This window comes from Homo sapiens, chromosome 9 (genome assembly GCF_000001405.40).
Source record: "Homo sapiens chromosome 9, GRCh38.p14 Primary Assembly".
NCBI classification, from domain to species: domain Eukaryota; kingdom Metazoa; phylum Chordata; class Mammalia; order Primates; family Hominidae; genus Homo; species Homo sapiens.
Genome location: NC_000009.12, coordinates 113265635 through 113686451, shown reverse-complemented (window position 1 = coordinate 113686451; position 420817 = coordinate 113265635). Strand labels below are relative to the sequence as shown.

The 420817-nt window shown below is 47.3% G+C and overlaps 10 protein-coding genes and 2 long non-coding RNA genes across 87 annotated transcripts, besides 68 other annotated features; 6 read left to right on the top strand and 6 right to left on the bottom strand.

The window, feature by feature from the left end:
* Positions 1-234: 234 nt before the first annotated feature.
* On the bottom strand, positions 235-38577 carry LOC105376223 (uncharacterized). Its single transcript, XR_930254.3, has 3 exons — positions 38450-38577; positions 34372-34435; positions 235-4546 (listed from the first exon to the last, which is right to left on the bottom strand). It is a non-coding gene; the product is annotated as an uncharacterized LOC105376223 (long non-coding RNA).
* Positions 28233-28312: a silencer, noted in NCBI's record as "silent region_20207". NCBI's record gives its function as "represses an Ori minimal core promoter by ATAC-STARR-seq in GM12878 lymphoblastoid cells {active_cell/tissue: GM12878}" and the evidence as "EXISTENCE:reporter gene assay evidence [ECO:0000049][PMID:35858748]".
* Positions 35286-35785: an enhancer, noted in NCBI's record as "H3K4me1 hESC enhancer chr9:116412947-116413446 (GRCh37/hg19 assembly coordinates)". NCBI's record gives its function as "activates a minimal SCP1, AML or CMV promoter by ChIP-STARR-seq in primed H9 embryonic stem cells {active_cell/tissue: H9 hESC(primed)}" and the evidence as "EXISTENCE:reporter gene assay evidence [ECO:0000049][PMID:30033119]".
* Positions 36771-37271: an enhancer, noted in NCBI's record as "H3K4me1 hESC enhancer chr9:116411461-116411961 (GRCh37/hg19 assembly coordinates)". NCBI's record gives its function as "activates a minimal SCP1, AML or CMV promoter by ChIP-STARR-seq in primed H9 embryonic stem cells {active_cell/tissue: H9 hESC(primed)}" and the evidence as "EXISTENCE:reporter gene assay evidence [ECO:0000049][PMID:30033119]".
* Positions 37272-37772: an enhancer, noted in NCBI's record as "H3K4me1 hESC enhancer chr9:116410960-116411460 (GRCh37/hg19 assembly coordinates)". NCBI's record gives its function as "activates a minimal SCP1, AML or CMV promoter by ChIP-STARR-seq in primed H9 embryonic stem cells {active_cell/tissue: H9 hESC(primed)}" and the evidence as "EXISTENCE:reporter gene assay evidence [ECO:0000049][PMID:30033119]".
* Positions 54214-54777: an enhancer, noted in NCBI's record as "H3K27ac-H3K4me1 hESC enhancer chr9:116393955-116394518 (GRCh37/hg19 assembly coordinates)". NCBI's record gives its function as "activates a minimal SCP1, AML or CMV promoter by ChIP-STARR-seq in primed H9 embryonic stem cells {active_cell/tissue: H9 hESC(primed)}" and the evidence as "EXISTENCE:reporter gene assay evidence [ECO:0000049][PMID:30033119]".
* Positions 57661-71489, bottom strand: LOC105376222 (uncharacterized). Of its 4 annotated transcripts, none has more exons than XR_007061739.1 (4): positions 70987-71489; positions 62094-69217; positions 60713-61007; positions 57661-59817 (listed from the first exon to the last, which is right to left on the bottom strand). It is a non-coding gene; the product is annotated as an uncharacterized LOC105376222 (long non-coding RNA). The 4 variants fall into 4 exon arrangements; XR_001746902.2 differs by lacking the exon at positions 70987-71489 and having other exon boundaries at positions 62094-62286; positions 62654-63133; XR_001746904.2 differs by lacking the exons at positions 60713-61007; positions 70987-71489 and having other exon boundaries at positions 62094-62286; positions 62654-63133.
* Positions 62913-63784: an enhancer, noted in NCBI's record as "NANOG-H3K27ac-H3K4me1 hESC enhancer chr9:116384948-116385819 (GRCh37/hg19 assembly coordinates)". NCBI's record gives its function as "activates a minimal SCP1, AML or CMV promoter by ChIP-STARR-seq in naive H9 embryonic stem cells {active_cell/tissue: H9 hESC(naive)}" and the evidence as "EXISTENCE:reporter gene assay evidence [ECO:0000049][PMID:30033119]".
* Positions 63176-63235: an enhancer, noted in NCBI's record as "active region_28853". NCBI's record gives its function as "activates an Ori minimal core promoter by ATAC-STARR-seq in GM12878 lymphoblastoid cells {active_cell/tissue: GM12878}" and the evidence as "EXISTENCE:reporter gene assay evidence [ECO:0000049][PMID:35858748]".
* Positions 63189-63483: a silencer, noted in NCBI's record as "tiled region #10953; HepG2 Repressive DNase matched - State 8:EnhW". NCBI's record gives its function as "represses a minimal TATA promoter and a strong SV40 promoter by Sharpr-MPRA in HepG2 cells {active_cell/tissue: HepG2}" and the evidence as "EXISTENCE:reporter gene assay evidence [ECO:0000049][PMID:27701403]".
* Positions 64656-65527: an enhancer, noted in NCBI's record as "H3K27ac-H3K4me1 hESC enhancer chr9:116383205-116384076 (GRCh37/hg19 assembly coordinates)". NCBI's record gives its function as "activates a minimal SCP1, AML or CMV promoter by ChIP-STARR-seq in primed H9 embryonic stem cells {active_cell/tissue: H9 hESC(primed)}" and the evidence as "EXISTENCE:reporter gene assay evidence [ECO:0000049][PMID:30033119]".
* Positions 69069-69118: an enhancer, noted in NCBI's record as "active region_28852". NCBI's record gives its function as "activates an Ori minimal core promoter by ATAC-STARR-seq in GM12878 lymphoblastoid cells {active_cell/tissue: GM12878}" and the evidence as "EXISTENCE:reporter gene assay evidence [ECO:0000049][PMID:35858748]".
* Positions 73034-73535: an enhancer, noted in NCBI's record as "H3K27ac hESC enhancer chr9:116375197-116375698 (GRCh37/hg19 assembly coordinates)". NCBI's record gives its function as "activates a minimal SCP1, AML or CMV promoter by ChIP-STARR-seq in naive H9 embryonic stem cells {active_cell/tissue: H9 hESC(naive)}" and the evidence as "EXISTENCE:reporter gene assay evidence [ECO:0000049][PMID:30033119]".
* Positions 84140-84219: a silencer, noted in NCBI's record as "silent region_20206". NCBI's record gives its function as "represses an Ori minimal core promoter by ATAC-STARR-seq in GM12878 lymphoblastoid cells {active_cell/tissue: GM12878}" and the evidence as "EXISTENCE:reporter gene assay evidence [ECO:0000049][PMID:35858748]".
* Positions 86120-87043: an enhancer, noted in NCBI's record as "H3K27ac-H3K4me1 hESC enhancer chr9:116361689-116362612 (GRCh37/hg19 assembly coordinates)". NCBI's record gives its function as "activates a minimal SCP1, AML or CMV promoter by ChIP-STARR-seq in naive H9 embryonic stem cells {active_cell/tissue: H9 hESC(naive)}" and the evidence as "EXISTENCE:reporter gene assay evidence [ECO:0000049][PMID:30033119]".
* Positions 87370-87536: a silencer, noted in NCBI's record as "fragment chr9:116361196-116361362 (GRCh37/hg19 assembly coordinates)". NCBI's record gives its function as "represses an EF-1alpha promoter that drives an FKBP-Casp9 reporter gene in an ReSE screen in phorbol 12-myristate 13-acetate-treated (for megakaryocytic differentiation) K562 erythroleukemia cells {active_cell/tissue: K562(+PMA)}" and the evidence as "EXISTENCE:reporter gene assay evidence [ECO:0000049][PMID:32094911]".
* On the bottom strand, positions 88714-241722 carry RGS3 (regulator of G protein signaling 3). 14 transcript variants are annotated; one of them, NM_144488.8, is made up of 26 exons: positions 241525-241722; positions 226116-226207; positions 224592-224745; positions 224251-224431; positions 206911-206961; positions 203335-203393; positions 202220-202314; positions 200759-200827; positions 190606-190666; positions 189048-189138; positions 188372-188427; positions 180929-181010; positions 179959-180064; positions 178814-179165; positions 177872-177911; positions 171798-171994; positions 168828-168911; positions 163411-163522; positions 157188-157231; positions 149534-149656; positions 102025-103002; positions 95055-95119; positions 91921-92022; positions 91472-91533; positions 90687-90853; positions 88714-89684 (listed from the first exon to the last, which is right to left on the bottom strand). In NM_144488.8, the coding sequence occupies exons 4-26, from the start codon at positions 224351-224353 to the stop codon at positions 89499-89501; spliced, it is 3285 nt and encodes a 1094-aa protein (NP_652759.4). In that variant the 5' UTR covers positions 224354-224431; positions 224592-224745; positions 226116-226207; positions 241525-241722; the 3' UTR covers positions 88714-89498. The 14 variants fall into 14 exon arrangements, with proteins under 14 accessions (NP_652759.4, NP_001269852.1, NP_001381096.1 ...); NM_001282923.2 differs by lacking the exons at positions 224251-224431; positions 224592-224745; positions 226116-226207; positions 241525-241722 and adding an exon at positions 222571-222725 and having other exon boundaries at positions 203335-203499; NM_001394167.1 differs by lacking the exons at positions 224251-224431; positions 224592-224745; positions 226116-226207; positions 241525-241722 and adding an exon at positions 222571-222725.
* Positions 96484-96983: an enhancer, noted in NCBI's record as "H3K4me1 hESC enhancer chr9:116351749-116352248 (GRCh37/hg19 assembly coordinates)". NCBI's record gives its function as "activates a minimal SCP1, AML or CMV promoter by ChIP-STARR-seq in primed H9 embryonic stem cells {active_cell/tissue: H9 hESC(primed)}" and the evidence as "EXISTENCE:reporter gene assay evidence [ECO:0000049][PMID:30033119]".
* Positions 96984-97485: an enhancer, noted in NCBI's record as "H3K4me1 hESC enhancer chr9:116351247-116351748 (GRCh37/hg19 assembly coordinates)". NCBI's record gives its function as "activates a minimal SCP1, AML or CMV promoter by ChIP-STARR-seq in primed H9 embryonic stem cells {active_cell/tissue: H9 hESC(primed)}" and the evidence as "EXISTENCE:reporter gene assay evidence [ECO:0000049][PMID:30033119]".
* Positions 98882-99659: an enhancer, noted in NCBI's record as "H3K27ac-H3K4me1 hESC enhancer chr9:116349073-116349850 (GRCh37/hg19 assembly coordinates)". NCBI's record gives its function as "activates a minimal SCP1, AML or CMV promoter by ChIP-STARR-seq in primed H9 embryonic stem cells {active_cell/tissue: H9 hESC(primed)}" and the evidence as "EXISTENCE:reporter gene assay evidence [ECO:0000049][PMID:30033119]".
* Positions 103975-104483: an enhancer, noted in NCBI's record as "H3K27ac-H3K4me1 hESC enhancer chr9:116344249-116344757 (GRCh37/hg19 assembly coordinates)". NCBI's record gives its function as "activates a minimal SCP1, AML or CMV promoter by ChIP-STARR-seq in primed H9 embryonic stem cells {active_cell/tissue: H9 hESC(primed)}" and the evidence as "EXISTENCE:reporter gene assay evidence [ECO:0000049][PMID:30033119]".
* Positions 103975-104550: a biological region, named in NCBI's record as "H3K27ac-H3K4me1 hESC enhancer GRCh37_chr9:116344249-116344757".
* Positions 104381-104550: an enhancer, noted in NCBI's record as "active region_28851". NCBI's record gives its function as "activates an Ori minimal core promoter by ATAC-STARR-seq in GM12878 lymphoblastoid cells {active_cell/tissue: GM12878}" and the evidence as "EXISTENCE:reporter gene assay evidence [ECO:0000049][PMID:35858748]".
* Positions 104711-104760: an enhancer, noted in NCBI's record as "active region_28850". NCBI's record gives its function as "activates an Ori minimal core promoter by ATAC-STARR-seq in GM12878 lymphoblastoid cells {active_cell/tissue: GM12878}" and the evidence as "EXISTENCE:reporter gene assay evidence [ECO:0000049][PMID:35858748]".
* Positions 107242-107331: an enhancer, noted in NCBI's record as "active region_28849". NCBI's record gives its function as "activates an Ori minimal core promoter by ATAC-STARR-seq in GM12878 lymphoblastoid cells {active_cell/tissue: GM12878}" and the evidence as "EXISTENCE:reporter gene assay evidence [ECO:0000049][PMID:35858748]".
* Positions 111804-111853: an enhancer, noted in NCBI's record as "active region_28848". NCBI's record gives its function as "activates an Ori minimal core promoter by ATAC-STARR-seq in GM12878 lymphoblastoid cells {active_cell/tissue: GM12878}" and the evidence as "EXISTENCE:reporter gene assay evidence [ECO:0000049][PMID:35858748]".
* Positions 120550-121270: an enhancer, noted in NCBI's record as "H3K4me1 hESC enhancer chr9:116327462-116328182 (GRCh37/hg19 assembly coordinates)". NCBI's record gives its function as "activates a minimal SCP1, AML or CMV promoter by ChIP-STARR-seq in primed H9 embryonic stem cells {active_cell/tissue: H9 hESC(primed)}" and the evidence as "EXISTENCE:reporter gene assay evidence [ECO:0000049][PMID:30033119]".
* Positions 120767-120846: a silencer, noted in NCBI's record as "silent region_20205". NCBI's record gives its function as "represses an Ori minimal core promoter by ATAC-STARR-seq in GM12878 lymphoblastoid cells {active_cell/tissue: GM12878}" and the evidence as "EXISTENCE:reporter gene assay evidence [ECO:0000049][PMID:35858748]".
* Positions 120829-121123: an enhancer, noted in NCBI's record as "tiled region #4137; K562 Activating DNase matched - State 4:PromP, and HepG2 Activating non-DNase unmatched - State 1:Tss". NCBI's record gives its function as "activates a minimal TATA promoter and a strong SV40 promoter by Sharpr-MPRA in K562 cells, with weaker activation in HepG2 cells {active_cell/tissue: HepG2 | K562}" and the evidence as "EXISTENCE:reporter gene assay evidence [ECO:0000049][PMID:27701403]".
* Positions 121271-121992: an enhancer, noted in NCBI's record as "H3K4me1 hESC enhancer chr9:116326740-116327461 (GRCh37/hg19 assembly coordinates)". NCBI's record gives its function as "activates a minimal SCP1, AML or CMV promoter by ChIP-STARR-seq in primed H9 embryonic stem cells {active_cell/tissue: H9 hESC(primed)}" and the evidence as "EXISTENCE:reporter gene assay evidence [ECO:0000049][PMID:30033119]".
* Positions 143080-143595: an enhancer, noted in NCBI's record as "H3K4me1 hESC enhancer chr9:116305137-116305652 (GRCh37/hg19 assembly coordinates)". NCBI's record gives its function as "activates a minimal SCP1, AML or CMV promoter by ChIP-STARR-seq in naive H9 embryonic stem cells {active_cell/tissue: H9 hESC(naive)}" and the evidence as "EXISTENCE:reporter gene assay evidence [ECO:0000049][PMID:30033119]".
* Positions 143596-144111: an enhancer, noted in NCBI's record as "H3K4me1 hESC enhancer chr9:116304621-116305136 (GRCh37/hg19 assembly coordinates)". NCBI's record gives its function as "activates a minimal SCP1, AML or CMV promoter by ChIP-STARR-seq in naive H9 embryonic stem cells {active_cell/tissue: H9 hESC(naive)}" and the evidence as "EXISTENCE:reporter gene assay evidence [ECO:0000049][PMID:30033119]".
* Positions 144836-145335: an enhancer, noted in NCBI's record as "H3K27ac hESC enhancer chr9:116303397-116303896 (GRCh37/hg19 assembly coordinates)". NCBI's record gives its function as "activates a minimal SCP1, AML or CMV promoter by ChIP-STARR-seq in primed H9 embryonic stem cells {active_cell/tissue: H9 hESC(primed)}" and the evidence as "EXISTENCE:reporter gene assay evidence [ECO:0000049][PMID:30033119]".
* Positions 149681-150432: an enhancer, noted in NCBI's record as "H3K27ac-H3K4me1 hESC enhancer chr9:116298300-116299051 (GRCh37/hg19 assembly coordinates)". NCBI's record gives its function as "activates a minimal SCP1, AML or CMV promoter by ChIP-STARR-seq in naive H9 embryonic stem cells {active_cell/tissue: H9 hESC(naive)}" and the evidence as "EXISTENCE:reporter gene assay evidence [ECO:0000049][PMID:30033119]".
* Positions 161235-162045: an enhancer, noted in NCBI's record as "H3K4me1 hESC enhancer chr9:116286687-116287497 (GRCh37/hg19 assembly coordinates)". NCBI's record gives its function as "activates a minimal SCP1, AML or CMV promoter by ChIP-STARR-seq in primed H9 embryonic stem cells {active_cell/tissue: H9 hESC(primed)}" and the evidence as "EXISTENCE:reporter gene assay evidence [ECO:0000049][PMID:30033119]".
* Positions 162677-162736: an enhancer, noted in NCBI's record as "active region_28847". NCBI's record gives its function as "activates an Ori minimal core promoter by ATAC-STARR-seq in GM12878 lymphoblastoid cells {active_cell/tissue: GM12878}" and the evidence as "EXISTENCE:reporter gene assay evidence [ECO:0000049][PMID:35858748]".
* Positions 166151-166200: an enhancer, noted in NCBI's record as "active region_28846". NCBI's record gives its function as "activates an Ori minimal core promoter by ATAC-STARR-seq in GM12878 lymphoblastoid cells {active_cell/tissue: GM12878}" and the evidence as "EXISTENCE:reporter gene assay evidence [ECO:0000049][PMID:35858748]".
* Positions 166221-166270: an enhancer, noted in NCBI's record as "active region_28845". NCBI's record gives its function as "activates an Ori minimal core promoter by ATAC-STARR-seq in GM12878 lymphoblastoid cells {active_cell/tissue: GM12878}" and the evidence as "EXISTENCE:reporter gene assay evidence [ECO:0000049][PMID:35858748]".
* Positions 167987-168276: an enhancer, noted in NCBI's record as "active region_28844". NCBI's record gives its function as "activates an Ori minimal core promoter by ATAC-STARR-seq in GM12878 lymphoblastoid cells {active_cell/tissue: GM12878}" and the evidence as "EXISTENCE:reporter gene assay evidence [ECO:0000049][PMID:35858748]".
* Positions 168678-168807: an enhancer, noted in NCBI's record as "active region_28843". NCBI's record gives its function as "activates an Ori minimal core promoter by ATAC-STARR-seq in GM12878 lymphoblastoid cells {active_cell/tissue: GM12878}" and the evidence as "EXISTENCE:reporter gene assay evidence [ECO:0000049][PMID:35858748]".
* Positions 168968-169217: an enhancer, noted in NCBI's record as "active region_28842". NCBI's record gives its function as "activates an Ori minimal core promoter by ATAC-STARR-seq in GM12878 lymphoblastoid cells {active_cell/tissue: GM12878}" and the evidence as "EXISTENCE:reporter gene assay evidence [ECO:0000049][PMID:35858748]".
* Positions 174064-174153: an enhancer, noted in NCBI's record as "active region_28841". NCBI's record gives its function as "activates an Ori minimal core promoter by ATAC-STARR-seq in GM12878 lymphoblastoid cells {active_cell/tissue: GM12878}" and the evidence as "EXISTENCE:reporter gene assay evidence [ECO:0000049][PMID:35858748]".
* Positions 174404-174453: an enhancer, noted in NCBI's record as "active region_28840". NCBI's record gives its function as "activates an Ori minimal core promoter by ATAC-STARR-seq in GM12878 lymphoblastoid cells {active_cell/tissue: GM12878}" and the evidence as "EXISTENCE:reporter gene assay evidence [ECO:0000049][PMID:35858748]".
* Positions 181845-182485: an enhancer, noted in NCBI's record as "H3K27ac-H3K4me1 hESC enhancer chr9:116266247-116266887 (GRCh37/hg19 assembly coordinates)". NCBI's record gives its function as "activates a minimal SCP1, AML or CMV promoter by ChIP-STARR-seq in primed H9 embryonic stem cells {active_cell/tissue: H9 hESC(primed)}" and the evidence as "EXISTENCE:reporter gene assay evidence [ECO:0000049][PMID:30033119]".
* Positions 182486-183128: an enhancer, noted in NCBI's record as "H3K27ac-H3K4me1 hESC enhancer chr9:116265604-116266246 (GRCh37/hg19 assembly coordinates)". NCBI's record gives its function as "activates a minimal SCP1, AML or CMV promoter by ChIP-STARR-seq in primed H9 embryonic stem cells {active_cell/tissue: H9 hESC(primed)}" and the evidence as "EXISTENCE:reporter gene assay evidence [ECO:0000049][PMID:30033119]".
* Positions 221913-222867: an enhancer, noted in NCBI's record as "H3K4me1 hESC enhancer chr9:116225865-116226819 (GRCh37/hg19 assembly coordinates)". NCBI's record gives its function as "activates a minimal SCP1, AML or CMV promoter by ChIP-STARR-seq in naive H9 embryonic stem cells {active_cell/tissue: H9 hESC(naive)}" and the evidence as "EXISTENCE:reporter gene assay evidence [ECO:0000049][PMID:30033119]".
* Positions 222868-223822: an enhancer, noted in NCBI's record as "H3K4me1 hESC enhancer chr9:116224910-116225864 (GRCh37/hg19 assembly coordinates)". NCBI's record gives its function as "activates a minimal SCP1, AML or CMV promoter by ChIP-STARR-seq in primed H9 embryonic stem cells {active_cell/tissue: H9 hESC(primed)}" and the evidence as "EXISTENCE:reporter gene assay evidence [ECO:0000049][PMID:30033119]".
* C9orf43 (chromosome 9 open reading frame 43) lies at positions 256762-275705 on the bottom strand. 10 transcript variants are annotated; one of them, XR_007061270.1, is made up of 14 exons: positions 275451-275705; positions 272808-273007; positions 272558-272693; positions 267287-267344; positions 265249-265349; positions 263867-263903; positions 262954-263126; positions 262136-262286; positions 261376-261433; positions 261032-261108; positions 260722-260809; positions 258229-258305; positions 257489-257562; positions 256762-257280 (listed from the first exon to the last, which is right to left on the bottom strand). XR_007061270.1 is itself a non-coding variant. In XM_024447490.2 (14 exons), the coding sequence occupies exons 2-14, from the start codon at positions 272956-272958 to the stop codon at positions 257066-257068; spliced, it is 1386 nt and encodes a 461-aa protein (XP_024303258.1). In that variant the 5' UTR covers positions 272959-273022; positions 275314-275705; the 3' UTR covers positions 256762-257065. The 10 variants fall into 10 exon arrangements, 9 of the variants coding, with proteins under 9 accessions (XP_024303258.1, NP_689999.1, XP_024303259.1 ...); XM_024447490.2 differs by having other exon boundaries at positions 257489-257552; positions 272808-273022; positions 275314-275705; NM_152786.3 differs by having other exon boundaries at positions 257489-257552; positions 275314-275705.
* Positions 274178-275077: an enhancer, noted in NCBI's record as "H3K27ac-H3K4me1 hESC enhancer chr9:116173655-116174554 (GRCh37/hg19 assembly coordinates)". NCBI's record gives its function as "activates a minimal SCP1, AML or CMV promoter by ChIP-STARR-seq in primed H9 embryonic stem cells {active_cell/tissue: H9 hESC(primed)}" and the evidence as "EXISTENCE:reporter gene assay evidence [ECO:0000049][PMID:30033119]".
* Positions 275696-275885: an enhancer, noted in NCBI's record as "active region_28839". NCBI's record gives its function as "activates an Ori minimal core promoter by ATAC-STARR-seq in GM12878 lymphoblastoid cells {active_cell/tissue: GM12878}" and the evidence as "EXISTENCE:reporter gene assay evidence [ECO:0000049][PMID:35858748]".
* Positions 275696-276979: a biological region, named in NCBI's record as "CDK7 strongly-dependent group 2 enhancer GRCh37_chr9:116171753-116172952".
* On the top strand, positions 275703-279217 carry POLE3 (DNA polymerase epsilon 3, accessory subunit). Of its 3 annotated transcripts, none has more exons than NM_001278255.1 (5): positions 275703-275835; positions 276074-276224; positions 276312-276397; positions 276724-276842; positions 277469-279217. In NM_001278255.1, exons 2-5 carry the CDS (start codon positions 276159-276161, stop codon positions 277639-277641), a joined length of 444 nt encoding a protein of 147 aa, NP_001265184.1. In that variant the 5' UTR covers positions 275703-275835; positions 276074-276158; the 3' UTR covers positions 277642-279217. The 3 variants fall into 3 exon arrangements, with proteins under 3 accessions (NP_001265184.1, NP_059139.3, NP_001420648.1); NM_017443.5 differs by having other exon boundaries at positions 275777-275835; positions 276044-276224; NM_001433719.1 differs by lacking the exon at positions 275703-275835 and having other exon boundaries at positions 276078-276224.
* Positions 275780-276979: an enhancer, noted in NCBI's record as "CDK7 strongly-dependent group 2 enhancer chr9:116171753-116172952 (GRCh37/hg19 assembly coordinates)". NCBI's record gives its function as "activates an origin of replication core promoter dependent on BRD2, BRD4, P300/CBP, MED14 and CDK7 cofactors, with strong dependence on CDK7, by STARR-seq in HCT116 cells {active_cell/tissue: HCT116}" and the evidence as "EXISTENCE:reporter gene assay evidence [ECO:0000049][PMID:35650434]".
* Positions 275978-276877: an enhancer, noted in NCBI's record as "NANOG-H3K27ac-H3K4me1 hESC enhancer chr9:116171855-116172754 (GRCh37/hg19 assembly coordinates)". NCBI's record gives its function as "activates a minimal SCP1, AML or CMV promoter by ChIP-STARR-seq in naive H9 embryonic stem cells {active_cell/tissue: H9 hESC(naive)}" and the evidence as "EXISTENCE:reporter gene assay evidence [ECO:0000049][PMID:30033119]".
* Positions 276126-276405: an enhancer, noted in NCBI's record as "active region_28838". NCBI's record gives its function as "activates an Ori minimal core promoter by ATAC-STARR-seq in GM12878 lymphoblastoid cells {active_cell/tissue: GM12878}" and the evidence as "EXISTENCE:reporter gene assay evidence [ECO:0000049][PMID:35858748]".
* Positions 284857-285216: a silencer, noted in NCBI's record as "silent region_20204". NCBI's record gives its function as "represses an Ori minimal core promoter by ATAC-STARR-seq in GM12878 lymphoblastoid cells {active_cell/tissue: GM12878}" and the evidence as "EXISTENCE:reporter gene assay evidence [ECO:0000049][PMID:35858748]".
* On the top strand, positions 285168-300140 carry ALAD (aminolevulinate dehydratase). Of its 8 annotated transcripts, none has more exons than XM_047422944.1 (14): positions 285168-285240; positions 289178-289406; positions 289997-291045; positions 292818-293005; positions 294283-294333; positions 294829-294925; positions 295519-295654; positions 295776-295859; positions 295959-296047; positions 296624-296679; positions 296766-296853; positions 296928-297014; positions 297346-297475; positions 298091-300140. In XM_047422944.1, the coding sequence occupies exons 3-14, from the start codon at positions 290995-290997 to the stop codon at positions 298150-298152; spliced, it is 1119 nt and encodes a 372-aa protein (XP_047278900.1). In that variant the 5' UTR covers positions 285168-285240; positions 289178-289406; positions 289997-290994; the 3' UTR covers positions 298153-300140. The 8 variants fall into 8 exon arrangements, with proteins under 8 accessions (XP_047278900.1, XP_047278901.1, XP_011516666.1 ...); XM_047422945.1 differs by having other exon boundaries at positions 285168-288374; XM_011518364.3 differs by lacking the exon at positions 289997-291045.
* Positions 285367-285416: a silencer, noted in NCBI's record as "silent region_20203". NCBI's record gives its function as "represses an Ori minimal core promoter by ATAC-STARR-seq in GM12878 lymphoblastoid cells {active_cell/tissue: GM12878}" and the evidence as "EXISTENCE:reporter gene assay evidence [ECO:0000049][PMID:35858748]".
* Positions 285432-286012: an enhancer, noted in NCBI's record as "H3K27ac-H3K4me1 hESC enhancer chr9:116162720-116163300 (GRCh37/hg19 assembly coordinates)". NCBI's record gives its function as "activates a minimal SCP1, AML or CMV promoter by ChIP-STARR-seq in naive H9 embryonic stem cells {active_cell/tissue: H9 hESC(naive)}" and the evidence as "EXISTENCE:reporter gene assay evidence [ECO:0000049][PMID:30033119]".
* Positions 305300-305359: an enhancer, noted in NCBI's record as "active region_28837". NCBI's record gives its function as "activates an Ori minimal core promoter by ATAC-STARR-seq in GM12878 lymphoblastoid cells {active_cell/tissue: GM12878}" and the evidence as "EXISTENCE:reporter gene assay evidence [ECO:0000049][PMID:35858748]".
* Positions 309095-309614: a silencer, noted in NCBI's record as "silent region_20202". NCBI's record gives its function as "represses an Ori minimal core promoter by ATAC-STARR-seq in GM12878 lymphoblastoid cells {active_cell/tissue: GM12878}" and the evidence as "EXISTENCE:reporter gene assay evidence [ECO:0000049][PMID:35858748]".
* HDHD3 (haloacid dehalogenase like hydrolase domain containing 3) lies at positions 309466-313036 on the top strand. Of its 5 annotated transcripts, none has more exons than NM_001371923.1 (3): positions 309466-309526; positions 310885-310999; positions 311923-313036. In NM_001371923.1, the coding sequence occupies exon 3, from the start codon at positions 312098-312100 to the stop codon at positions 312851-312853; it is 756 nt and encodes a 251-aa protein (NP_001358852.1). In that variant the 5' UTR covers positions 309466-309526; positions 310885-310999; positions 311923-312097; the 3' UTR covers positions 312854-313036. The 5 variants fall into 5 exon arrangements, with proteins under 5 accessions (NP_001358852.1, NP_001291439.1, NP_001291438.1 ...); NM_001304510.2 differs by having other exon boundaries at positions 309466-309723; positions 310926-310999; positions 311923-313030; NM_001304509.2 differs by having other exon boundaries at positions 309466-309723; positions 311923-313030.
* Positions 313037-315229: 2193 nt separating this feature from the next.
* On the bottom strand, positions 315230-336911 carry BSPRY (B-box and SPRY domain containing). 4 transcript variants are annotated; one of them, NM_001317943.2, is made up of 6 exons: positions 336672-336911; positions 332114-332212; positions 325700-325945; positions 324058-324083; positions 318069-318193; positions 315230-316836 (listed from the first exon to the last, which is right to left on the bottom strand). In NM_001317943.2, the coding sequence occupies exons 1-6, from the start codon at positions 336870-336872 to the stop codon at positions 316310-316312; spliced, it is 1224 nt and encodes a 407-aa protein (NP_001304872.1). In that variant the 5' UTR covers positions 336873-336911; the 3' UTR covers positions 315230-316309. The 4 variants fall into 4 exon arrangements, with proteins under 4 accessions (NP_001304872.1, NP_060158.2, XP_006717212.1 ...); NM_017688.3 differs by having other exon boundaries at positions 325715-325945; XM_006717149.4 differs by having other exon boundaries at positions 324058-324080; positions 325715-325945.
* Positions 316033-316533: an enhancer, noted in NCBI's record as "H3K4me1 hESC enhancer chr9:116132199-116132699 (GRCh37/hg19 assembly coordinates)". NCBI's record gives its function as "activates a minimal SCP1, AML or CMV promoter by ChIP-STARR-seq in primed H9 embryonic stem cells {active_cell/tissue: H9 hESC(primed)}" and the evidence as "EXISTENCE:reporter gene assay evidence [ECO:0000049][PMID:30033119]".
* Positions 316534-317034: an enhancer, noted in NCBI's record as "H3K4me1 hESC enhancer chr9:116131698-116132198 (GRCh37/hg19 assembly coordinates)". NCBI's record gives its function as "activates a minimal SCP1, AML or CMV promoter by ChIP-STARR-seq in naive and primed H9 embryonic stem cells {active_cell/tissue: H9 hESC(naive and primed)}" and the evidence as "EXISTENCE:reporter gene assay evidence [ECO:0000049][PMID:30033119]".
* Positions 333887-333936: a silencer, noted in NCBI's record as "silent region_20201". NCBI's record gives its function as "represses an Ori minimal core promoter by ATAC-STARR-seq in GM12878 lymphoblastoid cells {active_cell/tissue: GM12878}" and the evidence as "EXISTENCE:reporter gene assay evidence [ECO:0000049][PMID:35858748]".
* Positions 336564-336843: a silencer, noted in NCBI's record as "silent region_20200". NCBI's record gives its function as "represses an Ori minimal core promoter by ATAC-STARR-seq in GM12878 lymphoblastoid cells {active_cell/tissue: GM12878}" and the evidence as "EXISTENCE:reporter gene assay evidence [ECO:0000049][PMID:35858748]".
* Positions 336874-336943: a silencer, noted in NCBI's record as "silent region_20199". NCBI's record gives its function as "represses an Ori minimal core promoter by ATAC-STARR-seq in GM12878 lymphoblastoid cells {active_cell/tissue: GM12878}" and the evidence as "EXISTENCE:reporter gene assay evidence [ECO:0000049][PMID:35858748]".
* Positions 346168-346407: a silencer, noted in NCBI's record as "silent region_20198". NCBI's record gives its function as "represses an Ori minimal core promoter by ATAC-STARR-seq in GM12878 lymphoblastoid cells {active_cell/tissue: GM12878}" and the evidence as "EXISTENCE:reporter gene assay evidence [ECO:0000049][PMID:35858748]".
* Positions 346177-373230, top strand: WDR31 (WD repeat domain 31). Of its 10 annotated transcripts, none has more exons than NR_134677.2 (11): positions 346177-346235; positions 350012-350164; positions 354402-354474; positions 355336-355468; positions 357497-357571; positions 363297-363441; positions 363541-363641; positions 364874-364980; positions 365954-366095; positions 367815-367977; positions 369543-373230. NR_134677.2 is itself a non-coding variant. In NM_145241.5 (11 exons), exons 3-11 carry the CDS (start codon positions 354430-354432, stop codon positions 369701-369703), a joined length of 1101 nt encoding a protein of 366 aa, NP_660284.1. In that variant the 5' UTR covers positions 346177-346235; positions 350012-350164; positions 354402-354429; the 3' UTR covers positions 369704-373230. The 10 variants fall into 10 exon arrangements, 9 of the variants coding, with proteins under 9 accessions (NP_660284.1, NP_001012361.1, XP_047278669.1 ...); NM_145241.5 differs by having other exon boundaries at positions 354402-354545; positions 355339-355468; positions 364874-364941; NM_001012361.4 differs by having other exon boundaries at positions 354402-354545; positions 364874-364941.
* Positions 378701-378870: an enhancer, noted in NCBI's record as "experimental_106330 CRE fragment used in MPRA reporter constructs". NCBI's record gives its function as "activates a minimal promoter by MPRAs in K562 erythroleukemia cells, with activity observed for both the introgressed and non-introgressed 9:116069947 or rs71503561 variant alleles {active_cell/tissue: K562}" and the evidence as "EXISTENCE:reporter gene assay evidence [ECO:0000049][PMID:34662402]".
* Position 378785: a transcriptional cis regulatory region, noted in NCBI's record as "Neanderthal adaptively introgressed variant 9:116069947 (GRCh37/hg19 assembly coordinates) or rs71503561 in the experimental_106330 CRE". NCBI's record gives its function as "modulates activity of the experimental_106330 enhancer by MPRAs in K562 erythroleukemia cells {active_cell/tissue: K562}" and the evidence as "EXISTENCE:reporter gene assay evidence [ECO:0000049][PMID:34662402]".
* Positions 380636-380805: an enhancer, noted in NCBI's record as "experimental_106329 CRE fragment used in MPRA reporter constructs". NCBI's record gives its function as "activates a minimal promoter by MPRAs in K562 erythroleukemia cells, with activity observed for the introgressed 9:116068012 variant allele {active_cell/tissue: K562}" and the evidence as "EXISTENCE:reporter gene assay evidence [ECO:0000049][PMID:34662402]".
* RNF183 (ring finger protein 183) lies at positions 383076-389359 on the top strand. Of its 15 annotated transcripts, NM_001387568.1 has the most exons (6): positions 383076-383396; positions 384139-384257; positions 384426-384470; positions 384597-384780; positions 386677-386880; positions 388231-389359. In NM_001387568.1, the coding sequence occupies exon 6, from the start codon at positions 388268-388270 to the stop codon at positions 388844-388846; it is 579 nt and encodes a 192-aa protein (NP_001374497.1). In that variant the 5' UTR covers positions 383076-383396; positions 384139-384257; positions 384426-384470; positions 384597-384780; positions 386677-386880; positions 388231-388267; the 3' UTR covers positions 388847-389359. The 15 variants fall into 15 exon arrangements, with proteins under 15 accessions (NP_001374497.1, NP_001358166.1, NP_001374498.1 ...); NM_001371237.1 differs by lacking the exon at positions 384426-384470 and having other exon boundaries at positions 384701-384780; NM_001387569.1 differs by lacking the exon at positions 384426-384470 and having other exon boundaries at positions 384701-384780; positions 386677-387492.
* On the bottom strand, positions 393547-410794 carry PRPF4 (pre-mRNA splicing tri-snRNP complex factor PRPF4). 6 transcript variants are annotated; one of them, NR_136265.2, is made up of 14 exons: positions 410682-410794; positions 409727-409907; positions 407321-407507; positions 403719-403806; positions 403241-403320; positions 402970-403063; positions 402063-402157; positions 400162-400220; positions 399624-399747; positions 398188-398277; positions 395913-395986; positions 395645-395752; positions 395436-395554; positions 393547-394985 (listed from the first exon to the last, which is right to left on the bottom strand). NR_136265.2 is itself a non-coding variant. In NM_001322267.2 (14 exons), the coding sequence occupies exons 8-14, from the start codon at positions 400241-400243 to the stop codon at positions 394792-394794; spliced, it is 840 nt and encodes a 279-aa protein (NP_001309196.1). In that variant the 5' UTR covers positions 400244-400259; positions 402063-402157; positions 402970-403063; positions 403241-403320; positions 403719-403806; positions 407321-407507; positions 409727-409907; positions 410682-410794; the 3' UTR covers positions 393547-394791. The 6 variants fall into 6 exon arrangements, 4 of the variants coding, with proteins under 4 accessions (NP_001309196.1, NP_004688.2, NP_001309195.1 ...); NR_136266.2 differs by having other exon boundaries at positions 409727-409904; NM_001322267.2 differs by having other exon boundaries at positions 395864-395986; positions 400162-400259.
* Positions 404994-405163: an enhancer, noted in NCBI's record as "experimental_106320 CRE fragment used in MPRA reporter constructs". NCBI's record gives its function as "activates a minimal promoter by MPRAs in K562 erythroleukemia cells, with activity observed for the introgressed 9:116043654 variant allele {active_cell/tissue: K562}" and the evidence as "EXISTENCE:reporter gene assay evidence [ECO:0000049][PMID:34662402]".
* Positions 410807-411146: an enhancer, noted in NCBI's record as "active region_28836". NCBI's record gives its function as "activates an Ori minimal core promoter by ATAC-STARR-seq in GM12878 lymphoblastoid cells {active_cell/tissue: GM12878}" and the evidence as "EXISTENCE:reporter gene assay evidence [ECO:0000049][PMID:35858748]".
* Positions 410807-411769: a biological region, named in NCBI's record as "NANOG-H3K27ac-H3K4me1 hESC enhancer GRCh37_chr9:116036963-116037818".
* On the top strand, positions 410880-419460 carry CDC26 (cell division cycle 26). 7 transcript variants are annotated; one of them, XM_017014575.2, is made up of 4 exons: positions 410880-411070; positions 413042-413123; positions 413904-414025; positions 419013-419460. In XM_017014575.2, the coding sequence occupies exons 3-4, from the start codon at positions 413945-413947 to the stop codon at positions 419187-419189; spliced, it is 258 nt and encodes an 85-aa protein (XP_016870064.1). In that variant the 5' UTR covers positions 410880-411070; positions 413042-413123; positions 413904-413944; the 3' UTR covers positions 419190-419460. The 7 variants fall into 7 exon arrangements, with proteins under 7 accessions (XP_016870064.1, NP_644815.1, XP_047279101.1 ...); NM_139286.4 differs by having other exon boundaries at positions 413014-413123; XM_047423145.1 differs by having other exon boundaries at positions 410880-411074.
* Positions 410914-411769: an enhancer, noted in NCBI's record as "NANOG-H3K27ac-H3K4me1 hESC enhancer chr9:116036963-116037818 (GRCh37/hg19 assembly coordinates)". NCBI's record gives its function as "activates a minimal SCP1, AML or CMV promoter by ChIP-STARR-seq in primed H9 embryonic stem cells {active_cell/tissue: H9 hESC(primed)}" and the evidence as "EXISTENCE:reporter gene assay evidence [ECO:0000049][PMID:30033119]".
* Positions 419461-420817: the final 1357 nt, after the last annotated feature.

The window sequence follows — 420817 nt, the reverse complement described above, 5'->3', positions numbered from 1 at the left end:
CAACGCAATTGCAAATTGAAGAAAAGATGTTCAAGGACCCCTCCTAGCTGGGGGCAGAGTGGGGGCTTGTCCAAGTCTGGTCAAACCAGGTCCCAGAATTCTGTGCAACAGGAGTGCTCCATGGAGTCAGGGTGGCCTTTTTTCTCCTGGACACCCCAGTTCCAGGCCCATATGGCTGGAACTTTGGGTTCCTTTGCAAGGATGAGGACAGAAAAGAGGAAAGAGACAGGAAAATAAATAATCCATGTTTAATCTAGAATGAGAAAACACAAAAAGAACAAAAGGAAGAGAAAAATATCACCCTCCACCCTCAGCGCCCAGAGAGAAAGAGGTTGTGGTTTGGAGCCTCCCAGAGTGTTTTATGCATATATATGTGTATGGTGGGTGTATTAGTCTGTTTTCAAGCTGCTAATAAAGACATACCCGAGACCGGGTAATTTATAAAGGAAAGAGGTTCAATGGACTCACAGTTTGGCCTGGCTGGGGAGGCCTCAGGAAACTTACAATCATGGCAGAAGGGGAAGCAAACACATCCTTCTTCACCCGGCAGCAGGAAGGAAGAAAATTGAGTGCCCAGTGAAAGAGGAAGCTCCTTATGAAACCATCAGATCTCATGAGAACTAACTTATTATCACGAGAACAGGATGGGGGAAACAGCCTCCATGATTCAATCATCTCCACCTGGTCCCTCCCACAACATGTGGGGATTATGGAAACTACAAGATGAGATTTGGGTGGGGACACAGCCAAACCATATCAGTGGGTGTGACCTTCACTCCAGAAACTCTAGATACAAGAAATATCGCCGCATGACTATTTTTCTAGAATCAAAACAAAAGCTGACTCCAGCCCGTCCCACCTGGAGCCAGGCACCTATGGGATCTGCAGACCCAGACTCCCTCCTTAGTCTTGAGGAATCTCTCTCTGTCCTCACTCTCGTTTGTTGCTCAAAATGTCAATCAAATTTTGAGTTCCTAATCTTTTCTCCAAAATCCTGAGTCTTCCTTTCCTCAATAAATGGTTTCTCCAACTGCTCAGTTGCTCAAGCAAGAAATAGAGGACTCACCCTCCACTCCTCCCTCTCTTTTCTCCTTGTCCTCCTGACAGCCAAACCATCACCAAATCCTGTGTGTGAAACCCAAAGCCTATCTGCAGGCTGTCCCCTTCTCTCTATTGCAATAGTCATCTCCAATCCAGTCTCTGCCCAGCAAGCAGAGGGATCTGAGATGCAGGAAATCAATGCTGGTCCTCCTGTTCCACCGCTGTGAGATGCTTCTACTGCTGAGGAGGTATCTGAGCCTTCTGTGCCCACGTGGAACAGCCCCAGCCTCCTTTGCAGGTCACAACGCTCACTGCCTCTACTAGAGCCTCCCTTCAAACACCAGTGCTGCTGGTCATGGGGCACATGCCTGTAATAGCTTGAGACCAGGAGTTCAGGAACAGCCTTGGCAACATAGCAAGAACCGCCCTCTCTGAAAAATAATTTTTTTAAGAAAAAAAAAATAGCCAGGCACAGTGGTACATGCCTGTAGTCCCGGCTACTCAAGAGGGTGAAGTGGGAGGGTTGCTTGAACCCAGGAGTTTGAGGTAACAGTGAGCCCTGATGGCACCACTGCACTCCAGCCTGGGTGACAGAGTGGGACCCTGTCTCTAGAAAAAAATATAAAAATAAAAATAAAAATAAAAAAACACTGCTGCCTCCTCTGGTCATCACAATACCTCCATGAACACCCTTTCCCTTTCCCCCACCAATTGTTCAGATCTCAGGGGAGCTGGGGAGCTCTCACTTCCTCAGGGAAACCTCCCTGCCCACCACCCCAACCCTAGCAGCTTTGAGACCCTGGACCTTCCATCCTCCTTCCCCCCGGTTTGCCGCTTCATTCCTGCCGTGTCTGGCACTCTGCATGTGGTGTCTGAGGGCAGGGACCACAGTGGCTGTCGCTCACTGATCTATCCCCAGTGCTTCGCACAGGGCCTGGCATGTAGCAGGCCTTCAGTCTTTGCTAAATAAGTGAATAAATGAATGAATGCATTTCCAGATGACTGCGACTCACAGCTATAGCACTGTCACACCTTGACCAAGTGTCCCTTCATTCCTATTTCCCACCTCCACATTCAATCCATCAGTGAATCCCATGGACATTAACTCCAAAATATGCACCAAATTCATCCTTTCTGCTTCTACCATGCCCACTCCAACTGGTCTCCTGGCTTCTTCTCTTGTCCTCCCCCATACAGATTATTCACACAGATATAAAGGGCAGCCCCAGTCCCTTTTGAAATAGACAAAATCAGAGTCTACCATGACCCTGCCTCATCCCTTCCAGTGGGCTTCCCACTGCATTCCATCCAGCTGCTTTCTGGTGCCTTCCAGAGCCCTCCAAGGTCTTTTTCCACCCCTTCCCTGACCTGTCTCCCACCTGCACTAACCATACATTCTGCTTCAGTCACACTGGCCTTTGGAGCTTCTCAAAACATGATAAACCCATTCCTACCCCAGGGCCTTGGCACTTCCCCTTCCTCCTGCCAAAGACTCCGCCTTCATGCCCAGCAGGGGCTGTGCTCCCTGGCTCACTGAGGGACACCTGCAGTTCAGCAGGCTGGTGCATAGTAGATGCTCCATCCAGATTTGCCGAATAAGTGAAAGGACCTCTGCATGCCTCTGCATCTTGTACATCTGTTTGGAGCCGAAGTATAGACCCAGATGTGTTATTTTCCCTTGTTAATTACTGCAGAGTAATTATAGTAAGAAGTGTAAGTACAGCAAGCATTAATGGGGAAAAGAACAGATTTCATGCACTAGCTCGCAGAACATTTGAACCAGAGATGGGCCTCCCCGCAGCCTGCTAGAATTCTGGAGGGGGTAATTTGGCCCCCTGAGTCACAGCCTGAGCCCAGCCCACCCCAGTTTTTCACGGCTTCTCGGAAAACCACCTCCAAGCTGGTATCTGCCTCAATAGAAGCCGTGGTGGGGCTGGGGGAGCCTGGGCCTTTCTGGGGTTAAAAATCTTGATTCTGGCTGGGCATGGTGGCTCACGCCTGTAATCCCAGCACTTTGGGAGGCCGAGGTGGGCGGAACACGAGGTCAGGAGTTTGAGACCAGCCTGGCCAACATGGTGAAACCCCATCTCTACTAAAAATAAAAAAATTAGCTGGGCGTGGTGGTGGGCGCCTGTAATCCCAGCTACTCAGGAGGCTGAGGCAGGAGAATCGCTTGAACCCAGGAGGTGGAGGTTGCAGCGAGCTGAGATCGCCCCATTGCACTCCAGCCTGGGCAACAAGAGCAAAACTCAGTCTCAAAAAAAAAAAAATCTTGATTCTATGTGTTTCTGAAAAGCTGGGTGGCATCAGGCAGATGGCTGAACGTCTCTGAGCCTCTGTCTTCCTATCTGTAAAATGAGGATAATTGATATCTCCCTCCTAGGTTGTTGTGGGCCCTAAAAGTGACAACATATGCTAAGTGCCCATTGTGGGTTTCAGCCAAGTTGCCCCCCTTCCCTCCCTTCCCAGTGTGGTAGAGAAAAGACACGGTCCCTGCCTGCCCACTGCAGGCCCTCCTGTGACTCTTCCCAGAAGAAATGGGGCAAGGCTGTCTGTTCATTGATGTGCTTCCTCTATTTTGAAAAACCAGGTTGATTTCAACAAGATTGATGAAAAATGTCTTCAAGATGATTGCTTCAGGCCCAGTGTTTCAAAAAGGAGTTGCTATTGGCAAAGAGGGAGTGCCACATCTTGATGAGGGGGACTGTACAGCTTGTGCGGGGCTGTTTGCCTCTCTGCCCTCCCCAGCCACACCCACATACGGACAAACACTAAATGCCAGTTGCATCCCACTAGGCAGAGAGAACCACAAACGCCCCAGGGCTGGAAACCACCGGGAGAACTGGCCTTGGGAGGTGCAAATGACGTCGGGGAGGAGAGTCTAATGTAAACTGTAAAGTGCTGGAGAGCCAGGGTCATTGCTGATATTCCAGAACCTACTCATTGGTCATTTCCAGCTGCTGGGAAGCGGATCTTGGACTTGAGTTTTGCCTTCCGGATGACCCTGAGACGCCCTCTTGTGGGCATCAGTGGTAGTGAGTGGCAGGTTTTCCAAGTTGCTCTCTCATTTGCAAGTGGAGCCTTGCTTTTCTTTTGGTCTTTTCTTTTCCTTTCTTTCCTTTATGTTTCTTTCCTCTTCCAGTGCTCTTTTATTCAGTGCCACAATTCTTATGAAGATTATATCTCCAAATACCACTTTTCTGTTCTCCAAAGTGTTAGAAGATGAAGATCCAATCTCATATGGATCCTACCTTTAAAAAAATTAATGTATTTTTGCTTTTTGAAGATCATTGTACAAAATTTTGAAAATGCCAAAAAGCACAAGCAAGCCAGTAAAACTCGAGAGTAAGCTTTCTAACTCAACCTAGCAGGCAGCAGGAGAAAGGAATGAGGGTACAGTCTTCCTGGTTCACCAAGTGTTGATATGAGCATTTCCGCAAAACATGTTGGCGATACGAGCTCAATTCTGAGCTCGTGAAGGAGGGTGGACATCTGGGCCTAGGAACTGAATGAGACAAAGCCGTTAGTCACATAACTGAGGATTCCATCTGAGCCTGTCTCCCCACACCCCTCTTTTTCTTCCCACAGAGACCATCCCGTGCAGTTAGTGCAGGGGATGGCATGAGCTCTGGAGTGTTCCATTCATTCATCTGTTCATTCATGGATTCATTCAACAATGCTCAATGATCATCTCTTGTGGGCCAGACCTTGTGCTGGCACCTGGAGATACAAAGCCTAAAATACAGTCCCTGCTACTCAGAACTCATGGTCTAGACTGGACACAGCTAGATAAACAGGAGATTACCAAGCATGCTCTGATGAGGGATGCTCTTACGGGGGTACTATGGGGTACTGGAGGCTAATCCTGGATCCACCACTCCTCAGGTATGTGGACAAGCCACATCCTCACTCTGATCTTCAGTTTCCCCATCTGTAAAAGGGGGATAACAGGACCGGCCTCATCACATTGTGGCGGCGATTGAATGAACATGAAGTACATGCATGAAACGTGTAGCACACAGAGCAGGTACTTGCTAAATACTCCTCTCCATCCATGCTAAATTCTTTCTTCAGACTCTGGAGATCAAATCTGACCAGGATCACCTATGACAGTCAGGTTGCCTGTTGGACTTTTGGGAACATCACAAAATTTTGTATGTAGTCAATGCCAGAAAGGGTGGCCTGGAAATTATCCAGCCAAGTCTCCTTATTTTAGAGAAGAGGAAACAGGGCCCAGAGAGGAGAGGAGTTTGGCCCAAGGTCACACAGAAGATCTGGAGAGCCTCTAGGCTTGGTCATTAAGGTTCCAATCTCTGCAGGGAGAAGGGAGATTCCCTGAACTTGAATCCAAGGCTCCTCAACTTACTGGGTTGGGCAAGTTAGTTCAACTCTCCATGTCTCGGTACCTCCATCTGTAAAATGGGCATAAGAACAACTTCCTTCCTAGAGTGTGTGGGAGGATTACATCAACCAACTCCCAATTCAGTGCTCCATCTACCATACCTAGAATTCATGCAGCTCAGAATTTAGGATAGCAATTCTTCATTCTGAGTCTGTACATTTTGCATCCAGAATCCACGGGTCAGGACTTGGCTCAAGTTCTTCCCTAAGTGTAAAGGCCTCTTGGTGGAAACCTTGGGCAAGAGGAAACATGTTTCTATTCCAAGCAGCAGAGAAGTAAATTATGATCAAAGAGAGTTAAGATCAAAGCAGTGCCACCCACCTCTCCCTCAGATTAACCTTGCTTTACATCAATTCAATGAACATGGCTGGGTCACATTTTAAGAAAATAGGCTGCTTCCTGGTCACTAATAGTCAATTGCCTCTCTTGGCATGCCCAAGATGAATTATAATGGTTTAAGGTCAAACACAAAATACGAACAATTGCATCAAAACATCAGATTAAATAAAAATAAAAATAAGCAAACATCAGAATAAGTTAGCATCTGGGTGAACTCTTGGTAATGGTGGCCACCCCTCAGCCTTTCCTCTTTTCCTTCAAAAATAACTATATGCTCAGAAGCCTTTCAGGGGTCACCCAAATAGAAAAGCAGTCCCTCGAGATTGGTTGCAAACTCCAGTTTATCCATTTCTCTTTCAATATCACAATGGAAAATCACCAAGGCCACATGGAGGTCTGTAATGATTTTCTGTACACTCGTGTAAACAAAAGAACATACAATTTCCCTTCTTTCCCCAGTGGAGTGTTTTATTTTTTATTTTTCCAGTTTAGGGGAAATGTTAAGATGATTTGGGGGTTGCTGAAATGTCTAAAAATCAAAGATACAATAGTAAAGAAAGAAGCCAGTTGAAGGGGCTGTGTTTGTGGTGAAGTCAGTTGTTTTATTTCATTATAAGGTTTCTATGTTTTCAGGAAGCAAGAACAAAAGGGAAAGGAGAAGTGGAAAATTCCAGAAAATGATGGATGTGAGGCTGTCATAGAGATCGAGAGCACCCATTTCAGGCTGATAGGGCAGTCCATATGCCCAAATGATCGACTTATAGACTATTTTCTTTTTCTTTCTTTTTTTTTTTTTTCTTTGGAGACGGAGTCTCGTTCTGTTGCCCAGGCTGGAGTGCAGTGGCACGATCTTGGCTCACTGCAAGCTCCACCTCCCTGGTTCACGCCATTCTTTCCTGCCTCAGCCTCCCGAGTAGCTGGGACTACAGGCACCACCACCACGCCTGGCTAATTTTTTTTTTTTTTTTTTTTGTATTTTTAGTAGAATCGGGGTTTCACTGTGTTAGCCAGGATGGTCTCAATCTCCTGACCTTGTGATCCACCCACCTCGGCCTCCCAAAGTGCTAGGATTACAGGCGTGATCCACTGCGCCCGGCCAGACTATTTTAAAGAATAGCAGTTGCTCACAACTTGACTGTCCTGTGCTGTGGGGCAGGCCATGAGTGGCAGTAGAAAGAACGCGGCTCTCAACACAGACCAAGGAGGTCTCAGTCTGACCCTGGCCAGGGTCCTTTGCCAGGTGAGTGGCTCTGGGTAAGTGGCTTCACCTCCCTGAGCCTCGGTTTTCTTATCAGCAAAATGTGATGTTTGAAAAGCACCTAGAATAGAACCTGTGGCTTTACTGCGAACACCATCCCTCATCATTTGACTGCTGTCAACATTCTGTCACAAACGGTATTTTATTTGATAGCCCCCCAAACCTTCTGAGGTTCTTGGAACTGGAATCTTTGTTCTTACTTGACTGATCAAGAGCTTCTAGTCCCCTAAAGACAATTCACTCCTTAGTGAAGAACTTGGGTATTGGGGGAGGGGACAGTGAGACCTGGATTTCAAGTCCTAGCTCCACCAAGTGATGTCACCAACTGATGACATCGTGTAGGTGATTTCACCTCCTTTATCCTCCAGTCTCCTGCTCTGTGCTTTAACACCTCTCCCGCTGGCCTGGCCACTGCATGAGCAACACACCTGGAGATTGCAAGCTCTTTGCAGATTCCAGACACCAAACATAGTCCCCATACTGTGAACTGAGGAATGAACTGAGGGACATGAGAGCACTCAAGGATGTCCACAGAGGAAAAGAACCCCCTTCATACGTCTAATCAAGAAAGCAGACAACTTCCCCAAGCACCAAGATGTCAGCTGGACTTTTGTAAACTAGCTTTTTCCCTCACAGTCTCACTTTGCTTCCCATGTTCCAGTTTGCCTCCTTTCCCAAGGTATGGGCCCGGCTGTTCATGTCAGCAGGGATGGGCATGGGGAGAGGTCACAGAACATGGTTTATGTGGTCAAAGGTGTGGTGTCTCAGCAGGATGCCAGCCCAGGTGGCCCATGGCCAGCATGGGAGCTTTCAGGTGTTATCTCAGGCATCAAGGTTCATTATAGCCTCCCATATCTTAAAGGCAGGGAAAGAATGAAGAAAGGAAGGGAAGGGGAAGGGGAAGGGAAACGGAGGAAGGAAGGAAGAGAGGAAGGAAGGAAGGAAGGAGAGAGAGAGAAAGAAAGAAAGAAAAAAGAAAGGAAGGAAGGGAGGGAAAGGAAGGAGAGACAGAAAGGAAGGAGAGAAAGAGAAAGGAAGGAAGGGAGAGAAAGAAAGAAAGAAAAAGAAAAAGAAAGGAAGGAAGGAAAAGTAAGAAAAGAGAAAGAAAGAGAAAGAAGAAAGAAAGAAAGAAAAGGAGGGAGGGAGGAAGAGAGGGAAGGAAGGAAAGAGAAAGAAAGAAGGGAAGGAAGAGAGAGAAGGAAGGAAGGAAGGAGAGAGAGAGACAGAAAGAGAGAGAAAGAAAGAAAAAGAAAGAGGAAGGAAGGAAGGGAGGGAGGAAGGAAGGGAGGGAAAGAAAGAAGAAGGAGGAGAAGGAAAGAAGAAAAAGAAGGAGGAGGAGGAGAGGAAGGAAGGAAGGAAAAAGAAGGGAGGGAGGGTGGGAATCAAAGGGAAAGGATGTGCAAGAGCCCGGTGCCATGAGTCAGGAGACATTGGCTCCAGTGCCAGTTCTGCCCAACGACGTTGACTATGGTCTTAATTTCCCCATCTGTACAAGAGGTTGGATGATGTTAGTGTTTCTCAAAATCTATTTCATAAAACAACAATTCTATAAGTGCCCCCTCACAACAAGAGTTTCTGGGGTTCAATAACTCTAGGAAACACAGCCTGCCTTACCCCCTTTTGGTGATGCCCATTTGTATATTAAAGGCCCTGAGAAGTCCTGCAGAAGAGAAAACTCTTCAATCTTCTTACTAGACTGTAAAACCCAAGCAAGGATTTTTGTCTATTTTATTCCCTTGCGTGCTCACAGCCCTTAGAACACTGGTATGTAATAAATAATCAATATCTGTTGGATGAATGAATAAGTGAACTTTCTTCAACCCAGCGTTCCCCAAACTTCTATCACAGAACCTTTTTCTATTTCTCAGAGCAGCCCTAGGCATCCCTGAAATGCAGCCCTCCGAGGAACTCGCTGACTGGAACTCTCCACTCTGTCCGACCTTCTGTACCAGGTGCCTGTCTGTGGCGCTTCAAGCCCATGCAGCAGGTCTGGGGTCTGGACACGCTCACAGGGCACACAGCTGTGCTGCAGTGGAAATGGTGTCAGCTCCTCTCTCGGGGCATTCACGGTTTTTGACACCCACGCTTAAGTGCTTTTGTGGTTCTGAAGACGGAAGGGTAGGTGCCTCAAACAAGGGGCACCCGGGCCCTCCAGGAGGGCTCTCCAGCCCTTCCCCAGGATGCAGGATTTCAGCCACAACCCAGCTCACATCAGAGCACATGGGACATTGTGAAACACCAACCAGCTCCCACATGCCAGCTTTCACTCCTCCCTCTCTCCCAAGGCTACTCTTCAAAAGCACCACTCCCAGCTGTCCATCTACGTGGCCCCTGCAGGGGCTGAGGGCCGTGGGCTTTGTGTGCCCAGCATTCTCCTCTCTCACTTGTTCTGGTCCCTTTGGGCAACTCCAGCTGTCTATCCGGCCTTGGCAGAGTGTCTGTCATGATCCCCACCTCCACCTGCCCCCCCAGGAGCCAGAGGGGACAGCGGATGATCCAGGCTGGACATTACGGCACCCATTGCCCTTGACTCCACAGATGTTTTTAGGGAAAAGACGCCTGACCAGGCAAAAGCAGTCAGAGGTTTCCCTGCAATCAATGGTGGGAAATAGGGAAAAAGAAATCCTCTTTCCTCTGGATTTGTGGCGCCAGGAGAAGGTAGGTCGGGGCTGCTGGTGACTCACTCAGCTGACACTTTACAGCACAGAGCTGAGCAGAGCCAAGCGATGGAGGGAGATGCCCAGATGACCCTGTTTGAGCCCCTGCTGTCAGCTAGTTCCACCCATCTCCCAGGTCGGTGACTGTAGCAGGCTGGCGACCGGCTGCCCCAGCTTCATTTCTGATCCCCTTTCCTCTGGCTTCTCTTATAGAGGCAGAAACTGCTCACAGCTCAGTTTTCCAAGCCCTGATGAAGCTAAGGGTGCCCTTGTGAACCAGCACAGCCAAACTGTGTCACTTGGCCACCACACTCCACTTTCACACCTATCCACACCACCCAGTGCGTGGTGCCTTTGTGGCTCCTCCCAGAGAGAGGTAGAGTCTATTTCTCCACCTTTTTTTTTTTTTTTTTTGAGACAGAGTCTCACTCTGTTGCCTGGGCTGGAGTGCAGTGGCACGATCTTGGCTCACTGCAACTTCTTCTTCCCAGGTTCAAGTGATTCTCCTGCCTCAGCCTCCCAAGTAGCTGGGATTACAGATACGTGCCACCACGCGCAGCTAATTTTTGTACTTTTAGTAGAGACGAGGTTTCACCTTGTTGGCCAGGCTGGTCTCAAACTCCTGACCTCAAATGATCTGCCTGCCTCGGCCTCCCAGAGGGCTAGGATTACAGGCATGAGCCACCATGCCCAGCCTATTTCTCCACCTTTAATCTCAGCTGACCTCACGACTTTGGGGCAATAGAAGGTGGGAGGAGTGACACTGTGCCAGGCCTGAGCCTAGGTCTCAAGAGCTTTTGGATATGTCTGCTCCCTCTGTTGAACCCCAGCCCAGTCACCATGTGAGCAATCCCAGGCTAGCCTGCTGGTGGAAGGGAGACATCCCAGCAGCTGACAACTCGCCAACACCAGCCACGTGAGAGGGCCATCCTAGATCGGACGGTCCCAGTGGAAGACCAGTCTTTCACAGACACATGACCGAGCCCAGCTGAGATCAGCCAAGCCAGCCTCAAATCAGCAAAACTTCCGAGCCAACCCATAGACTCATCAGCGACAATGTGTGGTGGTTTTTAGCTGTTAGGTTTGGGGATGATTAGTCACGCAGAAACAGATCACTGATATAGAAACGTCATCAGAACTGGCTGTGGACCTCCTTCCATTTTTCTATTTTTGTTCTTTTCCTTCCTATGAGTAAGGGCTAGGAATTTGCAGCTGCCTCACAACCTCAACAGACCAGGCTGGGGACAATGGGGCAGAAAGAGAGGAGGGGTTGCTGAGCGTTCTCTCCTGCCCCGGACTGCCTGCCTCTGAACTTTTTTTTTTTTTTGAGACAGAGTCTTACTTTGTAGCCCAGGCTGGAGTGTGGTGGCACAATCTAGGCTCACTGCAGCCTCCGCTCCTGGGTTCAAACAATTCTCCAGCCTCAGCCTCCTGAGTAGCTGGGATTACAAGAACGGGACACCACACCTGGCTAATGTTTGTATTTTTAGTAGAGATGGGGTTTCACCATGTTCATCAGGCTGGTCTCAAACTCCTGACCTCAAGTGATCCACCCACCCCGGCCGCCCAAAGTGCTGGGATTATAGGTGTGAGCCACCACGCCTGGCTCTACCTCTGAACATTATGTGAGACAAAGAAAACCTTTATTTATGCCAACCGTAGTCAGAGTTTTTGTTCGTAGCCAAACACATTTCTGATACAATCAATAAATTACCTTGCTTGCTTAAGCTAGTTTTGAGTTGGATTTATGATCTTAACCAAAACAGCCCCTTTGTGTATTCCTGTTCATCAGTTCCTTTTGTTGGGGGGTAGCTCTATAACATGTAGTTTTCACAAAACACAAGGTTTAAGAAAATGTCATTTTTCATGGCTCTTCTGATTGCTCTTTAGCCCACAGACAGAGGGACCACATTGGTTTGGGGTCGCACAGAGAAAACTCAGAAGCAATGCTATGGTGTTTGCAGTATGAGGGCTACACATGTTGGAATATTCCCAGGTGAGAAAAGTAACAGGTATTCTCGTAGAGGCCTCCAAGGGGTCGGAAGACTACTCCAGGGATCCTATTTCTCAGGTCTTTGGTGGTGCCTCGTGCTGAGGAAGCAGTGCCTGGCCATGACCCAGAGAGTGAGTAATTGAGATACTCACCAGAAAAATCTCGCTTTGCGAATAGCCCACTATGTCTTCTGAAAGTCCAGGTGACTGACAGTTTTGTTTTGTTTTGTTTTGTTTTGTTTTATTTTATTATCTTATCTTTGAGACAGAGTTTTCACTCTTGTTGCCCAGGCTGGAGTGCAATGGTGCAATCTTGGCTCATTGCAACCTCTGCCTCCCAGGTTCAAGCAATTCTCCAGCCTCAGCCTCCCAAGTAGCTGGGATTACAGGCCCCCACCACTATGCCCAGCTAATTTTTTTTGTATTTTTAGTAGAGATGGGTTTCACCATGTTGGCCAGGCTCATTTCGAACTCCTGGCCTCAGGTGATCGACTCACCTTGGCCCCACAAAGTGCTGGGATTACAGCTGTGAGCCACCACACCCGGCCTGATAGTTTTATTTTAATTGTCTCCTGCATAGCTCATCTCTGAGAAACTTTCTCTGTCTGGTTCAGAGTAGGAAGGAGCACAGAAAATGTCTGTCCAGTGAGGGAAGGAACAGAGAGTTTAGTTAAAAAGGACGACATTTCTCTCTCTCTCCGCTGTTTTGTGACACACACACTCTCTCTCCACTCTCATTTTCTCCCTCTCTCTTGGGAGCACTGAGAAGCAGATGAGCTCCTGCTCCTGCCCCTGTTGCTAGGTGATCCCCCCAGTGCTCCTGGGAGCTAAAAAATGACTCATTCACGAAGCAAAGATTGCAAGCTAAACATAGGAGGATACATCAGAACAGGGCACAGACTCTGCCTTAGGGAAGCCCGCAGCCTGCGGGAGCACAGGTGTGCAGACAGATGATTACAAGGCAGCGCTGAGTCCCTCAGAGAAGAACACACAAGCATGAGTCCAGATGAGTAGCCCCAAGCCCAGCCCACGGCAGGGTGGGAGCAAGGATGCTCTCCCAGAATACGCAATGCCCATTGAATCTCTGAGGTTAAGTAAGACTTCATGAGAAAGAAGCGCTGGTAAGAGAAAGAAATACCATATGCAAAGATGCACGTCCAGAAAGCAGCTCAGTGATTCTGGGGGCTCCACATGACCCAGAACAGCGGGGAAGAGGGTTGAGGACAGGAGCAGCCTCTCAGGGGCTGACTGCGGGGCTGAGTGCTGCTGGCTAACATAAGTCCCCTCACAGCCTTTAAAGGGGACCATCTTCTGTCTATAGCAAATTCCCCCAGGGAAGGACTCTGATGGACCCACTTTGGTTCACAGGCCCATCCCTGAGGCAGGGGAAGAAGCAGTGGTTTTCAAAACTTGGCTACATTTTACTTATTTATTTATTTATTTTGAGATGGAGTCTCACTCTGTTGCCCAGGCTGGAGTGCAGTGGCATGATCTCAGCTCACTGTAACCTCTGCCTCCCAGGTTCGAGCAAGTCTCGTGCTTCAGCCTCCCAAGTAGCTGAGACTACAGGCACCTGCCACCATGCTCGGCAAATTTTTGTATTTTAGTACAGACCATGCCTGCTCAAAACTCCTGACCTGGCTGGGTGAGGTGGCTCACACCTGTAATCCCAGCACCTTGGGAGGCTGAGATAGGCAGATCACGAGGTCAGGAGATCGAGACCATCCTGGCTAACACGGTGAAACCCCGTCTCTACTAAAAATACAAAAAAATTAGCCGGGGGTGGTGGCGGGCACCTGTAGTCCCAGCTACTCAGGAGGGTGAGGCAGGAGAATCACTTGAACCTGGGAGGTGGAGGTTGCAGTGAGCCGAGATCACGCCACTGCACTCTAGCCTGGGTGAAAGAGCAAGACTCCGTCTCAAAAAAAAAAAAAAAAAAAAAAGAAAGAAAGAAAAGAAAAAAAGTTAAGGGCTGCTGTGATCAGGGGAAGGAGGGCTAGGCAAACAGAAACCAGCAACAACAGACCCACTTCGCCAGAAGCTCAAGCTGGCATGGGCCAGTTGAGGCCACTGCAGGCATGGAGCCAAGGAGACCGATAGGATGGCAAGGGGTCTGGCCTAGGCTTCCAGTTCGTTGCTCCAGATTGAGATCCTACCAGGAGGGTCTTTGCAAAGCTCAGAACTTAGATCACTCAGGAAGGGGCCTGGCCATCTCTTCCTGCCCGAGCGGGTGGCTGGGGTGGCTGGGATGCTGCATAGAGCCCTGGTGCAGGAGGTAGCCACTGTGAGCCCAAACCCAGCTCTACCCTCATGCAGCCCTGTGCTACTCCTCTCCTGGGGACCTCAGTCTTCCTGCCCATAAATAAAGCTCTTCCAGCAGCAATAGCCTCTGACCTTTACTAGGTCTAGCCTGGCCCAGCCCCATCCATCCACCCACGTCAGATCTGTAACAAGTCCTGGAAAGGAGTTTGAGCACATCTCACTCCTGCTCTCCTGGGGAGTGGCCCAGACGAAATCTCAGATGAGGGAAAAGGGACGATTTGGAAAGACAAGAGAGTGAAGTAACCAAACGAATGCTTTGAGCAAAAATTCAAAATTCTGTGTAATTGGAAGGCAATATTTATACCAACCGTGGACACAACAGCAGTGATAGGTCAAGGAACACAGGCTTTCTTAATACTGGGTGAAAAAGGACAAAATTTATAAACTGGCAGGCCTGAAATTTTGGCCACAAGGGCCTGGCAGAGCAGCTGTCACCAACCTGAGACTGCAGCGTTACCATGAAGGCTGAGTCCTTACTGTGCCGGGCACTGGTGTTCCGGGGTCCCGGGGTCTCTTGGCCTGGGCTTTTACGATCTTGCTGGGCTGAGAGAACAGATCCTCTTGCTGATGGCACCTGTGGTCAGGATGGGGGCCAGCCATCGGCAGATGGCCAAGCTGACATTATTTGTTATTTAAGTTAATCGTCAAGTGTCTTGTTTTAATTCACCTGAAGGACCTCAACTTGCAAATTGTAATTAGCCAGAGAGAGAGAAAGGGCACAAGTACAGTCTTCCATCTATCTAACAAGACCTAACAAGGTCATCGGCGTGTGGGATCAAGAGACGCAAATGGCTGCTTCAAGGGAACTCACGGAGAAAACAATTGCCTGGAGATGAGTTTGTGCATCTGAAAGTGTGCCCGTTGTGGGAGAGGATCTCCATGCCCAGCCTGTCCGCCCTGTGAACGCTCATCACGCCTTCCTGCCTGGGCCTTCAGCTTTATTTTTGTGTGTTATTAAGTCTTGGGTTCAGAGGGAGATCCAGAACTCAGTGGCCCAAACTGGTGACCAGTATGGGATCTCTCTCTGTGGGCGCTGAGCGTGTTGGCTTTGTAGATTCACTCTGGGAAGCCCTGGACCGAACGCTCTCACCCATGGGGACCTAGTGCATCCAAGGATGGCCTTTTTGTTCCTTTGAGAGGCACTATGCCTTCCAAGAAATCCATTTGTCCCCCCAGGATGACACAGGATACGACCCCTTCCCCAGGAATCAAACCACTCGTTCCCTCAGGATTGGGTCATTTATTGATGCCCCTGTTCAGCAACTACAGTCATGTGCCATAGGACGTTTCAGTCGATGACAGACCGCATATAAGTTGGTGGTCCCATCAGATGATAATACTGCATTTTTACCGTCCATTTTCTATGTTTAGACACACAAATACTTACCATTGTGTTACAGTCACCTACAGTCTTCAGTACAGTGCCGCAAGTGCAGGTTAGTAGCCTAGGACCCACAGGCTAGACCATGTAGCCTAGGTGTGTGGCAGCCTCTACCATCTAGGTTTGTGTGAGTACACTTTTATGACATTTGCACAAAATCACCTAATGACGCATTTCTCAGAACGCATCCCCATTTGTTAAGCGACACATGACTATACTTAAGAGCATGGACAACAAGCCAGGGTCTGGGCCAGGTGTGGGGATTCAGCAAGAAGCAAGACTGGCTTGGTCCTTCCTTCAGGACACTGACAGTTCAGGGGACAAGTAATTACAACTGCAGTGAATGTTGTGAGTGGTAAGCACATCAGTGGGGCAAGAGCGTGGACCAGAGCGAGTGATCAGGGGGCCCAGACCCCCTAAGGAAAAGTGACTTGTAAGCCACACCCCCAAGATAAGGAGGAGGGGATGGAAGAGCCTCCTGGGCTCAGCTAGCGGTGCGTGCAGCGTTACCCTGAAGGCCTAGTCCTTACCGTGTTGGGCACTGAGACTGGCATGTTAGAGGAAATGCTTTTGCAGCTGAACCGTGGACTCAACAGAGGAGAGGAAGTAGAAGAAATAGACAAAGCCAGTTTTGGTAGCCCTTGTAGGCATGAGCCCTTTGGCTTCATTCTGAGGATAACAGAAGACCATGAAAGTATTTTGGAGGAATTGCCTTTTCCTTTTGGTTCCAGAGAGATCCTTTTGGTTCCATGATAGTGATGGATTGTAGGGAGCGGATGCAGGGCAACTCCAGCATTGAGATTGGCTCCTTTTGGATACTCAATTGCTATTTCAGATTATTCAGCTACTTTTGAGTAGAATAAAAGAACTGGGCCACAAAACATCAATTGTGAAAAGTGGAGAAGCATGACACAAATTAAGGAATTATTGGGTGAAATCTGGCTTGAGGGAAATAGATTAATCAGGAGGGCACCTAGTGTAACAACCAACCTCAAAATTTTCAAAGGCAAAACACCATAAAAGTTTAGTTTTGCTCATACAACCATCCCCCAAGGGTGTTTCTGGTTATAAAGCTCTCCTGGATGGCTCTCCTCCAGGGGGTGACTCGGGATCCAAGCTCCTTCTAGCTTGCGGTGCTGTGGGATTTTCTGCATCTGGCCAGCAGATGATGTAAGAATGTGGAGATTCGCATGAGGAGGTTTTCACAAATCAGGCCTGGAAGCAGAGTATGTCACCTCCATCCACATTCTATTGACCAGAACCTGAAGACAGGCCTGCACCTCACTGCAAGGAGGCTGGGTAATGCAGGCTACATGTAAGCCCAAGAGGAAAAGGGAAGTGGTTTGGGGGAAACTAGCCTATCTCTGTCACAGAGGAGCTGCCACTGGGAAACTCAGACCCGGAGAGGAAAAGTTGTTTGCTGATGGTTACCCTTCAGGTTGGTGACAGCAAGGAGACCAGAATCTTACAATTCTTGATTCTCAAATCCATCATTTTCCCCTTTTCTGTAGTGGGCATGCTTATCAATATGTGGTGAGGTCATGCTGCTCTGAAGTGTCAGGAAATAGAAAATCAGTCCAGCAAGCTTTTATGAGGGCCTGCTATTGCAATTGGTAGAAAGACAACAAATAGGCCGGAGGCGGTGGCTCACGCCTGTAATCCCGACACTTTGGGAGGCTGAGGCAGGGGGATCACAAGGTCAGGAGATCGAGACCATCCTGGCCAACATGGTGAAACCCCATCTCTAATGAAAATACAAAAATCAGCCAGGCATGATGGTGCGCACCTGTAGTCCCAGCGACTCAGGAGGCTGAGGCAGGAGAATCACTTGAACGCAGGAGGTGGAGGCTGCAGTAAGCTGAGATTGCGCCACTGCAGTCCAGCCTGGGCAACAGAGCAAGACTCTGAGAAAGAAAGAAAGAAAGAAAGAGAGAGAGAGAGAGAGAGAAGGAAGGAAGGAAGGAAGGAAGGAAGGAAGGAAGGAAGGAAGGAAGGAAGGAAGGAAGGAAGGAAGGAAGGAAAGAGAAAGAGAGAGAGAGAGAGAGAGGGAGAGAGGGAGGGAGGGAGGGAGGAAAGAAAGAGAGAAAAGAAAGAAAGAAGGAAGGAAGGAAGGAAGGAGAAAGAGAGAGAGAAAGCAAGAAAGAGACAAATATATGATTTTCTGCCTTCAAGTAGCTCACTGTTTCCCAGGCAAAGGGGACCATGTGCCAGGGGCATTCAGAGTAGAAAAGAAATGGTATCCGGCCCCTTAGGAGACAGCGGTGAGCTGAGCCTCAAAGGGCAGGCAGGGCTTTTGTGTTTGTTTCAATTTTGTTGTGTTTCTGGGGTTTTTTGTTAGTGTTGTTGTTTTGGTTTTTGTGCTTTTTCTAGTTTTCATGGAGGTGCCATTTGGGCTATAGGGCCCTGGCAGTTAAGGACATTAAATATTTATTCACAACCCAGCGTGACCTCTCCTGGATGTCTATCTCAGAGACATCTCCTCTCACACCCTGCGTCTCGCATCTTATGGTACAAAAAGAAGCCCTGCCGCCCCTTGAGGCTACTCCAGCAGTGTAGTTTGGAGGATCAGGGACTTTGAGACCACCAGGGTGTCCATTGCTGAAGAAATGCATGAGAAAAATGTGGTGAATTCTCACCATGGAAAAACATTGTGCATGGTTATAAGCAACTATTACAGACCATTGAATATACTTCGGTGCTAAGAGAGGAAAGAAAAAAAAAAACCAGACTGAGAGCTACGGCACGGAATTAGTCATGTTAATTAAAAGCAGATATACACAGAATAGCACAACATGTTTTATAAGGATTCATGCATATTTAAGAACATATATCAAATACATGAGGGAAAATGCCCATGGGGGAAACAGAATGGTGGTGGGAATCAGGGATAAATGAGAAAAAGGTTAAAAAAAAAAAAACCCAAACCCACAAAAAAGGTTGTGTGCAGTTCAACAGTGAGAATGTGCCAGGGGCTGGGAGATGAGTACCTTTGCTCTCTGTAGCTGAGTCTGATAAAAACAGAAAGATGGTCGGTGGCGGTGGCTCACGCCTGTAATCCCAACACTTTGGGAGGCCGAGGCAGCCGGATCACCTGAGGTCAGGAGTTCGAGACCAGCCTGACCAACACAGAGAAACCCCGTCTCTACTAAAAATACAAAATTAGCCAGGCATGGTGGGGCATGCCTGTAATCTCAGCTACTCAGGAGGCTGAGGCAGGAGAATTTCCTGAACCTGGGGGGCAGAGGTTGTGGTGAACCGAGATCGTGCCATTGCACTGCACTCCAGCATGGGCAACAAGAGTGAAACTCTGTCAAAAAAAAAAAAAAAAGTCCTGGTGCAGTGGCTCACACCTGTAATCCCAGCACTTTGGGAGGCCGAGGCGGGCGGATCACGAGGTCAGGAGATCAAGACCATCCTGGCTAACACAGTGAAACCCCATCTGTACTAAAAATACAAAAAAATGAGTCGGGCTTGGTGGCGGGCGCCTGTAGTCCCAGCTACTCGGGAGGCTGAAGCAGGAGAATGGCATGAACCTGGGAGGCAGAGCTTGCAGTGAGCCGAGATCGAGCCACTGCACTCCAGCCTGGGTGACAGAGCAAGACTCCGTCTCAAAAAAAAAAAAAAATCTAAACAGGGAAAGGGCAACCCAAGGTAGCAGGGTACCACACATAAGCCAAGACCTGGAATCTTCTTCCCCCAACTCTTCACTTAACCAGCTCCTTCTTATCTTCAGTCCTTGATCTGAACGTCCCCTCCCGAGAGAAGCTGGACCTGCTTGCCTTATATAAAATGCCCTCATCATTCCCTATCGTAGTCCTGTACTCTCTTGCGTATGCAACACACACTTTGTAATTTAAAATGCAGCTGCTTATTTATGGTCTGTTTTCCTCACCAATCAGCAAACTCTCTAAGGGCAGAAAGTCATTTTGTCTTACTGCCCAGCACACCAGCAGGGCCACACCTAGAATTAGTTTCAGCTCTAGGTCAAGCACATCACATGTATTGGCTTATTAAGCTCCCATCCCAGCTCTATGAGATGGGTCCTATTATTCTCTCTATTTTATAGAATGGAAACTTGGACACAGAGAGGTTTAGCAAATTGCCTAACACCACACAGCTGGAAAGTAGATGAGCTTGGATTTGACCCCAGACAGTCTGGCCCTGGAGTTCATGTTCATATCCGCTTGCTATACCACCTCTCCATACCACATTCACAGGGTGTACAGTGACTGAGTGAAAGAATGAATAAATGCAGGGGAGAACGGGGAGGTGGCCTGGATGATTACACCAGCATTAACAAACACGTTTGGGTGCAGCTTCCATTTCTAAGTTGTTATGCTCTAAAGAGTTATTTTTCCTCTAAGATGATAATCTTAATAAATTATAGAAAATTCTTTAGCTATTGCTTTTTATGTTATGGCCTGGGGTGGAGCACAGGAGAGTGATGAATGACTTTTTAAATTTCTTCACATTGGGTTAAAGAACTCTCCAAGACAAGACCTCATGTAGAATCTATAATTAATTATTATTCACACTTAATACAGTTAGATAATGTGAACACATACTTTCCATTAATTTATGTGGCCGATTCCTCATCATTTTCCCATAGGTATAGTTCACTGATTTCTCGAGTTATTAAAAATTAAAATTCATATTAGGGAGTTAGAGGAGCCTGGTGTCCCTATGCCTATTTTTAGTCTAAAGTCACAAGCTGGGTGGGAGCTTAACGCAACTGCTTCCTTTGGACAATTCTTTTGTTGTTGTTGTTGAGATGGGATCTTACTGTGTTGCTCAGGCAGGTCTCAAAGTCCTGGCCTCGAGCAATCCTCCTGCCTTGGCTTCCCAAAGCCCTGGGATTACAGGTGCCAACACCGTGCCTGGCCTATTTTATTTATTTATTTATTTATTTATTGACAATTCTAAATTAAAGGGAGTGGGTGCATTTACTCTTTTATTTGTTAATTCCTTAAAGGTTGACCAGTGACAGTTGATTGGTGACAATCCTGGGCCCACATGCTTGGGGGTCTACAGGGAAGACCAACAGGTGTCTGTTCCCAGTGAGCCCACTGCCTGCTGGGGAAGGCGGACAACGACCAGCTGCTGAGTGCTACCCAGGAGGCTGGGGACGAAGGGTACCTGGCCTAGACTGGGGAACGGGCAGGAGAAGGCGATGTCCGAGCTGACGCTTGGAGGGAGAGTGGGAGTTAGACAGATGGAGAAGGAAGGGAAAGGCATTCCAGGAGCAGAAACAGCATGTGCAAAGCATAGGAGGTAAGAAAGGCATGGAAGCTTCCAGAAGGCCAAATACTTCATGGGGGGAAGCACAAACATGGGGCAGTGGGAGTGAATGCTGGAGAGGGGCAGGGGGCATCATAAGAAAGTGCTGAAGAAAAAGAGAGAGGATGGTACTTTCCAGAAACCTCCATACAGGGATCTAAACACTTAGGGTGATCACAGATCCTTGAAGCTCATAGAGACCAACTCACTCATTATAAAGGTGAGGAAACTGAGGCCCACCTGCTTTAAAAACAAAAACAAAAAACCTTCATATCCAATGAATTCATCCCTGCCAAGGTCTCTGGGGCTAATACTCTCCATATGGCAGGGGCATTTACATTCCAGTTCCTGGGCACTACTCAGAAGGGACTTTCAAGAGGCGTGACATTGCAGACAGGAGCCCAACACTTCCCACTCAGGAAGCTCTGCAGGTGGAATTTTTCAGATCAGAGAATTGCAGGTGCCCTCCTGGTTACAACACAACCAGAGCCACTCCTGATTTGCATATTCTGCATAACTTTGCATAAAGCATTGACAAGCCTCAGAGCCTGTAAAAATAAAACTAATTAGAGTAGTGTCTTGCCCTAGTATCCAGACTTTGCATCTAAGAGGAGGGGAAGGGTCATCTTTGTCCTCTCTACTGCCCACTTGAGTACAGCTATTGGGGCTGGTCAGGGAGAGAAAGAGCCAAGGACAGTACTGACTTGGAGTCAGGCTGGGCTCTAATCTCAGCATTTCTGCTTCCTATGTGTGCAACCTTGAGAAAACCATGTCACTCACTGAAATTCAGTAAGGGGCCACCAACCCTATATATACAAAGGAGTGAGTAGAGTCATATGCTCTAGTATGTCCAGCATGCCTGCCACAATGTCCAACACATATTCAACACTCAGCAAATATTTAGATATGTGAGTCTGATCCAGGTGCAGCGAAATTTCCCACCTAATAATCAATGCCGGAAAATTTTGATCTCATTTCTGAACGAATTTCTTGCCTATACCTCCCAGAAAGGAAATGACCCATATCCCTAAAACAGAAGGGAAATCCCAGGTCCTGAGAAAATCACCGTTGACTGCGGAGTTCGTGAAATCAGAACATAAAATCCAACCTAGTGGGAAAACTGAAGCCCGGAACAGGAAAGTAAAAATCAAGGGCTGGAACCCAGGTTTCTCACCTTCCTGCTGGAGTTCCCACAGCTGCCCCCTGTAGACCTGGATTGAGGCCATTTTTTTTTTCCTGTTTTGGTAGTCCTTGGGATTCCAACCCTGCACGGATAAATCTGGCTAGAGATTCCAAAGATCAATGCTGCTTTCGATACTCTCTCCCTGCGGCAAGCTCACGACATATTTTTTCGCAAGTAATAATTAGCGACAGAAATATCTGACCTACTTACAACTCCACAAATACACACACTTGGCTGCCTGCACATCAGTTCCAAGGCCGTCAGAAGGAGCCTGTTTGGGAATAGCTTTTTTTAACCCGGTTGGATGCCACTTCTGTGGTGGGCAGTTTGGGATGCTAATTTCTGCCCACCTTACCTTTCAAGACTGGCACTGCCCCCTCTGTGCCCTGCCTCCTCCCCATCGAGGTGGCTTTTCAGGCCCTGAAGCTGGTGATTATTTTTACATTCAGTTCCCACAAGCAGAGGGGACACTGAGTCGTGGTTGGAAAGATAGATTATGCATAGATCTTTTCAGATTTCTCAAAGCAACTTAGGCAACATTGTGGTTTTTTTGTTTTTTTAATGCTAAACGAAAAAGGACAGTCTGGTGAATGTCCAGTTGTATAGTGTTAGTTCTGCCCTTGCATTTTGTAAACCCAGCCCTTCAAGGTTCAGTCAGAGTTTCCTACTCATCTCCCCTGTGTACTTTTACCTGGTGCCGGGATAACACCCCTCCCTTTCCCTTACCCTCAAATGCTTTCCTAGAATCTAAAATGTTCTTAGCAAAATTAAACTATGCAGGATCTGTGGTCCTGGGACAAGGCAGGGACAGGCCAGCGCTGGAAGACCTCGGTCATATGGCCAGAACATTCTGGAGCTGCCCTGTGGGAGGCCATGCTCCCTTCCAACTGCCTCTCCCAGAACCCCAGCACCACCAACTGTTGGGATTCAGCCTTCAAGTGACACTCGCTGTACTGCTACCTGCTAGTGAGGCATGGTGCAGGCTGGTGACGGTAGCGAGGGCACCTTTGTTGAGTTCCATAAGCGTTTATGGGGTACCTGCTATTGAGCCTGGAGACACGGTGAAGAAGACCTGTCCTTTCCAGTGCAGTTTATGGCTTTGGGCTGGCTTAAGCTGCCAGCGAAATAAACCCAAGCTACCAGGGTTTTAAACATCCCTGAAACTAAATAAGATTCAGGAAATGTGTAGTGAATGACCAGAGGGAGAATGTGGCACAGGATGGGAGACAGGAGGGGACTTCCTCCAGTCAGCAGACATCAGAGAAGGGTTCATGGGAGACACGCACCTGCACCTTATCTTATTAGTGTTTTCCAGGTGGGGATGGGGTCAGAGGGAAAGGCCACTGCAGCCCAAGGGAGCAGCTTGTGCAAAGGCAAAAAGGTCAGTGGAGAACGTGGAGCATTTGGGAAGCTGCATAAATGTCAAAGGCAGCATGGAAACTGAGGTTGGAGCGGGAGGTATGATGAGATTGGAAGGAACTCTGGAGAACATGGAAGGGATTCAGACTCTAACACGAGGGCAAAAGGGAGTCAGTCAATTGCTTTAAGAAAGGAGTCACATGATTCAGTTTGGACTTTATAGGTTCCTAATGCCAAGCACCATCTGGATAAGAAAAAAAATAGGAAGATTCTTCACAACTCTCCCACTCCCCATTCCCCAACCCAGGGCCCATGCCAGCCAGGACACTGGCATCAGGGCCATGCCAGCCAGGACACTGTCCTTCTCTAACCTTCAAAAGGTGCACAAAAATTAAAGAATGAGCCCGGGTGCAGTGGCTCATGCCTGTAATCCCAGCACTTTGGGAGGCCGAGGCGGGTGGGTCACCTGAGGTCAAGAGTTCGAGACTATCCTGGCCAACATGGCAAAACCCCATCTCTACTGAAAATACACAAATTAGCCGGGCGTGGTGGTGCACGCCTGTAGTCCCAGCTACTTAGGAGGCTGAGGCAGAAGAATGGCTTGAACCTGGGAGGCGGAGGTTGCAGTGAGCCAAGATCGTGCCACTGCACTCCAGCCTGGGCAACGGAGCAAGACACTGTCTTTAAAAAAAAAAAAGTTGAAGAATGAGAACATTGGCATTGGCAACAATGCAGCACTTTTGGGAGGTCAAGTCCTGGGGGGGCAGGAGAAGGAGGCAGGAGAAGGTTGCTGTGGCAGTGCCCCCGGGGGACAGTTCTGCCATCCTACATCAATCAACGTACATGGCAAACTGCACACCTCTCTGTGTGGGTGTGGGGTTGCCTGTCTGCTTTGCACTTTTTAGAAAACTAAACAGATCTTGTTTACTTCAATTTTATGTTCACTAATGTTTTAGAAAAAATATATGCTGGCGTTATGTGACTAATGAAGACCTGTAAGCATTTCAGTGGCATTCTCTAGTTGTTACGATGTTGTGCACTTTCCCCCATTTGAGATGAGAAGTTAGTTTGTCTCCCTTCTTTTCTTCTTGAACTTTGTTGATATCATCTGAGGTTTTGGGATCCAGGTTATAATTGTTACATTATTGGCCTTTTGTCATATAACTGCCCTTATAATTATACATTTGGACTTTTTGTATTCTGTTATGGCCAGATTTATAATAATTTAAAATTCTGTCTGTTTTAACTAAAATTAGTGTTGTTGCTAGTTCTTTTGTTGTTGTTGTTTTGTTTTTGTTTTTGTTTTTTTTGATATGGAGTTTTGCTCTTGTTGCCCAGGCTGGAGTGCAATGGTGGGATCTCAGCTCACTGAAACTTGCGCCCACGGGTTCAAGCGATTCTCCTGCCTCAGCCTCCTGAGTAGCAGGGATTACAGGCATGTGTCACCAAGCCAGGCTAATTTTTTTGTATTTTTAATAGAGATGGGGTTGCTCCATGTTGGTCAGGCTGGTCTCAAACTCCCAACCTCAGGTGATCCGCCTTCCTCGGCCTCCCAAAGTGCTGGGATTACAGGCATGAGCTACCGCGCCCATCCGCCAGTTCTTTTTATATCATGATTTCTTCATGCCTGTGCTCTTAATTTTGTTTCATCCCTCAATAGTTTGGAGTACTTCTTCCAGTAATTTTTTAAAAAAGAGGTACAGAGGTAGTATATTTTCTGAGCTGTTGCATATCTGAGAATAAATTTATCTTGCTTTCTTACTTAAATGACAAGTTGGCTAGGTCTAGAATTCTTGCTTTACAACATTTTCAAACTTCTTAGACGCTTTGCCGTGGTCTGATAATGGCTGTGGAGTGAAGTAGTTTGGAAAAGCACAGATGAAAGTCCTAGGCTGCCTATGGCCAAATAACAGCTCCGCCATCTGCTGTGTGACATTGGGCGGATTACTTAACTTCTCTGTGTCTCAGCTTGATCTGTTAGCAGAGATGATGATAACTGCACCTATCTCATAGGGTTATGTGGAGGATACAATGAGCGAATGTGTGCACAGCACTTAGTTTATGCCTGGACGTAGTAAGCCCGATATGCATGTTTGCCCCTATCAGTTGGCCATTTAGGATTGCTCTCCATCCCTTCCTCCCCACATCCTTTGTATATAGCTGCCTTTTCTGCCTGGATAATTTTTAGGACTTTTCCTTTTGCTTTCTAATTTGAAAATTTTGCCACCACATTGCCTGGAACGTAGGGAGTCCTTCTGATCTGCACACACAGTTCCTTTTTCAGCTCAGAAGAGTTTCTTGGTATTGCCTCTTTGACTACAATGTTTGTTTCTCTTGTTCTGAACTCTCATTAATGAACACCATTTTTCATTCACTGGTCATCTCTTCTTTCTTCCCTATTTCTTCAAAACGATCCTATTATCAATCATCATTTTAATGTATTTTTTTTCCTCTGTACTCTTCCTCCAAATCACCAATTCAATGATCTGAGGCATCAGTTAGGTCTGCTGTGACTACCACCAGGGTGGTCATTGTGCTTTTCTGGTTTCCTTGCAACCTGTCCTTGTCTCTCCCACCTACCTCCTTTTCCATCTCATCTTGTTGCTTTTTGCAGGCTTTCTGCCTTCTTGTGCTCTACTGAGGATGGCTGAAATGACCTGTGGTGGGTCATTTTGGAGGTTTGCTCACCCACCGTTTCCCTTGTGCTACAATTGTTTCATCCATAGCATCGATGTTGGTTTTTTCCTTCCTAACTCATCTGCACATGAGGCCAGATGATGGATCAGCTCTCTCTTCACTGACTGGTGAGCTTCTTCAGCCCTTCAGTGGGAGGGGAAGTTGACGTTTGCAAATAGCGGTCAAATTTCCAATTGCTAGCAAATTTCCATGTAGTAAAACTCTGCTCTTCTGTTACTTCCTCCTACCTCCATCGTCTGCGTCTCTGTATTTTGAGTGAGGTTGCCATGCACGTTGGACCAAGGTTGGGCAGAAGTTCCTTGTGAAAGCACTTCGGGCTTCTGTCTCAGTTACCCCATGTCGGTTACCTCCAAGACCCTGGCAAATGCAGGCATGACATCTAAAGAGGCTGCCCCTCCTCCCCACTCAGCCTCCTCCTTATGGTAGGAGACCCCAGAGCTTCAGTGACATCCATTTAAATTGGTAAAAACAAATAGTCACATAACATAAGCAGATAAACACCATCTTTCCTTTAATCCCCTGCAGGGCCAGCGGTTTGCTAATTCTGTTTCTCTTAGGCATAGGGTACAATGTGCCTATCCCTGCTGGCACATGTGTTCAGGGTATGGCTGCCTCCACCTCCCAGTTCTTCCCTTGGCACCAGCCTGGGGAAAGCCATAACACCAAGGGGCTCAGAACTGATGCCCTGGTCACGTGCCCCTTCAAGGTGACTCAGATCAGTGTGATGCCATCTTTCTAAACCCATCCCTACGGAAGAGTTCCTCTATTTATGGTACTGGAGTCACCTGTGACAAGGATTCTTGGCTTGGCCAAACTTTAGTCAGACTCCTGAACCTTCTCTTAGGCCCATCTGTGCACTTCCTTATGAAGTCCAGTTTTAGAAAAAGAACCCTGCTAAGTCAGTGTAACCAGAAACCCCCGTCCTTGACATCTGATCATCCTCCATATCTGATCAGGTTCCTCATCCACCACCATCCCCCAGCAGATGTCTGATCTCCCTGGCCTGCCTTCAATGACAATCCCCAGAATCCTGTTAAATAGGTTTAGCCAGAATCCCCCTCACCCTGAAGGTTTCCTCTTGGTAATTTTCCATCCACTGACCCCACCCTGCCCCTCAGCTGTAAGTCCCACCTGCCCATGCTGTCTTAGAGTTGAGTCCAATCTGTCTCCCTGTTGCAATGGTCCCTATACCTACATCAAGAGTCCTAACTAAAGTCTTTGTTACCATGCTTTTAACAAGTATCATTGAAGAGTTTCTCCTTTAACCCCTGCATGAGAACCACCTGAATCCTGAAGCCCATCCTGAAATGTGCTGAGTCACAACCTCTGGTGGGTCTGCCCAGAAGCCCTCTCTTATTTTAATGCCATATCAAGTTTGAGAACTACCCCCTAATAGGGTCTTGAAGCTCTATTTTTGGCACAGCCCACGTCTCTTGATGGAAAAAGATTTTGCTCCTAGTCTGAAGCATAGTTCTCACATTGGTCCGTTCTCCAGGCACGTAGAGGGCTGGCATTAGACTCTCCGTGTTTATTTAAGGGGGATGATTTGGGGGGAGCAGAGAGGGAAGCAGTAACCTTGGGAGCAAAGCATGGGTCATGGCCCAGGCTTTTTTTCTGCCTCTACATCCTCAGGAGACTTTTCCCTGGTAAGATTGTGCAGATACTGTGGCTTGTGTACGGCTCACAGCTTAGGCACAAACAATGGAGTTCATTAATTCTCATTTCCAGGCGCACCTTCACCACCAATCCAGGCAGGCCCCCTCCACACTTTGTTTTATTGAATTCTCTCAGTGCCCCACCCTGCCCCCACCACTTCCTACCAGCATTAGCTGTAGGAGGATGACCAACGGGAGAGATTGCTCAGGCCTGAGGGGTTTCCTGGGACATGGGACTTTCAGAGCTCAAACTGAGGAAGTCCAGTGAGGAAATCCTCTCTCACTCTCTCACCCCCTCCTTCTTTCCCTTCCTCTCTCCTTTCCTCCCTCCCTTCCTCCCTCCCACATTCATGGAGCATCCGTCTGTACTGGAGATGAGCACAGTCAGGGCTCTGCCCTCAAGGAGCTCGCTGGGCAGTGGGGCACTGGGGAGTGGGGCGCTCCAGGCACAGGAGTCAGCCCTGAGAAGTCCTGGAGGTATTGGGTGCAGCAGAGTGGGACAGAGAGGATTAACGGAGCAGTGGAGAGGTCAGGCCTGCATCCTACTCCAGGCCCCACTCATTACCCACAGCACCTAGCAAAGCCATCCACTTGTCCTAGGGTGGGGCACAAGGCTCAGGGATGACTACACGTTTCCCAGGAGCCCTGTGGATTGGGCCCGGTAGCTTAGCTGGGACAAGAACCAGGGAAAGGCTTCAGCCACTGACTGGTGCCATTTGGGAAGTGGCCACAAGGTGGTAGCAGAGGATCGGTGGCGTCACCTAGCTACAACCCCAGAGCTCTGGTGATCTGGCTGTGGCCGTAGATAGCTGAGCCAGTCTCTGTGCCAGATCCTGGGACAACGTGGTCACCACTCTGATGAATGGAGAAGGTGAGAGTCAAGGTGTCAGAAATGCATGTACGTGCATGTATGTGGGCACATGTGTAAGTATACGTATGTCCATGCATGTCGTGGTGTACGCATATGATGCCTATATATGTATTGTGTGTGTGTGTGTGTGTGTGTGTGCAATGTGTACATGTGCATGTATACATATGTGGGCATGGTATACACATGTATATTTGCTCACATGGGTGTGCTCACATGTGCACACCTATATACAGATATGCATGCCTTGTGTGCACACGTGTGTTGTGCTCATGCGTGTGAGCATTTGTGTATGTGTTGTGCATATGTATGTGTGCATGGCTTTGTATGTGTATGGGCATATGTGTGTGCATATGATTCATGCCCATGTGTAGATATGTGTGTGTGTGTCTGTGTGCACAACATGTGCATGCGTATGTGTCTGCATTGTTGGCTCCCCCATCCCGAGCCTTCCAACGGTCTGTCTCAGGGATGACAGATGACTGAGCTTCCGAGGAAGCCAAGATGACGGACATAAAGCTGCAGCTGAAGATTGTTCAGGACTCGGCCAAGCAGCTGCCCACAGCCAAAAACTATGCGTGGAAGGCCTGCCAAGCGCTAAGCCACCTGTGCGCTAAGCCAAGCACAGGGAAATGTACAGCGTGTGGAAGGTGTTGTAACCACCAGCAATACAGTATTGCTGGTGGTCAGGGAAGACCTCTGTATGAAGTGACCTTTCAGCAGAGACAGGAAGGAAGTGAGGGCTCAAGGCAGGCGGATGTGGACGGGGAGGGTCTAGGCACTCCTGGGGCAGTGCTGTGTTTGGGGCAATCAAGCAGCAGCAAGGGGTGGGTGAATGAGGGGGGAGCTGGAGAAATTAAAGTTGGGGGTGGGGGCACGTGATTCTGAAGCCCACCTGGGTCCTGGCCACCTTTGGTTTCATCTCCGCCCCCTGGCTGCCCCTCCCCTCTCACCTGGATGCCTGCAACAGCTCCCCAGCCTGGGGAAGAAGCCCGGAAGCTTCGGGTCCTGATGCAGCCTCATTTTTCCTCCTTCCAAGCCTTGGCGCCACCCTCTCCCCCGCCCCTGCCGTTCCCTTGGCTTCTTCTGCTCCCACTGAATTGTACGTCTGAATCCCACTCAACCTTCCAGGCCCACCTCACCCCTCACCTCCTCCAAGAAGCCTTTCCTGCCTTCTTGGAGGGGAAGCCTCCCACCTCACAGCCCAGTGTGGGTTGGTTCTGTCCCCACGGCTAGCCCATCAGGATTCCTGAGGATAGGGGCCCTCCACAGCACCCTCTCCTCCCCATCCTTTCCAACTCATGGGACAGGAGGCTATACAGTCATCTTGGAAGATCTGAGGGCAGGAGACTGTCCAGGATGGTCTACTTGGCTGGGCTGGGAGGAGAGTAGCACACTGGGTTTGTGGCCACCATCCCCAAGGCCCTGGATGTCAAAACTTCTAAATTTTGTCTTACAGTGTTAAAGGGCAGGCTCTGGAACCACATTGCCTGGATTGAGTCCTAGCTCCACCACTGAGCAGCTGAGTGACCTTGGGCAAGCTACCTAGCCTCTCTGTGCTTTATTTCCCCATGTGCAAAACAAGGATAATAGTAGGGCTGTTGTAGCATATATGTAAAAAGCGCTGAGTTCAGCAGCACATGGCAGAGCAAGGGCTTATAGAGTTATTAGCTACAATTGTTACTACCAGGTTCAAATCTAGCTGCATCTCTGTGATCTTGTACAAGTCAGTTAACATCTGGACCACCAAAGCCCAGCCACTGTCCCCTGGCATCTTGAGTGTGCTTGTGCACACACACACACAATGGATTTTGTTTTGTTTTGTTTGAGACGGCGTCTTGCTCTGTCGCCCAGGCTGGAGTGCAGTGGTGCGATCTTGGCTCACTGCAACCTCCACTTCCCAGGTTCAAGCAATTCTCCTGCCTCAACCTCCCGAGTAGCTAGGACTACAGGTGTGCGCCACCACACCTGGCTGATTTTTGTATTTTTAGTAGAGATGGGGTTTCACCACGTTGGCCAGGCTTGTCTCGAACTTCTAACCTCAAGTGATCTGCCCGCCTCAGCCTCCCAAAGTGCTGGGATTACAGGCATGAGCCACCGCGCCCGGCCCACACAAAACGTTTGTTCACTTGTTTACTATCTGCCTTCCCTATTGCAGACCTGAACGTAAGCTCCATGAGGCAGCGCGTTGCCGTTCATCAGCGAAGCACCAGCTCCCAACAAAGTGTCTGGCAAATAATAGGTGCTCAGTCATTATTCCACAAACAAATGAACAAATGTGGACCTTCTTCATTTGTCAAACAGGGGATGATCATTCCTCTCTCACAAGGCTACTGTTGGAAATGAACGAGATCACAGCACATGGAAGCCACACTCAGTTTTCCTCCACGAGTGGGAGAAGCATCTGGGGACGGCTATCTTGGAAGTGGACGCCAGGAGGCAGCAAAGGGCCAAGTCACTCAGGACACACTTAATCCTTGCCAAGGATTTCCAACCCGCCAGCAAGCAGGAAGAGGGAGCAGAAAAGAGACGAGGGGGGCCCTCTTGCAGCTCCTGCCAAGTGCCAGGGAGCTGTAGGCTCTCGTGGAGCAGATTGATGCACCTCACTCGTTCCTTCAGCAAGCCTTAATTGAGTCACAGAGAGGTAAACAGACAGATTCTCACTCTTGTGGAGCTCTGAGCCTAGCAAGGAGACAGTCTCTCGACACAATTAAAGGAAGCTGTCTGCGCTGAAGGCAGCAGGTCTTCAAGTTTCCTTGAGCACAGTGACCCTGTATTTTAGGCTGAGATGTGATAGCTGAGCAAGAGTTAACCAGGTGAAGAGGAAGGGAGGTGGTGAGAGCTTCAGACAGAGGGAACAGCCTGTGCAAAGGCCCCAAGGCAGGAAAAGGCAAGTTCATTTCATCTTTGGCCCAGAGACAAAAAGTGACTCTCCAAGATCACACATTGAGAAGCAGAGCCCAGCTTTCTGGCTCTCCCTCCAGGCTCCGTCCCGCATCCCTAGTTTCCCTTCCAACAAGCTTCAGCTCTGCTGTAGCAGCAGCTGGGCCGGAGGCAGAGGAATTTTGGCCCGGACACAGCCTGACCCAACTTCCCCAGAATATGAGCTCATAAGAGATTTTAATTTTGATGTCTAGACTAAGACAATGACCAAATGTCCTAGGGCGAATGAGGCTGATAAGAGCCTATATTTGGGGAAACGAGGCAGCCCTCTCTGTTATCATGTTTCAGAGTGGCCCTTGGCCAGGGCAAGGGGGCTGCGGAGGCCGGCGGAGCTAAGCATGGAGGTTTCTAACGCAGTGAGGGCATTGGCTGGGACTCAGAGATGCTTGGAAAGTTGCAGTTAAGACTGACCCTCATCTAGATGAGCATTCCAAGGAGCCTTAGCATGGGACAGGGCAACCCTGTTTTATCAGTGGGAATAGATAAGGTTATACTGGAAACAAAACAACTGCTAAATCCAAGAGGCTTCAAACCATAAAGATATATTTCTCATACAGAGTCAACTCCATGCTGGCTGGGCGTGGCCCCTGGGTACCAGGCCAGGAGGAGAGCAAGGGAAAACTTGGAGCATCTGCAATTGAATGCTTCCACCCAGTGGCCACAGCCAGCTGCGTCCATGCCCAAGGTCAAGGTGGTGGCTTGGTGCTGTCATACCGTGTGCTGGAGGAGGAAGAGGCCCAGGGACATAAAGCAAGCACGGGCGTCCATCTCCCCACCGTGGCATGAATAGAGATGCCTGGGAAGCCACAGTGGGAGCTGGATCTCATTTAGCCAGTTGTCCCAAAAAGACAAGGCCTTGGGCTGGGCAACCTACCTTGGACAGTTGTGTCATTCATGAGCAATTACTCTCTGCCCCGTGCTCCGGGGGTGTTAGGACATTTAATCCTCCCAACAACACTCTTAGGTAGATGCTGATGTTCTGCCCCATTTTACAGATGAGAAAACTGAGTCATAGAAAGGTTAGATAATCTGGCTGAGTCCACCCAGCATGTCAATGCCAGAGTGAGACATCACACCAGGCGTCCCACCTGTGAACCTGTGCCCCTAGCTGCCAAACAGGTGTTGAGAAAGACTGGGATACCCCACAAAGAAAGGCCTGGGGGCCAGGGCAGGGGTGCCAGGGGAGGTGTAGGACGCAGAGGGCTACTGACACAAGTACTTGCAGCTTTGCAGGGAGAGAAAGAGAGGGAAAAGAGGGGTCTTATGAGGAGCAGCTTCTGTGGTAAGCAAAGCTTTGAGTGGAGGTTGGGGAAAGAGGATTGTTAGGACGTTTTTCTGCCACAGGATACAAGTTCTGACTTTGTATTGTAGATTTCAGCAAAGATTATGGCTTTTCCATGCCTTTTTCTTTCACAATTATTTTCTTTTTTTTTCGAGACAGAGTTTTGCACGGTCGCCCAGGCTGGAGTGCAGTGGCATGATCTTGGCTCATTGCAACCTTCGCCTCCCAGGTTCAAGCAGTTCTCCTGCCTCAGCCTCCTGAGTAGCTGGGATTACAGGCACATACCACCCTGCCCAGCTTTTTTTTTTTTTTTTTGTATTTTTAGTAGAGATGGGGTTTCGCCATGTTGGCCAGACTGGTCTTGAACTCCTGACCTCCTGATCTGCCCGTCTTGGCCTCCCAAAGTGCTGGGATTACAGGCGTGAGCCACCATGCCCAGCCTATTTGCATTTGTGTGTGTGTGTGTGTGTGTGTGTGTGTTTTTCTAATTTGGAAGGTTTTCTAATGCACAGAATAGTTGAAAGAATACCCCTATCTGAGATCCACCATTAACATCTTACTGTATCCCCTCCATCGAGCTCTCTCTCTCTCTCTATTTCTCTTCTTCCTCCCGCTCTTTTGCCAAACCATCCAAAATTAAGCTGCAGACATCATGATACTTCACCCCCAGATACCTCTCCATCTCTCAGGACCAAGGTCATCCTCCTACGCAATCTCACACCAGTGCCACACCAGGGATAATCAGCATTGGGCAACATCACCCAACACAAAGTCCACACTCGCATTCCACCAGTTGCTCCAAAACATGCTGCTATTTATTTTTCCAATCCAGGATCCTGTCAAGTGTCATGCATGGCATTTGGCATTTGGCTGGTGTGTACCCCCTCACTCTGCTCCTCATGACACTAAATCTTTTGAACAATCCAGGCCACATGTCCTGCATAATATCCCACGATTCCCAGGTTAGCTTCAGGCCGAACTTTTCCAGCAAGGGCAGCACATCCTGTCAGCCCACATCACATGGACAAGGGCCAGCCTGACTGCTTTGGGGAGGTGCTGGCTGCCCGGCCCTGCCATGCTCAATGCACACCCCGTCTGCAGGGAATACAAAATCTCTGGAGTGATACTTCAAAATTGTGAATATCTTGTTCCCCAACCACTGGCATTCCATGATCTCTTCACATGCACTGATGATTCTCACCTGAATCACTCATCACATTGGAGGTTATGAATGTTGATTTTCTAATTTTTTTAAGACAGGGTCTTGTTCTGTTGTCCAGGCTGGAGTGCAGTGACACAATCATAGCTCACTGCAGCCTCAAATTCCTAGGCTCAAGTCATCCTGCCTCAGCCACCCCAGCAACTGAGACTACAGGTGTGAGCCACCACACCCAGCTAATTTTTAATTTTTTTTCTTAGAGATGGGGTCTTGCTATATTGTCCGGGCTAGTCTCCAACTCCTGGCCTCCAGTGATCCTCCCACCTCGGCCTCCCAATAATTATTTACACAGATAGCAAGAGGAGGCCTGGTTCTTCTGATGCAGAACTATCTGAGACTTGTCTATGGCCCCCCAGTGCTTTCCAGGTCACCCTGATGGCAGGTGGTAGGAGGGTGGGCAGGCTATCATGGTAGAGGAGGCTGGCGCCAGGCCCAGCTCCATCACCAACTGCCTTTGGGGCCCAAGTTGGTCTCAGAACCAGCAGCACTGACTCACCTGGGAGATTGTTGGAAACCCAGGCCTCCGAGTAGGAACCTGCATTCCAATGACTCCAGGGGACCTGTGTGCAAGTGAACAGAGTCCGGTAAGAGGTGGCCTGAGGAACCCCATAAGCCTCTCTGAATTTGAGCCTTTCAAGGTTGAGACCATGAGTCAAACAGGCTCAGGCCCATGTTTTTCAGAAAAGCAGATTCTAATACCCGCCTACACAAGAAGGTGATGAAGGTTATGATGACAACAGCAACAACAACTGCCATTTCTAAGGAAGGAAAACGAGCTTGGACATTTCACCAAGGTTTTTGAAGAGTATGTTTGTAATCAATAAGAAGGGTAGAATTTGTAGAGGAGAGGGCCTGGGGGTCATTAATCAGAAATGTGATGGGTTGGGTTGACCTGTTCCATCACAGGGCCACACAGACCGTCTTCCTAAAGTTTCTGTACTGCAGAAAGAGAATAGCCCACACCAGGGGGTGGGTGGGAAGGAGCAGGGACAGAGGGGATGGGAGGGAACAGGAGGCAGGGTGTGTGGCAGAGCACAGTGAGGCAAAAGCCTGCAATTGCGTTAAGTCTCCTCAGCCTCATGTGTTCACTTCCAAATTCATGTCAAATTCTCCTGTTTCATCATAAATCCATGTTTGTTTCAATATTTTAAAAATGTTTTAAACTGCCATCAGGAGAACATCAATTTCCTACCCTATTCATCCCACGGCTTTGTCCCTCCCCAAAGCAGCCCTGGGCCCCAGGGATTTGTGAAGTTTCCAGCAGAGAGGGACCCAGCAGAGAGGGACCTGTCCACAGCTGCAGGAGGCCTTGGCGGGGTAGGTAGGTGTTCACAGCTGCGGAGAGACAGGGAGGCTCTGATTTGTCCAGAATCTCAACTGGGTGAGATGCTTCTGCTCCACACAATCCTCACCTGTGTCCAGTGTTTTCATCTCCAAGGCTTTTACTGCAACCTCCCCTCCCATCAGGTTTTATACAAGCTCCATGGGCCCTGCTGGCCAGGCATCATGACCATCCCATTCTACAGATGAAAGCGGCTGAGGCACAGAGCAGTGCAGCAGCTCATCTGAGAGTGCATGTCAAGTGACTCAGGTGTTCTGACTTCTGGACCAGTGAGTCTTCCTGCTGGCCTGGCCCGGAAGTCTCATCCCTTCCCCAATGCAGAGGGAGGCATCTTCCAGTAGGACGAGCAGGATGTGGTGTGCTTGCCCAGCAGTGTTGCCAGGGGTGGAGGAGAAAGGTTCCGCCTGCCTGCTCCAGGGTAATCAGAGCCTCAGGAAAGGAGGCTGTTCCGCATCAGGGGTCAAGTGAGAGGAAGGGGAGACTGGGAGAGCTGTAAGTTCTCGAATCCAGGCAGCCCCAGGCTCGCCCATTTTTAGGGCCTGTGGGCCACCCCAGGCTGGGGAGCAGAATGTGCACAGTTTGGGGGTTGGGGAACAGGAGTGACCTTGAAGAGGAGTCAGGTTTCAGCCCAGGCCGAGGATGCTTTCTCACAGTCGCTGGGATGAGACAGGCTGCCTGAGCAAATAGTAAGCTTCCTGTCCGAGAGCTATGCAAGCAGAGACTGGCTGACCTCACCCTCCAACAGGCATGCTGCAGGCAACTTGCAGGCCATGTGTCGCATCGATCCTCAGGACCCCATTCCAATAGGTGAAGCAAGTCTCAATGCTTTGGCCCTTGCCCTCATTTTCGGCTTCTCCATGAGGGGTGGTGGAGGACCCCACCGAAGGCCATGTCTGCTGTCTCTATGTGGTCTGGCAGAGGACATCAGGTCTCACGGAGAGGAGATGACCACAGAACTAGGAATCAGGAAACCCTTCCAACCCCACAGCATTGATCCACGGATGCTGTGTGTCTGAGCAAGTCACTTCACCTCTCTGAGCTGTCCATTCCCTTCCAGGCAGTGAGAATATTGCTCCTCCCACCTCAAAGGGCTGATTTTGGACACCCTCAAGAAATGGATGAGGGACTAGATTTTCAAAGTGTACTCTTGCTATCCCAGAAGACATTGGGATACAATTATCCCCATTTTGCAGATGGAAAAAAAGGAAGCTCAGAGAGGGGAAGCAGCTTGCCGAATGTCACAAAGCATGTCAGAGGCAGATTCCAGACTTGAACTCAGGGCTCCCAATCTCAGTTCAGAGCTGTCTCTCTCAAAAGACCCCACGAGCAGGATCACTGGAGAAAGGCAGGGTCCCCTCCCTCCCTGAAGATGTCAGTTTTGACAGTAACTGGTGAAGGAGCCCTTTGTCTCTGCGGTAGGACTTAGTCTGACAGAACAGGAGGACACTAGCTATCTCTCCCCTCCCTGGAGTGGCAGGGGATTCCCTTCCAGAAAATCTCATGGCTCTGCAACCCACACCCAGGCTAGACAAGAAAGATGCCCACACGTACCTTGCTCTAGGAAGGCTGGGGACCCCTCCCAGATCTGCCCCAATTGTCACTCTAATTGGTATAGCATGTCCACGTTCACAAAATGCTAGGTGACCTTGTGGAAGTCCTTCCGCCCTCACTAGGCCTCAGTTTCCCCATGCATAAGCTGTATCAGAGGTTGGGTGTCAATCTCTCACCACCATTGGCTCAGAACCAGCTCTGGCACACACAACAAAAATGGAGGCTTTGTTTCTTTCTTAAACCAAACAGATTAAAATATTCTGGTCCAAGGCAGCCTCGTGTGAGTCCGGTCCCCACACGGCTCTCACAGTCGGAGCATCCTCCCCAAGCCCGAGGGCTCCAGATGGAAAGGCTCTTCTGGGCAGCGGGCCAAAGGCAGCCCAGGCACATCTGCTTCCACTCAGTGCCCTCAGCCGGCCGCTCTGCCAAGGCCTTGGCCCACAGCCTCTCAGGCTCTCAGGGGCCTGGAGAGAGCGCTGGGTCCCATTATGGGGGAGACAAAGGCCCCTGGCAGGACAACACTTGTAGCTTGCACGTGGCTCTCCCGGCCCTGCACCAGCAGCCAGGCCTGCTCCCAGCCCAGACACCAGGAGGCCAGCCAGGGCAGATGCTTAGTGACTCAGGTGGCAGAAAGAGAGCCCACGAGTGTTTTACGCAGATGCAGGTCCTACAGGGCTGAGGGGCAGGGAGGGAAGGGCAGCCACTCAGAGGTGTGGCTGCTGGAGGGGAGGCTGAGGGGCAACCTGGGCCTGGTGGTGGAGGAAGGTGTTGGTTTTGGCATCAGACCTGAGTTTGAATCCTCGCTCTGCCACCTCCTAGTGGGGCAACCTCAGGCACACCCTTCGCCCTGTCTGGTTTCTCATCTGGAAGACGGGATGATGATGTTACCAAGTCTCACGATCACTGTGAGAATTACGTAAGTCCAGGCATGCAAAATGTCTTACATGTAGTGATGCCAAGCCAATAGTAGTTGCTGTGGTTATTCTTATTATTATTACTACTATAGACATTCGTGTTGGGGAGAATGAAGGAGGTCCCGGTTTTATATCCTGCTCCCAATACATTGCCCCAAACAGCAAGCAGACAGGCATCTAGAAAGATGCCACTACAGCCACAACACAAAGGGACAGAGAAGTCCTATGGGGACTGGGTAGGTGGAAACAGCTGGGAGGTAGAGGCGGGGCCCTGAGGCCTGTCCTGTCCATATCCCACTGTGTAGCCCCAGTCCACCTTGACCTCACAGGGCTTCAGACCTGAGTTCAGGCTCTGACCTGAGTTCTGAGACTCTGGAGGTCTTCACTCAGCAGCATGGTTATAAAATCTATTTTAAGAGTGAAGGACAATGGAGCAAGCCCTGTGGGTCTCCTGGGACAGAATGGCCTGACCCTCTCTACCAGAGCAGTGCGACTTCCCAGCAAGGGCATGGCCACTAGGTCAACAAGCTTTCAGCCAGTCTTGAGAACCTCATTTCTAATGGCAAGGGCAGCCTCAGGGTCTAGGGTTCCTCTGGGGACAGGGGACAGGGGACAGGCTGATGTGGTAGCTGCTTTCTATGAGGCTGCACTTCTGGGATGTGGCACTTAAAGGGAGGGGACTGACCACTCACGGGCACAGTGTCATTCTTTCCCCAAGAATTGTGATGGTTTATTAGTTGACGTAGAAATATTTGCTGAACACTTACTTTGCATTCTGGGACAAAGGTGGTCCAAGCAGAGCAGGGCTGTGGCTGAGAAAAACCAGGGAACAACTGTTGCCCTCAGAATGGTCAGGGAGGGCTCCTCCAAGGAGGCATCAATGCATGAGAAGGCACTAGGTAGAAAGAAGGAGGCAGAGATAAATATACCCCAATTTTTCTCCTTTCTCTGTGTCCAGATCTTTTGCCCAGTGATCTTATAGCTGGTTCTTATCACTAAAAGGGCAGAGTCTAGCACCAGGCGCAGTGACTCATGCCTGTAATCCCAGTACTTTGGGAGGCTGAGACAGGAGAATCACTTGAGCCCAGGAGTTCGAGACCAGCCTGGACAACATACAGAGACCCCCATCTCTAGAAAAAATAATTAGTCAGGCATGGTGGCAAACGCCTGTAGTCTCAGCTCAGGAGGCTGAGACAGGAGGATCGCTTGAGCCCAGGAGGGCAAGGATGCAGTGAGCCATGACTGCACCACTGCACTCCAGCCTGGGCAACAGAGCAGGACCCTGTCTCAAAAAAAAAAAAAAGAGGCAGAGTCTGTTTCCCCACCCTTTACTCTGGCCCTGGCCATGTGGTTTTCTTTGGGCAGTAGGATGTTAGGAAATGACCCACACAGAGGCTGAAAACATGCTTCAGGATTCTGCCTTTTTCCTTGGACTCCTGCCTTCACCCCAGCAGGCCTGCTAGGGAGAAGGAAAGGCACATGGAAGAGAAGCCTGGTTATCTAAGTCACCCCAGCCAAGACTAGCCCAGACCAACCAACTGTCCATCAACCACCAACACGTGAGGGAGCCCAGCCGAGATCAAGATCCACAGAACCACCTGCTCCACCCGCAGCTGCCTGCAAATGCTTGAGTGAACTAGCCAAGACCAACCGAGATCCACCAGTGCCACCAAATCGGCAGAGCTGCCCAGCCCACCCACCGCCTCCCAAGAAACCACAAATGGTTGTTGTTTCAAGTCACTAGGTTTTGGAGTGTTTTGTTACCCAGCAGTTAACTGAGACTGATAACTGATACAGGGGGAGGGCATTCCAAGCAGTGGGAACAGCAATTGCTCAGAGATAAGAAAGAGCTGGGTGAGTTGTGAGAAACTGAAAAGAAGGCCAGCATAACTGGAATGCAGTGAAGGACCAGGAGGGAGAGAGAAAATGAGATCCCGGAGGTGAACGGGAGTCAGATCACGCAGGGCCTTGAAGGCCATTGAAAGGGCTTGGACATTTTTTAAGTACAGTGAAAGCCAGCGGTAGGTTTTAAGAACATAGTGGAGCCAGGCAGCAGGAGGCAGGGGCCAGGGCAGGGAAACCAGTGCAGGCATTTGATGCAATTAACTTTAAACCTCCGTCTGGCCACCCTCGGGGGATGGATTAGAAGGACCAGGAGCAGAAATGGAAAGACCAGTTATGGGGCTCTCCCCTTTGCAAAACAGGTCTCAGGCACTGTTCACACCAACCCTGCAAAGTGTACATATGGGGAAACCGAGGCTGAGGGAAGGGGAGCAAATTGCCCATGGTCATACAGTGAATCCCATGGCAAGGGTAAGATTGGGACCCTGGGCTCCTGATTTCTAGTCCAGAATTTTCTCTCCTGTTCCCCTTGGGCTTTACCAAGGAGCCAGAGGAAAGAGGTTCACCCCCACCCCGACGCTCACACACTATGCCTCTAATGCCGTCTGCCATCTCTCCATCCAACCACCTCTCTGCCCATTTCTAACACTGGATGAAATTTCTTCTTCCCCACACTATCCTCAGTCCCCTCAGACTTTCATCTCTGGTGCTTAGGGCTGATTTGGGTTTAACTGTGATTCTTTCTGTCTTGAACAGCTTCCTAACTAACCATTCACTGCAAGGCACCCTCCACCCAGCTGCCAGAGGGATCCTTCTGGCTCTGCTCCAGAATTCTCCATGCCTGCCATTGCCTTCAGAATAAAGTCCAATCTCCCTAGCCTGGCAATCGAGTACCTCCGCGATTGGGCCACCTCTCCAGCTTGAAGAGCATGAACTCTACAGTTGGATTGTCTGGGATTCAAACTCCACTCTATTTGTGGGACAGGAAGCAATCTCCTAGACTCTCTGAGCCTCTACTTCCTTGAAGCTAAAATGGGTACAGCAATAGGACTCATCTTGCCCAATCATGGTAAGAACTGACTCACCTGCCTGCCGGTACCTGGCTTGTAACAAGGGCTCAGTGAATGGCTGCCCTGTCGCCGCTGCCCTCCCTGGCAGGGTCAGTTCTCATGAAACTGCACTCTGCGGGGGGTCCCTTCAGTCACCAGCATTCATGTTGTGTTTCTGTTTCCACCATCATGAAGGTGAGAGTCAGGAACTTTGGTCCTATAGAGCAGCAGTCCCCAACTTTTTGGCACCAGGGACGTTTCGTGGAAGACAATTTTTCCACAGACAGGAGATGGGGATGGGGAGGGATGGTTTTGGGATGAAACTGTTCCACCTCAGATCATCAGGCATTAGTTAGATTCCCATAAGGCGTGCAGCCTAGATCCCTCGCATGCGCAGTCCACAACAGGGTTCGCAATCCTATGAGCATCTAAGGGCTCTGCTGATCTAACAGGAGGCGGGGCTCTAGCAGTAAAGCTCACTCACCCGCAGCTCACCTCCTGCTGTGCCTCCCGGCTCCTAACAGGCCACAGACTGGTACCAGGGGTTAGGGACCCCTGCTATAGAGGACAAGAAGTTTAGATTTCCCAGGTTCGTGAGTCTCAGAGTTTGTGAATATTTTATCTGTGCACACGCATGGTAACCTCCTTGAGAACCAGACCCACATCTAGTGGGGGTGTGACCTGTTCACTCACCCAAGCAGGGGGCCTCAAAACCAGGCTTGCCTCCAAGCCCTCCCAGCTCACCTGGCTAGGCCACCCTTCTCCATAAGATCATTCCATGGGTCTCATGGCCCTTTCCTGCCCTGGAGACTCAGATGGAACCACCTTATCCACCCTGCAACTGAAGCAGATCCTGTAGTTAATTGAGAAATCCTTCCAATGACCTCCTTAATCAGGCAGAGTACTATACTATCTTCTAAAGGCTTTTTACCCAAGTAGTCATCCCTGCTCTGTACCTACTCAATTTGCAAGAGATCTAAGGGAGTGACTATCTACACCGGAACCCCAAAGACCGAAGCCTTCTGGCTCTACCTTCTGATTAATAGCCTGATTAAGAAGGCCATTCAAGGTATTCTCAGTTAACTGAGGGATCTGCTTCAAGATGATTTTATGATCCCACTTCTCTTGATTAAAAAAAAACTAATGAGTCTCTGCCTTCTCAGGTACCCTATTACATCTGGATCATCTGATTTTTCTTGTAATATACACAATCTCGTTTGTGTAAGAACACATTATAAAAATGATTTAAACCATCAGTAAGAATATCAGCAGTGCTATCAACCAACTGAACTTAATTGACATTTAAGGAATGCTCCACCCAACAACAGCAGAATACACATTATCCAAGCACACATGGAGCATTCACTAAGACAGATCACATGCTGGGCCATAAAAAAGTCTCAACAATTTTTAAGAGATTGAATTATGCAGAGTATGACCTCTGGCTACAACAGAATTAAACTGGAAATCAGTAACGGAAAGATATTTTGAAAATTTCTAAATATTTGGAAATTAAAGTCATTATAAATAACACATGGATCAAATAAGAAATCACAAGGCAAATAAGAAACATTTTGAACCAAATAAAAATGAAAACACTGTATATTAAAATGAGTGGGATGTAGCTAAGAGAGTGCCTGAAGGGAAATGCATAGCTTTAAATGTTTATATTAGAAAAAAGATAGGGTTAAAATCAATAATGTAAGCTCCCACCTGAAGAAGCTTAAAAAAGAAGAGTAAATAAACCCAAAAGAAGGAGAAGGGAGGAATTATTAGTGAATAGAAATCAATGAACTAGAAGGAGAGAAAACAAATGGAGTAAATCTATAAAACCAAAAGATGGAAAAAAATAATAAATCTCTAACCAGACTGATCAAGGCAAAAAAAAAAAAAGAATAAAGACACAATTACCAATATCAGGAACTCAAAAGGTACATCAACATAGATCCTAGCAGGATAATAAGGGGATTTTACAAATAGCTTTTTCCCAAAAAATTTGACAACTCAGTGAAATGGAAAAGTTTCTTGAAAGACAGAAATTACCAAAACTTAACTTAAAAAGAAATAGAAAATCTGAAAACTTCTATATCTATTATGGAATTGGATTTGTAATTAAAAGTTGCAAACAAAACAAATTCCAGACTTAGATGGCTTAATGATAAATTCTATCAGACATTTAAGGAAAAATAACACAAATATTATACAAACTCTTTCAAAATGAGTTGGAGAATTTTCCAACTCATTTTGTGAGGTCAGCATTCCCATGACACCAAAACTAGACAAAGACAATGCAAGAAAAAGAAGGAAGGAAGGAAAGAAGGCAGGGAGAGAAGAAGGAACCACAAAACAATGTTCCTCATAACCAGAGAGGCAAAAATGTTTATATTTTAGCAAACTGAATCCAGAAGTGTATAAAATGACTGACTACATTTATCCCAGGAACACAAAATTGGTTTGACATTTGAAAATCAATTAATATTAATCACAATATTGGATAGAATAAATGAGAAGAGCCATATAATTATTTCAATAAATTCAGGAAAAAAATGACAGAACTCAACGGTCATGCATGATTTGAAACTCTCAGCAAGCCTGAAATAGAAGAAAATTCTTCAATTTGACAAAAAGTATCTATTAAAAACCTCATGTAAAAATCATATTTAATGGTGAAGATTTCTTTCTCACTAAAACTGGTAACAAGTCAAAATATCCATTCTCACCACTTAGATTCTATACCATACAGGAGGCACTAACCAATGCAATAAAGCATGAAACAGAAATAAAATACACAATCCCAGCAAAATACATACATATGGGATGAGACAGAGTAAAACAATATTTTAAAATGAAAACACAAGCCCCATAATTGTATACATAGAAAATCCTAAGAAATCTAATAAAAAGCAACTAGAACTAATGAGTGAGTTTAGCACAGTTCCAAGATATAAAGTCAATGTTCAAAACTGAATTGTATTTCTATGTACTGGTAATGAACACTTAAATATTGAATTTACAAAATACCATTTACAGACGTGTCCAAAAAACATGATATATATAATGATATATTTAACAAAATATATGTAATACTCTAGGAGAAAAACTATAAAACATCACTGAGTGATATTAAGGAACTCCCAAAGAAATGGAGAGATAATATATTCTTTGATTGAAAGCCTCAATATTGTTAAAATTGATCTATATATTCTCCCCCAAATTGATCTACAGATTCAACGCAATCCCAATCAACACTTAGCAGGCTTTTTTTTTTTTTTTTTGGTAGAAATTGACCAGATGATTATAAAATGTATATGGAAAACCAAAACACCTAGAATAAAATAAGTTGAAAAAGAAGAACAAATTTAAAGGACTTAAACCACCTGATTTCAAGCCAATTATAAATCTACAGTACTTAACGCAGTGTGCTACCGGCAAAAGGATTGACATAAAGATTAATGGAACAGATTAGAGAGACCTAAAATAGACCCAAGCATACACAGTCAATTGACTTTGACAAAAATGCCAAGGTAATTCAATGGAGGGAAAGATGGACTTTTCAATCAATGGTGCTAGAACAACTAGATATCAATATGGAAACAAAATGAACCTGACCTTCACCTCCTATTATACACAAAAATTAATGTGAATCGATCATAGAACTAGACATAAAAAAACAAAATTATTAAATTTCTAGAAGAAAACATAGGAGAAAATCTTTTTGACCTTGGATTAGGCAAAGATGTCTTTAGATCTGACACAAAATTCACTAACCATAAAAGGAAAAAATTATATAAGTTGAACTTCATCAAAATCTGAAGTGCTGCTCTTTGAAGATGTTAAGAAAATGAAAAGGCAAGCTACCAACAATACAAGATTCTGAGAAAGGACTTGTGTCCAGAATATATAAATAACTCCCTCAACTCAGTAATAATAAGAAAATCCCATTTTTAACATATTTGAACAGATACTTTACCAGAAAAGTATACAAATAGACAATAAGCACATAAGATGCTTAACGTCATTTGTCATTACAGTCATTAGACAAATACCAAAAAAAAATGACAGTGAGATGGCAGGACACACACACACCAGAATGGCTATAATTAAAATGAATGACAGTATCAAGTGCAGACAGGATGTAGGGCAACTGGAATTCTCATATGTTGCCGGTAAGTATGTAAAATGATACTTTGAGAACCGGTGAATAGTTGCTTTGAAAGTTAAGCATTCATTTACCACATAATCCAGCAATTCCACTCCTAAGCATTTACCGTAGAGCAGCCATGTCCAACTCTTTGAATGCAAGGACTTTTTTGCTTATCTGTGGTAGTGGATATAATGAAAATTATGCATAGAATTTTTTTTAAGCTCATCAGCTATCGTTAGTATTAGTGTATTTCATGTGTGGCCCAAGACAATTCTTCTTCTTCCAGTGTGGCCCAGGGAAGCCAAAAGGTTGGACACCCCTGCCCTAGAGCAATAAAAACATGCGCCCACATAAAGACTTGTCCACATAAAAACTTGTCCACAAATGCTCATAGTAGCTTTATTCATAATACAGTACTCTCAAACTGGAAATAATCCAATGTCAATGAAACAGTGACTGTATAAGCAAACTGTGATATAGCCATACAATGTACTGCACAGTCAAAGAAATGAGCTACTGATATACACATGAATGAATCTCAAAAACATTGTACTGGCTAAAAGAAGCCAGAAACAAAATATCATCGGCTGTATGATGCCACTCACATGAAACACTATAAAAGGCAAATCTAGTCTATTGTAACAGAAAGCTGATCCATGTGGACCCAGGCCAGGGGTGGGAGGTATTGACAGGGTGAGTTATGAGAGAATTTTTAGAGGAGATGACAATTTTCTATATTTTGATCATGGTGGTGGTTACATAGACCTATAGATTTGTCAAAACACATTAAAACATGCATTCAAATGGATACATTTTATTGCCTGTAAAACTGTATCTCATTAAGATTCCCTTTTAAAAAGTAAACAAAACGTTTGTGGAAGGCAAGCAAGACTGTAGAATTAAGTTTAATCCTATAGCATTTACTAAGGACCTACAATGTGTCAAGTTCCTGGGAAAAACACGTCATGGGAAAGATAAATATAGTCCTGCTTTCAAGAAACTTGCAGCAGAGTCGCTGCTGTGGAGGTTGGTATCATAGAAGGTTAATAAGTAGAGTCCTGTCCTGTACGGAAGTTGGTTCTAAGGTCAGCACTAGGGCCGGGCATGGTGGCTCACACCTGTAACCCCAGCACTTTGGGAGACCAAGGCGGGCAGATCACTTGAGGGCAGAAGTTCAAGACCAGCCTGGCTAACATAGCAAAAACCCATCTCTGCTAAAAATACAAAAATTAACCATGCATGGTGGTGCACTCCTGTAATCCCAGCTACTCAGGAGGCTGAGACACAAAAATCACTTAAACTTGGGAGGCGGAGGTTGCAGTGAGCTGAGATCAAGCCACTGCACTCCAGCCTGAGCGACAGAGTGAGACTCTGTCTTGAATAAATAAAATCAGCATAAAAGGAGAACACTGGGCACCATTAAAATTATCCCTGAAAATTCTTTATGGAATTTCGCCATGTTGAAGCCCAACATTCTATAACATCTCTCACTATGTCCATCACAGCCAGCCTTTCCCCAGCACGGATCTGACTGCAGTTTCTTTGGTTGAATGCAAGATGGTTGGCTTACTGGGGCCTTGTCACGCACACAAGTGCACGCACCCACATTTGTGGGTTTTTTTCTCTTTTTTTTTTTTTTTTTGAGACGGAGTCTTGCTCTGTTGCCAAGCTGGAGTGCAGTGGCACAGTCTCAGCTCACTGCAACCTCTGCCTCCCAGGTTCAAGCGATTATCCTGCCTCAGCCTCCTGAGTAGCTAGAACCACAGGCTCGCGCCATCATGCCCATCTAATTTTTGTATGTTGGCCAGGATGGTCTCAATCTCTTGACCTCGTGATCCGCCCGCCTCTGCCTCCCAAAGTGCTGGGATTACAGGCATAAGCCACCGTGCCCGGCCTTTTTTCTCTTTTTTTCTGAGACAGGGTCTCACTATGTCGCCCAGGCTGGAGTGCAGTGGTACAGTCTCAGCTCACTGCAACCTCGACCACCCAGGCTCAAGCAACCCTCCTGCCTCAGCCCCCCAAGTAGCTGGGACTACAGGCATATGCCACCATGCCCAGCTAATCTTTGGTATTTTGATAGAGACAGGTTTTGCCATTTTGCCCTGGCTGATCTCAAACTCCCGAGCTCAAACAATCCTCCTGCTTCAGCCTCTCAAAGTGCTGGGATTACAGGTGTGAGCCGCGGTGCCCAGCAGCACACGTGTTTTTAAACACTAGATCCACACTCAGTCTGGAAAGATGGCACCTCGGAACTAACACCTCCAGGAAGAATGGAAGAATGATAGACTCTGGTCTCCAATCTCGCACTCACTCCAGGCCATACATTCCCTGGGTGGAGTGGAGGACGGAACCATCCACAGCATTGACCATGTTCAGATTCTCTCCTATTCTCATTCTCTCGCTCTCACTCTTTGAAACCTCTTAGATGATTGTAGAGCGTGTCCTCCACACCACTCAGCAAGGAAGGAAGGCCTTGGGGTGCAGAAATGACGTGATGCCATTGTCCCAGCCCTGGGTGTGCTTACTGTGGCAAAGCTATGGTAAGTTGCGATGTTGGTGCAAGAATGAACACACCATCCAATGAGACAGAATCCAGAAGCAGACCCACACATACCCCAGCAGGGCTGGGGATGCTGGAGCCAGATGCAATCAGAGTTGATTTATGACAACTGTGATGTGGTGGGGAAAGGATAGTGTTTCAACAAATGATGCTGAGTATGGATGGAGGCAGACACATAAACATCCATGATCCAAGGCTAAATGCTGCAAAGGATGAAGGCAGAGAGTTCAGGGATGAAGAGAGGGCTGCGTGTGCATGTGCGTGTGTGTGTGTGTGTGTGTGTGTGTGTGTGTCGCTAGAACTTGAAAGATACAATCTAAAATGTATATGGAAACTCAAAGGGCCAAGACGCTCTTGAAGAAGAATAACAACATAGAAGACTTGCCCTACCAGCTGTTTAGACTTAGCATAGCACAGGGTATCGTAAATTAAAGCTACGGTAAGCTGTGATGTTGGTGCAAGAATGAACACACCGTCCAATGAGACAGAATCCAGAAGCAGACCCAGGCATAGATGGACACATGATTTATGACAATTGTGATGTGGTGGGAAAAGGATAGTGCTTCAACAAATGATGCTGAGTCTATCGGATATCCATATGGCAGGGAAAAAATGAACCTTGACCCCTACTACACGCCACAAAAAAAAAACCCACTGCAGATCTAAATATAAAAAGTTACCATAAAGCTTTTAAAAGATATTATGAACTTGAGGTAGGAAAGGATTTCTTAAAAACCATGAAGCATAAAGGAAAAATTTGATACGTTTATTACATTAAATGTTTATATGCCTGATCACCAGAAAGTGCAATTAAGAAAGTGAAAAGGCATCATTGGGTGCAGTGGCTCACACCTCTAATCCCAACACTTTGGGAGGACAAGGCGGGAGGATCGCTTGAGCCCACGAGTTTGAGACCAACCTGGGCAACACAGGGTGACCCCATCTCTACAAAGAATAAGAAAAATTAGCTGGGTATGGTGGCATGTGTTGTAGTCCCAGCTACTTGAGAGGATGATAGGGGAGGATCACTTGAACCTGAGAGTCTGAGTCCACCAGCCTGGCCAACATACCAAGATCCCATCTCTAAAAAATTTAATAAAAATAAATAAGTAAATAAAAAGAATTTTTAATGGGTAAAATTAAACTCTGTGGTTTAGGAATGCCTATGTAGATGCAAACCTATAAAATAAAGCAAAAAAAATTATCAAAAATCAACTAACTCTAGTAGAGACAGAAAGGTGCACTGGGGGTTCTAGTTGCTGATAATGTTCTATATCTTGACCTGGGTGTTAGTTAGGTGGGTGTTTGCTTTAAAATTATTTGTTAAACTATACACATATGTTTATACCCTTTTCTCTCTATATGAAATATTTCAAAATAAAAATATCATAAAATATAACATAAAAGAAAATGCTGGGAGATGCGCACTTGAGAGGAAAACTAAATGTGCCCGAGGCAATCAAGGAAGACTTCATGGAAGAGGGAGTTCCTTCCTGCATACTGAGAGTCCTCCACATGCTAGACCCTGGGATGACAAAGGTAACCAAATACAGGCTCCCTGTCCCCATGGAATTTACATTCCAGGAAGGGAGACAGGCAGGAATCAAATAAACATGCTGTAAATGCTTAAATTGCAGACCGAAATAATGGCCGTATGGATCTGTTCTTACACTGCTATAAAGAAATACCTGAGCTTGGGTAATTTATAAAGAAAAGAGGTTTAATTGGCTCACAGTTCCACAGGCTGTGTAGGAAGCATAGCAGCGTCTGCTTCTGGGGAGGCCTCAGGAAACTTACAATCATGGCGGAAGGCAAAGGAGGAGCCAGGACCTCACACGGCCAGGGCAGAAGGAAGAGGGAGTGGGGAGGTGCCTCACACTTTTCAATGACCATATCTCAGGAGAACTCACTATCACGAGAACAGCACCAAGGGGGAATTCTGCCTTCATGAGCCAATCATCTCCCACCAGGCCCCACCTCCAACATTGGGGATTATAATTCAACATGAGATTTGGGTGGGGACACAGACCCAAATCATATCAGTGGCCTTGCCTGTAAAGTCCATGGGCCCTCACTCTGTATATGCTGGAGATGCCGTCTGAGCTGAGATTTGAGGGGTAGGCATGGGTTGCTCAGAATGGTGAGTGGGAGGGGGCAGAGGGTGCAGCACCCAGTAAAGGTCTTCAGGAGGGCAGGAGCTTTGCTGCGTCCCGTCAACCCACAGCTGCCGAAAGGTCACATGGCCAAGTGCAGAGAACCAGTGAGGGAGTAGCATGAGATAAGCAGCATGGAGAGGTGGGAGAGGATATTTGAACTGGGTTTTGAAGGGTGGATAGGAGTTCACCAGACAAATTATGAAATCCTTAGGGACTTGGAATTCTGTGTCTTGCTCACCTATGTCTCCTACATAGTCGTGCTCAGTAAATACTGTTTCTCCTGGAACGTGAAAAGCTAGAGAATAGAAGAATGTAGAGGTTATAAAACTGAGACCACTGGTCTTGACCTCAGAGGAATGGAGTGCAACTGGGGCAGAGAGCTTCCTTAGCATCCTGGGCTCTGTCTCCTCTGTCAGCAGCTTTAGTGGTCCAGTGAAGTCACCAACAGAAGGAGGTGGCAGCTGAAAAGGATGACTCCAAGAGACAAGCCATTTGCTTCTGGAAGCAGCGGACAATGTTGCCCTACCCGTCACCACCACCATGAGGCTGGCTTGCACCATCTCTGCCACACCCCTAACCCAAACCCCAGGGTCCCATGAGGGTGACAGCAGCAGGGCTGGGGATGCTGGAGCCAGACGCAATCAGAGTGGACAGCCGCAGCTGCGGTGGCTTCGGAATCTGGTTGTTAGTGGGCGGCTGAGGGAGCCGTGCTGTCTCCCCTGTGTTTACTTGGCTCCAGTGAGGAACTGGAAATTCGATCTCCGTGGGGACCAGGCCCTGGTTAGCCCCTGCCTGGAGTCCAGTGGAGTCAGCCTCTCAGAGCTGCTCAGAGGCCATCCTGTTATCTGAGGAAACTGAGGCCAGGGAGCAAGTGGAGAAGGGACTCTCCCAATCATAAACTGAGTAATAACAGCCGCCATTTAGGGGGTGCTCCTGATGTGCCAAGCACTGGGCCAAATGCTTTCTATATAATATCCCTGCAAGGAAAGTATTATTATTCTTGTTTAACAGTTGGGGAAACTGGTGCTCAGAGAGGGCAAGTAATTTGCCCAAAGTCACACTAAGCTAGAACCAGATTGGCATCCAGATCTGCCTGATTGCCAGTGTCTCTAATCAGCCTGCAATCCTGCCTGCAAGGGCAGTGTTCAGCATGTGACTGGGGCTCCTCAAAGATCTCTGTCCGCAGTGAACCACCCCTCTATAGCTGATCCTGGAGTTGGGGACGTCTCTTCTCACCTGGCCTGCCCACCTTCTCACAAGGAGGCTTCACACCTAGTGCCCTCCCTAAGCCCACCTTTCTTGAGCCCCTGCAGCTCTGTCTGGCACTCCCACTGCCTCTATTTACTTATTTATGTTTCTTTCTTTTTTTTTCAGGCGTGGGATTCAAACTCGTGTTTCCACGGGAGACTGCATCCTCTGCCTTTATGTCCCTGGAATGGGTCTGGGACTTTGAGCTCCCAATGACAGGAATTCCTTTTCTAAACTGGCCATAGAAACTGTATAACTATGAGAAATGGGTTCTGTCCTGTTGTTCCTGATCCACAGCCTCCGACCACCACCATGTAGCACAGCTCCTGACACAGAGAAGGAATAAGAAAGGCCCCCAGCCTGGGCACCTGGCACGGGTGTCTGTGGCACAGCAGAGAAAGCTAGATCTGCTGCTAACGGCTGTGTGAACCTGGGCAAGAGATGCAACCTCTCTGAGCCCACAGCCCCTCTAATGATATTGACTTTTCACCACACACTCCGTGATCTCATGCAGGCAAAGGATTTGGCCCTCAGTGTGTGCTCAAGTTTAATGTCCTGGATTTGAACTTTGACTTTTTTTTTCCTTTTGTTTTGGATTTTTACTCTCTAGTTTTCAGATTCTTCCAGCAATGTACTACAAATTTCTGGGGAAACGGAACCATGTGCCCCTGCCAAGATGCCCAGTGCAGTACCAGCAAGATGGCCAACGCCTAGAGCTCCCTTGTTGATCTGAAACCTCCCCTTTTCCTTACTTCTCCCTCTGTTCAGAATGTGTAGACTTCTCTAAGCTTTGTTAAACCTGTTTACAACTTCAGGCCAAACCCCTCTCAGTGTAAAAGGATCCAAGTGACTACTTTATCTGGTTGAACTAAGTGTCTAACTGTAATCCCTCTTGTAATTTGAGCCCATTTTCTCACATTCGGTCAGAGGTATGGGACCAGCTGTTCTTTCTCCTCTGGGAATCCTGTGTCCTAAGCAGGAAGAAAGCACCTACACCCCACAACCCAGGAATCTCCCTCGTACCTTTCCTACAGGAAATTCCTGCCCCACATTGCTTTCCTCTCTTTGATGTAGCCATGCTTCTTTGAGCCAGTCCGTCATCCACCAGGCCTTTTAGGGAAATGCTCTGAGCTTTCCCAGCTTGGGGAATTCCAAGGAAATCGAATCAGACCTCCACGACCCTCCCCACCGCACAGGAAGGAACCTAGCCAAGGCCCCTTCTTGGATAGATGGGGAGCGAGAAGGTCACCCAGTGTGTTGGTGGCACAGCAGGTTCCTGACTCACTGTCTGCTGCTCCCAGGCAACTGGGCCCACCTGTGGAGCCCTCGGTCCCCCTGTCCCCTGAGTCAGGGTCCCCTCCAGCCAGTCTCAGAGAATAGAGGGTCAGGCTTTCTTGCATAAAGAATGTCAGGTATCTAGTGGTCTCCAAGCCTCCAGCCCTACTGTCACTCTCCTCCTGGAATTTCATGCCCATGTCCTGTGTCAACATTTGTGACCTCAAGTGCAGACTGTTCCTCATGGGATGGTGAAGGAAAGAAAGCAGTGTCAACTCAGCACATCTACACACACATACGCATGCGCACGTGCACACACACACACACCGCTCCACGTGCGTTAAGCGCAACAAGGGGCCCTTGTGAATCTGCCAGGTTCTTAGCAATGCCTGGTGTTCAAACTCCATGACCCAGTCCTGGAAGCTCATCAGTAATCCCCACAATCCTTCCCAAAGCCCAAAACTGCTGCATCAGAGAGCTGAGTCCTAGAGCCAGGGACCATCTGTGCTCCTGCCCAGAGCAGAGTCCTCTTCCAATCAGCCTAGTGACAGACAGCTCATTACCTCTCAAGGCATCTTACTCCACTGTAGATGACTCAGGAGGCTGCCTGGAGGAGCAGAAGCAGGACTGTGCAGTCAGAGAGACCTGAGTTCAAACCCTGGCTCCAGTGCTTCATAGCTGTGTGACCTCAGGCAAGCCACTTCCCCTCTCTGAGCTTCTGATTCTTTTTTTTTTTTTTTTTTTTTTTTTTTGAGACAGAATCTCCCTCTGTCACCCAGGCTGGAGTGCAGTGGCACAATCTCTGCTCACTGCAAGCTCCGCCTCCCGGGTTCACGCCATTCTCCTGCCTCAGTCTCCCGAGTAGCTGGGACTACAGGCACCCGCCACCACGCCCAGCTAATTTTTTTGTATTTTCAGTAGAGACAGGCTTTTAGTGTGTTAGCCCAGATGGTCTCGATCTCCTGACCTCATGATCCGCCCACCTCGACCTCCCAAAGTGCTGGGATTACAGGAGTAAGCCACCGTGCCCGGCCAGCTTCTGATTCTTTATCTGTACGATGAGGAGTCAAATATTTGCCTTGTGGACTTGGTGTGAGCATTAGATGAGAAAGCATACTTGAAACCCAAATGTCAGCTGCCACCTCCCTGCCCCCAGAGACAATGGAGCATAGGGACCATTGTCTATGATCAATATCAACTAATATCAACTGAGAAGCAAGTCAGGGGCTGGGCTCAGTGCCCTTTCAGGATCCTGCTATTTCATCTTCTCAACGAAATCTAAGGAAGCACTAATGTTACCCCCATTTCACAGATGAGGAAGCCGACTCACTTAGAGAAGTGTGTGTGACTCGCCAAGGTCACATGGGTAGAAAGGGCAGGGCTGAGATTTGGGCCCAGGTACCCTGAACTGGGAACCTGCTTGTTTAACCACTGTAACTCACTCCAGGCCCATGGAAGTTGAAAGCCCTCCCCGAGATTTTTGTCATGAGGGCTCTTGCCTTCTCGTGGTCTCTCTGCTCCTCGCGACTGCCGCCTCTGAGTCAGACCAGCTGTGGCTCATCTGAGTGGCCCTTTCATCACCATCTCAGCGGCCCTTTCATCACCATCTCAGCTCCTCAGTATGTCTCCTAAGATAAACCATTCAGCCCCTTCCTCAATTACCAGGAAAAACCCATATTCCCAAGAAACATGTGGGTGGCTGTAGACCTAACTGATGATGGAATGTGGAGGCATGTTTACACTGCGGTACACGCTTCGCACTGAACATTTGACATCCCTGGTTTTCAGTATCTTTTTCTGCCCAACTCCGCACCTCCAAGAACCTTCCTCTGCCCACTTTGCCTCCTAGGGCCCCCACCTTCCAGGGGCCCAGTGTTCCACCCATGCCTTCTCCTCTCTCCTCTCCTCCCACGCCTCCTCCCCCTGCACCCATTCAGTCTTGCTCTCTCCGTCTGTTAAGACTAGGAATTCCAATCCCTCCAACCCTTAATCCCAAACCTTCCCACAGTCACACCTATCAAGGGGCCTTCCAGTTAGCCAGACCCACCCTGTTATGGGACAGTCTTTGAGGGACTTCTTCATTCCTTGGCTCTGTGCCTGTTGACTCAAGTGATGATAGTTATATTAGCATAGAAAAATTCTTCCTCAGATTAAGTAGCAATGAGCTCCTTTCCGATAACAATCTTAAAATATCAAAAACCACAGACCTGGGAAATGATCCTGCCCAGAATTTCTCAATGAGACACAAATGGCCTTCACGACGTGAGACTATCCCGTGCACTGCAGGACACTTAGAATCCCTGGCTTCTCGGCACTAATGCCAACAGCACCCTGCCTTCATCCTTGTGACAACCAAAAATGCCTCCCCATTTCCAAATTTCCCCATCTGTCACACAGGCACACTCATGCATAGCCCATGAACACACACACACACAGTGCATGGAGAACTAATCATGTCTTTGTACACACGGGCTCATGAGACCCAGAGAGGCAAAGGTCTCTGCCTGAGATCACATAGCAAGTGAGGTTGGAACACAGGACCAGCAGACTGGGGGAGAGCCTCTCTCCCAATATGCAGGCTGAGGCTGCCCTGCCACTAGGCTGGGAGCCAGAAGACAAGGGCCCTGTATTGCACCCCACTCCAGATTTTTGCAAACCCAATTCCCTGGACCCCTTCATAAGGACCAGCAGGATGCCAGACAGACACCAGCAGAGAAAACCTCAGCCTCTCATATTTTGAGGACTCGGCAGATTCTGCCTGGTTCCCAGTAAACCAGAAACATGGTCGTGAAGTGAGGTTAACGCGGAGTGCTGCCCGAGAAGGCTGAGCCAGCCAGCCCTCTCTGGGGAGGCAGAAATCCTTCCCGGAGCCTGAGACCCCTCCAGCCTGGCTGTGGGGAGTCAGCTGCTGTCAGCTGCCCAGAGATGAAGGTCAGGGGACAGGAGAGGGGATTTCCAGAACCCAAAAGCCAAGTGTGCCAGCAAGTCTATGCCTTCCAGATGTGAGGACATACGAGGCCAAACACAGCTCCAGTCTCATCCAGAGACACAGTGCCAGGAGACGGGGAGGCAGGCTCAAAGAGGAAGATGTGATCCTTGACTGCACCCCCTACAGTGCGCAGAGCACCCCCATTCACCTCTGTGAATCCTTATAGTGACCCTGCAAGGTAACCATAGCATCCCCATTTCACAGATGAGGAGATAGAGGCTCAAAAAGGCAAACTTGCCACCTACTAGCTGTGTGACCAAGAACATGCAATGTAACCACCCTGGGCTTCAGTTTCTCCTTCTGGATCATCTGGAGGGTATGGCCTGCCTTTAGGATGTTTTTGAGGCTAAACGAGGCAAACCTTTGTTATAGTAGCCCAATGCCTAGCTAGCAACAGGTGCAGAAATAATGCTATTGGAACCAGCAGGTTGAACAAGCCAGACTGGTAATGTAATCAAAAGCACAACTTTATTTTTGTGTTCCATTATCTCTTTAAAATGTAGTCAGTGGGACAACTCCAGGAAGGGTTGGGGGGGGCGACTTTTTTGCTGTCTTAGTAATGACAATTCCTTTAAATTGCAAACACAGTCCAAGGCAATCATGTCTATTTCTAGACCAGTGCAGAATTTTCTGGTCTAGAAATAGACAGAATGTCAGTTTCTTCTCACCTCCAATCCCATTCTCCAGGCTGCAGTTTCAACCTAGCGAAGGTTTGAGTAGTAAGGAAGAAAGAGGGTTAAAGCGAGTGCACAGAAGAGTTCTTTCTCAGGTCATTTTAAAATTGAGACAAACATGACATTTCTTACGTGTCTCAGTTTGTGGTTGCATCTGTATCTGCTACGCACACACACACACACACACACACACACATATTCTAATACTGTTACTTTTTAGGAATTCTCGTATGTATAGAGTATGGTAGATATTGCAGCTAAGTTATGTAACCTTGTGGTTTCCCTTTAATAAACCATGAACACCGTCTTCTCTCATTGCACATACTTTTAATTTATTTTTTGAGATACAATTCACATAACGTAAAACTCACTACTTTAAAGTGTACAATTCAGGCCTGGCACGGTGGCTCACGCCTGTAATTCCAGCACTTTGGGAGGCCACAGCGGGTGGATCACCTGAGGTCAGGAGTTCGAGACCAGCCTGGCCAACATGGTGAAACCTCGTCTGTACTAAAAATATAAAAATTAGCCATTAGCTAGGCATGATGGTGGGCGCCTGTAATCCCAGCTACTCAGGAGACTGAGGCAGAAAGAATCACTTGAATCCAGGAGGCAGAGGTTGCAGTGAACCAAGATGGTGCCACTGCACTCCAGTCTGGGCAACAGAGTGAGATTCTGTCACAATAAATAAATAAATAAATTGTACAATTCAGTGGCTTTTAGTATACTATGTTGTACAACTATCACCACTACCTAATTCTAGAACATTTCTATCATCCCCAAAAGAAATCTTATACCTATTAACAGGTCGGTGCAAAAGTAATTGCAGTTTTTGACGTTTTTTATTTTAAGTGGCCAAAACCGCAATTACTTCTGCACTGACCTAATACTAGCCAATCCCCAACTCCCCTTCCCCTCATTTCCTGGCAACGAATCTGCTTTCTATCTGTCTGCATTTGGCACCTGGATAGGTTATATAATTGGAATTCTACAACATTTGACTATTTGTAACTGGCTTCTTTCATTTGGCATAATACTTTCAAGGTTAAACATTTCAAGTTGTAGCATAAATCAGTACTTCATTCTTTTTTATGGCTAAATAATACTCCACTGTTTAGACAGATCACATTTTGTGTATCCCTTTAGCAGTTGATCAACATTTGAGTTTTTTCTACTCTTTGAAAATTATTAATCATGTGCTGTGAGCATTCATTTACAGGTTTTTGCGTGAATATATTTCCACTTCTCTTGGATCTATACCTCGGAGTGAAATTTCTGAGTCCTGTGGTCAATATTTTTTATTTTTTTCTCTTTTTGAGACGGAGTCCGGCTCTGTTGCACAGGCTGGAGTGCAGTGGCGCTATCTTGGCTCATTGCAACCTCTGCCTCCCGGGTTCAAGCAATTCTCCTGCCTCAGCCTCCTGAGTAGCTGGGATTATGGGCACGTGCCAACACACCTGGCTAATTTTTGTATTTTTAGTAGAGATGGGGTTTCACCATCTTGGTCAGGCTGGTCTTGAACTCCTGACCTCAGGTGATCCACCTGCCTCATAACTCCCAAAGTGCTGGGATTACAAACATGAGCCACCGTGCCCGGCCCCTATGGTAAATCTATGTTTAGTTTTTTGAGGAACTGCCAGATTCCACATCCACTTCCAATTTCTCCACATCCTCACCAAAAACAGTTATTTTCCCTTTTTTAAAAGTTACAGCCATCCTAGTGAGTGTAAAGTGGCAATTCATCATGGTTTTGATTTGCATTTGCCTAACGACTAATGCTGTTGGTCATGGATATGCTTTTAAATTATGATTTTAATTGCCATGCAAATTCCATTGTAGGTTACTATATTTTTAATTGGCTATTATTGAATATTCAAGTTGTTTCTATTTTTTCAAATTCACTCATACATATAAGCCTTTGTGAATCATAATCATCTCTGATTCAATGACATTCATCCATTCACTCACTTATTCAATAGCTATCTACCAAGCCAGGCCTGTTCTAGGTGTTATTGCACAGTACTGAGCAAGACAAAACAGATCTGATCTCTGCCCGCCTACAGCAGACGGTCCAGTGATTTATTAAATGTTTGTGCAAATAAGTCGATCAGCAGGCTGACAAGTATCAGTAAAGAAACACACAGGGCACATATGTAAGAGGAGCGCATCATTCAGAGTGGGTGGCCAGGAAAAGCCAGCCAGGGGTGGGAGATGGGGAAGAGCATTCCAAATAGAGGGAACAGCATATGCAAAGCTGTTGAGAAACTAACAGAGACCTGAGTGCCCGGAGACGGGGGCAAGAGCAAAGAGGGAGGTGAGGGCTAAGGTGGAGGGAATGGAAGCGGAGGTAGGCTGGACTGTGCTGATTGGCAGCCCGCTGCGGGAGGGCTGAATACATTGACAATTGTTTTATTTCCAATGTGCCATTTAAAAATAGCAAAGAAGGAATGAAGAGAAGGAAGAAGTGGGGGAGAGGGGATTTCTGAGGATGGAACACTTAAACAAATGGGGTCCTGCCCTATCTGTGCCTACACTGGCCAAGGTGAGCATCTGTCAGTTGTCCAGCCCGTCAGTCACCTGCCACTGTCTATGCCTAATCTCAACAGCTTACACCACACATGATACTGAGTGATCTCTACCCCTGGCCAAGTGGGTATTGTGACCTAACAGCAGTCAATCTTGAAGTTGGCCAGTGGGCTGAGAAGTGGCCTGGTGTGGTATAAAATATAAATATTTGGTCTTGGTCTCTAATTCCTGGCACAGAGCTCCTAAAACCCCTGAACGTATTGCCTTTCATATGCTAATGAGATGACTTATGGAGGAGCCCTAGAGAGCTTCATGATGAGGGCTGGTTACCCCCACACCCCCTACAGCCTCCATGGGGGTAAGATGGGCTGGAGATTGAATTCAATCGCCAATGGCCAATGATTTAATCCATCATAATGAAACTGCAAGAAAAACCCCTAAACAACAGGGTTTGGGAGCTTCAGGGCTGGTGAACACAGGGACTCGCTGGGAGGGCGTGGAAGCTTTGTGCAAATCCCCCATGTTTTGTTCCCTGCATCTCTTCCATGAGTCTGTTCTTGAGTAGTATCCTTTATAATCCACTGGTAATAGTAAGTAAAGCACTTGCTGAGTTTTGTGAATTGTTCTAGTGAATGATCTAACTAGAAGGGGAGGTTATGGGAACCCTGAAATTCAGAGCCAGGCAGTCAGATGTACAGATGGTCCCTGGACTTGTGTGTGACTGGTGGCTAAAGGGGGACAGCCCTGTGGGGCTGAGCCCTAAACCTTGGGGTCTGCACTAACTCCTGGAGTTGGTGTCAGAATTGAACTGAATAATTGAACACCTAGCTGGAGTTAGGGAATCAGAGACCTCATATAAGAACTCACTTAATCCTTGGCCTGTCCTGGTGGGGGACTTCCAAACCAATCAAGTCCTCCCTCTGGGAGCATTGAGTGTAAGTTAAGAAGTTGGGAGTGAGAGTCGAAGCAGGAAAGATTCACAAAGGGAAGCAAAGAGAAACTGGGCTACAGAAGCCATGAGCTCACCGGAACTGGACAGCAAGAGAAACTACAATGAGGCAGAGGCCTCAAGAAGCAGAAGGCATGTGACAGAAAGGGGAGGAGAAGATGCAGGAGAGGAAGGGCAAGCTTCCTCTACCTATAGGGGCAGGTAGAGGAAGAGGCAAGCTGATCACCAGAGAAGGGCTGGAGATGACAAATTAGCCTGGATCTGAACAACTCTCCACTTCTCCTAAGAGCTTTCTAGGCTCTGAGAGCCCTGGCTAGGCTACGGCTGAGGTTCTGTTTCCCTCATTTCCTCCTGGAGTCTGCTGCAAGTGACCTGGCAGTGTCTGCTCCTTACGCTGTCTCTGGTTCCAGGCACGTGGGCCTGGGCTTGGCTCAGAACTCCCCAGCCTCGTTTTGCAGAAAAGGGATCTAGGAGAAGGAGAAAGCTCTGTAGAAAGGCATAGGAAATCCTCAGGGCGGGGCCGCCATGGAGAACAGGGGTGCTGGGGTTGGCATAGGGGTCCAGTGGGTGCAGCTCAGAGATCCAGGAGCCAAGAAGCACAGATTTGACTCTGAGTCACTGGAGGCCCCCGAGAAAAGGCTGTGCCCTCTCTGGGTCTCAGTTTCCCCATCTCTGAAAGTAGGTGACTTCTGCATCCCATTCCAGCATGAATATTTGTTGAATCTGTGACATGAGAGGAAAAATCATTTGCAAAAGAAAGAGCCAGAAACTTAGAAATCCAGTAGGCCAACACATGTTTGAGAAACACAACATCGAACATTCAAGATAACTAATACAATTTCATTTCAAAAATCTGAAGTTTAAAACTGCATAACGTCGAGATATTTGAAATACTGGGCTCTGAGGGCCGGTGGGAGGAGAGGGCTCAGGTCTGCTGACGAATGTCCTCCTCTACACCAAGAGGACAGCATCCACTCCAAGGCCAACAGAGCCCCAAAATGAAATCCCTCAAATTCCACAACGTCAGAAGAGTTCAAGCTTCTTAAAGTTCCCCAGGTTTAAAGATGCTCCAGATTCTAAAATGTCCAAGATTTCAAAAGATCCTGAAAGCTCTGAAGTTTCCCAGGTTCTCAAACTTTCATAGGTCTCAACTTCCCAAATTCTAAAAGTCCCAAATACACACTGTGAGCCTAGTCGGGATCTGGCTTGAGAAACTTGAAAGCACAGGGGCCACCATCTTTACTATCTGCTTTTTCTCCAGCCAGAGGCTGAGGCCCTCCCTTTGGGCATAGCTGTCCCTGAGGGTGAGGGAAGCAGGCAGTGTTTTCTGTGATCAGGGTGGTCCCCAAGTGGAGTAAGTTGGGCCTTCATCCTTCTCCATGCCTCCGGGAGCCCTAACCCTTCTCTCAGTAAGGACAGCTACTGTCTGGGGTCCTGGGCCCCCAGACTCACCTTGTCATTCATTCCCAATGGCTCTGTCCTCAAGAGCTTACAGTCTAGCGGGGCCACAAACAAGCAAGAGAAAGGGTCCCTTGAAAGGATGTTCACAGGGCAGTGGCCCGGCCAGGTGTGACCCCCTCTGGGGGGCCTGAGCTCCTGCCCTGCATGACGTCCTCACCTGCCGGCTGCACGCAGGTTACATCCCAAGGATGCCAGTCATCAGCTCCAGCCTCAGGAGGAAGCATCTTAGAGGCTCCAGTCCACGGCAGGTCAGAGGGCATCTCCAAGACCGCTGCCTGCCTTGGCTTCTGCTGTTTTGGACCTGCTGGTCCAACTGCCCATCCCAGGCCTGAGCCTCCACCTCGGCCCCATCAGGGCATCTCCAGCTCAGCTTCTGCTCTGGTTCTGCTGCTCCCTGAGCCAGGCCCCCACTTTCCAGCTCTGATCCTTCATAGGATGACTGTACCTCAAGTCTCAGGAGAGATGGAAGATGCCCGAGGTCAGCTCCCACCCCCGAAGTCAGGACCCCTCCCCAAAGGGCTGTTGGGTGGCACCAGGTGGAGGGAGAAGAGACTTTGGAGGGAGCACTGGCCCAGAACTCAGACTTAACTATATATCCCCAGGCTGCAATCTCTGGAAACATCCATTTCCTCCACTATAAAGGGGAATTTTAATTCCTACCCGACTCGGTAGTAGGGGAATTGGGTGACCGGCTGCCTCCCTACTTGTTAAAGGACCCTTCAGATGTACTCCCCTTCCTTTCCGTTCCCAAACCCCCAAACCCTGAGTGAGTGTTGGGAGCTGAAAATGTCAGTCTCCCCGGAATCAGCAGCACATAAGGGGTGGAGAGTCAGAGAATGGGTTTTAACACAAACACTAATTGTGGATCCCAGAATGGCCTCCCTGGCTCCATTCATGAGACTGGTATTTTTAGCCCAGGATCGGCTGCCTGTGGCCCCAGAGGGGGTGGCCAGGCCGTGTGTCATGTCTGAGTGATGATGGACTCACTTTGCCCAGGAAAAAAGCCCACAGGGGACTGCTGCCAGATCCCAGGGTTGCCACCGCATCCGGGAGGAGACAGATGTTCAGTTAAACCCTCTCATCCCCGAGGGGCACACTACAGGGTGTCAGGAATGATAGCAATAATTAATATGCATTAAGTGGGAGGCCGAGGCGGGCGGATCACAAGGTCAGGAGATCGAGACCATCCTGGCTAACACGGTGAAACCCCATCTCTAATAAAAATACAAAAAAATTAGCCGGGCGTGGTGGCGGGCGCCTGTAGTCCCAGCTACTTGGGAGGCTGAGGCAGGAGAATGGCGTGAACCTGGCAGGCGGACCTTGCAGTGAGCCGAGATCACGCCACTGCACTCCAGCCTGGGTGACAGAGCAAGACTCCATCTCAGAAAAAAAAAAATGCATTAAGCATTTCCTAGGTATCCAGCACTGTCGCGGCTTTACAGGCATTAACTTATTTAATCATTACTATGAGGTAGATACTATTATTATCCCCATTTTATAGATGAGAAAACTGCAGCTGGAGCAGTTAATTAACCTACTTGAGTCCACACCACAGTAGCGAGTGGAGCAGGGGGATTTAAAGCCAGGCAATCAAACTCCAAAGTCCATGCTCTTTCTGCCTGGTCACTTGGAATCTGGACCAGGAGTGGACAGTCTTCAATGGCCAGTAGGTCCTCCTGCCTCAGCCCATTGAGTTTTCTGGGATTGCAGAGTACATCCGGTCCTTCCCTCCTGCAGAGGTAAGGAAATTGAGGCCCACCATGATGCCCAAGGTTAAGGAGCCATTTGGCCCTAATTCCCAAACCACAACTTTTCCCACTGAATGACTCCATGGGACAAGTTCATTTTGTCACCCGCTCGCCTCCTCAGCCTATCCCCAGCTCCCAGATCAGATGAGCTTGCTTTAGGGCAAAGAGCCTGGACTCTGGATGCAGATGTGAGCCCCGATTTTGACGTGCTATGTGACCTTGGGCAAGTCAGCTCACCTCTCAGAACTTCAGTTTTCCCCTCTGTAAAATAGGCGTGATTGGGCTATCTTCATAAGGCTGTGTGGTGGGTATAAATTGTCTGGAGATTCATCAAATATGGGTTTCCTTACCTTGGGCTCCTTGAACTATTAATCCCCACTGTAAACAAGACACATGGTATACACCTGCCCAGGGTTACTCCTGGAAATGGAAGATCTGGTGATGGAATTGTAGACACCGTGACCACCTGTTGGGGAGATATTTGGAGCAAATCATGCCATGACTGCATCTACCCGCTGTTCAGATTCCCAACAGAAAAGAATTTGGCAGAAAGAAAGAAAAGAGAGACAAGGCCTATCCATGCTCTGAGCCAGCTGCCAGGGTAGGAAAACAGAACATGCATGGCAGAGCTCAGGACCAGCTTAACCAAGTCCCCTCTGGATGATCATGGGTCAGTCTCTCCTCTCCCCGGGGCCTGAATCTCCCAAATGCAGAGAGGGGAACAAGACTCTTTCATGCTCTCCCTGCCCTGATTTCTGTGACTTGATTAGGACAAGCCCCTCCCTCAGGGGCTTGGGACCCTACGTTCTGCCCCATCCTCCAGCATGTGCGCACACACACAGACAAACACACGCACACACACCCGGACTGTCTGCTCAGGGAACCTCCACAGCCCGGCTTCCACATTCACTCTGGGCTTGCCCAGGGCCCATGGGGTCGGCTCCCTGGGGCCTCAGCCTCTGAGTCACAGTCCACAAATGCAGCTCCCATCAGAGCAGGTGACTCTTTCCAGCTCTGAATCTCAATTGCAAATTTCCTGACTGGAAAATCTGATTGGCCCAGGTGGCATCAGGGGGCCCAGTGGGCTGGGTCATGCATCATGTATCATGGGCTAGGGGTGGAGCAGCTTCTCCAAGAACAGGGTGCAGATGAGAAGGAAATGAAAGCACCTCTAAGTCAGAAGCAAAATGAGTTCACCCAGAATGTAAATTAGTTACATGGAAAAATCGATCTACACTCATTTCACATTTATCTAGAAAACTCTCAGAAAGCAGCTGCTATTGGGGTGAAAATTAGAAAGAAAAAAACTACCCCTTATTCTCAGCTGCCAAAACAAATGTCAAAAATCCACATCCCTGACTCATCAGAGAGTCCTCTCATTCATTGATTATGAACTCTTACACTACAGACAATCCTGATACACACTGGTTATTGGTTTTTCATCCAAAGGAGTCATGATAACGTGGTGAGAAGTAACTGCTGATATCTCATGAGGAAGAAATCTTTAAAAATATAGAAGCAAAGCAGAACTTTTAAAAGCAGACACAAGGGCTAAGCAGCTTGGGGGACATTCATAGTTCAGGCACAGTGAGTTTTGGAGTCCCTAAAATTTACATCAATGCATACAGTAGTTAAAACTCACAATGACAACCCTGGAGCATTGAGAATAAGTAAAATTGCATTTCCTGACCTTCACTTAAGGTGGTATAAATAGGTAACACATGGCGAAAGACTGCCATTTAAAAAAAAAAAAAGAACAGTTTTAAGTTTTTAACAGAAAAAATAAATCTCATCTGGAAAATGCATTCTCATGGAATAATGCATTATAAATGATGTATGACTATATGAGGGTTTATAAGCCAATCCAACAAAAATAATAAATGGCACAATTTTGAAACCAAACTCTGTAACTAGCAGCTCGAGTTTCATTACTGGAGGAATAAAGTGCTTTAACAGTGATTTCAGTTGGATCAAGGACCCCAGAGACCCTGCCAAGAGTTTGAAAGCAGATAATTGTTAGGAGCAATGCCCAGTTCCAGCCCACCCCATAATTTTACCCTCTAGCTTCATAACTCTACACTTCGTTATGAGGGGGAAGGAGGCTGAAGAACTGTGATGTGTTCAAACTTGAAACTGGGTGGAAAGTTCAAAGTCCTTGGTGTTGTGGGTCCCAAAACTTATATATATCGAAATCACTTAGAGATGCATAAAAACTTTAGGAGGTCTGGAAGAGGAATCAGAAATATCAGGAATAGCCATAAACACATTCCCTAAATGGTTCTGATACAAGGTGGTCCATGGACCCCTTGTTGAGGAACGTGGCTCCCCTCATTCTGCAGATGGAGAAATCAAGGCCCAGAAACGAACAGAAAAGTGGCCCAAAGTCACACAGCAAGTCAGAAGCTGAGCTGGCCTCCGGCCCGTGCAGCACTTCTTTCCACCAAATTCCGCCTGCCCACGGACGGCCCCCTGGGGCTCACATTCCAAGGAGCCATGTAACGGGAAAGGAAATGTCAGCCGTGACTGTTCCGATGTTCGAAGGCCCATTGTAACTCCAGGTTCCGCCAGACACAGTCCTCAGAGCTCAGGCGGCCAAGATTCATGAGCCTGCTTTTTCCAGATGGGATCAGGGATGAGATTACAACAGCCAGCATTTATTTTTATTTCCCCAGGAAAATAAATCGGCAGTTTTGCTCCAAGAAAAGTGATCAGAGGAAGCAGTGTTCCTAACCAGAAGGAGGGCCTGGACCATCTCCAGCCCCTCATAGCCCCCTCCAGGCCTGCCTCCCATCCTGAAGGTGCCTGACGTTAAGTCAGAGCCTCAGACAAAGCACCCTTTGGGCTTGGACTCAAGAAACCTCTCCTGCCTATGGCAGTGGATAAAGGTCTTAGGAGCTGGAGGGTTACTTTCTCCCACCCCAACTTAGGTGAAAGACATTTGGCAGTGTCTGGATTTGAGAACTGGAGAGGGGTGCTACTGGCCTGTAGGAGGTCGAGGCCAGGGATGCTGCCAAACATCCTGCCATGAAAGGGACTGCCCCCACAACAAAACTCCTTGGCCCAAAATGTCAACGGTGTTGAGGGTGAAAAACCCCCAACCACGGGCAAGTGGCCACAGATGTTAGGAGTCGGGATGTGAGTCAAGGTTTTGCCTGTAAATGCTGTGTGAGCTTGGGCAAGGCTCTGCCCTCTCTGGGCCTCAGATTCCCAACTCTACAAGGAGGAGGCAGGGGAGGCTTGTCTCTGGGGCCTCTGCCATTTTGGTCATTCCAGGTTCCGGAGTCCAGGAAGCCTGAGACGGTGCCTTGCCTTACAACTGAGATGTGACTGTCAGAGGGGAGGGGGTCTATGCAGCCCCCACTTGCCTGAGGAGTGCACAATCAGCTCTCTTGAGCCCCTCCCCCGAAGCACTGTATCTGGAACTCCTGCTCCACCAGGAACGGAAAAACCATTATCTGCAGATGACATCACTTTGCAAAAATGCAGGCGGGTGGTTGCCAAGCAGAACTCCAGGGAAACAGCGGGAAGGAAGGGCTCAGAGCATGCCAGCCACCAGCACACCAGCATCCGGCACCTTCACAAATCTCAGCACAACCCTGGGCAAGTTATTCCACTTCTCTGGACTTCGGTCCTCCCATCCATACAAGAAGAGAAAACATCTGGGTTTTGCTAGGAGCCCTTCCACCGGAACAGTCCAAGATCCCGCGACTCTTTCATGTCAAGCCTCGGAGGGCTTCTGGGCTGCAGGAGCACAAAGGGAGCCCCTCCAGGTACAGGAGTCCAGAGTTAGGGCTGAAAGGAGAGGAAATTGGCTGCCCTGCTTGACTGACCACACAGAGGCTCTGATGCCACCAAACTGCTTGAGAACAGCTCTCCTCCCAGAGCGCTGGTCCTGTGTCCTGCCCACCGACCCAGTTTCTTTCTTGGTCTAGCATTTGGAGCGCATCATGAACCAGCAGAGCACTGGCTAATCGCGAGCCAGGGAACTTGCTTCAGTGGGGGAACCACGGTGACCTGCAATGCCCATCTTTCTACCTGTGGGCTCCCGGGATATGAAGGGTGGTAAAGACTGGCTCTGATGAGCAGAGCAGGCTCAGGTCACCCTGGATGGAGCCCTGGGTTGCTCCCCAGAGGCCTGGGTTCTAGCCACAGACATAGGACCTCATTTTCTCCTTCTGGACAGTGAGTAGTTTGATCCAGAGAGTCTGTGGGGTCTCTTTACACTGTAGCAGGTGGTGGCTCCAGGAGCAGATAAGAACAAATTACACATAGGGTAGAGCATGGAAGAGCTGTGTGTCTTCAGCAGGATGACAATTCCCTCTGCTGCCTGCACCCTCATCAAGAACAGAATTACCTTTCAGACCCGTTGCTTTCTAAATGGAAGAGGAAGGAAGGAGAAGGCAGATCACCCTCGACCAAGCTCAAGGGAGGGGTGGCATCTGGCGGGAAGGGCACTGCCCCCGCACCCTCCCCCATTGGGCACTGCCCACTGCCAGAAGGTGGTGTAGCTTACAGGTTAGAATAATCAGGCTGGCATCACCTAGAGCAAAGTCCAAATCTTGGTCCAAGTCCCTCTAAACTGTGCCAAACATGACTCTCAGTTTCCCCGACTGTAAAATGGAGTCAGCAACATATACCTCTTTTTTGGGTGATTCTATTTGCCCCTTGCCCCCACCACCAGTGGATTCATTCTCACCCCTCCCTGCCCTGCTCTGATCCCCAGGAGGCTGACCTCACCCAGGTAGGATATTGGAAGACAGCAGGAAGACAGAGAGGTCGAGGACTTTTCCCACTCCCTCTTCTGGGCCACAGTTTGGATGTGGCTGCATCCCTCTCCCAGGGTCCCCCATCCTGTCGGGCAGCGCCTTCCACAGCTCCTGATCTGTGATTCTGGTACCCAGTGCTCTCCTCTGGCCCACAGAGCTAGAGGTGGTTACAACGTGCTGCTTTCACTAGTCTCTGGTGCATCATCATCCCCTACCAGGTCCTTTCATTATTTCTCCAAAGATGATTTACAAACAGCCGACAAGCACATGAAAAGATGCTCAGCACCATTCATCATTAGAGAAATGCAAATCAAGTTCATAATGAGCTAGTACTTCACACCCATGAGGATGGCTACTATCCAAGAAACAAAATAGCAAGTGTTGGCGAGGATGTGGGGAAATTGGAACCCTTGTGCGCTGTGGGTGGGATTGTAGAATGGTGTGGCTGATATAGAAAACAGTAGAGTGGTTCCTCAAAAAACTAAAAATAGAATTACCACATGACCCAGCAATCCCAATTCTGGGCATATATATTCAAAATAATTAACAGCAAGGTCTCAAAGAGATGCCTGGAACCCCGTGTTCATAGCAGCATTATTCACAATAGCCAAGAGATGGAAGTCACCTCAATGCTCATGGACAGATGAATGGATAAAGAAAATGTGGTACATACATACAACGGAATATTGTTCAGCCTTAAAAAGGGAGGAAATCCTGCCATATGCGACAAGGATGAACCTCAAGGACCTTATGCTAGTGAAATCAGTCAGTCACAAAAAGACATTCGTGTAATTCCACTTCCTTTTTTTTTTGTTTGTTTTTTGAGATGGAGTCTTGCTCTATTACCCAGGCTGGAGTGCAGTGGCATGATCTCAGCTCACTGCAACCTCCGCCTCCTAGGTCAAGCGATTCTATGCCTCAGCCACCCGAGTAGCTGGGATTATAGACGTGCGCCACTATGTCCAGCTAAATTTTTTTTTGTCTTTTTAGTAGAGATGGGGTTTCGCCATGTTGGCCAGGCTGGTCTCGAACTCCTGACCTCAGGTGATCCACCTACCTCGGCCTCCCAAAGTGCTGGGATTATGGGTGTGGTCACTGTGCCCGGCCTGTGTGATTCCTCTTCTACGAGGTACCTGGAGTCATCAAAGTCACAGAGACAGAAAGTAGAATGGTGGTTGCCAGGGGCTGGGGGAGGGGAAACGGGGAGTTGTTTAATGGGTACGGTCTTGGTTTTACAGGATGAAAAAGGTCTGGAGATCCTCAAACAATATGAATATACTTATATATGAATATACTTAAAAATATACTGTGGAATGATACACTTAAAATGGTTAAGATGGTTTTTAAAAACTTATCATCAAATTGTATGTTTTGAATATGTGCAGTTTATTGTGTGCCAATTATACCTCAATAAAACTTTTTTAAAGTCCCTTCATTAAACTCTCTTCAGGAAAACTGGTGGTTCCCAAACCTGTGTGCATATTAGAATGTTCTGGGATCTCTTAAAAATTCCCAATCCCAGGCCACTCCCCAGAGCCATTAAACCACAACCCCTGGGAGTAGGATACAGGCAGCAGGAGTATCTGATACGCCCCAGGGAATTCCAACACACAATGACACCCACAGAATTGCATCCTTCAACTGGGCCATGTGTTTTTTGTCAGGAATCTGCATAATTAGCTACTTCTTAGGCTTATTGTGAGGATTAAAGGAGATAGTGAGTGCAAAGCATTTCGCACAGCTGCTGGCACCGACAGCGCTTATACAATGTACTGAAAACATCGTCGGTGATGTTGTTATTGTTATTAGTATTATTTCTCTGGGACATCAGGTTGCTGTGGGTCTCAGAGATACTACAGAGGAAGGTAGAGAGGGTATCAGGACCAAAAGCAAGGTAAGACAGGAAAGCAAGCAAGGCAGAAAGGAGGGGTGCACTCAGAGGCAGAGAAAGGGGAATTCCGTGCTGGCTGGGGAACGTGGGTTGCAAGACTGCGAGAAGCCCAGGGCAAGAGGATGCCAGATCTGCCATGATGCCAGGAAGTGCCTACCTCCAGGGGCTGCTGCCAGGCAGCGGGCACCACTCAGAGGCTCCAGAAACACTGGGTGACACCCAGGGCCATGGAAGAGTTGGTCCAGGAAGCAGCAGGCCTGCAATGTACATATGCTTACCACGTAAGGACTTTTAGCTGGTCTGACCTTGCGGGGCCCCTTCTAATTTTTCAGGGGTCCCCAACCACCCTTGGCAGCTGTAGCAGGCCCTCTCTCAGCCTCTCCTCTGGGCTCCCTGGTCTGAGGCAACTACGGACTGCCACCTCCGTTTACCTCCAAGTGTCTGCCCTGGGGCCCTTCACCTTGTGGGGCTGGCCGTGGTTGGAGGGCAGGGGGCGCTGGCCATCAGGGAGGGAGGGAGACCACATTCCCTCCCTTGGTTGCCACGTGGGAACAGGAAGATGGTGAAAGGCCATGATACTGAGGTTCACCAATATGGTGAACTCTTCCGGCCAGCAAAGGATTCTGGTCAAGGAGGTGGAGCCACCGGCCCGGCCTGGATTTTCCACCCCACAATGGTAGGCCAGGCATCCATTCCAAAAAACATTTCCTAAGCTCCCACTACATGCCCAGCCTGGGGCCCTGAGATCTGACAGTGAATAAGATGCCCTGGCAGAGCTCAGATCTGGCTGGAGGGAGCAGGAGTGCGGCAGGAAGGAGAGGCCCCCGTGGCAGAGCAGCCAGGGGCAGACAGACAGGGCTCACATCCCAGCTCTGCTCAGTACCAGCTGCAGGTCTTGGGAGAAGTCAATCCACCTCTCCAGCCTCAGTTTTGTCTTCTACAAAAGAGGGTGACAAACTCAGCCTCACAGAGCTGCTGCTGGAGGGAATGAGACAAGATGACAGGAGGGCCCCGTCTGGCACCCCTTGGAGTTCCTTCCAGGAACGAGGAGCGAAGAGCAGGCACCTCCACCCGGGTTCCAGCACAGGACACTTGCAGGGGCCTGAGCTGCAGATGGGAGAGGCAGCTCTCTGGGGACAGAGCTGTAGCCAGAGGCCAGCGCCCGGGGCTCCAAGAACCACAAGTCCACAGCAGGAAATCCTCCTCCAGAGCCTGGAGCCTGGGTGCCCGGGTCGCCACACTGCTGGCTGCTGATAGTGCTGGGTGAATGTGGGCAGTCCCTTCCCCAGTCTGGAGTCCCCCTTCCGCCTCCGTCCAGCAGAGCTCAGGCGCTGGACACCAACGAACCCTCCAGCAATGACATTCCGGAAAAACGGAAAGCCCTCATGATCCCTTCTTGCAGGTGGGAAATTAGAGGCCTGGGAAGGACAGTCTATTCAAGGGCACACAAGTTCACACAGCAGAGTCAGAAGTAGAAGCCAGATCTCCTGACTCCAAATCCATAGCACCTGTCCACACTAGTACCTCTCCAAAGGCATGAGCCAGAGTACCAGGAAACTCAGAAGGTGTGGCTTCTTCTCTAAGGGACTCCTTGACAAAGCTCTCAGCTCCAATGAGGTAACCAGCATCCCCCTCCAAATATCCTCCAAGATCTAGAGAAGTCACTCCTTTGTTCAAGAACCTTCCACAGCTCTCCATCACCCAGTGAACATCTCACCCAGCATCCAGGGTCCCAACCTTCCTCTCCAGCGGCTCCCGCTCATTCCCCCACCTTTGCCTTCCATCCTGGTCACCACATAGTAATGACTGTCCCCATCTCCTGGCCTTTCTGATTCTGGTCCCCCATCCTAGAATTTCCCTGCTCCTTCCTTTAAGACCATCTGAAGGTCACCTCCTCCAGGAAGCCTTCCTGCTCCCCAGGTTAAACATGGCCTCTCCCTCCCCTAGGCTACCAGAGGAGGTAGCCTCAGGCTGTATCTGGGTACCTCATGTGCCCATCTGTCTCCCCCACGAGATGGGGAAATACCTGGGTGCAGAGTTTAAGAAACGCCCACTTCTTGTCATCTTCTCATCCTCTGCGCCAAGAATTGAAAGAGGAAGGGCTAAGTGACTCCTGGGGCCCTGAGCCCACAACAGGACGAATAAACAGGGACTGTTTGGTGCCCATTTGGGACACAATTCCAGGCCAGAGGTGGCTAGAGGCTGGGCCTGGAGCCCAAACACAGGCATTGATCCCGCCTCCAATGGCTGTTTCTGTTTTCCTTTTCCCTGGGCAGTGGCTGCGGGGGCGTTCTGGGCCACAGCTGGTTTCTATTGCATCAAGGCTCAAAAAAGCCCTGAGCATATTTTTAGAGAGAAGGGGAAAAAAAGAATCTTTTCTTCCCTGACCCAAGATGAGGGCTTGCTCCAATTTTCCATCTGCTCTCTCTTCTGGGTGGAGCTGGCCGGGAAGTTTCTCTGCAGGGGGATCCTTCAGGATGGCGGTTTGTGAGCTCATAGTTAGGGCAGAGTGAGAGGCTGCCGGCACGATGCCCGCCTCCCTCGCCGACACACATACAAACACAAATGTGCACACACACACACAACCTCAGGCATGTGATGTGGAGAGGAGAGCCACATGCCTGAGTAAGAACAGTGAAGGAGCAAGAGGGACTTGGAGCCACCAGTGGCTCCAGCCCAATCTCCCACTGGAAGCAGGTAGCTGAATGGTGGCCTGAACCAGGGGTTGCCGTACTCGCACTCCAGAGCCCTGGGATGTGCCGCATTCCCACTGGGGTGCCTGGATCCAGAAGACCTGGGCACATCTGGGACTGGAATACAGAACGTGTTTGATGCATCTTTGAATGGCTGGTTTTCAATTGTCTGAAGATTCTGTTGGGAGGAATGAAAGACCAAATCATTTTAAGACCTCTCTGAACTCTTAGAGCTTTTGTTGAAATGCATTTTCTCAATCAAAAGATACTAAATGCAGCAGTGCTCTGCTGGTATGTTTGTGTGTGTGTGTGTTTGGTGTGTGTGTGTGTGGTGTGATATGTGTATAAATCTGTGAGTGAGGTATGTGTATGTCCCCTATTTGTATAACATATATGATGTATGTGTTGTGTTATGTGGTTGTGTGTTGTGTTTCTATGTGTACTGTGTGTATTTGTAGTATAATTTGTGTTGTGTATGTGTGTGGTGCATGTGTTTGACGTATGTTTCATATAAGATGGGGTGTATATGTGTGTCGTATGTGTTTGAAATGTGCTGTGTGTGTTGTGTCTGTATGATACACGCTGTGTGTTTGATGCATGCTTTATGTGTGATGTGTGCTGTGACTATGTGTGTTGTGTGTGTCAATGTATGTTGTGTGTGTTGTGTGTTTGATGTATGCTGTATGTATGTGTTGTGTCTGATGTGTGTTGTGTAGCATATGTGCTATGTGTGCTGTGTGTCTGACACAGGCTGCGTGTCTCTAATGTGTGTTGTGTGTCTGATGTGGGCGTGTGTGGATGCTGTAATCAGAGGCCATTCTTGGTACCAGCCAGAGGCACGTCTGGAACTGGGGGAGGGGGTTGTGTAGGGGAGAGTGTCCCTGCTTCCCCCAAGCACACTTTTCAAAGTGGCACCTTTTAGAGATGCTCCAGGCCAATCTGTTGAGCAAAGCACCATGGGGAGAGAAGGTAGATGGAGGAAAAGAGCCCTTTTCTTTTTTTTTTTTTTTTTGAGACAGGGCTCTGTTGCCCGGACTGGAGTGCAGTGGCATGATCTGGGCTCACTGCAACCTCCGCCTCCTGGGTTCAGGCGAGTCTCCTGCCTCAGCCTCCCGAATAGCTGGGATTACAGGTGTGCGCCACCACAGTTGGCTACTACCAATTTTATGAACTTGCTCCCCACCAGCCCCTGCCCCTGATGTCAGATCAGTCTTTGCCTCTGGTGGCACCCAGTTTTAAAATCCTCCAGCCCAAACAGCTGCAGGCCGCAAAGCCGAAGTGCAGAGAAGCACTTGGCCCAGCATCACCGACAGGACAGGAATCAGAGCCCACACCCTTCCTCCTCCTCATGGTCAACCTGGAATTTAAGGCCATTCAGTACCAATGAGCCAGCCTGCAGAGAAGTGGTAAGTCTGTGACAACGAAAACCACAACACGCCCAGAGACATCATTACAGCCCAGCAACTGCACCTGGAGCTGGCTCTCGGGGGCCTGAGCTCTCTGCAAACGCAGCCTTATTTCCCTCTTGCACTCACCCATCAAGGGAGTATCATTGCCCTACTGTATCAAAGGAAACAGGCTCAGATGGGAGACAGAGGTAAAGGTACGCCCCTGAGCTAAGAGGGTAACTTCCTGGCTTTGGGGATCAGGTAGGGAAGTTGGCGGCAGCTTCCAGGGTCCAGGGGTTTAGCTCCACCAAGGGGCAGTGCCTGTTCTTTCCTGTCTGCAGAGACACAGGCCCTGCCCAGAGTCAGAGCCAGGAGGCAAGTGGGCACGCCAGGGTCGTGGGCCTTTGCCCTGCCCAACTCTCCACCTTTCCCAGGCAGCTCGGCCAGGCCAGGCACCCTCTTCCTCACAAAGCCCCTTCTGTCCCCAGGCAGGAAGGGCTGCTACAGGGTCACCCTCCAATTTCTTGGAAACCGAGGCAGCCCAGATAGGGCCCAGGGGAGTTTCTTGGAAGATGGGCTTTAAAAAAAAAAAAAAAAGCCCGGATTCAATGCTTCCCCAGTCCTTTGGCCTTGGATAAATCCTTCTCCCTCCCTGAGCCTCAGTTTCTTCCTCTGTAAAATGGGGCTGCCACCCATTCCCTCCTGGGATGGTTGGGAGGAACATGTGCCGGTGCATGAAGTCCTTGGCACAGCCCTGGCACAAGGGAGGTATTCAATCCACGTGTGTCCTGTTCCAGTCTTCGGCTACTCTGATCAACCACGGGTTATAAATTGGACTTGACTGGTCCAAAGGTTCCCCTCCTGACCCCAGCAGAAGCTGCAGGGGAGAAACAGTGATTCTTGGAAAGTCACCACCAAGTCCTTCCAGAAACTGGAGGGCCACTGGTCAACATGTCACCTGGCATCCACACCAACCGCCAGGCCCTGAGTAGCCCTACCTGACCTATCAGCTGACCACATCAAATGCCATAGTCCTGCTCACCACTCCGTGTCTACCCCGCGCTGGGCACTGGGGACTCATCAAATACCATCAGGCCCTCCCTCTCTCAAGTCATCTCGCTCGGCTCTCCCCTGCTCAAAGCTGCCAGGCTCCCCACACGTAACACAACATATACACCATATGTATCATATCAGATAAATGGATGATACCCATACATATTTACACACATGCCACACCACACACACACCTGCAGGGCACTGTTGCATTTAGCATGAAGTCCTAGTCTGCAGCTGGGCATTCCAGGCCCCTCTTGGTGAGGCCAGCTTCCCCTGTAGTCTCGCCTGCACCCCACACCCAAGCCACAGCCAGCTCCCAGCTCTCACATGGCCGCCTGCTTTCGTCACCATGGGAAGAGCTTAGTTTGGGGTCTGGCCCACAGGAAGATGCGATCCGGAGTCTGCAGAACCTCCAGGCTTCTGCCTCACAGGGTCTCTTGCTCAGAATGCCACTGCCCTTCTCTAGCAATCTATGACACATGTCCAGATCCACCTTGGTCTTTACCTCTTCCAGGAAGCCTTCCCTGATGCCCACCCCTCCAGGCCAGTATAGGTACCTTATTCCCAGGGGGAGCTGCGTGGTGTCCCCAAATCCTCCTGTCACTCCTGACCTATCAGGATGAAATAGCACTACTCCCCACCCACCATCCCAGTGTGTCCTCTCCAAGTTCCTATAAATGTGGATGTCCACCTGCCAGTCCTGCTTGCTCTCAGCACCTGCAGCTGTCCTCTGCCCAGCAGCCTGCTGGGCTCCATTCTGGAGACACCCCAACCCCCACCTTATCCCAAGGGCCTTGCAATGCTGAGTTAACTTGGATAACAGCAATTCCAATGCTGGCCACCAAAAAACTTGACATTCAGGGTCAGACATGATGCTTCTTAGGAATTTGTCAACCATCTTTCCTCACAGAGAATCTCTCACAAGCTGGGAGTCGGGAAACCTAACCTCTCAGAGTGTTCTGGAAACTCCTTCTCCCTTCTCAGGTCCCCTCACCCTTCTCATTTCTAATGCCAAAGCTATTCAGAACTTCCGCTCCTTGGGGATCCCAGGAGGGGCCTCACCTGACAGGATTTACTATCTGCCAATATGCAAAAGTGACTACTGTCAGTCATTTTAAATCGCCATTGCTATGGAATGAAAGGTGTCTCCCACATTTCCAATGTTGAAGTCCTAACTCCCAGTCCTGGAGAATGTCACTGTATTTACAGAGGTCATTAAGTTAGTGTGAGGTCAATAGAGTGGGAATGACTGTCTTCCTAAGCCAATGTGACTGATGTCCTTATAAGAAGAGGAGATGAGGACACAGAAGGGTGCAAGGGAAGACCCATGAAGGCACAGGGAGAAGATGGCCAACGACAAGCCAAAGAGAGCAGCCTCAGAAGAAACCAACCCTGCCACACCTGGATCCTGGACTTCCAGCCTCCAGAACTGTGAGGAAATAGACTACTGCTGCTTAAGGCACCACCAGGCTTGGGACTGTGTTTTGACCACCGTAGCAGACTCATGTAGATGTTTCTCATGCATCTTGCTCATTGTGCTGTCAATGAGCCTGTCTTCCCTTCCAGACTGTGAATTCCTGAATTCCCCAATTCCACTGGGCAGATCGGATGCCTCCATCCCTCAGGGCCTAGAAGCCACTACGCCCAGAATGTGTTTCCTGGGTGAAGACCTTTTGTGTCTGCAATGAACAGAACTGTGCTTCGTGGGCTTTTTAAATCACCAGACGAGGGAAGGTGGAGGCCAGACCATGCTGGTCCCCTCCCCAGCTGTGAAGCACCATCCCATACCGCCCTGAATGAAAGGCTCCCCCACATTTTACCAATGAGTAAACCAAGGCCAGGGAAGACAAGTGACTTGCCTGAGGTCATTCATGGAGTCAGAGTTGTTAAAGAGGAGAGACTGAAGCCCACCAGTCCCGGGGGGGCCTGAGAGGTGGCAGGCTGGTTTGGGTGGCTCTGCAGTGTCCACACTCTGGAAGGAGACAGAGAGGGCCTGGGTTTGAATCCCGACTCCTCCTCTTATTTGCTGTGTGTGAGCAGGTTCCTGGCCTCTTTTAACTGGGCCTCAGTTTCCACATGTGAACAATGAGGCTGATAAATATGAGAGGACACGCAGTGCTCAGCACCGTGTCTGACCCACGAGACGGGCTCAAGAAATGTTGGAAAGGCTGCCGCCGCTGCTAACAAACACAGCATTCCCAAAATACTTGCCGGCTCCGCACCTGGCCCCACGGGAAGTCTAACAAAGAGCTTGGGTAGAAGCTTTTCCTGCCGGTCGGCATGGGGGAGGTGGCCAGGCAACCTCTGTCCACCTCTGAGCACTGCCCCCACTCGCTCTATCATTTACCCTTCTCCTGGCCTTACAGGGCCCAGGGACTCGATAAGGTTCAATGGCTCATTGTTCTCCATCCAGGCTCAAACCAGGCCAGGCCTGCCGGGAACCAGCAACTAAAAATAGCCCCACCGGGTGTTTGGGTCCAGCTGCTTCTCTCAGTCTGGGGGTCAAGAGGTGCCCGCGATCTTCCTGGTCACTACTCTGGGTGAAGGCCAGCTTGGCCAACTGCCAGATCACCCTGACTGGAGAGCCCAAACTCACACCCGCAAAATATTTAATGGAAAATTCAAGAGCTGCTACGATTCTCCCAGGGACAGAGCCTTGGCACAGATTTTCAGAGGGAGTTCAGGGTTCAGAGGTGGGGCGGGTCTCAGCCTGCCAAGGATTGGGAGAACAGGCTGGAAGAACAGGCTGGAATTGGCGAGGCAAACAGAGACAGTGAAGGTATCCCAGGTGGCAGCGACAGCAGAAGCAAGGGATGAGGAGGAGGCTAGGTGTGATAATGAGAGGCTGCAGGAGGGCTATTTGGCAGAGCAGGAGGGGGTGTCTTCAAGGGGAGGCCCAGGCTCACTCCAGAAGGACCCTGAATGCCTGGCAAGACTTTACAAAAAAAAAAAAAAAAGAATAAAATGGGAAGACTCACTCTGCCTGATTTATTTATTTATTTATTTATTTATTTATTTATTTATTTTTGCTGAGACAGAGTCTCGCTGTGTTGCCCAGGCTGCAGCACAGTGGCAGGATCTCAGCTCACCGCAACCTCCACCTCCCGGGTTCAAATGATTCTCCTACCTCAGCCTCCCGAGTAGCTGGGATTACAGGCGCCCGCCACCTTGCCTGGCTAATGTTTGTATTTTTTTTTAGTAGAGACGGGAGTCTCACCATGTTGGCCAGGCTGGTCTTGAACTCCTGACCTCAAGTGATCAGCCCACCTTGACCTCCCAAAGTGCAGGGATTACAGGCATGAGCCACAATGCCCGGCCCACTCTACCTGATTTTAAGACATCATATAGTACAGTAACCAAGACTGTGTGGCACTGGCAGAGAGATAGAAACACAGATCATTGGAACAGAGAACCTAGACATAGACCCACAGGGTATGACCAACTGATTTTTGACAAAGGTGCAAAACTTCACACCCACTGGGATGGCTGTAATAAAAAAGACTTCATACTTCCGGGTGCAGTGGCTCACACCTGTAATCCCAGCACTTTGGGAGGCCAAGGTGGGCTGACTGCTTGATCTCAGGAGTTTGAGACCAGCCTGGTCAAGATGGTGAAACCCTGTCTCTACAAAAAGTACAAAAATTAGCTGGGCATGGTGGCGGGCACCTGTAATCCCAGCTACTCAGGAGGCCGAGGCAGGAGAATCACTTGAGCTGGGGAGGCAGAGGCTGCAGTGAGCCAAAATCACACCATTTGCACTCCGGCAAGAGGGACAGGAGTAAAACTCTTGTCTCAACAACAACAAAAAATCATAGTAAGTGTTGGTGAAGATGTGTAGAAATCAGACTCCTCACACCCTGCTGGTAGACATGTAAATGGCAAAGTTTGGCATTTCCTCAAAAAGTTACACATAGAGCTTGTTTATGTCTCAGCAGCTGTACATCTAGGTAAATACCCAAGAAAATTGGAAACGTGTGTCCCCCAAAGAACTTGGTACATGCCTATTCATAGCAACATTATTCATAATCGACAAAAAGTAGAAATGACCCGAATGTCCATCAACTGATGAATGGATAAATAAAATGTGGTCTATTCTGTGGTATATAAAATGTGGTATACACAACAGAATATTATTAGGCAATAAAAAGAAACTAAGTACCGATACACGCCACAACACGGTGAACCTTGAAAACATTATGCTAAGTGAAAGAAGCCATTTGCAAAGGACCACATATCGTGTGATTCCATTTACATGAAAGGTCTACAACAGGCAAATCTGTGGAGGCAGAAAGTAGATTAGTGGTAGTCCAGGGCTGGGAGGGTGAGGTATATGGGAGGCAGTGACTGCTAATAGGTATCGTGTTGTTTTATGGGCTGATGAAAATGTTCTAAAATTGATTGTGATAATGATTGTACAACTCTGAGAATAGGCTAAAAACCACTGAATTGTAACCTTGAAAGAGGTGAATTGTCCCATATGTGCTTATACCTCAATAAAGCTGGTTTTTTTTTTTTGTTTTGTTTTCTTTTTTTTGAGACGGAGTCTCGCTCTGTCGCCCAGGCCGGACTGCGGACTGCAGTGGCGCAATCTCGGCTCACTGCAAGCTCCGCTTCCCGGGTTCACACCATTCTCCTGCCTCAGCCTCCCGAGTAGCTGGGACTACAGGCGCCCGCCACCGCGCCCGGCTAATTTTTTTGTATTTTTAGTAGAGACGGGGTTTCACCTTGTTAGCCAGGATGGTCTTGATCGCCTCGGCCTCCCAAAGTGCTGGGATTACAGGCGTGAGCCACCGCGCCCGGCCTAAAGCTGTTTTTTAACAAAAGCAATTCAGCAAAAGAATGATAGTCTTTTCAGCAGATGGTGCTGAAGCCATTGGCTATCCTTTTTTATTTTTTATTTTTTTGAGACAGAGTTTCACTCTCGCTGCCCAGGTTGGAGTGCAATGGCGTGATCTCGGCTCACTGCAACCTCCGCCTTCCAGGTTCAAGCTGTTCTCCTGCCTCAGCCTCCTGAGTATCTGGGATTACAGGCACCCACCACCATGCCTGGCTAATTTTTGTATTTTTAGTAGAGACAGAGTGTCACCATTTTGGCCAGGCTGGTCTCAAACTCCTGACGTCAGGTGATCCACTTGCCTCGGCCTCCCAAAGTGCTGGGATCACAGACATGTGCCACTGCGCCCGGCTGCCATTGGCTATCCTTAGGCAAAAAAAAAAAAAAAAAGAACCTCAACCTAAACCTCACATCGTATGAGAATTAGCTCAAACTAGATCAAAGATTTAAATGTGAAACAATACAACGTTCAGAAGAAAACATAGGAGAAAATCTTCAGGATTTTCCTGTACAACCCAGCAATTGCGCTCCTGGGTCATTTATCCCAGAGAAATGAAAAGTTATGTCCCCACAAAACTCTCTCTACAATACTTCATAGCAGCTTTATATGTAACAGCCCCACTACCTGTACAGCTCCTAGGGCTTAGTGGAAAGCTCTTAGACAACAAGGAAAGCATGATCCATTTTTTAAAAAGGACAAATTGTACTTCATCAACAGTCAAAACTTTTGCTCTGCAAAAGACACCGTTAGAAGGATGAAAAGACAAGCTACAGACTGAGCACATTATTCGCAAATCGTATATCTGACAAAGCATTCATACATAGACTGTATGCGCTCTCAAAACTCAACAGTAAAAAAAGCAAACAATCTAATTAGAAAATGGGCAGAAGACATGGAAAGACATTTCACCAATGAGGATATACAGATGGCAAATAGCACATGAAAAGATGTTCAGTATCACCAGCCATTAGGAAAATGCAAATTAAGACCCGGATGAAAATCACCACGTTATCTGTTAGAACAGCTAAAATAAAACACTGGGGCAACATTAAATGCTGGCAAGAATGCAGAAACATTGGATCTCTCATGGTACAGCTACTCTGGAAGATAGTTGGCAGTTTCTTAAAAACTAAACCTATACTTACTGTACAACCCAGCAATTGCACTCCTGGTCATTTATCCCAGTGAAATGAGAAGTTACATCCACACAAAACTCTCTCCACAACAGTTCACAGCAGCTTTATATGTAACAGCCCCAAACTGGAAATGACCAAAATGTCCCTCAAGAGGCAAATGGCTAAACGAACGGTTGTACATCCATACCACAGAATGTTACTCAGCAATAAATAGGATTGAACGCAACATAAATAGGATACCCACAACATCTTGGATGAAGCTCAAGGACGTTATACTGAGTGAAAAAAGACAATCTTAAAAGGTCACATACTGTACAATTCCATTTATATCACATTCTTGAAATGACAAAATTACATAGATGGAGAACAGATTAGTGGTTGCGAGGGGTTAGGGGTGGGGAATGGGTGTACCTATAAAAGGGTATCGAGGGAGGTCTTTGTGGTGATGGAATAGTTCCATGTCTTGATTGCGGTGGTGTTTATACAAATCTGCAGGTGATAAAATGACATAGAACTGTACATACGTATTGTCCCAATGTCAATTTCAATTTTTGATATTGTACTATAATTATGTAAGATGTGTTCATTGGGGCACACTAGGTGAAGGGTACATGAGACCTCGCTATACTATCTTTGCAATTTCCTGTGAATATATAATTATTTTAAACTTTAAAAGTTTAAAAAACACACACGTGCTTTCACTGCAGTGAGAACTTTCCCCAGGTAGACCCTGACCCTTCTGCCTCCAGGAAAAGTTACAGTGAGTAGTTCTGAGCCCAGCCCACAGGGAGGGGTCATGTCCCACCCAGCTCTTCCTAGGTCGGTTGACTACAGAAGCATAAGAGAGAATAAGTTATTGTTATTTGAGGCCAGTGTATTTTGGGGTGGGTTTTATTTATTTATTTATTTATCTTATTTACTTATTTTTGAGATGAAATCTTGCTTTGTCGCCCAGGCTGGAGTGCAGTGGCGCAATCTTGGCTCACTGCAACCTCCACCTCCTGGGTTCAAGCCTCAGCCTCCCATGTAGCTGGGATTACAGGCGTGTGCCACCACACCTGGCTAATTTTTATATTTTAGTAGAGACAGGGTTTCACCATGTTGGCCAGGCTGGTGTTTAACTCCTGACTTCTAGTGATCCGCCCCCTCCTCGGCCTCCCAAAGTGTTGGGATTACAGGCGTGAGCCACTGCGCCCGGCCTGGGGTGGTTTGTTTTGCAGCACTGTTGTATCAATAGTTAACTGACACATGCCCACTTGCCCCACTTCCTCTCCATAGCCTTACGAGAATGGATGTCTGTCATTGATGACAGTGGCGGAGACAGCTAGTCGTCCCCAACATCTGCTCAGCCTTTGTATTACCCCAGAGTAACAGAACCTCTGATTTTTATCTGGTCACATGGCTGTCTAGATTAACACTACATTTCTCAGCTTTCCCTCTTCTCATTTATTTACTTATTTATTTTCAGAGACAGGGTCTCACTATGTCACCCAGGCTTGAGTGCAGTGGCACCATCATAGCTCACTGCAGTCTTGAACTCCTGGGCTCAAGGGTTTCTCCCGTCTCAACCTCCTGAGTTCACTACCATGCCTGGCTGAGTTTTTTATTTTTTGTAGAGACAGGGTCTCACTATGTTATCCATAGTGAGGCTCCTAGTGAGGCTGGCCTCAAACTCCTGGCCTCAGGTGATCCTCCCACCTCGGCCTCCCAAAGTGTTGGGATTACAGGTGTGAGCCACTGCTCCCAGCCTCCTTCTAAACAAGTGTGGCCATGTGCTCAGTTCTGGCCAATGGGGTGTAAGGGAAAGTGTCATGTGACAGTTTCTGAGCACCTTCTCTAAGACATAACTGCAATTTACCTTTTACCCCCTCTTTCTTGGCCTCCAGCCTTGCGTGATGGCTGGAGCTCAAGCAGCCATCTTGGACAGGAAGTGGAAGCTACATTTTGAGGACGGCAAAGTAACAGACAAAATCAGGGTTCCTGATGATCACGAAAAGGCCATGCCAGCACTAGGCTGCTTCTACCTGAGTTTCCTTTATGGGAGAGAGAGAAACTTCTACCTTGTGTTTTTGTCACTTACAACAGAACTCAATCTTTACTCATGCAGTGGCTTCTTATCCAGACTTTTTGTTCATGGGCTTGTCCTGTGCAACCCACCATGCTAAGCAATATATGGCCTTTTATCCAATAAATAAGTATTTATTAAGCACCTACCATGCGCCAGGCACTGTGATTGATAAGCCTGGGGATACAGTGAGAAGACGGACAGGGTTCCTGCCCCAAGGGGCTTAAGCTTGAAAGGAAGAGACAGCGATGAATGAACATATGCGTGTGTGTAATTACAACCTGTGACAAGAGCCATGAAAGAGGAGGAGCAGGAGGCTTTGGGAGCAGTCAGCAGGGGCCCTCTTATAGTCAGGGTTATCAGGGAAGGCTTCCCTGAGGCAGTGACATCTAAACCAAGCTCTGGAGAAGAGGGGGAGGAATACAGCCTACTACTCAAGAGCACAGGCTTCAGAGCAAGCCCAGCCTGATACTGAGTACTGGGTAAACTGAGACCCAGAAAGTGAAGTAAGTTGCCCGAGTTTACACAACTAAGTGGAAGAGCTGGGAGTTCCCCTGAGCAATCTGTCCTCAGGCCTGGCCTCGGGGCACTAGGCTGTAGTGATTAATAATAATAGCTCTTAACTCCCAGGATTTTGGGGAGCATAAAAAAAGAAAATGTCAGTCAAGTACTTAGCACAGTGCCTGGAAAATATTAAATGTTAGCTATCATCCTCATCCTCCTCCTCCTCATCGTCATTAACTAAGGGAGCAGGGGAAAGAGTGTTCCAGGGAGGGAGGACTGCACGTGAAAGGCCCCAAATGGAAGGAAGCGTGGTGCATTCGAGGACCAGAAGGCAGACCAGCAGGGCTGAATGCAAATAGTTCACCCCTGCTTTTATTTGATCACAACAACTGTACTAGGTAACACCTATTATTAACTGGTTATAATCTCTTTAACTCTTTATAAATGTGGAAACAGTGGCCCAGAGAGGTTAAGCGACTTGCCGAAGGTCACGCAATAAAGAATCATCTGAACCTGGACTCAAGCCCAGGTCTGTCAGCCTCCAAAGCCCAAGCCCCCAGTTACCACCCTCCCCTTCCTTGGAATGGACAGAACTCGAGAGCAAGCCAGTTCCTGCTGCAATAGCACCTCAGAAGGAAAAGCTATACAGCCTGAGGCATCAGAGTCGGATGGCTCCTAGAGAGCACTTTGAACACGCCCCACCCATTTTTAAGATGGGGAAAGTGAGGCCCAGCGAGGAAAGGGACTTGCCACAGACAGATCGGCAGTGGAACTGGACTTATATTCCCAGACTGGAGGCTGTATTCCCCTCCAGTCTGGGGGCGGGCATCGGCTGTGCCTTGTTCAGGCCCTTCTTTTTTATATCTCCCTGGGGATAGCAAACTGAGCTGAATCCCCTGAGAGGGGTGGCTCCAGCAGGTGCTGTGTTTGTGTGTGCTGGGGGTAAAAAGTGGGGATGGACTTTGCCTCAAGGGCAGGAGCTTGTGAAAAACCAGCAGATCAGGTCCCCAGCCTGGCTGGAGGACACAGAGGGCAGTGTCCCCAGGGGCATGAACCCTGTAGACTGTGGAGCTCCTTGATAAACAGACTGCTCCATCCAAGTAGGCCTTCCAGTCCCCTGGGAAGCAGCTAAAAAGAGCCCTAGCAACTCGAATACACAGCTCACATACACTTGTGCATACGCACGCACGTGCACACACACCCCGCCGCGTACAGAGGCAGCTTGGCCTGGATCCCAGCCCCCCACACCCCCACAGAGCACCATCTGCCCCTTCCGAAGGTCCTCACGCAGGAGGAAAAGCTGGATTCTCCTTGTGTGTCAAGAGAAGAAGCCAAGGACCAGAGCAGAGAGGGGCCTCATCCAGGGTCACACAGAGGTTTGGGACAGATCTGAGCTCAAAGCCCAGAACTCCTGACTGCCAGGCCAGCTACCTGATGAGGCAGATGCTATTTGGTTGCCTTTGAAACAGCAGGCAGGCAGGACCCCGCTGAGCCCATGTGGAACCTAGGGCCCAAACCCCGCCCCCTTGGGGCCCTGCCCATGTCGTGTCATTGAGTCACTGCCTTGGAGCAGATGCGGGGGCAGCTTCCTCCTGCACAGCTGGTTGGGGCTTGGCCCGACAGTGCCTCCTGGACCAGCCTCCCTCCCTCTGCCCCGCAGGGCACACTCCCTCTGTGCCTGGCCTTGTGCTGAGGGTTCACACATATTCGTAAACCTGCCAAGTCCACGCGAGTCCCAGGAGGTGGAATTATTATTCCCATTTCATAGTTAAAACAACAGAGGCTCGGAGAGGTAAAGCAACTTGTCACACAGTTCTGAGAACTGAGATTCCTTGCAGGACCGGACATCCGCACATTCATAAACTCACCTATTCCTCGGACTTCCTTAGAAAAATTCTGCCCACAAGCCAAAGAGAACCAGCATCAAAAGCCCCCATCTGCAACTCCAGCTGAACCACTAAGTCTCACAGACTGGCTGCAGGTGTGGATTCTTTTGGAAAGCCCTGGCTGAGGCTGCCTGGAAGTCAGGGATAGAGGTCCCCATCCCTGTTCAGCCATGATGGGCTGTCCACTTTCTCTGAACCCTAATTTTCTCATTTGTAAACTGAAAATAATACTCAGCCCTTCCTCCCAGGGCTTTGTGAGGATCGATGGCAATGAGGCATGGAATGCGTGGTGTGTGCCTCTGCGTGGTCCTGGCTCCTATATCTACCTGCCACCTGGCACTGCCCTCCCCACCCCCAGCCATGCCTCCACTCTCTTCTGTACCCGGCAGATGGGATCAGTCCCACAGCTGTTCCTCAATCCCCCACTGCCTCCTCCCACCCAAGGAAGGGGGCACCACTTTCCTCCTCCCTTCCCTGGCTAGGGAGAGGACAGGCAAAGCCAGATGTTCCACAAATGTTGCCAGTTGTTAGCAAAACAACAACCAACAGGTGGCTTCTTTGAGACCCCTGTCAGGTCCATTGCTTGAGGGCCTGAGAGCTCTGAGGGAGCGGTGGGGCTGTGGAGGAGTCGCCAGGAGCCTGAGGTTTGGGCAGGAAGGGAGGTGAAGCAGAGAGGCCTTCAGGGGTGGGATGTCAGTGGGAAGAGTTTGGGGAGGGGACAGTAGGTTAAGGGACAAGGGGGTGCAGAGGCAGGGAGGTAGGGTGGGGAGCTGAGAGTTTGGTGCAAGCGAGAGGAGCAGGGAGGAGTGAAGCTGGAGAATCTGGTGGGTCCAGAGGTGGCTGCCTGGGCAGGAGACCTGCAGGGGTAGGACTAACCTATCCCTCCTTCCCCACCCTGCCCCAGGACCCGACTTCAGATGGAGAGAACTTTGGAACCCCCAAGGGGCTCCCAGGCCCTCCTGAGCTCCATCATGGAAGGAATCAAGCAGAAACTCTGGGGTCCTAAGTGCTGGGCAGCAGTTTAGACTCAATGGTCTCTTCCAAGCTGGAGAGTCTGGGAGGTCATAGCTGGCCCAAGACAGGTCAAGAGAGCACGTCACTCACATGGCAGAGGCCGAGAGCATGAGGGACTTGACTCTCCCACCAGGAGCCTGGCTGCAGTTGGCACCTCGGCAGCTATCATCCAACTGAGTGGCACCCCCTCCTGCTGGCATCCAACTGAGTGGCACTGCTGTGCCCTCTTGCCTCTCCACCCACCACAACCTATTTGCCAGCTGACCCCAACTGCTCCCAGCAGGGCCAAGACTGGGCAGCAGTACGGGAACAGGCTGTTTCTCACTTACTCCCTGGAATTGGCTGGCTTTGTCCTCCAGCAAAACTGTTCCTGGAAGGACAAGGATCTGGGGTCTGAGACCAAAGGCCCCCCCCATCTTCTCAGGCCTGGGCAAGTGGAGAATGTGACCTGTGACCTTGAATAATGAGATCGCTAACAGCAGCTCACGGTTATGAAGCACCTACCCCACGCCATGCACTGAACTAAACTTGTTGCATGCACGACCTCGCTTAGTCATTGCAACTCTGGGGTAAGTGCCAATGCGCACAATTTATAGATGAGAAAGCGGAGGGAAGGAGAGGGTACATGACTTCTTCAAAGGTTTGCAGCCATTAGTAAATGGTGGAGCCAGAGACTGAGCCCCAGAGCCTGACTCCAAGGCCCTTCAGCTCTACAGTGAAGAGTGCTGCTTCCCTTCCCTCCCCTCAGTCTTCCCATCTGTGGGATGGGGAGGAGCTGGTTGAAATGACATCACAGCTCTGTGATCCCACGTTGACCGCCTGGAATTGCCAGAGACTAGAGAGCACTGCTCCTTCCTCTCCTGTGAAAGAAAATGGGAACCAGCCCAAATGACACTGTACAGATGAGGCAACTGAGGCCTAAGCGGGCAGAGAATGTACCCAAGGTCCTCCAGGGAGCCCAGGCAGGGCCCAGGGCAGGGGGACCCAGACGCCTTTCTAGTCTGCCCTCCAGCTGCTCTGCACAGCCAAAGCCACTCGGAGGCCAAGGGAACCAGGGTGTGAGTAATGGAAACCAGGCAGTGGGGCCTTCCGAAATGGGAATTCCATCTGCCTGACTTTGTTCTCCCGGACTTTGGTTTCCATGGCAACTCTGGGAACCAGGAGGTTGGGAAGGTGGAAGAGGGAAGGCCTGGCCCTAAACTGAATCCCTAGAATATAAAGAACTGGAAAGGTGGGTCTCCTTGTGGACCCAGTGGCTCCTCCCAGCAGAAGATGCGAGAGAGGCCAGGTCAGGCAGGGAAGTCCTGGGCTCAGACCCAGTACTGCCTCTACCATTTTGGGGGAGTAGGGAGTAGTATTATAGTCTTCCCTGGGCCCCAGTTTTCCCAGCTGTCAGGTCCCCAAATCTCAGGCCTGGAAAAAACCTGGAAGGTGCCCTTGTTCAGAATTAGAAGCACGACTCTTCCCAGGCCCTTCCAGCCTCTGTGAGACACTGAATCTCTACAGTGGGAAAGCTCTTCACAGTTTATAAAGCCCAATGACACTCATTGCCAGGTCCTGGAGAAAGACCCAGCACCACTCCTGGAGGGGCTCACCCTCTGGTGCCAACATGTATCAAGCACCTACGGTATACCTGGCCCCAGGTTAGGACCTTTCTGCAGAACTGGCTCACTGGCTGTTCATCCCAGCACTGAGAAGACAATAGAATCATCCCCATTTTTGCAGGCTCAGGGATGGGCAGTGACTTGCCAAGGTTACAGAGCAAGTCAGTAGCAAAGACAAGACTCAAACCCAGGATTGCCTGATTCCAAAGCCTTTGGAGACAGAAAAACCCATGCCTGACTCAGTACGGGCTAGTCAAGGAGAGGCCACGGCTGCCGGGGAGCAGAGGGAAGGGGGTTCTCTGCTGACCTAGGCTACTGTTGTTGCACAGAAGATTCTTCCAAATGGGTTTCAAGGGTGAGCAAGCATTAGGGGTCCCATTTGCAAGCGGGGCAGGAAAAGTCAGGTGTGGTCAGAGCGGCAGTCAGACAGCCCACCTCTTCCTCCTGATGAAGCCCTGCTCAGCTTCTGCTCCACACCCAGGCCCTGGCTCTAGTCCCCTGTAACCCTGAAGAGGGCTCAGTCCAACTCCCTGAAGGCCTCCAGAGACCAACAATTCTGATCCTCTCACTGTGCAGAGGGGCCAACAGGGCTGGCCTTGCCCAGGGAGATGAGTAAGGGGAGGCAGGGAGGAGGGAGCTGTACAGCCCCATGTCGTCTGCAGCTCCAAGTCTGCAGGACCCCAGGCAGGGAACAAGATCCAAGGAGACGGGGCCCAGCTCCTCCTGCATCAACTCCATCTAGCTTAATCTAAGACAGCCCTGCTGAGCCAGACCCCACCCTGGGCCATGCCCTGGCCCCTGGGAGGTTATATATGTGGGGTCAGCTTTGCCTTCAGCTTGGCCTGGACTCTGGGCCTCTTCTGCCCACTTCTAGGCAAGTGGCCCAGGTCCTCCCTTGAAGGATGCCCTGGGCCTTTCCTAAACTCGCATCTTCTGTTAGGTAGGAGGGGAAACAAAGGCACAGTGGGGAAAGCCTTACCCAGGGCCACAGAAAGACTCTGTGAGTCCTATCTCCTGTCTCCACAGCTGTTCCTTCTGCCCAGAGGCCTCCATAAGCCCACCACCACCCTTCCTGAGATTCTGGCCCCGTCTACCTTCACCAGCCATCCCTGCACCACGTGAAAGTTCTATTCAAACCTCAGGGTGTGGCGAGGCAGAGAATTGAAGGAACTTGCTGAAAGACATGTGGCCAGCTGGCGATAAGCAAGGACTCCATCCTGTAGCCGGCAGAGCCCAGGCTTTGCAGACAGTCAGACTTGGGCTGAACCCCTGCCACCTGCTGGCTACGTGACCTTCCCTGTCTGTGCTTCCATCTCCTCATCTGTAAAATGGGGATAAGCCCTACCTCCCAGGCTTGGGGAGGAGATGCAGTGACCACTAGGATGAGTGGCACAGTGCCTGGCACAGAGGAAGGCATGGGAGAGCAGCCCTCACCAGTGTATCAGTGTATCGGGCTCCAGGATGGGGGCAGGTGATGGCAAGAGAGCAGTGGCTGAATCAACAGCCCAACGACCAACCCTCCCAGCCCCAGCCACCCTGGGAAGGCTCAAGACCAGGAACACACAAAAAGGGTCAAGAACAAGAAATAACACAGGCCTTTTATTTGCTCCAGAACTTGGCTACTGTGTGGTCTGAGGGTGCCATGCTTTCCCAAAGCCCCCGAGGGACACTCCACCCAGGGGGTGCCAGATCTCTGTGTGTAGCCAGACTGCAGTGTCCCCCCAGGCTGCCTTAGTCCAGAAGGCCAGCTGCCTGCCACCGGTGCCCGGGACGAGCATATCCCCTGAAGCTGGAGAATGGTGTCCACCTTTGCATGGCAGCTTCTCCCAAGGCATTGGCTAAAATATTGCACTTGTAAATCAGGAAAACTGATGAGGCAAGGGTTTCCTATTACAGGACGACGTGCCAAGCATCCAACTACTATTTAAATAAATAAAACTCAAAGTGGGGGTCTGAGCTGCAAGCTCCAATGGCCCTCTAGGAGGGCCCGAGAGCCCAGGCCTGGACCTCCTGCCCCATCAGCCAGTTCTTTAAGGAACTTGGTCAACGCGAAGCCTCCGCGGTCTCCGCAGCAGGGAGCAGCAGCTCCAGATCTGGCTTGGCCAGGGCCCCTGACCTGCCAGGGTCTTGGGCCCCCTCGTACCGGGGCAGTGGGGACCCCACGGGGCCCATCCTTCTACTCCTCCAGTAGCCTGGGCCTCTCTTGGTCCAGGCCTCGCTTCCGTATGTCTATCCGTCTGTCCAGAGACACAGCCTCTGGGGGCTTGCTTGCCCCCTCCGTCACAGGGGGCAGGGAGGCAGGTGGGCAGGGGACCCAGCCCGCCTGGTGTGAACGCTGAGCTCGACTCCAGTGGCCCCTAAAGCGGGGGACTCATCTTCTTCTGGTTAATAAGGTCCAGGTAGAGGTCAGAACGGAGAAAGCGAGGGTACGAGTCCTTTTCCATGAGCCCGAAGATGCGCTTCTGTGCCAGGTCGAAGCAGCCCCGCGTGACGCTCTGCAGGTTGTCCTTGGTGTGCTCCCGCGTGTAGGAGTCCAGGTTGACCTGGGGAGGCAGAGGGGGACATGGTCAGGGCTGCCTGCTGGGGACTGACCCTAGGGCCCATGTGCCTGGAAGGGACCCATCCAGCCTCTCACCTCCAAGCCCCTTTGCCCCACATCTTAAGGTTCATCTGAAGTAGAGACCCTCAGACCAGAGGATTCAAGTCCTGGCTCAGTCATTTCCTGTAGGGCTGGCAGCATTTATAAGGCTGAAAATACCACCCTGAGGGTTAGGCTTCCTGGGTTCAAATCCTAGCAGTGCCACACCTGGGTGTGTGACTTGAAGCAAATTACTTAAGTGCGGTGAGCTTCAGTTGTCTTATCTACCAGCTAGGAATAATAGTACATTCCTCAAAGCGTGAAAACCAAGCAAGATCATCCATATAATGTGCTTTGCGCATAGTGCCTGGCACACAGTAGGCACTCAATAGATGGGAGCAATTATGATTTGTCTCTGTCACTCAGGCTGGAGTGCAGTGGTGCGATCTCGGCTCACTGCAACCTCCGCCTCCCGGGTTCAAGCGATTATCCTGCCTCAGCCTCCCGAGTAGCTGGGACCACAGGCGCCCATCACCACACCTGGCTAATTTTGTAATTTTAGTAGAGATGGGGTTTCGCCCTGTTGGCCAGGCTGGTCTCGAACTCCTGACCTCAAGTGATCCGCCTGGCTCGGCTTCCCAAAGTGCTGGGATTACAGGCATGAGCCACTGTGCCCAGCCTGTCTCTTCGTTTCACAGGTTGTTGTGTGGATTAAACATGAGAACGCATACATAAAGGGCTCAGCACATGCCTGGCATGCGGCAGTGCCTTGGTGGTGGCCATTTTTATTACTAACTGGGATTCTGTTCTTCCCCTGATCCTAGCTTGCATCTTCCCTGCTGGGTACCTGGGCTCATGGAGTCATTCTGGCCTCTCCCCTTCCTGTGCTGCTGGCTGCCACCTTGCAGCTGAAGGGCCACTGGGCCCTGGGGATTGGAGGAGCGGAGGGTCTGCCCTGAGGTCCTACCTCCTTGCATGCCTGGATCGCGATGTATTCAGCAAAGATCTTCTTGGCCTTGGATGCCATCTTGGACTGTGACTTGACCTTCTTGAAGTCCTCACAAGCCAACCAGAACTCCAGATTCTCCTCACTGAACTCAGTGCGAAGGAAGGCTTGGAACACTGCTAACCCGTCTGTGAGGAGAACGGATCCTGGGGTAAGAGGCAAACTCAGCCTCTCCTGCCCTTAAGATGCCTCAGCTTACCCCTACAGGACTTTAAAGATGGGCGTGCTGGGAGCTGAGTACAATGCCCGTCCCCGACAGCCAGGAGCCCTGGGATGTGGCCCCAGCCCTGCCACTGCCTCTTTCAGGGTCTCAGTGGGGTCTCCCCCTCTCTATGCCTCAGTGTCTTCATCTGTGAAATGGGGACTATCGATTCTGTCTCCCGGAGCCCTGGGAGGAGCCGATGGGACCCTGCCCATGAGATGGCAGGCACATTTGGCGCCGTGAAAGCCCTCAGTACGTAGAAATGTTTATTCTTATTCTGGGAATATGGATCTGAGCACACAGGTCCCACGGGCCTCCGGCAGGCAGTGCCAGCTCACATGGACGGGGAGGGGCTGGCAGAAGCTGGCTCCAAGGCCAGACCAAGGGCCTCAGCTTGGGCTCAGCCCCTCCGCAACAGCAAGGACACCCTGACGGCCGAGGAGAGGGAAGGCGGCCTCTCTAGCACCAGCTACACAGGGTCTGGATGGGGGCGAAGGGGAGAGGGAGAGAGGGCACAGGGAGTGGGCAGGCAGGCCCAACTTACATTTGTGAACCAGCAGCTTCTCCAAGGACTCGCCCCACTTGAGGGCTTCCTCTGAGGTGGGCCTGAGGGGTGAGGGAGGAAACACAGTGAGGGCACTGAGAGGCTTGGGAACCTTGGGGGAAGCTGGGCCAGGCGGCCTTTGTTTACTGCCCTGGGCCCAGTCTGCAGCTGAGCCCAGCTGGGGCGCCCAGGAAGGAGGCCCACCCTCTTTCCCGGGGCCAGGGTCCCTTCCAGCCCCCATCTCCACCCCACCTAGCCTTCCCCCTAGGGCAGCTGCTCCCTGTGAGGGTAGCTGCTTGCCAGGTACCCAGCTCCCTCTGTGAAAGCCTGTCTCCCCCAGAGCTGGATCAAGCCGGCAAGCCCCTTCCCCTCAACCCTACCACTCAGTCCTACTCCCCGGGGAGCCAGTGAGTTCCCCAAAGGGTCCCAGGGTGCCAGGGAGGACCTACTTGAATGACTTCATCATTTTGTCTGCCTTGCCCGCGGGAGGGGCTCCAGGGGACTCATTCCGCCGTCTGAAGATCCCCAGCTTGTTCTTCATGTCCTTGGCTCTGGGGACAGAAGCAGAAAAGAGGGTTGCTCAGCCTGGCCCACTCGCCCCTGCAAATCCAGAGTCGGGAGAGCTGGGTCGAGGGCACCTACTCCTTCATCGTGTGTCGCCTCTGCAGGTTCCCGTTGCGAGTGAGGTACATGCCTCGGAGCATCTCTGTAGGGCCCCCCACCTTGGGGCCGCAGATTGGTCTGTAGGAGGCACCACTCTGGCTCCTGTCCCCCACCCCGCGTCCTGGGCAGCGGGCAGCAACGGTGCAGGCTGCAGCCACACACGCTCTCTGGAATCCTGGCCTGATGACTGGACTCCCAGGCACAAGCCGGGGCTGGGACTCAGACAGGAGGAGCCAGGAAATGGGAGGGACCAGGAGGGGGAGCGGAAAAAAAAATTCCTTCTGGCCAACCCTGAGAGGGAGCCGTGAAAGGGGCATGTGTCTGCAAGGGACAGCCTCTGGGGCCGCCCCGGCAGGAAGCCAGTCCCAGCTATTTGTGACTGGCCTCCTCGTTACCATGGCAGCAGGGAGACAGTGGTGGGGGGTGGGGGACAAGTCAGCAAATTGCTGAAAGGGAAGGAGGGAGCCAGGGGAGGCACTGCCCACCACCGGGGTGGCAGGACTGGCTATTTTTAGCCAAGAACCATTTTTAGCCTTGCCGGTCCCCAAGGAGGCAGCAGAATTCAGCACTGGGTGAAACTGCTGGCAAGAAAGGAGTTAAATGCCTCTTGCTCATGTTCGCCCCTCTTTTCCCTAGACCCCCTGTACAGGGCACCTCCCAGAGAATGGCTCCTGCCAGCCGGCCTCTCAGCCTCAGTCACCTGCATTGGCGACATCCAGTCATGAATATACAGCAGGACCCCAACATCTTAGTAGTTTTAAGCCTGAATAACTTCAGAAGTACAAGTCCTATAAACTTACAAAAACACCATTTTAAAGTTTAATTATTTAATGTTGTGTGCATGGTTTTGTGATTTTCGAATAATAAATGTTTCACTTTAAGTTTTGGTCTCCATCCTCCCAAAGATGGAAAATGCTGACTCAAACCAAAAATGAAAATGAAAAATTGATTATTCAAAAATCACATAACTAAAGACGTGCAAAAGAAATTTAATAATTAAACTTTCAAGGGGGTTTGGTAAGTTTGAAGCATTTATACTTCTGATGCTATTCAAGCTTAAAATGGCACTAAGACCTAGACACCCTGTCTAATGAAGGAGAGTCCTGCAGGGGAGGCTGATCCCAGGCTCTGGAGCTAGTCTTGGGTTCAAATCCCAGCTCCAGCAGTTACCAGCTGTGTGCCCTTTGACACGTTTCCTGATCTCTCAAGTTTCCTATCAAGGTTTTTTCTCTGTCAAGCTGTTTCCTCAAACAGAAGCCAGCAGGCCAGGTCTCCAGGTCCCAACCCCACCACTTTCTTGCCATGTAACTTAGCCTCTTTGCACAGTAGTTTATTCACGTGTAAAATAAGGGTAAGGTCAATAAGAAAGAACAGAACGGAAAATAAAAGTAGTGGTAAAGATTAAATTAGATTACATATGAAATACACACAGAACAGTGCGGGGCATAATAAACATTAATGGTTATTCTTATTATTACCGTAGATGTTCTAAGACTCTTCGTCTAAGCTTTTAAGAGTATGACCTTCAGAGGCCAGGCATGGTGGCTCATGTCTGTAATCCCAGCACTTTGGGAGGCCGAGGCGGGAAGATCACTTGAGGCCAGGAGTTTGAGAACAGCCTGGCCAACATGGCAAAACCCCCATCTCTACTAAAAGTACAAAAAAAATTTGCTGGGTGTGATGGCACACACCTGTAATCGCAGCTACTTGGGAGGCTGAGGGACAAGAACTGCTTGAACTTGGGAGGCGGAGGTTGCAGCAAGCCAAGATCGCACTCCAGCCTGGGTGACAGAAGGAGACTCTGTCTCCAAAAAAAAAAAGTGTGGGCTTCAGGCAATTCAAAAGGCAGCACCTACATTGAAAGGAGGCTAGACAGGGCTGCTCCAGCACCCGGGATGCCTGCCCTCTGCGCCACACACTGCTTCCCTACACCTCCCACTTCCAGCACCACATTCAACAGTCCTGGCACCCCCTGGATCCTCTCTCATCCTACAAAAGGTTAAGTGAAGATGGTTGGTGCAAGGGACTGTTTTGGTTTATGCATTTCACCTTGCTAAGAAAATGCAATTGGCTGTGGAGTAAGAGAAGCCAACAGTTGCTGCAGAAAGCTGGAGAGGTCAAGGCAGCTGGGGTGAGGAAGGCTTTCTAGGGTAGTGGACCCCACCCACGGTCAAGGCCAGAGAAGAGGGTTGCAGGAGGCTCCTCCCTATAGCCCAATTCCTGCCTAGTGGTGGGTGCTACAGGACCTGGTGGGGAGGGGCTTCCTCTGGAGGTGTCACTGTGCATGCACCCCACTGCCTCCTCCCTATACCTCCCCCGAGTCTCCAGGGTCTTAGGCCTGGGGGTAGAAGAAGACCTGAGAACCCACACACACATCTTTTTCATTGACACCTCTAACAAACACCCTATAGTATAAGAAGGCCTGAGTGTGGCCAGAAAGGCTTGGCGAGTGCGGGATTCGGCAGCTGGGCCAGCAGCGCCCCCTCCTGGCAATGCCTGAGACTATTAGCATTCAGGAGCTCAGGAAGAGAAAGAGGAGCCAATGACTGTCAGTTCCACCCCTTCTCAGGTCACTCTTGGGCCCAGAGGGAGCAAAGGAGTTGTTGAAGTCACTTGGTCCCTGCTTGGCTCAGAAGCTGGGCTAAAGCCAGGGCAAACGGGCTGGTTGCTTCTGGTTCACTGTGGCTTCCGGGTACTGAATCAGCACTTTGCCTCACTTGGAGAGAATGCTCAGGACCCAGGTGACCCCACTTTGGGGTCACTGCAAAGTTCCAAGATCCAGTTTTTCCTTGGTGTCTGTCTGGGGTTGTGGGCGGGACCAGGCACAACCTCTTCTCCCCACCTGGACCCCTAGAGGAGAGACAAGCCCTGGGGCAAGGGAGGAAGAGGAGCGCAGAAGCCAGGGATCTTCCCAACGTACAGGTTTTTGCTCTTTCTCTTCCGGGAGGCTTCGTCATCATCCCCAACGGTGTCAGCCCCGCTCATCTGCGGAGAGAAGACAGACACGATGCAGTCTGGGCACCCAGGAACTCCTGCCTAAGTAAACAGAGGCTCAGAGACCCAACATTCCCTGCCACCAGCCCCTTCCATCCCCAAAGCCCCCACCCGCGGCACACAGGTGAGGGAGGGAAACCCCACTGCTGGGAACAGCCTGGCCATGAAGTGGAATCGGCCTGGCAGACTCTCCGGCCACAGGGATCTCCTCCTGGGACAGTCAGGTCCCCAGCTCACTGGGGAGAAGCCAGACGGCTGGCACTCAGGACAGAGGCTTCATTGCAGGCAGTGAGCAGGTGAGAGGGCAGGGCTTCTGCTGTGTCACTAGGCCAATCCCTGCCCCTCTCTAAGCCTCTATTCCTTAATTTCTAAAATCAGGATCATAATGATTAAGTCAGGATTCTGAAGTTCAAAGGAGACCTGAGATGGTCAGCAGTGTATAAAATAAATCATTACACAGGCCTGAGTGCACCTCTCTTGCCTTATAGCTTTCCATGGCTCCCTAGTGCCCTCGGGATAACATTCAAACTCCGTAACACGACTGGATCTACCATCTTAGGATCAGGGCAGAAAGTTCCATTCAGTTATTCCTTCAGTTATCTCTCCAGCCTGGCCCCTACTTCAGCAACCTCCTCAACTCTGCCTTCCAACCAACAGAAGGTCTTCATCTCCATGTGCAATTCCTTCCTCGGGGGATGCTTTTGTGAGTCTCCCACCTGCATGGATGGATGGATGGATGGATGGATGGATGGATGGATGGATGGATATGTGGATAGGTGGATGGATAGATGAGTGGATGGATGGATGGATGGATGAATATATGGGTGGGTGGGTGGATAGATGGATGGATGGGTGGATGGATGGATGAGTGGATGGATATATGAATGCATGGGTGAATAGATGGATGGGTGGGTGGGTGGGTGGATGGTAGATGAATGCATGGGTGAATAGATGGATGGGTGGGTGGGTGGGTGGATGGATGAAGGAGTGGATGAGTGGATGGATGGATGAATTACACCTTCATTTAGCTCATACTATAGGCCAGACCCTGGATGGGGCATAATTCAGATACTATCTCATTAAACCTCACAATAAACCTATAAAGTAAATAGAGGCTCAGAGAATTTAAGTCACTTCCCCAAGGAGACCCAGCATGTAAGTGACAGAGCTGGAATCTGCCTCAATTCAAGGCCTGTGTTTCTCCACCAGAGGATGCTGCTACTCAAAAATGCAAGGTCAGAACACATTTTAATGTTTCCTGTGAAAGACTCGGGAAGTGCTGCCTCCTTCCTGAGAATGCTGCCCCACCAGAGTTGTAAACATACATGTGTGTACGTGCACACAGAGGCACACACCGTATGGTGTGTGATTTCAGAGCAAGTGTTTGGAACCAGACCTGGATATAAATCCTGCTTTCACCAACTTTGGGTAAGTTTCCTAGCCTCTCGGCTTCCATTTTTTTAGCTATGGCTTAGGCATAGTGACAGCCACTTCACAGGGCTGATGGAAGGTTCACCAGGATAAACTCTGGACCCCAAGGCCCAGTCCTGGCACCCACGCTAACCTCAGTAACCAGTGGTCATTGCCCAGTGAGTGTTACCACTGTCACCATTCAGGGCACCCTTCAGTGCACATACAGGCTGCACTCATGCTGGCCTGGCAAGGCCATGCCCAAGGCCCCCACCCGTGGGAAAGAGCCCTCGGGCCCTGGGCTTCCTCCCATTCTAACCTCAGCTTCCGTACTTTATCGGCTCCACACAATGGGCCTGGGGACCACTCCCACCCAGCCGCCATCCTCAGCCTCTGCGCTGCTGGGAAATGGGCTCTTCCTTCCACTGTGGGGAGGAGAGTGTCTTCAGCAGGGACTGACCCAAGCCTAGCAGCCTGACAGAGGGGCTGGGCAGCTCTGGCCCTAGGAGTCAGCCCCCTGGGCTGCTGGGGAAACCCCAGCACCAAAAAGAGCCTGTGAGCCAAGGAGAAATTGAGGTGAAAAAATCGGGTTCTGATTCCCAGCCCTAGGGACTCACCATAGCTGCAGGGAGGCTTTGGCCTCTGACCTTGGAGGGGGCCAGAGTGGCTCCTCAGACTCTTCCCTCCCCTCCCACAGCTGCATCAATGCCTGCCCAGGGCCTAGTCTGCAAAGGCCCTCCAAAGGGATTCTCCTTTCCATCTTCTCCCCACTGTCTCACTATGTGACCTTGTCCAGCTGAAAAGCAGATGGAGGTGAGTCCAGGACCATACAGCCCTTCCTTCACTCCAGGCAGAATCCCTGGGCCCTGCCCAGCCTCATCCAGCCACCTCCAGGGACTAGGAGCTCACCACCTCTTGGAACAATAATTATAATTCTTACTGTAATTATAACTGTAATTATAGTAATGATTAAGAGTGTAGATTTTTAATTGCCTGGATTTGAAGCTTAGCTCAATCATTTATTAGCTCATTGACCTTAGCTCAGTTACATCCCTCTCTGTGCCTCAGTTTCCTTATTTGTAAAATGCGGGTAATAACCGGACTTCCCTCAAAGGGCTGTGGTGAGGATTATGTAAGTTAACACGGGGACGTGCTCAGCACAGCGCCCAACACACAGCAGTGAGCAAGTACTCTCAGCTAGCATGGGTTTTGCCATTATTTATTGAGCGTTCACTACATGTCAGGTGCCGGGCCAAAGTGTTTTAACATACTTTATCTCATTTAATCTTGGCAACGATTCTAAGAGCTAGTTACTGATATTTCCCCTCAGTGTGCAGCTGAGGAAACAGATGCCCAGGGCAGTTTGATAACTGGCCTGGGCTCTCTGAACTAACAAGTAGCAGAGAACTGTGGTCTGGGTCCAGAGCCCACTAGTGACTGAGCGCTCGTCTGTGAGCAGGGCTCAGCTGGTTTCCCTATTGGTCCTGGTCGGACTTCTGGGGCTCCCTGGCCATCCATGGCTGCCCTCTCCGATCCAGCCCAGGCTGGCAGGCCCCATGGAACCACGTGGAAACAGTGGATTTAAACTCTATACTTACTTGTTTACACATCCGAAATAATTCTTTAGGCTTTTTAAAAATAGGAGGCTTGAAGGTATTATCGTCTTGGAGCTGGAAGGCATTTTTGGGGTCCTCTCGTCTGATCTCTGACCTACGTGGGAGCTTAGTGAAACAGGGCTGGCACCCTCTGTGGACCACCTCTGCCCAGGCCAGTCCCCTGCAGGGGAGGAAGGAAGCAGGGCCAGGGAAGGGCTGCAGCCTGTGGTCTCCTCACTGTCAAAGAATAGCCCATGACCCTCTGTGCTGAGCCAGATAGGCTGGACTAGAATTCAATGGCAGCATCCTGGACCCAAACACAATTATTCTCCGGGGCTTCCTTGACTCCCCAGGAAGAAGGCCTGTGATCTGCTCTGCAGGGCCTCCAGGGAGCAGCCAGGAAGGCAGGGGTCTGGCGGCAGGGGGCACCATGAGACCACTCAACTCAGCACAGGGCGCCACACCCAGGGGATGGCCAGCTGGAGAACCATGGCGGGGAGTGGGGGCAGGGGGCTCTCCCTCTCTGGACTCAGTCAGCCCATCTGTGAGATCACCATGGTCGAGCAGACTATCTCTGAGGTCTGCCTGTTCTGACATTCCTACTCACAGTAGAAATTGCTCAGCACATAAGAGGGCAGGATAACAGGGGTGTGGACCGGAGACAACGTCGAGACTGAATGTCACCCTGTGGCAGGCAGCATGTACTCTGGGCAGCCTCAGCTTATCCGCACAGCAGCACAAATGACCAGCCCAAGCTTTCTACGTACTGCGCCCTGGAACCCTTGGGACAACTCCCGGGGGACTCCGTGTTCCATTAATAAGAGAAAACCGAAGCTCAGAGAAAGAAGCAACTTGGCCAAGGTCTCAGAGCCAGGGAGGAGGAGGCAGAGCTGAGACTTGAACCTGGGTCTGTCTGACTCCACAGCCTGAACACTTCACCCCTCCCCTCTTCACCTCTTGCCTGGCATTGCCTAGGAATAGTGGCCCATCAGCATCAGGGGACCCTCCCAGAAGAGCCAGGCCAAAGCCAGGAAGATAGAAGTCATGGGGGAACCTGCCACTGTCCCTCTGCCAGTCCCCCACCCCCGGCCCCTCATCAGCATGAGGTCTCAGAGTCTAGGGCAGAGCCACAGAGGACTGACTAGACAATGGTGAGGCCTTGTCCAGTGCCATCATCACTTGCTGCTGTGTGGCTGGGGACAAAATATCTCTCACTAGCCTCAGCCTCCCACTGTAAGCCAAGTGCCTGTCCACTTTGCAGCAGTGTCAGGAAGGTGAGAAATGGGGTCTGGTGGTACTTCGAATGGCGGCACAGCCAGTACTACCCTGGTTACTGCTCTTCTCCCCCTCCCCCTCCACATAACATGATTACCATTTATGCAGCACCCACCAGGTGCTGAGCGCCAGGTACTGCCCTAAATGTTTTACCTGTGTTAAGCTATTTAATTTTCCCAGCAACCCTAGGAAGGAGGCATTATTACCATACCCATTTCACCAAGGAGGAAACTGTGGCTCACAGAGGGGCAGGGACTTGCCCAAGGCCCAGTACCAGTAAGAGATGGAGCTAGACCACGGTGTTTGTCCCATCCGGGGCTTCATCTCCTCTTGACAAGTTTCCTACTGAAGCTACTGGTGGAAGAGGGCAGGATGTGAATGGCAAAGGGCTCAGGAACTGGTGTGTGGAAGCCACATGGAAGGGTGGCCACCACCAGGCTGGGGGCAGCCTCTGATGTCTCTGCCAGCTCAGCCACTCAAACCCAAGAAAGGAAGTGACCGGCTAAAAGTTGGTGGGACAGGGGAGGGTGCCAGTGGGAACCTTGGGCACCCAAAGGAGGAAGCTGAGACAAGAGAGAGCTGGTCCAGGCCTGCTAGACTCCCAGGCAGGAGTATGTGTCCCAAAATAGGAGCCGAGGTCAACTGAGCTGGGGAATTAGATAAATGCATACATATGAATGTGTGTGAATTTATCTGTATATAAATAGTTTTATTGGAGCAAGTGTGGTGAGGGGAATAGAACTGGGAAGGGTGTAGTGGGGGAATCAGGATTGGGAAGCCCAAGGCAGGTGGGCCTCAACCGCCCTCCAAAGAGGAGTGGCCAGGCCTGATCTGAATGAGCCTGAGGCCTTGCCTTGGAAGGACAGCGTTCCGGACTCTCTCCTGTAGAAACCATCAAGAAATGGCCTAAGATGGTGATATTCAAACTTTGGCAAGATCATGATCCCTCGGGGCATGTTTAAAATATAGGGTCTGGGCACCACCCCTAGAGATTCTGATTCCAGAGTTCTGGGTATGGGGACTAGGAATCACATATTAATTACCTCCCCTTGGTGATTCCGGAGCACACCACAGTGTGAGAACCACACACGCTTACAGATGAGGAAACGGAGATTTAGTTCCAAGGCCAAAGTTCAAGACCCTTTTCTGGAGGGCCCCAGCCTGCCCTGTCAGAATGACTAGCTTTCAGCAGAAGGCATCTCCCCAGAAGGTAAGTCTGCCTTCTTGCTAGTGGCTAAGAAGCTAAGCAGGCTTCTGAGGACATGTCCCAACTTGGTGAGGAAGTATGCTGGAATCCATTAATGATGTCTGCCATGGGTTGGAGGGAGGAATAGCAGCACCTGTGCCAGGCATCTGCCCTTTAGGAATGCTCTGCTCTAGCCAAAGAATGCTTGCCTCTACCTCTCTGTTTATTCTAATCCTGTTCATCCTTCAAGGCCAAGCTGAGAGGTATCTTCCTCCAGAAGCTTTCCCTGATGGCTTTAGGCCCTGGGGTCTGTCCTCCTGAAGTTCTAGATCTCTGAGTCAGTTGTGCTCCATGGGCACTGAGCACCCCTACTCACCTAGCCTCACACCAACACCTTGCACTGGCTGTTGCATTTCAAGAGAAGGAGTGGGGCCCAGCATTCCCTGAGGGCCGCCTCTCAAGCGGCTAGTGTTATCAGGCACCAGCCTCTTCCATTCATCCTCAACCATTCTGGGATGTGAGTGCTATTAACCCCTACTTTTCAGAGAAGAAAACTATGGCTCAGAGGAGTTGAGTGACTCAACCAAAGCCACATAGTAAGAAACAGAGCCCAGACCCAAACTAGCTGGTAGGCTTCAAGATCATGGCGCAATCTGTTCACTGTTAGGCCACTTTCAAGGCTCACACAGTTAACTTATTTCTCTCAGGTTGAGACCAGCCTCACACACTTCTGTGGCTCCTGCCATGTTGCAGAGCGCAGGGCCTGGTACACAGCAGGAAATCCATAAATACTTATTCATCTACATATAAATATTCACGAGAGGCAAACGGTGTGGTGGTTGGTTAAGAGCACTGGCCCTGGAACCAGATTCTAATTCTAGTTCAGACACTGATACACTGTGTAACCTGGAGCAAGTTAGATAACCTCTCTTTGCCTCGGTTTCCTCTGCTGTAAAATGGGCACAAAAATACTATCTACTTCAAAGGGCTGTTGTGAGAGTTAATGAGTTAATGTAAACTGCTTAGGATAATGTGGACACGGAATAAATGTGTGTTGTCATTGTGACTGGCTGATGGATTTCTAGTCTGGCTAGGCTGTAACTCTATTTCTCCAGCTACTATCTCAGATCTTTTAAATCCAAATACACAATGGCCTGGGCTAAGCTACACCTGCTCTGCTTTCTGTGGGGACCAGTGGAGCTATAAGAACACAGCATCTGGAATCCTAAAGTCATGTGTTTAAGTCCATGCTCTGCCTTCTTGGTCCCATTGGGCCTCAGTTTTATCTTCTGTCCAACAGGTGGAAAGTTCGCTGGGAGGCTGCCAGGATAGTGGGGGTGGAACATGGTGACTTCTCATTCCCTGCAGCCCCTGGGCCAGCCCTCCCCACATTGCATGTATCCTTCTCCCTCCCCCTTTAGCTTTCTCACCTTCCTGTGTCCTGTGAAGAAGAGGGAAAGGTGGTGCATGGAGCCACCATTGCGGCCCAGCTCTTTCTTGAGGGTGCTGGGCGAAGGCATGCCCCAGGTGGAGGCGGCGCCCTCACCGTCTGAGCAGTGCAAGGTGGTGTCGGAGGCAAAGCAGGGCCCTCGGGGCTCCTGCAGCAGGCTGCCCTCGCTGTGCGTCCGGCGCCGCAGCGAGTTCTGCACACGCAGTGAGAGGCCACCCTCAGCCCCCTGGCCCGTCTCGATCATGCTGCTGCGCTTGGCCTCACTGCGCTCTCCGTAGTTGTCATCGCTGGTGTCCTCATCCTCGTCCTCCTCCCCTTCCTCCCCCTCCTCCACCTCCTCGGCCTCTTCTGCATCCTCCTCATCTCCCGAGCAGCCCTGCTCTGCCCCTGCCTTCTGGCTGTAGGTGCTATCCAGCCGGACCTCAGGGATCACGAAGGCTGGCCTGGGGGCCGCAGGTGGGTCCCCAGTAGCTGCTAGTAGGTCCCCGGAGCTCATGGTGTCCTCAGTAAGGGCCTTGGCTGGCAGGGAGACCTGGCTAGGAGGCAGATCTTGACAGGGTGGAAGGTCCCGGGTGGGGGATTCCTGGATGGCAGGGAGGTCTTTGGTGAGTAGAGGGTCCTGGTGAGGCAGGGGTTCTTGACCAGCAGGTAGGTCCTGGCAGGGTGAGAGGTCTTGGGCTGGAGGGGGTTCCTGGCATGGTGGCACATCCTTGCTGGGCGGAGCATCTGGGCCTGGAGGGGATCCTTCAGAGGTAGCTGAGTCTTTGCTGGACAGTGGTTCTTGGCTGGGAGCGGGTTCCTGCCCAGAAGGGGAGTCCTTGTTGGGTGGAAGGTCTTGTCCTGGAGGAAGCTCCTGGCCAGGAGAGGGCTCCTTGCTGGGTGGGGAATCCTCGGCACCAGGCCCCTTCCCTTCCTCCAAGGCCATCTCCCTCTTCTCATCTGCCTCCGTCTCAAACATCTGGGAAACAAAAAGAAAACAAGAACAGTTCAGAAGAGGAGGCTCCAAGATGCCAGACACCATGCATGAGCTGACATGAAATCAGGCAGTGGCCTGAACCCCGGGCCCCCAGTCTGAAAGCTGAGGTGCCAGATGGAACCCCCAAAGCCCCTTTGACTTAGCTGGGTAACAATTCTCACCCTGTCTTCTTGCTTGAACTTTCTGCTCCATCAAAAACACAGCTGGTCATTTATAGGAGAAGAGGGAGAGATAACCACTATCTATCTAGCTCCTGCTTTGGCAGGTGCCAGGCCAGCTTGACCCCACTCTCTTATGTGGCCTTCCCGACAACCCTATAAAAGAAGCATCACTGTCCCCATTTTACAGAAAAGGAAACAGGGTCAAAGTTGCCTCTGGGGATAAAGGAGAACCAGGCAGTCTCTGCTTATGGACCAGAACCAAGCCAGGGCAGTCACTGAACCCAGCCCAGGGTGTCTTCTACCTGAACTCAAGTTTAAAAAATCCTAATGAGTCATTCAAACAAGAATGTGCTCTGAACGCTTAAGTATCTTTTTGAAACTATTAAACTGGAATGAAACCGGAACTTTAAAATATTGTCCACACCTGGACTCACCAGATGTCGCAGACACACGGAACCTCCCTGAAGAATCACCCACCCAGGGATTTTTAAACTGCTTGGAGGAAGCTCAGGGATTCCTCAAAAAACACAGCATCTCCTGCCTCACACACAACCCTCGGGATCCTAGGGGGTTTTGCTGAGTTTCGACAGTAGATTTCATGTGCAAAGAGAAAAACATTTCTCTTAATGAAAGTCTGAATAGCAGCTATGTCACCAGAAGATTGGGGCCCCGAGAAAGTCAGGAGTGTCCATGGTGCCACAACCACACAGGGAGGCAGTTCTCAAGTCTGGGGTGGGCCCCTCCCAGTCAAGGACCAGGAATGCCGGAGCTGGAACTATTTATTTAGAGCCCAGGTTCTGTCTTCAAGAAGCCATAGCTGCTGAGAACTAATGAAAGGGAAAGACCTCACCCATACTCGGGAACTGAACAGATGCTTGGGAATGTGTGCACCTGCGGGCACACGCGCACACTGGCAGAAAACTTCAGGGGTAAGTACCCCCAGAACATGGGTTAAGAGCTCTCATTGTAGAAATCATTAATGTCCATTTGATGGATGAGAAAACTGAGCCCAAAGGCCGGTGACTTACCCACTATTGTACAGCTGCCCTGACAGCCAAAAGCCATGCTCGAAGCTGAGAAGTCTTTGAAGCCCTGGGGAGTCTGTAATGGTGAAGCCCCACAGCTGGGAGTCAGTGTTCAGCCATGGCTTGGGGCAGCTGCAGGCTGCTGCACACACGTGTCAGGGGTCACGCTGGCATCTGGGAGCACAGATGTGAGCGGATGTGAAAGCTCGGCACGGGTAAGAGCCACAGCCTGGGAGTGTGAAAGTGAAAGTGGAGCCCTGCAGAGCAGAGAAGGTGGCTGGGCAAGGGAGGGGAGGCCTTGGAGGACTCTAGCGTGATCTGGCCAAGGTCGGGAAGGGCACGCCTTAGGCTATGGCTCACAGGCCAAAGACAGGTGCCTGCTGATGCTGTGGCCTTCTTGCCCTGGAAATCCTGCCTGCAGCTCAGAGGTGACTCCACACAAGGGCCCTCTCAGACCTCATAGCCTCAGACTCTGAAACAACAGCGATCCGAAATCCCCACTGCATAGACAGAAAGGCTGAGGCCCAGAGAGGAGCAAGGGGCAACCTAGAATCACACAGAGGTGTCAGGTAGAGCCAGTCACCAACCTTTAGGCCTCAAGGTGTCCACGTATGAAATGGGATAACCAGCATGCCTGAGTAACAGATCAGGAGCGTATGCTGGAAAAGCTGGAAAGCTCGAAAGCTCCTACAGAAGATGGTGGTGTTGGAGTTAGTGCTTTAAAAAGCATTGATCTAGAGGGAAATTCTGAAGTTAAGGACCTCAACCAGAGGCACGTGTTTCCCACATACACCAAATTTTGCCAAACACCAGAGTCAGTGTTGGCAATTGTAATGTCAGGGCCTCCAGTCCAGAATTCTCATCTGGAAACTAAGGGCTGTGCTTCAGTCCTATCAGGCTGTTCCCAGGTGGACAGAAAGACCCTCCATTGGGTAGACAGGAAGGCTGAGGGCCCAGTCTAGACAGTGACTTAGTGACTTGCCCAAAGCCACCCTGCACAAATTAGGGGCTAGGCTGGGGCCAGAGTCCAGGCCTTCTGGCCCTGTTCTTCTCAAGCCCACTTCTGATCTCTGTCCCCATGAACAAACCAGTCCCCAGCCCATCGCCCCACCCACCAGGGAGCATTCTCCATCAGGAGAAACAAACTGCCCTGCAGCCAGCTCCCTGGGGCCCCTCAGTCCTATCACCCTACCACATGGCCAGACCTCCCCCCGACCCACCCCCTGGCCCAGCCACCTGCCTCTGATAGTCCTTGGGGAAAGACGGAAGGAAGCAGCAACCGGGTGCCCTCAGGGCCTGGCACGGAGTGGCACAGAGTGGCACTGAGTGGGGAGCGGGCCGCATTTCCCCTTTCCTGGGTGGTGAGGGTGGGGCCCAGGCCTGTCCCAGTGGTGACTGTCAGTCAGAGCCCGCCCACCCCTTGGGGAAAGTGCAGCAACAAACCCAAAACCAGAAATGCAAGTCAGCCTGCCTCTGCCAACCCTGTTCTAAATCGAGGCCAAACCAAACAAAGCCAGGAGGGGAAGTGCCACTCAGGCAGGGGTACTGCCCCCAGAGGGCACCTACCCAGAGAGATCAGCCGAGAAACTAACCAAGATGGAAGGGTTCTCAGAGGGCCCAGTGGTTATGTGCTCAGATACCCGAGCCAGGCTGATTTTGATCCCAATGGGGCCACTTTTTAGCTGTGCAACTCTGGCCAAGCCTCTCAACACCTCAGAGCCTCCGTTTCCTCATCTGGAATTGAGCCCAGTGATATCATACTGGACTCACAGGACTATTTGAGTCTCCTCACAGTGCCTGGCCCTGGAAAAGCTTTTGATACAATGGGAGCTATCAGTGGTCTTATTTTAGAGATAAGAAACCTGGGGTCCCAGAGGGTAAAGGAATTACCTAAGAATGAGAGGCTGATGCAGGATTAGAACTCATATCTCCTGCCCAGGGTCTCTCCCTGTTTCCTTGGAGCCTTACACACAAGTGTTTGGGGACCTCAGAGGGCTGTAGAAGGAGGAGGAACAGCCTGGAGTGCTGCCTGAGGCCCCGCACCTGGGTGCATCCCACATCAGCAGATGCTGGCGAACAGGGCCCAGAGCTCATGGTTCTTTCTGTGCTCCCAGGCAGGTCTGTATGAACAGGGACTGCGTGCAGGTTTGGTAAGGCCCCTGTTCTTGGGAGAGCTGGGGTGGGAAGTGGTTTGACGGGAGCTCCGGAGCAATTATAGGAAACCCGAGAAACCCAGGGGTGGGAGGGTGGCAAGTGTAGGAGAAAATTAGGGCAGGAGGGGAGGCAAAGATGAGGGGGAGGTTGCAGAACACATGGTGGGCATGGGATTTGCCCTGTGAGCAACGAAATGCCACAGGCAGAGCTGTGCTGTGTCAAAGCTGCTCTGGGGAATGTGGGCAGGATGTGTGGATGGCAGGGAGGACTGGGGCACGCATACATTCATGCATTCTCCAAGCACTGAGGTAGGTACTAGGAGGACGGCAGGGAACAAGTCAGACACAATCTCTGCCCTCAGTTAAGTAGAAAAAACAGAGGTTAGACAACTAGTTTGAAGGAGCATGGGGACTGCTCTGATAGAGGAAGTACAGGCAGCTGGGGACCCAGTGAGACAGCTGTTGCAACAGCTGAAGTAACAAGAATCCAGCCAGGGCGCCCCAGGAAGACCAGCTTGCTCACCCAGGGCCTTGGGTCTAGAGTGCTGGAAGCCACTGCCCCACCCTCCCAAGGTGGGGGTCTGTGTCTTTCCCATCCATCACTTCTTTGGCTTGGCTGGACCAGGTTAATTCTGCCCATGTCTCATCTGCTGTAAGCACACAGGAAATGAACCAGGCCCTCTAAATGGAGTCACTGTTTAGGACCTAATCAAATCCTCTCCCAAATCCAATCCAGAGCTCAGAATAGGCTAAGGAGGGATGGCAGCTATGACACCCAGAGTTCACACTCATACCAGCTTTGGCTCCTGGGCCCCAGATGCCCACCGGATGTTGGGTTGAGGGTAGTGGTGGGCTGCTGAAAGTGACTTGTCCAACATCACACAGCTACTCACTGAGCAGCCAGGTTTGCTGACCCAGGGACAACCTGCAGCTCTCACTCCGATGATTCATCACAGCCACCACGGATGCCGGGCTCTGCATCTGCCCTCGAAAACCACTTCCTGCACTGGGGGGGTGTAAACTGGGGTTTGCCTCTGTCTCAGGGTGGCCCTTAACAGCCAGGATTTTACTGACAGAGCACTGGACATGCAGCCAGAAGACCTGGACTGGAATCTTCACTCCATCATTTGCTAGCTGTGTGATCCCAAGCTACCCCACTCCAAGCTTGGTTTTCTCTGCCATGAAAGTGGGTGAGGATGCCTGCTGCTTCCTGTGCCAGAGACCTAAGGGGACCAAGTGAGAAAGGGCAGGAAGGCACTCTGTGAACTGTAAAGTCCTTTGAGAAAGGGAGAGGCTGTTAGAATTCCTGCCCTGCCTTGGACCCCCAGGCTTTCAAGATGGGCTGTTCCTTCAAGCTTGGCATGCTCTGGATCCCTAGCCTCAGGTCCCTGACTCAATGCTAGCTTCCAGGAACCTTGATGGCTCAGCTAACACTTAGCTCTCCTGGCTCAGCGTCAGCCCAGCTCCTCCAGGTCTGGCCTCTTGACCACCCAGAGGCTGACACCCCCAGTCCTTCCTCCGCCACCAGCTCAGAGACCCTCCAGGCCATACTCCTCTCCCCTCTACCTCCACTGTCTCCAACACAGCAGGTTTGGCAAAATTCAGGAGGATGGAGGCGGTACTTACATTAGGGGGAGCTCCAGATACTAACTTCACACTTACTTGCTGGGTGACCTTTGGCTTAACCTTTCTGTGCCTCAGTTTCCTTAGCCATAACATAGGATTTCTAGAATCTCCTCACAATGTTGTTAGAGGAATAAATGAGCTAATGAGTATCCAGAGCTCAGCACCATGAGGGCACCCATGAGCACTCAATAAACGATAGCCATGGTCACTCCAGCACAGCGTGGCCTTAACATCTCCCTCCCTGAATTTCACCCCTTCTCCACCCTCTCATGGGCCTGTCTGCCTGTCCATCAGGACCTGCTGCAGGGCCCCTCTCATCACAGTCCTGTCCACTCCCTTGGGAACCCACCCACTCCCCAGGCCACAATCGCTATCTGCACCATCTGGCCACTGATGACTCGCAGTCCACTCTGCCAGCCCTGACCGCTTTCCTGAGTTGAGATGCCACAGGCAAGTATTCAACAAATCCTCATGGAATAGTTCTGCATCCAGACACTGTTCTAGGCTCTGTGCATAAAGGAAGGAATAAGAAAGACATGATCCTTGTCCTTGTGGAGCCTACGAACTAGAGAGGAAGGAGGGATATTGACCAAGTCATCACTGCCATAAACACAGGATAAACAGAAACCAAGATCTGCAGTGTGAAGGAAAACCCTCGGGTGCTGTGAGAGAGTCCAGGGGAGTGTTGGGAAGGCCGCCCTGTGGAATGGCTGGAGACCGAAATCTGCTCAAGGGGCAGGGCGGGGCTCACTAGGGGAGGAAGCAGCATAGGCCAAAGCCCCGGGCCAGGAAGAGCCTTAGCATGCTGCTGACACAGAGGACAGCTGTGTGGCTGCATCCCAGGGACATGGATGGAGACCTCCTTCTGCATATCCCATCAGTACCCCCAACTCTACAAGCCCTACACTGAATGTGTGATCTCCCCGCAAGTCCATCATTCCTCCTCTAATGGTCCCTGTATCAATGAAGCCACCACCAGTTGCCCAAACCAGGGAATTGGCCATCATTTTCTCCTTTTCCTTCGTGACCACCCCCATGGTCAATCCTCAAATCCTGATCATCACTTATACAACTTCAAGGATCTTTTTACTAGGGAGGTTGGCAATAAGTAGGACAAAGTATATTGGAACTCTCTGTACTTTGCACTAATTTCTAAAGCTAATTTCTAAAAAATAAAAGTTGAGGCCAGGCACGGTGGCTCAAGCCTGTAATCCCAGCACTTTGGGAGGTCAAGACGGGTGGATCACCTCAGGTCAGGAGTTCGAGACCAGCCTGGCCAATATGGTAAAACCCTGTCTCTACTAAAAATACGAGAATTAGCCAGGCAACATGGCGCGCACCTGTAATCCCAGCTACTTGGGAGTCTGAGGCAGGAGAATTGCTTGAATCCAGGAAGCGGAGGTTGCAGTGAGCCGAGATTGCACCACTGCACTCCAGCCTGGGCAATAGAGTGAGACTCTGTCTCAAAAGTAAAAAATCAAAAAATTAAAAAGTTGATTAATCTTTTTTAAAAAGAATGTTTCTACTCTCTCCATGTCCACTGCTGCCACTTCCCTCTAGACCACTGTCATCCCCCACCAGGATGATGTGGGGCTCACAGTGGCGGTGCAGACCCCACTGGCCATTCTCTGTGCTATGTCAGGGGAGCTGCCTCCATGCAAACCTCAACTTGTCACTCCTCTGCTTAAAACGTTGCTGTGGCTGGCTCCCCAATACCTCTCAGATAAAGTCCAAATTCTGTAGCCCTGGAAGACCCTGGGCTCTGTCTCCCTGTAGCCTCACGTCTGACCACTCCCCACCTGAAGTGTTTGAATGAATAAATGAATGAAAGAACAATCGCTGGGTGCGGTGGCTCACGCCTGTAATCCCAGCACTTTGGGAGGCCAAGAAGGGCAGATCACAAGGTCAGGAGATCGAGACCATACTGGCCAACATGGTGAAACCCCGTCTCTACCAAAAATACAAAAATTAGCTGGACGTGGTGGTGGGCGCCTGTAATCCTAGCTACTCGGGAGGCTGAGGCAGGAGAATGGCTTGAACCCCAGAGGCGGAGGTTGCAGTGAGCCAAGATCACGTCACTGCACTCCAGCCTGGTGACAGAGCAAGACTCTGTCTCAAAAAAAAAAAAAGAAAGAACAATCCAGTGAACTTCACAGGACCATCTAGACTCTTAGCCTCAAAGTGCAGCCCAAGAGCCAGCAGCAGCATCACCCAGGAGCTTATATAAAATACACACTCATTTTTTTGTTTTTGTTTTTGTTTTTTTTGAGATGGAGTCTCGCTCTGTCGCCCAGGCTGGAGTGCAGTGGCGTGATCTCAGCTCATTGCAAGCTCCGCCTCCCGGGTTCACGCCATTCTCCTGCCTCAGCCCCCCAAGTAGCTGGGACTACAGGCACCTGCCACCACGCCCGGCTAATTTTTTGTATTTTTAGTAGAGACGGGGTTTCACCATGTTAGCCAGGATGGTCTCGATCTCCTGACCTCATAAAATACACATTCGTAAACCTCAATTCACACCCACTGGATCGGAACCTGCACTTTAATAGGATCCCAGGAGATTCATTTGCACATTAAAGTTTGAAAAACACCGACCTAGACTATTGGTTCTTAACGGAGAAGTACACTTTAGAATCACCTGAGGAGTATCTTAAAAATGCCTGTCTGGACCCAATCTAAGACCTACTGCATCACAGTCCCTAGGAGTAAGGCCCAGGCCTTTTTACTTCTTTCTGACTGACGAGACAATTCTGGAGAGTGGCGTCAGGTAACAGGCAAGGTGACTGTCTGTTACGTGAGGCCCAGAGAAGGGAAGTGATAAGGCCAAGGTCATACAACAGAATCAGCACTAAAATCCAGCCCAGAACCTCGCCCAGGACCAGTTCCAACACATAGAACCCTCTCTATAGTGGGGAGCCTGTGCAGAAGAGGCATGACCTTGGAGCAGGACGGGGGAGGTGGCAAGTTCCCTGGAGGCAGCTGCCCATTCACGTTCCCTAAACAGAGGCCCCACTGCAGGAGGAGAGAGGGGCAAAGGAAGAATTCGACCACAGACTGAAGCTCCTCTGTCAGAGGCTCAGGAGGGCGGCACACCACAGCAGGGAGTGCACCCACTCTACAGAAAGCAATACTGAGGCACAGAAGGTTAGCTCACCCCCGCGCAGGGACTCTCAGGACAAAGCCAACACTCACAGAAAGGGAATCCCTGAGGAAAGAGGAGACACGAGGGCCCCCTCAGAAAACCTTCCTACTCTTGGCTATCGCCTGACCAAGCCAGAAGGACATGCCGCTTGCAGCCTGCTGGAGACCCACCACCACCTGCCTGGATGCCCAGCTTCTCCCAGGGCGGGGAGGCGGCTCCCGGGGTCTGGGTTTCAGCACGGTGCTGCCCTGTCACCCCCTCACCAGGTCCCTTCTCCTCTCGCCTCCATTTCTGACACCACTGCTTCAACATGGGTGGACTCGTAGTCTTTGTCCCCACCCACCACCCCAAACACCCCTTCTACTCCTCCAGCTCTCTTCTCTGAAAAGCAGGGAGTTGAGAGTTGAGAGCAGGGGGGTTCCTAGCTTCTTCCTGAGCTAGTGGTGACTGATGCCTTGTGAGAAGGGGAACTCCAGGCCCCCTGGGGCTCTGCTGAGGAACCAGTCTGCCTGTGGGATCCATCCTCACTCCCCTTCCCACCCGGCACCCTGCTTTTCTGCCTGCTCCGTGTGTGTGTACTGGGACCTCTCATTTCCCTAAGCTCTCTATCCCTCAAGTCTACTTCCTGCCCATCCCTGTGAGCACTGGTTCAATCTGCCTCGGATGCCCTGGCTAGAAGGCTCTCTGCTCCCCTGCCAAGACCCAGCCTGCCCTGCTGTCATGGCCCCGGGCAGGTCCTGTTTGGCTCATCAGGATCATGTCTGGCTTATTCACACCATTTCCCCCAAGACTTACTCAGCAAATACCTACAGAGCTGCAGCCATGCGCCAGGGCCTGTGTTGGCTATTGCTGCCAAACAGCAACAAGCCATGTTCTCTGCCTTGGAGATGCCAGGTCCATCTCTCACCCACCTGCTACCATGCTAGGAGGCTGTGGAAGTAGAGGCAGCAGGGACAACTAGGATGGCTCTGGGAGGAGGTAATAGGGGGGAAAAGATGGGACAGGATATTCCAGGCTGAGCCAGAGCCAGCAGGGAACATTCAAGGAAGTGGAGGTGGTTGGATGAGGCAGGAGCATGGATATTTTAAGGAATTCCAACGTTACCCTGAAAGCAATGTTTACTTAGCGCTGCAGAGGTAAGGAAGGTGAAGCTAGAGGTGTTCAAAACAGATAATGATGACAAAGATAGGGGAGAGAGAGAGATCATTAACTGAGCATCTACTGCATGCCACACACTGTGACAGTTGTTTTATACTTTAGGCTCTACTTCCAACAATCCTATGAGATCAGTATCATTTTTAATAAGAAAACTAGGAGTTAGAGACATTAAGTAACTTACACAAGATCAAAAAGCAAGTCAGTGGAAGAGTCAGAATTGAAACCATGGTCTGCCTGACTCCAAAGCCCTGCTCTTTCTACTCCTCTGTGATCTCCTTTCCTGCCGTCTTCACTTCCTCCTTCCCTTCCTTCAAAGGATGCTTCCTGAGGACAAACCTGGGCCTGGCTCTGTGCTAGGCAGTGGAGAGCAATACCAGACGCAGGGGCCCCGCTCGGACTCCACATGGTTGGAGACTGAGGGGCAGGAGACTGACACCTGGTGTTGGGAGGGGCAGTGCAGAATTCTGTACACCCAGTGACCCTCCCAAATCCTCTCCCTCCCAGGGTCCCCTTCCAGGTGGGGAGAGCTAGAAGCGTGTGGCTTCTCTGTGATGTTTTCTGCTAGGTTAATCAAAGAAGCTCTGCCATGCCAGGATGACCTCAGGGAAGGACACAAATAGCACTGCAGTCATGAGGTCAGCCTTTGGAAGCAGGAGGGCCTGGGGGTGAATCCCAATTCCTATCCATGTGCCGCCTCCCTCACAGCCAGTGTGCCGCTTCCTCACGGCTGCTACGGGGCATATGGAGGCAGTGCCTGGCACACAGTAGCCCATGGTGGTGCCCCTCTGCTCCTTGCCTTCCTCTCCACAGCTTGACTCTCTCATGAGTGGGCACCAGGGACCAACCCAAAAACTAAGGTTTTACTCCAAGCAACAGCTCTGAGAATAGGGAGGACTGAAAGCCAGAGGTGGAAGGAGGGAAGCCTATTGCTGATGAACAACTGGGGCTTGGAGATAGGCAAATCAAGCTTCAAACCCTGGCTCTGCCACCTCCTACGTCAAGGTACCTGCACAGGCTGCTTAACCTATTCAGGCTCGATTTCCTCATCTGTAAAATGGCAATGTGAATACTGAGTACCCACATCACAGCTCTGTGGGGAGGGCTTAGCATAGGGCCTGGCACCTAGTAAGTGCTCAATAAGCATCTGCAATTTCTGTAATCATAATTGTTACTCTCATGACGATCATCGACATCATCAGCTCCCTCTCCTGCATCCAATTCCGGGACAGGGCACTTGACGTATTCTGACCCTTACAGCAGCCTAGGACAGGAGTCCTGTTAGTTGCAGGTTTCAGGGGGGGAAACTTGGAAGCTGAGAAGGCAGATGAGTCTGTGCTCAGCCTGCCCCTAGGCTGGGTCAGTCTGGCTCACTGCATGGCCTGGGCCAAATCACTCCCCTCACTGGGTCTTGCTCTTCCCAGCATGTCTGTCCAGTTCTGAATCTCAGCTAGCCTAGAAAGATCAGAGTTCAGGGCCCAAGGCATAGCCAGGTCTCCTTGTGGGGGCATCAAGGGCAGGAGGAACAGAAAGGTCCCCCTTTCCAGATACACACCCTTGCCTTATCTGTCTGCCCCAGTCTGCCCCACTGCCCTCCTCCTTCAGGGCCTGCAGCGCTGGGGGCACTGGGTGGTGGTGGGGTGCCCATCCAGTAAAAAAAAGAGGCTTTTTCACTCGAGGACACTGGAGTGGACATGTGGACATGAGACTAAGCCACAACCCTGTGGCCGAAGGTCACCCTCCCGAGCCTCAGGCACACTCAGCCTCACCGCTGCCTCCTGAGGCAGGCACACCCTATCTCTGCTTGGGGGTGATGTCAGGGCTAGGTTTGGCTGAATTTACAGTCTTCTCCAAACCCACCCTCCTGCCTCCCTCTGTCATGAGACTTTCTCTTATCTCCCTTGGCCCTGCACCAACTTGCCTATATTGGTCTCCTGCTCAAAATGCCTTCATCCCTCTAGGATAAAGTCCCATCCTCTAACCCTGTGTGTTCTGCCCCCGCCAACCTCTCCACCACACCGTTTCTCCTCTTTTCCCTCCAGCCAGTCTGCTACACTCTACCCTCAGGCCCCTCTAAACCTATGCTCACACTGTACGTCCTGCCTAGAGCACCTTCCCCTCCCCTGTCCACCTGCTGAAGCTCTACTCATTCTTCAAAATTCAAGTGACCCACCCACGTATTGCCCCTCAATTTCTGACAAAGGTGACATTGCCCTATAGTGAGACAGGATGGATTTTGAATACATTGAATATTTATCCAGAGAAAATGAGTCTTGACCTCTACTTCATACATGGATAAAAATCTATTTCAAGTGGATTTTAGATCTAAATATGAAACATAAAACATCTAAAAGAATACATAAAAGTATATGTCCATAACCTTGTAATAAGCAGAGAAACAGGACTCAACAAACACTCTCCATAAAAGAAAAAAGATTAACAAATTGGACTGCATTAAAATTAAGAACTTGTGTTCTTCAAATATACCCTTAAGAGAGTGAAAAGGCAAATCCCAGAGTGGGAAGAGATATTTGGAATGTGCACATCCAACAATAAACACATATCTACAATATCGTTTAAGCTCCTACAAGTTAATCAGAAAAAAAAATCCAATAGGAAAATGGGGGAAAGACTTGAACAGGCACTTTTCAAAAGAGGTCATCCAAATGGCTAATCAACACATGAAAAAGGGACTCGACCTCACCAGACATCAAGGAAATTCAAATTAAAGCCACAATTAGATATCACAATATCTAATACCAATAATGTTGGTACAGACATGGAATAATAGGCTCTTTCATGTACAGCTTAAAGGGAGTATATTCCTGTCACACTTTGGAAAATAATATCATGGTATTTACTAAAGCTAACTCTCTACAACTCTATGACTCAGCAATTGCAAAACTTAGGTATTCACCTAACAGAAGCAAACATAGTATATCAAAAGATAAGTACAAGAATATTCATAGCAGCACCATTCATTATAGCCTCAAACTGTAAACAACACAAATGTTCATCAGCAGTAGATTAGATAAACTGTGGCGGTATATTCATACAAGGAAATACCACAGAGCAACAAGAATAAACAAAATAAAGCTTGATACAATATTATTGATGAATCTTGCCATCAAAATGCTGATCAAAAGAAGTCAGCATGAAATAATATGTACCCAATGATTCCATTTACACAAAATTCAAGGATAGGCTACGCTCATCGATGAGAGAAGTCAGGACAAGGGCCGGGTGCAGTGACTCATGCCTGTAATCCCAGCACTTTGGGAGGCTGAGGAGGGCGGATCACCTGAGGTCAGGAGTTCGAGACCAGCCAGGCCAACATAGTGAAACCTGTCTCTACTAAAAATACAAAAATTAGCCGGGCATGGTGGCACGCGCCGGTAATCCCAGCTACTCAGGAGGCTGAGGCAGGAGAATCACTTGAACCTGGGAGATGGAGGTTGCAGTGCACTGCACCCCAGCCTGGGCAACAGAGCGAGACTCTGCCTCAAAAAAAAAAAGAAGTCAGGACGGGGTTACCTTTGAGGTCATAGTAACTAAAAGAGGGTTATTTGTGGGGATTCCTAGGGTACCAGAATGTTCTATTTCTTGACCTGGATGGGGGTACGCTTTGTGGAAAATTCATTGGCTGTATTCTTCTAATTTTTCTGGAAGTATGCTGCACTTCAATTTAAAAGGTTTATTTTAAAAACAAATAAAACCCCTCATCCCAGTGTCTCCTCTTCTGCTCCCTGGGCTGAGGCTCACTGCTTCTCGGTGAGCTCCTTGCTTTGTACACATCTCTGATTGCGCATTCCAACTGTTTCCCTCCAGCAAAACGCTGCCGCGCTGCCTCCTGAATGCCTGCTCAGTGTCAGATCCACGCCAAGCACCTCACCTACATCGCTGCATTTAATAACAGCCACCTATGAGATGGGCGCTAGTGGCACTCCCACTGCTATCAGGACACAGAATCCATTCACATGAAACATGTCTAAGTGCTTTACAGCTATTATCTCATTTAACTCGAGGAGGCTAGACCACTGCTTGAGGACATGAAGGCAGGAGAAGCTCCATTCTTGTCCAAGAGCACAAGACTGTAAGGTAGGAGAGATCCTTCCCTCAAGTCCAGAGCCCATATTCCTATACAACCTCCCTAGACAAGGAGGAGCATGTGGCTGGACACACAAAAGCAATTTCCATGGATAGGCGGGAAACATGTCTACACCTCTGAGGGGTGGATAGACTGGGATGGAGACCTGCTCTTCAATGGGCAAGCATCTGTACAATCACATGCAGCTTCACCTCTTGTAGGAAGCTTTGCTGAGGCTCCCAGGCTGAACTGAGTGCTTCCCTGGGGAGTCCCACAGCACCCCCCTCCCCACCCCATGCCTCTCCATTAAAGCTGTGTTGTTACTGTCCATTACCTGAACATCCTGGCACTAGATTAAAGATTGGGCCTTTTAGATCTATGCCACTAGTAATTTGTAAGTACATGGCACACAGTAGGTGCTTAACACACATGGAAGGAAGGAGGGAAGGAAGGAAGGAAGGAAGGAAGGAAGGAAGGAAGGAAGGAAGGAAGGAAGGAAGGAAGGAAAGAAGGAAAGACACGGAAGGGAGACAGGCAGAGAGGACAGTACAGAGCTGCTGCTATTTGAATCAACTGGGAACTGCAGGAAGTGAGGTCTGAGAAGTGAAGATTTCATGGCCTGGCTGAACATTGCTTCCAACCCTTGACTTGAGGGGTGGCATAGCCATGCCACCTCCCATTCCACAGTCCTTCTCCTGGCTGCCTTCGGCCTGCTGTCAAGGTTCCTGCCAGCCATGTGGTCCCCAGAGGCACTGCCAAGACCTTTCTCTGCCTCTCTCCTTGTTCCCTTACCCTCTGCCACCCTTCCCTGAGTCCCCGAGCTCTGCTATTTGCCCAAGGCTAACCCCAGTAAGAGGTAACTGAGGACACCACAGAGAGCCCTGGCTATGTGGCGAAAAGCATGCCCAGTTCCAAATACACACCCCCCTTTCTAAGTTGGGAGCCGCTGACAGTTCTCCGGCAGCAGCCTGAGCCACGGTACCAGGTGCAAGCGGGCTGGCCCATGGAGGGCAGGGAGAGGGGAGAAGCCCTGGGCCATCTGGAGCATACCTGGCAGCTATCCACACATCTCGAGTGATGACTTAGGCCCACTGCCAGAAGGAAGAGCATGTCCTGGGACCCTCTTCCCTCTCATCTGTGCCCGGAAGCTCTGATCTCCCAAGAGGCTTATGGCTCTAGCACACCTCCCACCATCCTGCCCCCATCCCCACTCCAATCCTGGAAGCCAGGGTACAGCTGGTTGTGCAGGGGCAGGCAGCACTCCCTGAGGCTGAGCCTGGCTGGTCTGCTGTGAGTGGCTCCAGCTTCTCCAGGCTTAGGGGGCTGAGCCATAAGCAGCCTTGTTTATTCCTGGGAGGAATGATGGTTTTCCCTAAGCAATGACATCTTGGAAACTGCCTGGCTCCACAAACAACAACAAACCTCCCAGCTTCGGCTTGGGCTGCAGCTTGCATGCGAAGGCTCCTGCCCAGAGGCGCCTGGGGAACAGGCTGGGGGCTGCTTCTCTGCTGCACCAAGCCCTGGCCCTGACCATTGACTTTTGGAAGCCAGGAAGAGGAGACGGCCTGCAAAGAATCAGAGAACTGGATATTTGGAAGGCACCTGGCAGTACTTGGTCCAGTCCCTAGTTGCTACAAAGGAGAAACTGAGGTGAGAAACAAGGCATATTTGCCTGAAATCATCAGTAAGAAGGGACGAGAAGGTGCCGCAGTCTCCAGCCCACCGACCAAGGGGCTTTGTCTATTGCACATGCTGCTTTTCCCAGAGGATAGCAGGGCTCTAGTCAGTGAGCCCGAAGGTCCAAAAGGGACATGTCACTGGTGAGTCCAGAAAGAGAGCCCCAAGATGAAACCTGGATACTCTGAGACATCCAGTTGGTGCAGTACAGAGAGGCCTGGGCAGGGGAACCTGAGTTCTTGTCCCTGATTTCCTGCTGAGTCGCATGTCACCTCAGGCAAGTGTCCTTCCTCTCCTGCCTCAGTTCTCTATCTATCTATCTATAGTTTGGTGCAAAAGTAATTGCGGTTTTACATTACTCTTAATGGCAAAAACCGCAGTTGCTTTTACACCAACCTAATAGAAGGCAAAGAGACTGCCATCTCCAGGGCCTTAAGAGGCCAATGGGAAGCAGCTCTCAAGGCCCCCAGGGACCCAGCTGGGGATAGGCACTCTCTCTTCAGCTGTGCCTCTTCTGAGGGAGCCACACAGACCACTGGCTTGAGGATCAATAACCCCAGACCTACTCTGGTTGGCACCATCCCAAGAGGGTCCAGGGAGCTGAGCTCCAATCCCCTGTAGTCTGTGCAAAGGTCCTTCAGCATTGCATTTCAACAAGCCAGGGCTATCCCCTCCACCCTCCATGGCCCAGGCTATGCTGTGAATTCCACCTAGCCCAGCATGACCCCTGAGTGGATTCTCCCTATGGTCTCCGCCAGGATGAAGCCAAAATTCTCCCCGCCTCACCTCCTATCAAACCCAGCCCCATCCCTTGGCCCTATGGATGCAACTTTGACATTCAGAGCCTAGGCCTCTCCTAAAGGGGCTCCCCGACAGGCCCTCTATGCCAGGCACAGAGCTAGGAGATGGGCGGACACAGCTGACTTGCATGTCACTGTTTGTCCTCAAAGAAAACCTGCCCTAGCCAGGACAATGCAACGCCCCTCTCCAACCATGCCCCAGGCCCCTGGCCAGGTCCTTGCGACTAAGGAATGAATAAGGCCCAGATTCTGCATACATAGGACACAAAGCAATATCCATGGGTGCCACCACCAATGGACAGACTCATTCTGGCTGGAGTATTTGCTCTAGTTGTGGAAGTTTGGATAAAATAAGACATGGAGGGGGAGGGGAGGGGAGGGGAGGGGAGGGGTTTCCAGGCAGCTGGAACAGCATTTGCAAAGGCAAGGAAGCCTGGAAGTGCAATGATTTCACTGATACCACATACTTATAATCAGAAGTCCCATCAACAATTTCTGGCTCAAAGCCCTGGAGACTTCTCACGAGGAGTGGTCACTTGCCTCAACTGCCTCATCCTCACAATCTGCCTGCTTCTCAGAAGCCAGTCTGGGCTTGCAGTGAGCCCTGTTGTGGAACTCGGCTCCCTGAAGGGCCTGCCCTAGGCTAAGCCACACCATGTGCTAGGGCTGGGGAAGAGGGGAGGTGCCCCTTGGCTGGGCACAGAGGACTCAAGGGGCCTTGGTGGAAACTTTGACTATGCCTGCAGTGCCCTGGCTGGGATCCCACAGGCACCAGCAGGGCAGCCTCTGCGGCTCCTTCCCTTGAGGAGATGTACCCACTCTAGCACTGGGAGAGGACGCCAGATAGCCACCCAGCCAGAAGGCCTGAGGGCAGCAGGATGTGGAAAGTTTTCAAGCATCGCTGTGGGGCCTGGTGTACCAAGCCTCTCAGGTCAGGAAGGTCAGATTTGAAGCTGAATTATAATACTTAGTTCAGGTCAGGGAAATGGTTTCCCACATGTCCTGTTCTTGCTGTTCTAGGAGGCAGAAGTTCTCTATCCTGGTCCCTGCTCAGCCACAGACCTGCTGCTCAAACTTGGACAAGGCTCCTCCCCTTTCTGGGTCCAGATTTATCCTCCTGCCCTGAGTCCTAGGGTTCAAGGGTTCTTCCTGGACACCTGGGAACAAGAATAGAGATGTGGACCCTCCAGGCTGGGAAAAGAATTAGCCTCTGTCTGCTCACAGTGGCCAGCTCTGTGGTGTGAGCCTGTCTCTACCACCACCCCCTGCCTGATGGGTCTCAGCTGGAGCCAAGGGAGCAGGTGCAGGCCCTCTCCCATGGGGTTGGAGGTCAGAGGCAAAGCATCTTTGCTTGTGCTTCCAGTGGACGTTTCAGCAGAGGCCGTCTCAGGGACCAAAGGCAACCCGCTGAGACTAGTTCCAGAGACCACCTCTTCCCCTGCCAGTGAAACTAGACACGAGCTTCCATCCCTGGTGCCTGGTGTGCGGCCAGCACCCCTGATACAATAGCCAACCCTGCTGGCTGAGCGCTCCCCTCCCATGCAGTGTCCCGACTTTTTGGCCACCAAACATTTCTTGTTTCTCTGAGAAAGAAAAGCTGGCTGTCCAGCCTAGAAGTGGGGAGCAGCCAACAGAGGAAGCATCCCCCAAAACTTGCAGGGCTCCCAGCCCCTGAGACAGACAGACAGACAGACACACACACACACACACACACACACACACACACACACACAGAGCTATCTCAGAACAGAGCACAAATGGTTTGGTTGCAACATGCCTATCAATGGCTGCCCTGGGGAAGAAACAATAGAAACAGGGGCACAGGGTGGCTTGGATGCCCGCCCACCACACACACAGTCCTGTCACCAAGGTACCTACCCAGCATACTCCAGCAGGGACCCAGGCGACTCCTGGCTGCCGCTCCTGCCAGCTCGCCCGCCCAGGTTTCCACCCGGCTCCTCCCGCAGGCGGGCGGCCGTGGCTGTGGCAGCTCCTGGCGGCCGTGTCAAGCGGCTGCCTTCCCCAGACAGAGCTCCTTTGTGTCAGCAGAGCTATTTATGGACTTACCCAAGTTCCCCAGGGGAGCGATACCTGCTAGGAAAAGCAGAACCAAATGACCAGGTTCCACCTCCCACATCTAGGTAGCGCTTTCAAAACCCTTGCATCACCCGTCCCTCCTCCTCTTCCTCCTCCTCCTACTTGTCCTCCTCCTCTTCCTCCTCCTCCAGCGCCTTTCCCAAACACACACCCTGTCTAGCCGGCCACCGCCACTCTGGAGAGAGGCTGGATTTCTTTCTTCCATTAAACAGAAAACTCTGTGGTTTCTCAAAGCACTTTCATCCGAGATGGAGTCCGGGATGTCTCAAAGAAGAGGGTCCTGGGCCAGCCCGTCCTTCTGCCCACCCCGCGAGGGGCCCAGCTGGCTCCCGGGTTACATGCTCACACGCATAGGCTGTGGGTCCCCTGTGGCTCATCCCCAGGGCCCAAGCTGGCCCCAAAGTGCTGCTCCGGGGGAGAGGCGTCCATCCCTCACAACGGCACCCCCTGGCACTGGGATCCCTAGCAGGCTCCACCCCACACACATCCTGAGGGCTCCCAGGCTGGGGCAGCGCAAAGCCGCCTCCAGCCGGCCTGCTGGCAGCCGCTCCCTGCAAGACCAAGCCAATCACCGAGGCACCGAGGCTTCCCTGTCACACCCCCACCCCGACGCTGTTCCTGTCCCAGTGGGAGGCTGCAACTGAACCCAGGCTCCTGCAGCCAGCACACGCTGACTTCCAGAATGCGACTGCCCCCAGGGTGGGGGGTGGCAGCTTCAGTCCCTTCCCAGCACACAGCTGAATCTTTGAATGCTAAACTCTGCAGAATCCTATGTGGAAAGAGAACCTGGGGCTTCCTCCCCCGGAGACAGCCAGCTGGGAGGGCAGTTTGGACTGTAACATCCTGTTACAGTAATATTGGCTATAATGAGAGTTACAGCCCTGAATGACAGAGACATCCCCAAGGAGGAACTGCGGGGGCAGTGGAACAAGCCCTGGACTGGGAGGAGAGGGTCCCCAGCTCCAGTTCCAGCTCCAGCACTGGTTAATTGGGTGTCACTGAGCAAGTTCCTTCCCCTCTCTGAGCCTCGGTTTCTTCATCTGTAAAAGGAGGCTGCTAACCTTAACCTGCCCACCTGTGGGATGAATAGAGGATTCTCTGAGCTGGCTCTTGGCTACCCTTTCTTGAGCATGAACTCCGTGCCAGGCCCTGTTCCCAGAGCTCTGCCTGCATTAATTCACTGAATCCTCACCAGCAGCTTGTGAGGAGGGGAGGACTATGATTACCCCAGTTACAGATGAAGAGTCCAAAGTACAGAATGGCAAAGGAAGTTGCCCACAGTCACATAGCCAGTTGTCTGTATAGCCAGGACTGAAAACTAGTTGCTCCTACTCACCATGCCCGCTCTTAACCACCATACAGCCAGACAACTGCAAGATGCTGCTGTGCCAGCACAGAGCTGTTCTCTGGTGCTGCAGTTTGTCATGATGTTGACAAATGCACCCTGGGCTGTCCCTGAGGCCCAAGTTGGGAATGCCCAACTTGTGGCTGGCTCCCACCAGAGCAGCAGGCATCCTGGGATGATGGCACAGAAAAAATGGACAGAAGGAGCCTCTATTTTCCCATGCCCACCCCACCCACCTTGGCCACCTAGGCTGAAGCACGGTGTCTCTGTCTCTTTCTCTCCCTATGGTAGAGACCCCCCAGGGTCTCGGGATGTTTCTGCCTGTATCCCTGCCCCTGTCTATCTCTGACTCTGTATTCCTGACTCTCTCACATACACAAGCATATACATGCACACTGCTACAAGAAAACATTCTTTATCGGGTCGACTCAGAATAGCCCTCCTCTGAGTTGGTCACTTACAAACTCCAACCAGTGTTTCATCTTGTCCCTGGGGGCAGAACCAAGGCAGTCCTTGCAGGGCCTAGGAACCTTCTAGACTGGAAGGCTGTCATCCTGCTGGCTCCTGAAAAGCAGGATTCACCCTTGGCCTGGGAAGCTAAGGAGGTGAGTCTCAAGAGATGGCCAATTCTGATGGAGCTAAACAATCACCAATGAGGCTGGCTGGTTTCTAGGATGGAATTTCTGGTGTGTGGGATAAGATTTCTTAGGGTGGGGAGCCTGAATATAGGATTCCTTCACGTCAGAGGTGCCCTCGAGCTTCAGCTGAGTTGTCACCTTCTTTCAATCAACAAACAGTTACAGAGCATAGACTCTGTGCCAGGCTCTGTGTTAGGCCCTGGGGATTGGCAGAGAACCAATAGGCAGGGCCCTGCATTCACAAAGCTGACAGTCCAGTGAGGGAGGCAGACATTAGCCATGGAGTGAGACTAATGACTCCAAAATTACGCCCTATGCTGTGATGGGCAAAGCAGCTCTGCCAACCCAGTGTGCTGAGTCCAGAACGAGTCCAGAATACATTCATCAATGCTCTGGACCATAGCATGGTGAGGAAAGGGTAGAGCAGCTCAGTGCCCCAAGGCCCAGAGCCTGCCAGGCCAGGATAGGAGAGCATCCCATGGCTGGAGGAGCCCTGGGGCAGCCACTGCCCTCTGCCTCCCATAGCTCCAGACACAAATCAACAGGGCTGGGGGGCCTCCCAGTGTATAGCCTAGGGCAGGATAGGGGAGTCACTGGCAGCCAGGCTTTCTAAGCCAGAGGGCCCTTGGAGATCTTTCACTGTTGTTTCCCATTTACAGTCAGTGAAACTGAGGCCCAGAGAGGGAAAGTAACTTTCCCAAGGAAACACAGCAACTGAGTGGCAGGGCTGGGATTGCTAACTCCCAGTCCAGTGCTCTGTTCACCACATCCCAGTGCTTCTCAGAGGTACATAAATGATGGTGCTGTTCAGTACAGGAGAAACTGGGATCTAGAGAGTGGTAAGATCTAGGTGGCCCACAGGCCCAGGGGTCAGCACCCGGGTACTCAGGAACTGGGCCCCAATCACTGATCCACATATTTCATACATAACAAACACTTATCTGACACATGACAGCACTGCTCTAAGCACTTTCTGATTACTGATTGATGGACTGATTGATTGAATCCTCATAGCCCTATCAGATATGATTTCTTTTTTTTTTTTTTTTTTTGAGACAGAGTCTTGCTCTGTCACCCAGGCTGGAGTGCAGTGGCACGATCTTGGCTCACTGCAACCTCTGCCTCCTGGATTCAGGCAATTCTCATGCCACAGCCTCCCTAGTAGCTGGGACTACAGGCGTGCGCCACCACACCCAGCTGATTTTTTGCATTTTTAGTAGAGGTGGGGTTTCACCATGTTGGCCAGGCTGATCTTGAACTCCTGGCCTCAAGCAATCTGCCCGTCTCAGCCTCCCAAAGTGCTGGGATTACGGGCAAGAGCCACGTGCCCAGCCTCAGATATGATTTCTAATATCCCCATTTTATGGATGTGTAAGCAGAGGCATAGAGAGACTAAGGTCACACTCTAGTAAGTTCAGGGCTACAGATGAAGCCCACTTCACTTTCCACTGTGTCCTGCACCATGGCGCAGGGCAGCCCATGGAACAGATGAGCCCATCAGTTACACAGAGAACTGTACAGCCCAACCACACAGGCAAACTCCACACTGTTCAGACAGGTTGGCAGCAGCTCCCAGGGCTAGGACCAGCGAGGTTCAGCAGGGACCCACCTCCTATTTTTGGAATACAGTACCCCCAAGCAGAGCCCAAGTCTTTAGACAGGCCCCAGGGGGGATGCAGCAACAGCCTGGGATGCAGCCAGGTGCCAGAGACAGGCTGCTCCCCTACAGCCCACACCACAGTGAGATTTCCGCTGTCTTCCTTTACTGCTTCCATTGCGTGAAGACCAATGCACCTCATGGGTTTATGCTCCCAAGACCCCATCACGAGCATGTAATTCAGCACTTTGGGAGGCTGAGGTGGGAGGATCATTTGAGCCCAGGAGGTCAAGACCAGCCTGGGCAACATAGGAAGACTCCATCTCTACAAAAAAAAAAAAAAAATTAAAAATTAGCTGGGCATGGTGCTGTGTGCCTGTGATCCCAGCTACTCAAGAGGCTGAAGTGGGAGGATCGCTTGAGCCCAGGAGGTTGAGGCTGCAATGAGCCGTGATAATTGTGCCACTGCACTCCCAGCTGGGTGACAGAGCAAGACCCCGTGAAAGAGAGAGACAGAGAGAGAGAGAGAGACAGAAAGAGGGGGAGAAGAAAGAAAAGAAAAGGAAAGGAAAGAAAGAAAAAGAAAAGAAGAGAAGGGAAGAGAAGAGGCCAGGCACAGTGGCTCACACCTGTAATCCCAGCACTTTGGGAGGTGGAGGCAGGGGGATAACTTGAGGTCAGGAGTTTGAGACCAGCCTGGCCAACATGGTGAAACCTCGTCTCTACTAAAAATACAAAAAAGTAGCTGGGCATGGTGGCATGTGCCTCTAATCCCAGCTACTTGGGAGGCTGAGGCACAAGAATTGCTTGAATCTGGGAGGTGAAGATTGCAGTGAGCCGAGATCACATCACTGCACTCCAGCCTGGGCAACAGAGCAAGACTCCATTTCAAAAAGAAAAAAAGAGAAAGAGAGAGAGAGAAGTCAGGGAAAGATGTGGTCCCAGGAATTCCAGAGCACTTCAGAGTAAGACTAGCCCCTTGCCCCTGCCAGAAGCTGCTTAGCTTTCATCATCCCCAGATACCCCAAGACTGTGCTGGGTACACACCGGCTTCAACTTCTGCAGAGCCCTGCCACTGTCCCAACTCACTGCAGAAGAAAGTGACCACCCCAGGCTGCTCTTTGAAACTCTATGGAAGTGTCTGTATATGGCCACCCCAGTCCAAGCTTTGAATCTGCTAACTCACTTAGAAAGCTCTGAGCTTTTACTTCCTGGGGCTCACAGCCCTGGTTTGGGAGTCTAGAGACTCTATGCAAAAAGGCCCTCCCCACTGCAGAGTCGGCCAAGAAATGTTAATTAGTTATTTCAATAACCACTGAATCCCTGCTCTGTGCCGGAGCCGGTACTAGGAACTAAGGATACAGAGCTGGCCGGAGCAGCCCGCCCATGGGATGGAACTTGGAGGGGGTCATGGCAGATGAAGCCGCTGATGCTGCAAACGGGGGCTGCCATGCTGTGTTTTGGCCTCTAGGACCCTAGCACCTGGGCAGGGGACACATTCTCCTATTGCTTGCTTGGTGTAGGTCTTGCTCTTCCTGGTGGCACGGGCCTTGTTCTGGGGCACCTGACACAAATGGTGGGGTGGGGTAAGACAGAGCAGGTATCCTCAGGTTCAAGTTCACAGGGAGCTGTGGTTTGTGGCCTGCAGAACCCAGGGTAAGCCCGTTCCCCTTCCTGATCTCAGTCCTCCATCTCTAAAATGAGACCAGGAAGTGGTTGTCCAGTGGCCCCAGCCCTACTCCTCCCCTCCCATGGACAGTCCCATGCCCCTTCAGGCCCTCTCACTAAAGGAATCAGCTCAGTCAGTGGAATTTAGAGAGAGCACAGTCTTTGAAGTCTAAAAAATCTGAGTGTAAATTATCCTGGGCAAGTCCCTTTACTATCTCTGAGTCTCAGTTTCCTCATCTGTAAAATGGGCCTCAACGGACCCTGAGGAGGACTAGACGACGTGGTGTATGTGGAATGCCTGGTACACAGTAAGTGCTCAATAAATAAGAGCCATCATTGTTATTGCTATGATGTCATTGTTGCTATCATCTGTGAAAAGACAGAATTCACCTTGAGAAGGTTAATGTAAATGGTAAAATTAAATGTGATAACACCTGTTGAGGGGCTAACAGATGAGGGCCTGGCGTGTACTAATAGCTGAGAATCATTACCATTTGTTGATGAATAGGCTATTCTCATCATGCCCAGCTTACAGATCAGGAAACTGAGGTACAGAAAGGTTACAAGGCGGAAGCCCAGCAGGCAGCATGGCTCCCAGGCCCATGCTCTTAACTGTATATTCTGCCCTTAATCTCTTATTCCCCAAATGTCTCCCCCTTGCTATCTGCCTCTTTCTCAGCAACTTGAGACCGCAATGGATGATTCCCAACCTGCTAATGGAAACGGTGGCTCCCAACCCAGCAAGGAGAAGCCCACACGCAGCAAAAGCCAGGAGACCAAATGTCCCCCTACAGAGCTAGCCCAGAGGCCTGCTGCTGGCTGGCTTCTGCCTCCATCCTGGGGCACGCCTTGCAGTCACCTCAGCAGTATCAGTCTGACCTTGGGCAGCTGTAGCAGCTCAGGATGGCTGGGAGCCATGACTGTCTCCCTTCCTGGCTCCGGTCCAACCAGCCACATGCTGGCCGGAGACTTCGGGCTTTTGGGAGCAATCCTCGACCCACTGTGCTTGTGCCAGCTCCAGGGCCAGGCTGTGTCCTGTCAGCCCATGTTCCTGGGAAGTGTTCAGCACAGAGCCACTGACTCAGCTACGGGGAGGCCAGGCCTGTGACCTTGGTTGCTGGAAACAGTTCTCCACACACTCCCCTGGGTCCACCCACTGTTTGGACTGTTGGGCTTGAGCCCAAGCCATCAAAACAAAGGGTCAGTGGGGGAAAGACTGAAATGCTAACTTTGCTGCTGCCTTCTGCGAACCCTGGGGCAAGGCCAATCCCCCCCACCACCTCCAAGCCTCAGTTTCCCTGTCTCTAAAATGCACTGGGGTTGAACTAGATCAGTCCACTCAAAATGTGGTCTGCAAAATCATATGGGTTCACAGGCTGCTTGTTACCAGTCTGCAGTGAGATAGGTAGCAAGATTGATTGTGTTTAAAGAACTTCAACTTGACATTGCCACCTCTAAGCATGAGATGAGTGGACTGGTCTCACTGAATAGGGCATGGGCTAGCTCAGGTGTTCTCAAGCCTGCATAATAAATCACATGCAGTGTGATGCTACAAAATGTCAAAGCCCCTCACCACAGGTAGCTTAAGGAGCCCTGATTTAAATGGCTTTGTTTCATGAGAACTCACTAACTTGGACCCTATCATGATACTTACACATACAGTGGGACTCGATCCTGCCACCCAAACCACTCCCCTCCACTGCTCCCAGCTCAGAGAATGGCACCATCTGTTTCCCTGACCTAGACTTTTTTTTTTCTTTAGGAAGGAGTTTCACTCTTGTTGCCCAGGCTGGAGTGCAATGGCACAATCTCAGCTCATTGCAACCTCCGCCTCCCAGGTTCAAGCAATTCTCCTGCCTCAACCTCCCAAGTAGCTGGGATTACAGGCGCCCACCACCACGTCCGGCTAATTTTTTGTATTTTTAGTAGAGACAAGGCTTCACCATGTTGGCCAGGCTGGTCTCGAACTCCTGACCTCAAGTGATCCACCGCCTAGGCCTCCCAAAGTGCTGGGATTACAGGCGTGAGCCACTGTGCCTGGCCTGAGCTAGACTTTTGAGCACCATTCTTCTCCCAAACACTCCCCGTGCAATTAATCACAGAATTTTGCAGACCCCTCCTGCTATACATCCTGTGGATCTCTCACCTCTCTCAATCCCTGGTGCCTCAGCCCTAGTCCAAGCAACCATCGGCTCTCCCTGGCCGAGGCCAATAGCTCCACACTGCTCCCTGCCTCTCGACTTGCCTTCCTCCTCACCATTCTCTATGAGGCCAGCATCAGCTTTCTACAACACCCATCAACCCCTGCACTCAGGATAAAGTCACACTTCTTCCCACAGCTTCTCAAGACCAGCACTGTCTGATCCTGAACACACCTCAGCCTCATCTCATGCTCTGTTCCCCTTCCTCGTCTTCCCACCTATGCTGGCCTGCGTTAGGGTCCCCACCTAGAACAATCCTTACATCCCAAGCCTCCCCTGCCTCAGAAACTTTCCCCAGGTCCTCCCAGTAGGCGCTCTCATTAGGCCCTTTGGCACAACTGTCATCGATTTTTCATATGCTGTTCATGATTGGTGTCCTTGCCCCACACTGGACCCCACATTAGACTGTCAGCTCTGTGGGGTGAGGACCATGCTGGTTGATGAGCCGAGAAGTAGACGACATCTGAGATCTGCCTGACCAGACCCCATTCACTTGAGGAACTAGCCTTCCCTCTCTCATTCTCAAGCCAGGTGATTCACAAGGAACCAACCCATCTCCCACTCCAGGGAGAGGCATATGGCCCAGGCCTCAGTCCATTAGTTTAACCCATCCCACTGTCCTCAGTGGCTGGAATGGGCACGTGATCCTACTTGGGCCAATGAGGATCAGGCCCAGGGACTATTGATGAAATGATTGAGGGAGTCCAACTCCAAGGCCATGGCCATAACCCTGGCCCTTCTGGCAGCAGCACTGCTACCACTAAGGGAGTGAGCCAACACCTAAGTAAATAGAACCAAGAAATGAAGAGGCTGAGGCCTTCTCAGTGACATTGCTCAAGGCTCTGAATCCAACTAGGCCTGAAGGCTACCCTCCCTAACCCAGTAAATTCCATTTACTCCTGGAAGCTGGGTATTTGTCACTTGCAATTGGTAGATTGCTGACTAATGCATACTGCATCAACAGTACTTAGCACAGTGTTTGACACACATTAGGCACTGTAAACTTCTTTGCTCACTCATACAGTCATTCAACAAACACTCAGCAGTGTGAAGGTGACTGCGTGTGTTCTATAAGAAGAGTCATCGCAGCTGCTGTTGACAGAGGTGACTACATGGACAGGAGTAGGAAGAGGGAGACCCACAAGAAGCAATGCAGCAGTCCCAGGGACAAAGAGGAGGCCTGAAGCAGGTGGCTGAGACCAAGGGAAGAGGAGGGAGGGAAGAGTCCCAACTCTAAATTCACTGGAGAACCTCTGACAATCCCTGCCCCTCTCTGGCCTCAGTAGCCCAGTCTGTTTCAGATCCATCATCCTAGCATCCCCAAGCTTTCCCCCACTGATTACAGAGTCCCTGCCTGTCGACACTCAACATTGTCACTACAGAGTGCTGGGGGGAAGGGCAGGGTGGGCTCTGGGGTTGGGACCCGACAGGCAGGGAGTATAGTTTAGCAGCTAAGGACACGGGCTCTGGAGCCAGGTGCTTGGGATTAGAACCTGGCCTGCACCTCCTAATTATGCGACCTTGTATAATCTGCTCAATCTCTCTTTTCCTTTGTTTTCTCATCTATGAAATGAGGATAATAACAATAGTGCTGGGAAGATTATATATTATCACAGAAAGAAAGCACGCTTTAATGTTAGGCACCATTATTATTATTATTATTATTTGTAGTAGGAAGTCCAGAAAGAGGAGATTGAACACACAGAATAGAAACCATTCCTAAATTAATAGAAAATTTCCCTGAACGAAAGGAAGACTTGGGTCTTCAGACTGAAAGGACTTACCTAGTTAGGACCAGGAAAAATTACCAAAAGAAAACAAACAACTAGAAATCATCTGGGGAAATTTCTGAATTCCAAAGATTGGAAAGAGGAATCCTGGTTGTTTCCATAAATAAATTTTAGAGAATCAAGGAAAAACTGCTCTTAAAACACTAAATACTGGGGAAACCACAGAACACTGCTCTCAGGCTTCTGGGAGAGAAGGACGATTCACTTAGAATTTTCTACTCAAGCAAACTATGACTCAAACATGAGGGCAAATGTTTTCAGGCTTACAAGGATAAGAAAGGATACCACCCACAGACCCTTTCTGGAAAAATTACTCAAGAAAGCTCTACAGACAAAAGTGAATTAAAATCGAGAAGTCAAGAATGAGATGACGTGGTATGTGAGAGACAGAGGCAAGCCATGAAAACGGAAACATTTAGAGCCTTAACTACTGATAACTGAAAGTTAAGTGCAATTTTAAGTAAATAATTCTTAAAACAGAATAGTGCTAATGTTTAAAAATAGTCACAACCGGCCAGGGTGGCTCACGCCTGTAATCCCAGCACTTTGGGAGGCCAAGGCAGGCAGACCACGAGGTCAGGAGTTCGAGACCACCCTGACCAACAGGGTGAAACTCTGTCTCTACTAAAAATACAAAAATTAGCTGGGCGTGGTGGCGGGCGCCTGTAATCCCAACTACTCAGAAGGCTGAGGTAGGAGAATCGCTTGAACCTGGGAGATGGAGGTTGCAGGAGCCGAGATTGCACCACTACACTCCAGCCTGGGCGACAGAGCGAGACTCTGTCTTTAAAAAAAAAAAATAGTCACAACCGGAAACCGAAATTCCAGACAATTATAACAATACCTAGGAGGTATGGAGGAAAGCAGAGAAGTATGGTCCAGCCGACATGATCATTATGGGTTAGAGGCCACGAGGACAGGCTACTATGGATCTGGTGTCATTCCTGATGTTGAAATATGTTTGTGACAAAGGTAAGGGTAAAGCCACTAGCAGACTAGAATTAGGGTGTATAACTCCAAAGGAAATTTTGCAGAATAATAGGGGTTGGCCTTGGGATGTTTACTACTAAACCATATTCTGAAGCTAAAGTCATTAAGTCTAACCTGATGTAGGAATAGACAGATCAAAGAGGGAGATGAGAGAGCTTAGAAACCAAACCATCCATATGTGGAAATTTGGTCTATGATAAGTGAAGAAAGGAAAGACAATTCAAAAAAATCGGGTTGGAAAAACTGGTCAAACCATTTGGGGGAAAAAATTAATAAGAGTTCCATCTGACACCAGGCATTAAATTAATTGCAGATGAATTTAAAATGTAAATGCAAAAAATAAAAGAATAAAAGTAGCTGAATAAAATTTAGATGAATATTTCTCATAATCTAGGGGTAGGAAAGACCTTAGAAAATATAGGTGCTCTCAACCCCCCAAAAAAACTTGATTATAAAAAAAGTTAACTTCTAAATGATAAAAGATACTATAAAGTTAGAAGGCAAATGACAAACTAGAAAAATAATTATAACCCATATAATAAGCAAATGGTTAATAGTCTAACCACATAAAGAGCTCTTACAAATGAGATAACGCCTCAGTAAAAAACTGGGCAAATGACATGAATGAACTGACAAGCCAAAGCAGAAATATAGGTGACTGATCAACATAAAATGAGGCTGGACGCAGTGGCTCACGCCTGTAATCCCAGCACTTTGGGAGGCTGAGGTGAGTGGATCACTTGAGGTCAGAAGTTCAAGACCAGCCTGGCCAACATGGTGAAACCCCATCTCTACTAAAAATACAAAAATGTAGCTGGGTATGATGGCGTGTGCCTGTAGTCCCAGTTACTCAGGAGGCTGAGGCAGGAGAATAGCTTGAACTCAGAAGGTGGAGGTTGCAGTGAGCCAAGATGGCGCCACCGCACTCCAGCCTTGTGACAGAGCAAGACTCCATCTCCAAAAATAAAACAAAATGAATCTCAACCTCACTAATAATGAAATAAATGTCAATTAAGATTAAATATAATTTTTCACTTCTTGTACCAACAAAGAATTAAAAGCAATAACATTCCATTTTATGCAGGGTGTAGGGAAGCAGGCACTCTCATTCACTGTGAGTAGGAATGCAAATTGTACATGTACTTAACCTCTGTTCCTTTGGTTTCTCAACTATAAAATAGGATAAGAACAATAGTGTTGGGGAGATGACATGTGTAAACAGAAGGAAAGCTTTTTTAGAGCACTTCGGTAGTGTGTGCCACACTCTCTCCTAACAGAAAAGTGCGGCAAGATGTTTATTGCAACATTGTTCAGAATATCAAAACATTAGAAACAATCTAATCATGCATCAATAAATTAAATACATTATGGTCCACTGGCTATTCAAAATAGAGGGAGAAGTTTAGGTGCTGATGGAAAATATTTCTTTCTTTTTTTTGGAGACGGAGTTTCTCTCTTGTCGCCCAGGCTGGAGTGCAACGGCACAATCTCGGCTCATTGCAACCTCCGTCTCCAGGGTTCAAGTGATTCTCCTGCCTCAGGCTCCCCAGTAGCTGGGATTACAGGCACCCAGCACCACACCTGGCTAATTTTTGTATTTTTTAGTAGAGATGGGCTTTCGCCATGTTGGCCAGGCTGGTCTCGAACTCCTGACCTCAGGTGATCTGCCCACCTCGGCCTCCCAAAGTGCTGGGATTACAGGTGGGAGCCATAGCGCCCAGCCACGAAAATATTTCTATAATTATATAATATATATTTCTATAATATATTTATATATAATATTATATATACATATATATATATATATATATATATATATATATTTTTTTTTTTTTTTTTTTAAACAGAGTTTCCCTCTGTTGCCCAGGCTGGAGTGCAGTGGTGTGATCACAGCTCACTGCAGCCTTGGCCTCTCAGGCTCAAGCGATCCTCCCACCTCAGCTTCCCAAGTAGCTGGGACTCCAGGCACATGCCACCATGCCTGGATAATTTTTTTTATTTTTTGTAGCGATGGGGTCTCACTATATTGCCTAGGCTTGTCTTCAACTCCTGGACTCAAGTGATCATCCCACCTCAGCCTCCCAAAGTGCTGTGATTACAGGTGTGAGCCACCATTCCTGGCCTATATCTTTATAGATGAGTTACAAAAATGTATGTATAATATGATATTATTTAGTAAAACAAAACATAGCATATGTCTACATATGTGCATGGGGGAAAATTTGGAGGAACCACATCAAACATATATTAGTAATTATTGATTGGAAATGGGCTTGGGGAATGGGGGTTTTATTTTATTCAGTTTAGTAATGTTTAGAATTTTTTGGTACAAGTTTTGTGCATGTATATTACCAGTTAAAAAACCAAATATAATGCCAAATAAATATTTTCATTTGTAATATAAATTAAAACTTTAAATTCCCTCAAATAAATTTAACAAAAAATGTGCAAGACCTATATGAAATTCTTTCTAAAACTTTGGGAAATCTTAAAATTTGCATAAATGAGGAGACACATCCTGTTCTCAAATGAGAAGACCGTATTGTATAGATTTTAATACTCCCCTTTTAAATGTATAGTTTGAAATATAATTACAATAAAAGTCTCAACGATATTTTTGGGAGGGGCAGGGAGAAGATAAGGACTGAATTATAAAGCTACAATTAAAAAGTACACTGAATTTCATTTAAAAGAATAAATACTTTGGGAGGCCGAGTCGGACGGATTACGAGGTCAGGAGATGGAGACCATCCTGGCTAACACATTGAAACCCCGTCTCTACTAAAAAAATACAAAAAATTAGCCGGGCGTGGTGGTGGGCACCTGTAGTCCCAGCTACTCTGGAGGCTGAGGCAGGAGAATGGCGTGAACCCGGGAGGCGGGTCTTGCAATGAGCCGAGATCACTCCACTGCACTCCAGCCTGGGCGACAGAGTGAGACTCCGTCTCAAAAAAATAAATAAATAAATAAATGTATGAGAAGAGGGGGGAAATAATTTTTAAAGAAAACTAATAAGAGGGTACTTGTCCTAATATAATGCATAAGAATTGGAGCAAATAACTATTTGGGAAAAATGAAAAGTAATCTGCCTCATACTATATGCAAAAGTAAATTCCCAATTGATTAAAATATTAAGAGTTAAAAAATAAACCATAAAATTAAAAGGGAAAAAAGTGAATATTATATAATCCTAGAGTGAATATCATACGCCAAAGGCAATAATATTTTTCAAGATTTATAGTCATTAAGAAAATGCAATAAAAACCATAATGAGATACTACTTCACTCCCACTAGAATGGCTATAATTTTTTAAAATGAAAAAATAGAGTTAGTGAGGATTTAAAGAAATTGGAACCCTCATATACTGATGGTAGGAAAGTAGAATGCTACAGCCACTTTGTTTATTTATTTATTTTATTTTTTGAGACAGAGTCTCACTCTGTTGCCCAGACTGGAGTGCAGTGGCATGATCTTAGCTCCGTGCAACCTCCACCTCCCAGGTTCAAGCAATTCTCCTGCCTCAGCCTCCTGAGTAACTGGTACTACAAGTGCCTGCCACCACACCCAGCTAATTTTTGTTGTTGTTGTTGTTGTTAGTAGAGACAGGTTTTCACCATGTTGCCCAGGCTGGTCTTGAACTCTGGACTCAAGCAATCGGCCCACCTCAGCCTCCCAAAGTTCTGGGATTACAGACATGAGCCACCACGCCCAGCAGTACATCCACTTTGGACAACAGTCTGGTAGTTTCTCAAAAAGTTAAACATGAGTTACCATTTGGCCCAGCTATTCCACTCCTAGGTGTACACCTAAGAGAAAAATATATGTCCATACAAAAAACTTGCACACATATATGTATAGCAGCATTACACAGAATAGCCAAAAGGTGTAAACAACCCAAATGTCCATTAACTGATGAACGGTTAAACAAAATGTGATATTCCATACAACAGAATATTATTCAGCCATGAAAAGGAATTAGTTGCTGATACATGCTACAACATGGATGATCCTGAAAACATTAGACTAAATGAAAGAAGCCAGTCACAAAAGTCCAAATATTATATAATTCCCTTTATATGAAATGTCCAATATAGGCAAATCTACAGAGATGAAAAGTATGAACTAGTGGTCGCTTAGGGTTGGAGGAGATGGGGGAAATAATGGATGATAGCTAAGTAGTATGATTTCTTTTTGAGATAATGAAAATATTCTAAAATTGATTGTGGTGATGGTTACACAAGTGTGTGAATACACTAAAAATTACTGAATTGTGTACTTTAAATGGGTGAATTGTATGATATTTGAATTAAATCTCAATAAAACTACTCTAAAACAAATGATAGATATGACTAATAAGTCAGAAACATCTGTAGTTTAAAGAAATAATAAAAATAAAAGGCTAACACACAAATATCCTTATTATATAAAGAGCTCTTTGTGAATTAATAATTAAACTATAAAAATCCCAATAGAAAAATGAGCAAAAGACTTGAACAGGCTATTCCCAAAAGAGGCAACACAAGTGACCAGAAGGCATATAAATAAATATTCAACATCTCTAATAACGAAAAAAAGAACCTATTTAAAAATGTAACAATATACCATGTTGGTAATGATGAGGAGGAATAAACATTTTCTTATCCAGACTATCTCGGTTTACTTGATTTGATTGAGGAGTTTCCTGGCAAGCAAGATTTTCAATGCTAAAAAGGGAAAAGTCCCAGGCAAAGTAGGATGAGCTAGTCAATTCAGATGAGATTAGAAATCAGTACAACCATTCTGCAGGGTAATTTGGCAATAGGATCAATAATCCATTTTATAAATATATAACCTTTGACCCAGAAACTCTACTAACAGGCATTTATTCTAACAAAACATTCATTCATTCAACAAATATTTGTTTATTTAGTTCCTTTTTGAGATGAAGTTTCACTCTGTTGCCCAGGCTGGAATGCAGTTGACACAATCTCAGCTCACTGCAACCTCCACGTCCCAAGTTCAAGCGATTCTCCCACCTCAGCCTCCCCAGTAGCTGGGACTACAGGCATGCGCCACCATGCCTGGCTAATTTTGTATTTTTTGGTAGAGACAGGGTTTCACCATGTTGGCTAGACTGGTCTCGAACTCCTGACCTCAGCGATCCACCCACCTTGGCCTCCCAAAGTGGTGGGATTACAGGCATGAGCCACCGCGCCCAACAAATATTTATTTAGAGTCGAATGCGTACTAGGTGTTGAACTGGATGCTGGGCATGCCAAGATACACCTAAGAGGATTTTTTTTTCATTCAGAGACAGGGTCTCACTGCTGGAGTGCAGTGGTGCAATCATAGCTCACTGTAACCTCAAACTCAGGCTCAAGCCATCTCCCATCTCAGCCTCCTGTACAAGGATTTTTATCTGAAATTTTTGTAACAAAGAAAAATTGCAAGCAACCTGAATGATAAACAACTGAAGATTACTTAAATAAAGCACGTTTCATCTACACAATGAAATACTCCACAGGCACTGAAAATGATGTTGTAGAAGAATATTTATTGAAATGGAAACATGGATACACTACGCTGTTAAATGGGGGAGAAAAAGCAGGTTAGAAAAATTGCACCAGTAACCCCAATTTGCAAATAAGATATATGTGTGTATAAACGAATGCCTGACAGGACACATTCCAAAATGTTAACAGTGGTTTATCTCTGGGTGCTGGGATTAAGGATGAACTTCATTTTCTTCTCCTGGTTCATCTGTATTAAATGTTTTCTTCATAATAAACATCAATCACATGGATTACTTTTGCAACAATACAACAAAAAAAAAGTCAACTGCATTCAAACAAACAAACAAACAAAGAAAAAAAACACCTTCCCATGCCTCATGAGTGGAGGCCCCAAGGAAGGGGGTTATAGAAAGTCAGATACATGTTCACTGCTTGGTTTTGCAACAAGAGCTACTATTAAGTACCTACTGCATGCCAGGCATTACAACAGATCCCCTTTGATCTTCACAAGACCCCAGTGAAATCAGCGTTCTTGTCTCATTTTACAGATGCTCTGTGACCCATCAGTAATCCCATGGCTAGTGAGAGGAAGAGCTAGGATTTGAACCCTGGCCTGTCTGTCTCTAAACCTGCAGGAGGCTGCTACTACCTCAGCTGCCTCTGCTTGTTCCTGGGGAGGGGCAGGGAAAGGTCCTGAGCCACTGAGGCCTCTGTCCTGCAGGCCAGATCTAGGCTGGCCCTTGTCCTCCCTCCCTGCAGACAGTCCAAAGAAAGGAGGACAAGTCAGCAAGGGAGGGGACACCAGCAAGAGGAGGTGTGGCACTGGACAGCCGGCTGGCTGAGGTCAGGGCTCAGGGTGGGCCAGCTGGGGACTCCTCGCCTGCCAGGCGACTCTCAGGAAGCCTGACCACATCCGGTCCCAGGAGTTCCCAGTCTCTGTGCGCCCAAAGGCAGTGACAGCAAACCTCAGCACAAGGCCTGCAGCCACTGTGCTGAAACAGCCAGGGAAAAACAGCCTGCCAACTGGGCCCTTCTCTCTGGGCTTGCTTGACACCAGCCAGTGCTTTCTGCTCTCCGGGCCTCCAGGGCCTCCTCGCCTGTATGAGGAGGGGGTGTGAGGGCTGATGGCTCCAGGACTCTCCCAGATGGAATTATGTGACTCCATGGGACTTCCTCACATCGGGCCTGGCAGGAAGAGGAAGGGGGTGAGGCCTCCCCACCCAGCTCCCGAAGGAGCCCCCTCCTCTTCCCCTCAGCTCTGTTCCCACTGCTATTTTTAGAACAGACCACAGGGAGTGTCTCCACCACTCCAGCCATGCTCCTAGCTGCAGGTAAAACACAGCAGCCCCATTCATTCTGCTCCAACAAGCACATGCCAGGAATTTACAGATAAGCCAGAGGACTAGACAACCTCTCCCCACGCCACTAGCTGAGCTGCTTTCTCAATATTTCCATTACAGCCCAACACAGTGACTTACATTTCCCAAGGCCAACACAGTGAGTTGCTGAGTGAGACAACCCTAAGACCGTCTGTGACCCCTTTCCTGCCCCCAGCCCAGCAGAATCTTCAGAAGTCCCCGACTACATGCCCTTGGCCAAGTTTTTGCCTCTTTCACTTGGTTTCTACAACCTAGCTTGTTAATCAATTGATCTCAGTGGGGGAAGGAGGAGGCTTTCCAGCTCCACATTCAAAGTTTCTATGGTTCTACCAATATTCTAGTCACTCATAAAATAAATACTATATTCCCAAAGTCCACCTAAGTATTGATTACAGGCCTCTGAATGCATTTTCCCACTCAAAAGTATGTTATAAATGGTGGTCAGCTTCCTAGGCCAGCCTACTTAACCCTTAATAGTCTTCCATCAAGTAGAAACAGTAGAAAACCATATAGCAATAATAGACTTCAACCAAAACAGAAACACACTAACACTTAGGACAATTTTTTTGAATTTATCTTGGGTAGTGTTATCCCAGCAAAAGTGGGTAGGTACTAAAGGTGATGAAAAAGCCAATGGCAACTTATCGGGAAGAGTCTGAAGGAGACTTCTGACCACACCAGAAATGAAAGGACTGCAAACCAGTGACCACAAATTCCACGCGGAAATTAGCCTGATGGCTTGGACTGGGAGTTGGAAAGGTTAAAGAATGTACTTGCATACATATTAGGTTGGTGCCAAAGTAATTGCGGTTCTTGACATTGCTTTTAATGGAAAACACCACAGTTACTTTTGCACCAACCTATATACACGTGAAGTTGAAACAAAAGAGTTCAATGTGTATACTCAGCCACCTGAGCAGAAAGGAAGGAGGGAAGGGGAAGATATTGGGTTGGAGAGCCCGTCTTGTGCTGGCCTCCAATGGGGGAGGCTGGAAGAAGCACCTCTAGGGGAGAGGAGGCAGTAATGTGCTCATAATTTGGGTGTCTGTGATGAGGACCCCTTTCTGTCTAAATATACCTATGTGTGATGAGTACATTGATGAATATTCACCAGGAACAACATTTGCATAGGGCCATACACATACACTCTGTTTCAATGTGAAAACTAAAATGCCTGTTCCCTTTCTTCTTTTTGCCTGGTATTAGAGTACCGAGGCTTTGCAGTCTGCCCATTCTCCCCTCTGAAATCCCTCATGGAAATGTTTCCATGGACCACCTATGTGTCTCAAGACAGTGACTGTGATGAAGAACCTAGCCAATTCTCCCCCTAGATCTGGATCTCCACCTTTTCTGAGGGGAGTAGCTACTTTATCCTCATCTTTATTGTTATATCCTGATATTCTGGAATCAGATGACTCCTGGAGACCATCTGAATTCAACTCCCTCATTTTTCTTGGTAAAGGAACAGAAGATCAGAGATGTGAAGCAATTTGCTCAAGGTCACACGGTGAATACCAGCAAAATGAGGACTCGAGGCAAGATTTTCAGAATCACTCGCTGGTTTTCTCTGTAAGCAAGGGGCTCGGTGAGAGGTGAGCCCCGCAACCTACAGCAGCAGCTCCAGCTGGGCTTCCTTTCCCTCTGGGAATTCCCCAGTGTCAGCATGGGAACACAGTGGTATCCATGACCCTGAAGTGAACCTGGTCAGACCTTCATAAACCAAGTGCAGATCCATGCTCTGGTCTCCACAAAGCTGAGGTGCAACAGAAAAAGCTCTGAATCCAAAGAATCAGGAGACCTGAGCTCTAGTCCTGGCTCTGACACTAACTTTTCCCATGACCCTGGCCAGGTCACTTCTCTTTTTGCACCTGTTTCCTTGTCTAAATTCTAGAATATAGGAGAGTTGAACTGGACAGCCTAATTCAATCCTACAACCTCTACTGAGCACCTACTACGGACCGGACAACAATAGAATCAAAGACAAATAAAATATAACATCTACTTGCTCCGAAGAAGCTCACAGTCATCCAGATGCTAAGGATGAATTGTGCTAAGGGGGAAAAAGTACTCTGGGAACCACGAAGGGGGAAGTCAGGACTCCTGATGCATGCCTGAGAAAGGTGTTCTCAGAGGAGCCACTAAGCCTTGAAGGTTGAGGATTGCATCCAGCAGGGACAGCCAAGGAGGGCAGTCAACGTCAGGCAGATCAAACACCCTAACTGTGAATGTGCACAGTGAGTTTAGAGAAGGGGAAAATTTATGGTGTGGCCGGGCTCCAGGTGCAAAGCAGGAGTGTAGTGCTACCAAGGAGAGCCTGGAAAGCCAAGCTTTACTCTGAAGACAGTGGCCTCCCACAATGGTCTTTAAGCAGGAGTGTGACAGTCCAGTCTCCCTGGCCCTTCCAGCTTGGATGGTCTGCAGTTACAGGAAAGCCATATAGCAAAATAATCAAAAGCAGGTACCCTGGAGCTGGGCTGTCCAAGTTTCAATCCTAGCTACCCACTAGCTGTGTGACCTTGGGCACGTTTCTTAACTTCTCTGAGACTCAGCGTCTTCATATCTAAATTGGGCATAATGAGAGTAAATGTATAACAGGGGTAACACACCTTGTAAGTCTGCATGAGGATTAGATGAGACAGGGTAGGTAAAAAGCTTGACCCTGTGCCTGGCTCATCTTGTAAGTGCCCACCAGGTTACCTTATGTTATCATTCTACCTTTAAAACCAAGGATCTGGGAACAGTTTGGAGGATGGATGGCCCTATTCAGAGAAAGTCTTCGAGGAAGAGAAGGCGAAGACAGGATAGAGGGTAAGGTTGCACTGTCTTCTTCAGGGGCTAAAAAAAACAATAGCAAGATGGCTGAGACCAAGAGCAAGACAGCGAAGAAGGCAGTCTGTCCACTGATAGGACAGCAGCAAGGAATGGGGAGGAGAGCTGGTGGCTGCCTGGAAACAGTTTTTAGGGAGAAGAGTCTGCATCTCTTAGGGGAGATGGCTGAAATCAGATCCATTTGATTCCCCTTTATTCAGGGCTGAGATACTAAATCAGTCAATTAGCAAAATCTGCGCACAAAACCTGGCAGGTTCCACATGGGCAGGCCCTCTCTGTGCCCTCAGCTGGTCTCAGGTCAAAGGCCTCCTTCCAGTACTTACGCTGGGCACAAGCCAGCCTGAGCCTGAAGCTATACCTCTCTGCCTTTGGCTAATATTCCATCACTGCCAAGCACTCCATGACTCTGTCTGCTGATCCTTTTGATGCCAAATTCAAAAGGGGAAGGGGTGTAACCTAACCATTCCAGAGCTCCCTGAGAACCTGTCTTAAGGAGCTCAAACTGATCTCTCATTTTAGGCTTTTTTCAAATCTTGTGGGAAGCTATTGATCTTTTCAGCCTGTGCCACCCTCAGGAAAATGCATTCTGGAAGTTTATTCTCCACTGGGTGGAAAATAAGGCATCTCATTTTATTTATCCTAAAAGCATTCCCTCTACAGCTTGATGGGCCACAGCTTCTGACATGCCGGATATCCCTCTCTTGCCTCTTCCTGGAGATTATTGATTTCTCTTACTTCTATCCCTAAAAGACAAACCTTTTTATCAGAAATGAGTGGTAGATTAGGTTCAAAGGCCTTGGCTTGAGGGCAAGCTTGGCCCTTACCAGCTGTGTGACCTAGGATAAAACACTTAACTTCTCAGAGCCTTGGTGTCTTTCATCCATAAAACAAGGCTGCTGGGAGGCTGGGGGGAGATCATGCCTGGGGACCCCAGTTGCCATCTCCAAAGTTTAGGCTCTCACTGTGGGACTTTCGCTGTGGGGAGCCCTTCCACGTTGCAAAATTGCCTGCATTTTCACTTTGCAAAAACCCTCTTGGTGCCTTGGTGCCATGTGTGACAAATGAGGACTTTGGTAATAGAATTTATGGGGAAAAATAAAGAATAAAAATATAAGACATATATAAATAAATGTCATTATTTCCAAAAGGTCTGCAATGTCCCAACCCCCAAATAGCCAAAAGACCCAGGCCAGCAGAGATCCAGGCCTGATGGCTTACAGGATAGATGAAGAGTTTTAAAAGAACCAGAGCCTGAGACATAAAAAGAAAAAAAAAAAAAAAACATGAAAATGGGATCAGAGGGTCGGGGGTGTGTGGGGAACTAAAAGAATCACTTTGTATTCAAGTTGCACAGATGGTCTTTCCAACAATAAATGGTTGTGCTCCCATCTTCCCAGCTCCTGGGCCTGAGACACCAAACCAAGACAATTAGCCCATCAGGAAAGAGGCCATTGTGTGCTTCTTAGCATGATTTATGTAGCAGGGAGGGGCTCGGCAATGCTTCCCGTGATTATAGCTCTCAAGTGCAATTTCCATAGCTTGTTCATCATCCTGGACAGCTAGGATGGACTGGGATGCTGGACAGCAGTGGCCATCAGGTCATGTTTCATCTTCTCGAGCCTGTGGAGCCAAATTAATTGTTCGATCGATTTGAGAGGCAGAGCAGCAATGGTGCTGTGGCTCACCACAGTCACTGCCCAGGGCCCACCAGGAACTGATGTCCACTTCCCTAACAGCCGGACCTGGGACCCTGATGTGAGCATCTGCTCGACTCAGCAGCTTGTCAGGACAGGCTGGGTGAAAAGTCCTGTCCCCAGGGCTGTGTGCTGCATTCAGACTGTCCATTTCTTTGTGGCCAGAGCTCCTGTCCTCTGCACCTGTCTGGTAGACAGAGGTAGGTCACCAGGTCCAGGAGAGATGAGCTTGCTGCCTTCCCAGACAGGCGAGTCTCCTGTGCCTCACATTCCCCTTAATGTCATTTTGTAAGGGAATCAAATGAAATCAAAGTGCAGCTTGCTGTCTGTGCAGACCCAGCTGCTCAGCCTCTCACAAATCCCCCCCGCGGGCTGAGCCCTGGCAGACAGAGATGCTGTGTATCACTGGTCCCACTTCAGGCAGCGTTTACTCCCTTGCTGGGTGGGGGGCATTGGTCTGGTCACGGGCAGATCCAGCCCATCCCCTGTTAGACTGTTGAGTCAATATGTCTGATCTTTCCTAGGTTGAGAGGAGGATAAGTGGGAAGTAAGGGGTGTATTCTCTTCTAGGCCACCATTTTTGGGGTTCAAGTGGCCATAGCAGCTGAGCAAGCTCACAGGGGCACAAGAACCTTTCTCTAAAGATGCCGAGGTCTTACACAACACAAAGAATGTCCAAGGTCAGGGAACCTCTCTGGCCTCAGCCAGCCCTCAGCCTCTCTGACCCTCTTTTCCTATGCAAGTGACTCTAATCCTCTTGATACCCTTTTGCCCATGAGCCGTGTCCCTCAGACCTGCAGCCTTGGGCTTCCCTCCCTCTAGGTCTGGCAGTTAGATAAGAGTATGAGAGCTGCCCAACCCTGGGCTCCAGCTGGAGGTGCAGCAGGCAGTGAGTGGGCTGGGCTCAAACGGCTGTCCCCTTGGTTGGTCTTCCTTCAGCCCTGCGGCAGCACAGTCTCCACTAGAGCTGCTAGGCCACCCCCAGCCCAGTCCCTGGCCCTCGGAAGCCCCATGGAAAGCATGCGAAGTCAGTTTCCAGGGCACTGTGTGGCAGCTTCCTATCACAATGCTCAGCATGGGACAGAAAGACAGCACAGCAGCCCCTGCTAAGGCCTGGGCAGCAGTGAACTCTCCCACCTGGGCCAGGCTGAGCACTCACTGCCCCCAACTTCCAGGAACACTCCTAGAACTCAGCACTGCCCCCACTATCCCCCACGAGGCCTGGCCAAAAGGTGGCTCTGTGGGGAAGGTCCTAATCCTCACTCACATCCACTGAGAGAGGGGCCATTGAGGAGGAGGGTAGGCAGGGGGATGGGGCAGGGAGTCATCTCTTCTCCAGAGCCTGGCATTCAGGCATCCACTTCCCCAGCCACCATCCAGGACAAGCCACCAGGACAGTCCTCACCTAGAGAACTGAACGAGCCCCCTAACTGATCTCACACCCACTTGGGCCCCTCCTATGTGTAAACGGATCTTGTAAAAATGTACTTGCAACTCCCTTCCTCAAAAGCCTTCAATGGCTCTCCAGTGTATCTAGAATGAAATCAACAAGACATCAACTACCTCACCCACTGTGTCTTGCACCTCACTAAGCTCCAGCCACACTGGCCTGCTCGCCATTCCTCCAGCCCACTGAGCTCCTTCCCATCTCAGGGACTCTCCACGTGCTATTCCATCCACCGCGAACACTCTTCCCCAAGTCCAGGACTGGCTCCTTCCTCTCCAGCCCACAAGTCTCGGTTTAAAAGTTATGTCCTTCCCCATCCCCACCCCCACACACAGCACTCTAAGTACAATTCCCTCTTAAAGAAATCTGTGTTTTTTCTTTCATAGATGATCACAGCTTGCCATCACGTGTGTGCACGTGTGTGTGTTGGTATTGACTTATTTAACGCTCACTCCCAGCTAGACTGAAATCTTGATGAGAGCGAGACCATATCCGACTTTTTCTCCACAGTATCCCCAGCTCCTAGCATAGAGCCTGGCATAAAGTAGATGCACCCGAAATATCCATCGAATGAATGAGCCAATGTGTACAGGTGGAAAATGAGTGGATGGGCGGAGATGTCCTCTGGCAGCAGCAGATCATGGCATTGTTCTTCATCAGGGTGACCTCTCCCAACCTCTCCTGCTGCCCCCAAGGCAGGTCCGGGAGCCACCACTGGAAGCCCAGATGTGGAATGTCCTCCTCCTCCTCCTCCTTGGAAGGAAGAAGCCTCTGAGTCCTCTCCTCTTGGGACTTTCTGCTGCCAGTCTCTGCATGCCCACAAGGCCTCTCACACCATTGTGGTCCTTCTGTTGACATCCACATGCACCCTTGGGACCACTCCCTTCAGATGACCCTAGACCCACCATCTTGGTCCTCTGTTTCAGGTCCAGTTGAGGTGAGGTTACTGTGTGGTAGGGGATGCCCAAGAAAGGGTTAAGTTGCCAGAAGCAGAGTCCCGCCCTTGGGTTTGCTCAGCCAATCAGAGTCTGTCCTGGTGAGGTAAAGCTTCTATCCTGGGTGGCATTGGTTGAGTTGACCGGCCCCATCTCCTGCTGGAGAGAGCCGAAAGGGTGGAGTTTCTGTGGAACCAGACAGAACTGGAATTAGCTCGCTGTCTACTCAGGCCGGGCTGCCTGACTGCAGGACCTGCCTCTGTTCCTTTCTAAGGCACTCACACACCCTGGCATCTCCAGGGCTGTCTCTAGTGGCCCCAGTGGAGATGACAAGGTGGCACGCACCTCACCGTCACATCTGGGAGAAGTCTTAGAGCCAGAGCAGACAAGGAGGCCTCAGTTTCCCTGCCTGGGCCCCTGGAATATGGCAGATGTCTACCAGGAAGTGACATGGAGCAGTTGTCATATGTGCTCCGAGCACCAGCAGCAGCTTCAATGAACAAGGCCCCCGATGAATCTTCCCATATGGACAGCACTTTAAAACCATGACAGTGAGAACGATAGCGGCTAGTTCAGAGCTCCTCTTGCATGCCACTTTGCAAAGCACATCCTGAGTTCAATCCTCACAAGAAGCCTCTTAATCCATCCACTTTACTGATGCAAAAACTGAGTCTCAGAGAGGCTAACTGGCTCACCTGAGGTCACATTGCTTACTGTGTTACTTTGAACTATCTGTCATGTCTGTCTCTGCCACCAGACTGTGATCTCCCGAGGAAAGGGGGTGATGGATTGCTCTGTGCGTCCCTCCCCGTGGAGCACAGGACCTGCCCTGAGAATGGGGCCAGGCCCCACTGCACTGTGTCTGCCCTTCTCATCCTAAAGGCTTGGTTTCCATGCTTCTCAGAAGGCTTCCTGGAGCCCAGCCCAGCACCAGGCACATGAAGGGTACTGAGCAGGAGGCTCACGGCACGGATGATGCTTGGATAGCCAGGACCCCACTGGATCCTTCTTAGGACCCGCAAGCATGGCTTTCATGCTTAGATCACCACTCCAGTGCCCTCCTCATCTCTCTCCTATTAGGAGAATTCCATAGCGACAGGGACCAGGTCTCATTCATCTCTGTGATCCCAAAGGATCTAAACCAGTATCTGGCACTGAGAAGGCATTTATTATGTATATTTGCTTGAATAATCAAAAGAATATATAATTGTCTCTCCCTTCTAGCTTAGAACCTGAATGGCCACAGGTGGGCCCAGCTCTGAGTTATTCTAGATTAGAAGCCTCGCAGCAGTCCCCATGCAGGGAGTTTAGTACAAGGATTCCCAGGCAGAAGAAGAAAGGTAGGCGCCCCCCAGCTACAGATAATGAAGCAACAGAGGGGCAGAGCTCTGAAAAGGAAGGAGCGGGTGATGAACAGGAGTAGGAAGTTGAGACAAGAGAGAAAGTAGTTCATTTATTTCTACAAAAAATGGATACTAGATGGCCCCCGGCCCTCAGCTTTCACGAAAATCACAAAGCTTGGAGAGATAGAAAGAGCCACGGGCCCAGTGCCCAGATGGGACTACTGACACCACAGCAGCCAGCGGCTGCTGAAGGTCCCACAGCAAGGGAGTGACCTCCCAACTGTTCTTTAAGTCCATCTTCCCCTGACTCCCTCTACCTTCCCAACAAGCATATATTTCATCTTCAAGGTAAATTGCACTTATTACGTTTTGTGAATTTGGGAAGAGCTTTACATTCCTTAAGACATTTAAAGAATCCCCCACATCTGGGTGTCAGCAGACACTCTTGAAAAGAGCATGGGAGTTTGGGGAGTTGCCTTACAAACCCCCTTTTCCCAGAGAGGCATTTGGGTGGTGCAGGGGTGGGGTGGGGGTCTAGGCAGTGTTTTCCTTTGTTCAGCAGAAGGTGGAGCATCCACAGAAAGAACACAGAAAAGGCATTCAAAGGTGTGCTACTCTTGAGGTCAGGAGTTCGAGACCAGCCTGGCCAACATGGTGAAACCCCATCTCTACTAAAAATAAAAAAATTAGCCAGGCATGGTGGCATGTGCCTGTGGTACCAGCTACTCGGGAGGCTGAGCCATGAGAATCGCTTGAACCCAGGAGGCAGAGGCTGCAGCGAGCTGAGATCGCACCACTGCACCCCAGCCTGGGTGACAGAGCGACACTCCATCTCAGAGCAAATCGGTCCAGCAGGACCCTTATACCTGAAGAGCAAGCAGCCAGCCTCCGGGCTCCGTTTGGCCCTTCCTCTTCTGCCCTAGAGATGGAGACCTTAGTGGCCAGCCCTTGGTAAAGAGGTTCCTGGTCACCCCGAGGCTGCCAGGAACTGACGGAACTGAGCGCAAGTGGACAATGCTGTGGACCAGCTGGAAAGCCAGGCGGGCCCTGTCAGTGAGGTTGCTAAAGCATTGCTAGAACTACCTAGGGCTGGAGAGAATCTATTTACTGGAATTCCTCTCAGGGAGCATTCCATAAGTGTCTAGAAGGAGTAAGTTGCTAAGACTCTTTGCATGTGCATGGTGGTGATAGGGATGGGGAATTTTGAGCAGTGAGACCTCTAGGGCCAGCCTGACAAAAGACAGCTACATCATGGCCTTCTTAGGAGGGTGGCCCAAGTGGGGTATGCCAGTGTGGCTCCAGGCCCAGTTCTTAGGCCCGGGAGGTAATTCTGAGGCTGTCCCAGCACTTGGGCCCCCTCCTTCATCCTTCTCCTGTCCAGCACACAGCTTCTCCATGGAACACGCGTTTGAAGAGTTTGGATTTGAAGAGGTGTCCAAACTGCTCTGCTCAGGATTCCCATACATTCTAGTGTGGCCCTGAAGCCAGGCCTCAAACCCTTGGGCCGTTCCAGGGTCAGCCAGCCAAGCCCAAAGCCCTACAGGGACCACAACCTGCCTCAGAAACAGCCTGCCTTCAGTCACCCTCTGGCCTCCCAAACCTGAAGATGGAGAGATTCTCCAAGGTATTGAGAAGGCTGCTGCTAACACACTCCAGAGTCAGCAAACTCTGAGAGCGAGGCACAAAGAGCTCTTTCCCCCAGAAAAGGAGGCACAAGCCCAAAGGAAAAAAAACTGGGGCATAGGTTCAGCCATTCGACGTCCCAGAGGCCACCCCAATGAAGAGGAAGCGGCCTGGATTCTGACTGTGACCAACCCAGGATCAGTGGGGCAGGGCAGCCTATAGGCATGGGGACAGGTCTCTGCTCAGTAGAAGAACCTGACAGTGGCAACCAGCCAGTGCTGCAACAAACCACCTGGGGCTGGGCAGGGGGCAATGCATTCCCCACAGCTATGGTTGAGTGAGTGCCTACTGCATACCAGGCACTGTGCTATAGCCCGTATATGCACCCTCTCATTTCATTCTCACAACAACCCTTTGAGGGAAGGACTATTGTCCCAGGTTACTGATGGGGACATCAAAGTACAGAGCAGCAAAGTGACTTGCCCAAGTTCCCACTGCCAGTTGGTGGTAGAGGGTGGCTCAGAAGTCCGTGCTTTTCCTACTGTCTTCCCTCATCCAAGTTATTCTTGCCACTAGCTAGTGTAAAACAAGAGAACGTTCACAGCTAAGATGATGTAATTCTCAGATCCTCACTCCTTTCGGGAATAGCTGGGGAGCTGCTGTCCACCTCTGGCCCTCAGAAGAGGCTGCCAACTGCCTCTTCCCTACCTCCTGCTTCAGCAGGCCTGCCCCCCAACTGCCCCCTGCATAGGCCTGCTGCCCATGGCATAGGGGACTGACTGCACCAGGGAGAAGTGAAAAGGCCAGCAAGTTACAGGCTGCAGCTTTCTTTCATCTCTCCTCTTCGCCCAGATCCAGCAGAGCAACCACCTCAGCAACTTTTGCAGCCAACCAGACCCAATTCCCAAATGGCCAGCACTTTTAGCAAAAGAAGGGACCTGAATGACTCACAAATGGGGTAATATAACTGTACTTTGTGGCTGGCATCGGAGTGTCAAAGGGGAAGGCTGTGTGGTCCAGCTCCTATCCCATCCCCTCTCCCCAGGCACTGGATGGGCTGAGCAGTGCCCAGCCCAGAACAGCCTCCCCTGGGAGTCTCTAATCTTCCCCGGTGCTCCTGCCAGCCAGTCCCCAGACCCCAGCAGTCCACACTCAGCTCTACTTGGCTCTGGCCCACATGGAACTATACAGCATACAACAGCTTCTGCCGCAAACATCCCCTCTATCGCATCCGCCTGGGGCCAATGTTAAACACCAGTGTGCTGCCCCCAGGCACAGGCTACCCAATGGCAGAGGTGAACGCATGCCAGGCAGCATCAGGGAGGCCAGCCCGAATTAAACCTTGCCATAGGCAAACCGAAGAACAGAGTGCAGAACTGATGGGCCACGCTTAATTTGGCTCTGTCGCTCTACACGAGCACTGTCAGACCCACTCAGCAGACCCAATGACATGCCAAGGGGGAGAGACATTCGGGCACAGGTCCCCGCTTGCCAAGAGCTCATTGCCCAGAGCCAAGTTGGAAGCTCAGGCTGGCCCCCAGCTCAATGCAGAGGCTCAAGGGTCTAGGCTGGCTGAGGGGAAACGAGGCAGCCAGGCCACAGCCACTGTCAAGGCCCTTACCTTGCTGTCCGGGGGTGATGCTGCCAGCTGTTGCTGCTTGGCGATGTTCTCCGACAGGCACCAGCACACTCTCTTCTTCTGCTCCTGCGAGTGCGCTTCCAAAGTGAATAAGCACTCTGCCTTCTGACGTCAGGGAAAATAGAGAAACGGACGGTCAGGGCTGCTCCCTGGTTCAGGGGGCTCCCAGGCCCAAGCCCATCCCTGGGCTCCAGAGGGTGAGGCTGCAGCCAGGAGGGGAGTGTCCGCCAAAAGCCGCAAATGCACACTAATCCCCAGTGACATTGAGGCAGCCAGAGGCGCAGGGAAGTGGGTTCAAGGGCCAGCTGGCGAGCTGTGGGCCCACAGGTTGGGGGAGGGGAGGAAGGCAGTGGCTCCCAACACAGCAGAGGCCTGTGGAGAGCAGGACAGAGCCGATGAGGTCACCCCCAGGGGCAGGCAGCACAAAGCAGCAGCTGAGGGAGCACGTGGGAAGCCCAGAGGGCCAGGGCCTCAGGCTGATTCTCTGTGGAGCCAGGAACCCTCCCCACCTCCCCTGGCTCACAGAACCCATCTTCCTCACAGCGCTCTTCTCTGATCCCAAGGCCAAGGCTGAACGGGTGGTTGGACGGGCATACCAACAGAACCCAAACAGCAACTCAGGGTCCTTTGGAAAGTCTTTGACGGGCAGAGTCATGTGGCCCTCTGCAGCCCCACTGCCCAGCACATGATCTTGGTCTAATCTGTGACTGTTCAGCTCACTCGAGGGCAGCAACATCCCAGGCACTGCTGACATTTAGGTCCCGCTTCGCTATTCAACCTTGTTAAGTACTACAGTCTCGTCTCCCCAACTAAACTACAAACCCCTCCTAGAAAGGCCTTTTTCATCTAGGCCTCATATAGTGCTTAGCAAGCAATGGCCTTGGTAAGCTCTGGTTGCCAGGAAGGACTTCTGGGATAAGGTCAAATCCAGGTCAGCTTTGGCACAAGCACCAGGGAGCTTCAAGGACCCAGAGAGCCACCCCTAAAGCAGAGTGTGCTAGGGGCGGGGTAGGGATGGTGGTACATGCCCAGGGTTGCCACCCACAACCGGGTACTCTCATCAGGGGAGTACAAGCTCTGTCTGCCTCCACTAGAATTTGATTATAACCCCAAAGGGCTGCGATTAGATGAACTCAGCCAGGGAGCTAAGAGCATCAGCTGATCCCTTGGAACAGAAAAAAAAAAGACAGTGTTTCTATCCAGCCCTTTCTCATTTTGCAGTTGGACAGGCCTGGTTTGAATCCCAGCTGTGCCACTTCCCAGCTGTCAACCTCAGGAAAGTACCAAGCTGCCTGTGAAATGGGGATATAATGGCATCACCTGGCTTTCAGAGCTACTAGGAGGGCAAGCAAGGAGGACAACAATCAGGCCTCAACAAACAGTCACTAGTATTACTATTCAGTAATTCATTTGTTTAATAACTATTTATTGACTGGGCGCAGTGGCTTATGCCTATAATCCCAGCACTTTGGGAGGCCGAGGCGGGTGGATCATGAGGTCAGGTGTTCGAGAACAGCCTGGCCAACATGCTGAAACCCCATCTCTACTAAAAATACAAAAATTAGCCAGCGTGGTGGCATGTGCCTGTAATCCCAGCTGCTCAGGAGGCCGAGGCAGGAGAATCACTTGAACCTGGCAGGCAGAGGTTGCAGTGAGCCAGGATCGCACCACTGTACCCCAGCCTGGGTGACAAAGCCAGACTCAGCCTGGGTGACAAAGCAAGACTCAGCCTCGAAAAAAAAACAAAATAAAATAACTATTTATTGAGCACCTGCTCTGTGTCAGAGACAGTCCTAGGCATTGGAAATAAAGAGGTAAATGAGACAGACTAAGCCCATGCTCTCAGGTTAGGGGCAAAGACAATAATATTTGTTATTTATACAAATAAACAATTAAAGAAATAATATACAGCCCTCCCTATCCATGGTTTCTACAACCATGGAGTCCACCAACAGAGGATGGAAAATATTTGAAAAAATATTTTAGGCTGGTCACAGTGGCTCCCATCTGTAAACCAGCATTTTGGGAGGCCAAGGCAGGAGGATCATTTGCGCCCAGGAGTTCCAGACAAGCCTGGGAAACACAGTGAGACCCAGTCTCTACCAAAAGTTTTAAAAAAAAATTAATTGGGTGTGGTGGTGTGCGCTTGTAGTCCCAGCTACTTGGGAGGATAAGGTGGGAGGATTGCTGAAGCCCAGGAGCTTGAGGCTACAGTAAGCAATGATTGTGCCACTGCACTCCAGCCTGGGCGACAGGGCAGACCTTGTCTCAAAAAAAAAAAAAAAAAAAATTCATCTGTACTACATATGTACAGATTTCTTTTCCTGCCATTATTCCCTAAACAATACAGTTTAACAACTATTTATACAGAACTTACATTGTATTAGATATTATAAGTAATCTAAAGATGATTTAAAGTACATGGAAGGATGTGTATAGGTTATATTAAATACTACCCCATTTTGTGTCAAGGACTTGAGCATCTTTGGACTTTGGTATCTGTGGGGTCCTGGAACAAATCCTTGGTGGATACTGAGGGACAACTGTAATTACAACTTGTGAAAATGTCACCAAGGTCATAAAGGGAGAGGTCATACTTGAGGTGATCAGAAAAGGCCTCTTAGAAAGGGCAACACACAAGCTAAGGCATGAACGGTAAGAAGGGGCCAGCAAAAACAATGTTTGGGAGAAGCTGTTCCAGAAGCAGCGAAAGCAGGCCTTGAGCTGGGGTGGACTATCACATCAGCTGATAATATCTAGGGACTTCTTCTACCCTGCATCCAACCCAACCCTCAGGAATGCCACCCTTCAGAGTGGGGGCACTTCCCATGCTGAGTGCCAGCCATTCCTCTCAGGCCCAAAAGTGCTCAGAAGTTGATCTTCCTAAGAGCATCTGGGGAAAGAGGAAAGAAAGCCCTGCCTGCTGGTTTCAGGGAACTGGGTGGTGCGCTGAGGCACTCCTGGAGCTTCTACTTAACAACAGCTTCCCTCCGCTGCCCAGAGTCCTCTAGCCCATGGCAGGGGAAGGATATGGCCAGCAAAAGACCCCAAGATTTCCCAGGGAGAAGCCGGGTGAGGCAGATGCTGACCAGAAGGCCCTCTGCTCCCTGTCTCCAGTGTTCCCATGTAAAGGTGGGGGGTGAGGCAGGAACTGTGGTCCCTTCCAGCTTGGAAAGGCCATCACTCCATGAAGCTGGCCCTGGCCCTGGCCCGAGCCTCCCAGCCCTGCTTCTACCCAGTTGGGTGGGCTTCAGCAGATTCCTTAATCTCCCTGGGCCTCCATGTCCTCTTTTCTTTCTGTTCTGAAGCAGGAATTCTGCCTTACTAATAATTCCTTTTGTCTGATTATCAATTTTAAAAAGAACTTTCCAGCTGGGCACGGTGGCTCATGCCTGCAATCCCAGCACTCTGAAAGGCTGAGGCAGGCAGATCACCTGAGGTCAGAAGTTTGAGACCATCCTGGCCAAAACGATGAAACCCCGTCTCTACTAAAAACACAAAAATTAGCCAGGCATGGTGGTGTGCACCTGTAATCCCAGCTACTTGGGAGGCTGGGGCAGGAGAATCGCTTGAACCCAGGAGGCGGATGTTGCAGTGAGCTGAGATCGCACCATTGCACTTCAGCCTGCGTAACAGAGTGAGACTCTGTCTCAAAAAAAAAAAAAAACAGAATTTTCCCACCCACGATCTCATGCTGATCTTGGCAATGCAGTGAAGAGGCAGGAAGGGCATGGATTGTTGTCCCCATTTTATGGAAGGGAATGGCCAAGGTTCAGAGCAGCTAAGGACCTCCCTGAGTCTCATCGCCAATGAGGAGCAGAGCTCCAGCTCAAAGCCTTGGAGAACCACATGCTGGGATCTCATCTCCAACACCTGGGGAGGTCTCATCACCTGGTCAGGCTGCCACACCTGTGGCTGGCAGGAATGCTCCCTCTTGCAGACTGGACCAAGAGGCGACCAGAATGCAAAGCCTCCAGGAGAAATTCTGTAGGTAGCTGGGTCTCAGAGCAGCTGCAGAGTTCGCTGGCAGCTTTTTGTATAACTGTCCACTGCTCTAAGCTCCAGGATGGTGTCCCCCTCCCTACAAAAGTATGAAAGAGCTCCCCCCATCCTGGGAGGGCCTCTCACAGTGAGAGAGCCACCTACCCTCAATACTGAGGCAGCCCCCTCAAATCCCATGCCCTGCACAGTGCTAAGCCCCTTACCAGTGATACCTCGACATTTCTTCCAACGACACTGCAAGGTAATAGCCATGATTATGCCTGTTTTGCTGACACCACAAGAACCACCCTCTGCTGCCCTGCCCCATGGGAATCTCCTTTGGAAAGCCATTATTTCTTCACCTGAGATGGTGACCGTATTGCCTGTCTCAACAGCAGAGTGTAGGGCTGGGTCTCTGGCTCTCAGAGCTTGAAGCTGTAATACTAGAGGACCCAGAAGGCTTCCAAGGCAGGGGGCAGAGCTGGCTGGCTTAGATGGGCAAACATTTTCGGGAGACCTAAGCTTTGGTCTCTCTCTCTCTTGGCCAAGCCAAGAGAGAGAGCACTAAGCCAGCTCCCTCCAGGGAGGCTGAATTCCCATCTGCCTAAATCTGTCTAAATTGGGGACACTCATTACCTTCCTGGCTTCCCTCACAGGTAAACCATCTCTTTTAATCCAGGGTGTGATCCAACTCGTCAGTCCCAACACTGATGCCCACTGTGCCCTCAATAGCAGGCTCTGTGGTCAAGGCCATAAGCCACCCTGAAGGCTTCCTCACATAACTCACTCAGACGGTGCCTCCTGACTATGGGGTGGTCAGCCAAGCACAGACCTTTCAGATGCACTGGCCCTGGCCCAGAAGCACTGGGCACAGACCTGTGCATTTAAACATGGGCATCCTGAAATCCAACCAGACACCCAGCTCCTCTTGGCCTCTTTAAAATCCCGCTCTTGCCTTACCTCCTTGCTCCTGAATTAACTGTATCTTTGTAAAAAACAAAACCTCTTCAGCCATAAATTAAGTTGGTTCATTTGCTTTGATAAAAATTCTGTCATTTAATTCAGTTCTCCTAATGACCCTATGACATAGGTAGGAAGGAAAGCAGCTGCTACCATTTTTCAGATGAGAAAACTAAGGCTCAGAGAGGTTATGTCACTGGCCCCAGGAGGTCTCGGGAGAGGAGAGATTCACTGTTTGTCTTCTGCCTCCTCCAGAGTCTGTGATCTTACCATATTTGTATAACTGTATATGCACATTACAAAGAATATGAGCTATTCCTCTTAGCTTTCTTCTTAAAAGACCAATAAATCATTTGTGATTTCTCTAATGGAGAGTAAATGAATATGAAGAGCCCTTCCCCTTGTTTTGAAACTGACAATAACAATAGCTACCATTTATTGAGCGCTCACTGTGTGCCAGGCTCTGTGCTAAGTGCTTTGGATGCAAGTCTTATTGAATCTCATTTAATCATTACCACAACCCTGCAGGGTAGAACCAGCCCCATTTCAGAGATGAGTTTGTAACTGGCCCCAGATCACTCAGAAAATGGCAGAGCCAAGATTCAAATCTAGGTTTTCCTAACTCCAAGACTCTTAAATTAATGGAGCCAACATCAGATTCTAGGTTAGAGAATAGTCCCTGACCAATGTGCCCATGGACCCAACTGACTTCAGAGCCTTCTGTGTTCTGAAGCCAATTGTGGGCTGCATCTGTCCAGTGTATTTGCAGGAACTGAGAAACACACCTGTCCAGGCAATAGAGACCCAGAGCCCAGGACTACTTTCGGATAACACCACCCAGGATCTTGCAGCTAGAGAACAATCAGAGCTGCCATCACCCAGGCAATTGGGCCTTTCTCAATACAGAGTCAAAAAACTTCTCCAAATCCTGACTCTCTTTTTCTTCTCTGGATGCCACCTGCATGTCAGGCAATGAAGAGAAATCACTTGTCAGAAGTTCCAACTAAGATGTGAGTTTCAGGCTCTTGATAGGATCCAAAACCACCCATGTTAAGAGTGGTCCAGGCTACAGAGCAAGAAGGCATCTTGTCTTCCCTGAATTATAGTACTTCTTCTAAATAGCAACCCATTAAGAGAAGAGAGAGGCTTCTAGCTGCCTGTAAGCTCAATCCCACAGCCCCTGGAGATCAGATCACCTGGCACTTTACTGAAACAAAAAGCCGCAAATCAATATCCCTTCACAATCTCTGGAAGCCAGCACGTCACAGATCCCAGGAAACTAATGGAGCAGAAGTCCTTTTCTCTGGGAAAAAACTAACCCAACCTGGAAGGAAGCTCTATTGGCATTAAAGAACCTGGAGCCTCCTTTCAGGAACTGCCCCAGAGAATCAGAACCCAGTGTGGTGAGGCTGGAGGAAGAGCCTAGCCTGGTCATGGCTTCTCCTCTCTGCTTGCTTGGCTCTGTGGAACTAAACACCCTCCAGCACTGAAGTGATTCCATCAGCCACTTCCTGTGCTCCGGGGGAATGTGCCTGACACAGGGGAGGACATCCAATGCCCTCTTGGCCCTCAGGTCTGTATTTCAGGCAGCCCAGTTCCCCAGCTGAGCCCCAGCAATGTCCACTGCCTCTTTGGAACTCTCTGCCCTCCGCTAAAGCTAACTTCTCATCAACTGTCTTCTCCTCCAGGGGGCTGTTCAAAAACTCTCTCTAGGCCTTGCACTTCTTAGCCAGGAACTGAAAGAATGATTTTCAATCACAAACTGTGTACAGTTCCTTCTCAAAGGGGTGTGTTCCTCTTGGCCAGCCAATATAGACCATGTCCCACCTCCCACAAAACAGGTTCCCTGGACTGTTGCATGAGACAAACTTAAGCGAAGGCAGAGGCAGGAATGTGTCTAATGCATCCTTGCTTGAACAGACACCGCCCTGCAGTGAATAGAAAATTCACCGAAAATTGAAAAGTATTTGTATAGCTCAGTGGCTCTCAACTTTTTCATCTTCAAGGATCTCTTGGGTTAAACCCCAGCCTTAATGATATTTTATCTACCAAACCAAATCAAGTAATAAGTTACTTGCCAGATGTTGCTCAGCAAAGGCACAGCACTGCCTATCTAAGCTTCTGATCAGACTGAGATAACCAGGAATCTCAACCACACTGAGTGGGTATCATTCCAGCCTGAAACCCAGACACTGGATGTTTGTTTTAGCCTGTATTATCTGGCCCAGGTAAAGGTACAAATACCTTCAGGCCTTTTGAAACACTGACAAGACCCTGTACAAGGGGTCGTTGGTGGTACTTCCTGGAAAACGTGGAAGCAAGAGGCAGGTACAGGAATCAGGGCGATCTCTAGAGGAAGGGCTATTAACCAGTAAACAGGGTGATGCACAGTTGCCCGGCCACACCCCCACTGAGATTCCTGCAGTTCAGGAGGTCCTGCACAGAAAATCTCAAGGGTCTGTTCTAAGCACTTTCCTGTCCACTGCTCTTTAACACAGAGGTGAGAGAGGCAGGGGCAGGAATGGCTAGTCCCATTCTACCTAGCAAAAAACCGCTACTCTGGCCTTGCCCAGGACTTCGGCATGAGTGGGTATGGAGGCTGGCATCAGAACACTGGTCTAGATCCCAGCCCAGTGTCTCCCCTCAAGCACCAGGTCGAAGATCTCTCTCCTCAAATCCAGAGGAAAGGACTCACCTCTGCTAGATAGAGCACGCAGAATTTCAGGTCTTCTGAAGAACCTTTGAGGGAACAAAAAGTAAGATTTGCATTAGAACTGGATAAAGAGCCTCAGCAGTTTGCTCCAGCACAGTCAGCTGTCTTGCCCAGAAGGCTGTGTGTGGCACCTCCTGGGAAAAGAGAGAGGCAGGCATGGGAGGCAGGGAAGTCTCTGGAGGAAAATTGGCTACGTAACTAACCAGGGTAATGTACAGCTCTAAGGCATTTGCCTGCGGGTCAGCCTGGCCCAAGGAATGCTGAAACCTCATCCCCAGGAGAGGTAGCCAGCAGCACCCTCTGGGCATCAGGTACTGGGGGGAGCCCTCATCCATCCCAGGAGGCCTCCTCCCTTCCATGATTTCTGCAGTGAGAGACCTGGAGGCAGCACACATCTGGATTTTCCTTTAAATGCTCCAACTGCCTTTGCCATTTTGAAATTCAATAGGGAGGCTTGTTTTCCGCCAAGGAATGGTGGGCTGTGCAGGTGGATACCCTGTCATAGACTGGGTGGAGCCCAGAGACAGCTTCCAGGCCCAGGCTTCACCTCTCTGTATGTTTTCCTATAGCCTCCTAACCCCTAGTCCAGGATCCCAGTTGCAACCATTCACTAACTCCCCTCCACCTGGGAGGCATCTGGGAGGGCTGTCAGCAACTGCCTCCTTCAGCAGAGGAGCTAAGGTCCAATGTCAACGCCGAGGGAAGGTGATTGCTCAGAGCGCTTCAGAAGCAGGAGGACCAGGAGATGACACCCAGCTTCTGGGAAAAGCTTCCTGAAGGAGGGCCCTGTTGAGTTTGGACTCAAGGTGGGAAGAAAGGACATTCCAAGAGAAGCACAAATTGTGTTCAAGGAAGAGCAAGTGCAGAGAAGCAGCCTGGTCCCTCCCTCCAGGACACCTGCCCTGCCCACTGCAGCCACTCCTCAGGGCCTGGCAGCACTCCCGCTTAGGTCACTTGTCTGGGCACGGTCCTGGGATGGTTACTCCCTGTGACCGTGCAATGGGTCTCACTAGGCAAACTGTCATTGTTGAGGGAAGCAACCACGCAGCACGTAAAACAGTAAATGCTTAAAGGGCCACAGGACCTTAGCGCACCACAGTGCTCCATGCCAACCACTGTTCCTTATGCTTCCCATGGATATGCTTGACCCTCACAACAACCCCTGGAAGACAGGGCTCTTTTCACCCAAGACTCTTGAGAAAACTGAGGCACAGATGAATTGAGTAACTTGCCCAGGAGTAAGGAAGAGAATCAAGATTTAGACCCAGGTAGCCTGGATCCAGAGCCCACACTCCTACCACTACACAGCCCACCTCTCAAATGCCCACCACATATGCCCTATCCAGCTCCTCTGTCCTCTCAAAGCACCAGGCCAGTGCTGGGCTCAAGGTAGAACCCTTAACACATACTTGAAGTAAAGAAATTGTCAAAGACAGCAAAATTAGTTGCAAAGAGAAGACAGCAAGATAAAAATAGAGACTGTGGGTCAAGTCAATTCCTAAGAAAAGCAGTGAATGAGGGCCCTGGTGTGGGTGAAGGCCAGGCCCCCTCGAAGCAAGGTATATGGGCAGTTCTGAGACAAAGCTATCCCTAGGGCCAAGGGCTGCCAGGCACAGCCAGATTAAAAAATCTCCCTTATGTAAATGAGGGTTCACTTCGGACTTAGGGAGAATAAATCTTTCTACTTCTTCCCACCTAGCGATGGACTGGGGAGGGAGGGAGTCCTGCCTAAGAAGTCCATCATGTTTAAGAAAACTGTAATTTCAAAGCTTCTGCTGGTTCCTTGTGTTGCTGAGGGTGGAGACAAGAGGAGGTGGTTTCTTTTGTTTAAGAGAACACACTGGGACATTTCTTTGGCCTTCCAGAAGCAGATCCTAGTGCCAAGTAAGAGTCAAAAGGATCTATGTAAGAAAATAACAGAAACTTGGGGGTTAGAAGCTGGCGGCAAGAAAAGAGAAGGTTCTAGAAGGGAGAGGAAAGTCCAGGAGATGAGAGCTGCAGGGAAATAGGAGGCTGAGGTTGGGGGAACACTCCCTGAGACATATTTCCTATGGCAGGGAATGGTGGATGGATTGCCTTGACAACTTTTCTGTGCTGTGACACCCTTGCCTCCTTCCCCAACCTCCCTGCATTACTGCAAACTTTCTCTGAAATCTGTTCCACGTCACAGCCTTGTGCTGGCAGTACTTTGAGAGGAGGACGGAATGGGGGCAGCACTCAGCATGGTTCAGAGCCTCATAAAAGAACAACAAACTGAGGAAGCCAAGGGTGCCGGAGAGGAGCTGCAGCTGTAGAAAACAGGCTGCAAGGGGCTGACCCAGGAGAGAAATTCTGCCCCTTCTAGAACATTAGAACTGGGGGCTAGGAGGGAGGAGAAGGGCAGCACGCATCTGGGTTTTCCTTTAAACATTCCAACTGCCTTGGCATTTTGAAATGCAACAAGGAGCCATTGGGTTCCAGAGTGGACCTCGCTTCCCGCAAGGAATACATGGACCATGCAGGAGGGATCCCCAATCACGGGCTGGGTGGGCCCCAGAGATAGCTTCCTGGCCCAGGTCTGACCCCTCCGTCACTTTCCCAGAGCCCTCTCTCACCTGATCTGAGATCCAAAACTCAACCATTAAGCAAACCCCCTTCGCTGTCTGAGGCAAGCAGAAGGGGTATTGTCCCCATTCTCCAGATATAGAGACTGAGGCCCAGGGAGGGAGAACAACATGAATAGGGCATACATTGAGTAAGTGGCAAAGCCGAGCTTTGAAGTGAGGACTGCCTGCCTCCAGAGCCTACGTCCTGACCACCATGTCACACTTCTACCCCTCCACGGTTACTCGTCTGCATTCCACCAGGCTATGAGCCCCAGAGGTGGCAACGTGTCCCTTCCACTGCTACCACCCCAGCACTGCTATCACTGATGTGGGTTCTGAGGACATGCTCAGAAAATGAGGACTAACCAAGAGTTAACTCCAAACATTCCAGCAGCTGAGACCAAAGCAACTGACTTTCTGCAACTGCCTACCTGGCTCTAAGGTGACTGGAGAGCCTAATAATCAGCAAAACATTTCCAGGCCACTTCTGAGACACCAGAGCAGGCCAGAAAGACACACTATGGGCATGACGCTGGCCACCTGGGAGGCAGCAACACAAAGAGTAGCAAAGCTAGCGGGCAGCAGAGGCAGGAAGAGACCACAATGGGCCCCGGCTGACCGGAGATGTTCCAATTGTTAGCGCCAGCTCTCCGCCTGTTCCCATTACACTGCCATTCAGCCCTGCTGAAGCCTAGGGGAGGCTGGGCAGGACGGGGCCAGACAAGATTTAAGTGACTACCACCCAGGAGCCCTGGGGGAGAGGTGCACCCCCAGCTCCCGAACTGAGGCAACACTTCTGCTCTCCTTTTAGTCATTCATTCACACAACAAACATTGATTAGGCACCCACAGTGTTCCATGCCCCAGGCTAGGCCCTGGGAGTATGCTTGGCCAATGGAGCTAAGGACTCTTCAGACAAGTTACACAGGGATACCTTGGTCCCTAGCATGGGGCTGATTCTCCCCTGCCAGGGAGCAGCCCCTGCCAGCCCCAACCAGCCAGAAAGGTTGGGTGCATTCCTTGTTTGCCATCTTCTTTGCCCCAAATTGAATTCTGCATACATGGTGGTTTGAAAGAGACAAATAAGAAACCTAGGAGTCATGAGCAATATTAATCAGAGACCATTCTGCCAACAGAGGCTCCAGCTGAGGTCCCAAATGCATCCCTTAAAAGCCTCAGGCCCTTGCTGCTGCAGCAGGTCTCTTGGGGCACAGGGGAAGCAGGCAGGAAATTGGACGCCAGGACTCAGAACACTGGGTCCTGCGGCTCCAATTTAGACTGCAGGAGAAGGGGTCACTAAACTTCCATGAGCCTCTGGGCCCACAAGCCTGTCTCAGGGGAGTGGGGGCAGCTGGGGGAAGGCAAGGGCTCTATCGGTGCCTGGAAAGAAATCTAAGCGTTGGATTGTGCACCTAGAAATGGAGCCATTTCCATCCCTCTCAGCAGCTCTCAGGCTCCCTGGAGTTTGGCCCCAAACCATCTATCCAAAAAAATCCAGGGCAGGCAGACACATGCACACACACACACACAGGCCCCTCTCCCACACCAACCCAAGGGGCTCTTCCGTCCATGGTGGTCTCTCCTGAGAAGTACTGCCTTGGCCATCCTCAGCCCTTGTGCAGCTCGCCCTCCATCTGCAGGGAGAGGAAGCCACAGTGCCAAGCTTACACAAGGCTGCAGCTCAAAAGCAGCTCAGCACCTGGAGAGTCTCTGTGACACCCCAAGGCCCCACACCACCCACCTTGACCATCACAACCCAGTGGAGGATGGAGCACACCCCACCCCTAGCTTCAAGTCTGGGGCCTGGGGCCTCCAGAAGGGGAGATCCCAACCAATTCCCCAACCAGGCCCCCAGAGGGGTAGAGGCAGGATAATATAGGCATGGTCCAGCAGCTGCTCACAGCAAGCTCTGGGGTTCTGTGTGAGGGCATCAGAGCTGGGAGGGACACAAAGCGCTGGCCCCACCCTTAGTTCCCAGTCAGAGAAACTGAAGGCAAAGGGAAAGGGCCAGCTGAAGCCACACAGCACAGCACAGCAGTACCACGCCCAGATCCCAGACTCCCAGCCACTGCCCTCAGCTCCTCTACTACCTTCTCCCCGCAACCTCCACCTCCACCCAAATTGTAGCCAGTGTGAGCCTTGCTTCTCTTCCCTCCCTCCTTCTCGCAGGAAGCTGAGCAAACCAGGGTCCTGGGTTATAGCTTCAGCCTTGTAATGTGCACAACAGAGAGAGGGTTCCATTCATGTACCAACCAGGGCATATTACTGAGCCCTGGCCCATCCAGTGCTCCTCCCTCAAATGTGATGGGGTCCTAGACTGTCTGGGCTGGGGGCAGGGAGGGGGAAGCAGAGAAGAAGGGACTCGGTGTGAGTGCATGTGTGAATATGCACACTGCAGGCTGGAGAATGGGCATATGGGAAGCTGGGTGTGAGGGAGCCAGGGAGGGGCTGGGGGTATGGAGAGGATGGCAGGAAAGCCCAGGAACAGAGGCCACTGGAACTCCAACCTAATGCCCTCCAGCAGGCATGGGGAACTCTGGGAATGCCAGTGCCGGAACTGGAGTTGCTCAGGCGGCTTCTTCCCACCGCCCTGTGGTCAGGCTGAGCCCGCCTGGAGGGAGGAGCTGACCCAGTGAGGTGACTTGCTTTTCCCTTCCATGGACAGGGGAAAGGCCAGAGCCCGAGATGGAGAAGTTGTCAGTGGCTTCCTGTGGGGAAGTGAGAGTGGCGGTTCTCATACTGAATGGGTTTCCGAGGAGGAGGAACACTCAGGCACTAAGCAGGCAGGACAGTTTGCAAACAGCCAGGAAGCTTTCCCGAGCAAACCCCACCAAAACAGAATTCTTTCACTGGGTAATATTTTCCTCTCTGCCCCTGTCACCCATCCTCAAACGGGTCTGTTGTTTTCATGATCTGGGAGAGGAAACCGAGCCCCTCTCAGCAGAGACCTCAGGCGCCAAACCAAACCACTGACAGATACTCCCAGCTGGCTTCCCCTCCCACGAGTGGAGGGCGTGGTGGAAAGTTTGGGTTAGAAATTCCCTCCACGCTCCCACATGTGCCTGAGCCCCAGCGGCTTGGGCTCCGCAGGGCCATGCAGCTGAGTAGAGCCGAGTTGCGGTCTCTGTCCACAGATCTGTGGGGTGAGTGGGTGGCAACAAGTATTTATTGGGCACCTGTTATGGGCCAGGCACTTTGCATTTATGACCTAGCTTAATCTTCACAGCAACCTTCTCGGTTACTATTTTTATCCCTATTTACACGGGAGGAAACAGTCTCAGAGAGGCTGAGTACAGTGCCCACAGTCATCCCAGTATGGAGGGACAGGGCCAAGATTTGAGCACAGGTCTGTCTGAATCCAAAGCTCTTCCTACCCGACTCCACAGCCTCTCTGGAAAGTCTCTAGAATAGAAACTTCCCTGAAAACCTCAGGTATATCAGAAGGCTTACCAGCCTAGAAAGAATGCCAGTGTCTGAGACCTACTAGCCCATGGACAGAGCCCAGCAGCACACACTCCAGTGCCCTACGGATGACTGGCAGCCAGATCCCAGAGGGCTGCCCAGAGCAGTGGGACTGGGGCAAGTTGAGAGGGGCTCTGGGCACCTACGGCATCTGCTTACCTTCCTGCAGCTTCACACTCTGGAGGTAGAGGGGGTTCCTCAGGACGTCGCAGCGGCCAGGCTCGTCCTCCTTGGTGAAGAGCAGCAGGTCCGAATAGGCAAACAGTGTCACCTGGGTTGACAGAGAGCAAACAGAACTGGCTACTTTGCTGTCCTCTGGAGGCTGAGAGCCACAACCTCCCCGAGAAGGTGGGGAGCCACAGCCTCCCCAGATAATGCATCCTCATCATCTCACACAAAACCAGGAGCAGTGCTCAGTACAGCCTCAGCCAAGGGCAGTCCTGACCTGCAGTCAAGATGGCCCCATCACCCTCCAGCTTCCTATACTTCCACTCCTCAAAGTAGGAAAAAAGCAAACAGAAGGGGAAAAGTGGCCCTCACCCTCCATGGCAGCTGGTCTCTGCAAGCCTCTCCACAGCCTGATCCCCGAAGCCTACATCTCTGACCAAATGCTCCTGGAGCCTCCAGCCCAGCACCTGGGGCTTGGAGCAATCCTTAAGCTGTAAGATTTTCCATATTTGCTTTTATTCTGCTCTAAGTGTCTGGCTGAAAGAGCACTGGACTTGAAAGTCAGAAGTCAGGAGGCTCCTATCCCAGCTCTGCCACCAACTAGCCACAAAAATATTGGCTTAAACCCCTTAACCCCTTCAGTTTTCTCAACAGCCCAAACAGGGAGAAGAGTCCCTGCTTGGCATTCTTACAGGATCCTTCCAAGAGCTTTTTGCAGACCTAGTAAAGCGCCACACAATGTGAGCTAATATTATCAAATTCCTTGTGGATAAGTTTAATTGCATTAATGAGAAATCAGTTTAAGAAACAGCCAGTTACTCACACTCTAGTACAGACATGGACATCACTTTTATCTTTTTCATGCATTAGCTGCTCCAAAAATAAAGGCAGAGGCTATTCTTAGACATTATAGGTAAACCAACAGGCACGCTCAGCATATTTTTATGCTAAGAAAATCCACTTGATCCTTTAATGCCACTAAAGATTACACTGTTCTTTGTTTTGCAAATCCTGCAGTGGCCTTTAGTCAAAAGCAATAAAATCCAATTTTAGATTCTCCAAAGAAAACAAAGTGTTATTAAGTATGTGAACTTCCCTTTGAGATATCAAACACCTGACACCTTGTCTCTTCTGAAGAAGAACCAGCCAGAAGGGCTTGGCATGCACTGAAGGGTACCGTGAGTGTGTGTTGGACTGTTGGTGACATTTAAAAAGCCAACAGGTTGACATTCAGCTATCAACCTGTTAAAGATGACCCCACAGCCTCACTTCTGAGACTCTATCCTACAGAAATACTTACAAGGAGGTATAAATATGAACATATGAGGATGTTCTCAGCAGCATTTTTGTAATTTAAGAAAATAACAAACATTCATCAAGAGAAGATGAATAAAATGAATTGTGCTAACTTCATACGGCAGAATTTTATGCAACTATTAAAAAATAAAGTAGAGCTATGTGGGCAGAAATAGAAATCTGTCTATCGTAAATCAAAATAGTACAATGTGCAAAAATATCTAGCATAGAATCCAATTTTGTAAAACAAAACAACACATTTCTCTATAGTTATACATTTTTAAAATAGTTAAGATGCCACACTCCTCACTCCAGGGAGTGGGATTTTAATTGATACATTTTGATTTAATGTGTATTATATTTGCAATCACTGTTACTTTTGTAATTTAAAAATATAGAATATATATCAAAATATGGCTTGGCTTCTTGAGTGTAGCACAAATACAGAGGCTTGAGGAAATCTGGGCTGCAGAGACAACAGGGAGACGTCCTTGAAGGAGCTCTCAGGGGCTTTGGCTTCTCCAATGGGGCCCAAACATGAGGACTCCAGAACCCTGGGCTATAAGGCATCTTGGTAGTGACCCTAACCCTTCCCACCACAGCCCTGTCTCAGTGCAGCCCAAGAGAAGTCTTCAAGTGTTGAACGCTTCCTTTCTGCTCAGTGGATCCTCACTTATAAATAACACCACTGCCCTCATTTACAGATGAGGACCCTAGAGCTCAGACAGGTTAAGTGACCTGTCCATGGCCACACAGCCAGGGACCATTACCCAGGTATAGCTGACCTAAAGCTATCACTATACAGAGAGATACCAATGTGCTTACAGCTGTGCAGTTCCTGAATGTGAAAGAATCCAGAGACCAAAGAGGTGGAGCAAATGAGGCAAAAATAATAATTAATAATAATAATGATAATAATAATGTTAAGAGATGAGGTGAAGAAAATGACTCAAGAGCTCAGAAGGAGTCAAGGAATTGGTTGTCTGAGAAGACTTCAAAGTCCGAGCAATGGAAAGAAGGCTCTAAACTAGCCAGAAACACAAAGCAAACCCTCAGGGTCCCACAAAACGTGTCGCTGACTCAAGGGAAATCTGGTAGTCACCTCCAGACCCAGAGGGAGGCTGGCAGGGGAAGGGCTGGAGCCGACAATCTGTCAGGAGCCTAGAAAGTTTAAAAAAAAAAAAAAAAAAAAAACAGCCCAGGCCCAGAGAGGGGTGGAAGTAGGGCAAGTAGGAGGAGCCACCAGCAACTGGGGAAGAACCATGAGCAAGGTGAGAAAAGGCCCAGGCCACCACTCTGGCTCAGATTCCCAGGGCTGAGAATATGGTCTAGACAGGAAGTGATTAAGGCATAAATGAAAAATTTCCCAAAGGTTGGGTCAGGGAAAGGCCAGAGCTGGCACACAGCTGGAGGCAGAGCAGAGGGGCAAGCGTGCCGGGGAGGGCATGTGGACTCCCCCATCTCACCAGCACCAGCAGGGGCCACGGCAGCCCATGGGAGAGTGATGCCCATCTCCATGGCCCAATCACCTGTCGCCTTCCACAGGCCACGGGGGTCACCCAGTGTCTTCCCCACACTTGCTCCAAGGACACATCTGATTTTCCAAAGGGTCAGAGTTGAGGGATCACTTGGTAAGGGGGTCCTTACCACTTGGAGGGTGGCTTCTCCCAAGTGGCCCTAACTAAGCTTCTTCTTGGGAATCTGACCTAAGAGCAGAGTTTACCAAAAAGACTTTGGTGCCTTAGTTAATGGTAAACTCCATGAGTCAGTGTGTAAAGGGAGGGTGTGTCTGTCTTGTGCTTCATGGTATTCCCAGAACCTCGCACAGGGCCATAGACCTCAGGGCACATTAATCAAGTCTATTACTTCTGGAAGGGGCTGTGATGAGGGTAGTTCACGGTGCGGGACTGGATCAGCTCACAGATGTTAGCAAACTTGAGCATGCCCAGAGAAGTGATGGGACAAAGAACCAAGGAGGAACATTCCACAAATAAAGATTTCTGTTGAGTGTAAGGGAGAATGCTCTACAATTTAGCCCTTCCCAGTAAAAAAAAAAACCACTGCTCTAATGGGCTGCCCTAGAAGATTCAAGCACCAATCAGAAAACCATTTAACTGGAAAGTTACAAGGAAGCAATTAGCATGGATGACTCCTGAAAGCCTAACCAATGCTGAGATTTCATGAATTTATCCAAATCCCTTTGAATTTTTTTTTTTTTTTTTTTTTGGTGTGAGTAATATGACAGGATGCCCAGATCTACATGTTTGGTTGCCATCATACTTCAACAAAAAGGAATACATTAATATTTATTTTACTTGTCTTCAAATTGTTTCCTTCAATCTTCAAGGCTAAGGGAGAGGGGTCTCTTGGTTCTAAGTCTCCAGAGATCTATAAGGCAGGGTTTTCTGGACGAATTGCAACTGTCACAAGGCTCTGGCTTCAGCTTGTGTTCCTTAGTTTGTCTTTATGCAGACATGCCAGAAGCAGTGTGGGGTCATGGAAAGCATCACTGAGCCAGAAATGACCCGGCTCCATTCCTTACCAGCCTGGAGACTCTTGGGTCCCAGTGAATCTCACTGGAGCCTCAGTTGCCTTAACTACAGAGTGGGGACAATCGTGCCTTTCATGGGGGTGCTGCAAGAGCTAATTGGGGTCAAGTATGTAAAATGCATACACAATGAGGATACACAATAAGTGCTCAATGTTTGCAGATTCAAGGGTAAGTGGACAAACAGAAGAGTGAATTTAGACTTATGTATATGTTTCAGGGTGGCTGCCATCTCTAACTGGCTTCTTATGAGTCTGTGAATTTATGGCCACACCTCAATTTCTGACCCTTGGATGCCAGACTTAGGTCCACCACACTCTCATTCACCAAACATAGCTCTAAGTGACTTCTCATCCCTAAAACTTAAATCCCTCCCAACAGATGAAGTTTTACTCCCACTGAGACAATTCAGAAGATATGCAAAGATTGTTAAGTTCCCAAAGTTTGCAAAGTTCCCAAGAGGAGGTTCGGAAAAGAGGAGGTCCAGAAATACAGTAGGCAACAGCGAGCGGTGGAAGGGAGCATGCAGTCCCCCAGGGCACTCCCTTGAAAAAGATAATGTACATTTGGAATAGATGAGTTCCAGTCCAGTCTGCTTACTTAAAAAACAAACCAACCTCCTGCTTCAGCCACAGTCACACATAGTGTCCCAGAAGGCTGAGGTTTAAAGCGTCCTTACAGACCAACCTCTGACCCTGCCCTTACTGCCTCAAATACACACATACCTACTGCTCAGATGGAAAGACTGAGGAAGAAGGAAGAAATCACATGTGAGCCAGCAGCAGACCTGGGTCTCGATACAAACTTCCTGTCTCCAAGTTTCCTGATCTTTCCACTACCCCAAGCTGCCACTCGACTCAGCCAAGGCAGCTCTACATTGGGGCCTGATCTGCAAAGAGCCTGCTACCCTCACCCCATGGCCCCAGGTAGCCAGGGCAGAGCCCAGGGCTCCAACTTCTGTACCCAAGTAGTTTAAGCTCAGAGACTGAACTGACCAGCTCTGGGGTTGTGTAGATGAATGAAGTTCTCCCAATTAGAGAAAAGCATCCCAGGCCAGCTCCCAGGAAGGGTGACACAGGTCCCATGTCAGCACCCCACAGGCAGAGCTACAACCCAGGCGAAATCATAGACTCGTCTCTCAGAAGAGGACATGGGATTTGGGTTAAAACAGGCCCAGAAAACTCAGGTAAACTGATGCTGGTCTAAAAATTCACTTTGGCTAATAGCTTTACTCTTCCTGCCACCAAAGTCACTCCCCACAGCCAGGGTAAATTGCCATCTCTTCTGCTCCTGAGAGGAAGGTGGGATAAACAATGGGGTGTCTTTAGGGGCTGGGGAAACTTTCTAACCATCAAAGAAGGATTCGACAGCTTTTGAAAGGAGATGTACAAGAAAAAGCTGGGTAGCCTTTGCTAGGGAGAGTGGCGGGGTCCTTCTCAGGTCTCCCCTACCCTGAGAATGTACAATTCTAAGATACTCAGGAAGAGACCAAAGTGAGGGGCCTGGAGAATGCCAATGAAGCCCACCCAGAAAGCCCCCTAAAAAATGCAGGTGAAAGTCTTACCTCGGCAGCCTTGTTCCTCCCTTCATACAGCAGCAGCTCCTCTGACAGCAGGAGGGTCCGGGCAGGATTACAGAGATCTAGAGGCTGGAAATAAAGCAGGCTGAGTGGGCAGTTCAAAAAGAGGCTGGGTGAGGACCCGGGGGGAGGAAGCAGCAGCTTGTCAAAGCCAGCCACAGAGAACCCTCTGACCCAGAGAAGACTGTCAGCCCGCCACCGACCCGAGAACCCACACACCCCCTCATACATAAGATGGAAACAGAAAGAGAGACGCTGCTGTCCTGTGGAACTGTTGCTGCCACCTTCCCCATCAACCCTCACCGTGAGAGCTACACTCATTGACAGGAAGTCTAACCACAGGCTTAGGCCCTCTGCAGTCCTCAGCCCCAGCTCTCACCCCCCACTGCACTGGGCTCCTGGGCCCTCCCAGCCCCCGCCATCCCCCATCTATCCTGTTCATGCCTCACAGGACCAAGAGGCATCCTGAGAGCCACATGCCAAGAGATTTGGTCACTTGAGTCCCTTCAAAGCCAGGCCAGTCCCTGCTCTGCACTCATAGCACACTTGAACTGTCTCCTTCTCAGGCAATCCCCCAAGGGTCAATTATCACCCAAACCTCTCACCCTACTCCCTCACCTTGCCCAGCCCAGCCCAGAGGAAGCTCCCTAAGCTCTGGATTACCCAGCAGGACTTGTCCTTATGACTGTATATTTCTAATATGGCTTCTAAGTACATGACATCAAGCAAGGTGCTTAAAGAAAGATCATGAAACAAATAGCAAGCTGGACCTGAAATCCCAGCTACTTGGGAGGCTGAGGTGGAAGGATCATTTGAGGCCAGGAGCTTGAGGTTACAGTGAGCTGTGATCATACCACTGCACTCCAGCCTGGGGGACACAGCGAGAGACTGTCTCTTAAATAGAAGTAGTTTCTTATACAAATATTAAAATGAACATGAAAATTAGACACAGGCCGCATGTGGTGGCTCATGCCTGTAATCCCAGCACTTTGGAAGGCCGAGGCGGGTGGATCACCTGAGGTCAGGAGTTCGAGACCAGCCTGGCCAACATGGTAAAACCCCGTCTCTACTAAAAATACAAAAAACTAGCCAGGCATGGTCGTGGGCACCTGTAATCCCAGCTACTTGGGAGGCTAAGGCAGGAGAATTGCTTGAACCTGGGAGGTGGAGGTTGCAGTGAGCCGAGATCGCACCCTTGCACTCCGGCCTGGGCAAAAAGAGTGAAACTCCATCTCAAAAAAAAAAAAAGAAAAAGAAAGAAAATTAGACATTGTAGATGCCAAGAACTTTGTGTCACATGCTAAGAAAGAGAAGAGACCCACAGAAAGGCTAAGGCCAGGCCCTGCTGACAGAGCTGTCTAAGGGGAGGCGTGTGAGCTCCCAGAGATGTGTTGCATCCTAACAAAGTGTGCCTACTGGACAGTGACAGGCTCAGACTGGGATGCCAGGGAGACCAGAGAGGCACAGGCAGAAATGAAGCCCGTGGGGCCAAGTCATGTCTATGCTGCTGATAAGACGATAAACCATTAGAATCTTCCTGCAAAGCAATTTGTCAATATGTGTAAAGAGCCTTTAAAATGTTTATGACCCATGACCCAGTCATTTCCCTTTCAGCAATCTCTCCCAAGGAAAATAATCAGAGAGGCAATCCATGCGCAAGGATTTTCATCACAGGGTTATTTACAATAGCAAAAGAGTAGACAGAAGTATCTGAATACAGAACTGGTTAAATAAATACAGTATACCCATATAAAAGAAGAGTGGGCAACCACCGTAAAACACAGAGCATTTAGTGGTGTGGGAAAGGTTCATGCTACAATTTTCCTTTTAAAAAGGCAACATGATATAAAATATAGAATAAGGTCTGTTTTTTAATGTGCATATGCACACAGAAAAGATGCTGAAATGTTCACACTATCATATCTGGGTGATGGAATAAATAAAGATTTTTAGGTTTTTGTTTTGTTTCTTTTTTTTTTGAGACAGAGTCTCACTCTGTCTCCCAGGCTGGAGTGCAGTGGTGTGATCTCGGCTCACTGCAACCTCCACCCCCCAGGTTCAAGCGATTCTCCTGCCTCAGCCTCCCGAATAGCTGGGATTACAGGCGCCTGCCACCGCACCCAGCTAATTTTTTTGTATTTTTAGTAGAGATGGGGTTTTTATCTTGACCAGGCTGGTCTTGAACTCCTGACCTCAAGTGATCCACCACCTAGGCCTCCCAAAGTGCTGGGATTACAGGCGTGAGCCACCACACCTGGCCCAATAAAGGTTATTTTTAAAGAGAAGGAGAGATAAATGGGGAGGAAAAGGGGGAAGAAGAAGAGGCTGGAGTGCAGGGTTATGATCACAGCTCATTGTAACCTCGAACTCCTGGCCTCAAACGATCCTTCCATCTCAGCCTCCCAAGTAGCTGGGATTTCAGGCCCAGCTTGCTGTTTGTTTCATTATCTTTCTTCAAGCACTTTGTTTGACGTTGGAGAATAAGAGCGATCTAGTGAATCGCAGGCCACCAGTGAATACAGGCCAAACTTGTTTGCAGAGACCAGGGAGAGCAGATAAGGCACAGACCCCAAGGGTCTCCCTCAGTTATTTTCAAATAAAAAACCACTGGGTGAGCCAGGGAGCGGGAGCTTTGGCAAACAGTCCCTGTGACATGGCAACAAGCAGCTGGGGTGCACCTGCCCTTTCCCCAGAGAAAGGGGAGGCGAGGTGGGGGAAGGAGAGGACCCTTTCCTTACTGGGCTATCCCGGCCTCACTTTTTCCTGTGTATCTCCCTGGAAATCTCTGCTCCCTCAGTATAAGCCCCTAGAATCCTATGCATCTAAAGCTACTTATCTTTCCCAAAACAGGGCCCTCAGTCCTGGGATAAGTCATCATCCCTGAGTCCTGGGGCAAGGGCCCTCCTCTTTCTCCGTTCCTCCTGAGGGAACCTTTAAGACCAGCCACGGGCTCACCTGAACAAAGACAGGGAACACCAGGACTTTGGGGGCCAGGGTGACGTAGGTGCCATAGCTTGAGTGCGTGGCATGCGGCCTCACAACCGGGCAGTTTTGGTAGTTCCCGTGGCCCTTCATGGTCTGCACTGTCTTCATCAGCCGGGACTTCTTCCCCAGGCCTGTGTAGGACTTCCCTTTACTGGGACTCCCTGATTCTGTGAAACAGAGATGGGGGACTATGAGACATTTCCGTCACTCCTGCAAAGGTGTCCCCTCTGTAGAAACAGGGGACACGGACTCATTCCGTCAACAACCACTTTCTGAGCAGCTACTTTGTGCCAGGCCCTGCGCACGATGCTGAAACACAGGGAGGCTTCACATGGGCTCGGGCTTCAAGGAATTCCCTCGCACTCTAGTGAGAGACGTTGACACGTGAGCAAGCAAGTCCAGGGCTAGCACAGCGCTGGGCACCACCAGCTATGATGGAGGCAGCACACTCCACCTGCTGACCCAGGCCCCGGATCAGAATTTCCATTTTGGCCTCAGTCTTTTAAAAATCAAGAAATCGCTCATATTTGAAAAATCAGAAGATCTGTCCTCACTGAGCCCACAGTCCCACGTGGAACAATCAGTTGGAGCAGAGTGGTGACCAGCCTGTGTGGCAGGGTACGCGCTCTCCTTAACAGACCCCCACACCATTCCCACTACTCCCTGCACAAGCTCAGCCCAGCCCAATCTGTTTCCTCCCTCCCTGCCCCACAGACAAAAATCCACTCTCTGCAGCAGTGGCAGCGGAGACCAAAGGCTTTCCCAGGATGTACTGGAGTCCTCCCTCTGTAGCCAAGGGAGCTAGAGCAGCCTGGCCCACTCCAGTCAGTCTAGAATAAGGAGTGGCACTTGCTGCCCCAGGTCACAGGAAAGCGCACAAGCTTCAAAGCCAGGTGGCTGTGCTCAAATCCTGCTCCCCTGCTTACCAGCTCAGTGAGCTTGGGCAACTTATTTCACCCTCAGAGTCTTGATTTCCTCAACTGTAACAATAGTGCCAAGCTCACTGGGTTACAGTGAAGATTAAATGAAATACTCTAAGTTCACTTAGAGTCTTTAGAACAGTGCCTGGGACCTAGTAAGTGTGTGATAAAAGTTAGCTGCAAACTCAGTGTTGTTTCGTTGTTGTGATTTCTCCACTTGGAAAAGCAAGTTTGGGAGTCAGGTGCCCCATAGGACTCTGGGAATCCCAGGCTTCACTGTACCCAGGAGGTACTCCGGCTTGGCCACCAACTCACAAATCATTCTAATCATAAGGAGAGAGAGAGAGAAACAGAGAAACAAGACCACCCCCAGGAAGGACAGCAGAGGCTGCAACGGCGGTGTGGGGGGAGGGGTCCCTCTTTAAGGGGACACTGATGGACACACACCCCTCACCCTGAACAAGGGGTGGTGCACACGTTTTTGTTGTTGTTTTTTTGTTTGTTTGTTTGAGACGGAGTTTCCCTCTTATTGCTCAGGCTGGAGTGCAGTGGCCGATCTCGGCTCACCACAACCCCCACCTCCCAGGTTCAAGTGATTCTCCTGCCTCAGTCCCCCAAGTAGCTGGGATTACAGGCATGCACCACCACGCCCGGCTAATTTTGTATTTTTAGTAGAGACACAGTTTCTCCATGTTGGTCAGGCTGGTCTCGAACTCCCAACCTCAGGTGATCCGCCCGCCTCAGCCTCCCAAAGTGCTGGGATTACAGGCATGAGCCACCATGCCCAGCCTGTGCACAGGTTTTTGTTACATTCCGTCTAGTAGGCAGAGGGACAAAACACAAAGTCGCTAAAAAGTCAGGGGTTCCTGGACCAAGCAGGTGGGAGGGAAACTCCAAAGCAGTCAGGCTCCACACACTCCTGGGCCCCTTCTAAGGCATTCCTGCTACTGTATGGGCAACTACCAGGTCCTCACTGACCTGGGTGCCCAGCCTGGGTCCTGGGTGCAGGCTGTCTTCTGCTGCCAGCAGCCCTGGCAGCGAGGGGGGAACAGGTGGCCTGACCCCAGCTATACCTCAGGGAAGCTCCCCACCAACGCGCACCCACAGCCTCGGAGATAAAACTCACCTCAGAAGGTTTCACACTTGCTTCCTCCTCCCACCCCCAGCCCCTTCTCACCAAGCAAGGTAAGAAAAACAAGTTGACTCCCCCCGTGCCCCTGACAAGTGACCACTGATCATAGACAAATCTGGGGGCAGCGCTCAAACCATGATAACTCAAACCACTTCCTGCCTCTTCTGTGAGTCACGGAGAGAGGAGTAGAATGAGCATGAGCCCTGGATGGGCACAGGAGGAACAGATACAAGGAAGATGTCACATAGCTCCTTGTCTGATCTGGCCCTACATATCAGTCCCAGAGGGATGTGTGCTGCCAGGCCCTGGACCCTTTGTTTAAAGCACCATCCTCAGTCTCAAGATCATCACTGAATTTGAGTTGGATAAGACACCCGAGCTTGATCACTGACTTCCCAAGTCAGAGACAGTCTGTGTAACCCTGAACAGCTTCCTTCCTTCTCTGAATCAAAGTTTTCTCCACTTTGAAGTGGAGATAATACTGATTGCTGCCTCGCTTGCCCCAGGGCCAGTGGGAGGTTCACACAAGAGACCTGATGGAAAAGAGCTTGGTGGATTGTACCACAGTGTGAGTAGTCAGGGGATTATCACAAATCCTAAGCCTCCAAGTAATCCACCTACCAGGGTTAGTAGAAGGATAGGCAGGGCTGCTCGGTCTCAAACCATGCTGTGAATGAAACCCCATGGCCAGCCTGGATCTAGACAGTCTAATTTAACATGGTTAAGCCTACAGCAGAGAAGGCAAAACCATGCAGGACTGACAAGCAGATGACTGGAACAAAATAGACCAAAAGTAAAGATGGGTACCAACTGTAAATGCCAAAATCTGGGTCCTGGGCCCCCAGTCTCGGACTTCTTAAAAAATTGATTTCTTCCCTTCTCTAGCCCAGGGGCCCAGGGCTGTCACAGAATCCTCACCAAGGGCCTCACCTGAAGTACCCAACACATAATTCTGCCTTCAGAGAGGAAAAGTCGGCTCAGCCCCATTTTGTAGACAAGGAAACTGAGGTCTGGAATGGTAGGGTGACTGGTCATTTGGCTAGTAAATTATACAAGGCAGGATTAACCCAACCTATGCAGCAGTCATGCCCTTGTGCCCAATCTCCACCCACCCCTGGATAATATGTGGCTAGTGGGAGTGGCTCTGTAAAACTGATTTTTTTTTTTTTTTAGAACAGTACAGCTTGCAACCCAGTTACTGAGCTCTGTGAAGGCAAACTCATTTACTTCCCACCTGCTACCGATGTCTGGTCCAAACCCCCATATCACCCTTTTCTCCTCCAACACCTGCTTCACCGACCAAATACAGTAATTACAGGGCTTTGCTCCCAGATTCTGAGGCGAGCCCTGGCAGCCACCCTGCCCTGGCAGTGGCGAATCTGAGGCCAGGTCACCTTTACAGGGCAGGGACAATGCCAAGGGCACCAGCAGCCCTGGGAAACATGCCAACCACAGCCGGGCAGGCACTCTGGGCTCCGGAAGGGCACCAGACCCTATTCAACTCAGGATGGCTTAACTCTCCCTCCTATTCAACTCAGGATGACCCAACACTCCTGAAGGGCTATCTCTTGGCAGCCCAGCCAGAGGAGGGGGACTAAGAAGCCAGCACCCTGGTGACAGCCTTAACCTCTGGACAATCCCAAGTGTGTTTAAGGGAAATTGTGTGCCCTGAATTTCACCCTTTCCTCTGAATCCTAAAATTGTGAGCTACAAAGACTTGATCCCTGGTAAAGAGTGAAGATTTATTATTATGAAGAATACATAAAGTAAGGTCAGGATCTTAATACAATGCATTCAAAGAGCTAGCATGGTTATTAATATCATCATCATTTCCTCACTTGTCCCTTTCCCCATGGCTTAGATAACTGTGCTCTTGCTGACTTACTATGTATTATACTCTCAGAGGGGAATGAAACATGGATACAGGCTGGGAGCACAGAAGGGAGACACAGAAGTACCTCTCAACTGAGAAGGAATCAACCCCAGACACCAGCCTGTGTGCATGGGCCCACTCCAGGCAGCACACTTCTCCAGCCCCCCTCCTCCACGACCAGACTCCAAAGCCTCAGAGGCAACCCAAGTCGTTCTCCTTCAGTCAGTCACACAACCAAAATTCTACTGAGTATCTGCCATCCGCCAGGCCCTGGGTCCTGCACTGGACCTACAGAAATAAGCCAGGCCCAGGCCTTGACCCTAATGAAGTCCCTACTTAGCTGCAGCATCTCCACTCTAACCTAATGTGCCAACCAAAAGCTTTTTAAAAACTCATCATTGATGGAATACTACTCAGCCATAAAAGGGAATGAATTAACGGCATTTGCAGCGACCTGGATGAGATTGGAGACTATTTTTCTAAGTGAAGTAACTCAGGAATGGAAAACCAAACATTGTATGTTCTCAACGATACATGGGAGCTAAGCTATGAGGACGCAAAGGCATAAGAATGATACCATGGACTTTGCAGACTTCGGGGGAAGGATGGGAGGGGGGTGAGAGATAAAAGACTACGAATGGGGTGCAGTATATTCTGCTCGGGTTATGGGTGCACCAAAATCTCACAAATCACCACTAAAAATCTTACGTAACCAAATACCACTTGTACCCCAATAATCTATGGAAAAATAAAAAATAAAAATAAAACTCATCATTGAATTGCTGTCGGACTTCTCCCCAGAAGGAACACAGATTTATTTCCAACTGACCAGGCTCAACTGCCCAAATGCCCCAGACCGGAGAGAAAGAAGATGTCTTCCATCAGCATCCCTGAGCCTGATGGGAGCGCTTCACACCCGCAAAAGGCACAAGCACTTTTCCAACTACCCCCTAGAAGCATCGCCTTCACACCACTGAGAGGGGAACAGCAAGGAAGCAAGTCTGTGAGTGGCTAAGCAAAAGCCACTGTCAAGGAAGGCGGTCCAGACACCAGATGGACTTCTGAGTCAAAGCTTTCTGGCAGGCACGCGAAGGATCTCAAGGAATGCCCAGCCAGCTTCAGCCTCAAGACCAATATCTCAGCCTTCCTGGGAGAAGAAAGTGGTTTTGAGCTCAGCTTCCACCCCTGATCAGGATTTTAAAAGCCAAAGAAGAAGAATCCATCCAGCAGCAGAGACATCTGTGCACTTCAAAGACAGCTACCCTCTGTATAGCCTCTCTCAGTATACAGGCAACTACTCATAACCATTCTCTCATGGGATCCCCCCAACAACCCTCTGAGGTAGGAATTATTGACCCCATTTTATAAATGAAGAAACTGAGGCTCAGCGAGGGGACAGGATTTTTTTTTTTTTTTAGACAGAGTCTCGCTCTGTCACCCAGGCTAGAGTGCAGTGGCATGATCTCGGCTCATTGCAACCTCTGCCTCCCAGGTTCAAGTGATTCTCCTGCCTCAGCCTCCTGAGTAGCTGGGACTATTGGCGCACACCACCACGCCCAGTAGTGATTTTGTATTTTTAGTAGAGACGGGGTTTCACTGTGTTAGCCAGGATGGTCTCAATCTCCTGACCTCGTGATCCACCCACCTCAGCCTGCCAAAGTGCTGGGATTACAGGAATGAGCCACCACGCCCGACCAAGGAGACATGATTTGCTCAAAGTCATATAGCTAGAACTCCAACTCAAGACCTCCCACCTCCACGCTCCCTGACTCCCTTCCATGCAAGCCCAACCACATTGCCTCTGGCACCTAATATATATCGGTTGCTCTGTAAAATTGGATGAATCTCAATTGAATGCCTGAGGCCTGGACACACGGTCTCTCAAAATGCCCTGGTAAGATCCCCTCTCCTCCTTCTCAGTTCTGGCTTCAAGGAAGAAAGACATTGGTTCCGTGAGGGAGAAAAGGTACCACGTGGAAAGAGAGTCTGTGTCGATAGGCTAAGTGACCTGACTCCATTGGAAAGGCCTCAGAACTCAGGGGCGGAGGCTGGGCCAGGCCTCAGCTGACCCCTGCTGCCTCTCTGAGCTAGGAGGGCACAGCAGCAGCAGGAGACTCACCTTCGGGGATGGTATCCTCCTGGTACACAGGCCGGAGCAGCTGCAAGGGAAAGACAGGAAAACCACCTCAGCCCCAGGAACAGGGCAGGACAGCCCAGGAGGCTGCTGGACACGGGGGCCCCAGGGGAGAGGAAGTGGAGCACCTCAGGGCACAAGAGAAAAACAGCAGTTCTGGTAACCAGCTGAGGGAGGAGGCTGGGAGAGAACACAAAATCCCAGAATATTCAAGTTGAAAGAGGCTTTATGGGTCATGAAGCCTAACCCCTTGGCAAGTCCCCAACTTCCTTTACAGCAGCTGGTTCCAAAGTGCATTCTAGGGAACACTGGAATGGTAAGACGGTACCAACCACGCCCTAAAGTGTGCCCCCATTAGGCAAGTTTGGGAAATGCGGTGTTATTTGGTTGACACCTGCTGTAGTACAGGATGCCAGCAGAGCCTCTACTAGGCTCCTTTGCATTGAGAATCTCCTAGATGAGGAAGAGGGTATGGGATATGTCGCAAGCTTATTTGACCTCAGAACACCTTTTTCCCAGAGCATCTCATGGGACTAATGTTTTGGGGAGCGCACTCCATCATCCCACCATGCAATCATGCAGTGTCTGCTTTCATACCTCCTATGATGGGGGCTCACCACCTACCAAGGCAGCCCATTCCACTGGGGAAAAGCACAGGCTAGTAGAAAGCTCTTCCTTCTGTGAGTTGAAATCTTCCAGCCTGTGCATGCCCTGGTCTTGAATCTGTGCCCTGAGGCCACATAGACCCATCTGTCCTCCCTACCAAGAACAGCCTTGCAGAAGGCAGAGCTAGCACATACCCCATCTCCTTGCCCAACATCGCAGCCCCTCACAGGCTGCTCATCACACAACTTTGGGTCTTCAAGTCTTCCTGGCCTCCCACAGGGACCCAGTACCCTTCACCTTCCCCACACCAGCTGTCCGTACCTGGCTCCCAGGATTCAGCGGGGCCAGGATGATGTAGTTGGGGTCGGTGGGGGCAGTGGCACGGGACAGTGCAGGCAGGGTGTGCTGGCCCCCGCGCTTGGCCACCTCGGTGTAGCGCTCCCAGCCGCCGAGCAGCAGCCCATCAGAGCTGTCACATACCAGGTGGCAGCTGTGGCGCTGCTCAGGCCGTGCCTGGACCCCATGGGTGCAGTTCTTCTCCCGTTTGTTGGGGGGTGACTGGAGGTCATGTGTCGACTTGCAGGAGGCCCGCCGCAGGACCCCGCCATCTGGTCCTGGCTTGACCTGGGGGACCATGCGCCACACGAGTAGGATGATCTCACTGGGGCAGCTCCTGGAAGGTGGGGGATCACACAGACAGGTTGAGCCTGGGGAAAGCCAGTATCAGCCAGAGTGAGGGCCCACAGGGCAGAGAGGATAATGGGGGAAGAGGAGGCAGACACCAGAGGGGAAGCCCCCAGTGTCAGGGCAGGAAGGGATGCAAGAAGCCATTTAAAGAAGAGACAGCAAATGGGTCACCTAGGTCAATTCCTATTGACGGGCAGTGGTTGAGAAGGACCCTGAGGCCAGGCCAGTTTCAACAGGAAAGAGTTCCATACTCAATCCATGATGCTTATCAAAAGCAAGATATAAGCAAGTAAAGCTAGCAGGTCACCTAAGTGCAAGCCCTCATCTGGTTATTCCAGAAGCAGACCTAAAATGGGGCCATCGGGGTTTTACCCTAGAGGATCAAAATTTGGGAGACTCCAATGTTTTCAAGAATATTTTTTTAATTGTGCAATTGAAACATTTGCAACATCTTCATGCCCTTAAATAACAAATGGGCTTAGCTCTTAGGTAACAAAAATTAGCTAAAGCAGAAAGCAACCTCCTGGTGCCCCGTCCTGAACCACAGAGTCTGAGAGCATCTTCCCTGCTGTTTGCTCTGGAATCCAAAAGTGCTCTGAGCCTGAACCTTCCATTCTCAGGCCAAGAAACAGATTCCTTGAAGAGCAAAAGGAATTGCCTGCTCACAGCTAGGCAAAAGAGGGAGCAGCAAGAGCTGGGCCAGGCAAGGCAGTGTGCCCAGGGGTGGGGAGGGTGTGCCATCAGCCTGAGGCCCCAGGCCACCCGCTGTCCCCTGTCACCGGATCTCGTGGGCCAGCTCCACACATTTCCAGTGCTCCACAGGCCTCTCATTCAGCTGCAGCACCGTGTCCAGCTGCTGCAGCCCTGCCCGTTCCGCCGGACCCCCTGCAGGGACAAAGAAAAGCCATTCAGGGGCCCCTGAAGCCTAAGACCCCTTCAAAGGATCTGGAGTCCTTTGCTGCCATGGTGACCTCAGACAAGGACCTCCCTTTTTCTCTAAGTTTCTTCATCCGTGAAATGAGGGACTGAACTTGGTGCCTCTCAAGAGCCTTGAAAGAAGGCATCCCTTTGCCTTCCCTTCTCCCTGCTTGCCTCCCCTACTGCTGGCTTACCTCCCCTACTGCTGGCTTACCTCTCTGCAGTCCACCCTTCTACCCGGGCCCTTACCCCTCCCCAGGGCCTCCTACCCCATTGAGAACCTTCCCTGGGGCCAGGCTCCCACACTACATTTATTCCTTCTCTGCCAATCATTGTGCACGAACCTCATGCCCACCCTTGTGTAGGCACTGGAAACACCCTGACCACTGAGCCCTGGCTTCTGTCTTTGAGATGCTCACTCTGTGATTAAGAGAAATCTTCATTTGTGAAAAGTAGGGAAGGATGGCTCTTTTTAAGTGCTGATCAGGCTCTGGATAGGATACAAAACAGCTTCAAATAGAGTTCACAAATGACTCTCATTTTCCCTTGCAGCCATTGCTGAAAATATAGGTTTAGTTCCTGTTCAAACTGATTGGGAAACAAAATATAAAAACCTATTTTCATTTTGATAAAAACAACAAAAAAAAAGTGGGCATATTTTCATAAATGGCAGTTTCATCTACGGTCACTTAAAAATATTATTCTTTTCATTTTGAAAAGCCAGGACACTTTGCTCCAGTTTGGGGCTCCCCTTTTAGTTCCAGACTATGTTTGCAAAGCCCACATGTGTGGTGGGCAAGTGGGGTTGGCATCCCCCTGTCAATAACTTACCGGAATCCACGGCCTGGACTCGAACTGGAGAGTCGCAGCAGATGGTGAAGCCAAAGCCGTCCTTTCCCCTCGGGATGGTGATCTAGGACACAGCCCTGCCCGGTCACTGCCAGAAGCTGGAGGCTCTTGCCTCTACCCCAAGGTCAGGAAGCCCACAGCCCACCCCTGCCAAGAGCCACCCTCCTCTCCAAGGGAACTGGAGGCACAAAGGAGCTAGCCAGCCCCTCAGTGTCCCTATCTCAGCCCAGACAACTTGAGCACTGGGTTGTGGGCCAAGCAGGAAGGCCCAAAGCTCAGCAAGTAAACCCAGGCTGATGTGGGGAGGGCCTGGGATGGACAAGGTCTTGGAAAAGCAAACTTTGCCATCCTGAGCCCCAGCAGCCCCAGCCCTTGATCCAAGGGCCCACCAGCACTGCATGACTCAGCCTCACCTTTGATCCACTGTTTTCCTGGCTCCCTTCTTCCTTTCTCACAGAGGTTCACAGAGCGTTAGCCTGGGGCGGGCCCTGTGCTAAGGGCCCAAAGTCAAGGCCAGCCTGGTCACTGCCCTCCCAGAGCACAGGGGAGGAAACACTGGGACACACTCACTCCATCTCAGGCCAAGGGTCAGAGGAAGAGAGCTGAGGTTCTGGGGGCCAATCTGTGGCCAGGGCCCCAAGGCATCCCATGAGGACTCCCAGGTAAGGTCACAGATAGGCTTCCTGGCTGAACCTGAACTAGCCACTGACTCATGTGCCTGCTGAGGCCCATGTGCTTGACAGGTCCACAACTCCTACTTTCAGAAGTCCATGAGAGGGCCTTGCCATCTGGATGCTCTTTTCAAACTGGCACACAATTATTGAGCTCCTACAGCATGCCAGGCTCTGTGGACATACAGAGGCATGCAGCCTTGGTCTCTGGTTCCCAGAGGAGCACGAGGGTACACAAACCTCTCCAGAGTGAAGCAGGGCACAGCGGGCACTAAAGAAAAGCAGGAGGACTGGGCCATTCTCAGTCCTTTATGCTCCGACTATGGACGCCATGCTTGGCACATGGTAGGAACTCAGCAGAGGCTAATGCAGGGAGGACAGCCTGGCAGTGTCCCACACACAGGAGGATGTAGGGTGGTCTGCCAGCCCATTCCGGCTGCTAAAGGCAGCACAAATCAGAAAAGGGATTCAAGGGGTCCCGAGAGACCCCCTAGAGAAACTGGGACTTGGGGTGGGCCCTGGTGAGGCACAGGGAAGGGTGTCCCAAGTGAGTTGAGACAAAGGCCAGCTCAGCAAGCTTGGAAAAGGTCAAGGGCACAAGCCTTGTCAGGAGACTTCTGTCTCCTTCCTTTGAGGGTTGTCCCTGCAAGACTAGGCACCTGCACTCATTCACCTACCCACCATCCCAGGGCCAGGCATAAGGAAGGTGAGTGGGAGGGGGCTCAGAGTGACCAAGGGCCTTGGAAGCTGCAGGGACCTCTGAGGCTCTGCTTCCCACCAGCCCCGGGCCTGGATTCAAAGCAAGTTTGTAAAACAGGAAACCTGACAGACAAGGGGAAGGGGGAGGAGGCAGGAAAATACCCCGTTCCCATAAGAATTCTGGGAAAACACGCAGCTAAGACAGGAAGAGAAAAAAATGGAAAGAAAGAAAGAAAAACAAACGCGGGTACGAGTGTGGAAAGCTGGGGGAAAGGAGCAGCCACTAGTTGCCGGGCCCGCCTGAGGCCAGGGAAGACGCCAGGAGCCTGGCCCCCTCCATGGAACCAGCGGGGATTTTTTAGGGGCCTCACAAGCCAACCCTCAACCCAAGCACAAGCTGGGGTCCCAAAGCCTATCCAGCACTTCCCCACCCCTACCCCATCCAGGGCCAAAGCCCCCTGCATAGAAAACCCATCCCAGCACCCTGGGCTCTGGATGGCCAGTTATGGGGCAGTAACTGGAGAGTGGGGTCTGGGGAGGAGTGTGCTCCAAGAAAACAGCCTCCTCCTCCCACACCCAGACCCCACATCCAAGCAGGACTGTGGGCTGGGGGCCCCTCACCCTCCTGGGCACCAGCTTAAGAAGTGCCAGCCCAGACCACAGTCCAAGCCAGATGGGAGTGTGAAGGAGGGGAAGAGGAGAGGGTGCCGGGAGGCAAGCTCACCTCCTAGCTCGGAGGAAGCAGAATTACACTCTGTCCACCATGATCACTGACCACATTGAGAGGGTAGTGTCCAAAGAACCTGACCATCCCTGCAGCCCCTAGGGGAATGAGTATGCCCATTTTACAGACAAGGAGATAAGACTCGAAGTGCCACCCCCTCCACCCTCCGGCTCTCAGCCCTGCTCTGACCTGGAGGTGAAAGGAGCAGCCCTGCCCCGAGGCCTTGGCGGCTTCTGACAGAGCCTGTCCTTCCTGCGGGTGGTTCTCGCTCTTTCCTGTCCAGGGCAGGAACAGCCACTGCTCCCAGGTCTCACCCATGCCAGCCCCTTACCTCTGCTCTCCTGTCTAGTTTCTGTTCCTCTGTCCTGCCTAGACTGTAATCCCCAAATTCTGCCATGTATTAAACACCTCCTAGATAAATATGCACAGCAGACACTGAGCCAGGCTCTTCACACACATCATCCTATTCACTCCCATGGCACCATCGCTGGATTTCATTATCCTATTTTACTGACTAGGAGATAAAGGCTCAGAGAGGAACAGTGACTTGCTCAAAAGCCACAGCTAAAGAGGAACAGAGCTAGATTTGAGCTCAGACCTGACAAAAAGCTTGCTGCTCTCAATTCTGCACTGGTTTCTAACACAGAAACCATCTTGAACTCTGAGTCCCTGAGCCCTAGGTCCAGCCCACAATTGCTCCTGGCCCCACTCTGACAGCCAGCATGCCCAGTCTTCTAGCCCATAGCCCCAGGGTGACCAAGGACTACTAGATGTCCCAACCAGTGCTCTCTCTGTCTCACCACTCTGCCATCCAGACGCTAGTGTCGCAGGGGCTGCTTTTCCCAGCCCCATGAGGGCAGGAAACACAGAGTGGGGCCTGAAGGGCAGAACCTGAGAGCGGGGGAGGGCTAGAGAGAAAACACTGGATCCCCTAGCAGGCAGGTGGGGGGGCAGGGACCCCTCTGGGCATCTCCCTGGGACCTAAGCACTGCCAGTCAGAGGAGTCAAGACCCACAGTCCAATCTGGTCATTAAAACAAATAGAGGGGCTTCTCTATGTGATTTTTTAAAATCAGGACAATTTCAGAACTCCCTTCCAGATTAGATATCACTTGCCTTCACCATCCCTAACCCCATTCCTATTTTATGAGAAAAAATGGCCCATCACAGTTCTAGAAGAGGCTCAGGGGAGCTAATGGGATCATAATGGCCCAGTCTTCCCCCTTTCTAAGACCGGAGGCTAAGAGGCCAAACCCTCACTGTAAAGTTGGATTCCAAAGCCAAAGGAATCCTGAGCCATAGTGAGGCATCAGCAGTAGGGGAGAGGAAAGTTATACATATGTACATATACACGAAAACACCCGATCTCACATATGAGCACGTGCCAACATACACGCACAGGGGGCAGAATGGGCACTGCTGTCCTGTCAGAAGCAGGAAAAGTTAGCAAAAATACAAACTCTGCTCCCAGCTGCTCAGCAACCATGGCATTTTCAATCTCACACCCACAGCCCCTCCCCAGATAAAAAGAACAGAAAGCTAGCTGGATTATCTCACCAAAAACACCACCCAGCCAGTGGTTAGGACTCCATACAGAGCTGGGCCCTAAAGGGGCCTTGGGTCCAGCTCCTGTCTCTATCCTCCTCCCCATATCCAAGTGAGCCTGCAGGGAGCAGGAAAGGTCAAAGAAGACCTTGTGAGGAGCGAGATCCTTCTCAGATGGTCCCTCTACCCCTATCCCTGAACACCCCACAGGCTCCCCACAAGAGGCCAAGCACCCACCTGGCGGTAGCGGCGCTCCGAGCACACCTTGCAGAGCCCATTGAAGCGGTTCATGGCTGCGGGTCCTGCCTCGGCTGCCGCCCCATGAAAACCCAGCTCTCCCCCAGCAGCGGGAGCCCGCACTGGACCCGTCAGCCTGGCATGAGCACCCTGGGAAGCCCGCCCCACAGAAGAATGGCAGGAAATCACCTCTCACCTCCCCAAGCCCTGTCTGTGCTGTGTGCCTCTGCACGATAAGCCCGAAGGCTTCCTGAAACCTCAGAATGACAAGGAAGAGGGAGAGTTTTATATTAAAATTCCTGTCAACTAGTTAGTATTCCCCGGGCCCGGCGGGGAGAGGGCGCCTTTGTTCTGGCTGCATTCTCCGCCATGGGCCACTTTGTGATTCCAATGTTCTCACAAACACCCCTCACTGGAGGAGAACCCAGGCAGAAAACGTGGCTGCTCTATAACAACACCTCCTCCCCCTGCAAGTCCCAGGGACCCTGCTAGAAATCCAGGAGACTGCCCCAGCCTAAAGAATCCAAGGATACCTTGGGGGGGTTTGCACTCACAGACATCCCATCTCATGACAGGGAACATAAAACATTTGGAGTCTGAAGACCTGCCTGCCACTTGGAAACTACTTAAAAGTCAGTTTCGGCCAGGCGTGGTGGCTCATGCCTATAATCTCAACACTTTGGGAGGCCAAGGCAGATGGATCACTTGGGGTCAGGAGTTCAAGACCAGCCTGGTCAACATGGTAAAACCTTGTCTCTACTTAAAAAATACAAAAATTAGCTGGGCGTGGTGGCAGGCGCCTGTAGTCCTAGCTACTTGGGAGGCTAAGGCAGGAGAATCACTTGAACCCAGGAGGCAGAGGTTGCAGTGAGCTGAGATCATGCCACGGTACTCCAGCCTGGGTGACAGAGAAAGAGTCTGTCTCAAAAAAAAAAAAAAAAAAGTCAATTTATTTGTCCTTTGTCCATGGAAGTGGTTTGCTGTCAGGATCTGGTGATACACATGGACCATAAAGTCAAATGTGGAAGGGATTTCCAGGTCATCAGACAACCCAGCGTCCTCATCTTACTGACAAACAAACTGAGGCCTGGAGAGGTTATGGTCAAACAGCAGGGCAGTGTGGGGCTAGGACCAGAACCTGGGTCCTATTTCTTGCCTGGCAGTCCCAGGATAGCATCCTGCAGAGCAGCGCATGGTGAGCCCAGCTGCTTTTGCCCATCTCAGAGCCCCTGGGGAAGCCCAGCCACACACTCAAGTCCTTGATGACAGAGGGTTCCTTGGTTCAACCCAGCTTTGGTTGCTGTGTGACTGTGGGCAGGTCACCCAGGTTTCTGGGCCTCCATCTCCCCACCTGCACAGCACAGGAGCTGAAGAGATGGCCTCTGGGGGCTCTCCCCCGGCCCCAACCAAGCCTCTGAGAAGCACACCCTCTTTGCTGAGTCCCACAGACATCTCTGAGCACATAAGTTCAGGAAAATCCAGTGCACCTCAGAACAAGGGGCTCAGGGCCTGTGTGCAGAATCCAGCACGCAGGAGGACTTTACAAGCCACCAAGAAACCTGTGATGTTGGAGGAAGCAAACTTACGGTGTTGATGCCCATGTAATTTCCATGAATCACGAGGGAGGCCCCCTGATCACCATCCTCTCTGTGCTTGGCAAGTAGAAAGAGAGGAGGAAAGGTCTTTGCAGTTCCCCACAGAAGCCAGAGGAAAGCTTTTCAACTAATGAAACCACAGAAAACAAACCTGACAAGTTACTCCTGGCAAGTTTCTCTGTCTAACCCAGTCGCAGCTAGACACATGTGCCAGGTAAACTGAAATTACTTAAAACTAAAGTTGACACTCAGTTCCCCAGTCACACTAGCCACTAAGTGCTCAATAGCCACAGGTAGCAGGTGGTCACCACACTGGCCAGCACAGCTCTAGACTGCTCCATGGGGCAGGGCCTTAGACAGGTCCAGAGCTGCATCCCAGCACCCAGCACAGGGCCCAGCCTACATAGGTGGAAATATTTAATGAATGATGAATGAGTGAATGACTTGAGTCAGTGAACGTGAAAATGTTTGGTAGATTGTAATACGCCGATATTGTGTAATACGTAAAATACTATTAGGAACTACAGCAATGTCTTATATTCCCAGCTAGGCCATGCACAGGAGGCAGTGTGCCACAGCACACTGAAAAGGTGGCCAGCCCTCACTCAGAGCCTGCCTTCACCACCTGCCAGCTGTGTGGCCACAGAGAGGGCCTAATGCTCTGAACCATGTATGTCCCTCTCATCTGTGAGATGCGGAAGTAACAGCTGCCTTAGAGCGGGCAGTGAAGATTAGGTAACAGCACCTGGTATACAGGGGCTAATGAATTGCTGGGAGTTTGTTTCTCCTTTTTTTTTTTTTTTTTTTTTGAGATGGAATCTCGTTCTCTTGCCTAGGCTGGAATGCAGCGGTACAATCTCCGCTCACTGCAACCTCCACCTCCCAGGTTCAAGCGATTCTTCTGCCTCAGCCTCCCAAGTAGCTGGGACTACAGGTGCACACCACCATGCCTGGCTAATTTTTGTATTTTTAGTAGAGACATGGTTTCACCATATTAGCCAGGCTGGTCTCGAACTCTTGACCTCAAGTGATCTGCCCACCTCAGCCTTTCAAAGTGCTGGTATTACAGGCATCAGCCACCGTGCCCGGTCCTTTTTTTTTTTTTTTTTTTTTTCAATTGAGACAGAGTCTTGCTCTGTCACCCAGGCTGGAGTGCAGTGGCATGATCTCAGCTCACTGCAACCTCCGCTGCCTGGGTTCAAGTGATTCTCCTGCCTCAGCCTCCCAAGTAGCTGGGACTACAGACGCCCAGCACCATGTCTAGTTAATTTTTTTGTATTTTTAGTAGAGACAAGGTTTCACCGTGTTGGCCAGGCTGGTCTTGAACTCCTTACCTCAGGTGATCCGCCCACCTCGGCCTCCCAAAGTGCTGGGATCACAAGCGTGGGCCACCACACCTGGCCAAGTAATTCCCTCTCTTACTTGTTAAAGAAAACCGTAGATCCCCTGCCATGCCCTGCAAAGAGATGGAATGACTTTTGGAGAATTCTCCCAACTCCTTATATGAAAAAGGCTCCTTTCCAGACTTGAAGCCCTAATAGAGTTAGAACACCTTGGTCTCAGGTTCAGAATCGCAGCTGCCCCCTGACATCAAGCAGGCCTAACCTGGGAGGGTGATTCGGCCTCAGTCCCAGGGGAAGCAGGGGGCCGAGAAGTCTGTGGGAAGGGGAGGACTCGGTTTCTAGAGGCCCAAAGTTAGTAAGATCCAGATGCTTCCATTTCCAGAGGTGGGGGCCTGGCCATTTCCCCACCCCTGCCACGATCATGGATACCCTGAGAAGAGCATTTATTTCCTGTAATACACCTCAGGAAAATCAAGAAATTATTCCTTCTGAGTACATGACTTGCTGAGTTTCAAGCACCAAATGCTGCCCCTTTAGGGGTTTCCCGGGCCCAGGGGCTGTCAAGGAGCAGATCCAGCTCCTGGAGCAATGCCCTAGCTTGTCCCCACCTACCTTTAGTTTCTTCCCATTCTCAGTGTCCCCACCTCCTGGCATTCTCAGCAGCGGGTCTGGAAGGTGACAGAGCAGAATCAGAAAACTTCTGGTGGCAGAGAAGTCTCCCCTCCTCGGACCACCCAGAGGACAGCACTGGGAAACAGGCCCATGGGGCTGCCCAGGGCCACTCCTGGCCTCAGGATGTGGGGACACCTGAGGCTCAATCCAGACAGGGACTCAGGAGCCAGGGCTGCATGTGGGAAAGGCAGAACATGGAAAAGGGTCATGAAATCCACATTCTGAGCCTTAGGGATCATGGCAGGACCTAAACGCCCTGTCTGTAGAGGTGGGTATCCCAAGATGAGCAAGGCAGCCTGGGGGATCCCTGAGACATGGAGCTGGGAAGGGGCCACTGGGGAAGCATAAAGTACCCCACAAGGGAGGGAGCTAAACCACATGGGGTCAGACCATAGCCTCTACAGTAAAAGTCCAACCAGATAAACAGTGGAGGCATGGGCAAGAGGCTTCCTGCAGCCTGCACTCTAGCAAGTGCTCCTGAGAAGTCCCTGCACCCAGCAGGCTGATAGCATTCTCAGTAGCAGGGGCCACCAAATACCAGTACTGATGCCGCTATGCAGGAAAGGAGGGAGGGGGCAGGTCCTGGGAAGGGAAGCTGAAGGGGGTGTGCAGGTACCTCTCAGCGGCCGCAGTCGCCGCCTGGCCACCTTCAAGTGCTTGGTCCGGCCCAGGTGCTCCCCTAGGAGGTAGTACCAACCACTGATCTCCTGTCACGAGAGAAGGAATGGCACGCTCAGACACAGGAGGCAGAAGCACAGGTCAGGCAGCCACCAATCCCCCTCCAAAAGTAGCCACTGGACACCCACCCACAGGAGAGACAGACTCTCCAGCCTTCCTGGCCCCGAGCTGCCATGCCTGCACCTCCAGGAAGCCTTCCGTGATGCTCAGGGCAGATCTGGCTCTCCCCTCTGCCAAATTCCCACAGCCTCTTATCCCTGGAGGACAACCATCTACTTGCCTGTCTCCCCCACTAAGTTGTGCACAGGCTCTTTGATGTGCCTCACACTATGCCTGGTATACAGTAGGAGCCATATTTGTTGACAGAACAGAAGTGAAGGAGTGAAAGAGGGATGGAGAGACCAAAAGGCATCCTGTGGCTCCTGAGCAGTCTCCAGGGGGAACATCTTTTCTAGGAGAATGAAGCCAAGGCTGCAGTCAAGAGAAGCTCTAGACCGGGCGCGGTGGCTCACACCTGTAATCCCAGCACTTTGGGAGGCCGAGACGGGTGGATCACCTGAGGTCAGGAGTTTGAGACCAGCCTGGCCAACATGGTGAAACCCCATCTCTACTAAAAATACAAAAATTAGCCAGGCGTGGTGGCAGATGCCTATAATCCCAGCTACTCAGGAGGCTGAGGCAGGAGAATTGCTTGAACCTGGGAGGCGGAGGTTGCAGCGAGCCAAGATCACAACACTGCATTCCAGCCTGGGCAACAGAGTGAGACTCCGTCTCAAAAGAAAAAAAAAAGAGAGAGAGAGAGAGAAGCTCTTTAGGACTCACATGCAGGATAAAGGGTCCTCAGCCACCCACCCCAGGACAAAAATCTGCGTGGCAGGCCATGCCACAAGCCACCAGGACATTTCCAGGGATGTGCAAAAGGAGTGCTCCCCACCCTCCACCTTCCAGTTTGGGGAGTCCAGTGCAGCGTAGAAATTGATAAGGGACCAGTGACCCAGAGCTAGGAGTCTTGGGTCCCAAAGAGTCCTCCTCCAGCCTGAAGGAAAGCTCCACAGAGGATGGTGCTGCTCACTCCATCCTTGAGCACCTGTTAGGCCCAGAAATATCAGGCCTGGTAGACACATGAAGAGGACCCCTGGAACGGACCACGGGTGCACCTGGCCCTCATCTTCTGGGGCAGGCCCAGGAGTGCTCTGGGCCCCAAGGGATCTGCCAATGTCTTCAACAGCAGACACCAGACTCAGAGCCTCCTGGGAAGACTTGGGGCTGCCTAACAAACTGCTCTCTGGCAAGACAAACCAAGAAGGGGACCCAAACTCTCAGCTAGGCAGGTAATAAACACAGTGCTGCTATGCAGGCCACCCCACAGGGCACCTGTCTCAGTGGGGCACCATCTCACAGAGAGAAGCCCTGCCCAAGAGCTGACAGAGAAACTCTGCCTGTACCAGCCCCGGCCCAGTTGGGATGATCCTGACAGAAGCATCCCTAGGACCCACCTTGTCTGGAGTCAGGAGAGACTTCACCCCAAAGCTCATGCAGCCAATGAGTCCACTCTGTCTGGGAGAACAAGTGAGACTTGAGTCAGCATTTTTTTTCTGGGCTCTATCGGGAGGTCCATTATCAAGTATAGCATGGGTTTGCCTGATGCACTGTGGTTTACAAAGCTTTTTACCCACATCATCTCGTTTGATCCTTCTGACTCTGTGAGGCAGGATAGAGAGGAGCTATTATCTCCATTTTACAGAGGGAAAAATGGAGACTCAGAGTTGGTCCCTTTCCCAAGGTCACAGGACAAGTTCAGCACTGCCTCTACCAAACACAGAAGCTCAGCGGTACTTCATGAGTTTTAACCGTTCTGGTGCTAGGTAGATCTGAAGAGCTGGTCCCCACAGGGAACCTCCTTGCCCACATCATTGGTGATGCTCAGTGGAGGAGAACAGTTATGGGACCTCAAGCTCAAGAAGTTCTATCTCAGGTCCAGGAAGGAGCTGAGCAGTTCTTAGATGGCTACAGATCAAGGTCCAAACCAACCTGACACAAAAGCTGCTGAGACCAATCTGACCTGGCCACCAGCAGGGCAGGTAGGCATGGGCCAGGGTCAGGCCTCATGGGGATGTCAGACTATGGCGAGGGGCTAAATTCAATCTTCTTGGTTAAAAAGAATTCACAGCTGGGCACGGTGGCTCACGCCTGTAATGCCAGCACTTTGGGAGGCACAGGCAGGCAGATCACTTGAGGTCAGGAGTTTGAGAACAGCCTGGCCAACATGGTGAAACCCTGTCTCTACTAAAAATACAAAAATTAGCCCTACGTGGTGGTGCATGCTTATAATCCTAGCTACTCAGGAGGCTGAGGCAGGAGAGTCACTTGAAACCAGGAGGTGGAGTTGCAGTGAGCCAAGATCGCACCACTGCACTGCAGCCTGGGTGACAGAGCCAAGACTCCATCTCAAAAAAAAAGAAGAAGAAGAAGAAGAAGAATTCAGAGTTCCTGAAGAATGTCCACCATTGAGGCTCAATGTCCAATAATCAGGGACTAAGAGTTGGCAGCTTTTAATAATGATGGCATGGGCCAGGTGCAGTGGCTCACACCTGTAATCCAGCACTTTGGAAGGCATCACTTGAGCCCAGGAGTTTGAGACCAGCCTGGACAACAAAGGGAGACACCATCTCTACAAAAAATTTTTAAAATAGCAGGGCATGGTGGCATGAGCCTGTAGCCCCAGCTACTGAGGAGGCTGAGGTAGGAGGATCACTTGAGCCTGGGAGGTCAAAGCTGCAGTGAACTGTGATTGTGTGTTACTGTTCCTCCCTCTTGGGAAGTGGCCAAGTCAGCACTAACAGGAGGCAGTTGCAGCAACAGAGCAAGACACTGTCTCAAAAAAATAATAATGATAACATCAGTTAATATTAATAAAGTCCAAAAATATCTTGATATTGTTAGAGAAAAAGAAGTTTACAAAGCTGTAAATTTAATGAGTAATGTGAGTTTAATGAGAAAGACACCCACAAAAATACTAACAATGGTCATATCTGGTAGGTGGGATTACTAGGGGTTTAATTTTCCTTTATGGGTTTTCACTGTTTGCATAGGGAACAAGTATCGTTTTTATAATCAGGAGAAAAAAAAAGACAGTATCAATATACTTTTAAGGACTTTTATTGTGCCACATCCTGTTCTATCCTGACAGTAAGAGTTTTTTTTTAATGTCATCTTTCTGTTCTCCTCTCTCTTACCCCATCCTCAACTTGGACTAATTCATAGGTTGGTTTAATAACTATTAATCAAGAAACATCGTGGATATTTAGGCTGGAGCATAACCCTGGAGGCTGGCTTCAATAGCTGAAGGACCCACATAGCTGAGAGATTTGGCATGTCCTATGGAAGGCACAATATCAAAACCAAAGATGGAACAGGCTTCTGGATAGGTAGTAAACTCCCTAGAGATGTGTTTTCCAAAACCTGGTCTAAGGGGGCCTGAGCTAGAGCAGTGGTTCTATCCAGAAGTGTACCACAAAACCACCTGAACAGCCTGTCTGAGGTATATGCTCCAGGACTTCTTCCTGAGAACCCAAAATTAGTTGGTCCAAGGTGGGGTTCGAGCATGGGAGCCTGGAGAAAGCTCTCCAGGGTATCCTGCCAAGCACCCACTTATGCCTGCCCCAGTCAAAGACCAGTGATCTAGAAGGTCTCAAAAAAGACATATTGTTCAGATTCTCCAGAAAGCGTGGCAGCTTACCACCGGACAGTCCTAAGCAAAACAAAACTAGCTTCTCACAGGCAGCCAAGTCAAGCGAGGGGTGGGGAGGCAGGATGCTGGGGGATTGCTCCTCAAAACTGGTCCACCTGCCTGCAAACCCATGCTCTGCCCCATGGCCCAGAGCTGAGGCCCCTGCTTCTGGCTGTCTCTCAACAGCTGCTCTCAGTTCATCACTCCTGCTCCCAGCTCCTTCAGCCTTGGCTCCATCTGCTGCCTTCTTCCTTGCCTCTCTCATCATCCAAGGCTCTATTAATAATCTATTCAAAAAGGACAATGCTCTCACCCCAATAAAGTGCCCTTCCACATCCACCTCCCCAGCCCACCACCAAAAACAAATACTCCTCCCCCTTGGGAAGTAGCCAAGTCAGCACTAATAGGAGGCAGTTGCAGTGACTATCATAAACAGCCAAAACTAATCTGAGCTGCCATTCCAGAAAAGCCTTGGCAAGACTTTGCCAAAGTCCTCATACCAATTTCATTTTATTTGTCACACATTCAAGAGAACTCCAGCTGCTATCCAGGTGCCCATACTACTCTGTTGTACACTTCTTTCCTACTGGGTAGGGCTGAAACTTTCAAAGTCTCCAGGCCAATGCATTAGCTCAGCAACCTCTCTCTGCTCTTCACTAAGCGAAATCTTCATTCCCTGGTGTTTAGAGAATGTTAAATGGTTAATAGCCTCCCTCGAGTTTTACTTCCTGCTAAGGGGCCTCCCATGCTTTCATGGTAACTCAGGCAGCGTAAATTGCCACAATTAATGTCCATAAGCAGGAACCTCTCTCTAAGTGTTCTTCAATTAGCTATTTCTTATGCCTGCTTTTGAAAAATCTTTGGAGGAAGAAAGACTTCTTTTAAAGCAACCTGAGTATATGACAATACAGCAGTCAGTTTATAAACTTGGGAACTAGCGCTCACCCTCGGGAGTGCCTGAACTCTCACTAGATGCAAAGTCTCCGGAACCAAGCCTTGGTTAATTCTGACTACCAGTCCCTGAGCTCCAGGCTTGGTGCACTTAGTGAAGGCTTGACAAATGGATGAATCCATCACGTCCACGGTTGGCAGGCACTGGGCAAGGAGCCACAGCGTTAAGGAAACAACACAAACATCCAGGAATTTAAATAGCAGTTCAAGACAGCAATACAGGGGATGTCACAAGACAGGGTGCGATTGACAGATGAACAGTGCAGGCAACAAATTCTGAAGGCTCGGGGACACAAGAGGTAGTTTAGGGCTCACAGGCTGGAAGAAGACCTATGAACTGAGCCAGAGAGAATGAAGAGCATTTTGGGCAGAGGGAACAGCCGTTACAAAGGCTTTGAAGTAACTTCATGCAGCACATATGGGGAATAGTATTCAGTTTACTTTTGAGCATAGGGTTGCAGACTCATTACAAGATGAAAAAATAGATTATTTTTTGAGGAAATGCACTTTAGTTCTCCCTCTCAGGTAAATTATTTCTGTTACAGGGTTATACCATTTAATCCTAATTTATATTTAATTTGATGACTTAAATTGAACTTAGATTTTTCCATTCACTTTTTCCTTAAGCTCAGTACCCATCACTGGTCACAAGCTTTCTGACGTTAGGCCACTGTACTTGGCACTGAGATCTCATTTATAAAACAGATTAAAGGAGAGCATACACTTACAGTGCCTGGGACAGTGCAGGGCAAATCACAAGTAGAATCTCCCTAAATGTACCTACTATTAGTATAAAAGATTATGCCCTGGCTGGGCGCAGTGGCTCACGCCTGTAATCCCAGCACTTTGGGAGGCCAAGGCAGGCAGATCACTTGAGGTCAGGAGTTTGAGATCAGTCTGGCCAACATGGTGAAACCCTGTCTCTACTAAAAATACAAAATTAGCCAAGCGTGGTGGCATGCGCCTGTAATCCCAGCTACTTGGAAGGCTGAGGCAGAAGAATCACTTGAATCCAGGAGGTGGAGGTTTCAGTGAGGTGAGATCGCGCCATTCCACTCCAGCCTGGGTAACAGAGAGAGACTTCATCTCAAAAAAAAAAGATTATGTCCTTGCCTGGGCACGGTGGCTCATGGCTGTAATGTCAGCACTTTGGGAGGCCAAGGCGGGTGGATCACCTGAGGTCAGGAGATGGAGACCAGCCTGGCCAACATGGTGAAACCCCATCTCTACTAAAAATACAAAAATCAGCTGGGCATGGTGGCATGCGCCTGCAGAGTGCCAGCTACTTGGGAGGCTGAGGCCAGAGAATCGCTACCTGGGAGACAGAGTTTGCAGTGAGCTGAGATTATGCACAAGAGTGAAACTCCATCTCAAAAAAAAAGAAAAAAAAATTACTTTAAAAAAAGATTATGCCCTTTAATTACATATATATAACATTCTTTAATTACATATATAAATAATGTTTACATATAATTAATATATAATAATATATAAAGAATATATATAATATATAAATAATTATATATTAGTATATATAATTTCTATATGCTCATATATAATTATAATTAAGTTATGTATAATTATATATACCAATATATAATTATAATTAAGTTATATATAATTATATATACCAATATATAATAATTACGTTACATATAATTATATATACCAATATATAATAATTAAGTTATATATAATTATATATACCGATATATAATTATAATTAGGTTATATATAATTATATATACTGATATATAATTATAATTAGGTTATATATAATTATATATACTGATATATAATTATAATTAGGTTATATATAATTATATATACTGATATAATTATAATTGTTATATATAATTATATATAACGATATATAATTATATTTAAGTTATATATATAATTATATATACCAATATAATTATAATTAAGTTATATATAATTATATATACCAATATAAAATATAATATAATATATTATATTTTATATATTATATAATTTATAATAATATATTATATATTGAACATAATCTTTGGAGGTATAAATATAATACATATATGCATTTTTTACCTTAGTACATAACATTATAATTCTCTCCAAGTCTGTTCCCTGGCCACAAGTTCTGATTAATACTGGAAGCTTCAATTTGTCTTTTGCCATATTATCAAACAGAATTTTTAAAGCTGAGTTCCATATTCAATGGCATATTGAGGAATTACTATTAATTTTTAAGTGTGATAATGTCATCATGATTTTTTTTAAAGCCATCTTTTAGAAATATATACCGATGAGATGAGATGTCTGGGATTTGCTTTAAAATAATTCACTGGAGAAGGGGAAAGTGGATGGGGTGTAAATGAAATAAGATTGGCCATATATTGATAATTGATGAAACTCCGCTATGAGTATATGAGGGTTTATTATATGATACTTTCTACCTCTGCACACATTTGAAAGTGCCTATAAAAAACTCCCAGAAACTTGAAGCTGAAAGAAACATTAGTGATCACTGCATTTTACAGACAAGGAAATTGAGGCTCAGCGCAGGGAAGGGACTGACCCATGGTCATACAGCTAGTCAAAGCTAAGCCAAAATCTACTGTGCTGAGGCCTGGTTCTCCTCAGTTCCCACTGTGATCACCATGATGAACTGAAATCATCTGGCCCTTCCCCAGAACTTCTTTGTAGATCATCTTGTTTCTCTAACACAAGTTCACAGCCATCCCTGGAAGGATCGTGAGAATTAGTGAAACAGATGCTTTCCTGTTATCTCCTATCAGTTTCAAAATGTGACCACCACACATTTGGCTGAATAATTTACATAAAACTCCATTATAAATTCTGCGGTAGCTCATGTCTGTAATCCTAGCACTTTAGGAGGCTGAGGCAGAAGGAGCACTTGCAGCCAGGAGTTGGAGACCAGCCTGGGCAACATAGCAAGGCATCGTCTCTACAAAAAAAAAAAAAAAATTAAGTAGCTGGGTGTGGTGGCATGTACCTGTAGTCCCAGCTACTCAGGAGGCTGAGGCTGGAGGGTCATTAGAGCCCAGGAGTTCAAGGCTGCAGTAAGCTCTAATCACACCACTGCACTCTAGCCTGGGTGACAGAGTGAGATCCTGTCTCAATCAATCAATGAAACTACACTATAAATGCAAAGAGAAGCACCCTGAGTCCTGAGGAGCAAGCATACTGACACAGAAAGAGTATGCTTTGGAGTCATTTATCATCCATGTGAGATGGTCAAGTGTACCGTAATGTAGCTGCGAGAACCTGGACTTGGCGTCAGCTTGCCTGCATTTACATCTTGTTTTCACGGCACCCTATCTGTGTTACCTTAGGCAAGTTATGTAACGCCTCTGTGCCTGTTTCCTCACCTATAAAAGAGCAAAAATAATAATACCTACCTCTTATGTTGTTGTGAGGGTTAAATTGGAGAACGAGTGCCATGTGCTTAATGTCCACACACAGTAAGTGCTTGGTAAATATGAGCTGTTACATAACCTCAAGCAAGTGCCTCGGCTTTCATAAGCCTCAGTTTCCTCTTCTCTGAAGAGAGGGGCAATAATAAGTCCTACCTCTTAGGATCATGATGAGGATAAAATGAGATAATGTATGTAAAGTGCTTGGCACAGAGAAGAATTCCATAAATGTTTGTTTCCTTCCTTCCACAATTGTCTTTCATGTTGATAAGTTGAATGTCCATCCTTCAGAGAGGCACAATTTGATTTGAGAGCATTCAGCAGAGCCGAAGTTTCCTGCAATCACTCTGTCTGCCTCCTCCAGCTCAGAGGCCTTCTCGCTCCGAAATGGATCGATAAAGGAGAGAGGAAAAGGAGAGCGCAAGGAGGCCAGGCCGGCCTGCGTGCTGCTCACAGCTTCACAGGGCCCTCTGCTCCCAAGGCCCTGATCCTCCTGAGCTTCGGGCTGGGACTGTGACCGTGAGTTTGGCTGTAGTTTGTTTAATAAGGCATCTCACTTTCCCAAAATAGGCAACACGTGGAGACACTGCCCCATGACGCTGACTCACTTTCCCTGGCCTCATTTTCTTTTCCAAAAGCCATGAAGGGCATGACCGGCTCCTTCTCCAGCAGTTTGGTGTCTGCCTCCACCCAAAGGGCTTTCTGGGCGTCCATATGCCTCTCTGACACTCTGCTGTCTCCTTCAGGACCTTCCCTTCATTGGCCTGTCCCTTCAAAGACAGGGAGCGGACCCTTGGTCCTTAGCATTCGATGACCTTCCTTGACAATCTCACTTGCTCAGAATTTCACCCACTGCCTTCCTGCTCATGGCTCCCATATCTCTGTCTTCCAAGTTCCAGGTAGGCAAAGGTGAGCCCTACTTCACAGCTCTGACCTGGCTCCCCTCCAAGCACCTGCATCTCACCGTATCCCAAGCTGACTCACCTCCACCTCCAGTAACTCTGTCTTAGGTGGAGACACCACCAGCCGCCCAGGAGTTACCCTTGACTTCTCACACTGCTCTCACAGCCAAATCACCACTAAGCACTACTGATTTAATCTCCTAAATATGGCCTGAGTCTGTTTTCCCCTCCCTAGCCCCAAAGCCTCTCTCTCACCTCAACCTTCCAAAGACCTACCAAAGTGATAGATCTAGAATGTGCATCCATCATTCCCTGGCTTGACACACTTCAGTATCTCCCAATGGCCAGACATTCCCAAACACCAAAGTGACTGCAGGAGGTTCACCCTGCAAACATGTTTAAATGCAGATTTCTCAGCCCTGCCCATGAAGAGTTGGATGTAATTAATCTGACGCGGCACCTAAGAATCTAGGTTCCTGACAAGCATCCCAAGGAATTCTGATGTATATCCAGGATCGAGAACCACCGGCCCTTAGGAGAAACCCCATACTCCAAAGAGAATCTACAGAATCATCTGACTTGGCTTATACCAACCTCTTCAGCTAATCTTTAGCCAGTCCCTACTTTGTACTTAACCTTCCAGCAACGTCAATGAGTTTGCAGATCCCTCCTCACTCCACTCTTGCCCTGCCCTTCCCTCTCTACTTTACTGGCTCTTTCTTCTGTCCTTTCACCTGTCCACCCATGAGTCAGTACAGTGTTGAGAGGAAAGACCCTGGGGTCCAACCACCTGGATTCCATCCCGGCTCTATTGTTAACTGGCTGTATGACCTTAGGCAAATTCCTAACCTCTCTAAACTTTAGTTTCCTCTTCTGAAAACTTAGGACAAAACCACACTCTTCTTAGAGCTGTTGTAAGAATTAAATGAGACAGGCCGGGCGCGGTGGCTCACGCCTGTAATCCCAGCACTTTGGGAGGCCGAGGCGGGTGGATCATGAGGTCAGGAGATCGAGACCATCCTGGCTAACAAGGTGAAACCCCGTCTCTACTAAAAATACAAAAAATTAGCCGGGCGCGGTGGCGGGCGCCTGTAGTCCCAGCTACTCGGGAGGCTGAGGCAGGAGAATGGCGTGAACCCGGGAAGCGGAGCTTGCAGTGAGCCGAGATTGCGCCACTGCAGTCCGCAGTCCGGCCTGGGCGACAGAGCGAGACTCCGTCTCAAAAAAAAAAAAAAAAAAAAAAGAATTAAATGAGACAATGCACTGTTAACCCCTGGCTCCAGGTCAGCACCCAGTCAGCAATTGCTATTGTTATTAACATGACGTCCCCCTCCTCACTCTCAGCTCCAAGTCTCTATCGGTGATCCGATAGGAAAGTCTTTGACCCTATGCATGCATCCCCAGCATGTTGTTGCCACAGTGATACCCAGGAAATGGCAGCTGGATGAATGAATGAATGAGGTTTATTGTACTATACTACCCTAGGATGAAAAGTGGATACTTTATTAAAAGAGAAATCCTTCGTTTTGTATGTTAAATACACCCCGATTTTAAAAAACATATTAGCTAATAACATTTAGAGTACTAAAGAGCATTGAACCCAAAAATGTTTTCCAGGTCTCAGCTGGTGACTTGAGCTGATTTTCATTCACGGAAGCCCCTTTTCAGTCACCATTCAGTGATGTGATTGCTCCGCAAATGATACTGACCATGGGGTATCCCAGATTCCTTAGGCTGCACCAGCCAAATGAGCCACTGCCGCTAACAGTGGGCCATGGCAGTGCATTGCTGTCACTCAACAGCCAATTCTCATGCTCACCTGCCCGGCACTCCTCCCCTGCTCCGCTCTAACTGCCGTCACTAATGGCCACTTCAGCCCTCCTGTGTCCTGCACTGCCTGCAAGATCAGCCTGTTTGGATTCTCCTACACAAAACTTCTATACTCCCTTACCTGGCCTCATCATGGCAGCCTTAGCTTACAGTGAGTATTTCTGCCTCCTTGCCTTTGCTCATGCTTTGCCCTGCCTGGAATGCCATTTCCAACCTTCTTCTTTAGTTGTCTTATTCTTCATCTGTGCCCAAGTTCAAAATTCCACTTTTTCCATGAAGCCTTCCTTGATCATCTCAGACCACAGTGAACTCTCCCTCTTCCCATACTGATGGCCTTTATTACTCATGTCATTCTTTTCTTCATGCAGCCAATATCTAATAAACATCTATATGCCAGGCACTAGGTACTGTGATGACTAAAAAAGAAATAGTCCTGTTTTTCAAGGTGCTTAGAGTCCTGTAGAACTGAGCACGTACATGTTGTTATTGTAATTTCTCTCCATGCAGTGCCTGGTGTCCCCACGTGAACAGTGGACACCTTGAGAATAAATTTCCATGTGTAGGCTGGTCGGCTTCCCCAGTGACCAGCACAGTGCCTTGTTTGATACCGAGTGCTCAGCAAATGCTCATTGATAACACAGTCCTTGGTAACACCTGGAATGATGGAGACTCAAGGAGGGGCAGCCTCTGCAATTTAGTATTGCCACTATCACTCATTTATCCAGAAAGCACTAATCGAACCCCTGGTGTATGCTGGCCACCTGGCTGTCACCCACTAGCCCAGAGCAGAGTCCCCCTCCAGCTCAGCAGCTCTCCTCACCTGGACTGGCTGGCCCTGTTCCACACAGTAACCAAGAGACGCTTCTGATCATCCTCCTCTTGGACAGGACTGCGAAATCAATCAGACCATCGGAGTGTTAGTAAGGGCTGAGCTCCAGGCCATAGCTGACTCATAGAGTCAGTCATAATTCCAAAAATGTGGAAGTAACGTCAACAGCTGGTTAAATAAACTATATTACAAATAAAGTAAGAGATGACTACCTCCATGCATAAAACAGTTTATATTATGTTGTTAAGGACAAAAAGGAGGTTACAACATGCTATTATAAAATAATTCCATTTTCGGGCCGGGCACAGTGGCTCATGCCTGTAATCCCAGCACTTTGGGAGACAGAGGTGGGCGGATCATGAGGTCAGGAGATCGAGACCATCCTGGCTAACACGGTGAAACCCCGTCTCTACTAAAAATACAAAAAAAATTAGCCAGGCATGGCGGCAGGCGCCTGTAGTCCCAGCTACTCCAGAGGCTGAGGCAGGAGAATGGCGTGAACCCAGGAGGCGGAGCTTACAGTGAGCCGAGATTGTGCCACTGCACTCCAGCCTGGGTGACAGAGCAAGACTCCATCTCAAAAAAAAAAATTCCATTTTTGTAAACATACACACACAGACATATACACACACACATGCAAACATACACACCCACACGCAAACATACACATTAAAAGGTCTGAAAAGGTCTGAAAAGGACCTTAAAAGGTCTGAAAAGAAATACAGTAGGGCGTATCTGTGAGTAGGAGGGCTATAGGTGTTTTCTATTTTCTTCTTTTTACTCATCTATATTTTCTATTTTCCTATCATAACCAAAACTACTTTATGTAGTAAGAGAAAAACCAAAATATTAATTTTCACTAATAGGAAAATACAAAATGTACATTACCTTCCCATTGGCCCCAGAGTTCAGAGATTGGGGAAAGAAATAATAACAATAATAGCTGGTACCCTGTGTTATGTTATACTGTCCCATTTATACCCCACAGCTCTCTGAGGTTGCTACTATTATTAGCCCCATTTTACAAATAAGGAAGCCAAGGCTCAGAGAGGTTAGAAAGTTGAAGTAAAAAGGGGGGCAGGGAGGCAAAACATCCTTCAGCTTGGAAAATTCCTTCGGCTAAAGGAGAAAGCTTGGCCCAAGGCACAGTGGGAAATTGCCTACACTTTTTATGGGCTGCCAGCCCCAGGCTGGGCATTTTAGTTATGAGAGCTAGCCAAGTGATACCTTATCACTGTGGACCTCGCTGCTGGGCCTGGTGCCAGGGATGCAAGGACACAAGTGAGTGAGAAAACAAAGACATCCTTTAGAAGGCACTGGTTTTTTTTGTTTTGGTTTTTTTTTTTTTTTTTTTTTTGCATAGATCTAGTTCTAGATTTGGCAAACAGAGCTGTTTCCAGATAAACACTCCTTCCCTCTCCTTTCTAGGGCCCAGCTGCACCAGACTCTTACAAGAAGAAGTGCTCGTGGAAAGCCGGGTCTCTGCAGTCTGGAACGGTCTGCGTCTTCTGGTGGCGTAGTCTACTATCTTCAGGGATCAAAGAAATCTTGAATTGGAAAAAAGGAAGCATGATTAGCGGATCTCATGGCCCACCTAAGCCCAGCAGCTGACTCTGCACATCTCCAAGTTAAAGGCTTCCCAGGGTCCTTCAAGTCAGCCTCTGCAGAGGACAGAATAGAGTCCCCTGTCAGATGCTGCAAGGGAACAAGGAGCCCAGGGCAAGAGACATTGGAGGCAGATGCCAGGACAGGGCCTCATGGTGGGTGGTACCAAAAAGGCAGCCACGGCCCAGCCAGAGCTGGGGTACAACTTTATCATCTCTGCTCTTCCCCCAAGCAGAGTGGTTTCCCCAGAAGCGAAAGGACTCCTCTCTTCTAAGGTCCCAGCAGCTGCTGAGTGCTCCCTTCACGAAGGCTCCAGGTCAGCCTCTGCCAAGGCCCCAAATCCATGTTCTCAACCCAGGGCTGTTCTAGCCCTGCTCCTGATAAATTCCTTGCCAGCAGGGGCTTCTGATCAGCCTGAAGGCTTCAGGAAGAATGCTGAGGGCCAGCACCTGGAACCCCAGCTGCCACACTTTAGGAAGCTCCTGGCCTTTGGCTCTCACTGAAAGTAGAGCCCCACCCCTATAAGGACCCTGTCTTTACAGCAAAAGCCCAACCCAGAAGGATCTTCCAGCCCTCAGAGACACTCCCTCCACTCTACTGCCCAAATCTGGCCATCCTGCCCCTAGTTTGGGGGGAAAGTGGGTGAAAACGGTGCTTTTCACAAGAGGTCTTGGGATTACCTGTGGATTTCAGCCATCCACATACTCACTGCCCACCTATATAGATGACCAAGATCGCCCTTAAGATTTTGGCTGTTGCAGGAAGCCCCAGGGACCCAGCCGAGCTAAGGGAATGGGTTTGTCCCAGCACTGGGCCCAATAAATGCCTATTGAGAAGATGAGTGAGATGGCAACTGCCTCCTCAAAGGTCACCAGCCCCACAGGTGTGCTGGGACCTTGGGACTGAGCCCAGTAACATGGCCCCTCAATATCCCACTCTCCATCTCCGGCCCCACCACATACCTTCACATACGGATCACAGGTGCCAGGCTGTTTGCTGATCAGGCCTTTACCTTCTATAACTAAAAGAGAATTCAGACATTGGGGTGGATGAATGGAAACATACACACACACACAGCGAGAAAGAGAGACACACATAGACATATCCATCCACACGAATAAAGAGACCTGAAAAGAAAAGCGTATCTGTGAGTAGCAGGGCTATGGCCCCTGCTACTAGGCCCTTAATCTGCATAACCACCATTGGCTATGAACCTGCTCTGGTCTAGGCCATTCCCACCATCTTCCACTCTCTGGCAGCACCCTCACCAATGCATTACGAGGTACATTCAATTCCCTGAATCTTACAGCTGGAAGAGAACTACAGTTTATAGAATCTAACCCTTCATGTAATGGGGAAAATGAGGCTTCGAGGGGAACCCAAGATAGTAAGAAACTTGCCCACAATCACAGAACAATGGGAATGACCGCTGGATTTGGAACCCATGTCTCTTGACTCCCGGCTCAGTGCTCTACCACACAAGACTGCCTTCTAGGAATGAAGGGGCCACTCACCATGTGCCATGAGCCATGCCGTGGCACTCACGGTGTGCCGTGAGCCGTGCTGTGGCTGGCGGACAGCACAGCACAGGAGTCACAAGCTGGGGCCTCAGGGGTGGACGGACCCAGGCATGAATCCCAGCTGCACCGCTTACTCACCATATAAGCTAGAGTGAGTTGCTTTGCATGGGACAGAATTTGCCATTTTTAATGGTTTAGTGATAATAACATGCACTTCACATGGTAGTTGTTCCAATTAAATGAGGTAATGTGCCTGAAGTGCTCAGAGGAGTGCCTGGCAAATAAGTAATTGCTCAAAAAATGTTTGCTAAAGAAAAATAATAATAAATAAAGGCAAGGGGAGAGGTGTGGGGTGGGTGCAGGTGTGGTCACAAGAGTAGGCAGCACCATTTGCCTGAGGTCTATAGAAAGAAGACAATAGACCTGATAGAACCTGAGCCTCAGTTCTATTTTCTTTTACGTCTGGATTTTTTTGTTTGTTTGTTTCTTGTTTTTTTTGTTTTTTTTTTTTTTGAGATGGAGTTTCGCACTTGTTGCCTAGGCTGGAGTGCAATGGCACGATCTCGGCTCACTGCAACCTCCACCTCCCGGGTTCAAGTGATTCTCCTGCCTCAGCCTGCCAAGTAGCGGGGATTACAGGCTTGTGCCACCACACCCGGCTAATTTTGTATTTTTCGTGGAGAGAAGGTTTCTCCATGTTAGTCAGGCTGGTCTCGAACTCCCGACCTCAGGTGATTGGCCCGCCTCAGCCTCCCAAAGTGCTGGGATTACAGGCGTGAGCCAATGCACCCAGCCTTACGTCTGGTTTTCATTGAGCCCTAGGGTTTGGCTCAGACAGTGCTCCCAGTAGTCTGAGGTGCAAGGCCTGGGAAACCAATGGAAGGAGTGGGGACCGGTGGGAAGGGATGAAGGGCCTGAGACTGGGGTGAAGCCAAAGCAAACTGTGCAGGACAAATGGAGTGGTGGAGGCCAAGATGCATTTTGCAAAAACTGTTTGCACAGCTGGAGTCAGGCCCTGGCAGGCAGAGAACACCCCTCTGCTGCTCCTTGGGAACTTCACGTTGGGCCCCCCATGGCCATGACCAGAGGACCCAGGCGCCTACTAGTCTACTCTGCCCAGTATCCTGGTTACTGTTCCTGTGTGCATCATTTCCCTCGAGGGCGTGGTTCTTGAGGGCAGGACCCAGGTCTGGTGACCTCCTGGGTCTCTCTGGCCAGCAGTGACAATGAACCACACCCAGTCCCTGTCCTCATTGCATTCTCAGTCTGGCAGAGAGGCCAGACACAGGTGGCACAGTATAGTCAGGGCTGTGACAAAGACACAAAGGAGAAAGCAATAAACCCAGCCCAGACAGGTGGGTCAGGGGGATGATTCCTGGAGGGGGAAATAATAAGGCAAAATGACCCTTCCTTCCTGAGTCTTAATGATGATGAAGGCAGGCATATTTCTTGCAAAATCAGAGCAGGTGGAGAGTTATTTTTCAAAAGGGGTTCAAAACAAAAGAAAGGTTATTCCAGGCACAGTGAACAGCAGGTGCAAAGGCACAGAGGCAGGAGCAAGCAAGATGTATTCAAGGGAGTGCATGTAACTGGATAGAGCTGGAGGTGGAGGGTACCGTCAGCGGCAAGAGCCAGGGAGGCTGGAGAGATAGACAGGGCCTTCTGGGCTAAACAGAAGAGTCCTGGCAGTGGGGGCCATGACAGCAACTCATGTAACTATTCATGTGCCGGATGGAAGGATGGACACATGGACAGACAAACAGGTGGAGTATGAACTCTTCCTGTGCTGTGCTCCAGCCATGCTAGACAGCTCTTCAAATGCATCCTGCTCTCTCTGACCCCCAGGCCTTTGCACTTGCTAGCCCTGTGCATGAAGTGCTAGCCACACCCTCCCTGCTCCTCTTTGCCTGGCTCAGGCCCATTCCTCCTTCAGGATACCGTGTGGGCATCACCCCCTCCGCCAAGTCTTCCCTGGCATCCCATCAACACCATCTAGACAGGGGTGGGTGCTTCTCCTTGGTGTTCCCAGCCCCTAGCACAGAGCTAATGCTCAATCGCTATTTTTGGAATGTATGGTTTTCTTTTTTTTTTTTTTTTTTTTGAGACGGAGTCTCGTACTGTCGCCTGGGCTGGAGTGCAATGGCATGATCTTGGCTCACTGCAACCTCCACCTCCTGGGTTCTAGCAATTCTCCTACCCCAGCCTCCCAAGTAGCTGGGATTATAGGCATCTGCCACCACACCCGGCTAATTTTTTTGTATTTTTGGTAGAGACGGGGTTTCAGTATGTTGGCCAGGCCGGTCTTGAACTCCTGACCGCGTGATCTGCCCGCCTCGGCCTCCCAAAGTGCTGGGTTTACAGGCATGAGTCACCGTGCCCAGCCAGTTTTCTATTTTATCTAACAAAAACTTACACAGGATTGACTACAAGTTCAGCACTGTTCTAAGCACTTTACTAACAGTAACTCACTTAATCTTTGTAGCAACCTGTAAGATACATAGTATTACCACCACTACTTGACAGATGAGAAAACGGAGCTTGTTCAAGGCCACTCAACAAGTATCAGAGCCAGGGTTCAAATTATAGTGGTCTGGCTCCAAAGACTATGATCTTAACCATGATACTATGCTGCCTGTCAACCAATGAATAAATGAATGAGTGAGAAAAATAGAGAAAAGAAGAAAGGATGGAATAAAGAAGGGAGGGAAGATAGGAAAACTCTTCTGTGGCCCTGCTCTGCTGGGGCCAAGAAGGAAGTTGAGGTACCCAGGGGCAGCTGTAGCCTGTCAATGAGAAAGGTCTACCATGTGGACTCCAGACACATCCAAGGCAGGACCAGGGCTGCTCTATAGAAAGAGCCCCAGGTGAATACTGGCTTTTATCAATGGACACATCCTTTATACAAGGATGAGAAAAGAAGCCTTGGCCCATGGTGCCACCATCCCCCAACCCCAGCCCCAGGCAGCAAGCTGAGTGGCCCGCCCCTTCCTTGGTGAGCCTGCACAAAGCCGTACTCACTGTGAAGCAGCAGAACCCGGTCCTGGGCATCAATGGACAGCCTCAGCTGACCTAAGGAAACAGCAACAGAAACAACCTTGCCTCAGCTCCCTGGTGGGTGTGGTGGAAAAAACTAGAGGAAAGGTGACAGAAATGCTCTTTTGTTCATGTGAAGCCATTCAAAGACTCACACAAGTCTCTGGCTGGCAGGGACCTCAGAAGCCACAGGGTTCAGCCCCGCCCACCACATCGGGAGTCCCTTTCGAATGCCTCCAGCAGTGGTTCTCTAGCCTTGCTTGTGCCCCTCTGGTGATGGGGAGCTCACTACTGTACAGGCAGCCAGGTGGATGCTGGGAAATCTCACTGCTGGGTCGTTGTCAAATGTTGGTAAAGGTGTAGGAGAACAAGTACTGTCATTCTCTGTTGGAAGGAGTGAAAATGGAGGGTAATTTCTGCCAAGATCTACTGAAATTTAAATGTGCATATTCTTCCACCTAAAAGTCTTCATTCCAGGTCACTGTCGTAGACAAACACAAGCACGTGCACACAAAGGCTGGCACTACAGCATTGTTTAAGGAAAAACTGGAAACACCTGAAATGTTCATCAATATAGAAATAGTGAAGTAAACCATCTATAGCTGTATATGGAATAGTATGAGCTGTTATAAAGAATGGAGGAGCACCATACAACCTGGCAGAGGAATATTATTGAGAAAAGTTTTAGGTTTTTGTTTTGTTTTGTTTTGTTTTTGAGACAGGGTCTGGCTCTATCATCCAGGCTGGAGTGCAGTCGTGCAATCATAGCTCACTACAGCTTCAACCTCCTGGGCTCAAGCAATCCTTCTGCCTCAACCTCCCAAGCAGCTGAGACTACAGGCATGAACCACGGTGCCCAGCTATTTTTTAATTAATTTTTTGTACAGAAGGGGTCTTGCTGTGTTATCCAGCTTGGTCTCAAACTCCTGGGCTCAAGTGATCCTCCCACCTCAGCCTCCCAAAGTTCTGGGATTACAGGTATGAGCCACCACGCCCCACAAAGACGAGTTTTTAAAGGAACAAGCAAATTTCAGAACAATACATAGGGTATGTATCTGGCGGGGGAGGGAGGGTTCTGAAAGGATGCCAAATTAAAAACAGTGATCCCTGCTAGAGAACAGACTAGGAATTGGAGGAGGGTAGTCAAGAGGAATTTCAATCTATCACAATTGTTGTTTTAATAATTCAAATATATCCACGAACTATAGCACTTCTATAATTAAAAAGAAAGGAAAGAGGAAACAAAGGAAGAAGGAAAGAGGCAGGAGAAAGGAGGGGAGGAAGAGAAAGAGCAGGGAGGAAGGGAGGAGAACAGGGAGGGAGGGGACATGTAAAGAGAACAGAAGGACGGGGCTGGAAGGCAGGGCAAGAATGAGTGGCCGGGTGAGGTTTATCCCCTGGCTTTTCCCATTTTTGTTTAAATTTTTTAAAAAAAGAAAAAACAGGACAAAACTTCAGGTCATCCTCACAGATACCCAATGGCCTCCAGCCAAGACAGAGAAGAGAGAGAGGGTCACACTCCTCTTCCTCGGTGACATCGAAAATGTTTCTCTCAGTCCAGTAGACTTTCCCTGGGACCTCAAAAAGCTGCTGAACTCAGTCCACCCCATGGACAGGCACTGGAGACATCAGAAAGCAGGGCAGGGCCGTCTACCAGAAAGCCCAGGCATGGCTCCATCTGTGACAACCCTGGCTAGCTGTGCCCTCCCTCTGCCCAGTCACCTGTAGCAATGGGGAGCTTGCTTCCTGTGGTGGGAGCCCTTTCCCTTTTGAAAGAGCTCTGATTGTTCAATGCTGCATCTTATATTAAGCCAACAGTGGCCTCTCGGTAACTTTCATTGCCCGGATCTAGTTCTGCATTCTCTGGGCTCTTTCCTCTAGACCTGAACTCCAAAGTCCTTCCACAATCCCTCACAGCACAGTGAGACATCCCCTCATCATCCCATCTGGCCAGCTCTGGACATGCCTCTTGAAACTAGGCTGGCAGCTGGGGCTTTGCTTTGTTTCTGGTTAGAGAACAGGTTTGGAGAACCCTTCATGTCTCCTAACTCTGCATAAGTCCACCAATCACTGTGACCCAGACATCACTTGACCCTCATACTTCTGGTGGTTAAGCTTCAGTCCCAAGCAATTCAGGCTCCTGCAAACCCTGGTCCAGCCCGTCATCCATCAGAAATATCTGCTGTTCTCCTGTCCAGGACCCAGATCTCAGAAGCCCAGGAATCCTGTTTCAGTTCCAGCCCTAACTGCCCTCTTCTTTCAGGACCACAGTGGCCATGGATGTGAGGTAGAGCTAATAACAGGGGTTATGGCACTCTCCAAGCTGTGATCAGATAATGCTGGCAGGTGAGGAGGACTCCTTGGATGAAAGGCGCCGGGAGAACTGACGGTATCATTATCTCAAAGTCTGAGCAATTACTTCATTGTGGCTTCCTAGAGCTGAGAAACCTATGAAAACTGTGCCCAATCTAGTGTGGGGTGGGAGAGAGAGAGGTTTGGAAACAGGCAAACGAAGCCCGCAGTCATGGGTTGAATTTCACCAACTCAAAGACACCTATGTTTAACATGAAACATTTTTTCTGAAACTACTACCTGTGCAAAGCCAGCTCTGGCACAAACATGCTTGGATCCGAAAGCCACAGGAACCCCTGTGCTCCACAACACCTATCACCTAACTAACAGTGGCCCTTTGCCCAGAAGTCAGGATCAGGAAATCTCCAGACACAAATGGTCACTAATTCCATTTAGCAAATATTTGCTGGGCATCTGCACGAGGCTGGGCAGGTGCCTGCCCTCACAGGGCTCACAGCCCAGTGGCTAGGACAGGGACTTGGGCAAGGCCAAGTGAGAAGCTGGAGGCTGACAAAGGCCCAGGGGCAAAGGCTGACTCGGGATTGAGATGAGTTTGCACCACACTGCACTGCTCCCGTTCCAGGCCCTGCCAGCCAGGGGCTTCTCAGGAAGGCCAGGGTGCCCTGTACCCTGTTACAGCAGAGAAACCAAACCCAGCAGACCAGACTCCAGGCTCCCCAGGCCAGGACACACCTGCCCCAGTTCACAAGATCCCTCCCTCGGCCATGCCTGTCCCCTCCTTCCCCCCATCATGCTACTCCACCAAATGTCTGACACACAGGCCCCTGAAGTCATCTTGTCCAGTCTCCTCATTTTGTAGCCAGAACGGTCATGCCTGAGATGGAAGGTGATTTGCTCTGGGCCCAGAGAATCCAGAGCTGGAGATTAGAACTCTACCCCCACTCCAGCACTCTTTCCTGTGCACAGTCTTCTGGAACACCCACAGCCCTCTAGCACGCACCTCCTCTGCTGTGCCCACTGCGTTTGCCAACACAACCTTCAGATTCAGAGGTAGAGAGAACCATCGGGGACAGCACCAGGTGCCACAGCTTTTCTCAAGAAACCAAGAGGTTAGCTGAGCATAGTGGCACATCCTATAGTCCCAGCTGCTTGGGAGGCTGAGGTGGGAGGACCACTTGAATCCAGGAGGTTGAGCCCACAGTGAACCATGATCACACCACTGCAACTCCAGCCTGGACCTTGGGGAACAGCGTGAGACCTGTCTCAAAGGAAAAAAAAGAAAAAGAAAAAAAATAGAGGGCAGCCTCCTAGAAATGTCTCCAATCTAGAGAAAGAAACCTCCAGGTGAAGGGGAAGTAGGGCTGAATCCCTGGAGTCTTCAGCTCACCGAAGCACCAGCTAATTTGGCATCCTTTCAGAACACCCCCCCCACCCAACCTCCCTCCACAGATACATACCCTATGTATTGTTCTGAAATTTGCTTGTTCCTTTAAAAACTTGTCTTTGTGGGGTGTGGTCGCTCATGCCTGTAATCCCAGCACTTTGGGAGGCTGAGGTGGGAGGATTGCTTGAGTCCAGGAGTTTGACACCAACCTGGACAATACAGCAAGAGCCCTTCTCTACAAAAAATTAATTAAAAAAATAGCCGGGCACCGTGGTGCGTGCCTGTAGTCTCAGCTACTTGGGAGGTTGAGGCAGGAGGATTCCTTGAGCCCAAGAGGTTGAAGTTGTAGTGAGCTATGATTGCACGACTGTACTCCAGCCTGGATGATAGAGCCAGACCCTGTCTCAAAAAACAAAAACCTAAAACTTTTCCCAATAATATTCTTGCTCCTACACCTCTGTTTTTTTCAACACTCCCCATTCCTCCCTAGACTCAGGGAGCAGTCAGGCTAAAGGGCTTGAAGTCATCCTCATCGAGGTTGGGCAGGGCCTTTGGACAGGGCATGTCCCCTGTTCCCATGAGATCGCAGTTGGGCACCAACACTATGTGCAAAAGGTGGTGGTGATGGATGCCCAGAGAGGCTGCAAGTGTGTACCAGGGCCCAGAGCCAAAGGGAGAATAGACAGGGCCCCATATGGCAGGAAAAATACTGGATGGGAATGAGCTTCAGAAAGCCTGGAAAAGGCAACAAACCCAAATTCTGCTGGGCACAGGACTTGAAGGGCTCAGACTTACTGGGCACTTTTAAATGGATGTGGACACCAGCTAAAGAAATTCAGTCTGGCAGACAATACTCAGTAGAGAACCACAGATGAACTCTAACCCACAGGCCACAGTCAGAAAGAGACATACTCAGAAAATAAAGGAAGTAGATGGGGACTGCACACCTTTGCTAGACTCAGGGATCAGCCGGAATGTGTCCCAGTGGGAGCCCATGCCACCCTGAGATGTGCAGAGAATACATCTATGATGGACTTGCCTGGCTAGCATGAAGCAGCAGGCATCCTAAAATCCAATTCACCCCAGAAGCCGCTGCCCATTTAAGAACTGTCACATGTTAAAAGCTACAGGAAGGGTGATGATATCCAGACAAACATATGAAGGCAGTTGGGTCTACATGGAGCCTAGCCAGCCGCTAACATCCACAGATTTCCCCTCCGTTTATGAGGACACGTCTGTACTCAAGTCTTCCTCGCAGGAGGGAGGGTGCCCAGCCAGATGCCAGGCACGCCCTCTCTCTGTGGTCTTCAGCTGCCTCATCCACACCCCAGCCCTGATCCAGGCTCAGAAATGGTTAAGCATGTGTTTACCAATTTCACTGCCTGCTTGATCTAAGGGAGAAATGGTAGGCTGCAGTGGCGCTGGGAAACAGGCAGCCACACAGCTCTATGGACATAACCCAGGAGAATTTCCCATGGCTACTGTGTTAAAAGAAGGAGAACCCTGAGTTCCATTCAAAAAAGTGGCCCTGGTTTGCGAAGGTGAGGACATAGGACACACAGCACTGGCATAAAAATTGTGATGGGTCAGTTCAATCCCCTGGCCTCTCTGCTTCCTGTGAAAGCTGATATTAATGTAGTTTCCCAAGCTCTTTTTCCTTACAGAAAGAGATTGCTCCGGCCAGCATAAGTCTTCTAGTCTACTCAGAAATTCTATTTTTCAGCATAAACTAATAAATTAGCATTCAGTCTCTTGATAATTTAGATTCCCATGGATCACTCACAAGGGATTCTAGGTCCGTCCTGGGCAAGCTGGTAAAATAAAACTCCTGAATCTACTGCAGTCAGCATCTAATCTTGGCTGGATCATAACACCACTAGCAGTCCTGTGGGGCTCAGATCCAAACATCCTACAGGATTCACACACATCTCAACCCAGAGTTCAGGGCCATAGTGAACTACCAGGCTAGGCACACACATGGAGAGAACAAAGTCAATGTTTCTTAGATGTTTACTAGGTACTCAGCACTTTACTATAAGCTTTTTATTTCTTTTACTCCTCACAATAACTCCGTGAAATGGTTACTACTTTTATCCCAATTTACAGGCAAGGAAGCTGAAGATTATTAAGAGGTAAACAGGTTGGCTGGGCATGGTGGCTCACACCTGTAATCCCAACACTTTGGGAGGCTGAGGCAGGATGATCACTTGAGGCCAGGAGTTTGAGACCAGTCTAGGCAACATAGCAAGACTCTGTCTCTCCAAAAACGTTTTTTTAAAATTAGCCGGACGTGGTGGTGTGTACCTGTAGTCCCAGCTACTCAGGAGGCTGAGGTGGGAGGATCACTGGAGCCCAGGAGGTTGAGGCTGTAGTGAGCCATGATCACACCACTGCACTCCAGCCTGGGCAACAGAGTGAGACCCCAACTCAAAAAAAAGAAAATAGCTAAAACAGGTTGTCCAAATCACACAGCCAGTAAGTGGCAGAGCTGGGGTTTGCATTTAGGCAGTCCAGGGCCCCCACTGTTAGCCTCTCTATACCTATCATGGGTTTAAAATTTGTCCACAAAGTCTTTGATACTCTTCCTTTCAAGAGGTGAAGCCTAGTTCCTCCCTTCAGACATGGGCTGGACTTAGTGACTTGCTTCTAACAAATAGAATGTGGTAGAAATGACAGTGGATGACTTTCAACATTAGGATATTAAAGGTATTATTAGTTCCTTCTTTTTTTAACAGCTGTATTGGGATATAATTAACATATCATACATTTCATCAGTTTTGTTTATTATTGAGATGGAGTCTCACTCTGTCGCCCAGGCTGGAGTGCAATGACATGATCTCAGCTCACTGTAACCTCTGCCTCCCAGGTTCAAATTATTCTCCTGTCTCAGCCTCCTGAGTAGCTGGGATTACAGGCATGCACCACCCACACCTGGCCAATTTTTTGTATTTTTTGTAGAGACAGAGTTTCACCATGTTGGCCAGGCTGCTCTCGAACTCCTGACCTTAGATGATCCACCCGCCTCAGCCTCCCAAAGTGCTGGGATTGAGCCACCGTGCACGGCCACACTTCACCAATTTAAAGCATGTAATTTTCTTTTAGTATATTCACAGGATTCTGTAATCAATCACCTCTATCTAATTTTAGAACATTTTCATCCTCCCCTAAAAGAAATCCCATACTCTTTCGCAGTCACACCCTATTCCCTTCTCCCCTCAGCCCTTGTCAACCACTAATCTGCTTTCTGTCTCTAAGGACTTGCCTATTCTGGATACTTATGTAAACAGAATCACACAACGCATGGTCTTTTGTGATTGACTTCTTTCACTTAGCATAATGTTTTCAAGGTTCACCCATATTGTAGCACGTATCAGTATTTTAGTCCCTTTGTGGCCAAATAATATTCCATTGTATGGATATACCACATTTTGTTTATCCACTCATCTGGTGATGGATATTTCAGGTTATTTCGACTTTTTGGCTACTATGAATAATGCCGTTATGAACATGTGTGTGTGTACACATGTTTGTGTGAGCATGTGTTTTCATTCCTCTTGGATTTATACCTAAGAGTGGAATTGCTGGGTCAAATGGAAACTCTACATTTAATTGTTTGAGGAACCGCCAAACTTTTCCAAAGTGGTTGCACCATTTGACATTCCGGCCGGCAGTGTACAAGGGTTCCAATTTCCCCTCAACTTCTTCAACGCCTGTTATTGGCTCTTTTTTTATTATAGTCATTCTAGTATGATAGTATCTCATTGTGGTTTTGATTTGCATTTCCCTGATAACTAATGACATTGAGCATTTTTTCACATGCTGTTAGCCATTTTTCTTTGGAAAAAAATGTCTATTCAAATCCTTTACCCATTTTTGAGCTGGGTTACTCATCTTTTTATGGGAGTTCTTTCTTGCTTTCATTTTTGTATCACTTGCCTAGAAGGAAGCCAGCTGCCACATAATAAGGAAGCTCAAGCAATCCTACGAAGAGGTCCATGCGATGAGAAACAGAAGCCTCCTAATTACAGGTAGCAAGGAACTGAGGCCTCCTGCTGAGAGCCATGTGAATGAGCCATCTTGGAAAGGGACCCTCCAGCCCCAGTAATGCCTGCTCGGACAACTGCAGGTAGGCAGGCAGGCAGGGAGAAAGAAAGGAGGGACGGAGAGAGAGAGCGGGGAGGGGAGGAAGGGACGGAAGAGGCAGGGAGGGAGGAGAAAAGGAGGGAGAGAGGCAGAAAGGGAGGGAAAAAAAAACAAAAACCAACTCAAAAAAGCTTAGAAAATATATGTAGGGGACTTCCATTTCTGGGATGACAGATCCACTGAGGAAAACTAGAAATGCTAAACAAAATATGTTAAAGCATCTTCTTAGATAAACAACAAGAGAGAGAGGAGCTACCAGGCAGGATCTAGGGGAATGGAGGACTGTAGAAGGAAACCTAGTGTTTTTCTGGGCTAATTTCCTCCTGGGGTGTTTTCAAATTCCAGAGGGCTGATTGAGAGATCAAGAGACTGAGTGAGTTTCTGCCTGCTTCTCAGGGCTAGAGGAATAGGAACTAGGGACCAGGGCCCACCAAGAAGCAGGGTTCTTCTGAGCCCCACCTTTTGCATAGGGACCCTGAAGGGTTGCTCCATAGGAATAGAGTGAACTGTAATCAGACACAGCTACTCCAGGGACTACAGCTCGATTTCAAGTACTCTCAGTCCCAACACTGAATTAAGACTAACCCAGTGACCCTAGGCACCTGACAAACGAACAAAGATTTTTTGAAGGAAAATATCATCCTAGGTCTGCATTGAGAAGAAAATAATAATAATAACAACAACTCTCTGCCTATACTGTTTGTTTGTTGTTTGTTTGTTTTGAGTCAGGGTCTCACTCTGACACCCAGGCTAGGGTACAGTATCACAATCACAGCTCACTGTAGTCTTGACCTCCTAGGCTCAAGTGATCCTCCTTCCTCAGCCTCCCAAGTAGCTAGGACCACAGGTGCACACCATCATGCCCAGCTAATTTTTTTATTTTTTGTAGAGATGAGCTCTCACTATGTTGCCCACACTGGTCTCGAACTTCTGGGCTTGAGTGATCCTCCTGCCTTGGCCTCCCAAAGTGCTGGGATTATAAGCATGGGCCACTCACCACTCCCAGCCATGTGCCTGTTCTTTGCAGCAGACACAGCACACCTACAATGTAGATCCAAAAAGGTTGAAAGAAAAAGGATGGAAAAAGATATGTCAGGCAAATATTAAATGAAAGAAGCATGGTTAGCTATGTTAATATCAGGAAAATTAGACTTTATACCTACTAGAAATAAAGAAGACTTCATAACAATAATAGATTTCATAATAAAAATTTCAGCTCACCAGAAAGATAATAATTCTAAATCTGTATGTTGTTAACATAGCTTCAACATATGTAAAGGAAAAACTGACAGAACTGCAATGGGAAATAGACAAATTTACAATCACAGTGGGAATTCTAATACACCTCTCTTAGGAACTGACAGAGAAAACAGGAAAAATCAACAAGGATACGGAATATTTGAACAATATAAAGAGCAAACTTGACCTAAACTTGACATACACAAAGAACACTGCACCCAACTGCTGCAGAATCCTTTTCAAATACACAAAGAACATTTATAAAAATTGACTCTTTGGGAGGCCAAGGCAGGTGGATCACCTGAGGTCAGGAGTTCGAGACCAGTGTGGCCAACATGGTAAAACCCCATCTCTACTAAAAATACAAAAATTAGCCAGGCATGGTAGTGGGTGCCTGTAATCCCAGCTACATGGGAGACTGAGCCAGGAGAATTGCTTGAATCCAGGAAGGGGAGGCTGCAGTGAGTTTACATTGCGCCACTGCACTCCAGCCTGGTGACAGAGTAAGACTCAGTCTCAAAACAACAACGACAAAAAAAAAAAAAAACAACTATATGCTGAGGCATCAAGTAAATTTTGATTAATTTCAAGGAATTAAAAGGATGGAGAGTATATTCTCTGACTAAAATGCAAAGTAAATATAAAAATATTACCAGAAAATCCCCAATATTTAGAAATTTAGAAATATACTTCTAACTAACCCAAGGATTGAAAAAGAAATGACAATGAAAATTAGAAAATATTTTGAAGTAAATGATAAAGAAAAAAACTGCATTATCAACATGCGTCTTCTAAATACTAGAAATGTTCAATTTTTGACTCTGGTGAAAGTTACAAAGGTTTTTTTTTTGTGAGAAGTCACTGGATTGCACATTATTGGGGGGACACTTTTCTGTCTGTCTGTATAATATTTCAAACTTTTTTAAATGTTTAAGAAGAACACACAAAGCAGAATGGGAAAAGAGGACAAAGGGCTATCTATGGGCCAGAAACTTTGAGGAATTTCTGAAAGCTCCTGAGCAGTTGGACTCTGAATGACAGAAAAGCCAATAAATGCTGAGGAGTATGACCAGCAAATGATGAGCTCCTGAGAAACAGTTGGATAGGTTTCCCCAACCATGCCAGGGAATCTCCCAGGCTCAGAGCAGTGGGACTGGAAACACGTGCCAGCCAGGGGCAGCTGGCAGGGACACATTGAAGGCCTCCAGTTCAGGGCCTGACCGTGCACTGCCCAACACACCACGCAGCTGGCTGACATCTGTTCCCAAGCTTCACTCTCACTACAGAAAATGAATTATTTATCTCCACGGCTTCTAAAGAGAGGCAGAGAAAGGAGTGAAACAGGCCCCAGCTAACATTGTACCAACACAACAAACATGAGGCAAAAAAAAAAAAAAAAAAAAAATGCTGAGCAAATCAATGACACTCCTAAGTCTACTCTGCCTCCAGAACCACATCTTCCCAACTTCCCTATGGCAAATCAGTGACTCCAGGCAGTCCTCTCGAGCCTACATTTAGAGCTGCTCCCGACAGCTTTCATTTTGTAGGTTCATAGGGGGCTGGCATTTCTAAAGAGAGGTGCATTTTGTCACCCAATGTCCACAGCCACCTGCAGACCTCAGAACATGTCCAGCTTGCCCACCATCTCCAGACCCAGATACCCTGCAGAAAAGGCAACCTGTTCTCTCTCCTGACCACTCACCATATCCAGGTGACTAGAGATCCCAAGCAAGTTAAAATTTGGTTCAGAGACCCCAGGTAAATTAATAATTTGCTTCATCAGTCAAACTAATAAGTTGGTATCCCTTCAAGATGATATTTTAAAACTATCTATCCAACATTTTTGTGAACTTGAGTTTTTTTATTTTCTATATAAAATATTATGCCTAAAATTCATATGGAAATTCAAGGGACCCAGGACAGCCAAAATGATCTTGAAAGAGAAGAACAAAATTGGAGGATTTACACAACCTGATTTCAAAATGTACTACAAAGCAACAGTAATCAAGACAGTATGATACTGGAATGATAATAGGCAGATAGATCAATGGAATAGAATTGAAAGCCTAGAAATAAGCCGTGGGTTTATGGGCAATTGATTTTCAGTAAAGGTACCAAGATCATCCAATAGAGAAATAATGGTATTTTCAACAAATGGTACTGGGACAACTGGATAGCCACAAAAAACAATGAAGTTGAACTCTTACCTCATACCATACACAAAAATTAACTCAAAGTGGATCAAAGACCTAAATATAAGAGCCAAAACTATAAAACTCTTAGAAGAAAACATACAGGTAAATCTCTTGGTAACTGACAGAACCTTAGATTTGGCAGTGAATTCTGAGATATAACACAAAGTACAAGTAACAAAAGATAAAGTAAATTGAACTTCATCAAAATTAAAAATGTTTGGGGTTCTGGCTGGACACAGTGGTTCATGCCTATAATCCCAGCACTTTGGGAGGCCAAGGCAGGAGATCGCTTGAGTCCCTGAGTTCAAGACTAGCTTGGGCAACATAGGGAAACCTCATCTCTACAAAAAGTTTTTTTTACATAAGAAAAATTAGCCAGGCATGGTGGTGCACATCTGTAGTACCAGCTACTCAGGAGGCTGAAGTGGGAGGATCGCTTAAGCACAGGAGGTTGAGGCTGCATGGTCAAAGAGGAGCCATGATCATGCCACTGAACTCCAGCCTGGGCAACAAAACAAGACCCCATCCCCAAAAAAAGTTTGGGATTCAATGAACACTATCAAGAAAGTGAAAAAAACCCACAGATAGAGAGAAAATATTTGCAAATCATATATCGGTTAAGGAGCTTGCATCTAGAATATATAAAGAAATCTTACAACTCAATAATAACAAGACAAAAAGCCCAATTTTAAAATGAACAAAAGATCTGAATACATTCTTCTCCAAAGAAGATATATAAATAATGAGCACATGAAAAAATGTTCAACATCACGGGTCATCAGGAAAATGCAAATCGAAACTATAGTGAATATCAATTCACACCCACTAGGATAGCTAGAATTAAAAAGTCAGATAATAACAAGTGTTGGTAAGGAATGTGGAAAAACCAAAACCCATATACACAGCTGATGGGAACATAAAATGATACACCTACTTTGGAAAAGAGTTTGGTAGTTCCCTAAATAGTTAAACACAGAGTTACCATAGGACTCAGCAAATCTACTCCTAGGTATATACTGTGTGTATATGAAGAGAAATGAAAACATTTGTCCACACAAAAACTTGTTCACAAATGTTCATGGCAGTATTATTCATAATAGTCAAAAGGGAGAAACAGCCAAAATATTCATCACCAGATGAATAAATTTTTAAAATGTGGTATAGCCATACAATGAATACTACTCAGCCATAAAAATGAATGGAGTATGATATCTGCTACAACATGGATTAAACTTGAAAACATTATGCTAAGTGAAAGAAGTCAGTCATAAAAAAAAAAATACGATTCCATTTATATGAAATGTCCAGAACAGGCAAATCTACAGAGGGAGAGAATAGATTAGCAATTGCTTTGGGCTCGGGACAAGGGAGGACGGTACAAGCTAAAGAGCATAATGTCTCTTTTTGAGGGAATGAAAATGTTCTGAAATTGTGATAATAGTTACACATCTCTGTGAATATACTAAAAACCATTGAATTGTATGGTTTAAATGAGTGAATTGTATATATCTGAATTATATTTCAATAAAGCTGTTACAAGAAAAATCAGCAAATATCCTAATCAAAATAAAATATACAATCCTGGAGAAAAATATTATGTATACCTACAATGACTTCAAATTACATCATTTTTCACAATAAAGAAAAAAAAATCCCTCTAGAGTAGTTGGGTCCTAGCCTCAGCTTGCCTACTCCCTTCCCCTGAAGTAAGGCCACCTCCTCAGAACGCAGTGTCCTTCAATTAATGTCACTTGAACATACTCCTTTTGGGGGACAAGGGGTTGTGTTCATGTGTACACACAAATACATATATCATGCAGTACTCTCCCCGAAGGGAATTCTCATCAAAACAGTTTTGTCTCTTTATATTTCCATAGATGATTATGCTCCCTTTACATGTCTGTGCTCAGGAAACTACCAGCTAAGCAACATCTTCATCTGGTTCTACCAAGGCAAAGCTCACAGTAGAAGGCCAGGGGCTACCTACTTTGCTAAGGAAAGGCCAGTGAACTGAGAAAAACTTAGCCAAAACCTTCACAGTAAAAGTGGTCCCAATTGCTACCAAAACTGACTCTGAATCCATAGCTTCCAAACCTGGATGACAGTCTGAACGCTCTATGGCTTCTTAAGTGTTCATATTCTCAGGCTCCACCCCAGACCTATTAAACTAGAGTCTCCAGAAGAAGATTCTAGGAATCTGTGTATTTTTAACAGGCTCCCCACATGCTTCTGATATTTGGCTGGGTTTGGAAACCACTGATAGGAATCTTTGCTCATAAGCAGATCAGTGAAGATCACAGTGGATAAAGAAAATCAGCAGCCTGAAAGAGGGGCACCACGACAAATGGCACCCAGGGAAACAGAGCCAGTGCAGGAAACAGGAGAGAATTTCTCAAATGCTCTCATAAGCATCCTTAGAGAGATGTGAGAGGAGCCTGCACGAATAAGAGCAGGTGGCTTCCCACCCCACCCAGGCTCCTGTCTGCCTCCTGCACACTCAGGTCACAGTCACTTGTTCAAGCAGCAGCCTTCCCTGATACCCATCAGACTCAGCCCTGAGGCCATGGCTGGGCAGGAAGATCCACTCCCTGCTGGGCCTGAACCCTCCTCAGCTTCCCAGATCTGGCAGGCAGATTAATCTAATAGAAGAACATGGACCAATGCAAGGAAATATTCACATCAGGCCACTAAGGAAAACATATGGGTTACAAAATTGTCCATACAAACTTGATCTCAATTGTGTTGAAATTTGACCCCTAAATACACACAGGCACACACACACACACACACACACACACACACACACACACACAGAAATAGGTGTGGAAATAAGCCTGGGAGGATATAAATCAGAAAGTTAACAGTGGTCTCCCTGGGAAGTCAGATTACAAGTGATTTTCACTTTCTTCTTTTCACTAAGTTTTCAGCAGTAAACACATGTAACCATGATAATAAGGAGGAAAAAAGCAAACATATTTTTACTTTTTAATCAGGACACAGCTAAGGTAAGAGGGCCTCACAGCTCCCTGACACCCTTTCCTGATCACTCCTACCCCAGCCAATACAGATCATCCTGGAAACCACCCTTGTCTCACAGAGCCCTGCATCCCAATGGGGTTAGCAGGAATTGCCTCCTACGCTGGGGCATTAAGTGAGATAATGCAGGTAAAACACTTGGCATAAGGAATGGCAATGGTAAGTTCTCAACAAATGATGGCTAGTTAATTGCCCTTTATCGTCCACCAACTAGACCAGTGAATTCCTGCTGCCAGACGTCAGGCAATTTCAGAGGCCAAGCCACTGCTCTTCCATCATTCCCTCTACCCCTAAGGAAAAAAAGCAGGTTGTGGAAAACCAAATATGTTGAGCAGGAGTAAGCCTGAAAACAGAAGAGCCAGGAACCCCAGGGAGGGACCAAACTCCTTGGGCACTCTGTCTTTGAAAGCTGGGCAATGTCCAGTAATGTTTCAGTAACAGCCCCAACCTTTAGAAGGAAATTGTATGCAAGTTCAAACAAAAATGCGCTGGACAGGTCATCTCTGGAAAGCTTGAGCTCAGCTACGAACTCTGCCACTGGCTCATGGAAGATCTCTTGGTTTCAAGTCTTCACAGAGGAAAAATAACCCCTCTCCACAGAGAGTTGCAGGACCAGTGAGGAAATGAAGGGTTACCCTCAAGGGTAGGGTTGTTACCTTTACTATGGCTACCAGGAAGGCCAGGTTTGCCCAGACCTTTGGGCAGCTGCCGCCCAGCTGTTATTTGGGGGAACTCAGTCTGCTACTTAGGGGCTTGGGAGTGAAGCCTACTGTTCACTTCTTTCCACCTCAAACCCTGAGGCAGCCCTGGGACCCTCCTAAGGGATTGTTCTTTCTTGGAGGAGAGAATTCTCCCATCTCCACTGTGGCTCAGATACCCAACAAAGTCAAATTGCAGCCTCCCCACAAGGCAGCAGGGCCAAAGGGCCCAGCACCTGTCCGCTCCCTGAGCCAAAGGAAAGTGGGTGAATGAGATCTCCAGTTGCTATAACAAGACCTTGATTTAACCTGAGCTGCTTGCTAATGAGAAACTCCGTGGTGACAACCCAGGTCTCTGAAAGATTAACCAGAGCGTGATTATTCCAGCCAAGTGAGGCAGAACCAACCGCAGTTGGCACTCATGGCCGGGCAGCAGGTGGTGTCCAGCAGCTTGCTTGGACTGAGCCTGTGCCCTGAGCCCCTCCTGGGCAGTCACAGGAGAAAGGGGCCAGAGAAGGTGCCCCTAGATAGAAAGAGCACCTGCTCCCAGCCTCCCCTGTCACCACGAGGGGCTGCGTTTCTGGGCGCTGGGAGCAGGGTGAAGCAGCCCCTGCCGCCAGCCCCAGCGGGCACTTACCAAAGGTGGTGAGGTAGAAGGACAAGTCCGGGTGGGCACGCCGGCTCCCGAGGGAGACGCGGTGCAGGGAGCGCTCCATGGCGTCCCACTGCGACCCGGACAGGAGCGTCTGCAACCCGAGGCGGCTGTGTTGCTCCCCAGTAACCGGAGTCTCCAGGGCGGGAGGAGCGCGAGCGGGAGGTAGGGCTGCCCCAAGCGTTGGAACGGCCAGGGCGCGCCCGGCCCTGATTGGCCCGCGCGGGTTTGAATGGGGAGAGTTCCACCTGCCGGAGCAGAGCTGGGCCGGGGTGGGGGAGGCGGCGCCGCCGACCCGCGCTGAGCAGCGACGGCAGCCACCCAAGGAGCCAGCAGGACGGTGCGGCCACCCCGGGTATCCCGGCCCCAGCACCGCGCTCCCGGTTGGAAATGCCAGTCCCACGAGAAGGCCCAGTCCGGGGTGCCCACTCTGGGCAGGCTTGGCCTCCTCGTCCAGCTCTCCTAGACCAGCAATTAGTCGGGTTTATAACCTGCTTTGAAGCTCAGGCCTATAATCATTAGATCCAAGCAAAGGCAAAGGAGCACCCGATGGCCCAGGGCAGTGAGGTTTGGAAAAGTGTTCTCTGCGCTTGGACAGGTCGCCCCCCACCATGCTGCATCCTCTTCCCAAACCCTGCATCCTGGATCACTCTCTTGAGCCTCCTCTTGAACAAGTGCTGCCTGACACAGGTCCGGATGGGAGCAGCTTGCTCCAACCAACCTGATGGCCCCCCGTCCCACAGCCTGATGCCATCGGACAGCAGGACAGGCCCACAGCCTCTGAGAAAGAGGAACGCACAGGAAACGGAGTGGGGTGGGTGAATCCCCCAGCCTGGTGCGGGGAGGCAGAGCTGGAAGGTCAAACCCTGCTTTGCTGCTTTGTCAGCAAACATTTACAGGACACCTCCTCGTAGCAGTTTCACACCAAGACATCTGCTCTGCAAATCTCTGTTGCCACTGTGGGAAGGAAAGCTGTTAGTCTCGTGTAAATCTAAAAATGGGAAGTGTTGGTATTTGTCCCTGTTCCCCAGACTTCATCGCCAAGTGGATATTTGTGGTTCAGTGATCCACTCAAAAACAAGATGGGGAGATGCAAGACAGAAAGTGGAGAGAAGAGTTATGTGTTGAGTACCAGATGCCAGAGGCTGAGCTGAGCTGGGCAATTTACACACATCATCTCAGTTAATCTTCACGGTAAGTCTAATAAGTATTAGCCCCAATTTACCAGGAAGAAATCTGAACCTCAGGCAGAGAAGACAGGTGACATGCCCAAGGTTTGCAGAGCTAGGAATAGGCAGAGCTGAAATTTGAACCCAGGCCTGTCTGCCCCAAACGCCATTGTCCTATTCTTCCTTGGCCTCCACATCTGCCCCATGGCCAACAGCAGGTGGAAGGAGCAAACGCCACAGGGTCAGGTGGCCACCAGCGAGGAGCAGAAACTGCAGAAGGAGCCCTGAATCAGCAAACTGGTGATAAATCACATAAATGCCGTAGGATTGTTTGAATCCTGGCACTTCGTGAAGTCCTGCCCTGCTCTTTACTGCACCCCCCCACCCCACCCCACTCTCCCCCTCCAACCCCGGTTACACACACACATGGTGAACACTGCCTTTAACAAGAGCAGGTCCACTCTCCTAGCCTCAAGCCAGTGACAGATGGACTTACCTGCACCCTGGACTTTGGCATGCGTGATCCTCTTCCTGGCTGGAGAAGTTTGAGTCCACTCATCTCTTCTGGGCAGAGCGATATCAGGGCTTAGCCACTCCATCCAGCCAGGGAATATGGGCAAGCTCAGGCTCAAGCCACAGGATGTAGAGAGGACACTGAGCACAGAGACGTGGCAGACCTGCAGGAGCAAGATGGGAGCATGAGTTAGCCATGGCCTGAAGATGCTCCATGCAAGGTGTGTTCACTCCCAGTAGGAACTAGAAAGCATGGTGTTCAGGAAACAGCAAAGGAAGGCCCACAGGGAAAAGGGAAGGTGATGTGCCTGAGATGATAGTCACCTCTTCACAACTTCGCCAGGGACCACTGTAGAGCCTCCTCCCAAAGGGGAGACTATCTTGGGCTCCAGAGGCTGTGAGCAACCTGCAGGTACAACACTCAGGACGGTGAGATCCAGAAAGAAAATTGGGCAAAGGTGTGCTGTCTGAATGTGACCTAGGAGAGAAAAGACCGAGGCCCACACTGGGCACTTACACCCGGTAATGGGAACAAAGATTCTACTGCTTTGTAGGTCCCCTCCTGACTCCTGCCCCACTCTGCAGCTAACATATTCAGTTGGAAGATTGCAAGGCCAGCCTGATCCTGAGCTGGCCCCTCTGATGGTATCACCTTCACCACCACCAGTAAGGCTCCTTTACTCAGTAGCGTGCTGGAAGCTTCCTTTTCCTAAAAGGACAGGTCGGTCACCCTTTCCTCAAGAGATGGAGGAGAGAGGTGAGTGGGAGCTTGGGCAGGGCACTTCAGGAGAGACTGGCCCTATTAACCCACACTGCTGTCCAAAAGCAACATCCAGAAAGGCTCATGATCATGGCCCTGCTTTCCCCAAGAAGGCAGGAGAGTTGGACCAAGCCTGGCTTTCTCACATGTCCTGAGCATTCTAGCACCCCCTGGGGTTCTTCCACCTCACACATGTGCACACACACTCCACACATACATTATCATACCACACACGATAACAATCATACACTCTGCACACATACATACACATACCTCAACATATCCCATGTACACACACAGTCACATCATATGCACATATACACATACATAAACACACTACATACACACCTCACATACATATACAAACACACCCCACACATTATATATGCATCCTATGCATATATATAAGCACACATCACACTGACACATGCACACAAAACACATACACTACATATATACCATATGCATATATACAGATTGATTTGAAGCACTTAATAAAGTATCGAGCAATGATTTTAGGCATTTTTTTAAAGACTGACTATATCTGGAATAATAAGGAATACTTGAGTTTGAAAAGAAGGGACTAAATGGATTTATTTGGGTGCATTTTCACAATAACTCTCAAAGAATCTTAGTGACTTTAAGATATCATCTAGCCCAATAATAACCAAGAAAACTTAGAAAAATAATAACAAAGGGAACTTGTACTACCAGATGTTAAATGGTGTTAAATAATATAAAACTAAAAAGAAAAGACAGATCGATGGAATTAGAGTAGAAAGTTCAAGGGGATAATTTATTTAGAAAATAACAAAGATTTAAAGTGTTTTAACTAAAAATTCATTTCAAAAAGTTAGAAGAGGAATAAGCTAATTCAGAAGAAAAAAAAATTTTTTTTTTTTTGGAGACGGAGTCTCACTCTGTCACTCAGGCTGGAGTGCAGTGGCGCAATCTCGGCTCACTGAAAGCTCCACCTCCTGGGTTCACGCCATTCTCCTGCCTCAGCACCCCCCGAGTAGCTGGGACTACAGGCACCCGCCAACACGCCCGGCTAATTTTTTGTATTTTTAGTAGAGACGGGGTTTTACCTGTTAGCCAGGATGGTCTCGATCTCCTGACCTTGCGATCTGCCCATCTCAACCTCCCAAAGTGCTGGGATTACAGGCATGAGCCACTGCGCCTGGCCAGGAGAAAATTTTAAAAGGAAATAAGGTTAAAGGTGAAATTTATCCTCAAAAAAATAAACTTCAACAATAAGACCAAAGCCTTGTCTCTGAAAAGTTCAGTAAAATAGACCTCTGGCAAAATGTATACAGAAAACCAGAAATAAGCAAGTTTAGGGAAGAGAAAGCCAAGATATACAGGTGATTTTTTTTTTTTTTTTTGAGAGAGTTTCTCTCTTGTTGCCCAGGCTGGAGTGCAGTGGTGCGATCTCTGCTCACTGCAACCTCCGCCTCCCAAGGTTCAAGCAATTCTCCTGCCTCAGCCTTCCGAGTAGCTGAGATTACAGGTGTACACTACCATGCCCGGCTAATTTTTTGTATTTTTAGTAGAAAGGTGGTTTCACCATGTTAGCCAGGCTGGTCTCAAACTCCTGACCTCAGGTGATCTGCCCACCTCAGCCTCCCAAAGTGCTGGGACTACAGGTGTGAGCCACTGAGCCCGGCCTCTTTTTTTTTATTTTTTTTGAAACAGAATCTCGCTCTGTCACCCAGGCTGCAGTGCAATGGCACAATCTCAGCTCACTCCCAGGTTCAAGCGATTCTCATACCTCAGCCTCCCAAGTAGCTGAGACTACAGGCACGCGCCACCACACCTAGCTAATTTTTGTATTTTTAGTAGAGACAGGTTTTCACCATGTTGGCCAGGATGGTTTCGAACTCCTGACCTCAAGTGAACCGTACACCTTGGCCTCCCACAGCGCTGGGATTATAGGCGTGAACCACCGTGCTGGCTAATATTTTAAATTATAAGAGAAAACCACTGCAACCTTATTGTATAAATTTGAAAATCTGAAAGGAACTGGATGATTTTCTAGAAAGTATTAATTAGTAAAATTGATAAAAAGTTTGAAATTTTTAATAGATCACTAACTATAGATAAAATAGAAAAGGAAACCAAAACTCTATTCGACAAAATTATAGAAAATCCAGATAGTTTTAAGAGGCTAATTCTATAAGATCTTCAAGAAACAGATGATGCTAATGTAGTTTTAACTATTTCAGAACATAGGAAAAAACAAAGATGTGTCAGCGCTAGGTAGAAAGCTAGACAAAGACAAAAACCAAGTAAGGTTAGAAACAGAAAACTATAGACCAAAGGTAAAAGATAAAAGTAAGAATAGAAGTTAATTAAATAGAAAATATACAATAGAGGCTGGATGCAGTGGCTCATGCCTGTCATCCCAACACTTTGGGAGACCAAGATGGATGGATCACCTGAGGTCAGGAGTTCAAGACCAGCCTGATCAATATGGTGAAACCCATGTTTGCTAAAAATACAAAAGATAGTCAGGTGTGGTGGCATGCGCCTGTAGTCCTAGCTACTCGGGAGACTGAGGCATGAGAATCACTTGAACCCGGGAGGCAGAGGTTGCAGTGGGCCAAGATAATGCCACTGTGCTCCAGCCTGGACAACAGAGCAAGACTCTGTCTCAAAAAAAGAAAAAAGAAAGAAAATATACAATAGAGCAGATCTATTAAAATGTGGCGAAACTAGGCCAACATTCTCCCAGTTTTGTCACTTTTTTTTAAAGAAAAGCCAGCAATCTTAAATAATCCATGTAATATTTCCCAATTTGTTAATATTAATAACTCATTCAAAATGTTTTAAAATGTTATGAAGGCTAAATAGAATACATCTATACCCCACAGCTAGTTTGAAATTTCTACATAGCCCAATCTGACTTATGAATATAAATGTAAAAATACTAATAAAATACAAGCAAATCAAATCCAACAGTATATTCATGATCAAGTTGGTATTTATCCTAGAGATGCAAAAATGGTTCAAATTTAGTGAACATATTAGTGCAGGGGTTGGCAAACTATGGCCTACCAACCAAATCTGGCTGGCTGCCTGTTTTTGTACAACAGGTGAGCTAAGGATGCATTTTACATTTTCAAATGGTTGGGTGAAAATTTTTAAAGTTAAAGACTTTTCTATGGCCAGAAAAATGTAAAATGTTTTTAACTAAAAAAATGAATTTGGCCAGGCACAGTGGCTCACGCCTGTAATCCCAGGACTTTGGGAGGCCAAGGCAGGCGGATCGCTTGAGGTCAGGAGTTTGAGACCAGCCTGAGCAACATGGTGAAACCCCGTCTCTACTGACTCGATCATGCATACACTGTGGGATTTGATTTGCTAATATTTTATTAGTATTTTTACATCTATAGGCATCAGTCAAATTGGTCTATGAAGAGATTTTTACCTTTGACCTTTTGTCTATAGTTTCCTGTTTCTAACCTTATTTGGTTTTTGTCTCTGTCTAGCTTCCTACCTAGCACTGACAAATCTTCATTTTTTTCCTGGGTTCTGAAATAGCCAAAATTGCATTGGCATCATCTGTTTCTTGAAGGTCTTATAGAAATTGCCTCAAAAGCTACCTGGGTTTTCTAGTAACCAAGGAAATGAAAAAGAAAAAAAAATCTGGCCCACCATTTGCTTTCAGAAAGTTCAAGCATTTGTATTTATATATGAAGCAACTAAGATGCAGAGTTGTTAACTGAATCAGGTTGCTAAACTAGTAAATAAACAGTGGGGAAATAAAAATCCAGCTCCCAGCAAGAGAACCATTATAGAATACCATCTCTCCCAGCAGTCCTCTTGCTCAAAGTGGCAAGGCTACGGTCTAGCAGGACTGAGACTTCTGTGGCTACTGACACATTAAAGTTCAATTCAACAAGTGTTTGCTAAGCACCTATGGAGCTGAGCCTTATAACTGGGCACTGGGGATACATATAGCAGTGAAAAAGATGGAGTTTATAGTCAAGTGGGAGATTGGGTAAGCATTACAATAGAGGAAACACAGCAACCTCTGGAAGCATAGAATAACATTTCACTTAATCTGGGGAGCTAGGCAAACCAAGATGATAAAGGGGGTCAAGGAAGACTGCCCAAAGAAAATCACCTGCAGTATGATTTAGCCAAGTATAGGAGAGGAAGGAAGGGTTACAGGCAGAAAGAACAAAACATGTAAAGGCCAGAAAGTGAGAGGGGGCGTTGTACGTTTGAGGAACTGAACAATGGGAAATGTGGCAGGGAACTTAGAACGTGAGGGAATCAGTAATATGCAAGAAAGTAAACAGGGGCCAAATCATACAGGGCCTCGGCCAGGCGCGGTGACTCACGCCTGTAATCCCAGCACTTTGGGAGGCTGAGGTAGGTGGATCACCTGAGTTCAGGAGTTTGAGACCAGCCTGGCCAACATGGTGAAACCCATCTCTACTAAAATACAAAATTAGCCAGTGTGGTGGCGCATGCCTGTAATCCCAGCTACTCGGGAGGCTGAGGCAGGAGAATGGCTTGAACCCGGAGGCAGAGGTTGCAGTGAGCTGAGATCATCGCATTGTACTCCAGTCTGGAAGACAAAAGCGAAACTCTGTCTCAAAAAAAAAATAAATAAATCATATAGGGCTGCATATTTTATTATAAGGAGATTGGGCTTTATTTTAAGAGCATAGAGCAGTTGTCAAATATTTTAAGCAAGATCCCAACAGCCTTTAATTCACATTTTAGAAAGATTGCTCTGGCTAGAATACGAAAAAAAAAAAAACAAATTGGTTAGGGGTGGAGGCGTTTGCATGACATGAGGGTCGGAAGCAAAAATTGCTCTTAGAAGTCTTTTCTGGTCATCCAGGTAAAAGATGACAATGACCAAACTAGGGAAGTGGCAATAGGGATGGAAAGAGATAGAATCAACAGGCCATGGTGATTGAGTAGAAGATGGAATGCAAGGAATTCTGGCTTGAGAAATTGTTTAGAAGTGCCCTTTGCAGAAATGAAGAACATGAGAGGCAGGGCTGAACTGAGGGGAGAATGGATGAGTTCAACTGTGAGCCTGCTAAGGTTGGGTGACCCATGTGCCATCCAAGTGAAGATGTCAAGTGAACAGTTGAACATAATGGTCTGAAGCTCAGCAAAAAATACTTAGGCTAGAAATATAGATTTAGGAATTCCCTGTGAGGCCATGAGCATGCATAAGACAGCCCACAGGGAATGTTTAATGTGAGAAAGCTCAGGACAGAACCAAGAGTAGTACCAACTGAAAAAACAGGCAGAGGAAGAAAGGCCTGAAAGGGGAAGGAAAAGTCAGGGGATGTATTAAGAAGGAAATAATAGTCAACAGTGTCAAATATTGTTAAGAGGTCCAGTAGGTTTAATAACTGAGAAGTGTCCATTAGATTTAGCAACAAGACAGTCCCTGTTGACCTTTCATCCCAGAATAAAATGCTGGGGGGCAACAACTTCACATGAATGAAAAGGTACCAAATTTACTCTAAAAGGAAAAACACCCTGGACTCAAAGCCAGACGATATTCTTGGGTCAGGTTTTTTTCATGTCCTAAATTTAACCAGCTGGAATGCTTTGTTAAGTGGTATTTTATTCACCCTTGAAATGAAGGATTTGCCTTTTAAAAGTGTCTCTGTAATTCATCTTCAAGGTAGAACAAGGTGGTATCTTTGGGTTAATTGTTCTCTACAGAAACAGATGCTGGTTGCTGTAAATACCACTGAGGAACTTTAATGTGCCCCAGATGTAGAAGCCTCTAGTGACCTAAATACACAAACAGGGACTAAAGAGAACCAAGTAAAAGATTCAAGATTTCAAGTGTAAGCGGAGAGATACTGCTTCAAAGTGGAAGAGACCAAACCTTCACCACCAAAGGAATGTGAACTAGTAAGTTGAGTCCAAAGATAAAAGCTAAAGACTTGATAAGAGCCAGAAAAGCAGAGTGCCTGGTCTCTGCTAGAATGACTCAGCACCCTCGCAGTTAGGCTGGAAGCCCTTTCAGCCTCTTCAAGAGCTGCTTTTCCTGGCCTGATAATGAGCAACTTGGCCTGGCATAATCCTACATTCCAGAGGCCCTCAGTTTTTCAAAATTAAAAAACAATATAGACTTCTGTTTCCAGCCAAGATGGAATAACAGGAACTGGATTTTCCCTTCACCTGAAACAACTAAAAGACTGGACAAAATATATGAAACAATGGTTTTTAAGATATTGTACATCAGGCAACGAAGGACAGTGATCCCTGAGAAACAGAAAAGAGACAAGCTGTGCCCTGTGATCAGCCCAGCTTATTCCCGGGAGAGACTTTCCAAAAGGGAGAGGGAACTCAGGCCAACTCCAAATCCCTGAACTGAGAAGTTCGGGAGGCCAAGGCAGCTAGAGTTCCAAGGCAGAGTACCAGAGAGGAGACAGTCACACAAAGAGAGGGCCCCAGAGGTCTCCAGAGAGTCCCCACTCACAACTTCAGCTAAGTGCTAATGAGCTCATGGGTTTGAGGAAAGTATCCCAAGGCTGGGGAAAGAACCACCAAAGAATTACAGGGAACAATCTTTAAAGCTCACACAGGGCCAGGAATAGTTCTTAAGCTCATCAACCAGAGTGGAAAGACCTTCTAATTCCTTAGGAGGTATTAGATAGAATACTCAGAAGGGTCTTCCCTCAGTTGTGGGGAATAATCAACCCTAGATTAAATGCTGTACTTGTCCATCTAAAAAAAAAAAAAAAAAAAAAAGTTTAAAAGCAAGACCCAAAAGGATCAAACTGTTTTTGATTTTGGTTTTTGTTTTGTTTTGTTTTGTTTTGTTTTTTTGATACTGTCTCGCTCTGTCGCCCAGGATGGAGTGCAGTAGCAAGATCTCAGCTCACTGCAACCTCCACCTCCCAGGTTCAAGTGATTCTTATGCCTCAGCCTGCTAAGTAGCTGGGACTACAGGTGTGCACCACCCCACCTGGCTAAGTTTTGTATTTTTAGTAGAGACAGGGTTTCACCATGTTGGCCAGGCTGGTCTCAAACTCCTGACCTCAAGTGATCCACCCACCTCAGCCTCCCAAAGTGCTGGGATTACAGGCATGCACCGCACCCAGCTAGGATCAAACTGTTTCTAAGTAACTTAACTGCATCCCAGAACAAGCTAAAGAATACTTGTAAGAATATAAAAATATCTAGAACCCAAAAAGGCAAAATTTGTTAAATCTGGTATCTAATAAAAAGTGAACAGGTATGGCAAAGAAGCAGAAAAAAATATGAACCATAATAAGGAGAAAATCAATAGAAACCAACCGAGAAATGACATGTTAAGTACGCCAGGTATGGTGGCTCACACCTGTAATCCTAGCACATTGAGCAGCTGAGGCAGGAGGATGGCTTGAGGCCAGGAGTCTGAGACTAGCCTGAGCAACTTAGACCCCATCTTTACAAAAACTTTTAAAATTAGCTGGGCATGGTGGCACATGACTGTGGTCCTAGCTACATGAGAGGATGGCTTGAACTCAGGAGTTCGAGGTTGCAGTGAGCTATGATCACAGCCTGGGTGACAGAGCAAGACCCTGTTTAAAAATAAAAATAAAAAAAGAGTATGTGAAGTAAAGACATGGAAGATATATATATTTATTATATTATATAATCATATAATGAGTATATTATATAATCATATAATGAGTATATTATATAATCATATAATGAGTATATTATATAATCATATAATGAGTATATTATATAATCATATAATGAGTATATTATATAATCATATAATGAGTATATTATATAATCATATAATGAGTATATTATATAATCATATAATGAGTATATTATATAATCATATAATGAGTATATTATATAATCATATAATGAGTATATTATATAATCATATAATGAGTATATTATATAATCATATAATGAGTATATTATATAATCATATAATGAGTATATTATATAATCATATAATGAGTATATTATATAATCATATAATGAGTATATTATATAATCATATAATGAGTATATTATATAATCATATAATGAGTATATTATATAATCATATAATGAGTATATTATATAATCATATAATGAGTATATTATGTAATCATATAATGAGTATATTATGTAATCATATAATGAGTATATTATGTAATCATATAATGAGTATATTATGTAATCATATAATGAGTATATTATGTAATCATATAATGAGTATATTATGTAATCATATAATGAGTATATTATGTAATCATATAATGAGTATATTATATAATCATATGAGTATATTATATAATCATATGAGTATATTATATAATCATATAATGAGTATGTAAATTTATATAAAATATATTTCTATATTATATAAATATATATAATGTATACTTATATATTATATATTATATATATTATATATTATATATAAAATATAATATATATTTATATTTATATATTATATATTATGTATAAATATATTTTATTTATATATCATATATAAATATATTTTATTTATATATTATATATAAATATATAATATATATTTATATATATAAAAAGACCCAATTGAACAACTAGAGGTGAAAAATATAATGCCTGAGATAAAAAACACAAAAGGTGGGATTAACAATGGGTTAGACATTGCACAAAAAAAGATCGGTGAACTCGAAGACACAGCAGTAGAAACCACCCAAAATTAAACACAAAGAAGACCAAAATAAATGAATAAATGGATCATCAGTGAGCTATGGAACAACTTCAAGCAGCCTAATAGACACATATTATTAACTGGAATAGATATGTATAATAACTGGAATCCCAGAAGAAAGTAGGGGACAGAAAATATATTTAAAGAAATAGTGGTTGGGCTTTTTCCAAGTTTGATGAAAACTGTAAACCCCACAAATCCAAGAAGGTCAATGAACTCTGAGCAGAAGAAACGTGAAGAAACCTAAAAGTACATCATGATCAAATTGCTTAAAACTAGTGAAAAGATAAAATCTTAAAAGCAGCCAGAAAAAAAAAAAAAACTACACATTACATACACAGGAGCAAAAATAAGAATGACATCAGACGTCTCATCAGAAACTATGTGACAGAAGACAGGGAAGCAATATCTTTAATGTATTGAAAGAAAAAAAACAGGCTGAGTGCAGTGGTTCATGCCTGTAATCCCAGCATGTTGGGAGGCCGAGGTGAAGGGATGGTTTGAGGATGGCTTGAGGCCAGCCTGTGTATATAAATAATAGCAAGACCCATCTCCACAAAAAAAATTTAAAAAGTAACCAGATATGGTGGTGCATGCCTGTAGTCCTAGCTACTCGGGAGGCTGAGGTGGGAGGATTGCTTGAGCCCAGGAATTTGAGGCTGCAGTGAGCTATGATCACACTATTGGACTCCAGCCTGGGCAACAGAGTGACCCCCTGACTCTTAAGAAAAATAAAACAAAAAGAAGAAAAAGAAAAACAGAATTCTTTACCCAGCAAAAAATATCTTCCAAAAATGAAGGTAAAATAAAGATTTTTTTCAGACTTACAAAAGCTGACTGAATTCATCATCTGCAAACATGCGCTACAAGAAATGTTAGTCTTTCAAGTTGTGGGAAAATGGTACCATATGGAAGTCTGGATCTACACAAAGGAATAAAGAGAACACTGGAAATGCTAACCACATGGGTATATATGAAATAGCTTTTCTTATTATTTAAATCTGTTTAAAAGAACAGTATAACTAGGATAGGAACCATTGACTTAAAAAAAAAAAACACCCAGAGCTCCCTGCATCCTGTAATAAATTGCATATGTTGCCTTCTGATTAGATAATTGCAAGAAGCAAACTCAAGGGAAGCTATTAGCAAGTTAGCAATTGCAATCATGTGGGAATATGGATGCTACTTATGGAAGAAAATAATATAGATATGTGTAGTCTAAAATGCAACAACCACAGTTGAGATCAGCTGGATTGCACTCAGGTTTGAATATAAGGCTTATGTAGAGTAAAGTCTGTTTCTGGATCCATGTACTGTGATGGTGAAGTGCCCTTCCAGTGGACATAGCAGACCATACTGTAAAGAAACAGGGGCAAAGGTCATGGCATCCAGGGATCCCAAACCTTCTCCAGGGAAATCTGATTGGAAACTAGAGGACATATCTAAGTTAGTTGTTCTGGAGCTGGAACTTAGAGAAGTGGCATGTATTGCCTTTGCTTCCAGATTCTTTCCAATCACTGAAGGCCTGCCCCCACCTTTTTTTTTTTTTTCTTTTTTTTTGAGACGGAGTCTTGCACTGTTGCCCAGGCTGGAGGTGCAGTGGTGTGATCTCGGCTCACTGCAAGCTCCGCCTCCCAGGTTCAAGCAATTCTTCTGCCTCAGCCTCCTGAGTAGCTGGGATTACAGGCACACGCCACCACGCCAGGCTAATTTTTGTATTTTTAGTAGAGATGGGGTTTCACCATATTGGCCAGGCTGGTCTTGAACTCCTGACCTCGTGATCCGCCCGCCTCAGCCTCCCAAAGTGCTGGGATTACAGGCATGAGCCACTGTGCCCGGCCTGGGGACCCCTTATTTTGCCCTCACCACACTGCTGAAACTTCATTCACTCCGCAGTCACCATTGTCTTCCTCATTATGCAGACCACTTGCCTATTCACAGTCCTCATCCCCCTTGCCTGAGTTTTCCTGCTGCTTCTCTGACAACTCTTCTGTTTTCTGACTCTGCTTACCTTCTTGTGTGTTCCTGGCTGTGGCCTTTAGTCCTCTTCCCTCCTCAATATTCTTTCCCTCTGAGAGCTCATGCACGCCTATTGCTGCGCTCACCTGTTCTAACGACTCCTAGATCTCTCTCCATTCCCAGGGCCCAGCACCACCTCTGCCTTGACACACCAGCCACCAGTCTCCTTTCCCTCTGCCTCCACCCTTCTCTCTGACTGCTCACCTAGACTGTAGTGCTCACTGTCTGCTTCCATATCTTTCTACCCAACTAGACTGTGAGCAGCTCCAATGCAGTGACTGACGTGTTTTCTTAGTATCTGCCTACTGCCAAGCCTGGGGCCTGGCACATGCTTTAAAAAGCAAAATCTGGCCAGGCACGGTGGCTCATGCCTGTAATCCCAGCACTTTGGGAGGCCAAGGCGGGTGGATCACGAGGTCAGGAGATCGAGACCATTCTGGCTAATACGGTGAAACCCCGTCTCTACTAAAAATACAAAAAAAAATTTAGCTGGCATGGTGGCATGTGCCTGTAGTCCCAAATACTCAGGAGGCTGAGGCAGGAAAATCACTTGAACCCGGGAGGCGAGGTTGCAGTGAGCCGAGATCACGGCACTGCACTCCAGCCTGGGCAACAGAGCGAGACTCTGTCTCAAAAAAGTAAAAATAAATAAAATAAAAATAAAAAGCAAAATCTGGCCAGGCATGGTGGCTCATGCCTATAATCCCAGCACTTTGGGAGGCCGAGGTGGGCAGATCACCTGAGGTCAGGAGTTCAAGACCAGCCTGGCCAACATGGTGAAACCCCATCTCTACTAAAAATACAAAAAAATTAGCCAAGAGTGGGGGCGGGCACCTGTAGTCCCAGCTACTCAGGAGGCTGAGGCAGGAGAATCACTTGAACCTGGGAGGCAGAGGTTGCAGTGAGCCAAGACTGAGCCACTGCACTCCAGCCTGGGCAACAGAGTGAGACTCTGTCTCAAAAAATAAAATTAAAAATAAATAAATAAAAAGCAAAATCTGGCTTGGGAATTTGGTTCTAAAATCAGTGTATAAGACATAAATCATGAATAACCACAGTTATCCTTAAATAATCCCTATGTCAACCATAAAATACACATGGTTGACATAAAATGAGGAACAGCAACTTGACCTTCCCCATCTCACACTCCCTCTGGGACGTATTTTCAGAGTGGAAGAACTGGAACAGCTCCCATTAGTTGCAGTGCATCTTCTTTGTCACTCCCTCCCACTTGGGCTTTCATTTTAACCCCACACATTGACGGAATTCTCATAAGTAAAATGTATATATAACCACAATTTCATTGTAAAGGTTTGATTAATGATCTCTATCTTTCCTTAAATTGGTTCTTCCTCTTGACTTCACATTTCCGATAATAAAGCACCTCACTCCTCCCTTTCCCTCACTCTTCCTTTCTGGTTTCCGGGTTCTGGTTCATTCTTCCTTTGCATAGTATCCTTTTGTCTCCATTCTTATTGACATCTACATAATTCAGGCCCTGATCACCTCCCATCTTGATTTCTATGATAGCCTCCTAACTGGTCTTGCTGTTCTCTCTCCAATTCATGTTTCACTCTGCCATTAGATTAGCATTTTCTAAGGCATTGATTTAGTGCTATCACTCCCTGATTCAGAAGCCATCAATGTCTTCCCATTGGCTATCAGAGTCGAGGCCCTGCACAATCTAGTCACAAGCTGTCTTCAGTCCCACTCCTACTCTTCTGAGATAGGAACACTATGCTCCTTGCCTGCTCCCCAAACTTTTCCCACCTATGTCACTTCCCTCCACTTCAAACGCCACCTCCACAAACATCTTCACTTGCCAAAACCCAACCCAGCCTTAAATGGTAATATCCAAAGTGACCTCTCCTTCTTCTCATCACTGTAGTTCTTTCTTTGTACCACTTACCTCACACTGCTGGATTATAAGTACACTGAAGAAAGAAGACACATCATATATATTTTTTCATTTATTCACTCATTCAACATATATTATTAAGCACTTACAGTGGGCCAGGCACTCAGTGAGGTGCCGGATATTTATATAGTGAAGACAGAGAGAGCTCTGCCACTCGCAGAAGTCAGTCTGGCAGTAGAGGGTGGCAACAGACAAGCTGTGAACCCCAATAGTGGCTATGAGAGAAAAAGTGAAAGAGGAGAACTTCATCTTGACAGTGGTCAGAAAAAGCTTATTCCCAAATAAGTCATATGTAAGCTGAGACCTAAAGAATGAGTAGAAAATAGCCAGGCAGAAGGGGGAAGAAGAAGTCGAAGAAAAAGTACCAAAAAAAAAGTCAGAAGGTAAGAGAGGACATGGTTCATTAGAAGAACCTAAAGAAAAAAGTCTTGGCTAGAGCACATAGAACAAGGTGAGAGTGAGTGGCAATGGGGCTGGGGGGAGAGAAGCCAGGTCATAGCCCTGCCTTGTGAGGCTTGTAAACCAAGTGAAAGAGGTTAGGCTTGATCCTAAGGGGAAAGGAGAGTTTTAAGGAAAGATGTATCATGATATTCACATGGTGGAAAGATGGAAGAATGGATGGTCGGGGTAAAGATCAGGGGTTAGGCTTGGCATGGTGGCTCATCCCTATAATCACAGTACTTTGGAAGGTTGAGGCAGGAGGATGGCTTGAGCCCAGGAGTTTGAGATCAGCCTGGGCAACATGACAAAACCCCATGTCTACAAAAAATATAAAAAATAGCTGGGCATGGTGGCACACACATGTAATCCCAGCTACTCATGAGGCTGAGATGGGGGAATAGCTTGAACCCAGGAGGTCGAGGCTGCAGTGATCTGTGATGGTGCCACTGCACTCCAACCTGGCAGCCTGGGCAACAGAGCGGGACCCTGTCTCAAAAAAAAAAAAAAAAAAAGACTAGGGGTAATGCAATAATCCAGATGCAAGAAGACAGAGACCTGGACTAGGGTAATAGCAGAAAAAGCAGAGAGAAGTGGATAGATTTGGATGCTGCACCTAATATGACTTGCTAATTAACCGAATTCAGATGGACCATAAAAAGAAAAGGTCAAAGATGATCACACAAACTTGACCACTGCTTTGTACATAATAGGTGCTCAATAAATATTTGAGGAATGAATGAATTTATAGCAAATAAATGAATGAGCAAATAAAACAATGAATGAGAGGCAGAGAAGAGTTTTTTAAAAATGATTTTTGAAGATTCCTTCTAAGGCAAAGCCATCCCAAGAAGTAATATAGACCCCCAAAAAATTTTATACATATATATTCAATAAGTAAAAGGAACCATTTTAAATATAGGGAATTCTAATTACACTGGCATAGTTAAGGCCAAAAATATAAAGTAGACATTTCTACCTTATTTATCTTCAACCCTTGCCTATATATATATATATATATATATATATATATACATATACATACATCAGAATTTATTGGTTTACACCCTCCCTGTATTTTTCTTTTTTTTTTTTTTTCTTTGAGACAGAGTCTTGCTCTGTTGCCCAGGCTGGAGTGCAGTGGTGCAATCTTGGCTCACTGCAACCTCTACCTCCCGGGTTCAATCAATTCTTCTGCCTCAGCCTCCCAAGTAGCTGGGACTACAGGCACGTGCCACCACACCCAGCTAATTTTTCTGTATTTTTAGTAGAGACAGGGTTTCACTGTGTTAGCCAGGATGGTCTCGATCTCCTGACCTCGTGATCCACCCACCTCGGCTTTCCAAAGTGCTGGGATTACAGGCGTGAGCCACCGCATCCGGCCCCTCCCTGTATTTTTTAAAGGATGAAATCTGGCCAAGGTAAGCTTAGGGGATACAAAGAATTATAAGTGCCTCAGATCACTTTTGATATTTCTGCCCTTCCAAATACTGCCTTCCTGAGTCTCTGCCCAACTGATAATCTGTCAGGATCATCAACAGCTCCTAATTCCCAAAATCCTAGGCCTTTTGGACATGTGCCACCTTTTTTGCCACACTCTTGGAATGGTCCTTTCAATGGTCATCAAAATTGTTCAGAGTTGGATTCATTCATCAAGCATTGATCAAGGGCTTCCTACACGCCACCTGAGGTTGTAACCATGAAAACAATAGGCACAGACCCTTCTCTCGAGGAACTACCAGTCCCCTGGAGCATTTAAATTTACATATGTAAATTTATATATGTAAATGATGGAATGTGTTTTTCTTCATTTACTCATTAAGACGTTTCTTTGGTTGTGGGGACACTGGCCTCAGAAATTACCAGAGGCCTGCAGTTATTTGAAAGGTGTCAAGGAAAGCATGTCATTTTCATAATGTAATATCACCACCTAGTGGTTCCAGAAAACTTTACCAATTGATCCAGGAAAATTTTCTTACAAAGCTATATTCCTGGGAATGACTCTCCACCATTTCTCCAGAACTTTTCTTTTCTCTATCAAGATAATCTAAGGGATGATTCTCTAATATGTATTAGATACCCAATATCTGTTAAATAAATGCATATATACAAGGACAAATGAATTTCATACCCTGGTACCTTATGTCAATGGAAAGAGAAAATTTAGAAATTCCTTCCCAGATTCCTCTGGACTTCTAATCATTTCTATCTAAGAAGGACCTTCTAATCATTTCTATCTAAGGCCAGAGGTATTACTGTCCTTAATTTATCAAGCAATTCCTTTAGTGCATTTGAATAAACTGATTTTTTAAGTGTCACTGTGTCATGGATGAAACCCTCACTCCCTCCCACCAAACCCAAGGGGTTTTCTATAATTCAAAAACATTCTGGGCACGGTGGGTCACGCCTGTAATCCCGGCATTTTGGGAGCTCAAGGTGGGCGGATTACTTGAGGCCAGGAGTTTGAGTCCAACCTGCCCAACATGGAGAAACCCTGTCTCTACTAAAAATACAAAAATTAGCTGGGCTTGGTGGCACATGACTGTAAACCCAGCTACTCAGGAGGCTGAGGCACAAGAATCGCTTGAACCCAGGCGGCGGAGGTTGCAATGAGCAGAGATTGCGCCACCGCCCTCCAGCCTGGGCAACAGGGGGAGAGTCTGTCTCAAAACATACAAAAACAAAATCAATGAAGAACAGCATATGTCACCCCAGAGGTTGGGACCAATACCAAATCAAAGTCCAGCTGGCTCTGAGTATGGGCCTAGAATATCTGAAGATGCTTTCATTGATTATTGCTTCTACACAGGTGTCAAACTGGGCCAGGTGTCACTAGGAAGTGTGCTTAGAAAATTATGGTAACCCAGGCCAGGCACAGTGGCTCACACCTGTAATCCCAGCACTTTGGGAGGCCGAGGTGGGCAGATCACCTGAGGGCAGAGTTCGAGACAAGCCTGACCAACATGGAGAAACCCCGTCTCTACTAAAAATACAAAAATTAGCCAGGCATGGTGGTGGGCACCTGTAATTCCCAGCTACATGGGAGGCTGAGGCAGGAGAATCGCTTGAACCCGGGAGGCGGAGGTTTCGGTGAGCCGAGATCACGCCATTGCACTCCAGCCTAGGCAACAAGAGCAAAACTCTGTCTCAAAAAACAAAAAACAAAAAAAAAAAAGAAAAAGAAAATTATGGTAACCCAAAGCAAGTGGCCTGTCTCTAGCAGGGATCACAAAGTAGCAAAGAACAAAAGAAACTAAGGACTAGTTTCTTGGAAATATAAGCCTCTTAGAACCATATTCCAACAGGCTAAATCTTAAGTCTTTTTGTTGGTTTAAATAAGTAAAGTGAATCTCCAAGCAATACTGGCTATTAATTAAGCCTTACTTCTGCTTCCTTAGGCCCAGATGGTGGGGAAATGGCAGTTAGCAGCAGTTACCTGGCTCCTCCTCTCTCAGAACATTGGGAGGCTGAAGCAAGGGGTTCACGAGTACTCCTCCCCTTCAGTCAATTCTTTTCTACATAGCCGTGTCCTTCCTTTCAGTCTAAGGGTATCCCAGTCTCAGCTGTACATTAAAGAGAAGGAGTAGGAGAGGTGTCAGGATACAGTGGATGAAGACAGGCTGAGCCAAAGTTCTAAGCCCAGGCCCCTTTACTTGCTCACCTTTGACTTTTGGCCTCTCCAGCAGGGCCACTAGGTCTGTTGTGAAGGTCGTGGACCAACTCTAGGGATGCTGCTCATATTATAACCATCTTAGATTTGTACAGTCATTGAGTTAATTTTCAACAGATGATAGTAAAGTGTTTTAAAGGGTGTCTTTTTCTAATTCACTCAAAGGCCCCAAATGGGCTCTCATCAGCCCTGTATTCTGAGCCTAATTTATCAACTGGATACAGTCCACATCTATCTATGTAGTTGGCCAGAGAACCAACTGAAATAGTGAGTGTAAAGCACCTTGAAAACTAACATGGTTTGGAGATTATATTTCCCAGGGTTCTGTTTGTGATTGTCTAAATTTGAGGGATTGCTATGTGAAAGGTAAAACAAGTTTCAGTCTGCAAGTGTTTTATCTCCCTTTGAAAATAGACACAAAAGCTAGCATTCAGATAGTGCATATCTTCTCACTCAAAATCCACCAGGATTCAAAAAGTAACTGTGTACTCATCAACAGGACTTAAAAGAATGTTCCAATTTCTGAGAGTTGCTTCACCAATAAAGTAGTTGAATTTGTTATAAAATAGTTATACCTTCTCTTCTCTGCCTAAGTCTTTAGATAAAATAAGCAAATGGAAGGCAAACCCTGCCTTGTCCTCATCCCTACCACTGACCATTAGGAATTGGGTTTGCTCCAGTGGACAGGTCTGAGGGTAGGCTAATAAGAAGTGAAGAAAATTGTAGGCCAGGCACGGTGGCTCATGCCTGTAATCCCAGCACTTTGGGAGGCCGAGGCAAGCAAATCACCTGAGGTCAGGCGTTCGAGACCAGACTGGCCAACATGGCGAAACCCTGTCTCTACTAAAAATACAAAAATTAGCCAGGTGTGGTGGCAAGCACCCTGTAATCCCAGCTACTCGGGAGGCTGAGACAGGAGAATCACTTGAACCCAGGAGGCGGAGGTTGCGGTGAGCCAAGATGGTGCCACTACACTCAAGCCTAGGCAACAGAGTGAGACTCCGCCTCAAAAAAAAAAAGAAAGAAAGAAAATTGTAAATTTTTTAAACCCAGCCCACATAAGTCATTCTGCAATGCAACGCACATTCAAGAAATAATTATGAGAGGAGGAGCCAAGATGGCCGAATAGGAACAGCTCCGGTCTACAGCTCCCAGCGTGAGCGACGCAGAAGACGGGTGATTTCTGCATTTCCATCTGAGGTACCGGGTTCATCTCACTAGGGAGTGCCAGACAGTGGGCGCAGGCCAGTGTGTGCGCGCACTGTGCGCGAGCCGAAGCAGGGCGAGGCATTGCCTCACCTGGGAAGCACAAGGGGTCAGGGAGTTCCCTTTCCGAGTCAAAGAAAGGGGTGACGGATGCACCTGGAAAATCGGGTCACTCCCACCCGAATATTGCGCTTTTCAGACCGGCTTAAGAAACGGCGCACCACGAGACTATATCCCACACCTGGCTCAGAGGGTCCTACGCCCACGGAATCTCGCTGATTGCTAGCACAGCAGTCTGAGATCAAACTGCAAGGCGGCAACGAGGCTGGGGGAGGGGCGCCCGCCATTGCCCAGGCTTGCTTAGGTAAACAAAGCAGCCGGGAAGCTCGAACTGGGTGGAGCCCACCACAGCTCAAGGAGGCCTGCCTGCCTCTGTAGGCTCCACCTCTGGGGGCAGGGCACAGACAAACAAAAAGACAGCAGTAACCTCTGCAGACTTAAGTGTCCCTGTCTGACAGCTTTGAAGAGAGCAGTGGTTCTCCCAGCACGCAGCTGGAGATCTGAGAACGGGCAGACTGCCTCCTCAAGTGGGTCCCTGACCCCTGACCCCCGAGCAGCCTAACTGGGAGGCACCCCCCAGCAGGGGCACACTGACACCTCACACGGCAGGGTATTCCAACAGACCTGCAGCTGAGGGTCCTGTCTGTTAGAAGGAAAACTAACAACCAGAAAGGACATCTACACCGAAAACCCATCTGTACATCACCATCATCAAAGACCAAAAGTAGATAAAACCACAAAGATGGGGAAAAAACAGAACAGAAAAACTGGAAACTCTAAAACACAGAGCGCCTCTCCTCCTCCAAAGGAACGCAGTTCCTCACCAGCAACAGAACAAAGCTGGATGGAGAATGATTTTGACGAGCTGAGAGAAGAAGGCTTCAGACGATCAAATTACTCTGAGCTACGGGAGGACATTCAAACCAAAGGCAAAGAAGTTGAAAACTTTGAAAAAAATTTAGAATGTATAACTAGAATAACCAATACAGAGAAGTGCTTAAAGGAGCTGATGGAGCTGAAAACCAAGGCTCGAGAACTACGTGAAGAATGCAGAAGCCTCAGGAGCCGATGCGATCAACTGGAAGAAAGGGTATCAGCAATGGAAGATGAAATGAATGAAATGAAGCGAGAAGGGAAGTTTAGAGAAAAAAAAATAAAAAGAAATGAGCAAAGCCTCCAAGAAATATGGGACTATGTGAAAAGACCAAATCTACGTCTGATTGGTGTACCTGAAAGTGATGTGGAGAATGGAACCAAGTTGGAAAACACTCTGCAGGATATTATCCAGGAGAACTTCCCCAATCTAGCAAGGCAGGCCAACGTTCAGATTCAGGAAATACAGAGAACGCCACAAAGATACTCCTCGAGAAGAGCAACTCCAAGACACATAATTGTCAGATTCACCAAAGTTGAAATGAAGGAAAAAATGTTAAGGGCAGCCAGAGAGAAAGGTCGGGTTACCCTCAAAGGAAAGCCCATCAGACTAACAGCGGATCTCTCGGCAGAAACCCTACAAGCCAGAAGAGAGTGGGGGCCAATATTCAACATTCTTAAAGAAAAGAATTTTCAACCCAGAATTTCATATCCAGCCAAACTAAGCTTCATAAGTGAAGAAGAAATAAAATACTTTATAGACAAGCAAATGCTGAGAGATTTTGTCACCACCAGGCCTGCCCTAAAAGAGCTCCTGAAGGAAGCGCTAAACATGGAAAGGAACAACCGGTACCAGCCGCTGCAAAATCATGCCAAAATGTAAAGACCATCGAGACTAAGAAGAAACTGCATCAACTAATGAGCAAAATCACCAGCTAACATCATAATGACAGGATCAAATTCACACATAACAATATTAACTTTAAATATAAATGGACTAAATTCTGCAATTAAAAGACACAGACTGGCAAGTTGGATAAAGAGTCAAGACCCATCAGTGTGCTGTATTCAGGAAACCCATCTCACGTGCAGAGACACACATACGCTCAAAATAAAAGGATGGAGGAAGATCTACCAAGCCAATGGAAAACAAAAAAAGGCAGGGGTTGCAATCCTAGTCTCTGATAAAACAGACTTTAAACCAACAAAGATCAAAAGAGACAAAGAAGGCCATTACATAATGGTAAAGGGATCAATTCAACAAGAGGAGCTAACTATCCTAAATATTTATGCACCCAATACAGGAGCACCCAGATTCATAAAGCAAGTCCTCAGTGACCTACAAAGAGACTTAGACTCCCACACATTAATAATGGGAGACTTTAACACCCCACTGTCAACATTAGACAGATCAACGAGACAGAAAGTCAACAAGGATACCCAGGAATTGAACTCAGCTCTGCACCAAGCAGACCTAATAGACATCTACAGAACTCTCCACCCCAAATCAACAGAATATACATTTTTTTCAGCACCACACCACACCTATTCCAAAATTGACCACATAGTTGGAAGTAAAGCTCTCCTCAGCAAATGTAAAAGAACAGAAAGTATAACAAACTATCTCTCAGACCACAGTGCAATCAAACTAGAACTCAGGATTAAGAATCTCAATCAAAGCCGCTCAACTACATGGAAACTGAACAACCTGCTCCTGAATGACTACTGGGTACATAACGAAATGAAGGCAGAAATAAAGATGCTCTTTGAAACCAACGAGAACAAAGACACCACATACCAGAATCTCTGGGACGCATTCAAAGCAGTGTGTAGAGGGAAATTTATAGCACTAAATGCCTACAAGAGAAAGCAGGAAAGATCCAAAATTGACACCCTAACATCACAATTAAAAGAACTAGAAAAGCAAGAGCAAACACATTCAAAAGCTAGCAGAAGGCAAGAAATAACTAAAATCAGAGCAGAACTGAAGGAAATAGAGACACAAAAAACCCTTCAAAAAATCAATGAATCCAGGAGCTGGTTTTTTGAAAGGATCAACAAAATTGATAGACCGCTAGCAAGACTAACAAAGAAAAAAAGAAAGAAGAATCAAATAGACACAATAAAAAATGATAAAGGGGATATCACCACCGATCCCACAGAAATACAAACTACCATCAGAGAATACTACAAACACCTCTACGCAAATAAACTAGAAAATCTAGAAGAAATGGATACATTCCTCGACACATACACTCTCCCAAGACTAAACCAGGAAGAAGTTGAATCTCTGAATAGACCAATAACAGGCTCTGAAATTGTGGCAATAATCAATAGTTTACCAACCAAAAAGAGTTCAGGACCAGATGGATTCACAGCCGAATTCTACCAGAGGTACAAGGAGGAACTGGTACCATTCCTTCTGAAACTATTCCAATAAATAGAAAAAGAGGGAATCCTCCCTAACTCATTTTATGAGGCCAGCATCATTCTGATACCAAAGCCGGGCAGAGACACAACCAAAAAAGAGAATTTTAGACCAATATCCTTGATGAACATTGATGCAAAAATCCTCAATAAAATACTGGCAAACCGAATCCAGCAGCACATCAAAAAGCTTATCCACCATGATCAAGTGGGCTTCATCCCTGGGATGCAAGGCTGGTTCAATATACGCAAATCAATAAATGTAATCCAGCATATAAACAGAGCCAAAGACAAAAACCACATGATTATCTCAATAGATGCAGAAAAAGCCTTTGACAAAATTCAACAACCCTTCATGCTAAAAACTCTCAATAAATTAGGTATTGATGGGACGTATTTCAAAATAATAAGAGCTATCTATGACAAACCTACAGCCAATATCATACTGAATGGGCAAAAACTGGAAGCATTCCCTTTGAAAACTGGCACAAGACAGGGATGCCCTCTCTCACCGCTCCTATTCAACATAGTGTTGGAAGTTCTGGCCAGGGCAATCAGGCAGGAGAAGGAAATAAAGGGTATTCAATTAGGAAAAGAGGAAGTCAAATTGTCCCTGTTTGCAGACGACATGATTGTTTATCTAGAAAACCCCATCGTCTCAGCCCAAAATCTCCTTAAGCTGATAAGCAACTTCAGCAAAGTCTCAGGATACAAAATCAATGTACAAAAGTCACAAGCATTCTTATACACCAACAACAGACAAACAGAGAGCCAAATCATGGGTGAACTCCCATTCACAATTGCTTCAAAGAGAATAAAATACCTAGGAATCCAACTTACAAGGGATGTGAAGGACCTCTTCAAGGAGAACTACAAACCACTGCTCAAGGAAATAAAAGAGGACACAAACAAATGGAAGAACATTCCATGCTCATGGGTAGGAAGAATCAATATCGTGAAAATGGCCATACTGCCCAAGGTAATTTACAGATTCAATGCCATCCCCATCAAGCTACCAATGACTTTCTTCACAGAATTGGAAAAAACTACTTTAAAGTTCATATGGAACCAAAAAAGAGCCCGCATCGCCAAGTCAATCCTAAGCCAAAAGAACAAAGCTGGAGGCATCACACTACCTGACTTCAAACTATACTATAAGGCTACAGTAACCAAAACAGCATGATACTGGTACCAAAACAGATATATAGACCAATGGAACAGAACAGAGGTCTCAGAAATAACACCACACATCTACAACCATCTGATCTTTGACAAACCTGACAAAAACAAGCAATGGCGAAAGGATTCCCTATTTAATAAATAGTGTTGAGAAAACTGGCTAGCCATATGCAGAAAACTGAAACTGGACCCCTTTCTTACACCTTATACAAAAATTAACTCAAGATGGATTAAAGACTTAAACATAAGACCTAACACCATAAAAACCCTAGAAGAAAACCTAGGCAATATCATTCAGGACATAGACATGGGCAAAGACTTCATGACTAAAACACCAAAAGCAATGGCAACGGAAGCCAAAATTGACAAATGGGATCTAATTAAACTAAAGAGCTTCTGCACAGCAAAAGAAACTATCATCAGAGTGAACAGACAATCTACAGAATGGGAGAAAAGTTTTGCAATCTATCCATCTGACAAAGGGCTAATATCCAGAATCTACAAAGAACTGAAACAAATTTACAAGAAAAAAACAAACAATCCCATCAAAAAGTGGGGCGAAGGATATGAACAGCCACTTCTCAAAAGAAGACATTTATGCAGGCAACAAACATATAAAAAAAAGCTCATCATAACTGGTCACTAGAGAAATGCAAATCAAAACCACAATGAGATACCATCTCAGGCCAGTTAGAATGGTGATCATTAAAAAGTCAGGAAACAACAGATGCTGGAGAGGATGTGGAGAAATAGGAATGCTTTTGCACTGTTGGTGGGACTGTAAATTAGTTCAACCATTGTGGAAGACAGTATGGCGATTCCTCAAGGATCTAGAACCAGAAATACCATTTGACCCAGCAATTCCATTACTGGGTATATACCCAAAGGATTATAAATCATTCTACTATAAAGACACATGTGCACGTATGTTTATTGCAGCACTGTTCACAATAGCAAAGACTTGGAACCAACCCAAATGCCCATTGATGATAGACTGGATAAAGAAAATATGGCACATATACACCATGGAATACTATGCAGCCATAAAAAAGGATGAGTTCATGTCCTTTGCAGGGACATGGATGAAGCTGGAAACCATCATTCTCAGCAAACTAACACAAGAACAGAAAACCAAACACCACATGTTCTCACTCATAAGTGGGAGTTGAACAGTGAGAACACATGGACACAGGGTGGGGAACATCACACACTGGGGCCTGTCAGGGGTTGGGGGGCTAGGGGAAGGATAGCATTAGAAGAAATACCTAATGTAATTGACGGGTTGATGAGTGCAGCAAACCACCATGGCACATGTATACCTACGTAAAAAACCTGCACATTCTGCACATGTACCCCAGAACTTAAAGTATAATTAAATAAATAAATAAACAGAGGCTTGGGCCTGGGTCACTCTCAGGCCCAAGCCAGAGTTCTGCTTTCAGTGTGACACTGAGGACCTCCAAGGTCTGCTCTCCAGTAAAACTAGTGAGAATTGTTTAAAAAACAAAACAAAACAAAAACAAACATTTAAAAACTCTGGAAATGGCCTTAAGGGCATACCACAAATGAAGAAATATTTGTTCAAGAAAAATCTACAAAAACTCAGAATTACAAGAATCTGAGGTATGTGAACCAAGACGCATGCCCTCTCTGTCCTCCCACCCTCAATTCAGTGAGGCAAAAACTATACTTCAGGCTGTTTCAGCCTAGAACACAGGGCTGCCTCTCCCCTCAGCTATCTTCCCAGGAGGGACGGGATGTCAGCATTTCTCATCCTTCCCCACTACTTGTTGCTGCAGGCAAAGTTCCAGGTGAGTACAGCTGATATAAATGCAACCTCCACTGGTGGAAATAGGCTCTACCTTGGGCAAGGTACCATTGAAAATACTAGGGCTCTGATTGAGTTTGCCCCAGTTTATGGGCGGAGTTCCATGCTGAGAGGCAAGCCAAGAAGACCTGTGACTGCTACCTCTCCCATCTACCAAGCACTCAGAATCTAACATGGGGGTGTCACTCAGGAAGAAGCACATCATTGTTCCCACGCCCACCACCAGGGCTTTGGCTCAGAGATTTCCTCAGATACAGATGTAAGTCATAGAACAGAGAAATTTGGGAAACTCTTAAGTATATGGAAATTAAACAACACACTCTTAAACAACCAATGGATTTTTAAAAAATCATCAAAAGGGAAAAGAGAAAATACTTTGAGGTAAATGAAAATGAAGATATATCAAAACTTACAGGATACAGCTAAAACAGTACATAGAGGGATATTTATAGCTGTAGATGACTATCTTACAAAAGAAGAAAAGACCTCAAATCAGCAACCTTATACCACCATAAGACATTGGAAAAGAAGAGCAAACTACACCTAAAGCAAGCAGAAGGAAGGTAATAAAGATTAGAGTGAAAATTAATAAAATCAAGACTTTTTTAAATAACAGAAAATCAATGAAAACAAAACTGTTTCTTTGAAAAGATAAACAAAATTAACAAACTACCTAATTGACCAAGAAAAAAAGAAAGATGACTCACATTACTAGAACCAGATATAAAAGAGGGGACATGACTACCAACATTTAAAGGATTAAAAGAAATACTACAAGTCGGCTGGGCGCGGTGGCTCACGCCTGTAATCTCAGCACTTTGGGAGGCCAAGGCGGGTAGATCACCTGAGGTCAGGAGTTCGAGGCCAGCCTGGCCAACATGGTAAAACCCTGTCTCTACTAAAAATACAAAAATCAGCCAAGCGTGGTGGCAGGTGCCTGTAATCCCAGCTACTCGGGAGGCTGGGGCAGGAGAATCACTTAAACCAGGGAGGTGGAGGTTGCAGTGAGCCAAGATCATGCCACTGCACTCCAGTCTGGGCAACAAGAGCAAAATTCCATCTGAAAGAAAAAGAAAAAGAAAAAGAATTACTACAAGTAAATACTAATAAATTCTAATAAAATGCTAATAACTTCAACAAGTTAGATGAAATGGACAAATTCCCAGAAACACACAAACTACAGAAACTGATTCAAGAAGAAATAGGGCCAGGTGTGATGGTTCACGCCTGTAATCCAGTACTTTGGGAGGCTGAAGCAGGTGGCTCATCTGGGCTCAGGAGTTCAAGACCAGCCTGGGCAATATGAAACCCTGTCTCTACCAAAAATACAAAAAATTAGCCAGGCATGGTGGCTCATGCCTGTAGTCCCAGCTACTCAGGAGGCTGAGGTGGGAGGATCACTTTAGCCTTGGAGGTGAAAGTTGCAGTGAGCCAAGATCGTGCCACTACAGTCCAGCCTGGGTGACAGAGTGAGACCCCATCTCCAAAGGAAAAAAAAAAAAGAAGAAGAAGAAGAAGAAGAAATAGGCAATCTGAATAGGCTTATATCAATAAAGAGATTGAACGAATAATCAAAAACACTACCAACAAAGAAAAGCCCAGCCCCAGATTGCCTTACTGGTAACTTCCACCAAACATTTAAAGAATTAATATAAGGCCGGGCATGGTGGCTCACGCCTGTAATCCCAAAACTTTCGGAGGCCGAGGCAGGCAGTCACTTGAGGAGTTCAAGGCCAGCCTTGCCAACATGGGGAAACTCCATCTCTACTAAAAACTGTAAAAATAAGCCAGGTGTGCTGGTAGACACCTGTAATCCCAGCTACTCAGGAGGCTGAGGCAGGAGAATCACTTGAACCCAGGAGGCAGAGGTTGCAGTGAGCCGAGACCACACCACTGCACTCCAGTTTGGGCAACCAAGCAAGACTCTGTCTCAAAAAAGAAAAGAAAAGGACTAATAACGCTACCACTCCTCACAAACTCCTCCAAAAAACTAAGAGAAAAAAATACTTCTCAACTCCTTCTATGAGGCCCTCATACCAAAACTAAAGACATCACAAGAAGACTACAGACCAATTTCTCTTACGATATGGATGCAAAAATATCCTAGCAAATTGAATCTAACAACATATAAAAATAACTAGACAACATGATCAAGTAGGATTTATCCCAGGAACACAGATTGGCTTAACATCCAAAATTCAATTAATGTAATATACCATATCAATAGAAGAAAAACCAGCCGGGCACGGTGGCTCACGCCTGTAATCCCAGCACTTTGGGAGGCCAAGGTGGGTGGATCATGAAGTCAAGAGATCAAGACCATCTTGGTCAACCTGGTGAAACCCCATCTCTACTAAAAATACAAAAATTAGCTGGGCGTAGTGGCACGTGCCTGTAGTCCCAGCTGCTTGGGAGGCTGACGCAGGAGGATCACTTGAACCCAGGAGGCGGAGGTTGCAGTGAGCCAAGATCGCACCATTGCACTCCAGCCTGGGTGACAGAGCAATACTCCGTCTCAAAAAAAAAAGAAAAGAAAAACCAAAAATACATGATCATCACAATATCACAATAGATGCAGAAAAAGCATTTACAAAATCCTATGCCTTTTCATGATTACAAACAAACAAACAAACAAAACACACACACGCACTCAACAAACTAGGCATAAAAGGGAACTCAAGATTGGGTATACCGTGGCTCACACCTATAATCCCACCAGTCTGGGAGGCTGAGACAGGAGGAACACTTCAGCCCAGGACTTTGGCAACATCGCAGGACTTTGGCAACATCGCAAGACCTTGTCTCTACTAAAAATAAAAACAAAAAAATTAACCAGGCATGGTGGTGCACTTGTGGTCCCAGCTGAGGTGGGAGGATCACCTCAGCCCAGGAGGTCGAGGTTGCAAGCAATGAGCTATAATTGTGCCACTGCACTGCAGCCTGGGCAACAGAGTGAGACCCTGTCTCAAAAACAAAAAAAAAAAAAGAAAAAGGAAAAAGGTAGTGCCAAGCATGGTGGCTCACGCTTGTAATCCCAACACTTTGGGAGGCCAAGGCAATAGGAGCACTTGAGCCCAGGAGTTCAAGACCAGCCTGGGCAACAAAGTGAGACCCCATCTCTACAAAAAATACAACAAAGTAGCCAGGCATGGTGGCACACACCTGTAGTCCCAGCTACTCAGGAGGCTGAGCTGGGAGGATGGCCTGAGCTCTGGGAGGTCAAGATTGCAGTGAGCCATGATGGTGCCACTGCACTCCTGCCTAGGCAACACAGTCTGTCAAAAAAAGAAAAGAAAAGAAGGAAGGAAGGAAAAGAAAAGAAAGAAACCGAGAGATTAAAAGAGAGAGGAAGGAAGGAAGGAAGGGAGGAAAGAAGGAAGGAAGGAAGGAAAGAAAAGAAAAAAAAGAAAAGAAGAAAACAGGGAACTCAGTATAATAAAGTGCTTCTATGAAAAACTCAAAGTGAACATCATACTTAATGGTGAAAGACTGAATGCTTTGCCCTAAGATCAAAAATAAAACAAGGATGTCTACTCTCTTCATTTCTATTCAACATTGTACTAGAGGTTCTAGCCAGGACAATTAAGCAAGAAAAAGAAATTAGAAGCATGAAGATTAAAAGGAAAGAAACAAAAACATCTCTATTTGCAGATGATATAATCTTGTATATAGAAAATCCTAAGAAGAGCTTCCAGATAGCTGAACACATGGAGATTCCTGGAGGGTGGCGTGCCCAGGGAAATCATGGAAGCCCCTTCCCCCATACCTCGACCTACACATTTCTTCATCTGTATCCTTTGTAGTATAATAAACCAGCAAGTGGGCAGGTGCAATCTTAGTTCCTGCTGGATGAAAGGAATGATAAGCCAAAAACAAGTTGGGCTGCATGTCAGAAGGCATCTTTCCCCACTTTGCCTGCAGGAGCATCACATTAGAAAAACACACTTCACTCATGAAGGGGAAGCCTCAGGACCATGTGACCACCCTGAAGTCACCTTGACATGTTAGGGATGAATTTAGAAGAGGACAATGATGGGGTTCAGGACATGCAACCCCAAAATATGGCACCTTGGCATTTGAAAACATGGCAGAACCAGGAAGGTCACTCTCATCATTCCCTCTTCTCCCCAAAACAAGTTTCTCATTTTGAGAGGGACCCTCCCTATACCTAAAGGGAAGGAATATCCTTAGCTCTGAAGACACAAGGGACACAAAGAAGAATCTACACAAACACGCCTTGCTAAGTTCCCCCAGTTTATTACCATTAGATCATACTCTTTTGTCCTCCAATCATATTTCTCCACAACTGTCTACTCTCCATCAAACAGCATAAAAATACCCAGGTTTCCCTGTGTTTTTGTCTTCACCTCCATAGGAAGGCTCCCATGTCATGTAAAACTTATATTAAATAAACGTGTGTGCTTTTCTCTTGCTAATCTGTCCTTTGCTATATATGTCTCTGTCATTAACCTAGCAACATGTGAGAAAAGAAATCTTTCCTCTGTCCCCAACAACACTATCAATAAAGGCGAAACACTCCAAAAAAGAAAAAGAAAATAATAAGAAATCCACTAAAAAACTACCAAAACTAAGTAACAAGGTAAGTAATGTTGCGGGATACACGATCAATATACAAAAATCAGGCAAAGATCATTATTGGCCACTAAGACCAGAGAAGAGACACCCAGACATTAAGGGCCTCCTGATGGAAGAACATAATGCCATCTATGAAATTTTCTTGCAAAAAAAAAAAAATACCATGAAGCAGCTCAAGCCTCTGGATCTAACAGTTTGCAGGAAATAAAGAGAATGAAGAAATGTGTTAAACAACACCATGAGGATACAACTGGAAAAATCAAGAATGTAGGAATCTACAGACCAAACAACCCAGTTTCTTCAGCAAATAAATTGCAAGAAAAGAAAAATGAAAAAGGAGAAAGTGGGACCTATAGATTAAAGAATTTTAGGGGCCAGGTGGCTCCCTCCTGTAATCCCAGCACTTTGGGAGGCCAAGATGGGAGGATTACTGGAGCCCAGGAGTTTGAGACTAGCCTGGGCAACATAGCAAGACACCATCTCTACAAATAATAAAAAAAAAAAAATTAGCCAGGCATGGTGGCGCATGGCTGTGGTCCCAACAATTTGAGGCAGGAGGATCATCTTAGCCCACGAGGTCGAGGCTTCAGTGAGCCGTGATCGTGCCACTGCACCCCAACCTGGGTAACAGAGTGAGACCCTATGTCAAAAAAAAAAAAGAAAGAAAGAAATTTTTGAGTGTATCAACCAAATACAATTTATGGGCCTTATTTGGATTCTAGTTTGAAGGTATCAACTGTGAAAAGAAATTAATAATAGAGGGAAATTTGAATTTGCCTGGATATTTGATATTAAGCAGCTATGATTAATTTTCGTAGTTATTTTTAACACTTTTCTTTTAGAAGTGTATGCTGAAATATTTATGGATAAAAATGACCTTTGCTTCAGATAACCTTGTTCAGGATGGGGGTGTGTGTATATGAAACAAGATTGGTCACAAATTGATAATTCTTAGGTAATGGACACATGGGATCTCATTAACTTTTATATGTTTCCAACTTTCCTGATTATAAAAAACATGGAGCCAGCATCCCTGGGACCCACATTAATCAATTACAGAGGAAGACAGACAGCACACCAGGAAGGAGAGGAAGTCAGACTCTGGTTAAATATGATGATGAATAACCTACCATTGTTTCTGGAGAATGAGGTGAGAGAACAGCAGACTGGAATAATGAAAAGAGCTCTGACCTAGCACTAGGAGACCCAGATTCCAGCTTAGCCCCACTTCCCAGCTCATGAGCTCAGTCAAGACAAATCCCCTCTCTGAGCCTTGCTATCCTTACCTTTAAAATGGGACTGCAAATTAATGATCTCTACATTGTGGGGTTAAATTCTTCCTCCTTAAAATTTGTCCCAAATGATGGCTCTGGACAGTCCTAATGTTTTGCAGGACTCAGGATAAGTGTACAAAAACAGGTCTACTAACCATGTCTGAACATTTAAAAACTATAAATTAAGCTAACAAATTGTTAAATAAAACATGTTCTAACTTGCTACCTTGACCAGTATACCTTCATGATCTAGAAAGCCAGGTTCATTCAAAATCCACAGATTCCTTGAGGTTCCACACTAACATGCAGCACTAGAAGAACCAGCCCTCACTTCTCATCCCCATGATCCCATCCTTACTGGGAAAGGCAACAAATGCTGATACCCCAGTCTATCTGTCCAAGCTCTGGGCACATCCCTCTCCAAATACCCTCCTCTTACCCCCTTGAACCCAGCAGCACACACACTGGTGGGATAGTCCACTCTTGGGAGATGGACCCACAAAAGAGGCCTGCAGAAGCCATGGAAGTAGGCAAGAGGCCACTGGGCAGGGAATTCCAGGGTTCCAAATACCAGGAACAAAGTCTAAAAGGGGAGTCACAGACTCCAGCTAGGTGTACGTCCACTTGGCTCTGCAGATTTCTCTGCCGTGAGGGGCAGCACAGCCAGAACACCAGAGGACTTTCTAAAGCACGGGGCCAAGGGCCTTCCTTGCCCAGATCTAAGATACTGAATACATCAAAGTTTCATTATATTATTCTCTTTCCTTTTACGTAATTTTGAAATTTTTACATTATATCTTTTTAAGGACTAAAACATGAAAAAAAAAAAACCTCCAAAACCAAGTTAGAAGTTCTCTCAGACTCTGAAATTCTGAGCCTTTATGAGCATCACTGAAACTTTCCTGTGCAGACTCAGTTCCTTAGAAACTAGAGCTTTTTGCCGGGTGCGGTGGCTCACACCTGCAATCACGGCACTTTGGGAGGCTGAAGTGGGTGGCTCACCTGAGGTCAGGAGTTCGAGACCAGCCTGACCAACATGGAGAAACCCCCATCTCTACTAAAAATACAAAATTAGCCAGGCATGGTGGCGTATGCCTGTAATCCCAGCTACTCGGGAGGCTGAGGCAGGAGAATCGCTTGAACCCAGGAGGCGGAGGTTGCGGTGAGCCGAGATCATGCCATTGCACTCCAGCCTGGGCAACAAGAACAAAACTCCATCTCAAAAAAAAAAAGAAAGAAACTAGAGCTTTTGGCTGGGCACAGTGGTTCATGCCTGTAATCCCAGCACTTTGGGAGGCTGAGGAGGGAGGACTGCTTGAGCCTAGGAGCTTAAGACCAGCGACACAATGAACATTATTTGATAACAATGTAGATCCCATCTCCAAAAGAAACCATTTCTAGGGAATGAGAGGAAAATCTAGGGAGCATCATGGCAGCTCCCATGAGCCAAATTCAGCCTCCTACAACTGGAAACCTTTCAGAACTTCAGAGATAAGAGTGACCCAGAAAACAGATACCAAGAAACATCTTTCCCTTCCTCCTAGAAACAGAAAATAAGTCTTTTGATTGAAAAGCAGTTGTGTTTAATCACCAAAATTATTCTGACCCTAATGGAAAGGAAATAATCTAAATTTAAAAAGGCTGGGGATTTTTCTCCTACATTTATTTTAGAGGCAAGTAGAGGTGAACAAAGAAAATGGAATCCCTAAGCTCAGAGCTCAGGCCCTGGTAAAGGCTCCAGAGAGCAGAAGCCCCTCTCCTCTTGCCCTTATGTGAAACGTTGCTGCCCTCAGGATACCAGCCATCCCGCTTTGGAACACGGCTGCCCCAGGGGATGCCTTCAGTCTATTCCTCCAGAGGCTTCTCACTCTGCCCCAGAGGACTGGTCCTCCTCATCCTCATCATCAGTGTCCTGAAGAATCCTAAGTAGTTTGAGCTCAGAGTTCCAGCCTGTGCTAGCCATAATTTCTGAAAAGTTAAAGGAGATCTTCTTTTGCCTGGCAGCCTGGGCTTCTGGCACAGCGTCCACTGGAGCACTAATGTCCTTGTTAGTGGGTTCTGTTTCATACAATTCAGGACCTAAAAGAAGATGCAGTCATTAATTGCACCTGTAAACTCCTCTCAACTACAACAAATGGAGGACAGAAAAGGAAAAATGGGGTGTTTTTAGGACTTCTCTGAGATAGAGGAACTGTGCCTTCAGGGAGGTAAACTATCCTGGTCAACACAGGTTCAACTCTCCCTATCCTCAGTCACTTACTAAGGTTCCTCTACTCTAGTAACTTACTTTTTACACTGTGGTGGAAATCCGCATGGTCATAGTAGTTCATCTTTGGTCTCTCCGTGGAATCCTGAAATTCATTGGGGTATAAGGAAATTTGAATCAAGACTTTAGGAAACTAAAAGGATTTTTCTAAAAGATGCTTCTCTTGGAGAAATTAACATCTAAGATGAGCCAGAGACCCACCTCTTGGGACTGAAGAGAAGCTTTTACCACACGTTCTTTGCCCTCCATGCTGTCCAAATGAACCTAGAACCACTCCTTCCCATTCCCTGCAGTCAACTAAGGGCAGACGGCCTCCAAAGATGGCTTCCAACAATTCCTCCCATTCTGGTATGCACATGCTGTTCCTCCCATCAGGAGATAGGGCCTATTTCTTCTCTTATTTACTCTCTGGGATGGACTTGTGGCTTCTTTGGCCAAGAAAATGTGGCACAAGTAACACTGTTTTAGTTCCAGGCCCATCCCTTAAGAAACTGCTTTCATGAAACTGCTTTCATGAGACTACTATGCTATCAAAAAGCCCAAATAAGCCACATGCAGAGGCCTCAGGAAGGAAAACCAGCAACTTGGCCAACAGCCTCAGCCCAGCTGCATTAAGTGACCTCAAGCAGGAGAAGAACAACTGTCCAGTCAACCCACAGAATCATTAGCAATAGCAAATCATTATGGTTAAGCTTTGGGGTTGTTACATAGTAATAGATAACTGAAACTGGGTCCTAGCAGAGGCCTTGGTACACTCTCACCTGTTTCGAAGTGGTTCCTTTTTCCATCTGCTGCTGCTGCTTCATGTCACTGTTCTGACCTGGCAGAGTTCTGTAACCTAGTAACCAAAGAGTCCATTCAATCTTCCTCTTATTACCATATCATACCCTATTTGGGGGCTTCTAGGTGACCCCTAGTCTACAAGTGACTCTGCATCCAGGAAAAGACAAGACCTTGATGGCAGGTAAAAGGTAGTTAGACCTTCTGAGTTCTACTTGAGATTCTGCTCACCTGGGACTGTAACTTCATCTATTACAGAATTAGAGATTACGCTCAAGTGTGTGTTAAAAGACCCAGGATTCCTCCAAGAAACCCTAATCTACTTTTTCACAGCATATGAATACTCCTCTTACCAGAATGTGACTCATCTTCTTGCGCCATCCCTCATGTACCCATAAACAAAGCAAAAACAAAAACCTCTAGTTTTATGTTTCTTTTGCATCAGCTGCTTCCCCAACTAGTCCCTAGGTAGATTCATTCATTCTTTTCTCAATCTCCCTTTCCCTAAACAAACATCTTCCAAGCTGCCACCAGAGGTATTATGCTAAATTATAGCATTTCCATGGACTCCCTACCAGCACTGGTTCTCACCTTAGCTGTACACTGGGAGAAATGAAGAGCTTTAAAAAACAAACAAACAAAAAACACTGAGGCCTAGTTCCTACCATCAGAAATTCTGACTTAATAGCTGGGACACAGTCTGAGTATTAGAGTTTTAAAAGCTTCTTGGCTGGGCGCAGTGGCTCACGCCTGTAATCCCAACATTTTGGGAGGCCGAGGCGGGCAGATCACCTGAGGTTGGGAGTTCGAGACCAGCCTGACCAACATGGAGAAACCCCGTTTCTACTAAAAATACAAAATCTTAGCCAGGCGTGGTGGTGCATGCCTATAATCCCAGCTACCGGGGAGGCTAAGGCAGGAGAATTGCTTGAACCTGGACCCAGAAGGCAGAGGTTGTGGTGAGCCGAGATCACACCATGGCACTCCAGCCTGGGCAACAAGAGCGAAACTCCGTCTCAAATAAATAAATAAATAAAAGCTTCACAATTGGTCTTAGTGTACAGTCAAGGCGGAGCACCACTGGCCTGGATGATAAAGGTCAAAAGACTTAGCAGTCCATACAAGCCCCTGCCTACCTCTTTGGTGTGATAGACCACTCTCCCTTAAATACCCAACCCCACAACCACACTCAACTGCTCAGTGTTTCCTGAGCAGCTGTGATCCTCCTAGATGCCTTTGCACAGGCTATTCCCTCTCAAGAGTTCTTTCCCATATCAGGAAAACTCCCACACATACTCAAGATTCAATGCAAAAATCATCTCTTCCATAAAGCCTTTCTCAACTCAGTGAGGACAGGCCACTGCTCTATGAACATGACTCACAGAGGCACCCCAGTCACCCAAGCAAAATTGCTCCTATTGGAGGCATTGGGAAGGGGTACAAAAGGCACCAGAACGGAATTCAGGGGAGTGGTAGTGGTCACCCTAGATGGAGTGTTAACCTTGGATACATCACCTCCTGCCCGGGGCCAAGCCCTGATTCTGTCCACCTCCCATAAGAAGGGCAGGAACCTTCCAACCTTCAGGTTAGAGCAGATCATTGGCATCAGACAACTAAGTGAGATGGGAAGGAAAGCAAGAGGGCAACATCCTTCTCAGGAAACCTCATCTCAGCCCTCCCAGTGCCCCAGGATTGGAGAGCTCTTTCTGATGATTAAACAGTTGTTTTCATATTAAAGTCAGCAATGTCCAGTCTGAGACGGGCACAACGATCCTCCAAAGTTTGGGGGGATTCTTTCTCCCTCCTCCCATTCTCCACTCAAGTTGAAAAATTTTGGAGGGATAGGGGTAAGTATATGCCTGAGCTCAGACATAATAACGACTCCAAAAAGGGGAGATGTCCATTCTTGTGTCCAGCATGAGCACTGGAGCAAAAGAACTGCCTGACAAGAGTTGGCTCCCTGACTCCTGGATGGGGCTAGACAATGTGTTGATTTTAACGTGAGGCTCCAGAGACTCTCTACCTTGTGGCAGGAAGGTTAGGGGGCCCCAGAGCTCTGCTTCCTTAGAACTCTTTTGGGGTTCTAGTGAGGGGCCCCAGCTCTCCCTGCCTCATTGGAAAATGGGCCCTCAGGGTTTTCTCTTCAGTAACCTGGGCTTGTTCCTCTCCTGATCCTCAAAGTGCTCTGCCTTTTCTAAGGTAGAACCTGAGGAAAAGATGACTGGGATTCATGTTCATGGTCATCTTTCAAGCCCTCATGTGAAGCAGACATCTGGCTCAGCTTGTTTGTTTAGCAAATTTATGAGGGAAGGATGGTGCATGAGAGACCAGACAGACTGAAGCATTCCAAGAAACTCTGAGTGCCTGACAAAGGCAGGTCTCAAAATGACAAGAGCATGTTTAGCTTTTCCTGCCCTCAGATACCTACCCCTCAGGGATCCTATCACCCCCAACCAAGCATATATTCCCCTTACCATAGAGACGGTCATGAACGGTGGTAACTGGATGTTTATGTGAAGTGCTCTGGATCCCTGGATCACTCTTGGCTTTCTTTTTAGCCTCCTGAAACCCACATCAGGAGGAACAAATTAGGATTTTTGGAAGTAAAGAAAACTTTTTTCAAAAGGAATATCAAAAAGAAGGAATTTAACATCTACAACCAGACAAGAACTTTTTATCTATAACCAGATAGAAAACAAGGAGACCCCCACCTTTCATACATCCCTTCCCATTCCAGGCTGTAGACCTCTCCCAGTCCCAGCAAGCCCCTCACTGCCACTCTACCTGTTTCTTAATAGGTGTTTTCACCTTCTTCTGTTGCTGCTGCTGCTGCTGCTGCCGCTGCTGCTGTTTCCTGTAACCTGGTGACCAGAGAGCCAGCTTGATCCTCTTCTAACAGCCCCCTCTCTCCCACTGGAATGCCTGCTGTGCCTTCCTTCACAATGGTGACTCCCTGGTAAGGACCAAGCCAGAGGGGCTGCTTCCTGAAACTATTGTTTCCTGAGTTCTACATGTGACCCTGTATGACTGTGGCCACAAATATAACTGAATTGGACCACGTTAAAGTATGAGAAATGTGGGCTAACAGAAAATGGTGCTTAGAGATCCAGCAGCAACAGCAAATCTACCTTCTGTCTTCAGGTTATGTAATTTCTTCAAACGTTCAGGATATCGCAGTGCTGGTCTCTGGAGAAAGAAAAAAGAAAAAGAAAAGCTCTACTGCAGGTCTTTCCCTTTCTCCAAATGTATCCCCCAAATGCGTTTATTCATCCAGTCAACAAGCACATTTTAAGAACCCAGTGTTTTGCAGCATTGTACCAGGGGCTACGGAGGAAGGGAAAAGGTGTGGGGAACAAAGTGCAGAAGAAATAGAGAACATGGCCAGGCATGGTGGCTCATGCCTGTAATCCCAGCACTTTGGGAGGCTGAGGTGGGCAGATCACCTGAGCTCAGGAGTTCGAAACCAGCCTAGGCAACATAGTGAGACCCTGTCTCTACAAAAAATTAAAAATTAGCCAGCCATGGTGGCGCACACCTGTAGTCCCAGCTACTCTGGAGGCTGAGGTAGGAGGATGACTTCATCCCAGCAGGTCAAGGCTGCAGTGAGCCATGATCAACCACTGCACTACACCCTGGGTGACAGAGTGAGACCCAGTCTCTCAAAAAAGAAAAAAAAAAAAAAAAGAAAGAAATAGAGAACATTGCTCTCTCAACACTTCCCCATCGACTGGCTTTTACATACATAGAGCCCAGCCTTCTCTGGGGCATGGGTTCAGAGTGGAAAGGCAGAAGGGAGATAAGGAATAGAATGTCAACTCTTCCAGATTTGAGGAGAGATGGGTTTGAATTTTCACATAGGCTTCTTCCCTGCTGTTTCCTAGCTCTTACTTCCAGGGTGAGGCGGTGTATAGATAGAAACATCTTAGAAGAAATCACACTGTCAGGTCGGTTCTTTTCCAAGGGAAGATTCTTTTTCATCATGGCCAATTTTATCTTCATCTCTGGACAGAGCATGGTTTGCTTTCCACCTGGCAAAAGTCTGAAGGGGACAGAGGACAGCCAGACAGTCAGCAACAGCTCTTCCCGGAAAGCATGGCTGAGGAGAAAGAGATGTAAAGGGCTCCAAGAAATTTCCACTTTGGGTCTGAAAAGGCCTGTACCAACAAGTGTTCATTTGGTAACACTTTTCTGATGCAACTACGATCATCATAGCTGCATATACTCAGTGCTGATTCTATGTCAGGCTCATGTGCTTTTACAACACCTGAGAACAGATATTACTCCCACTTTGCAAATGAGGAAAATGAAGCTTTAAGAGGCTAAATACATTACCAAAATTCATATAGCCAGTTAAGTTTCAATGTAAAATTCAAAGGTCATCTCACTGCAGACCACATATTCTGCCTACCACTTATTCATAATTCACCTATAAAAAGAAGACAGTGATAGTGCCTACCTCCTAGTGCAAATTTAAATGAAAGTACATGTGATATGCCTAGCACAGGGCCAGGCAAATGGTAAGTGTGACAAATGGTGGTGGTTATGATGGTCATCCCTGCCTGTTGGTAAGTCCAAGAGTTCAGTAAACAAATCGGGGTGATAGTTTTCTCCCAGTCCTACTCAGAAAAAGCACACTGTTTAGACCCATCCCAGCTTCAGTAAAAAGCAGGTGCTCTGGCTCTCCCACAGACCTACATGATACTTACTCCTTCAGTAGATCCTGAGGTAACGCTTCGGATTGAGCCCAGAGAGGTAGGAAATCTGAACTGAATTGTTCAGACAATTGCACTGGGGTTGGGGGAGGCACGATCATCCCTGGTGTTCCTACTCGTGTTCCTGCGGACTGATTTCCAGAGAGACCCAGAAATGACTTGCTTTTCTGGAAGAGAAACAATGGAAAGAATTCTCCAAAGCATTCTTTTTAGCCTAGTCCTTTCCATCAACATTCTAGCCTCTCAACACTACCCTGGCATGTACTCCAGCCATGGTTGCCTCCTCTGAACGATGAGGGCCGCCACATGTTTCCCTCTCAAGCTCCCAACTCTGTTGTTGTATTCAGATCATACAGGGATTCGTTGTTTTGTTTCATTTTCCAGAAAGGTCATTCGTTTACTCACTCAACAAACTGAACAAAAATTTATTGTCTAATTATGTGTCAGGCACAGGGCTAGGGATGGGGATTCAGCAATGAACAAAATGAACCAAGACACTACTCTCATGGACATAGCAGTCTTACAGTGACTTATCCAAGGTCACATTTACTCATAAATGGTACAATTAGAGTTAGAAGCCCAGGTCTTATAACCCCTAGTCCATTGAAATTCTATATGATCACGTTGGGGATTCGTTTTTAATTGACCAAAAACTCCCCCCCTGAACACGCAACAGTTCCTCCTATTATCTCAAGGTGCTCTTCATCTCCCTATAGGAAGGAGACAGAAAAAAGGAGTCTCTGAATAGAGAATGGTTTGGTTAATTATTCCTAAAGAAGGGTTTTCTTTAGCAGATTTGGATCATTTCAGGAAAGAACGGGGGTAAGGTGGAGGAGACCTGAAAGGAAAACAAAATAAACTCTACATAGCAATATTATAAAGGTTTGCACAAAAACATCAAACTCACCACTGCCGAGTTCTTTCTTTTCTTCTTCCCATGCTGGCTGGAGAAAAACAAAACAAAACAAAACAAAACATGCTTCTCAGCTGGACTTGAAATAAGAGTAAGCACAACTTATTCCCAGATATCTTAAACAGAAGCTCCAAGGATATTTGTGAATGATGACCACAAAGATTCCTATCTTTGATCAGTACTCAAAGATAGCTGGTTGGGAACCCAGCAGTAACTGCTGCCCAAGTACCTTCTGCTAAAAAGACCCCCCATCCTCATATCTAAATTAGGTTTCCCATTATTCTCTCAGGCAATCCGGTTACCTACTTTCATAGCATGAATCCAAATTAGAAATGATATATGTAGGTGTGGTTATGTCTGTAATGGCTGACTCCCCCTGACAAGGCTCCAACAGGACAGGGACCAAATCTATTTGGTTCACTAAATCCTCACTGCTTGACACAGAGATGTTTGGTAAGAAGTATTTTTTGCTCTGACCTCTTCCTCCTTGCCTGGGACGTGGATATGATAGCTGGATCTCTAGTAGCCAACTTATACCTTAAAAGCAGCCATGAAACTCCTTAGAAGTTGGAATCCATGGGCTAAGGATGACGGCCCAAAAAGCTAGAAGGAGCCCTGGTTTCTAATTATCTCATGGAGCTCACATGACCTAGCCTGCCTACTTCTGAGCTTCTTTCACACGAAAGGAAATAAACCCTTAGGGTTGTTTTTCATTTGTTTATACCATATATACACACACACAAATGCATATATATAGAGAGAAGCACTCACAGGATTATTTTTTAAAAAGAAAAACAAAAGAAATAAAAAGAAATTCTTAAGTTTCATCATCTCTAAATGTCACTTAAGAACCTGAAAGCCTCAAGGATCAGGAAAGAAGAACCAAACACTTTCCCCATGGTTGTCAATATTAGCAAGCCTTTGGGCCTTCACCAAATGGTCTTTGTCACACTCTTTTGTACACAAGTCCTATATGCTATTGCTTTTGTACACTGTACTAGGCCCTGGGGTTGAGAACAGAGATTCACATGCTTCACTGAGAACTTTTTCACTTGTTGCAAGTGGCTAATAAGAAAAACTAAGAGAGAGCATTTATTTCTTAGTCAAGCCTTATAAGTAAGTTGAGCCCTATCTTGTATGCTATTTACTGCCGTGTAAAATTTGATATGGAGAAGTCCCACAGCATGAATCTCAAAATGCATTACATTAAAATTCCAGTGTAGCAAAAGGCAGATGCAACAGACCACGACCTTCTCTGCTTGGCCTCCTGCTACTTGCAATGAGCTGGCTAAATGGGAGATCACAAAAAGGACGCTGCAGAAGACATCAGGGATTTATAGAGTCAAAGTCCTCTGAGTTCCAGATATGATACTCACCTCACATGTATCTCTGTTTCTTCTGGGATCCACAATACAACCATATTTCTAACATCTTCAGGGCAGGGAAGTTGCGTCTCATTCAAATTCAACACTGGAAACTAAGAGAAAGATATAAAGCCTATGTATGGCTTGAGGTGCTAAGCTCCTATATCAGATTAAGGATATGCTAAGCAAAGAGTCTGGTGGCACAGAAGATGATTTTAAGTTTCCCATCTTCAAGATATCTTCATAATATTCTCCCAAAAAAAACAGACTACTCCATCAAATATCAGTATAGGTATCTGCAAGAGTGAGTATTAATAAGCAGATAATCTCCCCTGCTTCCCTGTGCCATTAGGGTAGCATTTAGCAACTCCCAATCCAATCCCATATGAGGGTGCCCTGGGGCTTACCTACAGGAACATTACTTATCCTGCCCACTCCACTCCAAAGACTTAGATCCCACAGACATTACAATCTGCAGTTTGGGAGCAGGAAGAGAACTGATAGAAACAGAAGCAAGGTGTTTTCTTTTACAGTCTGACTACAATTATAGGCATTTATATAAAAGTCAAAGGCTAACTCTTCTCACATTTAGCTATTTAGGATCCTAGAACATAGTGCTCAAGGAAATCTTATAAATCACCTAGTCCATATTCCTGGTAAGATACACACACGAAAAAACTATTCAAAATAAGGTTGTCCCTGTGAAGACAAACTGATGGACTTGGAGGTAATAGGAGAGATTCCTTTTTATTATAAATCCTTTAATGCTTTTTGAATTTAAAAATCATGTTCATACATTATCTCTTCAAATAATTAACTTAAAATAATTTAATCTCGGCCAGGCATGACAACTCATGCACTTTGGTAGACAGAGGTAGGAGGATTGCTTGAGGCTGGGAGTTTGAGACCAGCCTGGGCAACATAGTGAGACCCTGTTTCTACAAAAAGTTTTTAATTAGCCAAGTGTGGTGGTGTGTGCCTGTAGTCTCAGTTACTCAGGGGTCTGAGACAGGAGGATGGTTTGAACCCAGGAGTTTGAGGCTACAATGAGCCATGATCATACCACTGCACTCCAGCCTGGGTGACAGAGAAAGACCCTGTCTCTTAAAATAATAATTATTATTGTTGTTATTATTATTTAATCTAATCCTCTTGTTCTAAAGAAGTCAAAGAGGTAAAGTGATTAGTCAATTCATCCATTCAAAACCATCTACCATCTCAGTTCCTTATACGCTCCACTACACATGATATTGAAAAGTGAAGCATCTCAAGAAAAAAATAAAAGGCATCCAGTAGTACTGCAAAGAATAGTAAATCTCTCTTTACCATAGTTAAGTAGGAGGGTTTTTTCTTCCTAAATTTCTAATTTAGCTCTACCCCTAACTAGCTGTGTGCTTTAGCTAATCACTACCCATCTCAGTTTCCTCACCTGCAAGATATATAAGATAGGCTGTGGTCTATCAAACCATTATAGTGTTCTTCAAACTGCAATTGCAACTTATTCATAGGTCATAAAATCAAATTTTTTGAATCACAGACCACATTGTTTAAAAATGAAATAGAATAAAACAGAATAGGGCAGAAAATATTAGAGTGCATAGTTAGGGTAAGGATTGTTCCATGGTATTTTTGTTGTAAAATCTATTTCTTACTGTAGATCATAGCTAAACACTTTGTAAGTTATCAGATGAGATGATCTTAAGGCCTACCTGGGTCTGCCATTCCAGCATTCCAGTTTCCCTGATTATGAGACGACAGTATTTACTGAGTAGCTGAACATGTTCTATGCAGGATAGAGACAGAAAATTCTCACCTACGCCAAACCCATACAAATAGATCCCACTGGCTTCTAGGATTTCTGAAAACAATATGGCATGTAGATAGCACAGAGTCTAGCATACAGGAAGGGCCCAATATTAGATGGTTACTATCAACATTACTATTCAGATTTTAGTCCTCCTGAGGAATAATTTCAAATAAAGGCAGAATAGTTTATTTCCACTAGTAAAGAAAAAATGTTGAAGAAGTACTTTTAAAATCTATGACTTACTTTGGGAAGTCTGTTAGTACAGTTGATCAAACTTTTGTCAGGTAAACCCTTCGGAGGCCTAAAAAATGAGTTCCACACATAAAACAGAAATACAAAAGACTTATTGGAATGATAACGTTAGTGCTATGAGGAAATCCTTCTACTTATCTACAGAAAACCTTGGGCTTAATGCTTACCAAATGAATGTAGGATCTCACCATATCCTTAAGTTTTGTTTGTTTTTCCCGGAACAGCTCCTTAACAGACATTGCACACTGCAAATACTTCACAACTATTTGTTCCATCAAACAGAATTCATAGCCTACTCTTCTCTCCAGCTAGAGACAGTTATATCACCATCAATGAAAGTTAATATTAAGTACTTTGATGTAGATGTTCAAAATACGTTACATAAATAAAATGCGGTATATACATACAATAGAATATCATTCAGCTTTTAAAAGTCATGAAATTCTGATACAGTAGTCCTTTATCCATGGTTTCACTTACCCACAGTCAACTATGGTCTGAAAATAGGTGAGCACCTATAACTAAGGTATTTTGAGAGAGAGAGAGAGACCACAAGGACGATATTCACACCATGAGTTTTCATCACAGTATATTTTAATTGTTCTATCTTATTGTTGTTAATCTCTTACTGTGCCTAACTTATAAATTAAACTTTACCATTGGTATGTATGTATACGTAACAACATAGTAAATATAGGGTTTGGTACTTTCACAGTTTCAGGCATCCACTGGGGGTCTGAGAATATATTTCCTGAAAATAAGGGGGGACTACAGTATATACTACAACACTGGAAACATTATACTATGTGAAATAAGCCAGACACAAAAGGACAAATGTTGTGTAATTCCACTTACATGAGGTATTTAGAACAGGCAAGTTCATAAAGACAGAAAATAGAATAGATATTACCAGGGACTGGGAAGAGGAGGGAATGGGGAGTTGCTGTTAATGGATACAGTTTTTGTTTGACATGATGAAAACATTCTGGAAATGGATAGTGCTGATGGATGTACAACACTGTGAATGTACTTAATGCCAATGAATTGTATGCTTAAAAATGGCTAAAATGGTCAATTTTTATTATGTATATATTTACCACAGTAAAAAACTCATATCCTTATGTTTTCATATCACTTGCTATTTTTCTTATTTTTTAAAAGACATGTTACATGCATGAATGAATGAATAATGTAAAGGGGTAAATGATAAAGATCTTTAGGAATGATAGTGGAATTTAAAAACAAAAAAAAGATAAAGACCTAACACTCAGCCTGCTTTATGAAGTCCTACATGACACAGACTCCTGCTTCCTGTTTCTACTGCAGCTCCCCAGCCTCATCTCTGACCACTCTTCCATTCCTGCTCTATGTTCTAGGCACAATGAACTATTTTCCTGATACAGACACAATTTCCTCTTGCCTCCAAGCCTTTGCATATGCTATTCCTATGGTTTAGAACTCGCTTCCTGCCAACCTCCCACCTACAACCCCCATTTCACTAGACTGCTCAGACTTCCAGTCTAGGCACAGATGCCACTTACACAGAAGACAGTGCCCTGACTTGGGAACCCTTTCTGGTGTTTCCACACACCAGGGGGCGGTCCTCTCATGACACTCATCATACGGACTGCTTATTTCTTTGCCTCCCCAACTAGGCTGAAAGTCCCTTGAGGATAAAGACTGTATGTTGTTTACTATTGTATCCCAGCATTCATCACAGTGGCCCGCACTAAAATACAGTTGTGAATTGAATGACTAAACAAATGTCATGGTCCCTGCTTTCAAAGGGCCTAAAATCCAGTTGGACAAACAGGAGATAAACATAAAAATATCAATAAGCATGTCAGGGACTGAAGTACTGGGGGTAGTTTGGAAGAGAGAGTATCAGAGGCTAGTGGGAAATGAGGAAACTCAACCTTGACAGAAGAAAAGGACCATATTCTCTCAATCAACAAATACTTATTATGTTTCCACTACTTGCCATGCATTGTTGAAGACATAGGAGACAGAGCAGCCAACAAAAGAAACATATGGTCCCTGCTCTTGTAGGGACTGACATTCTCATGAGAGGCGGCAAACAAATCAAAAAAATCATTTCAGGTCAGAAGAACTGAAGAAAAATGATGCTTGGTTAAATGACAATGAGGGTGTAAGGAAATTTTAAATAGACTGGTTGAGGAAGACTTCTGTGAAAAAGCAACATTTAAGCTTAAACTCAAATGACCAAAAGGAATTAGATGGAAGGATCTAGGGCAGTATTTCTCAACAAGGGGGCAATTTTGCCCCGAGGGGACATCTGGTAATGTCTGGAGGCATTTCTGGTTGTCATAACTGGAGGTAGGGTACTATTAGTATTCAATGGGTACAGGCCAGGGAAGTAGCTAAAATAAGACAGCCCCAAAGGACAAAGAATTATCTGGTCCAAAATGTCAATAGTGTTTTAAAAACAAAAAACAAAAGAACAAAAAAAAAAACCTAGTTAAGAGAAAAAGTGTTCTACTCAGAAGAAACAGTAGGGCCATTAGCCCTGGGGTGGGAGGTGTGGCATAGATGAGGAATTGAAAGAGCAGTGCAGCTGCAGCCTACTCAACAAGGAAGGGAGAAATGCGAGATGAGGTCCAGTAGGAAGGCCAGATCTCGTAGGGCCTTACAGGCCAGGAAAGGGACTTAATGAAGTGACAGGAAGGAAGAGGGCCTTTAAGGTTTAGGAAACTGCATGACAGAAAAGCACAATCAGAAAACCAGTCTCACACAGAGGAAAAGTTGGTGTTCAAGAAGAGAAGACTCTGATTAGAGGAGCCAGACAGTAAAGAGAGAGGCCACCAGTCTAGAGTTGGGAGGTTTGAGTCTGTTCTCTAGTAAACAAAGTTCTGATAAAGGGGCTTTTCAAGCAAGGAAATGAACAAAGCAATATTTTTGGAAGATTAATCTGTTGGCCATATGTAAAATAGCTTCGAGGAGAAAAGGCAGGGAAACCAGTTCAGAAGCCACTGCAAAAACCCACCATGTCATGAAGGACTGGTCTCCGACAGAGAGTGTGAAGCAGAAAGCAAGACACACTGAAGGAAGAAGGCGTGTAAACAGGGAAATGACTAGAGGAGGCAGCTCTCTCACAGCTCTGCGCTATACATGGCGGGCATGGCAGGGGCGGAGTGTGTCCCTGGGTATGAATATGAAGCATATCATAGGTCCTGACTGAGAAACACCGCTGTCTAACCAGAGTTAAAGTCCTAGAGAACATGAAAATAGTCACACCTCTTCCTATACTATTGTTAGCCAAAGAGAAATCATTAAGGGCTACTTAAATGGAACAGGAGAAAAGAAAATACTATGAGAGCCACCACTGGTGCTTTATTCCAGGTAACAAAGTCTTCGAATTTTTTAAGTCTAAGTTTTCCACAGATACCTGTCCCTTTGTTTCATGTACCAGCAAGCACTCATTGGGTACACAGACATTGTAGGAGACTCAAGAAAAGAAAAAAAAAAGGCACTGCTTTTTCCTTTAGGAGCTTACAAATAGTTTCATACCTAAAAATAAAATATTATTATAGAAAGACAGGGGCCGGGCATGGTGGCTCACGCCTGTAATCCTAACACTCTGGGATTACAGGATAACCCCTTTACATTATTCATTCATCCATGCATGTAACACGTCTTTTTAAAAATAAGACAAACAGCAAGTGATATGAAAATACAAGGATATGAGTTTTTTACTGTGGTAAATATATACATAACAAAAATTGACCATTTTAGCCATTTTTAAGCACACAATTCATTTCAGCTCACGAGTTCAAGACCAGCCTGGGCAAACATGGCGAAAACCTGTCTATACAAAAAATCCAAAAATTAGCCGGGAGTGGTGGCGCGTGCCTGTGGTCCCAGCTATTTGAGAGGCTGAGGCTAGAGAATCACTCGAACCCAGGAGGTGGAGGTTGCAGTGAGCCGAGATCACGACACTGTACTCCAGGCTAGGCAACAAAGTAAGACCCTATCCCCCACCAAAAAAAAAGGAAATAGAAAGACAGGGTTGGGCATGGTGGCTCACACCTGTAATTCTAGCACTTTGGGAGGCTGAGGCGGGTGGATCACTTGAGGTCACGAGTTTGAGACCAGCCTGGCCAACATGGTGAAACTCTGTCTCTACTAAAAATATAAAAATCAGCCACGCATGGTGGTGCACGCCTGTAATTCCAGATACTCGGGAGGCTGAGGCATGAGAATTGCTTGAACCTGGGAGACAGAGGTCGTGCCATTGCACTCCAACCTGGGTGACAGAGTGAGACTCTGTCTCAAAAAAGAAAAAAGAAAGATGGCATATATGGATGGTTTTCTGTCCGTACATACAGATGCTGATAAGATGGGCTGAATTGTGTCCTCCCAAAATTCATCGTTAAAGTCCCAACTAGTACTTCAGAATTTGACTGTATTTGGAGATATGGTTTTTTAAAAAGTTATTAAGGTAAAAATGAAGTCACATGAGGGGGCCCTAACCCAGTAAGACTGGTGTCCTTGTAAGAAGAAATTAAGACACAGACGCACAGAGGGAAGACCATGTTAACACATAGGGAGAGGGGCTCAGTATGGTGTCTCATGCCTGTAATCCCAACAATTTGGGAGGCCAAGGCAGGAGGATCACTTGAGGCCAGGAGTTCAAGACCGGCCCAGGCAACAAAGCAAGACCTCGTCTCTAATAAAAGTAAAAAAAAAAAAAAAAATTAACCAGGCGTGGTGGTGCACACTTGTAGTCCTAGCTACTTGGGAGGCTGAGGTGGGAGGATCGCTTGAGCCCAGAAAGTTGAGGCTGCAGTGAGCTATGATCGCACCATTGCACTCTAGTCCAGCCTGGGTGACAGGGTGAGACCCTGTCTCAAAAAAAATAAATAAAAAGGACACAGGGTATAAAAAATTACCATCTACAAACCAAGAGTGGTCTCAAAAGCAAACAGTCTTGGCAACACCTTGATATTGGACTTCTAGCCTCAAGAATTACAAGAAAATAAATTTTGTTGTTTAAGGCACCCAGTCTATGGTATTTTGTTATAACAGCCCTACCGAACCAATATACCTCCCAAATTAACCAATTCCTAGGGCACAAGCAGGAAGGGTTTCTTTCTGTTTCCCACTGCCTATTCACCACTTCTTTAACCCAATTGGTATTTTCTTTTTAATCTAGCTTTCTCAAAGTATACTAATGGATAAGGAAAATCATAATCCAGAATTTTGAGACAATAGGCTGTAAAGGAAGATTCCATGATAATTTACCTGCCATGAAATTTGGAGTAAAACTTTGAACTCTGAGACAATAAAGAATGGGCCTTAGTAAAGGTACATTCTGGTAAATGATGAGCTGCAAAGCCGGAATCTAAGATGTCTACCACGGTGAGCACTGGGAGTTTATCTAAGAAGGCAGACCAGAAGAAAACATGTTAACCTGCTGCCTGGAGAAAGGGAGCCACATACATAAATACGTTAAGGACCTCGTGAGGGAGAGGACAGAAGCTGGCTAATTCACCTTCAGCATCCAGGGGAGTTTTGCAGGATGAGCCGAGGATTCGAGGATGGCCCCTCTCAATGCGGCGGATAGTTGCCCAGCATTGTGGGTGCTGACAAACAGCCAAGCCACAGGTGGTTTCGTCCCACTGGCTCTCATCTGGCAAGTCCATAGCTAGAAATGGTTTAGGCCAAAGGCCAACCCTGCAGCATTCTAGTGCTCTGGAAAATCAACAGCTACATAATTAGGGAGTATTATACATTAGCCATACAGTCCAGATGTTAATTTGAACTCACAGTATAAAATATTTCTATTGAACCTATATAGGTAAATGATGGCCACAAAATAATTAAAGATTGGATAACAAGCAAGTATGAAAATAGCTCAGCATAAAGTAGAATGGCAAGAGTTTGAGAGCAGGACTTCAGGTCTCCTAATTGGCTATTTAATAGCTGAGTGACCTGGGACTTAACCAGTCTGAGCCTGTTGCCTCCACTGTAAAATGAGGATAAGCTTATTTCACAGGGTCATTATAAAAATTAGTTAATGGATATTAAAAGCCTGGCATATTGTTCCAAATAAATATTTGCATCCTTTCCTTTTCCCCTTCGTTAGTCATCAGGGAGAAGATGCCACCATCTCCAAAAAGCATTATCAAATTATGACCAAAGTAGTCACAGAAGTGTCTTAGAAGGCCCAAACTTCTGGAAGACATGTTTCATTTTTCAATGTGCTTCAGTTCCCATGCAGGCAGATAAAATACCCACCAGCAATGAATGTGTTTGCTCAAATAGCAAATCACTAGACACTGCTAGTTGCATCAGAGGCCATTAGCTTTTCATTCATTGGCCATATGGCCTTTGACAAGGGTCTTCACACCTCTCTCTCAAGTAGGGGGAGGGGTCCTGACTTGGTGTCTCAGGTCTGTAACCACAGCACTTTGGTAGGCCAAGATGAGTTACCCCCTCTCCACAAAAAATAATAAATAACATAAGCAGAAGGCAGGGAATCCCTAAGTAGGACTGCAGAAGCATTAAATGAGATAATGTACTTTTATTCATGGGAGGTGTTCAATAAATATTATCATCTTTTCCTTTCTAGAGGTGTTTTAGGCAATCACTAACTACCACCTTATTCCTAAGAACTTTTTAAGGACAGTGTCCATTTCTTTCTTTTATTCAACACATTTATTGATTACTAAATATGTGAGGGGACCTGCTTTGGACATGAACAGTAATAAACAAACTCCCTGTTCTAAACAGTTTCATAATTTAGATCAAAGATAAACTATCAGCCTGGGATTGCACCTGGCCTATTACTTGTTTTGTTTGGCTAGCACTTTGAATCAATTTTAAATTTGAATCAATTTTAAAATTGAAATAGCCCACAATGTCCTTTTAGGGACCAAAATACTTGACAACACTGAGCCCAATTCCAGTTGAAGAGCAACTGACTAGCGCTGAGCAGCCCTGATGGTTTCAGCCAGGTCTGTTCTATCCAAGCGGAGTTCCCCCACCAGACCTTATGGTCTCTAATTGAAACACTTTCAGTTGCCATTTATCATAGCATTTGCTCTTTTGTTTTAAAATATTTCTCTATAATCAGGCTTCTATCGAAAGCAGGAAAACTACAGGGCGACTTGGGACTGCATGCTTGACGGGAAAAAAAAGCAGCATTAATTCTCAGTGGGAGGCTGGGCGCCGTGGCTCATGCCTGTAATCTCAGCACTTTGCAAGGCCGAGGGAGAATCACTTGAGCCCTGGAGTTCGAGACCAGCCTGGGCAACATGGTGAAACCCTGTCTCTACGAAAAATACAAAAAATTAGCTGGGTGTGATGGAACGCACCTGTAGCCCCAGCTATTTGGGGCTGAGGTGGGAGGACCACCTGAGCCAGGGAGGTCGAGGCTACAGTGAGCCGAGACCGTGCCGCTGCACTCCAGCCTGGGGGACGGAGTGAGACCCTGTCAAGAAATTTTAAAAATTAAAAAATAAATAAAATCAGTGGGAGTGAGAATTTCTACGAACTTAATATAAAAATAACTTAAAAACAACTTAAAACACCATTGCGCCGGGCGCGGTGACTGGCGCCTGTAATCCCTGCACTTTGGGAGACCGAGGCGGGCGGATCACGAGGTCAGGAGATCGAGACCATCTTGGCTAACACGGTGAAACCCTGTCTCTACTAAAAATACAAAAAAATTAGCCGGGCGTGGTGGCGGGCGTCTGTAGTCCCAGCTACTAAGGAGGCTGAGGTAGGAGAATGGCGTGAACCCGGGAGGCGGAGCTTGCAGTGAGCCGAAATCGGCGCCACTGCACTCCAACCTGGGCGACAGAGTGAGACTGTCTCAAAAAAAAAAAAAAAGAAACGCCATTGCAAAACCTTGAGAATGGTTTTAACTGGAAAAAATGTATGATGAACAATTTAACTGAAAAATAAATACAATTTTAACACGGTTTGTTTTTGAAAGCGAATGTGACGTTGCATTCTTCATACAGTGAAAAGGCTGCTTCTCGCCCTTTCGTTACCTGCCCAGTCCGAATTGACTCCTGAGACCTAATCAGGCGCATCTCTATATGGCCAGCATTATCCCTGGGCTGCCTAAATAGTTCGCGTTAAACACAAACAACAACAATAAAATCTAAATAACACTCAGTCTTAGTACCATTATTACAAAAGCGTGAGGGGCGAAAAGATTAAAAATGAACATCAACTTCGGTAGAGATGGAAAAAGACTGCCCACTCCATTCCAGGAAAGAAAAAAGAAAGTGGGAGAATCTGATCACGACGGGCTGAGGTCCTGTGAGAGCAAAGCAGATTCCAAACCGCTTAGGGTTGCTAAATCAAGTGGTAAAACGTGGCCCCTTGCGGCGCGGTGAGATTAACGGACCCGGCGGGCCCAGAGCCTGCCTCGGGTCCTAAAGGGATCCGCCCCGCCGAGTCAGCCACGCCTTCGTCTCCCACGCGCTGCGCCCGGCCGCGCCGTCACCCAGCAGCGGCGCAGGGCACCATGGGAAACGGACGGAAGCTCCATTGAGCCAAATAAGTTGGTGAGAAGGTTCCCGACGCGGCGATGGCGAGAAGCAGAGAAATGGACCTGGGGAGGGGCGTGCGGGGTGCGGTAGGGTTGGATGGAAGCCTTGGCGGGCCAAAACCACTGCGGCTTCAAAATCCGGATGCGCCGGTATTTGAGGCGGAGGCGGGGCTGTGGGGGGAGGAGGGAGGCTATGGCGCTCAGAGCACTGTGGGACACTGTAGGCCACGTGGGGCGGAACGGAAACCTCGCAGGGTCAGACCGTAGCGACGCGGGAAGTCCGGACGCAGTAGCTCCCTGAAGCGGAGGCGAAGGGGAGTTTAAGCCCCAGCGGCGGCAATGGCGGAGAGGCCCGAGGACCTAAACCTGCCCAATGCCGTGATCACCAGGATCATCAAGGAGGCGGTGAGCAGCTCGGGGGGGGCGGACGAACGGGCAGGAGGGAAGCAGGTGCTGGAACGGCAGCTTTGCTCACCCCCGGTCTCCTCGCAGCTCCCGGACGGTGTCAACATCTCCAAGGAGGCCCGGAGCGCCATCTCCCGCGCCGCCAGCGTCTTCGTGCTGTACGCCACATCCTGGTGAGCGGGACAGAGGCATAAGGGAGGCGCGGGGATACCTGGCTGGGAGTTGCTGGCTGGGAGCCTACAAACCCCAACGATTGTGTTCTCCCTCGGTGGGGACATGTTCACAGTCCTCTGCCAGTTTTTACAAGTTCTGAAGCAAAATAACACAACAAAATCACTTTGCTTTAGCTTTTTTGTGCAGAGAAGGGAAGGACTTATCCCTGTCACACCAAAATCCATACATGTAAGAGGCAGGCTTTCCCGTTCCACCTCTGGGTGCTCCTTTTCCCACTCACGCCTTACAAACAAGAGGGAGTCTGACAGCCTTTCTCTTCTCTCAGTGCTAACAACTTTGCAATGAAAGGAAAGCGGAAGACGCTGAATGCCAGTGATGTGCTCTCAGCCATGGAAGAGATGGAGTTCCAGCGGTTCGTTACCCCATTGAAAGAAGCTCTGGAAGGTAACGAGCCTCTTGTCTTCTAAACCACATAGAAGATGGTCATCCTGTGTGACCTGTTCACCAGGCCCTGAGCCTTCTCAGCGCGGGTCCCTTTAAGTCCAGTAAGCCAGCACTTGATGTGACTCGACCCAGTTCGGTGGGCACCACCTCAGATCTGTTTTGTAATGCTGAGCAAGTTATTTTTCCTTCTCTGCCTCCGTTTTTGTTTTTGTCTTGCTTTTCTTGTTTTTGTTTTTTTTTTTTTTTTTTTGAGACGGAGTCTTGCTCTGTCACCCAAGCTGGAGTGCAGTGATGGGATCTCAGCTCACCGCAGTCTCCTCCTCCTGGGTTCAAGCAATTCTCCTGCCTCAGCCTCCCGAGTAGCTGGGACTACAGGCGCACGCCACCACGTGCGGCTCATTTTTTATTTTTGTAGAGACGGGGTTTCACCATATTGGCCAGGCTGGTCTTGAACTCCTGACCTCAGGTGATCCGCCCGTCTCAGCCTCCCAAAGTGCTGGGATTACAGGCGTGAGCCACCGCGCCCATCTGCCTCCGTTTTTCCAATTGTACAATGTAATTAGCTCCTGCAGTCCGTCTGGCTCACTTTCAGCTCTGTCTCCTAACCCCTTGTTCCGTCCTTACAGCATATAGGCGGGAGCAGAAAGGCAAGAAGGAGGCCTCAGAGCAAAAGAAGAAGGACAAAGACAAAAAAACAGACTCGGAAGAGCAAGACAAGAGCAGGGATGAGGACAATGATGAAGACGAAGAAAGGCTGGAAGAAGAAGAACAGAATGAAGAGGAAGAAGTAGACAACTGAAAAGGGCGGGAGACTGTGGCACCTTGGAAGGTACCACTTGAAATGAGACGTGCTACGTGTTTCTGTGAAGCTTTTCCATGCTGGGCAGAGTAGTCTCAGGCAAAAGTGCCTGAAAAGATCAGAATAAAAACTGACTAGAAATACCGTCAAAACCAGCACTTACCAAACTCAGAGCATCTGAGTAGCAGAATCCTGTTTTGCTTCATCAATCTGAAGGTTATGGCCTTTTGACAAGAGGGATTCTGAACGACTAAATTAGTCAGTTTGCTCGCTTTTGTTTACTTAAATGTATGGTTAGATGGTTTTTGATCTGCAGTCTTCCCTAGTCCCCCAAATAAGTAATAATAACTTCCATGCTGCCTGCTGTGTTCCAGATCACAGAGGCAGCCAAGGCTCAGGAAAAACTGGGGCTTTGCTTATGGTCAGCCTATGTTTGATTGCACAGTCTTTGACAATAGTAGCTTACTAAGACTGCTCAGAATGAGTAAGCTTTAGGAAACTACTAAAATGCTGTGGGAGAATAACAAAATCCGTTCTCTCTCTTCACTTGACAGAAGCATTAACTGAATTTTGTTTTTCATAGACCCACTTGGCCCAAAACCTTTCTATATTGCCTGTAGATGATCGGCCTGCTGGTGTGGTAGTAATCTGATCACAGATATTCTTAAATCAGCAGTGTGGAATGGTATTAGTCAAACATGGTGCCAGTGTCTTTTACAAAAACAGATGGCATAGTGTCAGATGTACCTTACTCTCTGCTACTGTACAGCTTTAGGATTTGTCATCACCTCCCGGAAGGTGTAAAACCCCAGGCTTCCTCTTCTTGTAGTCCATCTCCCAGACTTGTGACTATGGCTTTTCATTCTTCAATTCATGACGAGTGCCAAACTTGATTTTCTCTAGGCACAGCTTTCTCCCTCTGTGCCTCCTGCTTCCTTTCTCTCTCCTGCCTCTCCTCTGCTCCCCATCCCACTTTCTCATCTGCCTCCTTTTCTCACTTCTGTCAGTCTGTAAGCTTTGATAACCTGCTTAATACTCCAAAGTGTGAGTTCCTCTGATCTCTTGATTCCTTAGTTCTAATCTCACGTTTTGTTTTTAAGAGATGGAGTCTCTCACTCTGTGGCCCAGGCTGGAGTGCAGTGGCATGATCATAGCTCATTGCATCCTTGAAATCCTGGGCTCAGGTGATCCTCCCGCCTGAGCCTCCTGAGTATCTGGGACTACAGATGCGTGCCACCAAGCCTGGCTAATTTTGTCTCATGTCTTCTAAAAATTATTTTGTGAAGCCCCTTCACAAAAAACCTTAAGGGAAATCTGATGGTGCTCAGGAATCTAACTCTCCCTAAACCATCCTCTTTAACTGCTTCTAAAATATCTCTGTTGGCCTTTCTTAGCCTTTTTCTGTTTCCATTCAGTGCTCCAAGCGCTTTTTGTTTCTAAGTTGAGTGCTTGGGGTTTGACAGGTAGTGACGTGTAGTTTGACACTGTTAACTTGTTAAATACAGTGAAAAGTTTGTGAGTGAAGAATGCTGAGAAGATTGTAATGCTTTGTACAAATAAAAGTCTTGTTAAAAAATGATGCCTCCTGTTTCATGCTGCTTGTTCACAGTGTGTTTTTGGAGAGAGCCCCTGATGATACTCTCCATGCAGTTTTTGGCGTGTGGTCCTGGCCAGACCTTTGTAAACATGAGATACTGCATCGCCTTGGATGACCAGCAGGTGCTGCTCATTCACAGGCAAGGGCTCTGAACTACTGCAAGAGCATTTGTTTTGTTTTGTTTTGTTTTTTTTGAGACAGAGTCTCAATCTGTCGCCCAGGCTGGAGTGCAGTGGCATGATCTCGGCTCACTGCAACCTCCGCCTCCCAGGTTCAAGCAATTCTCCTGCCTCAGCCTCCCAGGTAGCTGGGATTACAGGCACCCACCACCATGCCCAGCTAATTTTTATATTTTTAGTGGAGACAGGGTTTCACCATGTTGGCTAGGCTAGTCTGAAACTCCTGACCTCAGGTGATCCACCCACCTCAGCCTCCCAAAGTGCTGGGATTACAGGCGTGAGCCAACACACCTGCTGAAAGAGCTTTTTTTTTTTGTAGACGGAGCCTCACTCTGTCTCCCAGGCTGGAGTGCAGTGGCATGATCACGGCTCACTGCAAGCTCTGCCTCCAGGGTTCACGCCATTCTCCTGCCTCAGCCTCCCTAGTAGCTGGGACTACAGGCACTCGCCACCATGCCTGGCTAATTTTGTTTTTGTATTTTTAGTAGAGATGGGGTTTCACTGTGTTAGCCAGGATGGTTTCGATCTCCTGACCTCATGATTCGCCTGCCTCGGCCTCCGAAAGTGCTGGGATTACAGGGGTGAGCCACCATGCCTGGCCGGTGCAAGAGCTTTTCATGGATGTGCTGGGCACCCTTATACATACTAGATTCTCAGCAGCTTCATTTATTGAGCCCCCTACTGTGTCTGGCACTAACTGCTTTCAAGTATTAACCCTTTTTTATTTTTATTTATTTATTTTTTGAGACAGAGTCTCACTCTGTCACCAGGCTGGAGTGCAGTGGCACAATCTCGGCTCTCTACAACCTCCACCTCCCTGGTTCAAGTGATTCTCCTGCCTCAGCCTCCCAAGTAGCTGGGACTACAGCCGCGCACGCCACCACACCCAGCTAATTTTTGTATTTTTAGTGGAGATGGGGTTTCACTATGTTGACCAGGATGGTCTCAATCTCTTGATCTCGTGATACACCCGCCTCAGGCTCCCAAAGTGCTGGGATTACAGGTGTGAGCCACCACGCCCGGCCTTAATTTTTTTTTTTTTTAATTTGAGACAGGGTCTGTGTTACCCAGGCCAGTCTCCAACTCCTGGGCTCGAGCAATCCTCCTGCCTTGGCCTCCCAAAATACTGGGATTACAGGCATAAGCCACCACACCCAGCCCTAAGTATTAACTCTTAAACCCTATGAAGCAGCACTGCTGTTACCTTTATTATCTCTTTACCACAATGCTATATCACCTATCTAATCTACATAGCTTTTTCTTTTTTATTTTGAGACAGAGCCTCGCTCTGTCACCCAGGCTGGAGTACAGTGGCGTGATCTTGTCTCACTGCAGCCTCTGCCTCCCCGGTTCAAGTAATTCTCCTGCCTCAGCCTCCCTAGTAGCTGGGATTACAGGTACCGGCCACCACGTCCAGCTAATTTTATTTTTAGTAGAGATGGGGTTTCACCACATCGGCCGGGCTGGTCTTGGTCTCGAACTCCTGACCTCAGGTGATCCGCCTGCCTCAGCCTCCCAGAGTGCTAGGATTACAGGCGTTCCTTTTTTTTTTTTTTTTTTTGAGAAGGACTTTTGCTCTGTCGCCCATGCTAGAGGGCAGTGGTGCCATCTCGGCTCACTACAACCTCCGCCTCCTGGGTTCAAGAGATTCTCCTGCCTCAGCCTCCTGAATAGCTGCGATTACAGGCCTGCGCCACCACACCTGGCTGATTTTTGTATTTTTAGTACAGACAGGATTTCACCATGTTGGCCAGGCTGGTCACGAACTCCTGACCTCAAGTGATCCGCCCGGCTCTGACTCCCAAAGTGCTGGGATTATAGGTATGAGCCACCGTGCCTGGCCAAATCTACATAATCTACATAGCTTCTTCAAATCATAAATTTATAAATAACATTTCACAAAGATACAACCCCCAATACTCATTAGATCTAATAGCTTTTTCCTTCACAGTAGAAACATCCTTTCTTAATTCCCATGAGCACTACTCAACTTCTGTGGCTTCCTTTAAGCTCAGTCCCCTGCCTCATCTCCACTTCCCCTAGTCTCCTCTGTGGATTACTTGGCACGTGGATCTTCCTGGAGCATTGCTGGGTTACAGACCCTCCTTGTTTCCTATTAAATCAAATCTATACTTAAACCTATTATTCAAAGCCTGCATGAGAAGGGCTCACCCTGCTACCTATTTTAACCTGCCACTCTCTAACAAGGCTATGTGCTCTAGTCAACGGTGAATCCCCAAAAGAACTCTTCCATATGGCTTTAGTTAATTCTGCCCCATTCATCACCAAACTTGGACTACCTAAGAAAAACATGTTTCCTGAAAATAGGGACTATTACTTTGAAACTACAGAATTTGGCCGGGCGCGGTGGCTCACACCTGTAATCCCAGCACTTTGGGAGGCCAAGGCAGGCTCATCACGAGGTCAGGAGTTCGAGACCAGCCTGGCCAATATGGGGAACCCCTTCTGTACTAAAAATACAAAAATTAGCCGGGCATGGTAGCCTGTAGTCCCAGCTACTTGGGAGGCTGAGGCAGGAGAATCGCTTGAACCCAGGAGGCAGAGGTTGCAGTGAGCTGAGACTGCGCCACTGCACCCCAGCCTGTGTGACAGAGCAAGACTCTGTCTCAAAAAAAAAAAAACTACAGAATTTAACAACTGGTAAAAATTTTTGACATCATCCACCAGTATTCCCCCCACCACACTTCTATCATTACTGCAGTGGTATCTGGACTTTTGAAGTTCCTTACTAGGCTAAGGTAATGTTTCACTTTTTTACCATGGCCCTTCATGCCCAGAGATTCTGATTTGGATTCGGGAGGTGGGAGGGTTCTCGTCCCAACCCATTCAAAGCTACTTTTGCAGCCTAACCTCCTATTTTTACTGATAGGAAATTGAGGTTCTTCAGAGAGAAGTGACTTGCTCAAGATCTTACCAAGAATTTATGAAAACTGGGATTCTGTTCCAATGACCTTTGGCCTTGCCCCGTTTTTTTTTAATAAGCTTTTTATATTTCAACAGTTTCTCTACTTATGTCCTTTTTCGATTACAGGGGCCAACCCAGAATACCACATTGCATCTAGTGAACTCACTTTTTAAGACTGAGATGAAATTCAAAGAACATAGAATTAACCATTTTTAAATGAGCAGTTCAGTGGCATTTAGAACAGTCACAATGTTGTGCAACCACTACCTCTATCTAGTTTCAAAACATTTTCCTCAGGCCCTGGCAATCAGCAGTCTGCTTTCTTTCTTGTTCCTTTTTTATGCTTTTCACAGCATTTAGCACAATGCCATATACCTACCTAGAAGACACTCAGAATAGTTTAGTTTTAACTTTTTATTGAAACGAAATATACATACTAAAAGACACAAATAAGTGTGGAGCTTAATGAATTTTCACGAATTAAACACAGCCATGTAACTCACACCCAGACCAATAAACATTAACTGCATCCAAAGAAACCTCTTTAGTCTCCCCCTGCCGCCTTTTTTTTTTTTTTTTTTTTTTTTTTTTCTGGAGACAGGGTCTTGCTCTGTCATCCAGGCTGGAGTGCAGTGGTACGATCACAGCTTACCGCAGCCTTGACCTCCCAGGCTCAAGCAATCCTCCCATGTCAGCCTCCCAAGTAGCTGGGACTACAGGTGTCCACCACCATGCCCAGCTACTTTTTGTAATTTTTGTAGAGACTGTTTCGCCATGTTGCCAAGGTTGGTCTTGAACTCCTGGGCTCAAGCGATCCACCAGCCTTGGCCTCCCAAAGTGCTAGGATTACAGGTGTGAGCCACCACACCCAGCCTAATCTCCCTTTCAATCCTCCCCATCTCCCCAGTGGAAATCACTATTCTGAGTCCTAACAACACAGCTTAATTTTGCTTGATTGTGTAGTTAATATAAATGAAATCATATTATATACTATTTTGTGTCTCACTTCTTTTACTCAACAATATGTTTAAGATTTATTCATATTATTGCATTCACAATACTGAAAGATTAAGGTAAAATGTTTCAAAAGGTGGAGGCTGGGGGGAGAGTGGGAACAGGTCTTTCAGTCAAGAAGAAGAAAAGACATGGGGGAAATAAGCTACACCAAACAGCAACATTTTAAAATTTCCCGTTCTATTTGGGTTCTTAGATGGTTCTAATTATTTTTAGTTACCAATAACCTCAGGGAAGGAATGAGTGTCAGGAAAGAAATGTCGGGCAGGGAATCTAGGAAAAAACAAATAATAATTGCCCCTATGGAGTGTGGTTATTAGCAGGCATTGCAGAGAGAGCCCAGTGTAACATGGGGCAAATTATTTAATCTAGCTGGCAATTGTTTTCCCAATCCGTAAAGTGAGAATAGTAACATCGTTGCTGTCAAGATTAGATAAATGAATGTAAAATGCATGGTACTGTCCCTGACTCTTTAATGCACAGCAAACATTATTTGCTTTCTATCCCCTTCCTTGTTGAATACAGATCAGAACTCCAGTAGCTGGAAACTAAGCAGTGTCATATTTCCCTAGCCTTACGCCGCTAGGCCCCTTAAATTTAAAATATAAAGTATACAACAGGTTTGGGGTACAGATTTTGAGAAATTTAAAAAAAAATTTTTTTTTGAGACAGAGTCTCCCTCTGTCACCCAGGCTGGAATGCAGTGGCATGATCTCAGCCCATTACAACCTCCGCCTCCCGGGTTCAAGCGATTCTCCTGCCTCAGCCTCCCGAGTAGCTGGGATTACAGGAGCCCGCCACCACGCCCGGCTAATTTTTTGTATTTTTAGTAGAGACAGGGTTTCACCATGTTGGTCAGGCTGGTCTTGAACTCCTGACCTCAAGAGATCCGCCCGCCTTGGCCTCCCAAAGTGCTGGGATTACAGGCGTGAGCCACCGAACCGGGCTGAGAAATAAAATCTGAGAATAAGTGTAATGTAACCCACTAGTGTCCTCTACATTTGAAAGTCAACTTTTCAATAATCCCTGAAGAACCACCTGAAAGGCATTGCTTCGCTAGGGCGATGATGCCCGATCGCCATTTTACTCATCCAATCCTACTGGTTTACCCAGGCCCCATAAGCCTCACCAGATCCCTCTTGCCTCTGCACATCTCCAATCTCCATAAAGACCTTTGATCGGATCTATCATTGTACCTATCATAGGTCTGATGCCCCTATCAAGACTTGGAGTTTTCCTAAACGCCCATGTCTTTCACATCACATCTCTCAACTCATAGCATTGCCGTACCCTGAGAAATAAATGAAGCTGGTACAAATTTTCTCTGAAAACTTGGAAGCCTGGCGCTGAACTCAACAACTTTAGCTTAGTCCGCAAAAATGGACTTAGCTAATACTGTGTTAGGCATAATGGTGCTGTTTTAACGGCTTTGACATCCAATTATTCTTTCACCAAGCCATTAACCAGAGCCAAGTTTGCCCTAGGCTGGGCAAAGGAATGCTGTGAAGTGAAACCTGGGCTGTAACCGCCTCCGAGGCCGGCTCACACCCAGGGACCCTCCCAAGCGGTTCCTGCGCCCCCTCGTGGCCTCCCTCCTGCAGTTCGCTGCACAAGCGCAGGGCCCGGAGCGGGGACGGGCGGGCCCTCCAGGCCCTCGACACACCCAATTGGCCAGGCCTCGTTGCGTGTGGGCGGGGCCGCGGCTGGAGCGGAGGAGCCCCCCAGAAGACCGCCTTCAGGGGGCGTGGCCTGGACTGTGGAGGGGGCGGACCGTGGGGAAGCTGCTTCCGGGTGAGCCCCCCCCGCTCTTACGCGGTCTGTGGGAGACCGGAGCGGGAGACAGCGGTGACAGGAGCAGCGGCCGGGAGCCCTTAGGGAGGCAGGTGAGCGGGGGCTGGATGCGGGGAGATAGCGGGCCTGGAGGGCGGCTCCAGGGCGAGGCGGGGACTGTGGCACCAAGAGTCCTGCGTCCCCAGATTGTGCTGTGCGCCTGAAGCCCTGGCGGTGCAGCCGTGCACGGAGTCCCGTGGAGCGTTTGTTTGGGCTGGATTATCCCGCTGCAGCCGAGGTTGGGGGCCCGGGTTCGGGGCTCCGCACCTCTTCTCTGGGGTTCACCCTCTCGGATACCGCCTGGGCAGACTCCATCGATGCAGAACCCGAGGTGCGGGTGGTGGTTGGTGGGGGGGTAGGGAGGTGAAAACAATAACAGCCGTTTTGTACTAAGCGTTGCGTGCATTGACCATTCATTTATTTTATTTATTTATTTATTTTTGAGACGGAGTTTCGCTCTTGTTGCCCAGGCTGGAGTGCAATGGCGCGATCTCAGCTCACTGCAACCTCCGCCTCCCGGGTTCAAGCGATTCTCCTGCCTCAGCCTGCCAACTAGCTGGGATTACAGGCGTGTGCCACCACGCCTGCTAATTTTTGTATTTTTAGTAGAGATGGGGTTTCTCCCTGTTGGTCAGGCTAGTCTCGAACTCCCGAGCTCAGGTGATTCGCCCACCTCGGCCTCCCAAAGTGCTGGGATTACAGGCGTGAGCCACCACGCCCGGCCTGACCCATTCATTTCTTACAACAACCCATTGAGGTCGGTTCTAGTCCCCATTTACTAAACGAAGAAACTGAGGTCACACAACTAGAAAGCTACAGAACTAGGATTTGTACCCACATCTATCAGACTCCAGAGCCCACATACTTAACCATCCTGCTACCAACAGCAGCCAGGCCCAGAGTCTGGCTCACCCAAAGCTCTCCACAAGCCCAACCTGCTGGGAAACAGATTTGATATCTATCCTTAAAGTATGGAGGTGTCATGGTGGGCACTGAGGACTGGGCTGCTGGAGACCTTCCCCCAGATCTGCCGCTGACCCACTGCGTGATCCTGGGCCTGTGTCTACCCCTCTCTGAGCCCAGTTTCACCCTTGTTTCAGTGATACAATCAGCAAACTTTAAGAAGACTCTTAGCCAAGATATTCTAGGATTCTGGGAATGGCAGCTTCTCCTACGTCTAAATGGCTAACCCCAGAGGCGATCAGGCTCTTCAAAGCCCCAGGGCAAGGCTGGGGTCTCATTCTTCTCTTTAATCCCTGTGTCTAGCACTTCAGCAGGCCCATAGTAGATATTCAAGAAATGTGGGTTGGCTGAATAAACACTTCATCTCTTTTCAGAACTGCATGACAGCTGCTCTCCTGGGCCTTTGTGGGGCTTTGGATTTCTCAGTTCTGGCCACCTTCTATCTAGCTGGCTCTCCTGACTGCCTCCTCCCTGGCCAGTGGCAGAGCCTGCCAGGGCTGGCAGCAGGTCCTAAGCCTCTGTGCGAAGACCCACAGCCTCTGGAATCCTCAGCATAGTACAACTTGCAGGGGTGGGGGGTGGCACATGAAGCTCATAGCCCCTCCTGGTAGCAGTGCTCAGGGCCCAACTTCAGTTACTCCCAGTTTGGGGATGTTGCCTTCCATGGGAGGAGATACTTTCATATTAAATCTGAAACACTTCTTATCCTTCACTGTCCCCTCTTCCATGAAACCACCCTTGACTCAGAGACACAGTCCCTCTGACAGCACCTGGTCCACCCCTCTACTCTGGCAGCCCGGTGGTGATTATTTTGTTTTTCCTCCACCACATAACCTGCTGGAAGGCAGGGACTCCACTTCAGAAATCTTGGAAAACCCTGTGGCCCACAAGGGTTTGAGCTCATATTCCCATCTGGTGAGGTGCAGAAGGCACAGAGCTGTGCCAGGACATCTCGTTCCAACCCAGCCCCACTCCTAATAGTAATAAAAGTAGCTACATGTTTACTGTGCAGCTACTTGGTGCCAGACACCTACCTTATCCCTATCAATAATCTCCACAGCCTTGCAAGTTAGAGATATCATGCCTATTTTGTAGATTATGAAATGAACACTGAAAGGTCAATTACTTTGCCCAAAATTACACAGCAGAGCATAGACCAAACCTGGGACTGTCTGACCCTGAAACATGGATCTTTCTGCACCGCCCTATACTCTGCGTCCCAGCAAAGCTAACCTGTCTGATGTGGTTGGGCAGAGGTGCTGGACCTCCTGGCGGCTCGCTCCTGTCTTCAGTGTGGTAATGTCACAGGCATTTAAATTGTGGTTTGCAAGCTCGCTTGATTTGGGAGAAGTGCCCTCCCAGTCTGTGAAATTCTCCCAAACTCTAAGGGCCTTTTTGCAAAGCAAAACCCACCCTGCATTTGGCTCTGCCAATATGTGATTCAGGGGGTGTTTTCCCACTCACAGAATGGAGTGGGAAACTCCACTTATTAAGTACCTCTTACAATGGAATGACTCTATGGTGTAGGTATCAGGGCACTGAAATAGAAGCCAGGAGCTGCAGGGTCAGTTTATAGCTCTGTATGTCACTCACTGTGATCTCCAAAAGTCCCGTTGCCTCTTTATACCCCATTTTCCACATTAAAGTGTAAGGGATTAAACAGGATTGGCAATTTTCAAGCTTTTAATATTTTCAGCACTGACAGCCGTTTCTCAAATCAAATCTGTCTCTGAATCTTAAAATTCAAAAACAGATCAAAGTGGACTGCTGTAGTGAGACTGTTCCCTTTACTCTAACCCTGCCCCGGTCTCAGGCTCCTAGGCAGTCCTGCCCCAGGGTTTCTGCTAAGCAGGAGCCAGTTGTTCCCTCAGCCTCCTAAAAGCGATGGGGAGTTGAGGCCAGTGGAATGCAGCTTTGGATTCAGAAGCCAGAAAACAACAGAGATTGTTTGTGGGAAGTGAGTCAGAGAGATTAGACCTCTCTTCAACATCTGACTAGACTCTAGAATGGCATTAAGCAAGTCACTGAACCGCTCAGAGCCTCTGTTTCCTTATCACTAAAAGTTAGGACAATTCTTGCAATGAAATGAGATACTACTACCAAGTACTTCAGTGCTGTGCCCAGCACAGAACGAATACACTCAGTATGTTTTTCTTTTGTTTCTTCTGTCTCTCCAGCACCCAAAGCAGAAACAGTATGGGCAGAGAGACGCCTACTGAATCAGGTGTTTATCAGTATTATGAAATACAGTATATAAAACCCAGCATTTGGAGTCCAGAACAAATTCAAATTCTGGCTCAGTCACTAAGTAGCTATGTGGTCTTGGGCAACTGGCTTACATTTTGGTAATTCTCTCAATATGCAAAAATATTCTCTCGGCCAGGTGCGGTGGCTCACGCCTGTAATCCCAGCACTTTGGGAGGCAGAGGCGGGCGGATCACTTGAAGTCAGGAGTTTGAGACCAGCCTGGCCAACATGGCGAAACCCTGTCTCTACTAAAAATACAAAAATTAGCCAAGCATGGTCATGCATGCCTGTAGTCCCATCTATTTGGGAGGCTGAGGCAGGAGAATCACTTGAACCCAGGAGGTGGAGGTTGCAGTGAGCCGAGATCGAACCACTGCACTCCAGCTTGGGTGACAGAGCCAGACTCTGTCTCAAAAAAAAAAAAAAAAAAAAAAGAAAAGGAAAAAAAACTCCTGGCAGACATGAGAGCAAAATCGAGTACGAAATGGGCAGCTGGGACCTCATATCTACTGAATAATTGTCTGTTTGGAGGTTGAGACATGACTGGGGAGGCCTGGCCTGCCCCTGTGTTAGGTGATGGGGCTGGCCCACCCAGGGGTGTGGCAGCAGGGCTGGCCCCTGTGTGACTTGTGATAACCCCACCCTACCAAGGAGGAAGACTGGATAAAATGGGCCCCTGAGATGGCTGAAGGCAGCTAAAGGGGCCTAAGAGACTATGGGGAGAAGGGCAGCCAGTTCCTAGGCAGCCCTGCCCCACTGTTTCTGATAAGCAGGAGGCAGTTGTTCCCTCAGCCTCCTGAAAGCAATGAGGAGTTGAGGCCACGGGAATGCAGCTTTGGATTCCAGAAGCCAAGGACCTGTTACAAAGGTGGTTTTCTGGGAAGCAAATTAGAGGGATTAGACCTGGCTTCGACATCTGACTTGACTCCAACCTACCAAAGGATCTCCCAGTTCACCTGGGAGTTAACACACCAGGGTTCTAGTCCTTTTGCTCGCTGTGTGGCTTTGGGTAAGTCCTTGCCCCTCTCTGGACCTTGAGGTCCCATTCATACAAAAAGCAGTTGGACTCAGGCCTGCCAGCCCCCATTTTTGTGGCTCTTCCCCGCCCCTCCCCATCCTTTGGCTATGGGATAGTCTCCCAGGCACCTCCAAAAGGAAGTGTCTAAAACAGAGCTCTCCACCTCCTCTCCAAGCCCAGCTCCCCACTGCCCTCTTCCTGCCCTGTCCCTGTCTCCGCTGCCCTTTAGATCAGGCAGGCAGGCAGGCCTAGAGCATCCGCCCTGAGACACTGCCTGTTGGCTGCCTTAAGACGCCCCTTCCTTCTCTGCCCGCAGCCTCCCCAGCCTCTGCATTCCTCTGCTTCCTGTCTGCTCTGCTCAGCCTGCAGGATTGATCTTCCCAAAGCCAGGTGTCAACCAGGCCACTAACCCTACCCACTGCTCAGAAATCTTCCCACAGCCTCAGCCTGGCCCCCTCTTATCCATCCCCTCCATACACACTTGCCTCAGCTCCTCAAAACAGTCCACAGCCATCCTCCTTCCCCACCTTTGCCCCTTTCTTCCCTTCCTAAGGAAATATTGGCCCCCTTCTCTCCACCAGGCTGAACCCACTCATCCTGCAAAACCAAGTTCAACGCCCTGTCATTTTCTTTTTTTTTTTTTTTTTTGAGATGGAGTCTCACACTGTCGCCCAGGCTAGAGTGCAATGGGTGCACTCTCGGCTCACTGCAACCTCTGCCTCCTAGGTTCAATCGATTCTTCTGCCTCAGCCTCCAGAGGAACTCTGACTACAGGTGCACACCACCACACCCAGCTAATTTTTGTATTTTTATTTTTATTTCTATTTATTTATTTATTGTGAGATGGAGTTTCTCTCTTGTTGCCCATGCTGGAGTGCAATGGCACGATCTCGGCTCATTGCAACCTCCGCCTCCCAAGTTCAAAGGATTCTCCTATCTCAGCTTCTGAAGTAGCTGGGATTACAGGCATGTGCCACCACACCCGGCTAATTTTTTTTTATTTTTAGTAGAGATGGGGTTTCACCATGTTGGTCAGGCTGGTCTCAAACTCCTGACCTCAAGTGATCCACCCACCTCGGCCTCCCAAAGTGCTGGGATTACAGGCGTGAGCCACCGTGCCTGGCCTAATTTTTGTATTTTTAGTAGAGACGGAGTTTCACCACATTGGCCAGCCTGGTCTCAAACTCCAGACCTCAAGTGATCCACCCGCCTCAGCCTCCCAAAGTGCTGGGGTTACAGGTGTGAGCCACTACGCCTGGCGCCTGTCTTCTTCTAATATGCCTCTTCTGACCTCCTCACTCCCATTGGAGCCATGGCTCACTTCTGGTCAGGCTCCATGCACTCAATCAGCCCTGCCTGCCAGGACTGTAGTGCCCACTTGATGAGAAATCACCTGTGAAAATGCCAGGCATGGTCTGGCACACAGTAGGTGCTCAAGAAACAAATGTTAATGCCCCAGCTTCCTTCTGTCTTGTGTCCACTAATTTGGCATTTGGAGCATATTTTTGTACTTCACGTAATTAAATATTTACTGTGTGCCAAGGTCAGTGTGTGACAGAGCACTGTAGGGGAGGCAAAAATGAACCAACTCTGGACCTTGCCCTGCAGAAGCTCTGTCTACTGGCATGAGGTAAGACAGGTCCACAGATAACTTACATAAGAGAGACTGCAATCTGGACAAGACAGCCTCAGTGGGAGAGGGAAGGAGAACCCTGTAGATTTGGGTGCGGGGAGGCTGTGGGGAGAGCACAGCCTTTCAGGTAAAGGGACAAGGTTAGGAAAGCAAGAAGGTGTAGCTTGTGCTCGTGGAGCCCAGGAAACTCCTTGGGCTAGAAAAGATTTGGTGGCACTCTATACAGTGTATGTGTCTGTCTGTCTATCTAACATGAATGGTACTATTTTCTCCTATTGGTGTGCATTGTACCTAACAAAAAATCCATGTCCCAAGTACTTTTCTCTTTTCTTTCTTTCTTTTTTTTTTTGGAATGAAGTCTTGCTCTGTCGCCCAGGCTGGAGTGAAGTGGCGCTATCTCGGCTTACTGCAACCTCCTCCTCCTGGATTCAAGCAGTTCTCCTGCCTCAGCCTCCCCAGTAGCTGGGATTACAGGCACGCACCACCACGCCCAGCTAATTTTTTTTGTATTTTTAGTAGAGGTGGGGTTTAACTGTGTTGGCCAGGCTGGTCTCGAACTCCTGACCTCAAGTGATCTGCCCATCTCAGCCTCCCAAAGTGCTGAGATTATAGGTGTGAGCCGCCATGCCCGGCCAACAGTACTTTTCTCTAGAGGTAGAATTGCAGGGGATTTTTCTCTTTTTGCTTATCTGCACTTTTCTAAAAGTTCTGCCATGAACACGGGCATTTTTTGTGGAATAAACAAAGTTTAAATGTTGGCTAGATCAGTGCTTCTTTATGCATAAGGAAGGATTAGTTCTTTTTTTTCTATTTCCAATTTATTGATTCTTTGATAAAATGCAATGCAATAAAATTATTATTTTTTTTTAGAGACGTCTCCCTCTCTCACCCAGGCTGGAGTGCAGTGGTGCAATCATAGCTTACTGCAACCTTGAACTCCTGGGCTCAAGCGATCCTCTTGCTTTAGCCTCCTGAGTAGCTGGGACTACAGGTGTGGACCACCACACCTGGCTGATTTTTAAACTTTTTGTAGATACAGGGTCTCGCCATGTTGCCCAGGCTGGTCTCGAACTCTTGGGCTCAAGCCATCCTGCCACCTCAGCCTCCCAAAGTGCCGGGATTACAGGCGTGAGCCACCATGCCCAGCTAGAAAATTACTTTTTTGGCTAGGCACCGTGGCTCACGCCTGTAATCCCGGCACTTTGGGAGGCTGAGGCAGGCAGATTGCTTGAGCCCAGGAGTTCGAGACCATCCTGGGAAGCATGGCAAGACCTCCATCTCTACAAAAAATTCGAAAATTAGCTGGATGTTGTGGTGCACACCTGCAGTCCCAGCTACTTGGGAGGCTGAGTTGGGAGAAACAGTTGAGCCCGGGAGGTCAAGGCTGCAGTGAGTCGAGATTGCACCACTGCACTCCAGCCTGGGCGACAGAGACCCTGTGTGAAAAAAAAAAAAAGAAGAGAATTTTTTTTAAACAGTCATTGCTTGCTCAGATGTTTACTTTAAAAGATAATAATGAACAAGAAGCAGTCACATAAAATACAAGCCCAAATTTTATATCATTAGATTCTGATTGTCATGAAAGTTTCTAAAGACTTACTTTCATTTCTCAACTTACCTTGTTGACCAGCAGGGATTGGTGAACCATGCTGTGAGTAGCATTGGGCTAGAGAGAGGGGAGGCAGGAATCTAGAAGAGCTGTTTTCCAGATGTGACCATCTCCTGAGGACAGGGACCATGTCTCATGTGCCACCCATCACCCCCCACAGACAGAGCCTGCAGCCAATGCCCCAGGAGCCCTCGGTTCCAACCAACTGATGCCCCTGTGCCCACTGGCCCACGCCATGCAGCCCCAGTCCGTTCTGCACAGCGGCTACTTCCACCCACTACTTCGGGCCTGGCAGACAGCCACCACCACCCTCAATGCCTCCAACCTCATCTACCCCATCTTTGTCACGTGAGTCTCCAAGAATGGGCCAGGCCTCTGCTCTGCTGGTTGGGGTTGGGGTTGGGGAGGGAGTGTTGACTGGAGCGGGCATCAGTATGGCTGGGGGTGGCAAAGTGAGCTGTCAGCTTGAAATTCAAGGCACTGGAAGCAGGCTACTTGGATTAAGGACAGGAATCTTAGGAACAAAACAAACTTTGAAAGAACTCATTCATCCCATTTGGAAAATTAGAAGAATAACCCTTGCCTGCCATCCTGAGCTCTTGCAGTAAGACAGAAGCTGAGAAGGTGCTCTGTACATTGTAAAGTGCTATGTACCTGTAAGAGATGGCAGTCATTGAGGCTGGGCACGGTGGCTCACGCCTGTAATCCCAGCACTTTGGGAGGCTGAGGCAGGCGGATCACGAGGTCAGGAGATCGAGACCATCCTGGCTAATATGGTGAAACCCTGTCTCTACTAAAAACACAAAGAAATTAGCCAGGCGTGGTGGCGGGTGCCTGTAGTCCCAGCTACTTGGGAGGCTGAGGCAGGAGAATGGCGTGAACCCGGGAGGCGGAGCTTGCAGTGAGCCGAGATTGCACCACTTCACTCCAGCCTGGGCGACGGAGCCAGACTCCATCTCAAAAAAAAAAAAAAAAAAAAGAGATGGCAATCGTGATTGTTAATAATAATGCAGACATTTACTGAGTACTTACTATCTACCAGGTACTATGCTAAGCACCTACACACATTATCTCATTCAATTCTGAGAGCATTTGTATGAAGAAGGAGTAGCTATCCTCTAGAACATCAGCTCCATGAGGGCAGGGATGTTTGTCTATTTTGTTCACTGTTGTATCATCAGGGCCTAGAACAGTACTTGGCACATAATAAGTACTCAATAAATATTTGTTGAATGAATGAATTAACCACGCATGATATAGATGAAGGCCTAAGGCTCAAAGAGATGATAGAACTTGGCCACGGTCACCCAGGCAGTAAGTGGCTGGGATAGAAAGCAAGGACCTGCCAAATTCAGAGTCCAAGTTCTTAACCACTTAATTCCTTCCTGTAATTACCGTTCTTTTAGTACAGTTGCTAGTGTTGTCACTGTTATTCTTGTTGTTCCTATTATTATTTCAGGCCCTGGGCTTGGCCAGGCAGGGAAGCCAGACACTGGATCCCATCCTCCTCCCACCATCTCCACTTCCATATTTCTTTCCTGCTTCCCAACCATCCCTCTCAGTCGCCCCCGCACCACTGGCCCTTCCCACAGCTACCAATCCATATCCCACCCCCGCTCTTGCAGGGATGTTCCTGATGACATACAGCCTATCACCAGCCTCCCAGGAGTGGCCAGGTAGGAGACGTGGAGTTGGGGGGCCAGCGGGTGGTGGAGGGAGAGATTCCACAGGTGGAAGTGCTGGGAGGCAGAAGCAGACCTAGGAAGTAGAAGATGCGGACAGACAGACATTAGCTCAGTAGAGGAAAGGGTTTCCCCGGGGCCAGAGCTGTTCCACAGTGGAAGGGGCAGCCCCATAAAGTAAAGAGCTACCCATCACCCGAGACGTCGTGGCAGAGGCTGTTGCAGAAGGGAGCTGAACTGCAGATGGGAGTTCAAAAAGAGGGCCTCGAAGGAGCCTTCCACAGCCGAATTCCGGAGCTCTGCTACTCAGGGCCTCAGTCTTCCCTCCTATTTAGTGGATGCATCCCTGCCCCTTCTGTCCTGGGGGCTTGAGCCCTCCTGGTGCCATATGCAGCTTGGTTTCTAACAGAGGCACACAGTGTGGTGGGGTCCGGAGGACCGTTGCCTGGGACCTGCCTTCCTTCAACCCCTCTACCCACACCCACACAGGTATGGTGTGAAGCGGCTGGAAGAGATGCTGAGGCCCTTGGTGGAAGAGGGCCTACGCTGTGTCTTGATCTTTGGCGTCCCCAGCAGAGTTCCCAAGGTGAAGAATCAAAGGAAGGGCTAAGAAGGGAGGTTGCGCTCACGCCCGTAATCCCAGCACTTTGGGAGGCCAAAGTGGGTGGATCACTTGAGCCCAGGATTTTGAGACCAGCCTGGACAACATGGCAAAACCCATCTCTACAAAAAATACAAAAGTTAGCTGGGTGTGGGGGTATGTGCCTGTAGTCCCAGCTACTCGGGAGGTGGAGAGGTGGGAGGATTGCTTGAGCCCAGAAAGTCGAGGCTGCAGTGAGCCAAAATCGCGCCAGTGCACTCTAGCCTGGGTGACAGAGCAAGACCCTGTCTCCAATACAAACAGAAAAAGGAAGGGAGGTTGGGCAAAGGTGGACTGAGGGTCCACACTGACTGCACCCTCACTCCCACATTGTGCTGGCCCTGGGGCCACAGGTGAATGGACGTGGTCTTTGCCCTTAAGTCAGCACCCATGTAGGGTCAGTCCTCTGTGCTTCCTTATCCAGGGGCTGTGATGATGAAGGAAGGAGAAGGCCAGGGCTATGCTCTGTGATGGCTGTCATCCTGCCTTCCAAAGCTACATGTAATAGACACACTGCTTTGTCCCTCCCCTGCCCCTAGGACGAGCGGGGTTCCGCAGCTGACTCCGAGGAGTCCCCAGCTATTGAGGCAATCCATCTGTTGAGGAAGACCTTCCCCAACCTCCTGGTGGCCTGTGATGTCTGCCTGTGTCCCTACACCTCCCATGGTCACTGCGGTGAGTTCCCTCCCTCCCACCAGCCCTGCTGCCACCCACACTCCTACTGCCCACTTCTCAACAGGGTGGGGACAGGCCAGGGCCCAAGGTGCTCCCCAAAACCCAGTCATCTGTCCTGAAGGGCTCCTGAGTGAAAACGGAGCATTCCGGGCTGAGGAGAGCCGCCAGCGGCTGGCTGAGGTGGCATTGGCGTATGCCAAGGCAGGTGAGTGAACCACCAGCAGGGATGGGCACCTCTGGGTCAGGAGGTGGCAGAGTGGCTAGGAGGGCCCCAGAGTTCTGAAGGCCACCCTCTGCCCCCCAGGATGTCAGGTGGTAGCCCCGTCGGACATGATGGATGGACGCGTGGAAGCCATCAAAGAGGCCCTGATGGCACATGGACTTGGCAACAGGGTAAGGGCAGGGAATGCAGCACAGGGCTGGCAGGAGATAGTCTGCACCAGCCCTGCCCCCGTGTCTGCTAAGAATCACAGAACTGCCGGGCGTGTTGGCTCACACCTGTAGTCCCAGCACTTTGGGAGGCTGAGGCAGGTAGATCACTTGAGGTCAGGGGTTCAAGACCAGCCTGGCCAACATGGTGAAACCCCATCTCTACTAAAAACACAAAAATTAGCTGGGCGTGGTGGCAGGCGCCTGTAATCCCAGCTACTGGGGAGGCTGAGGCAGGAGAATCGCTTGAACCCACGAGGCAGTGAGCTGAGATCATGCCACTGCACTTCAGCCTGGATGACAGAGCTAGACTCCATCTCAAAAAAAAAAAGAATCACAGAACTGAAGACAGTGCTGGATGAGGCTTTGGGGAACCATTTAAACCTCTGGGCCTCTGCAGGGAAATCAAGCCCAGCACTCCAACAGGACCAGAACACAGGCAGTCTCCTTCCCAGCCTAGGTTCTTTCTCTCCCTGCCACATCACCCTGGGATACCTGGCAAGGGCCGAATAAGCCAAGACCTCCATTGTCTCCCCATAGGTATCGGTGATGAGCTACAGTGCCAAATTTGCTTCCTGTTTCTATGGCCCTTTCCGGTGAGCAGGGGTGGGCAGGGGTCTGCTGTGAATCCCTGGCCCTTTGGCCCAAAGCTGGAGCCCACCCTGATGACTCTGCTTTGCAGGGATGCAGCTAAGTCAAGCCCAGCTTTTGGGGACCGCCGCTGCTACCAGCTGCCCCCTGGAGCACGAGGCCTGGCTCTCCGAGCTGTGGTGAGTGACTAGGACTTGAGCCCCACCCTCAGCCCCCTCCTAGGCACCACCCACATTATACCCTCATCCCTTAGGACCGGGATGTACGGGAAGGAGCTGACATGCTCATGGTGAAGCCGGGAATGCCCTACCTGGACATCGTGCGGGAGGTAAAGGACAAGGTGAGCACAGGTACGAGGCAAAGGGGGCTCAGGGGGCTGGGACAGAGTTTTCCACAGACTCTGGAATCTCAGAGTTGGAAGCAGTTTGCCCTTAAGCATGCATCCTCTCCTCCCCTTCCCTGCCCAGGAACCATCGTGGCCTTCTATGTCGGGGCTTGCACGAGCCTCAAACAGCCCTGCTTTAACAGTTCAAGAGTGGGCCAGGCTGCCAGCCGCAGTAACCCAGGACACGGGGCTCAAGATGGTCACAGATTGAGCAGGGGGGAAGGGACGCTTCCAGAGCCACATCCACCCTCCATTTCAGCCTGTCTCCCTGTCTGCTTCCCTGCAGCACCCTGACCTCCCTCTCGCCGTGTACCACGTCTCTGGAGAGTTTGCCATGCTGTGGCATGGAGCCCAGGCCGGGGCATTTGATCTCAAGGCTGCCGTACTGGAGGCCATGACTGCCTTCCGCAGAGCAGGTAGGCAGGCAAGGGTGGGGTGTTTTGACCTGCGCCACAGGGACTGATAAGCACTCTGCCTAGATTGGGGAACGACGTCCTGAGAGCTTGGGATCTTATTCCGGGAATTACTAGTGATCTAAACAGACACACACTGAGGAAGAGATATGGAACTGCAGCATAGAACACGGCCCGGTGAAGCAAGCAGAGCCCTTCATTTTTGGTTGTGAGAACGTGGGCAAGCCACTTCTCTGAACCTCAGTGTCCTCACCCATAACTGGATAACTGGGGATAAGATACCTGGTGCGTGGTTGTCCTGAGGATTAAATGAAGTAATATCACTCCATAAAGGGGACTCATTTTGTTAGAATTGCACACCAGCATGGGAAGGAACTTGCCTCTTACCTATTTCCTTCACTGTGCATTTTATTCTTTGGTAAACTGAGGCCCCAAAAGAGGAAATGACTTGCCCAAGAAATAGAGTTTCCCAAAGCTGGGCTCCGTCTCATGTGGTGTGCCCACAGGCTGTGCTTCTTCATGGTAGCCTTCTTCCCCGCCTGGCCTTCCCATCGCAGAAGGTGTGCTCAGAGCTGATCAGCGTCCCCCCAGCAACTTTCTGCATCTCTCCCAACACAGGTGCTGACATCATCATCACCTACTACACACCGCAGCTGCTGCAGTGGCTGAAGGAGGAATGATGGAGACAGTGCCAGGCCCAAGAACTAGAACTTTAAAACGTTCCCGGGGCCTCAGACAAGTGAAAACCAAAGTAAATGCTGCTTTTAGAACTGTGCCCTCATGCCCTCTTCCTGCTCACATGCTAGCGGGGCCCAGCAGCCCTGGGTGGTTTTGCCAGCATGCTAACTCTTGTAACTCGCAGCTGCATCCTATGAGCTCTCCCAAGCTTCCCCGCCCCTCCCCTGGGTCAGCCGTGAGGCCCACCTTTGCCACCCTCAGCTCTTTCCTCTGGTGTGGCTTCAGCTTGAAAGCAACCTGGAGTCGGGGGCACAGCCTTTGGGGCCTGGCTGGGAGAGGGTCTTGGAGCATTAGGGGAAGAAGAGAGCAGTGGGATCTTGGGGCCTGAGAAGCCTTGGAACGCTTCTGGCAGCAGAGCTGGGTGTGGGAATGAGGCCTAGATCGATATCCCTGGGTTAGAGTTGAAATTTGCCGCAATTCCACTGGAAGGCATTTCCCACGAGGCCAGAGGTTGCCAGGCTGCCTGAGGTCTCCTATTCTACTCTGAACCATAAACCCAGAGAAGAATTACTCATTAACCAGCATAAATACTGCCTGAGGATCAAAACTCAGAGGCAAAGAGGGAGTTCCTGACTGCTAGAGGTGCCACCACCACAAACACTTTTTATTCAGGAGATACTTTTTGAGAATCTCTGCTCTGTTCCTAGGTTCAGTGCTGGGTCCTGGGAATACAGCAGGACAGACCTCAGCTTATCTCTTCATAGAAATTATACAAAGAGAATTGGGGAGACAGCTAAGAAGAAAACAAAGAAATAAAGCAGTTACAAATTGTGATAAGTGCTTTGAAGGAAAGAAGGGGTCTGAGACAACAACAGGGAAGGGGCCTCTCTTGAAACAGTAGTTGGGAAGGAGGCAGACATGCACCAGTGATGTGGTGACAGGTGCTCTGAAGGAGGTCACCAGGACCTGACCTCTTTGAAGGATCAGAAAATACTTCCCTGAAGGACTGACATTTGAGCCTAGACCTGAAGGGTGAGCCATCAAGCTAAGACAATTGGGGAAGAGCATTCCAGGGAGAGGGAGGAGTTGTGCAAAGGCCCTGGGGCTCCTTCTAGCTGGAGGAATGCAAGGCTAGCTTGTCTGGAGCACTGAGAGGATGGCCTGAACTGAGTGGAGAGAGACAGACCAGGACCAAACCATGCAGAGGTCAAGGGCCACATTCACCTTTTCAGAGTGACTCAATCAAATTTGTAGTTTGTAAAAGTATTTTAACAGCTCTGCGGCAAAGTGCAAATGAAAAGTCTTGATGGCATGGACTGGAGCGGGGACAGTGGGGATGGAGAAAGGGGAATGGATTGTGGATGTGTTTAGAAGGTAGATTCGATGTGAAGGATGAATCTGGCTTGACCTTCTGGGTGGCTGATGGGCCATTTACTGAGATGGGGCAGCCTGGAAGAGGAACAGAAGCAGGGTCGGGGTGGAGGGAGAATACTAAACTTAGCTTGAGACATTTTGCAATAAGGAAGCTATATCTAGAGTGCTTATGTGACTCACCTAAGGCCACTCAACAAGTTTGTGGCAGAACTGGATTAGAACTGCACAGAAAACAGCCAAGCTGGGATTTGAACCCATGTAGTCCAACTCCAAGGCCTCTGCCCCTAACCACTGTGCCATACCACCTCCCAATAATCAACAGCAAAATTATAGGTCTAACAATGTTTTATAGACACCCCTCCATTTATGTGATGGGTTTGCATCCTGATAAACCCATCATAAGTTGAAAATATGATCATAAGTTGAAAATATGATCATAAGTCAAAAATGTATTTAATATACCTAACCTACCAAACATCATAGCTTAGCCTAGCCTGCCTTAAACATGCTCAGAACACTTACATTAGCCTACAGTGGGCAAAACTATCCAACACAAAATCTATATTGTAATAAAGTTGTAAAGAATTTTGAATAAAAATTCAATATTTGAAGTACAGTTTCTACTGAATGTCTTGTTTCATACTGTTGTAAAGTCAAAAATTGTGAATTGAATGATCACAGTTCGGGGACCATCTGCAATTAGCCCCAGTTATACGGGGAGACCAAGGAGACCAGGCACCTACTTGGTTGCAAGTGATGGAAATCCAGTTCAATAGCAAAGAAGGACATGATTGGTTTTCATAACTGGATTGAGATAAGGACAGGTGTGGTTGGGCCCAGGGTCAAACCCCATGGAGGTCTCTGTCCCTTTCTAACTCTCGTCTGTGTTTGCCCCAGCTTTATACTCAGGTGGGTTTTTGCCACTTGCCAGCAACATGATCCTCAATAATTCTAGGCTTAAATAGTCGTTAAGATTTGTAATCCCAGAGAAAGAGCCTTCCTGTCCCATCACTCACATAGCAAATCTCTGGAGGTCTCTGATTGGGCCTGTTCAGGCCACATGGTCCACTCTTGGCTCAGTCACTGTAAACAATGGGATGGGAGATGGCGCCACAATTGACCAGGTAGGCCTCATTACACAGAACGCTGTCTTGGACTGAGCTTTTGCACCAGTGGCCTCCTTGGCTTGGAATGCTTTTCCCCTAAATCTATATGGCTGTCTCTCTTGTTAAGATCTCAGCTCAAAGCATCCCTTCCTCTGAGAAACCTGACCCAACACCCAATCTAAAGTCACTCTTGGAGCTGGGCGTGGTGGCTCACACCTGTAATCCCAGCACTTTGGGAGACCAAGGCAGGCGGATCACTTGAGGTCAGGAGTTCAAGACCAGCCTGGCCAACGTGGCAAAACCCCATCTAGACTAAAACTACAAAAAATTAGCCGGGCATGGTGGCAGGCGCCTGTAGTCCCACCTGCTTGGGAGGCTGAGGCAGAGGAATCACTAGAACACAGGACGCAGAGGTTGCAGTGAGCCGAGATCATGCCACTGCACCCCATCCTGGGCAACAGAGAGTCAGACTCTGTCTCAAAAAAAAAAAAAAAAAAAAGTCATTCTCCAGTCACTCTGTATTAATCAGGATTCAGGTTCAGTGGATATAACAAAAGCCAAAATAATGATAGCTTGAGATGAAAATTTACTTCTAAGCAATCCAGGGCTGATATGTCAGCAATATGTTGTGAGGGGTCTCAGCTCTTGCCTTGTTCTGTCATCATCAACACATCTTGGCCTCCATCTCATGAACAAAGATGGCTGGTGCTGGGCACAGTGGCTCACACCTGTAATCCCAACACTTTGGGAGGCTGAGATGGGTGGATCACTCAAGTCCAGGAGTTTGAGACTAGCTTAGGCAACATGAGGAAACCACGTCTGTACAAAAAATACAGAATTATCTGGGTGTGGTCGTGCATGCCTGTAGTCCCAGTTACTCAGGAGGCTGAGGCAGGAGCGAGCCCAGGAGGTCAAGGATGCAGTGAGTGGTGATTGCGCCCCTGCACTCTAGCATGGGAAACAGCGTGAGACCCTATCTCAAAACCAAAACAAAACAAAAAAATGGCTGGGCCAGTTCCCATCATCAGGTCCTCTTTCCAGCCAGCAGGAAGAGAAGAGCAAATGGAGGGCATGACCCTTCTTTATAAAGTCATGACCCAAAAGTTGCACACATCATTTCTGTCTACACACCCTTGTCTCAAATTAGTCACATGGTCATGCCCAGTTGTAAGGGAGGCTGGAAATAGTCTAGTGGGCCAGCCATATGCTCAACTAAAACTCGGGAGTTCAGTTACTAAGGAAGATGGAGAGAATGGATAGTAAGGCAAATGGCCATTTTTACCTAATGGAGGTTCTTGGGATCACAGAAACAGTGGTCAGAATATTAAAGAAAAAAGATCCTTAGAGACTATCTAGTTAAACACTCTGATTTTATAGATGGGGAGACAGACCCAGAGAGGTGACCTGTCCAAAATTAGACAGCAATCTAGTCAGTGGCAGACCAAGGCTGGAATTCAGGTCTCTTAACTCCAAGCCCAGTGCTCAAAACTCGGGAAGGGGCTGGGCATGGTGGCTCACACCTGTAATCCCAGCACTTTAGGAGGCCGAGGTGGCAGGATTGCTTGAAACCAGGAGTTCAAGACCAGCCTGGGCAACAAAGCACGACCCCATTGCTACAAAAAAAATGTTTTTCAATTAAAAATAAAACTAGTGAAGGGATTCGTTTTAGAGGGACTTTAGCTTTATATGTATTATTTCTATTCATGTATTATATGTAACAAGGATATATTCATGTGTGGCTATGTAAATAAAAAATGAAAACTTAACCAATACATATATGAAAAGGTGTTATCTTCATTAGTGGAGAAAATTCAAGTTAAAACCGCAATGAGATACCACAATACATCCACAAAAATGCCTAATACTGGCTGGGTGCGGTGGCTCATGCCTGTAATCCCAGCACGTTGGGAGGCCGAGGTGGGCGGATCACGAGGTCAGGAGTTTGAGACCAGCCTGGCCAACATGGTGAAACCCCGTCTCTACTAAAAACACACACACACAAAAATAGTCAGGTGTGGTGGTGTGCGCTTGTAATCCCAGCTACTCGGGAGGTTGAGGCAGGAGAATTGCTTGAACCCAGAAGGCGGAGGTTGTAGTTAGCTGAGATCGTGCCACTGCGTTCCAGCCTGGGCAACAGAGGGAGACTCGAAAAAGAAAATGCCTAATACTAAAAGGACAATGGGACAATGTCAAGTGTTGAGAATGCAGAACAACTGGAACTCTCAGATATGACTGGTACACCCTTTCAAAATGCCTGGCTCCACAAGAACAAAAAAAAAAGAAAGAAAGAAAGAAAGAAAGAAAACAAAATGTCTAGCTCCAGCCTGGGCAACATAGTGAGACCATGTCTATACTAAAAAATAAAAACAAAAATAAAATTAGCGGGGCGTGGTGACACATGTCTGTGGTTCCCGCTACTTGGGAGGCTGAGGCAGGAGGATTGCCTGAGTCCAGGAGGTGGATGCTGCAGTGAGCCATGTTTGGCCTGCACTCCGGCCTGGGCTACAGAGGGAGATCCTGTCTGCAAAAAAAAAAAAAAAAGAAAAAGAAATGTCTGGCCCTATTTACCAAAGCTGAACATATGCATACCTTATGACCCTGTGATTCCACACCTAGGTATTACCCAACAGTATTTACCCAACATTACCTATGTTCATAAGACACATGTTCAACAGCATTCATAGCAGCATTTTATAATATATGTAATAAGGCCGGGCATGGTGGCTCATGCCTGTAATCTCAGCACTTTGGGAGGCTGAGGTGGGTGGATCACCTGAGCTTAGGAGTTCAAGACCAGCCTGGCCAACATGATGAAATCCCATCTCTACTAAAATACACAAATTATCCGGGCGTGGTGGCAGGCACCTGTGATCCCAGCTACTTGAGAGGCTGAGGCAGGAGAATTGCTTGAACCTGGGAGGTGGGAGGTTGCAGTGAGCCAAGATGGCGCCACTGCACTCCAACCTAGGCAACAGAGCGAGACTCTGTCTCCAAAAAAAAGAAAAAAGAAGTGTAATAAACAAAATTGGAGATAACCCAAATGTTCATCAACAGTAAAATGTGGTCTATTTATATAATAGAATATTAAAGGTGTGAGAATGGATTAACTACAACTACACATAGCAACACAGATGTATCAAACACAATTTTGAGCAAAAGAAGCAAGGCATAAAAAATACATGCTATATTATTCTGTTTATATACAGTTCAAAAACAAATAAAGTTTAACTATGCAGTTTGAAGTCAAGATAGTTACCCTTTTGGGTAGTAAGTAACTGGAAGTGGACAGGCTGTGGAGGGTTCTGGAAATTGTTCTTTTTCTTGGTCTGGGTGCTGGTTGCATGGGTATGTTCACTTTGGGAAAATTCACATTTTGCATATTGGGATACTGAGGCTCAGAGAGAAAAACAATTGAATGGAGAGCTCACAGACAGACAGATGGCAGAGCTGGGATCAGAACCTAAGGGGTTAGGTTTTCGGTGACCCTGAAAAGTAGACAGTATCAGACATTCTTGGATTCTGTGAAATGCAGTTGAACCTCTGGTCTCCCAGTTGCCCTTCCCACCCCCACTTCTGCTTCATGCTTATAACACAAAACCAGTTTTGCAAGTGAGTCGGGCTCTCTCTTGCAGGTCCAAAGTCTGTGACTCTGCACTTTGTGTTTCTTCCCAGGCCTGAACCCAGTGAACAGACCAACTTGGAACATAGGAGAAAGTTTTGTTTTTTTGTTTTTAAGAGTTGAAAGGAAGAAAATTAGGCCAGGCACAGTGGCTCATGCCTATAATCCCGGCACTTTGGGAGGCCAAGGTGGGTGGATCAGTTGAGGTCAGGAGTTCTAGACCAGTCTGGCTACACGGCGAAACCTCGTCTCTACTAAAAATACAAAAAATTACCCGGGCACAGTGGCGCACACCTGTAATCCCAGCTACTCAGGAGGCTGAGGCAGGAGAATTGCTTGAACCTGGAAGGCAGAGGTTGCAGTGACCCCAGATCGCATCACTGCACTCCAGCCTGGGTGACAGAGTAAGACTCTGTCTCACAAAAAAAAAAAAAAAAAAAAAGGGCCAGGCTCGGTGGCTCATGCCTGTAATCCCAGCACTTCGGGAGGCTGAGGCAGGTGGATCACCTGAGGTCAGGAGTTCAAGACCAGCCTGGCCAACATGATGAAATCCTGTCTCTACTAAAATACACAAATTATCTGGGCGTGGTGGCAGGCACCTGTAATCCCAGCTACTCGGGAGGCTGAGGCAGAAGAATCGCTGGAACCCAGGAGGTGGAGGTTGCAGTGAGCTGAGATGGCACCATTGCACTCCAGCCTGGGCAACAAGAGTGAAACTCCGTCTCAAAAATGGAAGAAAGAGAGAAAGAGACAGAGAGAGAGGGAGGGAGAGAGAGAGGGAGGGAGGGAGGGAGGAAGGAAGGGAGGAAGGGAGGGAGGGAAGAAGAAAGGAAAGAAAGAAAGGGAAGGGAAGGGAGGAGGGAGGGAGAAAGGAAGGAAGGAGAGAGAGAGAGAAAGAGAGAGAGAGAAGAGGGAGGGAGGGAGAGAAAGAAAGGAGAGAGAGAAAAGAGGGAGGGAGACAGAGAGAAAGAATGAAAAAAAAAGAAAGAAAGGAGGGAAGGAGGAAGAGAAAGAAAGAAAGAGAGGAAAGAAAGAAAATTAGATACATGTTTGTGTGCTGCTAGAAAACTGTGTCATAGCATAACCAAAACTGTCACCTCAGCAATCCCTGGGGAGTGAGATGGGGTGGGGAAGCCCTTCTCTCCCTGCCCCAAGGCTACTGCCCTTGTTCAGTAAGCAGGCTGAGGCCCCACACCCTTCTTTCCGGTTCCTCACCTGGAGTACTTTCCTTGATCTTAACCTGACAACCTCCTTCTCACCATTCAGATCTTTGTTCCTTCCTTGACCACCTCATCCAAAGAGATACCCTGTCACTGTTCATAAAATGATTGTTTTTACCGCTTCCACTTCTCTCTCTGAAATCACTTTGTTTATTTATCTACTCAATGGTTGTCTGCCCCTCCCATGCCCCATGCAGGCAGGAACCACCTTGTTTCCCACTGAATCCTCAGAGAAGGACAGGGGACACAGAGCCCACAGATGTTAGGTGGTCAATGAATGAGGTTGGGTGTTGGTGGGGGGCTGGCTTTTTATTTTGTACACGTTTGTATTTTGCATTATTATTATTATTTTTTGAGACAGAGTCTTGCTCTGTCACCCAGGCTGGAGTGCAATGCTGTGATGTCAGCTCACTACAACCTCTGCCTCCCAGGTTCAAACAATTCTTGTGCCTCAGCCTCCCGAGTAGCTGGGATTACAGGCACCTGCCACCATGCCCCACTAATTTTTGTATTTTTAGTAGAGATGGGGTTTCACCATGTTGGTCAGGCTGGTCTCAAACTCCTGACCTCAAGTAATCCACTGGTCTCGGCCTCCTAAAGTGCTGCAATTACAGACGTGAGCCACCACACCCAGCCTGTTATTATTTTTTAACAAGATGGGGTCTCACTTTGTTTCCTAGGCTGGTCTCATACCCCTGAGCTCAAGGGATCCTTCCACCTTAGCCTTCCAAAGTGCTAGGATTTCAGGCATGAGCCACTATGCCTAACCCTGAATATGTCTGTATTTTTTTTAATAGGAGAAAAAGCATATACATTTATTTGATCATAGTTTTTTTGTGACATGGGAGCCTTCAGAATGAAGAGCCACAGATACAGAGGAAACTGTCCATTTTTATGCTTAGGTTCAACGAAGTGTACATGGCCGTGTATGTAGGGAAAAGAGAGATCAGACTGTTATTGTGTCCATGTAGAAAAGGGAGACATAAGAAACTCCATTTTGACCTGTACCCTGAACAATTGCTTTGCCCTGAGATGCTGTTAATCTGTAACTTTGCCCCAACCTTGAGCTCACAGAAACATGTGTTGTATGGAATCAAGGTTTAAGGGATCTAGGGCTGTGCAGGATGTGCCTTGTTAACAAAATGTTTACAGGCAGTATGCTTGGTAAAAGTCATCGCCATTCTCCATTCTCGATAAACCAGGGGCACAATACACTGCGGAAAGCCGCAGGGACCTCTGCCCTGGAAAGCCTGGTATTGTCCAAGGTTTCTCCCCATGTGACAGCCTGAGATATGGCCTCGTGGGATGGGAAAGACCTGACCGTCCCCCAGCCCGACACCCGCGAGGGGTCTGTGCTGAGGAGGATTAGTAAAAGAGGAAGGCCTCTTGAAGTTGAGATAAGAGGAAGGCCTCTGTCTCCTGCCTGCCCCTGAAACTGAACGTCTCGGTATAAAACCCGATTATACATTTGTTCAATTCTGAGACAGGAGAAAAACCGCGCCGTGGCGGGAGGCGAGACATGTTGGCAGCAATGCTGCTTTGTTATTCTTTTCTCCACTGAGATGTTTGGGTGGAGAGAAGCATAAATCTGGCCTGTGTGCACATCCAGGCATAGTACCTTCCCTTGAACTTATTTGTGACTCAGATTCCTTTGCTCACATGTTTTCTTGCTGACCTTCTCCTCACTATCAGCCCGCTCTCCTATCGCATTCTTCTTGCTGAGATAGTGAAAATAGTAATCAATAAATACTGAGGGAACTCAGAGACCAGTGCCAGAGCAGGTCCTCCGTATGCTGAGCGCCGGTCTCCTGGGCCCACTGTTCTTTCTCCATACTTTGTCTCGGTGTCTTATTTCTTTTCTCAGTCTCTCGTCCCACCTGATGAGAAATACCCACAGGTGTGGAGGGGCAGGCCACCCCTTCACATGTAGAAACAGGATTGCACAAAACGCTAATAGACTGAATAGAGAAACCCACCAAGACCCATCTGTGTAGATTCTTCTTGGCCTCTCTGTGCAGTGTTCCTTCCTCCAGGGTATGCGGCAAGACCCTCTCAAAGGGGCCTGGGTGGTGGGGGCTGTCTTATGACCTGTCTTGCCTAAGGTCATAGTGCAAGGTGATGAGACTAAAGAGGAACAGAGCACAGGCACAGAAGTATCTCAAAGCTTCCCCTCCGGTACCTCCCCAGCCTCTTTGGCCCAAACCCCCTGGCTAGCAACATTCCTATAGTTCCTCAGTGTCTCTTTGGTTCGGAAAAAAAACTTTCTTGCCTGGAGGCCTTTGCATCAGGGGGTCCCTTAACCATCACTCAGATCCTTCCCCTCTGCATGGCCAACTCTCATATGTTTGTATTTTTTAGTTTTTTGAGACTAACATGCATTACATGCATACCTTATTTATTTATTATTTTTTTATTTTTTTATTTTTTTGAGATGGAGTTTTGCTCTTGTTACCCAGGCTGGAATACAGTAGCCTGATCTTGGCTCACTGCAACCTCCACCTCCCCGGTTCAAGCGATTCTCCTTCCTCAGCCTCCCAAGTAGCTGGGAATACAGGCATGAACCACCTCGCCTAATTTTGTATTTTTAGTAGAGACGGGGTTTCACCGTGTTGGCCAGGCTAGTCTTGAACTCCTGACCTCAGGTGATCCACCCACCTCAGCCTCCCAAAGTGCTGGCATTACAGGCGTGAGCCACCGCGCCCAGCCAACATACATTACTTTTGCAAACAAAGATAAAACTCTTTTTTTATTCTTCAAAAGAATAAAAAAGCTCCCTGGTGGTCTAGTGGTTAGGATTCCAGGCTCTTACCACAGGGATCTTTTTTTTTTTTTTTTTTTTTGGGGACACAGTCTCGCTCTTTGCCCAGGCAAATATTGTGCAGTGGCAGAATCTTGGCTCACTGTAAGCTCCGCCTCCCGGGTTCATGCCATTCTCCTGCCTCAGCCTCCCGAGTAGCTGGGACTACAGGCACCTGCCACCATGCCCGGCTAATTTTTTGTATTTTTAGCAGAGACAGGGTTTCACCGTGTTAGCCAGGATGGTACCACAGGGTTCTTAAAAACAAAAAGAGGCCAGGTGCGGTGGCTCATGCCTGTAATCCCAGCACTTTGGGAGGCTGAGGTGGGCGGATCACCTGAGGTCAGGAGTTCAAGACTAGCCAGGCCAACACGGCGAAACCCTGTCTCTACTAAAAATACAAAAATTAGTTGGGTGTGGTGGCACACACCTGTAATCCCAGCTACTGGGGAGTCTGAGGCAGGAGAATCGCAAGAAACTGGGAGGCGGGGGTTGCAGTGGGCTATCGCGCCACTGCACTCCAGCCTGAGCGACAGAGGGAGACTCCGTCTCAAAAAAAAAAAAAGAGAAAGAATAAAAAAGCAGGTTACTGCAGCGGACTCTACCCTCACCAAGTTATCTTGGATTTAACAAGTTTCCAACTGAAAGCAATTCCCTCCAATACCAACTGGGGACCCTGAGACCAGAGAGGGGCTGGGCCTTGCCCAGGTTCACACAACACTAAGCAAGCCAGGCTGGGTCCCAACTCCCCTCCTCCCACTCAACCTGGGTACTTCTCGGGGGTTTCCCGATCCAAAGGAGGCCAGGAGCCGGGGTTGGGGATGGGGAGCGGAGACAGCGGTGAGGAGCGGCGGTGTGGCGGGCAGGGGGTGCGCAGACAGGGCGGAGAAGGTGCTGGTAACGGGGGCTGCGGAGCGGAAGGGTGCGGGCTGGGGAACCTCAGAGGGTGCGGGGAGGGAATAAGGGGCGTAGATGGTGCAGGGTAACGGAGGCGCGCAGTGAAGGCGGGTGACAGGGGCGCAGAGAGGTGCACAGTGAGACGAAGGAGGGAGAGGGGACGGCGAGGGCGACGGGAGATGGGGCGGGAGAGGGCGAAGGTGAGGGGGATAAGGGCGGGGACGGGGCGGGGACAGAGGCGGGTCGGGATGGTAGGGAGGGGCGGCCCGCGCGATCCCCGCCCCACCGCCCGGCGCTTGCGCACCTCCGCCCGAGCTCGCGGGCCTTGCGGCTGCGTTTTCAATCTGCTTCCTTGTGAGTCAGGTGGGTCCTGGGCCCAGGAACCGGCCCGGAGCCGTGGACGCCCTACAGCTGAGAAGGGGACCCAAGGGGTCGGCCGCGGCCAAGGCCCCTAGGACCGCCGCCCCAGCTCACGCTGCCGACGGCAGCTATAGACATTCTGCGTCAGGTCCGGGCTCCTGGACTTCGCCTTTCCCGAGCCCTGGAGGTGGGGAGAAAAGGTGAGCAGTTCGTGCCTGCAGCGCAGAGCCCCAAACCCGCGGTTTTAGAAATCGAAAAAGCCCTGCCGGGCGCGGTGGCTCACGCCTTTACCGTAATCCCAGCACTTTGGGAGGCCGGGGGGCGGGGTGGGGCGGGGGAGGATCACGAGTTCGGGAGTTCGAGACCAGCCTGGCTAACATAGTTGAAACCCCGTCTCCACTAAAAATACAAAAATTAGCCAGGTGTGGTGGCGCGCGCCTGTAGTCCCAGCTACTCTGGAGGCTAAGGAAGGAGAATCGCTTGAATCCGGGAGGCGGAAGTTGCAGTGAGCCGAGATCGCACCACTGTACACCTGGGTGACAGAGTGAGACTCTGTCTCAAAAAAAAAAAAAAAGAAAAAAAGCCGGCCGGGTATAGTGGCTCACGCCTGTAATCCTAACACTTTGGGAGGCTGAGGTCGGGAGTTCGAGACCAGCCTGGCCAACATGGAGAAACCCCGTCTCTACTAAAAATACAAAAAAAAAAGGAGCCGGGGATGGTGGCGCATGCCTGTAATCCCAGCTACTTGGGAGGCTGAGGCAGGAGAATCGCTTGAACCTGGGAGGCGGAGGTTGCAGTGAGCCGAGATCGCGCCATTGCACTTCAGCCTGGGCAACAAGAACGAAACTCCGCCTCAAAAAAAAAAAAAAAAAAAAAAAAAAGCCGTGGGTCAGGAGCCAGAGCCCTCTGCTCTAGTCTTAGCTGTGCCAATGTGACTCCCTGTGTGATTTGGGGGTAAATTACTGCCCCTCACTGGGTCTCTGTCTACCCACCTGCAAAATGAGAGGATCTTTGGATGAGTCTCCTTAATTCATTTCCTGGACAAACTTCCTCCAAGGCTCCCCCAGATTTACCAGTGACGCCCTTCCCTAAGTATCAACTTAGCCGTACTTTGAACTCTGGCCCCTCAGGTTTCAAGGGGACGGCCTTGTCTGGGATCAGCTCTGTCTGGGGAAAGAAGCTGCACCAGCCTCTGGATAGCAGGCTGAGTCACTTGTTTCTTGTGCCTTGAGTCAGTTCTCTCATCAGCTCTCCTCCTAGGCCAGTGTTATTACCTCCAGTAAAGATGGAAAAGTTGGGGTTCAGAGAGGGCTAGAGACAGACAGCCTGCTGTGTCCTGTCTTTTCTCCTGTGCTGTACAGGTTCACCAATTTTTAAAATCCAAATATATCTCATGGTACAGTGGAAGAACTGGCCAGAGAGTCTGGAAGTTTGGGTTCTGGTCCTGGCTGTGCCACTGACTCACTGTGACCTTGGGTAAGTACCTGCCCCTTTCTGGCTCAGTCTACTCTGCCCAGCAGCCAAGATATCGTTCATATGCTCTGCAAGGCCCCTTCTGTCTTTGACATCCCTAATAATGATAATAGCAATCATAATAATTGTGTCCTGTGTGCCAGACAGCTGGCCTCTGTCTACTTGCCCTGCCTCAGGGCCTTTGCACTTGCTATTTCCACTGACGGGAGCACTCACCTACCTCTGCTTCTTGCACATTCATTCTTCTGATCTCCATTGAAACTTGACTTGCAGGGCTGGGAGTGATGGCTCATGCCTGTAATCCCAGTACTTTGGGTGGCCAAGGCTGGGGGATCACTTGAGTCCAGGGGTTGGAGAGCAGCCTGGGCAACATAGTGAGACCCACCCCGCCCCACCACCCCACATCTCTACAAAAAGTTCAAAAATTAGCCGGGCATGGTGGCACGTGCCTGTAGCCCCAGCTACTAGGGAGGCTAAAGCAGGAGGATTGACTGAGCCTGGGAGATCGAGGCTGCAATGAGCCATGCACTCCAGCCTGGGAGACAGAGAGAGACCCTGTCTCACAAAAAAATTAAAAAAAATAAATAAAAAGAAACTTCACTTGCTTATGACATTCCCTAACTACACAGACTAGATGCGGTCCCTGGATTTAGATCCTTACGGTATCTATTGACTTCATTATATTTAAGTGTTTGTATAGTTCTTTGCCTAATATCCGTATCCCTGTTCTTCAGTGCCTGTAAATGCCCTAAGGGCTGGAAATCTATCCCATATGCTAGCAGCTAGCTCAAAAAGGTGCTCAGAAATTTGTTGTGGATTCAGAGTGACTTTCCTAGGGTCACACCATTGGCAGCACCAGAATTTGAACCCAGTCTGTCTGATGTCAGGGCCTGAGCTTCCACCTTACCTGCTATTTTTCATTCTAGGATCTTGTGCTGTGAAGACATTTCCCAAGTGCTTCATGTTAGCCAGCAAATCTGACCCACAAGGCCTGGAAAGAGGTGATTGTTAGGTTGCGCAGAGGTGGTCTTATCCAGCTCAGCTTCCCCTGGGACCCACCGTGGGACCTGAGGCAGAACTGGGGTGGACTTGGCCTCCTCCATGGCACACCGGCTGCAGATACGACTGCTGACGTGGGATGTGAAGGACACGCTGCTCAGGCTCCGCCACCCCTTAGGGGAGGCCTATGCCACCAAGGCCCGGGCCCATGGGCTGGAGGTGGAGCCCTCAGCCCTGGAACAAGGCTTCAGGCAGGCATACAGGGCTCAGAGCCACAGCTTCCCCAACTACGGCCTGAGCCACGGCCTAACCTCCCGCCAGTGGTGGCTGGATGTGGTCCTGCAGACCTTCCACCTGGCGGGTGTCCAGGATGCTCAGGCTGTAGCCCCCATCGCTGAACAGCTTTATAAAGACTTCAGCCACCCCTGCACCTGGCAGGTGTTGGATGGGGCTGAGGACACCCTGAGGGAGTGCCGCACACGGGGTCTGAGACTGGCAGTGATCTCCAACTTTGACCGACGGCTAGAGGGCATCCTGGGGGGCCTTGGCCTGCGTGAACACTTCGACTTTGTGCTGACCTCCGAGGCTGCTGGCTGGCCCAAGCCGGACCCCCGCATTTTCCAGGAGGCCTTGCGGCTTGCTCATATGGAACCAGTAGTGGCAGCCCATGTTGGGGATAATTACCTCTGCGATTACCAGGGGCCTCGGGCTGTGGGCATGCACAGCTTCCTGGTGGTTGGCCCACAGGCACTGGACCCCGTGGTCAGGGATTCTGTACCTAAAGAACACATCCTCCCCTCTCTGGCCCATCTCCTGCCTGCCCTTGACTGCCTAGAGGGCTCAACTCCAGGGCTTTGAGGCCAGTGAGGGAAGTGGCTGGGCCCTAGGCCATGGAGAAAACCTTAAACAAACCCTGGAGACAGGGAGCCCCTTCTTTCTCCACAGCTCTGGACCTTTCCCCCTCTCCCTGCGGCCTTTGTCACCTACTGTGATAATAAAGCAGTGAGTGCTGAGCTCTCACCCTTCCCCCACTAACCAGCTCCTAGCCTCTGCCCTCCCTCATTCTCATTCACACCTGTGTCCCTTTTCCACTAGGAGTCGACTTCACATCCAAAGGATTCACAGAGGGCCCCACTAGCTTCAAAACCAGGCACTTTCAAACTTGGTTTTAGCAGCAGAGTCCTTTAGTTATGGGCGATCTGAAACCCCATTATGCAAAACTAAAAACAGACCCTGAAAAACTGCTGGAGTTGAAGCAGAGGTGCTAAGGTCTCTCTTTCAGCTTCTGAAAATACCCTCTGGAAGCCTGGGGTCAGTGCTTAGTTTGAAAAGCAGGATGCTAAGCCATTCTGTAGGGACACTGTCCATTAGCACCACATAGTATGAAGGGGAGAATTTAAACAAGGAACCCCATGACAGTCATGAGAAGAAATCCTGTTGACATATGCCTGCCCCGTGTTAGGTAAGGTGCTGAGTTACCTCCATGCACATATAACCCTCAAAGCTACCTCGTTGGGCCTAGGTGGTTTGACCCCCTCCACAACTTTACAAATGAGGAAACTGAAATTCAGAGGTTAAGCAGCCTGCCCGAGGTCACAGCTAGCATGCAAAGACACCAGGATTCCATTTAGGCACATCTGAATCCAAAGCCCATTGGCTTGACCACTAGGTTGTAAGTAGATGAGGATGCTTGTCATGTGAAACGTGGTACAGTGGAGATTCTGGGAGAATAGGGGAGGTGTCCTAAAGAATATCAATCTCAAAGGGCACCCCAGTCGCAGAGACCAGTGTGGAGGTAGGAAAGTATGGGGAACAAGGACTGCAGTGTAGGGAATAGGTTTGGAGGGAGGGGGGAAGAACTGGAGGTTGAAGTAGGTTGGGTTTTTCAATTCCTTTTTTCACTTTAGGAGGCTGAGGCAGGAGGATCACTTGAGCCCAGAGTTCGAGACTAGCCTGGGCAACATGGTGAAACCCCATCTCTTCAAAAAATGTAAAAACTAGCCTGGTGTGCTGGCACACACATTTAATCCCAGCCACTCGGAAGACTGAGGCAGGAGGATCGCTTGAGCCCACAAGTTCTGTTACAGTAAGCTACGTGCCACTGCACTTCAGCCTGGGCAACAGAGTGAAACCCTGTCTCTAAAAACAAAACAACAAAAAGTTCTCCTGCCTCCCCACCTTCCCACACCGTTCTACTTGGTATTTGCTGGACATCTGTGTTCCTTGCCCAGTGCCAGAGGATACCACACATTAAAAACACAGGCTGGCAGTGTGTTCTGGTGCCAGCAGCTAGGGAGGGCTCTAGAATGGATGCTGAATTCAGTAGTGGCATTGGGGGTGGCTTTAGATGAGCAGGGGGATGAGGAGGACATTGCTGCAGCAGGCCGATGAACTGTGGAATGAAGGCTGCTGTGAGGAGCTGGGTTGGTGGATTGGGAGAAAATGGCATGGGGGCCTTCAGGTGCCAAGAAAAGCCTTGGCTTTGACCCAGATTTTTGAGCAGGGGCTGTGCCCAGGCAAAGGCAGGGAAGATCTCTTTGGGACTTGACCAAACCCCTTTTGGTCTGTTTTCCTTGGGACTGGCACCAAGGCCAGGCAACAGTAATTTCGTTGTTTTTTTTTTTTTTGAGATGGAGTCTCGCTCTGTTGCCCAGGCTAGAGTGCAGTGTTGCGATCTCGGCTCACTGCAACCTCCGCCTCCCAGGTTCAAGCAATTCTCCTGCCTCAGTATCCCGAGTGGCTGAGATCACAGGTGTGCACCATTATGCCCAGCTAATTTTTTGTATTTTTAGTAGAGATGGGGTTTCACCACATTGGCCAGGCTGGTCTCAAACTCCTGACCTCAGGTGATCCACCTGCCTCAGCATCCCTTTGAGACTCTGTCTCAAAAAAAAAATTAATAAACAGTGGTTTTCAAACTGCTCTGCAGCTCCCAAAGAAAGTGGGGAGGGCTCTGCCTTTCATCTTCTTTGGACGCAGGAGCCTAAAGTTGTAGGTAAGATTACTTTTGAAGAGAGTTCCTGGACAAAAGTTTGAAGACCACTGTTCTAGGGTGAACTCCTCATGGAGACAAACATAAAGGGACTTGCCTTGGGTCTTGGTAATGTCTCCAGGCTCTTTCCGCTACACTGAGCTGCGACCCACTTATTTCCGAGAATGCAATAAGGGTATGAAGACAGGCCAGCGTACAGTATACACCCAATTATCAACAAAGAACATGGAATAAATCTTCAATGCTTTTAAGACCTTTAATAATGCCCACGTGCCCTAAGGTTGGCCCTCTTAACTCCCTCAGCTCTTTCTGGCTTTAAGCCATCACCCCAGGTGTGCAGTTTATGTCAGAGGGGGCCATCAGGTAGGGAAACTTATCAGCTGCTCTAAGAGAAAAGGCCGTCCCTGCTATTATCAGTGGGCACAGGCTGGAGCTCAGCCAGCAGGGGCTACAGTCGGGTTACCTGGAGACATGATCCCCTGGTCCTCTGAGGGCCTAGGCAGGACATGGGGGAGGACACGGTCCCCCGGGACAGAGTCCTCTGGCCAGGAGCAGCCTTTCAGGTTGCTCTTGTGTGCTAGAAAAAAATATTTTCTCTATGTGCCATGTCATGAAAAAGACAAAAGCACTGAGTTAATGGGATGTGGAAACTTTAGCCACAGGCTTCTCTGCCTGTGAAGAGAGCATTTCTGCATGTGAACAGCTGGAGCAGGAGGCTGAATGGCAGTGCTTCTCCAGAGACCACAACATCCACCCAGTCACCTGTCCACCTACATTCACCTATCCATCTATCCATCCACTCACCTGCCAAATATTTATTGCATGCTCACTATGCACCAGGCACCATGCTAGATGCCAGAGACAAAGTGAAGACACCCTCAGAGGGGCAGATGCATGGTGGATTTGGGAGACTAAGGCCCAGGGAGTAGTAGGTTCCCCACAGGTACCCAGCACTCAAAGCAGCAATCTCCAACCCTTTGAATGCAAGGACTTTTTTGCTTATCTGTGGTGGCAGATATCACAAAAATTATACACAGACTTTTTTTTTTTTTTTAGCTCATCAGCTATCGTTAGTGTATTTTATGTGGCCCAAGAAAATTCTTCTTCAAATGTGGCCCAGGGAAGCCAAAAGTTTGGACACCTGTGATTTACAGGTTATGCCTAGATCTGAAACAGATCCCCATCCCTCCTAAAGCTGCCCACTGGTTATGGGCCCTGTTTCTCTTAGAAACACCACACACATCATTTGGGAAAAGCACACTGAGTAGAAACATGGCCTGAAAGGGTGGTGGGCGGTGGACCTGGCTTCCTGTGGCCAGAGGTCAGCGGACGATAGAAATGGTCTGATCGGCCACAGCAAAGACTGGGAAGAGGGGCCCCGGGAAGGACACATGATGGGCACAGAGCACTGTGCCGGAGGCTGGCTCATAGAAGAGCAGCTCCTGAACCTGCAAGTCCAGCACTACACCCAGCTGGGCTGGGCCCCGCAGCAGCCCCAGGGGCTCGTGCTGCCCATTGTGTGAGAAACGAAACTCCTGATCATAGCGAGAGAAGACCCAGGAGAAGGCATTGTGGCCCAGACGGCAGTCACTGCCAGAACCCTTGCGGGGCAGGTGGCCTGAAGCCACGCCCACCTTATAGGCACAACTGTTCTGGACATTCACCATCCAGGCATGGAGCCCATTCTGGAAGGAGGTGGCAGCCAGGGCATTGGGCCAGTGGTCGAAGCGCTCCGGGCCATCTGCACAGGCCTTTGACTTCTTGGTGCTGAAGGTCAGGGTCTTTCGATCATCTGACAATTGCAGGAAGGGGCTGACTGTCCTCTCATCGATCCGTATGTCCTCTGTGCCTGCCAGAAAGAATTCTCAGAGTTGCCGAGGGCCCACCCCTGCCCTAACCTGGTCCTGCCAGGTAGCAAAAGGTTCCTCACCACTCACTAGCATGGTGACCTCATATAAGCCATTTACTCTCTCTGAGCCTTGTCTGCAAAACGGGGGTCAAAATAGGACTTCTCACTGGGTGATCACGAGAATTAAACAGAATCATACATGTAAAGTGCCCAGCATGTAAGTGCTCTATAAACTGTAGCCTTCATAACAATAGTTACTATCAGTCAAGACCCTCAACTGTAAACTCTGATAGAAATAAGGCCCAGAGAGAAAAAGGGAGTTGCCCAAGTTTACACACTGACTTGGTGGGAGGGGCAAAATGAAGACAAAACATTTTGTTCCTATACGTAGCACTGATTATACTCTTTCTACTTGGTCATATCTGTGGCCTCCAGATTGGACGTGTCCTAGAAACACAGCCTCTGGGAGCTAGGAAGCATGAGATAAGCAATTTCTAGCAAATATCTAAACTGCTGGTAAATCAGGCATCATTTGATACCAGAATCTAGAGTAGAGAAGCTACAGCTTCTACCAAAATTGTAAGGATAATACGAGGAGGGAGGATTAAAACTGAAAAAAAAAAAAAATCAGTCTATTAACCTAACTGTTCCACGAATTGTGAAAGACTACCATTGGGAGAATGGAAGCTTCCATCTAACTTGGAGGAGGCCTGCTCTGGAGAACCTCTGTGCTAAATGGGAATTCCTGGAGGCAGAAGACCATGTCAGTTTACCTCTGTGGCCCCAGCATGTGGCACAGGGTGGGGCCCACAGTTGGCCTGAGTCAGTGTGTGTAAAGTGAATAAGTGAGGCAAATCAGGCAGTTTGATTCTTGGTCCAGATGTTCTTCAGTTGGCCATCAATTTTATCTTCTTAAAGAGAAACCCCAGGTTTCCAATAAATAATACTGGGCTGCCCTAGTAGGTCAGGATATAAGGAAGACATGACTTATAGGAATGAGATTTATCTTTGACCCAACCACAGAACATGTTAGTCCGGAAATGGGAAGGACTTGGCCCAGCTGCCCCAGGCCTGTCTGGAACCTTGACCCTACTGACCAGCCTGCATCCAGCATGACTTGTTTAAGCTATCATCTCAGAAGCACGGGTCCCCATTGTGAACCAGGAGTGAACCCCAGACAGACAGACAGAAGCCCAGTTGTCCTAATGGTCCTGGGCTCTACTGCTCCTAACCTGAGAGAGACCCAAGAACCGCCGTTGCCCAGAGTTGGGTCAGTAGTGGGCTCCGAGTGCACTTCTCATTAAAGTTTAACATTTCCGACTCCTGGGGATCCAAAATGCCCTCTGCTTCTTCGGTCCTTATATGGGGAAAAACAGAGACAGAGATTCAGGATGGTTCTGGAAATATATCTGGATCAATATGGGGTGAAGAGAAGAACAGAAGTAAAATCTCCTATCAGGCGATACCAAGATTGGCAGCTAGGGCCAGGTGCAGTGGCTCACCCCTGTGACCCTAGCACTTTGGAAGGCCTGATGTGGGAGAGGATCACTTGAGCCCAGGAGTTTGAGACCAGCATGGGCAACATAATAAGACTCCATCTCTACAAAAAATTTAAAAATTAGCTGGGTGTGGTGGCATGCACCTGTAGTCCCAGCTACCTGGGAGGCTGAGGTGGGAAGATTGCTTAAGCCCAGGAGTTCGAGGCTGCAGTGAGCCAAGATCATGCCACTGCACTCCAGCCTGGGTGACAGAGTGAGACCCTGTCTCAAAAAAAAAAAAAAGAGTGGCATCCAGGCCCCACACAGGTGCTTGGGCCAAAAGGGAAGGTGGCCATTTCCCCTGTGCCCCCCAGAAGCCTTAATTTTAGCAAAGCTGGTGGACAGTTTATAGGAAGATGTGTTCTTGGTGCCAGTATTAGAAATTGAAGGTGGTGTGCTCTGCAGAGGAAGCAACTTGCCAGAGTCCCTCAGTAAGTTAATGGCAGAGCTGGGGCTAAGACCTCCTGGGCCTCTGGAACCCCTGCACGATAGTCTTTCTACTCCAACATCTTGCCCTTGCCTGGAAAATATCTCACCTCCCTCTCAGACCTGTTGGGGCAGTCATGTTTCCCTGGGTTTTGTCAGAAGGTACAGCCACTCCTCTACTTTAAAAATGCAAACACCTGAGGGGTCCACAGAGGAAAGGGCCATCAGTTATCACCCCAGCCACAAATGAATCATGGCACTGTGTGCTCTCAATAACTCTCCCCTCAGCTCACAATGGGGGCTGGGTTTTGCTGGAGAGGTATTTTGGGACAATATGATGCCTAGGAGTTGAAAACTGCCATGTATCAGCAGTGAGGGCCTGGGTTTGCTGTTTTCTCTACAGAATCATACCTCAACTTTGCTATAACCTGGGAGGTAGTGGTTATCTGATTTAACAGGACAGAACAGATTCAGAGCTAAAAAGGGGAGCTAGATTCAAGTCATGCCTCCATGCAAAAATAGAACAAAACTGGGATGAAGCCCAGGCAGCATTCAACATAATTTTTTCCTTGACCTGAAGTGAAATCTCAAAGGAATATAGGGCAAAGTAGGGGTTTACCATGGAGCTTTGCAGCCTTTTGACCTAGGTGCTGAGAAAGACCTTTCCTACTGCCTCCAATCCTGAAGATGGCGTTGAGATCAGGCAGTGGTTCCGAGTACACACACTCTCTCCCCATATCTCATGGCTCTGTGCATAAATGGAGTGGGCACAGGGGTGGGGCATGTGCCCTGATGGCTCTTTGCAAGACTGTCACTGTTCTGTCTTGGGAGGTATAAGGTGAACAGAACCTTAGAAATGCTGGGAGCAAGCTCTAGTAACAAAGGCTCTTTGTGGTCAGGACAACAGAGGGTCTATTGCCATCTTCTCAGAACGCAGGAGCTCCCGCCAACAGGTGGGGAAGAAAGAGGAGCTGATGTCAGCGGTGCTAAGCTGTCATCCCAGGGCAAATGTGAGGCTGAACATAGTGAAGTCTACAGCGAACCACCCGGGCTAGCTGCCCTATGGTACCGAAGACAAAACTCATGGCCCCAAAGGGGTGGAAATGAAAAAGGGCCTGAACACAGCAGGCCCTGGCCAGGATCAGAATGCCCAGATGGTGCGGCAGGATCTGCTGCAGTGTCCAGTCAGAGTTGAGCCCAGCTACAAGCGTGGAAACACCAGAGCCAACAAGGCACTTCTCAGATAAGTGAGTTTCCGGCTAGATGGGGCTTCACAACTTTTGAACACTACTTTGAGAGTATATTCGCTCAGCCTGGGGGCATAAAGAACTACAGACAAATCTGGAACTCTATGGATAGGCCTTTCAATAGTAGTATGGGCTTAGCAATGCTCGGACAACTTTGTATGTATTGTAGGACTGAGCAAATACTGATGTTGTTGGGGGCTGGAGTCCTCACTGTAAAATAACAAAAGGTACAAATGTAGAAAGGGAGAGGGCAAAGGAAAAACCTTGAGGTGTTACATTGGAATTAGAATCTGTGATACAGGCTGGGCATGGTGGCTTATGCCTGTAATCCCAGCACTTTGGGAGACTGAGGTGGAAGGATCACTTGAGGTCAAGAGTTCGAGACCAGCCTGGCTAATATGGTGAAACCTTGTCTCCACTAAAATTACAAAAATTAGCTGGGTGTGGTGACACATGCCTGTAATCCCAGCTACTTGGCAGGCTGAGGCAGGAGAATCGCTTGGACCCAGGAGGTGGAAGTTGCAGTGAGGCAAGATTGCGCCACTGCACTCCAGCCTAAGTGACAGAGTAAGACTCCATCTCAAAAAAAAAAAAAAAAAAAAGAAGCTGTGACACAAACTCATGCATCAAACAGCTACACACACACACACACACTCTCTCTCTCTCTCTCTTTCTCTTTCTCCCTTCCTAGTTCCATCTGCTATATGCTGAGTGAGCTGAGTGAGGCCTAGAAGCAAGGTCACTGAGTACCCTTAATGCTCAGATCTTGGTTTCTAAATATCATTCTCCACTAAAAACAACCAGGTGCCCTGGAGAAGCAGCTGATTCAGGGGCAGGAAAAGCACAAGTTGAGCTGGGGTTTTCTTCTTGTGCTTCTTGTGAAAGAGAGCAAGAAAGTGCTCAAAGAATGATGGGAACTTTTCAAAAGGACACAGGGTCCAGCTTGAAAGGGCTTCTACAGGCCAAATCTGGGACAGTCTGAATGTCAAAATTAGTAATAACAGTGACAGATTATAATGCACTGAATAAAATAAGAATCCATCAGTCTGTATTAATATTGAATAAGGGAACAAACAAGCAAATAAAAGGAATAATTCAGGCAGGAGTGACCAATGGATGCTAAAACTATTGGGAGAAAGTCTGAAGGGACACAGGATATATATGCAGAAAGTGTCTCCTCACAGACTGCTTATTAATTATAAAAGGAAAAGCATAACTTTATAATGAGGAAACCTGGCAGACATCCAAGTGCTCAAAATTGACATCCTTGATAACGGACAAAGGGACATCATGTGCCCCCAGATATGATGAACTGAAGACAGATCACTTATGAAGTATTCCTGCTAAAAATGTATAACTTGAATCTAATCATAAGATAACATCAGATAAACCCAACTGAAGGAGATCCTATAAAACTGGCCTTGACTCTTTAAAAATGTTAAAAAAAAAAAAAAAAACAAGCTAAGGAATAATTCTAGACTTAAAAAGACAGCTGAATTAGGAAAACAAAATAAAACACTATTAAGAACTTTTGCACAATTGGCAACAGTTGGATATGGACTGTGTATTAGATTATAGTATTATATCAATGTTAAATTTCCTTAATTTACACTGGGGTGATGTAAGGGAATGTCTTTGTTTCTAGGAGAAACATGCTGAAGTATCTTGAAAGAAAAATTCATGTTTTCTGGAATTTACCCTCAAATATACCATAAAAAAATAAGTTTCTAACATATATACTAGATAGATAAATAGGAAGACAGAGAGAACGAGCGACAATGAATGTGGCAAAATGTCAACAATTGATATTTTCTACGTGAAGCTCGTTATACTACCTTTGCAACTTTTTTCTAAGTTTGAAATCATTTGAATAAATGAATCATTTGAATAAAAAATTAAAGATCAATTAAAAAATCAGATCAGCTTGATATTAAGGACACACTGTATTAAAGGAAGATGACAAAGATAAAGGAGATAGAGAAGATGGGCAGAAGTGTGAAAAGATTGTACAAGGGGAGAAGTGGGAACAAGCCAAGCATGCGTTAGGAGACAGTAAAATAAATATGATCCGTCTACACTGCAATATTTCACAAACTTTCAAAAAAGTGACGTGAATGTAAATGTACTGATGTGGAAAGATGTCCCAGATAGCCTAACAAGTTTCACAACAACAGGTATAAAATGATCCTATCTGTGTTTTGATTTTTTTGTTTTTTTTGAGACAGGGTTTCACTCCCATCACCCAGTCTGGAGTGCAGTGGCAGGCTCTCAGCTCACTATAACCTCCGCCTCCTGGGCTCAAGTGATCCTCTTGCCTCAGCTTCCCCAGTAACTGAGATTACAGGGGTACGCTACCGCACCTAGCTAATTTTTGTATTTTTAATAGGTTTCTTTCGCCATATTGGCCAGGCTGGTTGTGAACTCCTGACCTCAAGCGATCTGCCTGCCTAGGCCTCCCTAAGTGATGGGATTACAGGCGTGAGTCATCACGCCCAGCTTTTTTTTTTTTTTTTTTTTTTTTTTTTTTTGAGGTGGAGTCTCACTCTGTCACCCAGGCTGGAGTGCAGTGGCGCATCTCAGCTCACTGCAACCTCCGCCTCCTGGGTTCAAGAGATTCTCCTGCCTCAGCCTCCTGAGTAGCTGGGACTACAGGCACACACCACCACACCTAATTTTTGTATTTTTAGTAGAGACAGGATTTCACTATCTTGGCCCAGGCTGGTTTTGAACTCCTGACCTCAAGTGATCCACCTTCCTCGGCCTCCCAAAGTGCTGGGATTATAGGCATGAGCCACCGGGCCTAAAAAACATTTTTAAGACAACAACCAAAAAACCGCCACATACCCTCCTATGACTATATATAAGTCCACAAATGCACATCTGTTCAAACCCATCACTGTCAGGGAATAGGATTGGGAAAGGGTAATGCAGACTCATTTTTCTTTTTCTTTTTTCTTTTTCTTTGAGACAGGGTCTTACTCTGTTGCCCAGGCTGAGTGCAGTGGTGTGAGCACAGCTCACTGTAGCCTCAACCACCCAGGTTCAAGTGATGCTCCTGTCTCAGCCTTCTGAGAAGCTGGGACTATAGGCTCTCAGCACGAAGCATGGCTAATTTTTTTTTTGTAGATATCAGGTCTTATTGTATTGCCCAGGCTGGTCTCAAACTCCTAGCTTCAAGCTACCATCCTGCCTTGGCCTCCCAAAGTGCTGGAATTACAGGTGTAAGACACCATGCCCAGCAAGATTCATTTTTCATTTTAAATGGCTTTATATTGGTGGATTTTTTTTCTCTCATGCACATGTATTACTATTGAAACTTCAATATAAAAATAAATAATTTATACCCATTGAAATACAGAAAAATAAGTAAATAAATAAGAAGAATGGACTGTGTTCCCTAAGTATAACTCTGAAATTTCACACAGAAGGTTTGTGAATTACTCTGCCTGGCAAATTATGTCCTCTTGGCCACTTCCTCAGGCCCTCAGCTCTTTTAGAACTCAGGCAGGACCTGGTGAAATTCTTTTATTACTGAAGAGCTAAAATGCAAAATCTGAATGGTAATGCAGACTTAAGTTTCAAAGATTCCTCCATCAGGGAAAGGAGAAGTGAGGCAGAGGCAACAGTACCGGGGCAGGTGTTAGATGGGTCCAACCCCTGGTTCCAGGCTTAGGGAGATCCCTTCCCCTTTTAGAATCTCAACATTTTCATCTGCACATGGAGGTGGTAAAACCCTCCAACAGGGTGACTACCTTTTTACAGAGGAAGTTTAAGAAAGCAGTGGCAAGCCTTGGATTACTAAGTATTCCACTGCCTTTCCATGTGTTTTAAAGCAGTTCTCTAAGCCAAGGGCAGAGACATTCCCTGTCCACAGAGCCAGGCTCCAGAAAAGCCACTCAGCTGCACACCCTGTGCATTCTCCCAAGAGCAGCAGGGCTGAAGGCAGTGGAGTGTGAAGAGGTCTAAGGGTCTCCAAGACTACCCAGTCAAATCACGGGGTCTATACTCACCTCTCGAAAATCTCTTGCTCCTTCTGCTGTGAGAAAAGAAAACAAAGTCAAGCTTGGCACCAGATACCCAGCAGGGAGTCAATGCTAAGACAGATTTAACTACCAGAAAGGGCTCCATGTGGACTCTAGAATAAAAACTTCTAGTCTTTAAGACCAGCATAAAGCTTTCTAGGCTATTCTACACACACACACACACACACACACACACACACACACACACCCATAACACATGCTCAGAATGAATCACTCTACCCCATGTCCCAGGGCATCCTGGATTCCCCTCAACTCCACTCAGGACCATCGCCTGTTCACCCAACAGCATCTCCCATGAAGACTGTTAGCTCCTGGACGGCTGCGACTCTTTCTGAGTCTTCTATTGTGACTGTCCCAGTGTCTGTGAAAGAGCATGCTCTGTCCATGGATGCTGTGACTAAATGAATGCACAGTTTCGAGCAGTCATAGAAACTGCCCTACTTGCAGAGGCAGTGGGACAGCTCAGGTGTTCCACATTCTCTTTCCTCTGCTTGTGACTCAGATGCCACCTTCTCCCCTCAAAACTGCAGGCAGCTGCCTATCTATATAAAATACTTTGAAAGGCTATGTACCAAATATGAATCATGGTGATTTCTGGGTGGTAGGATTAAGGATGAGCTCTGTGTTTTCATATCGAAGACCTTGTCAGCTCCCCGGAGCACAGTGTTCTCTCTACATGCTCCTGAACTCTTTCCACCTCCTCACTTCCTTTGACACAGCTAGTTTTCTTATCTTTCAGGCATCAGCTTCTAAGTCGCTTCATCCGGGAACCTTCCCTGACCCCTCTTTCCCCTAGCCTGGATTGTCCGTCCCTAGCATGGGTGAGTTCCTCTACCATAGCACATATCCTTCCATATCCTAATTGTCAGCCAGTGTATTTGTCTCCTTTGTAAGGCTGGGAGCAGCTGACAGCTGCATCTCGTTACTCTGCCCCATAGCACAGTGCTTCACATATAATAGGCACTCAGTATACAATGACTCACTATCAAAAGAAAACTATTATCAGTGCCAAAGAAACATAGTTTTATTCCCTTGCCTCATGTCAGAGAAGAAATTATTCAATGATACCTGTTAGAGCACAGTAAGGCAGACTTTATTCAAGACCTCATTGCAATGGGGTCTTGCAATGGGAGAGAGACTGGGTTCAACTCTGAATACAGCGTGGGCAGGTAGGAATTTATAGCTAAGGAGCAGGGTTGGGGGTTAGTGGATGGAAAATTACTAAGAGGAAACATTGGGGGTAAGGGGGATTATGGCTAAACCTACCTAACAGGATTCTTGCTGCAGACAGAACACAGTGATCAGACATCACCTAGGGGATGGTGGTGGATGAGGAACCTGATCAGATATCAAGGATGATCAGATATCAAGGATGGGGGTTTCTGGCTACACTGACTTAGCAGGGTTATTTTGCAAAAACTGGATTTTATAATGAAGTGCACAGATGGGCCTGGGAGAAGGCTCAGAAGCCTGACTAAAGTTTGGCCAAGCAAAGAATCTTTGTCACTCATCCCTGCTCCAAATTCTCATTTCCACCCTCCTCATACCGACAAACATTCTCGATATTTTCAGGCTTTTGGGGAGCCTGGCCAACTGGTCATGCCCTCACCCTTGCCTGACTTACAATCAGCTGGAGGTCATCCAGGTGAGTAAGCATGCCCACCAGGCCAGTGCGGATGGTGTCAAGTTTCTGCAGCGCCTCGGCCCAGTGCACCCGCTGTGTCAGGATGCTCTGGTGGGCCCGCTCCTCTTCGCCATGCACCTGTTCCAGTAACCGCTGCTCCTCGCTCTCGCAAAGACTCCTCACCAGACTCAACCGCTGGATAACCAGTTCCCTCGCTGCACTGGCCATGCTCTAATGAGGGATAAAATGAGGAGTTGGGTGGTCTGTGCAAAGCCCCGGTCAGGATTTAAGAGGGTTTAGGCTCAGTGGAAAGGAGTGTTGAGATTGATTAGCAATGTCTGCCACGGGCTTAGTAATGGAAATAATAGCATGTAAGCCTTTTACTTTGACATCTCTGCCCCAAGACTTCCCAAATATGGTTTAGGGTAAAGAAATTTGAGATGCAGACACATAGGCCATATCTCAGGGAGCCATGATCACATAATGGAAGACCTGGGCAGGACTTAGAGCCCAACTAGAATACTCTGCTTAATCACAGTTGGGAATACAAGGTCAAAGGATCAAGGTCAGAGAATCACAGAATTGCAGAGCAGAGGGCCTAAAAAGTCATCCCCATCAGCAGGATCCATACCAGCAGTGGTACAGTTGATATTTCACCATGTTTGAGGGAAAAAACTGATGACTTCCTAAAACTGTCCATTTCAACTGGTTATGTGGTAGAATTTTTATCTGCCACAGAAGAGGCCTGAAATCAATTCTCAGACAATTAACAGGTGTCTTCTTGTAATTCTTAGCACAGTGCCTGGCATGCAGTAGGTACTCAAATATTGACTGAATGGGAAATTTTTTTTTTTAAATTTTTTTTAATAGAGATGGAGTTTCACCATGTTGCCCAAGCTGGTCTCAAACTCCTAGGCTCAATAAATAAGCCCAACTCAGCCCCACAAAGCGCTGGGATTATAGGCATGAGCCACTGTGCCCACCCAGGAAATTTTTTCTGACTTAGTAAAAGATCTCTTCATAGTGCTCACATGGCAATTCAGTAGCAAAGCTGAGACTCGAACCCAATTCTCTTGACTCTCAGTCCAGTCCCATTCCCCTACACCAGATGCCACCTGGCAACCAATCCTTCCCAAAGGCACCTGTTGCATAAGGCAGCTGCACTTGTACTCTTGCCAGACAAGTGGGAATAGAACTGCCTCCTTCATGTCAGAAAGTCAGGGACAGCCAGCAGCTTTCCCTATGCCCTGTCCCTTAAGACCTGCTTTGTACAGTGCACAGGGCAATCATTCCTATTTTACAGAAAACACTGAGACCCACAGTTTGCCTTACAGGGAGGAGAGACTAGCTAAGTGAATGGCAAGTGAACCCAGAAGGTAAGACTCCAAGTTTATAGTGTGCTCTTGAGGCAACATAACATAGTGGTCAGGAAATTAAGCTTTAGAGGTAGTGTGTAGATTTAAATCTTAACTGCTCCGCTCATTAGCTGTGGAACTTAGAACATATTCCTTATCTTCCCTATGCCTCTATTTTCTAATCTGTAAAATGAGGATAATAATAGTACCTACCTCATAAGGCTATAGTGAGGGTTAAATGTGTTAATATATATAAAGTAAGTAGAACAAAGCCTGCTACATTATGTGTTCAATAACATTCATTCACTATTGCTCTTCTTTATCTTTTTTTTTTCTTTTCTTTTCTTTTCTTTAAGAGACACAGTCTTGCTCTGATGCCCAGGCTGAAATGCAGTGGCACAATCATAGCTCACTGCAGCTTTGAACTCCTGGGCTCAAGCGATCCTCCTGCCTCAGTCTTCCAAAGTGCTGGGATTACAGTCATGAGCAACTGCATCCAGCCCACGATTATTCTCCTGTTTATCCCACTTTAATGCCTTACCCACAGGGTGAGCCCCTGAAACCATGGTTGTACTGTGTGATCCTGGATCAAAACAGATCCTCACCCAAGATGAATCAGATTCTGATTCCTGCCTAAAAGACTCTAGTCATTCTCAACAAGTTTGTTGAGCCATTCCCAGAAAAGGAGAGCAAAGAAAAGAAAAACTTCCCTTTCCAAACACATGACAGAGAGTAGACAAACCAAAAACCCTCTCAGAATAAAGTAGAGAAATGCTGGAAAAATAGCCCAAGCATCCTTTTAAAAGTGTGGTTGTGGCTGGACACGGTGGCTCATACCTGTAATCCCAGCACTTTGGGAGGCTGAGGCAGGTGGATCACCCAAGGTCAGGAGTTTAAGACCAACCTGGCCAATAAGGTGAAACCCCGCCTCTACTAAAATACAAAAATTAGCTGGGCCTGGTGGTGGGAGCCTGTAATCCCAGTTACTCAGGAGGCTGAGGCAGGAGAATTGCTTGAAGCTGGGAGGTGGAGGCTGCAGTGAGCTGAGATCGCACCACTGCACTCCAGCCTGGGTGACAGGGCAAGACTCTGTCTCAAAAAAGAAAAAAAAAGAGGTTTTTATTTTTTGTTTTTTGAGACAGGGTCTCGCTCTGTCACCCAGGCTAGAATGCAGTGATGCAATCATAGCTCACTGCAGCCTCAAACTCCTAGGCTCAAGTGATCCTCTCACCTCACCCTCCCAAATAGTTGGGACTATAGGCCCATGCCATCATGTCTGGATAATTTTTTAATTTTTTGTAGAGATAGGGTCTTGCTATATTGCCCAAAACAGTCTCGAACTCCTGGGTTCAAGTGATCCTCCTGGCCTTGGCCTCCCAAAGTGCTGGGATTATAGGCATGAGCTACCATGCTCAGCCCAATGAATAAGCTTAATAGAGATATATATATATATATATATATATATATATATATATATATATATATATATATATATAGAACTCTACAGGCCAGGCACAGTACCGGGTCATGCTGGTAATCCAAGCAGTTTGGGAGGCCAAGGCAGCAGGATCACTTGAGCCCAGGAGTTCAAGGCTGCAGTGAGCTATGATTGCGCCACTGCATTTCAGCCTGGGCAATGGAGTGAGACTTTGTCTAAAAAAAGAGAAAGAAATAATAATGAAATTAAGACAAAGATACAAAAGAGTAGACCAAAAATACTAGAAGCTGGTTCTAAAGACTAACAGTCAAACCTGTGGCAACTTTGATCAAAACTAAGAACAACTTTATCTTAAGTAAACCCTTAAGAAAAAAGAGTTCTGTTTTCCAATCCATTGAATAAGGCTCACATAACCTTGATACCAAATCTGATGAGGACTGTACAAGAAATGAAATTCATAGACTAATCTCACTCCTGAGCATACAAGCAAAAATCCTAAAACAAAAATAAAAAATGCTTTACTGAGATTAGCAATCCAAATTCAGAAATTTTGTATTAATAATACAAGGGGATAGGAAAGGGTACATGTGGCTATAAAAGGGTAGCACAAGGAGTCCTAGTGATGGAACTGTTCTGTATTTTAATTGTGGTAGTAATCACATGAATCTATGCCTGTGATAAGATAGTTAAATAAATATACACCATTTGAGAGCAGTGATCTCTCCCACCTCCTTGGAACCCATGCTGGGACACTCTGCTCTCTTAGTTTACTTCCGTTTCATTAGCTGATTTCTTGGTCCCCGTTCGCTGGTTCCTTCTGTCTTCTCAATAGGAGGTGAAGTGCCCTAGGGCTCAGTCTTTGGACCGCTGCTCTTTCGTGTCTACACTCATTCACTTAGTGATGTCATCCTCTCCCACGGCTTTCAATACTATTTATACACTGATAAATCCCAAATTTATATCTCCAACCCAGCCCTCTCCCAACTCATATATGCAGCTACCTACTCAGCACCTTCACTTGGATGTCAAATAGGTATCTCAAACATAACATGCCCACAACAACTTAGCATGCCTGCTCTCCCCCACTCCCCTCCCTGCCTCCGCCAACCATCACTCCACATGCAGTCCTTCCCCCACCCAGTTCATGGCTGCTCCATCCTGCCAGTTGCTCAAATAAAAAAACTTCAGCATTATCCTGACACCTCCCCTCTTTCTTTCATAGCCTACATCTAGTCCATCAGCAAATCCTGTTGCCTCTTCAAAATATATGCAGAATCTAGCCACTTCTCACTAGCTTTGCCACCATTGCTTGGGTCCAGACCACACTTGTTTCCCACCTGGATTATTACAATGGCTTCCTAACTGGTCTCCCTGCTTTAACCTTTGCCGCCTATAATCACTTCTAAACATAGCAGCCAAAGTGTTTCTTTCTTTTTTTTTTGAGACAGAGTCTCGCACTGTTGCCCAGGCTGCAGTGCAGTGCGCAGTCTCAGCTCACTGCAACCTCCGCCTCCCGGGTTCAAGTGATTCTCCTGCCTCAGCCTCCCAAGTAGCTGAGAATACAGGCGCCCGCCACCATGCCCTGCTAATTTTTTTGTATTTTTAGTAGAGACGGGGTTTCACCGCGTTAGCCAGGATGGTCTGGAACTCCTGACCTCGTGATCCACCCGCCTCAGCCTCCTAAAGTGCTGGGATTACAGGCATGAGCCACTGCGCCCAGCCTCAACCTTCTTAATGAAGTCATTCCTGGTCACAGCACATGTAATTGCAACCCGTCCTATTCCCCTTTCTGTTTTATATTTCCCCATAGCACATATCACCTTCGGACATAACATAGATTTTGTTACTGTCCCTCTTCTGTGACAAGAATGTAGGCTTCATGAAAATAGGAATTTCTGTTTTGTTCACTGGAGAATGCCTAACCCATTGAACAACAGTATCTGGCACATGGTAGGTGCTCAATAAAGATTTGTTAAATAAATAACTGGTGAAATATTGGTAGCTTTCCTCTTAAAGTCAGGATTTGTCGGGCCAGGCACAGTGGCTCACGCCTGTAATCCCAGCACTTTGGGAGGCCGAGGTGGGCAGATCACCTAAGGTCAGGAGTTCAAGAACAGCCTGGCCAACATGGTGAAACTCCATCTCTACTAAAAATACAAAAAATTAGCTGGGTGTCGTGGTGGGCGCTTGTAATCCCAGCTACACGGGAGGCTGAAGCAGGAGAATCGCTCGAACCCAGGAGACGGAGGTTTCAGTGAGCCGAGATCGCGCCATTGCACTCCAGTCTGAGCAACAAGAGTGAAACTCTGTCTCAAAAAAAAAAAAAAGCCAGGATTTGCCACACTAGCTTCTATTTAACACAGTACTAAGGTCATAACCAGTGCAGTAAGACAAGAAAATAAAAAGGATAAAGAAGAAGAGGGGAAGAGGGCAGGGGAGGGAGATGGAGACCATCATGCAAAAGCAAAGCATAGATGGGCACCAAGTAGCTGCCTGGACTCCTAGCAGCTTTCTGGTTCCTGGTCTAGCCCCTTTTAGGTCCTAAGAGGACCCCTAGTGTCCTGTCAGGAAATGCCCCATTTTGCTTATACTTGTTCAACTGGGTTCTGTTCCATGCAATTAAAAGAACTCTGACTAATGTGGTACCAAGTCTGTTCCGTGTACTATAGGGAAAGGAGGGAGGGGATATGCAGAAAGAAATTCATAGGCTCTGCCCCTGATAGGCATACTTGAAAGTGATGACACAGCAGTGGTAATGAGTCCACTGAATAAAAAAATCTGCAGTGGAGGCCAGGCATGGCGGCTCACACCTGTAATCCTAGTACTTTGGAAGGCCAAGGAGGGAGGTTGGCTTAAGCCCAGGAGTTCGAGACCAGCCTGGTCAATATGGTAAAACCCCGTCTCTACTAAAAATTTACAAAGTTAGCCACTCATGGTGGCAGGCATCTGTAATCCCAGCACTTTGGGAGGCTGAGGCAGGAGAATTGCTTGAACCAGGGGTTACTGTGGGCCAAGATCACACCACTGCACTCCAGCCTGGGCAACAGAGTGAGGCCCCATCTCAAAAAGAAAAAAAATTAAAAAAAAGAATCAGCAGTGGGATGCAGCAGAAGGAGCACTAGCCTAGGAGACAGAAGATCCAGGTCACAGAACCGACTGCCAGGAGGCTATGGGGTCCTTGGACAGGTCAGTTAACCTCTTTAACCTCTATAAGGACCCATTTTCCTATTTGTAAATGGGGATGTTACTGCTATCTACTTCATAAGATTGTCACAGAGAATATTCAATGTAAAAGTCCTAGGTTATTTTATAATTCTGCAGCTGGGCAGAAAATGACCAGATGGTAGAAGAATACGACCCTTCTTGATCCCCTATGCCAAGATACCCAAGAAAGTCATTTGCTAGCAGAGTCTTTGCACCAAGTATGGTACAGGAACAAGCCCACCCTGCCCAGATGGTAAAATTGAGTCTCTGAGGGATGAGAAGCTTTGCTAGTAGCACAATGAGTCTGTGAGGTTGGTAAGGGACCCTAGACTTGCCCAAGTCCCTAAGTCTAAGGCCTTATCCTGGGAGGGGGCTGAGTAGAGAGGAAAGAAGAGGAATTACCACTGCTCTTTGATTCTTCCCCGGCAGGACGTCCGCCACATACTTGGTGATGGCAGCACTCTGTAACTGCAGCCTCTCACACTGGTCCACAATCTTGTTCTGCAACACAAACAACGCTTGTGGCATCTTGGTCCATGTACCTGAGCCATTCACTCCATCCCAGTGATTTTCTCCTGTTACCACATGTCAGCCACCCACTCCCATGGTCATAGCCCAGATCTCATCATTATCAAAAACTGTACCACCTCCTAAATCTCCATTTCAAGGATCCACACTCTCCCCACCATGCCCTATCCTTCTCACTCCCTAATTCTAGGATACCTATTCCAGCAACAGCTCAGTTGAGGCCACCAACACACTAGTGGGACTACCTTTCACTGTCCATCATCCCCTTCTGTGACCTCACCTCCGTCTTCATCCCAGAACCCCAGCCTATCATTATAATAACTTTAAAACAAATTTTTGCTCTATGAATATTCTCAGGCTATATTATTTAGAAACATTTAAGATTAGAATCATTATATGTTGCTGGTGAACTGCACATTCTCTAAGTGACTTTATCTTTAGTACTATGTTTGCCTTAAAGTCCATTTTGTCTTGTGTTTATTTTTATTTTTTTTTATTTATTTATTTTTTGAGGCAGAGTCTCACTCGGTTGCCCAGGCTGGAGTGCAGTGGTGCGATCTCGGCTCACTGCAACTTCCACCTCCCAGGTTCAAGCGATTCTCCTGCTTCAGCCTCCCAAGTAGCTGGGATTACAGGTGTGTGTCACCACACCCAGCTAATTTTTGTATTTTTAGTAGAGACAGGGTTTCACCATGTTGGCCAGGCTGGTTTCGAACTCCAGACCTCAGGTGATCTGCCCGCCCTGACCTCTCAAAGTGCTGGGATTACAGGTGTGAGCCACCGCACCCAGGCGTTTGTTTCTTTTTAAATTTATTTATGTATTTATTTTGAGATAGAGTCTTGCTTGTCGTCCAGGCTGAGTGCAGTGGCATGATCAAGACTCACTGCAGCCTTGACCTTCCAGGCTCAAGTGATCCTCCCATGTCCTTCCTGAGTAGCTAGAACTACAGGCACGTGCCACCACACCTGGCTACTTTTTGCATTTTTTGTAGAGATGGACTTTTGCCATGTTGCATAGGTTGGTCTCCAACTCCTGGGCTCAAGCAATCCTCCCGCCTCAGCCCCCCAAAGTGCTGGGATGTTACAGGTGTGAGCCACCACGCTCAGCCCGTTATAACCACTTTCTGGCGCACACACTCTTGGTCCTCCGTCATACTCAGCTGCCTGACTGTCCATACCTTCTGTTCTGTCCAGAACTGCTCTCTGCCAAGTTATCCTCATTCATTAAGCAGCACCATCAATCATTCACCTGTTACCCAGACCAAAAACCCAGGAGTTTGTCTCCAACCCCACATCAATTCCATTAGTGAGTCCTATCAACCCCATCTCCAAAGTCTCTCTCTCTCCTCTGGTCACCTCTACTCCAGTTATTCTATCCAGGTTGCCATGATCTCTCACAGGAACCACTGTTAGAACCTCTTAACTGGGTACCCTGCACCCCCAACCCCCCAGCTAGCCAGAGCCACCTTTTGTAAGGAAATCAGACCAGGTCATGCCCCTACTCAAAACCCTCCAATGGCTTTCAGTACACTCACAATGACATCAGGCTTCTTAGCTTAGCCAACCTAGCCCCACCTGATGTGACTCAGCTTATTTCTCCAACATCACTTTCTACCTCTATCCATGCTGGCCTTCTTTCTGTTCCTTAAATGTACCAAACTTGTCCTGACTTCAGTGCCTTTGCACCTGCAGTTCCGTTTCCACCAGTCTGTGTGTGTGTGTGTGTGTGTGTCTCACTCCCCAACTGCATTCAGATGTCATCTCTTCAGAGAGGTCTTCCCTGACCATCTCCCTCCTCACCCAATCTCTTACTTTGCTTTATTTTTCTCCCTTGCACTTATAACTCTCTGACTATATATTATGTGTTTGTTTACCTTTTTGGGTATCTGTCTCCCCCACCACTGGAACAGAAGCACCATAAGTCTGACTTCTCTATGTCCTAGTACCTCAAAGAGAGTTTCTGAACATAGAAGGCCCTGAATAAATATTTGTTGAATGAACGAACACCCACTGCCTTGACCACAAGAGGTTCAGCAGTTCATGGCTCTCAAAGCTATGAGCATCATCCATGAGCTCAGGGGAGTTTTAGAAATGGGAAAGCTGGCCGGGCACGGTGGCTCACACCTGTAATCCCAACACTTTGGGAGGCTGAGGTGGGCGGATCACCTGAGATCAGGAGTTCGAGACCAGCCTGGCCAACGTGGTGAAACCCCATCTCTACCAAAAAATACAAAAATTAGCCAGGCGTAGTGGCATGCGCCTGTAGTCCCAGCTACTCGGGAGGCTGAGGTGGGAGAATCTCTTGAATCTAGGAAGCAGAGGTTGCAGTGAGCTGAAATAGCACCACTGCACTCCACACTCCAGCCTGGGTGACAGAGTGAGACTGTCTCAAAAATAAATAAATATAAGTAAATAAATTTTAAAAAAAAAGGAAAGAGAAAGAAACGGGAAAGCTGAGGCCCAAAGAGAAGTGACTTCCCCAAGAAGGTATGGGCCAGGGCCCTGCTTTTGCTCTCCGTTTCTCCAGGTGATACCTAGAGCCTATCCAAGCAGCAGTCCCTCCACTGTTCCCCCTAAGAGTTCTGCCTCAGTTCCATCTGCCAAAAGGCAACTTAGCTACCTCTTCCAGGAAGCCCTTGTAAATCTTTCCACCCAGAAGTAGAAATTAGTTACATTTCATAGGTCCAAATACAAAGTTACAGAATTGAGTTGACTAGGAGGAAGCTGTGATCACCATGCACCATGGACTAAGAGCACTGAGAAGGCTTCTGAAAAACCACAGGGCAGGAATCCAGAGGTAGGAGAGCAGTAGAACTGGTGCTGGTTTTGGTAATAATCTTGCCCTAGGGTGAGATTTATTTGCTGACTGGATGGATAGAGGAAGGAATGTGCAAAAGACAGAAATCTACTCTAATTTGGTGGAAGAGAGGGTAAGACCCACCTCCCTTCAGGCAAAGGAGATAAATATGCATACGGCCTCAGAGGGGTTCAAAGAAGGTTCCCTAGGGTAGTACCGAAACTAGCACCAGGCCTGCCACCTGCCCGAGGCTTCACTCTTTCCACCACTCAAATCCAGTCCTGATAGCTACTTTTAAGGTTTCCATGACATTCTCACCCCCATTAGCATCACTTCCTCCCTCCAACCGCCGAAGCAAAGCAGCAGTTTCCTCTTGCCTAGTCAATGACTCCCTGGGTCCCACCCCTGAACATTAGGAAGCTTGGAGGAGTTACTGCCTTGTTCCGAGCCTCCAGTGCCTCATCTGTAAAATGTAGGTAGGACCCCTTCAAAGGCGTGGTCAAGACAGAATGAGATGACAGACATTTAAGTACTTTGGAGTTTGCAAATTTTTTTGTCCATTATGCAAGTTGATTACACCGCGTTATCCAGGTTTATTTTTGTCATCATTATTGTTGATAGAGGTAACAGGTAGGACGAACCAGGAGCTTTTGGGTGTTGCTGAAAAACTGAACCCCTCCCGAGCCCAGCACCCTATATAAGATGTGTTTATTACAGGTCACTCTGGGTAGGCGAAGTCCCCAGCCAGAGCCCTCAGGCTTCACAGCAGGGGTGAACTGCAGAGTCGGGTTGGGAGAAACAAGCTGTTTAATCAAATTGCAAGGAAATCCCCAGGGGCCACAGAGAAGCCCAAGGTGACTTCGACTCTCCCAATCTCAGCAGCTCAGGAGAATGGTGATGACAAGGAGGTGGCCACCCTGGAGCCGAGCTGGAAGTGGAGGTGGCGAGAAAGCCTGGGTGAAGGGGAATCCCCTGATATTCTCCCTACCCCCACCGTTTATCCAGCTGAAGCCCTTAAACCAGCCTGAAGTACAGTCAAGGCCAATCCTGAAAGCGAAAAAGAGATCACCGCACCAGAAGCCAGAAGGGGTTAGGAGCAGGGGGAAGAGGCGAAAGGAGGAGGGGGGCTTTGAGTCCAGGGGTTAAGGGATACGGTCGCGCTGGATTTTATCAGTGTCAGTTTCCACAGGGGCGGGAGCTGGGGCACACCCTGCGCTGAGAACTGGAGCAGCTGAGCCTTTCATGCCAGCCCCAGCTTCCTCAACAGAGCAATGGAAGGGGCCTGGGGAGCCTGGATCCCCTTATCGCTAAGCATTTTACCCACTATCTTATTTATTTCTCACAACTCTAATAAATACGCGCTATTATTATTGTTGTTGTCCCCAAACTACAGATGAAGACACTGAGGCTCAGAGTTACGTGACTCACAGGGAGTAGATTCGAACTCAGGCCAGCCTGACTTCAGAGGCCACACCCTTAACCGCCTAGTCCTACAGCCAAAGCCACCGAGGAGCCTAGGCTCCGGGGCCGGGTGTCGAGTCCGCCCAGCCCCAGGCTCCCCAGTCCCTGCCGGGTCCCGCCAGGCGCGCCCGGGGTCTCCGGAGCCCTCGCCTTCCGGCGCCCACACCCGCTCACCCGCAGCTCCTCGGCGCGCTCCTCCGCCCGGCGGATGCGGTGCCCCCGGCAGCGACCGCCCAACCCCGCGCAGGCGGCGCACACGGGCCGTCGCTCGGAGCCGCAGAACCAGCTCAGAGCCTGGCCGTGTTCGGGGCAGAGTGGCCCCGGCCCGGGCCCGGACCCGGACCCCGGCCCCGGCTCCGCGCCCTCGGCGGACATGGCCGTGCGCCCGCCCCGTGCGCTCCACCTGTCGCAGGTGGCGGCGGGCGGGGCCTGGCTGACCCCGCCCCCGGCCCTCCCGGTGCGCCAGCGCGCCCCGCAGCTGCGCCTCCTCCCACCCAACCCGCGCTCCCATCCCGCCCGGGGCAGCAGGTCTCTTTAAATTCCTTGTTGAATGAAATCGCGATTGTATGCGTATTTGTTCTACAACAAACATAAAACTCCAAATATTACTGTGACCGTAGGAAACTTTATTGAGCACTTATTAAGTGCCAGGCTTTCGCTGAGAGCTTTGCAAGCGTTCTGTTATGTAATCCCGACCACTGCCCTTTTTGAGAGGCAGCTTTAGATGCCTAGCTTCAAGCAAGGCTCTGCTGAGAAACTGCCTGGTTCAAATCCCGTTTGGCTGCTCACTGGGTGGGAACTCCAGCTGTAAAATGGGGTGAGAGTACCTGCCTCCCAGACGTCTGAGGAGTAAATACGCTAAATACGTAAAACAATATCTGGAACATAGCAGCTGCAATCGCTAAGTGTCTACTAACAGTGCGAGGAAAGTACTATTAGGATCCCATTTTTATGGAAGTTAAGTGGCTTGCCAAGGGTCACAGTTACTAATTGGTAGCTATGAGATTGGAACCTAGGCAGTGTGACTTAAGGTTACTATAATTAATAATTTTTTAAATTGAACATTGAGGCCCAGTGAGAAATATCTGTATTAGGCTGATTTTCCCAAAGTATTTACATCCAAACTTTTTGAATTTGAATATTTGAGTTTTCTTTTTAAACTAGCATTGAAAAAAAGTAATGCCTTTTTATTTCGAAGAAAACAAAATATGCAAATAAGCATGTGGAAGAAAAATCCACCCACTCCCACCCCAGAAAGAAAAACTGCTAACATGTTCCTGAGCTGTTTAGGGCTTTTCCCACCCTCAGGATCTTATATATTAGTCTGAGCCCAGATTGAGCCCTCTGCTGGGGATCCAGTCTAGTCTGTCTGGGCATACAAGGAGAACGCTGCTCTCCAGCTCTAAATTCTTCTTCTTCTTTTTTTTTTTTATTTTTTTTTATTTTTTTGAGATAGGGTCTCACTGTGTCACCCTGGCTGGAGTGCAGTGGTGTAATCATAGCTCACTGCAGCCTCGACCTCCCCAGCTCAAGTGATCCTCCCACCTCAGCCTCCTGAGTAGCTGGGACTACAGGCACATGCCACCGTGCCCAGCTAAGTTTTGTATTTTTCGTAGAGACAGGGTTTTGCCATGTTGCCCAGGCTGATCTCAAACTCCTGGGCTCAAGCCATCTCCCCCCTTCAGCCTCCCAAAGTGCTGGGATTACAGGTGTGAGCCACCGCGCCCGGCCACCAACCCCAAATTCTTTCTTAGGAGTCTTGGCAGAAAGCTGGGCACTCTCTCAAAAGGGGAAGGGCCCAGGCCTTCAGGTGTCAGAGAGTACTCTGAGTGCATCAGAACTGAACACAGGCGGGAGCTAAACCGAAAGAGAAACATTACATCCCATAGCTCACAGGGGCTCTAGCACCTCTACTCTGAAGCTTCTCTAAGCAATGGCCACACAAAGGAGATAGAACCCTTTCCTTCTCAGCCACTACTGCTTTAGCACCTGAGGGGTAAGGGCAGCTAACAGCCCCAGAGCTACCCAGAGCGGTACACAGTGGTGTCATCATCCAATGGGGACACATTGTCACCCCAGATAGACAATATTACACCATATGATTAGAGAGAACACTGAGTGAAATATAGTCATTGGTTTCATCCCAGCTATGCAGCTTACAGCTATGGGATCTTGGTCAGGTTACTCACAGCTTCTGTGTCTGTTTTCTTATCTCTACAACAGAGGTGATAATAATACTATCATCTACCTTAGAGGGCTACTTCAAGAATGAAATGAGATCTTGTCTACAAAGTATTTACTTTGGGTGTCTGATATACAGTAGGGGATAATAAAAGGTTTTATTATATGTGTGAGGATCTGTAAATACAGTTGTAGCAGGTTTCAGAATGTAAATTGTGTGAGGTTCTTTGGCGACAGGGGTGCTGCTTTCCTGGCATCTAAAGAAGTTTCCAGTGCATCCCAGTGGGAGGGTGATGGCCTCATAACAGCATCTACACTCCTCTGGGGGTGGGGAGGGAAATAGGCCATGGTAATTAGAGATTGTGGTTAGAATTTTTTCCTTCTAAGGACTGGGGATGGGGAATTATTAAACCCTATGGTGAAAACAAAGAAAATAGGAGGTGCTTTTTGTGTGAAGGCTAAAAAGAAAAGAGGTTGTGTGGCCAGGAGCAGTGGCTCATGCCTGTAATCCCAGCACTTTGGAAGGCTGAGGCAGGCGGATCACTTGAGGAGTTCGAGACCAGTCTGGCCATCATGGTGAAACCCCGTCTCTACTAAAAGCACAAAAATTAGCCGGGCATGGTGGTGCACACCTGTAATCCTAGCTGCTGGGGAGGCTGAGGCATGAGAATCGCTTGAACCCAGGAGGTGGAGGTTGCAGTGAGCTGAGATCGCGCCACTGCACTCCAGCCTGGACAACAGAGCAACACTCTGTTTCAAAAAAAAAAAAAAAGAAAGAAAGAAAGAAAAGAAAAGAAAAGAAAGAAAAGAGGTTGTGGAGGGCAGGGGGAGGAACAAGGGTTAAAATCCTTAGGGAAAGGTGGGGGGGGGGGAGGGGGGCCTTCACTGGGTGTGGCCCTAGAGCAGTCATTGGCCCTACCAGGTCCAGGATCTGGAAAACAGCCCCTAAATCACCAGAATTACTTTCAGGTAGTGGCATCAGCAAATGCAAAGGGCTAAGGTAGGAGTAGATTTACTTTTATCAAGTCGGGTTCCTCTGTTTCACCACTTATGAGCCAAGTTGGACTGGAACTGGAGAATCGCCCTTTCCCTATCTGTTCATCAAGCCCTGCAGGACACATCTGGGATACTCATAAACTCCCCGGTTATAGCTCTTAAGCTTTATCAGGCTTCGGAATCGTTGGAGGACAGGGGATGGTCAGGAGGGGAAAGAGGAGGAGTTGTAAAACACGCAGACTTTCCGGTAAGATTTTCATCCATTAAGTCTGGGATGAAGCCAAGAAGCTGCATCTGTGGCAGTCACTCCTTGACTAGGATGCAAAGGAGCCCCTTGACTGTTTCTAGAAACACTGCCCTAAGGCAGTGGCAACCCTTTATTAGGTGGCATATCAAGAAATTCAAGGGGTGGAGATCAGCATCTTTTATAAAAAGAAAGAAAAGGCTGGGCACAATGGCTCACGCCTGTAATCTCAGCATTTTGGGAGGCTGAGGAAGGTGGATCACCTGAGGTCAGGAGTTCGAGACCAGCTTGGCCAACATGGTGAAACTCCGTCTCTACTAAAGATACAAAAACTAACCAGGCGTGATGGCACATGCCTGTAGTCCCAGCTACTTGGGAGGCTGAGGCAGAAGAATCACTTGAACCCGGGAGGCAGAAGTTGCAGTGAGCAGAGACTATACCACTGCACTCCAGCCTGGGTGGTGGGTGACAGAGTGAGGCTCTGTCTCCAAAAGAGAAAAAAAGAAAAGAATAAAGAACAGAAAACATGCTCTTAGTAAGGTTTTTGTTGTTTCAATTACATATATATAGGTAAACAAAATGGATGGAAGGTCGTTGTTTTGGACTGGGCTTCCACACTAGGCCCCACCATACCAAACCAAAACAAAATGGAGTTACTCATGCTAAACTGCCACTTCACCAAACCAAAACTAAGTAGTTTATCTGAACTTCCAAGAAATTGGGAGAGAAAAAGAGAAAGAGAGAGCATATTAAAATCCCCAAACAGTACAGAATTAGCTGGCATGATAAGGAAGTCCTCTCTGTTTTAACCCTAAAAGGAAAGTAACTTTGAAATGAGTAATCCTCTTTTTTTTTCCAGCTCTTTTCTACCTATAAAGCCCATGTCCTCTGTTCAGCTCATTGGAACATTCTGTTTTATAGAATTAGGTGTTGCCTGATTCTAGAAGTGCTAATAAAAGCCAATAAGATCACTCAACTACATTTGTTGTAATTTTGTCTTTGGCCTATATATACGTACATATGCACCGTGGAGAATGAATGTACTTCTTTATGAGGTCAAAAAAATTTGAAAGCTGCTTAGAGCTCTTAGGGGACCTCTGGAGGCTTCATGGGCATAGGCAGGGCTGTACTTGAACTTCAGGCACTCTGAGCTAGGGAGAGAAGAATGGACACCATTGTTACATTTTAGTCATTCAACAGATTTATTGAGCCCCTGCCAATGTGCCAGGCCTTAGACACTGGGGATACAACAGTCAAGAAGAACAAAGTCTACTTTCATGCACAAATAAAATGCAACAAATGGATATGTAATATAATGTCAGTAATGATAAGGGCTATGAAAAAGATTCAAGTATTACAAGAAAAAGAGCATGATGGAGGTGCTGGTGTAGAAAGGATGGTGTAGAAGTCCTCTCAGGTAAGTGGCACTGGAAGAAGCAAGGCATGAAAACATCTGGGGAGGAGATTTCCAGACAGAGGACTAGCAAGTGCAAGATGTCTTTCTGTACCATGAACTCTGCTCCCCAATCTTCAAAGAACCTCACACGATTTACAATGTGTGAAAAACTGCTACAAATATACTTACAGGTCCTCACACATAGGTTAAAGCATTCATTAGCTCCCACTATATGATACAAGCTGGAACATATTTATTTTACAAAATTGGGATTATGTGTACAACCTGCTCTCTAACCTGCCCTTTCACTTGCTCATTTATAACATTTGGCTTGGATCTTTTTTAAAAAACTTTAAAAAAAAAATAACTTCTGGGCCAGGTGTGGTGGCTCACACCTGTAATCCCAGCACTTTGGGAGGTCGAGGTGGGTGGATCGCAAGGTCAGGAGATCGAGACCACCCTGGCTAACACAGTGAAACTCTGTCTCTACTAAAAATACAAAAAAAAGAAAGAAATTAGCTGGGTGTGGTGGCAGATGCCTGTAGTCCCAGCTACTCGGGAGTCTGAGGCAGGAGAATGGCATCAATCCGGGAGGCAGAGCTTGCAGTGAGACGAGATTGCACCACTGCACTCCAGCCTGGGCGATAGAGCGAGACTCCGTCTCAAAAAAAAATAAAAATAAAAATAAAACAAAAAAAACTTCTGTAGAGACCTGAGTCTTTTTATGTTGCCCAGACCGGTCTCAAATTCCTGGCCTCAAGTGATCCTCCCACCTTAACCTCCCAAATTGTTGAGATTACAGGTGTGAGCCACCAGGCCTGGCCTAAACTTTTTATTTTAATGAACATTTTGGAAAGTCTTTTGGAAAGGACTATTCTTCCCTAGCCTTTACTTTCCCTCAGGCCTGCTCCTCGGTGTCAGGCCCAGCCTTTTCTGCCTGCCTGGTGGGGCCCTGGCCTGGCCCAGCCCAGCCCCCTTCTGCCTGGGCCTGTGTCCATTCCTCCTTCCTTCTCAGACACTGATCCAATATCTCTGGTGCCAGGGCTGGAAGTCATCTGACTGGGGTTTGCATGGTTTCCAGGAACAGCAATAAGACTACCAATACTGTGGCTTCTTTTCCTCCTGGGGTGTTTTCACAGTACAGCCAGCTTTAACTGTCACTTTTAAGAGGGATTTGGCAGCCTGCCATGCAGACAAATTCAGATCACATGGGTCCTCTATGATGAAGTCCAAGCCTCCCAATGACAGAGTGCTCTCTGCTCAGGCCAGACTAAACTAGATGAGAACAGCTCTCTTCTCCAGAGGGCTCTTCAGACCAGCCCATGTCACAGAAGGGGTGTTATCAATCTGGGCAAGTCCAGGAGAGAACAACCAACTCAGGCCATAAAGAGCCAAAAACTAGGATTATATTTAAATAAGGCAGAGCCACAGGCTGCCGTGGTTTGAACATGTCCCCCAAAGTTCATGTGCTGGAAACTGAATTCCCCTTGTAACAGTGTTGAGAGATGGGACCTTTAAGAGGTGATTAGATCATGAGGGCTCTGATCTCGTGCATGGATTAATGATGTTATTGTGGGAGTGGGTTCCTGATAGAAGGATAGGTTTGTCCCCTTCCCTCACTACTCCTGCATTCTCACCATGTGATGTCTTCCACCATGTCATAATGCAGCAAGAAGGCTCTCACCAGATGCAGCCTCTCGATCTTGGACTTCCCAGTCTCCAGAACCATGAGCCAAATACATTTCTGTTCATAATAAATTACCCAGTCTGTAGTATTCTGTTACAGCAGCACAAAATGGACTAAGACAAAGGCACTGGTAGTGTAAAGTTGAGGGGATGTGAAGTGAGGAGCCAGGAGAGGTCGATATGAAATTATGTTGCTTATACCCATAGCATTCTATCATGTCCTAACGGTCTGTCATGACTGTCTTTCCCTTGTAATCTTTGTTCAAAAATATTCAATGGCCATCTACTCTGTGCTAGCCCTACACTGTTCAATACCATAGCCACTAGGCCCATGTGGCTATTTAAATTTAAATTAATTAAAATAAATAACATGTAAAATTCAGTTCTTCAGTTGCACTAGCTACATTTCAAGTGCTCAATAGCTAGTAGGGCTAGTGGCTGATGTATTAGACAATGCAGGTATAGAACATTTCCATAATTGTTGAAAGTTCTGTTGCAGTGCTGTGCCAGACCCTGGGTTAGACACCAACAATACAAGTGTAAATGAGACTCAGTCACTGCCTCTGTTGCTTGCAGTTGAGTGAGAGAGAGAAGTAAATGAAAAGTTATACTATGTGGTGTAAAGTGTGGGGGCTTTGGAAGCACAGAAGAAGAATAGTTAACCCAGTCTGGAGAAGGGGAGGAATGGGTAGGGAAGACTTGGGGGCAGAGAGGGAGATGGCCTCTAAGCTGAGGATAAAGTCGTATGCTGCATAATAACATTTTGATCAATGATGGACTGCATGTACCTGGTGGTCCCATAAGATTATAACACTGAGGCGGGCGCAGTGGCTCACACCTGTAATCCCAGCACTTTGGGAGGCTGAGGCGGGCGGATCATGAGGTCAGGAGTTCGAGACCAGCCTGACCAACATGGTGAAACCCCGTCTCTACTAAAAATACGAGAATCAGCCGGGATGTGGGGGCACGCACCTGTAATCCCAGCTACTTAGGAGGCTGAGGCAGGAGAATCGCTTGAACCAAGGAGGCGGAGGTTGCAGTGAGCCGAGATCGCACCACTGCACTCCAGCATGGGCAACAGTCACTCACATGGCTGGCATTTGGTGCTAGCTATTGGATGGGCCATGTCTCTGAAACAGACTAGCCTGGTCCTCTTCCCATGCTGGCAGTGTGCCAAGAGGATGGGAGCAGAAACTGCAAGGCCTTTTGAAGCTTAAACTCAGAAGTCCCACGATGTCACTCCTGCTGCATTCTATTGGTCAAAACAAGTTACAAAGCCAGCCTTGATGGGAAGAGCTACAAAGAAGTTGTGGTCGTTTTTAATCTATCACACCCTGATGTTGGCCTGAATCCAGCTGGTAGGTAGAGAGAAGGTTTTTATTTTTATAATGTTTGGGAGGCAGAATTGAGAAGTCTCGGGGATTGTTCTTGAACGAGGAAGCAAGGGTAAAGTTACAAATGACTCCTAGATCCTTGGCTTGGGTGATTGGTGAATGGTAGTGCCCAGCACTTACAGGGAAAAGAGGGGGAACAGGTTTGAGGGGAAGATGATGTTTCCAGTATGAGTCATGTCAAGAATGAGGTGTCTTTTAAACTGCCAGTTGCAGATGGGCGGGTGGCAGGTGGATATACAGGTCCGACTCAGGGAGAGGCCTGGCTACAGGTACCAGTTTGGGAGTCTTTCGTGCCTGAAGCCTAAAGCCTCTCTCTCAGAGGGAAAAACATCCCCAGAGCAGGAACATCTTGGGTGCAGAGATCTAGTAACTCACCTCTGTAGCTGCACTGAGCCTAGCCCAGTGTCCCAGGACAAAGCAGTGAGTCTATCCTGGTTGTAGCTTGCCAGGCTGTTGTGGGGGAAAGGGATTAAGTCTGTAAGGAGAGCCATTGGTTCTGAGCGAAGATCAGAGTTTCAAGTGGCATACGGGTAGATACTTTCTCCTGCCAGAAGGAAATCTCCCAACAATAGGTCACTAGCTTAGAAAGTAATCAGCCCATCATTACAGAGTGAGCATCAACTAGGGCTACAGATACTTCATCAGGGATGCCATGGAGGGGATCCCTTCCCTGGACTGGAAAACAGACCCAATAGCCAGTATGTGGAGGCAAACTTCTCTCACCATTCCCACCCCCTCAAAGGCACCCAATTTTCAGAAACTCCACAAATCTTCATTGAAGGCTGTTTTGCCAGATCAACACTGCAGAGGCACCTACTAGGGTTCAAAATAAATGTTGGGGCCGGGCGCGGAGGCTCATGCCTGTAATCCCAGCACTTTTGGAGGCTGTGGCAGGTGGATCACCTGAGATCAGGAGTTCGAGACCAGCCTGGCCAACATGATGAAACCCCATCTCTACTAAAAATACAAGAATTAGCCGGGCATGGAGGCGCGCACTTGTAGTCCCAGCTACTTGGGAGGCTGAGGCAGGAGAATCGCTTGAACCTGGGAGGCAGAGGTTGCAGTGAGCCGAGATCGCGCGACTGCACTTCAGCCTGGACGACAGAGCAAGACTCCGTCTTAAAAATAAATAAATGTTGGCTAGGATCCCTGCCATTGATTCATTCAACAAACATTCAACAAGCCCCTACTATATACCAAGCCCCATACTGTGCACCAGGAATACGGAGATGAATAGACTCTAGTCTGGTAGCAATGCGACCGCAGCTGTAAAAACTGTGTTTCTACAACTGTCTTCCCATTTGGATCTCAAGAAGGTACTGAGGGGTCTCTTCTTGCTATGGTACTAGGCTGTAATGGTTCAATGAAAAAAAAAAAACGAAAGGAATAGAGGAGTGGGGAGCTGGGGGAGTGTCCAAAGGAGGAATTTCTAGTCGAAATCAGGGAAACTCCAAAGAAATACGGCAACACGTATGTCTGAGCGACCAATAATTTAAAAGATGACCTTTATTAAGTGCTTTCTCCATAGCTATTACAAAGGTACCCGTTTTGCTTGGATTGTCTAGATTCTTCTGGCAGCGGAGTCCTGGGCACAAGCGTCCTCTCCTCTGGACCTGATCACGAAGAGAGTAGCGCCGGGCGCTCAGTTCCCGTCCCAGCTTTAGGCGAACGGAACTGCGGTTCGGCGGCCTGCGAGGGTGCCCGGAGGCTTTTCTCCAGCACTCCCGCCCTAGCAACGTGCGCCTGCTGCTAGGGGCGGAGGCGCGGGAGGGCTCGGAGGCTGTTCCCACCCCCAGGCTCCGCGTTCCCGCCGGCCCCAGCTCCAGCCCCGCAGCCCACCGGTGGGTACTGAGCCTGAGGTGGGAGAAAGGGGCATAGCGGCAGACTAGGAGCGGGCAACCCTCGCCCTTTGGTCGAAGCGGAGAGCGGTTATGAGGGCCAACCTTGGGCTGGGTGGCGCTAGGTTCCCATCTTCGGGGACTCTTCTCCCCGCTTTCCACATACACATAAAAAATAAGCTTTAGGCCGGGCGCGGTGGCTCACGCCTGGAATCCTAGCACTGTGGGAGGCCGAGGCGGGTGGATTGCCTGAGCTCAGGAGTTCGAGACCATCCTGGGCAACACAGTGAAACCCTGTCTCTACTAAAATACAAAAAATTAGCCGGGAGTGGTGCCGTGCGCCTGTAGCTACTTGGGAAGCTGAAGCAGGAGAACTGCTAGAACCCGGGAGGCGGAGGTTGCAGTGAGCCGAGATCGCGCCACTGCACTCCAGCCTGGGTGACAGAGCGAGACTCGAGACTCCGTCTCTTGAAAACAAAAACAAAAACAAATTAAGCTTTAGTTGTTCATATAATGGGCAGGGAGAGGAGCATTTGCCATCTGAAGCGACAGAAAGGAAAAACTGCACACAAGTCGTCCCCAAAATTTGAGGCAACCGTGAGAGTGGTGGCCTAGAACTGGCTCCCTGTGTGACTCTAGGCAAGACCCTCTTATTCCCTGGGCCTCGGTTTCCCCTATCTGTACCATTAGAGGGTCGAACCAGACCAGCTTCCAGGTGTTTCTACTCATACTTTTCTTTCTTTGAGCATTGTTTTGGCGACTAAAGATGCCTTGGTCTCCCAGAGTGTAAGACAGAAGTGTGCAGAGGGAGATTTGGGGAGACGGAGGGAGATAAGATATCAGCATTTGCATTAACGGGACCAGGGAAATAAGGTCCAGTCCACCCGGCTCTGCCCCTGTGACCTTCAGCAAGTCACAGCCCTCTGAGTCCCAGTTTCTTCATGGAATAGAACAGTCGGATAGGTACTGGTGTATATCAAGGAATATTGCACTGGAGAGTTAAAAGAGAATTCTCTGCTTTCTGTTTAGGGTGGTTTAGAGTGACTACTGGATATCCCAAGGCCTTTGGAAAGCAGATTGGAATAGAAAGAAGTGATGGGATTCAGACCGAGGCCTGGTTCCAACTGGAACCAACAGGGACATCCAGAGCCATAACTGAATCTGTAGATTTTCCCATGTCCTCTCCAGCCTTTCTGGGTCTGGAGCCTGGGATGAAACAGGGTGACTGCTCTCTAAGGGATATGTTGTTGGGCAGGTTAAAAGGGCGCTTATGTTGTTGGGTCCCTAAAAAGTGTACCACTGGGCCGGGCACGGTGGCTCACACCTGTAATCCCAGCATTTTGGGAGGCCAAGGTGGGCGGATCAACTGAGATCGGGAGTTCGAGACCAGCCTGACTAATATGGAGAAATCCTGTCTCTACTAAAAACACAAAATTAGCTGGGCGTGGTGGCAGGCGCCTGTAATCCCAGCTACTCAGGAAGCTGAGGCTGGAGAATCGCTTGAACCTGGGAGGTGGAGGTTGTGATGAGCTGAGATGGTGCCATTGCACTCCAGCCTGGGCAACAAGAGAGAAACTCCATCTCAGAAAAAAAAAAAAAAAATAGCGTACCACCAAGCCGACTCTTCATCTTAGTATTCCATTCACTCATTCAACAGGTATTTATTTGCCTTGCGTTCATTCTCCTAGGCTAAGGTCAAATCATAGATACAAAAATGAACCAGAAATTATACCTCCTCTCAAGTATATTACATGTTCCTAATAAAAATAGTGGAAGATAACTTAGTAGTACTTTTATTTCTTATTCTACTCATGATAAATTACAACAACGTAGATATAACCCAAATTCATATACTTTGTTCTTGAGACTTTTTAATTGCCTTGCTATGTAACATAATGAATTCTTAGCTTTATTGGGTCCAATCACTCTGATCAGAGGCCATAATTTGCTTCAGCTTTAATATCCTCTAGATTCATATATCCGTTTGTATGTGTTCTCTGTGTATATTTGTGCATTAATATTTGTGCATTATGAACAGTATTAACAAGGGTGAAAATGCTGCTTCCAGTATGATCACTGTTAATCTTGCAATCATGCTAGTAACCATAATTTATTGTTAACAACTTGCCAGATTGAACCAAAAGCTTTATATGCACCAGCTTTTGTAGAGATGCAGTATAATATGCTGGTCAAGAACAGGGCCTCTGGAGTTGGACTGCCTGGATTCAAGTTTCAGCTCTGCCACTTATTTGCAGTATAAACTTGAGCAAACTATTTGATATCTCTGTGCCTCACTTTTCACATCTGCAAAATGGCCATACAGGTTGAGTATCCCTTATCTGAAATGTTTGGGACCAGAAGTGTTTCAAATTTCAGATTTTAGAATATTTGCATTATATACTTAAGGGTTGAGCATCCCTAATGGAAAACCTGAAATCCAAAATGCTCCGATGTGGCTGGGCACGGTGGCTCATGCCTGTAATCCCAGCACTTTGGGAAGCCTAGGTGGACAGATCACTTGAAGTCAGGAGTTTGAGACCAGCCTGGCCAACATGGTGAAACCCCATCTCTACTAAAAATACAAAACTTAGCTGGGCATGGAGGCACACACCTGTAATCGCAGCTACTCAGGAGGCTGAGGCAGGAGAATTGCTTGAACCTGGGAGGTGGAGGTTGCAGTGAGCCCAGGTTGCACCACTGCACTCCAGTCTGGGCAATATAGTAAGATTCTGTCTAAAAAAAAAAAAAAAAAAAATCCAAAATGCTCCAATGAATATTTCCTTCGAATGTCATGTCAGTGCTCAAAAAGTTTTAGATTTTGGATCATTTTGGATTTTGGATTTTTGGATTAGATGCTCAACCTGTAGTAACAGTATCTCAGAGGCTTGTGGAATAGATAAAATGAGTTAATAAATATAAAACATAGAGCAGTTCCTGGTACCTTTTAAGTGCTATTTTTAATCTTCACAGAAGTCAATGATAGAGTTATTATCCTATTTTACACATAGGAAAGTGAGACTTAGAGAGGTTCAGCAACTTGCCCAAGGCCACAGTTGAGCTATAATTCACAACTAGTCCTATCTAATGCAGACACTAATGCATTTAATGAAATGTTGTTCTGACTATTCTGTGCTGCCCTTAATTCTCAGAATAAGCTGCACTGTCAATCAATATTTAGAATTTAATTGAATTCTTAAAATTGAGTTATTAAAATGCAATAAAGCTGTTTATTCTTTGTAGACATTTATAATGGAAATTCTGGACTAGAAGTCAAGAGATTTACTTAGTTATAATTTTGAGCAAATAATATTTCTATCCTTATTCTGCAGATCTTTCAATAAATGGTCTTAGTTATAATTTTGAGCAAATAATATTTCTACCCTTACTCTGCAGATCTTGAAATAAATAAATGGTTTATATATGGTGATTTTGAAAAGCTCTCCCATCTCAAATTCTAGGAGAATTATTTAAAACAGGAGAAATTGCCTTTTTCACAAAAGCAGTAAACTCTGAAATAAGCAGTCAACTCAAGATTTTTGATGAATAGAAGTACTATGTTATGAGCAAAATCAAAATGTTTAACAATGTATTTAAATATATTTTGCATATTTAAAAATAGATATATAATTAACACTATAGTATACTTTCCTGAATTGTGGAAATGTGAGAGAGATAATCTTGGAATTTTGTAAAATATTTCTTTCTTTGTGAGGGAAAACTACACCTAACCATCTCTTTAATAAACAAGGTCTTTATTTACCTTGTAAATCTCTTTTCAGTGCAAACATGCTTAGACAGAGAAGAGATTAACTTCAGTGGCTTCCCACTAATTACAGAGATTAAGAAGTGGCTGCCTGAACTATTTTCCAAAGGATACACATTACAAATTATTGAATAGGGCAGCTAACCAAGAAGATCCTATTGGTTTGGGGGTAAGTAATTCTAAAAGTTATCTTTTCCTTAGAATGTCCCATGAATATGGTTTACTTGGGAAGTATGGCTCTCTGACTATACCAATCAGTTTTGAGCAGAGCTAATCCATTTATAGCATCTGCAATTTCCAGTGACCTAGATCTATGAATGGCATCTGTCATTGGTTTGATGACAATGTTGAAAAATAGGTTAGGCTGGCAGATAAGAAGCCCTGCACCCTCTATCTGTAAACAATACCACATCCCAAACTTTTTGAAAACTATCCTGAATTTTGCCTCTCAGCACATCTTGTGGCCTCTTATAGAAAATCCTGGAATATCTGAAGTGGAAGGGACCTTAGATTTGCCACTTCACAAGTATTTTTGTTGTACAGTACTGTGCAAGCCACTTGGGGTACAAAGATGAATAACGAGAGACCTTCTCTCATTATACACATAGTCTACTAAAAATCATTTCGTATAGTGTCCTAATTTTCTAGCTGGGGAGGCTGAGGCCAGAGTGGGGAATGGAGCTACTCAAGGACACATAATGGGATGAGGCAGGGCTGGGGTAGATCCTAGGCCTCTTGATGCCACTCACATTGTTTCCATTGCATTGTGCTTTTCTGTATTGGTTACCTATTCTCGTCAGGAAGTCAATTCTAGCAACTTCTCAAAATGTAGGCTGAAATTCTTCTGGAAAACTCCATTTTTTTAATGCTAATGGTATGAATGAGAATATTAAGTTGGTGCGTTTTAGCTGCTGTTCTCTTCTGTAAACAGTTCTTCCTGTAGACAGTTCTTCCTAGAATTAGGTTGGTCATGCCCATAAGAAACTTATTTCCTAGAACTTTTAGGCAGAACCTCAGAAGAAATGGGGACTGGGTGCTCCCACTGCCCCCCATACTTCCCTCAGCTATCTGATATCACAGCCAGTCGCAGGGGACACATGACATGGAGTAGTTGAGACTGGTCCTTCGTTAGGTTCCTTCGGTCCCAGCAAATGTTCATGCTGGTCACATCTTCAGGTTTCTCTTTTTTTCAGTTTCACCAGCAACTGGTATAGGACCTACACAAATAAGGTGCTTAGGAGGTGTTCCCTGAATGAGTGGAGGAGCACCTTTGAATGCATAATTCATTCTCTTTCTTTTCAGTTCTAGCCTCGTTAGTTGAGGGGGATGATACAAGTAAATCTGGAAAATGTTTCATTATTCTTTTAATTCTAATATATAATCCAATATTAACATTATTTAAATTCTAAGTCACTGGCTCTCAAACTTTTTGGTCTCAGAACTTCTTTTCACTCCTCAAAATTAAGAACCCCCAAAGAGGTTTTGTTTATGTAGGTTATAGATTGAGTTCGAATCCTGCTCTGCTACCATCATTTGACATTAAAACTGAGATTGAATGCCACATGCAGGGTTTGTTAAATTTAAAAATAAATAAATGAGGCCAGGTGCGGTGGCTCATGCCTGTAATCCTAGCACTTTGGGAAGTCAAGGTGGGTGGATCACCTGAGGTCAGGGGTTTGAGACTAGCCTTGCCAAAAAATGGTGAAACCCTGTCTCTACTAAAAATACAAAAAAAAAAAAAAAAAAAAAAAAAGCCTGATGTAGTGGCGCATGCCTGTAGTCCCAGCTACTCTGGAGGCTGAGACAGGAGAATCGCTTGAACCCAGGAGACGGAGGTTGCAGTGGGCTGAGATCACGCCATTGCACTCCAGCCTGGGTGACAAGAGTGAAACTCCGTCTCAAAAAAATAAAATAAATAAGTAAATTAATTAATTAATTTTAAAAAACAAATTTTAAAGACATTTACTTATTAATTTTGAAATAGCAATAAACCTATTGCATATTAACATAAAACATCATTTTATGAAAAATAAATATACTTTCCAAAACCAAAATATTTAATTGGAAGAAGTGGTATTGCTTTATGTTTTTGCAAATTTCTAATGTTTGCCTTAAAAAGGAGACAATTGGACTCTGATATCTGCTTCTGCATTCAGTCTATTATAATCTATTGTTTATGTTGAGGTATTAAAAGAAAAGAAGGCCCCACTTTGGGAGGCCAAGGCACGTGGATTGCTTGAGCCCAGGAGTTGGCGAAACCCCGTCTCTACAAAAAACACAGAAAAATTAGCTGGGCATGATGGTGCAAGCCTGTAGTCCCAGCTCCCTGGGAGGCTGAAGTGGGAGGATCACCTAAGCCTAGGAGGTTGAGGGTACAGTGAGATCACACCACTGCACTCCAGCCTGGGTGATAGAGTGAGACCCTGTCTCAAAAAAAAAGAAAGGAGAAGGAGAAGGAAAAAGAAAGAAAGAAGAAGGAGAAGGAGGAGAAGGAAGAAGGAAGAAGGAGGAGAGAAAAGGAGAGGAAGGAAGGGAGGGAGGGAGCGAAGGGCCTCACTGAGAGATGTGGTTGGAAAACAGAAGTCCTCCCAAACTCCCTGAAAGGCTCTCAGGAATCCCCCATGTTCCATGGATCACACTTTAAGAACTGCTAGTCTAGGTCATTACCTACATTGTCTCATTTAGTGGCATTATTTCTAGCATCTCAGAACATCTATTTCATGATTCTGGCACACTGAGAGGTGCCATAGTGAAATTATTAAAAAAAAAAAAATCCGGCCGGGCGCGGTGGCTCACGCCTGTAATCCCAGCACTTTGGGAGGCCGAGGCGGGTGGATCATGAGGTCAGGAGATCGAGACCATCCTGGCTAACAAGGTGAAACCCCGTCTCTACTAAAAATACAAAAAATTAGCCGGGCGCGGTGGCGGGCGCCTGTAGTCCCAGCTACTGGGGAGGCTGAGGCAGGAGAATGGCGTGAACCTGGGAGGCGGAGCTTGCAGTGAGCCGAGATTGCGCCACTGCAGTCCGCAGTCCGGCCTGGGCGACAGAGCGAGACTCCGTCTCAAAAAAAAAAAAAAAAAAAAAATCCAACAACCAAGGAAGGTTATAACCTTTTAGAATAACTGAGGCTTTTCTTTTTCAAGAAGCTTCAGTAGTGTAAATTATTTTTTATTTTTGATTACATCTTCTTAGTATTTATTTTATTGTGGCAGAGTGCACATAACATAAAATTTATGATTAGTGACATTTAGTATATAGAGACATTGTTGTGCAACCATCATCACTATCTAGTTCTAGAACATTTTCATCACTCCAAAAGGAAACTCTGCCTCTTTGTTTGTTTGTGTTGCTATAAAAAAATAACTGAGGCTAAGTAGTTTATAAAGAAAAGCAGTTTATTTGGCTCATGGTTCTGCAGGCTGTATGAAAAGTGTGACGCAGGCTTCTGTTTCTGGTGAGGGCTCAGGAAGCTTCCACCGTGGCAGTAGGCAAAGGAGAGCAGGCATCCCTTGGCAAGAGAGGAAGGAACCAGGTGAGGAGGGAGGTGCCAGGCTTTTTTAAAACAATTCGTTCTTGTGGGAACTAATAGAGTGAGAACTCACTAATTACCAGGGAGATGTCACCAAGTATTCATGAGGGATCTGGTCACATGACCGAAACACCTCCAACTAAGCCCTACCTCCAACATTGGGGATCAAATTTCAACATGAGATTTGGAGGGGACACATATCCAAACTATATCTAGCCTATTAAGATACTCTGTATTACATTCTATCTGTATCTATTAAGTAGTCACTCCCCAGTCTCTTCCTTATTCCAGCTCTTGCCAACCACTAATCTGCTTTTTGTCTCTATAGATTTGCCAACTATGGATATTTCGCATACATAGAATATGAACTGTGTAGCCTTTCATGTCTGGCTTCTTTTGCTTAGCATGATGTTCTCAAGATTCACCCATGTTGTAGTATGTACGAGTACTTCATTCCTTTTAATGGCCGAGTAATATTTCATTGTGTGGATTGACCACATGATGTTTCTCCACTCATCTGTTGATGAATATTTGAGTTGTTTTCACTTTTTGGCTGCTGTGAACAGTGCTGCTGTGAACATTTGTGCACAAATTTTTGTTTGAACATCTGTTTCTGTGTTTTTGGCCTTAAACCCAGGATTAGAATGGCTGGACCGTATGGCAATTCTGTGTTTTACTTATTACAGGACTTCTTAGTCTTTTTTAAAATCAGTTTTGTTTTTGTGTGTCTGCAACCTCAGGGCTGTAAGTGTGAAGCAGGGTGAGGAGGAAAAGCAAAAGCATACAATTAATTAGTCTAAAAAAGGATTTATTTTCAACATCATACTATTGTGCCTAACAAAATTAACAACATGTATTCTTCTTTTTATTAAACAGGGAACACAACTTCCAGCAGCCACAAGGGATGCTGCTACTCAGGTGCCAACTGAAACAAGCTCCTCCACAGAAGGTTTCGTTTAGGTTTTGTGTCGTGATGGGGAAACAGCAAAGCAAACTCAAACACAGCACTTATAAATACGGGTACTGCAATCCTCCCCTGGGAGCCCAGGTTTTATCATGCCCCATTAAAACTCTCCACTGAAGAAAGAGAAGGCCCAGGGCGAATGTTGATGGCCTTCCCTGAATAGTTGGCCTTCCCTGAATAGTTTAGTGTGTTTTCTTTTGGATAAGAAACAGTCAGGGCTGGGTGTGCTGTCTCACACCTGTAATCCCAGCGCTTTGGAAGCCCGAGGGGGACAGATTGCTTGAGCTCAGTAGTTTGAGACCAGCCTTGGCAACATGGCGAAACCCCATCTCTACAAAAAATACAAAAATTAGCTGGGCATAATGGCATGAGCCTGTAGTCCCAGCTACTTGGGAGGCTGAGGTGGGAGGATTGCTTGAGCCCAGGAAGTCAAGGCTGCAGTGAGCCATGTGTGCCACTGCACTCCAGTCTGGGCAACAGAGTGAGACTCTGTCTCAAAAGAAAGAAACAGTCAAGTTTATTAGCTAGTGTCTGCACCCATACACAGAGGGGCCCTAAATCTTCAGGATTAATTGCTAGTGTGAGCAAAGAAAGACTCCTGGCTTCTTGGCTTCAGGATCCCCCTTTATCAGATTCCAGTCCTTCAGTCATTCTGCACATTTTCAGAGTAAATAATACCATTGCTGACAATGTAAATGGGTCTCCCTTCTCTTCTCCTTTTTAAATATTTCTCCTTAGTCTGGCCTGAATTGCCTTCTTAACCCACATTCTTCTCCCTACCCCACCCCACCCCACCCCCATCCACTCCCATGCCATTGGGTCTCTCATTTTCTATACTCTTTTTAGCAGGCCTGATGAAATTATAGAAGAGAGAATTCAAACTAAAGCTTTTCAAGAGTATAGCCCAGCTCACATGGATACCGTCTCTGTCGTGGCTGCTTTGAACTCAGACCTTTGTGTCTCTGGAGGGAAAGATAAGGTGGGGTTTGCAGTGTTTCCCGGGAAATGAACTTTATTGCAGGGAAAGGAAGATATTTTGAAAGGAAGTCTAGGATTTGCATTTCTGGAGCAGGGTTGACAAGTGTAAAAATATTGGCTTTAGAGTTAGAAAGACTGGATTTAAATCCCTGCTTGGCCACTTCCCATTCGTTTGGACAAGTCTTTAAATTTTTTTGAGTTTCAGTCTTATCTGTTAAGTGGGAATAATAATGCCACCTCACAGGTGGTTATTAAAGATTAAATCAAAGAACGTAGGTGAGATCTTAACACTATGCCTGACCACCCACATGCTTTCTATAAATGGCAAAGATTATACTTACCACCAATCCCATGTTACACCTACATGGAGACACAGGAGTTAATTGTCAGCAAAAGGAACTGTCTAATCTCTTCTTTTATGCTCTCTACACTGGTATGCATCATGATTCCTCCCTGTGTTTTTGTCTTCCTTCCTCCCATTCTCACATTTCTCTCCTTCATATTAGGATCTATCATAGCCCTCACAGCTGGGATACTGGTAGTACAACTGCTAATTCTTTTTGTAGTGAATAATACTAATAATGGGCCGGGTGTGGTGGCTCACACCTATAATCCCAGCACTTTGGGAGGCCAAGGCAGGCGGATCACTTGAGGACAGGAGCTAAAGACCAGCCTGGACAACATGGCGAAGCCCCATCTCTACTAAAAATACAAAAATTAGCTGGGCATGATGGCGCTTGCCTGTAATCCCAGCTACTTGGGAGGCTGAGGCTCAAGAATTGCTAGAACCTGGGAAGTGGAGGTTGCAGTAAGCCGAGATCGGGCCACTGTCCTCCAGCCTGGGTGACAGAGCAAGACTCTGTCTCAAAAAATAATAATAATAATGTCTCTCATTTTCAATAGCCTTTTAGAATCTTCAAATTCCATTTGCATACTGCATTCCACTGGTTCTAAGATGCATGTTTTCACATTTTATTTTATTTTTATTATATTATTATTATTTGAGACAGAGTTTTGCTCTTGTTGCCCAGGCTGGAGTGCAGTGGCGCCATCTCGGCTCACCACAACCTCCGCCTCCTGGGTTCAAGCGATTCTCCAGCCTCAGCTTCCCAAGTAGCTGGGATTACAGGCATGTGCCACCACACTCGGCTAATTTTGTATTTTATTTTTTTTAGTAGAGATGGGGTTTCTCCATGTTGGTCAGGCTGCTCTCGAACTCCCGACCTCAGGTGATCCGCCCGCCTCAGCCTCCCAAAGTGCTGGGATTACAGGCGTGCGCCACTGTGCCTGGCCCTGTTTTCACTTTTCACATTTTAACACTTCTGAAATCAGGATGCATCGAAGTATCATAGTTTAATTGGCAGTATTTTGTCTTAAAATCTAGGCCAGGCAGGGTGGCTCACTGCAATCTCCACCTCCCAGGTTCAAGCAATTCTCCTGTCTCAGCCTCCTTAGTAGCTGGGATTACAGGCATGTGCCACCACACCTGGCTTATTTTGTATTTTTAGTAGAGATGGGGTTTCTCCATGTTGGTCAGTCTGGTCTCAAACTCCCGACCTCAGGTGATCTGCCCGCCTTGGCCTCCCAAAGTGCTGGGATTACAGGCATGAGCCACTGCGCCCAGCTTGAAATGGTAGATTAAAAAAAAAAAAACACCACAACAAAAAAATACAGTACTATAGGGAAAACAAATCTAACCTTATGTGGAATTCTCCTTCACCATCTACAGTCAGAACCTCCAGGGGAATCAGTTCTCCTTGGGGAATGTTAGCCCAAACCCATCAGTAAGTTTAGAGCAGTGGTCCAGTGTCGGAGGGAGACAGAGAACAACCAGGAGGAAAGAAAAGAAACTCAAAGGAGGGGCACGTGAGGAGGGACGGCCACAACAGGGAACCCCGAATGCTTTGAGCAAGTTCCTGAGCAGAGAGGGAGTGAGTGAGGAGGGAGAAAGTAAGGTGAGAATGCAGTAGAGGCTAGTGTCACTTTAACAAGAATTGAGTAATGAAACTACAATCTTCACTCTCTTCAGACAGTTGTGGCCTATAATTGGAAAACTGGAAATGTGGTGAAAAGGTTCAAAGGACATGAACATGAGATCACCAAGGTAATTTTCAAATGATTATTATGAAGGCAATCTGGAACTGAATAAAGGATAGCTAATAGTTCTAGATATTAAGAGTGATTGAATCTTTGGTCTTAAGGAAAAATGCAAAGGTTTGTTTGATGCTGTGAAATCCTACTTCAGGAGAAACAGAGCAAACCATTCACTTAGTTGTTGTTACAGGCATATCGAACACAATTTTTCTTTTGTCATTAAGCCCTTAATAGCACAGGTAGTAAACAGAACACAGCTGATAACAACTCTTGACCTATCCTGACTCAACAAGTACTGTACTGAAGGCTTGGGCTTACCCTGTGCTTACCATAGCTAGGAAAGTGACAAAATCCCTGTGCTCAGCAACCTTCTAGTCTAGTTGGGGACATTTAATGAACATTCAATAACAATGAAATAAAAATTTATTTGTTAGATAGCATTACAGACCAGAGTGAGCTTCCAGCAAAAATGATAGAGAATGCCAATTTATATAATTCCCCGCTCTGAAGTCCGCCTAAATGAACCAAAAATTAAGATACACACTTCATTTATAATGAAACTAGGCATCAGCCACAATCCCATAGCACAGAATATGATATTTGCTTGCCAGATACATTGTGTTCTGAACTAGACTGATAGAGAACACCATGCTGTAATGCACTTATCCCCAGATATTTGGCAGAGTGCAGATGTCACTAAAAGAGCTGGTCCTGAATGGTCCTCCCAACAGCCCTTTATTTAGAAAGATGAGGACTAAAGATATAGATTGTTTACCAGTAAAACAAGACAATGTAACAAAATTGAGACTGCTGCCAGCTTGCTTCTCCTTCTTCTGGTCACCCTAAAATGCCGAAGGACTGGCCAGGCATGGTGGCTCATACCTGTAATCCCAGTGCTTTGGGAGGCTGAGGCAGGAGGATCATTTGAGGCCAGGAATTTTTTGTTTTGTTTTTTGAGATAGAGTCTCACTCTCCCCGTTGTGTGATCAAAGCTCACTGCAACCTCCATCTCGCAGGTTCAAGCTATTCTTCTGCCTTGGCCACCCAAGTAAGTGGGATTACAGACATGTGCCACCACACCCGGCTAATTTTTATATTTATAGTAGAGATGGGGTTTTGCTATGTTGGCCAGGCTGGTCTCCAACTCCTGACCTCAAGTGATTCGCCCGAGGCCGGGAGTTTAAAACCAGCCTGGGACATAGCAAGACCCCATCTTGACCAAAAATAAAAAAAATTAGCCAGGCATGGTGGTGAACACCTGTAGTCTCAGCTATTTAGACAAGACATAATCAGCCATCAATATTCAGGATGACAAATCAAGACATAATCAACCATCAATATTCAGCATGACAAGTCAAGTTATAGTAGACCTTGGACTAAAAGGAAAGAAAGTGAGAGAGAATTGACTGTGTGTGAGTGTGTGTGCATGCACTTGTGTGTGTGTGCACGTGTGTGTGTGTGTGTGTGTGTGCATGTAACACTTGAGCATGTATCAAGCCTTATTGGATTTACTGCCAAAAATTGGACTTATCCTCATTCAAAGATGAAAAGATTAATAAGCAGAAAGGATCCAAAGTGAGGCCTATATGCCTAGATTTTTTTAAATATACATATAACAAGCTAATGTCAGATGAAAATACACTTTGAAGGAAGAACTACTCAAGAAGCAAAGATAAAATTTGATTAATGCTTTTTACTCTCTATAAATTAAGAGAACATGTACTCTATGAAACAAGAAATTGAAAAAATAAGACAAGCCAGGTGCAGTGGCTCATGCCTGTAATGCTGGCACTTTGGCAAGGCAAGGCAGGAGGATTGCTTGAGCCCAAGAATTTGAGACCAGCCTGGGCAACATAATGAGACCCCATCTCCACAAAAAATTAAAAAATTAGTTGGATGTAGTTGTGCGCACCTATAGTCCCAGCTACTCAGGAAGCTGATGTGGAAGGATCACTTGAGTCCATGAGGTTGAAGCCATAGTGAGCTGTGATGATTTCACTGCATCCAGCCTTGGCGACAGAGCAAGATCTTAGTCTCAAAAAAAAAAGTAAGACAATAGAAGAATTATCTGGGAGAGAAAATATTTGAGGAAAAAATATTATTAAAAAGTAAAAATTGGCCAGGCAGGGTAGCTCATTCCTAAAATCCCAACACTTTGGGAAGCTGAGGTAGGAGGATTGCTTGAGCTCAGGAGTTCAAGACCAGCCTGGGCAACATAGCAAGACCTGTCTCTACTATAAATAAAAATACAAATATATTCGGTGGTCATAGTGGTGCATACCTATAGTCAAAGCTACTTGGGAGGCTAAGGCAAGAGGATCGTTTAAGCCAGGGAGATGGAGGCTGCAGTGAGCTATAGTTGTGCCATTGCACCCCAGCCTGGGTGACATAGCGAGACCCAGTCAGAAAGAAAGAAAGAAGGAGGGAGGAAAGAGAGAGAGAGAGAAAGAAGAGAGAAAAAGAAAAAGAAAGAAAGAAGGACGGAAAGAAGGAAAGAAAGAAAAGAAAGAGAAAGAAAGAAAGGAAAGGAAAGGAAGAAAGAAAAAGAATCTGTATGTGCGGAGAGTGTTGTTCATGTGTAAAGGCAATGGGAAGACATTCTTAAATTTGTAAAATCTTGCCATATGCAAAGCATTCCTCAATAATATAGTTGAAGGTATATTATTAAAGAATGTGAATGGGCCGGGTGCGGTGGCTCACGCCTGTAATCCCAGCATTTTGGGAGGCCAAGGCGGGCAGATCACCTGAGGTCAGGAATTCAAGACCAGCCTGACCAACATGGAGAAACCCCGTCTCTACTAAAAATAAAAAATTAGCCAGGTGTGGTGGCGCATGCCTGTAAACCCAGCTACTCGAGAGGCTGAGGCAGGAGAATCACTTGAACCCAGGAGGCAGAGGTTGTGGTGAGCTGAGATCACACCATTGCACTCCAGCCTGGGCAACAAGAGGGAAACTCCATCTCAAAAAATAAAAAATAAAAAATAAAGAATGTGAATGAATGATGAATAATAAAGCCAATGAATATTAAAGAAGTTCCAAACTGAATTCACTGTATGAGCCTTCAATCCAATTAAACACAGAATTATGTCTAAAGAATTGTCAAAACGAGGGCTATGAGAAGAAATGTAATTGTTTTAATTCTTTTAAAAATTTATATGTATAAAATACAAAATATTAATAATATGATAATAGACTAGATAAAAATCCAAGAGAGTACTTACAAAAGTGGGAACGAGCCAGAAGTAATATAATTGTGCTAATTAAAGAAAAAAAAAATTTTCCTTACAGGAGATTCTGTTTTCTTTCTGAAATTAATACATTGAGAATATGAGTTTAAGGATATTAATACATATACAGAGGTATCATGAGAAGAACTTAAGTTCCATATTATTTAAATTAAAAATATAAAGGGAAAAATAACTCTAAAAACAAATATACAATTTTATAGAAAAAGAAGACAATGAAAATATGACAAAGTGTTTTTCAAAAACCAACAGAAAAGATGGAAGGAACAAGATCAAACATATATATGATAGCAGTAAATGTAATTGGGATAAATTCACTTATTGAAAGGCAGTACTCTTACTGAGTTAAAAACTAAAGCCACCTGTACATTGTTTAAAAGAGACATATCTAGGCTGGGCACGATGGCTCATGCCTGTAATCCCAGCAGTTTAGGAGGCCAAGGCGGGTGGATCACTTGAGGTCAGGAGTTCAAGACCAGCCTGGCCAACATGGCAAAACTCCATGTCTACTAAAAATTAAAAAAAAAAAAGAATTAGCCAGGCATGGTGGCACACACCTGTAATCCCAGCTATGCAGGAGGCTGAGACAGGAGAATCGCTTGAACCTGGGAGGCAGAGGTTGCAGTGAGCAGAGATCACACCATTGCACTCCAGCCTGGGCGACAGAGTGAGACTGTGTCTCAATAAATAAATAAAAAATAAGACATATCTAATGCAAAACAGCTTTAAGATTGAAAGTAAAACAGTTAGTAAATATAGAACAGATATTTGTACACACACACACACACACACACACACACACACACACACACACACATATATATATATAGCAGCATTGTTTATAATAGCCAAAAGCTGGAAACAACCCAAATGTCCTTTGACAGATTCATGGATAAACAAAATGCGGTAATATACATACAGTGGGCTATTTTTCAGCCTTAAAAAGGAATGAAATAGGCCAAGCACAGTGGCTCGTGCTTGTAAACCCAGCATTGTGGGAGGCCCAGGCAGGTAGATCACTTGAGCCCGGGAGTTCGAGGCCAGCCTGAGCAACATGGCAAAACCCTGTCTCTACAGAAAATACAAAAATTAGTCAGGTATGGTGGCGCACACTTATAGTCCCAGCTATTCAGGAGGCTGAGGCAAGTGGATTGCTTGAGCCCGGGAAGGGAAGGTTGCAGTGAACCGAGACCAGGTCCCTGCACTGCAGTCTGGGTGACAGAGCAAGACCCTGTCTCAAAAAAAAAAAAAAAAAAGGAATGAAATTCTGATACATGTTACAACATGGCTGAACCCTGAAAACATTATGCTAAGTAAGAGCCGGACACAAAAGGACAAATATGGTATGATTCTGCTTATTTGAGGTACCTAGAATAGTCAAGTCCATAGAGACAGAAAGTAGAATAATGGTGGGTGCCAGCGGCTGCGGGGAGAGGAAAATGGAGAGTAATTGTTTAAAGGTTGTAGAGTTTCAGTTTGGGATGATGAAAAAGTTCTAGAGATGATAGTGGTGATGGTTACACAACAATGAATGTACTTGTTGCCACTGAGTTGTACACTTAAAAATGGTTAAAATGGTAAGTTTTATGTATATTTACCACAATTCCAAAAAAAAAGAAACACGATGGAAGAGATCAGAACAGGAAGAGTAGGTCAGCAAAGATATATCAGGCAAATGTAAACAAACAGAGCAGGAGTTGGGATGATAATAATATCAAGCAAAGTTGTATTCAAGGTAAAAAGCATAAAATGGAACAGAGATTCACTTCAAATTCTTCGTAAGTATAACAGAATCACCTGTCATAACAGTACAGCATCCATTTTTGGGGTGTGGTGATGATCAAGTGCAAAAGGAATCCCACAGGAGGAAGTTCTATAGGAAGCCCAAGAGGGGATACATCCTCACCAAGGTGACATGATCTGAGGAGGTGAGATTTTTAACCTTACCCTGAAGGACAGGAGGAAATCTGCTACATAAAGGAAAGGTAGCACAACATTGATAAAGGTGGAAATTCAGACTGGCCCATGCTGTGCATTCATAGATTTCAAGCTTAGGTATTACTCTTTTGAGAAGTGTGTGTGGGGGCCGGGCACAGTGGCTCATGCCTGTAATCCCAGTACTTTGGGAGGCCGAGGTGGGTGGCTCACCTGAGGTCACGAGTTGGAGACCAGCCTGGCCAACATGGTGAAACCCTGTCTCTACTAAAAATGCAAAAATTAGCTGGGCGTGGTGGCTGGTGCCTGTAATCCCAGCCACCCGGGAGGCTGAGGCAGGAGAATCGCTTGAACCCAGGAGGTGGAGGTTGCAGTGAGCTGAGATCACACCACTGCCCTCCAGCCTGGGTGACAAAGTGAGACTCCGTCTCAAAAAAAAAGAAAAGAAGTGTGTGTGGGGAGGGAGTTATGCAGACTCATCTTTCCCCCAATTTAAAGTCCAGTCCAACTAGCATACCAGAGCTATTTCAGTGTTGTTGTTTTTTCCCTGAGCAGGTAGCCTGTATTCCCAAATCCAGCCAGTTCTTCAGTGCCTCTCGTGACAGGATGGTCATGATGTGGGACTTGCACGGTTCCTCACAACCAAGGCAGCAATTGTGTGGCCATGCCATGGTGGTCACCGGATTGGCTGTGAGTCCAGGTAAAACAAAGCGGACCTCTTCCCAATGCCTTTGTGCTTTCTGAAAAGCCCCGTTCAGGTCCCCACTCACAGGCTGTCTTCTCACCATTGTTTCCAAAGACTCATCACAGCTGTGCACTGGCTCTCGGGACAACACCCTGCTTCTGTGGGATGTGGTGACAGGACAGAGTGTGGAAAGAGCATCTGTCTCCAGGAACGTGGTATGAACTCAAACTTGGTACAGAACAGGGCAGCAGAAAGGAGCATGGGGTGAAGGAAAGGCTCGGGAGATAAATCAGGAGGCCCATGAGCAGAAATTAGAGCCTGGGTCCCAATTGCTGTCCCCTAACCTGCTGTGAGACCCTGGCCTCTCAGGGTTATTAGATTAGATGTTCCCTTGAGTCTTCTGCTCCAGACAATGATTTTACTCACTTATATTGGAATTTAAAATGGTGTCTTCATTATTTCTTTCATTATTCTGTTTCTTCTGTGGGCCAGACACTGTGCTAGGAACAGGGTTAGTGACCAAGAACATAGTTCCTGTCTTCCAGGACCTCACAGCTTATGCTTATTGTATGTTCATATGTGTAACATCATGTGGAGAAATAAGCATTACCTTTTGCTTTATGTAGAATTTGCATTGCTTTTGAAGGACCAGTTGTTTTCTAGTAGCAGACTGGTATAAATTGGAGAGCCTTTGGAGTCAGTTATACTCAGGTTAAAATCATGGATCTATTACTTACCAGTTATGTTATCTCAAGGAAGTTACTTAAGCTCTTAGAGTGTCTGTGTCTTCATTTATAAAATGGGGAGAATTCTATCACCTGCTAAGGTTCTTCAGAGGATGAATTCAGATACTAGATGTGAAATACCTGACATTGTGTCTGACCCATACTAGATGTTCTTTTAGTGGTTGTCAAATTTCAGTCCCAGTCATCTTTTCTAATTTTGAAGATGACTGCCAATGGTCAGATATGCTTGCCCCATGCCCTCTATATTGGTGGAGGTTACTGGAAGAAAAGAAAATCCTGTTATTTCGGGTTATTTTGGAAACTATTTTATGCCTATCCAGCAGGGACCTGCAGGGATAAAGAGAAACATGAATGCTCTTCCTGATCCCCATGAGGTGTTGGGGCTAGAGTTTCAGTGAACCCACCTTACAACAGGAGCTGTTCTATCTGCCACACAGCTGGGGTTTCAGGCACTCTTAGGGTGCCTGCATGTATTTTGGTGCTCACAACTGGCCCAGCTGTTATCTTGCTGCTGATAACCTAGGAGATGCAGGTAGAGCATGACTGATAGGTATCTGCAAAACCTAAGATGCCTGTAAATGAATTTGCTAGTTCAGAATCCTTGAGAAGAGGCACAGTGATGCTAGTTAGCACATTTGACAGGAATTACAGCAGAGGAATGACTTGGTGTGGAGAAGTTCTGAACATTTTGCTTTTTCTAGGTCACTCACCTGTGCTGGGTCCCCAGAGAACCATACATACTACAGACCTCTGAAGATAAAACCCTCAGGTGGGCTTACTGAGCAGCTGTGAAAGTGTTTCTTGTGAGGTTTGTGGCTCCCATGCATACATGGCTCCATTCCCACTCTGATTCTCCACATTGCTCTGCCCTTCCCAGAGCCTTCTGTTCCTCTGCCCTTCACTGGTGCTGGGGCCTCTCTGCTTTGGCCCCATGGATCATTAAGGTAGAGGTTGTGTGTCATGAGATCAGGCCAAGTAAAAGCCCCTGTTTTGGATGGTTCCAAAGCATCTGATTCAGCCAGCTCCTGCTGTGTGAAGGTGTTCAGATTAACCCCAGAATCAGTCACTTGCTTGTCCCACCCTGTTGGGCTGCCTGGCTCTCCTTGCTACCCCTGCATGGCTCCTGGTGTTCTCAGTCACCCAGCCTTCAGCTGAAGCCCTCCCTGGGGAAGCAGGGTTGAAATCAGCATCAGGGGAGTCAGTAAAGCCAATAGTTCTTAGACCGGAGAGGATAACTAGAAACTTTGGATCTCAGAAGAGATTCTCCTTAGAAAATGGTAGGAATGGGGTAAAGAGGTAAAAATGAAATAAGAAGCAAAACAAAACACTCCCCAGTGGACCCCATAGCCAAGGCTGGCCATGACCTGTATGTAAATCTTTTGTAACTAATTCTGAATGATGACTGATTTCCCATATCATAATAAGTATCTTTTTAAAAATTTAAGTCACAGGCACAGAAATATCCTTTTGTCCACGGAAAGCAGTGTCTCAAAGGACCAAATTAACAAATTAACTTGTACAATTAAGATGCTTGGTCTCAATTTCTATTAACTGATCTCAAAATAGAAAGAACTCAGATGTCATTCAATTTGGTTACTTCCTGCCAACTTTAGAGTCTCAGAGATTGATCTGGTTCATGCTGCCGTTTTTAGGTAAATCATGCCATTCCAATCTGACTGGCCTATGCAGCAAAGAGCCAAGACTTTTTTGGTAGTGGGACAATACGGGTGTATTTCAGCCACATTTACTACAAGCTAATTTCCTGCCCTAATCTCTTTCAGATTATGGGACAGTCGGGGGCTGCAGGTAGCTCATATGTTTCCTGCAAAGCAGCACATTCAGACCTACTGTGAAGTCAGTGTGGATGGACACAAGTGTATCTCCTGCAGCAATGGCTTTGGAGGAGAAGGCTGTGAAGCCACGGTAGGAGACTGTGTGAGGTCCAGGTATCTGGTTGCTGATGAACAGATCACTTACTCTGGCCTCATGCCTGTAGCTGTGCTACACAGGCGGGCTTTGCTAATGGCTCAGGCCTCTTTCAAAAGCATACTGTGAGTGATCCTTTGCATTCCAGTTGCTTCATTTAAGAAACATTCATAGGGGAGGCCAAGGCGGGAGGATTAATTGAGCCCAGGAGTTTGAGACTAGCTTGGGCAACAGAGCAAGACCCTGTCTCTATAAAAAAATAAAAAGTTAGCTGGGCATGGTGGCATGTGCCTGTAGTCCAAGCTATTCAGAGGCTGAGGTGGGAGGATCAACTGAGCCTAGGAGTTTGAGGCCAGCCTGGGCAACAAGGGAGACCCCATCTCAAAAAAATAAAGAAAGAAAATAAAAGAAACATTCATCAACTTAGGGCTCTCTGAATTGGTAGTAGGAAAGAGGAATGGGATGAGAGTCAAGATGGGGAGGAGCTAAACACAGAACCAGCCTGCTGATGTCTCTACTCCCAGCAGAGCTTAGAGAGGGGAGGGACTGTTTGAAGAACCAGATTTATTCCCATTATAGGCGTGGCCACAGTAAAAGAAGCTCAAGCTTTTTAGGAAATTTGGAGCTCTAGTGTTGGTCCAGGGCCTACTCCATCCCTTACTCATGTACCTTCCTTACATTTAATTTTGGAATAGATTGCCTAGGCTCCTCCAAAGCACCTTAGATTCATAATTGTAGAATATCCATTAAAAGGGTTATCTAGTATTCAAACAGAACAATTATGCCTCCTATTTTATTGAACATTTCTTGTGTGCTGGGCACTGGGATGAGCACATTACATGTAATATCTCATTTAATCCTTAAAAACAACCCCATGAGTTAGGTACTATTATAATTCCCATTTCACAGACAAGGAAATAGAGGCATGGCAAGTTGACATCTCTTGCACAAGACCACATCCCTAGTAAATGGTAGATTGGGGTGTTGCAGCCTTTGAATGTAGCATCTCTTTTCTAAGTGAAACATTTCCAGCTCCTACAGCTATTCCCTGGATAACATGCTGTCCAATAACTTCATTATCTTTTTGGACATAATTCAATTTGCTCTCCTCCCTGAACATTATTCTCCAGCTGTGATCTGATCTGTATCAATGAGAGTGGGACTGGCAGCACTGACTGGCACTTCCCTCTTGTAGACGCTAGTCTTCACACATCAAGGTTCAGCATCTAGGCATTAAATCAGAATGTCTGCACCTAGATGTACTTATATCTATGGGGTACTTCTAACTACGGGGTCCCCACAGGGCCCACAGATGCCAAGAGGTTGAAATAAGGCAGCTCTTGAGTTGCCATGAAAGCAAACAACCCCATACTGTTGTTTGGGGCTCCCCATGGGTTCCCCATGATGGAACACCATCATGCTGTAGGACTGGGAGCTTTTACTTCCCTAACCACTAAAAAGGCAAAAACTCATATGACACATTCTTAACCAGGGTTGTTTGAGACATAGTTGAGGCTTAAAATAATCACTGGATGGATGGGTCATTGGGTCTGTGGATGGATGGGTTGTTGGGTCTGTGGATGGATGAAGATAAGGGGTAGCTACGTGAGCAGGTAAGTGGAGGGAATAGGTGCATCATGGGGGTAGGGGGAGATAGATATTCATGGATGAAGCTAGACAAGTGACTATGAGCTGGTCCATGTCATTACTTTGCAGTTGTGGGACCTAAGACAGACTCGAAACAGAATATGTGAGTATAAGGGGCATTTCCAGACTGTCGCATCCTGCGTCTTTCTACCAAGAGCATTGGCCTTGATGCCTTTAATTGCTACCTCATCACATGATTGCAAGGTGAAGATTTGGAACCAAGATACTGGAGGTAAGCAGCCTGCTGTTAGTTCTCCTCAAAAGATACATGAAGTCCTAAAACCTTCTTTAAAACTCCTTCTTCCCATTGCTCAGCATTACAAAGCCACCCATCTTCTGCCACTGTCCAGTCTCATGCTTAAGAGGTGATGTCAAGATGCTATCCCCTGTATCCCCTGGTACCATGTTGTATAGACTCATTCCTGAGAACTCACGTAGATTTGGCTCTTACATTCTTTCTACCTGAAGTTCTTCATCAGATTCTAACTTGTGACACTCAAAATATTTGGAAAAGAGAACAAGAATTGTGACTTTTCAAGTCTTCTTTCAAGGACTAAAATGAAAGCCCCAGCTCTTGGTGAGGGTAAGGGGGAGTAAGGATACTTTCAGAAAGTCTCTGCCCTGTTTTGATTCTGTAGCTGAAGTTTAAGAACACAGTAAGCTCATAACATTTCAAAGCATCAGAGAAAAAAGATGTCTTATGCAACCCAGCTCCCCAGAGTCCTGGATCTGCTGGATGGAGCCAGCCCCTGCTGGCCGATTGTTAAATATTCAGGATTTTTTGTGAACTGGTTTTTAAACCTTTGGTAGCCTGAAATCTGATCATGATGGAGGTATTTACATGATGAAAATTAACAAGTGCTATGAATCGGTGGTGGTGGTGTTTTCTCTTCCAGAAAGCTGGTTTACCAGCACCCCACTGCCTCCATCTATTCTGTCCTGGACACAGGGTTCTGCCACAGACAGAAACAGCATTGCCTTAAAGAACTTTAAACCAAATCTGTCCTACAACAGTCTTCTAGAACTCAGCTCCTCTCAAGGGAGACAGGGTAGTTCCCTCAGAGAATAGAGGCAGGACCATGTCTTGTGGGCATTCTGCAAACAGCTGTGGCCACAAGCCAAACTTCCATAGTAAGGACAGCCTGCTGTACTGTTACCTGGAGTGGCTTCTCCAGCCACTCAGGTGTAACTGTTGCTTGAGGAAAAAGAGCAGATGTTTTAGACTTAATGATCATAAATCTGACCAGGGAGAACGAGATCTGGAAATGTTGACCTGACCAAGTGGCACAGATTCCCTGCCCACCAGGTATGCGCCTGTAGTTTTTAGAAGAGTGGCCTCTAAGATGCAGATGGAGGGAGATGGGTCAGCTGAAACCCCCAAAGACTGCCTTTCGGGCTCTCCCATTATCCTCCATCTCCAAGGCATCAAGACCCCAGGAAGCCAGCAGCTAAAGATCAGTATCCTTGTGTGTTTTTCCCTGCCTGGGCCCTGCTTTATTCTCTGGGCAGGTGACTGAGGGCACCTTTGTAACATGTCTTTAGCCGGTGAGACCCCGACACTTCTTGGTGATGGTATGCATCCTGTTTGGCCCGTGTGCCATTCTCTACCATTGAAGTCATGGAGTTGGCCCAAGTTCTGACCTCCCTGGTATGCTTTCCTCTGAAGAAGTGGGGTCTCTCTCATACGGGTTAGATATGTACAGCAAATGCTTTATTTCCTTGCATTTCTCATGAAGACATCACATTTCATGATGCTACACTCTTGGCCTAATCTGCTGGTCCCCCTTTCCCCCCCAGCCTGCCTTTTCACCTTGTCTCTGGATGGATCAGGACCCTTGACTTCTCTGGCTGTTGGTGACGCCATCTCCTTATTGTGTGCAAGTTTTAACAGAGGAATTCACTTACTCAGAATGGACCACAGCCAAGGGCTGGAACTGCAGGAAGTGGCAGCATTCTGAGGCCAAGAGACACTCACTGGACAATATCAAACCATGGCTCCTCCTCAGCATGGCTTTGTGTCTTTCCCAGTTATCTTGAGGGGAGTGGGATGTAGGGCTGGTATTCTTTGCTTAGGTTCATTTACAAGATGTATCAGTGTTGTAAGTCCAATAATTTAAGTCCAGTGATTCAAAATCAGGTATAGAGTCCAGAAACATGGACTACACATAAGGTTCTCTATTTAAGTTAAATACAAATGCAACTTTTTAGTGAGCTTTTAGGACTACTCTTCAAAAAAAGTGTATTGCTCAGAATGATGACCTGTAAATGTAAGAGTGGCAGGCCTCTGTCTGTGAAAGTCAGAACACAGGGCTCGAGCCTCTGGAACTGACCCTTTGCAAGTCTTTACAAAAGAAAAAAGGCAGTGGGGAGAGAGAGTGTTTTGGTTACATCAGAAATAATTGAGATGGGAAAGAATAGTGCAGCTCCATAGAGGAGACGGACTGTAGACAATGAGATTAAGCTTCAATCACTGCTCCTCAGCAATGTGAAGAATCAAAGTCAGGGCAAGAAAGCGAAAGCTTGGACTTCTATTCAAAGTGGCAGCAGAGTGGGAGGGCGGTACCCTTCTAGCCCAGTGCTGCTGAGCTTGTGTGAAAATCAGACCTGAGATGGCTTGAAGCAGCCAAGAACCACATGGGCATTGCCCAGAATTACAGGAGTTAGCACACCAGCTCTACAGATAAGAAAACATTGAAATTCAAAGATTAAGGCCAAAAATATCTCACTTGCAATTTTAATATTTTCATTTGGATTTATATAAATGAAACATATATATGTTTTGGAATGGCCAGAGTGAGGCAAAGGGGATCCCTGAAATAACATTAGAACATACAGGAAAAACGAGGCAGGCAGATCACTTTAGGTCAGGAGTTCAAGACCAGCCTGTACGTGCGTGCCTGTAGTCCCAGCTACTCGGGAGGCTGAGATGGGAGAATCACTTGAACCTGGGAGGCAGAGTTTGCAGTGAGCTGAGATTGTGCCACTGCACTCCAGTCTGTGTGACAGAATGAGACCTTGTCTTGAAAAAAAAAAAAACAAAAAACCACATACAGGAAAAAAGAGAGGGATGGAGTCAACTGTGCCCCAGACATTAAGCCCCCTTCAGTGAGGAGGGGCAAGGTGCTCAGGCCTGCCTGTGTGGCCCCCAGGAGTCAGACCTCAGCCTCATGCTCACTGGTCCATTTTCCTCCAGGGAAAATGGAGTTCTTTCTGCCTTCAGAGATGCCCACACATAAGGCACATGAGGCTGTTGGTGACACCATCACCAACACTGGAGATTCCCTTTCTGACAAGTCCCAGCCAAAGAAAGATTTTGCATTTGTCTTCTCTGTCCTCTGCTTGTCTCTGATACCAGTGACTGACAGCCACCTTCCTTCTTCCCTCTCTTGGTGTGATCATGGCTAACTGCAGCCTCAATCACCAGGGCTCAATCAATCCTCCCTCCTTAGCCTCCTGAGTAGCTGGGACTGCAGGCATGCACCACCACACCTGGCTAATTTTTTGTGTGTTTGTGTGGTCTAAAACTCCTGGGCTCAAGTGATCCATCTGCCTCGGCCTCCTTAAGTGTTGAGATTACAGGTATGAGCCACCACATCCAGCTGAGAGTCTGTTCTTAAGCTAGTACAAAGAGTCAGACCCGACTTTGAATCTCCACTTCTCCATTTAGCTGGATGATCTTGGGCAAGTTATAAAATCTGTTTCCTCTTCACTTTATAACGTGGGTTTCATGATCATACCTCGCCACAGGGCTGTTCTGAAGACTGGACATAGCTATTTTAAATGCCAGGAAAGGCCAGGCGCAGTGGCTCAAACCTGTAATCCCAGCACTTTGGGAGGCCGAGGCAGGAGGATCACCTGAGGTCAGGAGTTTGAGACCAGCCTGACCAACATGGAGAAACCCCGTCTCTACTAAAAATACAAAAATTAGCCAGGCGTGGTGGTGCATGCCTGTAATCCCAGCTACCTGGGGAGCCTGAGGCGGGAGAATCGCTTGAACCCAGGAGGCGGAGGTTGCGGTGAGCCGAGATTGTGCCATTGCACTCCAGCCTGGGCAACAAGAGCGAAACTCCATCTCAATAAATAAATAAATAAGTAAATGCCAGGAAAGGTGGTGACAAATGGTAGCCATAATTATTTATTGTCCTCTCTGTCCAGACTAAATGTTCCCTTTTCCATATTAAACATTTACCATTCTGCCGGACGCGTTGGCTCATGCCTGTAATCCCAGCACTTTGTGAGGCCTAGGCGGGCAGATCACAAGGTCAAGAGATCGAGACCATCCTGGCCAATATGGTGAAACCCCGTCTCTACTAAAAATACAAAAATTAGCTGGGTGTGGTGGTGCCCGCCTGTAGTCCCAGCTACTCAGGAGGCTGAGGCAGGAGAATCGCTTCAACCGGGGAGGCAGAGGTTGCAGTGAGCTGAGATTGTGCCATTGCACTCCAGCCTAGGCAACAGAGAGAGACTCTATCTCAAAATAAAATAAAATAAAATAAAATAAAATAAACGTTTACCATTCCTTGATCCTTTTTTTTTTTTTTTTTTTTGAGATGGAATCTTGCTCTGTCGCCCAGGCTGGAGTGCAGTGGTGCAATCTCGGCTCGCTGCAAGCTCCGCCTCCCGGGTTGACGCCATTCTCCTGCCTCAGCCTCCCGAATAGCTGGGACTACAGGCGCCCGCCATCACGCCCGGCTAATTTTTTTGTGTTTTTAGTAGAGACGGGATTTCACCGTGTTAGCCAGGATGGTCTCAATCTCCTGACCTCGTGATCCGCCCGCCTAAGTGCTGGGATTACAGGCGTGAGCCACTGCGCCCGGCCTCCTTCATCCATTCTTAGATCTTATCCTCTAAACCTTTAGTCATCGTTTCACTCTCCTTTGATTCCTTGTTATGGGTCTTTCAACTCTGGAAAGACAAAGAGATAGTGGGAGAGGAAGCCCGGTCACTGAGCATCTACAGAGGGCTAAATATATTTATTCTCATTTGTTATTCCCAATATTCTCTGTATTGTGATTTCCATTTCACAGATGAGGAAGCTGAGGGCTAGAAACATGCAGTACTTTGCCCAAAGTCACACACATATTAAGAAGAGCTGAGGTATGAATCTGGGTCTGCCTGACTCAAAGCCCAAACGCTTTCCTTTGCATCGTGTCACAAAGTCATAGACCATGACATTGTTTGTATCTTCAAGACCAGTTATTAACTTTCTGGCTCCAAGGAGATCCCCTGCCCAAGTGCCTAGGGGCAGTAGACAGCTGTCTCAGGGACAGTCGTAGCATGTGCTGGATTATTAGTGCAGCAGCTGACACTTTTTCCCAGAAGGGAGAGAGGCAGCAAGTCAGAAAGTTCACGGGAATGAGTTGGGAGGGGGTCCCAGGGAAGGGGGACAGGCTGCCAGGAGAAGGAAAGTACACGGGAGAAAATAGTGGGGCTCTGATGAGTTAGTAGGGTTCTGTTACCAATAAAATTGTTTCCATAAACTGTACATGTGCTTGATGTCAAATTATCTATGCATTTTAAGTAGAAAATAGATTAGTAAATTCTAGTGTTTGTAGAGGACTTTTTTTAGTCTGATATGCCCTAATCAGATACTCTCAGCACCTAAGATACAGGTTGCTAAAATTCATTCATTCCTTGAACATTCATTGAACACTTCATTTTAGAGGCTGCCCTCTAAAATCATATCAAGGAATTTTCCAAAGACAATTTTTTTCCAGGAAGGTGGATAAGCCCTTGGAACCTGGCCAATTGCATATTTAAAATTTAAATAAATGTATACATTTACTTACATATTTATGATTTAAATATATATACTTGAGGGGAAATGGATACTTATTATTAATGTTCTTCATTTTGGCACAGAAAAGTGTAGAACTCGGGTCACTTGGTGTTTTTATAATCCAACAGTGAGATAAAAACTATTTCCAAATGGCCTTCTGAAAACATAATTATTAAAGAGCAGCTTTATTATTAGTAATGTAGTAGACTGTGGCAGGTGCGGTGGCTCATGCCTGTAATTCCAGCATTTTGGGAGGCCGAAGCGGGCAGATCACTTGAGGCCAGGAGTTTGAGACCAGCCAGACCAACATGGTGAATTCCTATCTCTGCTAAAAGTACAAAAATTAGCCAGATGTGGTGGTACATGCCTGTGATCCCAGCTACTGGGGAAGCTGAGGCAGGAGAATCCCTTGAACCTAGGAGACAGAGGCTGCAGTGAGCCATGATCGCACCACTGCACTCCAGCCTGGGCGACAGAGCAAGACTCCATTAAAAAAAAAATGCAGTAGACTGCTAGTTGTTTCCCTGAAATTGGCACATATCCTTGGCACAGGCTGCCCAGCTAAGACTACATTCCCAGCTAGGCAGGCCATGAGAATCAGTGCTTGCCAGTGGATTGTGAGTGGAAGTAATGTGTGTAACTTCCACCTTATTAGCTTGCAAGGAATGTGCTTGTCCAGGGCTACCCCTCTGCATCCTCTCCACTAGCTGGAATGCAGACTGCCAGCAACAGCTTCAACTCTCGATGAGGACAAGATGATGGCATGGCAAGAAAGAAGGAAGCGGGGGTCCTGAGGAACATTGAGGAGATGAGCAGCTCCACCAGCCTGATGGATGGAACTGTAACTGGAAAGGGAAATGAACTGCATTCTTTTAAAACCACTATGTAACTTAGACTTTCAATTCAAGTATAGTAATCACGTAAAAAGTTTCAGATGTCTTAAGTTAATAGCTTGCTGAATTTCATAAACTGGACATTCTAGTCATCAGTACCTAGATGAAGAAGCAGAACACATCAGGAACCCAGATGGTCTCTCATACTCCTCTCCAGGCCCATTCGTCAAAGAATTTATAACAGCTTCAGTGGATTTTACCTGCTTTTCTACTTTCTATAAATGGAATCACAGGGTATTGTGGTAGATGGACCACAGATTTCTTCCATTCCTGTATGCATGACCCTTTGCAATGTGACTTCTACTCAGGGAGAGGTAGGGTCTATTTTCACACCCTTGAATCTAGGCTGGCCTTTTGACTTATGGGGTGACCAATAGAATGCAGAGAAATGGACACGATGAAGCTCCTGAGGCTGGGCCCTTGCAACTCTTGATAGTTACAACCCTTAGTTTTAAAACTTTGCAGCTTCTACTTTCACTCTCTTGAAATGCTGCCCCCAGACTGCCGTGTAAGGAAGGTGGTCTAGGCCACCTGGGAAAGAACTGAGCATCACCAGAATGAGGTCACGTGAGGGTACCTCAGACCTTCCCACCCAGCCAAATCTGCATCTGAGTGCAGCCTTATGACTCAACTAAGGTGAAATCAGAAGAGAAATTGCACAGCTATCCCATCTTCTCATGAGAAGTAATCTATCTGTTGTTTTAAGACATTAAGTTTTGGGATCTATACTTGTTATGCAGCGAAACAAGTATAGATTAGTGAAACAAGTATGTACTCTTATTTTGGTCAGGCTTCTGTTGCTCAACACGTTTGTAAGATTGTTCCATATTGCTGCATGTAGTTGAATACCATTCGCTCTCATTGCTGTATCCTATTCCATTGTATGAAAATATTGTAATTTATCCATTTAATTACTGATGGACATTTGGGGGTAGTTTCTAGTTTGGGACCCTTACAAATAGTTCTGCTATGAACATCTTAATAACATGTCTTCTGGTGAACATCCACAATACCTGTGTTTATTACATAAATAGCAGAGGACTTGCTGGGCCGTACATAGGGGAATTCACATGATCAGTTTTAGTATATACTGTCAATTTTCCAAAGAGGTTGTACCAATTTACTTCCCAGCAGCTGTGCAGAAGCATTAGTAGAGTTTCAGTTGTTCCACGCCCTTGTCAACGCTTTGTGCCCTTGACCTTTACAACACTCCATTTTAAAGATGAGTGTGTAGATGTTGAAAAGTGCACAAGGGGAATGTTTGCTCCATGAGCCAATCACGGAAGGAAGCTGGGCCAGCTGGTTTTGGCATCTACCTTCTCCCTGACAGCTCCAGGGAAGAGGCCAGACTTTAACAATAAAAACTTCTATGTGTAGAGTGCCCTGTATTTTACATACTACTTTCACAGTCATAACCTTATCTGATTCTTCTAACAAAACAACACTCTGAGAAAGGCATCATGGAGATTATTATCTCTGTTCTACAGAGAAGAAAAAGTGACTTTCCCAGGATCACTCAGTGTGTGGTGGAGCCCAAATGGGAGCTCGGGTCTTTGACATGCAGACTGGCTCTGGCCACCAAGGCCCTCTCTGGCATCATCCTGGTGGTAGTGGGCATAAAGGCTGAGGGGAAGGGGGCAGGTAGAGGTGTTTGTACCTATGGAATAAGCGACATGGGTTTAAACACCATGGACAGAAGGAACATCCAGCCCGTTCCCATATGTTATCTCTCCAGGTTCTGGAACATAACATCCTGCCTATTCAAGATCCTACAGACAGCAAATTGAAAATCCCAGCTTTGGGCCGGGCACGGTGGCTCACGCCTGTAATCCCAGCACTTTGGGAGGCCAAGGTGGGAGGATCACTTGAGGTCAGGAATTCGAGACCAGCCTGGCCAACATGGTGAGGCCCCGTCTCTACTAAAAATACAAAAATTAGCCAGGCATGGTGGTGCATGCTTGTAATCCCAGCTACTCAGGAGGCTGAGGCAGGAGAATTGCTTGAACCTGGGAGGCAGAGGTTGCAGTGAGCTGAGATCGCACCACTGCACTCCAGCCCGGGCCACAGAGCAAGACTCTGTCTCAAAAAACAAACAAACAAAAAAAAAACAAAAAGAAAAGAAAAGAAAAGAAAATCCCAGCTTTGGATCAGGGGGTTGGTGTTACCTGGCACTGCGTATTCAGATGCTGGACTCAGTTCACCTGGATTAATTTTTTGGTAACTGGCTAACTTCATGCAATAACAATGCAGATGTTTAAAATGAGGCTGCATGGAAGCTGTCTGTGATTCACCCTACATGAAAAACACAGGTAACAAAAACCATCGTACAGCATCATCCTATTTTGGTAAAAATATCTCCATACACATGTCTGTACATTCATAGATAAAGACTTGGAAGAAATGTGGCAAAAATACTAACAGTGTTGTATCTGGGTATTGAGTTTAAAGATGAATTTATTTTCTTCTTTGTTCCTTTCTATATTGCTTGATTTCTTTTGCAGTGAGGATGTACCAGTTTTTTTAATTTTATTTTTGAAATAGAGAATACATTCACAAAGTAATAATCAAGAGTCTAAAAGATTATACAATAAAAATTCTTCTCTCGTCCCTGTCTGCCTTCCATCTGGCTCCCTCCAGAGGTAAACAGTGTGACCAGCAACTAGTGTATCCTTTTAGAGACTTTATGCACATATAAGCAAATATATGTTTGTTTTTTCCTATTATCACTTTTACAACCAAAATACAATAAAACTACCTTGATTTTGAAGAAAAGGCTGTAGAAGACTCTTTGATTATATAAAAAGATGAAAAGTGAAAAACAGAGGCTAGAAAACTACATACAGTGTGACATTTTATATGAAATTATATAAAGTATATATATTATTTTAAAATATATAAAATATATATTTAAAATGTAAAGAGAGACAAAAGCTATAATCCAAATGTGTGGGCAATTATCTCTGTGTCTAAAGTTTTAGGTGAGTTTATTTGCTGTCTTTTTTTTTTTTTTTTTGCAACAGAGCCTCGCCCTGTTGCCCAGGCTGGAGTGCAGTAGCACGATCTCGGCTCACGGCAACCTCCACCTCCCAGATTCAAGCAATTCTCCTGCCTTAGACCCCTGAGTAGCTGGGATTACAGGCACGTGCCACCACGCCTGGCTAATTTTTGTATTTTTAGTAGAGACAGGGTTTCATCATATTGGCCAGGCTGGTTTCGCACTCCCGACCCTGTTATCCACCCGCCTCAGCCTCCCAAAGTGCTGGGATTACAGGTGTGAGCCACCGCACCCAGCCTGAAAACTAAGGTTTTCCATTAAATTTGGTGCCAAAACTTACCTGATCTTGTGATGTTTATTCTTTTCGGTGTCAATATTCATAATAAGCTGCAAGATATCAATGTTTGAATATAGGGTACTGCCCCAGATCCCACTGGGAGAATTGGGAGAGTTGGCAAATGCATCATCTTACCTTCCTAAAATTATGAAAAATTCTGAATTCTGAAACACACTTGGAACCAAATGTTTTGAATAAGGGATTGTGACTTGGAAAGCAAATTCAGATGCTGCACACAGCAGAGGCCGGGGGTGCCCATCCCCAGGCTGGGATTCACGTTGCCCTGCCTAAGGTGTCAGGTCCTTGGGAGCCTTTATGAATCTGAAGCTGAATATAATCAGAAGGCATCAAGGAGTATATACTGGAGGTATGTCTCCTAAATCAGTACTCTTCACTTGTAATGAATGTGTCTCTGAATCTCCCAGGGATCTCGTAAAAATGCAAATTCTGCCTCCGTAGGTCTGGAGTGGGTCTGAGATTTTGCATTTCTGTTTTTCTTTCTTTCTTTCTTTCTTTCTTTCTTTCTTTCTTTTTTTTTTTTTTTTTTTTTTTTTGAGACGTAGTCTCGCTCTGTTGCCCAGGCTGGAGTGCAATGGCACAATTTTGGCTCACTGCAATCTCCACCTCCCAGGTTCAAGCGATTCTCCTGCTTCAGCCTCCCGAGTAGCTGGGATTACAGGTGTCCATTACCACACCCAGCTGATTTTTGTATTTTTAGTACAGATGGGGTTTCACCATGTTGCCCAGGCTAGTCTCGAACTCCTGACCCCAAGGGATCTGCCTGCCTCAGCTTCCCAAAGAGCCAGGATTACAGGTGTTAGCCACCATGCCCGGCCAGATTTTGCATTTCTAACAATCTCTAAGTGATGCCTATGCTGCCGGAACTGTCCTAAATGCTAGACAAGCCTCAGGCAAGGCTCTGAGTGATGATGACATGGTGGCCCCCTAGGGAGAGTTGCCCTCTGCCCTTGACTGGGGCCTGCTAAACACTGACCATGCCGGATTCTAAACCTGCTGCACTCATCACCTTTTCTCCATCCTTCTGCCCTCTGCCACCTCTTCCTTCCCAGATGAGTTAAAACCACCCCACGCCTCTGCTCCAGACATTGGCTGGGCTCCACCGAGTCTCATGACTCTTCACTCACCCGGGTCTAAGGTACTGCTTAGGTGAGGTGCTTTTCCAGATGGCTGATCTTGCCCCCACAAGCATGAACTTTATAAATTAGTTTAACTCTCAAGTTCCTGAGATGCCTCACTATCTCTCCCGGGTATCTCCCTGGAAAAATTTTTCACTGTTGGCAAAGCACTCCTTAGCCTGACCACCCACAGACATTATGATAATGCATAGACTCACTAGACAATTAGTGACCTGGAAAAAAGCCATGACTTTTTAAATTTTATTTTATTTTTCTGAGACAGAGTTTCGCTCTTGTCGCCCAGGCTGGAGTGCAATGGCGCGATCTCGGCCCACTGCAACCTCCGCCTCCTAGGTTCAAGTGATTCTCCTGCCTCAGCCTGCAGAGTAGCTGGGATTACAGGCACCCACCACCATGCCTGGCTAATTTCTGTATTTTTAGTAGAGACGGGGTTTCACCATGTTGGCCAGGCTGGCCTCGAACTCCTGACCTCAAGTGATCTGCCTGCCTCGGCCTCCCAAAGTGCTGGGATTACAGGCCATGCCTGGCTATGACTTATTTTATTTTTATTTCAATGCTTACAATGTCATGACTGACTTCTTACCTGCCCTACCTGCTTATCTTTTTAAGTTCTGGATACCCTGGTTGCAGAAAACTCAGACTTAACTTACTTTCTAAGTGAACTTTCTTACTACAAAAGTAATACATATTTGAGAACTTGGAAAATGTAAGCAAGAAGAAAGCGAAAACATGAGTGGCCATCACCCAGAGATAAAATTGTGACATTTTGCCTCATGGTCTTGCAGTCTTTATACATAAATTATGCTTTACAAAATCTGGCTTATGCTACATTCTCTCTTTCTTTCCTTTTCTTTTCTTTTCCTTCCCCTCCCTCCCTCCCTCCCTTCCTTCCTTCCTCCTTCCCTCCCTTCCTTTCTTCCTCCCTCCCTCCCTTCCTTCCTTCTTCTTTCCTTCCTTCCTTCTCCCTCTCTTTTCTTCTTTTCTTTCTTTTTTTCTTTTCTATCTTTCACAGGGTCTTTGCTCTGTTGCCCAGGCTAGAGTGCAGTGGTGCAATCTGGGCTCACTGCAGCCTTGACTTTCTGGGCTCAAGTGATCCTCCCACTTCAGCCTTCTGAGTATCTGAGACAACAGGCATGTGCCACCACGCCCAGCTAATTTTTTATTTTTTTATTTTTTGTAGCAATGGGGTCGCTAGTCTTGAACTCCTGGGCTCAAGCAATCCTCCAACCTCGGCCTCCCAAAGTGCTGGGATTATAGGCATGTGCCCAGCCAACATGCACCGTTTTTTTGTTTTGTTTTGTTTTGGTTTTGGTTTGTTTGTTTGTGTTTTTTTTGAGATGGATTCTCTCTCTGTTGCCTGGGCTGGAATGCAGTGGTGCAATCTCGGCTCACTGCAACCTCCGCCTCCCAGGTTCAAGCGATTCTCCTGCCTCCTTAGCCTCCCAAGTAGCTGGGATTACAGGCACCTGCCACCACGCCCAGCTAAGTTTTTTTTTTTTTTGTATTTTTTAGTAGAGACGGGGTTTCAACATATTGGCCAGGCTGGTCTCAAACTCCTGACCTTGTGATCCGCCTGCCTCGGCCTCCCAAAGTGCTGGGATTACAGGCGTAAGCCACCGTATCCGGCCAACATGCACCATTTTTAAGCTGCTTTCCCCCTCCATTTACAGTATACTGTGACCATTTTTAAAAGTCAATGAAAATCTTTCTATATCATTTTAAATGATTATGTAGTTTTTCACCTAATTGATGGGGTTTTGGAGTGTTTTCAATCATTTGTGATTAAAATAAAACTGCAATGAATATCCTCACTCAACCAAAATATATCTTTTTGATGCTTCTGGGGAATTACATGATTAGGTCAAAGTAGATGAACTTCTTTATGTTTTCTTATGTTGCCAAGCCAGAAAGCGTGACTTCCAAACTCTCAAATACAAACCAGGTTCTTTGGACTAAATCAGTGTCTCGAATCCCCAGTAACCTCAGTTAACCAGTAGTGACACCGAAAAGCAGGGAATTCCAGAGCTGAGAGGAACTTTGAGGCCATCGGTGATCATATACCTCGTCTCCAGCTCAGAAAGAGGAGAATTACTTAGACATTTTCTTTAGAGATCTAAAACTTCCCAAAGTCCACAGTTTTATTTTCACACAATTCTAGGCTAACTTAAAATCAGCATTTTTGCATTATTCTTTCATTCAATATTTATATATTTATAATGAGGGGGTTAGATCAATAGGGGATTGGTGAAGTGATTTATGGTACAGCCATTCAATGAAATCTGATACAACCATTAAAAAACCGAAGAAGGTCTTCTTTTTTTTTTTTTGCTCTGTCGCCCAGGCTGGAGTGCAGTGGTACAATCTCAGCTCACTGCAACCTCTGCCTCCCAGGTTCAAGCGATTCTCCTGCCTCAGCCTCCTGAGTAGCTGGGACTACAGGTGTGCACCATGACGCCGGCTAATTTTTGTATTTTTAGTAGAGACGGGGTTTCACCATGTTGGCCAGGCTGGTCTTGAACTCCTGACCTCAAGTGATCCACCCGCCTTGGCCTCCCAAAGTGCTGGGATTACAGGTGTGAGTCACAGCGCTGGGCCAAAAACCGAAGAAGGTCTTTATGTACTAATACAGAATGATATCTCAAATACATCATCAAATGAAAAAAGAAAAATGCAGAACAGTGTACATAATATGCACATTTGTGTAAAAAGGAGGTAAAGGAATACATAGATGTTTTGCCATGGACATGCTGTTTGTGTATGTATAAAACATCTTTGGAAAGATACACAACAAACTGATAGTATAATACTTTGATTTCCAGGGAAACTAGGTGGCTGCGAAGAGACAGTTTTCACTGTGAAATCAAACCATTCACATGCTCAACCATGTAAATATATTACCTATTTAAAAATCAAATGTGGGCACGGTGGCTCAAGTGTAATCTTAGCACTTTTGGCAAGTGGATTGCTGGAGCCCAGGAGTTTGAGACCAGCCTAGGCAACCTGGAGAAACCCCATCTCTACAAGAAATACAAAAATTAGCCAGCCACGGTGGCATGCACCTGTAGTCCTAGGTACTCAGGAGGCGGAGGTGGGAAGACTGCTTGACCCCAGGAGGTTGAGGCTGCAGTGAGCTGTGATCGTGCCACCGCACCCCAGCCTGGATGATAGAGTGAGACTCTGTCTCAAAATAAATCAATACATAAAAATTAATGTAAAAAAACACAAAATGCGGGGACTAGGGCATTTGATTACATCACCAAGCAGATACATTTATTTACTTGTTTATTTCTCAAGTATGGCTGAAAATGTCAGTAAAGAAATAAGGGGCCAGGCGCGGTGGCTCATGCCTGTAATCTCAGCACTTTGGGAGGTCGAGGCAGGTGGATCACCTGAGGTCAGGAGTTTGAGACCAGCCTGGCCAACAAGGCGAAATCCTGTCTCTACTAAGAATGTAAAAATTAGCCGGGCATGGTAGCGCGCACCTGTAGTCCCAGTTACTCGGGAGGCCGTGGCAGGAGAATTGCTGGAACCAGGGAGGTGGGGGTTACAGTGAGCCAGTATCGCCCCACTGCACTCTAGCCTGGGCGACAGAGCAAAACTACGTCTTAAAAAAAAAAAAAAAAAAGAAAGAAAAAAAAAAAGAAAGAAAGAGAGAGAGAAAGAAAAGAGGACCATAGGTACAAAAAGAATTTGAGCGGGAACAAAAGATGGGCCACGTGAACAGACCGGTTATAACAATAATAGTTCTGGTTAACATTTAGCGAGTTACTGTCTGCCAGGCCCTGTGTTATTACGCGATCTCGACACGTATTACCTCATTTAATCTACAGATCAAGTAGGTAGGTTATTATGGCCATTTTCAGGTGAGGAAACTGAGGCTGGCAGAAGTTAATTAATTTGCTCAAGTCTCCATCGGTAGTTAAACGGAGTTTGGATTCTCAGTGAGGGCTGAACTCTGACCTAGAAGTGTGCCTTGCTTGAGAACCCTGGCTCTTCAGGCAGACGCTCAACCGTCTCCCGACTATTTTTCTGCTGTATTAGTGGCCGCTTTTGTCAGTATTTTGCAAGAGCTATCTGTATTTTGGTTACAGGGACTCAGCATAGGGAAGGATCCATCTCGGCAGAAGCCAGGAGTCGAGGCAGGTCAGCGCACAGAGGACAGTGGAATCCGAGGGGATGGCAGGAGATCAATCGGACCCAGAACAGAGGCCTGCAAGGATGAGCGCACTTGATCCCCTCAGAGAAAAAGCCAGAGTGACTCACAGGAGAAAGACAAAGCAACCAAAGCTTCCAGGGTGTACAGGAGGTCCAAAGTCACCAGAAGGAAGAAGAAAACCTGAAACAGCGAGAGCTGGCCAAACGCTGCTAAGACCTATGCAAATAAGACCCACCCACGCTACCTGGAAATCGGGCCTGGGAAGTCAGAAAACAAAGCACATGCGTGCAGGGCTGCACGAACGGAGGCGGAGGAGGCGGCTCCGAGGGAGCAGGTAAGGAGACAGAGAGGGTCGCGGAGGGACGGGTCACAGGGCTCCAGAGTCCAGAGAGGCAGCAGCCGTGCAGCGCGCGACAGGTGAACTCTGGCCTGGGAGGGCAGGCTACTGGGTTCATCTTTCAAACTCAGCCACTCTTTAGCTGGGAAGACTTCGGCAAGTTGCCTCACCCTTCTGAGCCTTGGCTTCCCCATCTAGAAAATGGGTCTAAAAATAATCATGCTAACTCTGTATTGAGCGCCTTCCGTATTCTACTGGGCACCGTATAGACTATTCCTTCCCCAGAGCAACCTTGTAGGAGTGGGATGATTAGCCTTTTTTACAGAGGAAAATGAAGTTCAGAGAGGTTAAGCCATTTGTCCAAGACAAATTGTTCCAAATCTGGTTCCAAAGCCGGCACCTTTCTACTCCCCATTCAGCCTCTCTCACAGGGTGGTTTTAGAGTATCAAATGGCTTTCTGCAAACAACAACAAAAAATCCCAAAAGGCTAGTAACCTATCTAGATGGATCACCACACTTAGATCTTAGCAAGGGCCAGGGCCCTTTGTAAACTGTGAAGTGCTATGGAAATGCCAGTTCTTGGTTGAAAACAATGGAGTGATGCTGGGGACAATTGATATTTGGCGATGACTTGTTCATAGACCAAGGAGATGACTTTGGGGCGGTGTTTAGGATTTACTGTAGCTGAGATGTCCTGGCTTGGGGTGGAGGTGATACATGGCCAGAATCTCTCCCCAGCTGATCCTGAAACAGCAGTGGATCCCTGGGAGAGCAGCACAGATAAAGATCCAGGCAATAATGATGCTTCCTCCTCTTGGACAGCCTTTTACAGTTCTGGCCATGGAACTTCAGAGAAGGTAGGTCTGATTTGGGGGGAAACAGGAGATCTTGACGTGTAGTAATACAAGCTTACTGGATGGAGTAAAGTTAGAATTTTCAGGTAAGAGAATTAAAAAAAAAAAAAAAACTTATAATCTTGCCCCCAGAGATAACCACTGCTAATATCTGGTTGTTTATCTCTCCAGACATTTTTTCCATTGCACACACACTTTTGGAAATTGGATTATATGGTAATATGGTTTTGTTGCTGGTTCTTTTTCGCTTAATGACATTATATCCTAGGTATATATCCATATTAATAGTTTTACCACATCATATTAAAGGCTGCATAATATCTCTTCCTATGGATGGAGCAGAATCTACTTAATCAATGTCCTATTACTGGATGATGACGTAGTTCTCCATACGTCACCGTTAAACCAGCGCCTGGATGGGCATCTCTTTACTCACATCTTTGCAGAAGTCCTTGATGGTTTCCGTGGAATCGATTCCCAGTGGGGGAAATGATGAGTCAAGGTTACATACAGTTTACGGCCTCTGGTAAGTATTAAAGATCTGCTTCTAACACACTCTGGGATTCAGGGGCTTCTCAAAGCTTGATGCAGAGGACTTTGTCACGGCTTTGAAATCAACCTTGACCCTTCCTTTCTCTCAAATCCATTTGCATTAATAATTTCAACTGCCTCATATATCCATAACAATGTTTTGATCAACAGTGAATTACATATGTGATGGTGGCCACCTAAGATTATAATACCATATATTTACCTTGCCTTTTCTAAGTTTATGTTGAAAGACACACGCAATTATCATTGTGTTACAATTGCCTACAGTGTTCAGAACATAATAAGCTGTATGGGTTTGTAGCCTAGGAGCAACAGGCTAGACCGTATAGCCTAGGCATGTAGCAGGCTCTACCATCTAGGTTTGTGTAAATACTCTCTGTGCTGTTCATACAACGATGTGTTTCTGAGAACATAGTCCCATTTTTAGGTCATGCATTGCTTTGTGGTCTTTACTGGGTGCTGGGCTCTAACTAAAAGCTTTACTAGTTTTGGCTTCCTTTGCACAAGGAGAAATAGAGGCACAGAGAGGTCAAGCAATTCAACTGGAATCACAGCCCTAAATAGCCATGGATCTGGCATCATGAACCTTGACAGAAACTACAACTGGATCCCTAGAACTCCACTGCTTCTTGGGAAGTGGCTTTGATTCTGTCCCCAAAGATATCACTTATCCCATCCCCTTTTATCTCCTCTGCCACTGCCTAACCTGCACCACCATCACACGCCTGAGCCACACTGCTGCAGCCCGAACGGGTGTTCCCTTCCCGATCTTATCCCTCTCAGCCTGTCCTCTGCTCTGCAGCTAGAATGGTGTTTTAAAAATGGAAATAGGATCAGGTACCTTACCCTACCGCTCACCCCTGGAATAAAATCCAGATGAGCTCCTGAGTTCACAGGTCCCGAGTACTATACCCTCCCACCTTGCCTACTCCGGTCACCACACCTTGATCACCCTGGGCTCCTTTCACTTTCTCAAATTGGAAGAGCTTTTCTCACCTCGGGGCCACACATGCTGTTCCCTGGGCCTGCAACGCTCTTCCTCCACTGTGCGTGGCTGGATTCCTATATACTTTGGTCTCAGCTCTTCTGTCATCTCTTTGCAGAAACCTTCTCTGGTGGTCTCATTGGGAGCAGCCACCAAGCACCCGAAGCCCATTTTCCTTTTTGCCCTTTATTAACAACCATTAAAATTGTGTATTTATTTATTGCCCATTATTCATTAAATGTCTTTTTGCCTCACTACACTCTAAATGTCATGAGGTCAAAGACAATGTCTATTTTGTTCACCATAATACCTTGCACAGCACCTGGGCTAGAGTAAGCACTCAATAATGTCCGAGTGGATGAATGGACTGCAGAATAAAGCACTGGTGCAGAGCCCTGCTAAACTACCCTAGTTTCGCTTAGGGCTCCATCTCCCTCTGCATATCTTCATTTCCTCCTTCCCTGTTTGGAGCAGTGCCAGAGGTCTAGAAGAAAACCAGGAAGCCACAGGTCCGAGAGTATAAGCAGGTTTTGCTTCAGACATCGGCTCAGTCGGGGTAGATGATGTCATATCAGGGGCTCTAGGGAGACTCCCTTCCCCCAGATCCCCTCTTCCACAGTTCCTGGATTTCTACCATGAGTCTTCTGGCCGTGAAGGATTCCTGATCACATGCAAACACTTATTATCTAGCTAGTAACACGCACTGAGTAGGGGGACGGCATGGATGCAGCCTTCTGTCTTTACGAAAACCATGAGTCTGAAGACATGGGTCCCATGTCACCATTAACTAGCTGGGTGACTTTGGGTGAGTCACTTCTTGTCTCTCATCTGCAAAGTGAGTAGTTCAGATGGAGAATTGGTTTTTAAACTTTTTCTTTTCCCCAGCAGATCAACTCTTCAAATTATTCGAATGACCCATATGAGAAACAGAGAAAAGCCAAGTATTTCTGGTTGAAACGGAGAAGCTGGGCTGGAGTGCGCCTCCCTCCAACTCCCCGCTTTAACTCCCTAAGGTTGGTGGGATGGCCAGCTCTAAGATCTCAGAAGGCTGACCAGCTGTGTGCTAAGAACAAAGCAGAAGGCAGCGAGGTTTGTACACGCTGATTGCAGTTACTTAGGCACATTAAAAGATCAGCGGGTGACTGGACTGAATCTGATAGTCGGAGCTCTTAAGCTTCGAAGTAGGTGACTTTCACAGCAACCAAAGTGCTGAGCAGGCAGCCCCTTTGTGCAAGGAGGAGGTTCCAGCCACTTTCGAAGAGAAATGAGGGCCCCAGAGAGAGGAAGCCCAGAAGACTCAGTTACCCTCTTCACATCTACAAAGACGAAATTGCCACCCTACCTTTCCAGACCAGGGACTCCAGGTGTTGAAGGGACTGCCCACAATCTCACAGGTGCTTGGCTTCCAGGTTCAATTAGTTGCCATGCCCTGGGGGGAACTCAGGTCCCCCATCTTCCTCCCCACCCCACCCCCCAGGAAGCTCTCTGGCCTTGGCTCCAAGCAGGTGTGCTCAAGAGGCTGCCGACTGGGCCACCTGGCAGCCCCAGGTGCTGCGTGCATGCTGCCATGGAGACAGGCCCCTGGGTTGGTGGCAAGAAGGCAGTCTCCCAAAGCTTTGCCGATTCAGGGGAGGGAGCAACTGGAGCCTCAGGCCCTCCAGAGTAGTCTGCCTGACCACCCTGGAGCCCACAGAAGCCCAGGTGCGTGCCCTGAAGGTTTCCCAGGACAAAGGGAGGGAGGAGGAGCCAGGGTAGGCAGAGGATGGGGAAGAGGCTCTGGAAGGGGAAGAGGCTCTGGAAGGGGAAGAGGCTCTGGAAGGGCTGATCTGGGGACTGGGGCAGGGAAGCTTCTGCAAGGCTTCCAGGTAAGGAGAAAGGCCTTTCCAGGGGCTTCCTTGCCAGGCCAAGGACTGGGTGAGTAGGATGTGGAGGGTTGGCCCTCTAGCTCAAGGGGAGGAGGGAAAGAGGGCTGGCATTTGTCCCCATAGGAGGGACAGACCAGGGAATTCACAAAACCCATCTCTGCGCTAGTCAGGGATTTGAGGTAGCAGGGAAGGAAACATTTGTCCTGTAGCAAAACCCGCAGACTGCAGCTTACCCCCAGCTCCCTGGATTCAGGGCAGCCAAGGGCACAGACAATGACCATAAGGAGCATTTGCGTCCAGCTCCAAAGCCCAGGGCGACATCTGCTCCAATGCCGGCTCTCTTGGGGGCTCTTGGTAGGGGTGGCCCAGGCCTTCACCTTGACAGAGGGGAGGCTGTAGGAGCATTTGACTCAACTCGATGGGTTAGGAACTGGTGATCAAGAACAAAACGCTTTTGAACCTAAGTAAAACGTGGTGATTACACCTTTCAACACCCACAGAACACTTTGCCCCAGGCCAAGCACAAGGATGGGACTTCATGGCTGTTCCTTTGCTCCTTTCCCCCTTCTGCCAGGACGTCTCCCGCGAAGCCTCCCCGTGTGTGGCTGAGGATGGCTGAGCAGCAGGGCCGGGAGCTTGAGGCTGAGTGCCCCGTCTGCTGGAACCCCTTCAACAACACGTTCCATACCCCCAAAATGCTGGATTGCTGCCACTCCTTCTGCGTGGAATGTCTGGCCCACCTCAGCCTTGTGACTCCAGCCCGGCGCCGCCTGCTGTGCCCACTCTGTCGCCAGCCCACAGTGCTGGCCTCAGGGCAGCCTGTCACTGACTTGCCCACGGACACTGCCATGCTCGCCCTGCTCCGCCTGGAGCCCCACCATGTCATCCTGGAAGGCCATCAGCTGTGCCTCAAGGACCAGCCCAAGAGCCGCTACTTCCTGCGCCAGCCTCAAGTCTACACGCTGGACCTTGGCCCCCAGCCTGGGGGCCAGACTGGGCCGCCCCCAGACACGGCCTCTGCCACCGTGTCTACGCCCATCCTCATCCCCAGCCACCACTCTTTGAGGGAGTGTTTCCGCAACCCTCAGTTCCGCATCTTTGCCTACCTGATGGCCGTCATCCTCAGTGTCACTCTGTTGCTCATATTCTCCATCTTTTGGACCAAGCAGTTCCTTTGGGGTGTGGGGTGAGTGCTGTTCCCAGACAAGAAACCAAACCTTTTTCGGTTGCTGCTGGGTATGGTGACTACGGAGCCTCATTTGGTATTGTCTTCCTTTGTAGTGTTGTTTATTTTACAATCCAGGGATTGTTCAGGCCATGTGTTTGCTTCTGGGAACAATTTTAAAAAAAAACAAAAAAACGAAAAGCTTGAAGGACTGGGAGATGTGGAGCGACCTCCGGGTGTGAGTGTGGCGTCATGGAAGGGCAGAGAAGCGGTTCTGACCACAGAGCTCCACAGCAAGTTGTGCCAAAGGGCTGCACAGTGGTATCCAGGAACCTGACTAGCCCAAATAGCAAGTTGCATTTCTCACTGGAGCTGCTTCAAAATCAGTGCATATTTTTTTGAGTTGCTCTTTTACTATGGGTTGCTAAAAAAAAAAAAAAAATTGGGAAGTGAGCTTCAATTCTGTGGGTAAATGTGTGTTTGTTTCTCTTTGAATGTCTTGCCACTGGTTGCAGTAAAAGTGTTCTGTATTCATTAATTCATTCACTTATTCATTCCACGACCATTTACTGGGCTGGTGCTGAGTGCCAGAACTGAGGGAAGAGAAGAGTAGGATTATCCAGGGGTGGCAGATGGCCCTCACTAGCAGGAAGGGGTGTGCTCATTCAGCTGCTGCTTTTATGAGACCACCTCTTGCCAGCATGTAGTTCATGGAGTGTTAGGTGAAATCTAAAGGTGAACGATGTTAGATCAGTGGACTAGGGGAAGTCTGGGATTTGGAGGAATAGGTCTTTCTTCCTCCCGGCAGATACAGAGGCCCTGATTAGAATGGACATGGGGTAGAGTTCTGATTCCCTTCCCCCAAGCTCCATAATTCCAGCTTCAAGAAGATGGAAACGCTGGACACAGGCAAAAGTTTAACTCCCATCCCAGGCCATGGGAGGCAGCGGGGGAACCCTAGCTTTCACTTTACATGATAGAATCCAGGAACCAATCAGACAGAATTTGGGGGCTCAGGCTGTTGCTTGGTAAGTTGCAACCTTGCAGTGTCTAAAACTCTGATTTCTGTTTCCCCAGTTTTAACCTTGCCTGGTGGCTCAAGGCTCTGAAACAATTTTAAAGTGGTTAAGATACCATCACAGCCTGGGCGCGGTGGCTCACGCCTGTAATCCCCAGCAAAGATTAGCTGGGCGTGGTGACGCGTGCCTGTAATCCCAGCTACTGAGGAGGCTGAGGCAGAAGAATTGCTTGAACCCAGGAGACAGAGGTTGCAGTGAGCCAAGACTGCGCCACTGCACTCCAGCCTGGGCAGCAGAGTGAAACTCTGTCTCAGGAAAAAAAAAAAAACGATACCATCACACACAAAAGATACCATCACAAATATGTAAGGATAACATTTTGAGGTTTTGGGGGTTTTTTGATAAGCAGAAAAAGCGTTCAGAGGCCAGAATTTGAGTTGGTTGATTTGCTCCAAATAATGTTAGATTCCCCCCAGGTGTTTTAATGTACAAAATACTCCAAAATATCCAATACGTATATTTCACATTTAGAAAAACCAAACGGTTTAAGCTCCAATATGAAGAAAAAGTCTCCATTACAAAGTTGCAAAACTGCCTACATATTCCTTTAGGGGACTAGCAACTATCTCTCCATTTGTGCCATCAAAGATAATTACACTAAAGCTGGGACTCCACCTTTCCCCATTGACTTCATTTCTTTACACAGTGTTGCTCCTTAAACTTGTGGCAGATAAGTTAGGCAATAATCTCACCATGTCCTCTGAGCTAAGCGGACAGGCGAGGGCAGCTCAGGACAGGAGAAACTGAGAAAAGCCCAGGAAGGAACACTGGCCTCTGCACTAGGCCTACTAACCTCAGCAAGCTTAATCCCCAGTTTACAGATGGAACTGAGGCTCCACCTTGTTCAAGGCCACCCAGCTAGTAGGTGGTAGAGTCTTTTCAGTCAAAAAAGAACTTAGATCCTTGGAGTGGTTGATACACCACCCAAATAAGACAAGATGTAAGTTTGAGGGTTTTTCCGATAGGTGAGGATATACAGTCATCCCTTGATATTCAGGGGGAAATGGTCCCAGGACCTCCTGAAGATACCTGAATCCGAGGATGCTCAAGCCCCTGATATAAAATGATGTAGTGTTTGCATATAACCTACACACATCCTCCTCTATACTTTAATTCATCTGTTGATTACTTACAATACCTAATACAATATAAATGCGATGTGAAGTTGCTATACTGTATTGTGTAGGGGATAATAACAAGAAAAAAAGTCTGTATATGGTCAGTAGTGTATTTTCGACCTATGGTTGGTTGAATCCTAGAACCCGCTGATGGAGAGGGAGGGCTGCCTGAACATCATGGTGTCTCCTGTTTTCATATTCGGTAGCTCTAGCTTGGGGCAGTCCCATCCTCTTCGAATGTATCTGGAAATGCATGGGAGCATCTTTTGTAGTCAGTGGAGGGGGTGAATTGCACTGCTGACATTTAGGGCTCAGAGGTCTGGGATACTAACACCTGCTGCAATGCTTATGTTGCCAGTTCCACAGGATGAAAGATCATCTAACCAAAAATGCAAATAGCTATCTTGTTGACAATAGGCTCCTCATCCGTTCAGGATGTGCGAGAGTTACTTTAACATGGGCATGAGCTCAGAGATGGAAGTGACTTGTCAAAAGTGCAGTATACAAGCTGGGCACGGTGGCCCGTGCCTGTATCTCAGTTACTCAGGAGGCTGAAGCAGGATGATCATTTGAACCTAGGAGTTCATCTCATCTTTTTTTGAGATGGAGTTTCACTCTTGTCACCCAGGCTGGAGTGCAACGGCACGATCCCGGCTAAGTGCAACCTCCCCCTCCCGGGTTCAAGCGATTCTCCTGTCTCAGCCTCCCGAGTAGCTAGGATTACAGGTGCCTGCCACTACGCCCAACTAATTTCTGGTATATTTAGTAGAGATGGGGTTTCACCATGTTGGCCAGGCTGGTCTCAAACTCCTGACCAAAGTGTTGGGATTACAGGCGTGAGCCACTGCGCCCGGCTGAGATCCCATCTCTTAAAAAAAAAAAAAAAAAAAAGGGTGGGGGGCATTATACAAAGTGGAGAGTCCTTAAAAAGCTCAGACTTCGTACAGGAAACAGGCCATGCTGGCTGTACCGGTCCTTTTGTCTGGCCAGTGTGGGGAACCTGTGAAACCTTCATAAGGTCATCAATGGTCAGATGACAGTTCAAATTCAAGCTCCATCACTTGCTAGCTGGCTAAACTTGAGCAAGTGTTTTTGGAGCCTGTTTTGTCCATAAAAAGGGAATAATAAACTCAAAAGATTGTGGGGATTAAACAAGGTATCTGAATGTGCCTGGTATACCATCTAGGTAGGGACTAAGTGTTCTGTGAAACGGTGGCTGTTTATCTTGCCATTTTCACAAATGCCACACCTGGCTTTGTGCTTCTTAACCACTTTCTTACAATGATGTTTTAATTCCTGTGAAGAAATAGCCCACAAGGTATTTGTTCTGTCAAAGGCTTGGATGAAATGTTTTCACCCAACTGCTACCTCTTGGACCAACCAAAAAACAAAGAAAAACAAGTCGAAGGGAACTAATAGCAAAATTTAAACCTGAGAAACTAAAAATCTTTGTTAGCACATTATATCCAATTGCATGCTAATTCACCAGTGTTCTTCATTATTTTACACATACTACAAAGAAGAAAAAAAGTTCTTTTCATCATAATCTATGAAATAGAATTCATTAATACCTGAACAATAGTGAAGTGAGCAACAGAGGGTAGTCCTGAGAATTCAGAAGCTGAACAACTACATAGGAAATGCAACTATTTGGTTATAATTGAAATCAGATTAAAAACAGTATGTTTAGGTCAGGCACAGTGACTCATGCCTGTAATCCCAGCATTTTGGGAGGCCAAGGCAGGATTGCATGAGCCCAGAAATTTGAGACCGGCCTGGGCAACAAAGTGAAATCGTGTCTCTACCAAAAAATCAAAAAAATTAGCTAGGCATGGTGGCATCCTCCTGTGATCCCAGTTACACAGGATGAGGGGATGAGGCAGGAGAATCATTTGAGCACAGGAAGTCAAGGCTGTGGTGAGCTGTGTTCGCACTACTGCACTCCAATCTCGGCGACAAAGCGAGACCCTGTCTCAAAATGAAACAAAACAAACCAGTTGTTTGGCTATATATCACACATTCAGGGTCCACAGAATAGAGCTGACCAAAGCCATTGTCAACCTCTCTGCAACAGCAAATTAAGTTTTTTTGAGATGGAGTCTTGCTCTGTTGCCCAGGCTGTAGTACAACGGTGTGATCTTGGCTCACTGCAACCTCCGCCTCCCAGGTTCAAGCGATTACATACGTGAGCCACCGTGCCCGGCCAAGAAGCCTTTCTTTAATAACTCTCCTCTGTAGACAACCTTTTCTTCTTCCAAATTCCTATATATTTTTTTGAATTTACTGTGTAATTTGAGAGTTCAGAGGCTGTATAGTTGAGGTGAAAAGAGGTGCATGACAGACAAGTTAAGAATTGTAATTGAGTCCAGGCCTGGCTTACTGGCAGTCTGGCCCAAAATGCAAACAGCCTTCTATTTTAAAAAAAATTGTTAACAAGGTGCTAAGGAGACATAAATCAGAGTAATCCATATTTGAGATCATCCATTATATCCCAAACCAAAAAAAAGAGACCTCTATGGACCAATGGCTAGGATTCAGAAAATGCTTAACTATAGAAAATAATTCTTTATAGGGTAGTTTTGTAACAGGATTTTACCGTAGCAAATGTGGAATAAAGAAAAGGTTTAGGTTTAGGAACACCCATTAGGGTTTTTTCGTTACTTCAACATAAAGTACCCTTTAATACACGAAGTACATCCTTTAAACAGCCAAGAGAAAGGAGGTTGTACAATAGAGACGTCATGTTTGCTTTCTAAACATTTGTTTGACTCCTGACACAATGGTTTTGCTTTGGGGTAACATGAAGGTTGCCAAACTTCAAAGTAAAAAAAAAGATATTTTCTGACAAAGCAAATGTTCAGTTCAGAGTTGCCTGATGCTGTCAGCATTCCAAGCAAACTCAATAGGAAGAGGTGAAGTCTTCTTCACTGTATAACCATCGGCGTGGCTGCGGTCTACTGCTTCACATCCCATTCTCCAGGGAAAGGAAAAGTGCTCGCTATGATGCATTGTTTAACCAATGAGTGGTGAGATGTGCCTCTTTACCTGAGGGCTTCCAGACTATAGTTCAGCCACCTTGCTCTCTGGGTCATATGTAGTCCTGAAGCATGTACCATGTTATGGAAAGCCAAGTTTCAAGAATTAAAAATGCAGAGTCAGTCACAATCCTGGGTGCTGTGAGGAAGGCTATAAGGCATTCGAACAAATTTTTTTTTTTTTTGAGACAGGGTCTTGCTCTGTCACACAGGCTAGAGTGCAATGGCGCAATCTCGGCTCACTGCAACCTCTGCCTCCCAGGCTTAAGCAATCCCTCCCACCTCAGCCTCCCAAGTAGCCGGAATCACAGGCAGAAGCCACCGCGACCAGCTAATTTTAGTATTTTTTTGCAGAGACGGCATTTGCCATGTTGCCCAGGCTCGTCTTGAACTCCTGAGCTCAAGCGATCTACCCACCTCGGCCTCCCAAAGTGCTAGGATTACAGGCGTGAGCCACCACGCCCGGCCAAACAAAAGATTAATAAAAACAATGTCTACACAGTTCGTGGCAGGGCGTAAAAAGGTAATAAATTTTCAACCGTGAGAGGGGTTCCCCATCACCTAGGGATTGGGCTGCCTTCCTGGAGTGGGGGCTGACATGGAAATCCAATTCTACTGAGGGTCTATGCATGGTAATTGGCAGAAAACATGATAGAACTAAACACTTCAATTCTTCTCGTTTGAGGAAAACAGCTCCTTAGAGAGAGCTTGAGGTTCAAGTCCTTTTCCCATTGTCATCTATTCAGCCATCCACAGCTTGAAGGTCCTGTCATATGAGCAAGTGGCTATGAGCTGCCCATCGGAAGAAATATCTAGGCCCATCACTTTGCCTTCGTGGCCAGCCAGAGTCTTCAGCGGGGACCAGCCTGGGTGCGTCCAGATCTTGGCTGTGTTATCATAGGCACCAGTAAGCAAGAAGTTCCCATGGATAGCTACAGGAGAAGAGAAGGGGAATTGCTTGAGGAATTCAAGTATTCAAAAGAGAAGACAAAAGCACAAAAGTCTGCAAAAACATACTATTTTTAAAAAAACTTGTTTCTACAGACTTAAGGGAACAAATAACAGTAAGGTCTTTTGGCTCATTCCCTGACCGAGAATCTATTCAGAATAATATTAAGGACTCAGTGCTCAGAGCATCCATGGAGGAAAGAATGAAGCAAAGCACTCATGAAAGTCTGCTTTACTTCCTGCAACGAGAAGCGTGCTTTCCCACAGATCTAAGGGTATGGCAGAGGGAAGGAAATTATAATTTGCTCCTTTACCAGTAGGTCAATTTCTCTCCTGTTTTACTGCTCAGTTAAGCTAAAGCCTGGCCTGCATTCCACGGGAACACAATACTGTTTGTCTGTGTCATTTAGACGTAAAATAGGAGGAAAGCTTACGCTCAAACTTGACACCAGTCACTAAGTTCTGATGAGCAGGGATGGTGTAGACGCAACGCCGCTGTCGGAGGTCCCACACTTTGCAGGTGTTGTCACCACTGCCGGTTGCAATGTGATAGCTGTGGATTGGATGCAGTATTGAAGTTAGAAATAGAGTACTTACTGACCCAGAACCCTTTTTCGCCCCTCATTCAGTGTGTTTATTTTACCCATTGGGGGAGAAATTTATTCCATAGATTTCTTTCAGGTGGCCTTCTAAGAACATGATACAACGTCCTGTGCGTAGGTCCCAAACTCGACCAAATGCATCCAGTCCCCTGAGAAAATAATTTAGAAATGAACACTTTGAATCCAGTTCTCTGTGGAAGCAGGTATAGGTAAGAGGTGAGAGTACTGAACTGCCCCTGACTACATGGGAGAAGCCTTACCCAGTGCCAGCCAAAGAGCCATCTTGATGGAAGGCAATGTCATACACACCCATGCTATGGCCTTCCTGATGCAGGATCTCCTCTTGAGCCTCCAAATCCCATAAGCGCCATGAACGGTCATAGCTAAAACCAAATCACACTAACAATCAACCAGCTGATATTTATTCAGTTTCTACAACACATAAAGTATTCTAAGCCATTATAGCTTAAGTTATTAATGCTTCTGAAACTATTCATATAACCATATTAACAGGAAGCTCCTTTCTGACATAAACAATGACTCAACAACTAAGCTTATCTGCCTTAGGTGCTAGCTGAAAACCATGGAATCGCTGTAAACCTCTAGGGCTTTTTTTTTTTTCTTCTTTTGAGACAGAGTCTCACTCTGTTGCCCAGCCTGGAGCACAGTGGCGCAATCTTGGCTCACTGCAACCTCCACCTCCCGGGTTCAAGCCATTCTCCTGCCTCAGCCTTCTGAGTAGCTGGGACTACAGGTGTGCGCCACCATGCCCAGCTAATTTTTGTATTTTTCATAGAGATGGGGCTTCACTATGTTGGCCAGGCTGGTCTCGAACTCCTGAGCTCAGGTGATCCACCCACCGTGGTCTTCCAAAGTGCTGGGATTATAGGTGTGAGCCACCATGCCCAACCTAGTGGCTATTGTAATAACAGGATTCCCCAAGAATGGCCCAGCAAAGACTCTGTTACCTTCTTTCTTCCTCCACTGTTATATTCTTTCATTCATCAAGCATTTATACATTTACTAGGCCCTAAATTGGATGTTGGGGATACAAAAATCACTCATACACAAATAGATCAATGGAAGAGAATAGGAAGTACAGAAATAACCACACATATATGGTCAGATGATTTTCAACAAGGGTACTGAAACAATTCCAACAGAGAAAGGAAAGTCTCTTCAATACAAGGTGGTATAACTGACTATGCACATGGAAATAAAGACAAAAGAGACAAACACAATTTAAAAAACCAGGCAAAGCATATGACAGAGCACTCAAGAGCAATAATGATCAGGGTAATAAGAATGAAAATCACGGGAGATCACTACACACCTGCTAGATTGGGCAAAATGGTAAGACTGACAACACCAAATGTTAACAGGGATGTGAAGTAACCAGAACTCCGGGAATGTAAAATGGTGTAACCGCTTTGGAAAACTGGTGGGGAGTTTAGAAAAAGTTAAATATACATCTCATACCTCTACCCTATGACCCAGCAATTGTACTCATGTCCACAAAAAGCCTGGTACAAGAATATTTATAGCAGCTTCATTCTGACTGGCCCAGACCTGGAAACAGCCCAAGTGTCCATCAACAGGAGAATGGATAAACTATGGCACAGTCATAAAAATGAATAACCCCCAGCAATAAAAAGGAATTACTGATACATGCAACAACATGAATGACTCTTAACAATGTTATGCTGAAAGAAGCCTGCCACAAATGAATTCACAGTATGAATAGACATAATTAATTTGTGGTGATAGAAGTCAGATCAGCAGTTGCTTTAGAAGGGGGAGTTGGCTGGAAAAGGGCATGAGGGACCTTTCTGGGGTGATGGACTATTCTCTATATTGACAGAGGTGTCGATCACAGGAATGGTACGCGTTTGTAAAGACTGACAGCATTGTACACTTAAAATAAATCCATTCCATTGTATGTAAATTATAACTTAATGGAAAAGTTCTCTAACAGATTCTAGCCTCCCTGAACTTACAGAACCAGGAAGGGAGACTTATATACCTGTAGCATTGGACAAGAGTGAAAATCCTTGTTTTCTGGTAATTTGTAACTCTGAAATTTCAGATTAATTGTAATTTAAAGGCAAATATGGCTGGGCGCGTTACCTGTTATCTATAATCCCAGCACTTTGGGAGGCTGAGGCGGGAAGATCACCTGAGGTCAGGAGTTTAAGACCAGCCTGGCCAACATGGTGAAACCCTGTCTCTACTAAAAATAAAAAAATTAGCTGGGCATGGTGGCACGCGCCTGTAGTCCCAGCTACTCGGGAGGTCGAGGCAGGAGAATTGCTTGAACCCGGGAGACGGCGGTTGCAGTGAGCCGAGATCGCGCCACTGCACTCCAGCCTGGGTGACAGAGTGAGACTCCACCTCAAAAAAAAAAAAAAGGCAAATATACTTAGCTCTCACTATATTAAACATTCTCCTCTGATTCCAATTCCCTGCAGCCCAAGAAAATCCTACCTGAAGATCTCTGCTCTAAAAATTTACCTGGCAGATAGCCATAAAGGGTTAAGAAGATGCTACAGGCCTATATGGATAAAACAATAACAGGATGGCTCACCAGGTGGTGCCCAGGAAACGTCCTGAAGGATGCCACATTACCCGCGCCACACGCACTGTATGGCCTTCAATATCTGCCACTGGTTCATCACTGGAAAGGAACCAAACATATAAACAATTTTATAGACATATAAATAGTCACAAAACTGCTTACCTTCTGTGCAGACATACCCATTCTGTACAACACGAGAGGCTAAATTGTAACTACACTTGTAAACTACTTTGGCCCAATAAGCAAAATAGTCATTCTGCACCAAAGGAGTACCTGGATTCTAGAAAGAAAACATGCTTTGGAAGAGATATAAGGACACAGAAATCACATAGTTTTGGTACAAGTGGATTACAGATAAACCTTTTTCAAATTTAGGCCTGTTCCAAGATCCAAATGAAAAAGGAACTCCTAAATAGAGATGAGGCTTAGTCTCCTTTTGGTGGCCATTAAATTCTGCTACCCAGCAACCACCAAAAGATCTGAACATCAGCAAAAGGAAATAAACATGAACTCTAAGGAACGCAATTAAAAAGGGAACTTTGTCAATGTGCATACACAGAACAAGCCAAAGCCCAAGGGGAATAAACATTGCTAAGTATTACCAAAGCCAATTAAAACTCACTGCGCTCCTAAGTGAGACCCTGTCTGGTGAGGAGTGAAGACATTAATTAGCTCTCATAAAAATTCTCAAGTAAAAACCTTCATGTGTTTTCCCAAAGAAAGAAAACTAAACAATTAAATTCAGATGCCTTTTGGCCAACAGGGTGCTTCCGAAGTTTTTTTTTTTTTGGAAAACAATCACATAAACACATTTTTAAAAACTGTTGTAGTTGGAAAATACATTCTAGGTAAAGGATGATGCTATTGCGAGGAGACATCTCCGTGGTAATACTGCTAGACAGAACCTCACTTTCCTCTCCCCTGTGGCTGTTTGCTAAGAACCAACGAACTGCCAAGAATATTATATTTAGTTCATTGTTAATTTATCATGTAGGAGGTAGGCTGGATCTTTCTGGAATAAATGGAGCTAGGAAATAGTGGTCACTAGGCTATAGACAAAAATCAAGATCCAAAGTTAACAGGTAAGAAAAAACGGACATAACTCCTTTAGTAAGAAAAGGCCTAAGAATGAAATCTTCCACTTACTTCATTTTCACACTAGGTTACCTTGACTCTTAAACCATCTTGGGGGTTAAATGCCAGATTTTTTTTTTTGTTCTTTCAAGACGGAGTCTTGCTCTGTCACCCAAGCTGGAGTGCAGTGTGCAATCTCGGCTCACCACAACCTCCATTTCCCGGGTTTAAGCAATTCTCCTGCCTCAGCCTTAAGGTGTGAGCCACTGCGCATGGCCTAAATGCCAGATTTTTACTGAGGTCCTGGGGACCAACCAATCAAACATCTACTTTAGTGATGGCAGTATGGGCCACAGAACAGTGATATTCACCTGTCGAGACTCCAAAGCTTCACAGAGCCATCAGCCGCACAAGAGGCCAGGTTGACATCTTTTGGGTCCAAGGAGACAGTGGATTTGGGATGGAATACAATTGCTCCTACATTTGTGTTATGCCCTAAAGGAGTGTAAGAGATGCAAGTTAAAAGGTTCCTGCCTCTTTATAACCCATGTTATATACTAGGGAACATGTGGACATACAGAGTATTCAAGTGACTATTCAACTATTAAAACATGAACTATTTTAATTTAAGCTAATATTTAAATTACATTTTTAAAAAAGCAAAACACAAAAAAACCCATTTTGGTTTTTGGTTTAGAGATTATAAAATGCCAGAGTGTGACTGCACATGAGAGAAAAGTGGATGTGTAGGAAGTTGTGATAGTCCAGTCTTGCAGCCAGAGAAAACCAAGTCAAATCAAATCAAGGATTAATGCTGTGTGTATGGGGTCTGAGTGTCAAGCAGAGTTTAAGGCTTAACTGAGTTCACACTGGGAAAAAGACCGAGATTTGGATAAGACTCTAACTTACCTCGAAGAGTGTGAAGGAGGTTGCAATCAGGAACAGACCAGAGCTTGCAAAGCCCACTCCTATCAAATACAAAGGAAAGCATCTCAGCCAGGGTTGGTCTGGGAAGGAAAAGGTACCTTGGTAATATTACTAAAGGACAATCTCTTCTCACCCCCAATAAACTTTACAATGGCTGACAGAAAAATAAAAGCCTTATAGTTAGAAGGGTTATAGAAGAAAAAGCTACCTCCAGCCCACACGCAACCAGAGGCTTTTACTGGACTATAATTAACACTACACCAGTAGCCATTCTCCTTAACTTTTGGATCCACTTGTGAGGGAAGGTGGGGCAAATTAAACTATCCAATAATACGAATATTAATAGTGATACTGTCCTTAAATATGAATAGTATTTTGCTGATTACAAAGTATTTAAATTTTTTTTTTGAGAAACAGTGTCACTCTGTCACCTAGGCTGGAGTGCAGTAGTGTGATCACAGTTCACTGCAGCCTCAACCTCCCAGGCTCAAGCAATTCTATCACCCAGCCTCCTGAGTAGCTGGGACTAACAGGCGCATGCCACCACACCTGGCTAACGTTTTAAAAAATTAAATAAATTTTTAAAAATTTTTTGGGCCAGGCGCTGTGGCTCACACCTGTAATCCCAGCACTTTGGGAGGCCAAGGCGGGCAGATCACAAGGTCAGGAGATCGAGCCCATCCTGGCTAACACGGTGAAACCCTGTCTCTACTAAAAATACAAAAAATTAGCTGGGTGCGGTGGCGGGTGCCTGTAGTCCCAGCTACTTGGGAGGCTGAGGTAGGAGAATGGCGTGAACCCAGGAGGTGGAGCTTGCAGTGAGCCGAGATCGCGCCACTGCACTCCAGCCTGGCCGAAAGTGTGACACTCCGTCTCAAAAAAAAAAAAAAAAAAAAAAAAAAAAAAAAAAAAAAAAAAAAAAAAAAAAATTTGTAGAGACAGGGTCTCACTATTGTTGCCCAGCCTGGTCTCAAACTCCTGGGCTCAAGTGATCCTCCTGCCGTGGCCTTCCAAAGTGCTGGGATTACAAGTGTGAGCCACCATGGCTGGCTGGCCTTAAACTTTTTAGAGACTTCTTATTTTGGAAATTTTTCAACAAATTACTTTTATATCTATTATCTCGGATGATCTTTCTAACAGACCTGTGAAGCAGGTACGGCAGGAACGATCAAACTTTATAGTGAAGGTAATGAGGCTTGGAGAGGTGGACTCATTTGTGCAGAACCTTGGCTTTCTCCTGAACCCATCTAAAGGTCAGCCTAGTCAAGTAGCTCCTGTGTATTCAATCTAAGTTTCCTTTCTCATTAGATAGCCATGTCCCACAGAAAAACACAACCAAACTCAAACAAAACAACAAAGTTACCACATCCTGAGTTTTCTGCATATGTGGTGATAAGAAAATAAAACAAAGATAAACCAATAATTAACGTTTAACGAGTCCTTACTACATACCAGGCACTGTCAAGGCAAAATGCCTTGCAAACACTACCTCATCCCACTTTACAGGTAAGAACACTGAAGCTTACAGAAATTAAGTATCTTAGCGAGGTCACATAACTGAAAAAGAAAAGCCAGACTGAGTTATGGATACTAGTTGGTCTATAAACTCACTACAGGACCTGTTCCAAAATACTAGTGTCAAGAATGTGACAGAGTGCTTTGTGTAATGGATCTCTGGGGTCACTGGTGAAGAGCGAGAACGGCTAAACCAAGGCTACATTGTATTATACAACAGGTAGAGCACTGACTGACATCTGTAGTTTGGTGTGATCATGAGAAGCAGAGAAAGAGGACGTAGAAATAGACGTCTAACGCAAATGCTAATTTTCTTCCTGAGCCTGTTCCCCATTTAGGAAAAAATGTCATTGTAAAATGGAACTTACCAACAAGCTGTGGCCAGCATCTTGGAATTGGGACTAAAGTGACAGTAGGAGATAGGCCGATCATCCCCAATCTGACTGCAAAAATTATTCAAAGACTTAAAAAGAAAAAAAATACACACACGGTGATCATTAATAGGTTAATCTAAGAGCTCCTTTGCTTTTCCACCATAAAAAGAACAACAAAGCAGCTTTTCAGTTTTAACCCATCCCAAGATTCTTCTATGGTTTTGTTGCTGCTGTTAGAAGACACATACATTGATAAATGAAGTTATATGAAACTCCAGCATGCTGTTTTCTATAGTCTTTTTTTTTTTTTTTTTTTGAGACAGAGTCTTGCTGTGTTGCCCAGGGTGGAGTGTAGTGGCGTGATCTTGGCTCACTGCAACCTCCGCCTCCCGGGTTCAAGCAATCCTCCCGTCTCAGCCTCCCAAGTACCTGGGATTATAGGCACATGCTATCACACCTGGCAAATTTTTGTATTTTTAGTAGAGACAGGGTTTCACCATGTTGACCAGGCTGGTCTCAAACTCCTGAGGCTCAAGTCATCCGCCTGCCTCTGCCTCCCAAAATGCTGGGATTACAGGACTGAGCCACTGTGCCCAGATGTTTTCTACAGTCTTAGGATCACAACTTCTGAGTCAGCTAAATATAAACAGAAAACCCCAGAGAAACTCTGACATATTAACGGGGAGAAATAAAGAATAGAACCATAGGCCTCTGCTGAATACAAAGCACAGTAAGCTCCTGCCACATTAACTGATGGCTCCTTCCATGTCACAGCAGCTCAACTTAAGCAGGGAGGAATCACTCTAGTTGCCTCTACCTTCCCAGAGGTGAGCCAAAGTAGAAAAATCAAATAAACATGAAGAACCTTTAAGATGTGGGACAATTGCTGGGAGCATCTTACCCGGAGAGACTTGTGCAGCTCTTGCATCTGGGAGGTCCTTGTTGTCTCAGGAATCTCCTTATGGAGTCGGGCCTCTTCCAAGCGTTTCATTGCCCTGCGACACAGAAACACCATCACCAGGAGCAACAGGGTTGTAAACAAGGACCCACATGTATCCCTACTCTACCCCTCAATTTCATTTAACAACCATAGTCATTATCCAGCACTCAGTTCCTGAGAGGAAACACACACAAAAAATATGCTTCTTTCTTCTACTGGAGGCTCTCTTTACCTGGGCAACGAATAATTAGCAATCCATAGTCTTGCCACCTTCAAGCTATTTGGTCCTTCATGATACCAGGTTTGCTGATACTGAAAGGCAAATTAAGAGCAGAAAGGTCAAATCTGAAGCATTCTACTCCTCTTATAACTGTCATTTCTCCATTTTAACTGCCCAGAAGGAAGGTGAATTCATTCGGTAATAGGATGAAATCAGGCAGAGGACTTTCTACTGAATTTTTTTCTATGATATGTAACTACATGGTTATACCAGGAATGCCATGATTCTTTCCTGACTGGAAAACTCACTTAGCTCCATTCATACTTACAAAGGAACCAAAACTACTGCCAGCAACTCTTCTTGAATGGTAGAGCCTTCAAAAACATTTCCCCCAACATCTCAGCAAAACAAACCATTGAAAGCAGAAAACGAGAGACCTATCCCCTCATTTCCTTCATGTTTATACTGTGAAGTTAAAGACATGTTCTACCTCTTCTTTGGACTTTTTAGACTTCTCATCATCCTTTTTGGTCTTTTTCAAGGCATCAGTACCGACAACTGAGAGGATATTTCTTAACCTGTTAAAAAAAAAAAAAAAGATCAGAATTTAAACATGGTTGAGATAATACTGTTTTTAAAGTACACTTTAACACAGTTTTAAACACTGTTATTAAAGTTCCCCTAAGATGGGAGCAAGCCTTTACTATTCTCTCACTGTTCAAACCACCTAGCAACCTTTTTTTTTTCTTTTTAAGAGATGAGGTCTTGTTGTTGCCCAGGGTGGAGTGCAGTGGCATGATCATGGGTCACTGCAGCCTCAACCTCCTGAGCTCAAGCGATCCTCCCACTCCAGCCTCCCGAGTGGCTGGGACTACATGTACACTGCTACAACTGGCTAATTTTTAAATTTTTCTGTAGAGAGAAGGGCTTGCTATGTTGCCCAGGCAAGTCTTGAACTTCTGGGCTCAAGTGATCCTCCTGCCTCAGCCTCCCAAAGTGCTGGGATTACGGGCATGAGCCACTATACCCGGCCCTCCAGGAACCTTCTTTAAGAGTCAAGTGGGGATGGCTAAACTCCCAGTGTGGTTTCTCCCACTCAGTCTTCTCTATTTGGAAATTTCCAAAATTCAACTATAAGCAATTACTCTATACAGTTTAGAGTCAATGAGCCCCTACACTGCTACCACTTGGTCTGTGAAGACTGCCAACTTTCACTCAGTGCCACAATGTACTGGATACTGACTCAGGTGCTAACTATACAGTGATGACTAGGAATCAGTTCTTGATTTCAAGTAGCTTAGTCCTGGGGAAACAACAGAGAGTACTGGCAAACTATAATCCATTATATTACCTATCACTATAGCAGTAAGCACAGAGGGCTAGAGGGGACTTTGTAACGGGCATCTAACTAAGCTTAGAGGATCAGGGAAGGCTTCATTAAAAAAAGGTAATATGTAAATTGAGTCCTCAGTTAATCAGGTCAAGGGGGTCAAGAATGAGAAAATGTCAGGCAGAGGGTTAAACAAATAAGGCCTGGAGGTAAGAAAAACATGTTGAGCTTGCAGTCACAAATAATTCAATATGGCTGGAGCGTAGAACATAGAAGAGGACTGGTGAAGAATAGGGCTGCAAATGCAAGGAGGAGCCAGGTCACAAAGAATTGCTAATGCCACGCTCAGGAGGATTTACAGATGAGAAAGATCCCTGAAACAGTACAAAGAATGGATTAAAAGGGAAGAATAATGGCAGGGAAATCAGACAGTACTGTTGTAGTGACGCTCTGAGTCACAACCGTGGACTGAAATTCAGATAGTAGCAGTAGTGACTCAAAGGATTCATTTAAGGAACATAATAATGAATAAGATAGACTTTGCTGGTGGAAAAAACAAACTAAACAATAATAAAAAAGTATACCCTTTGAAAAGGCTAATAAAATAACATACTATGACAGAGAACAGAGGGGTTAGGTGTGACGAAAGGCTTCTTTGAATAGGTGGCATCTATGCTGAAACGAAAGAATAAGAAGTTTGACAGGGATCCAGGTTAATAAAAAATGAAGAAGAAAGGCCGGGCGCGGTAGCTCACATCTGTAATCCCAGCACTTTGGGAGGCCCAGGCAGGCGGATCACTTGAGGAGGTGTTGAGAGGATCACTTGAGGAGGTGTTCAACACCTGGCCAACGTGTTGAAACCCCGTCTCTACTAAAAATACAGAAATTAGCCAGGCATGGTGGCACATGCCTGTAGTCCCAGCTACTTGGGAGGCTGAGGCAGGAGAATGGCTTGTACCTGGGAGGTGGAGGTTGCAGTGAGCTGAGATTGCACCACCGCACTCCACCCTGGGTGACAGAGCGAGACTCCGTTTCAAAGAAAAAAAAAGGAAGAAAAAAAGCCTCTAAAAGACAAGACAGAAGAATAAAAGTAGACCAATTATGTGGAAAGACATAAAAAGAACTAGCATATTCCATAAGGACCAATGTGGCTATTCTAGTAAATTGGGGAAGGGAGACATGAGTAAGGCTGAAGACCTTACAGACCATGGTAAGAGTTTTTTACTCCAAGTATGAGAAGACAATCTAGGATTTTAAGCAAGCAATTAACACAACATGTTTGGGGCTATCACAACAGTGCAGATTTGAAAGCAGTAAAGATAGAGCAAAGAAGATAGCTGGAGTTGTATCTCGCAAGTAGAACAGACCAGATTTTGCTAATGGATTATAAAGGAGGCTAGGCAGATTTTCAACTAAGAATTGTATGAGTATAGGAGAGAGGTGGGGAAATATTTCAATTCAGATGTCTCAAGTTTGAAGTACCTGTGGGATACCTAAGCTGCAGTGAGAGATTTGGGAATCATCAGAACACACAGTGAATGATGCCATGGGAGTAGAGCTGATCACCAAGGGCAAGTAGAGAAAAAGGCAGCCTGTAAAGGGCAGGCAGAGAAAAAGAGGTTTAGAAGGTAAGTGAGAAGAATTAGCTAGTGAGAGAAGAGGAAAATCAAGAGGATTTGTTATTAGGAGAGTGAAGGAAAGGGAGTAGTTCAAGGAGGGAGTATTTCAAGGAGGAGTGGCTGGCAGTATACTAGGGCTATTCTTAGTAAAGGTGGATTGGTGATCTTAACAAAGAGCAATTTTAATGTGGTAGGGGTTGGTCAGTTTGCAGCAGGTTGAAGAGTAAATAAGGGTAAGGACCTCAAGGGAGTAATAGAAAAAACCCTTCCAACAAGCTGGATGATGAAGGGTAGATGAGACAGTGGACAGAGAGACCAGAGGGGCTCCTCATAATTGTGTGTGACTAGACCACAACTAAGACTTCGCAACCTGCAAATAACAAGAGGGCATTATCTGAGGATGGTACCCCTCTTCAATAAAATCCAAGAAACATTTATCATTGTTCTATGTCATTGATATGGAATGCATTTGATGTCTCAATTTTCAAAGCCCAACAACAAATGTTTATCCAATTCAAAACTCGCACTGGGGAGGGGAGGCAAGGGAGCATGTTAGCACCCTCTTCCAAGTCTATAAAGAAAAACGGGCCAGGCACGAAGGCTCACGCTTGTAATCCCAGCACTTTGGGAGGCCAAGGTGGGTAAATCATTTGAGGTTAGGAGTTCAAGACCAGCCTGGCCAACATGGTGAAACCCTGTCTCTACTAAAAATACAAAAATATAAAAAATAACTAAAAATACAAAAAAGAAAAATGTGGTGGCAGGTGCCTGTAATCCCAGCCACTTGGGAGGCTGAGGCAGGAAAATCGCTTGAACCCGGGAGGCGGAGGCTGCAGTGAGCCGAGATCACGACGCTGCACTCAAGCCTGGGTGACAGAGCAAGACTCTGTCTCAAAACACAAAACAAAACAAAACAAAACAAAACAAAACAAAACAAAAACGAACAAACACAAAAAAGAAACATTAATAGTGCGGTAAAAATTGGCCTAAGACAGATTATGGGCTAACTCATATAAACACAGTAAGATATTGTTAACATGATTTGAGACATTCTATTAAAGTTCAACTAAATGATCAACCAAAATTTGGAGTAGAACCCTGTGATTATAATAAAGAAAAAAAGTAAATATTTAGAAAGGCAACCTTTCTCTTCTTTCAGCAGGACCCTCTCCAAAAAGTGTGATGGGTTCCCCCAAGGCTCTAAGGCAAGCTTTGACCTCTGAGTCATCTGTGGAAACATTGATCTGCCGGGCTCGCTTCCTTCTCTCAAACTCAGCCAATACTTCTGCCTGTCGCTCGCTGATATGCTCTTCAATTTCAAACACTTCTCCTATTAAAAAGAAAACAGGCAACATCAGCAGATCTTCTTCAAATAGAGAGAAATAATTTCTAGTAATTGCAGTCTGTGTATGCCCTGAGGGAAAAGTAACTGTCTATTACACATTTTATAGTTTACTGTTTTTCAGTTTATTAAATTATGCCAAACACATAAACCTAAATGACACAGCTTCAAAAGGCAAGAAAATGGTTCAAGCCACCTCTTGTTTCATTTATTAACTTTGTGCCTATATAAACACACACTTTGGCTGAGACCAGCAAGTAAGAGTACAGAACATCTTTTGCAAATGAGTTAACTAGGCTGTCTATCCAGAAGATGTAACAGAAACATTATTGTAACAACAGCCAAAGCTATTTATTCTCGAAAGGAGACCCAGTATAGGGATACTTAACAAATCATTAACTACTAAACTGCAAATAATTACCAGGAAAATGAGAGTTCCACAACTATAAGGATTTCTGGATAATCTAGCAATAGTTTTGAAACCCACACCAAAATACAAGTGTGATAAAAAATGAGAGGTACAGTGGTGACGTTATGTTTAAAAACAGTATTAAAAGTTTAAAAAGTCACTAGGCTACAGTGCATGTGTTTAGAAAATGTGTGGGAGGATCAATAAGAAACCTGACAGATGTCCCTACTGCAGAGGAGTCTTCATTTTATGCCCTTTGGCATTGTCTGAATTTCTTAGGACAAATATGCATAATTTTATTTTTAAAATATAGTAGACCTCTCATTACTGACATGGAAAGATATCCTCAATGGTATATAAATGAAAAATGGGGGTTATACAACAATTTACGTATTGTGTTTTCATTTATGGAAAAAATTACATACTTTTTAGCTGTATTAAAATTCTCAGAAAGATATACAATCAATTAATTTTAAAAATACAGGATTTTCTACTTCACACATTTATACATTGATCTTTTAAAAGAAAATAACTTTTTTTTTTGAGACAGGGTCTCGCTCTGTTGTTCAGGCTGGAGTGCAGTGGCACAGTCATGACTCACTGCAGCCTTGAACCCCCACCTCAGAACCCCAATTAGCTGGGAATACAGGCACGTGTCACCATGCCCAGCTAATTTTCTACTTTTTGTAGAGATGGGGTATCACTATTTGCCCAGGCTGGTCTTGGATTCCTGGGCTCAAGCCAGACTCCCGCTTCTCAGCCTCCCAAAGTGCTGGGATTACAGGTGTGAGCCACCAGGCTTGGCCACTATTACTTTTATAATAAAAAAAGATAGCTCAGTCAGGTGCAGTGGCTCACGCCTGTAATCCCAGCACTTTGGGAGGCCGAGGTGGGCGGATCATTTGAGGTCAGGAGTTGGAGACCAGCCTGGGCAACATGGTGAAACCCAGTCTCTACTAAAAATACAAAAATTAGCTGGGTGTGGTGGCGGGCACCTGTAATCTCAGCTAATCGGGAGGCTGAGGCAGGAGAATCCCTTGAACACAAAAGGCAGAGGTTGCAGTGAGCCAAGGTTACGCCACTGCATTCCAGCCTGGGCAAGAGAGTGAGACCCTGTCACACACACACACACACACAAAAAGATTTCACTTTGGGTAAAAAATAATTACAAAACTTCAAAAGGGAGAATATCATGAACCACTCTAGCTGCAAACCAATGCCAGAACTATGTTAGATCTCCAGAAGACAAATGGAATCAATCTGAATCCAAATGTACACTGAATTTTTGATAAGACTGCTCACTCATAGAAGAAAAACTATATAACAGATTGTAAGAAAAAGGCTCTCTGCATGATAATAAGGGGGTAGGCAAAATACAGCCTTATAGCTGCAAGTTTAAGAATTGAAATTCTGCCGGGCACAGTGGCTCACACCTGTAATCCCAGCACTTTAGGAGGACGAGGCGGGCGGATCACAAGGTCAGGAGTTTGAGACCAGCCAGACCAACATGGTGAAACCCCATATCTACTAAATATACAAAAATTAGCCGGGCGTGGTGGTGTGCGCCTGTAATCCCAGCTACTCGGGAGGCTGAAGCAGGAGAACTGCTTGAACCCGGGAGGCGGAGGTTGCAGTGAGCCAAGATCGCACCACTGCACTCCAGCCTGGCGACAGAGCGAGACTCTGTTTAAAAAAAAAAAAATTGTAATTTTTTGACATTATAAAACTGTGGTATTTAAGTTTAGAAAGGTATTCATTACACAAAGAGGTAAAGATGGGCTCACAATTTGCATCTTACCAGAGGTTATATTAATATTTCCAGCTTCGATCCCTGCTTTAAGTCCGTCTTTCCCCAAAATCCCAGACTCTCCTTTGGCCAGACGCTCCCTCTCCTTCTCTTCCAAACTTCCATAATAGATGTGTGGTTTCTTCACGACCGGAGCAACTAAGTCGTCGGGTGCTTTAGTTTTGGTTGCCTGCTAAATCAAAGATCTGCATTAAACTAAGGTTTAATCTTGGCAATTTACCGGACTTCACCAGAGGATGAAGCTCACCCTGAGTTTCACAGTCCTGTTTCCTCTGTAATTGAAAGGACAAATTGGACACTACTTAAGACGCTCTTCATTGATTTGAGGAGGTGAAGGTAGGGTGAGGGTGTTTCAGTCCCTCACTTTGGTTGATGGGATTAATAAAACTAGTGAGGTTCTCTCGGGTATTTTCCTATGAAAGGTTTGCTCTGAAATCTGTTTACTTCATTCCGTTGGAAGTGTTCAATCTCGTGTTTTATGCTTCCCGGATTACTGCTTATCACTGGGGAAATACTAAGGATAGATGAAATAACCAACGCGGTGCTAAAGGATAACAAGTTACAACATTACAAGTGTATACATTTCAAACGTTCCTAGACGTGAGGTAGTAGGAGTTAGTAGGTCTCATTAAAATTCTGAGATCTGCCAAAGGCATAAACCTTGGCCAAGACACTTCCCTATTTCAGAGCACCGTTACTGGATGAGTCGGAAGAGATGCTTGCCCTTTGGGGCTGTAGTGGGAGAGGTGCAAATAAGCTACAGTCCACGAAAGCGCTTAGGGATCAGGAAAACGGTGGTCCGCTGTGTAGGACACCGCTGAGTCCCGCAGCCTTCCTCCTCAGCCCTCCACCGCCTTCTCCCGCTCCTTAACGGCCCCTTCCCGCAGAGATCCCCTTCCCCCTTAGCGCTCCCTGCCAGAGTGAGCTGGGATCCCGGGCTCTGTACCGTGGAAGAGGCTCGCGAGGAAGCCATGCTGGGCTCTGGAGCCGCGAGGCCCCAGCGAAACCCGAACACTCCCTTTCAGACCGTCCACCGCGCGCCCAGCAGAGGGGAAGTGCGTCACTGACAGGAAGTGCGTCACTGACAAGACGTGGGCCAAGAGGGGTCACCGCCCCCGGAGCGGCGCGGAGCATGATGGAAGTCGTAGTAGGAAATGGCGTCGTGGCATTGAGGGGCATCCCTCCTAGAACCTCCAGGAAAAGCTCGCGGAAGACGAGGTTCTGCGGAGAGAGAGGCTCCAAGCAGTCTGGGAAGTGTAGTCCAGTTGGCTTAGCAGTAGTTTCGTTGGGGGGGAGCCGAGGTTCCGGGAAGGGGCTAGGCCGGCTTGAAAAGAGGTAGGTGAGTCGACTCGCGCGGCTCGGGGCTGAACTCTGGAGCGAGTCAAGGGCTTCCGGGGTCCGCTGTGCCCCCCGGGCGTACGGGGGCGTTTACGTCTTCTTGGAGCCGAGGACCATGTTACCATAGAAACCCTTGCCTGGGCTCCGAGGTACAGGCCTGGAGCTAGGGGACGAGGACTGTTCTCCTCCATGGTCCGGAAGTCTTCCCAGGCTCCCCCTCTGAGCTTGATGGCTCGGCGGTGGATTTGGGCTGCGGCGGGAGATTAAGCTAGAAGAGCCCGCTAGTGCCAAAGTCAAATAAAGACCCGGCGGAGGAGCTTCGGCCTGATTTTGTTGATTTGTCTTCAGCCTGGTCTTTGTATCAGATTGAGAGTAAGATGATGGATAGGAAGGTGTCAGGTAACTCTGTACGTCTCTCTGCCCTGCTGGATGCTGGGGCATTAGAGACGAACAGGATAAGGTTTTTATCCCCACATGGGCGGTGGGAGATCCTCAAAATATTGACGTTTCCCTAGCTGGCCAGATCCTCATGCAACCCCCTAGAACAATTACAGCAATAATAGATGTTATTTATTGAACATTTATTAAATGCCAAATAATATTCCAAGAGCTTACTCTGTATTACGTTATTGACTTCCTACAACAGCAGAGTAGGATACAGATGAGGGAACTAAGGTCTAGTGAGAAATGAAACGAATTGTTCAGGATCGGTGGTGTAGTGGGATTAAAACCTGTGCCCTTTAACCTCTACAGCCAGCACTTTTAACTGTTAATCTATACTGCTCCCTAGTGGCCAGTTTTTTGCAGTTTGCAGAAAAGGTAAAATGTATAGATTTTTTTTTCCCCCTTTTAGGTATCCCTATCCCTCTCTTTCCCTCTTTGGAACTTTGGCTTTCTCTACCATTTGTCTGCATTGGAATCTGGTAGAAGATAATGCCTGATTTAGTACAAAGGAATTTGAAATGTAATGTGCCAGTGTTTTGTGTTGATAATATCACCTGTAGTATCCTAAGCTTCATGGGAGAAGGAACTATTTCTTCCTTTGTATACTTCACAGTCCTTAGTTTCATCCTAGATACGTGTAATAATTTGTATCTGTACATACTTTCAAGGAGTTTTCACTTCCATCATTTTCACTTAATGCTTATCATGTTGACCTTTATAATTTTTATAGGAGGCTAAAATTATTAACCAAACTGAACAGCTTGCTTCGATGACTTCTTTATGTGTGAAATAGGAATCATTTTGTCAACTTCACAGGGTTTTTGTGTTAAAATAAGAATGTAAAGAATGGGAATGGAAAAACAGCACGGTGCTCAAGAATGATCTCACCTTCTAGTCAACAAACATTTACTGACTGTTTTTATAGATACACTCTAGGGGATGCTGTGGAGAATATACAAATGATGCCATCAACAGATATTAAACTCAGTTGGGGGGTTGTGTTTTCTCAAAAACAAAACAAAACAAAATGGTTTTTGTTAACATAGTATTACCTTGGGATTTCAGGCTGTGGAATGCTCTCTTGAGCCTTTTTTTTTTTTTTTTTTTTTTTTTGAGTTGGGGTCTCATGGTGAGGTCATGGCTCACGGTGGCAACCTGAAACTCCTGGGCTCAAGTGATCCTTCCACCTCAGCCTCCTGAGTAGCTAGGACTACAGGTACACACTACCAGCCCAGCTATTTTTTTTACTTTTTTGTAGAGACAGGGTCTTGCTACGTTACCAAAGCTGTACTTGAGCCTCCTTGTGCATTCTTCTCTCTGCCTGACCTTCAGAAGTCAACTAAGACATCATTTTCTCCAGGAAGGCTTGCCTGACATCCTTGTCCACCCCACACTCAGCCCAGACTGGATTAGGTGCCTGTGTGATGCCAGTGCTAGTATCCTCATCAGGGTTCTCATTACATGATATCACAGTTTTCTCTTTGTTTTCCCCACAGATTATGACTGTACCTTTTAACTTTGTAGCTGGAACACAAGAAGTGTTTGTTTAATGAATGACGTACACATTTAAGATCTGTTTGGACGCGGAGGATAATCCTGTGAATTGGTGAGTTGGAGTTTTCCTGAGATTTAGCAAACTGATTTTAGCATTCAAGAGTGATCACAAATCTCTGACAATTCTCATGTAGGGTAGATTAAATTCACTGGTTTGTCCACTTTTTCCTCTAACTATACTAAGATGTGATAGTTTATTCTTTTAGCTAGAGTAGTTCTTTGAATGTGACTGGAACATGAGATTAAAGTGATGGTTGCCTAGAATTTCTCTCTTATAGGCAGTTTGCTATTTTAAATTCTTACAGAAAGAGTTTTTGATTTTATAGAGCTGTAGATCTCCATAATGTAACAAAAATGTAATAATCACATACCTAAAGACTTTAGAAGTTGGCTGGGTACAGTAGCTCTTGCCTATAATGCCAGCACTTTGGGAAAATGAGGAGGGAGGAACACTTGAGCCCAAGAGTTTGAGACCAGCCTGGGCATCAGAGAGAGATCCCATTTCTACAAAAAACACAAAAATTAGCCAGGTATGGCGGTGTACGCCTGTAGTCCCAGCTACTCTGGAGGCTGAGGCAGTAAGATTGCTTGAGTCCAGGAAGTTGAGGCTGTAGTGAGCTAAGGTCATGCCACTGCACTCCAGCCTGGGCAAAGAGCAAGATCCTATCTCTTAAAAAAAAAAAAAAAAAGACTTTAGAAGTCTATGTGTAAATTCAAATAAATTTTTAATATTTCCATTCACTTTAGTATACATGCTTGCAAATTGATTTTATGTTTTGTATCTGAGACTTTATCACCTTCAGATTTTCCTCCTCTCTTTCATTTTTAACAGCTAATAGTTCACTGGGTTTGGCCCTTAGTGTTGACTTCAGTATGCTGAGACGGAAACCAACACGCCTAGAGCTAAAGCTTGATGACATTGAAGAGTTTGAGAACATTCGAAAGGACCTGGAGGTATGAATACAACTTTGTGTTTTTTTGAGATGGAGTCTCGCTCTGTCACACAGGCTGGAGTACAGTGGCATGATCTTGGCCCACTGCAACCTCTGCCTCCTCTGCCTCAGCCTCCCGCGTGCTGGGACCACAGGTTCATGCCAGCACGCCCAGCTCATTTTTTTATTTTTAGTAGAGTTGGGGTTTTGCCATGTTGGGGCCAGGCTAGTCTCAACTCCTGACCTCAAGTGATCCATCCACCTCAGCCTCCCAAAGTGCTGGGATTACACGCGTGAGCCACTGCACCCAGCCATGAATACAACTTTCAAAGCTTAAGGAATATTTAAGATAATAATTCTTGTGTGGGCACAGTGGCTTACATCTGTAATGCCAGCATTTTCTGGCCAGGAGTTTGAGACCAGCCTGGGCAACATAGTGAGACCTTGTCTCTATGTTGGGCAGGGTGGCGCATGCCTGAGCTACTCAGGAGGCGGAGGCGGGAGGATTGCTTGAGCCCAGGAGTTTGAGGTTACAGTGTGCTATGATGGCTCCACTGTACTCCACACTGGGCAACAGTGAGACTCTCTGTCATACATAAATATGTATATACACACACATACATACACAATAACTTTAACTTCTGAACTGCAGACTCTTAAGCCAACAGCTTATTTGAAATCTCTGTTTGGATGCTTTACAGGCATCTCAAACTTCATGTATGTCTCCTGTGGCTGCTGTAACAAAGTACCACAAACTTCATCGCTTAAGACAACAGAAATTTATTATTTCACAGTTTTATAGGCCAAAAATTAGTATTGCTGGGCTGAAATTTAGGTGTCAGGAGGGCCACATTCCCTATGGAGGATCTAGGGAAGAATCCATTCCTTGGCTCTTCTAGCTTCTGGTGGCTGCTGGCATTCCTTGACTCATGACTGTATCACTCCAGTCTCTGCCTCCAGAGTCATATTGTCTTCTTTTCTGTCTGTGAAAACTTCCTCTGCCTCCTTCTTATGATATGTGTGATTGTGTTTAGGGCCCACCTGACTAACCCAGGATAATCCCCCCTTCTCAAGATCCTTAATTTAGTCACACCTGCAAAGGCCCTTTTCCCATATAAGGCATTTATAGGTTCCAGGATTAGGACCTGCTAGCTTTGGGGGCCATTTTTCAGCCTACTACACTTAACATGTTAAAAAAAGAAGAGAGAAAAACTCTTGATTTCTCCCTTGAACCAGTCGTCCCTTCCATTCTTCCCCAGTGTTTCCCATCTCAGTATTGATTCAGTTCCTCAGGCCAGAAACCTAGCAGTCATTCCTGAGTCCTCCCTTTCTCTTACGCTTTATATTCGATCTGTCTGTAGACCCTTTGATTCTACCTTCAGAATATGTCTGGAATCCACCCATACCTTTTCATCTCCACTGTTACAGTCCTGCGCTAAGTAACCGTCTTTCCCTGTATAATTGTAGTGGCATCCTAACTGGTCTTCTACTTCCATTTTTGTCTCTTTCAGTGCATTCTGCATCCAGTATCAAGAATGATCTTCAGAAATTTTCAAATCCTGTCATTCCCGTTTAAAACTCCTCAGTAGTTTTCTGCACTTATAACAAAATCTGAATTCTTCACCATGGCCTACAAGATTTTGTATGTTCTAGTGCCTCTCCAGATTCATTTTGTGCCATTCTTTGCCTTGCTCTCTATACCCTAGCCACATTGGCTCTCTTTCATTTCCTTGAACATGCCAATCTATTTATCACTTCCATGGACTTTCCACATATTATTTCCCCCTGCCTGGAGTGCTCCCTTTCTTCCAGTCTTCATTCAAATGTCAACTCTTCAATTTAAGAGGCCACTTTTGACCGTATCCAAGTTTCATGTGTCATTCCCGTCCATGCTGCCTCCATCTCTGTAGGCTCTCACAAAGCACCATATTTTTTTCATAGCATTTATTATAATTTACAATTTTTTTTATTGTAAAATCATTTACATTAGGGACGTTGATTGCAGAAATCATGTCTGTTTGCTTCACCATTGAGTTCTTACCATCTAGTTCATAGTAGGGGCCCCATATGTATTTTTAACTGTGGCCTTGCTACATGGTATTAGATGTCCATTAATAAGACTTAAATTCTTCAGTGGTCTACAGAATAAATTCCAAATTCCCTAGCATGGCATATGAGCTCCTTGTGAGCTGGTCCTTGCTTATCTCTCCACTTTCACTGCTGGGTTATCTTTAATCTCAGTGCCTATACACAGTGTTCCCTTTGCCAGAAAAGCCCTTTCTTTTTCTTTGCCAGGCTAACTCTTACTCCTTCCAGCCCCCAGCTGGGTTAGGCTCAACCTTATCCTCCTGTGCTAACCTCTCTCATAGGCACGGTCACTCTCTGTTGTAATTGTCTGTTTGCTTTTGTTTTCCCTCACTGGGCCATAAGCTCCTTGAAGTCAGGGATTAGTATATTTCTCTCTGCATCTGTTCCCTGCAATACCAGGTCCAAAGGAGGGCTCAATGCAAGTCTATTTTCATTTGCTGTCCTAGTAGGTATCTTGTACTATATGGCAGAGGACAGTACGTTTTGCATATATTCACCAACAGCTTTATTATGTATTGTATATGCTTCATATTAAGACTAATAACTTAGATTTCTTTCCCCCTGCTTCATCCCAAGAGACTTTAGTGTTCTCTAAGTATCGTAATTTTTGCTTTCTAAAAACTCATATATTATTAAGCATGAGCTTTAAAGTATGGCTTAAACTTCAGTTGTAACGAATCTCATAAAATGCTAGCATGCTGAACTTTGACTCTACAGTCAGCTCACTATTGAGTTAGTCTTTCCACTAAAGACAGTTATCTAGTGGGTTTTACCTTGTTTTAGAGTAACTTAGGAAGCAGGGACAGTCATGCCCTAAAGTGAAACCAGTAGAAAACTGGCCTGTTTCATTTATTACCAACATGAGTTTGATTATACTACTGTGACTCTAGCTTCTGAAACAGCAGTTGCTCAAAGTGGGAAGCCTTTTAAGTGATTTCATTCCATTTGGATATTCTCAGAATGATAGAGTTGTTTGCCTTTTCGAACTTGTTTTCACAAAGGTATTTAGGTAGAACTTTCTAACATCACTTACTAGTAATCAGGAAGGTCATTTGCCACATAAAAGGCAATACCTTATTTTATTCCCTGTAATACTTTGTGAGTGTTGGCATTTATTTTTTTTTTTTATTTTTATTGTTGAGACAGGGTCTTGCTCTGTCGCCCTGGCTGGAGTACAGTGGCATGATCACAGCTCACTGCAGCCTTGACCTGCCAGGCTCAGGTGATCCTACCACATCAGGCCCCCTGAATAACTGGGAATACAGGCATGCGCCACCATGCCTGGCTAATTTTTAAATTTTTTTGTGGGCCGGGTGCGGTGGCTCATGCCTGTAAACCCCAGCACCTTGAGAGGCCGAGGCAGGCGGATCACGAGGTCAAGAGATTGAGACCATCCTAGCTAACATGTTGAAACCCTGTCTCTACTAAAAGTGCAAAAATTAGCCAGGTGTGCTGGCATGCGCCTGTAGTCCCAACTACTTGAGAGGCTGAGGCAGGAGAATCGCTTGAACCCAGGAGGCGGAGGTTGCAGTGAGCCAAGATGGCGCCACTACACTCCAGCCTGGCAACAGACAGAGACTCAGTCTAAAGAAAAAAAAAAAATTGTGGAGACAGATGGAGTGTCACTATGTTGCCCAGGCTAGTGTCACACTCCTGGGCTCAAGCAATCCTCCGCCTTGGCCTCCCAAAGCACTGGGATTTACAGGCATGAGCCACTGCGGTCAGCCTGATGCTTGGCATTTAAATGCCCACAGTTCAGCAGCAAGTGGTGAAGAATGGTGGTAATTCCAGTGATTTGAGTAGCTGAGCCATTCTTCTATTAAGTAACTTTGGATAAAACATCATTTCACTCTCTTAGAGAAAGTTATCATCTGTTATCCTTACAGTCAGGTAGTGGCTGTTATGGGATAAGTGTCTGTTTTTGAAAATGATCAAACTAAGACATACTTTCTGGATTCTGCAGTCACATGTGACTTAGGAGCCAAACCTTTTATCTGAAAACAAAATGAAGCCACAAAACCCAGACCTTTTGATAAGATAGCATAAAACCTTCTTGAGTTACTTTTAATCTCATGGGATCAGTCAGGCTATAGATTTTTGGTGGTTATTTCTTTACCCAATTTATTTTTCTATTCTCTAGAATAATAAATTTGTTGAAATGCCCTTTGCTCTCACTTGTCTGCTCTTACAGCTTTCCAATTGTAGCTTCCTGTTGTACCACCACACCCCAACTCCTTACCTCTTGTCTCTTTGGCAGTGTAGACTTCTCTCTGTCATAGGTCATAGCCCTGATCACCCTATAATCGTCTGTTTGCCTGTTTCCCTATTAGACTGTGACATCCTGGAGGGTAGGGGTTACATCTTTTGTTTTTTTTAAGACAGAGTCTCGCTCTGTCGCCAGGCTGGAGTGCAGTGGCACCATCTCAGCTCTCTGCAACCTCCGACTTCCTGGTTCAAGCGATTCTCCTGCCTCAGCCTCCCAAGTAGCTGGGATTACAGGCATGCGCCACCATGCCCAGCTAATTTTTGTATTTTTAGTAGAGATGGAGTTTCACCATGTTGGCTAGGGTGGTCTCGATCTCCTGACCTCGTGATCCGCTCGCCTCAGCCTCCCAAAGGGCTGGGATTACAGATGTGAGCCACCGTGCCCCGCCAAATTTTTGTATTTTTAGTAGAGATAGGGTTTCACCATGTTTGCCAGGCTAGTCTCGAACTCCTGACCTCAAGTGATCAGGGGTTACAACTTTTAACACCATATCCTCATTGTGCCCCTAAGTACTCCAAACCTAGGATTTCAGTTTATTGTTCTTTACACCCTAACTCTATCATTTAGCCCATGCCTAGTACATGGTAGGTGTTCTAAATAAACATTTGCTAATTGAAAGAATGTTGCCTTAATCCTAAAACTTTTATACTTTCAGACCCGTAAGAAACAGAAGGAAGATGTGGAAGTTGTAGGAGGCAGTGATGGAGAAGGAGCCATTGGGCTTAGCAGTGATCCCAAGAGCCGGGAACAAATGATCAATGATCGGATTGGTTATAAACCCCAACCCAAGCCCAATAATCGTTCATCTCAATTTGGAAGTCTTGAATTTTAGAGATGGATTATCTTGCATGCCAGAGCGCTGGAATGGAATAAAATGATGGCAGAAGTACAAACCAGATTTAGAGAATTGAGTGCTTGCAGTCAAGCAGAATGTACCTCCTGCAGAGACAAATCTTCTGCATGAGATTACTGATGCTTCACTTGCACTCTAAGCTGGAATCCAAACTCTGGTTTGTCTCTTGAAAATTTGACTCTATAAAACTGATCTGATTTTCTGTTTTTAAAAATAAATATATTTTTGGAAAAATGTGAGGCATCCTTAATGAAGTATAACAGTACTGTTAATTCCCAGACTTTAAAAGATAATTGCTACAAGATTAACATCATTCTTTCCATCTTTATTAAAAGACCCTAAGCACAGGACACTCTAGTTGATCCCTGCCACTTTCACTTAACCCATCTATTCAATAAGTATTTATTGAGTGTCTACCATGTGCCACTCAACAAAGATCCCTGCCCTTGTAGAAATTAAATTCTAGTGGATATTGTGTAAATCTGAAGAAATTGTAGGTACCCGATCTCTTTACAGAATGGCTTTGTAACTAGTTTGGGTATAATGTTGGGAGGACAGGCAATGGAGGAAAGAGGAATGCTTCTAACAGTTTTGCCATTATTCCAACTTTCCTTCCTTTCTCAACTTGCCTAAGTGTTTTTCCCAGAAAGAACCAGAGAGGCAGCTCGGAGGATAATTTTGAATCATGCCCTATTGTTCTGGGCATTAAAAAAAAATTTTTTTTAAAAATTTTTATTGTTTTATGTAGAGACAGGCATCTGTGTTGCCCAAGCTGGGCTTGAGCTCCTGACATTAAGCAGTCCTCTCAAAGTGCTGGGATTACTGTGCCTGGCCTGTTTTCACTAATTCAACACAGGGAATCACCAGCTGTGATCATAAGAGCCTCTTGAATCATCAGTTCTACGGAGACTCTTAGCAGGACTTTAGCCTTTTTGGGGTAGTTTAAGTCTGAGTAATACGAGGGGGAGAGGGACAGGTGTGGTGGCTCATGCCTGTAATCCCAGCACTTCGGGAGGCTGAGGCAGGAGGATTGCTTGAGTCCAGGAGTTAGACCAGCCTGGGCAACACAGGGAAACCCTGACTCTATAAAATTAAAAAAAAAAAAAAAAGAAGGGCCGGGCATGGTGGCTCATGCCTGTAATCCCAGCACTTTGGGAGGCTGAGGTGGGCAGATAACCTGAGGTCCAGAGTTTGAGACCAGCCTGACCAACATGGAGAAACCCTGTCTCTACTAAAAATACAAAATTAGCCGGGCGTGGTGGTGCATGCCTGCAATCCTAGCTACTCGGGAGGCTGAGGTGGAGGTGCTTGAACCCAGGAGGCAGAGGTTGCAGTGAGCTGAGATTGCACCATTGCACTCGAGTCTGGGCAACAAGGGCAAAACTCCGTCTCAAAAACAAAAACAACAACAAAAAAAGAAAAATACTAACCTATTAACCTTATCAAGAAGAGTGTTACTTTTCATTCTGAAAGCTGGAGTAACAACAATTGTAGATAATAAAAAAAATACTAAGGCTCGAATACCTATTTTGTGCTAGGTGCCTAATTCAAACAGGTATTATGGCCGGGCACAGTGGCTCACACCTTTCCCAATCCCAGCACTTTGG

Bases quoted from the DNA above. Each gene is read 5' to 3' on its own strand.
- PRPF4 (NM_004697.5), bottom strand. From the start codon at position 410,708: ATGGCTTCCTCGCGAGCCTCTTCCACG. The intron at 403,321-403,718 runs GTAGAACATGTC...TTTGCCTTTCAG, and splicing joins CTAAAAAGTCCAAAGAAGAG to TATCAGCAAACCTGGTATCA. The intron at 395,987-398,187 runs GTGAGCCATCCT...ATTTGGTTTTAG, and splicing joins CGTTTCCTGGGCACCACCTG to CTATGACCGTTCATGGCGCT.
- RNF183 (XM_047422765.1), top strand. From the start codon at position 388,268: ATGGCTGAGCAGCAGGGCCGGGAGCTTGAGGCTGAGTGCCCCGTCTGC.
- CDC26 (XM_017014575.2), top strand. From the start codon at position 413,945: ATGCTGAGACGGAAACCAACACGCCTAGAGCTAAAGCTTGATGACATT. The intron at 414,026-419,012 runs GTATGAATACAA...TTATACTTTCAG, and splicing joins ACATTCGAAAGGACCTGGAG to ACCCGTAAGAAACAGAAGGA.
- WDR31 (NM_001012361.4), top strand. From the start codon at position 354,430: ATGCTGCTACTCAGGTGCCAACTGAAACAAGCTCCTCCACAGAAGGTT. The intron at 363,442-363,540 runs GTAAAACAAAGC...TTGTTTCCAAAG, and splicing joins CGGATTGGCTGTGAGTCCAG to ACTCATCACAGCTGTGCACT. The intron at 363,642-364,873 runs GTATGAACTCAA...TGCTTTTTCTAG, and splicing joins CATCTGTCTCCAGGAACGTG to GTCACTCACCTGTGCTGGGT.
- RGS3 (NM_144488.8), bottom strand. From the start codon at position 224,353: ATGGAGTGGCTAAGCCCTGATATCGCTCTGCCCAGAAGAGATGAGTGG. The intron at 177,912-178,813 runs GTACGGACAGCT...TTTCCCTTGCAG, and splicing joins CGCTGAATCCTGGGAGCCAG to CTGCTCCGGCCTGTGTACCA. The intron at 91,534-91,920 runs GTAGGTCCTCCC...CTCACCCCTCAG, and splicing joins AAAATGATGAAGTCATTCAA to GCCCACCTCAGAGGAAGCCC.
- POLE3 (NM_001278255.1), top strand. From the start codon at position 276,159: ATGGCGGAGAGGCCCGAGGACCTAAACCTGCCCAATGCCGTGATCACC. The intron at 276,398-276,723 runs GTGAGCGGGACA...CTCTTCTCTCAG, and splicing joins GTGCTGTACGCCACATCCTG to TGCTAACAACTTTGCAATGA. The intron at 276,843-277,468 runs GTAACGAGCCTC...CCGTCCTTACAG, and splicing joins ATTGAAAGAAGCTCTGGAAG to CATATAGGCGGGAGCAGAAA.
- HDHD3 (NM_001371923.1), top strand. From the start codon at position 312,098: ATGGCACACCGGCTGCAGATACGACTGCTGACGTGGGATGTGAAGGAC.
- ALAD (XM_047422944.1), top strand. From the start codon at position 290,995: ATGAACCAACTCTGGACCTTGCCCTGCAGAAGCTCTGTCTACTGGCAT. The intron at 296,048-296,623 runs GTAAGGGCAGGG...GTCTCCCCATAG, and splicing joins CACATGGACTTGGCAACAGG to GTATCGGTGATGAGCTACAG. The intron at 296,680-296,765 runs GTGAGCAGGGGT...TCTGCTTTGCAG, and splicing joins TGTTTCTATGGCCCTTTCCG to GGATGCAGCTAAGTCAAGCC.
- C9orf43 (NM_001278630.2), bottom strand. The intron at 265,350-267,286 runs GTAAGTCATAGA...TCTTTCTCTTAG, and splicing joins GTACTAACAGACTTCCCAAA to TTTCCAGTGTTGAATTTGAA. The intron at 257,281-257,488 runs GTAAGTTACTAG...ATCTTCTTTTAG, and splicing joins TTTCCACCACAGTGTAAAAA to GTCCTGAATTGTATGAAACA.
- BSPRY (NM_001317943.2), bottom strand. From the start codon at position 336,872: ATGTCCGCCGAGGGCGCGGAGCCGGGGCCGGGGTCCGGGTCCGGGCCC. The intron at 332,213-336,671 runs GTGAGCGGGTGT...TTTGTGTTGCAG, and splicing joins AGCGCGCCGAGGAGCTGCGG to AACAAGATTGTGGACCAGTG. The intron at 325,946-332,113 runs GTAATTCCTCTT...ATCCCTCATTAG, and splicing joins GGAAGAATCAAAGAGCAGTG to AGCATGGCCAGTGCAGCGAG.